Source organism: Anser brachyrhynchus, assembly GCF_964034855.1.
Source record: "Anser brachyrhynchus genome assembly, chromosome: 21".
NCBI lineage: Eukaryota > Metazoa > Chordata > Aves > Anseriformes > Anatidae > Anser > Anser brachyrhynchus.
In genome coordinates this window covers 4412724-4879727 of record NC_137714.1, presented here as the reverse complement: position 1 = coordinate 4879727, position 467004 = coordinate 4412724, and the positions used below count along the sequence as shown (strand labels likewise).

Genomic DNA, 467004 nt, shown 5'->3' with positions numbered 1-467004 from the left:
GACTGTTTTAGTTCCTTAATCCACACCCCTTCCACAAATTCAAATCTTCTTCCCCCTCCACAAGTCAAGGAACAAAGCAAGTTATGCTTTTATCTTCAAACAGTCATTCAGCATCCAAATGCATCGTGGTTTCTGAATGTTTTATAAGGGCATGCAGTGAACTATACCTTTCAAGACGTTTTGTTTTCCATAAAGAGGTAATGATTTTTGCATAAAGAAAAACTCTTCACTGTTCTACTATCACCTAATTTTTGAGGCTTGTAGCATGAAATCTCCAGAAACACCCCAGAATTTACACCTTATTTAGATAGAGGACAACTGCTCAGCTGTTTTTGGTGGAGGATGACTAAACTGCAATGGTTTTGCATTATGGCTTGATTTTTCTGTAGCGGTTTATGTTGTCCGCATCAGTTTTCTTGACAGATTACAAACATATCAGAAAGATGGAAGAAATGCTTTCTGATTTTTTTCAGCAATTTAAAAGTTAGACACAATGCTACCTCTCCTGAATAAGGATGTTGTGGCAACCATGAGCAGTCCAGTCCTATGAAGTGAGAAGAGCACAAGCAGGAAAAAAAAAAAAAAGCATAAGGGTATCCATTACAGGGTTTGGGGTCTGCTATTCTCTGTTTTGCATCTGAAGTACTATAAGTAGTAAGTATTAAAGATAGCCATGAATTTGTGTTTTACAAAAAAAAAAAAAGGAAGTATGAAACTAGCTCTTTAATATACTGAAAAGCTTTATATTTACTGTATATTTTATGTTCTATTGTATCTGTTGAAAGGCTTGTTTGAACAAATTCAGGATGTTTTTCTTAACCTTGTCTGACAGAAAGGAATAAAAAAAATTACATATGGCATAGGATAGAATAACTGAGACTGTCCTTCAGAATTTATAGTTATTCTGCTATGATGCCAGATTTTGACCTGAGGACTATAAATAGCAAAGGGTGTTACGTTACTGATCTCATATTGACTAATTATGGGATCCATTTAAATCATTGATACATTTTGTATCAGTGCAGATATTACTGAAGGCTAACATTAAGTAGCTAAAAATTTATTTGGAAAACTCAAATATTTCAAAGGCGTGAATTTAGATAAACACTTCCCAATTCAGCATTCATGGTCAGGATGATGAAATTTATTTTAATAAGAGAAATGGCAAGTACCATTGCTGTCCTGTGGGCACAAAAGTGGATCAGAAGTCTGACGTTCAGTGAGTAGTGGACATTTTAGTACTTGAAGAGAAAATCTGAAGATAGTGTTGGATTAAGAATAAATCTCCCACAAAAGCCAATTAGCTGCTTGACCGTTCTTGTTTTTTAGTTCATTTAATGCAGCCTGCAGATTCTTGCATTTTTTCCCCTCGTAAATGAACGCGTTATTTACCTTCTTCAATTAAACTGTAACTTCATTATAATAAGGTAAGGAGACCTAATATTGAAAATGCTGAAAATGTCAATGATCCGTTGATATTTACATGTATCTGCAGAATTTGGGTAACTTTGATCTGTGAATTGCTCATCATAGTAAGGGCTAACTTAAAATACACTTTGCAAAGGTGATTTTCTTGGAGAATTTGACATTACAAGATTGCATCACTTTACTTGCCCTGTAGTTACGTGACCAGAGAAATTACTGGGGCGAGTTCTGATGCTGATAGCAATACAATTCAGTGCAATTGATTCTATTGTATCACAATTTATACTTATGTAATAGCCAAATTTACATCTGAGTCAACTGTTCGCTGCTGGCAGCAAGGACAGACTAATGTTCTTAATGGCAGGATGACAGCGCTGCCTTAGCCAGCAACAGATTGACTCTAACAATCCCCAAGAGAATTGCACTACCATGTAGTCGCTTTCCTTTTCCTTACTACTTAGCTCAAGCCTATCCTCTGTCCTGTGTTTAAACAGACTTCCCAGCTTTAGGTAACGTAACTCAGTGATCTGAGTAATCAAATGCATATAAGAATTTCTTCCTAGTATTGCTTGCTTTCATTTTTCGTAACAGTTTAAAAGCACTTCTGTGCAGGGGACCCTTGTTACATGAATATTTTCTTGACAGCATATTCTAAAAGCTGGTTTAAAATGCACACAGCTAGTGGGGAATTGGATCAGCCTCTGCTGTTTTGCAGGATGTTGGTCAGATGCACATGAAAGGAATAAGGGAGAGGATACTAATATTTTTTCTTTTAAAGAGGATTAATTGGTGGAATTCTACGGCAGTGTTCTGCCTAAGTACCTTTTTTTTTTTTTTTGACAAGTTTAATGCTACATTACACTCAGAGACCTGGCTTTTGAAAATGATGTTGAGAAAGCTAGCCAAAGCAAGGGCTAATCTAATTGAACTGAGATAATTAAAAAGGTGTGGCACAACCAGGTAGATGAGGGCTGCCTTCATATTCAACCACCTTTCAACCAAATAACCTGGTATTTAAACAGCAATTTTCCTCTGTCTCCCTTTGCAGGGAGCTACCTCCCAGGTCTTGTAGAGCATGTGTCATATGCCCTTTACAGTTTTGTTTCTTGACAAGTAACTAGACTTTCTCTGAATGTTCTTGGCAGATTTTTCGCGACAGTAAGCAATCAACCGAAGAACTACCATAGTGGAATTATTCCATGTGAGTACTTCCACAACTTAGATTCAAGAAAGTGATGCAGGAAATACTGTTCCTCAGAAATATTACACAAACTGCCAAAGTAAAATGAATCATTGTGGAGGAATACTGCACCCACCCACTATTTTGATGGTTTGTAGAGGTTTTCGTGATGGTCTCTTTTTTTTTTTTTCCCTCCAGAGAAATCACTGACCTAATTCTGCACAGCCCTAAACAGAAGTTGGTGGAGTTAGACTGCATTAATGACAGTACTAAATGCGGTGTCCCACCAATGTGAAGTCCTTTGAAGTTCAAGCAATGGTATTTTTTAGGACATAGGAAAACCACATCTTAACTTTGCTGTTCCTGCAGCACTGTTTCCCTACTGGGTACTGTGCACTGATGTATTTGCTTTTGTGTTCAAAGGCATAACTGTGGGGGATAAGTACACACGTTCACAAACAAGGCTGGCAAGGGGGAAAATTCACCATTCACCACCCCAAAAGTAGTGACTTGTTCTTCCACAACCCTACAGCTGACGGGGAATGTGGGAGCAGCAGTGCTGATTAATGTAATTAAGAGCCAGGAGCTCGTTAACAAAAATAAACCTTATTCTGAAGGCAGATGTCTCAGGCACCAAACATTCTCAAGTTTAAATCTGACTTGTATGTGATGGCGTGTGTGGGAAGTAAGGTACTTCAGGTAAAATAATTATTTTATTGAGAATTCTGTAAGATTAAACATAGGGCTGTTTCTAGCAGTTCTAACAACTACTACAACGGAGGAACTTAACTGAATTTATTGCCACAAAAATCAATTTATTTTGTGAGAAGATGCACACAATTATTTATGTGAGCTTAAAAATGCCCTTTAACCACACATATTGAAAAAAAAAATCAGGTAGAATGCCTAAAATTGGCAGCCACCAGCATGCTCTATAGCAGGACCATGGGGGTCGCTAGGGCCTGTCAGGACCGCGTTCCCCCTTCACAATCGTCGCGCAGCCGAGGCCGGCGCAGGCACACAGCGGGGCGGTGCCCCAGCGCCCTAGCGCCGCTCGCTATAGGCTAACGGACGGCCGACGCGGGTTCCGCCCCGAGCTCTGATTGGCTGATGTGGCGGAGGAACCGAATCGCCTTGTCCTCGGGGTTCGGCGGATTGACTCACGGAGAAGGGAGGAGCCCTCCAGTGAGGGCGTTCCCTCCCGAGCCTTCGATTGGCGCTTGACCGTGTCGATCTTATGATTGGCACTGCGGGGGGGCGGGCGCGGGCCGGCTCTGCGAGCGGCGATTGGCGAGCGGGAGGGAGGCGGGAGCATCGGCGCGCGGCGATTGGCGGGCAGGACGCTCCTCCCTCCCCCGCGGAGGCGGGGCCGGGCGCAGAGCGCCGCGCTCCTGTCAGTGTGGGAGCGGCGCTGTGGGGTGCGCATCGTTGCGCTCCCTCCTCCGGCCGCGGCCTTTTTCTCTCTTCCTTTCCCCGTTTCTTTCGGTCTCCTCCCGGGCTCAGCAGCAAAGCGTGATGGGGGCGGCTGCCTTTTGCCCTCCCTTCGCCGGCCCCGCCGCCTTCCCCAGCCGCTGACAGGGCCGGCGGCCCCCCGCGGCCTTCGGACGCCCCCAGGTGAGGCGCTGAGGGAGCGCGGCCCGGCGGGGGGGCGGGGGAGGGTGGGGTTGGGGGGTGGGGGGCGGCTCGGTGCCGAAACGCGGGGCGAGCCGGGGCTGGGCCGGGAGCAGCCGGGGCTGGGCTGTGGGGCCCCGGCCCCTCCTCGCCAGCGGCCGTCCCTTCCCTTCTCCCCCTGGCGGCGCGGCCCCTTCTCGGTCTGGTCCCCGCCTGCATCCTGGCCGCGGGTGCCGCCGCCTTCCTCTTCATCATCCTCATCCTCCTCTTCCTCCTCCACATCCTCCCCGGGCCGCCGAGCGCCCCCTCGGCGAGCCCCAGCCGCCCGCTGCGAGGAGGAGCCGAAAGGAGGGCGGTTTTCAGGGTGTCCGCTTGGGTTCTGGGCACCTCGAGGTAGTACATTCCGTCCCTGGCTCCCGCACAGCACAACCAGAGGCAGCCATGTTGGGATGACGAGCTGACAATCCTCCGTGAGCTGAGGCCGGGCGATGGGCCTGGGGGTTTGGGGTCGTGGGCAGAATACGGGCGTGAAACTGAGGCCAGCAAGCAAGAATTCACTGCACACAAATGCCGAATTCGTAGCTGTGCTCTGAGATGTAGAATCAAGCACCGAAAGACGCTCACGTTATTTTTTAAAATATATTTACCTTCATTTCTAGCTCTTTCTCAACTCAGTTCTTTGCATTATTGTACGTTGATGTGTTGGTAAAGAGCCATCTGTTTATAGCATTTGGTTTGTCAGTGCGTAGCCAAATTCTGCGCCGCTGTTTTATCTGGCATCATCACTTTATCCCAAAGCACTAAGATAGCAATTCGTAGCGTATGAGTTCAGCTGATATATCAGGCTGTCAGCACTACCTGATCCTTGGTGGGACACCTAAATTTGGATTCCCTGTAGTCCCCTTGTTCGTAAAGCCCTGCTGCTCTGAACAGCTGTTTTGTTAACTTTCCATATACTAATCACTGTGCTTGTTCCTCTCCTTTCTGTAGAGCTGGTGTAGTGATTAAGTTACAAGCGTAGGAGGCATTTTTTTGGTTTAAAAGTTAGCACATTCTCTGGTAGGCATACCGTATTGTTTTTTCCTATGTAAGAATAACACAATGGCTGGCCGTGTTGAATAAAAATGATGCTTCTTTGTTTGTGATGTGTATTTCTTTATTTGAATGTACAGATCTAGATTCTGAACATTGCAACAAGCTCAAAGTGGTTACAAAAACAACCTTACCCAAAGACAAATAATAATTTGATTCTTTGAATTCCTATTTTGTTAGTAACTATCTCAGGAAAGAGCAATATGCTCTGCAGCTTGCTATAAATTGATTTGTCAGAACTTTCATATACATCCAAGGATTCAAGTCTTAATGAACAGCTTATTTGTTTATACATACCAAATCTCTTGAGACTCTGACTGGTGATTGACCAACATCATTGAGTTTGGCGGCTTGAATAACAGAAAACAGACGGGGTATTTAGATGACTTGTTTAGTGACATATTTTAATAATAAAATCTCAGTACATGGCTTATTGGGTGGATGGTGGAAATCTTTCAGTAATAGCTTAAAATAAGTGGAAAATTAACATGTAGGGTTTGCTTTTGTGCTGATAGAGCTCAGTAAATTGTCAGACGCTGCCTACTACCCATTTTACAGACAGTGGTGTATCATGTCAAGGAGTCAAATATGCATTTCACTTCCTTACTAGGTTCTCAATTGGATTCATACAGAAAAAGCATTTAAAGATATGCAGCAAGTAGATTCTTTTCCAGACATTAGGAGAATGATTCATTCCCGCATGAACATCAGCCTTCTAAGTCTGTAATGAACGTATAACAGACAGCTTCATTTTGTTATGATTGTTCTCCTAAATCTGTACCACAGGCTGCATTACACTTTTAGGCTTACTCTGTTGCAATTTGCATCTCCTGTTACCACTCTAAGATGGTGTTTGGTAGTATTAAGTGATACTACTGGGAAATGTGAACCATGAAAAACCAGCTGTGATTTATTTCTAACTTCTGTGATGCTGCTCGACTTGATCTTGCTTTGCCTTATTGTATCATTCAGTGTGATGAAGGCAGTAATGCCTTTATAAAATATTATGACCAGTTAGTAGACTTTAAAAAACAAACAAACAAAACAATTTAGATGGTTTTGGGTTAACTTTCTTATTAATTAAAACTGAATCTTGCATAGTGAGGTGGTGTTTTGAACATCAAAAATCTGTGGGCAACAGCAAGTAGGCATTTTGCTTACTACAGCTATGAAAAGTAGAGTTGAGAATGAGACAAAATTAAATGTGGTGTAATTTTAAATGAGCGCAAAAGATAGGGTTGGAAAAAGTCAGTAACTTCAAAAGTCTACCAGTGATTTTTTTTTGCTAATGTAGTTGGTTCTGCGACCTGTTCTGTAAGTGTTTCTTCACAGCTCAGTTTTGAACAAGGCTATCATTTAGCTGGCGCATGTGGAACCTCTGGTGGTGTGCTTTTCATGTTTTCTTGCTGTGAATCTGGTGTTTACTTGTGAAATTAGTTTCCCCTAATTTCAGTGTGTGGTTTGCTTGTTGGAGAGTAATGATTTCTGTTGATTGAAATGAAAACACAGTCAGGTTGCTCAAGGCACTTTCAGAGGACATTTCGTTCGCACAATCACCGTGTTGTTCTTCAGCTGCTGTTTGAGAAGAGCGGGGATAGCATTTTGTGAAAGTACTTTTATTTGTGAGGGTTTTCCTTGTCAGTGGCCATAAGCTGATTTGGCTCCTTTCCTGAGGTCTTTCAACACACGCTAATGAATCCTGTTTTGATATCACCCCCAACTGTTTTCTGTTATTGCTTTTGGTAGTTTAAAGGATTAAAAAAGAGTAGAGTAGAAGTGAGAAGCTCTTGATTCAGTACTGTGCAGATCTCTGTTTTATTAAAGCTCCATTTCACTGTTGTTTGTTAAGTATTTTTGTATATGTACTAGAGGAGGAGGAGAGATCCAAGCCCAGTATCATGCGAGATAAAGGATTTGAGCAGAGAAGCTCCAAATAAGTGAAATGTTTGCCATGCAGCAGGATGAGTTTCTAGAACTGTTGTTTCATGCTAACGCTGGGATGCTTTTGAATGTGTCACTACCAGGAGAATAAGTGACTAGCAGTGCGTGGCATTGTGTTACAGGTAGCTTTGTTTTCTTCTCCAAAAGTCTGTGTTCTACTCTGTGTGGAGATAATCTTCTAATTTTACATATTTTCATAGTGAAGATAAAGATTTATCTTCTCCTTTAATTGCCATTTAAACATCAAAGTTTGCCTTAAATGAGGATTCTGCTCTGTGCTTGGGTCACTGAAAGGAGCTTGGTGGTGGCGTGGTGCTGCCTCCTGTAGAGGACTGAGACATCGAGTTCTTGTTGGTGAGAAGTGATTGAGTTCTGCAGGACTGCACTCTGTGTGATATAGATTATAAAACAGCATTTAAGCAGAAGATAGTATATTAGTGAGAGACATAATTTCTTATGTAATCTACTTACTACCTTAGTTGTCTTTCTTTCTGGTCAGTTAAAACAGTCAGAATGCCCTGAAGGGCATCAGACTTCTCCAGCGGACACAGCTCCTCTAAGTGCCCGCCTTCTACTCCGCTGCAGTCAAGTGTGTCTCATGGACCAGGCATGCATCAGGAGTGCTTTCGGGTGCACTTAGTTGTAAAATATTTTCTGTTTAAAAAGTAGCTGCCGGCAGCACTTTGGCATTTCTGGGGGCAGGCAGAACCTTGGCCTGGTTTAGAGGTACTCAAATTTTTTTTTTTTTAAGTAGATGATTCTTCCAATCCATCGCCTGTTTTCCAGCGTCCTATATTTACTTGTTGCTTATCTGTAGATATTAATGTAGTACTCAGAGGTATTTCTGTGAATACATCAGAAAAAAATCTTTGTATGTGAGACTTCAACGTAAAGGGAATGTGAGCTCCTTAAGTTTCATAAATCATATTATAAGACCACACTGTGTTGTTTTTAAATCTCTTCATTAATGCCCTTACGTTCGTTTATTTGTCAGCTTGCTACAAGGACCAAATTATGGCTTTCATGTTAATAAGGGTAGGTGGGGAAAAGACGGATGAGAACCACCAAGCCAGTGTTGGGCGGGGTTGCCAAAATCTCACCCTAAGAAACCTGTGAAATCGGTTGCGAGTCTGTGTTTTGTTGTCCCTTCCTGTGACGTGCCACACCCTCGGAAAACTCCACATAACCATCTTTTTCTGCAGTCTGGCCAAGTAAACCCCTAAGCTATGAACTCGATAATAACAGAGATTTTGCTGTTGATAGAATTCTTCAGTTGTATTTTAGGAGCAGAATGCCGACTTGGCCACGTTCAATAGCATTCCTGTTCCGTAGCAGCGATATTCGGGGTCAGTTGAATAATGCTGCTGGCTGTATCCAGATTAGTCTGTCACTTAGCTTTCCTGGGAGGGCACAGGTACTTATGCAAGGATCGTATTAGGAAGGGAGAGCAAAACTTCTCCTGAGCGTCTACAGAGTGGAAGGTGATATTGAAGGTGCAGGTTCGACACACTTGGTTATACAAAGCCTCTGTAGAACAACCACAGAATCTCCTTGAAGCTTTGCAAACCATGCTAATTCATTCCCATTACCTCTCTGCTCTAGTCTGTGTTTAGGTTTTTAGTGAAACTTCTTCAGCTATCATTAGTACAGAATTTTAATGGTTCAAGTTGTCTATTAAAGCCACTCAAGTGTGTCTGTCTCCCAACTAGTTATTCTTGCCAGTTTGCTGTACCACTGGCATTGAAATTCACTTGGCTTGTTCCTATGGATGTTCCTAATCGTGTAGTCTGGTGAGGCACCTCAGGTACAGACTAAAATAAGGAACGCTTTAAATTGCTGCTTCTGCCCGGTGGAATAATTTGATTTCAGTCTTCTCCATGTGATGGCATTAATGAAGGAATGCAGTTTTATTAAAATTTTCTGTGTGAAGGTGTGTCATCACTTGAACGAAGCGTGTAGAAGCATTTTTACCAGCTAGAGAGCTTTAGAGCTGATACGCTTGTGCTTTTGATCTGCTAGTACGTGGTCATCTTGTAGCATTGCGATTACAACCCTAAAATGAGCGTTTCATTGCGTGTGGATGTTGCTAACCATAAAAGAAGCTTTCAAGTTTTCCAGGCCAGACATGCTGACTTGTGCAGAGAAGGGTTGTGCCCGTGTTAACTCAGACTCAAGTGAGAGATGTCTCCATGGAGTCAGACCAAAATTCACCTAGCCCATGAATCGTTTCTTCAGCATACACAGCTATTTAAATGTAATGCTAAAATGTAAGGAGAGCGCCTTGTCAATCTACTCTTCCAGGTTCTGAGAGCCTGTGGCATGTAGCTTGGTTTTTTACTAGGCCTTGAATGACTTCTTTGAATCTGTCTTACTGGTTTTTGAGCCCTCATTAGACTTCAGTACTGTCAGTGTCCTGTGGCAGTAAGTTAAACTCCTTAATGGTAGATCAGGTGGAATACATTCTTCTAATGGTAAGGGCTGGTTGGGGGCAATGCAGCTGAACCAAACTGTTCGTCTCTGCATTGCACCTCTGGCTCAGATGGACGTGCCTTGAGGTTTGGGTTGTGGGTATGATGGATGGTTTCCTGCTGTTAAAGCGCTGCATCATTTGGATGTGGTAGGGAGGATTTGAACAAGTATTTTGATAATGAATGAAGATGAACTCACTGGTGAACATTTGCGGAAGAAAGATACAGATAGTAATATTTTCCCTAAAGGCGATAATTTTTGCTTCCTCTTCATCCCTATGGAGTAGTGTGTCCTTTAATCGCTAGATATACAAGTAGTCAGGGAGATTTTTATTTATTTATTTATTTTTTGCTTTGAGGAGTTTCCCAGGAGTGCGAAGGGTTCTTTAAGGTTGTTGCCTGCACCCTTTTGTCTGTAATGGGGTGTACTAAAAGTCAGCGTGGGCTGGCCCACTTCACTTGTGTTAGTTTTACTATTATTGCTAGGGCATTGTGGCAGAAGGGGTTGACAGCTAGAGCACGTAGGCATGTAGTATGTGGCAGCTAGCTCATTCTGAAATCTAAGCAGCTGTATCTTTACTGCTAAAATTATCTTTGTTAGGTTAAGCCTAACACATGTTGCAACCAGATCTTTTTGGTATTAGTGTCCCTTCTTTCTCGGAAGAAAACCAAGTAATGAAAACAAATCTGTTTGTATGCTTCAAAAGAAACTGCCTTGGATGACAGAAACTTTGGAATAGGGAGACAGCATACAGGTGCTGTTAGTGTATTTCTAGCTCTGTCCTTGAAGTGACAGCTTGTTGCATGGGGAGGGTGTTTGCAGGGGGAGGGCTGAAGTTTTCAAATCACTTTGTACAAACCCCCTTTTTTTTTTTAACAGCATTGTGAAAGCACTAGCTGAAATAACTAAAGCGCATTTTTTTTTTTCTTCAGAAGACGCCAGCAAGAAGGTAAACTTGGAAGGATTCTGACCCCTTCACTTTTAATTTCTCGACTGCACTGCAAGCAACCAGAATGTCGGGGGCTTCTGTGAAGGTGGCTGTTCGGGTCCGGCCCTTCAACTCCCGAGAAACCAGCAAAGAATCCAAATGTATCATCCAGATGCAAGGCAATTCAACCAGTAAGTTTATTTTAATTGCATAAGGGAGTCTCTCTTTCTCCTCTCCCTCTCTGCTTAATTGTATTCTTTTTATCAGACTAAACTTGTACTGTGTACATTACATCATCCAGAATTGCCCTTTTAGGAAACCTTAATCTCCTCTGAGGCTGTCATTGCAAACTAAATTATCTCTGATTTCACGAGAAAGTCTAAGTCACGAGTGTCTTGATTTCAGTGCTGTTGCTTACGGTGTGTGCTTGTGGTGAGTTGTGAATTCTGCAGGAAGATTAGGAGACAGAAGTGAAAACCTTTTCAGTTAACTTCAGTATGTGGGAATATCACGTGGACTGAGAGATACAGGGATGTGGTAGGCCGCCAGATGATAATGCTTGTGGTGTATCTCATGCTTGGGTCTGGTGCTTTACTTCCTAATGTGCTTATTTGGCAGTCTGTGCTTTTGTTTAGGGGCATAGTTTGAGTGAGACAACTGAGGGAAAAAGATACCAGGTTTTATGCTTTCCAGACCAGATGGCAAAACAACAGACTTCTCTAACCGATCAGAAGTGTTAGGTTTATTAACTAATTATTGTGGATCAAATTAGGAGGAGAAGATTCTTCTTATGGGAAACTGAATATGGACACACCATTAATCGATTTTTATGTGCGTCTGAAAATATTGATACCATTTTCTGCAGTGTTGCGTAGACTGAGCTACACCTCTAAATGGGTCTTCTGATGGTAGTTTGTTATTGTTGGGTAATGAAGTCGTGTCTTCTTGTGTGTACCTTAAGGAAGTAACGTTCTAAGAGTACTGAGTTATTTCCCTGTGATTAGTTGTGTATTTGCTGTTAATAGAAAGGTTGCATAGAGCCCCCCTCTGCTTTTTATTTCCCTTTTAGTTGAGGCTGTACTTCAGTCTGCTTATGCAATGGAATCTGTGGTATCAGTTAGATTCTGTAAAATGTTTGTGGTTCAGTGAAAGAGAGGCATCATGCAGAAGAGACCTCACTCTTTTCAGTGCAATGACTTCTTATCTTCAGACCCTCTGTGGGATATTTCCTGGAGAGACAATTTTTAGCTGGATTTTCAAGATTCCATTTAAAATGAGGGGAAAAAAATGTTTAGAAGTCTTCTCATGTATAAGCAGGACCTTGTATCCAAACATTGCCTGCCAACTTTCAGACCAAAACAGCGTAGAAGGGAAGAACTGTAGGCTCCAATAGATGGCATTTATTATGGAAATGCCACCAAGCTCTGAACTACAGCAGCACTGCTGGGTGCCTCTGTAATAGGTTTTCTCGCTGCTGTCATGACGTGATGGCAATAATTTTAGAAGCTTAAGATTGCTTAACTCCAGGAGCCTGTGGAAACTGTTTGTGCTACAATGACAAGGGTGACCAGAGAATCTCTGTCAGCCTGTCTGTCAACGGCTATAGAAGTCAGCGCGGACAAAAAACACCGGTTCTGTTTCTGAATGCTAGAGCTGCGCTGCAGAGATACTTGAACGGTCAAGACATTGTGTTAGCTTTCAAAAGGAGAAAAATACTTCTTGATTTATCTTGTTGGAAATTTCTTTACAGCTTTTGCTGTATTTTTTATTCTGGAAATGTTTAATCTGCAGCCTTCTGTGTGAGTCTTATGGCTGTGGTACGAGATGGGTGATACGACAGATGGTCAGGTTTAAGTCATCGGGGGCCATTACACAGGCTGTGGGAAAGGAACCATCAGTTGCAGTAGTTACACGTTCTTACAGTGTGGGGGCTATTTTCCTCTTATTTCCTTCTTTGAAGAGACATACGGAAACAGCTGTAGACAGAGGAGTAATTTTCCCTCAATGAACAGAAAAGGTTCTTACGATGAAAGATAAGAAAAAGGCATGGCTTGATGGAAAAACCTGAGCAGAAATCTTCCTCTCAAAAATCAGTTAAGCTGTCTGATGCACATAACTTCAGGCTGAAATCTTTCTGGTGTGCTTCCAGCCTAGGTGCATAAGTACTGTTGCTATTTTTTCCATTCTTTCTGTCTGTTGTAATCTTGCAGCCTCTCAGTTACGTTATTGAACTCATTACTATTAAGTTTGGAACTTGTTGGCTAAATGCAGACTACAGAAAGTGATTCTAATGCACCTGACTTGCGTATCTGATGCTGCAGTTGAAAAATAAACGGGAATCAGTCATAATTCTTGTAAGGCTCTGGACTGCCAGCCTTGTACCCTCAACCATGTGGTGAAGTGAACAAGGCTTAGATATCTTACCTCTGAGAAGGTTATTTTTTCAATTGTGCACTGGTCAAGTTGACAGGAGGCAAATCTGAGAAGCTGGTGGAATGTGGGATAGTAACTACTTTAAGCCTCCAAGGCAGTTCAAGTTCCCTTATCTTGGAATTAAAGTTGAATAGACTATTGTGATGAACAGGATTCATGAGGCAGTGTGAAGTCGGATAACCGAGAAGGGATTTTGCGTGCTACTTGAGCCTTATTTTCTTCTGTATTGATTGGCCAAGCTGAGTGAGTCCTGAGTTTAAATAGCATCCAAGTCTGAGGTTTTTAAGCCTATTGGCAATATAGGCAGAAAATGTGCTATAGTGAAACCAAAGCAAATCATTTGGTGTTATTTTAAGAAAAATAGTATAGAGATATAGATAAGTATGTTGCAGGTATGCTCCATTTATCCTTTCCCTAATGAATGCATGCAGAAAGTGTTTTGTGAGGCATCCATAATAAAGTATTGTTGAAATTGGAATGCTGGAATTCAGGGTTGTTTCCTGATGTACTGCTTTTGTTTGTCAGTTTTTGTGTGAATTCAGCTGTTTATACTTTTTGGAGTGCCTGCTATTCATGGGGGACTTGCCAGCAAAATATAGTATTCTCCTGGGCTACAAAGCTTATTCTCAGTTTAGTTCTGCAGTTTAACTGCATTCAAAGCAAAACAAGTGTAATTTCGCGGACTTCAGGTCTCCTCCAGAATTAACTTGGCCTTGGCTTTTAGGTCACTTGTATGTGGTCAAGGCCTTTAATCAAGGTCTGCAGGGAAACTCTGATTTTTATAATTTCTCAGTGTTTAAAAAATGTTCTATTTCTTAAAACGTCAGAGAAAGTTCTCGCCAAGTGCTTTATCCTGCTATGTTAAGAACACTAATGATGCAGTGACAGTTAAGTCAGTTAACAAGGAAGCGTTTCTGTTTCAACTTATCCACATTTAAACTTGAAACATACAGAAATCACTTGACATGTGGTTTGTGCTGCAGCAATTGAACTAATGAAATATACAGAAGTAACTAAACCTGAAAGTAATGAATACAGCAGTGCTCCTGCAGGAAGTGCTCTTACTGTGAGCAGTCAGGATTTCTGTGTTTCTGTCTGAAGGGTGCAGAATATGGAAATTCTGAAATCAGAAACATTTTTTGTCTAGTATTATAAATTCTTTGTTTTTCTTTATGGTTGTGGAAGGAAGTGATCTGCAGTGATACAGTATCATGCAGGTAAAGCTTTGTCAGAGTGCATCACTGAGTCTTTTTGGTTCTGAAATATATATTGCAAAAACGGAATTCTGCAGTCCAGCTCAAGTCACATGTGCTTACTGCATTAAGGGGCTGGTATTTTGGCAGAAAGCCTGTGCTGCTCAGATCGTATCAGATTGCAGATGGTATCCATTTGAATCATCCTGTCAGAAGTTCTTCAGTGGAAATGGGAGAACTGGGGGTAGAAGAATAAAAGACAATAGAGGAATTCCTAAAGACAGGAGATGTTAGAAACTGCAAAATCCTACTACTTAAGAAGTTAATTTGGGAATGCAAAAAGATTCCAAGAAAAGAAGAGGCAATGCCACCATCAAATTGTTAAATAAAAATAATAAAAAATACATTATCTGAGTGGGACTCTTTTCTTAAAAGAGCTTCCTTGTATTTTATTATCATCATTTAGTGATGGAAAAAAATAAGGCTTGCTTTAGAAGTACCTGCTATGCAAGCAGGTAGTCCAGTATAATCTCGTGCACACATACCCTCTCAGGTCTAGGCATGGTAAGGCTGGGTTTGCAGCATTGCTCCTAATCCAGTCAGCAGTGCCGGGGTTCCTGGTAAGACATGTATGTACCTTGAGGGATAAGTTAATGGGCTCCAAAGACTTTTCATATTGATAATTAACTCCCTGGGGTGATCCCTCTGCTAGCAGTCCTTACAATCAGTTAGCTTGACATGGTGTAATACATTGTTTGTTCCATATTCTGCCATTATGGAATCCTTTCAAGTGAAGCGTGGTATTAGTGGACTTGCAAGTTACATTTGTGGTGGTAGTTTGGTTAAAATCCCCCATAAAAACTGAAACAGACTGAAGCTTCTTAGATAACCCTAAAGCAGTTTAGTCTTTCCCTCTGAGACAGCTGTATTTCATTTTGTTGGTCTTCAGATTTGGAAGTTTATCTGCTTTTGTATTTTCTTTAATGTACTGGATATATAGCTTTATCATGCTCGAGGTTAAACTCACTAGCAGCTTTGTGAAATGAGATTTCAAGAACAGGTCTTGAACCAGTGGCTGTCAGCATACCTTGCTTGGTTGTTTTATTGTTAACTCCTGCTTGCTCTTTTTTGTTCAGGGTGGTTTGCACCAATGCATCTTGCAACATATTCGTTAGTGTCAGTCCAGTTCATAAATTACTGGTTTTTATGGTGAGTGGGGAAGAAAATCCTGCTGCATAATATATGGGGTGAGAGGTGAGCTATAGATTTGAAAGTATTTTGTCAGTAGTTCTTGTATCAGTTTTTTAAATATTTCAATAATAAATAATGTTGGCAGCTGTTGCCTTAAATTATTGAAATAAAAAGCCAAACTGTTCTTTTTCTAAAGAGCTTCTTAGTGTTATGGTGCTTTTGTGGTGTTTGTTTTGTTTTTGGTGGAAATGATTTGATAATCCTTCTGTCCATAAATAAATAATGCAAAAAAAAAAGTTGAAATGAAGCAGAGGTTCAAGCTATTAGCTACAAGACAGTATTTAGATAGTCATCGCTAGTGGAGAGTCTAGTTAGCTTTTTCTTTTAAAAAGCTGGATCAGTGTGTAGAAAACTGAAATAATGAAGACAGGAAATGAGGAATTGTCCTACTTGTAATAAGTCCTCTGTAGTTGATTGTGCATTAGATAATGAAGATAGGTTTTAGCATCTCATAACGTATTGTAGCTTGTGGGTGCCAGTGAAGGGGTGAAACCAAGTTCTCAAACTCAGGCTCATGTGAGATTACTGTGTACTCTGATTTTGCCACAAACTGCGTGCAAAATGCAGCTACGCAGCCTAGGTATATTAAAAGATGGGAGGGCAACTGAATCCTCAGACTAGGACCGAAAGGGGATTTTAGATGGGGAGAAAGAAATCCTTTTTGTCTTTTTAACTCAGTGATTGTCTTTGTAGCTTTGTAATGTTGGAAAGTTCTTTTCTGGACTGCCTAAGGTATTTAATGAAAACAGGGACAGTGGAGCAGTCCCGGCTGCCAGTAACAATAGTCCCAGCTGCTGCTGTAGACAGATGGCAACTAGGTTCTCAAGCAGGCATCCCTGGTGTCAGAAAAGCTTTGTAAGGATTTCTGGAGTTAATTTGTAGAAGTTGGGGTGGGGGGAGGGAAATCTTTTTTTTCTAATCGTGGTTATTTTTTTCCCGAAGGTGTCTAAACCTAAGTAAACTTTTTTAAAAAAAATCCTAATAGAAGAGCATCTAATTTGAGTTCCTTTTTTCTTCTAAAACGTGTCCTGCTTCATGCAGCTGTTCTGAAGCAAAATAAAAATGAGCGGGAAAGTAGGACTTAGCCTTGCGGGGATTTGATTTATGGTGCTCTTTGTGTAAATTACTTATTTCAAATATAATGCTAAAATTGCTGGTGTTTAGATAATACCAAAGTGAAAAGTACTGAAAGGTCCTTGGAGCAAGGTAGCCTAATCAGTTATTCATCTAACACTTTACTGGTATACACTGACAGGGATTAATTGTTAAAATTGGCCTTTTTCATTGTTATGTGACTCTAAAAAGTACTAACCTCTTTCAAAGAAGCTTACTCCTTAGGGTAAACGAGTAGGATTTGCTGATCTTTTGCGTTCTGATTCAACTCCTGACTGGTTTCTGAATGAAAAGCCATGCTGAATGGCAAAGAAACCCTATTGTGTGTGCATGCCTTCAAGGGAATAAAAAGTTGGTTTTTCTTCTGAGGTGGCATTCTGTAAGCATAGGTCAGATATTTCCATGATACAAGTGCCTTAGTGAAACTGATCTTTGGTTTAAGTTACTGATGAGAGAAGTCCTTAATGAGAACCTGGCTTTCCTTTAGGCTAGTGCTGAGGATTTGTAGATAGTGAAGTAGTGGGAATTTGTGTAGCGGCTGCTACACAGGTAGGAAAGGCAAGCAAGGAGTTTAGTGTGGTGGTTTTACCTAATAGCTTTTCCTCCCTTATAAATCACAAATGAGACATTTTCAATGCAATTACAGAGTAGGTGGGAAGATTCACTTTTATAGAGTTCAGTCTTGACTCTCAATCTGTTTTCTGAAAATGAATAATTTTAGATTAAAAGAAAAAATAAGCATACCGTTTCCGATACGGCTTGTGCCTGCCAAGAAGCAGGCACAAGTTGTTAAAGCTTGTCTTGATTAGTGTTTATTTTCCACATCCAGCTTGTTTTTCGTCTTTTAAAGTGTTTCCAGTTTTTTTGCTTGCATCTTGAGGTTGCATCAGGAAGATAAACTGAAGTGGAAGAAAGTCACTTAACCTCATCCAGATTTCCTGGTCTGTACATGCTCATAACTGTGGTTAAAACAAAATGAATGTTTGTCCAGTATGTTAATATACACTGCAGTCATGGTAGATGTTATCAAAGTGGGCTGTCTTTTGAGAAGGTACGCTGTGCATCCTATGGAAGATGCTTGAATTGCCTTGCTGTGGAGGTTGAACGGGGAGATCATGTGAAAGACAAGTCACAGTCACAGTGGTGGTGATGACCCAAGTTCCTCTACTGCCTCTCCTGTCACCACTTACCACGCTTGTTGCAAGTCCCATACCAGGCAAGAGAAGGCCTGAATGCAAGCTGGCTCTGAGAGAAAATGGAGGCAATTACTGTTCTCTTCTAAATAGCTGTATCACAAGTGGGGTTTGGTGGGCTGGGGGGGTTGCTGCTGGAGTTTTTTTCTGACACTACTGAAGCGCACTCTAGGAGCAGGAGTCAGAGCAAATGGTAATGTCAGAGGTAATGCTGAACACAGACGAGCAAAGATTCTACATCTGAACATTAGATCTCTTTTTTCCCATTTATATATTTTGTTACAATAATTTTTTTGTAGAAAACAATCCTGGAACCTTGGTGAGGTACTTGGTTTTCCTTCTAAAGCATTTCTCGTGGTTGTACAAAAAATAACTTGAAGTGTTGATTCTGAACACCATTAAAAAAACCATATGCACACGCATTTTGGAAGATGACTTGAAGGTGGGGGTGGAGAAGATGAACAGTTAATGATTAAGGGTGCAAATATTTGGCCTAGAGCAAGACCATCGGATGGCCAAGCTATTCCAGCTAATGTTAAATGCAGTTGGACTTCTGCAAAATGTTAAGGAGTTAGTACGGACCTGTATTAGACAGGTGATAATACTAATGAACCCAGAGAGGTTTTGTGTGTCAGTGGTGAGTAAAATTGTGCAAAATGCTTCTTCTTCAGAATTAGTGCCCACTGACCATGCACACAGAACAAGGGCTTTTAGAGGTGTTTCTTTATAAATGCTTAAGTAATGTGCCTTCTGTCATTATGACGATTTGCATTATCTTACTTCTACTTGCAATGAGAACTGCTTCAAGAATCCAACATTTTCACTGTGTGAATCATTTCAGCTCTTGAGGCTGTCAGAACCAACTCCCCAGGATTCTGCTGCTGCATGATGTCCTTTTAACGGAGTACTGACAATGTGTCTGAAGGTCAAAATGGCCTTCGTAGAAAGCCTTTGGCTTTTGGTGACAAAGTCATGTAAAAGCGGAGAGTGGGGAGTGAGATTGTATTGTCTTAAAGCAAAAAAAAAAAAAAAACAGGAGAAAAGAATTGAGCAGAACTCCAGTGCTTAGCCAGCCACGGCATGAAGCTGATGCACAACTTCTGCAGCAGGATGCCATCAGGTAGTCAAATCACAATGGAAGTTTTGGGATGGTTTGGGTTCAGCTTTTCAGATAGCTAGAGCAGCGTGGTTCGACTAGCTCCCACTTGATGCAAAGCCTGCTGGCATGCTGTTCTCCCAGAACGCCAGCTGTAGAGATGGTATTTATAGCAGTTGGATCTGCAAGAGCAGCTGAGGATGAGAGCGGCTTTCCAGCAGCTTCTGTGAGCGAGCCTTTGCCTTGCTCTGGTGCTGGTGAGCACAACGCCCTCCCCCACCCAACCTTTCTCCCAGTGCAGGGCTGAAATTCCACAGTGGGGAGAGAATCCGGTTGAATTCCAAATGAGCTGTTCTTAGCTTCTATTTGGTCGCCTTTCCTTTTAATGATTTGAAAAATGCAAACAATGCTTTGAAAAGCAGGCACTGTTTTACAAGCTGGAAGTGTCCATTTCCCTTCATTTATCTCTTGTAATAACAACCCTGAAAGTCTGTCTTATAAAAACAGTATAGCCATATATCTGATTGCAACGTATGCCTAGGAGAGAAGCCTGTATTAAATGTGTTTTTGCGGGGTGTTATTCACGTTCCAGCACAGAAGAATGCCTGCTCCACCCTGCTCTCAGTAACAAACGTGTTCTCATTGTTGTCATTCCAGTCTACAGATGGCGCAGATATATTTTCCAGACACACACATTTTAAGAGACTGTATATTTAATGTTAATTTGGTCTTGTGGATTCAATTCCGAAAGTCCCAGTGCTTTTATATGTTAAATTGATTACTCAGATGCCATAAAATAAAACTACTGCTTGTATTGATTCAAATAGAATTTCAAGAAGGCACAGTAAAGAGCTATTTGGTGTTTGTTTCCCTAAATATTTGTTTCCCTAGCATATTTTCTGTCAACTTCTGCCTGTTTCTTTACCAATAATTACGAGAACAAAACTGTAGACAGGAGTGTGCCTTTTCTGCTAGCTGTTATCTCTTAATGTGTGCTGGCATTTGGTAGGAATGTGTGCTCCGGGTAGGTTACTGCTACCACTAGGAGAATTATTGAGGCTGGTGGGGACTCTTCAGTTAGGTGAAAACTCGTCATTTGAAGTGTTTCTATTTCGTATGTAGAAATAAAGGAGGGTTTGCGCCTTTAGCATTGACAGATGGGCAGGGATACAGGGATGGAAGAGGGAAGTGACAGAAAGCAGACCGCATTGCAGAACGATGGAAGTTCAGTGTCTGCAGCTCCATACCCGGCCTCCACCATTACTGGGCGTTATTTCTGAACGGCAATTGATAGGAGGCTACTTTTTTTGAATATTAATCTGTCAGTCTCCTTCCCTCCCCTGCACAGACTGTGTGTCAGCTAATCCTGGGATTTAGCCCAAGTTAATTCTGTCTGCCAGTGTTGATCTGAAGGGCAAACTGCAGTTAGCCGGTTCCTTGCTGGAATACCCTCCAGAGCGACTAAGATGTGGCGTGTCTGATGGCAGCGTGCCCCGAAACACAACTCTGATCGCTGGGGAGGTGGAGCTGTTGAATCAAGTGACTTGAGCTAAATGCAGTGAGGAGTAAGAGAATACTTTCAGTTCTTACCTCTTGTGTGCTTTGCATCCTGTGTCTCCATTCGAAGAGTGAAGAGCATTGCTTGTATCCCCAGACAAAGGGCTGCAGGTGATTTCTAACCTGCAAGATTTATGGCATGCTGAGGAGCAGTGCTCCTTGGGATGAAAGCAGATTTTATTTGAACCGCAAATTCAGTACCCTTATAAACTGACATGAGATTTAAGCAGTTAGGAAGGAATTTTCTTTATTCTTTGTGCCCACAAAAATATTGATGCAGCTGAGTAGATGGGAATAGAAATGGGGGCTGATCTTGGCTGAGCTTGCCTTCCCGCCCCCCTTTTTCCTCTGTAGGTTTCCCACTGTCCCTTTACTCTGCTTTAAAGGGGAATGGAAGTGTAAGTCCAGAAATGAAGGCCTGAAGTGGGGATGTGTTTGGGTGTATATTTAGGAAGGAGTGAGGAGACAGAATGCTGCTTCTAACTGAAAGTATCACAAAAGGCTAGAAATTTGTATCAGCTCTCTGCTATGCTTTGCACTCTGGTTACAATTGTAAAATTAAGTGTTTATTTGATGTGTGCTTTTTGGAGATAAACTTCAACAAATGAAAACTGCATTGTAAGGCAAAAAAATAATCCTAAAATGATAATTGGAATGCAAAATAATACATGTTAGAAAATATAAGAGTACCATCTGAATACTGAAGCTCTCCGTCAAAGCTTGCAAACAGCTTTTGCTAAAATTAAAAACTAGAAGTGAATTCGATCCCATAGGTTTGAAAGGCTGAAGGTGTATGTTATTTTTGTGCTGGCTGATCCAGCAGATGGTGGGTGGTATGAAAATGTTACCTAAGGAACAAGGAGTGATCTAGAGGTTGGGCTGTGGAAGTGCCTCGTGCCAAGAAACAAAGTTACCTGTCAGTGAGGGCATGTAGGATCAAAGTTTTGTGGAGATAGGCTTGTTGTTGATACTGCACATCTAAAATTATAATTCCTTTGATTGTGCTTCAGCTTTCTTCTTATCTTTTATTAGTCAGTACCATTCCTACTATATGCTTTTCCTTTACAAGGACTAATTGGTTAAAATATGTGGGTTGCATCTTGTAATCTAAATCTGCGTTGCCAGCCATCTGTTCTGTTTTGAAAAAGTTCTTTTTTTGTAGTTATCCATACTGATCAGCTGCATCGGAAAATGAAGAAGTAGCCTGGAGAGGAGCGGGAAAAAAAAGTCTGTCATTTGTATTGTATCAGTTGATTAAGTAGAGAAGCAGAACTGGCATTGTTCTTTTGTGTTTGAGGGAGTGTGGGAACAGGAGTTATATGAGTATCTCTTATATTCTGGGTAACGGGCCATAGGTCGCTTTTTATCCTTTATTTGCCCCTGCAGTTCTCCAATTGTGTAATCGCACAGGATCTCTTTTGATAAGCAGACTCCAGGAAAGTCATGCTAACCTTCCAAAAGCTTTGGAGCACGCTTCTGCTTTTGGGAGTTGTGCTGTTATGGGAGCAGTACCTGTGAGCTGCGTTGGAAGACTGTCATTGTGTTTGAGCTCTGATTTTTCTTTGTGAGTCTTATGCTCTGATTCCTCAGTGACGGTGATTTGTCTGCAAAAATGACTTAGTTGCATATATTTTCCTTGCACATCCCAACCAGTCTCTGGCAAGTTTTACGTACAAAGTACAGAGTGTAGCCTGAAATTACAGCTGCTGACTTGTGTATTATCATTTAATAGCACACTTAAGAAAATCAAAGTTTACGAAATAGATCAGGATAACCTAATGTTTGCTTATGTAGTGATACACAGCTTTAGATTATTTGGTGTGAAGAAACTGGTTCTAAAACTGTTGGTTTCCTTACCTTTTGGTCAACACTACATAAAATTCCTAGATGTTTCTAGGTACAGGTGTCGGAACAAAACCCCACAAAAGTTAAACAGCTAAATAGGGCTGTTTAAATAACTTAAGCTTCAGAGAGTATATGGATTACTACTGCTTAAAGGCACCTCAGACAGCGTAAAGAAGTTCTGTATGGTTTACCATATAACTGTAAGGAGAAAGAAGCTTTTAAAATGTAAGACTACTTTCTGTAGAATTTATATGGCTGGGCTGGGCTGGCAGTGAGTATAAATGTTGATATATTCAGTTAAATAAACGAAATCAAATTCAATGGTAATGCTACAGAGCTATTCACACTGTGCACTTTTATGTAAATTTTATATTCATTTGACATCTGATATTTTTACCTATTCTGTTTTCTTACAAAGCTGGAAAACTGATTTGAATATTATGTCTGAAGGTGAAGCCTGTTACTCAAAATTTGGGGGAATTCAAAATTCAAATTTAAAAACAAAAAACACTCCTCCAACGATGTGGACGCTTACTTCCCTCAACCAGACCGACAAGCTGCAGGGTATTTTTATAACACAAATATTCCCATGCTTTTTTCTCAGCCTTCCATTCCAAAGGGAAATGCTGACCATTAATCCAGAGTTTGCTTTGCTGATCCCAGAAGAGATTTTAATCCCTGAAGTCAGAAAACAGCATCTTCAACTTGTTCTATCCTTTCCACATATGTGAAATAGAGTTGTACGTAACCTTCAATGGCAGTGGTATAAGGTGGTGATCTGGTAGAATATCTCTGCCAGTTCTGTTTGGTGCAGAAACCTGAACTTGTGGGAAGCTGAAAGATTCCAAATGAGCTAAGAAGTTGGCTCTTAGTAAAGCAGGGGGCCTGAAAAAGGGATTGAATTTCTCAGAAACTGGCTGCTTAGGCTAGCTCCAACGTTCAAAGTTGCTACAGTGCCATGCTGACGGTAACTAATTATAGCTGCAGCACAAAGCGTTAGTCTCAGTCTGCAAACAGAAAAGTTAATTGCCACGTTGGACCTTTGAAATATCAGATAAACAAATTTATTCTGTAAGATAAAAAGGCCATTAATGTGTTCCTGCTGTGATCGTCTGCCTTATTGCCTTTCTCATTTCCTGAGGCTCTGTAATTAAACCATTAGCTTGTGTACCATGCCGTGAGTCTGCTGTGGTGTGAGGAGATGGATGATGACCTAGTTCATGATTCACTAATACAATGCGTCTTGGCCTTGCGTGGTTTAAAAACCAAACAAAATAACTGAAAAGCTTTTACTGTTCTTGTGAGTGTTGAAGACCCTGGAAGCAATCCTTTTACTTGTTAATTCTATTTGTTTCCTTGTTCAACTGAAAACATGGCTTGCTGAGTAACATGGTATGTGAAATCAGTGTTGCCCACTCAGTCTAATTTCTGCGCGATCATGCTGGCTTTTTTCAGTTTGGCTTACGATATTTGAGGTTAAAGCTTACCTGTACTACAGAAAGTCTTCTAATTTCCTTCAGACGTATCCACAAGCTTCCTTAAGAAGTCCCTCCATAGATGATGCTTGGTGCAATAGGCACCTTCAAGCTAGGTCAGCTGCTTTAATTTGAATTCCTGGTTCGTTAGCGGCCTCACCGTCTTCTTTCAGGCGTTGTATCTCACCTTGTTATGTATCCAGCCACTTGGTTCAAGTTCAGACCACATCAAATATGACTGATGCTAGCAGTTACACACTTGATGCTCAGTGCTGTAAGAGAAGAGAGTTTTGGTCCGCTTGAAATCAGTTGAGGTTGTAATCTTATATTTTCTCAGTTGTTCTGCTCTCCCGGATTCCTTTGCAGACAGACAGAATTCTGTTAAACCAGTGATTCTGAAGATGGAGGATGTAGACTGTTTGTAAGAAACCAGAATGGGGATAAAAACAATTGAAGCTTGAACTTGAAGTTGAGTGAGAAGGCTGTGGCTGGATCAGAGCAGCGAGGGACAGCATGCAGAGTTCCTGGCAGCCAGGAGGTTTCCTCTACCCTGTTCCTGTTGCTGTGGAAGGTTTTGGCCAGGCAGCTGCATTCCCAACCTCTGACAGAGCTGCCTTCTTGCACGTTGATCTCCCTTTCCTAATATGCTTCTCAGGATACGCTTTGCAAAAATGTGCATCCTAGAAAGTAGCTTTCAGAACAGTGAGCTGCACACGGGACTTACTGTGGGGGAGCTCAGAGAAGCTAAAGAAAATAAATAAAAATAAAAATAAATAAAAATAAAAAAGTAAAAATTGAGGGGAACCACTAGCATAAACCATGGAGCCTAAACTTGTCTCTTCGTGAATGTGATGGATCAAATTTAAACCTGAAGCCAGTAGGATGGGGCTGTAAGGGCAAGCTTGTAGTGCATGTCCTGACACTAAGCATGTTGCATCACTGCAGATCTTGTCTTTCATGGGTGGTCAACATCCTTATATGCATAGCCAGCTGAGTGAAAAACTAGTTGTTACTTTGACTAAATGCTTGGCTTCCTTGCTTTCTTTTTGGAAATAACCTAGATATTTTCATTTTTTAAACAATTGGTATGATGTGTGTATTTTGACATCACTTATTTTTGATTAATGCTCAAATTTATGCTGTTGCTTGTAATGTTTCCTGTTCCTGACGCAGTAGAAGCTTAGGATGCAATTTCTCTCTTGTTTCCTTGGAGAGAGCAAATGCAGCTTTGCCTTGGCCAGGAGGAGTGGCTGTCTTGTTTATAGACAACGAAGTTAAAAATGAAAAAGAAAAGACTGAATACTTGCTATTCCGCTGTAGATCCTATAGAGACAGCTCGGTCGTTCTGTGGGGTAAATAAGGCGAGATCAAAGCTCTCTTGTGCAATTGAATTTGCACCTTGGAATAAAACTGCACCGATGTGGCATTGGGGTGAGTTTTTAGATTGGGGTTAAAAGCACGTTTCTCTGTCAGCGAAGCTGTAGCAAGGCTTCTGCTTGTCTGGATTTCCTTCCCAGGTTGCCCGGCCAGGAGTTTCCCATTTCCAGGCCAACGCATTCCAGTGAGGCAGTCACTCCTCTCCTTCCCTAGCCGTCACTCCTCCCTCAAATGTAACACCGAGTTTGGGTTAGAATGATATGCTGTGGAGATTAAGCAAGAATGTAAATTTATGGCCAGGAGAGGTGCGTTTGTGTATCTGCTTAAAATTATGTTAGCAATACAGAGGCACAGGTTCTATTTATTGCTGCTTTTTCCTGCTTCTAATGGTTAAATTTTACCTTGAGCTCTTAACCCAAAATGACTGAAGGAAAATCATGTCCTATCTCTAAGGACGTTACATCGAACTGATTTGGAGACGGTGTTTCTTGTACTGTTTTTGCGTAGGAACTTCCTGGTACAAGACAGGACTCCTTACCTTCCAGAGCTTTGATTGCTAATGATTGAGTGAGAAACAGGACAAGCTGTGAATCGTAGCAGCCTGGAATCCACTGAAAGAGAATTGGTTTAGCTTTGGGGTGGGAGAGCTGTCTTGTGCGATTTGTTCACTTTAGAGTTGGTTTAATCCTGTGTGCTGTAGATTTACTGCTGTTGGGCCAACACTAGCAAAGGGAAACTAAAGCCATGTAGGACTGCTTAGGTTACCTCTTTGTTGTGTGTTGATGCCCATGTTGCTACCCAAAGCTGCACGTGTTTTTGCCATGTGATGCTGTGCTGGTGCACAGCATATTTTGCGTTGGCTTTGCATGTCTGTCAGCTTTCGTACAGCAAGAATGTCAGCACAAGGTGCATCCAAGTAAAATGGAGCTGACCACGAGAAATAGAGTAGCAACGGTTGCTATTTGCAGTCCACAAAGTGATCCCTCCTCCACACTGTAGTTTTGGCCAGCAGCCCTGCACGGGGACTCAGCATCTGGTGGAGTGATTAAATTTTGAAGGGAATTCTGCAACCACGTTTTCAGAGACTTCACTGCAGCATGTTAAGTTCATAACGCTTGAAATGCCAAGAGATGTGGGTGTTAGGATTTTTAGTTCTGACAGAAGAAGTGGAAGAAGCTCCCATCTCCCAGAACCGTGGCCTTCGTGGCCTGAATATGTGAGAAGCAGTCATTCGTTGTTTAGGATGGTTGCTTGGGATCAGAATGTAAGTTTTTCCTGGGACAACTGTCACCATGTGTCTTCTTTGTTTGTAGATTTTGTTTGCATGTCTTAATTAGTATATCATTCCCAAAGGCAAATTGCTGCCATAGGTGCAGGTGGGCACGTGTAAACCTAAGGTGGTTTATCTAATTTTGATACCCTCATGAGTGTGCCTTTTTAGAATCCTTATTGTGTGGATGATTTTGAAAACAGCTGATGGAAATGCTAATGTGAGTACTTCCAGTACTATAGTCTTGAGAGAAAGGAGCAGTAGAGACTAACTTCTGCATCAAGATCTGTTCTTATAAATTACCCTCCTTAGAATATACAATCTACAGGCATGTTGTATGCCATTAAAACAACTGGAATCTATTGTGTATTAATTGCTTCCAGGCAAAGGTTATGGGAATCTGTTTTATTGCTGGGAAGAAAAAAGAAAAAAAAAAAAAACAACACAAAAAACCCACCCACACACCTAACATGTATCTGGAAAAGTTTCCATTAATTGCAGGGAATGCATATGTATGGATCAAATATTGAAAGAATTAAAGGGATTGAGAAAAAGAGCATAAAAATTACAGATGTACTGCTATGGAAATTTTGTATAGCAGCATCAATTCCTTTTAGGAATGTTTTTCCGTAACTTATTTCAAATAAGGCTTACGTAAATAGTATTAGGAAACTGCGAGTCTATTGCTTCAATCTTATTACTGCTGTGCAGTGTGGGAACTCTCTGGAAACTCACACACAGATTAAGTTGAGGGTCAGCAGGCTCATTAATTATGTTGCTAAATGCCAAGTTAGCTAAGTGTTTAAATTTTGTTTCCTATAGGTATTATCAACCCAAAGAATCCTAAGGAAGCGCCAAAGTCCTTCAGCTTTGACTACTCTTATTGGTCCCACACATCGGTAAGTTCTTTCAGAAGAAAACCATTTTTCCTTGATCCGTTTGATTTAACTGCATTCCTTTTTTTTATTTTCCTGACCATGCCCTGTCAGACGTTTCTGCACTGTCTCTCTTGCCCTCATTCAGATTAAAAGCTTGGGAGAGGGGGAAGCTGAGCTCTTGGGAGTCTGATAGCAAGTTGTAGCTATTTGGAAGATTACTTAAAATAATCACCAACTGTGTCCTGTTGTAAATATTTAAGGATGCATGTGAACCACAGTTACTTCACTTCTGTGTTGAGCAACTTTCACTCGTCTGCAAGTTCTTGCACTTCAAGAGAAGATGTGGTCTGGGTTCCCTTGGCATATCTGGAAAAGGCAGAGTAGTGACCTATGCTTCCACTAGCTGCAAAAGCAATAAACTCTGTCATTTAACTCCTCTGCCCCACCCTCCTGTGAATTAGTACTAAGGTCTTGCTGACTTCCCGTAATTGTTCTAAAGCAGGGCTGTGTTCTGCCATCTACCCCCCGCCTTTTTTCCCTCCAAAAATACAGAAAGAATGGGTCACATTTTTTGAAGTTGTTAATTTTATTAATTTGGATGGTGCAAAGACAATCTTGTTGGCCACAGATTTGCTCAGAATGATATTTTCACAATGAAAACCTAGAAAAATTTGGATTTGTGCAGCTGTTTTCATGATTCTTCCTGTTGAGTGACCTAATTTCCAGAGCAGCTATGCAAATAGATTAGGGGGTCAGCTGGAGGAATATTAAGAATATAAGTAGTACTCAAAACTAGCAGATACGCTGTGTCAAGGAAAGGAACCTGGTCTAAGAAAACCTTGAACCTAGCTTGAGAATGTTAGCACAACTAATTTTTGTCCTGATTTCAGGAGCAGCTAATGTTAAAATCCAACATTTTGTGAAAAGGGAGAATGTTAACTTAGTAATAACGTAGTGACATACACATTGAAGTTTCTATGGTATGTTACCTGTGCAGTCTGTTCTCATTTGTGCAACATAAAACTCCTGCATAGATTCTCATTAGTGTGATAACTTTTAGGAAAGTCTGTGGTAAACATTTGAAAATGATGAAAGGGACATCAGGAAAAAGAGCATATACAGCAAATCCCACTTTGTCACATTTTTTGTATCCTGTACCATGCTTGGAGCTGTGTCTTGGACTGCCTCCAGTGACTGCGTGTTGGAGTCTGACCAGTGCAGGGCCTGAGTGCCTGACCTGTGCTACATAAAAAATGGAGGATTCATTTGTTCAGTTCATGAAGTTTTGTTTTGAGCAGGTTCTGTGTTTGCCTTGAGATCTGTCACCTTTGTTTTCTTTGATGTCTTGAGATTATTTGTTCTTTTATTGCATGTGCAGCAGTATTCCTTTCCATCAGACAGTAGTGGAGGTGGTGCTTTATCCAAAATATAACAAACTTTTCAGTCAAGCATTTGAAGGCGATGCCTTGCTTTGTCCTTCTTCAGATTTCTATCATTGGAGCCACCTGTAGTAAAGTTTTTGTGCTTTCCTTGATTTTTTTTTTGCTTCATTCTATTACCTGGGTAAAGTGTTTTAAAGTAGTTTCCCTCCCCTCCCAGTGTTACATTCCAGTTTTATTGCTAACCTTGAGTTTAACCATAGAGAAACGTTCTGATACACTGTCCTTGACTGGTTCAGCGACTTGCTAATTTAAAAATGTATATTTTCATACTTAAGGATTTTGTAATTCCTGGTACAGTTAGCGAGGTTTCAAATAGAAATCTGGATTGGGTTATAGGCGGTGAAATCAGAAAGCTGCAAGAAATTTTTTAAAATGATTTGCATGCACCTGTAGTCTAAAAAAACTAAGCAGCTTTTGCTTTTCTTCCTCTGCTGCCCTGCTGAGCCCTTGTCAAGACTAGCCGCTGGGGGATTTTGTAGCTTCTAGACCTTCTCTGTTTGTATTGTCTCTCTGAACTCTACTTCTGTCTTTTAACTCCCTCCATTCCGAACACCTTGAATTCTGTTTGGCAGTGATCTTGCACAAAAGATGTCTAGTAGTTCCAACAATGTTCACAAACCAGAATTGGTTTCTTTTCTTGTGGAGATTGCTTCCTCAGTGGTGATGGAGTGGTCCTGCCGTGGTTGTCAGTGTCATTCTGTTGGTACTGTCTTTGGAAAAATGTGTAAACGTGCTATGTTTGCCTTTTCCTAAGAGATTGACTCAGAAGATAAAAGTAGATTAAAACTAATTGCTTTTTGAAATGTTATGTGAGTGAGAAACGTCTGTTCTGATGCTGTTTTCATGTCCTTACAGCCTGAAGATCCCTGTTTTGCATCACAGAACCGTGTGTACAATGATATTGGAAAGGAGATGTTGCTGCATGCCTTTGAGGGCTACAATGTGTGCATTTTTGCCTATGGACAAACCGGAGCTGGGAAATCCTACACAATGATGGGCAAGCAGGAGGAGAGCCAAGCAGGGATAATCCCCCAGGTAGAACAGAACGCAGAAAGGGGTTTATTTTTATACTGTCTTCAGATTCTTGCTGGCTGATACAGTCTTTTGTATTGCAATAGTTCACAGAGAACCGTAGCTTACTTCTGAAGTGAAAGAAATCTACTCAGAAAAAGAGTAAAGAGATGCAAGTAATTTTTACTGTTATATTTTTTAAAATTGTACTGTAAATTCTCTCTCTATTTTTATATATATATATATTGTCTATATATTTCTGCATCCAGTGTCTCTGCTTCCCCAACACACTAGCAAATGAAGATGTCTTATTCACTAGGTTTGTTGTCTGCTTCTCTGACTCTAGTTAGGATAGCACTTGAGCACTTTGTATTCAGCAGGAGTTCCAGAGATGATACTGCTGATGAACTTGCCAGAAACTTTTTGTGAAAATGAATTTCCCAAAGCTAAAAACTGAGTAATACCTTTTATCTCAGTAAGAAGTGAAGTATATCAAATCTGTGGGAAACAAATTTAGGGCCTCTGAGCACAGCCCAGTGTTGTTGCTCCCTGAGGTTGGTTTTGATACTGCCCATGAAATATAAGAAGTTGAGATACACCCACAGAAAACTGGGACTGGCGTTCAGTTGATGCTGCCACTTGTTCTAAATGCAGACCTTCCTCGGTGTGTAGGTGTTGACAGTGGACTAAGTTTGGGAATGGAGCAATGCACTGTCTTCCAACAAAGTAGAAATCTGAGGTTGGGTTTCCGTTTTAATAAATGTGCTGAACAGCCTGAGTCGTCATTCTGCTACAGGTTTGCTGTAGGTGTTGACCCTGTGCCATGGGTATGAAATAGACAATGCAGGTCATTGTTTTCTGCTAATAGTACAGGCATTGTGTGCTGAATTATTTAGCAAGTGCTCTGGTACCATTTGAGGCTGCATATAGGTTATATTGAAATAATGTTAGAAGAGTGTATTTGTACACTTATGCAGTGATGATTTGATGAAAGACATTATTGTTACATGTAAGAATTTCCATTTTTTCTTTTGCAGTAATATATCAGTATAACAAGTGAAATTAGTTAAATCCGTGGAAACAGCTCAGTGCTCAGATTCTTTGAGTTATAATCTTGATGTTTCTATTTGTCTTTTTGTAACCTCTAATGGAAATTAAAGACTGCTAAAAATCTGTAACATTCCTGTAGATGTAATCATGTTCCTGTTATCTACCACAGTTTCTAAGCAAAATCATTTCCTTCCACTTTCACTGTGAGAAGTCTCCTTATAAAGGAACAAAATGAGTTATCTGTTCAGGGAGAACTTGTTGACTGTTCTTTCTTGCCACGTATGGAGAGGGTACAGCACAATCGCATTCAAAGTGGTATAGGTTGTTGACATTAAATTTCGGTGTGTTGGCAAAAATCCCTGGCTCTATCTGCCAGTTTCTAGTGGGAAATCTTATGCTTTAACCATGTGTGGACTGAATACTTGAGTATATGTTTTAAAATTGCCTGTTTTCATCATAATGATTATTTTCCGTACAGTGGTTAGTAGATAAGTTAGAAACATCTTTCTGTGCTTATTCGTCCATGTGCTCATGTTTTTTAATCTCTGTCCATATCCATGTGCTTGCCAAATGTTGTTTTTTCTCCTTTATGACATTAATTTGAGGTCTCACACAAGTTATTTGTAGGTAAGCACTATCGAAGTAGTAGAATGCTGATAGCGGAAGTATTCTTCATATGAAGATGCTTTTAATGAATTTTGAAACTATCTGGCTATTGATTTAAATCTGAATCCTGAAACTTCAGCACACCAATGAATTGACACAGGGTTGTTAGTTTAAAAATAATCAGACTGCTATTTTTATGAGACTAGGAGAGGATTAAGTATTTTAATATTTGCTTAATCTTACTTCCACTTCCAGTTATTACAGGCTTTAATGTTATAATGGGTTATTTTTCTAATTTTGTAGTACATTATAATAATATTGGTTAAACCTAGAACAACTGTAGTACTCTATAAAATAAACTATTAAGGTTGGATGATAGTGATAGAGAGTTGAGATGATGCCTCTTCCTAGTGAGGCTGTTTGTGGTTGAAATCTGTTCTTTTTCTTCCCCTTCCCTCCTGTGCAAAGTTAATGATTTGTCATAGTAGTTACTACTTCCTACTCAGAACTAATTTCTGTCTTGGGTTTAATCTCTTTCCAGCTATGTGAAGAACTGTTTGAGAAAATCAATGACAACAGCAATGAAGAAATGTCATATTCTGTAGAGGTGCGTATAGTGATCAGTCAATATTTGTGTGCTGGTCATCAAACTGAGCTTAGGTGCAGCATTCTTGATGTTGCATTAAGATGCTGAGTTCTTTGTTTTGAAAGCATTGTCTTTTCTTTGTTTCGTGTTGGATGCAAAAGTACAAGTAAAATATTTCTAAGACTTTTCTCACCACCAGAAAATGAGCGTACCTTTACCTGTGACAGCAATTGTCAAGTACATGATGGGCTCAGAAAACAAAAGATGTATTCATAGATAATGTTTTGACCACTGGATGGAAGATTACATGTTTCTTGTCAATTAAAATAGTCATAATTTGTATCCTGATTCTCTGTGAGACTTGACTAGAAGAGTTTAGTTGCTCATTCCTACCTAGCATCTCCCATTAGCAAGAAGAGTGTGCAGACAGAATGGAAATAGAGGAGCAGAACTGAAACAGTGCTACAGATAAGTGTGGGTTTTTTGGTCATAGGCTGAGCTTAAACTGGTGGAATGAACCACCTGGTGCTAAGGGAGGTCTGGGGTATGACAAAAGAAAAGTGCTTAGGAGGATGTTCGTGTCCACAGTTGTGGCTAGATGGGTTACATTGGTCTCTACAGCAACTGCTGTTTTGTTTTGTTTGCCATACCATTTTATGGCTGAATGGTTTTAATTTGTTAGTTACAGTCCCTAAAACATGCCTTGAGTTGTTTCATTTCATATCCCAGGCTTTTTGCTAAGTTTTAGGTGCATAGTTGTGGGATAATACTGGTGGTGATTAATTGAAACAAAATACTTCTTGTATCCCAGTCTGAGATAGAAAGGCAGGCCAGAGTACAGTTTTGTTATTTATTTATTTATTTATTGTTAGTGTAGCGGTTCAGGGAGGTTATCACTTGTAACATTTGTAACTTGGTACTCTCTTCACTCAGTACTTGGTAATATTTCTTTGTAGGTTGGTACCCATAATAAAGATTGGTTTACAGAAGAAAATGTTTAAACCTTGCATATATTTAGAAATTTGTAGGCACTTAATTTAAAAAAAAAAAAAAAGAAATCTTAACTTTAGAATTTATTTCAAAGCATGCAGATTTAAAGTTACCATTGTTTGAATAATTGTACCGATGACTCAGGTGTCTAATAAGACTAGGGTACAGTTCAGAACCGATAGTTGCTCCTACCTGCAGGGAAAAGATACATATTTTTCCCGTAAGTTTACTTTGGGGGTTTATAAAAGTGGTTACTTGTAAGGAGACTCTTTTTACTATTTGTCATTTGCCTCTTTCTAAAGGTAGTTTTGTTGATGTGTCATGTTAAAAGTGATTATGAACTCAAATGTATAATTTTTTAACTAAACACCAATGGTTTTTGAAATGGTTGAGGGATCTACACATGGGCGGAGGGTCTGTAGCTTATATTGGAGACTTGCCACATGTGACTCATGACTCTTCTTCCCTTCTCCCATTGTGTCAAGCCATAAAACAAACTGAGACACCCACCTACAGCTTTCCTGTAGTGGAATGGGGGAATTTCTGTCAGTGGCATTCTGAGTGCTGCAGAGTTTCTTGTGGAGGAAGCCTTAAGAGTCACTAAATTATCCATGCAAATTCCCCTTTCCAGGTGAGTTACATGGAGATTTACTGTGAAAGAGTCCGAGACTTGTTGAACCCGAAGAACAAAGGGAATTTGCGGGTGCGAGAACATCCTCTGCTTGGACCATATGTGGAAGATCTGTCCAAGTTAGCAGTCACGTCTTATACAGACATTGCAGACCTCATGGATGCTGGAAACAAAGCCAGGTGAGTGACAGTGGTACAGACTTTTATCTCCTTTGCGGGATTATATAGCTTATAGCACCACATTTAAAATACCTTCTGTGATGCAGTGGTGCTTTTTTAAAACCTGATGTCAGATTTGGAGTAGTATTCAGATATGCACTGATCGATTCTATTAAAAGCTGGAATTGATTTGTGTGGTTTAATAGTGTTGCAAATCACTGTACAGATACTTAAAGCCTGTAATGGCTTGAGATGAAATATGTAAATTACTGGCTTTTAATTCTGCCTTTTGATGTGTACAGTATTACATTACTGGTATAAACAAGCATGTAAGCATAATGCTTGATTCACTGAAGTGGTCGTGTCTAAAGTTGGCATCCCCACTTTAGGTTCTGGTTCATTAGTAGTTATTGTCATATGGAAACTGTATGATCCATTTAGCAGTCTGTGAGAGAGACTGATGTAAATTTGCATTTTCTTATGTGTTAGTGTTGGGCAGATTAGTGACTGTACAGATTGAGCAAGCTCTGTTTAAATTGTGCTGAAAGTAGGAGGAGCTGAGCAGTGAAAAATCAGTGAAAAAATGTTCATGGTATTCAGTGTGGCTTGGTCTTGATAGGGCCAAACATCAACTCTACAGCCTCTTGGTCTCAATGCCCTGCAGGTGCATTGAATCCTGCAGGTTGTTTTACTTGGAGCATAGAGGCTACTGTTTCCTAAACATGTCTGTATCTGTTCCTCTTTCAGGACTGTGGCAGCTACCAACATGAATGAAACTAGTAGCCGTTCTCATGCCGTGTTTACAATTGTCTTTACTCAGAAGAAACATGATGCAGAAACTGATCTTTCCACGGAGAAGGTATTTTACAATTAAGTACCTTTGTGAGTGGTTTTCACAAAGCCTCCCTGCAGTGACCGATTCTTATTGGCAGTATGAAGAGACAATGGGAATTAAATTTTTTCCAGTGTTTTTTTAAGATGAACTTGCTGTATGCCTTGCTAGAACCTTTATATTTCTTACTGGATTTTGTTTGACTGTAATTCTAAAAACAACTAAATTTGGAATACACGCAGGAGGAGAATACGTGGGAAGAACTTAAACCTTAAGGCCTAGGTTCTATTGGGGGGGATGTATGAAATAAATTAATCTTCCCCAGTCACGTTCCCAGAACTTCCTGTGCTTTTGCTTGTCGGTGGGAAATTGGAAATTTTTGTCTTGTTAGTTCTCTGTGGGAACAGGGATGGGGATGAATATGACTTAAGGAATTTTTGGAATATACACGTTAAAAGGAGATATGCACTATTTATCATGGAACAGTTTTCTGGCCTTTTTTTTTACTCTGAAATAGAGGCTTTGTGTGCAGAAGTAGCTGAAATATGGGTAATATTCATATTTCTCAATTTATTACTTTGGAAAGACAAAAAAAAAGTTTGCATGTGAAAACTTGATTTGACTAGTTTTAAGCACACTATGATTTTTAGAGTGAGTTTTTCTCATGCTACGGAATTCTTCAAAGTTCTGTTCTTACTGTAGTTCATTAAGAACTAATTCTAGTTGTTAATGTTTCCTGTCATCAGGTCAGCAAGATTAGCCTCGTGGATTTAGCTGGGAGTGAGCGAGCTGATTCAACTGGTGCCAAAGGAACCCGATTAAAGGTATCAGGCGGCTGATCTTTGGGTGGAGAAAGGGGAGTGGGTGCACAAGCAGCATAAGGATAAGAAAGAATTGCAACTATTTTTTCCATACTTATTATAAAAAAAGCGAAGACTTCTTTTTCCTCTAATGGAGGTTGTGATGTTTGGTTCTTTTAGTCTGCAGAGATTCATGGCTGAAAATTATGAATTACTGTATAATACTGGATTATGTTTTCCCAGGAAGGAGCAAATATAAACAAGTCTCTCACAACTCTGGGCAAAGTTATTTCAGCATTGGCAGAGGTGGTAAGTACGGCATTTACGTACCTGCAACAACCTTTCCGTAACTTGTAAAACTGAAACAATGAATACTATACAGTACAGCAGAGCCATTCACTGTTCTTGGCCTAGCATTCTCAGCAGAGTTAGCTGTGTGTATTTTGACAGATGAACTGTATCCTAAGAATTTCATGCAACCTACTAGAAACTTTATTTGTAGGTAGATTGAAGTATTTGTTTTAGTTGTCAAGAAGCCTTGCCAAAGGAGCCTACATTTATGTAAAGGGCGTGTTCACATAGCAAGCTTTTAGTTCTGCAGAGCTGCAGTAGTGTTTTTTATTAGAAAGAATAATTTTAGGAAACTAAGTGCAGACTTCTTGTTAAAATACTGAAGTGTCAAATGTTAGAAATATCAGTGTAATAACTTGATTATCACTGGCTTTTTTTTTTTTTTGCAATGGCCAGACTTAATATTTTGAGTAGAGTAAGCATATGGTGATCCAAACATTATCTTCTAGATTTAGAAAAGTACTTTCAATTATTATTTAAAAAGTTAAGTAAATTAATAGTGCTTTTAAAAGGGTGTTGAGAACAGCTTGGGACAGGTTGAATGTAATTAAGTGCTTTTTAGTTATTTTTTTATGAAAACCATTCTAATTCATGGGGTTTCTCAAAAGAATATGGTCATTTATATATAAAGGTGGTATTAAAAAGCTTATCTTGTGTTTTACTCCTCTTCCTTTAATGCTTTCAACTTAGGATAACTGCACCAGCAAGGTATGACGGTCTGACTAGTAGTGGATGTTGTCTTTTTTGACCAGCTGTGAGATTTTATTCTCTTGAGTTCTAAATCAAAGAGCAGGGATCTTTCATGACAGGTCTTTGGGAAATTCCTGTAATTAAAAAGTACAGTTATGAAATCTGAGAATTGTCAATACTAAAACTCAAAAAATATACTGCAGTTGGAGATAAATTCATGAAAAAATCACATTTGAGGATGTTGTGGAGATACTCTTTTCTCATATCCCTGCTCCTGATTTGGTGAATTAATTTTGCTCTAGGAAGCAAAATTAGAAATATTTGTTCTAGGAAGAAATACTTTCTTTGCTTTCATGCTTCTGCTCCCCATGCATTTTTCTTTACCTCACGTGGTAGGCTGCAGGCAATAGCCCCTTCTGGTTTTCTAAAATGACTTGAAAAATATTGCAGACGTCATCTGGTGCTTACCTGCCTTTCATAATTTCACTTGTCCGTTGTAAGGTTACTCGCCTTTGGCAAGGGACAATAGAATTGTTGCAAGACTAATACTCTGTTTTTATGTACTTCTTGACTGTTGAGAGGAGTCTTGCACAATTTATAATTAGGCCTTTTATTGCAAAGTCATATCCTTTGTTAAATGTTGTGTGGAATTAAAGTTTCGGCATCTCTCGAAGCGAGATGTTTGCCTTTTTAACTATTTCAGTAAGTAAACGGATGACCCAAGATTCACATTCTCTTATAGAGTTTTAGGAAGTTAGTGTTGTTTCTCTTAGACCAAACAAGGAAGCCAGGGAAAGTCTTTGCAATTAAATTTGGAGGGAATTCTGCCAAAGGTGCTGACAAGGTCTTCTTTCTTTGTCTGAAAGCTTGACATTACTGATTTGGGGACGAAGTACTTAAATGTTTGGGCACCTGTCTTGTGACCTTGTGATTTGTGAAAAAGTTTTAGGTTTTAAAACAAATATGCGCCCTCCTTTCTACTTCTAGTTACAGTTACTAAGCCTCTTCATCTTTTTTGTCAAGTTTCCTAATAACTGCTTACAGAAACGCAGGAAGATGGGCTAGTTGTCCTCTCGTATGTGTACCTGTACCTCTGTAGCTGTGGAATTTCCTGTAATGGCCTTTAGACTACTCAAAAAAGTCATAATGTGTCTAGTAAAGGAAGAGTGAATAGTGAGTTTTTCCCTGAAAGTCAGATTTACTGTGTAAATTTTCTTGGAATGGTATTAGAACACAGTATTTAAATGCCATAAAGATCATCTTCGTCAACAGGAAAGCCTTTCTGAAGGCAGTGCTACAAAGGTATTATGTGGACTGCTTACCTGTTTAGATGTCTGAATATGTTCCAAGCTACCTGATATCAAACTCTGTAATCATTTTTCAGTTGAGGATGGGTGACCCCCCTGTTTTAGACAGTAAATGTGTATGCTTTCATAGTTCTAATACTTATCCCATGCTGATGTTATAAAAGTTCATTTTCCATTCAGTGTTGATTGTTTTAATAGTGTGTTTTTTTCCTTTGCAGAGTAAAAAGAAGAAGAAGACAGACTTCATACCATACAGAGATTCTGTACTAACATGGCTTCTTCGAGAAAATCTAGGTATGGCTGATTTTACCTATGCCAATATAGAAAGAAATTCCCACTAAATTTTCTGAATGTTTTTAATCATTTAAATTTGTATTCAGTATGGGTTTAAATATTTTAAGTAGTCAAATCTGAGCCATATGTTTCACCCTTTGATAAAGTTGCAGCTCTGTTACTGTTTTATGATTTTTGTTTTCCTTAGTTATGCAGAATGTAGTTGAATTCTGTACTTTACTGAATATCACTATTTTCTATAGGTAATAGTATCTAGATTGTGCAGTGCACAGCCATCTAAAACTTCACTTGTGCATTATAGGTGGTAACTCTCGAACTGCTATGGTTGCTGCTTTGAGTCCAGCGGATATAAACTATGATGAAACTTTGAGCACTTTAAGGTACAGTCTTTTCATCTGAGATGGATATGGGTAGACATTAGCTCTGCTGGACAAAGGCTATCCTTCAAATCTTCATACTTTGAGAAATTTGCAGGGAAGAAAAACTATAATGGCAAAAACTCAGTTACCCTGAAAGAGGAAAACTGATTTTTAGTATGGGAGTAGGGAACTAGGATCTTAATGCCTACTTTTAATTTGAAAAATCAGACTCATCTTCTCATGTTTGTATGTTGTTTTGCAGTGTGTTTGCTAGAATTAAGCATTTTAGTTGAGCTGAGGCTTCTAAGCACTGAATAAAGGGAAGAAAAAATCTATTATACACGTGATGCACCTTGCTAATGCATCTCGATTAGATCTTGGAGAGGTCTTGTCCTTTTTGGAGCAGTACCCTGTGTTAAGTACAAATTATTCTGACATACAGTTACAAACTAAATGTCTTCTATGTTGCTGCATTCTTGTGTTGCATATGGGCAACTGTATGTTCATTGTAAGTTGTTTTTGACTGGTTCCAGGTATGCCGATCGTGCAAAACAGATTAAATGTAATGCTGTTATCAATGAAGATCCCAATGCCAAGCTGGTGCGTGAGCTGAAGGAGGAGGTGACAAGGCTTAAGGATCTGCTGCGAGCCCAGGGGCTGGGAGATATTATTGACAGTAAGTGGATTAAACAGACCTTGCCATCTTGGGGTTGGTCTCCTTTAAGGAGAAAGGAGAGCTGGGCCTGTGAGAGAAAGGAGTTTAAAAGATGGAAGTTGATGTAGGTGCTTACTTTAGATGTTGTTTTAGATCTTAGTTTTAGGAACGGTAGCTTCTTAGATCTTTAAACAACCCATCTTAGTATTGTCTGTAGAGTTGATAGGATACCTTCAGACTCTCACGGAAAAACATTGAGATGGATTTACCTATTGTTGCTGTGGAGGGGATTTTTCTGTAATAGAACTTCCACGTTCAAGAGTTGCCTTGGTGAGTTAAGAAAGGCATTTTGTGTGGCTGATGGTAAGAGGATAGTTGTGATACAGAAACTAATTTCATACTGAGAAAGCAAACACTTTCCTATTTCTTGAAGGTAAAGGGCATTAGTTGATACCTGGCTTCACTACAGTGCTTGTTCAGAAAGGAAAATGTGCCTAATTCCTGTTATACAGTGCACTTAGTAACAAAGAATTTGTCATCTCAAAATCAGCTATGAAACAGCTGCATGTGAATAAAATAATGCATTATTTTGGGACAAGAGTTTGTTAGGTTAGCCGAGCTGTATTGTACTGATTTGCTTTGCCAGCAACCTCTTAAAGTACTAAAACAAACTTGTGCCTGAATTATTTCCTGGCACTCAATCCAAATAAGGCAAACAAACTACAATTTTAATTGCTACATTCTTTTACAATATGAACAGTGTTTTAATTCCTAGTGAAGGAGGTGCCCATAAAAATACACAATGTATTCTGGTGGATTTGAATAAGCTATAATTTGCTGCTTAAAAAGGAAAAAAGGTTGTGATTTTTGTTTAAAAAAAGAAACATTCACCAGTTCTTGGTTTGTTAGAGTTTAATGGCCTGTGAAGCAGAAGTCCTGACTTAAAGATGTGTAATATGTATGTTACCTGTCTATCTGTTGTCAAGAGATGGGGGCCAGAAGAAAATGAAATGCAGGTGTTTTCATGATTGGTGCAGTTCATGTTTTTTGGTTCTAAATCAAAACTGGAAAAGTTACTGAAATTGTGTATTGTCTCTTTGAAGTTAAAGTAGTATTTTCTTCCCTTCCTATGTCACTGGTGAATCTTCAACTATGATCCTTCTTGTATTTTCCCTGCCGCTTCCCTTCAGTTGATCCAATGGGAGATGAATACTCTGGAAGTGGAGGCAAATGTGTGTATTGTGTGGTTCTCTTCTTAACCTGCTTCCTCTGGGTCAGCTTTTAACTGAGCGTTGCATGCCAGCATTTCTCACAGGGAAATCCCAGACAGAACGCTCGCTGTGGATATGTAATACAGTTTCTTGGATATCAGCTTAACCAGCTTAGACAAAGTTGAAAGTCATAAAAAAAAAAAAAAAGTTTAGAATGCAGGATATGTTCATAGCTTGCTTTCTGGCAGAATACAGAAGAGAGAATGGCGATTATTTAGCCAGTTTTCATCACAGCTAATACATTCGAGCTAGAAATATTTTGCTCAAATCTCTTTCAAGTTATTCAGCTGAAACCTCTCCTACTCACCTAGTTTCCTGACCTTTTAACTTTTCTTTTCCCCTTTGAAGTATCTATATTTAAATGTGTTGATTAACGCAATCTGAAATGATACCAGTTCCTGCTGGAGACTGAGATTTATTTTCTTTATATATAGTCTATTTAAACAAAGAAGTTACACATCTCGTAATGATGAAGGTCCCTTATTTGAGCTGAAATACCTGGTTGATGATGATTATCTTAACAGAGACAGAAATACTCAGCAAATATCATTTTGTTTTTGTTGTTCTGTTTGTGTTTATGGAAGGGAAATATGCATAGTCCATTGCAAGAGAAACATCTGATAGGCATTTTATATAAACTTTGGGTTGGCAGATTGTTTTAAACTCTTTCAGCCAGTCTTCACTATCACTCAAACAATATCAACTAGAAGAGATCTGTCTGAAATTTCCTAAAATCAAAGCTACTGGTCGTGTAAAGACTCATCCTGGCCTTGTCTGACTTTCTGATGCTGCTTCCAGCGTGTGCATATGTCATCGGTTAAAGCTGCAGCCTCCAGGAGAAGCGTGCATGGTGTTGAGGGTTTTGGTTCTCAGTGGTCACAGCAAGTGTGAAAGCTATTGCAAGTGCCACTTCTTTATCTCCAGGAGTGCATGTGTCTATTGGCCTTTTGAGACTTCATCCCCCTGCTCTGCCATGTCTGCTTTTCTCATCCCAATGGCGTTCCCTCTCCTTAACCTGCCTTTCTTTTGTTAACCTTCCACCCCTGCTCCCTTTATCTGCAGATGGTGGTTTTCAAACTGACTTGATGCAATCATCAGTTTCATGAGGCTGAAACGGAAACTTGAATGTGGAGTGAGCTGGGGTGTTAGGCTTACCCATGGCACTGTTGTTCAGGATAGGAGTACAGGAGATGTGGAAGGACACTGGCATTTATGCAATGTCTGTGTGAGCACCTCTCATTTTTCTAAGTGCAAAGCACTTGTTCAGAACGTGTGAGGTCTGATTTGACCTGCTTCTTTCTTAAGAGTAATTACTTGAAAGGATTTGTTTGAGCTAAAAATTAAAGCTATCAAAATTATTTAAACTGAGCAACCTGGTAGTCTGATATTTCCATGTTAGAAGTTACTTTTTGTGATTATTCTGAGGATATGGTTTACTGACATATCTGAGAAGCTAAGTTAGATCAAAATAACTTGCCTCTGGATGTTTGTTCTTAAATCATTCACGTGCCTCCTCTTTGTTTTCTGCCTTTAAAAGGGGCAGCTTTTAGGTTGCTGTTTTTTCGGGCTACGCAAGCTGCCATATTAACATTTTTTATTAAGTCCTGCTCTGTGTAAATGAAGACCACAAATGTTAAACCACCTTCTGAAGTACAAGAGCTGTAGGGGATACTTCACTGATCACGTATCCTAGATCTCCATTTTTGAGACGAGGAGGGTCGAGGGGAAGCACAACCAGGTTACTGTGAACTTGTGTTCTTTTCTCCCTGGTGTGGACTGACAGGTGGCTTGGGTACTCACTCTCCTGGGAGAATTTAGTGAGGGGGTAGCTTTTTGTCCTTGTGGTCATGGTGCTTCAGCAGCAGAACTGCTTCTATGATAAAGATTTACTTGATCATCCTTTTAGATTAAAGGAGTCAGGAAGAGAAAGTTTGTGCTGAGTTTAAGGGGTTGGTGTATATTCAGCCTTCAGCCCAGAATGTCACTAATCTCATCAGTAGCTGCTCCTGGTCTGAGCTTCATGGTGCTCAGCAGCTTAGTGTTTGTTTAGGAATAGGACAGTTTGTTTTTGGTGAGTGTAATTTATTTTTTAAAGATTTTTTGATCGGAACGATCCTTACTAATAATCCCCAGGGTCTGATTTGGGTTATCTTTGTCATGGATACTAATATTCAAGGACTTGTTTCAGAACTGCCATCTAAAAATTACGAAAATTGTTTTGTTGCTGCTTAAATGCTTTCCTCTTATACTGGTATTTCCTTCCTATCTTCCTCTTTCCTGTTCCTTCCCTCCTCCTGTTTTCCTTTTCCCTGTCTCTCTGCTTTCCCTCTGTCTGTGTGTCTTTCTCTCAGATCTGAAAGATTTTCAGAACAATAAACATAGATACTTGCTAGCCTCCGAGAATCAACGTCCTGGCAATTTTTCCACAGCCTCCATGGGGTCCCTCACTGCATCTCCATCCTCCTGCTCTCTCAGTAGTCAGGTGGGCTTAACATCTGTGTCCAGTATACAGGAAAGAATCATGTCAACACCTGGAGGAGAAGAGGCAATTGAACGGTTGAAGGTAGGTATTGCTGGAGATTAAGCAGGCTAATTTGGTCTTTTCCAAGGGTAAATACTGGCAAAGCTGGGAAAACTTGCCTTCAGCAGAGATATGTCCAGTATACTGCTGTTTCTGTAGGCAGTTGTCTGAAACCCCCTTGTACCCCTTTGAAAGTGGGTTTAACTGAGGTGCGCTAGAGATTGGGTTCGTGCAGAGCCTTTCCTGGTAGGATTGTATGGGTTTGATTGTAGCCTGGAGCTACAATGAAACTGTAAATGACAATCTTGATTTTTGTTTATAGGTTTTCTGAGACAGTGGCAATTATGGGAAATTTGATCTTAAGTAAAGACTTCAAGAGGCCTGGTCAATGCTAGTGTGGACTAGGTCTGACTAGCAAATGCAGTCAGCTTTCAGAAAGCCAAATTACCCCAAAGTTGAGAAAAGGAGGCAGAATAATCCTGCCACTGTTGTATTCACCCAGCCCCCACAGATTAAAATGTGAAGCACACAGAATAGCATGCTTTATCCAGACAATAGCAGCCTTGTCCCAATTCTGCATAGAACTGAACCGCATCAAAAGTGCATTACAGTGAAGTATTTCTTTATTTTACCAAAGCCCCCCATCTCTATGGGTGGATGAGTGGGGAAAGCTGGCTGTATTGAATCTGTGCTTCGTTCTCATGTCTTGTCCATGAGACAGTGCCACAGGGATTGCAATGGGCTGGAACACACGCTGCATTTCCCTTTCCTATTAGAAACTTGCTGTTACCATGGAAATAATGGTGTGGTCTCTGCAGTTCCCTGGTGTCCAGTTACTGAATGATGTCTGTAAATTAGATTTTAAAGAAAAAAGCCATTTTTAGGTGGTTCAAATTGAAGTCTGATTGAGGTTAAATGTGAAGTCTTTTTTCTCAGCTCACCTTTGAGGATATTAACTCTAAAAAATTAAGGAAGACAACTTATTGATTTGAAGCACTGGGTACTTTTTGTACCCAAAATTCAATTGACAACTAGCACTGATAAAACCTTTAATTATTTTGTGTATTATGGAGGGAACTTTGTTGAGAAAACTGTAAAACAGCTTGTGGGATTTTTACACAGGAATCTGAGAAGATCATTGCAGAGCTGAATGAAACATGGGAAGAGAAGCTGAGGAAAACAGAGGCCATTAGGATGGAAAGGTCAGGAATTAGAAATGCTGTACATGTGGGTGGTTTCTGCTAAATAGACGTGCGGAAAATGGAGAATGTCGCTGTTCAAAAGCAATGGAACAGTGGAATAGGGCTTAGTGATAAATCTGCTGGCCTTTGTATTATGTGTAACAGTAGGGGCAATGCTGAGAGAAGGCCACATCCTTTCCAATGTTTCCTAGCATTAATGTTTAGAGTTGCAGTATGGATAACATCTAGAGCTGCTGCTATGGCTTCTGTTGTAAAGCAGCATGCACTTCTGGTCTCTTTCTTTCCCCTTCCACCTTTCTCTTACATTCCAAAAATTCTGGCCCTTAAGGTAAGCAGATAAGGTTAAGGTTTTTGTACTAGAGTATCTAAAATTGTGATACAACTCCAGCTTTCCAGCTGTGGTTTGACTTGAGTCTTAAAGCAATAAGCCATGCTTAAGAATTGTCAGAAGGTGGTTGGAACAAAACCAAGCATTGTTTGTTAGAATATCAAATGTTTATAAAATACATAAGGGTAACATCTTTGCCTGGAAACAATTTGAGCAGTCCCTAAAATTATGAGAGGTGTATGAAGGTGGATAGAGGATAATTATTCACGGACTAATATAAGAGCTAAGGGACATCAAGCAGAGCAGGTGGTAGATTTCAAACAAATAGGAAGTTCCCACAACAGATTGGTAAGCTGCAGAAATCTGCTGCATTATGCTGGTGATGCTAGGAGTTGAATTCAAAAAAAAGATGACAAACTAAAACAGAAAAACAGCACCGAAAACACTTGGAAAGCTATGTAAAAGAAATGTCACCCTCAGTTCTGGAATTTTCTTGGGAAGAAACTGGGAGACTGAGAGAATAAGGAAAAAAATAGTTTGCTATGTTCTTATTCTTCTCTGTTGGAGTCACTGTTTGCTTTGTCAAAGTCAAGAGTACTGTATTACATGAGTGGTTTGTCTGACCCAATAAAATCCCTTTTATGTCTTAAGGAGAGAATACTTCTTACATTAGATCAGGAATAGCCAGCTAAATCTTTGTAAATTAATGAATAATGGTAGCTCTATTTAAATTAAATATTTAAATTTAGAACAGATTTGTACATTCATTTCCACCTTAAGGAAGGTCAGTGTCCTAAAATGTACTTACCTTGTGATACTTTATTGCACTAAATACTGTCAAACATCTGTACTTTTTTTTTTTTTTTTGCTGTTCCTGTTCTGCAGGCCTAGAAACTCTGGGGCTAAAGTTTAGAAATGTGCCCTATTGTGTTATAAGGTGGCAACAGTTCTTGTTGTGTGGTCCATGGGTGGGCTGGTTGAAAGTCTAATGTATTTCATAGTGAAAATGAAAACTTAAGTTGTCTAAGAATTGCATCTTTTGAAGCCTAAGATATGGTAAATGACTTGTTTTACCCTCTCAGGGAGGCATTGTTGGCAGAAATGGGAGTTGCCATTCGTGAAGATGGAGGAACGCTGGGAGTCTTCTCACCTAAAAAGGTAGAGAAAATTAATAATTTTTGAATCATGTCTGTCAATGGCAGATCAACTTGCAGGGAGAGGATGACGAAAGAACTGCCATTCACACAAGGGTTTGTGTCCATGTAAGGTACAGGAGAATGTAAGTGAGGCTTGGACACTTCGCAGAATAAGTTCCTTTTACAATACCTCCTTGGAAATACCTTTATTAGAACACTCTACATCTGAGGATTATTTTGCTCATAGCAATGAAGTTGGGTGCTGTTTGTTGTGCGAAATGACATGACACAGTGCTTCTAGGGAGCTGTGTAAAGCATATTGCCTGCCATAGCTTCCGTTGGTCATTAAGGTAGGGAAGCCTGTGCTAGCCTGATGTGCCAATGAAATAGGAGCAGTATGAAAAGTTCATGGGGAGATTTCTGATATCCCCAAATGGTTGAACTCTGTGCCTTCCTTTAGGAAAATCTGTGCTGCCGGTGGAAGTGTTTGTAGCTCCTTGTGTGTCTGTTGAATCAATAGCAACTCAGAAATGCTGCCTCTTACATCATTGCTGTTTACTGGGTGTGACTTTGATGTACTCTGGCTACTCATCTCTGAGATACATAGAAGAGTTCAAAGTCTTGTTTAGATGCCCTTTCTTGAAATTTTCCAAGGTGGAAAAAGGTTAACAAGAAAAGGGATTGTAATCTAACAAGCCAACCACTGAACACAGTGGGGGCCGGGGAAAGAATATTTCTTTCAATACATGTCAATAGTTCTATTTTCTGGAAATGAAAAGAAGCAGAGCTGTGCAGAAAGAGGGCATAAATCAATGCTATAAATATAAAATGATCTACTTAAAGAAGCTATCTATGCAGCTAATGCAGAATTAATGAAGTGTAAGGAAAGGAATGCACTTCATTGTACCTCATATCTTTGAACAGGTAGCATAGGCTAATATTTTAGTGTGAGCATTGCATATGCAAGTCTAATAAATTTGATCAGAGGGTGAATGGGGCCCTGTCTGCAGGCATAGGACAGCAGAGTTGGTTTAAATGTTTTATCTTTATGTTAAAGGAGTGCTAGTGTGTTATGTCTGGAGTAGGTAGAGCTCTGGTTAGCTTTTGGTATCTAGTCTAGAAGCATCTAAGGTTTGTAAAGGTGCTAAATCGCTGAGTGTTCTTTACGTTTCCTTCTCTTATGTTATGGATCCTAATCTCCTTTTAGATTTTCCCTCAGAGGCCATCAACTCTTTTTGATGACTCTTTTGATGCATTTTCAGCTGATCAGGTTTGTGTATAAATGCCATCTGAGTTAAGTAGTTGCTTTGGTAATAGATAGTGTTCATTTTTACCCATAAAGGATTTATTAGAAGTAAAACTTCTGACCTGGTCCTTGCTGCTTCTGTTCCTTGCTGTCCTTGCAGATCTCTCATTAGTTCTCCTCTTAGTATTGTGGCTGCTGTTGTGAAATTGTGGTAGATAGAAAATTTTGAAGTTCTTAATAAAGATTTAATGCTTCTGAGGTACCAGTATAGATATAATCATATGCTACTAGGACAGCACTGTGGTTTTACCAGCTGAGCTATAAATTGAACTCTCTAAGGTAAATTTTGCACACTTCACAAATTAAAAGGTATTACATTGTGCAACCATTATTGAGTCTACTGGTTGTGCTTTTGACGACAGGAAACTACTTCAAATGCATTGTGGAAATTTAATTACTTATATTCTCATCAAAGAAGAGAGCAGGGAAAATTCTTCAGTTCATGCTTGAGGAATGCTGTACAGGAGAATGTTGAAGACCATTGTCCTTGGGTAAATAGCAGATCTCAGAAGGAGTGAATAGCAGGTTTAGCCAGCATCATCTTTCAAATGGTTGAACTTTATTTTTTTACAAAGCCTTCTGTTGCCTGTGACAGACACATTCAGACCTAGAGCGTAGTATATAAAGTGATCTCACATATCTGTATAGGGTACAGCTTGAATTTCAGAGTGTCAAGTAGTACAGTCATAGTGTTGATATAGCAGTTGAGTATGTCTGGGATTTGGTTTCTCAAGTTTTCTCGTGATTCAAGAAGTTCATACAGCTCTGAATGTCTATTTTAATGCTGTGAACAGGGTTGATAGCATGGCATATCTTTGGCTACAGTTCTAGGAGCCCTCATGAATTTTAGGGGTTGAAAAACGTCTTTTAGCCCCTTGTTTCTGTCTTTCTAGTTAGTCTTCCATTGGGCCATAAGCAATCAGACTTCTTAATTCAAAGGGAAGTTTCATTGTGAACAGACAGTTTATGGAAGCTCTAAAATTACTAAGTGCTATTAACATTTCTATTAAGTAAACTTTTTTGCATCTACAATGAATTGAAGAACACAGTGTTTTCAATGAATCTTAACCAAACTTATTTCCTTTTGTTTAGTTTCTCTAAATGAGAGTAACAGAATGAAGGGAGACTTACTAACACTTTTATCATCATCTTCCATTGTTTAACCATTTTTGCTTTTCTTTTGTGCTTGTGCTTACTGCTATCTTACTGGCTAGATTTTCACACCAAGGCCATGTGACTTGTTTGCTGATTCCAATGGGGTTTTTTCACCAAAGAAGGTTGGTTTAGTAACTGTAGTGAACTTAAATTTAGAAGCACTTTAGATGAAGAGCTTTTTAGTTGTTTGTATCAGAAAATGATGGTAGTTCTAGATTTTCCTTTGACTTTAATGGATGCTTTGCCAAAACAACTTCCAAGGAAAGCCAAAGTTGATTCCACATCAGTTTCAAAGTTTTAATTAAGCACCCTTTTCTTGTGTTGGCCATCCCATATCAAAGTTTACAGAGACTTTCTGAGGAATCATTTTTTTTAAATTGAAGCCGTTAACTATTCCCCCTCTTTGCTTTATTGTCTGAAATATCAACTAATCTGAGCTGTATTTCTGCTGTTAACTTCGTGATGCTCTTCAGTACTGCAGGAGGTTATATTTAAAAAGATGGATTATGGAATAACCTGGATATACGTAGCTAAACTGGATTAATCTGCACTCTCCACAATTGTGGGAAGAAGCATGGAAGTAGGTCCTCCATTCTTAATTAACATTTCTTTTTTTTTTTGTTTCAGACTCCTCATCTTGTAAACCTTAATGAAGATCCACTCATGTCTGAATGTCTGCTCTACTACATCAAAGATGGTATTACTAGGTGAGGGTTGGTAGTCATATGCTGATGTCTGGTTCTTTGCTTGCTTAAGTTCCTATGCTGGAGACACCTTGAGCTTAAATAATAAGTATTCCTTGAGTTACTCAACTTTTGTGTATAAAGAAAGCATGACATTTGCTGTAGGTGCAAAAGTACACAAATTGATTTCCCTTTACAGTTTACTTTGTGCTTTAGAAGTAATTTTTGCAGTCACTCTGCTTTATAAGATGTTTATTACTGCACTGGGCAGTACAAGAAAGCAGAATATCCCTTTTTAAATATAGGGAAACAGAAGAAATGAAACACTAGAAATGCGATTTTGATGATCTGAGGATTGAAAACCACAGTATTTGATAAAAGGAAATGGAGTAGGGCTGAGCTTTCACTTCATGTAAACAAACTGTTATCCATGCCTCTTCTGCTGTCTTCTTGGATGTAATGCCTTCTTGTCTTTGTGATACGCTTCTATAGCCAGTCACATGGTGTTCTTGGCTGACAGTGTAAATGCACGATTAATGTAGTTCTGAATTCACATGCATGAGCCTAAATTTAATTGCCAAAATTGGAACTTAAAACAGACTATATTCTAAAACTTGTTGTCAAGATTCTTGGGAGAAGAGAGGCTGGTTTGCTTAACTCTGGTGCATTAAGCACTATTTGGCTGCTTGGTTTCTATATTCCTGGGGTACAAATGGAGGACAGTACACAGGTGCTGTTGTACTACTCCAGCTTGTATTGGACCTAATGAAAAGAGTATGAAACTTATAGAGAATTCACCACGGAGCGATGACAATAGCTTAGGGCTTAAGAAATCATGATAAATTTTGAGTCTAGCCAGCTGGCAGTAGAAATACTTAGAGTAATAAGCAAAGCAACAAGTTCATAAACATTAGGATTGAAAATTAAGTTGTCCATTTTTATGAAGAGCAAATATGTAGAATTGCTCAAATATTTCAGTTTGGAATGGACATGAATCTTCATGCTTCTGGGATACAGCCAACCTCCTCTTGTTGTCTGGAAGCTACATGAAACTGCTTGTGGTATCAAATTATTCAGCAAGAGCCTACTGAGCCATTTTTGCTTTTTTGTTGAAGTGCAGATGGTAATTATTGGAAGGGATAATTCTGGCTGAAATGGACCACTGGAAGTTCCTGTCCCTTTGTTCTCCTCTGCTTCACTTTGTAGCAAGAGGGGGACTACACAGGGAAGGAAATACCTCAAATTCAGACATTTTTAATGTTTCAATTCTCTCTTCAGATTGTATGTTTTCAGAGAGAGAACATTTTACTTTTCTCAAGCTATTTTCCTTCTCTCTTTCCTTTTCTCAAGCTATTTTCCTTCAATTTCCAGTAAATCTGTTATGTCCTGTACAACCCAGAGTTAAGCACTACAAACCTTTCACTTGAAGGATAGCTGTAGTGTCTTACAGAGTTGTAGAAAGTGTCTGACTTGCTCTTGAAATGTTTTCTATTGTTGAATTTTCTGGAATTGTTTTCTCTTGGACTCAGGGTTGGCCAAGCTGATGCTGAGCGAAGGCAGGATATTGTTTTGAGTGGGGCTCATATCAAAGAAGAGCACTGTATCTTCCGGAGCGAGAGGAACAACAATGGTGAAGGTAAAAATCTACTTCCCCTAGTAAAGTGTGGGAAATACAGAAAAACTAGAAAATAACTAGTAATAATTGGCACCTGCAATATTAAGATGCCAGTAGTGTTGATTCTCTGGTGGGGTTTTATTAACCATTGTAGTGTGAAGAAGTGATTCACTTTTATCTTGTTAGGGTGTTAGTAGGCAGACAGCCAGAAAATGAGGGTCTGCACACTTAGCTGTTTCTACATAGTGCTCTCTAAAGTATCATTTGTTGTTGTTTTCTTTGTAGTTATTGTTACTCTGGAGCCTTGTGAACGATCAGAAACCTATGTTAATGGCAAGAGGGTTGTGCAGCCTGTGCAGTTGCGCTCAGGTAAGAAATGTTGGAACAGATGTTTTTTTCAGACTGTCTAAGAATTGTTCTTTTGTGACACTTGAATAACTGTTTGAAAGTGCTGGGTGCTGTTAAAGGGCAGGAGTATTACCTTCTTGGAGTGCAGCTTTTAAACAAGTTGGTAGCATTTTTCTCTTATCAGCAGGTTTTTTTTCATTCTTTGCTGCATTAGCTGTAAGTGTACTTAAATATTCACTGCCACGCAGCATCCTCCTTGTCCTTTTGCTTACCCTGATATTATTCTAGTACATTCTTGCCCAAGCCTATTGCCCTTGGCAGTCTCAGTGAGACAGAGCAGACAGACTGCCAGCTGCTGATGGAAAATTCCCAGCTTCCTGGCAAAGCTAAGATATGACCCTCTGCAGGAGTACAACAGCTTCTCTTTTCTCTCATTAGGTTTCCCACTCAGTCCCCTACATTCCTTTAGAAAGGCGTGTGGGGAAAGAATTAGAGGGGAGGGAGTGAGTTCTCTAAATTACGCTTTTTAACCCATCTTTTTCAAGACACGATGCTTTCTTTGTCCTTCCTCATTTTCCTCTGGTTTAAAACAAAAAAAAAACCACCTCAGAATTATTTGCACCAAGTTATAAGTCAGTATTTGCATGGAATCAAGCATACTGACTTCAGTACAAGCCTGAACAATGAAGGGCAAATGTTTTGTTGTTCTGACAGCATATGGCTCATACTGAAAACCATGACTCTATCCTTTAGTAATTACTTTCTTCAAAAAAAAAAAGTAGATATTTGCCTTCTGCATCTAGACAATTGAGTTACCTGGAGAATTTAGATATGGCCTTGACATCTTGAAATGCCTGTGTTCTTGTAATATATTCATAAGCGCAGTTTTGGTTACTCTGGAGATCTACTTACTGGAATATATTTTTTTATTTTAACTACATTAATATGTTCTCTGGGAGAGCAGAGGAATTTCACTGTCTTCTATCAAGCACATGTCTCAGGCTCTTTGGACATCTGATATCTCTAGGATTTAGCTGAAAGATTTATGATATTACATTTCTACAGCTCTTCCCACATTATTTAAAAGAAACTAAAATCCTTCTATAAATATTACTGATGAGGGTACAAATTAAATCAATACATGTAAACCACATTTTAAAGAAAAGTAAGCACCATGCATTCCATTCTTTGAAGTTAGACTTTTTCCAGGCTGAAATTTCTGCTAAATTGGCCTTTGCCCATGTTTTAGTGCTGTCAATAAAGATGAGGAATGGGACTTAGCGAATGTTTTATCTGCTGCAACAGCTGGTCAGTCTCCAAGTCCATCCTTTAATTTTTGATAAATTTTTCCAGAATGTTTGATTGGATCTCTGAGGGTGATGCCATCCTCTGTGAGCGCTGCTTCTTATCACCAGTAGCCTTTTCTGTACAAACCAGACATTCTTTTCTTCCTTGTCACCTACTAATTTGAATGTATACTAAAATCCTCATTGAGCAATCTTTTCCGCTGCTACACGAGGATAAATGGGATGAATCATTCAGTGGTGTTTTTAATTGCCTTGGAATCCTGAAAGAATTAACTTGTGTTGCTATTTTTAGGAAATCGTATCATCATGGGTAAGAACCATGTCTTCCGATTCAACCATCCAGAGCAAGCACGAGCAGAAAGAGAGAAAACACCATCAGCTGAGACTCCCTCTGAGCCAGTTGACTGGACTTTTGCTCAGAGGGAGCTTCTGGAGAAGCAGGGCATTGACATGAAGCAGGAGATGGAGAAAAGGTAATGAAAGAACTCAGAATTTCTTCTTGCAACAAGAAAGATACAGCTGTAGGCTATGAGTTGTGTCAGTGCAAAACCTAAAGCTAATGTCTGTTGTATATATGGAAGACTTTTAAATGAACCTTCCAAAAATAAACAGAGTTCAAGTACCCTTCTTCTTCCAACATATTCCAGTGCTCGTTCAGACTTTTAGTGTCTCCGCTACCTCTAGTGAAAGTTCAGTAAACTTCCTCAATTTTACTTCAGTGCTGTAGCTCCTTAAAAGAAAAAAAAAAAAGTTAAGCACCTGCCATTAATTCCCTAGACCAGATTTTGGTGAAGGACTGCACTGTAACTTTTAGGTAGCTTCACTTATGTAGTACCATAATAGACATCTCCCGTGTAACAAATGAAATGCACTGAATTGATAGTATGCGCTGAATTGATAGATCCTAGTAAATTGTACTTTTTTATTTTAATATTTTTTAGGTTAAAGGAGTTAAAAAACAAACAAACAAAAAACAGTAACTTCATAACAAGTAATTCTTTTTAAATTGAAAGACTTCTACTCTTGTCATTGTAATTTAGTGGATTTTGTGTTTAGATCAACACCAACGTGAAACTAAAATCATCTGTCTATTTCTGTTCTTCTGTCTGTCTTCAGATTACAAGAAATGGAGATCTTGTATAAGAAGGAAAAAGAGGAAGCAGATCTCTTGTTGGAGCAGCAAAGGCTGGTATGTGTCCTTACTTCAGATTAACTATACCTTTGGCCAACAGTAATTCCTGTCCTTGCTTATCTGAAAGTTAGGAAACCTGCTTGGGTTGTCTGCACAATGCAGTTATCCCTTTGCTTTTAAATACTTCGTGTCTACAATGGATTATGATCAGTGTGAGTGAGCTCCTTCGTGTTAATTTGGGAATGTAATTGACACCGAAGAGGCTTTAATCAGTTCTTGTTGGGACAGGTCAGATTTCTTGCAATGTAACCTTAAAGAAGAGCATTTCCATGCTCTTACGTTTTTTGAAGTTCATTTTCAATAGTCTAATCAGCTACTTTTTGGGATGTTTGCCTTGATTTTGATCTTGGATCACCAGAAGGTACTAATTTTATGCTGCCAAAGAGAGTCCTAGAACAATGATATGCTAGGTTTATTTTTTCTGAATGATGTCTGAAAATGTTGCTGCATTGTGCATGTTTTAACCCTTCTCCCTTCCCCTGCATGGAGTTCCTTGTTAAGGTTCTTAATGCTACACGTGCTGATGGTGGGGTTATGACTAGGGAATAAGTGTGCAAAGGGAACGTTAACTCATTCAGAACAATGGGAATTCCACCACTTCACCTATTTCTTCCTATAATCAGACTTAATTTATCAGATTTCCTGTTTAAGACTTCAATCTTTTCACAACAAATGTCTTCTGAAGTTCATTACAAATAGAAATGCATGCGATCTCCAAGCATCCTGTGAATTTTGAAAACATGACCAAGCCCAGGAACGAAATTTAGATTTCCTTACAAAATCTGAGTCTTCTGATTCTGCTTTAACTACACTGTGTCTTCTAGCCAGAATGTAAATGCAGTTGTGCCATAATTCCACTAAGATTTCCAAAGTCACAGTCCATTTGTTTGTATTAGAAGCTTGAGACCCCTGAAAACTTCATGTTAAAGGCATGCAGAGGTTTAAACTACTCTTAACCTTCTCCCAAAAGCATAGTGGAGCAGAGTACTCCGGATTCCGTAGATAGAAGCTACATCCTTTTTTTTTTTTAAATTTATATTATACAGTACACTTAAAGCCTTCTGCATCTCTAACTACTCCATTACAAGGGAGTACTCTTCCTGGGTGGCGAGGAGTTGCTGCAGACTTTGAGTCAAAGCAAGACTTAGTTCAGAAAGGAGTTTAAGATGCAACTAATATAATGTTTCTTCAGTTTCATTTTTTTAATTTGTGGAGTTGAAAGAAGTACTGCAAAAAACAATTCCACATGAAAAGAAAAAAACCATCAAGGTTTGGCTGTGTGTCAAAGGAGATGCAATTCCATCCCTTAAATTTTGGTGACGGGCATATGCGAAGCTGCTGTATGAATTAAACGAGAGAGCTGGCTGCCTGGGGATCTACTTCAAATAAGGCTGTATTTCTGCAAGTGTTGTGAACGGAAATTTGTTTCTCCCTGTACTTATGATTAGGGGAAGATTTATTTAAATAGCTGTTTGTCTAATACTGTAGTATAGTTACTAGTTTCTTTAAGCTTTTATTTTTTTGCTGATCACTTAGTGGGCAAAGGTGGAAGACTATCCTGCATGCATTACCAATGTAATTTCTAAAGGACAGCTTTCCTAGTTGTAAGGATCATAATAAATGAGGTCACTGGTCAGTTAAGCAGGATGCTGCTTTTTACACTGCTTAATGAGCATACAGCACAACTTCTTGACACATCTTGTCACTTTTGTGTCACTATGCAGTCTGGAATGGACAGGATTAATGCCTTCTTTAGCTCTCAACAGCAATTGAATAGTGATCGGGAAATCTGGGAATGCATTCCAGCTTGTGTACTTTAAAAGTATTTATGTTGCCACAATATCCAGCTACACTGTCAGGCTCTGTATCTTGCTGCTATATAAGATTGATGTTGACATATAAATACTCTTCTTGTTCTAAACGGGATTATGATCTTGGATATAAGATAGTGTTTTCCAAAATGTTTTGGTTTTGTGCTGAGATGCCAACCAATTTGGCATTTCTTTATAGTTAGATGTGCTATACAAAAAAGAGAAGTGATAACTCTTCTTCCAAAATTTGCAACTAATATCTATTCGCCTTGCTGGCATTATTTGGAAGTAGAAATAATCGTTCTCCATTTTTCAAATTGAATGTGAAAAGGTGTTTAATAGAGCTCAAGTTATCTTCCAGGTTTTCTTGGTCATTATGCCTTTGCAGTGACCCCTTAGTGTTAGAATGCTAGTACATACCTATACTAATTGGGTTGGTTAATCTCAGAGTGCATGCAGGACAATGACTACATAGTGTCACCTAATCAGCTTTTTATAAGCAAGACAGCCTTTACCCATAAGTAGTAATATGGTAGTTCTTGTAATGTGTAAGAATAATCCTGTGGCATTTATGCTTTAACGTCTGAGTAGTTTGTTTTGCCTTTCTGGATGTAGTCTTGAACGTGTAGTTTGTGCAGTGTTTTCCTTCAGGGCATCTTTTATTTCCACTGCAACATGCAGTTTGTTAGATGATCTTTCCTTAGGCCGCAAAGTTTGTCGCCTGTAAACTCATGACGAGTTGGTTCTGTTCATAATCTGGCGTTCTGTTCATGTTTTGGCCTGAACTAGTACAAGTTGATTCTCTAGTGCTATTCTTGAATACTAAAGATACATAAGGTCACAAGAAGCTCACGTAACGTGATTCTTAGGCTATGGAGCTTGTTGACCATAGGGTAGAACAATATTGCTTTTACTCCTTTTCATCATTCCTAAGACAAATTATATTGTATTCCCCATTCTTCGTGGTCCTCTACCCGAAGTCTTAAGTCTAGAAACCTGTGGTGCAGAGTAAATTACCTCGGTTTCCTTTGGTTGTAGAGTAACTGGCTGTTAATGTTCCTGACTTCTAATGTATTTTAATTCTTCATGTGAAAAATACAGACATTAGAGGTTCGTTAGAGACTGACTGCTGCGTTTTATTGAAGATGATGTGGTTTCTAGTGGATCACACTAATTACATAGGACTTTTTTTGTTTGTTGGAGAGGTCTTAAATTAGTAATCCTTTTTTTTAAAAAAAAAAAAAAAGAAAAAAAAAGGTAGTCTGACTTTAACTCCTGGCTGCAGTAGGCAATAATGGATATGCTTAACTTTTGGTGGCAGTATACCTGAATAAATATTCCCGGCATATGAAAACCTGAAGCACTGCTCATTACAAATGATTTAGCAAAAGATGGAAAACTTATAATGAAGAAGCAAAACAAGCATAACTCTTAGCATGTGGAAGCTCTAGGGTTTGAGAAGAGGACAAATCAAGGATATCAAATTGAGAATTCAAATTAAAACAGTTTTAAAAAAAGTCACTACTGCTACATTCTTCTGAAACTCGGTTCTTCGGACAGTGAAGACTGTTGATGTTTTTGCTTTTTTAAACTAAACAACAAGGTGACATGGAAAAAACAAACACAAAATAAACAAAAAAACCCACCTCTGAAACTCTGATTCCGGATATCTTTTTAGCCTGTAGCAAGTCTTGGAGTATGAACCACTGTCTTCACCTGTCATAGTGGCACTTACAGTCCTTTTAACATTGAAACCTTTCGGCTGCTTCTGTTTCATATTTTCTTATCGTCTAACACTTCTCTGGCTGCTGTTGTAGTGAAGCGGATTCTAAACTTGAGCATCCCTGCAACCATGTGCAACGTTACTAACCAGTGTTAACCTGACTTACTCTGGCTGCTCATGACATCTTCTATGATGGCTGTTGTATTCACCTACCTGGGGAGGATTTGCTGAAAGAAGCAACAGCAGTAACCAAGGCAAATGTGTGTGGCGGGGATTTGCATGTCGTTGTAGCATGTGTGAAGTGCAGTTGACACTTGATATTTATTTTTATTTTTTAATCAGGAACTTTGTTTTTCTTGATCATTATAAAGATTTTTGGAAGGGATTGGGAGGGAAGAATTTAGATTATCTGATATTTCAAGATGATGAGACTTCTAAGTAATGTTAATCTTAATTTAGTGAAGAGAGCCAATTTTGACAGTCCATGATTCTCGAAGATACACGTTAATGTCTTATCACTCAGTCTTCAGGGACTTCACTTGTTCTGTTTTGATTTTTGATTTAGTTTTCTTTGCCTGCTACTTCTTGTTTAGCTTTTCCATTTTCTTACAATTTTAATTTTGGTTATTTTGGGGCCACTTCTTGATTTTTGTTTTTCCAAAGGATGCAGACTCTGATAGTGGGGATGATTCGGACAAGAGATCGTGTGAGGAGAGTTGGAGACTGATCACTTCCCTGAGAGAGAAGCTGCCCCCCAGCAAGCTCCAAACCATTGTAAAAAAGTGTGGCCTCCCCAGCAGTGGGAAGAAACGAGAGCCTATTAAAATGTACCAGATACCCCAACGCCGACGCCTTAGCAAAGACTCCAAGTGGGTTACCATCTCAGACTTAAAGATCCAGGCTGTGAAAGAGATATGCTATGAGGTAGCACTCAATGACTTCAGGCACACTAGACAGGAGATTGAGGCTCTGGCCATTGTTAAAATGAAGGAGCTTTGTGCCATGTATGGGAAAAAAGATCCGAATGAGCGTGAATCGTGGCGAGCTGTTGCCCGTGATGTCTGGGATACGGTAGGAGTTGGAGATGAGAAAATTGAAGATGTTATGGGCAACGGCAAAGGAGTAACTGATGTGGATGACCTGAAGGTGCATATAGACAAATTGGAAGATATCTTGCAAGAAGTGAAGAAGCAGAACAACATGAAGGATGAGGAGATAAAAGTTCTTAGAAATAAGATGCTAAAAATGGAGAAGGTTTTGCCTCTGATAGGGTCTTCAGAGAAAGCTCAGTCAACCGCAGCTAATGATAAGTCTCCAAACTCTGACAGCGTAGCGGATGTGGATAAGAAGCCCACAGGCGAATTAAAAAGAAGTGAGAATGATGATCTTGCTAAAGAGGAGCGTGTTTCTCAGTTAATGGCAGGTGATCCAGCTTTCCGACGTGGGAGATTACGTTGGATGAGGCAAGAACAGATTCGATTTAAAAATCTGCAGCAGCAGGAAATAGCAAAACAGCTTCGTCGACAAAATATGCCTCACCGATTTATCCCGCCTGAAAATCGTAAGCCACGGTTTCCTTTCAAAAGCAACCCCAAGCATAGAAACTCATGGAGTCCGGGCACTCACATAATTATCACAGAGGATGAAGTTATTGAGGTTAGAATTCCAAAAGATGATGATAAGAACAAAGATGAAAGCAAAGAAAAAGAAAGCAGAGCTGCCCCTAAGGACCCTCAGCAGCTGTGGAATCTTTATGGCCCCCAGAGGAATCAAGATAATATCCAAATTAACAGGCAGCAGTTAAACACTCAGGCCCAGCCTAGCAATCATCAGCAGCAACCCCAGTTGCGTTGGAGAAGCAATTCTCTCAACAACGGCTCTCAAAAAACCTTGCGGCGGCAGGCATCGGGCTCATCTGAATCGTTGCACTCGTACAGTGGGCAGCAGAACCCAGACCTGCAGACTTTCCAGCAAAAGCGCCACATCCACCAGCACCGGCAGCCTTACTGCAATCACAGCACTGGCGGCAGTGCAGAAGGCAGTACAGCAAACTCCCACCCGAAACAGACTGACCGGCTTAACCACTACAACCAGTTTGTGACGCCCCCACGGATGAGGCGCCAGTTCTCAGCACCTAACCTCAAAGCGGGCAGAGAAACTACCGTATGATTAGTTGGCCAAGGCTAGTCTCGGGGAGGAGGGAAGCAGGGGCAATGCTGGCTTCTTAAGAAACAGCCAGGATTGGCTTTGCTTATGTCTTGGGTTTGGCCAGGTAGAACTTGAGTAATTCGGCACAAGGTACCGGCGCTTCAGCCCGTTCAGTTTGCATGTGACTTTTGGTGCAGTTGTAACAACCCCGATTGGAAGAACACTGACAAATTTTAAGAACTTTTGTCATAGACTAGAAGATTTGGAGGGAGGGATGTGGAGGGGAGAACTTCTCTGCTAGCTCATTTACCAATTTTTTTGTGTGTCTTGGAGTATTTTTCTAATGTTGAAAATATTGTCTGGAACTCACCAAGTGCTACCTTCCTCCTGTGTTTTTATGTAGACAATCAAAAAAGGAATTTAGTTTATAGCATTGAATGTTTCTTGTGCCTTTTTTTTTTAGAAATAAGGAAACTGACCATCTGTTTTTAAATCGATCTGGCTCTTCAGTACAATATTTTCCACTCTTAACCCAAATTCTCCATAATCTATAAATGAAATGTTGGCTGACAAGATAACGTGGCTTTTTGTATAGAGAAATTAAGAAGAGCTATTGGGCCACAATCCTACTACCTGAGTAGGAAATGTCTTCTGTCCTTCTGCTTAAGTTCATAATTATTGGTATGAAATTGCTGTGACAGTTAAACTTGCCTGAATGGAATTTGATGTCAGGATATATATGTTTGAAGCAATATGTTGGAAATGAGTTTTTTCTAATTCTGATTGCATCTCTAAGTATAATAGTTCTTAATTATTATATGGAGATTGCAGAAAGGAACTGAGATTTTTTTTTTTAATACTCTGGTGCAGGAAGAAGCCTCAAAGAGCTAGTTCTTATTTTGTTTTCAGCTTTCTCAGGCTGTAAGTCTGGGAGGTAGTTATTCTTACGAAGATTTATCAATCGCTACTTTGAATTGGCTGGGGTAAAGATAGGGTAATTGAACTGTTTCATCTTAATGTGATACCTCATGTTAGTGTTTCTGGTCTTGGATTACACCCCTGTTTCCAGACTTTTTTTAATAAAGGAGAAGGTCACATTTAGGAAAAAATAAGATGATTTTTCCTTCTCCCCATGCACAAAGTGTAAGTGAGAATTTTAAATATCTATTCTGATCTGAGGTGTCTATACTTGCAAGTGATTTGCCATAAAACAAATGCTTGCAATCCCTACTTCAGATTCTTTTAAACAAATTACAGGAAAAATACTGATTAAGCAATAATCTTTTTATGAGTTTGGTGTTTTGTCTCAATTGGAGAGTCCCATTTTTGATTATAGACCTTTCCTTCTGAGTTTCTTAAGGTGCAAAACAAAATTGAGCGTACTTCTAAAAATCTGTGGACATAAGCATAAGCCAATCTAAAGCTCTGAGGAGAACTTACTTTTGCTGTTAAGTTTAACTTGAATAAAATTTTAAAAGCGAACTTGGATACTATACCAGATTTGGTGAGATTGGTCCACTTTGCAGTGCATTTGTACAGTTAAGTGACTTGTGCTCTTTTGCACAAATATCCTTGATATACTTGAGGTTGCTTATTTTTGATTAAAATACAAGCCCTACTGGTAATTGTTACTTCTGCATGTTTCAACATAGCTGTAGATAAGTAGAAAATGCCTCATGCTTACCTTCCATCTTATTTTTATTTCTTGTCCTACTTTTTTTCCCCTTTCCCAATTGTGCATGGTATAGGTGCTGGTTGCAACACATGGTAAGTGGCAGCCATGCACCATTTATGTATAGTTTAATCAAGTGTCACCACTGCAGCCTCTGCACATGCCTTACTGATAGAATACTGGCCCTCGGATATAGGAGATCCAAAGTCTGACTGTCCTAGTAGAATCAGCTAGTCCTACCATTTAGGACTTGTTTTACAGCAGGTTTAATTCATTTGTCCACCTATGGCTTTGCAATTTGCATTTGTCTCATGTTTGGCCTATGTGAACAAAGGAAATAGAACATGGCCAAAACCACCTTGATTTTTTTCAAAAAAAAAAAAAAAAAAGGAAGCCTTGTAGATGAGCAATACTTAGTTTGAGCCTGAGTCAAAATTGCTAAATGAGATTTTGGGCTGCAAATACTGTTGTCCTGGTGCCTTTCTTTTGAGAATTCTGTTTTATGAGTGCATTGCACTTTACTCTTGACATGCAATGAGTTCTCTTTCATAACCTCAGAAAGGCTTGGGCTCTCTTACAAATGTATGCTCTGGAAAATCCTCTCAGCTCTGTAGAATACCTGAGCCAAAGAGGTAGTAGTCGGTGTTAGGGGTAGGCGGTGAGAGAAGAACAAGTCAGGATTCTCTTGTCCCATTTATTTGTTGAGGATTGTGGCTGCCACAAAATCACGACACGATTTCAAGTCCATGCAAGTACATGTACTGACAGGAGATTAAAAATAGATCCTGCTCTTCGATGTTTAAATGCTAAATTCTAAAAAGTTTTTTCCCAACTTACTTCAGCATAAAATGCTGAAAAAAAATACCCATAAATGGTTTGGATGGTGGTGATGATGAACAATAGATGGTCATCAATCTGTTAGCCCCCTGTTTTAGTGCAGCACTAGAAAAACAACCTCGCTCGTTTTGCTGGATGGTTTGACGTACCATTCCTTTGAAAAAGGAGTAGTCATTGACAGAAGGGAGTCCAGCCTGCTCAGAGGAAGCAGCTTTCTTCCTGGGCTTCAGGAGGTTATTACAAAAATGAAACTTGGGAAGAAATCTTTTAAAATAATCAACCACTTTTAGAATGTAGTGCCTTGTCTTAGAAGGGAAAGTGTGAGAACTCATGGATCTCCTTGCAGTATTCAGAAATATGCACACCTCTCACTTCAAATCCTGCATTAATGGGGCTAATGAACACTAATACAGCTGCTTTCATAGAAGACTGTGGAAAAGGCTTTCAGGTTAATGGAAATGTGGCATTCGTGATGGGAGTGCTGTTTTAGTGAGCTTAATTGCCATTGCTAAGTGCTGATGTGCTGTGTGCTTTGACAGCTGGCTTGTATCCACCTGTGCCTTAGTGATGATTGATTAAATGTCCTTTAAGACACACTAGGGACATGTGGATATGGGGGTTGGGTGGGGAAATGCATGACACTAACTCTCCTCTGATTGACTTCAATGTCCTTTCTGACACAATCTTGGGGATCTGTCAAACTAGAGGATGCTATTTTTATCAGTGCGTTCAGCATAGTTTCAATAACACTCACTGTTTGTTCTTTATTCTTTATATGTTAGAGGTTTGTCCTTTATATGTTGACATTTGACTGATACTTCCCTTTGAACCACTTCAGGAGCTGCCAAATGAGAATTCTATGCTGTGTGCCCATTTGTACTGTAAAGAAAGCAGTGAGATGCCTTTGAATTAAATGGGATTTTCAGATCTGTCCATTGTTTAAGAAAATATAAGTTTTGAATTGTCTTAAGAGCAAGCATCTGCCTCGTGAAAAGCAGAACTGGTTTGTATTGTAACAAGTGCTCTTTCAATAAACTATGAAATACTCTTGTAAGTGTCAGACTTGTCTCAGTACTATACCATATTGCAGGCTTGTCCTGATTTTATTTTTTGTCTTGGGGTCGGTATTGTTCTAGGTGAGTTAAATTTAAGGTTTCTCTAATTGTTCCTCAGTCTGATTCTTGCAAGTACATCCACCCTGATGTTTCTGCTGTATAGTTGTGTGAGCAGCAGCTTACACAGATTTGTGTCTGCTGTCATCTAGTTTATGTAAATTAAACAGATAAAATCATAATGCAGGGGGTTACAAGCCATACTTGTCTTCAGTACTATACCATTGCACCGTCACAGGTGCTGTTTATCTAAATCCTGGAGAAAATACAGAGCTGACTGGTCTGTATTTATTTGAAACTGACTTTTTTTGTATGCCTCAAATGGAGGAGGGACTCCCATAGACCACAGTACCCTTGCAGACATCACCTAGGTCCAAAGTATCCACGTTGTGATAGTGTTCTGATGAAAAAGCTGACCCAGTCTGGTCTGAAGAGGTTAAGCCTAGTTGGTGCATATAATTTTTCTTTTTTCAGAAAGCCATGATTGTCATGGCCTTACCTATTTCCATGCCCCTGGGCAAAATAAAGTTTGCATTCCCTTTTACTGCATTCATGGAGCTGATGATTAAAACACAGCATGAAGCTGTGCAACAATGTGCATTGGGTTTCAGCGAGTCTCAGGCGCAGAACTTCAGGACAGCTTCTTATAGATGCGTTTTTTTTTTTTGTTTTCTAGCATTTGATGTACCTTTACATTGGTACTAACAATTACATGTGTATTATCACTAATCAGATCTGGAAAGGCTGCTCAGTAGAGCTGGCCAGTCCTCAGTCAGTGCTCTGTAAGTGAACCAACCTGAAATACATCTGTCATCAGTTGCTCAGTGCCAATCACTTCTAAGTACTGCCAGAGTATCAAGTGCCAGGAGGCAATCTTAGTCCTCTTTCTCTGCATAGAGAAGTGGTACCTATTTTTTCATTATGGGAAAACAAACTTGAATTCTTCTACTTTTAAAGTAATGCATAGTTTGTTAGTGTGGAGATTTAAAAAAAAAAAAGTTATTTTATTACACATTATTTGCATTTGTTTGGCTCACAAGTCTGAAAATACAGAGGGAAGACAAGAAGCAAGTCTTTGTCAATGAATGAATGTAATGAGTATGTGTTTTTTCATGCTGGAAGGAAGTGGAATGTTCCTGATTTTTGACTGTTCCCTCTGCAGCTTTCCAGTTTTTCTGAAAGAATCTGATCAAAGATTCTACTTAAACATTAACTGAAAAGCTTTTCCATGGAGCTTTTTTCCAGCACACTCTTCATTTCTGTAATCTAGTCGCTTAAAATGACACCTGCGGATTATGTCCTTCAGGCTGCAGGAAAATTTTTTTTTTTTGTCTTTCCTTGCAAGTAAGAGAAGGTTGTTTCTGTCACTTCACATCTGACCCCTTTTATCTTGGTTTCAAATGTAGTAGCGTTATCTACATAGGTGGTTGGGGAAAAAAAACAGTGCCCTTGTTAATGAATTTTTAAGAACACTCCTGGGTTTTTTCAGGGCTATAAATAAGTCTGAAGCTGATTCATAAATCTAAAGAAGCCTCATGGCAAATTAAGAATGTCAGGAGTAATATCAGAAGAAATGATTTATGCCCATTCTGTCTGGTTCTTTTGCTGCTGGGCTGGTATTTCCTTACATGTGCTGTATGTAACCATCATGGAGTCACTGGAGCAGATACAGATGAAGGAGGGGCATTTTAGCCCAATAAAATTTCAAGAGGGAATTAGAAAATTAAAATGTGGTCTCATATGATGGTCCCGTATGAAGGCCATATATCTTTAATAGTGGCGTTTTCTCTTCTGAAAGCCATGGGACATGTAAGGATATTAACTAATTGGAAATCTTGTACTTTTGATGTGTTGTTCCAAGAGCACAGCTACCACTTTTTAATGCTATCTCCAAGAAATATTACTTAAAGGAACACCCTTACGATTTATCTTTTCTAAGTACTGTCTAAAAGTCTTTATGTATGAAATTGTGTTAAATTTGATGTGATGCTGTTAGGGCAATGTCAGGTGTGTTGGATATTTGTATCCTTGCCACTGTAGGAAAAACCTCTAGGAAGCCAATTTAACTTGTGCAGTAAATGCCAAAGGATTATCTTTTTTAAAAATAAATCTGAGCTATCCGTTCTAAATACCTTAAAAGAGTCGTAGAGAAGAGTAATTGTCAAAAAATAATAATAAAAAAAACCCTAAACAACAGCAAATCCAAAAAACAATGTTGGGAAGCATTCATTTTACCAGCAAATAATAAAAGCGTCGTAGTAGCATTTATTTCAAGGCATGGTTAAGCTGAACAGGAGGAAATGCTTTTGCCCCAGAAGGTGTTGAAGTGCGGAAGTGCTCGTTGTGTAGAAGCCTCTGCACAGACCTCTCTGCCTGTGTGCTAGGGCAGGCCGATGGTTGCCTCCCAGGAATGGTTCCCACCTTCAAACTGTTTCCTTCCTCCAGTGCTGAGATCTGCCCTTGTCCCTTTCTGATTCCTGGGTAGGTCAGAATCATTTCCCTGATCAACTTTGCTAGAATCAGAAAAATGGGGTCTAAACACTTCCTGCAAGATGCATCTGAATCTTGCACTGGGGCTTATTCCTGTATATTCCAGTATTTTGTAAATATATGTACGCCCAGGGAACCAGGGCATACAGTCCTTCCCATGGAAAGGACGAGGCTTGGCAGAACTTCCTGAATCTTTCTTTATTGTCTTAAGGTGTGGAATAGATTTAGAGCAAACACACTTCTTCCTTAAAGAAGCTCAGCCTTTTTGTCTTGGAGGTTGTATTTCGTGTTCTGTCATATTAAATACAAGATGAGAAAAGGATACTTATCCCCTCAAAAAGGAAAATATAATTTAAAACAAAATCTTTTTTCTAGAATTTGAATTGCTTTGTGATATAATAAAATTTTAAACAGTGGTGCTGTTAATCCCTCTGTTTGAGAAAATGAAGATGAATTATCCTTCCCTTTATTAAATTTATTTCCATACTGTTCTCTATGTCCCTCCAGTGTACCCATAAGCAGGTTCCCAAAATCCACTTTATTCAGTCTTTAACAAAAAATCGTAAACCTTTTCATCTCACACATATGAGCGTGGATATCTGATGATTTAAAAACAACACTGTCTTAGCTGTGTTGGCCTCTGTCTACCCTCTTTCTATTGTCCAAGGACAGACTATACTAAAACAGTAGATGTTGGTATGTGACCTCTGCGTGTTAACAGAAGTGTCCTCATATCTCTGTTCTTTGTCTGTCATTCCATCTGAGGTTTTTGTGTGTCTCTTGGCTGTTCTTGCTTTCGTCTGTCCTCCTACACAGTATTTCCTCTCTCCCTGCAGGACTATGAGAGTAAACTGCAAGCCTTACAGAAGCAGGTAGAGACACGATCCTTGGCAGCTGAAACAACAGAGGAGGAAGAGGAGGAGGAAGAAGGTGAGTTTGAAGCTAAAAGTAGTTTGGACACAAGCCTGAAAGAACAGTTGCTATAAAGTCTCTTGCAATAGAAAATGGAATAGAAAACTTGCTCTGGGAAACTGTGAAACCCTTTATAACTTTTGGATCTGTAACTTTCACAGCACAGAGATGTAAAATACGTATTCATAGAACGTTTCGCATCAACAGTAAATATACATCCCCAAATTAAACCAATGCACAAACTAGATTAGTTTAACTACAAGCTTTGGTTTGCTGATCTTGAACTTGAAGGAATCTGTCTCATCTTGGTACTAACGGGGTTAAAGTGTCCTTAAAATAATACTGTTGCCTTTGTTTCTGTGTTCTGATTTTTGAACATACTTTTTCTCCTTTGTAGGAATCCTTATGTACTGTGACATGTCTGACTAACTCAATTTCTGGACAATAGATAGAGCTTTATTAGTCCTGTAATACTTGCTTTCATTCCAGTGTTTTAGTATTTGGCTTTAATAATTGCTAATTTAAACTAATAGGACTGGGATTTGTTTTGCTTTCTATGTTCCAAATTCTCTTACTTAGCATTGTATCTCCAATAGCAGTGGTAAGAAAAATTGGATCTATTTTTTGTCACTGAATAATAAAAATGCAGATTTTTGTTTTCTGGTTTTAATCCTGCAGAAGAGGTGTTGAGAACTTGACAACATCAGCAGTAACATTAGTTATTTCATGTGATGGCTTAGAGAAGAAGCCACAGTGTTTTCTGTCTTTGCTCTTCTAGTGCCCTGGACACGACATGAGTATGAACTCGCACAGTGGGCTTTCAGGAAATGGAAATTTCACCAGTTCACTTCACTGAGGGACCTACTCTGGGGAAATGCAGTGTATCTGAAAGAAGCCAATGCTATCAGTGTAGAGTTAAAGAAAAAGGTAGGAGCACAAATAGTATCTTTTTGAAATTTCTGATTATTGATATTGACTATGTAATCCTGCTTTAAATGCTCAGAGGCACTTATCATCCCTAAAGTTAAATGTATTTTAGTTATTAGTTTGGGTTTTAAAGGGTTCAGAAAATCACAGATCTCTGTGATTCAGTCTTCTGGTTGAATGAATGCAAATCTGTTTGATATATTCTCTTCATTTCCCTCATGCTGTTCCTGTCCATATCACAAACACATGTGCATGCCCATTTCCCCTGGGGCCTCTCTTCTCTTTGTTGCTTTTAACTTCACGTGGTCACTTGTCTCTCTAAGACAAGTGGGTGCTGCAGGGTGTGCGAAGTCTAAAGTTTTCTGGACCTCTGCTAGTTATGATAAGAGCAAATGATGTGTATTCAGCTGAAAAATGTTTTGTGCCACTTTAAACAAACAAAATCATGTGACTTAGCAAAAGCCTATTCACAGAGGTGAAAGTCAAACTTTTTTCGTATGTTGCCTTAGGTTGTGTCTTTATCTATCCCTAGTGTAGTGCTGTTATCTGATTGCTCTGAACTTTGATTTCTTTTTGATTCAGGTGCAGTTTCAGTTTGTCCTGCTGACAGACACCCTCTACTCACCGCTGCCACCAGAGCTTTTGCCCACTGAGGTGGAGAAGACCCGGGACAACAGGCCTTTTCCTCGCACGGTGGTAGCTGTGGAAGTCCAGGATCTGAAGAATGGAGCAACGCATTATTGGTCCTTAGAAAAACTCAAGTATGCAAACATTACTGGAGAACAGAGTTCTTTATATCCAAGGAGCTTCACTGAAAAACTTCATCCCTTGCTGTTGACACTGTTTTATTTGGTTTTCTCTGTGTCCTCCTGAATGACAACTTTCTAGACAGTATAGTATGTTATAAATACCAGCTTTCTGCAAAAACCACCTTAAATTACCCAGCAGTGTTTTATATAAAAAGATGCCGAAATTAGATGTCAAAGGAGCATAATTAGAAGTTTAAATGAAATCCAAGATATATGTAGTTTTCTGAAGTGACTTTGCCTCATGATTTGTGGGCTTAGCCTAGAGATATTTTCCCCAGACCCCTTTCATGTCAGGAGATTTGTACTGTACAGAAAGTGGTACGTACTCTGTTCTTTATTCTCCCTATTCTATGAGTAATTTGGTATAGGTGAATTCAGTTCACCCTACTTTGTTTTGTCTGCTTTGTTTGTCTTCCCTGCTCTGTTTTGATTTTTGAATCCTGCTTTCTTTTGTGCAGGCAGAGGTTGGACCTGATGCGGGAGATGTATGACAGAGCTGGGGAAATGGCATCTAGTACACAGGATGAAAGTGAAAGCACAATGACAGGCAGTGACCCCTTTTATGATCGCTTTCATTGGTTCAAGCTGGTTGGAAGGTATGTGACGATAACCTCAGCTCCTGGTATGCTTAGAGCTCTCATCAGTTCCTGGATGGGCTTTGTCTTGGAATGTGGTTATAAACTGTGTAGCCACTTAATGTCAGTTGTGTGTGTTGTCTTGCAGGGTTTTCTGATAGACTTAAAATATGGTGAAGAGCACAAACTGCTTTTTATAACGTTGCTTGTCTTGGTGTAACTTAGTAAGTGTTTGGTCAAATCAGATTCTACAAAGTTCTAAGTTAATTCTTTAAAAAGGGTATCTAGCTAAGTTCTGTCTCATGTCATTGGAGGAGAGCACAGAGAACATGAAGGACACTGGAAACTGATAGGAAAAGTGGTCCAGCACCTTATTTATGTATGTTGTTCAAATAATTTGGTTATATCCTTCAGAAATACAGAATATCTAATGGAGTTCTTTAGTATTTCCTGATGTTGGCTGCATCTTTACAATATTTTTAATTACAAAAATGCTACATGTTGGAAATAAGAATTGTAGCTCTGTTAAATGGATGTGCTGTCAATATGTGTATGTTCACCCATGTTTGTATTCATTTTTTTGTTGCTTTTACTCAGTTCGAGGATGCCCTTTTTCCTGACTCTTAGCGATCCCTTTCCTTATGTTTCATTCCAGTTGAGACGGTTTGAAGGCTTTGCTTGTTGTTCAGGTTGGCTCTGTGCTGATGGCGACAGACGGCTGTTAAATGAAGCATTTTTCTTTCCCCTCCCTGTTTTAATCGGTATTCCGTTAACTGATATCTAGCTCCCCCATTTTCCATGGCTGCGTGAATGAGCGTCTTGCTGATCGCACGCCCTCCCCCACTTTCTCCACGGCTGACTCTGACATCACTGAACTGGCTGATGAACAGCAGGATGAGATGGAGGACTTTGATGATGAGGCCTTTGTGGATGATACCGGCTCCGACGCTGGAACCGAGGAGGGATCAGACCTCTTCAATGATGGGCACGACCCGTTTTACGACCGATCCCCTTGGTTCATTTTAGTGGGAAGGTTGGTGAGGTTACTGTGAGAATGGCCAAAAGGGACCAGCTCTTGCTGTAGGCTGCAGTGTCTTAGCTCTGTGTTGCACTGAATGTCTATTAAGCCAGCCAAAATAGCCATATACATAAATCGGCATTGCAAGAGAATTAATATAGTTTAACGCTAGGATTTAAAAGGCCAGGAAGGCCTAAGTAATAATTGAGAAAATAATCTTAGATGTGACAGTGTGATTAAATCCACTTCTAGTTATAGAAGTCCGTCACAATATAGAACACGTGATTTTGCTTGTGTACTGTATTTAAGCCTTATCTATAGCAATGCTCAACTTAGCCATTGCAAGATCTTGTAGATAGTATTGCAGTATCTAATTTTCTTCTGTAGAAGAGTCTCAGAATACAGTGGAAAGTCTTTAAGTCCATTCCAATATATCCATCTTTGGAAACCTCGGCTAACATCAACTTCCCATCTGTGTGGGAAGAGAAAAGATGGCATGTAGAGAAAGGAGAATGGCCCTTTCTGGATAAGGAGGAGTATGCTTTGAAATTATTTGATTCTCAGTTTATGTATGACTCTGAGTAGTATTGCATTATGTAGCAAAAGGTTATCATCATTAAAATTCACTGGCCATTGGTGCTTATTAGTGCGTTCCACATGCACTGAGCTTGAATTTCTGAAACAAGATAATCAGAGCTTAACTTTCTGTGACTGTAAGCAGGGAGGACATCCTGATCAGACAAGTGCAGTTTCCTCAAATGCTGGCAACTCAAGTGTGCTATGGAGAAGAAACAATGGGATTCCCTAACAGCTATTTGTAAAAATGGGGGCCTGAGTTTGTTCTTTTGAAAAGAACATCAACAAAAAAAACAGCTTTTAGATGAGTTCAGCGGTATCATTTGTGATTTAAGCTGGGAACTTCCTTTACCTTGTTTTCAAAACAAACTACAGTTACTAAAGATGCAAGAAACTACAATAGTCCTCTTTTATCTCTGCGAGTTTATGCCCTTATATGCAGTGTCTGATAATGTTTTTAATAAAATTTAATTCTTTCAGGCCAAGAGTCATTTTGGGGAAGCCATTTTATCTGGCTTGGTAGTGGTTGTGAGCTAGTGAAAGCACACTGCACTGATCGCAAAGACTAGGCTGCTTTCTTGTGGCAGTGCTGGCAGCCTGGGCGTTTGCCTGTTGTGCACATTCTGTCAGAGCAGGGCCCTCAGTGCTTGGGAAAAAGTTGAACTATTCATCTTCATTTTACAGACTCTTCAGGAAGCACAACGCAAGCTGAGCAAACGCAGCGTCCAGTGAGAGCAGTTGTGCTTCCTGGCAGTTACACAGCTTGCTTCCCCTTTCCATGCATTAAAGGGAATTTTGAGCTCTGTCTCCTTAGGCAGACGTGTGGAGCTGCAGCAGCTCAGGAAACTGTCCTGACCTGTGTGAGCTGCACGTATTAAAGAGCTCTGCTTGGGTTGTAAGTTGTCTTGAGGAGTGAAACTTAGTTCGTATTATCTCTGAAGAGAGCTGAGTGACTTCTTCCCCATTTGTTGGTTGAATTCCACGTTTTCCTAGCACGCTGCCTCTGTCAGCAGAGAGCTGTTTAACAGCAGTGAGCAGAAACTATTTTGATTCTTCAGAGTCCTACAGTATGACAATTCTACTTTTGAACAATGTGTCTTAGAGTATCAGAGGAGATGTCTTATCTACATAGATAGTGTCTTGAGTGCAAGGTAATATTCAATCCATAACAAAATCAACGTTCTTGAGTGCTTTTAATTAACTGTACACTGTTTTACATTTTTTGGAGTGTGTGGAACAAAAATAAGATCACTTATTTTTCTTCGTATCAGCAATAATGAGTCCAGGTCATGAAGGAGAGAATGAGGATAAGAGATTGATCGCGCAGTTATCCAACTCCATGGGCATCACAGTATTTTTATTAATTTTTTTCCTGTGCTGTGCTGGCCTTTTATTTGTGCTATACTTATTAAAGAAAGAAGAAAGGGGAAAAAAAAAGAGCTGGTCCCTTTAGCCATCTCTTCTGGCATGCTGGGATGTCTTTTAAGGCTGATTCTTTTTAATGGCGTGACGTATCAAACACTTATGTTTTTAAGGGAGGTGGGAGAGGATTATGGGACATTTTATTGTTGTGTTCATTTAAAAATGTTGTCATTTTGAGTGAATTCTGTTGGTTTTGTTTTGATTTTTCCAAATATTTGTGTTTGTTAAATTTCATTTCTAGTTTTTGTTGTGAGTATGCCATTTTACCTCACCAATCTTTCTGCTAATACGGCTCCCCCTCTTTCAGTCTGCTGGGCTAAGGTGCAGGGGGACACTTGCATAGGGCATGTTTGGGAAGTCCTCCCAGATGCGGGGAAGAGGAGAAGGAGAACCTTAATACTTCATTCCCTCCTAATTTAACATGGTCTTGTAATGAAGCAGATGGAATGGCAGCAGAAGGCAGTATCACACCATTAAACAGCTCTTTCCATCCGTACAGCAAACGTACTACGGCTCTTCATTCTACGCAAGATATTCAACATTATTTTCGCCAAATGGGAAATTTAACACTTTTTACATTACGTGCTTTTCTTCCTCCAAGTCAAAATAATTGCAGTGAGCTGGGTGACTGAATGGAAAGAAGTTAAGAAATACTGTTTTTTTCTTTGGGATTGTGATTTTTGTTGAAGTGACAAAATTGCAGTGGCTAATAAAGCTGAATGCTTTGGCTCTCATGTGTTGGATAGCAAGTTCAGAACTTTAGCCACACACATAAAATATATTTTCATGCAGTTAATATTTTCACTTTCTAGTGGTTTGGCTTTGGAGTAAGAAGGCTGTACTGACTGCTTCTATTACTTAGTGAAACTGTCTCTTACTTGTATACATATTGACACTAAGGCCTTTCTGTAGGGAGAACAAACGTTTTTCCCTAGCTTGCAATGTGATTTCCGAAGTCCATGTGTTTTTCCTAATGAGCATAGTCCAAGTGAACAATTCCAGGCTGGTACAGGCTGGTACTGTGGGAGGATGTTTTATTTTGCATGGTGGGACACTTCTTTCCCAAAATGAGAACTGCCTGAAATTTCAAAGCTGAAAATATTTCCTTAGAGGAGAAAAAACAACCACCAAACTTTCTATTTTGTTACTTTAAACTTACCTTCTCCCTTCCCCTGCTTTGTCAGTGTTTACCTCACTTTGGAGCAGACTGAAAAGGAATTAGATCCTAATCTTAGTCAAGTGTTAAGTTGCAGTTGTTTTTTCGTCATTGTATGCTTTTTTTTCCCTGTTACTTTTATAGCTTCATTAATCGTTCTCTTTTCTATTGCATTTTGTCACCACTTTGTTTTTTAGTAGCATTATTTTTGTCTCTTTGGTTCACAATTGACACCTGTTTGACTTCTCTATCAGTTCAAAACAATTCATCCTGGGAATGGGCATGTGAACCCATGGAGGAACGCTTAACCTTTTATAACTTTGGTTCTTAGCTATATGTCATAAGGAATTGAGTTTGGAAAATTCTGTGTTTGTGGAACAAATTCTGCAGCTGATGGCACCAGACAGGCAGTGAACATTTTGAGCTCTCAGTTCTGTTTTGTCAGGCAGGACTTTCCCTGTGAATATTAAACAACAAAACTTATAAATCTGAGGAATTAATTACATTTAATAATAAAAACTAATAAAAAGGACTGCAAGAAGAAAATCCAGTTAAACAAATTACCAATGTTTCAGTGTAATTTAATATGCATACATTCGTAATAATTTCCTACATAATTAGTTTTACTTTAATGACTGGTAAAGCTATTGGTTAAACTTCTGTCCACCTCAGCGTTCTTCTGGACTCTGAAACAGCTCCCTTAAATGAAGGCTTCCTTTCTTCCCCGTGTTGAGAACCATCTTTTACCAGACTCATTAGACTTCTCAACATTTCAGGTTTTCCTGAAGCTATAATCATACGGAAGTGTAGCATTTTAAAAACTGCAATTCATTGCAGAAACTTAAAATAATTTAACACTGTTAGTCTAACTTATAATTAAAATATATGCAATAAAGCTTGTTAACTGTTCCAAAATAGACCCTGCTTGTAATTATACATAATTTTAAAAATTAACGTTCAGCAGGATCATCCAGTGCTGGCCCTAAATGCTGTTTTTCATTATTGTAAACTGTAATTTCTAAATGAGTGTTTGAGAGTACTCTTGTGGTCTTTTTTTGTTCCTTTTTTAGAGAAATAAATGTAATACTTATAAAGGTATTTATTTGTGAGGACTGTCCTCCGCTATCTGTACACTCTGTGAATCTTCCAAGAAACCTAGATGATTTATGATTTATTGGGAAATTTTGATTCCTCTGTGTGCAGAGTTATCAAACATGTGGAAGAGAGAACAGTCAAATGGCTGTTTCGTAGAGTGTTTTTATATGTTCGGTAAAATACTTGAGGCTGTGCAAACACAGTATATCAATTCCCTTTTATCATTTTAAACCATGCTTGGGGGTAGAAAACTGAAATAATTCTTTGTGAAATAATTCTTTACATTCAGTAGTTCCTTAGTAGACTTCTACCATCTTGTTAACAGCTCTGTTTACAACTGTAGTAGATCTAAAATTACCTTTTATAAAGCCATCGCCTTAAATTGTGTCCTTCATATGTTTTGTAACTCACTAATACAAGCCCTGTGTCTCCAATTTACCATGATTTAGAGCATTTCATGGCTTCACTTAGCTTAGGCACTGGTGAAGAGCCCCGCATGGGCAATGTGAATACAAGACCACAGTGCAGGTTTAGCAGATGGAGTGAAGTAGACTGTCTGAAGATTTGAATGTCCCATTAGCCAGCCAAATGCTGCAGTCTGGTTCTGCAGATGATAGCCTAATGCTGTTTGTGTTTTCTTTCCTTCCTATTACCAGAGCATTTGTATACCTGAGCAATCTTCTGTACCCAGTGCCTCTTATTCACCGAGTAGCTGTTGTTAGCGAGAAGGGAGAGGTGCGAGGATTTCTGCGAGTGGCAGTGCAAGCTATAGCAGGTGAGGTGCTCAGCCTTGCATTGCAACTCTTTGGTACACTTTGTATAGCTGCAGCTTTAAAAAACATACAAACAAACAAAAACTATTCTGTTATACTCAAACCTCAATAGTTTCGGTGTTTCAAAGAACACTCGTTCTTTATCATTAAGTTGCTCTTGAAATTGTTTCATTGGTGTAATCATGTGGACCAAGTGTGGATAAATATTGAAATAATGATGCTGACCAGAAGCTTTGAACATGATGGTGGGAACCCCTTAAGCTTATACCTGGTGACTAATGCAATGCTGCTTTTTAAAACAGCAAAAAATAAAGCAAAGGTTCTCTTTCTGGTGCACAGTATGAACAGTGCACAAGGGTATGTACAAGCCTGGTAGTTGTGGTGACTTGCAGAATGTAAAATGTACCATATGCTTGTTCTTTTCAAACCACTCATTTAAGTGATGAGCACAAAGGTGCTCTGTCATTCTCTGACTGAATAGCACGTGGAGAAGTTCCTGTTTTTGGTCCAGGAACTGTCCAGTTTTTTTGGCACAGAATAAACAGAAATCAGCAATTTTCCACTTCGTTGCCCCACTAAAATGCGTGGAGACTTACAAGCTGCTTTAACATATTATCACCAAGAACGATCAACTTTCAAAAGAGCAGGGTAGATATATGAGAATGGTAAATGCTGCATCCAGTTTTGAACTGCCTTGTATTCATGCCAGAGCCTAAGTCTGTCTACTAGTCAACTGCTAACTTTTTACTTCTTTTCCAGTATGAAGTCAGGTAGCTGAATTTTACTCTTGGTAGTTAGCAGTGTTTCATCAATGCTGGTGAGACCACAGATAATTCCTGTAGTTTGTCCTTTTCGGCAATGGCTATCTGCCAACATTCTTTATTTAAGTATGGTAACCCTGGAAGTTTCACTCTCCATGGGAACATATAATGAAATCTCAGGCTCTGAAGATGTGTAAGAATCAGTCTGGCAGGGACTAAAACAGCAAGTGAAATAAAATCTATTTTAATGTGTACAACAGTCTTGTTTCTAGTTTAGTTTGGTCTTCTTGGTGTTGTCATCCACATAAATGGGTGATAATGAGGAGTACACTATGAGTATTAGAAATTAAACTGGGGACATCTCTTGAAAAAGGGCCACAGCTTTATTTTGTACCAAAGTGAAGTTTCAAAAGGCATTCTAAATCCTGGAAGCGTGCATTTACTGTGGAAAAATATAGGTGGTGTTTCACTAGGCCTTCTTCCTGGTACTCTCCACAAAGAGAGCATGAGGGTAGAGATTAAAGCAGGCAGATTGTATGCACAAAAACACCTTTAAAATTTGCATCATGTACTTGAGGAACTTGGCTAGTGTGGCTGCTTAGTTTATGGCCAGAGAATTTTAGATGGTAATTTAAATCAATGTAAGCATACATTTCCATGAGGGCCATTGTATTATGTAAGTTAATTCATTTCAGGTGTAACATTGAGAAGTAAATAAATAATCAAAATTAGTATTGAAGTTGTTTTGCATTCAAAATTCTCTATAAAGTTAAGTATATTCATGATGAAACTTCATGGCTTGTCTTGGTTTCCCACACCCAAGAGTACATGCTGGGTGGAATTTTGCCACGATTTTTTCCAGCACTAACTCAAATCAGTTGACTGGTCTTTCCTTCTATTTAATGCTTTTAGCTGATGAAGAAGCTCCAGATTATGGATCTGGTATTCGACAGTCTGGCACAGCTAAAATTTCATTTGACAATGAATATTTTGATAAGGTAAGAAGTCTTAAAATTTAATCAGGTTTCTCTGAGCACGGTAGTTGGGCTTCTAAATAAAGAGTAAGTAATGTAGGGGAAGAACGGCATGGGAAAACAACAAACTGCAAGAGTCTGTTAAATGCAACTTCACCTCGCTTTTCAGAGTGATTTTTCTTCGGTTGCGATGACTCGATCTGGACTGTCATTGGAAGAATTAAGAATTGTGGAAGGGCAGGGGCAGAATTCAGAGGTTATCACTCCTCCAGAGGAGATCAACAGAATGAATGAGCTAGGTAAGCAAGCAATATGTAGTAATTTTGGAGAATTTAAGGGAAATCTAGGACACTTTCAATCTGTGATAAAAAGGGGTTTGGAGTATCCTTCAAGAATATGATATGGAGAGGTTGTTAACAATTCATTGCTGATGGTAAATGCTGGAATTCTGTATTTGAAGATCTATGCAGAAAAATTGTTTCCAAGTACTTGGAGCTTGTTTTATAATCAAAAAATAATTTCAGCTCAAAGAATAAGAATGTGTGATGGGACTAAATGGTTGCCTGAGGAATATTTTAAAAAAACAAAAACCTGACCCAATGTGGTTTATTTCTCTTTAAGACCTGAAGTCAGCCACTTTACTGGATGGAAAGATGACCATGGAAGGATTCACTGAAGAAATTGGTAATCACTTGAAACTGGGTAGCGTGTTTACCTTCCGTGTGACAGTGCTACAAGCCAGCGGCATCCTTCCCGAATATGCAGATATTTTCTGCCAGTTCAAGTAAGAATTTGTTCCTATTTATTTGCATTAGGCATTGTATGGTTTAATAGATGGTGCAAATAATAGTGGCTAGTGGAGGGTCTGGTTGAGAGCTTTTCAAATCAATGGTAGTGTGGTACAACAGAGAAAAACATGCTGTCAGTTATCAGAACTCCTGTTACAAACAGTACCTGCTCTGTGTTAGCATGGTGTTGAGGAGTAAAGTTCAGTATCAGTAGCTCTCAAGTGAAGTGTTGTTTGGCTTAGTTTCTTAGGAAAGAGAATGAAAATTGGGTGTCATAAAGCCAAAATGGGAGTTTTGGTCCCAAAGGCCTAGCTTTAGGCCATCATGCAACTCCCTGTAAACCTCTGGCAGAATAAATTTATAGGTTTACTTTTGGTATTGGGTTCACAGCACAACAGTCTCCACTAAACTGTTGTTTGTCTCTTTTAAAAAGCTTTTTACATCGGCACGATGAAGCCTTCTCAACTGAACCTCTCAAAAACAATGGTCGTGGGACTCCCCTTGGGTTTTACCATGTTCAGAATGTAAGTAAAACTTCAGCTGAATAGTAAGTGATTGTTTTAGCACTGGGAAGTTGTGTGTATCCTTCCTGTTAACCACATGAGAGATGTGTAGGAAAGGGGAACAAGGGGAATTACTAAGAATAGACAATAGGAGGAGTGATCAGATGGATGATGTAATCCCCCATGGAGAACAAAACACAGGATGATTCTGTGTCGAAGATTTAACTCTTCTGTTTCACATCTATTTCTTGCCTTTGAATTCCCTGTTCCCATTCCAGGGTGTTCAATGAAAATAGTCAAGAGTTCAGGAAATAAAATATATGTGAATAGCAGTGCTTATGATATCAAATGAACTGAGTAAATCTGTCATTATGAACTGTGGAATCCTTTAGTTATATGTAGCTCCCTCTTCTGCTACTTGAGAGACTCAATATAATAATTTATTTTTTTTCCTTTAATAGAGGGTAGAATTAGTGCTTAAACCAAAATGGAGTACAGTAGGAAAAATGTAGGCTCCTAAAATGTAAAATTGGCACTTTCAAGATTTTGTTCTTGCTTGTTTCATTTTTTTTTTTTTTTTTTACTTGCCTAATAGATTGCTGTGGAAGTGACAGAATCATTTGTGGAGTACATCAAAACGAAGCCTATCGTATTTGAAGTCTTTGGACACTATCAGCAGCACCCTCTCCATCTTCAAGGACAGGATCTCAATAGGTATTGCACACTGTTCTGGCATAAAGCCTCTGTGATCACACTCAGGTTAGCTCTGCAGTTCAGGCACCTCTTTTTCATAGTCCTGAAATTATCCAGCCACACCCTCATGAGTGGGCTTCCTGACTGGTGTGAGAGTGCTGGCAGAGGTCTATTACCCAGTGTAGTGTGGTTTGTTAGTGAGTGATGGGATTGTTTTACTATTTCAAACGTGGAAAGCTGCTTTGTCAATACAGCTGCATCCACCCTGTAAACACTGGCAGTAGAATATTGTACACAAGTGTTGAGTGGTGATCCCAGTGAGTTCTGGGTAAATAAATCCTCTCACTCTGCAAGATGCAGTGTTCTGTGGCCTGATGCATGAAGGTGTGATTACAAAAGAGAGACAAGATTAAGGGGAAAACAAAAGGCTCTGAACGTGTTACGTGTTTAGGAAGTACTGGTGACAAAGTTGCTGAGCCTTTGAACTGGGGAAAGGACCCCCTAGTCCTCCTCAACAGCTTAAGGGAAGAGGCTGTTGTTTGGATTACTTGTTCTGGCTAGCCATTCTACTGAAAGCAGCAGCTGCAAAGAGGAAGCATGTCTTGGTTTTAAGAGGAAATGTCTGCTGAGACGTGCTTTCTTTCCTGAAGATATTTTGGGAAATGCCTGTTACCCACTTAAATTTTTAGTACAAGATGGGGATGGAGCAGTTGGAAAGTGTAGATAAATATTTTTCACTGATGACTAGGATTAATTTAGTTAGAACAGAAAAAATGTCTATTAGAGAAGTGTGCTTAGTCCACTTGTTATGGAGACAGGTGATATTTACCTGTCTTCATGGGACTGTAAGGGTCTTTTAGAGACATGTATCAGAGCGTACGTATATGTATGTATGTGTTTGTATATGTCTTCACTTGGCTGCCTCTGTAAAGATAACTCTCTTCATTTCTCCATAGCCCTCCACAACCTTCCCGAAGATTCTTTCCTCCCCCTATGCCACTCTCAAAGCCAGGTGAGAACAGGTCTTTGATTCTCTGTCACATTTGTTTGCCATGGAAAACAAAGGTCACAGTGTATTCTGAAGTCATTCAGGACACCGAGAAATGAGATGAAGTGAACATTGCAAAGGGCATTGGAACCATCTTGGGCTGTCTTTCTTTCCTTGTGTTCAACCGCCTCTTGCAGCAAGTGCTTCTTGGTTCATTAAAGGGTAGAATTCTTTTCCTCAGGTGTTATCCATATTCCATGAGTTCTGGCTATGACTCTTCATGTGCATACTAAGCACTTGACTGGAAATTTGCTTATTCATTAACCACTCCATCTTTCTGCTCTGTAACATTCTTGTTCAGTGAGCCAGCCTTGTTGAAATTATCCGTGTTTTTCTTTGCTTAATTTTAACAATGCATGCTGAACTTTTATGTTTTTTTCTCCCGTTTCACCCTTTTATATCCTCCTCCTCTTTTTTCCTCACCTGCCATCTCTACCATCCCTTTTTTTGTGTGTTTCATTCACTTTGCAGACCATGAAAGAAAAATTGAGCTGATTAGGTATCTTATGTCTGGCTATGTAAACGTGCATGTGCTGAACACACTATCTGAGCATGCCAACGTGCTTGCATCCTCTGCTGTGGCTGCTTTCCAAGATGGGGCTGACCAGCTGCCACCTTTTCTCTTTCTGCCTGTTCCCAACTGTCAGAGCGAGCGGGCTCCTAAACGAGATGGTTAGTAGCCAAATTTGATCTATGGTAGATGTAGAAGTAGTTTTGAAACATGCTTCGAGGTTTCAAGATTCCTTTTTCCTTATTTTTATCTTGTAGTAGTCTTGGGACTAGAACTTCTGTGGCTGCAGTCACAGAATGGTGACACCATGTTTTTGTTTATGGCTGTTCTAGAGAAAACAATACAGAGAGTGAATAAACTCCAGTGTGCAAGTATCACAGACTTTTCTCTGGCCATGAATCTGTTTCCCAAAGCTTCCTGAACCTTTGTTTTCTTGTCTTCTGTAAATAGTTCTGAGATACTGGGAGATGCTACATATGAGAAAACAGCTAGGTGTAGAGGAGACGTTCTGCTTTGTTCTATATAGGCTTTCCTTTTGCTTATCTTTTTGTCATTAACTTGACATGTACAGTGCTGTACATTGTTTACATTTGCATTCTGTTTTAGAGGGGAAAAAAGGAAAACAAACAAACCCACACTGGTCTTGCCAGAGCAAGTCTATGAGAACATCCAGAACCAGCTTGCAAGTTTAATTAAATGTCTTTCTGTTTTATTTTTTCCTCTTCTGGTGCTTTTGAGTTTCTCCATGTAGCAGTAAACTTAACTTGAGTGACGTGTTTTGATTTTTCCTATTCTCAACAATACTCAGTTCAGCTGTCATGAGTTCATGTGCAGCTGCAAGCGTTGTTTTGGTATTACGATGGGTATAAGAGAGTGATTACCCAGAGTGATCAATGGGAAGAGCAAATGATGAGAGCTTGCTACCTAGCATGATGGGCTTGCTACCTAGCATGATGGAGCTGGAGAGCTGTACATGATTAATTCTTGTAAAGTCTGTTCCTCTGAGGTGGCTTTTCTTTTACCCTGAAAAGAAATAGAATTCACATTTTATTTTTAAAAAGTGACTATGCAAACGCATCTGTATGGATCTTCTCTTAATTGGGGACTGTGAAGTTCTTCCAGTGCAGTTTCCACCATGACTTAATTTCCCATTAAGGGATGTACAAAGGCATGAAGGTAGCAGAACCTAAAGAAAACCTGAGCAAGGGAAGAATGGGGCTTGAGAGGCTAGAAGGGAGAATAATCATTTGGCTCAATAACAGCAATGCAGGCAGGATGTGAGAGGAGAAAAAAAACGGAGAATCAATTGCAGATGTACAAAAATATGTCAGAGTACACAGGAACCAAGCTCTTAAAATATTCCCATTTACAAAAATGAAATGAGTGAAGAAAGAGGAGAAATCTTGTAATGGCAAGAGGTGTGATGTAGGTATGCATGAAGGAATATCAGGTTATTTCTAGAATTTCAGTTATCCTATTAGTAGAAATTTTTCCAAGTGAATTATCCCTACATTAGTATGAAAGGAATTTGAGGGGATCTGGCCAGTAGAAATCACTAATACCAAAACATAAGGAGCCCAGAAACATACTTTGACAGGATTACAGATCTGGAATAAGTCTTACTCAGCCTCTTTCTGTGCACATTTTCTTATCTAAACTGGTAAAGGAGACTGGCATTTTGCAGCGCGAAAAAGTGAAGACCAAATTCTGAAGTTCTTAATTTATTTTCTTATGTAGGGAAGGGAAAATGTATGTTCTGGGTGAAAAAAATGTTACAGGTGAACTAATTTAAGCAATTCAAATCTCAAACTGCTAAACCATAAAGTAGGTGGTGGATATCTGAGGAGACTGTGTGGATCTAGAGTTTTTTTTTCTTATTTTTGCAAATTCTTTTTTTCCACTACATTTGTTTTCTTATTTAAACAACCTTATTTGATGCCAATACTTTAAGGAATAGTACTGTGAGCAACGTTATTTTCAGGGGACAAGATGTGATCTGCACATGTACATAGAATACATGGAATCAATGAAATGACACGTTTCTGTGAGCCCTAGGGTATCTTCGTTCAGTCTTGATAAACTATTCTTTTTTCTTTCTTTAAGTGCCAGCTACAAAGCTAAATACTATGAGCAAACCCAGCTTGGGCCAGAGTGTGAGCAAGTATGACCTCCTTGTCTGGTTTGAGATCAGCGAATTGGAGCCAACAGGGGAGTAAGTCCAATATTCATCGTTTTAAGATGATCGTGTTTTAAGTACAGTGGTTTATGGGATCAGTTACCCTTTGTTCCGTTCAGACAAGGTTGATGTTCAGCAATCATCTGAAGGTAGCCTGGCTTATGTCAGCCTCCTCTCTTACTAGTTTGTAATTAGGGGATATAAATTCTGCTGGCATTTATCATTCCCTTTGGAAAGGACTGAAGAGACAGAATGCCATTCTTTAACATTTGAAGTTCTGTCTCCATTCTGGAAGCCCCTGCACGCCAGCTGAACAGGTGTAGGGAACATATATTCAATGTTTAGGCCATGAGTTTAAATTCTTCGTGTCACTAGTCTATACTGTAGAAATTTTCTAGCAGACCCATGTTTTACTCACCTCGGCTATGCAGAAGGTTTTCCCCTGAAAGTTCTTTAGGGATTGTGTTGAGAAGTGAGTTCCACAGAGTTTTCCAGAAGATTGCGTGAGAGGAAACAGTCTCAAATTGCACCAGAGAAGTTTAGGTTGGACATTGTGGAGAATTGCTTCATACAGAGAGGGTGGGTGGTTAAGCACTGGAATGGGCTGCCCAGGGAAGTGGCGGAGTCCTCATCCCTGGAGATATTTGAGACACATGGACATGGGACTCAGCAGGGCAAGTTGATGGTTGGACTTGATGATCTTGAAGGTCTTTTCCAACCTAGACGATTCTGAGATTGGTATGTGAGACTTCTATATTTAACTTGATACTGTGGTCAGATAAAGTGTCCGTTCTGAGAGCTAGTAGAAACACCCTTATTTCTTTAGATATTATATGGAGAGGTAAACTTTGGCAGCACAATAGAGTAATGTTGCTTTGCTAGTGTATCTTTCCTGCCTGCTGATTTCTGTCTCTCACACAGGTATATTCCTGCTATTGTGGACCACACTGGAGGCCTGCCTTGTCAGGGGACATTCCTGCTTCACCAGGTACTAATGAAGGCTGTAGAACAGCAAGATTCATCTCTGTGGGGATTAGAGTGTTAATGATGGGATTTTGCATCTCATGTCTTGTCCTTTCCCACACAGCTGTCTAATGATAGCTGTAGGGTCAGTCATCTTTCAGTCTGTATTTAGTCTGTTAGCTTTGAGCTACGTGGAGAATATGTTTGGCCCCTAGTATATTGCTGTTTCCTCTGCTTATGAGTTTGTCTCAATCATGAAAGATGAAAGCCTTTTGAAAAGCAGGAACCCTTGAGACCAAATTTGTGCCCCCCACATTCTCAAATTTCTGTACCAGGATCACTGAAAGAGCATGAGGACTCAACTTTGTTATTTCAACTTGGTTCTTTCTCACTACATGTGGCTGGCTATAAGATGGTTCTGTACAATAACTGTCTCCGTGCATTTTAAATCTTTGTAGTTAATCAAAAATGCTACTGTAATGATCCTTAATAATAATTTGTCTTTAGCTATATTCTAAAGATAATCCTGCTTAAATACTGTTTATGTTTTTTCTCTACTCTCAAATTCCCAGTTCCTTTTCAGGGACTTTGCTTGTGACAAGCATTTCCTCTTTTTCTTATGAGGATAGGAACAACTCTTGTACCTTGGGAATAATGGTCATATTCCAATTATTTCCTTAATAAAACAAACAAACCACGGCCAACAAAAAAAGGAGCAGGTGTTACTTCTGGATTTACCAGTGTCCTCATCAGTTACTTCCAGTCCAACCCAGAGTAGTTCTGTCCTCTGTAATCCCATTACGAATGTAAATCCACAATACAGGCAAACATCTTTCAACTTCTTTTGAAGCAGTTATGCATGAAGCACTTTCTTTCTGGGTAATTGACATCTTTGCTTGGAAGAGTGGAAACTATTGAGACCAACACCTGGGGATTTTTTCTTGTTCAGATGAGGTGTTTATTTCTGCTCTACTACTCTACCTCCTTCCTAGCTGTTGCAGAGGTTTTTTTTGTATTTTGACTATACATATAGATGTATGTGAAAAAGAGGGAGTATATCTGCATGAATAGTTGCTGGTTTGTATTAACTTTTCTTACATTTCTTCAGTACATATAATTCTTTTGCTATATATACTTTTTATTGTATATACTTAGAAGTGCTTAAGCATACATTATCTGAATATCTGCTTAATGTTTTTGTAGTTGAGTCTGCTATACCCCCAGGGACTGTATGTATCGTGCCAATGATTTCAGGGCTATTTTAGGTGAAAAGCCTTTGTCTTTGTGGAGTAGAGGCAAGAAGTGTAATTTGTTACATATGAGAACATACCGTTCCTCTGTTCAGTTAATTTTAGGGCCCAGACACACAAAGGTTTTTGTTCACAGTTACAGGATAATTTAAATGACTTATTTGCTCCGTATTTATTGTATAAGTGCAAAATAGATGATGACAGTGTGTGGGGGGTGGAACTACTTCCCCAGTATGAATTTTTGGTTTTGAACTCTACCAGGGAATCCAGCGTAGAATCACAGTCACCATTATCCATGAGAAGGGCAATGAGTTGCACTGGAAAGATGTACGAGAGCTGGTTGTTGGTGAGTGTATTCTGCTTTGTGAGTTGCTTTATGAAGAATAAAAATGTCTCTTTAGGTCTTATTCTGCTGTCTTCATGAGTATTGGATGTGGGAGGAGTTAGATTTTGAAAATTATCTAGAGGAAAAACTTAAGTTTTGCCATTTCCACTTAGAGCTGCTTGTTTAATCATGTAGTCTGAAAAGATATTTGGAAAATAAATTCCATATTTCAAAATTTTATTGATTTCCCTCCTCCTACCCCTATTAGGACGTATAAGAAACAAAGCAGAGGTAGATGAAGCTGCTGTGGATGCTATTCTGTCTTTGAATATTATCTCTGCAAAATACCTGAAGTCATCTCACAGCTCCAGTAGGTAAGTGAATAAAATGGCTACTCTTTTAAGCAGAGCAAGGTGTTGGCAGGGTGTTTGGAAAGCTAGCAGTGTTGCTAATAATCAAATGTAGAATTCTGTGGAGATGGGCATACAGAGAATGAGGGGTACCATAGTTTCTTGATAAAGCTGAAGTCCATTGAACTGCATGGAAGATTTTTTTTTATGATACATTTGGATGGCTTTCCATTTGTAAGGACTATAAAGGGAGGAAGGAAAGGAATGGTTTGAGGGAGACTGAGAATTGAAGCCAGAAATTTTAAACTGACATCAAGGTTTGTTTCTAGAATAAAGCATTGAAGTAGAAGGGCCATATCAGGGGGATATATTTATGGATGTATACATACCTGTATTATTCCTGTAACAAGCATGTGACAGTTTAAGCAAGAGCACACTTTGTGAATTAAATGTCGTAATTTGTGGATTTATATAGATATATCACAAATTGACACTAGTTCTGATAAGGAGGTGTCTGCTCCGTGTAACTGCAATCGCTGGGGCAACAGCAGGGCCCCTCTCTGAGAGGTTTTTGGCTGCAGCTATCTCCTCATTAGGGTGCATTGCTGTGAAGATCAGTCAGACTGCATTGTTTTGCTTCAGTGTCTGCAACAAAGGGCAGCGAGGCAGAGTTCTGCATGGCCAGCAGAGCCTCCCCCTGCTCTTGACATCAGCCAAGTCACTTGACCACTTCGTGGCTCTGTTCAGCTGGTGCAAAGCAGGAGTATCTCTGAAATTGAACTCTGTGTGTTCCCAGAGGGGAACAGGGTTGTTCTGGGTCTGCAACTGCTGAATTCTGGAGGCGGTGTCATTCTCGGCACTGAAATGGCTTCTAACTTCCTTCTCTTTTAGAGGCTTGGGCTTCAAAATATCACTGCAGTATTAGAGGAGGATTCAGGATGCTGCTCCTACTAACTGAATGTCTTCCTGCCACCTAGTGTCTGGGAACACACATGGTGATGGTATTTTCAGCAGCTATTCCTTGCCTCCCACACAATGTGGATGTTTTATTTCTAGTGTTTTTGAACTAATGGTTCAGTAGCACTGGAACTTAAGGGGACTGTTGCTGGTTTCCAGTCTGATGCTGTTAGGTAGTTGGGAAGTCCTATACCTTCTGTATGCCAGCAATTTCAATAAATTCCTGCAGCTCTGTAGCTTTCTACTGGGAGGGCTGCTTGCACGAAGGATGAGGGCGAGCGAAGTGAAGCCGTTGACAGTCTTATTACCAAAATGCCAAAGTTTAAGTAGAGGGATGGGTGCGTGGCAGGGCAGTGGAGTGGGACTGAAGCTCTGATCAGGGATGTCTGATGTTTGCCTATTGTCTGCAGACTTGTTTTGTGGCTGTGGTGGTGTTTTTCTTTGTCTGTTTGTTCTGTTCCTCTCAGCTGTTGCTTCTTTGTTCTGCTTCTGGCTGCACTAACTGAAGCTCTTTCTGTGTTTTTACAGGCTCTTTCTTGATAAGGATATGCCTAGGTATTTTCTGTTTGCTTCCTCTGCACATAAAGGTTCTTGAAAACAGAATGCTTTATGTCCTGCTTCTATTGCTGCCATTTCCCTTGTAGCTTTTACTGAATTTTGTTAGCACGCCTCTTAGCTCTTCTAGAAGTAGTAAATCTCCTGCCTTGTCAGGTAAAATTCAGCGGGGAACACGTGCGAATAAATTTTCCTTCACATACAACAGATAGCTTCCCTCATTCAGTCTTTCTGATCCTCAGAATGTGCCATCTGAGTGTAGTTCCTATTCATAGTCCTTGCTATTTTCTTCCTTTGTTCTGTATCAGAACTAGATTTGGAATTTCTTACAGTCTCTGACTGTAACGTTTGCCATGTTGGAAGTACCAAGGCAAGGACTGAATGATTAAGTTACTTGAAATTCCAGCTTGCAATTGCGCTGAACAAAAAGCTGTGGCTGCCATGTGACTGGCATTCAGCCTCCATTCTTGGGCTGGATTTGCATCGGAAGTTTAACCGTGTGGTTGCTGCTACACAGTTTACCAGTTGGCAGGGAAGCAAGGCGTTTAGTAGCTGCTCAGACTGGATTCCTCTTTCACCTTCCAGGTTTTCCTGTGGATCACAGCCAAGCATGCTGGCTGCACAGCCTGGGACAATTTGCTCTCTGCTTTCTCTGTTCTGCCTGTTTGAAAAAGAGAAGACTTAAGTTTTCAGTGCTTTCAGTTAACCACTTTTTCCTAACACTAAAAACCATTAAAAATCAGTTCTAACTGTAAATGTGTGCCCTTAACCTGTTTCTCCTGTTTTCTGTCCTTTGTTCGGTACTCCATTTTCCTCCTTGCATTATTTGCTATACTGAAAGAGGTTTGTTCACTGCTGCTTTTTTGTCTCCCTCTCTAACTATTCTAGCAAGTTCTGGTTTGGACGGGCAGGCCTGTGTATATTTAACTTTCTGGCTAGACAAACTCTAGTAGAGTAACCGTCTCAAAGCTGTGTTTGCCTTCAACTTGGTGTTGATCCAAAAAGCACCATTTTGCTTAGAGGAGCCTTTTGTTCTCACTGTCGAACGTTTACGCACGTGTTCTCTCCATGAGAAGCTGTGTTCAGCCCAAAGTGCAGAGCTGGCTCAGGGGCTGAGTACCCTGGCTTTGCCATTTCTGGAGAACCAGGCTTTTCTTCTGCCCAGAATATAGATCTGGAGCCTGCTAAAAGGTTTTTAAAAATTGCTTTCAGAATTAAGCTATGATGAAAGCTAAAATCATGAGCACTACACACAGATTTGCAAAGGGTTAGAAGGCAACCTGTGTTGTTTGCCTAATCTAACTCAAGTGGGGATTATTGCATTATAGGGCTTTTCAAGTTTCCTATTACTTAGCCTTTGGAATGTGTTTCTCTGGAGCATTTTTAATAGAAGCAAGGCATTTAGATACTACTTCAAACACTAAAACACATACTGCAAGCGGTATTTAGTAATATTCTCAAATTATGTTACTAGACTGCACAGTTCATGGTGTCTCAGTGTATTTATTAGCTTGAAGCAGTGTAACCAGTGTTAGGAAAACAGGATTTTGGGAACTCTTTGAGATCAGAACTCATTTCTGATGTGTGTGCTTTTAGGTTGTTCCAACCCCGCACTGCTTTTTGTCATATGTCTTTGGTTTCATTTTCTATTGTACTGAGCTGCCCTTGAGTATTAGCACAGAAGCTCCTTAGATATGTAACTTGTTTTGTTTTGTTTTTAAATATACATGAAACACTTCCTTACTTTGAGTACTGTTTCATTTATATTCAAAATGGGATGGAAAACCTGAATGGCAAGGGAGTTTGGAAGGGAAATCATACAGAGGTGATGAAGAATTAGTGCCTCCTTTACTAGTGTAAACACCTGAAAAGCATGCTGTATCCCAGAATGACAAGGGTATCGGACTCTCTTCCAAAGGAACGTATGTGAAATCAAGTCTCTACTTGTGAGAAAGGAGAGAACTTGTTTCCCTAAGTGCCTGCCAGAGAGGAAATAGTATAATTCTGACTATAGACATGATGGCTTAGATGTGCTTTGTGTGATGCTCCCTCTCACTTTTTATTTGAACAGATGGACATTCTTGATTGCTGAGGTAGAACGGGGGGAGGCTTTAGTTCCTTTCTTTCCATCTACCAAACTGAAGAAATTTCGTACAAAAGCTTGTGTTAGGTCTGCAAGTTTTCACTTGAAGCTAGTAGGGAAGTAGAAAGAAATCTTTATTACTTGAATACAGGACTTATCCGTACCTATTCTGATTGCTGTCAGAAGCTATTGTTTTTATATGAATAGCTATTAAAGGGATCTCTTCTGTTGCTAAATGCCAGTCCTAGAATATGATGTAGAATGAGTTGTTTTTTAAAATAAATATAATAAAAAGAAGGTTCATCTGGGCTGAATTGTACCTAAAGCATTAGAGAGAAGCTCTGTTTGTTTTAGAAACACTGTCTATTAGTGCTGATTTCCCTGTGATGTTATGATAGCTTTTGTTCTCCTGTGTTCCTTCTTTTCTCTTTCACGTAAGTCTTTTTTTTTAAAAACAGGCAATGGTTTCTTATGCCAAACTATTTGTAGTAGAAGTAATCAATCTTGGGAAAGAAGAGATAACTCTCTAATTAGTTATGTGAGCCACTGTGGTCAGTAACAATCATACTGGGTGATGTCAAGGAAGATGTGCTTTGCACTGACCGATGAGAGGCTTGCAGAGGAACCAGCTGTTGAGCTTTTGCTGTGCTTTTTTTCCAGGACTTTCTATCGGTTTGAAGCAGTTTGGGATAGCTCCTTGCATAATTCCCTTCTCCTCAATCGAGTGACGCCGTATGGAGAGAAGATATATATGACCCTTTCTGCTTACCTGGAGGTTAGAATCCTGTGTTGTTTTTTCTGCTTGTGACTCAGACAGAACTACTGGAGACAGCAGACTGTGTGTACCTGAGATGGACACCTGCTGGACTAAGGGATTTTCGAATCCTGAAGGCAGTGAAAGACTATTAATTTTCTGAGAACAGGGTGGAAAAACTTATTCTCAATTAATACCTTTAAGTCAAGGCATTACTGCCTCACAACAAATTTGAAGTGAAAAAAATGGATCTCCTTACCTTTCTGTGCCTCATTTTATCTATCTGAAAATCTTTTTGAAATTGGTGACTGTTATGATATAAGTCCTACCAGTGTTGCAGACACTGGCTTAGCTCTTGGCTTTGTGTGCAATACAGCGTTGTTCTGGGGGGTGTCATTATTTTACGCAGAAGAGGCATTTAACAATCTTTAACAATCTTTCACAAACACATACCAAAAAGCCCACCGAAGACCCAAACAAGAACAGATTTCAAAAAGCTGTCCCACTAAAAGAAGGAAGGTAATTAACTTGGCATAAATATCTTCAGGCAGTCATTCTTTACTGTTTCTTCTCTTAGCTTGATCATTGCATTCAACCTGCTGTTATAACAAAGGATGTTTGCATGGTCTTTTACTCACGAGATGCCAAGATCTCCCCGCCACGATCGCTGCGCAATCTTTTTGGCAGTGGCTACTCCAAATCTCCAGACTCGTAAGTTCAGTTGGCAGTTTTGGTATCCAACGTTTGATGTCTTGGGGAGGGTATGGGGAGAACATAGCTTGGTTTTCTTTTTCTTCTTTGAAATGACCTAGTTATAGATCTCCAGTCTGGTTTTGAACATTTTTGTCTTGCTTGCATGTCAGTGAAACTCACGGTTTATCTCTTTAATGACCCCTTTTTTGGCCTTCTCTCTGAACAGCTAGGACTAGAGATCCCATTTGTCGAGCCTGCCTGTAGTTGACCCTGATGCCAAGCTGAAAGCTGCTGCTGCAGCAGCAGCTTGTAATGGAGAAAAAAACACCTTGAGGGAAATGCCATTTTTAGAGATCTTGCAGTGTGTGGCTATTTTAAGCCAAGATTAGAATTCAGATAGTTCTCGCTAATAACTGTACTTCTAATTGGGGGGCCACAAAACTAAAGCTAATGTACTTTATCTCTGAAGATAATTTTTTTCCTTTTTTTTCCCTCTGGCTTTTTGTGAGCAGTAATCGAGTAACTGGGATCTATGAACTAAGTTTATGCAAAATGTCAGACACAGGAAGTCCAGGTAAGCAGTAACCAGGTGTGCTTGCATTAAAGATGCTGTAAACTGAGATATTGCAGAAAATTTCATAGGATGGAGTAAATACTTCTTTTTTTTTTTTGATGGGGAGCAGTTTCTGCATTTCATAGGAGCAATGAAACATTGCTACTCCATTTAAAAATAAAAACTTACACAGGCTTTTACTTTTGACCTGTGTCTGTGCTTATCATTGATAAACCAAGGATTCGCAGAAAACTTCGCATTTTCCTGACATTCCCAGTAATATGAAACTTAGCATGTTCTTGGGTCGTAGACTTACGGAGCATAATACATTGCTCACTGTAACTAAGACAGCTGGGACTTGGTTTTGCAATGATATAATTTTTGTGTGGTCTTTTGAAGACCACATTTTAGATATTGCTGTTATTTGAGGCTAGCTTGATAACTTGGAAGGAATGTAGTTCAAATTGAATCAGTGTATTTTCTTCTAGTACCTAGGAATCAAAGCTCTTATACTGAATTAGACTGAACAGGAATTTGTGTTCTATGGCAGTGAATAGAAAATACACAAATGAAACAAAGCTGAAATAAATGAAACCTCTTTAGGATGTGTGATTGCTGTTAGAGAATTTATTGCTTTGTATATTTCCAGCCAAACAGCAGAAGTGTTGATTCTTTGCAGATTGCTAATTGATAAGTGTTTCTTGGTGGTTCCCTCCTGGCTTATTTTAACATGTATGATGTTTTTTTTGTCTGCTCAGGAATGCAGAGAAGGAGGAGGAAAGTCCTAGATACATCTGTGGCATATGTGCGTGGAGAAGAGAACCTGGCAGGTTGGAGGCCCCGCGGTGACAGTCTCATTCTAGAGCATCAGTGGGAATTGGAGAAACTGGAACTGCTGCATGAGGTAAGTAGCTACAGGAAGTGAAAGCAAAAAGACAACTGTACACTTGAGGTTGCGTTTAGTGTGGCTACTGTCTGACCTTCTGAGCTGAACGAGTTCCCAAATGGGAGCTGAGATTTAAATAGGTTCTCCAACAGAGAGGATAGAATGTGGCTAGCTGCTGAGTAAAATCTTCAGCTTGAAATCTCGCTGTGTTCAACAAAAGTAGATTTAACTTCTAGTGCTATAGGAGACTTTTTTGGAGACTTTTTTTCTTGGGACCAAGTGTTTACTTGTATGAATCTTACGAGAATGCCTATGAATGAAGTGCTTGTCAACTAGGGAACACCCTGGAGCAAATGATATTGCTTTCTTTCCTTACTAGGTGGAAAAAACACGGCACTTCCTTCTGCTTCGTGAAAAGCTTGGTGACAGCATCCCCAAGTCTCTGAGTGACTCGTTGTCTCCCAGTCTGAGCAGTGGAACCCTCAGCACCTCCACTAGCATTTCCTCCCAGATTTCCACCACAACATTTGAGAGTGCTGTGACGCCCAGTGAGAGCAGTGGCTATGACTCCACAGATATTGAGAGCCTGGTGGATCGGGAGAAAGAGCTGGCCACCAAGGTAGAATATAAGAAAAGCAGTGGGGGTCTAAATTGAGTTATGAATTGATTATGGATTAATGATGAGCTTGTCATGTAAGGTGGTGAATATCCAGTGTTGCATGAGTTTCAGTTTAATATGCTCTACAGCAAAAATCAGCCATTCTTACCAGACAGTGCAGGTGACCATGTCTGCGCGGTTATGGCTGCATCTCATCCCTCTTCCTTAGTTGTTCTGTAAATGAAACTTTAAAATTTAATCAAGGGAAGTGGTTATTCCCCTCTTCTGTTTTTTTTTTTTTTCACAGCAGTTTAGAATTTGCATGTTCTTTCATGAGCTGCCAAGTATGTTTGGCTAATTGCCTTGTGTTCTAATTTCCCTAAAAATCTTCAAGTAAAATCCTTTTCTTTGTTTCTTCTTTTCCTCTCAGTGTCTTCAGCTTCTTACTCACACTTTCAATCGGGAATTTAACCAGGTGTACAACAGCATCAGTGATTGTAAGGTAAAGAATTCATCTGATACAATACATCGTATTTGTAGTACAATAGCAGTATATTTGTAGTTTATGGAAACTGTTGATACTATGAAGAGATAAAACACTTTGTATTAATTATCTTTAATTTCAGTCTGTTGGAAGCATTTGGCTATTCAGCATTGGGTTCCAAAGACTATTGAAGGAATTAGAAATGGTATGAACTTGGACAGTGGTGGTGTAGCTTCTAGTTTAACAGCAGACTGGAGGTTATTCATTTTCCCTATGCAAAAAGATAATTCAGGTCTTAAAAATATTGACAGTAGACACGGGTAATACTACATGGCAAACCAGATAATCCAATATTCTGTTGAGGAAATCAAGGTGTGAATAATCAGGAGTGTAGGACATTAATAACAAGCTGCATGCACAGAAGTGCCATTGTATTTTCACCCATAGATAGATAGGCAAAAATTGTAAAACTGAGTAGGGAAATGACTGATAGAAATACTTTTCTGTTATCCAAGCCTTCTGCATGCAGAATTGACACATTCTAGCCAGGACTGAATACCAAAAAAAACCTCTAATATTTTTCTGTGTATTTGTCCTTGTAGTTGTCTGATATTTCTCCGATTGGGCGGGACCCATCAGTGTCAAGCTTCAGCAGTGCTACCCTCACACCTTCATCTACCTGTCCTTCGCTGGTGGATTCAAGATGCAATTCAATTGATCAGAAGTAAGTTTAGGATATGAATAGAAAAAATAATCCTTAGTGCATATAGTGCGCTTAAGGCTATCTTTGCTATGTTTTCTGAATTTTTCCCCTTCTTTTTCTTTATTTTCTGTAGTTTTCTTTATATAGACCTTCTCCTTATCTTTTCCAGTCACTCCACACAATGATTTTTCTCCTTATCTTTTCCAGTCACTCCACACAATGATTTTTCCCCTTGTTTTGTACTTTTCTTTCAGCACAAGGGATAAAAAACTGAACAATCTGTGTGTGTTGTTCTAGGGACCAGCACTTCTTTAGCAATCAAGAGTCCCTAAGTTGTCTTTTTCAGGTGTTTGTTTAAAAGACCTACAAACAACAACCCAGAATAACAGTTTAGCAAATGATCTCGTCATTTATTTTTCTCAGCTGTATCTGTAGAAGATATTTTTGATGAAATTAGGAATAACTACTTAGTGAAAGATATAACTTGTACTTTCCCTGTTTAACATCCCTGATAGGAGTACTAAGTATACATCAAACCGTAGTAAGAAATGTTTCTGTGTTGTGACTGTATTTGGCAAGAGAAATGAGAGAAGTAGTGGGAAAAAACTTACTAGCAGTTAGTATTTATCTCCTTACAACGGAGCCTCAAGTTTTATTCAAAGATTTTGAGGGAAATGATATTCAATATTTTACAAATGGCTTGCAATATTATACAAAAAAACTTGTACTGGAGGATGAAACTTATAAAAGTCTAGATTGTAGGTGCACTTTAAATTAAAGTGCCACATTCAGTTCTTTTGTTCTGATTTATTTTTCTCTCTCCATTTTTTTAAAGGACTCCAGAAGCAAATTCTCGTGCCTCGAGTCCCTGTCATGAGATGGAACAGTTCCAGATAATTCCTGCAGTAGAAAGTTCCTATCTTGCCAGAGCTGGAAAGAATGAATTCCTAAATCTTGTTCCTGATATTGAGGAAATCAGACCAGGGTATGTTTCTACTGTAGTGTCATCATGGCTTCTGAAGTGCTGTCACAAGGGTTTCTGAGAGTTCTAGTTTCCTTTCCCCATTTGAGGAAGGTAAATTAAACAGTTGATAGCAGGACTACACAGTGGTCAGTGATGTAGGCTGGAAGCTGGACTGGTGAGAGTTGTGTTGATATTTGATCTCTGCAGCATTCATTCCCTGCATCTACTTAATGAACAAGATTTCTAGTTACTTATAAGTACTGGTTTTTATTATCAAAACCATGGCTAAAAATCACTGAAGTAGAGATCTCTGTGGTTCCTTTTTCCTGTGAGACTTTTACATAGTTATTGAAGACAAAATTCAGCTTGCTGATGTTGTTGCGGACAAAACATATTAAGGACCAAGTTCTGTACAGTGCTTTGTAGTTAATAGGAGTACTCAGTAGCTGCCTTCTTTAGGGGAAAATGTATTGATATTTATCTGTGGCTTTTTGTTTTTGTTTTTCCAGCTCTGTGGTCTCAAAGAAAGGATACCTCCACTTCAAGGAACCACTCTCCAGCTCTTGGGCCAAGCACTTTGTGGTGGTCCGCCGTCCCTATGTTTTTATTTACAACAGTGACAAAGATCCCGTGGAAAGAGGGATCATAAACTTATCCACAGCTCAGGTGGAATACAGTGAGGATCAGCAGGCAATGGTGAAGGTGAGTCTCAGAGCAATTGTTTGTTTATCTGCAGAGCAGGAGCATTAAAGTTAGTAGTGCATCCATAACATCCTGTGTCATCTCTGGTCTGAGGGACATGTGGTTGTTTGGAGATTTATCTGGCATCTGGTGACTCTGCCTTCAATGTGTTCCCAATTTGTTCAGGCTTTCTTATGATTTGGGTGTAGTTCTACAGGAGACTGAAACTAACTGCTGTGCTGGATTGTGTTTGCTTTTAATGAGCAAGTATTGCTAAAATGACCTTGTTTATTGTTTTGTTTTTTAAAAAAAACACATGCAAGCATTCTGCAAAGAATCAAACTTACTTTACTTGTCCATTTCAGCTGCCCTTAAAGTCCACACTCTTGCTTGAATTAAAACTGTATTGTGGAGGTGATGTTCCATTTGTCTGACTAGTAACATCCTGGAAATGATCAGTGAAACTTAATGGAAAGACCTTATCTCTTCTTAGAGATTGGACATAGCGCATTCTTCCTGAGGGAGGGATTATGCATCAACTTCTGTGCCTGTAGACTTAGTTATTTTAAATTGTCCTCAATATTCCAGACACCCAACACCTTTGGTGTGTGCACAAAGCATCGTGGGGTCCTGCTCCAGGCCATCAATGACAAAGACATGAACGACTGGTTATACGCCTTCAACCCACTTCTTGCTGGCACGATAAGGTAAGAGGCAGTTCCTGAGCAGACAGGCTGCGGAGCATAAAGATAGTGAGAAAGTCATAAAGTAAGCAGATAGTTTGTCACAGAATTTAATCTTGTTACGAAGAATTTGACAAAATGGTTTTCCTGAAGGGAAGCCAGGGGGGTGGGGAACAAAAGGTAAAAAGTCCTGTATTTCAAGAAATGCAGTGGCTGTTGCTTTGGCTTGTGACACTCTTAACATGTGTATACAGTTTGGACATGTGTGGTATGCATCATGCAATGAAACGTTTGGAAGCCACAAAATGTCTTTCAAGCTTCTTGTAAATTTCCTATTTTACAAATCTATAAAATTTCTTAATACCTATATGCAGGTGGTTCTGGACTGCTTTTTCATTCGCTTTATTGCGGACTAAAGCAGAAAATCTTGTTTCCTTCCTTTTTTGACCTTCTCCAGAAGCCTTCTCTTTTAGTACAAGTCACTGACATCCCCTGCTTGCTGGAGAGGTCTCACTACTGTAGCTTTTAATTTCAGTAAAAAGAAAGAAAGAATTAGAAACTAAGCTATTGCTGTACAGTGTCAAATGTTTCTTAACAGTGCAGTCCTTAAAAGAACCAGTCATCCTTCCAAAGGAGCACAGCAGAAGAATGAGATGTCTTTCAGATTATAGCCCTTGATATGTTTTACTTTCTAAATGTGTGGAGTAAGCAAGGACTATATGAAAGGGTAGCAAAAAAAGGTGGAGAAAGTCTAGGGAGGGAATTAAAATAAACTTCCAGAATTCAACAAATGCTTTTTTACTTCTTTCTTGTGCAGGTCAAAACTGGCTCGAAGACGCACGGGCCAGCTGAAGTACTGAGTCCATGTAATGTTCTCATCTGTTCTCCCTAACTCGCCTTCTGATAGATAAAGTGTTATCTCTCATTTTCTCTTTGTGATTCTTGACAGTTTCTCTTGTATGTAATCCTGTGGCTTAACATCCCCTACCTTCCCAACTCCATCACATTTTCTAGATATTCTAACACTACCTTGTTTCTTTTCACTCGTGCGGAGAATCCTACTGGTAGCATGTGGCCAAACAAAAAATGGAAAAGAAAAAAAGTGATTATGCACGGCTCTAAAAAAGAAAAAAATTCTTATAACAATTGTTTTCCCGTTCCAACTGACCTTTTAGTGTCTGTCCCACTGTCCATTGTTGTCTGTCCGGAGCGCTGCAGGTTTTTCATTCAATTTGTGACTTGGCAATAGTCATCAGTTCCCTCAGGGCAAAGTGCTAATGCCAGGGCAAGATTATCCCTTCTATGTAGACAATACCCGGCCAGGAACTGCAATAGCTCCTCAGGCTTTCTGGATCCAGCCTCTGATTTAAACTCTGTTGAAAGCTGATGTTGGATAAATCTATCTGGGCAGACTGGATTTTGGACTTGGTGCAAGGTTTTGAGTTCCCCAGATCCAACAGACTAAGACATAAACTGGAAGAAGGTATGGAACAAATCAAGAGGGGCTGGCTACAGTGATCTACCTTTAAACTTTTGCTGTGGGGATGCAGGTGAGCAGTACTCGGCTTTAACTCTTCCCCTGAAACATTAACAGTACTCGTCTGTGAGCTGAGCAGACAGAACTGGAGGAATAATGAATGGCTCGTCGCTGAAATATTAGATATATTCTCTAAAGTTTTAGGTGCTCAGCCTCAGATTTGACACAGGTGAAGTGTGTTGAAGGTGAGGAACCAGTGTGGTCATTCCCTGGAGCGATTTCAGGAGATCACCACAGGAGGGCAATATCTCCCCTTTCTGCTTTTAGCTCTGACTTTGGAGTTACTGTAGCGGCAGTCATCACCTCTCCTGGAAGAGATTTCCAGTTGTAATTGGTTTGCTAGGAAAGACAGTTCTTTGGCATTATTCTGAAATGCCTGCTTTATGCATGCATCCCCTACCTGTAATATTCAGCTGACATCCTGTCTGTCCATGGGGCAAAGTACCCTCTGCCTACAAAATGCTTTCTGGACCTTGCACTTGCAGTATTCTTCAGGGAACAGCAGGACACTTCCACTTCCATTTGGAATAACTGTTGAATGTCTCTTAATCTACCTGCTGCAATTCTCATCAGCTAACCCCCCCCCCCCCCCCCAACACTTACTTTTAATTTCAGAAATAATCCTTCCTGGAGGACAGATCAAGTAGATTCTGGTCCTGGTCAGTGGGGTGTAACATCTGGCTTCTTGGAGATCAGCTGCGTGGTGGTAGTTCTTGACCTACAATGGAAGTTCTCCTTGTGGGCAAAGTTTTGCTCCTTGCCCCAAGAAAGGAAGGCAAAATGAGTTTCCTTCCTGAGAAGTGAGCTCATTTTTCTTAGGTTTTCAGGGAGGTTGGGGGCTTTTCTTTGTTTTCTTTTACTGTGTTTCAGACTGCTACGCTGTACTTTCTTGACTTACCTTGGGCACTGATTGGGCTAGCTGTGATCCTGGAGGAACATGCGGGAATTCAGTCCTGAGGTTCCTGTCTCTTGGGGAGAGATAAAAGGGTTTTGTTCCACCATTACAGTAGGCACATCTAGGAGAAAAAATAGTTTTGTGACTCCAGCTCAGGAAGGTCATTTTGATTCAGGTCACTCATCGCCAGGTCTCGCCATGCCTTGGAAGTTCTGTGGCCAAAAGTATACGTGGGACTGTCATCAGCTCAGCGCTTTTTTTTTTTTTTTTTTTTAGCTTTATTAGTTTTTCATTTGATAAAGTGCAATGCATAATGGGACCTCTTGAAAGGATGGTTGGAAAAAGGAGCAGGGAGATGGAGTCTGACACTTGCTAGGACATATCCTTATGTATTTCAAGATAGTACTCAAGCTAAATCATGTGCTCATCTTGTCTCCTATGGACCTCAGATTTATTTCAGAACTGGAACCCAGAGTGAGTGTATGTCCTGGGGACCCAGGAGCATAATAGAGTTGTTTTTTCCTTCTGTTTTTGTCTTGTTTAATTGTATGTGACTCTTATTACAGTGATGATAGTTCTTTGTTATGCAATGGGCGCTCTGCACTTCCAGTGTGTGGATAAGTAAGACCACTAGAGCTGGGAGTGGGCTCCCCAGGCTGGAGCTAAGCCGATCTCAAGATGTTTTAAGAATGAATTAGGTTAATTTTAAGCACTGAGTTGTTGCTGCCACCACCACCACTGTATATAATAAAAGTGGAACCAGTCTGAGGAGGGCTAGCAGTTTAAGTGGTGGTATTATGTGACGCACTGAGAGATAAAAATTTTAATTTTTATCTTTTTTTTTTTTTTTTTACTAGAAGAAAGCTAGTTTGCTAAGTCTTTGCTTTGGATAAACCAGAAAAGGAACCATGGAGAAATAAGCATTAAATAGAAACACGATTAAGGGATCTTCCTTTGAAAACAGGAAGAGATGGATGCTTACTTTATACAGAGCTGGAAATGTTACAGCTGTGTTACATAAGTGTCTTATATCTAAAGACTCCAAGCAGCTTCTGGTGACTTCATGTCTGTATGGATAACAGGTCATCAGAAGAACAAGATGCTATTTTTAAACACCAGTATCTCTTAAAGCTGCATAATCTATGACAAAATCAATTTTCACATGAAGTTCAAGTGGGCATTACTATTACTGTGTCTGATGTAAAGGCACTCGGTTTTTCAGTATGTACTGAGACATTGGTTTCCCTACTTAAAACTTGATGACTGAAATCCAAATTTTCTTCTAAAGGAGAGCAAAGCCAAAAAAAAAAAAGTGGATTTCCATTCACTTCAAAGCTTTTTTGATTTAGCCTGAGAAGTTAAAAATGTTTGTTTAGAAGGGAAAAATATGCTAAGCTGCCTTCTCTTGACATTAAAAAACCCTCTCTTGGTTATGCTTATGATGTCCTGGAGTCAGACAGCTCTCAGGACCAGCCACTAGAGGCAAGGCATTGTGCTGTGGGCCTGCCAGCCCATTGAGCATAAACACTCGTAGCAAACTTGATAGGCATTTCTTAGAGAGAGTTGAGAGTGAAGTTGTGCCACAGTTTTTTTTTTTTTTATGTTCATCAGTGAATGGGAGAAGAAAATTATCTTTTGGTCCAATGAAAACCCTATAATGTTTGATGGAGCTTCTTGGATATTTTTAAAACTGAACTAAACCTTCTATACTGTATTTTAGAAATGCACTTTAAGTACTTTTTAAAAGAAGATTCCTATATTGTGGGATGCAGAAGGGAAGGTAATATTATTTCCAAACCACTGAGATGTTTTTTTTCTTGCCAGTGTGTAATAGTCCTTATTACTGATTAGCAAGGTATTTCAAAGCAAAGACTTAACCTTTTGCTGCTTGTTACCTAATTTACAGGGATTTAATTTTATGTAATGTATTGTATATTTATACATCTGTAATTAATTGCACCTTAGATAAGAAAGGATTAGCTTTGGAACAACACCCATTGGTACTCTCCCATCAACTAATACTGCCTCTGCATCTTTCTGGTACACTTACACAGCCTCAGTTTGTGTTAGTTTATACTGTGGTGGTGTTTTTGTTGAACATGCAGTTGTTAACCTGCTGCTCGAAGGAAGGATACTAATGCTGCTCTGGAACGGTTTGCTGAATGTACTTCAAAATGGGTCTCTAACGTGCGCGTTGCATCTCTCCATTGAGGTTAATAACCCCAATATGTGGTCTGAACTATACTATATGTAGCAGGAATGTATTAATTTTGTGCTTCCTTGTTTAAAAACATCAGGTGTTCAAGAACAGGACTGAGATTTTTTTGTTCAGAAGGCCATTTATGCGTTCTAAGTATTTGAAATCTAAACTAGTCCAACACTAACCAGATGGTCGTGTCCAATGTCAATTGGAACAGTTTTTAAATTAACAGGAGCAGACGTGTATTCAGAAAACTGAGGGTGTGGAGGTCAAAACTTGAATTCTTAATGTTGCCAAGTTATGGCCCGATCCTGAGCAGTACTGAGCTACCTCTTGCTCACACTGAATCCAAGGAGTAGAAGCAGAGGGAGTCTTGGACGATCAGCACTTCCCAGGATCAGTTCTTAATTTTCCACTCTGCTTGTTCATACTTCACGTGCAGTTGATTAACGTTCTTGACTTTGGACATTAGACATGCTGTTGCACTGAAACACATCCTTTTTCTTCTTGCAGTTCCCATTTCCCTGTTTAACCTCTCTGTACACAAGGTATACAAGGTATACACTGTATAAGTGGCCTTCTTGAACAAATGTCTTTGCAAACTGATTTCATCCCAGCGAAGGAGTGCATCAGCAACACTGTACATTAATTTCAGATTTTCATTTTCATATTTTATTTTGTAAATATCTGATGTTTGGAGCTTGAGTATACAAAATGTAAATATAGTTCATGTATTTGTACTAATTCTGATCCATTTGCTGTATAGCCTTAGGTGTGCAATGCAGATATTATCTAACTGTGTATGGTAACCTTGCACCACTGAACTGTTAGTGAACGAGGTGAAACAATAAAGGTACAACCAAGTGCATTAGCAGGTATAACGTGTGCTCCTTTTATTAGGATTTCATTACTAGTTTCTTGTATTGTTTTAAAAATCTGTCCTGAGCAAGCTTATGCTTTTGTGGAAAGAGATTTGTCTCAGCTGTTCTTGAGAAGGATGAGAGGTTCTCCTTATCCTTCGTTATCCTCTTCCCTTTGGTATGTTCCACAGCATTTCTAAGTCGCTTTTAGATGATTTCAAAAATGTTTTTTGACTGACAGATAAAATAAGGTTGTAGTAGTGCTGCCAATGCTGAACTCGCTTGTCTGGGGGTGACTGCTAAGAATGACAGGAAATGCGTGAAATCAAGCCACCAGAGTGAGGTCCCAGCTCTGGGGACAACCACAGTGTGCCAGGGACTCCCTGTGTGTCTCTAGCCCCAGGGAGGAGACTGGACATGGCCTTGCCCAAGCATCTGAGCCCCGCAGGAATGGGCCACCTCTGGGGTAGCTGCAGCTGTAAAACAGCCTCGTGATGGCAAAATGCTTTCACCAGGCTGCTGCCAACATCTGCTCTTTCTCCGGAAAGCCCTCACGGATGTCTTGCTTTCTTCTTGCTGACCCACCCGAGTTGAGAGCCAGGCACGTAAGAAGCCCATTGGCTTTTTCTGGTTGCCCTTGCTTTTGAGGGAAGCAGCTCGCTCCTCCACTGAAGCGCTTTCTTTCACCCAGTGCCCCTACCTAAGGGTTGCTGTCCTGGGAAGTCCTTTCTGGGAGGTCGACCTTGTGTTTAAAACACAGATTTGCTGTGGTGCTGCTTCCCCCGAGCTACTCCCAGTCCTTGTGCTGTGGCACCCCCAGGGCAAGGACTCCTCCTGGCCGGTGTATGAGGCGCTGACTACAACTGCGGCCAATTTCCCAACAGCGGTTAGATAATTACTGCTCCTTAATGAGAGGAAAGAGCACAGCCCCCAGCCACCCCCAAGCCCCTGGGGTCGGTGTTTGCTGCCCAAACGTGCGGTTTTCAACAGCGCCTGGTCCAAGTGCAAATCCCATGTGGCCCTGGCATGGGTTTTGCCCTAGGGGGCCCCCTCTTAGCGGCTGGTGGCAGCCAGCCTGGCCTTCCCCTGCACCTCGGGCCCGCCTGTGCCCTTCTAAACCCCGGTTTATTGCCACCGCGCTGCCCCCTCCCACAGCTCTGCTGGCCCTTTAATGGGGGCCTGGCCCTTTAAGGGAGACGGGCCTGGCCCTTTAAGGGGCGGGGCGCCGCCCTCCCTCCCGAACCCTCAGCCCATGGGCAGTGGGGCGGGGCCTGGCGGCGGGACCCAATGGGCGCGCTCTGCCCTCGCCCCGCCCCTTGGGTGCCGCTGAGGGAGCGAGGCGGGAGGGGGGAGCCGCGCACCGGGACCCGAGCGCCGCCGCCGCCGCCATGGCCGAGTGAGGGCGGGGGGGTCCTGAGGGGGCCGAGGGGGGCTGAGAGGGTCCTGAGGGGGCTGTGGGGGCAGGGGGGGCCGGGCTGGCTGCCGGCCGGGTCAGGGCGTGGGTGCTCCCGGTGGGCGCTCCCTGTGGGCGCTGCTGGCGGCGACTCGCTGACATTTCTCCTCCTCCCCCTCCGCAGAGCCGACATCGCCCTGATCGGCCTGGCCGTGATGGGCCAGAACCTGATCCTGAACATGGACGACCACGGCTTTGTGGTGAGCCGAGGGAAGCGCTGCCTGGCCGCACCCGGGCGCGCAGCCCTTATTTCCCCTGTGGTAGGCCGCTGGGTGCTGGTTTTCCCTCGTAATTATCACCCCGGCTGTCCTTTGTCCCGTTTCCAGCGAAAAGCAGCCCTGCGTGCCCGTGCTGAGCCAGCCACCTGATGCATGGCTTACGCATCAGCACCTTTTTCGCTGAAGCGTGCTTTAGGCTTGGCTCTTAGCAATGGGCTCCCGAGGTGCTTGCAGAGACACGCTGCAAGTTAGAGGCTCGGCCCTGCTCGGTGCCTTCAGGTGGAAGCGGGAGAGCACACGGCATCAGGCCTTACTTGTGTAATTTGTAGCCTGAGCTAAAGTAGCTGTTCAGCTGGCAGCTTTTATTAACACGCTTTTATTGACACGTTATTAACGCGTTCTTCCAGGTCTGCGCTTTTAACAGGACGGTTTCCAAAGTGGATGACTTTCTGGCGAACGAGGCCAAAGGAACCAAAGTGATCGGCGCCCACAGCCTGGAGGAGATGGTCTCGAAGCTGAAGAAGCCCCGGCGCATCATCTTGCTGGTGAAGGCTGGAAGTGCGGTGGATGACTTCATCAATAAACTGGTGAGGCAAACCTTCTTTCTAACTGTGATTTCCCTCTGTTTCTTAGAGAAGCTTCCTCTGGAAGATTTCAGTTATTTGTCAGTAATAAATTTTTGAGTCTAGGCAAAAAAAAAAAATACCTACTGCTGATTTATTTTTGGCAGGTGCCTTTGCTGGAGACTGGAGACATCATAATTGATGGTGGGAATTCTGAGTACAGAGATACCACGGTAAGCCTGCTTTCTGCCCAAAGTGGGTGAATAAAATACACTTCCCGTGATTCTTTCTTCTTGATCGTGAGAACAGTCAGTCATCTCCCCTCAGGAAAGGCCAAGCTGAGTTCTGTGCAGAACTAGATCATGCAGTGTATTAAAAATCAGTTGTTGCAGTAGATAGGGACTGTTTTGCAAATATATTTCTTATTTTAAGTTTCCCAAATTATCAAAGGATATTTTACTGACATCTTCTGAAGAGTGAAGGCTCTTAGAAGAAGTTTTGTTACAGTCTTGAGGAGCTTTCAGGAAGAATTGAAAATCTAAGGATATTTATTGAATTGGTCTTGCGTGCTAGGAGCTGACAAGGTCCTGAAATACAGGTTCTGAAGTAGTACGGACAGTATTGCATTTGTTATTGTTATTTGTATTGTTATTGCTCTCTTCTGCATGACTGTGGGAAGATCCAGTAAGACAGAACTGCTGGTTTGGCTGTCTTGGTAATGAAAGCAGCAATGATCTGGTTGTTGAATGCTCTTTTTTTTTTTTTTTTTTAAAGGCCTACATATGAGCAGGCTGTAACTGTTGAAATTACGTTAGCCTGTCTGGGATGATTACATGAAAGTGTTGCACAGAAATTGGTACTTCTGAATCTTAGAGGGGATACTGGTATTAGCCCTTCTGCTTTCGCGTTCCTGTTTTTCGATAAGTGACTTGGCCAAGCCAGAGTTAAAAACAGGTATTAAATGAGGTTTAATACTTGGAGAGCTTGCAGCTCCGCTTACAGATCTCAGCCTGTGTTTCTCTCCCACTCAAGAGGAATTAGCTTCCCATGTAGTTGTCCAGAATTGCACCTTTGCTGCATAATGAATTCAGCAACTTGGGCCTAATCTGCCTCCCCCACGTCTTTGCACACAGCATGTATCACCTGGCACTTACTTGTGAGCCTTTTCCAGCCTCGATACGGTGCTCTTTTCTCTGGTGGTTACAAGGAATTTGTTCTCTCGGCACATCTCTTTTGCAAGGATCCATGTCAAAGCAACAGGAAGTTTCCTAACGTTCACTTTGTCGTACAAGCTTTCTCTGAAGTTGTCTGCTAGCATGTTCAAAGCAGAGTTGAAAACCTAATTTAGATCTGATTTGCTAACCGTTGTTTGTAAGGCTCTGGCATTAAAAGAAATTAATTAATGTTGCTCCTCTTTTTGTTCCAGAGACGTTGTAAGGAGCTGATGAAAAAGGGCATCTTATTTGTCGGAAGCGGTGTGAGTGGTGGAGAGGAGGGTGCCCGATATGGTCCCTCACTCATGCCAGGAGGAGCCAAAGAAGCCTGGTAAGCATGAGCTTGTATATTCTTCAGTCTGGCCTGCAATAATCATCTTCTGTTCATGTTAAAAGCTGAGGGAGGAAAAGAGGAGGGACATGGGTGTGGAGAGAACAAGATATGTTGCCAGCTTACTTCCTCAAGGCTCAAGATTTCTCAACATATCTGGGGTCATCCACCAGTGAGGATTTTCATAGCAGGAAAAACTAGGTCAGGTTTTTATTTCAGGGAATCACAGGCAAAAGTAATACCGACAGAAATCTAGAGGTAGAAATGTGTGGAAGAGGAGAAAGTACTTTTTTTTTTTTATTAGTTTAAGCAAAATCCCTATTTCTTTATTACGACTTTTCGTTTGGGGCCCTGTGCACTAGGAAAGCTGTTAGCCGTAACATGGGCAGCAGCATACATCACTGTATTGACATGCATCGTTAAGGGAGGCTTCACTACATGTTTATTGTCTTTTTTTTTTTTTTTTTCAAATTTCTGCCTTGCTCCCTTACTGTTTTGTACCCAAGTTAACGTACCAGTGATGTTCATATTTGACTTTATCCCTGATTGCCCATTTTCTCTGCAAAGGTAGAAATAAAAGGGGTTTTCCAGGCTTTACTTGTGCTTTAGAATCTCAAGTCCCTGTCCCTTCCTTTGCTTTAGCATTTCACACCAGTAACAGCCTGTCCAAATTTGACGGCACAAAGCCAGCGACAACGTAACAGTTCTCTCTGCTGCCTGGTCTTCTTTTTGCTATAAAAAGCTCTATGAAGACAGCTTCTATTTGCCACCCTTGCCTGAACTTTGCCCCCCCTCTTTCATTGCGCCTGCAGCCCATGTGCCACCCATGCTCCTTTCCCAGTGGTCACTTTAGCTTGCTTCAGACTTGGCGTTCTGTAATGCTCTCTTGCTGGCTTGGAAATTTACCATGCGATGGGGAGCCTGATGGTCGCAGAAGCTCCTAGTTACTGAAGTAGGGCAAGTTACTGTATCCTGACTCGCATTCATGGAGTTTATTCCCTCCTTCCTCTCCTCCTCCAGATCACCCTGGATTTTTCTTGTAGCTATTGAGCAGAATTTGGCTTTGCTTCAGCTCTGCCACTGATCCTCTCCGAGTATGAGCCTGTATCATAACCTGCCTTGGTTTCCCCATCTGTAAAATGGAGAAAGTGATATTTGGACTCTTTTAGGTACACTAAGCTTGTCTGCACAGTGCTTTAAGTGTATGACATGGGCTGTCCCCGTTTCTTGCAGTGTCTAGTTCTGGGAAAAGCATACTTTTTTTGACATTGCTGTGTGTTGTGTATGTCAGCCTGCCAGCATGCCCTCACCCCATCCTTCCAGAAGGATGCATCATACTGATGGATTTTCTCTTGTGGTGTTTGTGCCCTCTGCTTATCTGTTGAGCCATATTATTTCTCCCCACAGGCCCCATATCAAGACCATATTCCAAAGCATTGCTGCTAAAGTGGGATCTGGGGAACCTTGTTGTGACTGGGTAAATATTTATTTGATACTGACCTTACCTTGTGTAGGCAGCTTGGTTGCTGAAGCTAATGCATAAAATGCTAATAAAGCTAGCCACTGTGCTACGTTGATATTTCTGGCTGACTGCATTCAATTCAGATTTACTCTGAACTGAACTCTGATAACTTATCCAATACAGTGGAAGAACAAAGTTTTATGGCTGGGTTGTGAGGTGGGGAAGCAAAGTGAATCAAAGTGATTAGACTCATAGCATTTTCAGTTAGTACCTAGCTGATAAAGCTTTCTTAGGCGGAAGGAATCCATAGGTAGGTATTAAACAGTGGACATGGTGACAGCAGTGTTTCTGATGGCATTTTTAATTTCTTTTTTTATGTTTCCTGACAGGTAGGAGATGAGGGTGCTGGACATTTTGTGAAGATGGTGCACAACGGGATTGAATATGGAGACATGCAGCTGATCTGTGAGGCCTACCACCTGATGAAAGATGTGGTGGGCATGGAGCATGATGAGATGTCGAAGGTAATTTGTAGATTTTAGTGCCTTCCCTTGAGGCTTGGTGTCTGCTGTTGATAGGGGCAGCTTAAAGCTGCTGTAATTAAGTGAAATGAATATTTCTGACACGCTTTGTGCCAAGGACAGGTGAGCTTCAAAATGAGGTAGGGGGCAGGAAGCACTTACACCTCAATGTTTATAGAAATTATCTGAACTCTCCCGTTCTACAGCTGGTTTCTCCCCAGAAAGCAACTTCATGCCAGAAAAAAAAGCTAGTACAAGACTGAGCTTTATAATCAACCAAACAAATCTTGCCTGAAGCAAGTTGATAAGTGTGTTGTATCTTGAAAGACCAGTTCTGCTTCCAGCCCTCAGTGCCTGTGGCGATAGCTAACAGGACCAGCTCTGCTTCTGCCTTTCCATTTGGAAATGGATGCCCTGCAGCTGTGTTTCTGGGGTGTCCTTCCAGCGCAGGGCTTCTGAGCAGTGCTGTTTCAGTGGTGCAGAAATCGTTGGTAGCTGTGGCAAGATACCAATAACCAGTAACTGAGATAAGATGAACACTGTAAGAATACGTATGTATCTATATGTATAGATATATTAGTAAATCAGTAGATATATATGTTAGATATATAGTAAATTGGTGTGTATATATGTATGTCTACATATACTTTTTCTTCACTTCCAGGTATTTCAGGAATGGAATAAGACGGAGCTGGACTCTTTCCTGATAGAAATCACTGCCAATATTCTCAAATTCAAAGACAGTGATGGCAAGTACCTCCTCCCAAAGATTAAGGACAGTGCAGGACAAAAGGGCACGGGGAAGTGGACAGCAATTTCTGCCCTGGAGTACGGAGTCCCTGTCACACTCATAGGTAACCAGTTCTTTGATCCAGCCTTGTCTCTCCTACCTGCACACAGCACATCACACTAAGGAGCACATAATTCACAGTGATCTCAGAAATGAGCCCGTACTAGGGCTTGGCCCACAGAAGAGGCTGTTGCAGTCTTTCTACTCTTGACTGCTGTTAACTCTGTTCTTCTTTGCTGAGCTTGTTTTCACCTGGTTTCTCAAGTGTCTGTAGTACTGTTACTGCACCGTTGTACGTGGTATCTTTGCAGTGCTGGTGATTACTTAGTGACAGGTGAATGTAACTCAGTGTCATGCTAGATTATTGAGGCAGCATTCCTCTCAGTCATCCTCTGCTTTATCTCCTGCTCCCAAGCCCATCATAGCCTTGAAAGATTTTTTTTTTTTTTTTTTTTTTATAAAAAAAAAAAGGCAGGGAGGGAAACCCCAAACCTCGTTGCTTGCACACTGCTCGATAAGTACTTGTTTTTCAGATATCTATTTAAGCATTTCCTTCTCCTTTTTCTGTGTTTCACTGTAACTAGGCAAAAACACAACGGCTGGACCATGGTATGGGTTGAGGAGCACAGACATATTTTTACAGTGGCAAACTGCTACCCTGTGATGGTGACTGCTGTTTTTCCATTGTGGCAGTTGGTTGTGGTGTTTGTTTATACACTGTGGAATGGTGCTGGGTTTTGTTTTGTGGCTAATACAGCCACTCACTGAAAGCCAAACTAAGATGATAGGAATGTATTTTGTAATTACTTTAGATTGTATCCCTAAAGTGTGTGAGAATTTACCTGTCCACATCCATACCTAGTAGTTACCTGCCCTTTTATCCAGCCTGGCCTCAGAGTTGTGACACCTGAGTTGTAATAGATTTGCAACATGTTCAGAGTGCTCTTAGCACAGGTCCCATGTGGACTTTCCCTTTGAGTAAGTACGATAATGACTCCAAAGATTCTTTGCTCTCAAACTGGCTTTATTGTTCACGCCTTCTCTACCCCCTTTTCCCTTCCCAAGTCCTGCTGTATTACAAGACAAGGTAAACTGTATTCAGTGTGCTAAAGAGAGTAACTGTGGGGATAGCTATGACAGAAATGTGGCTGCATTGCAGCAACGTATTTTTACAAAACAAGCTTTGTAAATAGTTTTAGTATTTTACTACAGCTATAGTCTTTCAGTTGTAGGCTTGAAAAACAAAGATTTTCACTTGTGCTATTAATATTCCCTAATTTAGGGTTCCTGCAAAGATTAAGGGTGGAGGACACACTCCTTGATGAGTCCTCTGCAATGCCAGGGTAGCACTGTTAGGTAATGATCGGTAGATAAGGAAGTATGTGTAATAGCCCTTGTGCAAACATGGCCATTCTTAGGGCAGTTGCTGTGCGTGTGGTTTTATTGCATAAACATGACTTGCAGACTTCTCCTTGTAAAAGCAGCGTCATGCTGCCTCTGCTTTTTCCTGATTCCCCCCCCCCCCCCCCCCTTCTTCTCCCCAGCTGCAGAAGGAAGTTTTTGCAGAAATGGAGAGGAGCCAGCTCTGATTTTGATATGGTCTGTTAATCCTGCTGCTGGGAGGGTCCAGAATCCTGTGAAAATATGACTCGTGACACATTCACCTTTTTTTTTTAATTTACAGCTCACTTAAAAGGAAGAAGGAAAGTTCAGTATGAAAGCTATAAAAACCTTAATTACTTTCCTTCTATCAGACACTGGAAAAGAAGCTTTTTTTTTTTTTTTTTCATTTGCCAACCCTGTTTTCAATTGCAAATAAGTACAACTTAAAGCAGCATGATTAGGAATCAGATCAAGAGATTGGCATTCAGGCTTATTCTTTAGCAGCTGAAGATACAGCTTGGATAACTCCTTAGTCCTGGCAAATGGTGTTTAATAACCTGCTTAATGATGTTGTAAAACTGTCTTGTGGGTTTCTGGAAACTAGTGTTGTGGGCCTACCAAATTTGTTAAGTTTATTTCCTCATATAAGTTAACTTCTTTGTTCAAACCTGCTGATTTACTGTTGATTCTAGTTATGGTTACTTTGTGTGTGTGTATTTCAAAGCACATTTAGTGTTTTGATGTGAGCTGGCATTTATGCAACAGCTTTTTATCTTCAAGGTATGTTAGAAGAATTAGTGAAGTCAACAAGCCTTGCACTGCTGTGCAAGACTATCTGCTTTCTGTGGTTAGGGAGGAGTATTAAAACAGCTAAAACCTAAGAGCTGGTGCTGGTTCCTGAGGTTAAATTTTCATTTGGATAACTTTGTTTTTTTCCTTTATCATTTCAAAGCTGTATCAGATGGTATTTACCCAGTGGTTGTGGTGGCTGGCAGTTTGGCCCCTCAGTAACGCAGCTGAAATAATTAATTTGTACACTTCTCTTCTCATTTGACTGAGCAGTGGCTCATCATACAGAGGCACTTCGACTGTGCATTAGGACAGGTATCTCAAGTAGACCTTACCGGTGATGCTGATCTTGCTAATTGTCTGCTCTTTCCTTCCCTGGGTAAAGGTGAAGCTGTGTTTGCACGGTGCCTGTCTTCCCTCAAGGATGAGAGAATACAGGCCAGCAAGCTGCTGAAAGGGCCTAAAGTGACTCAATTTAGTGGGGACAAGAAAGCCTTTCTGGAGGACATACGCAAGGTGAGTCATTGCGCTTTGCAGAGTACTCTGTTAAAGCTGCAGATCAAAGCAAGTTTTGGATGCGGTAAACCTTGGTGAGAAGCTCTTATGTTTGCCTTTCATGACTGGTGTTGCCTGCTTTCAGCCATCCCATTTTGGGTTGCGTAGTGGTGTCCGCAGAGCAAAATGTGGACTAAATAGAGCATGTCAATCGTAAAGTTTCTTGTTGAATTTTGTGGAAGTTCTCTTTGAATATATGTTGTGGGTTTTTTTAGGCCCTGTATGCATCCAAGATTATCTCGTATGCCCAAGGCTTCATGCTGCTGCGACAAGCAGCCAAAGAATTTGGTTGGACACTGAATTACGGTGGCATTGCATTGATGTGGAGGGGAGGCTGCATCATCAGAAGGTAATTGGGATGAATTGTAATTTAGTTACTGAGGGGAGAAGAGAAGGCAATTTTCTTTATGCAGTGCTAAACTGAGAAGCCTGGAAATCTTCTTGGGAAATCCATGGAGTTAATCAGCTGATAATACACCAGGTTTCTCTAGTCAGCATTAGAGATTACCAGATGACACCAATTTTCTGGTGGCTTAGCCACTGTTGATCTTTGTTTTGTTTTCATCTTTCCTGATGTTTGGAAACAGTCTGTCTGAGTCAAATCTTGGCACTGTAATTTTTGGATTCTGGGCCACTGTAGAAAGATACGAAATTTGATTCCTGCTTTACATGTTTCTGCCTAGTGTGTTCCTGGGAAAAATCAAAGATGCTTTTGATCGAAACCCTGAGCTCCAGAATTTGCTGTTGGATGATTTCTTTAAGACAGCTGTTGAAAAATGTCAGGTGAGTTTCCAAGGAAGAAAAAGCATAAAAACAGCAGTATAACTTCTTCAGCTTGTTTCTTTCACAAGTATATCCACACTGAAAAATGAAAAGGTAAAAAGAACATCTTTGAATCCTATTTAAGTAGCATCCTTAATCGCAAAGATCTCTAACCAATCCTTAAGCTATTTACAACTGTGTTTGTGCATCTGTACACACGTGAGCAAGAATTAATCATTATGGTTTCAAGGCATTCTTTTTCAATAGACCATACTAGTCTTACAATATCAGGATGGGAAGTAAACTGTATAATTGGAGCTGGCTGAAATTGCACAAGCAAGTTACTATGAAGAAGTGGGCTATACTGAGATCCAAATTAGAATTTTGCCAGACACCAGGGTTAGTGACCTGTCCTTCAAAAATACCTACAAATGCCTCTTGCCTCTGATTCACCAAAAAGTTGGAAGATGTTAGTTCTAAACAAAGAAAAGCTTTTGCATCACTTTATTAATTATCATTCAGATATATCAAGCTGCAAACCCAGGTCTTACATAATGTTGCAATGCATATTTATGCTGTGAACATCAAGATAATGCAGAACCAAATGAACATACAGTCCTTGTGTCGTGGTTCTTCTCTTGAACACTAGCTAAGCTACCATTAGAAACTAAAGGTTTCCATTTTACCATTACGGAAGAACCTTAAGCTGGAATATATCAATTCAGTAGAACCACAATGTCAGGAAAAAAAAGTCTAGCCTGTATGAACATTCTCTTGTCTGCCATGTATCTTGCTCATACTATTCACTTGGATTTTAGTGGTACAAAGTATAAAGCTCTGATCTGTTACTGTTGCTTGTGGTAGCAGAAAAATAACAGTGTTCCAGACCCCGCTATTCATTAGATTTAGGTCTGTCCAAACAGTGTTCTGACTCGGACAGGAGATGACAGGCAGAACTAAAACCAGATTATCTGGCAAACAAAGCAGTCATATATTATCATTAATAATTCTTTTTATTGAATCTGAATATTCCATGCAGGTTACTAAATCAGATATACAGATAAAATAATGATTATCCACGTGTTTGCATGAAGCAATGTGCTGACCTCTTATGCCCTTGTGTGGGTTGTTGTACTGTGTGTGCTCGATTAGATGTCCTGAAAATGTCTCAATGTTTGTTTGGTATTTTTGCAACTGTGTTCATGCTTTTGGGATGCACAGATGATATTTATACAAAAGAACAGCATCATTGTTTGAGTTGTTTGACAGCATATGAAGTATATACCTGCACTTTTATTTTCCTGTTTGCTAACTCTGTCTCACTTGCTTTTATTTTGGATTGACCTTCTTTATGTAAAATCAGGAATCTACCACTGCATTTGCTCAGATGTAGATTTTATATGATGTGAAATAGCATGTGCTATTATACTAGAATAGTTTGTGTGCCTGCATATACATTTGAGCAAGCACTGAAAAGTTGTTTTTTTATTAATATTCTCTCCCCTCCTCCAGGACTCCTGGCGACGTGTAATCAGTACTGGAGTCCAGATTGGTATTCCTATGCCCTGCTTCACTACAGCACTTTCTTTTTATGATGGATACAGACATGAAATGCTACCAGCTAACCTGGTTCAGGTAGGTGCCTGAAATAGTGTGGTATATCATCTATCTACTGAAATATCACTGTGTTGCTATTTAAGTACTGATCTAAGGACCGTGATGGCAGTGCCTCATACTCTGCCATTGTAAAAATATAGACATAGATTGCCTAGTATAATTCTTTGAAACCTGAAATTCAAGACAGAAAAATACTATAATATGTCTGGTCATAGAATGTCAGAGGTAGTGGTATGAGAGTGCCCAGCATGTGTTAGCATTCTGTCTGTGAACTAGAGATAATGATACTGTTGTTTAAAAAACCGTATCCTTTACCTGGTGTGCCATAAGCCAATTCTCACACAGCCAGGAGAGAGATTGCACCCAATGCTGTCATCTTTGTTACATTTATATATTAAATTTGTGTGTATTCTATCAATCTAATACATATTCATTCTAATCTACCTGAGTTGTATAAGTATGTGGCGTCTTTCTTCTTGGTTCCTGTCAGGCCCTTCCTTTCTTTGGGCGTCCTTGGTGGTCTTCCCTGATGAAGTACCCTAACCCCTTTTATCCATATATATGGTTGCATGTCACCAAAGGACAGCTTAAGGCTACTTTCTCTTGCCAACTTTCCTTTGTTTCTTCCAGAAGTAGCGTCTGTTCTTGATCAAAGGTTAAAAGTTAAATGTAATTTTTATCATGTACTACATAAATGATAATTGATTAAAGGGGCACTCAATTAAACACAGACAATACCTCTTTTCCAAAGGAGAGTTTGTTCCATTACAATGCCGTTGGATCAAAATGCTATGTAAAAAAAAGTATACATCTTTGGACTTTTGGATGTATGTGCTTGTCTTTTAGGTTAGTATGCAGAACAAAATTATAGTATTAATAAATGTTTCATTGTAGTTTTACTTAATAATGAGAAAGTAAGTATGAATGTTACAATATCAGAGTTGGATCTTATTTCTTGAATTCATATACTCAAGTCTCAGTAAGTGCAATTCCTAGTACTCGTATGACTGTGATATTCATGTGTCTTTTTACTTTGTGTGTGTTCTTTTTCTAGGCTCAGCGTGATTACTTTGGTGCACATACATATGAATTATTATCGAAGCCAGGTGTATTTATCCATACTAACTGGACAGGCCATGGAGGAAATGTGTCTTCTTCTGCCTACAATGTCTAATGGAAATATTTCCTTTGAAGACAAGATACTGTAGATCTCAGATGTACCTCCTTGAACACCCCTTTTTACTGTACTGTGCTAGAACTTGTGTTTGCACACTTTTGTAATAACTGTGGATATATTTCATATATCATATAAGAGAGCTAAATAAACCTGCTTATAAATGTATTGAGATATTTTCTTTCCTCTGCTGTTGGCCAAAACTGGCTAAAATGTTTTTGTGCAGTGTTTCATAGAATACATTTTAATGTGCTAATATTTTTATTGTATTATAGTGCATAAACACATAGGAATCGAGATAGAGAAGCCTGCATTTCAATAATTGCTAAAGTGGAGAGTGGCAGACAGTGAGCACAGTAACGCTACACAAGATTCCAGGGAGGTAAAGGGCTTTTTTCTCTGATTGCTTATTTGTAACAGGCAGTAGTTTGGTTCTTAAAGATTGATTCCTGGGTGTTCACCTGCATACAGTACTGCACAGTGAGCTGTGTTTGCTTTCTGTGCAAGGGTGTAGGGTGGGATGGGTCACTGAGAAAATCCAATACAAATCAAGGGTGTCAAGACTGGTATTCCTGTCACCAAGCAATTCTCTGTCCAGCTGCTGTTCCTAGTTCATGCTATCTTTATGTTCCTAGCTTAAAACTGATGGCTTAGCTGCCATCTTCACCAAACCTCCCTCCTTTTTTTTGCTTCCTCCTCCCTGCTCCAATTAAAAGTACCTGTGGTAGCATGCAAAATTGTCTCTGTTTACTTGATACCCTCTTCCTTCAAAGCCCTCAGCTTTAGATTACTGAAACTTCACCTGGGTACTTGTACCTTTATTTCACAGAACCTATCAGGCATTAAATTTTGTGCTGTGAGCTGTTTACTGTATTGAGACAGCTACTTAACAGTTACCAGTGGAATATCAGTATGATTAACAAAAGATAGGCTTCAATTTAAAGCAACTCTTTGCAGGTTATGTTGTAAAGTGAAGAGATACCATGGAACACCTGGGTGACACTGCAGGCAGTAGCCATAATTGAAGCATCGTGAACATTTAAGTAGTTTGCCCTAACGTGTGCGGTGTAGGTCCTTGGTATTACAATTTTCTGTGGTGAACAGTAGCAACAGCTGTGTCAGGGCGTTACAGCAGAGGGACGAGGGGCGGCTGGGGCTGGGGCTCCCCTCAGCGGCCGGGAGGGGCCCGACATGGCGGCGGCGCGGCCCCGCCTCCGCGCTGGGCGGGAAACCGCGCCCGGGCCGGCGATGGAGGAGGCGGGCGACGAGCAGCGGGTGCTGCTCACCCAGGTACGGTGAGGCCTGGGCTGCCTCCGCCGCCTCCTCCTCTTCCTCCTTTTCCACCGCCGCTTTCCCCCGCTGCCCCCTCCTCTGGAAACAGGACCGGCCCCAGCGCGGCCGGAGGGGGCCTCGCCGGGACAAGATGGAGCCGGGGCGGGAGCGTGTGGGGCACTGAGGGGCAGAGGGGGTGTCGCGGCGGGCTGGGGGCTGTGTGGCTGCACAGCCGCTTTCTTGTGACAGAATTTGTAATTTCCGCGAGAGATCGGCTGTCGGCCTGCGGGGAACTGACCTGTCAGTCTGACCTTTCAGAGGCTGCGGGCTGCGGTTCACTACACGGCCGGCTGCCTGTGCCAGGACGTCGCTGAGGACAAGGGCGTGCAGTTCAGCAAGCAGGCCGTCGCGGCCATCGCGGAGATCACCTTCAGGCAGTGTGGTACCACGTTTGTGTCCTAATTACCTGGCCACCGGCACTGGCTGGAGATCGGGTGCTTTAAAAGAAACAGCCGTTAAACTAGGTGTCACGGATGTGTCACTTCTTGCGTCACAATTTTAGAAGTGCAAGAAGTTGTAGTTCTATTTTTCAGACCTACAAAAAAGCATTTAAACGTAAGCGAAATATTTTTATGGGCCACCTGCAACAGTGACACACAAGAACAAGTTATGATTACTTCTTATAACTTACATTGACAATTTGCAGCTGCACCTTTGTTTTTTCTGTATTATGTATCTCTTCCTAATCAGAGACAGCATTTTAAAATCCATGGTGTCTGTTTTTTCTCCAGAAAACTTTGCAAGAGACCTCGAAATGTTTGCCAGGTAGGTAGTAGGACACCTGATCACTGCAAAAGCAGCTCAAATAACTGCATAATCTTTAAAATGTGTCTTGTAATTCAAGATTTAAAGGGCTCTGTTGACTGATTAAATAGTGGCTGTGAAGTTAGGAAATAGATATGCTGCTACAGCTTCTTCCTCATCTTGGAAGCTAATTTATGTGGTACAAGTGATTGTTAAGACTAATGGCCACAGAAAATTGTCACATTCATTGATGTGTAGCGGTGCTGGATGGTTTGGGAGTGACAGATGCTTGCTACCATGCCTGTGGTTCATCTAGTTGCTCCAAGGTGGTAAGGGAATGTTTTAAGGAATCTGTTTGGTGCTCTGAGTCAAAACCACCTCAGTAGCCTACTAGGAAGTAAGAGCAAGCAGCAGTGCCTGATATTCTCTTTGCTAAATTCTACTGTTTCTACACATAAGTGTATTTAGATGTACACATGCACACTTGAAAAAAGGATTTTCTATGTTGTAGCTGGAAAAGTTGTCATTGTTGGTTACCGGGTCCCTATTAAGCTGCATTAGTTCAGAGTCTGTATTACATGCTCTATGACCTTTTACAACTGGTGTTGGCAAACACATCAAGGGGTGTTTTTTAATTATATGCAGGCATGCAAAACGAAGCACAGTCAATTCAGAAGATGTGAAGCTTTTGGCTAGAAGGAGCAATTCTTTGGTGAGATTCACTGTATTTTCTGTCTCACAACACTCTTCTTAAACCAATTGATTAATTCCAAAGAGCATCTGAATGGAGTGTATAAATGATGAAGCGACTGTTGCTTAAGCAATTTAAATGATTTATAGATGATGGATAGGCATGATTCAATGATTTAATTTTTTTTTCGTCATGATGCTACGCTTCACTGTGGGAACACAGATCTGACTGCAGTTCAAGCAACAATGTTCTGGTTGCATCAGAGCTGCTGAGGTTTCAAGTACGAAAATACAACAAAGAAACACTATTTTTTTTTTGCTGATGTTGTATTCCTTTATTTTAGCCTAAGGTCAGGAACAGCTTGCATCCATGTCGATTTGCTGAGTCTCCTAACATTAATTTAGGGATTATTCACATTATTGTATTCTCTTATGTGCCAACCTATATAAACTTTGGTGGACTTAAATTGACTTGTTTTAAGGCATACGTGTGAATGCTTACATGAAGAAGAAGACAGTATCTTCACAAGGAGGATGCTCTTGTCAGTATCTAATAATTGGTAACTGCTAAAATTATGTTCAGTATGCTGTAGAATCCAGGAGGCTTACCTTTGCTTGTCAAGGTTTTTCAAGATTCTACAGTATAAACAGATGCTTCTTTTCAAAAATAGAATGTCTGTGTAAATGAATACACCTCATTTGAAGAATACTTTGAATGCTAATTTTAATTTTTTGTGTTTTGTCCCCTTCTGTCTGTGTGATTTGAAATATGCAACATGAACCTACTGTGAGAAGGCATAATAAGCGCTGGAGCTGAATTTTGTGTTCTTAACTATTGTGCATCATGTCTAGCAGGTGCAGAGGAATCTTACAATGTTTCAATACTCTGATTATGTCTCGGCAAACTCCAAGTAACTGCTAATGTTGCTGTCTTAGTTCTAGTGATGGATGCAAGATAGATTTGTAAATCTTAGTTTTGCTAGGGCACTGCAGTGTCTGAGGATATCCAGCTGAGACTGAGGGCTTTGTGCAAAAATTAAAACTGGTTGATACATGTCAGTTTTTTAGGGGTGACTTTCTTATTTTTTTGTAATAGGAGTTTGCCCATTTAGTTTATCTTAAGATACATGAACAAAGTTCTTCGTTAGATTACTGATTAGTTTATTGTTCTCAGCTAAAGTATATCACACAGAAGAGTGAAGAGCTCACATCAAATAACATGGAGCAAAAGGAGAAGAAGAAAAAGAAGTCCAGTGCAGCTAAGGGAAGGAGAACTTCTGAGGAACAAGAAGCACCGGTGTCTGAAAGTGAAGATTCCAACATGGCATGATTTACCTTTCAAGTAACTTCTCTGGTCGTTTTCTCATACTGTCCTAGAAGACCAAAGTTAGCGTACCAGCGATTGCCCTTGCAGGTTAGCAACAGTAACAAGTCTTTACTTTTTTAGGTGAACATGATTAGTTGTATTTTTTGTTCCAAAACTGAAAGGGCTGTCAGAATTCAGCAATGTATGCAGCCAAAATGCCTGGATTGCTCATTAAACACTATCTTACTGTTATTTAAAAGAAAATCCTTTACTGAAAGAGTTTAAAGCAAAGCATTCCCACTGAGCATAGGGCCTCAGTATGTGCAACTCCCTCCATGCAACAACTTAGTTTTTCTACTAATTGATCTCTTCCTCATTTCCACTTCTGTTTTTTTAGGTATTATATTTTCTTTTTATTAGGCATATCGCTTGTTCTCTTGACAATTAAAGCATATTGTGTGTAATTTTTCTACTGTGATATTGTTGGTATGCAATTTCAATTGGTTGCATGACACTTCTGAATTTTATGGAATATGCCCCCCCAGTGGTGTTCAGAAATATATCACCATTGCCCTCTGCTGGCCTGATACAGACTTAACGTATGTTAATTCCATAGAAGCAGATTTTAAGAATCATAGAATCATTCAGGTTGGAAAAGACCTCAAAGATCATCTAGTCCAGCCTTAAGACATAAGGTACTAGATATAGCGAAATAAAAGGAGGAGAAGGCTGCTTAAAAAACTATGGTATGAGAAAGTTTATCGAGCAAGAGGATGCTTGCCTAGGATAGTCTAAAATGTGCAGTAAGAGACAAAAAGACTTGAATGCTGGTTTTCCCTTGCTCAGCTCTTGACCCATGAGACAAATACTTCCTTGAAGCCAGTTGTTCCGTCCTGAAGGAGGCAGCTTAGGGCAGTTCCCCGAAAACATGTTTGAAACTATCAGGTTCTAATTTCAGTAGGACTCAGCCCTTAAATACTACACCAGGGTAAAAAAGTTACAGGATAACAGGACAGTTCTAATAGCCCTGGAAAACTTCTAGGTATAGCTTTGCTACTCGTTCATGGCAAATCCCTCTCTGAGGAAGGAATCAGTTACAAGGTACGTTCATCTAGTTGGATGTATAAATGATGAAGACCAAGTCAAGACTTTGATACTCAAAAATTTTACCATGATAGGAGATAAATGGCAGCCACCCTAGCTTTCCCCAGATCTTCTGGCAGTGTTTTAGACCTTCTGTGCTGCATCCCTCCCTCTTGAACATCTATAAAATATCCATACTTGTGAATCATGTGCAGCACAGTCAACCTGTTCTAAAGTTAAAACTTCTTAAATATTACAAGATCAAGGAAATGCTAATTCTTGCAAAGTTAAAGAATCTGTGCAGCTGAAATGAATCAAACAATTTTAATGTCTACAAAACATAGAAGTAATTTCAGATTAGATTACAGAGCATTTTTTTCTCCTGACTTGCACATGCAAGATAGATAAGCAAAGAATAACCCAGTATTGTTTTTGCTCTTACCCACTGTTCTGTCTCTAAAGGAGACAGTTCTGTAGTCCTTGTCTGAAATCTGTCACTTCCTGTCCAAACACGTACACGTATTACACCACAGAATGCAGAAGGTGCTGGCTGAAAGCTAGAGATTATTTACTGGAAAGCTTTGTGATTGTTTGCTGTGGAAACACGAGATCTGGCAGATGCTCTTTGTTATCACTAACAGGAAATTCTAGCTCTGAGCTGACTTTCAGAATATAATGATCTAAAGATCTATAATAAAGTCTACCCTAAAAAAAAAAAATCAATTTATAAGGATAATTGAACTGTTAGGTTTAAAAATCCCATTAATGGAGATGTTTTAGGAGTTTTCAGCTTTGTTTGATTGATTGCACCATTGAAAGAGATCCAAGAAGCAGTACATAAACTTGACTATTATAAAAGGATTTTTCATAGAAATTAGAGGATGAGATATAGCACTGGAGTCTGTTAGCCTATTAGCTAATCGCTTCTCATTTGTCACGGAGACATTTGAAGGATGTTGACTATAATAGAGTTCTAAAGAGAGCTAAGTACTACGTATGTGCTCCTTGTAGATTATACTCAAGATTACTCCAGCTCAGCTTTAGGATAGAGTTTAACTGCAGCTCCCAGCAGCTTATGACAATCTGTTTTTTTGTTGTTGTTAGTAGAACAGAACAATTAAGAGTAACAGTTAAGATTATACTGTGCTACATCTAGTTGATAATTTGAATTCTGTAGTGTAAGAACTGCAGCATTTAGTAATTTACAGGCATCTGAAGAGCTTTAACCTTGGTAACAGAAAAAAGAGCAGAAATGAAAGCCCTCATTTTTCTTAAGGCTAGATTGGAAGGACCATCGCTGCATTCTACGAGAAGTATCAGCACGGTCTTTGTGACTCCCATCTCAGTGTTTTCCTGAAATAGTTAAAATGTTTGTAATACATGTAGGATTGAAGTAATTACGCTGTTATTTCAGTATATGGAAAAGCGATAGGTAAAACCCCTTACCTCTTGTACAGCATGAGCAGTAGGATTTCCATTGCTGAGCTTGAAAAAAGCAAAGCACTGAAGCTTTGAGCAAGACTGAAAAAAGGGTTTAAAAGGGGAAGAGTGGTAATCACAGGCAGAGAAATAAGCTCACAGAAAAAGCCTGCTGACAGCTAATCTGCTCGGCGCACTCAGTTTCAATGGGTAGCCAGTATAATTAGCTTTGAGTGCAATACAGCATGCTTCAAAAATTGTTAATGGACAGCCATACATGCTCTTTCAGAAAGCCTCGAATATAAAAAGCTTGCAATAAGTAGCTATTTAAAGCAGCAGGAACCCCTTTTACCTGCCGTGGCCTATGATGTTACAAGCCAGAAGCATATACTGTAAGAAGTAATCACTTGCCCAAGCGAAACAGATTGTCCAAAAAGTTGACTGCAAGCTTACCCCCTAATTCCAGCCAGATCTCAGGGGGTAGCATCTTCAGAAGTTACTTGAAGTATTTTTTGCTTACCTGCACAGACGTACTAAACTGATAAGAATATTTTAGTTACACTGCAAGTCTCACTTTGAGTGCGGTTAATTCAGCTTAAGTATCTATATGGAGTGCCTGCTGTAGCAATACTCACCAGACAGCATCCTGTGCCACTTAAGGTTATGTTAAAGGCTTAGGGTTATGTTAAATCAGTGAATTTTGCATGATACTAGGAAGTATTTATACCTACAAAAACTTTCCCAGAAGTTTCAGCTCACCTTTCAGCTGCTTTTGTATACATTTTACATTCTCACAGGAGAAGAAAAGATTACACCAAAACTCTCACCTGGCACCATGTTCACACCTATACCTAAATATCATCTTCAGACAGGTTAAATGTGGAATACTTTTGTATTTAAGTTCTTCCTCTGTCCTTAAAGTAATAGTGTACATATTGGCACATTCTTTAATCATAGCCACCAGCAGGAATATCAAAACTAGTCCAACAGTATAGTAAAAAGGTTTTAATGACGTTAGAAAAAGACTAACCAATTTAAAAATAAGCAGGTTAATACTGAGGTGTTATGATACCATACCAATGATTAGAATAGGAATACAGACAGGCCAAATACAAGTCTTCTGTCCCACAGCCTTTCAAAACAAGCATTTCCACTTTTGCTGTTTTACAAATTAGTGCTTACACTGCACTCGAGGCAGGAGTTCCTTACAGAGAAAAAAAGCCACAGAAATTAAGAGGTTTTGCTTTTACTTTAACTGGTGAAATTAGAGAGAAGTTTAAGTTCCTAGATGCCAGGCTGGAGCTTAAGGCCAGACAGCAGCTGGAAAAACCACATGACGACTTTAATAGGCCAAATCACAACAAACCCCTCCAAAGAAAAAGCACGCTGTGTTCAATGAGCAATCCTCAGAATGCCTTCTTCCTATTTGTTAATGTCCACGAGGTAGATAAATTTCTTCCTTTAAACTGAAAATGGTGGCAAGATAAGGTAACCAAACTGCCTGAGGCTCCAGAAGCTAAATCCAGCATCATCAGATGGAATTTTCTGGCTCCCAACCAGCTATTCAAAGCTGAACTCTTACATGCTGTGTTTAGTAATTCCACTGTTCTAGTATTCTGCAAAAAGTCTAAATCCCTTTGGTTACACATGATTTGAGTCATCACAGGAGTTTAAGCCTCAGGACAATGTCCAGATTTTAGTTGTCTACAGCCAGACCACGGTATGACCAGCAAACTATGGCTGCCAGGACGTATCGTGTTTACATTGATTGCAATTTGAAAAAAAAAACCACCAACAGCACACCCCACTTGCATTCCCTTGGCACTTGAGGCAGAACAACAGTCTTATTTTTTACGTTTTGAACTAAGCCAGTCTCCCCAAGGTAGTGTTTTCTTGCCCTTTGATGTGCTCCTCAGGGAATGCAAAGTCTGCACTTGCTGTAGGCGCTTGGAGAGCTCCTGATCGCAGGCTTGCTGTAGAGCTTCAGCTTTCTGCTTGTCCCAGCTTAGAGCTGCAGCAAGGGCTTGCGTGTCTTCTTTCACGACCAGCTGTAATGAGACAGATTTGTAAGAGTCTTCTCCACTGATGCTCTAACACCACTACCCCCTCTGCCCACACTAAGATCAGGAGTAATTAGACACCTACTTAATAACGCCAGTTTGGTATTGAAGATGCTTCTAGCTTACATATTTCATCTCATAGGTTACTGTATTTTTATTTCTACCGGTACTTAGAATTTGAAACCATATTCAGATGTTGAAGCAAACAGAAAGCAGTTAAAGCAGTTGCTTTTCACTTCTGTAGAAACTAAGATTCATAGTATCAGAACACTTCCTAATGGTTAGTTTACCTAGACTTTCCTTTCAAAGCTATGGGTTTATTTACACTATTTTCCAAAATAAGGAGGTTTTTATTTTGCCTTGGGATGCACACAAATACAGCTAGATGTATCTGCACCCAAAAGACTTGCTGGTAATACAGCTGAAGCACTGCCTGTCTATGCTATCAAGATTTGGCAGAGATCAAAACCACAGTTTTTTCTGTGGCTTTTCAGAGTATGTCCTAGAGTACTTGGAGGAGTATCAGCTGCATATAACAGCGAAGCAGGAGGCAGTGTTACTGAAGAAGAGAAATGGGCTAAATTTCGGCACTTTGAGACTGAGACATATTGACAGTAGAGCGTCCAGAGGCAGGGACAGCTTCCCCCATCACCCCTTTCTCCAGAGAGGAAAGATTTGCCAGAGTATGGTTATATGATCCTCACCCACCTCTAGATCTTGACTGTCCAAGCAGAGCTCTGGGGCAGGTTTCCCTTTCAGAACAGCAAGGAGGTGGTCGCTGAGTGCTGTTTTGGCTGAAGTGCCAGGACTGCTGGTACCTGTGTCAACCACATCCATCTCCTTTCTTGGCACAGTCTCAGACTCTGAAAAGTGGCAGCAAAATCATTACAATCTGTGACAGACACAGGACAGGAAAAGTAACTGACTGCACTGTTGTTTTTGAGATTAGTAAGGTATATGTCTTATCTAGATGCAGCCTCTAACTTAGGAAATCTCTTCTGTTAAGGATTACTGCATGATTTATGCTTTCCCCCCCAGTATTCTACTTTCAGGCGTTGTGAGAAATGTGACAAAGCAGCGAAAGGACTCCTAATCTCTCCCATTCAGAGAATTCTTACACTACACCAACTTAATACATCAGCCACATTAATAGCTGCTAAGCAAGTGGCTCACTCCACTCTTTCCCTCCCCCTTATTTGTTCTATTCAACTATTTCAGGCTTCTCTGAAAATCTCATTCTTTAGCATCCTAATGCTGCCTACCTGCTACTTTGCTTAAGATACTGCCTTCGTTTTTCAAGGCCTCTAGGTAGAGTTCCAGGAGCTGCTTTGACTGGCGTTCTTCTTCTCGTCTGTCCAGCACCTGCTGCAGGGTGTTCTGCAATGCTTGGATTTTGGTTTGACTTTGGGCAAGTTCCTCTGCCAGGTCTGAATGCGGTACATCAATAAGCACCTTGAAAAAAATAAGAGTGCTCCTGTTAACTTATTCCATTACACCAACTGCAGTACAAACAGCAAGCTTCCTGAATGACAGAGCCTCCACCTTCATGAAACCTAGCAAGTTTCACAAGGTTTTCGTGTCACAGCAAGTCAGCCTGGTTCTGAGAGGCTGCAGTGGTACTCCACCACCCCAAGTTCTTTACCAGCAGCCAAAAGGTCTTCAGGGAGGTGTAGAACTGTGCATTTTTAACAGACATCCTGACAATTTCTGGCAATCAAAGCACTAATTCTTAAGTGTGCATAGGAACACACAAAAGAAATCCAACAGGCTGGCACTTGGGAAGCTGCATGTTGCAGGAAAGCACCAGGAGGCTGTTATCACCATGCCTCACCACACACAGGGTGTTAGGCACTCAAATACTTGAAGCAACGAGCTCTGCAAGCTGTCAGCAGCTCTTCAGCCTCCCTCGGAGAAGACAAATTTGGCATGCTGCTCAACCCTCCCTTCTGAGGCTTTACACAGGTGTCTACTTTCTATGCAAAGAGCCCACCTCAGTTGCCATTTGGCCCAAACTTACTTTTTCACTCTCCCATGGCCAGAATTAGACATGCTGTGAAGGACAATCAGTGATGAAGAGCACCCTCCTCAAACACATGCACTGCCAGTGAGACAAGTATTCCCCAAGGAGAAATTTCACTCTAGCACCACAGCCAAAAAAACAACAGCTGAATTAACCTTTGAGATCTCATGTGCTTATTCTGTTCTGTGCCATCTACTGCAATAAACGGATGCGGGGCAATGCCATGAACAACAATTAGTCTTCCCCTGTCTACCTGGAGGTCTTCTTCAGACATCAGGATGATATTAGACAGGTCATCCTTCAGCTGCCTGGCCAGCTGCTTCCACTTCTCTGCAGCACTGTCCACTTCATCCACATCTGAGAGCCAGGTTGTTCCGCCATCTGACACGGGTCATCCGCGAAAAGATGGAAACACAAGTAACCAATACAGACGAAAGAGTCATGACTTTGTGGTGGAAGCTGTGTGACACTGTTTAGGGTATTTTGATTGGCGTCAAAATGGCAGAGTGAGGTCTGTTACTCCCACTTCTCAGAATCACAGCATGTTAGGGATGGGAAGGGACCTTGAAAGATCATCTAGTCCAATCCCCCTGCCGGAGCAGGAACACCTAGATCAGGTCACACAGGAATGCATCCAGGCGGGTTTTGAAAGTCTCTAGAGAAGGAGACTCCACACCCCCCCGGGCAGCCTGTTCCAGTGCTCTGTCACCCTCACCATAAAAAAGTTTTGTCTCATATTTAAGCAGAACCTCCTACGTTCCAGTTTAAACCAATTGCTGGTCCCGTTCCTGAACTAGTATTAGGAGCACTTGCAGCTCGGGGAGCGCACCCCACACCCCCGCCCCGTGCCCCCGGTACCTGGGCTCCTCCCGCCCCACTTCTCGTCCTTAGCCAGCGCCACGAACTTGGTGTTGGGGGGCAGGCACCTGAAGTAATCCTCATCGTCCACGATGGTGCCGTCCTCCGCCAGCACGATGGTGATGGGCTCCGCGGCTTTATCGATGGCCAGGACGCCGCTGGCTGAGGGAGAGAAGAAAGAAAACCCCAAAAAGAAAACATTTTGCGTGACAACCACGGGGACGCGCAGCCCCGTTACCTCACCGCCGGGCCGGGCAGCGCCCCGGGGGTGTCCCCGCCGCCTGAGGAGCGGCCCCGCCGCTGCCCCCTCACCTTTCTGGCGCAGCTCCCGCAGGCAGGAGGCGGCCAGGCCGTGCTGCCTTCGCCCGCCGCCCCGCCGCACCAGGCAGCGCTTCGGCCGCGCCGCCATGGCCGGGCTCCCCTCCCTCACGGTCCCTGGGCACGCCGGGACGTGTAGTTCCGCCTGGCGGCGGGGCGGGCTGTGCCGCCGGCTGGGCGGGGATGGATTAGCCGGGCCTGGCAAGATGGCCTCCTCGGAGCAAGCGGAGCAGCCCAGCCAGGTACGCGGGGCCGGCGCTCTCTGCCCGCCGCGCTCCGCCGCCCGGGGGCGGGCCGGGGCCGGGGCCTGGGCGCTGCCGCCGGGGAACGATCGTGGGCAGGGCCCCGGGCCTCGCCGCCCCCCCCCCCCCCCCCCTTCACGCGACCCCGGCGCCCTCCTCCCCCCCCCCCCCCCCCCCCCCAACGGTCGCTGCTGAGGAGGCGCCGACCCCCCCCCCGGGTGTGTGGGGAACGGCGTCTGGATAGGGAAAAGGGGGGAAAAAAACCCACCAAAATCCCCCCAAAACACGGGCAGGGAAAGCAGGCAGCTCGGGGGGCAGCTGGGTTGGAGGTGGGCAGCGCTAGTTGGGTGAAATGGTTGTGGTTCTGCCTTGAAACGGCGAGAGGGGAAGGTCTCAGAGTCACAGAGTCATAAAAAGGCCGGAAGACACCTCCAGGTTCAGAAGATCTTTGAGTCTCCGAGATCCCTGCATAAAAGGGCAGCGCGGTGACAGATGCAGCGCAAACCTTGTCACAAACCGAGTGTGGAGGGTGAAGGAGATATGGGTTCGCTGGCATGGGTGCGTGCTCAAGAAACACACTGAGAATATCATGATTCTATAAATTAGGACCTGAAGTGAAGGGGGAATCAGAGGGAGATGGGAGCATGGGTTTCCAACCAGCTGTGCTGGCTTGCTGATGGCCCAGTGTAACTTCGGGCCCGCTGCAAACTCAGCTGACCCCAGTTTAGTGACCTGGCACCTTCCCCATCCCACCAGTATCCCTGACAGACTCCTGAACGTGTGGCACCCGTGGAAATCTGTAAAATCATCCCCGAGGTGGCTGCAGCAGGGCCTTGTTCTGCAGCAGGCGGGAGATGAAAGGTCTGGCTGTTCAGCAGGAGGGAGGAAAACAGAGCGAAGTCTGCTACGCTTTCTTGTGCAATCGCTCAAATCTATCCTGATTTGACTTAAACGCTACGCACCTCTCTGCTGATACTTTTATTTGGGACTGGTTGAGTTTGTAGGAACCAATGTTGAACTAAACTGCGATAGCAATACGTTACATAAAGCATGTGCTCTGACTAATCAGTACAAATCTCCCAGGTTGTGAAAGGCCCTCTTGCCAAACTGGCGGTAGGCTTGCTGGGCAGTTTTGCTTTGGCTGTGTTCTTTCATCAACAGCAGCTAGAGGTGCAGGCACTGCAATCCATTCCTCGTGCTCGGAGCGAATGCCTTCAGCAGGAGGAAACCTGAAACAACCCAAGACAGATCTGTGAGCCACTGGGCAGTCCATGAGGCAGCTGGCTGCAGGTTTAGATAAAGAAACCTGGTTAATGGGCAAATGTGACTGCTGAGAAACTTTAGGGTTCTCTTGAGTTTGGATTCAGTATCCTCCCATTGCACCCTTTCCGTTTTTGTTTTATAGTTCTTTAGTGTTGCTTTACCTCAAGGCTTGTTTGCATTTTGGATACAGGCTGGTGGAAAGGAACTTTTCACCACAGAGACATTTGTGTCTGGCAGCTCTGAGGAGGGAGACAATCTGAAGCCACCGCAGGGGGAAATGGTCAATTAACCGCATCCTTGCTGGAATGTGTCACATTGTATGCAAAACCACTGGATTCTCCAGCAAGAGCCAATTATTTGTGCCCCGTTTGGCTCCTGGCCTGTCAGGACTTAGTTAGCGGCAGAGCTGGATTAAGGCGCACATTTGCCTTGCTTCAGGTGTGGGAGGAAACAGCTATGTTTGGCTGAAGGGTGGCCATGCCTGTCGGCGCCCCTTCCCACATGCCAGGAGCAGCCCTGATTCTCTGTTGAATTCTTCCTTCCCCACGTTGTGTGCTCGTGTGAGACACAGCTCACCAAGGCTGCTCCAGATCTGTGGTGAGAACTGTTCAGTACTCTCAAATTCTGTCAACTTGGGTAGGATTTGAGAGAATCTTGCAAGTTTGGCTAGAAAAAAGGGGTGTAATCTGCAAGTAAAGGGTATATTGCCCAGGAGATGAATTACTAAGGGCACAATTTTGGAATAAAACAGAATAATGACAGTGTCTTTTATGAGTCTATCAGAATGTAAATGCCGCTACTCTTAAGCGGCCACTGCAATTTTGACACTGGTATGCAAAAAGTTGTCCTTATTGCAGTCTAAATGTTTAAAGAACTTAAAGGAAATATTTACTTTCCACCACTGAAGATACTTGTTTATTTATTATCAAGCATTCAACATAAGGCTATGAGTAGTAGCAGCGATTTGCTCAACATGTTTATGTTTGGCTCGTGTCATTTTCTGTTACAAATCTAGTTAGTTTAGATGCTGCAAAGGGAGTGTCAGATATCTTTTGGCTTACTGTCTGTTTTACTTAGTTTCATTTTCTCATTCTCATCAATTAATATATTGCTTCAAGCGTTGTGGGGGGTGGTGTTGTAGCTCAAATGAGATCATTGACATAGAATTATATTCCAAAGGCAATAAACATTTCTACCAGAGATTTAAAAATAATTCATTTTGGTTAGAAATCGTGTTCCGTAGGTCTTTTAACAATGTCTTTGCTGAAAAGAAACAAAAGAAGAGAGCCCATCTCCCTGTGACTCTTCCTAATAATAAAAGTAAGGGAAGAGCAAGAGGAGAGTATGGCCTGTGAACAGAGTAACCAGTTACTGGCTTTTCCTGGCTATCAATATTTCTTTGGTGCTGAGTACCTTGACAGTATATTTGGAGAGTTTTGTTGGCTCAGCCAGCCAGCAGCCCAGTTCCTCGGTATTGCATGTAACTTTGAATCCCAGTGTTAGAGAAAGCTTTTTTTTTTTTTTGTGTGTGTTATTTAGCACTTGGTTTAGATAACTGTGTCTAAACTTTCAAAGCTGTTTAGTTTGGGACACAAAATGATACTTAATTATCCATCTAATTATGCGCAGAAGGAGGAATCCTGTAGCCTGGAAGTCAGCGTGTGGCGAGTTGGTGTGAGTCATAAAAGGCCTCAAGTTGTTACAGTCGATGGCTTGAATTGGACTTGGTACCAAAACGGTAGTGCAGCCGTTGAGGCAGGGAAGAGTGGATTCCGCGTGTGGAATCGTTCTGTTTGTTTCATAACATTGCAAGGCTCTCTTTGCTGTAGACAGACTGCATGTAAATGTCACGTGAGAGACTGAGAAAGGAGAGGTGACAACGTGAACGGAATGCGTTGGTGTTCTAACACCTTCTATGCTTGTTGATGCTCTCACTTGTCATTTAGTGGGGAAGCAGGAGGAATACAAAGGCCCAAATCTTAATTGTTTGCTTTCTAAAGCTTCATATGCACACCTTGGGCTGAGTCTGCCATCTAGCTGCATTTTGCCTTCGTGTAAGGAGATAATTAAAGATTATCAACAAAGATGTTGAAAGATGCCTCATTTCTTGCTCCAGAGACTTCTCAGGTTGCATTGTTAGCCAATATATAGGGAATTTTTTCCTTCCCTCTTGCTCAAGTGTTTAGCCTCAGGATTCTCTGCTGTGTTCATCTTAAAAGATGGTTTGTGATATAGGATATTAGGTCTCTGGACTGGATATCCATTGTTGCGTTAAATACAGGCTAATGAGCAGCTTGCACATGGAATGGATGGATTCTTCCCTGACTTGTGTCAGAGCCACCATGTTCCAGAGGGCTGCTGACTCCTGCCTTACAAGAAGCTTCCTTCGCTGTTACAGTATGTGCTGTGCTTGGAAGTCTTGCTGGAAGGAAAATGCAGATCCCATTTAAAGTGTTGTGCCATAAGTTAGCCGACTAATCAAATATGTCAACAGGCTGCTTACACACGCACCAGTATTTCTGAGTAGGTGTTTTAAGGATCAAGACTCTTACCCATCCACATAATACATGTTTTCTAACAGTAACCTGCCTTCATTCCAGACGCTCTTTGGGCAGTGTCCCAGGTTGGCTAAATATTGTGTGTGACAGTCCATAAACACTACGGCAGCTCCTTGGGGCAGAACATACAAGCTCTTGTGCATTGGAGGCTCTGGGAACTTTCTGAGGATGTGAATTCTGTGGTGGGCAGTGCAGGGAAATGGTTTCTTTCTTTGTGGCTTTGCGACTTTGCTGTTTGCTCCTCACAATTCTTTGCAAAGTCAGCTTAAGTAGTTAAAATGCTTTGAATTTTCCTTGAAACACGCTACAGATAGCAAAATATGCATATTCATGGAAAACTCAACACTTAACACGGGTATCTTGATGGAGTAATTCCATGGAAATAGTAGTTACCAGCTCTCAGTAGTTTTTTGAAGTATTCAACAGGAATTTTATTTGTGCTACACTTTGGCTGCCTTGTCTCAGCAGCTCTGACCCTGTACTAACTGAATTTGATGAGAATCTTTTCCTTAGCTTCACTGTGCTGTTAATCAGGCACAAATATTTCGGAGTATTCGCCGTAAGAAGATACCTGTGTTAGTCCTGGGATATGACTAAAGAAACAAAGTAGAGCATGTGTACCAAAGAACTTTATCCACAACCTAAAGAGGCTCAACTAACTTACTAATAAAACCTGCAAGCCATATTCTAGTTTTGATTCTCATATGTTTTCCACATTTTTGGAGCGGTGGAGCGAGCTTGAGACTATTCGTCATTTTTTTTCATCCAGCTATAAAAGATTTGAAAGCAGATGCACCGTGCATATAAAAATAGGAAGCCAGTGACAAGCCTGAACTGAGAAGTGCCCTTTTCTTGCTATCACACAACGTTGCCTCCTCTACAGCAGGCAGTGGGACTTCCAGTATGGCGTTGAAGCTGATAAGCTGATATTTGCAGTGGTTATATTAAATGAATTGATAGTGGCTGAAATTTTAGGAGATATTGAGTGGACTCACAGAAATGAAGATAAGGGCCTCTCGAGAGAATCGCTGCCTGGCTGTGACATCTAGCTGGGCCCTGGGAATGATGCATATGTATCTGGAATTAGCTGAGCTGCAGTATGTTTGGGTTACTGGCACCCTCTTGTGGCAATACATACTTCTATCTATATTTTTTGAGTATTCTGTAGATGGGGGGAAAAAAATCTTGAGCTGCTTTGGAGGTGTGGTGTGTTGCATAAAAGTGATGAATGCAATTGGAGGACAAAAAGTCGCTTAAGGACTTTTATGGTATCGCTCAAAAGTTTTAGCTTTCATTGTACTCCATGAATAGGATCTCTTTTCTGTAAGCGAGCCTAAAACATGTCTTCTTTACCAGTAAAATTGCGTTTTTTACCATTGAGGTAACCTGTATGTGTCAGCTCTACCAAGATAAAAACACAGTGAAAGCAGTATAGGTTAGACCATCCTAACATCGTGTGAATCCCCTTAGAAAGTAGATGATTGACCAAGGTAAGGTTAGTTTATGATAAAACTCAAGTATCTGTACCTTGGAAGAGACAATTTATTTTAGGTATACAGGGATCAAACTTTGCTTTTTTTCAGCACTGCAGAAAAGCCCAGGGAATAATTCCACAAAACGTGGGACTCAGCTAAAACGTTACACCAGGAGAGTGGAAGCTCCTGAATTTTAAGTCTAGGCCCACCTTTGGCTGTCCTGCCTAAATCAGATTGCTTCACTTTCCTACTGTGTATCACCCCTTCCTAGTGTGCAAGGGGGAGTGTTCAGCATTTGCCCTAAAACTACGTCTTTTACCTCTGTGTGGGAAACGAGGATGGCACTGGTGTTGCTGAGGTGCTGGGAGCTGTAGCTAAATCGTAATTGCTTTGAAATCTGGAATAGTGCAGAAAACAAAGGGTGCATTACTGGGTCATGGAAATGGGAGATGCTCAGCGTCAAGTTAGGTTTAGTCCCTCTATAGAGCAGACAAAGAACCCTGGAGTTAGAGCAAGGTACCTTTGCATCCACTCCAATAGCAGTACTTTGGGCTGCTTCTGTTTTAGTATCTTTCTGCCTTTTAGTATCTCAAAGTTCTTAGCAGACATCAGGTGCTGATCAGGTTTCCTAGAGACAAACAAGTTGTTATCCTCATTTCATGTGTGATGAAAATGTCCTGTCTGTGCCCTGCAGCGTGGCAAGTGTTGCAACCAGGAGTTTAGCAGAGGGAGTCCAAGTTTGATGGTGTGCTCACTCACTGCGCCGTTACAGAGGTTGAGTTGGGGTGAACATTTCTGTTGTGACATCTATCAGTGGCCTCTGGCTCTTAGCTGCTGGCTCCCTAGAGCAAGTTCTGCCCGTTCTCTGAGTTCTGTTGGTTTAAATGGGGACTGCTGGGACTAATTATCTCTGTGATCCAGGGATTTTTGTCTTCAGCGCATCACAAAACTGCTACAGATAGCAGAAACGAGTGTCTTCCCAAATGTGTAGCCTTTACAGACGAGCGTTTCTACTCGCGTCCATCAGGTGGCAATGTAACCTCACTCTTCTTTTTGTTTTACAGACTGGCTCCTGCCCTGCGACTGAAACTGCAGCATCTCGGGAGCCGCTGGTGAGTTCTTCTAGAAGCAGTAAATAATTTCTTGCTAATAATATAATATACATGACTTGTATTTGCTGCATCACTTTGCATGCATTGTTTTGCTTTTCTGAGGAGTTGGTTTTGTGAACGAGGTGTAAGCTGCCTGATGTCGCCGTGCTGCTGGCCTCTGAATTCTGACCTGTAGCTCCTGCCTTTCCGGCAGGTCAGACACGGGGCACCCAGGCCTCTGAGGTGTCCTTGAGCAGAGACCATCTGTCCTAAATGTGTGCAGTGCACGCTCTTGATTAGTGCTTATTTAGTAAAGAGCATGAAGAAGGACCTGTGCGGCATAATTTGAACTGAGATTCCTAGGGCTGTTGTCTAATAACTTCTGCTCAGAGACCTCACTCAAGTTGTCTTTATTTTCAGATACACTCAGTTAGCTTAGAAGTGTCTTGCAGCTGGCAGTGCATGTGATCCAATGTTTTGACTCTAGAACTGTTTTGGAAAGAGCTCTGGGATTTTTTTTGTATGAGGATAACTAAGAGAATTTTTTTTTGATGGTGACGCAGCCTGGGAAGTGAGCCACCAGTCTCCTGAGCCGCATTAATTTATTTTACAACCTTCTTTTTCTTTTTTTTTCCCTTCTTCTTCAGCTCTCTATAACTCAGTCAAAATGTTGCCAAAAATGTTAGCCTTTCTTATTGTCCTAAACATATCGTCCCCTCGTTCTCTGGATTTCAGTTTGTGGTGATGGTGAATACAAGCTGTTTGCAGTGAGAAGACGCAAGTACTTTCCATAATGGCATGGCACCAGTTACATCAACATATTTTTACCTTGTAACTCTTATCTGGAGAACCCAGGAGATGATTTTTAAGGGAGGGAGAAGTGAGTAAAGACTATGAACTGGGAAGGGTCAGTAAAAAGCATTTAATGAGAGGGCTGCTCATGAATTCTGTTAAGCTCTGCAGTGAAAATCCTAGTAGCCTAGTAACGCCGTGTGATCTCTTAATTGCATAGACGTCTACGTGTGAGTTTACCTGAAGCTGTTAGTGACAATGGTAGCACGCCAGCTTTGTGATGGATTTGATGGTTTTGGTGCTCCCACTTAGGAAGCTCATAGCTGGCAGCACATCATCACAGCCTGTGTTGGTCAGCTGTGAGTTCTCCTTCTCAAGGCAGATTCCGGCATTACCTTGGATTTAATTAATTTCTTACTGTATATGCAACTGAAGAATTGCTCAGAGGAAGCACATAGCAGCTGTGTATCTTTCTGTGTAGATATATATTTGTAGACATGTACAAATATTTATAAATGTAAAGAACTCCAAAGTAAACTTTCCTCTCACAATGGTGAGTCTTGCATGTGAACTAATTAGGGCCTTTTGAAAGGTGGAGTCTTTCTCCTTATTTTTTCATTATTTGTCTTTTATATTAAGCTCTCACAGCCTCTGTCACGTTTGCTTAGGAGCCATTATTGTTTCCAGCTGAGTATCTGTAGAAGCCTTATTAAAGGAGCGGTTCAGGTCTGCGAGCCAGATGACCTTCCCACCACACTGCTGTGGCTTCTCTGTAGCCAGGATCATGCACGCCGCCTTCTAACGCAGGCAGCAGATCTGGGTCCACGAAGAGGACTTGTAGGCACATGGCGCCATGTCATAAAAAATGTTTACGGAAACGCCAGAACAAACTATGGCGCGAGTCCAGCAAGTGGCTCCATGTGGAAGGGCCATGCGCTCAGGCAGGTCGTCGCTGACTTCGGATCTGGCGTTAAGCAGTTGAGGAGGAATATAGGGTTTCAGGAGGAGGGGAAAGGAGTCTCAGGACCAAGTTCTGTTCTGTACCCCTTCTGCCTTTTTTGACTTAATTGGTGGCTGGCGGTACTTGGGGCTTTGGAGGGTCGGGATGTGCATTGAACATGTCGGTGGTGTTATGCCCAAATGTGAGACAGCAAGGAAATTAAAGCATCTTACGCTGTGTCAGCACATGTCGTGGTAGGCTCAAGCTGGTTTTGTATCGCATTTGTGATTGCAGTGGGTACTGTATCCTGCACGGTGCTGAGTACCTTCTGCTCTCTGCTTGGTCACGCTCTTCTGTGTGCTCTGTGCCCCCAAAGCATGCAGCTCGCAGGGGGAATCCAGGAGAAGCAATGACTTCTGGTTGTTTGCAGGAAGACTTCGGTGTTCTCCAAGATCACGTAACCAGGTGCGATCCGACACGTCCTCTTGTGTCCTGTGTTTTGTGTGCTCAGACCGTACCTCGCTGTGGTTTCTTGCCCTACTGAGGCCTCCAGAATAGAGCCCTACAGATTCCTGTCACACCCCTAACAGCTCTTCTTGCAGCTCCCTTGTGGTGTGCGCTGTTCCAAACTACCGAAATGGAGATAAGGGGCTCCACGTCTGTGCCATTAATCCCTTGAGTTATCCGGTGTCCTTACAATAAACTGTCCCAACTGAAAAATACTCCCTAATGAGAGGTCATTGTGTTACAGCACTGACAGTGGAGAATGGGTTGGAGGGGGATGGGAGCAGCAATAATTTTTGCAGCAGAGAGCGGACACTCATTTCCCTAGCTGTCGGTCTTGGCCCATTAAAATTTGCCGTGTAGCTCCGTAGTGGGAAGTGTAACCTTGTGTTAGCAGGGTGTCAGCATCTCGCTCCGCTGCTGTTTACAGCCACGTTTGTCATCGTCAGTGCAGGATCAGCTTCTCCTTGAGTGCAGCTTATCAGTGAGCGGTGCTGCATCCCTTTCTGCTCTCCCCAGCTTTTGTATGTGCGGCCACCTCCGATAATCCTCTGAGCACTTGTGGCACTGGAATCGGTTTGTCTTTTGGCAGCTACTCACAGCAAAGTCCTGGGATGTGTAAAAGATGTAACGATATGGGACAAAGCCCCTTTCCGTGAGGTTAAAACATTAGGAAATCCCCTTTTCTTCTCAAATCTTTGTTTCTTTCATCTCATTTCTCTCTCTTCTCTTTAGGCTGATTACTTAGTCTTTTCTGCTTCTTTTTAGCTTGTTTTGACTCTCCCTAGCAAGGTCTTGTAGCTCGTTAGACCTACTGTGCTGCTTTTGAGGTGCTTTCAATAGCTTGAATATGTTTGCTGTTGGCCTTTGGTTTTTGCCCAATCTACTGCAGTCCAAATTACAGCTACGAAGGCAGTGCATCTGAAAGACCGTAACACAAGGCTGGGCTGTGAGAAAAACCTAAGGGAACGGAGCTCATAAGTGAGGTCTTCCCACATGCTGCTATTTTTTTTTTTCTGCCACAAAACATACTCCTTCCCCTGCTGGTGCTGGAAGAAGTACTAGTAAATATAAAAATACTGGTTGCAAATGTAAATCACTCTCTTGCTTTCTTACTGAGTTACAAAATCCCTGGATCATGTTGTAAAGAGCGGGGTATTCTCTTTTGTAGAATTATTTAACTTTTATTTTTAGCATGTGCTGTTTCTTTCTGTTTCTTATTGCAGATGATAGCAGTTAGCACTGAAATGTGGACATTTTATTCCCTTTTTTTTACAGGCAGTCAAAAGGTACAAGGCAACAAGAATTACTGCTGTCTCTACAGCAATTAGTGTAGAATTTGTTGGTATGTGCTGGAGCCCTCATGGCTTTTTCCAACGCTTTGTTAAGCTGATTTTCAAATTTTTAAGGCTCATGGTAATGGCCAAAATACTTTTAATAGCACCTTTTGTGCAAACATCACAGGCTATATACTATAGCCCTTAGTTACCATATTTAGGGAATGTGTCCGTGTTGTTTCCATGCTTTAGAAAAGCTAATTGAGATGTTCTGGTTAACTGTTTAGCCAGGTTCACCCAGCAAGTTGGTGGCGTAAGTGTGAATAAAGCTGTGGAGCCCAGAGACCTGGGCTTTTGGCCTGGTAAATGAGGTCATTGCTATTTCAGGGGTTGCATTCTGCCCCTTGCATGTCTTTGAAGAGGCTCCAGCCTTGCATTTGTAGTATGCTTTTTTAAGTGATTGCGGCATACTTCACTCAGCTGCTTCTTTAGTTCACAGTTTTTCTCTTTTGACTACTTTTCTGGTGGTCAAGGAATAATGGGGAGAGATAAAAAGAAGAGCAGAAAGGGGACTTGACATTGCTATAGCCATAGCTTATATGTAGGCACAGCTTCGTGGTAGTTGATGTAGTCTCTTGCCAATAGTGAACACTTTTGGTATTTGTATCTGGTTCCCTGACCCATCAGCTGTGATCCCAAACTGAAGCCGTGATGCTGTGGCTTGGTTACGGGCAAATTTAGTTCCTCTGCAGTTTCTGTGTTCCGTTTCTCTGTTTCCTTGGAAGTAAACCAGTAAAAAATGTGATGTGTGTTTGTGGTGGAGAAAACTTTCGACATTGAAACTGGACAGAGATGAAGTTTCCTCATGTACTTTCTCAGCTGCCTGGATTTGGTGCATGCAATGACAGTAGAATGGTCAGTTCCTCTGCTTCATCGCCTCCTTTTAACCTTTATCTGTTCTGTTAAGCTTCCTCTTCAGTAGACTATGGTTAAAGAGAATTTCATTTCGAGTTCTGAGGAAGGAGCTTTACAATCGAGATTTTAAGCTCTGACTGGTGTAAGCACAAGTTGCAGGAGCCTAACACTAACAATGCTGTTGTCTTTAGCCACGTGAACAAAATGATGAGTGGGAATTAGGAAAGGTTGCAGAACTGTGCCACAAGGTATGAGAGAACTAATAAGGGGATTCAGAATCCATTTTTGATGAACAAATCACTGAGCACATTGTGAATTCATATTGCTCTCCTTCTTATAATAGATGCTATCTTCCTGCCCTAGCAAACCCTATAGAAAACAAGTCAAGGATTAATTCTTTTAAAAAAAGATTTTTGTCTGCCTGAGATTCCTTGAAATGAAAAGTATTTTCACTGCAAAACTCATACCTGGATTTCTGGAACACACTCCTCCACTAGAGATACAGTGTATTCCTTATGCTTTATTTTAAACTTTACAGATCCTTGTCTAGATCTGTAGAAAAAGTAATTTTTTATTTTTTTTGGAAAGATTTTTGTTTTCAGAGATGATCTGAGGGACAGGAGTGTTCTGGAGGGACAATCCTTATCACGCTTCTGCTTTCCATTTTCCCACCCTTTATTGTTTAACACAAGATTTATACCTGTTTACTGTACAAATTTTCTGTCTGCCATGATGGGTTTGTTCAGAGTGGGGGCCTACACTGAATAATTCTCTAAAAGTAAATCTATCCAGAGGGGATTTCCAGACAGCCAGAGTCAGTAGGCAACTAACTTATAGCCCCCAGCGAAACATTAGTCAGGATAATTTACCACTGTCAGCAGGAGAGAGAGAGAGACTATCAGCTTTGTGACCTCCTGTGCAGGCAGTAACCCTAATGGTGTGATAATGCTTCCGTTTGTTTGGGAGTTCCTGAACGTGTTGCTGTGGATTTCCAGTGCTGGACAATAATTCCATCAGGCTGTGGAAGGCAATCGCTGTGCGGATTTCAGTTTTACAGGGCCAGGAGCAGGGAGCCAGAGGTGTGTGACTGCCCTACACAACATGCCGTGGTCTGCTGCAAAGCGAATTCTGATATTGGTGAAGCACACCTCTGGTGTATTTGACCTTTTCATAGCTTGGAGGTTTTTGTTTTCTTCCTTTTTTTTCCCTTTTTTTGGTCTCACTACCGAGTATTCACTGACTTCTTTTGTTGTTCATGCAAAATGTACTCTCTTTTGCTCTGTTGATTTAGAGAAATACATTATACGTGCAAAACACGCGGATGCGAATTGACTTACAGAGCATAGTTAAAGGAGCACTGCCACATCAAGTTAAATTGCCAGTCTGAGGTCAGTGGGAAAGTTTCCTTGGAATTCCTTTAAATACCAATTTTAAAAGAGGATGGAATATAATCGTTTGGGATATAATTGCTGCTGTAGCATTATATGCTAATGAATGAAAGCTAGAAACTTGCACTAGTTACAGGCCAAAGCAGGTTAAGGCCCTATCAGCCTGTACAAAATGTAATAATGGCTTTGGATGTCCCTGAGAGCTTACAGGTTAAACAACAATTTAGAGCCAGTGGGTGAAGCATCATAACATCTAGGTAGGTACGCTCGTTTTTGGTTACTAATAGTGTTGTTCTATGTACTCGTGCAGAAAAAATTTCTGAAAGCAATTCTCACTTACTTTTCAGATAAACCACTGTTACTGCTCAGAAGACTTTTACGATGTTTTTGAAATAGTCGTAATGCTCTGGCAAAGCTGTTCCTTACAGGCAAAGTTGCTCGTTACAAAACATGCGAGGAAATTAATGTACTGGGAGTTAGGTTGCAATCCCTTTAACGTTAGGTATGGTTTGGCTTCCGGAGATCCCAGCTCTCACCGAAGGCAGAACGGGAGCTCTGGTGATTTGTGACGTTGGGAAAAAAAATGTTGGCACCCACTTAGAAAATATTTAACATTGCTTGCTATTTACCTTTGAGAAAAATGAATTTCATTTCTCTGTTTATGCTCACAGGATGTTTCGGAGGCATAAACACGCTACACCTACAAGGAACTTTTTATAGATCACGGTCTGCTTTGCTGCCAGCTGGTTGCTCTGTGTTCGTTGGCAGCCCGGCTCTTTGCCTGCTCAGAAGGATTGGGAGCACTTTGTTGTGTGCACCCCAGCTGTTGGGAAGGGTGCCTTTTAATTTCAAACAGGTGGCGGCACACAGCAAGGAGGCGCCTGCACTGTGTGTGCTTTGGTAATGATGGGTTACGGGGATCAAGGTGAGATAATAGTATCACTTCAGCTACATGTGTGTGGAAAATATGCTATGTGCAAAACAACTTGTAGAGGGCAGCAATTGCCCACGGTTCTTTCTGCTTAGGGAGAGGAGGGACCAGCTTAAGAACTTCACAGGAGTGTCTGCCTTTTTAGCTTCTTGAAATAACTTTATGTAGGAGACTTGTTCTTTAGAGTGCCTCTTGACTCCATGTTATTAAATTCCTAACCTGGAGAGTGTTGCCAGAGATTCTTAATTCCTCTCCTCTAATACCACTGAGCAGTTGGACTCCTCTTGCCCTTATCCAGCTGCTGTCTGTGTTGTTGTTACTGCAATCAAAGAGTTAGTCTTGTCACAGCTAGTGACTTTCATGAGATTATAACTGCTTACATGTAATAACTTTCTTAATTTCTTGGCATTCTCTTACTTTTACCTGGGAGATCACGATGTAAGAAAAAATTGCAATATCTACAGCGTCTTTGTAGTGCCTCAGAGCACAGGATACATTGCATCTTCATCACGTTACAGTATGGTAGCCGAGGCACAAAAGGCAGAATGAATTATTCAGGAACTTGAAAGAACTTTCCCCAGCTTTGATGCGCGGGAATACATCCTTCAGATACTTCTGATGCCAACACCTTCAGAAGTGAGGTTTGCAAAACTAGAAAGTTGAGAGTCGGTAGAGTTCGCAGATTGGGAGTTCCTAAGCAACTCGTTGGAGAAGACTTTCCCAGTTGCTCACATTTCTTGTATTTCTCTGGAGGTCACTTCAATTGCAAATCCTTCCAAACATCTTCATCGTTTGGGGTTTTGTTTGTTTTGTGTGTGTGTGTGTACATAGCTCTTTTCCCTGTTATGATTGTACAGACCATGTCTTCTTCCCAGTTGTGATCCTGTAACACACCATGGCTACTTTGACAAATGCATTTCTGGAAAAGGAGCAATGAAAATATAAATAGCTCTTTAGTAAGAGGCTTTTACAGCTGGAGGGAAGCAAGAGGGATAACTTCGTATCACCAGCCACACTCACAGTGTGCCCTGCTTTTTTATGTTCTGTTCTATCTTTTGGTCAGAGCAGGATTGTCCTCTGCTGCCAGCTCCTAGCGTTTGGCCAAGTATTCTGAGCGGCCTTGCTGATGGTACTCCTTGGGATGCAGTTCTGCAGCTCAGCATGCCTTCCTGGGATGGAGCTTCCCTGCCATACAGCGAGAGTTTCCTGTGTCTCCCCTCCAGCTTGCTTCTCCTGTTTGTGTGCCACCCCAAGTGATTCCTTTCCTCCTTAAGCATCTGCACCCTTCAGATGTTTGCAGACAGTTATCACATCATTTCTCCTCTCCCCACCCCCATCCCGGTCTCTTAGCCAAGCTCTACATATTTAGCTCATTTAATCTTTCCTCATAAGTCAGGGCTGTAATTGACAGCTCTGACACGAAGAGTCGCATTGGTTACACACGCTGCCAACAGGATATAAATACTTTCTGTGCGGTGATTGAGAATTACAGTCAAGACTGAGATGAGCCCCCCCTCCCCCTTGACGCTGTATTCTTGACAACCCCTTTCTCAACATGAGGTTGCCACAGCCTCAGAAAGATGAATTTGGGTCTCACTCCAGTGGTCAGCGCCCCAAGCACTGGTGTGTTTCAGAGTGGTTGTTTCAGGTCACTTGGGATTTCACTGTTAAAGCCACACGGGATTCTGTTCTGACCCTAAATTCTTAAAGAGGTCTTCCCTGTGCTTCTGCCGGGCCTGCAGAGGCCTCGGGCTGCTGCTGGTCCTTCTTCCTGCTGGTAAGGCAGAGTGGAGCCCCGTGGGTGCAGGGTTCCACCTGAACGAAGGGGTCTTGCTATGCACACACGCTCTGGAAGAGGTGTTGCAGCCACTACCCTGGTGCATGTGTTTAAGCACGGCCGTCAGGAGGCTCACGGCACTGGTGCTGGCAGGGATCTGTGCTTCAGATACTCTTGGCACTGATGTTCCTCGCGGTCTCTGCCAAGAGGAAGCTCAGGATGCTATCGATCCGATTGGCACAGCTGTGAACGAGTTCAGGGTTCCTGCTCCTACATGTTGGGTCTGGGAAGAGGCTTTTAGCCCAGCCCAGGAAGGTATTGCGTTGGGAGCAGAGGTAGCTCCGTACTGCGTGTCCAGGAGTGAGAACATACAGATCCGTTTCCAGCGAAACAGATCTGGAGGTTGCTTTAGATGACTTGTCTCCTCACGTTGGCTGCATTCGTTTCAAGAAGATAGGTGGAGCTGACAAAGGCTGGGGGACTGGGAAATGAATTGTCTGGCTTCTAATGTTGTGTTCTGTGAAGCTTCATATGATACAGCTTCCCCAGCGGGGCTAGTTCACAAACATTACATGTATTATTGCAAAGCATGCAACATAAAGAGAGCATTTATGAAAGGGAATATCAGAGGAAACATTATAGCAGGGACCTTTATAGCCTTTCCATTATTATGGTTTAAATCTTGACGTGGTCTTTATTTGCAATGACACTGGGACCAGTAAAGAAGTGTTTCTTCTCTTCCCCTCCCCTCCCCTTTCTCCCATCTCCTTTTCATTCTTTTCTTCCACATCCTGTTCTGAAGCTGTGGTGCAGAGATACAAATCGTTAAACATGCAAGTAGTCGGAGAGCCAGGTTTCAGTTTGTGTGGAATCAGCCCCTTTTGACTCAGAAGTTGGAAACCAGATGACTCACTGCGATGCATGTTTGTTGTTTTTAATAACTGTCATTTTGCAAAATATGGTCAAAGCTTCAAACCCTGACTTCTGGAGTAGGGGTGGTGTGTATTTATTTTTAATTTGGGAGGCTATAAGCTGGAATGTGTTTGTAGCTGCAGTCTTCCCTTAAAGTCTGAGATAAAATGAATTAGAGCATTGACAGCGTGAAAGATTTTAGAGCTTTTTTTTTCCTGTTACCTGAAAAAAAATATTCATTTTCTTGATCAATTACTTGAAAAAGCTCCAGGTGCCAAACATCTGGTGGGATTGTAGGCCCCTGGTTTATGTTTTTGTTTTTTAATATATACCCAAAGGGACAGGTTTCTCAAAAGGAAAGCAGACAGATGTTTTTCATTTGTGGAGTTTTAAAGAATAAATGCCATTCCTGCTTTATCATTCCAATTTCTAACAAAATTTTCATCCATCTTCTTTCTTTTATAGGAAACCAGCAAATGTAGTATTTTAGTGGCAGATTTCCCTATCAATAAAATCTGTTAGCAGTATGGAAAATGTGAAAATATGTACACATTCTACTTTCTAGTGATTTATTACTGCTTGTACAACAGTTTGTAAATTAAAAGCTTAATATTAAGTGCTTTATGGTTGTTTTTTTGGGTGTTTTACTTTCTAATCTGCCCCAAGAAGTGTTGTTTTAATTTGTCAAAATTCTGCAGGTTTGTTGTGGAAGTCAGTTAACTCGCAGTGAAAATCTACAGGCACTCCATCACAGACGAATGGAGTTACATAAGTACAAAGTCTGTATACATGAGAACAGAATATGACCCTAGTTATAAAAACTGTGTGTTTTTATACAAATGTAAAAAGTGTATTCTGCCTTATGACAGAATTTATTGTGGTCATAGATTTTCCTCCAGTTCAGTTTGCAGGTTTGAATGCTTTGCAACTGTTTATTGCCATGATTTATATTATGATCTTTTGCAATTGCTATTGCAAAATGAAGTGCTGGGGTATCGTCCAAGGGAGGTACGCTCCTAGCCCACCTCAGCCTGTTGCTTCTTGTTAGAGAGTTAAAAAAACAAAACAAAACAAAAAAACGGGCTGATTTAAAATGGAGGGTTCAAGTTTGGGTTCTGCTCGTAGTGTGAGGTGGGGCATCTCTCTGATGGTGGAAGTGCTGGGCAAAGCCCCATTGCCACTGCTCTGAGAACATTTGGCTACTCCTGGCCAGCAGCTGTCTACCTGATCCTTTATTCTGATCGGGAAAGAAGAAGGTTTGGTCTTTATTTCTTAAAGTGAATGTAATGCTTGCGAAAGACAGCAAAGTGTTGGCTTTGGGACTTAAACCATCTCCCAGGACTCACCGCCGAGCTGGGCTAGCAGCGCTGCAGGACTCCTCGCCAGCACGGCGTGGCAGGGACCCCCCTCACCCCCCAGGAGAGGAGAGGAGAGCTCAGTCCAGTCCATTCGATGCTTGACTTCCCTCTGAAGCTGCCAAGAAGGATGCCAATTTTTCCATTTAGCTGCCTGTTGTATAGACCTTAAAAGGGAAGGTTTTAATGCAGTTGGCTGCTATATAGACTGTTAAAGGGAAGTTATTTATTTTAACTGGCTGCTGTATGGATTATTACAAGGGCATTCTTTTCACTGCAGCTGCTATATTGACTAGTGAATGTGCCGGGCTGTATTGCTAGTAGCTGTCATATTGACTGTTACAGAAAAGATCTGTATTTAAGCCATAGCACAGCACTGGGATCTCCCAGGCAGGATATTAATGCTAATTCATCTGCTCACCCCCTGCTGTGAGTGTTATTTGTTTAAATCTGTAGAATCCCACAGCGCGTTTATATCCTCGCTAGAGTGAGCTCCGCTCCCTGTAATTATTTAACATTATATGCTGATATAAATTGTAACAGTTAAAGAATGGTAATGAGTAGCAAAAAAACACAAACTTAACCTTAGAAATGGCAGAGTCAGCTCTTAAAACAACAGCCAGCAACTTTCGCTGTTCTCTCTCTTTTCCCAAGTCCATATGCACAATATTGTGCATACATTATGTGTGTGCGTGTGTGTTCATGCTCGCACTGGCAACTGTGCCAGGCAAGGCTGTAATTATGCAGAATGTACTGTGAAACTTATGCACACACTCCTAATTACATACAGTGCCTACGTACGGCAAGTTTTATCTCTCGGCAGTTCAGCTTCTTGATGAGTTGGCCTGATAGGTGATGTGAGCTGGGGCTATCAGGAGAGAGGAGACGGAGCCCCTGGATTCCTCTCCTAGGGAACGCGTGGCCGAAGGTTAGGCTGAAAAGCCATCGGGTGTCACTGTTGCTCTGCGTTGGCTCAGCTAGCAGTGGATTTGTCTGGCAATAAATGCTGGACTTTGGAAGTAGTATTTTGGGCTATAAACATCTGAGGCATTTACACATAATTTATATGTAAAGTGCATGTCCGTGCAACACCACTGACGTGTGGGTGGAGTGAGCGGAGGTAGCTCTGTTGTGCGTTAGATGATTATTTTTTTAGTTTCTGTTGCCTATTATAGCATTCTTGTCCCAAACTGGCGTGCAAGATGGCCAGCCACTGCTGGATGGTGGTTGTGTTCTGCTTCAGGAGTGTCTGCTGCTCGTCAGCGGAGGTGACCTGGTTCCTGCGTGTAATTTGTCTGTGGACATAAAGCTATGGGCAGATTGTTAACTGTAGGAAAAAATGTTTTTATGGTGTGCACAATTATGGTGTAGAAACAACAAAATTGTTTAGTGTGGATTTTTGAAGAGCTTTGGAGCTATTTGGCTTAAAAGGTACTGGAGAAATACAATTTTTTAACTGTGGTGCTTGTGTAAGAGCTCATTGACAAAACAGATTTGCAATAAAACAATTCAGCAATACAATATGAAAACTTTCACTGACTTAAAATGGAAAGAAAAAAACATGTACATAGCAAAGAAAATATATTTTCGTAAGAGTTCTTTGTACTCTGTGTCCCTTCTGATTTCAGGTAGGGAGTAAAAGCTGGCGTAAGAGGAGCTGAGCTTGTACTTGATTTGCAGAGTAGCGCGATGGTCGGTTGGGCTGCGTTGGCAGCATGGACCTGTGCCAGACTTCACCACAATTCATACTGTGTCAGTTTAATAAATGCACTACTTAAATTATGAAATTACAAAAGAAAAAAGAGAATGCACTTATTCAGACTCTTAATACATTAAAAATAAGGCATTAAAACACTGCCTTTTTTTTTTTCCTTCCAGAATCAATAATGAACAGGAAGGGTTGTAGACATTAACAGTCATGGACATTCAAACTCTTATACATAAATTATCTTAGAAAAATGCACATAAGACTTGAATAATGTAAATACATTAATGCATTTAATAATTTAAACATTAAAGCGCATGCAGGAATTCGTGGCAGAAGCTGTTCTGAGATAAGGAACGGTCCTGGAAGTTGTGTGTCCCAGGATCGATGGCTGGTTTCTCCTTGAGAAAACTCTCTGGGGAAGTCAAGCTGTGCAACTAGAGTGACCGCCTGTCCTGTGAAATCCCAGGACGTTAGCTAGCTCTTTTGCTTTTCACTTCCCATTCTCTCCTCCTTGTGCGTGAACACACATGCAGAATATCCCATGGTCCAGAGAAGGCCAGTGTGCATTTTGTCATTTCTCTTTTGCATGTGTGCTGCTCTTTGACTGTGAATTAGGTGTAGCAGCTTCAATGAGCGTCTTGGCTCGAGGTAAAATCCCAACAATCGCTAAAGAAACTGCCTGCAAGAAGTCGCAAGGCACGGTACTATGCAGGGTAAGGAGAACAACTGTGGATGGTATCTGGGCTCTGATCTACCAGTTCTCCTGAGAGACAGGAATATGGAGTCTGGAGTACAAAGAGTGAAATGGGGATCCTGTTCTTCCAGGGCTTTGCATGGACCTGTTATTCAGCCTCCATCCCAGCTGCTGGTACAGCAGTGTCAGCTTGGGAGCGGGAGGCTTGGGGAAGTAGTAGAGCTCTCCAGGAATGCTCGTCGCTTTCTTGGAGCCCTGAAAATCACAAGGTTGGCTCCAGTGTAATAACAAGTAAGGGAATTCTGTTCTCGTCTCTCTGCTCGTCTGCAGGCTGAAGCAGCCAGCACTGTCGCAGCATCTAACTGGCCCACCAGGGTCCCCCTCATGCCAGGCGTTTTCCTGAGGTTTTTGAGCTGTTTCATTTTTGCTGATGTAATTAGGTTTGAAAGGTGTTGCAGCAGCCCCTCGTGCCATATCCCCTTGGTTCATTGCCTTGCTTTCTCTGTCTCTTCTGCAGGGAAGAGGACAGGTGCTTTGGAGGTCATTTGCACCCCTCAGTCCCACTCACGAAGTGGTAGAAGTTCTCCTGCTTAGATAACTTCGGCTAACCTAGATACTGAAATGATGGAACTAATAAAAAAGAGCTTAGTCTGATCCCAAAGGGGGAAGAGTTGGGTTGGTTAATTAAAGGAGCCTGGCACAGGGCACCTAGTAATTATAGGTGCAAGAAGTCTGAATTTGAAGAGGACTGTGCAGCTGGAGAAGGATAGGGAGGCACCCAGAACTCTGCAGGCTGTGGGCAAGAATGCAGCAAAACCAGATCTGGAAATCAGACTCTGGCAGAATTCCTTGGTGAATTCTTATTTATTCCATTTTTTAATGAGGACCTGAATCTCTCCTTATGCATTTCTGTTTTTGCATGCACATGCGTACATACAATTCCAGTTACACCCTATGGCTGGGAGGGTGGTTTTATTAAAGACCAGAAGATTGAGAGACAGATGTTTTAAGAGACACAGGCCTTGCCCCTGTAAGTGGTTTGGAATAATTAATGCTGACTGCTGCATTGGTTGTATTATCGATGATGCTACCGGGTCTTTATCTCAAGCATCATCTCAGCACCCATGAGTCTGTATCACTGTAGGGCAGAGCTTTTGAAGGCAAAGGGGCTGAAGCCACCAGGACCTGCTGGGAAATTGCTTCTAAACTCTTATGTAGGTGTAGGGTGGGGAACAATGCTATGTCATCACCTGCTCCTCTTTATAGTTAAGTTCCTTAAAGCAGTGTTTCTCAAACTTAGGTTATGACCCCCAAAGGGATGCAAAAGGCTTCAAAGGAAGTCACAAAGTTACTAGCCAGTAAACAGCTTTCTACTTTTAATTGCTATCGGGAGTTCTGTTTCTCCTAGTTCCAAGAGTTAGCATTTATTCCAGTAACTCTCGTTTTCCAGAAGGAACTTGCTGCTGTTTCAGCTGAGGAATGTGGGATGAGCCACCAGGACAGAGGAGTGCAGAAGGGAGTCAAGCGTGCAGAAAGTTTGAGAAGCAGTGCTTGAGCAAATTTCATTTTCAAGGGACAAGCTCTGCAAATGTTCCCCGAAATGGATCTATTAACTTTACCTGATGAAAGATAAAGACAGTTGTTTCGTCCCCAGTGGAGTTCTCGGCAATCCCCGTTTGGGGAATGTAGGATTTGTCTGTGCAGAAAAGTGTCGTTTGTTTTAGTGCCCAGGACTAAATAATGAGGCTAGGAGACCATAGCTCTTATCCTACCCTTCCAGCTGACTTGCTGTGTACCGCTAGGTGGATCACGCTAGAAATTGGAACACTGATTCTAAGGGACCCAAGCTCAAAAGAAGAAAAGCAGAAGTTTTATCAAATTATTGAAGATAGTCCGCAGAAGAAAATAGCTTTGAGAGTTTGACTTGTGTCCTGACTCTGTGTGCTCCTTGGCTGTTGTAAGAGTAAAATAAACAAACGTTAACTTGAGGCACCTCCGTTTATGTTGCAATGGACTAGGGGAATGCTTCTGGTCATTTTTTTCCCCAGCTCAGGTGACTTTACAGCATCTGATCACCTGCATAAAGCCAGAGCTGAGTGCTCCCAATTTTCCCATCCCAAGCAGGCAGCACCCCTGTGTACCTGGAATAAATTTTGAGCCTCCCACACCTCAAAGGCGAAGCATCGCTGGTGGTAGGAAAGGGGTGTGTCTCTTGCATGTGGGAAGCTCCTGCAGGGGATTTTTCATAATCCAGGGCCTGTTGAGGAGAGGACTTGAGTGATGGGATGCTCTGGACGTGGCCTGCAGGGAAAACGGAGGAGTGGGTGGGGATCTCCCTAGGCTCTCATGGCTTAACGGCCACATTTAACTGGATTTCAGAGGCGTAAGCATTTTTAGTAAATACTGCTATATCACAGCCGTATTCTGCTTTTCTAGCTTTGTCTCCATGGGGGTATTCCATGCGTTATCCCATTTCACAGCCTGAACTTTTGCTCCTACTTAGAGGATTACATGGGGCAGAGCTGTAAGAAGAAAGAAGAATGTTGCCGCTACCCCACCCCTTTATCGCTCCATGTATATCTGGCTGTCTGCTCTCACAGGGGCCAAGCCTTCTGCCTTCCAAAACCCTGCTCTGAAACTGCTGATTCAAGCAGGTAGCAACTTTAGGACTCCTTGCAGAATAAATGCCTCCTGCTTGCTCTCCTGGCACTGGGATTTCCTCTCTGATTTATCGTGCTCAGGTCTGCTAATGTCCCTTGACTAAACTGGGCACGGTGCGATGGTGTGAAGGTCACTTTATATATGCCGTATACATTTCCAGAGACGTGGTGGGAGGGTAGGACATCTGAAACAGCATATCCTGCTGGGAGAAGAAGGAAGAAAAGGATCGCCTGGCTCCTCTTTTCACAGCCTCTTGTGGTGGGATGAAGGTTTTGACAGCCTAATTCAGCATTTAGAGAAAGATAGAGCTGAGCAGAAAGATTCTCCCCCACCCGCTCCTTACAGCCCAGCTGTGACAAACAGACAGATAATTAACAAATCAAGACCTTCTATTAGCCTTGTCCCCGACGCACTGAAGCAGCTCCTATGTTGCATGTGTCCTTTAGCAAATGTCTGTGCTTTATGGCTACAGAGCGAGGTAGTTAGATCACTTCAGAAAGGCGAAGGGTTCCCGGAGATGTCAGCGCACAGATGTTCCCAGGAGTGGAAGAAGTTGGCTCTGAAAGAAAATGGTGGGCAGGAGGTGGGAGAAGTGTACTGTGGCTGTTAGGGTGCGGTGCGTTAGTGTGAAGCATCTTCTAGTAATACAGGACTGAAAGGGATGTATGGAATTGGTGAGTCCCTCCATTTTTTGCAGAAAATGACGTAAGCCGAAGCAGCAGTTGATAGAGCAGGGACTAACCATGACTGTAAAAATTACGTGCAAGGAAATGTGGTTTATGGTAGAAACAGATCTTAACATTACACTGTGGGTAGGGTGTTTGTGCCCTTTCTTTTCTATCGTCAAGCTGTTGAAATGGCATGGGCAAGCCCCAGGTAAGCCACCTCTTCTTTGCTGTAGCTCCACACATTGGAGAAGAATGAGGAAGTGTCAGTGTCCTCCTAGTTCAAGATGTTACATACACACAGGCCATTGGTTCCAGAGCCTAACACATGTTAAAGGAGAGAGACAGGTCTAATTGCATCAAAGCCACTCTTAAGTTCATGTATATGGAGCCCATCAAGCTGAAAGCATCCAGACAGCATCTGCTGTTATCAAATCACTCTTGAGTCGAGCTAATTAAAATAGAGCTTCATTTTTCTGAACCATTGTTTGGCAGGAATTCGAAACAGGTCTAACCCAATTTCTTTGTGTTTATGAGCCTTTATTATATCAAAAGTACTTTTCTGTAAATGTACAGGGCAGTGTTAAATGAATTGATCCGCACTGTATCACTGTAGATGCACTATGGACTTCCTAATGATTTCTCTTCTAGTTTTTTCCAGATACACCCCAGAAAGCTTGCTTTGTCCCTTATCGTGTCATCTTTTTTCTCTCTTTCCCTTTCTGTCTCACTCTCAAGAAAGTAAATGTCCTTGTATTTCTTTATTTCATATCCTCCTCCTCCACTCTATTGGGATTTTTTGTATTATTAAAACATTTACACATTTGCTGCCACATGCAAATGCAGAATAATAAAACAGGACTCTTTATACTCCAAACAGGAGCAGGAGGTCTCTCACCACTGATTCTTACCCAGTACTCATCCCAGTTGATCACAGGGGAAGGAGAGGAGGGGAATCTAAATGTTGCTGCGTTGAATCTGTTTGGTATAGTGTTTTTTTTTTCCCTTATTTTTTTTATTTTAAGCATTTTACATTTCAGTCTGCAAATTCCAGGTATCACATTCCTCTTTATAATTTGCTACACACCAAACACAAAAGTTAAAGAGACATAGAAATTGCTCCCTGAAGACAGGCTGTACTCTTAGGCATCTGAAAGGTAATTCATGAATATTTGCTGCAGAAAGAGAATACCACACATAGGGCCAGTCAGTTATGAACATGTGAGAGTGAGTAGCAGCCCAGTGAAACAGCAAAGTCAGGAAATAACTACTTTTCCGGTACCTGGTACTTACAATCCAAGCTGTTCATATGATATTAATTCTTTATTTTTGAATAGTGGATTCATATTAAGGAAAAGGATCATAAGGGTTAACAGTAGGTAAAAATTCTGACAGTGATCTGTAATGAAATCTTCTCCCTAGAAAGGTAGTAAAGACTTGGGGACTTTTAAAAGTAGATAGACAAAATACAAAAAATAAATAGGAGGCAGCAATCCTGCAATAGCTGAAAGAAAGGAGCCCTTTTCAATTTTTTTGTACTTTCTGTGTATTTTTAGGAACTTTGCTTCTTTTGACTAAATAAATTCACATTGGAATGGAATTTCAGTACATTATATTTTGCATTTAATGCAGCCTGTTCTGAATGTATATTCAAATCCTCTGTATGAAGTTTAAGAGCAGCATGCATGAATTAATACCGGAAGCAAGTGTGACATTTTTGCTGTAAGCAAACCAATGGGTAAGGTTCGATGAGATGCTTCCAGACTTACCAAGTGTTATCTCACACTCTGTGGTTTTAGAGAGATGAAGAAAATTGTTACTCAGAAGTTTAGTCTTCTGTTCATTGACAGTGACTCTCTCCTGATTCTCTTAAAAAAAAATAAGTGAATTTAATGGTGACAAAAAGCAGCAGAGTCATAGTATCCAGAAAGATAAAGCCTCAGATGGAGCATGGACATTGTACTGCGTGCTTTTTCTGTAAATCTTGTAGAAGAGAGCTAGTTAGAGGGCACTACGACTAGGGGCTTGACTAATCTCACCATTTGTTCAGTCCCTCTCTTGTCTTTCGAGACCACCAAGGTGGATAGGAGCTACTTGCCTTTTTGACAACCGTCTCATCAGTGTGATCGGTTTTCCAGCAAAGGGCCATGATGTAATGGTTTTGAGAGAAGAACTTCTGGTAGAGCGCAGCAATAGCGGTAAAGGTAAATCCAGACACTCTTAAATGGAAAAGTAGTTCAAACGACATTTCTGCTCGTGTCATGGTGAGCACAGAATGAATGTGTGAGATCTAAGAATATCTTCGTAGGCTCCCCAGCATTTCCTGCACATGCAATTGTTCCTGTGGTTGCTGCTGCAGAAAGAAGGTTGCCATTCTAGCAAGAAACGCTTGTGCTTTTTTTGTTTTACAACAACAACAACAAAGTCAAGCATTTGGTCGAAGGATCCAAAAGCCCAGGAAATGCATCTCTAGGGCTCCTCGTCAATTTGGAACCTAATGAAATATAGAAAATACTCAATAAAAGCGCCTTTATTACTTTAAATGTTTAAATGTGGAGTTTTTAGCCATCAGGTTAATGTTTTTGTATCATTTTTTGATTTGATTGTGAGCACTTTTCCAGGTATCTCTGCCACTTGAGCACTAATTGGATTTCCACAGATAAACGGTGCTAGCTGCAGCCCTTACATCACTGCGTTTTTACTTCATCATTATTTTATTTGTTTTTACTGTAAAGGTTAATAAATCTTGGTATGTTTAGAGTATGAAACAAGGCAGGCAAGCTAAGAACTACAACATGGAGGGGTGAAGTTTTATGTGCTGCTCTCTGAAATCTGAGGGGTGGAAGGAGAAACAGGGAGCCTTTTGTGGCATTTCTAATGGGCTGTTGGGTGCGTTAGTCAGCCAAGTAGCGATCCATAATCCTTAAGATAAAAAGCGTTGATCTCTCCACTAGTTCTCAGACAGAGCTGTAAGGCATTTGAATTGGGTTACCATTGATTTAAGGTGGGGAGAAGACTGAGTAGCATGGGTCTGCTTAAAAAAGGATATGTGGAAATTATTTAATTTTATTTACTATTTTAAAGAAAATTGGAAGCCTTTCAGTGTAAGTGCACCTGAGATCCCTCTGGTTTTGGAAGGAACTTACTGTGGAACTCCCTAGTCTTTTAGGGAAGAACTAGTTGAATGCAGATTTTAGTCAGGATTTGGACTGCAAATAAATTTCAGTAAGAATTTATCAGCATCCCAGACACTTGCTGTCTCACCCATTTGTTCAGGGAAGCATGGTGATGGTTTTTTGTTTTGTTTTGTTTTTTTACCATTCTCCTGATTTCCTGGGAAGGTGAGTATCAATTCCTACCACAGGGAAGCTGCTGCAGTGTAACCCTCCGTTTCCAGCCGCAACCACAACACACAAGCTCTTTTTGGCCTGGCAGGATTCAAACTGGTGCATTTCAAACACTTCCTCCCATTTTGGACTTTGTGGAAATAGAAATTGATTGAACAGCCTGACTTGGGCCAAAGCAGAAGTAAAGACTGAGTCTTCTTTCTTCCGTTACAAAGACAGGAGGCTGCTACGGACGGGTGCAGTACTGAGCACAGTGTTTGCAGCGCTGCCGAGTCGAGCTTTCAGCTGTGCCAGCTCTCGGTAGCAGCAGTGCCTGTTCCTACATTGGTGCTAATCCCTTGCTGTGGTGTGGACCCAGATTTCAGAGAGATTGCTGATGCTCTCTGCAGCATTTGTCAAGGAAAAGGCTGCTTTCTTTTTTCCTGAAGTGAGTAATTGTTTATTAATTTTTCAGCACATAAAGAGTATAATTATGATAGTCCCTGACATGTGCTGGCTGTGCCAAGGTTTAAGGAAAACAAAAACCAGTAGAAGCACAATTTTGAAGCTTCTCTGATTTTGTAAACCTTCTTGCTTTGGACCCAAATTTCTGTGTAGAAATTAGGCAGGAGCACCCTGGTTTAAGAATAATTGTCTCTAGAACCAATTCCCTTGGACATTTTAATTTAGTTTAGGATGGTGGGATCTTACTCAAGTGTTTCAAGAGATAGGAGTTGGTGATCAGTACCCTCGATTTTTTGGTGCATGCAGTCTCCTCTGTAGGTTCAAGAGCATTCTGAATTTTTCCTGACACCTATATGCGTTATTTCTTTAAACAGAGAATGTAACATATCCATGAAAAATGCCAGATTGACTCCATGGGAAAGCGAAATGGACTCATTGTTTGTAGAATATTAATGGCGTGGGCAGCTACAGTGGAAATGTTCTCCGTGTTTGCCCTTATATTGTGTTTCACTCCTTTTCTAGAGGAAGCATCCTGAGTTGCCAGGGCAGCTCAGTTTTGAAACTGCTCATGCAAGTGCCTACAAACGAAGGAGAAATGTTGTGATGTGTGCTTCCTTCTGTTGAGAACTGGACAAAGACAAGGGACGCAGCTGCTTTCAAATCTATAAAATTATTACACTTGCAATCCCTATAGACTAGGCAGCTCTGGCCAATCAGATTTCTTGCCCCTTACTTATTTTTTCCCTTAATGGGGCAATTAACAGCAGGAACAAAGTGCATGGTCTGCTCAGTCTTTATTATTTGTGTTGTAATAAGTGTCTAGGAGGCCAGTTGCAGACCAGCACCAGGCACTCTGCAAATATAGAGTAAAACGACTATTCTTGTCCCAAAGAGCTCTAAGTAAAATATTAAATTTACATTAAGGTCTTCAAGTGTTCCAAGCCCTTCTTCTTTTGCTATTACTTCTCAACTACTGTGGTTTGCATGATTTATTGTGCACCTGTCACAATTTCCAGCTTCTTTAATCTTTCCAACATGAAACCTTTTGTTTGCTAGGTTCGCCAGAAACCAAGTAGTTTCCTCCTGCATCTCCTTATGTATTCTGGCTTTAGGATCTTCCATATAATGCCAGCACAGCCCCCTGACTTCTCTCCTAATAGTTTGGGGTTTTGTTGCAGGAGGGAAGACGCTCTGTTTCTAAGCTGCATTTCCTGTGGAGCTATTAAATGGGGTGCTAGAAATAGCAGGTTCAAGGAATAGTAGCTTGCTGATTTTTCGTGTCCATTTGAGTTATGTCAGTCTGAAACATCTTTACCAGCATCTTCCACAGATGGGATCTACTTCCAGTTCTTTTGCATTAAATCTAAACCGTCATAATCTAAACCTAGTACTTGCCAGTCTCTCAACTGTGGAATTAGAAGGATCCATGTAAGTCTGAGCAACGATCCCGTCCTGGTGCTTGTCTTTGATGTCGCCTTCTGGAGACTACCATTCAATAGCCATTTTAAGTACTCAGGCACAATTGTTAGATGTGACACAGACTTCCTATTCTTGAGTCATCTTCTAGCTCCCTAGCATGTGAATGAAGCTCCAGCAGTCCTTTTCTGTCCTGCAGCTGAAAGAATGAAGATGTAGTAAGTTACTGGTTCATTGTTTTTTGACTTTGTGCATGTGTGAAGATAATAGGGTAAAAGATTTCTTTCAATAGCTGTTGTGAGCTCTTCAGGAATGGCAACGGGGAGAGCAGTGGGAAAGGTAAGAGCTGGAGATGCTGCCCATCTGCTCCCTGAAGATACATGCTTTTTTTATTTATTTTTTCAGTTGTGGAGCCACAGAATGATCTCACGGTTCTGCTGTAGTGAGCATCTTGGACACTGAGTCATTGCATTCCTTTGGAATGATTCAGCTCAACAACTTGACACTTGCATTAATTTTACAGCACAGAGCCTCAATGATCCCTAAGCTTCCTTCTATAAGAAGGGAGAAATGAGATGTATAAATTGGGTATTGCCCTGAAAAGTTTAAAAATCAGATTCTCTTTAGTCAGTTTTATCCTTTCGTCATCTCTCTGGCATCTTTCTTAGGTCCCGTTGAATCGGTTTGTTGACCTGATCACGGCACGCTGGCTTCAGGCACACTTGGAAGCTGTATGCCTTACCTACTTGCACGAGACACTGCCTCTCTAGTCCATATATTATACGCAATGATCCCGTGCATTCAGCACTGAGGTTATTGCCATTTTTATATAAACAGAACTTCAAATAATTTGCTGCCAGTTGGATTGCAGGCATTATCTTCCCTCCCCTCCATCCCGTTCATCTTGCTGTAATACCTTCTTTGGTGGTTCTGGTGGCTGGAGGAAGCTTGCAACTTAAGTTTAGGCAGAAGTACAAAAAGGGGATTTTTAAAAAGTTTCCCTCCGAAAGTGAGATTATATCTTTCCTTTTCAGTGAAAAAAATTGAGTGTTTGAACTCTAGAAAAAAGGTTTGTGCTACTTCTTGCTTAAAATGTATTATGGCTGCATTTTCAGCTTAAGATTAGGTTTGCTGTTCTGCTAATACTTCCTGCAAGGTGTTTTTCCAGCATTTATCACTTGCCTGTAACAATTTGTGTGACCTTAAGCCTGGTGTTACAATGTCTCATTTGGAGCTGTATTCCTTTCGGAATTAAAAGAATACAGAGCACATTCTCTCTGTGTATAAATATAGTTATTGTACATTTCTTTTAAAGCATGGGCAAAGGTTTCTTGTTCTCTTCAGTTTTATGCATGGAAGTATTACCTGAATGAGCATTATTTCTGATAAAAAGAGAGGAATTTTATCAGGATGTCCACTATGTTTTAAATTGAATCAGAAGAAACTGAAGATGGCAGAGATATTTCACTTTGAAAGGTGACTACTACACAGACGAAGTTGCTACTTTTCATAAGGGCTTTCACTCCATATATCATTGTGTTTTAAGAGAGACTTGGGTCAATAATACCATGCTTTAGAATTCCCTAAATACATATTTACACAATAGACCTTAAAATATATTAGTCTATCATGTCAGCTCCTGTACACTTCTATCAGGGATGTTTTATGTCCTTAACATATGATACAATAAAACTTTATTTTATATAGCATTTTTCATACAAATTGTATCCTGGAATGCAGCGTGGGGTTAAATAAGACTTTCACAAGGTTAAAATTAAAAAAGCTGGAGGGTGCAGGAAAATTAAGGGGTACGCATGGGAAATATTTAACCGAACAATGGGAATCTGGACGGAGAGGCCACAGAGCTGGGAGAGACTGTGAGGCTCATTCAAGCTGCAGATCGGGATCCCTGGAAATGATGAGGTTATGTGAGGAAAGACTGGTTCTGTGTGAATAAAGAAGGTGGAAAGGTCATGCCTTTCTGAACAGCTGGAGGAAACGTGAAGTGGCTCCTGGAACAAAGAATCCGAGAACGGGGACTACGTGGAGTCACTCCTTCGGAGCGAGAATAGCAGAGGAAACGGGGGGGAAAGTGCGTTGAAGGGAAAGAAAGCAGCTGAAAGCGTGTCCCGGGAGCTAACCTGCGGGGCGGGAGGGATGGGATCGGGGCGGCAGCGTGCAGCGGGGGCTTTGCAGCGCCTGCCTTCCCGCTCGCTCCCGCACGCGCAGGGAGTGCAGGGGTCTCGGCTGCGCGGGGGCTGTCCCTGGAACCAAGTAGGCACAACAAGATGACACCAAGACAGCTCAGCTTGGGATTTTTCTCTGGCTTTTATCAAAATTTTTTTTTTTTTTTTTGGTCACCCTATTAATGTAAATTAAGTAAGGCTTTTTTGTATGTGATAATTATAGATAAATGTATTTAAAGTAGATCTGGATTTTGTAGTCCTCGGGAAAAAGAGGAAGAGTAATTTTTCCCCCCGTCCCTGTCATGTGTTCATTTTAATGAGCAATTTTAAAAAATTGAAAATAAAAGAGGAAAATGAATAGGTGTTGAACCAGCCTGTGATATGTAAATGCCAACTAGTAATTACCTAAAACCTCAATTTTCTTTCTGTTTCATCTTGCAAAACATTTCATTTCCACTGAGTGAAAACACTTAATTTGGGCTCCGCCGCTGAAGCCTGCCTCTCAGCACCGCCGCCCGCGCCCGCCTCGGCTAGGGGGAGTCCTGGCTCCGCGCTACCACCCGCTCGCCAGCCCAAGGTTATTCCTCCTGCCGCCCGCTGCCTCCTCGCTGCTGGATGGAAATTCACCTGCCCCCAGCTCACGTTCGGGTTCGCTTTCGGGAACCTCTTTCTTTCAAGGCTTAGTGAAAATTGGGTGGTGAATTCACGGCTGGAATTTGTTTTCCCTGCCTTTTGTCTGCTTGCTGTTACACTCGTGATTTCGAGTTAGGTTTCATTCATGCAACTGTCAGAGTTTCTGGGCACCTGCGATTTTTCTTTTTTAGTTATTATTGCCCTTTTTTGGTTGCTGTATTCTTGTAGTTCTGGGTTCTTAATTTCAGGTACGGTTTGAAGCCTGTTCCTTCCTTGCCTTTGTTCTTTTCTGGTTCTGACTCCTGTGAATCTTGCTTTAAATTGTATTCATTTTTTCTTTGCTCTGCTTTACATGAGGGCTTTTTTTTTTTTTTTTTCATTTAAAAACTTTTCTCTGCACAACACTGAGATCTACCAAACTGTCGTTTTCAACATCCTCTCACAACAGAAATGAATTCCTGATTCTGTCCATTTTCACAAAGATTCCAGTGAAATCCTAGGAGCTTTGAAGCTCCTGTTTTGCCTCCCCTGCCTGACCTGCTGTTTCTGGGAAGCATCACTTGGGCATTCGGGGGCCCAGGCCGGTGGGTTGGGACGAGGCTTGGCCGCGAGGAGCACGCTGGTGCTAGCGCTGCGAGGTGTCCCGGGACCCCGGCTCCGAGCGCTCTGCCTGCAATCGCGAGGCGCAGCGCCTCTTTAGTGAGATATATGGCTTCATAATTAGCCCCTTGCATTTTTTCACGAGTGCTAGCATCAGCGTTCTATGATGTGTTTCCCTGATTAACAGCTGCTTTGCAACTATTTCCGTGTGCCACCGCTAACCATATTTGTCAAGTTAGTCCTGACAGAGCACTGCTTTCTTACCAAAACGCAGCGTTTCTCCTAGAAGGGGTTCTCATGTTCGTCGCAGTGCCAAGCTTTTAAGTCAGCCCTTGTTAAAACGTAAGTTGGCTTTAGCCTGATGCTTGTTAACAGGCTTCTGGGTATCTCCTTTGGAGTAGGAGTGCAGAAACCTTTCACAGACAATTTAATCTTCTGAGCCTTGCGAACATACAGCCGTACACTGAGGGGGTGTTGCTGTAGGCTAATATATTGATCAGTTCCATTTGCCCTATAGCTGTGGCCTTCTGCTCTGGCTGAAATAGGTTGAGTGTTTGTTGATACTGCCATATTATTATTTTTTAATACACTGGGAAAAAAATTAATTCCAACTTCTTTTACATACGTCATGTATATTGCCAGTGTTGATTGCTTCCGCACATGTAATGTAAACTGTCTGTGCATAGTTCATGGCCTGTGCCGCCTCTGCTTAATGAAAAGAAGTGTTGCATTTAAACAGATACAGATCCACTCAGAAAGACAAAATACCAGCCCTTGCAACGTATAATTCAGACCCAACCTTTACATCACAGGTCATCTCAAAGTCTCAGTCTATCAACAAATGCTGTTTAGTAATAACCTACAGAGGGTTCCCAGTATTAGGAAATCTATTAGAGCTCTTACTGGCTGCACTCCCAGTGGCTTTTGCTTCTCTTCTCCATGTGGACCTCTTTTACCAAATCCTGTAGAGCTTTTAGTGATGGAGGGTGGTTTTGTTTTCTTTCTTTTCTTTCTTTTTTTTTTTTTTTTTTGAAATGTTAGAAAGTGGGCATTTGGCACTGCATTTTAAATCTGAAGGTTTATTTTTTCTAATGCTAGTAACTGATAAAGTAGCTTAGACTGCTTTCCTGCAGTCTTGAGCATAATAAGAAATAAGGCTGGCTTTACCTTCCCCATTAACACAAAAGGGAGGGAAATTAGAAATGAGGGACCTTGGCTGTAACGTCAAAGTGCCGTGCTTTGGCCCAGAATTTCACCAGCCTGCTGCACTCCCACAACATCTGCAATAAAGTTCTTGTCTCCATTTTATATCTTTGACATTGAAACAGAATATTTGGCCTGAATTTATGTAATTTGGCCAGACGCAAATATAATCCATGAATAGTAGCATTCATCTTCTAAAATCAAACTGGAGGACAAGATCTGCCGCGGGATCCCACCCACCACCACCCAGAAATACGTCTTTGCCTGCCATGTCACTGCAGGGGAAGCGCTGGTGGGATAGCAAGTTTATGGAATTAACTTGTTTTTAAACCCCAAATACGTTGTCTTTCATGAAGAGAAATATGTAACTGATCCGCTAGATAAAACTAGTTTGCTGGCCAATGTGTGCTGGCAATCTAAGAATCGGAGTAGTGATACAATGCACATTATTTGGCAGTGTCCTAATACTAGAAAAATTTGGAGAAGTGTTACAAATGCAACAGAAATAGTACAGAACAATGTTACCAGCTGAGTCAGAGTGCTATTTGCTGCATGATTTTTTTCAGCTATACATAGGATTGCAAAGTCTTCTTCTCATCTTCCCCCCCTCCTTTTTCTTTTTCTGTTTTTTAAATTATGGACTGCAGTTGCCCTTGTTTGTGCAAAGAAAATGATCCATAGAAGGTAGGAGCGTTCTTGGGTATGTTTGTTGAAAATATTGGCGTTTTGACATGGCCAAAATTGGTTCGTAAGTATACAAGATTGGCCTCACGTATACAAGATGAATTACAGAAATGAAGAAGTTTCAGCTCAGCCTACAAGAGAAAATGCAAACACAAATATGAAAAATGTGGGATTATTCGAAAGAGGAGTAAATGTTCTTTTTTTTATGAAGTTTGTTATTGCCTGTAATTTTATTTTGTTTTAAGATTAAAAACTTTGTGAATAATGCAGGAAATGATGCAGGGAAGAGATAAAATAGAAGTTTATTTTGGAGTGAATTTTACTACTGAAATGTTTACATTTTTGCAAGGCAAAAATAAGTTTTAATAAAGAGTTAGAATCAATAAAACGTTAAAAGGGTTGTGATTAAAATAGCACAATGAAAAATACTGTTTATTTCTTACAGGCTTTTTTTATGCTTAAAAAGTGATAATTAAATATGAGAGCTTGCAGGATTTCAGGTCTGCAGGCCTTTTGTGTCTGTGTCTCTCGCTCACTAAATGTGGGAGGGAGTGTTGAGGAGTTCCTGAAGAAACAAACAAGTAATTATTGTTAGAGGGAAAGTGGTTTTGATATGTTCGCATATCTGGTGGTCTGCTCGTTTGGGCATCTTTCTTATTCAGCATATTACCTTAAAGTTATTAGTTTGTGTGCTTCATATTTCTGCATCTGGTGTAGCAATATCAGCACTGTTTAAATATGTGATTTGCCTGTCACCTGCGTTTCAGCCGGAGAGAGATCAAGTGCACATAAATGAGACCAAAATGTACTTTATGTGGGGTATTTTGCTGTAGTATTTTATGGTTTAAAATTACTGAATGTAAACTTAAGAAAAAAAATGAAGGAAAATAAGAAAAGGAAAAGAATGAAAAATACCCCCTTCATTTTATCCTCCCAACTTCGAAGTGTGCCGGGACTTTGTCAAATTCCCGTTAAAATAAATATGTCAATTTCATCTCTCTTCCAAATTCATTTATCATGCTTTTTTAAAAGGTGTTTTCTGCTTTACCTGATGTTTAAATTGGATTCGCTCGTTTATGCTGTTCTTTGCTGTATCCCCCATGTTTTTCTTAAATGAATTAGTAATGACAGCGTACTCCATCATACCCTCTCTACAGCCACTTTAAGGGAAGCCTGGTGATCTAAACCTTTTAACCTATTAAAGATGATTTTCCCCAATTGAATCAGACCCACCACAGGTGTAATAACTAATCATTTAAACTACACCTGCTATTATGTATTTTTAAGCCATTATGCGTGTTGGATAGATGATAATTCATGTTTATTGCATTGTCCAATGGATCCGTTTTGCCTACACTAGCCTGATTAATGTATTTAAAGAAATAAGAGATGCAATTTAAAAAAAAAAAAAAAAAAAACATTGATGGAATGCACCGAGGAGTACATTGAAAGTGCCATTAAACCCATCAGAACTTTGCTCTCTGACCAGAAATGCATATTCGAAGGCTTTGATTCAAACACAAAATGAAACTTGGTGATTTCAATAGTGATGCTATTTTGTCTTTCTTTTTCTGCTGTGAAAATTTTTGAAAACCTTTTCGGGACTGAATTTCGGAAAGTGTTTTAAGTAAAACTCTTCAAGAGCTACCTAACATGGGCCTACTGTATGCCGCCATTTTAGAAGGCACAGGCCTCTGTTTGGGGGGAAAAACCTCTTCCCTGTTTATGCATGGTTATTTTTAACTAGAGAGGAAGGAAGTCATCTCTTCCAGTAGTTCGCATAGATGTGTCCATCTCCTACATGCTGTTAGCTTTAGGCAGATTATTCCCCCCGATGCCACAATCAGAACAGATGCCTTTGTACAGAAGTAAATCGAATCAGCTGTTTTTCACCAGTGCAGCAGCATGTAATAATGTGTATAACAATATAGGAGGGTATGTGGAAAGTTGACCTGCTACACGAACAAAAAAAGGAAATACCTGTCACTGGCACTAAATCCTAATGTGAAAAACCGGTGCCATTGTTGCTGATGCCGTTCAGTGTTATCCCAGACTTTATCCTTTGTTTGGATAAGTGAGTTTGTTTTAAGTGCTGTGACACCTTAAAGAAGCACGTAGAGGAAGTCGGTCATTAGACAAAAATGATCTGTGATTTCTACCAGAGCGGAACATAAAGTAACCACTCACCAACCCACTTATGTCATAAGAAGTGACTTTTTTGATATTTTTGTTGTGTGATCCACAACACGGGAAGTTGCTTCTTTTCCAGTCGTGACAAGCTGAGGTTTTTTTATTGCTGACAGTAAGTTGGAATGATGGCAGAAAAGGCCTTAATCTCTGAGAATTTGCAGGGAACTTTAAGTCAGAAAGAAAGGAATCATTCTTCCTAGTAAGAGTCTACTGTTGCAGATCACATGAGATGTCTTAAGGTTGCCATCAACTATAGGAGCCAACTTCGGTAAGAAGATCACTGTAAATGACAGAAACTTCTGAGAATCTTAATAGAGATTTTTGTACAGGTCAAGCTGCTGAAAGAGCAATTCAAACAGAAACTTCTAGGTTGAAATACCATAATTTGCTGATTACAGTTTAGCCACAAACACTGATGGTTGTTGAACCATCTCTGAAAGTTGGATCTGTGTCAGCTCCAGACTGTCTCCATGTGTTAGATTCGATGCCTTCTTTGCAGTACAAAATGCATAATGTAAAATAGGAATTTGACCATTCCTAACTTGGATCTTTTTCTCTCTTCTGTTTCTCGATTCCTCCTACCCTCATCAGATTGTGACAGCAGTGAAGTTTTTACAGAATCCACGAGTCCGCCAAAGTCCTATTGCAACCAGAAGAGCATTTCTGAAGAAGAAAGGTATGGACTCTTTAAGTTTGTGGTCTCAGTGATAATGAGGGAGTTTGAGTTAGGGTTAAAGCCAAGAAGTATTTCTATGGAAAACTGGATTCTAAGAACAAAGCAGGTAGTCTGTCTGAGGGGAGAAAAAAAAAAAAAGGTTTTCAAGAAATACCACTCTTTTCTTCCATACTGACTAGAGCAATATTGGCACCAGATGTGGAATTGCAGAACACAGAAGACACGTTGGAAGTTCTCACGTTAACTATTATTGCACATTTTCTGAGAGGAGGACGGTTTAGAGTTGTGGAATAGTTGGCCAGTTCTAGTCTTCGTGATGTTGGCTTTAGAATGACCAGCTTCTAGGTGAAAAGGTCGATTGTTTCTGAAGAGAGCCAGGGAGAGGAATGAAGGGCGAAGGACTTTGTAAAAGTAAACAAGATCAGAGTAAGGTTAAGCTTGGGGTCAACCTGACTTTCAGGCTGAAATGGTAAATTACTGACTGAGTTTAGTTCTTTTCTACAGCAGGGAAAGAACAGATCCTGACAAATCCTATATCGTCTTAGACAGGTGGAACATACTTTTTGCATTGCCTACTGAGAATTTATTTTACTTTTTGATTTATAAAGGAACTGCCTTTTGTTTATTTTTTTCTTTAATGTAAAGTTTTGTTCAACAACTTAGAGTGCATTTCAGGTGAAGTTCACTCCATATTATGCTGCCTTCCATATTATGCTACCCTTCTAGGACCCTATTGCTTAAATCTTTAATGTAAGATGTAAATAATAAGGACAATCATACCTTGGAGTTAATTACATGCGCTGTGGAGCACTTTAAGCACTTGGAATGATACTGAAAATACAAACTCCAAACTTCAGAGGGGAGTGACCCACTTAAACAGTGAAGTCATGAGTACTTCAGAGTACATCAAATTCTAAAGCTAAAGATCTTGGGCTTTAAAAAGTAGGGAAGCCTATGAAATACATTAATAAGTTTGAGGATATGAGCTGTTTATTGAGATGCCTGAGACCCAATGTCATGAGGAGAGCTTAAGTACACACACCACTCTGCTCATCTTGAATAGCAAAGGACCTAGAAGGCAATGGTGCAGTCTTGTGTTTTAGCAATGCTGTCATGACAAGTAGTACATGGGTACATCAGTTTTAATGCGCTCGTCTCACTGCTTGTCCTAGCGCCAGTTAGAGTGTTCCAGCCACATAGTTAGGTACGTTGCTTGCCCTGCCCTGCCATCAGGATGGCATTAAAATTTGGAGCCTGTTGGCCGCTGTGCTCCATGAGTTTTTCCTTGAAATATGTGGACCTACGGGGAGTAATTAATCATAAAAGCTTGGGGATTTCAACTCTATCATCGAAGCAATGAAGCAAGGGAAAGCTGAGCCTAAAAGCTGTGCTGATTACCCGGGGTAACCTGATACAAAATCTATTGTTGCCGAGAGATCCTTAGCCCCCAGTATATCGTGCAATATTATAACTGCCTGATCTTCTCCTGTGCTGACAATGACCAGTTATTCCTCATTTTCTCTCTCAACACAGCTGGGTTAGAATTTCATTTGCAGAAGGTATTTAGAGCAATTTAGAGACAAATGTCTCTGGTGTTTGCTCTGCACTTCCCCACCGCAGGCTTCGCTGAACAGTTTTTAGTATCAGGAGCTCCATCTAATCTGTTTAATTTTAATAAATCCCTGACTGGGAGAAGAGGAAGGGTGGGGAGATGGAGGCAGAGAGAAACTGTGGCCCGACTAATACTTCTTATGAATTACTTGGCTAATAATTACTAAAGAGCAGAAATGGTTTGGTAGAGCTGTTTGTTTGTTCCTGTTTGTTAATTAGCCCTCCTTCCCTTTGTGCTAATTATTTGTTTGAAAACTGAACAGTAGGAGATAGGAAGGAGCAGGGTCCAGTAGCGCCTGTACCCAGCGGTCTTTGGAAATATGGCCGTATGGAATCTGACCACTGAGCTCACAACGTGAGCTCTGTCCAGTACTCGAGAGCAGAGTGTATGCATGTGCTGTAGCAGATGGGGGCAATTTTTCCTGCAGCCTAGGTGTTCTGGCTAAATCCAGTCCTGGGTAAATGGGGATCATACAGTTTGGTAGGCTGTTCCTGCTTTGCTCCGATACGCAGTCACTGTCATCCCAATCACCATGTTTATCCCCATTTTAGAGAAAGTTGTGTTGTCTGCTAGAGAAGTCCTCACTGTCGGTCAAAAAAAAAAAGCATTTTCTGTACAGCAACCATTTCAGTTACAAGAGTTTCTATTAAAATAACGTCGTAGGAAATGATACAGAGATACCCTTGTGGTTTCTTCAGTCCAGGCTACTTCCAGCAGAACTTGCAGTAGAAGGGAGAGCTTTGACCTTCCTGTGGACCACTGAAGAATTTCAGTGGAGGGGCAAATCCATGAATTTTCATATCTCTAGTACACCATGTATGAACCTCATGTACGCCGTGTATGAACGTGTTTTTTGTAGTTACTGTTGTGGAACCCTGCAGGAGAGGTCTCTGACTGCCCACTGGGTCTGGGTGAAAGCTGCTGCTGTAGAGAGGCTGGTGTCTGGGAACGCCGAAGGAAAAGGCTAGGTGCCCTGCCCCTGCAGCAGCCTCCCACTATCCCAGCTACAGCCGTTGTAGCCTACAGGAGCAGAACTGGAGCATTACCTGTGGGTGAGCTTTCAGGTCCTGCAATCTCACCTCTGAGACTTACAGAGATGGTTCCGCCGTGAATTATAATTTTCTTCTCTTTTTTTTTAATAAGCATCCGTTTCCTAAAAATGCCAATCAAGTTTTATTTTCTTTTAATGCTCTTTAATATAGGAACTGAGGTTCTTAATACATTTCAGTTCAGTAGGAGATGAAAGTTACTTCAGGATCATCAGTTGGACTGGGGCTGGCTGTGAAACAGGAGTTGCAGCAGCTGAAAGAAAGGAGGCTTCCCTGGGTACTCACAGGTCAGGGGGTTGCTGAACTGCTCTCAGGAACCTGGGATGAATCTGTTGATGACAGCTGGGAGAATGAGGGTGTCCTGAATTTGTAAAAAGGTCTTTCAAAAGTTGGATGAGATTTCTGTGTTGTCTTAAGCACTTTTAAACTCCCAAATACAGAGGCATTAATGAGAAACATGAAGTTATTAGAATCATTTATCATTTTCTTTGAAGCTTACACTGGCATTTTGTGTAATTTATGACATTTCCTCCTTTTTATCATGAACTTCTTCAGATGAAGGGAAAAACAGCTGTTTCCCTTCAGAGTATCTGAAAGAAAAGAAAGGAAAAAAAGATGCTGTTTGTTTTTTGTCCAACTCGCTGATTCTGCTGATGACATGCCACAGAATCAGCGGCGCCTTGGGAGTAATTAGACAACATGTGGGGTTTAAACCCTTGTGGAAATGTGTCTGTCATCTAACTGTTGTGCCTCAGATGTCCTGTACTGCTCAGCTACCCATCCGGTAACTCATGTGGTTTGTTAATTTTGTGTACTCCGAATCTGTAACTTCTGGCAAGGTAGAGAGTTGGGGTGGAAGTGCACAATGCACATGGAGCTTCATTATTCGGGGTGCTGGTACCTGGATTTGTCCTTTGTATGAGTGTATGAATATATATATATATATATGGATATATATATATATATATATATGAAACACAACAGGCTACATGCTTCCCAAAGCAATCAGACTCTTGCTTGGTGAGATGTGCTGCAGGCTGTTGGAATTGTTGTCTCTGTCTTTTTCCATCCATTGTCTATTAATCTGTTTCAGTACTTCGGCTGATAGGAAGGGAGTTACTACACAACGTTTTCTTTTGGGTCTCGCACAGCTTTTTGCAGTGCATCAGAGTTCCAGAAAATTATGCCAGTGTCAAGCTGTCAGGCTATGGTGATTTCTGAAGAGATGAATAAATAATTTAATTTTACATGCCCCTTCTAGCCAGAGCTCAAAGATACTTGACTCCCTGGAAACAAATGCCATCAGCCCCAGAATCTCCAGTAGAAAACCAGCTGAATTTCCTTCTTCTTTCTGTAGTCTGCATTCTTGGAAGTCAAACCCCTGTCTTTTCCTCTTTGCCAAAGAAACCAAGGTGGATCACCTTGAGGACCTGAGAGAAGGGGGCACAGCCTACTGCTGGAGGGCTTTAAAGGAAGTAAATTCTTCAGCAGATTTCAATTTAACCCTCTTTTATTACTTTTCTTTTTTATAATTTAAGTCCATTTCATGAGGCAGTTTGCATGTCCTTGAATGGAATCTCGTTACCATGAAAGCTTTTTTAGCATTGATTTCATAACAGTCTTAATTTAATAGCGCCGTCATTACTGAGAAGCCCGGAGAGTGAGGCCCTAGCTTTCCAGGTCACTGACCTTTTAATTACAAACCTTGTTCTGATGGCCAGGTTATCGACTGGACAGCTCCCAGCTTCTGCCCCCAGCATGAAGATGAAAATAACTTTCCTCCCCCACTTCCAGAAAAGGGAGGAAAAGAAAAGTAACCTCTTGTGTTTCCAAAATTAATTTTCTCCTTCAGCTTTACTTTGTAATTAATTCTTTAACATGTCTCAGTGAAGCTCGAACAGTTTTTATAAAGCTTTTCCTAGAGCAGAAAATACAATGCAAGCCGATAGAGTCCAGTGACAATTCATGCAAAAAATATAGTTGGTAATCTGTGCTGTCGAGTATTTGGGCCAACTGCAAGGGTCCTCCAAACCTCATTCTTCTCTAGAAATGACCAGTTTTGAGAAAAGAATGTGTGATTAGGCCAGAAGTGTAAACTATTCAAGGAATGCTAGGTGACTTGCCCTTCTCTTCAAACATGCTGGCAGGATACGGATTTAAGAGGTGGTGAAGAAAAGGAACGAAGACCTGACTTCACTGCACAGCCGATAGTGTGAGTGAGCACTTGTCTTGTTTTGCACTTGCAGATTGGGTAACTTGTTCTCTAGCTGTCTAATTAGCGTTCTGTGCTCGTGCCTGGGTAGACCTCATCACTTGCACATGCAAAGCTGCAAGTGAGACCTGGAATTCAGGTATTGATTCAAAAAAGAAATGGCAAGAATGCACTTAGTGTATTAAGCGTCTAGAACAGAGTACTTGAGCGCTGAAAGTCCACTCCACGGCTAGAACCAGGCAGGGTGTGCTTTCCGATTAGTACAGGAGTTTGGAACAGGTGTTCAGGCAGCACAGAGTATGTCTAACAGCTTGTGTAGATGTACGGAAATGATTGTACAGGTTAAAGGAAAGTCAAAGTGCATTCTACATTTTCATAATGCTTTTCATTTGAGAATCTTAGAGCACATTGTACCCATTAACCACCGAAACTTTGCAGCTATTTGCATCAAGCACATTTGATGGTGTGTATAGGGTTATCAATATCTTGCTGTGCTTTCCACTGAAAAGCTTTCACTTCTGAGGTAGAGGACAGTGGCTGTTTAACATCACTACATCTTTTTTAGGAGAGGAAATGAAGAATACTTTATCTAAGTGATCTTGCAGGGGGAGCTTTAGGGATAGAGAAAGTAATTACCGAGTAAAAAATTTACTAAGATTCTTGAAAAGCACTATGGGATATTTAATTACTAAAGATGCTTAGGCCTCTGTTTATGACTTTGAAAGACAGCAAATATACCTTATAATATTCTGCTTAAGTTAAAGAAAAATATATCCTACACATGTTCTTGCTACCAGTTTGTTCTTTAGGTGCCACCCGTCCCCAAGCTTTGGGTCGATACAACCCTGCCTTAGTGGGGAAATCTGGTTGTGTCCTCAGGGAACTCATTAGGGACCCAGAGAATGAATGCTTTCAATGCTAACAAACTCCCAACAGTTCCTGTCTCAATCAGCATCATCACTCGTCACAGCCGTTACCGGCACTCTGCTACGTTTACCCAGTGCTGATAATGTTCAACGTACGAGGAAGACTTCCACCGCTGGAGTTTCATAATCCAGAAGAATAAATGTGCCCATGAACCAGAAAGTAGTGCCACAGTTCTGTGTTTTGCATTAGTTGCCTTCTTTTTTTGTCCTGAAAGTGATTGAGATTCTCCATCCATCTGCAGAGGAGATGTCTCTCTCTCCTGCCAGTCTTCTGTGTACATATCTGTCACCTGCTGTTCAGCACCAGCCTATTCATCATGCTGACTCTTTTCCCCCATCAATTTTACCATTGCTTGTGTTATCTGAACTTGTCATGAACTCTACAGATTTTCTTGGCTTGTGTGCCAAGAAGAGACCTGCAGAAACACTGTTAACAAAATGGGATCAAATGATTGACCTTAGGACATCCCGGGAAATCAGGTACACTAATTCTTTGGAGATGTCAAGGTTTTCGGAAGGAAATCTTTATAATGGATAGAAAGCCTCAAGATTTGGAAGGAAGTTTGGAAAAAGGAAGCTATTTAGTCCATATCCACGTGGAGAAATCAGTTCATATCTCATCTTTGATGTGTCCCAGTCACTAGTGATTCGAGAGAGGGCAGAAAAACACCTGGTATAACTTTAGGCATAGCTAACCATGTGACGACCTGTTAATGTTTAGAGTAGCCAGATGATTAAGGAAAACGTGTGCATCTGTGTGTTGATAGAAACTCTACTTGCTTACAAATGAGTTTATTTTAGAAGAGCATTGTACTCAGTGTACGTTTCATTGTTTTATAACAATTGTTTTTTGTAGCTCAATAGTATCTAGAAACTAGGTTGAACAATACATTTCTACCCCACTGAAAATTCTTAGTTTTTAAATGTTTTTATATTAAATTGGGCTTAACATTTAAAATCTCACTTTTTCAAATGAAATATTATTGATCCATCGGATCACTCTTTATTGATTAGGGTGGGGTATTTTATATTGTAATTGACAATAGTAGAGATTTTGAATTGTTATGAAATTATTACTTTGCTCCAGAACAGTTTGTTGTTGTTGTTGTTGTTGTTTGGTTTTGTTTTGTTTGTTTTTTGAAGGAACGCTTTCTCTATGAAAAAATGCTGTGCTGGACATTTGTTAACTAGCTCTGCTTGGAACTAAAAAAATCTTCTAGACAAGTGCACCAGCAGGACAATACATCACTGTTGTTAGTGGGTAGCTCCAAGAAGCTCGTCGTCTTGCGCTGTGTTGTGCTTGCAAGTTCAGTTTGAATCTGCTAGACTGTGGCTCTGAACTCTGTTAGTATGTTGCTGAGCATGAGGGGAAAAAGTCCTGCTTGGGTTTGTTTAAAGCGAGAAGAAAAAAGGTAGGGAAGACTTCAGACCTACTACTCTTCACAGGATATTGCTTTAAGCAAGTTTGTTTTAAAGGGCTTTGATTCAAGCCCTGCTATTTATTATTGAAAACGTAGAGATCTCAGTGACTTTTTATTTGGTTTCTATGTGAAAGATTGAGAAGGTGCAACAAAAGAGGCACCCCTTTGATGTTACTGATGTTGTGAAGAAGCCATTGAGGGAGAGACTCTCAAATTTGATGTCCTCTAAATGCACATTTACGTGTTCTGTAACAGAGAGTACAAGTTACATTAGCGGTAACATCCTCCCTCTCTCACATTGGGCTCAACCTACAGTGATCTCGAACCATTTAGATATATACTCCACAGAACAGGAGAGATGATTCATTTAGAGTACATTGGGTGGGCAGTGTGCTACATCTCCTGCCTCTCTTGGGCCACAGAAATTCCCCGTGATTCCAGTGAAAAGTCCAGAATCACATTTGCTATGGTTTTGTAGCTTGAAAATTATTGATAAATTGGAACAGACTGTTTTTCTTCCTGGGAAGTTGTGTGTGCTCCAAAATATTAGTTGTAGGCTTAATTTTAAGAAATAATTAGAATGTCATGAGCTTAATGGTATCTCTTCACTTGGCTATCTGACAGTAACTATGTAATGTAAAAGAGCCGTTAAAAAATGGCTTTGCAAAATTAACTCCTGTTGCTCAGTGAGTGGGTTTTGAGTCATATCTGCCTTGTTTACTGTCAAAATAATACTTCCATTCCTGGTAGCATTGAAAAACCAATATGATTACGGCAGAGTGGGTTGAAGTCTATTCTGGAAGATGATGCTAAAATAGTCAGTTATATTCTGAGTCCTGAAATTGTTAACCATAGTGATGGGCAAAAAAAGCACACATGCTAAGTCTGTCCTGTAAATTTACGAATTTCTTTATCATGTTTTTTAAGTGAAAGTAAATGTAGAGTACCAAAGGAAAGTCACCTTTGTAGCTGCAATCTAAGCACAGACGTTGAAGATCTGAGATACGACTGCTTGCTTGGCTTTGGGCAAGTTACCTGTTCTCAGCTTGTCCATCTGTAAAATGGGTTTAATTACCACTTTCGCATCATCGACATAGTCAGATTTATCTTAACTATGTTTATAAACTGCTTTGATATGCTTGTTTTGTAATTGTTGATGCTGCAGCGTGTGTGATTTTCAGAGTTGCTGCAGTGAGAGCCACACTTTGCAGAGAATTTACTTCCATCGATTGTGTATGGGAGGGGAGAGCTGCAAACCTGAGAATGTCAGGATGTCACGGCTTGGGCAGATTGCGTGCAATCCTAATCCAGCCCTGCAGCTTTGACCTTTGAAGCAAGCTTCACCTTGAGACAGCTGAAGAAATCTGTGTTCGTTTGTATAAAAATATTTTTGTTATAGAAAGAATTCTCTCTTCATGGTCATGCAACCCAGGGTTTCCCCACAGTCTTCCTGGAGCAAGTGAAGGAATTCAGTTCCTGATCTGCTGTGTGGATGAACCTGGTTTCTAAGTCTAAAGAGACAGCCTTCTCTCTTGGGGCTAAAACAAGGAGTGTAATTAGGTTAATCTGTGTTGCTCTTCTGCTGAAATCCATCTCAGACCTAATGATACTTTCCTGTTAGGAAAGATAAAATAAGTTCCTGTATGAGATAATTCTCTGGGTTCTCTGAGACAACATTCCTACCCTGTTTAAAGCTATGTCTTGGGTGCCCACGAACATGAAATCCCATTATTTATTTTTCTGCTACACACGGCTCTCTCTTAATTTTAATTTGGAGGGCCGTCATTCTTTCCTTAGCTAAAAGGGAAATTTAGTCTTTGGTTCATTCTTTCCGATAGAGCCTAGTCCAGGCGAGACTCCACTCCCCTAGGAGGAGAGCAGAGAATTCATTCTCAATGAAATCTGAGGCTCTCTTAAGTAAAAGCTGTTGACTTTGTCATACTGTGCAAATGTGCATTGCTTTTAGCAAGACAATAAAGGGTAAATGGGGTGATCTCTGCTCCTGTGGAGAGGTCGGGTGGTTACATTACACAATCTTCTAGAGCATCTTGCAGCAAATACATGGGTTATATTAAAAGTTGCAATCATATCATTTTTTAAAAGTAAATTGCTGACCTTATGCAGTGGAATCAGCTTTATTGAATTTCGCCAAAAATGCGTTTATAATCCCCCCCCTGCCCCCGCATACACATGATATTCATGTCCTTGCTGCCCATGTGGAAATGTCCCTTTTTATGGTGATAAAATTAAATTTGTCTTTGTCTCTGCCTTGCCTCACCTTTTAAGATTCCATCCTTAAGAGACACCGGTGGATATCTGTACCAGAGAATGAAGATGGGCAATATCTCTGCATGGGTGGCTGGCTGATCGCGAGCCAACTGCCACGGAACAAATAAATAAGCTTTTCACATTTAGAGGACAAATAAAGTTGAGGACAGGTGTAGTATGGGTATTTTTCTAGGAGAGTTGTGGCCTTAGCATAGGTAACGATTTGTTTTTACTTAGAAGTACTTAGTCCTTGCTTGTAGATTTTTTCCAATTGCCATGCAATACAAAATGTAAAATCCACAAACAGATCTTGTGCTACCCAGGTAATACACGTTATATGTCTTTCTTCATTAATAACTAAGCATAAAGCCCTCTAGTCTGTGGCCACCTGCAGCCCCCTCCCTGAATTCACTGGAGAGAAAACAAAACAAAACAAAACAAGTGTTTTGCAGCATGCTCAAGAATTTAACAAATATGCATTTCTTATTTGTATACCACTTTGCAAATTCAAAGTACTCTACAAATATTAACTGACTAAGCCTTGCAGAACCTTTTGTGGAATGGCAGGATGATAAGATTCATTTCATGTCCTTCTATTTACATTTTCTCTTCTTGGTTAGACCTTTATGTTCTCCCAGCAATTTGCAAACTCCAGACTTTAGCGGGGAGCAGAGGAATTACCATCCCCATTCTAGATGGGGGAAACTGAGTCAGAAGCATTAGGAACAGTTAGATCCGAGATAATCCTGACTCCCAGTCCTACAGATAGATAACCATGCTGTGCTACGCTGTGTGGTGAACTGATGTTGCATTTTCAGTAAAATTACTCAAAACACTCCCATGTTTATCCTCCCCAGGCCCCAGCTGCTTTGGGGCGTGGGGGTTGAGCTGGTTGTATTCAACAAAACCAATGCAAACCATCCAAGTAAATGGAGGGGCAGGCTGGCCTCTGCGACACTCGCATGTCTCCTTCCTCCAGCGTCTCCCCCAGCCTGTCTTCTTTTTATTTAAAAGGTAAGCTGCTCAGAGGTGCAGAGTGTCAGAATACCATTGCTCCTGCACTTCAAGTAACCAGGAGAATGCAGCTGTTAAACTCAGAAATATAAAATACATGTTTAAAAGATGACTCTGTATGTGTTTAAAAAAGAGAGCGAGAGAGAATTCAAGGGAACCAAAAAATAGCAGCTTCCATTACTGTAATTAAACGGCAGCATTTAACCTATCAGGCCGTTGCGTGTATGTGAGAGACGAGCAGGGAGCTGCATTTGAAATGATCACCGGCTTCCTTGGGGGATAGAGTAGTTAAATAATTTGTTTGTGAGGTGTGAGTTCAGTGTCGGGTAAAGCAAGTGCGTGCGTGTGTGTGTGTGCAGCCCAGAAGCTGGGGCTGGCGCTGTGCGTACCGAGAATACCCAGGAGGGTGGCGGCACCGGCGCCTGTCCCGTCGGTCCGAACGCGATCTGCCCCTGCCCGGTTGTCCGGGTACATTCAGGGTCGGGGCCTCCCCGGGCCCCAGGTGCTCTCAGAAAGGGAGAGCTCGTTTCACGGTAGGCCTCCTGAGACAGGCAAGAGTAGCAGTAAAAGAAAACCGGGGAGGAAATTGGAGCCCTTTTGATGAACTTCATCTACTGTGGTGGGTGCGAAGGGTAATCAGCTGTTCTGGCCAGTCGTGGGCCTGGCACTGGGGAACGCGGGGGCTGCCGTCCCTCAGGGACCAGGGCTCAAGCTTGTGCGCAGAGATCTGCCCCTAAATGCCGCCTCAGAGAGCACCTTCCCCTGCAGCAGCGTGCCAGTGGGGCCTGGCCTGAATCCTGTGCCTTGGGGCCGTAGTTTGCAGATTTAAATGGAGAGACAGGGATCTGCAAAGCGTGTCCTTGGCCCTTCATCGCTCACCCCTGACTCTGTAAGTAGCTCCTTGTAATGATATTGATTCCCATTTTGGCATTCTGGAGAGGAGACACGTTCTTAGGTAGTGCCCAGAAGGACATATCTTCCCATTTTTCTTCAGTCTCCTTTGATTTGTGAGGTGATTCCTTTGTGTAGGGGATATCCCCTGACCCTGGAGCTCCCACAGGTATCCTCATAGAGTATGAGCTGATACTAGTCACAAGCTTTTCAGCTGCTCCAGCTGCCTCACCTACTGATCTGACTTGTGTTATATTGCAGTAACATGCCCACAAATGTTTCTTAATCTTCCCTCCAGTTTCTGTGTGAATTCTGTGTAGCCACTCCTGTTTTACTCCTGGGCTGGAACTTTTGTGAGACACTGGAAGAGAGCAGTCTTCAAAAAATGTACTTTGAGATTCCTATTTTGAACATTCAACACCAGTGACTGGATTTTGAGGGCAATGCTTGCACAAAGGGAGACCAGAGAAACGCCAGGTATTTTAGCAACCAGCCAAAGCAAAGCACAAATTCGGGTACTTGCGTAGTTTGATGTGAGGTGGAAATCCAGAAGTGTTACCAAAGATGATCTGCAAGCAGAAAAAAAGTCTAAACTTGTTACTTGAATAAGTTACAAATGCCTTACATAGCTCAAATGCACATAATGTATGTGTAGATTCTCAAAAGCATCAGTTATGCTTTGTACATGATAATTGTCCTGTCAGTCTCCAACATTGTACAAAGGATGTTGTGTAATATTATTCCTGTTTTACAAATGTAGAAACTGAGGCAGATGGAGGTTAAGTGACCTACCCAAGGTCAATAGCAAGGCTGGGAATAGAACCCAAATGTGTAGAGGCTTTTTATTATACTAATAAGGAAACTCTGGAGGTGTGTTTGGCATGGTAATCGGAACCCTAGAGAACTAGAAGCAGTTAGTATGTTCTGTGCATGTCCTGAGGGAGCAATGATGAAACTCCTTTTGTACCTTACCACTCCAGTTCTCCGTGTGTGGTCACCATAGTTTTTCCACCACTTAACCTCGTTATTTTTAGTATTGTTAGCATTAGTTGTCCTTTGGGCGTTTTATCCAGACTCCTTTAATTTTCTCCAGAACTCTGAAGAGCTGCTGAAGGCACATGGGGAGAAAAAAATAACAATAAACAATCCAAAAGATGAAAAATGAGCGTTTGAAACTATTCTGCTGTTTTGTTGACTTGTCCCCTAATGTTTTTTGTCTTCGCTCTTCTTTTATCGTGAAGGTCCCTGCTCGAATGTATAATCTTGGTTTCTTAAAAGTTCATTTGCTATTGTTCCTTTCTTCTCCACCCAAGATTAACATCCTGTATGATGACATAGATGGTTGTTGTCTAAATGGACGCAGTGTAACCAACAAAATTGTGAAGGGTGGGTGGAGAAATATTTATACAGTTGTGTTAAAAATTACAAAGTAGGTTTGCCTTTTAAACAGAAGGTATTTCAACACTTATTGGCAGCATCAGCCTTTAATTTTACAGGTGGCTAGCTTTGTAGTAGCATTCAGCAAACAATATTTTAATGGCATGTAAAAAAATTTCTCTAAAACAAAAGAAAGAAGAACGAGGGTGATTTATAATCTGTAATGAATACTTGCTGACATGTCTTTTTATAATAGTGTGCTAGTGTCTGTGTCTTTCTGGGGGAAATGCAAACCGGATTTACCTGAAACGTTTGTGCCATAATAATCAAATATGTAGTACTTAGATGTATTTTTCTTAATTGTGCTTATCTTCTCAGTGCTGTGATACCTGACTCCTAGGTGTCTAACATCGATTCCACTTCATAGAAACTGGGTTACAGGAGCAAAGTCACTCTGTGAGGTTGTGAAGAAAATGTCTGTCCGAAACAGCACTTAGATTTCTGCATTCGTGGCTACTCATTTCTTTTTGGCTACTCATTTCGTTACATTTCCATATATTTTCTCATTCATACTTCCATATGTTTGTCTACTTTCTTAGGAAGGTGCAGCTGTAGGTACTGTTCTCAGTGCTCCTTAGAGCAATGCTTTCTGACAGAGGGCACAGCAGCACTGTTGTGTTGCATATTCAGCGTTGCCATTCTGTTCCTTCTTCAAAAGCTAAAAGTTCGTTAAGTATACACTCTATGATTTTTCATGTGATCAGTCTAGACTAATGGGTTTGTTCTGTTCCTTTCTAAAGCTAAAAGTTTTAAAAGTAGAAGAGGAAGTAAATAACATCAAGGCAAGTTGCTCTTTACATTGCAGTTCGTCTTAGTCTGTAGAGGGTACTCTGATGGGTATTGTCTAAGGTAAGAAATGTGCAGAGGCACTTGTTAGTGGGTGTTTGGGGCAATCAGTAGTTCCAGAGTAATGTAAAGAACTGGGAATGGTACATCAGGACAGATTTTCTCATTATTTTATATAAAATGAGGTCATCCTTCGGATATCATGACAAATCTGGTTAAAGAATTCCTTGCGGTGGCTTGAACGTGCTGTTCTCTTACACAATTACTTTCTTTTGAACTCAGAGTTGGGGAAAAAAAGAGTCTGGTTCTAGAATTTCACACCAGTCTGTTCTAGAAATAATAAATCAGCAGTGGCTTCTAATCTGGAGTTATTCCACATTAGGGCCAGTTTTCTAGGTCAGATCTAATAGGGACCATACTTGGTCTTGTGCCCCTGAAAGGCTTGGTGGTTCTTTGCTGCGATAACAAAGATGTTGGGTTTGCAGCTGTCTGGTTGCCTTCAGATCTTCCATGCTGGCTCCTTCTACTTCAGTGCCAGAATTCTTGTGACATGCTAGTTCAAGTTGTTTCATTTGAGTTGGAAATACAGTTTAAAATTGGAGTTTGAAGGCAGATCAAAACCAAACCTCTTATACTGCCAGTGTTTTACCGTACCCGAATTTAAGACAACCTCTTGCTTTCCCCTTAAAAAGCTCCGAAAGATATTATCACAGATCAAAGAGTAGCCAAAGGCCAATCGTTTTGTTACTATTGCTCAACAAGCTGTTTAACAAAATATTTTTCTTTCACATAAAGTAAATGTATATGAAGCACAAACATTTTCTGAGATTGCTATTTTTAAAATCTGCGGTAAGTTTTGTTAATAAAGTCTGGTTACTAGGTTTTTGAAGTTAAGTGCTGTCTTCCAAACTGTTCTACTTTTGGAAATGAACCTTTAGAAGAAATACATATCTTTTCACATTTATAGAATGCTTTTTTGTTGTAGTTTTTCAGTTTAATAGAAGGGAAGTTTCATAGACCTGCTGTGTACTGTGGTTAAGTTGCCTCATTTATGCATGCAGTGTTCTTCCTTCCAGCCTGTCTTTCATTCACATGAACTGTTGAGGCTTTGGGTCTGGCTGCCTTCTACTCTGTTTCTGCACAGTGCCTGGTGCAGTGAATGCCTTTTGGAGCCTTTAAGGAGTATTATAATATACCAGTAATGAGGATCAGGAACCATCACCATGAGACTTGTTTCTCTGCAGGAACAGCAGCAAGCATTTGCAGATCACAGGCAGGGGTATGCTTGGAAACTTACCTGTTTGGTGTATCTAATGTTTGTTTTCTCTGAATGCATAGCTTTATTTCTAGGGAGGTTGTCAGTTGTGGTAACAAATTATGACAGCACTATGGTTACTAGAGTAGCGTCTCTTCCATTATCTGGATTTTCTGCCCTATGCAGGCTTCTTTTAAACAAATGACAGAGCTTTGGTAATGGTCCATTCCTGATAAATTACCCTAGAAGTGGCATCTTGGCATGGAGTCTTCAAAGCGTTCAAACCCTGAGGTAGATATTCATTTAAAATCATTTACAATATGCAGAGGTTTTTGTTCTCCACCTAGTATTCTTACATCATGTGCTGGCTGAATTGGATGTCCTGCATTCCCCTGTTAGAGCATTGGCTTCCAACTTAGCCCCATGTGCTGCCTCTTCATCACTAGTGTGTCGCAGGCAGGTGCGGACATCTTCTACCACTGTCCACTCAAAAGAGGCTTTCTATCAGATACTGTTTTTCTGCTTGTATGATGATAGAAAGGAAAGGCTGCAGGCAAGAGACCTGTAGATGATGATAAAAGGAAATTTCCCCCTATTTTTAGAAGGAGAGACCTTTATTTATGTTACAGAAAGACTCATTTCTTCTGTCTTTTTTGCTGATCATGGTATTCCTAGAATGGCTCTGTAATAGACAAGTCTTTGGAAGAAGCTACCCAAGACTGAAGTTTCACTGTGTTTTTGCATGTCCTAGTTCCACAGGAATTTAACCGGACTGTGTAACAAAACTTCCGGTCCTGCAGTTCAGGTTTCTGAGGACTTCTGGACATGTCCTCTTTGATTTAGAGTCATGTTGCTGGCTGCCCTTTTTGTAGTTTGAACTTTCTGTGAAGCAAAAATTGTGCCTGTTGAATTATGCTGTCTGCTAGTTGAAGGTTTATTGTAGATTAATTCAAAAATGAGGCGTCCAAATCCTGTTAAGGCTGTGATAGTACTGCATCTAATAGGACTTCTGCATTTCGGAGTCCTGGGTCTGAGTCCCATTATCCAGCGATTTTGTCCTGCATGTTGTTCCTCATACTCTCCTCTTGATGCTTTGGCCCCTGAAATATGTACTGTAGTACTGGGAGCTTTTACATAAGGTGTCCCTTCCTTTTTTCCTGTGTGGAACACAGATAACATACTTCGTATGAGCAAGGAGCAAAGAGCTTTCTCTACGTTAGAAGAGGAAGACCTGACCTCTCTTACTGCAAGTGAAACTGTATCTTCCCTGCCTTGAAACTACCAGTGAAATACATTTTGCACTGACTTATAATGCTGTGATTTATGCTGTGATATGCTTTGTGATATTACAATGTCCTTTTGCCTTTGTGTTTGATTTTTTTCCCCCTAATAAATTTTAGTGGGTATGTCGTCAGTGAACGGGGGTATTTACCCTAAATGCCCATAGGAAAATGAGGCATTCTCCCCGCTCTCTGTTGCACAGAGGAGTCCTGTGCATTCTTTTTTTCCTCCCATTAATCTTACTGCATTTTTTTTTCTGTACCTTTCCTCCTCCATTTGAAACAGTATTAACAGGGGAGATATTTTTAAATAAGAAACAACTGGAGGGAAACATTTCTCTCTTGGGTGCATTCACATACATGTAATACACACACACGGAAGAGTGACCAGAAGCAACTTTGTCTTTGTATATTTTGAACTTCTCAAATATAGAAAACTGAGAAGAAAAGTTGTAGTACTTGTTCCTGTTTTTTCCATTCCAAAACATGCTAAGCAAGCAGGTTGCCCTTTCTTGTTCAGAGTGGAAATACTTTGATCCAGTTTTCTGAAGACAATACTCATTTCATGAGAATATTTAATCAGTAGAAAATAGGGAGGATTTAGTTTGTTTGTTTAGTATTTAACCAAGTGAATAAGGCAGATTAGGGGAGGGGGGGGACTGGACCCATAAACAAGGTGATATATAATATTTTTTTTCGTTCTCCTTTTAAATAAATACCGATCAGCTTTATGTTCGGAGACAATAGGAGCCGTTGGCTTAAATTTGCAGTTTACTGTATTTATGGCTGTAATATCAAGGTGCTGCCGTCGTAATTTCATGCCCCAATGAGAAGAGCAAGGTCGAAGCAAATGCTTCCATCGGCATCTGCTAACACACTAACTCATAAACAAGGCCCGGCTGGATCAGGTGGCACGGAATAATACAGGCTAATGAAATACAGCACAGCTTTCCATTACTGTTAGTTTTTACAGTGTCGTCATTACGTGTAATTTATGTTTAAAAAATTCAATTTTATACAAGGCTCTGGGAAATAGGGGTCTGCAGGTCACCCGACGACTTTTAACGGCTCTGAGAGTCCTTATTGCACTCTACTGTTCCAACAAAATGTTAATAATAAATAAAAAAATTCCTCTTTTACTTTTTCTCTGGTTTGCATATCTTGCTCTGTCCTTTTAATTACAAGTGGCCTGAGGAGAGTTTGGGGCTCTGGATGATGTCGGGAGTTATCCTCTTTACTGATGCTCCCGGAGGGGGGTTACTATCTGCTTGCTTTTCTTTTGTCTATCAATCACCTGGGGTCCTGTAAATGGAGTAAACACAGCTGAGGAGAGGGAGATACTTAACAACCTCTCTCCCAAACCCTCACCCTCTGACATTGCCCTCCTCTCCTCCATTACACTTCATTTTATTATAGACTCCAAAAAGCCTGGCCAGGAAGAGAAACTGCTGCCAGGCTTATTTATTTATTTATATTTGTAATGCCAAAATACTTTTTTGTTTTTAACCTTTTCTTTCCTGGTTGGCTCAATGTAATTCTTAGCATTGTATCATCAGTTAGGTTTCCCTTCCTCATTTTAGTGCAGTGTTGCTGAGGTTAGAGCACCTTTATCAGTTCTAAAAGCTGCCTAGGCACCCTGATGTATTTAATGTAAGTATAATAAGCGTATAATGTTTCTTAAAAATTGGAACTGCAGAATTAGCAGTCCCCTAGATGAATAAAGCTGGAAGAATTCAAAGCCCTTTCAGTAACTTTTGAAATGATTTCTATGTTTGCATTTTTCTGCCAGACAATTGAGACGACTCATTCTCACTTTGATGTTTGGGTTTCTTTCCCCAGTGTTTGAGCTGGAAGTGCAGCAGTAGGATGTTTACGTTCAAATAAAGTGTCTCAGTGTAAATGAAGGGTAAGAAAAAAAATCAGTGATGTTTTTGAGACCTTCGGTTTCATTAGAAGGTTGGGTTGGGATTGGCCTTGTGAAAGCCCCCTGAACACGGACATGTGGAAGAAAATGGAGCAGGAGCCTGTACCTTTTGACCCGTTTGAAATGTGTTAAACTGAGCACAGAATAGACCATAGGATTAACATTTGACAAAACGAGTCACCCAGCACTGCGTGCAGCTGACTGAACAGGTGGAATCATTAGTCTGGATCAGATCCCAGAAGGTTTTTATGATGATTCTTTTAAAATGTGGCCGTGTTCTTTCTGAGCAGGGTTGACACCGTGGCTTCCAGGAACAGGAGCGTAATGTCGTTTCAGGATGTCTACAGTAGCTCTTCCTTTTAGTCATGTGCTTCTCTGCCCAAACCTGGTGCAGCCATGCAGTTTGTTGTAGCTAAACAAGTTGTCCAGATCTGTTTTGTTTTCTTCTGAATAGGAAGGGTGTGCATGTGTGGGGTGAACAACAACAGAAAACCCACCCTGCTTGTCTCTGCAAAAGGGTAGGTGTGATGATCGCTCCAGGGCGGGCTGTCAGAGCTGTAATAAAGCTGGAAAAGCACAAAAGGAACTTAATTCTTACCACCACCTTTCTCTGTTATGGCAGAATACTTTCTGCCTTCCTAACCAGAAGTTTTCTCCTTAAAACTAATGCTGCCTTCAGCTTGGAAAAATGTTGCATGAGTTACTGGATTGAGCACAGCAAGGGAGAACATAATGTAGGAAAAGATATGCTCAGCGGATGGGAAAAAGAGTTGTCGCTCACGTCTCCTGAGTTTTAGTTTCTGACTGGGTCAGAGGTTTGGTTCTGCCCTTGGAGCGCACCTCATACCTGCATGTCTCGCTTCCTCATCTGCAGGTACGGACAGCAGTACTCCTCTGCTTCAGAGTGGTCATAAGAGGAAAATATTTTGATGTACACGAGGCCCTGAAATTAAATAGCAGTGGATATTGTAAAAGGACTTAAACAGACAGTCAAGTCTTAAAAGTTCTAGGGCATAGGAGCTTTTTGTACAACAAAGGTGCAGGCACCAAGAGATGTTTCTGACAACCCATTTTATTCCCCGACTCGCTCCGATTCTCTGTTTGACTACAATTTACAGAGGCTGAGTGATCCCTGAAAATTGAGTGGCAGCAGTGACAATCACAAAAGAGGGTCAGCAAGAACCCTTGAATGCAAAACAATCGTGGGTGCCGGATAATTCAAATCAACACCCCGAAGCCTGCAAAGGAAATTTTAAGGCTTTGTGAAAATTATGACTAATTCTTTGCTAAGGCTGTGGCACTGAAGAGAAATGAGATGGATGGTTGGGGGAAGGGAATAGGTTTGCATTCTGTAGGGCTGTGAAGACAGCTTCCTTGCATCTTTCTCCTCAGCTCAGTCCTTGCTCAGTACCCTCTGCGGTTAGATTATTCCTTGCAGATAGCAATCAACTGGAAGGAAGTGTGTGTCTAATTTGCATGAGATTATTTAAAACAAAAAAAAAGGTCTGCATTAGTCAGGGTGATGGTAAACAACGCAAAGAGATGCCTTTTATAATATAGCCGTGGCTCAGCTTTCAAAGCCAAATATAATTCACTTACAATTGGCAGTTTCCTTTATTGTTCCTTTTAACCTTTTGCATTCTGCATGGTCTTGATCTTGCTGAAACTCTAGAAGAACTAAAACGTTTGTTTTCCAAAGTGTTGAGAAAATGGATTTAGAGCAATTCTTCTGTTAAACTGAGGTCATTTTCTTGACATACCTATTTGAGAGAGGATTATATTAGACACAAAGCTCCAGTTTTCATAGCACTGCTTTTGCATCCAAGGGAAGTGGTATTATTTTGGGGTTACCAACTTCCTACTAGATTAATATAATGGGTGGAACGGGGATACTTTTTCATGTAATACAGTGATAGCACTGTGATAAAATATAGCAAGGCGAGGTATTGGAACAGATGACTCTTTGAGCTGGTTTAGAAATACTCACTTTTCCATGCAATTAATACATCAAGGTTGAATAATCTAGGGCATAGAAAACTCACTCAGACCATATGCATACCTGTGTATAGGTGGTGAATCTGAAAAAAATAAAATCCGAAGGGAATTTTGATGAGTTAGTTATAAATGCCCAAGGACAGTCTTAGAATATCTTTTACATTTTTGTTAGTGGGTGTGAGAAATGACAGCCACGAAGACGAGTATATTTCTGAATCCACAGATGCCTCGGTGCAGTGCAGACTTACTCCATATGTATGCTTAAGGAATCAGCTCCGGGAGATTATTCCCTTGATGCTTGGAGGCCAAGATGACAGGGCCTTAAAAACATCTTGTTCAGGTGAATAAAAAGGAGGTGTTTCAAGGTGATGGCGCTCCCGGTCTTGTGTGATAATTAAGAAGGGAGGTAGTTGTGATGTTCTATTTTATGATGGCATTAGTACGACAAACAAGACCACTTCACAAGGCAGAATAGTCCAGGGAGGTAATAACATTTTTTACTTATTCTACTTTGCACAGGCTTCATACTGGGGACTCAAATGTGAAAGGTTTCCCATTGTTCTATTATTCACATTGCCTTTTTTTTTTCACCGTGTAGCAGGGTTTTAATAGAAACAGTGATATTGGAGTGTCAGTAGTTGGCAAGACCAGAATAATCCTAGGAGTGTGTTTTATCTGTGAAAGATTTTAGTTTTTTTCTCAAGTAGGGTGAGAATCGAAGGGGGCAGTATGGTTGGGAAGCAGTGAGTTTTATTTCCTGCTCTTTTTGTAGAATGAGTAAAGGATCCCCCATAACTTCCATACATTCCCAAATGTTAAATATTTTCAGATTTGCTATCTTTGCCTAGAAGTAGAACAAAATGCCCCCATTCTAGTGGGAGCCACATTTACAGCCAGCAGCTGATATTGCCTTGTGTGTCTGGCTCCATCTTTATGAAATTCCATAGTTGCTAGTGATCTGCAGTGTTGGCATCTGTTTATGCTTTCTCCTATATTGGATAATTAGGAGCTGGTTAAAACAGCTTCTTTCTTATTAGGATTTCTCTTTTTAACATGGATTAGACACCATAAATATTGTTTTTGTGACTAGAACAGTAGGCTGAGTTGATGCGTTCATGTGCCTTTTATTACTTTCACTGCAAGTCCATTCTATTCTGTGTGGTTTGGGTTCCTTACTGTTTGAGGCATGCATCAAATAAAAGTAAAGGGGTGATTTCATCAGACTGCAGGACCAGGGGTTAGGAACTTCAGATTTCTGGTACAGTTTCTGACACTGACAATATTCTGTGATGTTAGAGAAATCACCTAACTTCTCTGCACATCTGTATCAGCACTGCACAGTGGATAGAATAGTAGTTAACCCACAAGAACAGGGGAAAGAAGTGCTAACAGTTATAAAGGCTTCAGCAGATCAGACGCACTGTGTTAGTGCAGTGTTATGTTGAATAACAGTTCTGAGACAACCTTGTATATTAATTCCTGGCAATACTGTTCGTGCTATGGATTATTCTGTCTAGAGCCCCAGTACGCAGTTAAGTTTAAGATCGTGAAAAAAAATAATTTTGAAGCTTTGGTAATATGCCCAGAAACCTGGCCATTTTCTATATTGCATCTCCCAGTGTTGTTGAGGAGCTAAGTGTTTTAAAGGCTGAAGCTCAGAAATTTCATTTGCCAACAGTACTTCATGGACCTTGAGTGGAGGTGCTGGAGAGAAAGTATTCCTCCGTTTGCTCCCACTGCTGTCACACTCGTACCATTTCCTTCGCTGTGCTCAATCCCTGCACCAACCGTGTGAGAACCAAGCGGTCTGTCTCTTCTTTTCTAAATCTTATCCCTTAAATCCACATCCACACTTCCAGGCTCTGAATGCTTTTGCATGTGCACTGTATGTATAGTAGAAGGTCCTGAAACGCTTCAGATGTTCCTCATAGCAGGGACGCTGGCTTTCTATCTGCTTCTGTGCAGGAGAATAACAGACAAATAATACCCAGCTCTCCTGCCGCACATCATGGTTGCCATTTGAGTACCGAATTCTTTTTCTAGAGGATGTTTTCTCCTCTTGGCAAAAATAATCCAGCTGTGCTTCTTTCTTCACAGATGCTGGTCATCATGAATCCCTTAGCTGCTTTTCTTTTCCCCCTTGTTGTCCAAATCCTTTCCATATGTTGTGGCCAATTACAGATGGTCATCCTGGCATTTCCTGATGGCAGGAGGGACTGCACCAACGTGTACCATGTGTGCAGTGTGACTACAGCTCTGCGTGAAATAAAAAACAGGCTGCCCTAGGGCAATCTAATCAGGCAGCAGTAGGCCGGGGCAATGCTAAGCTGAAAGTTTGGGCTTGGCCTTGTTTTGATCTGTTTTGTTATAGTTTTATTTCCTCCTTGCATTCTGTGTCCCATTCATACTAATCACAGTCAGTCCTGATTTTTTCTTTTTATTTCTGCATTTGTCATAAAATAAAGCAAATTATTCCCGTCTTCGGAAACGATCTAGACTAATTAGTCGTCTAACCCAATAATTAGTTTTTTGTTTCCCTGTCTGTTTTCATGCATTATTGTTAGTTTTTTCCCCTCTTTTTTTTTTTTACACCATTACAGATTAAAATGAGCCACATTTGCAGTTGATGGTATCTTTTTTTCGGGGGAAGAATGGAGAATTGCAATAGAAAGCTACTTCAAAAGCAGCAATAAACTCAAGGATAAATTAAGGAAATTGAATGAGCCACATTTGGAAGCAGCGTTGAGGCTAATATTCTGTCGCTTAAGGTTAAATTGCAACAGAGAAAGAGAGAGGGAGAGATTCCAGTGAATCCAAAATTGGGGAGGCAGTACTGCTCAAGTCGGTGCCAAAATTCTTTGCAGCTTGAAAGGGTTCTGCCTGGCTTGAGAATTTAATTATGCGTGCATCAAGTGGGTAAAGGTGCTAAACTGATCTCATTTCCTCTGCTCCCCCAGGCCTGACAGATGAAGAAATTGACCTGGCTTTCCAGCAGTCGGGCACCAGCACCGATGAGCCGCAGTCCCCAGGTCCTTCTCCACAGCTGGTGCCAGCTCAGCCCGCTCACCCCATGGTGTACAGTAAGTAACCCCTTGAAAAACATCTGGTCATATTGCTTTCTGCAGTGATTTCTGCAAAAATTTCACACGTTTCTGTGCCAGATCCTAGATTTCAATTCCAATAATACCGTAACTTTTGTCAGAATCAGACACCGAATGTTACTTTGAATGTACTCTGTAGCTGTTGATGTCTGTGACAAGATGGAGCCACAAGACCATATTACACAAGGAAAATTTGATACAAATGATCATGGTCTACGAACAAGCATCATAAATACTAGCCTATGACACCTCTTGGCATGAAGGGTTATAGTCAATAGAAATTAGCTTATGACTTGCTGTAAGGACTTGAAAAAGCATTTAGCCAGTGTAGGACCCAGTTTTCCCTTCTAAAACTAAGGGTCATACTTCCCTTCATCAATAGGGCTTTCTAATATTTAGATCATTAATGTATGATAGAGATGATAGATTCTTGGATGAAAGGTGATGTAAAAGTGCAACGTTATTACATCTTTAGGTATTACAACAATGGAGTCTGTTCAATAAACTGTCTGCAGCACATCATCACAAGGTTTTGCATCTTAGTTAGAGGACTTATTTTCTTAACTAGCCAAGCAACCAATCAGTTAATGTTGAACAGTTAATTGAAAAAGGTGTGTTTTCAGCACAAACAACAAACCGGAATATAATGTCTTCAGGACTTAGTCTGTGACTTCCCATGTGTCTGGCACGATGAGTTTTAAGAGTGCTGTCAGGTTACAAATAATAATAAACAGTTAGTAGTGATGCTTATTTTTAACAGGATTTCTGTCTTCAGTCTTAAGATGTAAGGGGTGACAGCAGAAATCCTGTGTAGACTGTGTGGATAAGATTGTATGATTTTGTATACAAAATACACTGCCAGAGAATTTTTAAAGTCCCAGCATAATCTGTGTAGACTTAAAATTTACATATATATTTGCATTTTAAAATAAACCTCGCAAAAAAGTATCTAAGCTCCAAACAATAAAAACCAAAGTACACACCATTAAAAATCCATCAAAAGAAGCTGTTCAGCTCACATGTGTGTCTGGCAGTTTGAAAAGCACTTCACTTACCTGCCAAGTATTAAGAATTGGATTTTGATATTGTTCCTACACAGTTCAAGCTCAGACGTTGACCAATGTAACAGTCTACATTGGGCTGTGTTTATTAGTTTATGACATAGTTTCACTATTGTTAGAAATAATGCTAGGCTTGTTCTCTGAGATTTTAAATGCTCTGGTTTGCCACAGTTTGGGAAGAGAAACGTTTGTGTTGGAGTTGGGTTCAGAACTGGAATATTTTTTAGAGTTGTGTTGGGTGTACTGGTGAACTCCAGGACTGAATTCTTCCTCCTGGGCTAATACCGCTCTCCTGTAGTTCACAGAAAATGCCAGAAAAGCAAAATCTGCTGAAGCAACAGTGTTAGATCCCTGTTAGTGCCATCCCTTTGTTGTTCAGCAAACTCTTGTCAGAACAAAATACTGGAAGAGTTAATTTTCTCTTATAGTGTAACACTAATACAAGTAAGGCAGGAAAGAAGTGTGCAATTCAAACTGGAAAACGCTGTCATTGTTGTTAACACTTACAGCTTTTTAATTTTTTTTCCTTTTTACTGTTTTGGATTTCCTCAAAGCACCGGCTCGCTATTTCTTGTTACTAGCTAACAATCCTAACTAATATTTAAAGTTCCTAGTAACAGCTCCAAAGGGAATTGTGGAAGTATTATTCTGTAATGCTTAGAAACCAAAGGTGAGGAAAAATACCACCAAAGTTGAGCTTTTTTAGGGGTTGTGATTATAAACGTATGCTCTAGCTTTGTGATCTGATTAGTGCTTTTTAAGTAATTTGAACCAAAAGCTTTTGCCTGTGAGCCAGTCTTGTTTAGCAGCCCACAACATCTGGGAAGCAGTGGCAATAGGTTGATTAGATATTGTTCCTCCCCTCTCTAGCCATTCTTTGTAGACCTTCTATTTAACCTTTAAATGAATCTATAAAAAGAATTAATAGCTAAATATACGTGGTATTCGTTTAACCAAAACATTTGTTTTGATTAGATGTCATCTGTGCTCAATTCTGGTCCTTGACTGGTGTAGCACTGGTGTTGTTAATGATGGATCCATCTCGGTGTTTTCCTGTTAAATGCTTTCTGTGGCGTCGGAACTGCAAGAGGAAAATGTGAATTTCTCTAGAGCTGAAGGATGAGACTGTGCAGAGACCTTGATCAGAGTCCTTACAGATGTGGCTCAGTGCTCTTTTCAGGTGCTGGGTTTGCTGTAGGTTATTGTTGTACAGATGCTAGTATTGTTGTAATGAATATTGCTGAATTGGTCCAAATCTGCTCCAGGACAGTTGTTTCTGTGACAGTTTACTAAGTCAATTTTTCTTTCACAGATTTGTCAGGCGTTGTCATGTATAAGACAGATACTCTTTTTCCTGTCTATCTGTTATGCTTATATTCTTACAGAGTATTCATTACTTTAGCGTTGGAATGCTTCGAGGTTTGAAGTTCAAAAGTATATCTAAAGGACTAATGAGATAGGTAGACACTTGAATCTAAAAGTTGATTTGTGGATGGAAACAACTTACTCTGGAAGAAGTGATGAGATTATTGGCTGCATTTGGTTTTCCTAGAGAAGACTTCTGAGTTTCCTGTGAAGCAGCATCTAATGTGCTGGAGTTTAAGTCTTGAAGACTCCAAACCGCTTTGGGTTTGATTTTTTTTTTCTTCCGGTTACTGGTTTTTTGATTAGTTTTGACACCTTTAAACCACAAGACTAGAGAGAGAAAATTATGTCAGCAGAGCAAAAAAAAAAAGGGGGGGGGGGGAGAGAAGAAATGGTTGAGGAGGTGCTGTGCTGAAAAGCAGTGGCTAGTGAAATGTAATTTCTCTCTGTCCCCCTTACACCAAGGTGTTGCTGCTTCATGTTTAAAAATTGTTAAAACTATGGGTTAGGAGTGCAGAAGTTTGGGATGGCTTCAGAACTATCTCAAGAGTTCATTCAGCAGGAAAGGAGTGGGTGATCCTGCCAGCAACTCCGGTGTAAGATGTCCACTCTTGTGAGTCAGAGCACTAAGCCCTACACACCTTTTGATTTTATTTGCTTGATCAACTCCTGCCGTAGTTGACTGAGGCTGTTCTCATTTTTAAAGTTGCAGGAAATAACTTATACCACTTAAATACTTCCTTTTGCAGAAATTGTACTGATGGTGTAGGTATTACTTAATATTCAAATCTTTTGCTGGAAATAGCTGTTACCACTGTAAGTGCTTTCTTACTCTTAAAGAGTTAAAGAAGTGTATTTGTAAGCCTCAGAGTAGCATAGTTGTTGCATGCTGAACTTCTCCTGGGTTTGGCTTAAGTAACTTTTGGGGGAAAGAGAAAATAATTAAGTTTTTAAAGTTTCTAGACACTGTGTTTTAGCTTAATATTATCTCTACTATTTCTCCTCCCTGTTCTGGAGGAGTAATTCCTTCCCCATGGTTTGTACTTTTGCCAAGAGGTGTCAAAACTGCTTAAAAAAAAAAAAAAAAAAAGCTTAAAAAAAGCTTGAATTTGATTAATATAGAGAAACAAGACTTTGCCTGACTGATAATAAAACTGATAAATGACATCTGAATTACTTGTAGCGGTAATTTATTACATAAAATATCTTTTATTTGACATGCGATTAGTTGCTGGAAGCATCACTCAATCTGACTAGTTTAAACATGCTCTAAAATGAACCCCCAGTAAAAAAACAGGGCTGTCTGCTGTTGGCGTTATGAAATATACTAATCCAGCAGTGAGGACAAAAATCTGACTTTAAATATTTAAATGATTAATTGGGTTTATGTGTATATATTTTTTGCCTTTCTAACCCTCGTAATTACATGCAAACTCGGGGGAGTTTCTGAGCTAGGTGTGCAAAGCTGCATGCTTATCATCCAGGTATTGTCTGTGCTCTTCCCCATGGGGTTTATGGTCTCCATGTATGGTATTTTGTAGAGATTTTACACCTGCTTAAAACAGAACTCCAAGGACTCATTTTCTTGCCATTTGGATCTTCTTCTCTCCATGTGTCCATGCGTCTTCTCCCGCCCCTGTGTCTTCATGAGGTGGGAGGCTATAAAATACAGCCTGTTTTCTCCTACAGTTGAAAACAGTAACTAGAATTTGGACTCCTTATTTTTTCCCCAACTCCTTAGCATGGGTTTGCTGTTTACTCTTGAAAAATCACCTTTTCTGGCCTCAGTTTGTATGGTTTTAGATGTGAGTACTAGTGATGGCTGCTAGTGATGACCTTACTTGGATGCAGGAAGCCTAATTAATTGAGATCAGGAAACCTAATTCTGAGACTGATGGGGATCTTAAAAATAGTGAGTATTTGCTCTGGAGGTGCAATTTACAGTTGCTGTTGTGAGAATTAAATATACTTACAGAAAAGAAGAAAAACAAAAGATTTACAGCTGGAGAAAACGTCACTTCTATCTGCATTTTGAGGGTCTCTGTATGTTTGTTATATCCCCATTACACAGCGGATCTCCTTCAGGAGGATTTCAGTACCTAAACTCAGGAGTATCTAGACTATTAGTGCTTTTTCACTTCTTCTGAATATTTTTTCAATTTTACGAGTGGGGAAATTGGGGATATGCAAAGTCAGTGTGAGCTGAGAAACTTCTCGCCCTCCCTCCACCACAGACAAAAAGGAAGATTGAATGTAGATTTCAGGCAGAGCTGTGACATTCTTCATAACATCGTAATGCTGATGTGGTCAGCGCAGAGCCTTTACTGTGTCCCTCACTCAGTTTTCCTCTCCACCCCCCTCACTTTTTTTTTTGCCACAAGACAGAATTATTTCACACATCTCTAAAACGAGTAAAATGGCATTTCGGCTTCTTGTCTTTATAGACTCTCTGAACTTTAGGAAAGATCATTCTGGTCCCTTTTCATTAATAATGAAAACCAGGGGGCAATAAAATGTTCTTAGCTCCAGCATTAGAGGAACGGAGGGAGAGATGAGTGAGGTGAAAGGGCAAAGCAGACCGGGTGCTACAGGTGTCTCTCCATCCTGCTCAGAGGTCGTCACGGCTGGGGACAGTGAGGGACAGCCGTGGGCTGCCATGGACAGGCCACAGCTGGACCCACCGACCCTCTGAGATTAATTAACCCTTTGCAATAGGCAGCTCAGCCTGGAATGAGTTGCAGCGTCACAGAAAGATCCTTGAAGTTCAAGGCAGAGAATTGGACGTCCAGGAGAATTCAGGTACCAGAAATGACAGTGGGAGCAGAGCAAGGAGGGGGAAGTGGGGTGGAGGACTGGGGTTTGCAGCAAGACTAGCCAAGGATCATTTTCAATCCTGACATGTACACAGCCAGTTACCGCAGCTTAGCTGACGTGTTTTAACTCATTAAGTTAAAAAGTTATGATAATTTGATCATGTGCCTAAGCTCCAAAGCTGCAACCACAGCAACCCAAAATACTGCTGGTGACACTATTCCTGGGTTCTGGCAGAGCTGTTTTAATTCGTTCGTATTTCTAGCCAGCGGATCATCTGAGGAACTGTATCCTGAGATGTAGCAAGAAGCTAGGGGTGCCAGTATTTGAGTCAGTGTCTGTCTGTAGGGCCTGAGGGCTGGAATTAGGAATAACTATTGCAATGAAATGCCTGTGGGAGACCTCTGCAACAAGAAAACTGACAATAGGTGAACCAACTGAAAGGAGACAAGCTTCCAGGCATTTCGGCCAGTTATGCCCGAGTTGAAACGTTGGAGAACAGAATGCATTTCCTAGACATCGTAGGTCCCATGTAGATTTGGGTCTGTCTGGTTGGAAACTGCACACCAGCCTCCCCCTCATCACTTCTGCCCACATCCTGCCACTGAACTTCAGGAAAGATCACTCTGCATCCCCGTTATTATTACAGAAAACCGGGGGCAGTGCAAGATTCACTAAGGGAACTGCGAGGGAGGTAGAAGGATAAAGCTGGTGGAAAACTACAGGTGTCTTCTAATTCTGCTCGGAGGAGCAGACTGTGCCATATCTTTGCTCTGCTCTGTTGAGTCTCTAAGCCTCTGTGCAGAATTGTGTGTTAAATATCTCAATCCTTTCTCTTCTCCGTTACCTCTCTCTCTGTAGATATTTAATTGCATATTTTTTCTTTGCTGTTTGTATGTGCTTTGGTCCCTATTTGTAATTCAGGCTTGAAAGACACTGGATCGTTCCTTATTGAAACAGTCTGTAATTGCTGACACAGCCTTCATAAACCCATTTATTGCCCTAATAGATTTCTCTTCTTCCTCTAAACGCTTCCCTCTTTCTTTTTCCTGCACTCTTTTGAGTTTCTGGTTTTGTCCCTATTTAAAAGAATTACAATTATGAAGAGTAATCGGTATTCAAGTAATGAGTTAACCTTAGCTAGCACTTAACACCATAGTTGTCTGGGGTGAGTGCGGAGTGCCTTCTGTAAGGAAAGAGTAGAGAAAAACAGCTTGATGGAACTTTATTAGTTGCTGATGTGATTTGTCTCCCTTTGACACCTTGAGCAAGGCCAGTATCAATGCTGGTCTGGATAGATGCTTCAGCGTCCTAAGGACAGGATCCTGTACACTGTACCTGAAGGGCTACCAGCATCCAAATGCCCCCTGTTCATTAAATCTATGCCAGCTAAGAAACAGAAATGGCATTATTCATTGCTTTTTTCTCTGATAAAATGGGCATATCAGGAAATCAGTTGAAAATGTTATCACCTGCAGTTCTGACTATGCTTATTTCTTGATTTTGGCCTTTAGGTCCACCTGGCTCCAGATGGCGAGATTATGGGGCTTTGGCTATCATAATGGCAGGAATTGCCTTTGGCTTCCATCAGCTGTACAAGGTAATGTCTCCCTCACTGCTCCAACACCTTACTCTGTACTCTGAGAGAACGATATTATTCTGCTTGTATCCAAATGATCACGTTGGTTCCAAGTTGGTGGATCATCTCAGCTTGTACTGACACTGCCATTGGTATATGTGAGAAATGTAGACGCTTCACATGGAAATGCAGAGACAAAAAATGGCAAGGAAACAAAACTAGTTTTCGGCAGCGGATCTCAAACTGCCAGAAACAAGGTCATTTGATTCATGTATGTATATATTCTTTTAAACTGGGGAAACTGAGGACAGGTCAGTAAAGGGATTTTCTCAGCATTGGCCAGCAGCATTACTGTCATAGCCATAGTCTAATGGTTTGTACACTGCTGATCCTGCACCATGGATTAGCAAGGAGTCTTCTTTGACTGATGAGAAGGCTGAAAAGAAGGTGCTAACTTCTAGCTCTACCATACACCCCATAGTTCTACTCCAGTGTGCTTAGAACTAGGGAGAGCAAGTGCATGTTTGCTTGTGTACTGTAGAGACAGTAGCCTCTCCTTATTTCTTGAGCAATGTTCCTCTGATTGAACATACTCTCTCACTCTGAATGTGCTTTCCAATACTGTGGTAAGTGACATTAGATAATCCTACTGCCTTTTGCAGTAAAATCTATTTTACAAATCAAGTGCTGACCATCTTTTTTAAAACTACTTTTCTTGTTCCATTCTGTCGCTAATTTCCTGGGTCTCAGGGTAAGAGAGGGAGGCCAGATTTAACAACTTGTTCCATCTATGCAAGTGAAATTACATGACTTAAGAGGATGGCTCTTTTGAAACTCTGTTATCCCCTTGTTTTTTATATGAAAGCAGTGGTGCCAACCTTACGGATCTTTTAATTCTTGCAAAGTATGGTGAGGCTGCTCAGTGTCCAGAGAGATGTGGAGACAACAGCTGCTGGGCCTTGCAAACCTTAACATATTGCTGTTGCTAAATGACACATCTCTAACACATATTGATGATTTACATAAAATTTTTGGTGTAATGTCACTGATGCTGTTAATACATCTCACTGCTGTATTCTTTGTTTACAGATCTTGCTCTGCTGTCTATCCAAACCTCATAAGACATATTGTGTGCCTAACAGAGACCCATATTCTTTTATAGGAGTAAGAAATCTTTGGAGACAGTTGATAAATTCCCTCTGCCCTCCGTGGCATTTTGAGGGAGTTTGCAAATAGTGATTTCTAAATGCAAGATAGGATGCTAGGATAAGACATAGTTGTCCATGTGTGTTCTGTAAGGACTAAAAGAGAACTGCTTATGAAAGTCATCAAAAGCTATTTGGTTTTCAGAATGTCTGAGTGTAAACATATGTGCATACATATGCTTTGTGAGGCTAAGAGCTGTGTACAGCGACAGTGAAATCTTAAACCAATGCTATTAAGTGTAAAAGAGTGCTGTCCCACACATGTCAGTTTGGATAATCAGCTCCGTCTCAGAAATGGTTCTGTATGTATGCCCCTACAGTGTGTGTACATGCAGCAAAAGCCAGGATGAAGAATTGATAGGCACTATCAGAGTTGTTTCTACATCCTAGACCATCCTTCTCTCACTCTTCTTCACCTGCCGTGTTGCACTTGGACGTGTTCATCTTAGAGTGCATAAACAATTCCTGTGTGCAGTGCTGCAGAAGGATCTATGGCTGTTAGGGGAGAGTTGGGACCTAATAGATGAAGACAAGCCTCTGCAGGGGCAGAATAATGTAGATTTCATGGCTGTGTACAGGGTCAGGGAGCTGCCTTGCTTCCTGTAGTAGCTTGGTTCTCCCTTTCTTTTGCTCTCATTCCGTAGTTCTCTTGTACTGTCGCTAACTCTGCTCCATTTCCTTTTTCTCCAGATCCCTGTTTCTTCAGATCTCTGCTTTTCCCTCTGCAACTCTAACCCTCCTAACACCAGGGTTCACAAGATTTTACAACAACTCTCATTCCCTCTCTTATGCTTCCTCTGTCCTTTTCAGGGCCTTTCCCCTCTTCCCCCAACTTCTGCATTTATTTTCTTGCGGATGGAGCTCAAATATTGTTCAACATCAGTGTGTTCACGTTTGAGAACAGAAAATCTGAAATCTGAATCTGACATCTATATGTCATCGATGTTTCTCTGGAGTGAGAGCCGTCCCAGGAAACCTTAAACAGAGTTAGGAACTGTTTTTCAGCACCCCCAAAAATATAACCAGAGGTCTTGCATCTTCTCTTCAGCAGCTTCTTTTAATACCTAATTTAGGAGGAATTTATTTTCTCAGCCAGGTGTGTGGATAAATAATCTCTGGCTATGTGATAAAAGATGGGGTTTGGGTGGTGGACTTTGAGGAAGATTAGAGAGACCACTTTGCATATCCCTGTTTTGTAAAAAAAGTTTATGTCCTCCATGCAGAAATACCTGCTCCCTCTCATCATGGGAGGCAAAGAAGATAGGAAACAACTTCAGAGGATTGAGTCAAACATTGCTGAGATGAGTGGCAGTGTGACACAGACAGGTAAAGATTAATGACTCCATCAATTCACCCCTCAAAGCCCTTCTCCCTGCATCCTCCATTCTGCCAAGACCCCCACCCTCTTCTTTCCCTCCATCTACCACTTTATGTGGTGACTTCATTTATCTGCTCTGAGAATCTGTTCACATTTGCAAATGAAGCCGCCGTCATTTCGGTTTAATTTGAAATTGCTTGTTTACTGTCGGCGCGGCCTCAATTAATTATGTTTTTACGGAAAGGCTCCCAACCTCAGAATATTAATAAGGGGAATAAAATGACAGCCTTTCGGAGGGCTGTAAAGTTCATTTTTAATTTCTGCTTCTCTGATGTTTTCAGGGGCTTTTTTGTGGTGTTTTCCCCCCACCTTCCATCTGAAAATCCAAGGCAGGGTCAGGAAAGTCTGTAATTACTGTGCCTCCCTGACCTTAGCCACCTTCTCTGTTATTGACTCTATAGGGTGCTTGTTCATTACCCGATGCCCTAATGATGGTCTGGATTAGCTGTTACCTGTCACACCAATAGAGCTTTTAATTTTATTTTATTTTATCAGCTTGTTTACTGCCTGGAAGCTTTGGATAAAGTACAAAAGTAGAAAAAGTTCTTTTGCAGCTGGAATTGGAGTCCAACAGTTGATCTTCAGTGTTTGCTGGGGTGTAGGAGGGAAATACTAGGTTTTCTCTCGAAATACAAGGGAAAACACACAAAGTATATGGTGGGATGGAAGAAAAGCGTGATTTTCAACAGTGTTTGTAAACGTGTTGGAGGTGAAGGAGCTGGTGAGTTCAGGGCAGGAGGCTGCTAATTACACTTTTTAGTGGAGGGCGAGAAGACAAGCATCTTTCATTTCTTGTGATACCTTAAGGTCAATCCTGAGACCAGCCTCTTTGCAGGTTGGAGTTAGCCCCAGAGTTTGCCTGTGTGAGGCCCAAGGTAGATAAATGATACAAACATTGTATAAGTTCAGGGAGATGTACAAATCATAAACCAATATAATTAGAAGGGAGAGGTTTTGGATGGATATACTGTGCTCTATAGACATCTATACAATGGAAAGATAAACTAGAAATACTGGAGGTTAGATGCAGTTCAGGTAGATTACCCATAGTGCAGATAAATCATATGGATTAAAGCGAGCAGGCGGGCGTAGATAAATTAGATATAGTAGGAATAGAGGCATCTTTGTAGCTAGACAGCAGGAAGGACGTGTGTGTATGTATCTCAGTTTAACACTCTCCTGCTTTTTCCCTCACAGTGACTCAGTTACAGAAGACTTTAGCAGCTGTCCAGGAATCGCTAATCCAGCAACAACAGAAAATTCAGGAGCTCACCCAAGAACTGGCTGCTTCTAAGGTATCAAACTCCAGCTCCTCACCTTCAGAACATCACCATCTGTAGAAGATGCATGGCTTCCTTTGTGTCCACATGAAAAGCACCTTATTAGGTTCACAATCCAGCCTTCATCTCTGTCATATCCCCCACTGGTTTCTCTGCATTTGACATTTCCATAGGCTGGCTGTTTAAAGCCCTGGATATTAATTGGGTACCCAGTGACATATATCTGACTTCTAAGAGGGCTTTATTATATGGCTTTGCATGCAGCATTTGTGTCTGAGGCCTTATACCTGTTCTCAGCTCTGTAACTTCTGAGATGCAATTGAAATGAAATAATCGTCCTGTTAGTCCAGTGACCAAAAGAGGTGTAAAGGCCAGATGTGCAGTCTTTTTCTGTAAACATGTAATTTTACATGTTTATATTTCTCCTGTACCTTTGTATTTTGATTCAAAACAATGACTTAACTCCTGTTCAGCCAAGCATACAGTTGAAATACTGTATGTAAGTCACTTGCTCAGATCCAGAACAGGTAATGGCTGAACATTCATACTATTTGGTTGCCTGTTTCAAGAATTTTGGTTATCTCAGTGTACTAGGTGGCCCCATCACAATCACATTAGGCACTCACAGTGGCCCATTTCCCGTGATTCCTGGCTTGAACTTGGCAATAAAACCACCAGTTTTGGCTGGTTTGTGTAGTTACCTGTGTTTTCAGGTAACTGTGTTTCAACTGTTAACCAACATTGTTTTTCTTTCTGGCAGTGAGACTTTGTACTTTTTGTCTCTGAAGTACTTGGCAGCTAAGCATTCTGTCAGGCAGTAGGTGTTAGTTAGATGTGGGACGGGATGGATTTGAACCACTCACAAAGAGATGATGTCTTCCTTTCACTCACAAATTTGGAATTATTCAGGTTCCAGACATCTTTCAGTACTCTTAATACAGGGAGAGAATTTTCTTTCTACTGTTAAATCCCTTACACGTGCCTTATGATCTACCTGCAGCATGAGCGGTTGTCTTCTCCCCATAGCTATACCTCAATCTCATAGAAACCCTTTGATGGTGTGTAACTGGTGGGCCACAGCTGACTATGTGGTGTGCACGCTGTACAGTAGGAATCCCTCAGTGGCACAGCTGTAAACCCAACCATGAAAGCCAGTTTATGGTCACAACACTCCACTTCAATTTTCCTTGGGAACTGTGGCCTGTCGGTGGCCTGGAGCCAGTCCGGAAATTGGAAAACTGTTTTCAGGTCGTAAGTGTTAAGATTAAGGCCACATGTTGAGCTTTAAGAAGGGAAAAGGGCGTAAGAGTCTTGGTGGTTTAGAGAGTCTTAAAGTTTGTCCTCCCCCCTCTCCACCCCCTGCACTGAAATGGTAGCACACATTGTTATGATATCTAAACCTCATGTGTACAAAGAAAAACTTGGGCAACCCCACAAACCAAAGAATAAAAGCTGTGTTTTCTCAGCTGTAATGTAAGTTTTTATATCTGCTTTTCAAACTCCTACTGGCATGCTGTAAAAAATTAAAAAGAGGGACTTTAAGTAATTAAAAAACGTACATAAAAATTCAAGGCTTGAATTTTCTACAACTGTTTTTTAAAGAGACTGGCTAAAAAGCCCCAGATGTCAGATTTTATTTCTAAATCCTAGGCATCTGGCACCATATGTGTTTTGGAAATTTGAGTCCTTTGCAGGCCAGTGAGTGGAAATCACTCCCTTGTTAATGTGCTGCTGTAGCTTTCAAGGTCTTGGAGAGCCAGAACAGTGGCTCCTGGATTCTTGCTGTCTGAGGGCTGGGAGTGTGAATCCCAGGGGAACGCATCTGTGTATATCACAGCTACTACAGGCTGAGCCTCTCCCGGCTCACTGCGTTCACAGCCCAGAAGTCCCTGTGAGGAGTGCTGGCTGTGAAGGTGTTCAGGGCTGTTCAGCACTAGCTGAAGTCTGTTTGAGGAGTGAGTAGGAGCAACCAATCCTGGCTACGTCTAGGAGGAGCTGGCAAGGAGGAGTTTTTTGTTATTCCAGTCCTGGCTTCCTTCATCGGGGAATTTACTAAGAGTATCTCTGGAGAGATGCTCATGAATGGATTTATTCGTAATGGCTTGTAGAAGAAATTTCTATGGGAAGTGCTAGATGTGAGGTTTTTTTGGTCCCACACTCAGCCCATCGCTACAGGAGCTGCTACAGTGATAGGATGGGATAACCATGCTGTGATCTCTCTTTCAGAGTGCTGTTCCCATTTCTCAAGTTCCCAGAAGGGTTAAAAGAAAAATTGCCAAAAGTATTATCTGCAGCATGTTCTCTTCAGTTGTTACCTTACTCTAATTTCTGCCTGATATCCCATAGCAATTCTGATGCAGTGCTGACAGCAGCTGTACCAGGCTTCCAAGAGTTACTTATCTTTCCCCACCAAATTGCATTCATTGCTTTGAAATATCCGAGAGACAGTGTCTAGTCCAGCTGCTTCCTGGAGATACAATCTGGTAACTCAAGCATAGTTCTAATTGTTCAGATCTAGTGGGGAAAGTTTTTGGAGCTTTCAAGCATCACTTTATCAGTCCACCTCTAAACACCACAGAATGCAGATAGTCGACTTTATTTCATGATTTAGGAGAAATGAGCGAGTGGTTTTAAACCAGTTGCTAATATATAATATTTGAATCTGATGCCTCAGCTAATTGCAGGCACAGGAGAGAGTAAAGGACCTGATTCAGTGCAACTCCCACTGCCTTTCAGGATCCTAGTTCTTATCTAAAAATCATTCCATAGGTCAATGGCAAATAATTTGGTTTATGTCTTTGTGTGTTCTTCTCTGTGTGACATATTGGAGGAAAACATGCTGTGCAGAGCTTGCTTTGTCTGAATTCTCACAAGTGCTGGCTGCGTTTTAAAGGAAAAAGAAAGGTCCCCTTGAGATGCTTCAGCAATGGTTGTTGGAAACAAGATTAATTAGTCCTCTAACCTGAAAGCAAATATTTGAATTGTCTGAGCACCTTGAAACAATTTTTATTTCTGGTCATTGTGGGGATCCATCCAGGTCCGTCTTCATTGTGGAAGTCGTTTTGCTCAGATCTGAGATTTTAAGTGATAGAGCTTATGTATGTTAGCTTGAGATTCCCAGATGGGAGGAGAGGGAAGATAAGATAGAAAAATTGTCATTTGTGAGCTATCTCCCACTTCATGCTTTGATCTTTACATCTCCTTTTCCATGTTATAGGCCACAACTTCCACCAACTGGATTCTGGAGTCACAGAATATTAATGAACTGAAATCTGAGATCTACTCATTAAAAGGACTCCTCCTGAACCGGTATGGATCGAATATGTTGATGGAAGATGGTTGTGTGGGGAAGGGTTGCTTTCTGGGATTCTCTTAGTCATAGAGAGGAAAGACGTTTCCAACAGGAACTAGCTCTATATCCTGTTATTGCTATTTTAATAATACCACTTTGCACTCTGCTACACTTTCTATTTGCAGGTCTCAGAATGTTTTTCAAATTTGCCTTAAATCACGGAGCGCTCTGGGCAATTAATAATTAATAAGATTTTTCCCTTTTGTTTGCAATAGAGGAATTCTCTGCCACTCACCACAGGGAGGATGCCTCTCACCTAGTTTGAGGTGTTGGCTACACGTGAGCTACCCACCTACATTCTGTTACAGAGAGAGAACCACTGGTGGATACAGTTCCTCTGCCCCATTCATGGTTAGGGCATAACCAGGATGAATTGCACTTTATCTGAGTTTTTTTCTCTCCGTTAGCTAGCTCAGATGTAGACATCTTACACTGTACAAGTCTGAAATGAGGTGATAGAAATCTCAGCCTGTGGGACAGTCCTAGGGAGAGGGATCTCAGTTTTTGAGGAATTCTTTTTTTTCTAAAACCGCTACTTAAGAGTTTATTTACCCTTTCAGTTATTGATCCCTTCACTCTGATACGACTCCCTTACCTCCTTCCACACACAACTATGTCTTCTCAAATCATCTCTTTCCTAAGAGATGGACTTCAAAGACCGATCTATGATTGGACTAGACATATTCTGAATTTCAGCAAGAATGCTTTTCAGAAGTCTGAAGAGTGTATTGGCTTTAATATTCTTTTAAATTCTTGCCACACCTCCTGTTCCCACCAGCAGTCACAGTAGAAAGCTTTGGAGGACTTGGGACACATACTAAGTTACTGTCTGTTAAGTTGGGTCATAGTGGCATCACTGCTGGGAGAGAGCACTAGTTAATGACATCTCTTCAGCAACAGGAAGGTTGCCCAGAGATTACAGACCCAGTCTTCTTTCTTAGGCCTCTGCTTGTCAGGCTGGATGAATAGGAAGCGAAGAGGCTTACCTGTCCCTTGGTCTTTCTATTGAGGAGGGTTCCCTCTTCGATTTGTACATTTGGCCATCTTTACATTTGTACATTTTCTGCCATCTGCTGATGGCCACCAGCAGATGAGAAGTGGCTTTCCAGAGTGGGCAAGGGGGACAGCTGTCTGCCATCAGGAAAAAATCACTCTTTTATGCTGGGGTGTAGGTGCTTTAGGGAGAGCAAACTTTGCTGTTGCTTTTTTAACAAAAAGGCTAATGTTTCTGCAGTGAGGAGGCAGCAGCAACACTGGAGCCAAGAAAGTCTCCAGGCTGAATTTGCTGATTGCATTTATGATACTGGTTGAATAATGCAGGCATTAGCTTATTGCACTCGCAGGAGATGGAGGTTAGATCAGCAGCAGAGTTCTTCCGTGACTAGTGGTGGCTGTGGGAACAGGGAGGTGAGAGCAACTGCTGTTCCTAGGTCAGTCTGTGAAAATGGACCGTGTTGTGTTCAAGGACTCACTGTAGGAGAACGGACAGCTTTGGTCTGCTCTGCTCTCGCCCATGGCACTGCCAGTTCACCTGAGTGGCATGAGAACGCCCTGTCACACAGCATCCTTTTCAGAGGGGGATCTATATCTCTTCATACTCCCACTTTCCACGTTACAAAAGCAAGGACGCGTAGGGAGTACCAGAGCAGACATGCCTTTTTGCTGTATTCTTCATGATGGATCACTTTCTGAGGGCACCAGGGCTCCCCACTGCACTTACATTTGTCCAGCCTAGTATTTACGTTCTCATTTCAGAGCTGGGATTAGCTTGGCACTATCAAATCCTTAAAGCCCACCTGGAGAGGACTCGCTGAGGACAGAGCAGCTAGCTTCTCAGCTGGTGCAAGCCAGTACATCTCCATTCAAATCAGAGAAGCTGAACCAGTTTGCAACAGCCAGGATCTGGCCCAAACATGTAAAGTGCATGCTGGGACTAGGAGATAGGCTCTGGATTGTAATGAGCCAGCATGCAATAGCTGTGTATCACAGTGGAGGCAAGAGCCAGGTGGTGAAATTTCTTGGCTCAGGTACCAGGAGCTGATGTCTCTGACTTCTTGCTCCAGTGGGAATTTTCCTTACCAATTAATTAGTGATTGTTTTAAAAGGGCCACTCATGTCTTTCCAGAGGCAGCATTCCTGAGTGCTAACTTACTCTGTGAAATTGGCCGAACAAGATCATTTCAGTACTTCAGATTACTGGTGTGTAGCCTCAATTATTGGGTGCTTGTAAAACACTTGGAGATTCTGGCTGAAGATCTGGCCTTGTTCTTGTTCACTTATGACAAAGGAGACTTGAAGTTTCAGTCCTGCTTTACCTGATTTTGCCATTACAAATGCCATTCTCTCCAATGATAACCCCTCAGTGTTTTTAATAAAAGCCCCTTTCTCTCCTTTTCTTCCCCCCCCCTTCTCTCCCCCAAGGAGGCAGTTCCCTCCCTCCCCTTCGGCTCCTAAGATCCCGTCATGGCAGATCCCAGTGAAGCCAAGCTCACCCTCCAACCCTGCTGTTGCCAACCATAACAGCAGCAGCGACATCTCACCCGTCAGCAATGAGTCCACCACCTCCTCACCGGTCAAGGAGAACCACAGCCCGGAGGGTTCCAAGGTCAGCTGCCATCTGCTGAGCACCGAGGAAGGCAACAAGGCGGTGATCGATGTCAAGAGCCAAGTGCGGATGGAGGTGCAGGGCGAGGAGGAGAAAAGGGAAAACAAAAGGAATGAAGAGGAGGAAGAGGACGATGAGGATGATGATGTGAGCCACGTGGATGAGGAGGAATGTCTGGGTGTCCAGACTGAGGACCGGAGAGGAGGGGATGGGCAGATTAATGAGCAAGTGGAAAAGCTACGAAGACCTGAGGGGGCCAGCAATGAGAACGAGATTGACTAAAGCACCCTGGCTTTTGCTGATGCTGCTGTACATCTTCCCTAGCCTCCTGCACTGTCCCCGGTGCCTCTCCCATTTTGTGGAGTGCCACCATCCCTTCCAGTGATTCTTCCATGATTGACCTTGAGTAGGGTCATGATTGCCCGGTGAATAAGGTGGGCCCTGTTTCACCACAAGGCTGTGCAGCGTTGCAGTGGCTTCTTCTTCCCTCCCAGACCTACCTTCTCCCCATGAGCTGGGGTCACTGCCTAGGCTGGAAGACCAGTCGCCTTACCATGCCCCACAACTACATAAGTCCCCTTACTAAAAAAATTCCCAGCATCTCTCCTGAAGTGGTCAGCCTCTTTGCTGTATCCTGGAGTCCTTCCATTCAGTTTCAGAAACTTTTCTGTCCCGAGCTCTTTGATTTCACAAGTCTTTAATCCCCACATAATCCCCTAGGCAGTTCTCACTGTTTCCCCAAATATCCATTTTATTTCTCAAACTAATTGGTATTCTGTCACCAAAAAAGAACGTTTTAATCCTGAATTTCTCACCAGATCTCAGTCTCAGCCACCTTCTTCCAAGCCTTATGTCAAGCCTCAAATTCCTGAAACTACCTAGCATTTGAAAACACTAAATTTCTTGTGGGGTCCAAAGAACACTATTTCCACCCCACACACACTCCCTTCCACTCTTCAAAGTGGCCTCTTGCTAGGGACCAAGTCCAGGTTTCATGGCCACAGTAAAATGCATGAGAACAGGTGGCTTTGTTACTGATTGCTCCCCAGTAAAAGAAGGCTTTAAAAGATGACCCCACTCATGCCAATTACTACCCTTCTTCCTCCAAAGACAAGGAGCTCACATCAGTTTTTGACATCTTACATTTTATTTATAGCTGCCCTGAATGAGATGATATCAGATGCTGAAATAATTGGTTAATTTTGAATTGTTGCAATGGTTCTTATCTTGTTTTTCTCCCTAAATGAGGAGAAAACCCATATTAAATGATCAGTTGAGACCTGCACCTACCCAGTGACAGGCACCTGCTTCAGCAAGGCAGTCTTTACAGAAGAGAAAACAATTCCAGCTCTGAGGTACACCGCTGGCCCTTCTTGCCCAGTCCAGCCTTTTTTTTTTTTGCCCCATTGGGGCTATATACAAATTAAAACAGTGAACTTTAAAACCTCTCATTTGCAGCATTGTGTTCTCGGCTGTTAAAATGGTGGTGTCCAATTATATTATTCACTGCATCAGAGCCTCTTAGCGGAGCAATTCTTGTAACAACTGAGTCTCACTGTCCTCACCAAGCAAGCGTGCTCGTCTGTGTGATCATGTATAGATTTCAAATATAAAATACGATTGTATATAATTGTAATAAATATAAGTTACCACTATTTAACACCAGGCTGTCACTGGATTACTGTGGCTCTTTTTTGGGGAGAAATATGGAGAAATAATGTATGCAGGGTGGTAAAGGGAGGGAAGATGGGAGGTTACAGAAATTCAGTCCGTATAAAATGTTTTCTGATGGACATTTGTGGTTGGTTTGTTTTCTAACTGCTCCAGTCCTAGGTTATGTCAGCAGGAGGCAGTGTAGAGAATGGTGGAAGTGCAATACAAAGTACAATACAAACAGCTCCAACACCACCGTAATTCTAGGTTGCCTCCGTTGTTGCAGAGGGTGAGATGATGGATGTGTCACTGGTGAGTAAAATGCAGCTCCTCTGGTCCCCGTCCTCCCAGCAGGAGGCTCTGCAGGGTGCAGAATGCAGCGCAGCGCTCCGTTCCACCCTGGCAGCAGGAGGTGCTGAAGGCAGCGTGTGAGATATCCCATGGCCCCGAGGCTTATCTGCCGGCAGGGAATGCTGCGCCGTATCCCATGACTGGTCTGACCCTGCCATGTCGGCACAGAAGCCATTGAAAGAAATGGCGTACAGCAGCTCGTAGCTACTGCAGCCCCATCGTTGTTCAACAGAAGTGTTTGGCTCCCTCCTTAAAAATGAGGGATTTACTTGATTCCTGAGTATTTGGGTGTCTGGTACATAGTGACATTTTCCTGCTCAGGGGGAGTGAAAGGGACCTTCATATTACTGTATTTAGACCTGCTGCTGAATGTGATGATTTCTCATTCCTTAAATGGACGAATATCTTCCCCAGGAGTGAGTGAGTGTGTGTGTGTCTCCCTCTCCCTCTCCGTCTCTCTCTCCGCTGTTTAACGTTCACAAAGAACGTCACGTTTAGCTAAAACAGGGCAAATTTGAGAGTGTTTAAAAGGACAGGCTTTTATTAAGGGATGGCACTTTTCATTTCTCCATGCCAAGAATCCTCGTGAGAAGAAAACACGACTGAACGCAGGGATGTAATGAAAAAGTGTTGTCCTGCCTGTGTACATTTTATATACATAGAAGGTTTTGAAAATAGAAAGTGCCTGGACAACAGCAGTTGGTGAAATGTGGAAAATATGTTGCTGAGGTATGTGCCTTGCAGAGTGACTTACGAGGTTTACAGTACAAGCATCCCTGCGGGTTCATTTTTCCCCCCTTTCCTCCATGTTCCCAGTGTTCAATTAATTTACCTTAAGATTTCTGGTGCAGAGTAAAAGGCAGTTTTCTTCAACTGCCCTTTTCTCTCCCTTAGCTTTTGCTTCTTGCAACCTTTACCAGCTGCATAGGTCACGTTTTTTCCTTGCCCCAACCCGATATGAATCACAGAAAGCTCCCTTGTAGCCCATTGCTCAAAAAATCTGACTCTGGGCCTCTGGCTGCTGATGGGGTCTTGCGTACTTCGTTGAAGAGATCCAGCCCACCAGGAGGGAATTTGGAAGAAGCCAGACCTTCTTGCCAGTAGGTATTTTTGGGAATCATGAGTGTTATTCTTCAGCCTCTAATTTCTTGCCTTTCTTTCCAGCATAGCAGGAGTTTCAGGGCAAGTGTTTTGGTCCCAATGAACCACGTAACCTGCCTGCTAACTTGTGATTTTTTTTCTTTTTTTTTGGGCTAGAAACAAGCTTATATCAGCTGCTGTTTAGCTCACCAGCTAGTAGGCACTGAGGTCACATCACATGAACTAAAGATGACCAGGTAGCGAACCCTTTTTCTGCAGAACAAGACAGCACAGGAGTCAGTCACTCACCACCTGGATAATTCAAGGACTGCATTTTAGTGTAACCAGCCTTGGCTTTGGCACAGAAGACGACAGCCCTCAGGTTGGTAAGTTCAGTGGGTTTGCAGCATGGTTTCTGTAGGTTCTTGGTACAGTGCAGAAAGTGGGTGAAGGGAGCTCCCTCTGAACAGTGTCATTTGGGCACGTTCCAGTGAAACCCTGTGAGCCTGTGCTCTCCCCTGGAGGAATTAACGTCAGGCTGGTGCTTTCCAGTAATTTAAGGATATAAAAGCTCCCTTTTCAATAGCTCCAAGAGAAACACGGGGAACTCAAAAAAATGTGACAAAGTGTGAAAGGATTAAAAGAGACATGACTCCTGATCGTCTTTGTCCAACCTTCCTCACCCCTAAATGTGACAAATCAGCTCTATGTGCACCTTTGTCACAAGCAGGAAGAATTTTTTTATTGCCTTTTGCAAGGCCAGGGTGTTACCTAACAGTGTTTGGGATCAGAAAGGAGGTGGATTGCAGGGTCCCTCGTGATCTTGCTAATTTGCTGCATGACATTTTGCAGAGCCTTTTACTTGTAGCGTGCCTCGGTTTCCCCACGCGATGACAAAAAGTACCAGCTGGTGAATAATGAGATGTGACAAAGACAAGCTGCAGAAAAAGCAAACTTTGGGAGCCAAATTTCATGCTAGCTCCTGCAGCTCACACAAAAGCCCCAGCCCGTTACCAGCTGTGCCCCGCAGTGCACAGGGTGCAGGCTGCAGCACACCGCCCAGCTGCACCCAATGTCCCCAGCTGCTCCCAATGTCCCCAGCTGCTGATGGCCTGGGCTGCACAGCTGTGGGAGAGGAGCTGCTCCCCCGTCCTGAGCGGTCTGTGCCGCCCCGCCACCAGCTGCCCCGGCCTCGAGGCAGACATTTTAGCCCTGGTCTTTGCACGTTGCGACTCAGCAGCTTCTGGCAAGTAAGTGCTTTTTAATAACTGTGTTCTCGCTTGCTTTTGTCCTCGGTAGGCTGAGGGAACTGGCTGCGTTTCCAGTGGCCACCTCACCCTGCGGTGGGGTTTGCTGGCAGGGTGGCCAGCAGGGCTCCCTGGCTCCCCCAGTGTGCGCTGGTAGGAGGCAGCGTGCTGGGCTGCTGCCTGGGGCAGGGCTGAGACAAAACCCGGTCTGTGTCTGCCCTGGTGCTCACATTTGCAGTGCCTTTTACAGAAACAGAATCTGCCTTGGTGGGGCAGTGTGATGCTTGGGGAAAACCAAGGCGGGACAGCAGGGCCAGGGTTGCTTTTTGTTGCAAACCTATGTGTTCAGGCCGGGGTCTCCATGCTTGGCTAGAGCCTTCACACCCAGCAGGTGGTGGAGCACATGAAGTGTTTCCCAAGGCTTTGGTGACAGGGAGCTTCGGAAGGTCCCTTCCGTGTGGTGGAGCCGTACGTGCAGCACAAATTGTTTGTGGGGGCGACCCAGCACACCAAAAGCTGGTGTGAAGCTCGAGGTGAGTCTTCCAGCCTGGACTTGAGCTCTGTCCCGCTGCAAGTGCAAGTGAAGAGAGGGGCTTGGCCTCCAGAGTTAGAAAATGTAAATAAACACTGCTGGGAGGTGAAATGGAGGAAATGATTTACCTGAGGGTGCAGGAGAGAGCGTCCAGCTTCCTTCATTTTCCCTTTCATCCTCCTATCTCCCAGACCGTGCTGCTTCCTCAGGAGTCAGCCTTAGTGGTCACCCTTGAGCTGTGTCTGCCTGCTGATGGGAGGCTGGCCCTTACCACAGCCTACGCTGTCAAAAAAATAAAAAATAAAATAAAATAGTGGAAGTGTACCTAAGGTGAATCTAGGGTAGCAGGGAAGAGGGAGGATGGAGGGCAGGGCCCAAGTCCTTCACTTGCTGTGCAGCAGAAGCTCTGAGCTGCGCACTTGTAGATTGAGGGGCTGGCATGGTCTCTCACAGCTCAGGGAAAAAAACAATCCCATCCCCAAAAGGGAGCAAGCACTAACCTAATAAAGGCACCAGCTGGACGAAGGGAAAACCGGCTCTTTGGAAAAAAAAAAAAAAAAACTCCTTTCATTAGAAAAATAATATATTTCATCCTAATAAGGTAAAAATATTTGAAATGGGGCAGAAGTGAGCACTAGGCAGCATCTGTCAGGCCCTTTCTGGAAAGGGGAAGATTATTAAACTCAATTACAATTTATTTTTGTAAAGTGTCTTTCAGACTAAAAATCTCCCCAAATGCTTTGCAAGGACTGCTCAGGGGTTACTTACAGTATGGAGCATCTTAGAAGAATGCCCCTGTTCCCCCCCCCCCCCCCCCCCCCCCCAAGTCCCTCTTTTCTGCATCTGCTAAAGGATTTAACCTTTTTTTTTTTTTTTTTTTTTTTTCCCTTCTGTATTTGTGCAAATGATGAGAGATCTTTTGTGATGCTAGCTGCAAGAACATGCCCGAAGAGGGGCTGGGAGGGGAGTTGACATTGCATTTTTTGGTTTCGGATAAAATACTTGCTTTTCTCTAGGACTGTGTCTCCCGAGCGAGGAGGTGATTGCTGGGTAGGGCTGATTCAGAGCATCGAAAAGTACAGCTGGTGCATTTGTTGCCTATTTTTCTTTTCATGTCTGTCACTTTGCCAGCTTGCTTGTCTGTCTCTCAGTCACTCTGTCTGCTTGGCGTGGCTGTTCGTACAGCATCCCCGCTGGTGTTTCAGCCCTCCGTCGTGCCTGCCTGTCTCCTGTTGCCTGATGCTCTTCCCTTTTGCTCCCTACCACTTCAGACACCGGCTGCTTTCAACTTTGTCCCACCACTTAGATAACTGGTACTGGGGTTTTATCTGTGTGGAGCCAGAGTAACACCTCCTTAAAATTAATTTCTGTAATGATTTAATTAAACTAGAGGAAGTTTTGGGGTGGACATCCTTCCATCTCCTTGAACAGTTTACTTTAGTTAAAGCAGTTTAAACTGACGTGTGCATGCACAAAAGGCTCTGTGCTAAACTCCTGCAGCTTTCTGACGTGGAGGACCTGCTCTTTGCTTCCTGCCCTCAGACAGCACGAACAGCAGGTGCTGTGCCCGTTTGCCTGCTTATATCTGTGTATCCATTCCTCGTCGTGCAGTAATACCAACTCTTCCACTGCAGCGGACACAAGTTTTGGGTGTGAAAGGGAGGTCGGGGCTTGCAGTCGTGTCCATTCCCCAGAATGAGCTAGGTGCCTGGAGCTGGAACATCACGCTGTTACACCTGGGTTTTGCCTCCTTTTGTTCCCAGCTCTAAAAACCTCAGGCAGAGCCCGATCCCTCGCATACAGCAGAGGAACACCGTGCATGCCCCTGGTCCCTGCTGGCTGCGGGGAGCCCTCTCTGCGCAGGTGGCTCCATCACAGCCTTGGGGACAGGCAGGGGGACACGCTGCTGCCCGGTCACCGGCCAGAGCTGCTTCCCCTCCATCCCCTGGGCGCAGCCGGGACGGGGCTCGCAGGGGCAGTGCCTGGCGGCTGGATGACCCAGCTCGGTTCCCTCTGAGGGGCTCTCTGACTTGCTTTGGCCACAGATCAAATGGCTTTGTTGTATCCTCACTGATGTTGCGGGCTGTAGGGCTCTGGTATCTCAGCAGAGCTTGGCTGCGGCCTCAGGATCGCAGGAGAGTCCCAGGGACCGCTCGTGACAGCAAGGGCACGGGGCAGAAGCTGTGGGTAATGAGAGCACAAGGCAGCACCCTGCCCTGTGGGAAGGGAAGGGGGCAGGGAAAGGCTCCTTAGTCTGCCTGTCAGATAAATCTTTGTCTGTTTACTTAAATCCTCAGTGTTTCTTCATTTGTTTGTTTAAAAGTTTCCCTGCCAAAAAAGAGCAAAAGGAAGGAGGGAAGCCGCCTCCATCGGTCACCCCTCCTCATCAGGATGGGGCTGGGGCACTTCAGGGACAAGAGCAGGACCCGGGCCCAGAGCACCCTGCCCGTCTCGGGAAGGGGCCTGGGACCTGCTGCTGGAGGGGCCCCACTCCCGTCTGCTGGGAGACGTGTGCGGGAGGATGCGTGGTAGGGATGCCAGGAGCCCCTCTCCTGCCCCAGGGCCACCACGAAGAACTTGTCCTCCCTTCGACCACCCGCCGGAGCTGCAGGTGCTGAGCGGTGCCTTTCTGCCCCCTTTGCCAGCCCCCAGCCCTTTGGGAGAGGCTGCTGCCTCCAGAGTGAGGTGCTGGCAGCTTGCGGGTACTGGTGAGCTTGGTTCAGGGCAGCAGAGACCCGAAGAGCAGGGCTAACTGACCGAGAGTTGGATTTGAGCTATGGTGTCTACAGCACTGATATAAAGATGCATCGTGCCTATCCTTACCCGTGTCATGTCCGTGGAACTGAAGTTGTGTGCAAGGCCTCCCGTGTACTCTGCTAGAAGTGGACACCCTAATCTGTTGTTTTCTCTCTCCACAATATGTGAGACCAAAAAAAAATTGCAGGCTTATGAAAAGCCATGCAAGTATGGCATCGCATACCCACAGAGCAGCTGGCTTACAGATACCCATAAAATATAGCAGGTGCAAGAAATGGCAGCCACGCAGGTCCTTCACAAGCTAGCGTGTGCTTCATTCACCCAGACTGGCACACCCCCCGTCCCCACACAAGCACTGTGCAAACCTGTACCCGCTGCTCTAAGCGTGCAAGTCTTGTGTGCAGATATGTTCGTGCATGCCCTTGCTCTTCCCCCGTTTGGTCAAATTAAGCCAAGTTCAGCTTTGGTTTGTAGAGAAAGACAGAAATCATTTATTCATTTGCATGTGTGTATATGTGAAACTCAAAATTTCCCACTACCTGTAGGCTTTTTGTTTGGAGTAGCTACGAGCGGCTCATTGACTTTCAGAGAAGTCTTTAAAGTTCACATTCCCATTGAAGATGATGTGAGAGTTTATTGTCAAGTTTTAAAGCTTCAGTCCTCTGGAATGCAAGTGGGGGGGGAGGGAAGAGGGAGAGATTTGTTTGGCTCCTCTCCTCCCTTTTCCCCAAGAGCTTCCCCTGTGGAAGGGCTTCCCATGGCCGTTCAAGGAGGCACCTGCGGCTCTGAGAGCACGGGGTTGTGCCCGGGTGCAAGAGCCCAGAAGTGCAAATCTCAGCCAGGACACGAGCAGCTGATGCAGTCTGTGTGCACCACGTGGCGGGATTGTTGGTGCAGAACCGTACTGCGTGGAAAGGGTTTGTGCTTTGCATTACTATGCCCAATGAAAATATATTTTTCCTTGAAGTCTTAAGACATTTTTTTACCTATTAGCTACTTGTTATCTATTAATGGCTGTTTTCTGTCTTAGCTCCCATACCTGAGCAACATGGGCTGTACCAAAAGTTGGCTCGATTCTTTTTTTCTTCTCCATTGTGTGAATTCTTTTTTTTTTTTTTCTTTTTTCCCTTTTGTGTCTGTGTTTTGTCAAAGTGTCCATTTCTGGCCTCTTGTCCTGTCACAGGGATGAGGCTGTGTTAGAATAACTCTTGCTGGTCTTCTAAGAGAGCAGGGAGCCTCCAGTCCTGCCCCCTGATCAGGGGCAGGGGCAGGTCCCATTTTCTCATCAGCAGGTTTCTCTAAAGCTGCAGCAGCAGGGCTGTAGTTCCCCTTTCCTGAAGCGGGGTTCCCATGGGCTCCCTGGGCAGACTCCTACCCAGGGACTCTACCAGTGCCCTTCTCTGCTAAAATCCTCCTCCCTTCCGAATTTCATTCTCTAGAGGCATGAAGGTGGGCTTGTCTAACTGCCCTATATCCGTAGCAGGTCTCCAAGCCTTTCTTAATGTCAATCTGCCGCAGGAAGCCAGCGCTGAGCCTCGGTCCTTGCAAGCTGCAAGTTATGCCCAGTATGTGTTGTGCGTCATAAAGCTGCCTTTCCTCCGTACCAGTAAGCATCAGAATTCCAAATTTCCTTCTGCCGGGGTGTAGGAGGCATTGTGCTACCAGAGTAAATATCCTCCCAGCCAGGCATGCTTTCCTGCATTCCCTGCTCAGCTGAGCAAGCTGTGCGGGGTTTCTCTGGGCACCAGCTCTGCACACCTGCTGCTGGCTGCCCTCTTGCTAGACTATCTGTAAGAAGTAGTTGGACAAATTGTGATGATCATCTTACTGAGGCACCAGGATGGCCATTACCCTTATTCTAGGCCAACAGGCATATTCTGTTGTCTTTATTTCTGTCCATATCGGTCCGTATGGCTCCAGCAAGGACAGGTTTCTGTGCTTAAGCTGGACTAGGCACGTTTGGTTAATGACATCTAAAAACCAGGGTGATGGGAAGCAGCAGGAGAACCATCTGCTCTCCTATTCTGTGTCCTAGCATACTTTGAATGCTGTTTCTTTGAGGCAATTGAACTTTTGCTGCCTGTATTGGTTTAAAGTCTATGCATCATCTGGAAAGGAGAATGCAGGGCTCCTCTGCTTGAGCTGCATATTTGGGCTGGTGCCAAGGGATATTCCCTCTCTGGGTGCCTGTGTTGGTGGGTGCTGCGCAAGACCCGTAGTGTGCTGAAAAGCAATATCCAGTGCTTTGTGTAAATTGGGCAGTGTAGTTTTGTGGATGTGTGTGTAACTGTAGGGTCCTGCACTCCAAAACCACTGTTAGAGGGACAGGCTTGATGTAATCAATGCATAACAGCAGCAGCAACCGCTCAGTTTTTGTCTAGACTTCAAAACAAGCAGATTGCCAGGTGCCTGCTGCCACTTTGCCTTCCCTGCCCAAGGCTCCCCAAGCACAGGGGCTGGATGCAGAGCTGCAGCTGCAGAGCTGCACTGTCACAGTTGCGAGGGCTTGGAACAAACGCAGTAGTTGAGGCTTTGATTTGTTCAACTCACTGCTTCTCCCACGACTTAGTCATTCCTTTATGGAGTGCAGTGAGAGCTCCACAGAGAGCAGGCAAGTTCCAGCAGGAGCTTTCAAACCGTGAGTCGTGTCGTGCCCCCCCGGAAAGGCAGTGATGTAAATATCCCGTGTGCTGTGGGCAGAGCTCCAGTGAGAACAAACCTCTGTGCTCCAAGGTCGGATTAAGAGCGTGTTCAGATAATGACATCTGAAAACAGGATGGCTGGGAGCTGCAGCAGAGCGACCAGGGGGCTTTGAAAGAGAGAGGAGTCTAATCCTCTCTGCTAATAAGGAGGCAGCTGCTGCCAGTGTGTCAGGCTTGGCAAGTTCTGCTCGCTGCTCCTGGGCTCTCTGACCGGTGGCAGGGAACACAGCGGTGCAAGCACCCAGCTGCTGTAATGGTGGGGGACAAACGAAGCAGGAGGGGGTTTCTCGGCTTTCTTTGGGTAAAACAAGACCTTTGTCATTGCTCCTTGCCCCCCCACCTCCATGGTGCAGGGCAGGCAGCAGAGCCCCGTTCCACGCCAGGCCAGCTTCTCGGTGCAGGTCTGCCCCCCCAGAGGCTGCCATCGAGGCCGAGGGGCTGGCTGCAGACACCCGAAAGCCCGCCCGTGGTGCGGAACCTCCCGGGAGCTCAATCCTGGCATCTGCTGCCTGTCCCTGTCTGCCTCGCTCAGAGCAGGGCTGCCGCTGGTGTGGCCCTGCCCAGGCCTGGCATGAGTCTCAGGTAAGAGAATGGTGGGGACAAGCAGCATCGAGTGTCCAGACTTTTATCTAATCTACTGTTCTTTGCAGCCGGCGCTCACAACTGCTGGATCGGCTGCACCACGGCAGTGCTGTGTCGCACTGTGGATGTAAGGACACCCTCTTGCCTGGAAAAGACTTTCACATCTCCAGTGGCAGTTGCTTCACTCTGCAAACGTGGCGCATACAAGTGTCAGCAGCAGGAGGAAGCTGTGGAGTGGTCAGGTAGGAATGCTTTCTTTCAGATCCTGATGTATGGCATACAGATTTATGTATTCTTGTGCTATAAAAATATACGGCTTCAGCATTGCATTTTAGTGTTTATTAGTGGAGTTACCAGTCCCACCCCTTCCATGCAGACAGGATGTTTCATTCATGCTCCGTTTCTGTTTTGTTAGGGTGACAGTCGAACATGTATTGACTTAGTGAGCTTTGAATGTCACTGTAACATTTCAAGTGGGTTACAGCAGGCACAGTGCCACTGTGGATCCCAGTTCACCACTGCGAGTTTGCAGGCCAATGTGGGAAGAGAAAAGTCAAAATGCAAGCAGCTGCATCTCTAATTCAGGCCCCAGTTTAGCAAATCACAGAGGTGTTAGCATCGCTGCCATCAGGGGCCCTGATGAATACTTCAAATAAAACTGCAGGGCTGCTTAAAAAGTTTGAAGCCAGAGTCTGTAAAAAGAGAAGCCTGTTCTATCTGCACTTATCACCATAGTGCTGGTGCTAAAACAGTGGCTGTTAAAATGGGTGCAGGGACATTACTGGGACCGTGGTGCCTTAAAAGACCTGAACTGCTCCAAGACTTGTTAGCTGTCCAAAAAATAAAACACCTCCTCAATCAAGAAGACAACTCGATCACTTGAAACTTTGTTGTTTTTTTTTCCAGTTTTTATTGAGTGAAAATGTCAAACCTTGCATCAGTCATGCAAAAAAAAATCAAATAAATAAAACACATATATTAAATTTCTAATAGCACTAAATTCAAGTGGAAAAATATTCAGTTCTTAATAACGCAGGTGCTGAAGAGACCAGATTCAAGTAAATCAGAGCACACCATCCTGTTTAGGGTGTTTTTTTTTCACTTTCTGCATTTTTGTCTCAAAACCTATATATATATCTATATATCTATATATATGTATATACATATAGATATATACACACACACATATATATGTGCATACATATTATTTTTATATTTATATATATACACATACATATTTATAAAACATTAAAAAGAGCATTGGTGGTTCAAGCATTTATTTCCCCCCTCCCCCACGGAAAGAAAAAAATAAAACAACAACAAAACAAAAAAATTACACATTTAAAATTCAAAATGAGCTAGCAATGGCTTATAGTCCTAGTGTGCAATATGGATATTACAAAAGGCTAGAATTCTCCCTCTTTGTCTTTTTTTCTTTTTTTTTCTTTTTTTAAAGTTTTTTTTTGCTACATTGGAAAAAATTTTTTACTTTTTTTTTTTCTTTACAAAATTCCTTCCACGCAGACTTTAATCCAGTTGAGTTTGTGGCTAGAATGAACAATCTAGTCAATAGTTTTTATTTTATTTCATTTTTTTTGCTCTTCAGCAGTGAATGGTAGCAGAATCAGGAGGGTCCATCTCAAGGTTTATTTTGTTTGTTTTTCATTTTGTTTTGGACAGAACAGTTCCGTTTCCTCTCTCCTCTTTCCCCCTCCTCATACAGTTCGTTGAATCTCTCTCTCTTTCTCTGGTCATTCTTTTAAGCACTTATTTCAATAGCATTGTATTAACAGTCCTCTTGATATGATAGCTTGAAGTGAAAACCACCGTGCTGTCATAGGGATCTTTGTGCTGTTGGGGCCTTTGTTCAGAAAAGCACTTAAGCACGGGCTTAAATCTCTGCCGGTTCAGAAAGCATGTGCTTAAGAATTTTGCTGAATTAAAGCCTTAACATGGCAGAATAAAAAGACGGGTTTAACTTTGACTTTTTTGTTGTTGTTGCAAATATAGACGTAGTAAGAGCTTTACAGAAACAAGGCTTGGAGAAGGTAGGACAAGAAGTGCACCGGGGGTGGGATGAGCCCGCTGCCAGCTCTGTGAGGGCAGCGTGGCCACGGCTCTGCCAGGGAACCTGGCCGCCTGGGGTCGGCCCCGCACAGATGCCGAGTTTAGCAGTAGCCTGCTGGGAGAGAAATCTCATACCCTGTGCCAGCTCCTGGAGAGGAGGTGATAAAGGATTGGGAGAAAGGCTGAGACATCGGGGAGAAGTAGGGTGCCTTGGGGGAGAAAATGGTGTGCATAGATAAACACAGGCCCCTCTGGCACGTGCGGAACGGCCCCGCGTCAGCACGGATCCTGGCCCGGTGGTGCTGACCACGCCTGCCTAAAGCTGCCTCTGGGACGATGCACGTCGTCCGGCTCCAGCTACCGGGATCCTCTACCCCTCTCCTCCACACACCGCTGCTTCCTCCCACCGTCCCGCAGTGACGCACTGCGTGCCCACTGGTGAGATGGGCCTGGGGAAGAGGTACAGACGCCGTGTCCAGGTGCGGGTTCCCAGCTGGTGGCAGCAGGGACGCAGCCCCTCTATCCTGAGTGGTACCGAGTGGCCAAAGTGAGCCCCGGCCTTGGCACTGCCACCGGGCTGCCCTGCGTGCCCTGCTGACAGCGCTCACGGGCGGGTTTCACCTGACGCCTGCGGGATGTGGTGCTGAAGGCAGTGCGCTCGGTCCTGCCCCCCCCGAAGTCAGTGACATCCATCAGGGTGGTTTCAGCAGTACAGAGTAAAAACAGCTATTCGGCAAGATGGGGCGTGTGTTACGTCCGAGGGTTCCTCCTGGAGCCCATCACCTTAGTATCTGGGTAGTTGAATATGGGAAAAATGTACAAGTACAGAACCTGCAGCAAATGCCGGTAAAGTTAGGAATTTTACCCCATCCCAGTTCTATAAATTCCAGGCCCTCGTTCCCTCACTCGGCCCCAGGAACGAGAGCTTCATTATATTCAAGAATTGGGTTGTGCTAGAAAACACACAACTGAGGGCAGGGGATATACCAAACAAAACAAAAACAAACAAAAAAAATGAAACCCTATAAAAATAAAAGCCACACAAATAACTGATAGAGGAAAAGAACTCCAAAGTATTAAATAAACTACAAACTAGTAATAACAATATTTCATTTGTTTTGTTTTCATTTGTTTCATCTCTACAAAATTCAAGTTAAAATTCGGAATCGTGCAGCTCCGGTCAGTGCTAGGAGTGTGAAGTCAGCCTCAAAACGTAGACTTAAGGCCCCCCTCCCCTGCCACCCCCTACAAACAAACACTAAATTGAAAAAAATAATAATAAAAGAGAATAAAAATTGCACACAATTAACCATATCTAAGGGCTGTCCAGAAGGCAGGTGACCCCCCCCTCGTCCCCGTGGCATGGGTTGTCTCTCTTTTGTTCTATATATAGGAATAACCTTTACAGGAAAAATACTGTACAACTTCTTAATTTTTTTTGCCTTTCTTTTTGAAACGTTATCTGAGCATTCTGTCCCCACATTTACACAGCTGATCTGCTTGCTTATAAATCAGACCTGATCTGCACCAGTTCCTTAGGGAAATAATAATAATAATAAAAAAGGCAACCTAAACTCCTTGAGGCCTTTTTCTGTTCAGGGTGGAAACAAATTACGGGGATCCCTTGGAGCTGAAGTGCTCTTGGAGGGGGGGGCTGTATGTCATTGGAAAAAAAAAATAACTAGATTTAAACAAAAAAAAAAAAGGGGACAAACTTCAGACACAAGGAACCTTTTGCTAGGCTGGTATACTTACAAACTGGCACTGAAATAGCTATTATCAGAACTAATTCATACAGCTAGTCCTTCTGGAGCCTGTGTTTATATAGACAAGCCCTCTTTCTCAGACTCAGGTGAGGATTTGGGGTCAAACAGCTACTGTCTCACCTGTCAGAGTCCTGGGCAGCCTCCTGTAGTGTGTGTTCCCAGACTGGGCTAGGAAAAGAGAGCAGGGAAGTGCCTGTAACCAGGGGAAAGCCCAAGCTTCTGGAGGTGGCAGGTCCCAACATAGTAAATCCATTTGCTCGTGCAGTGCCCAAGCTATTAGGCCTACTTGGCAAAATTTATCAGCATGGACCCAGAAATGCATTAATTTTTTAGCTGGACTACATCCTGGCCTCAGCTGGCATCTCCCCCCATCTCTCTGGGCCACGTAGGTTGCGGCAGCCTCGTGTTTTGTGGCTGCAAACCCCATGCCTGGGCCAATAGCCCTGCAGGTGCTGCAGAACAGCCCCCACTTAGTGCTGAGCAAAGGAGACCCCAGGCGGAGCAGAACGTCCCGCAGAGGGACCCTGAACATCTGCCTGCCTTCTCCTGCCTCCTCAGTGGTGCCTTCACCTTCTCCCAGAAGTCACCAGAGCTACATTTCAGTCCATGCAGAAAGCCAGACTTGTCCGTCCCCGATGAAAGGCCAGGGAGGAGGGCTTGGGGGTGGGGACATACCTGTCATCGTGCGACTGCGCGGGTCAGCGAGCAAGTAGTATTTGCAAGGCTGCTTTAACGGCTGGGACGCTCTTCTGCGAGAACGGTGCTCCTTGTGCCGCACCGTGGCACAGCGTGCCAGCTCACAACCTCCTGACTCTACCGAGTCCTCCTGAGATGGGGATACTGAAGCACCACAAAAACGCCTCGCCCTCCACAGAGGGGAGGCACCTGGGGGTTGGGATGAGATGGAACTGGATGGGAGATTAACCCCAGTCCTCCAGTGTGACAAACCCTTTATCTGCCCGCTGCGCCCTTCCCGAGTTACTTCAGCTAAATCCCTACAGGCAGAACAGCAGGGATGGGGAGAGGTGCCCTACAGCTGTAGACAGAGAAAGTTTTACAATATAAATAGCATTCAAAATTATTATCATTAATAGTAAAAAGGATCTGGAAGAACAGAGGAGTGTCCCATTCCCACCCCTGCTCATTCATTAATGCGTCCTCATTTATGTGACAATAAATACCCACTCCCACCCTTGCTGTCTGATGCCATCCATTTAATGCTGGAGAAAGGAGAGAGAGAGAGGGAGAAAGGGGGGGGAGAGAGAGCGCACCCCTCACCCCCTCCTTCCCACTGGCAAAAGCTGAGCTAGTCGTCTTTGTGACACCAATTCCTTGCATGTTATATATGTGTGTGTGTGTGTACGTTATATATATAGAAGAGACACACACACAAATATATATTTCTAAAATTCATTACCTGTTGTTCCCACCCACCCCCCTCCAAGAAGTGGAGATTATTATTAATATCGTACAACTGAAAACATGGAAAAATAAAACCCAGAAAGAAAAATGGGGGGGATAGAACCCCACCTATAACAAAGGGTCCCCAGATGGGCGCAGGCCCAACGCACCATTCAGGGGGCAAGGAGAAGCAGCTGGTACCCTCGAGGTCCGTGTCTGTATAAAAGGGTATTTTTTTGCTGCGTCCTGCCCCCGTGTTCTGTGATGTGCAGAACAAAGTGATGCAGCACCAGTCCCGCTGCGAACCTGTCTCTTATGGGGCCTGTGGATTATGGGTTTCCTTCCTTCCTCTCTCTCGTGCGTGTGCCACGGAGTTTGTTTTTCATTTGCCATCCCAATCTTTGTTCTTGCCTCATATGGGGTCCTCTTAGTAATTCTGTGTAAGAGCAAAACCAAACCACTGCTGCTGTTGTCTCTAAGATTAAGGAGAAGCTGCTGGAGCAATGGTAGAGGCTGGGGCAGCAGCTGGAGCCGGAGCAGGAGTTGAGGCTGGAGTAAGGGCTGGGGCTGGCTCGCCCTGTGGCCTGGAAGCATCGCCGTGGTCTGTGGAAGAAGCAGCCTCCTCTGGTTCCCCATCATCTTTAGTGGCCAGGCCCTCAGGGTCGGGCAGCGATTCTTCAGAATCTGTGTTCAGATCTTCCTCTTCATCATCCTCCTCATCGTCGTCATCATCATCCTCCTCTTCGTCATCCTCCTCTTCTTCGTTCATCTCCTCCTCGTCATCCTCTTCATCCTCTTGGGAAGAGTCATCCTCGTCCTCCACATCGCCGGAGCCAGACGCCGCTGCCCCCCTCTCCTGAGGGGTGGTCCCGGCTCTGCTCGGTGACGGACCCTCAGTGGCTTCCGACTGCTTCTTGCTGAGGTCCAGGGAATCATTGAGGCCCACGCCTGCCGCGTTCTGCAGGAAGAAGAGGGAGCTGTTGTTGTCAGTGCTGAGGTTGAGGGAACTGTCCAGGTTGATGGAAGAGTTCTGGATGTCATACTCGAGAGTGGAGTGGGCAAGGCCCTCGGGGCCGGGCGAGATGGCAGGCAGCTCCCCTCGCTCCTGCTTCTCGTGTTTGCGCTTGTGCGAGTCCATCTGGGACATGCCCACCACCGTGTGTTTGCAGCCAGGGTAGGTGCAGTGGAAGTGGGAGCACTTGAGTTTGTACTTGCAGTCAGGCACCTCGCAGTCCACGCTTGAGCTGAACTGGCAGAAGCCAGCAGCGCTGATGACGTCCTGCTTGCCGTGGTGCTTGCGGTGGGCTGTCACCTTGGTGCTGTCAGTGCAGCGGAAGCCACAGCGCAGACAGTGGAAGTGTGTGCTATTGCCAGAGAACTGACAGTCTGGGAAGTTGCAACTCAGTGAAGACTTGAAGCGCTTGAAGTCATCCAATACCAGGTTGTCAACGCGATCGTGGTGCTGGGCGTGCTTGTACATGTGGGTGCGGCCACAGAACTTGTAGCCACAGTTCTCCCGCGTGCAGTGGTAGTGGGTAACCTTGAGAGAGAATTGGCAGCTGGAGTCCTTGCAGTCCTCGTAGAGGTCATAGCGCCGGAATCCCTCCAGCATCATCCCTTCATCCAGCATTTTGCGTGAAGATGCAGTCTTACGGCGCTTGCCAAACGGGGACATGTCCTCAATAATCCAAAAACGCTTTTTGGCCCCCGAGGCAGTTGGCATAGTGATGGTATTCCCTGAGGAGAAAAAGCGAAGAGTGGCGTTGCTGACAGACAGGGCTCTCCTCATCCCCTAACCGTCCTGGCAAGCTCTGTACCTGCCAAGGCACAGCTGCAACTGCTCCCACCCAGCAGCTCATCTCGCGGGCTGTAAGGAAGCCTCAGCTTTGGGCCCACGGGGGGCTGGTGCCCGCTGCCCATCGCTTCCCTCAATTTCCAGCACATCCCACCTGGCCTCTAACTGCCATTCTCGTATAGCTTGGTATTGTCCAAGTACCAGCTGCTCCTTCTCTGTTTTGCAACTCTCTGTTTCTCCTGCTTCTTAGTTGTCTCTAGTCCTATTTTCCTCTTAAATCAGACTTTAATGCCGAAGAGTTTACATTGTTCCAGACCAAGGACTGAGGTGTTTTACTGGAGTTCACTGGGGTTCAAGTGGTGAATGAGTCTAAGCAGTCTAAAAACTGGCACGTGTGTAGTGTTTTCCCCTATCCAGGCTCTTCGTGAGCAGGACACCGTAATACACTACAACTGCCAAGGACAGCAGGAAGTGAAGGAAGATCCCATGCGTGATTGAAAGTGCAAGGGGGGGATTTATAGAAATAGGATGGACTTTGGCCAGGAGTCTGCAACATCCCTCACTGTAATGAGCCTACATATTACGATGAGTGCACTTAGAAAGACAGATGGACAGATGTTCAATGGGGCTAATTCTCATCATCACTAGCCAGTGGACTCTGAGAGAAAATACCAGTTCCACAGCTTTCCCTTGGGTCTCAAAAAATCACGTGATGCCCCTAGTAAATAAAGAGCCCTCATCTATCTTCCAGTTTCATTCACAGGGCCAGCATAACTGGCTAGTGCTCACGTCCCCTAGGATCCAGCTGACATCAAGGACTCGACCTCATTATATCTGTTAACTTTTTTTTTTCTTCTCTCCCTGCTATTTCCAGAATCAAACCACAATCTCCAGTATCAACATGCAGCACAGACAAGGTTGGAGGCAAGAAGAATTTCTCACCAGGTGCAGAACTGTGAGTGTAATTGGAAATTATAGCTTGCAACTGAAACATACTTTTTTTTTTTTTTTTTTTTTTGCTTTCCCCTCCATCTTCATGCTTAAACTGCCAACCTCTTAAACAGAGGCATGATTTGTGACATGCAGTGCCTGGGGCCTGAGAGTCCAGAGCAGCTTGCATCCTCATCTAGGAGACTGAAGAAACAGTCATTTGTTTGAATGGTGTAGAATTATTTTTTTCTGGCTGATAAGCAGGTATTAAAAGTGATGGATACTATTTTCGCCATATCTGGCCCTTCGGTTGACAACCCTTTAAACGAAGGTGGCGATTATCCAAGGAAGCCTCCAAAAGTTAAACTGACACTATTGATAGATGTAAGTCTACGGACAGGGTAGCAGCAAGCTAATCTCCTCGTACAGTGGGTTGTTCACGTGCCTGGGCTGTACAGATTGCGGGGTGAGCAAAGAGCAAAAGATTTTCCACCCCCATTCGTTACACAGCACTTGTGCTCAGACAAGCTGATCCTACTGCTGTGAGTAGGGATGCCAGTTTGGGGCATCTGTGGTGAGACCATCTTACTGACTCTTAAGCTGGTGGAAACTGCATATTAAGGCTAATTTAGGCAGCCTACCACTGGAAGAGTAACTTTCTATCACTATCAGTTTTATATTAGCAAGCTCTTAGCTATACAATCTGTGACCACTGCCTGCTCCTCCTTGCAAACGTATTGTAAAATACACTTCTCTGCTTCCAGGCAGATCATTGCCTGCACAAATCACTGCTATCCGGATCAACTCCTTACTCCTTCATTTAAAAAAAATTACAGCCAAACCACCAAGTCTTTCATCATTAATATGGGTGGTAGTCTTGCCTGCCTTCAGACAGCAACACAAGATAAGACATTTTTAGAAAAAAGACTATCTGCAAAATAAGTAGAATTTAGATTTGACCCGTTTTAAACTCAGTTTATCTGCCCAGCTCTTACAACAGTTCAAACAGATGTATTTATAACTTTAGTTAAACCAATTTTGTTTTCTCATACAGGCAAAGTTTCAGAGCAAGTGTATGAAAAAGAAAGAAGAGAACCTCCTACACTCATTAGCCACTAGACAGTGTTCAGTCCCTAACGCCCAGCTGAAGATTACAAGCCTCAACGGATTTAATCCCAAGCAAACCTCATTGGTAAGCGCATGCCATAAGCTTGTCTTTAAAATTAATATTAATGTAAACGTTCAGGAAACTATATGAAGATCTACAGGTAAAAAGAAAAGAAACTCAAAAATATGTAATTAGAAGAAAGCACAGCACAAAGGTAAGATGTTTCAGGTCACATGCAAATCAGTTAAAAAAAAGGCAAAAAAATGGTTTCTTGTGTATTTTGTTCATTGGAACACATTTCTCTGGACAGGGCAAGGATGCTTCTCCTGTCAAGTCATGTGACAAAAACCTCTGAACTTCCAAGCAGAGCTGGTCTTCCAGCCATGCTCCCAACCATTCGCCTTGGATTTGTACATTACTACACATGCACACACTAAAGCCAGCAGGAAGAATGACTGGGACATTTATAGGCTGCCACAATCCTCTTTAGTGTGAACTTTAAGCACAAATATGCTCTTAATTAACTAGAAAAGAGCTGGGAGTTGGGAAAAGAAGCCAAAGCTCAGACACACCCTAAAAACCATTCCCAGCTGGAATGAGAATCCCCAGCCTGAGACATCTCTGATCTTAGTCACACATGGGAAACATGGCAGCTTGAAACTAAAACTCGCGATGTATTTTCTGCAGCTGTAAGAGCAGATGCAAATAACAGAGTGTGAGAAACAGCCTGAGATGTCTGATGATGTCATGGTAGTGACACTGACTGTACTTCCCTCTGTTACTTGCACTGGGGAAAGCAGCTCTGAATTTTATGGCTTTATATATGAATAGGAGGCAGTGAAGCTTAAAGGAGCTATAAAAATACTGGAACTGGGTACCTTGTCAGACATTTACCTGCCGAGATGTGTGCAGCAGACTGATAGGCACTGAGCTGGGTGGCCTACAAGATCTAAGCTGGAAGTCCAAGTCCCATAAATGCTACATGAGCAAAAGTTTGCTTTGTGGCCACCCTGCTGTTACCAAGAGGCAAAAAGTGAATTTTAACTGTGGATTTTGTTAGATTTATCTCATGGTTTGGAATTCATGGAAATTGCTCTAAATTTTTCACAATGATTTGCTGTGGTTTTAGCTGTGGTTACTGCATCAGCAGAGAACTGGAGTAGGCATGGAAGGGCCCTTGGATAAAGTTAAGTGAGGCACAGAGTGACACAGGCTTTTTTTACTGACCCAAAGGTGCCGAGAAAAACGTGGGCAGGGTGAGTGGGGAAGGAGATGGGCAAAGGACACTAAGAGAGAAAGCAAAGAAGTGTTACCTGCTGCATCCTGAACTAAGGGAACGTCACTTTTTACTGGAGTTGGAGTGGCAATGATGGGCGAAAACCCAGTGGTGCTGGCGGCAGGCATGACAATGCCTCTGCTGGATCCAAGAGTGGCACTGAGCAGAGAGTATGAGAGACAAGATGGAGAAAAAAGATAGGGGAGGGTGGGAAGGGGAGACCTAAGCAGGGCTTGTGAGAAAGATGGAGGCAGAGGTGGTGGCTGAGGTTGTGGTACATTGTGGGTAGCATCATCGGCAGCAGCAGTAGCAGTAGAAGGAACCAGGCAGCCTGGAGAATGTGGAGAGAAAAAAAAAAAGCAGAAAAAAAGAAAAACAAAAACAAACAAAAACAAAACAAAACAAAAAACACAAAAGAACCAAAATGAGAACCCAGGAGCGGAAGCAATATGATGAAAATGGAAAATACATTCACAAATGTATGAAACAGAATTGTAACAGAGAAGAAACGGAAGGTGAGGAACTGACAGCATCAGGAAGAGGAGGTTTGTCTGTGCAGAAGGTAAGGTGGCTGTAGTGGTGTGGGGGAAGAGCCACAGGCTTTCAAGCAGAAATTCCTGCTTGTTTGGTCCTTGTGCATTCATCTGGTGCCAGCTTGTACCAACTAACAGCTGTGAGGGTTGTCTTACACCTTGGGCAGGGGGACTTGCTCACTACCTAGATAGCAGTGGGGGCGCATTTCCTAGGACGTGTGACTTGGGCTGGATGTTGTGCTGAGAAGGGAGAGAGAGCTACGAAGTGCTGTCCTACCAGGACTCTTTGGAGGAGCTTTGATGACATGGGGCACCCACTGTCGTGACCCAGCAGTGTTTGTATGAAGGTAACGTGGTTAGAGGTGCTATCTGATAACCTTCATTGGTCTGGGGTGGGAAGGCAGAGTAGGAAAACGTATTTGAAATTAAAGCAAACTCAGAGAGGCAGTTTATCTAGAATGTATCACCTAACGCTGGGAAGGAGAGCTAAGAGATCCCTGAATCAACACTAGATGATAACAGAATTCATAAAAGACACCACACTACTGAAGAGATAATTTTGTAGCACAGGGCAGTGGGAGATGGCTACCCATTATCCTTGCAAGCAGGAAACAATGGCAGAAACTTACTGCAAAAAAGAGGAGAATGATGGAGGTCTCCTCTGTGCAACACTTGACAAAGTGGCACAAGAGGCATGAGGCAGGGAGCTCAGTGAGCTGCTTTTATATGTTGCTTTCTGAAGATGCGGTAGTCTTTTTTTCCCTCCTGTATATAATATTTGCTATTGTACAGCCTCTCTGTACCTCAACAGTATCAGAAAAAATGCCCGACTTCAGATGCTGCACAAAGAAATACAAAAAGATAATGGGAAATGCCAGGGACAGAAGAGCCCTGCAACTCTTTTTTTTTTCCTTTTAAATCAGTTATTCAAAGATCCACTCCAAGACAGAGGATAAAAAAAAACCTCTCTTCAGGGGAGAAGAAAGATATGCTGTTAGTTCATGGACCCTTGAAGTGCACATTCTGACGGATCTCTTCTCCAAAAAGATGGAGGGAGCTAAGTTAGTAAGAGGAACTACCATAAAGCTGGTGCAGTTTATATTTTAAGGTGCAGTTGTCCTTTGGCCTCTCTTCATGAGTTTATCTCCCAAGAGAGCAGGCAACTGACGATCCATTTCACCCCCCTTCTTCCTTACCTGCTGATGTACTCTCATTGCCCACTGGAGTGCTGGAGCAGCTGCGGTCCATATTGGAAGATTCAGAGGAGATCCCCCCTGGGCTACAGCCAGTGTAATCCATGTACTCATCTGTTTCAGTGTCCATCATGCTCGGGGGTCCCTGAAAGGAAGCTGGGGTTCCTGATGAGGCTGGGCTGGGTGCCATGCTGCCAACCTGGGGGAGATTTTCATTTCTTGGAGTGTGGCCAATAACCTGCAGCAAGAAAACAGGACGGGGACTTTCACACCAAAAGCACGATGCCAAGACCAAAACCATCTGTCTGCATGTTTATTTCCCTCTGCCACTGCTCATGAGGGATAACTGGAACATGCTCGTGAGTGGAACCCATGGCACTGTGGCTAGGAGCATGAATCTTCCTTCACTGGGAGCTCAGAGCATTAAACTTGGCACATGTATTCTGGTATGTGAATTGTGATGCGCTCAGAGGCTGGGAGTGTTAATCTTGGCACCAATATCCTGGTGTGTGGATTCTGATGCATTCAAAAGCAGGAGGTGTTAATCTTGGCATTGGTACCTTACTGTGTAGGTCCTGCTGCATTTAGAGACTGGGAATACGACTACTGACATGCCTGCCCTAGTGCCTGCATGCTGAGACACGGCGACAGGGGATCACAGACTGAAATCAGTGACCTGTGTGTCTGCTGCTGTGCTCTGTTCACGTGCAGCTGCTGTGGCCTGGCTTGGCATGGTCTCCTCTGGATAGTTACATCTGAGTAGGTACCCAGAAGCAATGTATATCCAAACACACCATTAAATGCCTACCGAGCACTCAGGAACGGGAAAAAAATAGAGTTAGGATGGTTAAATGCAGACAGGCAGTGGCAGTACAGCAAGCTGTTAGCTTTGCTACATGCCCCGATTTGTGGTTTCATTCTCTTTTTGCTATTTGCTGGACTGCTCCATGGGCTGAGCACAGCAGTAGATGAAGATGTGCACTGTATACTCTTGGGATTGCTTTGGCCACAATTACTACTCTTCCACTGCTAACATGACATGGGATTGCCAGTGAAGGAGATGGAAGTCAAAACTAGCATTTTCTGCTCTGCGTGTACCAGGAGGTTTAGGGCTCTGTAGTGGAGGAAAATTTGTTTGTTAAATCTGAGTTTGATTCTTGTACCTGAGCACTTAATTTTAAGAACAAAAGCTGCCATAACAGTAACACCAGTTCCTTGGCATGTGTGAACTCATTAATTCCAACAGCAGTAGACTGGAACAATTAACTTTTTGACAGTACTTGATAACTAACAGGGAACTCTCGTTCCTGTCTTGTGGAATGAAAGAGGGTTCCCATCTTGCTTCTACAGATAGCACCTTTTGCTTTTCATATACCAGATGTCCTTAGGGTTAGATTAGTCACAGGTGTTTAAATAAAGGCAGCTCATTTCATCTCCTAAGTCAGTGGAAGTTAATGCAACCAAGGAGTAAGAAGAACAAACAGGAGGTTGCAGGAGTGCTGCCATTCTGAGCAGTAGGTCAGTGCTGCAGTTGAACCTCTTCAATTTATTCATGAAACAGAAAAAGCTAATCTGGCAGTTGCTCCCAGTTGTGTTAGACAAAAGTGACTGCACTACCCTGCTACTTCCTGAGATGACAAGGAGAGCCCCAGTGTAACGCCAGATCAGTAAAGGAAGAGAAATTTTGAAACTTGTGTTTCTAGAAGCAGCAAATAATTCTTTATGTGCAACAGGAAATGTTTGCTTTAACCAGCATGTTCAATTCTTCCACATCCTAAGCACTTTAATTTTAATAAGCCAATTGGTGTATACTGAGAGCGTGGGGAGGGAGCGCATGCAAGTTATAAATATGAATATTTCAGTGTTATCCTTCTCAAATGTTTTTCTCCACAACTCACGAGGAAAGGCTGTTTAGACTAAGTAATGCTTTGATGTCGTCTCTCCTCATATGACAGAAGTCAAACCAGCTGAAGCTAGCTTAGGTGAACGCACACATCCCAGGTGCATCCCCCAGTGCAGACGTGTCCTTAGGAGTTTGGTATGAGCATCTTGGCATTAATGCAGTTCTGCAGCCAGCAACCAAAGGGACTATCACTACATACAAAGCTACAACATAAATAACCAGCCAGTCACCTGAGTAGGAACACGATCAAAATTCTTCCCCAGCATCCGTCTCATGTGCTTTCTGGCATGGGATGTCATTTGGTGCTTGAGCAGGAAGGAGAACTGGCAGCCCTCTCGAATACAGTGGAAGTGGCTGTTCACCTGGTTGTATTTGCAACCTGCAGACACAAAGCCAAGGTATGTAGTACAGGAAAGGTACCGAGAGAGCAAGACTGTAGGGAAGATGGTCTGGAGACAAGACAGGGCTGCTGCTATATGGACTTTTGGTAGACTGGAGATTATCCATGGTCATGGGTTCTTCAGGAACAGTCCTGAATGATAGAAACCACATTTTTTTGCCTGCTGAGCAACTGTGAAAGAGGATTGCATGGTACATAGATTTAAAAAGTGGGCCAGAACTGGCCCCATCCCTCCTTATGTAAAGATGAAGAAAGTTGCCATTATGTCTAGTAGTGCCTAATGCTCCCCAGTCTGAGCTAGTGCCTTTTCCTTTTCAAAGGGAACAAAACCAAGACGTCTAACTTTATCACAGAATTTACAATTGAAAATACATGCTCAGAATTAGATTTGAAATGAAAAGTTCCTTTCTTCCCTTTAACTGTGCTCTCAGAACAGAAAAGCAGTCTCTTAAAAGCCCCAGCTCTGGACAGTGTATGCTCTCTGGTCAGATAGAAAGAGCCAGCAAGTGTTTATTGCCACTCCACATTTGTAGTGCAGGAGGGGCAGCTACTAAACAACAATTTATATAGTTCCTGGTGTACAGCACTTCACACATTCTGCTCCTGGCAGACACTGCCATGCATGCTGGGAGTTTGCGTACGCTGTTAAGATGCTGCATTCAATAGCTGATAAATAATGGCTTGTTGCAGCAAAAGCAATATCAACAGTCAGGTTGTGTCTGTTCTCCGTCATCCCCTGTACATCATCTTATAGACTTTCAGGTACAGGGCTACAGACAGCCCCAGTTTTATTCATCTCCCTACACCCATCTGCCTTTACTTACATACATATCTCTCTCTCTCCCCCTCTCTCTCCACCTATGCTTACAGGCACAAAAAACGTATCTATAAAAGTCTATCTGTTGATCCACTGTGTGTTAATAAACCTACACAGCCCCTAAAGCAGGCCGGTGCTTCTGCACCTGCTATATGCATACTTAACCTAAAAGACAGAGCTGTACAGAGAAGTAGACGTGCGTTTACACGTTGGTATAACCATCGACACCCACACAAACACATCCAGCTACCCCAGCCTGTCGTGCTGCCTGTCTCTACATAGGCAAATGCACAGTGTTGGTTAAAACGTACGTTTAATGCATGGCAAGCCCAAGCTACAGGCATATGTACATCCCGCTGGATGCATGTACCCCTTCACTCCCAAAATAAACACTGCTGACACATGCACAGCCTGCAGACAGCTCGCTGCCAAACAGCTCCCGAATCACCCAGCCCATCTTTAGCTCACAGATAGCGTTTTATGTGCAAGCCAAGTTGCTGTTTGTTTAGGTATTCCACTCCCCCACAGCCCCACCTCGTTTGCCTTCCCCATCACGTCGCTGTTCTTCGGGATGAAGAACAAACAGTGCTGGCGGGATTGAAATGGTATCAGCAAAGGGCAGGTGAAGACTCGCCCGTTGCCAGGGCAGCCGTGTAGGCTGGGTGTCATATATCATTGTCCTGCTTTGTCTAGCCCCTGCTATCACCTGAAACACCTAAAGTTGAGTAAATAACAGCAACTGCTGAATCTACTGACATGTGTAAATGAGCCCTAGGTGAGTACTGGCACTGGAGTGTTGACACTTATTACCCTGGTTACCACAAACAAGTTGCCATTTGAGTACACATTTTTTTTATGCATGCAAAGCTGAAAAGTTTGGCCCTGGTTATGGTGGTTGCAATGCCCCAGAAAGAACAGCATCGGGCAGGCAGTATGGCATGGCCAAGAAGGACGAAAAGTGTTATTCTGAACTCTCTTTTGTTTCAACCTTAAGCCAGGACCAATAGGGAAGGCTGGGTCTGTGACAACATCAAGGCACAAGGCAACTAAGTGACTCCCAGGTAGTGAATGCCAGCAGGTCAGGATGGCGCTCGGCTGGAGCTTTCCCTAGTGACTCCCCCCACGGCGCAGAGCAATGGGCTTCATTCAGCTCAAGGGTACCTCCCTGGGAACTCATTCTGCTCTCTGCTGCTGCACGTTTGTTTTACCAGCTTTACACTAGAGGCCCTTAGATTGAATAACTGCTGCAGTGCTGCTAATGGTTTTGGCAAGTGGGCATGCCACGGTCTGAGGCTGTGCACTCTGCAGGTGTTTCCTTCGGCCGTGCGCTGGTGGAGGGCTGGGCTCAAGGCACAGCGCTGACTCCCTGCTGCTCACAAGTGGCTGTGGAGAACGGGGTCAGAAGAGGAAGGAGCAGTTTACTGAATGCCCGTCTCCATACCTCTGTCTCACGCTATTTACCCTTTGGCTTTCAGTATGCAGCCCTGGCAACAGCTACAAAAAAAAACAACAAAAAAAAAGTAATCTGAAGCTGCCTGGAGTCAGGTGAAGCAGCAACTGGAGGTCAGTGCAGAAGGACCTTTGAACAAGAGCCTCATCAGAACAGACATTTCCCATATGCTTTTTTTTTTTTCTCCTAAGAGCATCCTTCAACTCTGCCCAAGACGGGCATTAGGCCCAAAGACAGAGAAGTGCCAAAAAAAGAAAAAGAAAAGAAAAAGAAAAAAGATTGCCTTGACAGATCAATACCACTGGGGAACCTGTATCTCCAGATAAGTATATATAGGTGTATGCCTATATATATATATATATATATATATACTACAGCTTCTAGTCATTTAAGGTCTTTGGTCTATTTGAGAAGAAAGGAACCCTCATGCTTCAACTCAGGCAGATCAGGAGCAGATTTCTGTTTTAGTCTGTTTCTTGTTTAGTGATTTAATGACCAAATACATCTCTAGCATAGCTCACATGCTCTAGCTCATGGTATTCTTAGCCAGGATGTAGAAAAGACTACATGGGAAGAGTGAGGGGGGGTGTGGGGGGAGAGGAGAAGACTCACCCAGTCTGCCACACTCTTCTCGCTTGGTAAAATACTTGAAGCCATTGGCTGCCCTTCTTTCTGCCTTCTCATGTTTTTTCACATGCCAGGGCAGCTTGGTGGTGATGTTAGTCACAAAGTAGCAGCCAGGACGAAGACAGTGGTAATGCCCTCGCATCCTGAATTCACAGTGCTAGAGGGGAGCAAAAAGGCGGGTTGCTTTAAGCAGATCTAAAACAAACACACTCTCATTTGCCTGCTACTAATGGTGTCCCTCTGAGAGAGGCCCGAACTGATACTCTGGATCATATCTACTTCATCTTCCATAAGCCACAATGCAAACTTGTTCCCGGTCACTTATTCTGCATTGCACTATTCTACACATGAATGACCCCAACACACAGCTAAGATTCCATCACTTCCCCCTAATTGGTGGCTTTTCCGAGTAGTCATCACCAATTTTTATTCTACTTCATCTTGAGTCTCTTTGATCATTCGAGTTTCCTCATTCTCTTCACTCAAGTCAAATAAACACAAAAGCAGTGGGATTCTCAGTTTGATGGAAACCAAACATTTTGCTAGACCAAGTAATTGAGGCCCTTCCGTGGATCTGTCATTAGACCAGGACTGAGCCTCTTGGCCTCACTTCCTATTGTGTTGTCTACTTGTTCTTGCCCATGCTTCTCCCATGCATATCCTCAGGCCAGGACACTGCTTTTGAATTACTCTTACCTGGTTTGGACAGAGACACTGCAGCGAATAGTAAGCAAACTGGTCTCGCACATTCACCAAGTTATTGTTGGGGTTGATGTGGTCCAGGCAGTGGGATTCTGCTTTGCCAGAGGTTTTGCACACATACTTGCAGTTCCCAAAGAGACAGTGGAAGTGGAATTTGTTGGCATACTTGCAGTCCGTTGCCAGGCAGGGATCACTGGAATACAGCCAAAACCCAATCATCACCTTCACTCATTTCATACATTTGTTTCTTTGCCAACGTTTAATTCAAGGGGAGCCCAGCTGAAGCCTCTGTTCCAAACATGGTCTACAGATTTCCCGTAGCCACCTTCCTCTTTAGTAAAATTGATGCTGGCGACCCTACCGCAATGCTAGCAAGCTAGTGCACGGTCTTGATTAAGATTGTTAAAATAACAGCAGTGCATAGTGGGATCTGTAGTCTTTGAGGGCCACACTTTCAATCTAAAGGTCTCTCTCGAGGTCTGGCTAGATGCTGGTACTCCCCTTCTGCCTGTACTTATCTTAGTGGTGATTCGGATTGTTTCTACTGTCTCCGTTTTGTGTAACTGAAATGAAACTCCTGGGTATGCACACTGGAAGATGCCAGGGCTTCCCCTAATTAGACAAGACCTGCAGTGGTCTATTTAATCAGCTAAACAGTTTTGGTACCTTACCCCCTCCACCCATTCCATGGATTTAAGGTTGCACATACAGATCAGAGGTAGCTGAACACTGATCTCTTGGATCCCGAGCACTGTACCCAATGCTACCTACTCAGAGATGTGAAATAGAATTAATGCACGTATTTGAAAGCAGGCAAATATCTGCCAATGTACAGCCCAGAGAGTGATACTCTACCAGCCTGAAAACTAAGCTGTAATGCCTAATGTAATTGTGGTCTCCTGTGTCCTCCTGTAACCAACCTAACTTCTGCCTCTCGATATACCAGAAACAGATCAACCGTCACAGCCCCACTGTGAAACTTCTTTAAAGTTAAAAAAACAAACAAACAAACAAACAAAAAAAACCACTTGAGAAAGGTATGTTACCGTCTATCAGCCATACCTCCTTGGGAATGACCGTGTAAACTAACACTACAAAACCAGATGCATGGAATGTCAGGAGACTGACTACACTTGTGGAAGAGTTCAGCCAGAACAGCAGAATTGACAAAGCTGAGGTGAGAGAGGAATGGTCCCTGTTCCTCAAGCTGCTGAGAGCTCCAGTCCTGCTTAAGGCAGAGTCCAAGCGCTTGTGTCTCCTCCACTACCTGACCCCCCCCCGGCTTCTTCAATGAAAAAATGAAGCTGTATTACTCAGTGTTACAAGTGACATTTGTATGAAAAAGCCACAGATCTTATTTGAGGACAAATCCCAAAGAAATCCACCAATTTTTTTTTATCAATCATCTGTAAGTATCTACTGTTAGTTACCTTAAAACTTTAAAGATGCTACGCTCCCTCTGTAGCCTTCAGTGTCAAAAATACTGCAAAGAGCGTGTATTTCTGTTCACCTCCCATGAGGTATAAAAAAGGCTCCATTGAGCCTTTTTTTATGTCAATAAGTTTATTTCTCCTCTAAACTCATATCTAAAAGTGCTCCCAGCTGTACTGGAAAATCCAGTTTTTTCCCTAGGATAGCTGAGGGTATTTTCTAGAGTATACAGAAGTAACTTTCCTGGAAGATAAAGCCCAGAGTGCCTTCTAGGCAGAAGGCCTCTCAGCGGGTGAATGTAAAAGGGATTGCGAGGTTGGAGAGGAAACAAGGAGGCAAGCAGTGTCTACAACAACTTACTTCTCCTGGAACTGGAGAAATCCGGGTTTGACCTGAGGCTTGGCGTTCTCCAGGGAAGTTGTTGCCAAGGGTGAAGTTGCCAGGTTAGGCACTGATGCTGGGATCTGAGGCATCTGGGGTATGGTCGAAGCCAGCTGCTTCCAAGCTAGCAGCGTGGGGGCAGAGGGCACAGTCGCCGGGCTCGGGGTGGGCACGTCGAGGGCAGGAGCGCTCGCCATGGTGGCAGATGTAGCAGATGGTGATGAAGGGGCCAGTGAAGCCTTACTCTCAGTAGTAGTTGAGAAGGGAGACTCAGAGTTACTTTTCACAGCTCCGCCCTCAGTTCGGAAGTGAAAACTGCGAAAAGGTGGAATAATTTAGATACAGCTTCTCGGCCATCGCATATAACGTGATTAAACATCAACGAGAATGTGGCAGTAGTCTGCAAACAAACTAGCTGAGGTGAAATCCTAAAAGGGACTCTGCCCACTTTGTGGAAAGCTTTCCCCCTAGATTATTTGTGAGGAAAAGGGAATTTATTAAGCAGGGTGGAGACAGAAAGGTTCAATAACGTGTTAAAATCAGAGCGGTGCAAGCATGGCTTCAGACAGCAAGGTCAATATGACTCGAGGGCAGCTTCCCATAGCTGTTGTGAGAAGCCAGTCATTTGTAGCAGTGAACCACAGGCCTCCAGCCCCAGAGACCAGCTGGCTAACAGATCTTTCTGTCTTAAACTTTACAATATCGCCTTCCCTTAAAACCCCTTCAGAATCAGCCATGTGGCCAGCTGCTGAAGGCCATACTCATTCTTTACTTGGGCAAATCTTCCACTGCCTTTAAAAGGAACTTGGCACGGGTTTAAACTGCAGATTGCTCCGTAGAAATTAGCAACAACTTCCAGTATCCCACCCTTCCTTTGCCGCTCCCTTCACTGTAACAGTGGGAGCATGGTTTAACTTCATTCTTCACCGAAGAGTCACCTGGAGTTCTGAGCGTGCTGCACAACTGCTGTAATATAGGCCATATGATCTAGTTCTGGCTACCAAACCCTGGACTGTCCACTGCTGCTTTCCAAAATGATGTGAAATGACAAGGGTTTACAACACAGAACGTCACAAGGTGAGGAAGCTGGTCTTGGGCTCGACAGTTTGCTTCAAGATCCTCATCCATATGATATGAGAATCTTAAACAAAGCCATATAAACTAAGGGCTAGGGAAGCTTGTTAAAAAACATTTGTTGTGACAAGAGAAGGAAAAATAAAATGCTTTCCACACTGCAGTGATGGGAAGTTGCTCCCTCTCATATTCTCTTATTTCTTTGTATGGTGTATTTGTATGCTGGGGGAAATGTCTGTCTCCTTGACCACAATGTCTGTCAGGCAGGCTAGGGAAAAACAAATGCCCACTTCTCAACCTTGCCAGCACCGCGTGAGACACCTGTCACAAACCGAGCACATTTACTGTGAAACAGAATTAAAGAGGACATCGTGTTCTGCAAACATGTCAGCTGAGCACATTCACACAGGAAATGGGTGGGTGCCCAGAGGCTGCCCTCAGGACTGCCCACATTCCTGGTCCTGACCCTCCTCCTGCAGTGTGTGCAGTGTGGAGTCTCCTCCAGGTTTCCCAAGGCTTTCCTACTCACTTGGCATGCTTGATGGCTCCATCCAGGGTGCTGAAGAGGGCACCACATTCTTCCACGACACAGTGGAAATGCACCTTATGCAGAAAGTCGCACTGCGCGTCGCAGAAGTCCTTGGTACCAAACCTGGCCAAAGCAGACAAGCAGGCATCTTACAGAAGGCCCCAGAAGGGAAGTAGCAGTGGAACAGACATTTCTTTTTGTTTTTTTCAGCTCTACTACCATCCTGTTTTCTCATGTTCCTTCTGGCATTGCTGCTTGATTATGGCCAGTTACATAGGTCTGAACATGCAGAACGAGAACCTAATTTCTCTCCAGCTGGACTTAGTCTGAGTGATTGAACTCCCATTCACTTTTAGTGGGAGCAAAATACAGAACTACTCTGAAACAAAAGGTGAAAAACTTTAATGTTCCTGAGTGTCTGTATATGAAAGTCAGAGCTCTGAGGAATGAACAAAGGTTAGTAAATCTGCTTGAATTTACTGAGAGTACCAAAAGGAAGGAACAACCGTGGTTAATGGAAATCTAGAGCCAGAATCCCCTCCGCCCCCTAACACACACTTAAAATAACAGGCTAGCACATGGATGGGGGCGACAAAGCATCACCTATATAGCAATTACAGCCTAATATGCATAAATAGAGCATAGCACAGTCCCTGAAGTACACGAGAAACGATGCTGCAATGCAAAAAAACAGAGCAAAAGCCATCATCTAAAGTATACCTCTTGCCAGAGGAAATGGTCAAGAGAACAAAAACAAGTAAGCACTGCTCATCCCCTGCTGAGAGTCTTCCTCCTTAGTAGCAAATGTACATACGATTTCAGGAAACTCCAGAATCACAGGGAATCGAGAAATCAGGTAAAAAGCATTGGCAGGAAGGATTTGAAACTTAACAGGGGAATCTTGCATAATTAAGGTACAACAGTCTACAATTGCTCTGATGAGCAGGAAAGCAAGAAACAAACAGCAGCCTGCGTGGTCCCGAGGGGACCTCCTAACGATTTGAAGGTAAAGGAAAAAGAAAAAAAATAATCTTGAACTGGAGAATGAAAGGGCCAGTGGGTGTAGAGAACATGCAGTCAGTTAAGGCTTGCAGGGAGAAGATGAAGGAAAGTAAAGGTGTGATAAGAGAAGAGATAAGAAACCAAGTTACTGCAAGTTAAAGGGGTTGTTTTTATCAGGAACAGGAGATTTTGTACTTCGAAATCCTGACAAAAATGGGAGGGAGGTGATGAGTCAAAAATGGCTGCCTTATAAAATTTTCTTTGGACGGGGAAACTAAAGACAAGACAGATAATTAGGGATGAAATGAAGACCTTCTAGAAGAACAGATAAAGAGACTGGCTGGAAAATATAAATATGCACAAGTCAGCCGGTCTGGATGATGCATGTCCTGAAGTGCAATGGAAATTAACTCACAAACTGATTGCATTACTATTTGTTATTTTTTAAGCCATAGAGAAGAGGGAGATACTGGGGAACTGGGAAAAAAAATAAAAAATCTAGGTACTGATTCTTTGAAAAGAAAACAACAACGAAAAAAAAGACAAGTGATCTTTGGCAATTATCATACCTCTAGTCTTAACTTCTCCTTCCAGTAAAGTAATGGAACAAATATTAAGAGGGAGGAGAAAATCATTAAACATCTAGAGGATAAAGGAACCATGAGCAATAAACAGCATCAGGATTATAAAGAATAAATCTTGCCAGACAAATTTAATTGCTTTTTTTGATAGAATTACAAAATTAGTGGATGAAGGGATGCAATATATTTGGATTTTAGTAAAGCGTTTTGATACAGACTTGCTTGCATATGCTTAGAATTAATTCAAATTGGCTTGGATGTGAATGCTACCACACGGATTGAAAACTGGCTGAAGGACCGTAAACAAAGGCTAATGACAAACAGCGACGTATCGAGCTGGGAGGAGGTATCTCGTGAATGCTGCAAGGATGACTTTGGCTAGGTCTGAGCTTATTTAACATCTTCATTAGTAATCTAGGAGAAGGAGTAAACAGCGTGCTAATGAAATTCACAGAAGATACTAAACTGGGAGGAGTTGGCAACACCAACGCAAGACGAGAGAAATAACACAGAGAGAGGCCTTGCAAGACATGAGGAAGGTTCAGCATCGGAGAGTCATATTTGGAAAAAAACAGCTAATACATCGGGGGGTATTTTTATACATAGAGGACTCATGAGAGCAACATTACAAGCAATCCTGTGTAACAGTGGATGGTAAACATGATACATATACATAAGGCAGTATAGATGAAAAGACGGTAGTGCAACTGCGAGCTGCATGTATGGGGCAGAAAGCTTCTGGTGTGGTGATGCAGGAACGGCAGCCCAGTTCTGCAAACAGCAACAACGTGATCAGCAGGCCGAAGAGACTAATTTTCCAAGTCAGATAAAAGGAAGTAAATAAACTTGGTTAAATGATATGCTAGAAGCCTGTGACTAGGAGGTGAAGGACGTGAACTCCAATTGTGGAGAAGACTTCTGCTGTGGTTCAAGGGTATATAACTAGGAGAACCGCAACAAAATTATGAAAAGGGAAATTCAGGCAGCATACTATGAAAAAAGATCCTGACAGTGAAATGTATTATGAGGTAGAATAATGCTCCTAGAGACAAGAGAACAGCCACCCTGCTTGGCATAATTAAAACTAGGCTGGACAAAATGTTTGCAAATGGACTGCAGGGAAGGATCTCACACTAGCCAGGGGCAGAGGGACTAAAAGACCTTCTAGTCTTTTCCATCAAAGTCTGTGATTTACAAAGTGTCCACAGGCATTTGTAGGCAACTATCTGTGTCAGAGCACTAACCCATATGTGTCTGCCGGGGTGTATCTGTGTATGCTCAAAGCCTGTGTCTGTCTGGGCATGTATGTGCATGTGTCTGCGTGTGGGTGAGTTTTGTATCTGTTCCATTTTCCTTTCAAGCCTCCTTGTCTACAACAAAAACAGCAGAAACCATGCAGTTCCCATTCCCCCTTGGACTCCTTGTTTTGCTTCAGTGCACCACTTCTATGATCAGAGGAAATTCCACAACATTTTAAGGCTTCTGTGATCTGTGTGTAACAACTAAACCTGGCCTAGCAGTGGTTCAGTGCTAAGAGTGAGCTATACTTGGTCCCCAGGACCTGCAGACTGGGAAACGTAGAGGAGGAACCTGAGGTATGCCAAGGCAAACAGTGCAATGTGTAGAGCTCTGCTCCTGGTTGGCCCCCGTGTTCCCATTGCAAAACAACTGTACGTGGACAGTCATTTCTTACAGGACATTAACACCTCCTGCGGCCAGCCAGGACTGAGGACTAACTGCACTCCAGAAGGTGATCAGCATATATGACACAACCAGACCTTTAAATTCAAGAGAACTCATCATTCAAACACGAACCAATGAGCCAGACACTATGCAAAGGAAACCGTTTCCCTTTCCTCTACTCCCAGTTCCATGCCCTCCTTACCGGCGCAGGTACATCTTCCATGGCTCAGAGAGCTTCTCCTGGACAAGTGCCTTCACTGCCTTGCCCAAGTACTGTGTTGGCTCCCCAGCCCCAGCCTGGCTGCCATCGCCTTCTGCCTTAATGTTCAGCAGGTTGCCAAGGCTGGCACTGGTCTTGGACATCTGGAACAAGAACAGAGACACTGCATCAAGCCCAGCACGCAGCTGTGGACACTGCCAGTCTGGACGCCCTCAGGACGGTCCCGTGGAAAGCTGTTTCTTCAAAGAGAGAAGCCAAGAAGTCTGCACGGGCTGCCTCAACTGCATCAGCAAGGCTTAGTAACACCTCACTCTGTGGCATCCTCCACCCAGCTGTCACAAAGCCCATCTAGTATTCGTGTCTCTTGTGGGAAGTAGTGAAGCATCTACTCAATACACTGGGAAACTGAGGCGAAGGGAGACGTGCCCACTTAAGTCCTTGGAATTCTTACTAACTTCACTGAAGGACTTATTTCACTTTGTATGTTAAATGGATATATTGTCCACAAAGCAGGACGTGGACTCGTAATTTGCCTCATCTGAAAGGATTCAAATAAATTCTACACCGAGAAGGTTTGGAGGTCCAGGTGCAGGATGTGCAGAACAGAAAAAGGAAGTTACTCAGGAGTGCTTAGAGAGAAAAATTTCTTTCATAATAAATGCACGGTTCCCCAGGCCTGTTCCTGCTTTGCTGCTCTCTCTGACAATAGTTACTTACCTCCAGTAACAACAGTGAAATGCACAGCATGTATAAAACGCAGGATCAGGCCCAATACTTGCACTGAAACTCCACCCACTGGAGGATCTCAAAGCCCTTTATACAGATCAGTTAATTAAGCCTGACAGCCCCCCTAAATAAACTGCAGTACGCTACAGGAACCCTGGCTGTTTGAGCCTCTCTTAATGCCCCCTGAAGGTAAAGCCCCTGCTGCTATGTGGAGACTGCAGTTCTTTATGGCTGGAGCCAGAAATTCAGCTCTTTTTTTTTTTTCTGTAAAGTTTTTTTTTAATTATTTTTTTATTTTTTATTTCTAGGCAAATAATAAAGGTTTTCTCTACCAACAGAAATTGTGTGCAGCAAGAAGATGAAGAAGCAAGCATGGTGTCTTCCTGAGCACACAGAGCTTGGGTCTGCAACCCTCTAGTCTTGGAACAGGCTCCTTCAAATCAGCGGTATCTATTCTTTGCTGCTTTATGTCATTATTTAATCCCCTTCCTACTTTAAAGAAGGAAGAAACCTGAAGAAGTGTGTTTTATACCTGCGCTGCACTTATTTTGCATAATACAAAGAACCTTTATGCTGTGGTGCATGCCTTTATGCTGTACCTTTATGCAGGGCTGCACACAAGCAAATGTTTATTCCTAAACATATGCCTCAACTGGAGATTTTCAAGCGAAGCATCTATTGAAAAAGAATTTTCCTGAGCTGGGGCCTTCAGAAGGACTCAGGATCTCCAATAGCAGACTTACTAAATAGATTTACTCACTAGAGAAAGAACCGCGTATTTGGAATCACTAGAGGGATAGCATGCAGGAATGAGTAAGAAATTAAACTTAAAAGGGAACACCAGAAATCCAATGTAACAGAGAACCAATGAAGAAGGGAAGTGGTAGAAGGATAAAACTAGAAATGAAAAAACACGTGAAGAAGAGTGATGGAATAACAGAGAAAGGAGTCGAGAGACTACCCGACAAAGTCACTTTGCCCTCTCTTGAGGGTTATATGGCCTTGATGCATGTAACGCCCAGAGCCAAGGGGATGGCAATAGTTATGCCTGTAAAACCTATCACAGTGGAATATTAAAGCATGGCTCAAAGGCGGCCCTGATCTCTAATGCAGTTGTACACAACAGGAAAATTAATCTTGGTACAGTAGAATTTATCATGTGAAAGGGAAATATATATTTGAGATGATGTATAATTTAAGGAAAAAGTAAAGAAAAAGAAACTCTGCATTATTTAAAATAAATATTCTATAACATGGTAAAGTGGGCTCTGTTGGACACCATTACTCACACTAGAAAGGCAGAAATTGATGATTTCGGCCGAAAACTTCTGATTTTTTTCTTATTCTCTTTCATAAAAACAAATGATTCTCCTCCCCCTCCCCCAATGAAAGAAAATGTTTGAAGTAAATAAAAAAAATGAGTAACTATAAAAAGAGAGCGAGAGAAGTTGCCAGGTTCTGGAAATAAAAATGGGGAAAAAAAAAATCTTTCGGAGCCCTCCTCTGTCTAGAAAGGATGAAAAAAAAGGTGTCAGAGGCTGCAATATATTTCTTCAGCCAGTTCATTAAATTAATTCGTAAGCAGTGGCTCTGAAATTATACCCGATGAAAAATGGTCTCAAAATTTAAATGGTACAAACTCATCTTATTAGAGGCAAAACATTAAAAAACAAACGCATCTCTTCCCCCCTCCCTCCCCGCCATCGCAGCTTTAATTTCTCTTGGTGGGGGGAATGAAAGGCGTTTGATGGATGGCTCTTACCTTATTCATAAGCGAGGATAAAAGAGATGAATTTGCCGAGACTGTGTGGCCATTTGATTCATTACTGGAACACACAAACCAACAGGGTTTAGTTAAGATGTGCACAGGGACTGTGAGCACTGAGATTAATCCTTCTCCCTTCAAGCTGCCTCACTCCTCACCTGCTGCATCCGGAGGAAGAGAATGATGCCCACCCTCCCTTGGGCAGGTCAAACTCTTACTGGCGATAGCCAAGACAGAAAGGAAGAGGGTTGCAAGTTTGCTGAATTCAGTTCTTTCAGCTATTAAACAATCCAGACCTCTTCCCCAGTGCCCACACCATCACACTCTTTTATCGGCTGACTCACAACCCACTCCGTATTTTTTCTCCTACCTATTTGAACTTTCAAAACTACACTGCAAAACCAGGGGAGCAGGGAAGGCCACAAACCTTATGGCCACAGCTACGCACGCTGAAAGGCAACCTGAGTATTTGACAGGCATCGGTAATAGTTCTAGCTGACTGTAAGTGCTGGGGTCCTTAACTAAGGCTTGTTTACGTAAAGTATGGCAAGGAACGTATACAAGGGTCGAAGTGGAGCAGGCTCAGGTATCCCCAGTATCAGTTCCGCTGCAGTTTTTGCACACAGGACAATCCCCAAGCACTCCTAGTCTCAGGAAAGCTTTTGGACAAGTGGGACAGAGGCTTTGAGATAGCGAACTCAGCTGTTCTGTGGTCCATCCCCTCAGCTACGGGTTAGCACGTGCCAGACCCAGGCCAGCTCTTGGTGCTGGGCAGGCCTGAATGCCCCTGCCTGCACTCGTCTCTCACCCGTGATCCTTGACGCTCAGGTCCAGGCTGTGCTCCTGCAGGGACTCCTGACCGGTGCCGGAGGACGATCCCATGGCCTCCACCGGCTCCTGCTTCACCTGCACTGGATTGAACCGTCCGGGAGCTGCTGGCTGTCCATTCCCTGCTCGAGAAAGGCACCGAAATCAGGTTGGAAAAATTAAAATGAAAAAGGTAGCTCGAAGATGGGGTTGCAGCGGCAAAAACAGAAGTTAGATCACTAGCACAACTGCGTAAATGGAAAAAGCACAGAAAAAGTGTGGGGGGAGGGAAGGGCCAGGATTGCTGGTCAGCATTTATTGCCAAGATGACATGATGGGTTCTGACGTCCACTCCAGCGTGGAAATTCTTCAAGTGATAATTATTGCAAAATTATGTCAAAGTTGTCCAGGCTATGGGCCCTTTAAAGGAGAAGGGCGGAAGGAGCGTGGGGGAGACCTGATTCTCTGCACAAACTGTCATAACTAATTTGCGGGGCTGCCTCTTAAGCGTTTATTAAAGACTCCGTTAATGCTGAGGCAATGTGGCAGCTTTCGACTGCTAGTCAGGCCCCCGTCCCCGTCCCCAGTCCCAGCGTTGCTGTAGCGACGGCAGCGGCCTGCCACTGCGCCTGCCCAGCAGCACCATCTGCCCAGGCCGGGGCTATCGGAGGTGACAGCCACCGGGCCCGGCCGGCCGCCGACCCCTCGCCGCCACCTTGCCCCCACAAAACGAGGGGTTCTTCGTCGTGGCAGGGGGTTTTGTGCCAGGCCCGTGAGGTATAAAGTCGAATTAAAGGAAGGGGGAAAAGGAGGAAGAACTCGGAAACAAATTAGAGAGAGAAAAAAAAAAAAAGAAGAAGAAGAAAAGCAAAGAAAAAAGGAGGGGAAAAAAGTTGCTGACAGGAACATGTCTGCGGAGCTTTCTTCCACAATCCCCAAGTGACTAAAATATTAATTTACCCTCCGGCAGTACAGCTGACGGCGAGCTGCTTCTCAGCCAGCAAGTGGCATTTTATTAAAAAATAAAGGAAAATCGTTCCCTCAATGACCTTTCTCTGCTTTAGGAAACAATTTTTCAAATAATAATTTTAAAAGCATGTGAAAGTTCCCCTCCCTCTTTCACCACATGCCCTCGTCCCGCTCCCTCCTCGCCTGCTCTCGGGCAGGAGGGCCCACGGGCAGCGCTTGTGGTGTCGGCTGCGGGGCAGCCCAGAGCTGGGGGTGCCACCAGGCAGAGCCCCCCCGACCCCACACTGCCAACTGGGTGCTGGCTGAGATCAGCAAGAGGCTGTGGAGGCACTCCCAGGTGCCGAGATTGCCTTCGAGGGTTCACTTGCTCCAAGGGTCACGACCAAATTTATTCTCCCATTTCTGCTCCTTTATTACCCCCTTCCCCACCTCCAGTCCCCTGGACAACCAGGTGGCTTCTCATTCCCTCCTCTCCATATCATCAGGCACTCTTTTTCCTCCCACTAGCAGGACAACCGATGGGAGTAACTCACCTGCTTCGAGTGCCACAGAGGGCTTGAGTGCAGCTGCTGCCAGCCTGGCCATCATAGGAGAGATTAATCCCTTGCTAGCAGAGATCCTTTCCATTATGGATGCCGCTGGAGCCGGAGAAGAAGTAGCCGAAGGCTCACCAGATCCTGAGATGGCCTGGGATGAGGAATCTGTAGGAGCAGATGATGTTGGATTGGCGCCGGACGAACCAGCAGCCATCAGATTAGCTGAGCTGGCAGGAAGCGGCGTGGAGACCCGGCTGGGGATGATGGGGAAGAAGGATCCAGCTGTTCCAGGAAGTGCTGAGTTGGAGAGTGCCAGGGCCAAGGGAATATTGCTGGGAAGAGCCTGGGAGAGCAGGCCAGAGATCTTGGTGGCTGGTGTCATGCTGTTGGCAGGCTTGCTGGCCTGCGAGGAAGCAAGCTCGGCAGCAGAGGAGGGCGCAGCTGGGACTATGAGAGAAACGGAAGACTGTTGACTGGTGGGGGAGGCACTCAGGCTGGAGTTCTTGGAGCTCATAGCGGAGAAGTCAATAAGGTCATCATTACTGGACTCCTCTTGCTCATTATCCTTGGATCCCAGGAGAGAGGCAGGCAGGCCCAGCACTCCCGAGCTCCGGATGTGCCGGCGCTCGTGCTTGCGTTTATGGGAGGTCATCTGGCTGGTGGAGGTGAAGGTGAAGCCACAGCCTGCCCTTATGCAGTGGAAGTGGTTGGTGGCCTTGCTGTAGACACAGCCCTCATACTTGCATTCCTCATACTTGTAGAACTTCTTGAAGCCATCCTTGGCATAGGCATCATCTTTGATGTGGTAGCTCTTGTGCTTCTCAATGTCACACTTGTTCTTGAAGGTGAAGGTACACCCAGGTCGCCTGCAAGGGCATCGAGGAGGAGAGAGTGGTTGGCTGTGCGGGCCAGGAGCACAACGCAACTGCTGTCACCTGCCACCCTCTGGGATAAGGACTAGGGGGCCAGTATGAGACAGTGGCCCTGGCTGCAAAGGGGCTAAAGAGCTTTATGCGGGCCAACCTGTGACATCAAGTCAAGCAAAAAATGCTGTCATGTGAGAGCTTGGAAGCCAACTCAACACTGAGAAACAACCAGGATAACATGAGGTTGCAAGAACCCACCACTGCAAGTTCCAACCAAAACAGCAGCTAAAGGGGACTAAGATACAAACTGTGCTTTCCCACTCTTCCTGAGAATGTGAGAAATCAATAGAAGAACATTTGTGTACAGAAGGCAGAGTCTGGCCCTGAAAGGGAGGAGCTGGCTGGAATGAACTCTAGCATGAAAGTGCCATTAGCAGCGTATTAGTGCCCTCCCCCATCCCCGAGTTGAACACTGTCAGGGATGAGCACTGTGATCTCCTTCCCCAGTGATTCCCGGATCTGTTTTCTTTATTTCCTCAGATCACCGCAGACAACAACAATCCTGGGAATCACATCTGCCCCGGAGCACGAGCTCTCACAAGAGCAGCATGGAGAAGGCCATGTCAGGGTAGACTGAGGCCCTGAGCACAATCCTGAATTTACGACGTGGCAGGAGGCAAACAGACCCTCCGTCTCAGAGGCAGGATTCCCGTCCTTTCCTGCTACCTCACCTGCAGTGAAAATGAGTGGTTTTCTGCCCGTAGAACTGGCATTCCACAGTGCCACAGTCCTCCGTGGCACGGAACCGCTGAAACCCGTCATTGATGAGCTGTGTGTTTTTCTTGTGAAAGTTCTCATGGGTCATCACGTCCGAGGTGCTTGTGTAGACCTTGTTACAACCCACCTACCCCAGGCAAAACAGGGCGTCATCAGTATAGTGTTCTAATACCATGATCTTATTAACATCAGCAGTAATAAACATATGAGCAGCACACACATATTTCAGAGTTCCATTTGGACATTTCTCCTAGGAGTATTAAGTCATCACTTTAATTCCCAGTTTAAAGACTGATAGAGCAGTCACGAACAAAAGCAACTCTCCGGGCAGAAAAAAGGGGAGGATGCAAAGAGATAAAAGACCAGCTACAGATAATCGTGTCTGTGCGGGGAGAAAAGAAGCAGAGTTCCTGCTCCTGAGGAGAAAAGAACAGACTGACAGATGCCATTACTTTTTGTCATCTTGGAGCGACATGGAACAGAGTAAGACTTGCATCTATCTGGGGGATGTGAAAGTGCCTGGGAATTAGTTATTTACATCTTCCTTCCTTCTGGAAGAAAGGCCGGGTAGTGCAACACGAGGCCAATCTTTTGAGCTTGTAATATACAGGTTTCATTTGAGCAAAGCACAAACCCTATGTTCAGCTGATCTTAGCAAACTGGTGGCTTTTTTTCCCTGTCACTGTTCAAGACTACCACTTCAATAATGTTAAACTCGTGCAGCAAAATGGGAATGGTGTGACGAAGACGGAATGCTGAAAACCTGCCTTCCTCTGGGTAAAGCGGGCAACTTTGCCATATTGAGTAAAAAAACACTGGAATCTGAAAACGTCCTCAGCCCTGCTGAGGGAGGATTTTTTTTTCCTTTTCTTCTCTAGCACAACGTGTGCCAATGCCTGCACCATCTCAGAAGTGAAGAGAACGAAAACACCACCTCTCAGTTCAGCCCAGGTTGATTCAAACAGGCAATAACAAAACCCATGACAAATACCCAGAAAAAAAAATAAAAAGGATCTCCAGCTATTTCCAATATAAAAGAGCCTCTCTCTCTCTGCACTGACACCTTGAAAAAAGACAGACCCTGCACGGCATTAAAAAAAAGAATTAAACAAAAACCTCCTTAGGAATAATTTGCAATGCAGCTCTTGGTGCTAAAGCCTAAAAAAATGTCAGTTTATATAAACAACTAACTGAATTTTATCCACACCAATTATGGACATAAAGAAAAAAAAACCCATGAGATGGATGGCACAAATCCTGCCATTTAAGCAATATTTTCTTTAATTGGGAGTTTATGTTCGGACACCTTTCCTGTAAGACACTGCTTACATGGGCATTATTTTACTGGAAGACAGTGGGCACAGAATGGAATTACCCATATATAGTTGTGGAAAAGAGGGTCTCTATTCAAAGGCAGAGTGACTTAAAGCTGTGAAACGTTCCTTGTACTCTAAAAAAATTAAACAAATCCCATCCTGGTCGATTGAAGAAACTGAGCAATGAATATTATGAAGAATAACAGAAAATGTCCTCAAGAGAAAGTCACATGAAGTTCCCAATTTATCAACAGCTTGTAAGCACATGCTTAAACCAACCCCTATTCAGGACAGTACTTGAGTGCATGCCTAACGTTTAAGTATGTGCTTAAACCCCATTGACTTCAGAGAGCTTACCTGACTTCAAGTCAAACATATGCTTAAGTCTATCCCAGCAAAGCATTTAAGCATGTGATTAAGGCCTTGTGACTGTAACTGGGGTCTTAAACTGCTGGGATTGGGCAGGAAGGGAGACAGGAGTTAGAAAAGCTTTTACTAAGGACTGCCTGATTCTTCTCAGTTTGCAACATTCTCACAGCAATGGTTTAGGCCATGATTTTAATGAAACAAGCATATATCAAACCCTCTAATCTAAGGCACAATCAGGGTAAGACCTAAACAATTTGGTGTGTCCGTGTTTAAAAACAGCAAAGGGGTCACAGTTACATCCAGGCAGCAGCCCCGGCTCCGGGCACGCTGCTGTTGGAGCCTGGCTCACAGCTGTGAATCAAAGCTCACAGCTGACACTACAGAAAAGTAAACTCCAGTACCACTGGCAGAGGAGATGGAGAACCAGGGGTGTCAAGCCTAGATAGGTGACATTAAAATTTAATTACTTTAGAAACTGATTATGGAGGAAATGAACCCAATGTTAAAGGGCAGATGTTTCACAGAAAAGTCTGATTTTAAGGGAGTGCCAGACCAGATTTGGTGGAGGCAGCAAAGTGCTGCTGCAGAGAGGCCCCAAATCTCAGAGAAGGGACTTGCCTGAACAAGTGATGCCCAAGACTGCAAGAAAACCTCGAGCCCTTTGCCTCACTGCATGCACAAGGCTTCTACAACCAAGTAGAAGTGGACAAGTGCAGCGAGGGAACAGCCTCTCCGGAGAGGAGCCTGAATCGGAGGCGAGCAGGACAGGCTCAGAGCAATTTTCATCGCCCCTTTGCTCTCTAGCAAGGAAGGGTTGGGCTGCCTGGACGCGAGGCTCCTTTCAGTCCACCCAGAAAGGACTCAGCTCGCACAACAGCTCTCTGTTCACTTTGTCTGCTACCACGGAGTCCCCGGCGCAGCCATTACCTGCATGCAGTGGTAGTGTGTGCTTTTCCCGTTCAGGTGGCAGCCATGGTAGTACACGCTGCAGTCATCCAAGGGGCTGAAGCGCATGAAGCCGTGCTGGAGGGAATTATCACGTTTCTTGTGCATGTTGTAATGCCGAATCACATCCTGTTTACTAGTGAATCTCTGGAGAGATAGAGAGACAGACAGAGTGAGACACACGTGATGGGAGTGGGTGAGTAATCCTGGGGGCAGGGTTTTTTTGTTGTTGTTGTTAATAAACTTATGGTACCGGGAGTCTAAAGCTCAGCAGCGGCCACCCCAAGAGAGTCAGATTAAAGACAAACCGTGTGCGTGTATTTTCTTGGTAAAGGGAAAGTGTATGCACATGAAAACTTTTAAGTAAACATGACACTGGGGTGATGTCCAGAATATGCTCCCTGCAGCTTTAAGACTGCAATTCTTCTAACATAATTTTAGCTGCTACTATCTCAAGAACTGCTATAGTTAGAAAGCAAGCCAGTGAACTAAACAGCCTGCAAGAGAGTAATCCCAGCTTCCAAATCCCTCTCTGTAGTGGTTAGCAAGGCACTGGCTGCCACATTCATGTCAGACTAGAAAACACTGGGAAAAACACTCTGCTCTTTTACAGCATCTTCCCGTTATCAATCGTCTGCCACCCCTGCAAGGTGGGATGGCTGTATTAGGGAACAGGGGCACAGAACTTCCTTCCAGTCACAGGAAAAGCTGGTAGCAGAGCTCAGAGCTAAATCTGGATGACCAGAAGATCCCTTTCGCCGTCTACCTGCTTGAAGTAATGAAGGGGTACCCCACTCTCGGAGCAGGCTAAGTGCCTTTAAAATGAAGCTTTTTATTTCTACTTCCCACAGACATCAATATTTAACAGAGAAGGTGGGAAAGTAAATCTGATTTTTTAAAAGAAATCAATATCCATTTATTTTGAGGAGTAATTGAAAAGGCCTGTATTCTAATGTTTAACAACTTTTCTAGTCTCCCTCACAGGAAACAAATGATTATCGCTTCCACTCTTTCCTCCTATAATATCAATCCTGATCAATCTCGTTGGTATTGGCATGGGAATAGATGGATATAGATTTCACCGGGAATCCCTCGGAGGCTGGAAGTATGATTTCCCAGGGCGTACGTACAGGATTGCTATTGCCAATCATCGTTAATTTGTGCCCACTTATTACAGAGCGTTACTTATTATAAAATATATCTCAGCCATAAAATAATTTGCATTTTAAAAAGCAGCCTAAATCCTTATTCCCTGCGAGACCAGACAGCTCCTTTGCAAGCAGCTTCCAGACTCCTTAGAAAATAATCATGAGGCCAATCATAATAATAGTTTTTTTCTCTTTCCATTCTTTGTGTTTCTCTCTTCGTGGTGCACAGCTATCCGTGCCGCAATTGGGACAGACTCATCTCGGTTACCGAACGCTGGGCTGGCAGGACACTACACGCATCCCAGAGAAAAACCCTCCTTGGATCAATAGAAACCCACAGTCGAGCTCGGCAGAGCCAGATCAACTTCCCGCGCTGTGGTCAGACTCATTCCTTTGAGACCAAAAGGTCTCCTGGGGTAGGGCAGGACTTGTGTCTGCTGCACGGTAGAGGCGAACTCTGGGATTCCCCCTTACACACACGCAGCCTGACCACAGAAGTGGCAGAGGCGAGCTCACAGACCTGGGAAGAGGGTAAACACACACGGCACGTGACTCGGCTGCCTTGACGTCGCTGCCCTGGCACTTCTCCCAGCAATTACGGCATCGCACATGCTCCTGCCCCCACGCTCTCCCCACAGATCCCGGCCTGCTGCTGGTCTTATTGGGTGTTTTGTTGCAGCTACTGCTGCTACAGCCTCGCTTGGGCAGCAGGAGGGGAAGAGGCAGACTACCAGAACAGCATGCCCTGGTTTCAGGCACTATTTGTAACAAGGCAGAATTTATTCTCCTGGTTTCGCTGATGTAAATCTGGAGTAGCTCCCACTGACTTGAGCTGATCTATATTCTAGCAAATTCAAAATATATCTTGCCCTCTTTTCAGAGACAAAGAGCGATGAGGCATGTGTGCGTGTGGGACGAAGCACGGGAAGACACGAATCTTCCCGAGGCAGGACTTGGGGAGCTGTGCTGATCCCTCTTCCCGTTCCCTTACCTGGTAGTTGCACTCTGGGTCAAGGCAGTGGTAATGTTCTCGGTACTGGTATGCACAGTGTATGTGTCCACAGTGCTGGCTGCCAGAGAACCTGCGAGCACGAGAAGAGCACAGAAGGGAGAAAGGAAGAGAGAATGAAACGGTGTCCTGACAGCAGTGTCTGTAAGCACGGCACAGATGAAGCAGGTCCCACTCCTTCATCCCACATATTTAGGTCATCAAACCCCATCGACTTTACCACCTCCGAGGATGGTGATCCCTCCCACCTTCCCTTTGTTATTTGTCACTGCTTAAAAAGGTGTTTCCTGAGCAAGATCCTTCTGGGCTTTTACTTCCCCGAGCTGCATGTGCTTTACTTTGAAATTCACCTCCATTATTTAGAAGCCGCTTACCTGGGGAAGAGTAAGAAAGTGCGGTTGGTTCCCTGAACTAAATACCACACAGTTCTAGTTTGGATGCCTCAGCAGTGAGTTTCAGAAACTTCCCACACCACGAGGAGACAAATTAACACTGGTCAAATACGGACCCTAGGCATGTGCACATCCAGCAGGACCTCAGAAAAGCTCAGGCATTCGTTTGTTTGTACAAGTTATGCCTTGATGTGTTTTTTTTTCTAGTTGCAATATGGTGTCACGCTACTGAGAAGGCTGCAAAGCAGCAGAGGGTAAGCCACAAAGGCAGTGGAAAATCGTGGCAAGATTATGTAGGAGCTCTTCCAGTAAGATGGAGAGAGTAATGGAAGGACAGGAAGATGGATCAGAACGAACGCTGCAGGCAGACCTGTGTGCGCGTCCTTCCCCGTGCACAACAGCGCTGACCAGTCCCGCTAATCATTATTTTCCATGTGGATGCAGCGTTTGCTCACGACAAGATACTGCAGGGCAGAACCACAGGGCTTCCAGCCTGCGTTACGTGCAATTAAGAGCAGGGCACAAGCAGCAGCAGCCGGCAACGCACACCCACTCCGTTCGCCGCCACCCAGCCTTCCAGGTAACAAATCTGGGAAGTCCTGGCATACGGGGTGGGAAAAAAAGGCAGAAAGGCTGTACGGTATCTGCAGACAAACGGACACTTGGACTGACAGATCAGTAACTGGTGGGAAGGGTGGTGCGGCGCCAGGCTGATCCGTGCAGTAATCTCTGGTGTGTGTTCCAGAGGAACCTGGAGGAGCTGGAGAGCTTGAAAGGGAAAAGCAGCGGAGGGAAGGGGACTCAGAGGGGAAACATTCAGAGATAAAGTGCCATCTGCTCAAAGGTTCCTCACGTCACTTTGTGCTAAACGCACCGGGAGCGCACATGATAAAGGGCATCGGAAAGAAATAAGGAAGGAGAGAGGGAAAAAAAGGAAAAAAAGGGGGGTGAAGGTGTTCTGGGGCAATGGGCGGAGGGGGCAGGAGCAGGGAAGATTGCGGAGCATTGTAAGGAGGGGTAGCACTAAGCTGCAGGGCAGGAAAGGGAGCCGGGATGAAAAGCAGCACTAAATATACATCCCGAAGTGCAGTGAGGAAGAGGAGGTCAACTGTGGAGACAGCAGGGCCTCCTGGAGATGGAAAGGGGACTTAATTGACAGAAAAGATAGACAATGCTAAAAAATTAAATGACTTCTTCGCCTCAGCATTCACAAAGGGAGACGGGGACAGATGCCAGGAGCAGACTTGCCTTTCCCTGGGGAAGGAGAAGAAATACTGCAGGAAATCGGGATCACGCCAGAACAGGTGACTGAGAAACTGGAACAAACCCCGGCAGCGGAGAAGAAACAAACCACAAGGCAAACAGCAACGCTGGCTGCGCAAACAGAGGTGTGGAGCTGGGAGCGGAGGCAACGAGCCCGGCCGGCGGCGGGGCAGCGGCGAGGCTCGCACGGGGCACGGGCAGCAGCTTGAGTCACCGGGACACGAAGCAGCACCCAAGCAGCCGGTCCTGCTGCTCCGGGGCTGTGTGTCAGCAGCGTGGAAAGGCCGAGGAACGGCTCAGCGGAAAGCTTCCTCCCTGCTGCAGGGATGAGATGGGGAGGAGAGAGCAAAGGGCTGGAGGAGTGGGGAGTGCTGGCCAGGCAGGGAGGAGGGGAAGAGAGAGAGCTGGCAAAGGCAGCTCTCCGGCAGAGCTGTCCAAAAGGGCATCCCAAGCGAGGATGTGAACGCAGCAGAGATGCCAGCTGCAGCAGAAGAAGGGCCAGGCACCAAAGCAATCTGCCTGGATGGGATGAGTTACTTGGAGCATCCTAACAGGAGCCGCTCACAGGCTCAGCTCCAAAGGCATCAGCTAAGCGAGCTCCCCGGCCCTTCAAAGTCTTACCCGGCCCGCCACGTGCCCCGGCAGGGGTGTGTGTGTGTGTGTGTGAGTGTGTGTGCATGGGTGGGAGTGGTTGCGGCTGTGTTTGTGGGGCGCCCAGCGCAGGAAGGGAGCGGCGGGCGCTCGACCACGCTCAGCGCCTGGGGAAGGAGGGAAGCGGCACGCACAGCACCACGGGGCGAGTCTGCTCCTCCAGTCTGCAGGGCTAGGCTCCTAAAGGGTTATATTTATCCTCTGTTTCTTCTGACACTTGAAACAGTTCAAAGCTATTAATTTTTAAAGCACAGCATCTGTTTAGCTTTTCCCTAACAGGAAAGCTCACACAGCACACACTCGCTTACACGCACACACACGCGCCCGTTTCCATGCCCGTGCTCTGAGGTACATCGACACCCCGATTCGTTTACATGAACGTACCCGCAATTTCCATGCACACGAGCAGGCACAAGCGCACACACAGCTGATTGCAAACTCGCAGCCCATTTCAGCACACCGCTATGCAAATCCAGACTCCTAAGTTGTGCGCGCAGGCACAGAGATTCTTTTTCACAAGTGCAACTCCCTCCCCCTTCCCTTACTTTAATCTCTTCACTTTTTTTTTTTTTTTTGCCAGAAAGAACTAGTCTCGATCTGGCAAGAGTTGGAACGAAAAACCAAGATAAATAAATAATAATAAAAATAATAAATAAAGAAGTCAGCATGCTTAGTGAGTGTTTACAGACTCATTACCCTGTAACGATGATGTGAAAGAAGGAAGAAAAAAACCCACCCCAATTACAAGGGGGGGAGGAAACCCACACAGAAATAAATATTTAAGCAAGTGCTGCCAGAAGCACCATCTGCTGAGGCACTAATAATAATAATAATAATTTTTTCTGTGGTCTTTTTTTTTTTAATTATAAATATAGAGGAAAAAAAAAACACAAAAAAACAACCCAACCCAAACTAGCTAAGTAAGAGGTTTTGTTTTGTTGTGTGAGAGAATGGATTATCCCTGGGCAGCTTTTGGCAGTGGCTTTGGCAAACTCATTAAGCTAATTATGCAGTGCAGACATACAGTGTCGTGTCTCTCTCCCCCCCCACCCCCTTGATTTTAAGGCTTTAAACTGTTTTTAAAATTGTGTGTAAATTGAAGGGAAGTGGCTGTGCTGCCAACGGGCGGCTTGCGGAGCTTTCTGAGCAGGATGTGGTGTCCCTGAGCTATCTCAGAAGCCTCCCTCGGTTACCTGCCTGACCCCGGGGAAGGGGCTTGCAGAGCGCTCCGAGGCGTGGATGTGGTCGCGTTTACACAGGGCTCTGCTTCAGAGGGGAACTGGGGACAGAGAGAGTGGCATCGCCTCTCCCCCTGCAACCTCTGAGCAAAACCGAGCTCCGTCTCAGCAATAAAAGGGCGCTGCTGCTCCTGCCCCACGCTGAGCTGGGCTCAGAGCCCTGCTCTCGTTCCCAGACCCTCCCAGGAGGCGGCGAGGTGCCGATGTGTGTGCAAACGTCCTCTCTTCCCATGTGGGCTTCTGCCCCCTTCTCCTGCATCACGGGTTTGGGCAAAAGGGCTGCAGGGGCATCGCCTTTGGGTCCGTTCCTGCTTCCCCTGCCCACGTGCCGAATCCTCCCTTGCAGCTCCCCAGCAGCTGGCTGCCCCCAGGGAGCTTCTGCAGATGCCAGCAAGGTGGGGAAGCACACTGCACGCTCCCCTCCCCGCTTGCTAGGAAGTGCCCGAGTGCTGACGGGAGCAAACCCTTCAGTTTTATCTCTAGAGAGAAGGGTTTGCTTGTTTCCCTACCGGTGTCTTTCCGTAAACAAGGGGCTTGCATGGCTAGACCCGTGGCAGGGGAGGATCCAGCAGGCCAGGAGCAGGGGCTGATGAGCGACAAAAGAGGCAGGGGTTGTGCAATAACCTCCTCTGTCCCTGGCGGCATTACTCTGTGCACCGCTGCAGCCTGGGCTCCCTCTCAGCATCGCTCATTCCTTGTCCAGAGCTGAGCTGAGGTGCCCCAGCCCGCACCTTGCTAACGGAGGGTTTCTCAAATAAAGGAGCCGCGAAATATTCTGGGATAAATATCCCCCACTGATGCCGAGACCTGCCTAAACCCAGTGCACTCGTGGATTCCTCCCAGCCTGGGTTCTCAGGGGCGAGATGTTCTCTGCTCGCCTCCCGTGGGCACTGGACGTGGCAGGGGGAAGAGGCAGGAGCTGGCACAGCAACGGGCACAGCCTGACAGCTAGGAGACGGCGCTCCCATTTACATCACGGGCTTCTGCAGGGAAACATTTTTCCACTATTTGTCACAACGTCTAACAGCTCTGGGGAGCCGAGCATGCTCTTGGCATGCCTGTACACCTCTCACAGCTACTGCTCTCCCAGGCAGGGGAACAGAGCGAGCACAGATGCCAGAGGGAAATGGAAGTGCCAAGGGCTGGTTTAAACACTTGGCCCAGATGGACAAGACCTCCTGTCTCCCCCCACCGCTCCACCCTCGTCCTTCCAACCCTCTCCCCAAGAAAGTCCAGAGTTTTGCCTACCTGGCAATATACTTCTGGTAAATATTTACATCTTCGCTGACGGCTGGTTTGTCAGTGGGTAATCCGTTCCTAGTGAGAAACACACAGGGCAGAGCTGGTTAGCGGAGGGACAGGGCACAGCCGCGCTCCTGGTTTCACTCTCACACATTGAGGTAACTGGCTACCCACATGCGAACCTGGGATGGCCACGGGAAGACCAAGACCTCCCTGAGCACCCTGCGATACCGCCCGTATTTGCACAGATGAGGCATTTACGTACTTTAATCACTGAAAACAACCAAACAGCACCCAAATGCCAGATGAGCTTGGGTGACTAGGCACCGTTAGGAAGCAGACAGAAGTTGCATCCTCCTCTCCCTCTGCTCCTGCTCATGACAACTCTGCAGCCTGCTTTAACAAGGACACCTTTGCCCAAGGTTTGCATGGAGTAAGATGAGCTCAGGGCATGTTCGTAGCATTAGATGGCAGAGTTACAACCCATGGCTGGGATATGAGTGTATGTGCGAGAGGGAGGGGTAATTCCTGCCAGGTTTTTGGGCCCAGGGGGGTCTGGAGGGGAAGGCAGGTCCCAGACAGCAGGTAGCACTTCCTCCACCAGCACAGTTAACGAGCTGCCTTCCTTTAGCTCAAAACCCTGTGTCTGGCAGGCAGCCTGAAGGAGAAGGATCAGTGCCACTCCTGTGCTCCCACGTGTGATGAGGGGACCGGGGACAGCCAGGCTGCCCCCCAGGTCACCCCCCAGCCCCACCACCATGCCCCAGCCAAGGCAGTCCTGTGGCACGGGAGGAGGGATCACCATGGTGCTGCAAACCCCATCCGCAGGCGGCAGGAAATGAGCACGAGAAAGGAAATCAGACTGGGATCCCAGTGCAACGCGGAGGCAGACGAGCGGAGGCTCGCAGCCCCCGCGCACAGCTCGACGGTGGCCGCAGCGCAGCCGGCAGCTGAGCACCCTGGAGACTCGTCAGGCACAGAGCCCCTGGCCACGTCACCCATCACAACAAGGCACTGTGCCTACAGGAATATTTACAGCAGTGGTTTTTAGTAAGAGCAGTCGCTGCCTGCCATCTGGAGCACGTACCAGGTTCATCCTGAGCGGGGACCAGATGCGAACGGCAGTAATCCTTTACCCTCTGCCACAAACCCAACCCAAGGAGCCCCCACACCTGTCTGCAGGAGGCAGGGAGATGACTGCTCCACGGGGAGGGTGGGAAATGTGCGAGGGGCGATGCACACTTGCCTGAGTGCCAAGAGCAGCCACGTGAGGATTCAGCCCAAGTCCTCCCAACAGTAAGGACAAGCAAATCCAAACCACCAGAACAAAACAGGCAAGTGCCTCCCTCCCTGCTTGCAGCCTGACTCGGATAAATCAGAGGACTGTAAGATCGGAAGGGTCTATTAGGCAGAATTAGACCCTTTTTCAGGAGGCAGCACAGGTTTCAGGACCCCCACCAGCCCCGGTGCTCTCACCGCCCCTCGGCATTAATGCAGCATGGTGTTGTGTCTGTGCCCCTCGGTACATCACCAGCTTTCCTGCAGCTCCCACCTCTGGAAGCCAAGCTACAAAGGAGGCCAAGGTTTGGCAAGGCCTTTGGCTATCTCCATTCAGTCCACAGCATCACTGCAGAGATTGCCAGCAATGTATGTGTAGGAGGTTATTAGTGGTAATTGGGCTAATGAGTTTGCCCAGTCTGAGGGGTAATTGAATCACCTCTATTTGTGTAAGGAACAAGCAAATTGAGAAGACACAGGCCTGGTCCCACAAAAGTATGTATATGCCTAACTCCTATGAAAATTAATGGGAATTAGGCACTAAAATGTCTTCAGTGGTCTGGGATGCACAAAAGGCCCTATCTTGCCAACAGCCAGCAGAGTTTTGCCATCGAGTTAGATGGCAGCAAGGATCAGGTTCTCCTACAGCCATGGCTGGCTGCCTGGGGCACTGGAGGAAGAAGGAAGGAAGCAGTTACGATCTTGACCTCAGAGTGCTGACAGCACCACGTCCCCTTATCTGTCCTTTCAGCATATAACCCCAGGAGCTAGTGGGCTCTGGATTCATGGCTGTGACTGCAGAAGGCAGGCCACAGCCTCAGTGTAAACGAGACAAATGGAGATGTAAGGTTGACAGAGGAACAGACACAGAGCAAGCAGAAACATCTCATTAACAGTGCAGCATTTATCACCACACCAGCCGTAATTTGGCCCTGATCCACACACAGGCTTTAGGCACGAACCCTCACTAATACGAAGCTAAGAACAGTGGGAGGACACTTACTTTACTGTAGAGACGGTTCCAGTTGTGATGGAGTCTGTCTTGGAGAAAGTTGACTTCAGGTACTCGGGAGTGTTGAATGGCAATGAGACGGACTGCTCTGGGCCGGCCACGGGCGTGCTGCTGGGGGTGCTGGCGAGGGGAGCAGGGGCCAGGCTGGGTGTCGGAGCTTTTACTGGAGTAAGCTTCTGAATGTTCCTCACGTCGTACTTGGACGGGCGGCCCACCTTGCCTGTCTTGAAGGCGATGGCTCCTCCCATATCTGGGCTTCCTTCTCCAGGCTTGAAGAGGTGCAAGTACTTGACGTTTTCTAGGTCGTACTTGGAGGCCTTCTTGTACGTGTTGCCGTTCTGTGGCCTGATGCTCTCACCCGTCTTCAGCTTCTGAATGAAGAAGTCGTATTTGGAGGCCCGCGACATCAGGCCTTGCATCTGGGAACTGCTTGGAGAGGGCAGCGGCAGGATGGTGGCTTTGGTCTCCGTCAGCAGGGAGGCATCTGGACCTGGCACCCGGATGGGCTGCGACAGCACTGAGGAACCTTCCTTGCCCAGCTTGGAGCCCAGCTCCTCAGATTTGGCCAAGTGCATGGGCCAAGAGAGCTGCTCTCCAGCCTTGAGCTTGCGGATGTACTCCTCGTACTTGGAGAAGCGGGCTCGTTTGCTCATGGCGTCCTCGCCGGAGAGAGAGGCCGTGGTGGCGGTGGCCTCTGAGGTAGCAGCGTTCAGCTTGTCGAAGCTGATCTTGCGGGCCAGCTCGTCCCGCATGTTCTGATCATCGTAGCCGAACATGCCCAGGAACTCATTCATGGTGGTGGCGGCATAGTCTCGCAGCGATGAAGCTTCCCCTACAGAGAACCAGAGGGAGAGAGTCACGCAAGGGGCTGATTTTTCTTCTTCTCCTCCTATACCAGCACTGGAAGCGGGGAGGGGGGGCAAGGGAAGAGGGGAACATGATCTACTGACGTTTGGCTCACTTGTTAGGTTTTACGACTCTTAAATTAATTTGTTTTAAAAAAAAAAGTAATTAATACTGGGGTAAAATAAAAAGAGTTCATCAATGCCAGGAAAATCAATTTCCTAAATGTTCTAGCCGATGGCTTTTCAGTACATTAAACAAAGTTTCATAAATGTCTCTGCACTCTTGCCTTGGCCTAATATGAAGAAAAAGTAATTTTACTGGAAGTGAGACCAACGCCGATACGCCGGGGTTTGTGCGGTTCTGTCCTTGTGTGCGGGTGCACATGGACGGAGCTGGCGGAGGACAGGGGCAGGGGTGCCCACGGAGCGGGGCCGTGAGCGGTGGGGCCGGGCAGCCGGCGTGACACGGGGCACGGCGATGTGTGGGGTGCAGCAGGAGGGGTGCAGAAGGGAAGTGGCAGAGGTGGTGATGGATTAAGGCAGGGGCAGAGCGGCGAAGGCTACGTGCCTGAGCAGCACTGAGGAGCGGGGAAGGAGTGGGGAAGGGAAGGCAAGACAAAGACAGGGTCGTTCCCCACAGCCGTTGCAGTCCTTCCCCTCCCCGGCCATTCTGTGAGGTTTCTTTTCAGCCAGCTTGCTCCCTTCCTTCTCAGTCCCAATGACTGGGGAGCTCCTTGCCATGTCCCGAGGGGCAGCAGTTCAGCAAAGGCAAAGGAAACGCGCTGGCAGCATCCTGAGCAGCCAGGAACAGCTTCCAGTAAGAGAAGGAAAGGGAAAAGAAGTCCATGCAGGTGCAAAATGTATCCAAGCCTTCTCCCCACCAGGATTTGGGCTGGGGACAGGAGCCCCTGATGTGGGCTCCAGAGGGAGGGACAGCCTGTTCCTGCAGCATGGGGCAGGAAAGGCTGCTCTGCCGGGGGGCACAGGGAGGCTGAGCCAACACTGCCTGCCTCCGGTCTCCTCCTCCCTCCCCTGCTCCCCCAGCAGCCTCCCAGGCCACCAGGAGGGGAAGAACACACATCTGGAGGTCACCCAATATCAGTGGAAAGGAGGAAATAAAGATCGCCCTGACGTGGCAGCTTGGACTCATTTAGGCTTCAGTCTGACACAGCGTTCCTCCTCCTCCTCCTCCTCCTCTCCCTCTTGCTCTCTCCTGAAGAGCAAAGATTTACTGTGTGCAGGAGTCCTTCAAACCTCCCTCGTCATCTTTTCCACTCCCTCCCTCGAGCTCTCGGGGCAAGCAGGCTCCCACGGCCAGCACCAGCAGGTGCCTCGGCAGCAGGTGGAGGTTTGGGCACTGGGTCCAGAGCTCAAAACCAATCACTGCTGACTTGAAGCATGGTTGAAAAGGAAAGCATCAAGCCACAGAACTGGTCAGTGGATCCAAAGCATGAGAACGGACCCCTAGGAGCTGGGATCTGACAACCTGGGACGCATTTACACGAGCACTTCTGCACACACCAGTCCCAGTCAGTGAGCAAAGCCACAGCTCAGCAGCCACCAGCTTGCATGAACCTGTGTCTGTGGGACTATGCGGAGGAAGAGGCTGCCTGAAACAGGCACTGAAACATGCACAACCATGAGAGTCACATTCCTGAGTCAATACTTTTCCAAAGCCATCGAAATTACCCTTCACACACACATTTGATTTAATGAAATTAAACCATTCAGTCTTACTTTCAGGTTGTTCTCTTTTCTACCTCTCCTCTCCTCTCCACCTCCATCTTAGTGTAACCCTATGAGCAATAAAGGTGATTAATCCCAAGAAATCCCTGATGGGTCTAACAAGTGTTACAAAAAGACTCCGTTTATGTTAAATCTGTGTCCTCTGTTCTGCTCTTCCTCTTTCTGGACCTGTACAAATCCCCCAGCCTCCTTCCCAATTCCTGACTTCCAAGCCCTGCACAGAAAACCCTAGCCAGCCTGGGCCAAACTGCAAGGGGAGAACGCCTACCATAGATGGGATCCGAAAGGAAATTCAACTATCAGGTGTGATTTTTGCTGGCTTTAACAGCTGCCTTGAGCAACAGCCAGCCCTTTCCCTTCTTTCTCCTGATGTGCAGCACACAAGCCCCAGCACGTAGCTGGGACCCTCCCCAGTCCCACATCTCCAGTCGGTTCTGCAGATCCCAGCGCAGCTCAGGCCCCACAGATTTACAAACCCAGAGAAGATATTCAAGGAAGCCTAGCATTTTCTTCTAATACTGGGAAAAACAGAATGCTGTAGGAGACCAGCTCCTTTCGAAATTTCTCTCTTCTGCACATTTGGTGTTGGAAAGCATCTTTGGTACCCATGTGGCTAGACCTCAGACAGTACAACTAGATGCACTACCCAAAACCACGAAGGAAGATGATTTTTCAGGTCTTTTTTTGAGCTTTCCAAGGTCCATGCATAAGTTCGGGTTTCAGTACCCTCGATTTAACCCCTCATCCCCCAAACCAGCTTGCTTTCTGCCCCTCCGTTGCTCCAGTTTGGCTCTGGGTGACTGCAGCCCCCTGACTGCAACGCCCTCCCTGATGAGTGGTGCTGCAGGGAGCTCTGTGGTTCCTCACCCCGTTTGAGAGGGAGCCCTGGCCAGTTCCCCCTGCCCAGCGAGCACACCCTCACTCACCCAGCACGAGGCCACCAGCACATCCCCTAAAGCCACAACAACCCGCATTTGCTTGCAGGGTGGCTAGCCAGAGGGCTAGAGGCTCTCCTGGTGGAGGCACCTAGGGAAGGGCTCACCACGAAGAGGCTGAGACCCAGCCAACCCCTCACTGTCACCGACAGACAGCTCCCCCCGGACCCCCGGCAGGCAGAAGTGAGGCAGAAGGACAGCGGCTGGGAAACAAAATCCCTGCGCCAAGTGCGCAGCCCTCCCCCTGCGTCGCATTTTTTCTCTCCCCTTCTGTGTGATAACAAAAGGGCTCCCTCTCCCCTCGCTGCCGCTCTCCATTTGTGGGCATTGCCAAAGAGCAGAGATCCCCGTGTCTCGGAGCAGCTATCGTATCACAAAGGATCCGGAGCTAGCAAAAAAAAAAAAAAAAAATAGGGGGGGGCTAAAAATAGCCTGCAGCAGCACACTATATATGGAAGGAAAAGCAAAACAGCCCAAATGGAGAGCAAGGTCTGGGTCCTGGGGGATGGGGCATCCCGGCTCTGTCCTGCAGTCTGCTTGGGAGGGGAAACGTGGAAATTCGGGGGCTGGAGAAACTGGCACTCGTCGTGCGTGTTCTCCCAAGCGGAGTCTCCCCAGGAAATTTTGGAGAGAAAGCCCTCCTTGCTGAGAGCAGGGCCAGCGTTCCCCTTCTGAGGGACGCAGCCAACAGGCTAAGAAAACAAAGGAAAACTTTGCGAGCTTGCACAGGGGGAAGCTCCCGGTGACTGCTTTAGCCCAGTATGCGAGTAACGGGCAGAGAGAAGAGCATGGGATCGTGTAGGAAAATCTCCTGGGTATGCGTGCAGCAGCGAGGGGTTGTAGGAAGGGATCTCTGTCAGAGCCTGCACGGGGAAGTCTGAATGCTATATATAAATGTGTGTGCAGCAGCACGGGTCAGTCAGGGAGCAGGAGAGGTGTGTGAATGAAGGAGGAAACGCATCTGCATGTCCAGGTCAGAGGCTGACACCCGTCTCCTGATGGACGCCAGCTTTGCAGCTCCTGAACAGCTTTCCCAGCTGATCGGGAGGGAGGAACATAAGGCAAGGCTCAGCACTGACTCCTCGGTCCCTTGTTTTCAATGGGTGGCTCAGGACAAGAAACAGGGGCCCCACATGTGCACCTTCTCCATGGTTATAGCCCATCTTATTTCAAGTAGGACGAGGATCACTCCCCCCAACTGACCAAGAAAGCCCCTCTAGATGCAGGATCTGGTTTCCTGCATGGCTGCTGCTTTTTGCCCAAAAAAAGCTGACCAAAAGCAGCACAAGCCCAACTTTAAATGCAGCTGAGCCCTCTCGGCTCTGTGTCCTCAGAGAGCAACGGGCACCCGGAGCCTTCAAAGCTGGGTTCTGCCACAAGTCCCTCAAAGCCACACCGAGAGGGTGGGCAGAGCTGTGCTCCTCTCCCGGAAGCCTCCCACCGCCCCCCAAGGCACAGGAAAGAACTCCTCTGGGGTGCAGGCAGTCCCAAACCCCGTGGCAGTAATTTACCTTGCACCCAGTCACACCAAAGGGACTTGGTGGTGAACAGCTTCGAGTCCATTTTCTGGTGCACAGCTTCTGAAGAGGAGAACTTTGTCCCCTCCAACACACGAGAGGCTTCGCTCTGTGCTTTCCAGGGAAATGTCACCATCGACGTTAGCACCAGGCTTCTCAAAACACATGCTCAAGACCTAGCAGCACGTCCCTTTGCCAGGCAAAACCTAAATGGGGTAAACCTGACCCTGCACCTGCCACTACCTGCCCTAAATGTAAACGAGCCTCCAGCCCCCCATGACTGCTTACACATTTTTGTGTAATCCCCTGACAATACAGCCCTAGAAAAGCATTTTACTGAGAACTCCTACCTGACAAGAGACCTCTTCTTTTTCATTTTCCACAGGTTGGCAACATATTTTTACAGCCTAGGTTCCCCTCCTTTTAGTTTTCGTGGCAAAGAAAAGCTGCAAATGCGGGCTAAAGGGAATTAAAACAAACTGAAAACTGAGTCCAGGCACAATCACCTTGTGTCTGGGAACGACAAGGGCTTTCCTATCAAAGGAAACTGAAGGTCACACTTTTCCTCATTGATCTTGCAATGTTTGTTAATTACTCTGTCACTGATGTGGCGAAGGATAATTAAACAGCTCTGTTTATATCTTATATGCATAATTATGTGCGCTGCCACTGAACTCGTGAAGACTAGAGAATGTGCCTCTCCAGAAGGGGAACGGACAGACGGAGATGAGTTTCGGCTGCATTATTAACAGGAGGAGGAAAACACGGGCACACACAAAAGGAGGAAAGTTTGATGGATTCACAAAGTGCTGGGATCAGGGGAGGGGTGTGCGCAGGTGGAGCAGATTAGGGGGAGATCTTTCAATTACGGCTCCAACCCAGCTGAGTGACAAATCAGGGGGAGGGAGCTGCTCTGCCCGAATAGCAAGCATTCAATCTGCCCTAAGCTTTTACCGAGGCTTAGCGTTCATATGGCCCCCAAAAATCAATCTGGGGGGACCTGGGTATCAGAAAATGAGCAAGAAACTCAGCTGGGGCTTTCCCCGGTAGCTCTTGCTGATTTCAGCTTTTGAATGAGCCACAGAAAAAAAAAAAAAAAGCAGGAGCTATTTGAAAATAAGAAATGCGCGCACAGCCTGGGGGAAAACCGGCAACCGCGCGCGAGTCAGCATCCAGCCCAGAGCGGGCGGTGCTGGAGCCGGGGCTGCGTGCTGGACGTCTCTGTTACAGGCTGCTATTTGATGCCAAGAAAGGGGAATTTGGGTAAAACCAGGGGACGATGAAGGAAGGAGAAGAAGAAAGTTAGCACTACATAGGAGCTTGCTCCACACTTGCTGATGGTAGCACAGCCCCGAGCAGCTCAGGGTGAGAGCTGAGGCTCAGCACTGCCTGACTGCCAGGGATTTAAGGACACGGCGTCCATGCACAGGGGGGTGCAGACACCCTGGGTTTGCTCGGGCACACCCTGGCTGTCACATCCTGCAACGCTGGCCCCGTCCAATAAAGACAGGACGAAATGGGAATGCTGGTGAGGATGGCTCCTGGCTCTGCAGCAGCCCCACGGCAGCGTGCACCGTGCCGAGATGCAGGATGAATTCTGGTGTCCTCCGTCCCTCAGATCCCACAGCCAGCTCTCGGCTCAGGGTCAATCACTGCTGTGCAAGGTGCAACCAGTGGGCACGAGTGTGTTTACACACCCTGCCCACACCGTACAGCCAGGGTGCGTGTGAACACGTTGCAGAATCCACCAGGGATTTGCCATGAGGGCACAATTTCATTTTTTTTTTCCATGCAGAAAAATATGACCAGGAAACAACACACAACGCAGTTATCCCCATGTGAATTGCATGAAGGAGTCTAGGGAAGGAGACCTACTCTACCACGGGATCTACAGTCTGGGAAGAGTCACCCAGACACGTCCACCCTGCGCACACCCCGCTGAGGAAGGGCACTGAGCAAACTGGGCACGGTCCCAAGAGGAAACACGCAGCAGGGAGGCAGGCATCTGCTGGGGGATTCGGGATCCTCCACCCCTCTCCTCCAGCCAGCAGGTACCCAGCAGTTCAGCCTCTTCCCCAGAACACGCAGCCGAGGAGCTGCCCCGCGCAGGGGTGGGTGGCAGGGGGCTTACCTGAGGCCGTTCCTGCCCCCAGCTTGGAGGCCGCCTCGCCGCTGGAGGCCCGGTAGGCATCGTCCTTGGAGGCCGTCCCGTCGGAGTCCCTGTCGTCCAGGAAGGTGCCATCCTGAGAGCCCCTCAGCGCGTCCGCCTCGTCCCCGTTGTCTTCCTCATCGCTGCAGCCCTTGGGCTGCACCATGTAAACCCCTTCGGGGGGCACCTCCGCGCTCTCGGCGCCCTTACACTCCTTGCCCTCGGCCCGCCCCAGCAAGGGCTCCTCGTTGTACTCCCCGTTCACCCACTTCTCGATCACCTCCCTCCTCTTGTCCTCCTCGATCTTCTGCACGCGGCTGAGTCCGTCCGAAAACTCAGTCCCCGGCTCCTTGGTCCCGGGCTGAGGCAGGTCCTTGTTGCTGCTCTCCCGCTGCGGCCCCTTGTCCGCGCGTGCCTGCTCGGCTCCCCCGTGGTCGAAGACGACCTGGCGGCTCAGCTTGGCACAGATTGCATTTAGCTTCAGGCCGCCTTTGCGCTTGGCAGCCATTGTGGGTTTTCCTGAGGTTGCGTCAGTGCATATAGTTCTTTCAGCTGGAAAGAGAGAGGGGGAAGAAGCGAGGAAGGGCATTAGAGGGATCGGGACATCCGGAACCCAAGCAGCAAATGGCTGCTCCCAACCCGGCGCCGTCGCGCGTGGCCGCGGCCGTGCTGTGAAGGGTGGGACTGCCACCTCTTCCTAAGCGCCGAGCTCCCAACCTGCCCGTCCCAACGGAGGCCGCCGGCCTCAAGGCAGAGGCAGGCATTTATGCTGGGACTGAACTGGGCCCAAAAGGCCCCCAACACCCCAGGCAGGTGAGCGTGGTGCGGCCCAGCCATCACGCCTGCCTTGGAGGACATGGTGCTGCCTCCTTCAAACCACAGCACCTGCCTCAAGCCCCCGTCTCCATCCCCCAAATGACACCAGGCAGCAACTGCACCCCAACACCTGGGGCAGGGAACAGCCTCCCAGTCTAACCCTAGGGATGGTGAGGAGCTCACTTCATGGGCTCAGAGAAGAGAACCAGTACTGAGCAGGGAGAACCAGTAGGGATGATGGGAGCGCTGGGAAGTGCCCGTGCTGCAGCCCCAGCCTGGTGTGTGGCATCCAAGTGGGAGAAAATCGCCCGGGGCTGGCATCAGTTGATCAGGCCCCTTTGCTCCCTCTGCTCTCACACACACAGGAAATTCTGCTCTCGCACTTCCCAGCACAATCAGCTAATTAGTGTGGGTTTGTTATTTTAATGTAGTTTATTCATATGTGACAGCTAGTAAAGGAGGGGTAAGAGAAAGTGGGGGGAGAAAGGAAGAAGGTAAGGTCTTAACTTCAAGGTCACGGAGAATCTTGAACTAAATGGTCCCTATCACGGAGTCACTTGCATAATTATTGCACCAACAATTAGCAAGGCTCAATCACAAATAAAAGCAAAACCCTGATTCTAAAGTAGCTGCGCTGTCTCATTTCTCTTTTTATTTACGGTCCCCGCAAGAGGCACGCAGACTGGGAGGGGTTAAAGGCCCCAAGGCAAGAGCCGGGCCTTGCAGCCGGGCCCTCCCCGCCCGGTGCCACCACAGACCCCACTCTGTGTCCCCGGGCTCAGGAAGAGCACCCCTGAAGTGCTGGGGACACACATCCCACTGGGCACATCGCTGGACGTGTCCCCAAGCTGTGCTCTCGGACAGCGTGTCCGGCTGGAAGAGGGACCTGTCCCACGGGACCGAGACGGGGAGTCCCTCATGGCCACTCAGCCGGCACCTCCCTGTCACAGCCCGGAGGTGCAGCTCCACAGGAGTGCACCGAGATTAATCAGACCCCCTACAATGCATCCAGAAGCCATCGTGACAGCCCCTAATCCCATAACATGACAGCCCAATACAAACAGACTGAAACTTTAGACCTGCTGTCCAAGAGCCAGAGAGTGGCTGCTTAGCGTAAACTCCTGACAGCTTCAGACACGCTTCCCTGTCAAGGACTGCAAGGAAAATACCTCCCCACCCCCCAACAAACCTATCAGCCCCCCATAAAAAGCGAGGCAAAATGTGCTCCTGCCCATTCCAATGGTGTTCCCCCCCTGACACCGAGCCCCCCATGCCCTCGTGCTTTCAGGCAGGGAAAGCACCTGCCTCCCCCGAGGGCATCCCTGCCCCTCCAGGAACGGGAGCTGCTCCCAAGCCACGTGCGTGCACCAGCAGCAAGCGTGGAGCCACACACGGTCGGGTTAAAGCCTCCCCTCTCCCCAAATCACCCCCCCGTACACCTCCCCACGCGCCTCCTTTCACACATCCCCCCGCCCCGCACGCAGCCCTCGCGCGTACAGATGGGCACCGGCAGGCGCCCGTAACGCCGCCGAAGCCTCTGCACGTTGGCACCTTCCCTTCCCATCACATTCCCGCTCTATTTAGGGCAGAAAGCGCAGGCCGATCCCGTGCGCCACGGGTACCACGTTGGGACTCTGCGGAGGCTGCTGCGAGCTCCAGCTGGAGCCCGGCCAGGACCCCGAGGGCTCGTGCTGGGGGGCTCGGCGAGGGGCCAGCGAGCCTCGCTGGGTGCAGGTGGCCGGGGTCGGGGCAGCCGCTGGCCCCGTTCCTGCCCGGTGCTTCCCCATCCCTGTTCCCACGACAGCCGGTGAGGATCAGCCCCGCTCGCAGCTGGGGTGACGGGGAGGGAGGCACGCAGCAACCCGCTGCCCCCCGCCCCGCGGCGACGGCAGGTCCCATTATTCTGGTCTGGAGGTGAGCAGCCAAGTGCGTGCACCAGACGGCAAATGAATATATAAATATTTATTCAAAGGAAGAGGGGAACAGACGTTCCCGAGGCTGCACTTGCTGCGTACGCAGCAGCTACAGGGAGCCTGCAACTTGTCTTCCATTCCTGGCCCCGCTGCTCCTGCACCCCGGCCTCGCCCCTCCGGCACCCGGCTCCTGCCCTTCCCTCCGCACCTCTCCTGCCCCCTCTCCCTTCTCCTCCCCAGGTGGGGTTTCTTTGAGCACGGCGATGCTCTTCTTTAACGTTTTGGGCATCTTTTCCTAAAGCCTATGTTAAAACTAAAGCAAGCTCAGAAAACTCCCCTTCCCCCTAACCTATAAAAGCAGCCCTCCCAGAGACCTTCCCGGGACAGGACGTGCTCTGGGGCAGCAGGACTCCATCCCGTGTATATCTCCGTCCCACCTGTGCACGTATGACCGCAGGGAATCACAACTCCCAGCTTCTTCTGCCAACTTTGCAACCAGCTCTCGGCAAGCCCAGACGCATCACTTTATCTTTCCATCCCCTATTTCTTTGTCTCTGGAGCAGGAGGGACATTCATGACCTCAGCATTTCTGTTCCCCTCTTTTGGCCTGATAAACCTAAAGGGAGAAGGGGAACCCTGCTTGCAGGGAACTGCCGGAGATGGCCCTGGAGGGACTAGAGCATCTGTGCCCAGGTGGTGGGCATGGGGTAGGGGTGCTGCAGGGGGACCCTGTGCCTGCCCGGGGTCGGGGCTGCCAGGCAGAGGGACCCTGGAGCCGTGGGGTCCCTGCCCCGGCCCCGCTCCCCACCCCACATCACCCCCACATCACCCCCTGTCTGCACGGCACTGTTTAAAGATTCCCGGCTAAGTAAACATCCCCCTTCATTTTCTTCTTCCCAATAGAAATGTTTTGATTTCGCATCAATCTGAGGAAGCCGTTTATAACCTGAGCCTGTCACGGGGACTTTTCATCTCTGCCCGGGACAAACTCTCCCACATGCTCTATTTACACTGAGCACTTCCTCGGAAAACAATGCCACCGGCAGCGTGCCCCGCCGGCCCCACACCCTGCCAGCAGGCACCGGCTGCCCCACGCTGGTGAATGTCCCTCGGGGACAAGGCCTGGCGCTCGGGGACAACCGTGTCCCCCGCAGAGGGCACAGAGGGCCCCGGCGCGTGGCAGCGGACCGAGAGGCTGGCACGGGTGGAGGAGAGGGTTGGGTGGTGTGGGCAGAGCCCGGGGGGGCTGGGGACCCCCCTGGGCGGGCCGGGGGCTGAGGAGGGGCAGGGCAGGAGGGGCGAGGGCCCGCGCCATGGGATGGGGGCGCTGGCTGGGGAGGGCCGGCACGCTGGCACTTCAGAGGGCCGGGCGCGTTGAACAGATGGAGCTTTCATATTCTTATTGAAGAGTTTTCAGCCCAGCTGAGCAGCTCCGTTCAGGAGGGAGGTCCCAGCACCAGCTTTCCAGGAGCTGCAAGCTCTCATTCGATTAATTATTAACGGCATTATTTGGGGCGGGGAGGGGGAGGGAAGGAGGGCCGACGCGCTGCGCGGGGCCTTTTCTTTTTTAACCGCTGTGGTACGAGCCTGACTGGAGAGCCCCAGGCGGGGCAGGAGGCACGGCCCTCAGACAGAGCCCGGCGCGTGTCCCACAAATAACGCCCTGTGCCCCCAAATCCCAGCGGGGCAGGCAGCCGAAGGTGCAGCCCCTGCGGCAAACACCTCCCCTCCAGCCCAGGCTGGGCCGGGGCACAGGCAGCAGCAGCCCCGGCCTGGCCCACGCCGTGTGGGAGTGGATGCAGCGTGTGTATTTTCCCCTCTCCGGTTTATCAATAAAACATTTTATTGCTTTTAGCTCAGGAAATGACCTTGGGTTAGTGGATGCTGTCTCTCCTGCCTGGCCTTGGGGAGTTCGCAGAGGCTCTTTAACGACCTGCACGCACGGGGCCCACCCGCGCACCGGCGGCGTGGAGCCGGGGAAAGCCCCGGGTGTGGAGCTGGACCCGGCGGGCTCCGGCTCTGCTCTGGGCAGGAGCAGGAGGAGAACGCAGCCACGGGAGGAGAAGTGCAACAGCCGTAAGGGTGTCCTCGCTGCAGTCCTACCAACTGTGCTCCCTGCCTCCCCCGAGCCGTCAGGGCTCTCCCTGCACACCCCAGCCATCAACTGGGGGGGAAAAGCTGGGGACTCTGCCCTGTGCCTGCCACGGTGCGGTATGAATGCATTCAGCACTGCCCAACCTTCTGCCTGCAGCACTGGCATCTCCAGCCACGCATCAGTCCCCTTTTCTCCCCATTTCCTACTCCAGAGCCTGGCATAGAAGGCTGGAGGCCAGACACGGCTCCCCTCAGCAAGCCTGCCCTGCTCCCCTTGGCTCAACCTGCTCAGCTGCAGCGTTTAGCCAGAATTGTGGTGGGGGGCAAAGAGAAGTAGAGAAACCAGTGATCAAGGGCAGAGGGTCCTCGGGCAGGGGCAGGATGGCAGCTCCAGCACTGCTGGAGCTCTCCCGAGCCAGAGACAAGTCCCCAAAGCCTGCAAGGGCACAACAGCCAGTGGCACACCCCAATGGGCAACATCCCCACCAGCACGAGCCTGGCTTTCCAGCCTCGTCCCCTCCCAGTGTCCCCAGTTCAGAGGTCCCCGTCCTTCCCCAGCTCTTCTGGTGCCCCACGTGGATGCAAACCCTCCCAGTGCCGGAGCTGTGCTGGTGTCAGCCCACGTGAGCCCTGGCCCCAGCACGCTGCCACCCCCCGTGCCCGCTCCCTGCAGCCGCGTCCGCCTCGAGAGCGAGCCCTAAAGTGTTAACGGCGATTGGTGAAATGGCACAGCAGATTGCTACAATAAATAATTTACTGATATTTATAAATATTCAAATCAGCAGGCTTCAGAAATTGAAAGGGGGGGCTGAGCCGACGGGGAGGGGAGCGTGTGTGTGTGTGTGTGTGTGTGTGGAGGGGGGGAGCTGACATTAATTCCCAGGCTCTCCAAATTCATTTGAGAACTGTTTCTCATTTCAAACAAATATTAAATCTTTTGGTGTCAGGCCTCCAAAATCAAGCACCGAACAGAAAGTCACCGCCCTCGCGGTGGCTGATGCCGTGCCTGCCACAGGGCCGAGTGACCAGGGGGCAGCGGCGAGGAGCCCACCCGGCCCCATCTGCGCCCCAACACCAGCCGCGGGAGGAATTGCCATTGCTGCCACCTACGATACCTTTTCTTTCCATTTTCTAAATCCCACGGGAAAGCAAGGGCTCAGCACAGGAGCCGTGAAGGTGCTCCAGGACTCCTGGAAGCCCTGCAGCAGGAGGACCCTGCAGCAAGAGAACCCTGCAGTCCAGGCTCCTGGCTTTTGCTCCTTGCTCTGGAAGGGAATTCGATTTCAGAGGCTGAAGCAGGCGGTTAAAAGCCAGGAGCCCTGGCTGCCAGCCTGGTTTTCAGGCACGGTGTCACCGAAGGTCTCCCCAGCCTTCTGTGCCTTCGTTTCCCATGCAGAGGAGGAGGAATGGGGGCGATGACCCACCTGGCTGAACCCCGCAACGCTTACCCGGTGCTTTGAGGTCTGCCTGGCAGCTCTCTACTCCCGCACCGCTACTAACCGAGCCTCTTCCACCCCCGAGCATCCCACTGACCCCCGAGATGGCCGCGGGAGATGATCCCGCATCCTCCCCTGGACCACCCCACCGGTAACGCCAGGCTCCAGCATGGGGCGAATTTCCCCCAGATGAGTAATGGCTTTTCTAATGCACGGGCAGGCTGTCAGCTTCCCTACTCCCAGTGTTTTATGGGTTTAACTGAACGGCTCTGAACTCCCTAGTAAGAAATAAAGTTATCCCTCAGCGTCCCTTCTAAACATTTCACTCAGTGCAAACGGTGTTTAAGAAAAATGAGGACATATTTCTTCTTAAGGATGCAGTATCCCCCTTCAGAGGCCTAATTTATGCCATATATCACTGGCCAGGGAGAGGAAGGCAGCACAGACCTCACACTAGGAGCGAGCTGGCCCGAGCGCAGCCCCGGCGCTGCTGCAGTGGTGCAAGGGGCTGCGGCTCAAGCGCTCCCGAGCCCGCAGGGGAGCAGAGCCCGCAGCGGGCAGGACGGATGCCCGCCACGGCTGCTCGGTGGGGCTGCCGGCTCCCCGCCGCCCTCTGGCTCTGCCGCCACTCGCCCGGCTCTTCGCAGGCATTCGGCACAGCTGGCGGGGAAAGCGGCTCAGCTGCGAGCAGAGACGGGGCTAATCCTCGCTCGCAGCTCTTTAGGAACGCGCGCCTCAACCTCTTCCCCAGCAGATCGCAGAACCCAGCCTGAATGCGCATTGATCTCACCGGCCCCCAGCTCCGAGAGCCCGCGCCGGTGCTGCCGCTCGTCCCCGGGCACCGACAGCAGCGCCATGTCCCTGCCTGTCCCTGCCTGTCCCTTCCCCTTCTGCCCCCGTCCCGCCGGGTCTCCGCAGCCCTGCAGCTTTCGGAGCTTTGGCCCAACTCAGCGGGCCCAGCACCTCGCTGCCAGCTCTCGGTGCTGCTGCAATTCACGCGGTGGCGGGGGGACAGCACCGCTGCGGGACGGCTGGACGCGCTTTCAGAAGTGTCTTGTAGCCAAGCCCGCAGTGCATCTGTCAATGCTGAAACGTTTCGAGAGTTTCCTGCTCTTGGTGCCACAAAACCTGTCCTCAGCAGCAACGAGGACGCTCCCTGGGAGCTTTCTGTCCTCGGAGTCCTTTAGGTAACACTGAGCCAAGAGGATCAGCTTTGCTGGTCCAGTTTCTCCTCCTTGCCTTATTTATTTATTATTAATTTTTTTTAGTCCAGTTAAAAGGTTTACTATCCTAAGTGGCCTCACTCAGCCTAAGTAACTCTATAAATCAAGCCGAACCGCTAACATCGCAGGCCCACCATCAATCTCCCCACAGGTTGTGAAGAAAGCCGAGGGGAAAGCAGCAGAGGGGCGAGGGATGAGTGGGGGCTCGGCCCCAGCAGGCTGCCTGCAGCCCCCAGAGAACCGCCTGCGATGCCAGGCCGGGTGTCAGGGCAGCTCCACGCCAGCACGGGCTCTGCCGTCCCCTCTCCGTGGCCATGACTGTGACCACTCAGAGGGGAGACGTGAGCCCCCTGTGATTGCCAAAAGGGCAAGGGGTGCAGGGAAGCAGCGAGGGGGAAGAGGGGGATCCAGCAAGAAGGAGCTACGGAGAAAGCCCAGGGGCTGGCGCAGGGAGCTCCTGCGGTGGACCCCGTGCTGGTGATGTGCGAAGGCTCGGGGAGGACTTTTGGCAAACCACTCTCGCCCTGCTAAGCTCAGCTCGCGTTTCCCTTCTATCCACTTCAGCCCCAGGGGTTTTCTTTCCCTGCTCTCCCTCACTTACTGGTGACATCCCAGTGCTGGTACCAGCCTCTGGGCACCGCCTGGGGAGGAGTTTTTGGGGCAGGCTTGAGGAAAACTGGAGTTTCCTTGCTCAGCACCACAACAGAGACCCCAGCCCCACCTTGCTGAGGCTTCTCTTTGCTGTCTTCGTGTAGCCCGTGCTGTCCCAGCACTAATGACCGTGGTGCAGGCACGTTGGGGGATGGCACACGCCTCAGCCAGGCTTAGCTGCAAGTACCTGACGCTGGGGGAGTAAAGAGGACCTGGGAGAGAACTGGGATACAACCTGGGAAGGGAATCACCCCCAGTATCACCAGCTCCCCTTGGTGTCTGTAACGAGTCACTTTACCCAAGCCCAAAGCCGCGGGGAGCAGCTCAGCATCAGCTGAGGGCAGGGGCTAAGGGAGCTCCTCCTGACAGGGGCTCCCTGCGCACCCCGGGGTGGCCGGGAGGCAGCTGCAGGGGGATTCGGGAGGCTGCTGGCGAGCTGGCCCCTGTCAGCACCCTAAAGCTCAGCCCCAGCCCTAACTAATTGCAGTGGGAAGGCAGGAGCAGAGCCGGGAGCTGGGAGCCTGCACGCTTGTTGCACCACCAAGAAACAGAGGACCAGAAAAAGTTCGTTATCGCGGTCTCACACCACGGCTAATTCTGCCTTGCCTTTTGCTGTGCTTTCTTCTGGTCATCAGGGCTCATCTTCTTATCCCCCTGTCCTCGTGAGCCCACCCACGTGCTCGCGCTCCCGCCGGCCGCGAGCACCCGTCGGAGGGGACGCACACGTGCCCTGCAACGTGGCCGTGCGGCTGCACCGCCGCGCGCAGCGGCACACGCAACCCGGCACTCCGGCACGCGCGACCCGGGAAGCTCCGAGCACAGGAACCGCGTGCGAAGGAGGGCACACGAACGTCCACGAACGCCCTGCGTGGTCTGCGGCCGTCCGAGCGCGACGCCTGCGTGGCCGCAGCTCCCCGTGGCGCACCGAGCGCCGCTCAGCCCCGCGCGCTCGGCGAGCACCCACGCGGGGAGAGCCGGCCGTAGGAGCGCAGCGCTCACGCGGGTTTCCCAGCCCCGTGCCGGGAGTGGTTTATTCTGCAGCTGGGAGAGAGAAGACGGGCGTCCCGGGAGGCCCCGGCAGGGCCAGCCCCGCGCCCCAGCCCGGCCCCTGTGCGCCCCCGGCCCCTGTGCCCCCCACACCTCAAGGCAAGGAGCGCGTCGGCGAGCGTCCCGCTGGAGCCGGCGTCCCCGCGGCGGGAGCGTGCCGGGCGGGGGGTCTCTGCCTCTCCCTCGCTCGCTCTCTTCCGCTCGCATCTTTTCATGAACTCTATTTCTCTTTCCTTTCTGAAAACAACTGAGCTGTAAATACTGTTTAACCTTCTTCCCCCCTTCCCCCCTCCCCTCCGCACTATAAAAACACAAATATGCCATAACTCAGCTGGCTCAGCCGCCGCGCCTCCAACATGCCCTGCTCCAGGCCTCTCAGGAAGGTCATAACAAACGACTTTCCGATTCAGTGCTCCTGAAATAATTTTGTGTATTAAAACCTGAATCTGCACTTTCTGGACCGAAAGCCTCTCTTAATTATGGCAAGCGTCCTTGGGATGGACAGTGATCCTTCACCGCGGCACCGCCAACCAACCGGAGAGGCAGCCGGCTGCCGGCTCCCCACCGCCGCCGCCCCCTCCCACCGCCACCCAGCCCACGGCCCCCCTTGCTCCCTCGCCCCCCCGCCTTCCCTTTGCCCAATCTGTTTTCAAAGTGTGTCTGTCCTTTATTAAATTGTTTTCTTTTCCACATTATCAGTTGCCATGGAGACCTCATCTCTCGGATTATTTGAATTTCATTATATCTATTGATTTGGGAGCATTTCATCTTTTTTATTGTTTTTCTGTCAATTTTCAAAACGAATAACCATCTAATTTGCGTCAGTGCTGATTATGTTTGTCCCTCAATAGAGGTCGGCAGCTGCGTCGGGGAAACAAATCAATGGGAAACCATCATAAACCTCCCCAGTACAATCTCCAGGATATGTGGGTGACATTCCACGCCTGCGAGGAACACTCATCATATCCAAACTTCTTTCTCTCCTTTTTTTTTTTTCTTCCCCCCTCTTTTTTTTTTGTTATTTCCCCCTGTGGCTGGCTCCACGGGCCGGCGGCGGGTTGTGTTTAAAATCGTATATATTTTACACACATCCATGTGCACTTCTGGACGCATCGCATTTTCAGACAGGGAGGGGACCCGGGTGGGAAGAGAGGGAAGGAATTTTTTTTTTTTTTTTGGTAAGAAAGAAGGGAAGAAAAGGATGACGAGGGAAAGAAAAAGAGGGAAAAGTGGATCGGGATTGCAAATTGCTTACTATGTTTTTTTTTTAAATAATTTATGCAATTTTAAGCATTTATGTATAAATTTTTTAATAAGCCACCCTGGAGCAAAATAGCCATTAACATCCCGACGTCCTTCTGTCCAATGGGCTCGTGTGCAGGATCAATTTCCAAGAGTACTTTCCTTTTTTTTTATGACATGATAAAATGCTTTTAAAGCAACTTACACAAATATGGAAATTTTTTTCCCCTCCTCTTTTTTTTTTTTTCCTTTTTTTTTTTTTTATAACAGCCTCCACTTATTCACCAGGGAGAGCGAGCGAGCGAGCGAGCGAGCGTGTGTGTGTGTGTGTGTGTGTGTGCTGGGGAGGGCAGTTGGCAGAAGGATAGACCCAGCCCTAACTGGAACGGACCTGCCTGTCCTTCTAACAAGGGCATAAACTTTCATTAGCGATGCACACAGTCAAAGGCAATTTAGGGAAACGCGCTGTACAGAAAAGGAAAACCTCAGCGTTTTTTATACAGCGGCTCCTTGGCTCCGTCCAGGGGGCTCTATCCTTGAGCTCAGCTCGCGCTCGCCAGCCAAAGTGACCCCACCGGCCGGGGGGAGGCAGCGGCCGGGCAGGGGACGGTGCTGGGGCTGCGTGGGGACACCGGCACCCAGCCCCTCGCCCCACGGCCGCCCGGAGCAGCCGCTCAACGTCACGTCTGGCCGCAGCCCACCCTTCCTGCGGGAGGCCCAGGGGTATCTGTTGCTTCCACGCTTTGGCCCCTCCAAGCCAACGCTCCCCGGTCCTGGCTGCGCACCCCGGCGAGCGGCTCGCCGCCCCGGGCGCCCCTTTGGGGCATCAGTTACAATCCGGCTCTGCGCGGAGCCGACAGATGTGTCGCTGCTGCTCCTGTTTCCACAGGGTATTTCGGCTCGTTATTTTCGCAGCTGGGACATGTTCAGCCTCACGCAGGAACCTGGAAAATGCCATTCCTAGCGGGACGGCTCCTGCCGCCGGCCCCGGGCGGGCACGGCTCTGCGGGGAGGGCTGCGGGCACGCCGGGGGAGCGAGGCGCTCCGCGGGGTCCGACAGCCGGCACCGCGAGCGAGAAATGAGAGCAAAGCACCCAAGTCTTTGGGGCTGAAGACCATCCAGGTTGAAGACCCGTCCACGTGGCTGTTATTTGCTTCGACACACGGCCCTGCCGCTGGTTTCCTACTGCATGACACTTGCAGGGGCAGCGCAGACCCGGGGATTTAATCCTTGCATTTTTCTGGGACCCTCCAGAGCCCCGTGCCCGTGCACACTGGGCACGCACCTGCCCCACGGGCAACGCTTGGGGGCATTGGAACGAGCCAAAAAAAGAATAATAAATAATAATTAAAAAAAAAATCAAATCAAGGGGCAGGCAATGCTCAGCTGGAAAAACACAAAGTGCCGAGAACAGCAAAGCCGATCAATAACAATCACAGCCCCGGCAGCGGGCGAGGGAAGCGCGAACTGTTTTGGCCTGCTCCCCGCACGCTCGCCCACCGGGGACAACACGGCCCCAGCACCGCGCTCCCCTGAGCCCCGCGGTGGGCCCGCGGCTCCTGCTCTGCCCACCAACTCCGTGAGAGCGAGGGGCTCTGCAGAGAGAAGCAGGGCTCCTGGAAGGGGGCTGGCGCTGGGGAAGATCCTTGCTGTCCCCACAGGGCCAGATCCTGACACCCCGCACCCTCCTGCCCCTACCCTTTGTGTCCCCTTCCCAGCCCACGTGAGGAGGGGACACGCGAAGCCTGTCGGGACACGGATGGGGCTCTCCTTCCTCCTGGCCTTGGGCCCCGAGCCGGGGAGCTCACCGCAGCAGCAGCGAGGTCGGCGGGAGTGGAGAGGTTTTCACATCATGTACATCGCTCCGTGCTGTCTTGTCTATAGGCAGCGCTAAATATAGCCAAGCCCAACCTGGAGGTGACTTCGGCGCGGCGACACGGGGACGCCGGGCACTGCACGGGCACCCTGCGCTCCCTCACAGCAAGACAGACATCGACGGGCCTGGCACGGCCTCGGGGCCGCCCGTGAGCCCCAAGACGTGTCCCTGCTCCCCTTCCCTCTTGGGGCCCGTCCTGGTCGCCACGCAAAGCTCACATCCAGGCCGAAGCCCAAGAAGTGCCACGGCCTCGGGGCGGGCCAAGTGGGGTGCCAGGGAGACGCCAACACACCGGGCAAAGGCAGGCAGCATTTTCTAACCCAAAAGTCCATTTTTTCCCCGGGACGCAGACCCTCTTATCTCTGGCGTGCCAGCATCTGTTTCAGCACAGCTACTTAAAAACTTAAACGGTGGAGGAGGCGCTGAAGAGAAGGGGAAAGTCTCTCGTGTGGGTCAGAATAATTAGACTGAGCTCAAATTGGCTTTAGGCATCTGCTGCTGCCTCCGAGCAACAGCAAGCCCTGCTGCTTCCATCAGCATCTCCTGCCCGCGGAGCAGAGGGGACCGCGGCGTGCCGAGCGCGGGGCATCGCTGGGAACGGGGCCGGGTCGGCAGGAGCCATAAAACCTCCTCGCCCCGCTGCCGTTAAAGCCAGGAGAAAAGAGGCCAGACAGCAAGATTGAGATGAGCCATTTCCCCAACAAACTCGCTTCCCTTTTTTCATTCGCTCCTTTCTTTTTTTTTTTTCCCCCTTTAACTGTCATTAAAATAACAAGTTTCTGTTACAGTCTAAACATTCCCACATTGTATAAAGGGTTATGTTACACCAGAGTCACCGCCGGGCCCAGTGTTTGCACAGAAACCTCACTGCAGGTCCCCCCTCCTGACGAAGTGACTTATTAAAGTTTAAACAGTAATTAACAGAACAATAAAAATAAAGGGATGTTTGGGGAGTCGTAGTGCACACAGGGTTTTTGGCAGTGCCAGCACTTTTCAGTGCCCTGCGCTGGCAGCAAAAAAACGGCTGCGAAAAACCAGGGGAGAGCTCGGGAGCTCCGAGCCAGGAGGGGGCCGGGGCCACGGCACGACCCCAGCCCCGTGTGAGGGTGCGGGGGGGACACAGGCAGCAGGACAGGGGGACGGGGACTCGGCGCTTGTCACCAGCCCTGCCCTGGGGATGTGAGGCCGAGAGCCTCCCTCTGCTCCGGCTCTGCTGAGGTTCCTCCGGACGAGCCCCCAGGACCGGAGTTTTGGGAATTGTGTCTCTGAGAGCAGGCCTGGGCTTTGGGGAGACGGCTTGCCTCGGGAGAGAGCAGCCAGGAGGAAACTCAGCTCAAGAAGATCTCGCAGCAGGGTGAGCTTGGGGGGGCTGGAGGAGAGCCCCCAGGAGCTGCCCCTTGCTTGGGACCCCATGGAGCAACCCGTCCCTGTACAGGATGGCTTGGAGCTGCCCATCTGACAGCACGTGAGCAATTTTGGGGCCACTGCTGCTGCAGAGCCCCGACCCCAAGGCAAGCACCCCCCGGCCAGCAGGACACAGCCCCTGCCTCTCCACCACAGCAGGCCGGCCTCGTGGGGAGCCTCGTGGCTCACCGGGGCTCCCGCAGGAGCAAAACCACTGCTTCTCCTGCTTCCTTCCCAAGCCGGTCGCTCGCCTTGCCCAGGATGAGCTCTAGAGCATGTGGGTAGGGTTTCAGCTTAGGTTGTCAGCCCTCCCTGTTACCCAACACGCAGCAATGCAGAAAGATCTCATTTGAAGATATTTTTGGTGCCTATTGTAACTATTCGCCAATGTTTGCCTTAGTAGCTCGCAGTGCTCGTTGGCTCTAACCCTGACGGGTGACTCAGTGCACACAGCATTGTGCAGCCCCATGTTTGCTAAATCTCTTCCAGTACAACCGCTCAGTTTGCAAATAAAAAGACAGCTCCTTATGGGTGGATCTCCCGTGCGGCGTGAACTCGGGGAGCGCTGCCTCCAGCCCGCTCCCACCAAGCCTTCCCCCAAATCCCCTTCCCTGCTCTGCTGGGGTCCCGGAGGAGGCCGAGCCCCCTGCCACTGGCACTGCTGGAGCTGCAGCAGCTCTGCCTACTGCAACAGCATCCACACGGGATGCCCCGGACGTCCCCTGTCTCGCTGGGACACGTCACCCGAGCGAGCACTGGTCCTGCACATTCATCCTGCACTGAAAACGTCCCCAGACGCCACTGACTTGGCGTTAGGGCAGTCCGAGCAGTCCATTCCTTCTCTCGGGTTCCTCTGCTGGTGCCAAGGACTCTGTCACCTGCTCCCCCAACGGTGCACTAGGCGCCTTGCTTCTGCAGCTGCTGTGGGCTTCAGGGCACAGGGACCGAGAAACAAGGCATGTTTCAAGCTCCTCGGACTCAATGGGGCTCGCTCTGCTTCCAGCAGCTCGGTGGTTTCCAGCTCGCCATTATCACCCGCAAAAAACCATCAACATGGTTTACCCTGCGGTCTGGGAAAGGCAACGGCTCAGCTCTTCAGCTCTCAAGAACCGGAGGAAAGTGTTAAAAATGTGACTTCCCAGGCAATTACCAATGGTGAGTTTTAATAAGCTGTTTTCCAGGCACCAGGGGAGTGAGGGACATGGGGAATCAGACGGTACAGGTCTGAATTCAGCCTGGTTTCGGAGGTGCAGGTTTAATAAGCCATGAGGCGAGCCTGCACTAGCAGCGGCAGCCCCGCGAGCGGGTGCCGGAGCGGGGGGCTGCCATCGGCGGGTTCAGAATTAATGAAGCCGAGACCTTGGCAACCTCCCTGATTTTCCTGCGTTCTGGTGTAAATTGATAAACTTGCCTGGTGCTCCAGGGAGGAGGTGAGCTGGAAGGAGGGGGACACATGGAATCCTTTCTCTCTCACCTCTGGGTTCTAAGTGGGTCCCAGCGGATGAGCTGCAAGCGTGACACGGGGCTGTCCTCCCCGTCCTGCGCCCGGCTTCCCCACCCAGGCCGTCCCCACAAACGCTGTCCTCAGCCCTGCTCCGCACACCCCTCCGATACGGCCGCGGACTGCGAGACCCCGGTGCACCCCGTTAGCACCCGCCTGGGCTCGGCTGCTGCTTTCAGCCAGCAACACCACCCCCTCTTCGCCCCAACCCTTCTATTTCAGGGTTTCTATTTTCTTGGTGGAAATTAAGAGTAACTGGCTTGTTCAGACCTGCCCTTGGAGACAGTTCCTGCAGAAAGCCCCCGAATCCATCGCAAGCAGGGCACCCTCTGCCTGGAACACGCTGGAGACTGGAGCCTCCAGCTCTGCCTCCATCCCTCGCTGCCCCCGGGGCGCACGGAGCTGCAGGCAGACCCCAGCGCTGCAGCGAGACCCTGCCGAGGGGCAGCAGCTCCACAGCCCCCCTGGAGCTTCAGCTCCCGGTGTCTCCGCCGTGCCTCGCCCCCGATCGTCTCCTCTTTGGAGGTTTCAAGGTTTCTCCGACCTGACGTGAGCTGAGCTGCCTGTCTGCTCTCTGAAGGACTCTGCTGCCCCAGACTGAGGACGAGCGGCTCACCTCCAGTCCCCAGCACGAGGCGAATCAACACGCGCTTCCCAGACATGCCAAACACCCCAGACGCTCTGAGCCCGGTGCCTCGGCCCTCCTCCACCAGACCCGCCAGGTTTCATCCCCCTCTGCCTGCTCTGATGCTCATGTCACTCCGCTAAGCTCAGAAGAATGATTTCCCTAGCTGACACCCCGGCAGTGGTGGGAAAGCCGAGCTTATGGCTTTCCAACCCCACTCACATCAAACCGAGAGGAAAAGGCACGCCACCCAGCTCCGAACTTCTCATCCCATCCTCCCGGCGCCAGGACACGCTCAGCTCCTGGCCGTGCTGGAGGCGGCGAGTGGCTGCGTGTTGAGCAGGGACAAGGTGTAAAACAAGAAGAGAGGGGGCCCCAGGTCAGCACTCACGTGCATTTTCCTCAGCCATGTCTAAGGAGCCTTGCAGTCAGAACGGGGCACGGCTCTGCACGGGGGTCTCAAGCATTGTCACAAGGCAGAAAGAAATTGTGCACTTCTTTCCAACACGTTGCTCAGGACGTCTCTACAGCAATGCCAGTAACTGCCTGTAGGGAATGTTATGTTAGAAAATTATCTAATGCACTCTTAGTCATCTTGTCTTGCAATCTGCAGAAGGAAATAGGAGCAGCCAGCACAGTACGACCCCGCTTCCAGACACCACTGCCTTTAGATACCATTATCAGTGGCAGCCTGGTCCACGTCCCAGAACTCGAGCTCTCTTTCAGTTAGCGGGCCATGAAATTATTTAGACTATTCTTGATATTACATTCTGTTGTACTTGCAATTAACACGGGGGATCAGCAGTGCCCCATCCTGCGGTCCCCGTGTTTGGCTGAATGCACACTTCGGGGCGCTCGGTCTGCACCTAACCCTGCTCCTGCTGGGTTTAGGGGAGGACAGTGCTTCATTCGGGGCAGCAGATCTCAATACATCAGAGATTTTAATCCTTATATATATGAAATGCAATGTGGGAACCAGCACTCTAAAATCTGGGTCTTGCCTCCTTGTTTTTTTTTTGCAAAGGACTTCTGAACGCCAGCAGAAAGTCTGCTGGCACACTCAGCCTTCAGCACTATCTTCAATCAGGGACGCCTAATTATACCCATTACGCTGATGAGGACGCACTGGCACGATGCTACGCGTTCGCAACGCTCCGGATACGAAGCGAATCAGTGGCAAGGATGGAAATAAAGCCGAGAATCGTGGCGACGGGCTCCTCACCCACCGCAGCACGGCTGGCCATGGACTAGACCACGACCTGCCCACGTCAGCAGGTTCGGGAGCTGCGGGGGCGCATCCGCCCAGCCACCTAACGGGGTGGGAGTCTCTCTCCTGGGACCGAGGTGCTTGGGGATCCTCAGGGAGCACCCACGGGAGCTGGCCCAAGGGTTGGGCACCCAGCTCATCGCATGGGAGACATCCAGCAGCCAGAGCGTCGGGGCTGAGCCACCAGGAGCCCTGCAGCCGTGGCGGGGATGGATCATCTGCTGCTCCCGAAGCAGCTTAATCGCCCTCCCTGCATGTGGGCCCTCGCCGCGAGGGCCAGCCTGATCTGTCTGCGCATTAACCATCCCCTAGAACGCAAAGCCCGGAGATCTTCCTGGGCATCGGGGCCAGCCTTTGCCCTGCCCTCTCCCTGCCAGGTGCTGGGTGCTTGGGTTTAAGAAAGGCAGCAGAATCCCTCGGGATTGAGAGTCATTACATAAACAATACAATAGGATCACGGCTGTAATTGTAAAAGCGCCTCAAGTCTTGGCACTGGAGGCTGCCGCAGCGAAGGCCTCTAAATGGAGACCCAAACAAAACAAACAAAAGCCCCAACTCTGTCAGCACTTAATGAACAATAATAAATAATAAATAATAACCCTAACAGCCGACCTAGCAAGACAGATGTGAAACACCGCAGTGGCTCGGAGGAAACGCTGACCCTACAGCAGCTGCCTTCCCTCCCTGCGTTGCAGAGCGTCGGGCCAAGGCCACCAGGTACTTGTAGGGTTAGGGACGGGGGGAAAAGCTGGGTCCCGGAGAAGAGCAGGTCCCTCGTGAGACGTACAGAGCGGCGGCCCTGGCACCTCCTGGGCTCAGGACCTTCACCAGCTGCGTGAGCACACCAAGTCGTGCCTCGCTCTCCTTACTGCCGGAGCTCTCTTTAAGCGCTGACAGCAAAAAGAAGCAGATGGAGCTGAGCAAGGGAATCCAGGTAGGTGTGAGCCCAGAGCCTCCTCTTCCCAGCACCAGCACCAGCACCAGCACCACCCCGACTCGGAGCCCCCACCTGTGCTGGGTGAGCTGAGCTGCGGCAGGACACGGGGAGCGCCACTTGGCAGGGCCGGGGGCTGGAACAAAGGGCCTAATTTAAGTATTTTTATAACCCGGTGCTTGTGACAGCGGGTTTAGCAGTTGCCGGCCATCTGGAATAAAGAATTACAGCCACCTCCCCTAATCCTATATTGCCTAAACCCTAAAGCTGGTTATGGTGCAAGGATGAGGCAGCAGGCTGGGAGGAGGCAGCGATGGGAAGGGGGGGGTGGAGAAGGGACCGCAGGAAAATTCTCCAACTTATCTCCTTTTCCTGGGGGGTGCCAGGTGGTCCCAGATGCACCAGAATTAATTTTGCTGGGAATCAAGTGAGGACGGGGTGAAGAAAAAGGGGGGGAGAAGGGAGGCGAGGAGCCCTCCACGCCCACAGCATCGCATGCACCGCACACACACACACACGCACACAGAGGCTTACTGGTCCGCGCAGGGCTGTCAGGTAAATTAGATCTGAAAGCTGACAATTTCTGACCATATTTCCTTGATTATTTCAAACAAATGCACACCAGCCGCTGTAAGGAGATTAAAGTGACATAAACGTCCCGAGTGGGAGGAGGGAGGGCAGAGAATTCAGGTCACCCCCATCCGTCCCCCATTTGACAGCCGCTATATCGCTATCCAATCCAATAAAAAAATCCCCCCCTTTTGCTTTAATTAATTTTACAGCTAGCTTGCTTAATTACTTTCAATCAAAATCCTCCTGCCATCGCAAAATTAGAGATGGTTGAGCTCCATTAGCCTAAATTCTTCATTTCCATATAGAAAGAGGCTCCCTCGGCAAAGCCAAGAGGGCTCCCTCCTGCTCGGGCTGCCACCGGACAGACGCCCGTCCCTCTGTCTGCCTCTGGTTCCCTGGGAGAGGCGGGGGAGAAGGAGACAGCCTTGTTCTGGCCACCACCTCCCACGGAGCATCTCCTTGTGAGCCGGGGACGCAGGAGGTCCCCCGCTCTGCCTTCCCACGGCCACGCTGGGACCAAGCTCGGCATCGTCGCCGCACGCACGGGTGGGCATCGCCACCTCTGCTGGACGCACGGACAGGGCGCTGGGGGTCACAGGGGCAGATCCCCCTGTATCTGCCCGCTGGGTGCATGGACAGGGTGTCGGGGGGAAGCAGGGGTAGATCCCCTTGTATCTGCCCGCTGTGGGGTTTGATGCCTCCCCTCGGAGCAGCCGGCACCGAGCGCTGCCAGGAGCACAACACCGCTGCCCGCGGAGCCGCGACGTGCCTCTAACTGCTGCGTGCACCACTAGCACCTCTCTCCTGCGAACCCACACCATGAGCTGTCCCACTTCGGCCCATCTCAGAGCAGTCCCAACTGGTCCCGTGTCCACAAAACCTCCTCAGAAGCGCAGGGAGTGGCAGCAATAAAGCCGTGTGGAGCTGGAAGGGCGACAAGAACCCCAGGGGAGCGGAGAGGCCGGGCGCAGGAGCAAGCCCAGGGAGGAGCCGGGCGTGGAGGAGGAGCAGCAGCTCCTCTCCAAGGACTGCAGGCATCGGGAAGCATCACCTGGCCCAGGCCAGTGCCACGCTGCAGCTCTCTTCCTCCCCACTTTCCTATGGCCTCCTCCTTTCCCATCTCCCTACACTTCTTCCAGACCAATGGTCTTCGCTGCATTTTACGTGGGCACAAAGCCCTGGGAACCGTGTTGGTCGCTCACCATGGGCAGTGGAGCTTGGCCCTGGCTCCCAGCTCCCTGGAGGGACAGGGCAGCAGCCCTGTCCCCACAGTCCCACCCCACAGAGAGCTCAGGGGGCTCCCAAGAGTGAGGAGCCCAGCTCCTGCCCGCTGCAGGGAGGACAGGTCAACCCCGCGCTTCTCTGCAACAAAACCGAGGCAAACACAGACCTATTTTGTTTATAAGCTTAAAACTGAATCCAATGGCGCATCTACCTGGGGATTTTAGATTAAATGGTTTAAGAAACTCAAATAGGCTTTTTAATCCGGTCAAATAAAAAGAGCCCCAAAGAAGCAAAGAATTCACCCTGCCGAGCGAGGCTGACGCTGGGCAAGCATGGCTTTCCTACGCTCCGCAACTCCTCCCCACCCTGGCATGGGACATGGTGTATTTGCCAAAATCTGGAAGCTCAGGATCCGCCCTGTTCAGGGCTCGGGCAGGCTTCACTTTCCCAGGGCTGACCCACTCGTATCACGCTTTCCTCATCCTCTCGGTGTTCCCTTACGCCGCTGTCTGGGCCCTTCCCCCAATACCTGGCAGCCTGCACAAGCACGGTGCCAGCCCTGGCTGCATCACCAGCACCAAAAGCAGCCCAAGAGAAAGCCCCAAAATCCCCAAGCCCCGTGCCACGTGTCCATTTGGGCACTGCCTTTCCCACGACGACCTCCCTGAGTGCTGCACACGAGGCCGAAGAGCAGATGGGGGCTGACGGGGTAAGTGCCGAGGCACAAGGAGGGGATACCAGCTCTACATGAGCCTGGGGAGCTCCTAAAACTCCCAGAGCACCACATCTGCCTCCTCCCGGTGCCCCGTCTCACTGCCTGCTCATCCAACACCGTCCCCTGTCCCCCACTGCCGCTGTTCAGCCCCGGAAAGGCTCAGGAACGTCCTTCCCCTGCACGTGCCCCGCGATGAAATTCCCGACTTGTGTCTCGCCTGCTCCAATGCTCAGAGCAGCCGGGACAATAGAACAGAGAGGCCCTAAATCCACCAGACTCACCCTAAATAGCGATGGCCCATAATTTCGCCTGACATCCAGGAGCTTGTTATTCTTTCCCCTCGTCGCCTGGCTGGAGCTGTTCAGACCCATCAGTGTTATTCTATGCATTAAACGGGGAAAAAAAACCACGACCCAACAACAACCCGGAGACTTTTCCAGCCTGCCCAGCGCGGGCCGAGGGGGCGGCATCCCCACTTGGGCTGGGGGGGTGAAAAAAGGGGAAACGACGCCTGAAACCCAGACCAGGGGAACAGCGCAGGGGTCCCGCAGAGCCCCCCAGCATCTCCTTCCCTCAGCCCCCAGCCCTACAAGGCTGCTGCAGCCCGTCCCCGTTAACCACAGCACTTTGGGGTTGGGGTTTTTGGTTGCCTTTTTTTTTTTTTTTTTTTTCCTTCCAGGCCGGTTCCAGCTGATTAAGGACCTGCAACAGGATGTAGGGATTACAGCGAACCTGGCTCCGGATCAGCCGGGGCGCGGAGCCAACGGAGCGAGCGAGGATTGCCCCCAGCCTGGCTGCCAAGCCGGCACTCGTCCTGCTGGGAGCCTGCGAGGGCCGGAGCTCGGCGCTGGAACAAGGCCCCTGCCCTCGCTGGCTCTGCCGGGGAATGGCCCCAAGCCCACGCTGACAAACGTGCCCGCAGGAAGGGATGAGGGGATGGATGAGCTGTGGCTCGCGGGGCTTGCTGGAGAGGGAAAAACCCCTTAGGGACTGGCTCGGCGTGCCTTCACCCCTGGTGAAATGGTGCGGGGAGAGGGAGAACGGCGACCTCCCACCCGAGCTGGCCATGCCGTGGGATTCCTGGTCCATGCTGCACCACACGGAGCTGCCAGCGGGCCTCCCTCCCCCAGCAACACGAGGCAAAAATGCTCCGGGCTGAGTTTTTAATCCAGGAAGAAGTGATCAGGGAAGGCAATAATCTCAGCTGGCACACGGAGCCAAGCAGGGGCTTGCTTCTGGGGAGCCATCGAGAGCAGAATTAGCACCGAGGAGACTCGGGGGCTTTTTTTTTTCTCCTTCTGCGAACACTGATCCCTGCTCGGACCAGCAGCAGCCCCCAGCACCTTTCTCAAGCGCCTGTCACTGCAATGCCCAGCCGCTGCCATCCCCACAGGGGACATCTCCCCGTGCTCGGCTTTCCCAAGCCCCTCCTGGAGGGGTGCAGGAGGGCTCGTGGCCACGAGAGCAGCCCCCGGCTCCAACCTGGAGCTCTCAGCCTCGAGCCCTGCGTTCACCGGGTCCAGACGAGCCCTGGCAGTGGGGAGGGGGCCGGTCTGTCCGTCCGTCTGTCCGTCTGTCCAGCAGGCTGCGTGGCGCTGCCCACCAGACCCATCGCGGCGGAGAAACTCCGGAGTCAGCTCCTGCCGGCCTGGGGCTGCGGGGGGAAGGCAGGGCTCGATATTGCAAGCGGAGGCCGCTGGGATACCATTGAAAGCTGCTAAATATGACCAGGTTAGCACTTTAGTCTTTAATGGCAGGTCACCATTAATAAACCCAGGGCCCCAGGGTGCAGTACAGAGCCTCCCTCCCCCCCTCTCCCCGAAATACTCATTTCATTAACTTCACTGCGCGCGGCGCTCGGCACCTGTCAGAGGTTCGGCAGCCAGGAGCTGGCCGAGGGTTAAGGACACCTCGCGGCAGAGCCACCTGCTCCCTCTGCCTTCCTTCCTTCCCCCCAGGGAGCCGCACCAGGGGGCACAGCCCCATCCCATATGGGCAAGGGCATCCCCAGCCCCGGCCCCTCGCCGGCCACCGGCAAGTCGCTTTGCGTCACCGCGCCTTGCTTCTTCGGGGCGGTGACAGCGGCACTGACGGCCGCAGCGGGGAGGAAGGGCAGAGGGGAATTGCCTCGGATGCGGGCTCTTGTGAAACAGAGAGAGCTGTGCCAACAGTAGGGGCCAGATCCTGACCAAGGGGGTGCTGGGGTGGCGCGGGGGATCGCCCCAGGACACGAGGTGAACGCGGCCGTCACGGCTAAGCGGGGCCACCCGTGGCCTCGGTCCCCATGGCCACAGCAGGAGGATGGGGAAGGACGAGGTGTAAGGAGAGGGCTGTGCTCCACCTGCTTTCACCGTGACGCCGGCGGTTTCCTGGAGGGAAGGTGGGAGGGGAGGAGGGACAAATGGATGCCCCAGCTGCCAAAAATCCCATAGCAAGTCTTTATCGATCTGCCCTACTTGGCAACTCGAGCTGCAGCCACCGTCTGTGGTGCCGGATCAATACAACCTGGGCGGACGGGGCGGGAGAGGCACTTTTATGGGAAGGCGAAGCCTTCAGGGGGAAGTATTTTGATTTTTAGAGCGCCAGCAGAGTCAAGGAAGAGAAAACACCCGGACTCAAGCTGCAGTTTAGCTTGGAATCGCTTCAAATACCTGCTGAGCCCTTTGCACTGGGGCCCCGTGACCTCCTCATGGGAGCTGCCCCGGCCTCGCTGCCCACCCACCGCAGCCCCTCGCCAGCCCCAGGTGCTCTCAGCACGGACGTGCGGGGACGGGGACGGGCTGGAAGCCATCGAGACCCCCAGGAGCTCCTTGTTGTGCACGGGGGAGCCGACGACCGCCCCCGAGCCCTTCTGCCTTTTGGGCCTGGAGACCGCTTTCCTCCGCACGGCTCGCGTAGCCGGCCACGAGCCCCAGAGCCCCGGTGACACCGACATGGAGCAGAGCTCCGTGTCCAGACGCCCTGCTCCCCGCGGCACTGAGCTCGCTCCGTGCCCCCGTCCCAGCAGGGCAGGTGAGGGAGGTTTTCCCATCCCAGGGCCCGGGTGCCTCGATCCCGTGGCTCCAACGAGAGGCGGCCACGAGGGGACGGCGCGTCGGGCGTCACCTCCAAACGCCCTTCGGACGGACAGGCCGGGCGAGCGGGAGGGAATCTGCAGTTGTTCCAAAGCTTCTTGCTCAGCACAACAACTGTTGCGGTCCTTTTAGCACAAACCCAGCAACTGTTCCCAAAAGCACGGCCTGCTCAGCTCCCGGACTTTAAAAAAAAAACAAAAAACAAAAAACAAAAAACCAACAAGCAACAAGCGATCTCCAAAACGCCGGCTTCTGAGTCAGGGCAAAAATGTTATTAACAAAAACATCACTCAGGGGTGGGACACCTGCTCCCTGACAAGCAACTGGCCCGGCTGCCCGCGGTTAGCGAGTTACATCAGGCCCCAAAAAGAGACAGGGAAGGGAGGGAGAAGGGGAGAGGGTGGAAAAGAACAGACAGAGGGAGGATGACAGCAGCGGGGAGTCACGGAGACAAAGAGGAGCGAGAGAAGGGGAAGCAGGGGAAGAAAAGAGCAAGTGCGAGAGCATGTGAGAGACGGAGCAGCAGCGGGGGAAGCGGCACGGCGCGCTGCGAGCGGCGGGCGCGCAGCCCGGGGCGGGAGCGCGGGCGGGCGAGAGCGGCTGCGAGCGGCTGTGCATATGGCAGGGAGCGAGCGGGGAGGAAGAGAGGAGTCGGAAGGGGGAAGGAGGCTGCGAGGGGAGAGAAAGCTTGGGAAGTGTCACCGGGAAAACAGGGAGGGAGGGAGGAACGAAAGGAAAAGCGCAGGCCGGCAGGCAAGTCTGGTGGAGTGAGGGGCAGCGAGGGATGGGGAAGGAGGATGTGAGGGTCGGGGGAGAGAGCAGAGGGGACGGGAGAAAGGGACGGAAGAGAAAAAAGGAGTAAGAGAAACAAACAGGGGGGAGGGAGAGAAAGATGTCTATTAAAAACCTCAGTGCATAACACAAAATGTCAGGGTTTATAGCTTCATTCTTGGCATTGCTGGTACTGAGAACCCCACACAGAAATGTCACCGCTTGTCATGTTTAATCACCTGCTATTTGTTAACACCTTCGCTGCGAGGAGTCTGCCCCTCACCCCTTGCAGGCTTTCCTTTTGGAGGAGAAACCGCGAAAACAAGGCTCTGCCTCCCAGCTGCCCGCGGACAGCGTCAGCAGAGCCCAGGGCCAGGGGCACGGCGCTCTCGGTCCTGCGGGGTCCCCGGCCCGGCCACTCGGGGACACTCGGTGCCATGGGGCAGGGGACTGGTCTGCACCGAGAGACGCTGCTGGGAGGCCAGTGAGGCCAGTTTGCGGGCTGCAGGACAGGGAATGCAGACAGGAGCGGAGGGGAGGCTTGGCGAGGGTACCGGCCCCCCTCGCTGCTCCCCCAGCCCCGCACGCCCACCCTGCACAGCCCGCACTGAAGGGCTCCAACACACGCACGTATAACAAAATCCCCGAAATCCCTGCAAGCCTGGAATTCTCCGATCTGTTTGCTTGAACAGCAACTGTCACACGAAAGCAAACATCCAAAGCTGTTAAACGTGCGGTTGCAGTTCCTTGCCCTGGCACCCGCGCTGGTGACTTTGCTCCGGCTGCTCTCAGAGCCTCGCACCCCTGCCCTGTTTTTATGCCAGTTTTCCCCCGTGTCAGGCTGACTGCACGCTGGCTGGCTGACATCATGGCACGCTGCGAGAGGCATTACTTCGAGGTCATCCCTAGACAAGACTTTTCCCTACTATCTCATGCACCCCAACTGGACAGAAATCCAAGAGCAGCAGGGCTCACCCATAGGAGCGGGAACGATCTAATTCTGTGCTTTTCAGGCTCACCCAGCGAAATAAATCATCCCCCCACCCAAAGGAAGAAAACTTTAAAGATGTGCGCTCAGAGGTGACTAGTGCAGCCCTCCTGTTTTAACCACAGAACAGTTAGCAGTGCTGCCTCAACACAAACGCGGGCTCGGCTTCAGCTCGCTCCTCACCCCACGCTCCCAACTGCTTAGGTCAGTGCGCGGCGCTTCGAAGTGCTGATGCCAGTGAAGTCGGACTTCCCCTCTTAGAAATGAAGAGAGTTCGGGGAGCTGAAGAAACGACACTACGAGGAGCTGGGAGGGGAACCTAACTGCACCCTAACCGTCGTTTGGGCATTCAGAGCCCCAAAGGCAGCGGAAGGCGCCAGGAGCCCAGGGACCCACGCAGGGGTTTCTCCTCCAGCTCGCTGCGATGCTTGGAGCTGCGTCGCGCCCGACACAACGGGGCAGCTGCACTGCTGGCTGCAGCTGCAGGGCCGAGGGGCTTCCCGCTGCCGCGGTCATCAAGACGCTAAGGACAGGCTAGGGGAATATCCCGTACAGAAAAAAAAAAGTAAAACTGCAGAAAGCCAGCTCGTTTCTCTCCTGCCCCTGCCGTACGGTTTTTAAAGGCAGTTTAGATCTTCCAGTAGTGAGATGGAAAGGCTGGAGCCAAATGCAGCGGTTCTGGAAAGCCGGAGAGCAGGCTTTACACCTCGGTCTCCAGCAGGGATGCGGCAGACGCTCACCCGGAGCCTGGTGACAGGGACACGTGCCCCCACCCCAAGGACCCGCGAGGTCCAGGAGCCACCCCGAGTCCTATTCTGGGAACGGGAACAGCGCACAGGCCTCCCGCTGGCCTCGCGCCAAGGATAAAATTCACCCTCCTGAACACGGGCCAAGATGAGCTAAAGTGACTACTGACTTTTGTTGCCCAACTTGAGGCACCTTAAATGGGCCTATTTTTCAAAGTGTCACTGCTCGGCACGGCCGAGGACCGGGCCTCTCCGGGACGTGTAACGCTACGTGGCCAACCACCGCAGGAACCCAAAGACCGATATTCCTCACCTTTGGGACTTCTCCCAGCCTAGCCAGCCCTTCTGGCTTTTTTTTTCCCTTCCCCTCCCTTCTCCTCACTCTTTTCTTTTGCAGCTTTTTATGAATTTCTCCTAGCTTTCCTCCCTCTCCCCCCCTCAAGGTCACGCCGCTCATTTCCACGTTGAATATTTACTCAGCGAGCCAGGTCCTTTCACAGGCGCTCACCACAAATATGCTTTCTGATAAAGTCCGGAGAAAAGAAACTATAAAACCCAAAGCAATGTCAGAAATAAATAATTTTAAAAATATATCCCAACAGGGCAACGTGGGGCTGTAAGAGGGTAAGAAACTGCACCAGAGGAAGCCAGCAGGTAAAACCCACTTGGAGCGAGTTTACATCATTTCCCTGCATTTCCATGACTATTTCCTCGCTCTCTTTTCTTGTTTGTTTTCTCTTCCCCCCCACCCAGAGGCAGGACCCCTCAGCCCCCGGGTACATGCTCATTTGTGCCCCCCAGCAGCCAGCCCCCCCCAGACGGGCAGTTTTCAGCTACACGAAGTTTGCCCGTTCTCCCCGTGCCACCACCTGGGAGCAGCCTGCACAAAGCACACCCACCGGTCGTGCCCCACTTCCAGGAACTGCCGGGCCCTTAGTGGGGACATGGAGGGAGTCCTGGAGAGTTATTTTCGTGCTTAATTACTAAATCAGCTGACAGAGCAATCCCCCGGGCTGTCTGAAACGAAAAGCCCACGTCCGCCAGCCCAGGGCAGCTCTCCAAAGAGCCCAGCCTCCCTCGCCGCTCCGAGACGTGGCGTGTTTGGTAAGCACCCAACGCCAGAGAAACGAGATTTGGCCAGCACAATGTGATTTGGAAAATCCCAACCTCGGGCTTAAGAGCATCCAAGGAAGTTTTTACATTACTCTTAGCGACATCATTTCAGCTTCCATCTGGCCGTCGGAGATGGCTACTGGCCCATCTGGGCGGCCAAACTGAGAAGTAAGGCTTTCACCCCACCTGCTCCCACCACGCCAAGGAGCAGGGACCGAGCTCCCCGGGGGCATCCACACGTCCCCAGGGAGCCCGACTTCTCCTGGAGGCTGCAGGATGCCCAGGGTGCTGCCTGCTGTCGTGTTTAGGGTCCCAAGCTGCAAGTGCATGGCCGTGGTGCTTTGAGCAGCCCGTGCTGCTTTGCTGTGCTGGAGAAAACCGTGCGGAGCTGCGCTCGCCGGGACACCGGCACCGCTGGCAGCGGTAGGAGCAGGAGAACCACGCGGAGCTATTATAAGAGCAAATGTTTGGGTCCTCCAGCATCATAGTAACTAAACAGAAACCGCAAGTTACAAGCGTTTCCAGACGGTCGCAACCCTGAAATAACACAGACTTGCAGAAACGCTCTGATTTCAAGTGCTTTCTGCTAACTCGGCGCTAGCAGCGCGGGGACGGCGAGAGCAGCCCGCTGACGGCAGCAACGCCGTCCTAAGTGGCAGCGCACGAGGCGGCGTGGCGGGACGCTGCCGGGGCGCGTTGGCAGCCGGTCCCCTGCAGAGGCTGGGAAGCCAGCCGGGTGTCACCACGCCGCACAGGCTCCGGCGCCCCTGCCGCCTCCCTGGCACGGCCGGTCTCGTCTCGCTGCGTGCGGCTCGCCCTCCCTCCCTCCCAATGCGCACATGGCTTTAATGTTTTTATTACCTGTTTGACTCGCTGCCTTATTGCTTCTCCTCTTAATGGGGCTGTAACCGTGGAAACGAGGAATAAACGGCCACCAGAAAATGAGATGATTAAACAGGTCACCCTGGCAAAACAAACTCCGTGCTCGCACAGCCCGGGCTGTGTACGGCGGCTCCTGCCCAGGGGCCGGGGGGAGAGGGCGGCGGGGCCGTGGCGCTGCGGGAGGGAGCGCGGCACCCACGTGCCTCCCCGGGGAGCAGCGCGCTCGGCCCCAGAGGGACGATGCTCCGCGCCACCCAGGGCAGGCGTGCGAGAAGCAGCAAGGTTTGCTCGGGGAAGGCAGAGGAGAGCGAGGACAAGACGCATCCATGTAACTAGGGAAAAAATAGCAACTATTATGAATATAAATAGGCTGGACTGAAATCAAAACACAAGTCTGAGACAAGTTGCTGTCCTCTGGTGTCCCCGCCGCTGGCGCTGCCCATGCCTGCTCGTGGCAGTCCCAGTGGGGCAGAGACCTCCCCTGCCCCGTTGTCCCACGGCCCCACGGCCCCGCTCCTTGCTGCCAACGGGCTCGTTGGCCAAGCTGCTGGGACAGCAGGGCCCAGCCAGGCCCACAGGCGATGCGGGACGTTGTGGAGCAAGTGCCTGGCATGTACCCGAGGTCTCGGGAGGCAGCGTTTGGCCACAGCCCTCCCGAGGGCTGGGGAGGACGCCGGTCCCCAGCAGCGAGGCCGGCAGAAGGCAGGGCGGCCGCCCGCGCGTCTGCGTGCCCCCGGGTGCTGACACCTGAACACCACGTCCCTCCCTCAGCCAAGCCGGGAGGCAGCACGGTGCAGACCGAAATGTTGTCGAAAACAAAAATAAAACCCCAAAATAAACACACCGCAATCAAAAAAGCACGATCCCAAACCATCATTCAAAGTAGCGAGGATCCTGCCAGCAGCCCCGTCCTGTCCCGACCTGCCCGAAGCCAGACTCGCTGGGTGCTGGCGGCCTGGGAAGAGCAGGCTCCCGGCACCAAGAGCAACGAATTCAGCAGAAGAAACTGGAACGGCAAAGCCTGGCGAGGTGGAGATGAGAGACAACTGCTTGAAGCGCACAGGCGAGCGGTTGTGTGCTTTCTTTCAAAAAAAACAGCAGGTGGTTTATGAAAAGGGCCCTATTCTTTATAGTAATTTGAGCCATATTTCATTGTTTGATAGAAAAATCATAATATTCATGACCTCCTTTAACTGGAAGAAGTTCACTCATCTGAATATCAGCCCACAGACAAATCGGGAAATGAAAAATACAGAGACCAAGATAATGGAAGGGAGGTGGAGAGGAAAAAAAAAAAAAGGAAAACTAAGGCAGACCCAAAGACAGAATGGGAAGTCCAGGAGGGTGACAAAGAGTGAAGAGACTGTGGGAATGAGGAAACGAAGGAGGACATAAAGGAAAGCTATTTAGCAAGAAGAGTTAAATAGAAAAAGTCTGAGAAAAGCAAAAGACTGAAAACGCAGCGAGAGGGAGCTTTCTCTGAAAGTTTCCAAGCACATGGATCAACTCTGCAGAACCTCCTGAGCTCCTGTTAAGAATATTCAGATGCAATCACAAACTAAAATCAGGCCCTCTCCCCAGCCTCTGCTCCCCCACCCTCTTCCGACCGGGTCCTCCTCTGCTAACATCTGCTGCCTGCCTTCGGGACATGCAGATGGTAATTACTGCAGGAGCAGCTTCCTCTCCTTTCCCTGCTCGAGCGGGGCCACTCGCAAGAAGGCTTCAAGTTGTGGAAAGCCTTCAAGTTGTGGAAAGCCACCGCACGCCCCCGACCGCGGGGCTGGGGACGCGGGAGCCAGGCCCGTGCCGAGTCTGATGGCACAGCGGGGGGGAGGTGGGCGAAGAGATGAAGACGTTTGTCTACAAAACACGCCAACGGAAGGAGGAGGAAGATCTGACGCCTGCCCACATGGTTTGACCTGGCCCAAAGAAGGGAGGCCCGGGGAGAAGCTGGCTGGAGACGTGGAGCCACCTGCGCTGCTCCTGGTCGGGGCCGGGGCGGCGAGGAGGAGGGGGCAGCCCTGGGCGGGGAGCGGATTCATCCCGGCATGGTGCTGGCAAACGCCATGCGGAGAGGTGGAGCTGCTTTAATGAGGAGATGCTTCTATGACTCAGGCCTCAAAGGGATCGGGACTTTATTATTTTATTTTTCCATAATAAATTATGCCCTGGGATGCCAGGTCCCGCCGGGTTTTTCTGGAAATACCAGACAAAAGCTGGTGTTGCTAGCTGGCTTCTGACAGGTTCCCAGGTATGGAAGCTGACAGTTCCTGCTTCTTCCCCTGCCCCGGCCCAGCCAGTCCCGGCGGAGGGGCCTCGCTTCCGACGGAGGCCTCGCGCCTCCCCGGGGAGCCTCCTCGCGGGCCCACCACAGCCGCAGGGACGCCGAGGTGCCCGCGCTGGGTGCTGCCAGGAGCAGGCCGAGCTCTCGCACGGCCCCGGCACCGCGCCCCGGCTGCAGGGAGGAGCGCTGCGCCCGACCCGCACCCAGCGTGGCCGGCAGCCAGGCCTCCTCGCTTATCTCCATCACTGAAGCGCCCAGCCCTGGCTCTGGGCTGCTCAGGGGAGTGTGATTCTGCCCGCTTTATAGATCAGGGAGTTATTCATCCCACACCGAAGCCTCAGACTCTGCCGCGTCTCGCAGGCCTTTCTGGAGCTCCCTCGGTTGGGTTTGGGCTGAGCTTGGCCCCAGTTCAGCTCAAAGCCTGGCTCTGCAAAAATCCCCTGCACAACCACCTGCCTGCCTGCGGCCGCTGGGCCAGCCCAATGCCAAGGCCACCGCTGCCCAGGGACAGGCAACGTGCGGGGCACGGACCACGCCTGTCTCCTCCTGCTGCCAACGCCGACCCGCTCCTCGTCACGATGCCGCAGAGGCACAGAACCGGAGCGCAGAGGAAGGCGATGTCTTGAGAGAGCACCTGGAGGAGGCAAGGTTCAGCCCCAGAGCAGCCCCGGTGCACGTGAGCGTCCAGGAGCGTGGACGTGGGCGAGCGGCCGGGGCGATGCGCAGGACGGGGTGACGGGGACGTAGGTGTTGGGTGTGGGGAACACCTCCAGAAATGCTCCGGCGGAGCCTGGTGTTTTTACTGATTTCACAAGAGGCCCTGCTAAAATGTCACCTCTCCAAGAGCAAAACATGAGCACGGAGGTGAATCATCCTTTCACACCCCAAAACCAAGAATGGGTGGCAAAATTCTCTAGTGAGGCACCAAATCCTCAGGGGATTGCCATGAAGTGCACCCGGTGACTTCAGACTTCCCATCCTTTTTCCTTGTCTCTGCTTCTCCCCACCCCTCGCTCTCTCTTGCCAACCTACCTGGGCTGCTCAGCTTTTATTCCGAGCATGAAACTGCCCTAGGACTGGAAGCTTTAAGCAGTTTCCCAGCCTCCAGAAATTTGTTGGTTGTGTTTCTCCATGGCAAAGCAAACAGTTGCTTTGGTACCTGGCCACCACACCTAGCTCCCAAGTGCAATGGAAGAAAACACCAGGAAAGGCAGGAGAGGAGGACAAGTGAGGAATTCTTTGGGAAATTCCAACAAGAACGCATGTTACATGAGGGAAGTGCATGGTTTTGGTTCACTGTAATTACTTTTCCTCCGAAAGGCTCGACAGGATCTTTTACTTTCTGGACTCGCTATGGGAACAAAGGAGGGAAGCTGCTGGAGAACAGAGGAGCAGGGGCCAGGACCCCCCGGCTAAAGCTGCGCAGAGGAGGAGGAGAAGCCCCAGGGGAGCGCCCCCAGCCCAAGGACTGTCCCTATCCATGGAGGCTCTGGGTAGCCCCCTGGGGACCCTCTTGTGCCCTCCTGGCCTTGCCCCCCCAGGTCCTGTTCCACCACCCAGATACCTCCTCCTGTCCCCCGGCCCCCCTGCACCCCTCGGCGGGCCTGCAGCAGGAGGCCGACCGCTTTCCAGCCCGCAGGATCACCGGGATTAGAGGCAGCAAGTTTTTCTCTTGCTATTGATGTGTCTCCATCTCCCCTGTGAGAGGAAACGGAGCAACAAGGTCCTGGTCCAAGGGGCTCTCAATCCTCAAAATGGATTTTACCTGTCTCCGCAAGCCGCCGCCATCTCTCACCCCCCATTGCTTTCTCCCCGGGGAAATCAGTCTAAAAGGGGCTAATGGAACAATGTCCCTCTCTCTCCCCCCTCTCATTTTCTCTCTTTTTTTTTTTATTAGCATTTGTGGAATTTATTCCCAAACTCTCCTAATCTTTCGTACACAACCATTTGATTTGCATAACCCAGCCCCCTCTCATAAAAACTGGCTGCTAGTTTAATTAAAAAATGTAAATTTGCTGTCATCTCGGGGCCTGGTGAATTAGGACGACATCGGCATTTTTTATTGCTGAAGACGTCCAAATTGATCCAGTCCGCATTGAACCGGAGGGGAGGAGACGGTGCCGCGTGGGACTTTTGGCTGGAGGTTCTGCCCCTCCCCTGCTCCCAGCCAAGCCTCCTCTGCCCCCTCTTTGCCTGGCGAGGTGCGGCTGAGGACGAGGCCGCCGCTGCTTCTCCCAAACCCCAGCTGGATGGGCCAGCGCGGCCTCGGCAGCGTCAGCACCCCCGGGAGCTGAGCCCTGGGTGGCACCGGCGCTCGCCAAGCCCTGGGAACGGCGGCGGCGGCCCTGGGAGGGAGGGAAGGCGCCCAGCTGGAGGTGGGAGACGCAGCACCTCCCGTGGGACTTTTCATTACTTTCTGGATACTTTCAACCGAGTTTTCAGAGGGAAACCTAAATTGCAGGCTAGGCGGCAGCCGAGGGGGATGAGCCGGTGGCAGAGGGAGAGGCACAGTGGCCACCGGGGCTGCCAGTGTGAGGACAGCTGAGTGCTCTGGAAGCACCGGGATTGGGACAGGAGAAACCCCCATAAATTCCCACCTTGGAGAGCCCTCACTGATAGTGGCAAGTGGGAAACCGAGTGGAAGCATAAATAGTTCCCCAAAAAACAGAGAGAAATTGGTGGCACAGAAGTGGCACTTCAAACACTTGCTCCTTTCCAGCGGAGGTGCCTGTACCATTCACGGCTGGTTTCGGTGCACTTTGTCCCCCCCAGACACCGTTTTGCAGTGGGAGGACACAGCAGACCCCTCTCTGTTACACGGAACGGGACCCAGCGGGCCATCGGCAGGGCAGGGAAACAGCAGGGTAACTCGGGGACCCATTTTCTGGTCTTTCTGCAAGCTGCTGCTCTCCAGCACCGAACCAGCAGGAACACACCTACGGGCCTCAGCTGGCCTTGCAGCACACCCTTCAAGAAGTGGCTGGGCCCTGCTCAACACCGTGGTGGGTGCATTAATCCCTGCCTGGGTAAATAATTCTCCTACAGAAGGGTCTTCACTAGGTAAATGTAGGCACCCGAATGCTTTGTGCCCACCAAACATCTCACAGGACTACGAGAGAGTGACCCGAGCACCCAAACAAACCGTGTGAGCCCCCGCAGACCATGAACTCTCACAGCAGTGACACCAACCTTGACCGAGCCAGCCTCTCGCCAAAAATCTGCACTGCCAAAAAAAAAAAAAAAAAAGGAAAAAAAAAGCTGGCACGAGCCCAGAGGAGGTGTTCCTATCTGCTGGGTGTTTCAAACAGCAATAAAGCTTTAACAAAACAGTCACAAAATAACCCCTTGCGTGGAAAATTAGATGTTTCTCAACCTCTCCACCATAGGTTTCTCGGTGTCCATTCTGAGATCAGTTCCTGTAATCTCATACCAAGGATAATTAGGCTGGGGAACAGTTTCCCAAAGGAAGTGACAGGTGCCCAGTCACTCAAGATATTTACAACCCGGCTTGCAGAAAGTCACATGGAGGGAACATCTTGCCACGATCCTGGGTGGATGGACTCGGTCCCTGAATTCCTTCCAACCCTTCAGCACCGTGAAAGCTGCCGGCCCTCCAAGGTCCGCGCAAGCGCTGCCTGAGCTGAGAAAGCCCTGGGCAGAGCAGACTGTCAGACCCCACGTACCCGGTCCCTCCGGGAGAGGAACCCCTCCGGACTCGCCTCTGCCAGCTGGCAGCTGGCGCGGGCAGCCCTCGGGCACTGCCTCCGGGGAGCCGCAGCCTCGGGGCTTGGAGAGGATTCAAGAGGCAGCAAGGAGGGAGATAAGCTGGCCCCAGCAGATAAGGGTTCGAGGTGGTGATTATGGGGCAGGTCTTTGCCCTGAGATCATGACAAGACGGGTTCACCCACACACAGACCGTAATGCTGACTTAAACAGATCTCCCAGATCCTCATTTCCATGGCTCTCGCTGGGGCCCTGGGTTCCCATACCCGAGCACCGAAACCCACGCTACCCGCACGGCAGTGGGAAGGACAAGCGCGTGGCTCTCCCAAGGCCACGAAGGGTCCCTTCTGGGGACACTCGTTGCCTGGTCTGACCCTTCTGGGGACGTGGGACACATCCAGCAGAAGCCACCCCACCTCCCCTGCCCAGCCCGCGGCACCAGGCAGCTGCCGCCAATCCCATCTCCATCCCAGGACCTCCAGACGCTGGAGATCAGGGGCCGATCGCTGTTTATGACTCTTGAAAGCGTTCGCCCTCCCGCAGTTTCACCACATCCTTAGCTCCTGGGCTGCCCACGCGGCCTCCCAGCTCCTTGATCCGGGAGGGAGCAGCCGCACGCCCACGGCCGGGCCCAGGCAGAGCCGGCACCGTCGCGCCCGCGGGTGGCAGCGCTCCCCGAGCCGCTCGCGCCCTGGCATCGGGGAGATAGATAAATAAATCAACGAGACAGACGACGACAAAATTATCCCCTCGATCAAAATATCTGGGTACATAGTTCAGGCCCAGTCAATCATCAACCAGTTTATTACTATCGTAGTCCTTATTATAAAAAAAAAAAAAAAAGGCACCACACACACACGTAGGCACGCACCCCGGTGCTAATTACCCCGACCGTGGCGCTCGCCAGCGCAGGCCTGGTTGGCCTGTCGCTGCCGTTTAGGTTTCTGGTGGGGGAGAAGGGTTTAGGCCTGCTGGGGCAGCAGGTACGGCCACACGAGCGGGCTGTGGCCCGAGGGATTCCTACAGCCCCCAAACTGGGGACGTTTCTGCGTTGTGAGGGGCAGGTGAAAGCTTGCCCCAGGGCGGCCACGGCCACAGGGGCCGGTGCCCGAGCCTGGCCTGACACCCGACCGAAAGGACCGAAAGGCAGAGGGGGTGGCCGAGGAACGCTGGGGCCCGACACACGCCTGGTCCTGAGGCCTCGGAGCCCAGCGCCGGCCCCAGCCCGGGCGGCTGGAAGGGGTGGGGAGGTCCCGCACACCCCACACCGAAAGGACGAAAACAAACCCATCCCAGGTATCGCCCCGGTTGGAGAGGGGGGAAAAAAAAATAATAATAAATACTCATTAAATGTAATAAGCAGCCTCCTCGTCCGACACTGCCTTGTCCCAAATAAATTAAATTCCTTTTCATTTAGACAGCGCAGGAACCTGACCGGCAACCTTCACCGGCGAGACGCCGGGGCTTAGGAGGGGAACGAAATGAAAGAGAAAACAGCCCACACAACTCACAACAAACACAAGCGCCGAGCCGCTTCAAAACCCCCGAGAACTTCCCCTCCGCATCCTCGGCCCGGGCCCGGCCCCGGCTGCCGGGAAGCGGCGGAGCCGGCCCGGGGCTGCGGGGCTGGGACCGGGGAGGGGGGGGGGGGGGGGACCGGGGCTCGGGGAGCGGGGACCGGGGAGCAGGGAGAGGAAGCCGACTTCCGTAAAGCGAGCGAAAGAAAAGCGAAAGAGGCTGCGGGGCCCCGGCAGCACCTGGCGCCGCCCGGCGAGCCCCCGGGAAAAGTTTTGGGGCGGGGGGGGGAAAGGGACGGAGCGGGGCCGGCACCGGGATGGGGACGGGCACCGGGGGGGGGGGGGGACCGGGACACACGCACACACAGCCAGAGCCGGGCGACGGACAATTGTGCTGTACTTACCATAGTCGGAGAGCCGAAAGCCGAATTCACTTAAATAATCAACTTTCATAATACTTAATTAATACCTAATTGCGGCTGATTGCTCCCGAATAACAAGTTGTTACAGCCCTGATGTCATCGCCGTGCCGGTCCTCCCCGAGTCACTCGGGCAGCGGGGCCGGGGGCGGGCACCGGGCGCTGCGGGAGGCGGGGACGGGGCCGGGGCCACCACGCCCCCCCCGGGCCCCCCCGGGGCAGGTGCGGGGCCGGGGCCGGGCCGCGGCGGGGTCACCCGGGGGGCGGCCCCGGGGGGCGCGGGGGGCTCCCGGCGGGGCAGGGGAGAGGGGGAGGGCGGCCCCGGGGCCCGGTTCCTGCCCCCCTTCCCTGCCCGGTTCCTCCCCGGTTCCTTCCCCTACTGGTGCCCGGTTCCCCGGCCCCGCTCCCTGCCCGGTTCCTGCCCCTATCCCTGCCCGGTGCCTTCCCCTATCCCTGCCCGATTCCCCTGCCCGATTCCTTCCCCTATTCCTGCCCCCTTCCCTGCCCCGTTCCTGCCTAATTCCTGCGCGGTTCCCTGCCCCTATTCCTTCCCCTAATCCTGCCTGATTCCCCTGCCCCGTTCCCTGCCCCTATTCCTGCCTGATTCCCCTGCCCGATTCCTGCCCCAATTCCTCCCCCTATTCCTGCCCCCTTTCCCTGCCCCGTTCCCTTCCTGGTTCCCTGCCCCGTTCCCCACCCGCTACCCCCTCAGGAAATCACCTCCGCACTGCGCCGAGCCCCCACCACTTTATTATTATTATTGTTATATTTTTTTTGCAGCGAATTTCCTCATTTTTTGTTGCTTTATTTTTCTAAGTGGCAAAGAATGCGAGGGAGGTTCTAAGAGGCGTGTTGGGTAAACAGAGATATAAGGCTCTTTCTTTAAAACAAACGAACAGATTATTTACCTGATTAAATAGGTATTTTGAGCAGGTTGGAGGCTGTTTTTGGGAACACACCGCGCTTGGCTCCGCGGGCTTGGCAGCGCGGGGAGCAGCCGTGAACTCGGGGCTCCTAAATCCCTTTTATGAGCAGAACTCAATGTGTGTGTTGAAGGAGGCCAGCGCCACTACCCCCCTGCCCAGACGGGGAAACTGAGGCAGGGGTGAAGGAAGGCACTTGCCGAAAGCAGCCGGTACCGGCAGGCTCCGCGCCTGCAGCTCGGCCCCGACGCGGCTCCGGCAGGCCCACAGCGCCCGGGCGGCACGCCGGGCCGGAGGGCAGGCAGAAGGGAGCGGACAGGGGGTGTCGTTCACAAAAACCACAAGTATTTTGGCTTCTCCCGGAAAAATCTAAACAAAGCCTGGTGAAAAGGGGCCGGGCCGGGGCCAGCAGTGGCAGCAGGAGGCACGAGGGCCCAGGCAGAAGCGAAGGGCCTGAGCCGAGCCGTGGCGCTGGGCCACCGAGTGAAGTCAGGCTAATGTGAGGCGGGCGAGGGATCAGCACCACTGCCTTGTGACCCTGCCACCTCCTCTGGCCGGCACAGGCACCTGGTGCTGCCTTCCACGTGCTGCCCATCCGCAGGACACGGTGACAGGGACGTGGGCCCAGCCGATGTCACCCCGGTCCCATCGGGGCCTTGCCCTGCTCCCTCTGCCCCAGCAGGCGCTACGGCACCTGCCGCCCAGCGCCCGCCCCGGGAGCGCCCGTGGATAATCGCCGGGTCTGCGGCAGCTCCGTTCGGGCCCAACGCCTCCGCCAGGTGCGAGGCGTGTGACAGCCACCCCGTCACCTCGCTGCGCCCCGCGTCACCCAGCCCTCTCCACGTTCACTTCCACGAACTCCGCGCTCCGGGGATCCTCCCGCTCGCCTCCGCCGCTCCCTGGGAGCTGTGGCGGGGCCGTGCCGCCGCCGCCGCGCGCACGCGGCCCTCTGATCATACCTGTTCTTCGACACGCACCGGCCGAGCACCTCCACACGCCGGGATCCAAACCCTCCCCGCCCCTCCCAGCCCCATGCTCCCCAGCGGGGAACACCACGCTCTGCCCGCTCCCCTCAGCCGACACACACGCGTGCCCCTCCGCCGCGGCGCGTGGGACCCCCCCCAGACCCCAAACACACCCCCGGCATCCCCTCCGCCGGCTGCCCACCGTCCTTCCCACTCCTCCTGGCGGGAACAACTCGCCGAGGTGTTTTTTCAGGTGAAGTCCACGCCCTGCAGCTGACGCAACGGCGAGGCCCGATTTCCTATCTCGCAGATCTCCAGTCACAGGATCAGGTTTTATTTCCCCATCCTCCCTCCTTTGCCTCTTACCCAAGAAAAGGACGCTCTTCCCCCTCTCGGAGGCTCCTTTGGGGACCCCATACCCCTTCCCCAGGGCGGTACCCCCCTTCCCTGCCATCACCCCCCCGGGACACGAAGCCTCTCGGGTCCCCGACGGCTCCGGCCACCCCGTCGCTGGCAGGCTGGGGCCGCAGCACCCCTCGCCCCGCCGCGGCCGGAGCCACCCCAGCGGCGGCTGCCCTTCGCGGCAGGTGAAGCGCTCTCTCCTCGTCCCTTCCCACCCTCCCAGGGGCGTCGGGAGCTCTCGGTAATTAATGTTTGCCAGGTGCTCAGAGATCCTCAGATGAAAAGTGCAATGGGAGGGGGAAGGATGATTAATTTATTATTATTATTACAGTTTAATGCTTTCCCCGCAGACGGTGTGCCAGGGCTGAGCAGGGGGTGAGTCACGCTGATATGTGGGACATCCCCCTTTGTGCGTCTCTTTGTTTTTTTAATTTTTTTTTTTTATGCTGAGCCCATTTTCTTGGCAGTTTCTCCCTCCCTCGCTGGAGCTGACCCCGGGGCCCGGGGCCGTGCTCTGGATTCATGTGGGCTCAGGGCGCTGGCTCGCAGATTGCAGGTTGGAGATCTGGCAGCACCGCGCTCCTCCTCCTGCTCCTGCTTGGGGAGTTTATTAGGCAAATGCTCTTGCCCTATTTCTGTAATTTTGTTTGATTTCTGTTTCGTCAAGGGAGGCGCCCGGAGGCCTCGGGGCCTGGGCGGCAGGAGCAGACAATCCGTGCTTTCTTTCCCTTTCCTCCTCTTTCCCTCCTTCCTTCTCAATTCAGTTTCAATCACATTATTGGCACACGGCGCCCCGCGAGCATTGCCAAAGCGGCTGGGCCGAGCCTCCGTGTGCCGGGCGAGGCTCTGCTGGCATCGCCCCGGCCAAGTCCTCCCCCTTGGCGTCGCTCGAGAGGTCTGACACCGGCTCCCCCCGCGTGGCCACGGCTCCTCCAGCCGCCCCCAGCCCCCAGCGCCCACCGTTTGCCCAACGCTGCCCCTCTCTTGGCCACTGCCCAGGGGCAGCGACTGCAGCCTTGCGCGTCCTCCTGCTCCGCAGGGGCCCTGAAGACTTGGGGGCAAGGAGTGGCAGGGGTTTGGATGCGCTACCAATTAACTGCAGTTTACTACAGCGATTAAAAGTGCAGCCTGGGGATTTCAGGGCGAGGAAGCGAGGGGATAGTCCTGCCTGGGCACCGCGGCCAGGGCAGGTCCTTGGCACTGCAGAGCTCTGCCTGCAAAGGCAGCAAGCGCCACCCTGGGCCAGCCCTGAGCTGTCCCTGCAAAGCCCCGAGCAGCACGCGGGGCAGTGGGATGTCTCCACAGCCCCACAGCACCACGACCCGAGGGCAGGTCCCACACCGGGCAGAGCCCTTGCTGCGGGGCACGGGGCACACGCAGAACCCAAGGGTGTTTTGTGTCCCAGGAGCCGCGCGCCAGCCTGTCCTGCGCGCAGCAGGGGCGGTTTCCATAGCTGGGCTCTGGATTTGACTTGGGTCGAGCAGGAACGGAAGCAAGAAGGAGCAAGGGCAGAGAAAGGAGACCCTGGGCTGCACTCGGCGGGGACCTGCTCCTCCGGGACATGATGGGAGCATCCCCACGGCGGGGACTCTGAGCCCCTCACGCACGAGCCACGGCGACGAGCGCCCACAGGGAGCTGCCCACGCCACGCCACGCGTGCAGCCACGCGGGCTGGCCCTGCTCGTGCGACGAGGCCGCCGAGCATCGCCGCTACTGACACAGGGGACACGCCGGTGGCTCCACGCAAGCCCGGGTGCGCGCCAGCGCCGCGTCCGCGTGGGACACGAGCGCCCGTGCGGCACTCGGGGCCCCGCGGGAGCCCTGGCCGAGGCCGGCGGGGTGCGGGGAGCAGCGGCGGGCGGGAAGTGTGAGGCAGACGCAGCGATTGCATTACTGCAGGAGCCCGGGCTGGCAGTGCCGAGCTATCGTCCCCGTAATCCTGTTAGCCAGCAATCTCCATTCCGAAAGAGCTTCATTTCTTTGTGAATATTTGTAAACTAGATATCTAATGGAAAATTATAGGAAAATTATAGTGAAATTCATGACGAAGAAATCCGATTAGCCCTAATTCAATTATGCCATCTTAGCCCACACAGCACATTTCCCATTTTTTTCCCATAAATACCAATGCCAGGGGTCCGGGTAATCAAATAAAATTGAAAATCATCTTCCCATTAAATTCAATTAGCTGCAATTTCTAAAGCCTATCAGAGATTTTAATTACTAAATTATAAAATTCTCCAATGCTAAATTGAAACTAAAAAAATTGCACATCCTTGTGTTTCAGAAGAAAAAAACCTAGCAGAAACCTTGAAAAATACCCTTCTCCTCCCATCAGCGCCCACGTGAGCACGGGCCTGGGGAGGCTTCATCAGAGGGCTGGTGGTGGAGGGACGCGAGCCAGGCCTGGGGAAGAAGGCGGCTACCTGCGAGGGAAGAAGGCAGCAGCGGAGACCCGAAGCCCAAATCCAGCCCCAGGCACAGCACCACGGGCCGCAGGAGGGCCGGGGAGAGGCTGGCAACCTCGGCAGAGCCTTCGCTCCCTGTTCCCAGCCGAGCTCGCTCCTCCGTTCGAGCTGCTTCCCCGCTCCTCCGCGCTGCTCTGCCAGGAGGAGCGACGTGCTCCCGCAGCCGGCTCCCGGCCCGGGCTCTCTAGGAGCTGAAACGAGTTTTGCCTGCAAATGGGCTCCGTGGGGCAGTCCCTGGAGTCTCGGTGTGCCAAACCCAGGGCAGGAGAGCTGGCGATGCCCAGAGGGAAGCAGGAGGGCAGATGCTACCTTTGTGCTCCTGATAAAGCTCCTTGAATAATAGCCATGCAAGCCTGGTCCTGACACTGAATTAAGGGAAGCTGGAGCCCTGAGCAAACCGATTTAGCTTGGAGCACTACTCCAGCAAACACGTGGGATGTTCGGGAGCAGGGGGACGTGATCACCCTCCCCTGATAGCGTTCACGGAGGCACCAGGCAGGCAAGCCCATCCCTGAACTCTTCTTTATTCAACAACCAGCCCAAGCAGGCAAAGGGGGAACCGACAAAGGCTGTGCCTACAGATGCTCTCTCCCAGCCCTGCATCCCCGGGGACCACCACGGCACAGCCAAGTGTCGAGGGGCAATTAACTGTGCGAACAAGCAGTGGGAGGAGAAGCTCGGCTCTCCAGTCACAATACCTGACCCTCCGCGAGGCAGCGAGGGAGGATTTTCTGACACCGCTTTTATGCCGGAGCGCACTTTTGTGTGGTACCCTAAAGGGTTTATTCATGCGCTACCAGAAACGAGCCCAGTTTCTAGCGCGTTTCAGCTTTAACTAAGCGCTCCAGCTGCCCCGAACCAGGCCGATACTCGGTTTAATTTACTGGGCGCCCGAAAGTTGCCAGCAGGGAGTTGCCCGCAAACAGAACAACAACAAAAAAGTTAATGATCTGGGCTTTTTCTTTAATAAATAGGCAAACTGGCTGAGCCGGATTGTTGGCTGGGATTCGTCTCCCCTTTATCACCCTGGAGCTTCTGTGACACATTCTCCAAATCATCAGCATTTTGCAATTTGAGGTCGTTACCAAATACTATTTTTTTGCCAAGGAAGGGAGAAAAATAAATTAATAATTAAGGAGCCCAAGCAGGGAGAGGCTGCGGGTTGGATGGCGCTGCCACCTCCGCGGGGATTGCTCAGGCACCTGGCGCCCGCCCAGCGCGCACCTCGGTCGCCGGCTCACCCTGGAATGTGGGGCTGGCACCCGGGCGCTACTGGATTTTACTACGAATTAATCAAAGTCTCTTCTGCAAACGTCTAACGCTAAATCACCGCTGGCTGAGCTTCAACTGCGATTCCCCCCGTTGCGGGATTCGGCGCAGGGAGATTACCAGCTCCAGGTGAAAAGCTGAAGGGGCTTTCCTCGCTGCCGATCTCCCCGCGCTCCGAGGCACCAGCCTCTCCCAGCTGGAAGGGGAAGAGATTTCCTGCAGCTCTTCTCCCGCTCGCAGCAGGTAGCCGCGCAGACGCTCCAGATAGGCTGGGATAAATCTGTCTGTGCTGCCTGACTGGAGTGTGCTTACACCAGAGAGGAATTTGACTTGACTGCGAGCCTGATGCAGACACCACAGGACTGTATTGGCGGCGTGAGCCTCTGCGCCCGGACGCCTGCGTGGCCGTGGGTGCGTCCCCGTGCGGGAGGCCAGGAAGAGCCGTGAGCCCGCACGGCACGGCACGGCACGGCATGGCACGGCACGGCATGGCACAGCACGGCATGGCATGGCACGGCACGGCACGGCCACACACTGGTGCACACAGCCGTGCACAGCCCCGGCGCCACCCATGCGTGCAGGGCCGTGTGGCCGGATGCTGCGGGGCTGTCCGCAGCCGTGCGGCTGTAAATTTCTCCGTGGGGGCTCGCGGTGTGTGCCTGCTGCCCTTGTCACAGCGCTTGTGGTACCAAGCCACCCTCCCCGGGCCAGAGTGCTGCGGCCGGTGCTCAGCACGGCCACGGTCCACGTCCCCGCACTGCTCTCCAGAGACGCAGCGCTGCCCTGAGCCGTGGGTGAGCCGTATTTCCCTCTCTGCACTTCGCCTGTCTCAGAGCCCTCTCGTATTTTCAGTGCTCACCAGACCGTGAATTCACCTTCATACCAGTTACAGGGTTATTTAGCTTCTCCCGACGCCAATAACCACCCCGCGCTCCCTGGCAGCCCAGCCTCCTCCCGGGGGCGGGCAGGGCCCCCTGCCTCGGTGCCCCCCGAGCACACCCAGCAGGGGCACAGGGGACAGACTCCGAGCAGGACACTGTGCCCTGGGACACTGCTTGCCCACCGGCAACCTACACTGGGAAAAGGCAACGGCAGGAGAGCTACAAATGGGATGGAGGGGAGGAAAATCCCCCGAGACAACAGAGAACGGAGCAGGGAGGGCACTTACAGCGGGTTTTGGCCCTGCACACCCCGCAAAGCAGCGCTCTGCAGCACTCGGCACCGGTGTTTCTCCCTGAAATCACAGGGAGCAGCTGGGGAGCCCCGTGTAGCTGCTGCGACACGGCTGGGCAGTGCTGGGGACGGCCTAGCCACGTGGGGATGCGCCCTGGTGACGTGCCGGACCCCGCACAAGGAAGGGCAGCGAGCAGCCTGTCCTCTGTCACGAGGAAACCTCCCTCCCTCCCTCCCTGGCCCCAAGCCACCCTGCCGCTGGCTCTGCTGCGGGCTCGCTCCCAGACCTGCGTGGCACCTTTCTGGCAGCCTTCCCCCCACCGCCAAGCGCCCGTCCCTTGGCATCGGGTGCACCAGACAAGGAGCACGAGCCCCCGCGGGGCCTGGGGTGTCTCGTGCCCTCTGCGCCACCACTGTCCCCAGCCCAGGGGACGAAGGCTGTTCGATGGACAGGGTTCCCTCTCTGTTCCTGGGTTCTTGGTTCCCTCTGTGCTGCTGGGACGGAGCTCAGAGCGGGCACTCGGCTATCTCAGCACCGCTGTGGTCTGGGGTAAAGCTCAAACACGGCCCCACTTCACCACATGTGCACGGAGACATCCCCACAAGCCCAGCGTGTGCACGGGCATGGGTGTGCACACAGAACGGGGACGGCACGGGTCCGGGAAGGGACTCGGGGTGCCAGCACTGCTCTCACCCCTTATCTCACACTACAGGAGGACCCAAAGGGAAGGGGAAAGGGCAGAGCGAGGCAGCCACACTGGCACGGGCTCATCGCAGCCACGCTCCTCAGCCGGGCTCCCCGGGACAGCTCTCACCCCTGGGCTTCTGCTGCAGCCCCGCTGCCACCCGAAGCCGAGCGGGGGTCCCGGCGGAGCCGCCCGCGGTGCCTCACCTGCCCCGAGCACACCCCAGCCTCCCGCGCGCCCGTATCGCCATTAAATAAAAGCTCTGTGCAAACAATAGATCAATAGAGCCCCCGCCTCTTCGGAAGGAAAACAAACACCCGGATCACCGCAAATTAGAGAATGTTTCGCTTCACTTCATCCAAACAGGCTGACAATTTTTTTGGGTTGTTGCCACGGCGACAGAATAACACAGCGTTCAGCCTGTTGCAGAACAATCAATTAAGTTAATGCCTCCGAGTGCCTGTTTACTCTTCCATTTAGGAGGTGCTGCTCTCGCTCGCTCTTTTCTCGCTCGTTTTACATTTCTCATCCTTCTCTCCCCGCTCCGATTCTTTCTCTGTTTAACCTAAAATAAAGTCCCTCCCCTCAGCCACCTCCTCCCGGCTTGTAAGGAGCCTCCCACTTTTCTGAACGATCACCTGGAATAAAGTTTCTTCCTCTCTTTGACTCTTGCCTTTCTTCCTTTCTCCCCAGAAAAGCAGGAAGAAAGTGGGAACTTACCCCACCTGCCCCACACAGCCCGACCCCTCGCCCAGTGTGCCCAGGAACCTGCAAAGTTTGCAAACGCCGGCGCTGAGCAGCCCTGGGGCAGCCCGGGGTGGAATCCCTCCACCTCCCAGGAGATGCTGCAGAGCTCTCGAGCTACAGACCTCTGAAGTTGTCCGAAACCCCACCACTGCCACTGGTTTTCACACCGTGAGCCATAACCAGAAATGAGGACCTGCCTTGTCCTAAGTGCTGGATAAAAGGAGACCTATAAAAGGGCCTTAGGGTCCAGGTCTCATCCTACGGGCCGTGTTGAATGAAACTTGTAAGTATGTGCTTGGATGAATTCGGCTGAAGCAGAACTCAGCGCGGTGCTCGAAGCACACTGCTGAACGAGGCTGGGCCACTCTCGGCGGGGCACCGCTGCCAGCAGGCTGGTGCAGATCCATCGCTGCGGCCCTTTAAAGCAAGCAGAAGGCAGAGCCTCCCTCCCGGCTGGCCCTGACCACCAGCCTGTAACGCTCGCGTGTGCTCGCCGCCGTTCTTGCGGGTTTGTTTGCTGCCTCGCAGCCAGCACGAGCGGTGACACTTGGTGGCATCACCCTGCAGCCGCTCTCCCAGCAGCCCCGCTCTCCTGCAGCTGTCCTGCAGCACGTTACACGGTGCAAAGGGCCCTGCTCTGCCATCCTGGGGGAAACGAGGTGCCAGAAGTGAAAGGATTTATCCGAGGCCAAGCCTGAGATGTAATTCAGGGCTTCTGCCTCCTGATCTCTGCACCCTGGTGCTGCCCGGTACGGGCACGACACTCCTACCCTTCCATCTTTAAACCCCCAGGGAAGTGTCCATCTTCCCCAAATCCACATCCACTAAAATTATCAGGAAAAGCAAAGGCAGACACGGTGGGAAAGCCCCCCAGCTCCAGGATATTGCCTTCTCACCCTGCAACCGGCAGCAAGTGCCTGGGTGCGCAGCCCCTGTTAATTCAGCACGGCGCAGGCGGGACGAGGCTGCAGGAGGGGAGCTCCGAAACAAGGCAAAATCTCTGGCGTGGGGTCAAACTGGCCCCTCTCCTCCCGCTCCCCCCGCAGGACCTCCCCGACGGCCAGGTCCTCGCACGCCGGCAGTGCCAGCCCGCGCAGCAGCGAGCGGGGCAGTGCCCACCGGCGCGCTCCCTCTCCCCTCCCCGGGAAGTTGTCAGCAGAAGCTGCTGGAGCAGGGGCTCGTTGACTGCTCCCTGTCCATTACAGCCCAGATTATAAGCATATTGCACAGTGCTCTCTGCACGGTGCTGGGGAAATCCAATACGCTGAAAGGTTAATGCAATCAATTAGGGTGACAAGGAAGTAGAGTAAAGCCTTCCGAGTAGATGAAAGGGAGAGAGACGGAGACAGAGAAAAGCAAAGAGAAGCGGGGGGTGAAAGGAGCAAAGCAAGGCGGGTGGGAGGAGGAAGAAGAGGGCGCGCGGGGCTTGTGCTATAGATGGCGAGGTGCTGGGTGGCCATGGCCGTGTCCTGCCCAGTGAGGACAGGGTGCGGTGGTCCCCAGGGACAAGAATCCCCTGTCCTGGATTTCCCTGCCCTCTGCTGCAGCGTGCACGGCCCTACTCGAACAGCCGCTGCCCAGCCTGTCCTGCCACCCATCCTGCCCGTCCCAGGGCGTGCAGCCCAGGGGACAGCCCCAGCCTTCCCCGCTGGCCCAGACGTGGCTCTAGCTAGCCCAGCCCCTGCTCTCTGCCCCCCGCCTGCGCCGAACTTCATTAACCTGGGCGGACAGGTCAGCGAGTGCGGCCCCTTCCTACCGCGGCTCCCGCTCGCGCGCGGCCCCGCCGAGGAGAACGTGACACCAGCTCATTAGGACAAATTATTACTCTATAACCCCTGCCGCAATGTCCCTTAATATGCCTATTTAGCAAGAGACAAGTCCTGGTGGGCTCCTCGCCATTAAAACAACCTCACAAATCACCAGAGGCACAAGCACCGCTGGCGGTGCCGCCGGGGCGGCCGTACCCCGACGGGGACCGGAGGGGCTCAGCCTCCCCTGCCGGAATGGGGCCCCGGGTGCCGCTGGGGCAGGCGGGGAGTCACCGCCCGGCCCTGGTGTCGGTGCGACGAGGTGGGAAATCCGCTGTAGGAGCGAGCTGGGATGGCTGCTTGGAGCGCTGGAGCTGCTTCGCAGGGCCCCTGCCTCGCTCTGCCCTCCAGCAGCACCGCCGGCGTCGCGTTCCACGCGGAGACCTACGAGACTCCAACGTTTCCTCCGCTCTCCCCCGAAGTCGGTGCCTGGCTGCACGCGCTGGGATGCGATGCTGCCCGCTAGCTCCTCGCAGGTGGGGAGCAAAGCCCGGGAGGCAGCTCAGGGGCCGGCTCCGTCCGCAGGCGCTGCGCTCCCTCCCCGCTCGCCCCTTGCACATGAAGGCAGGCGGCTTGCACCTTGCGGGGAGGACGGGGCTGCGGGCTGTCTGGGGCTAATCCAGAGATTACGGAACCTCTGCAATTCAGGGCACAGTGCGTGAGATATCACAGGGGAAGAAAGGCGGGCAAATGTCAGAGGAAGGCTGCTGCTGAGCAGGGAGGGCGAGCGTGAGGAAAGCAGGCTCCAGCCTGACCCGCAGGAGAGGGGAAAGGGAGGAAGAAAAGAGGGAATCACATAAAAACTGCACCGACGAGAAGAGAGGGAGAAGGGGGAAGGAAGCAGAGCTGTGCCCGGAAAGAGTGTGTGAGAAATAAATGCGACGGAAGGAAGAAAGGAAGGAAAGTGCCAAAAGCGTGTGAGGCTGGGCACAGGAGAGGGCAGAAGGAGAGCGAATGGACGGAGGAGTAAGGGACCGAGAGAGAAAGAGAGGGAGGGAGGAAAAGGAAGAGAAAAGAGCAAGAATAGCCACGCAGCAAGGAGCACGCGGGCGAGGCCGAGCGCTGTAACCAGGGTTATGAAGCATGAAAAGGGAAGAATCTGCCTGTTCCTTTCAGCGCTCGGAGCATGGCGCTCGGTGCTGACCTACACTGTGCCCGGCTGTGATCACGTTTTCAGGGCCACTGCCTGCCGATCCCAAACAATGATGGGGAGCCTTTGAAGTCAGAGAAAGAAGCCGCAATGTGAACAGGGGACTTTCTTTTTTTTTTTTTTTTTTCTTCTCTTCCCCCCCTTTTTTTTTAAGGGTGGGGGGTAAGGAGGGAGGAAAAGGAAGGGCTGGCGGGGCGGGGGGAGGCTGGGGGAGAGGTTGCGAGGACAAAACCGAGAGTTGCTCTCAGCGGGGCGTCCCGAAACGCGAGAGACAAAAAGAAAACAAACAGTTTATGAGTAGGGCACATGCTGCCTGTGTCTGCGCGCCCTGCGCTGCCGGCCCCCCGTGCTCCCAGGGAGGCTTCTGTTCCCCAGCAATGATGGATGGACGCGCGGGGCCATTCAGGCCCCCGTGTTACAGCAGCGGTATTTACATAACACTGGCCTTCCACCGGTCACCTCTGACACTGCCCGGCCCGGCTCGGGGCCCCCCGGCCCCCAGGCAGCCCCAAGCCCCTCCGATCCCGCTCAGACCCAGCCCGCCAGCTCCCTGCGCAGGACCGTGGGGTCCCCGCTGCCACAGGGCAGAGCACGCCCAGCCTCCCCACACCACTGCCACGTCTCCCCTGGCCTCGTCCTGGGCTTGTCTTGGTGCCTGGAGAAGGAGCGGAGCCACGGGAGAGGAGAGCCTTGGTGGTGCTGCAGGGGGTGCAGCCGGCGGGGAGGGATGGGGACTTCGCAGCAGGTGGCACAGGGACCCAGCTAGCACATGGAGATGAGGGTTTGAGATCCCCTTTTGTCTCCCGGGGCTCTCAGCCCCTGAGTCTTCTCCAGCACCAAGCCAACAGCCAGCTCTAGAGACCCCAAGTTGTTGGGTTTTGAGGTCACACAGAGCGGGAGGGTGCAGGTAAGGGCAAACCCAGAGAAGTCAGGCTTCTGCTGGAGACACGGAGCTGCTGCCACGCCGCCAGCACGGTGCTGCAGCCTGAATGGATAAAAATGTGCCGGATGAGGAGGGGAGCGCGCATTGCCGCCTGAAACTGTGTGTGTGAACTGAGCTCAGCAAAACCTGACGGCGGACAGATCGCATCCGATCCCCCGACCGGCCCCTCTCCACCTCCCACCAGCCCGCACGGACGGACACGAAGCAGCACGCTCCTCACAGAGCCCTCACGCGCTCCTCTGTGAAGACAGAGGCAGCAGGGAGGATGTTGAGGAAAACCCAAAGTGACAAGATCGGGTGCCCAGAACAACTGCTGTACAAAGACAAGGACGGGATTAGGACACACACGGGCCATGTCTGCGTTAGACCTTCTTCTCTTTGCATCCCTCCTTACAAGTGACGCAGGTCAAGTCCCAGAAGCTCTAGTGCAGACACGGCCGCAGAGCAGACCATGGAGTGTGAGAGACACGCAGAGGAAAAGAGAACCCAGGAGGGCGTAGTGACATACCCATTGCAGTCTGAAGTCTCTCCTACCTTTCGGAGATTTCAAGGCCTGGTTTCTTGCCTGGTTTTTAGCTCTAAATTCACTTCATCCTGGGGAGGGAAGAGAAAGGAGACGGTTAATGCACACAGCTAGCACCCGAGGCACACCTGACCCATAGCCATACCCCAGACACTCGCAAAAGCCCCAGAGCACCCCAGCGGGGCCAGCACGGGGCACCCGGACTTCACCAAGTGCCCTGCTGCTCCCGGCTGCCCTGTGCAGCGCTGTGCACGCCACGAGACACCCAGTGCTCCAGCACTTCGTGGCGCAGGAGGCACCTGGCAAGGGCTGGGCATGATTTAGCAGAGAGAGAACAGCTCTTAAAGGCCTGGGTCCTGCTCCCCAGGCAGCCCTTGTGCTGCTCAGCACCCACACATCCAAGGGTGCCCTCTGCTCCGTGCCAAATTATTCCCTTTGCAGTCCTCCCGCTTCCCCTGCTGACCCCCAGAGGTTCACCAGCCCGGTGGGCAGCCCCCCTCGTGTGACTTGGGGGGCACAAGGCGAGGGGTGCAGGGCAGGGGCCCGAGGCGCTGAGCTCCCCCATCCCCTCCTCCGCGCTCCTTCCTTCCCAGAGAACGCGGAGAGCGAGGAGGGAAGAGAAAAAGGGACAGGGAAAAAAAAAAAAAAGTCACAGCAAAACACATGAAAAGTAAATTGAATTATTTAAAACCATATGTTCCAAAAATGTGACAGAGCATAAAAGCCGTGCCGTGAGACTTCCGGAGGGGGTTATCCCGCACAGCAGGGCGGGAGGAGAGCTCGCCCCGGGGGAGGACGGTGCCACAGCAGCCAGCCGGGGACTTCCCTCTCCCAGGGCTGGAAGGTGGCAGGGAGCAGGGGGGGCTTCACGCTGCGTGGCGAGGGCGCCTGGCCCAGCCCCGCCGTCTCCATAGTGCCAGGCTGCCGAAACAGCTGTCACAACTGCCCGCGACGTGGCAGTGAAACGAAAAACCAGCCCGAGGTCAGGCACGGGGAGCCGGCGGCTGCACCCGGGAGCCCCGGCCCCGGCTCACGGCGCGTGTCCCTCCCCGGGGCACAGCAGTGTGTGACCCGCTCAGCCCCCTGGGGACGCCCCGCCGAGGGTGAAAGTGACGGGGACGTGGCTGGGGGAAGGCTGTGCTGCCGCTGCTGCCTGCCCCTGTCCCTAGGGACCTTGCTGCCCCGTGCCGTCACTCGCACTGCCGCGGTGCCAGCGCGCTGCACCAAAGATAGATGCGGGGTGCTGGCCGGGACCCAGAGCGGGCAGGAGCTGGTGACATGTCCCAGGCGGACGGACGGACGCGGAGCAGAGGCAGCTCCCGGGGTGTAGAAGATGTGCAACCAGCTGCCTCCTTCCTTCCCTGCTCAAACCCCAGGGCTGGGCAGGCTGAGGGCAGGACTCACAGCTCCCCAGCTTGGGATCCTTCTCCCGGCCGGGCACCCTCTCTCCTTGCCACCTTTTTCTTCCTTTTATTCTTTCCTGCTTGCTCCTTCCATTCTGCCGTGCTCCTTTTTTCTCTCTGCCTTTTGTCCCCCCCCTTCCCCAGCTCTCTGTATAACTCTCCTTGCCTTCCTGGCTGTGCTCCCTCACCCCCGTGCACGGTCAATTCTTGGGTTGGAGTTTTTAATTGTTTTGGTTTTTTTTTTTTTCTCCCCTTCTTTCGGCCGCAGCTTATCAATGATGCAAGAGGAATAACGCCAATTTACTTAGAATGTGTAATCCCCAAATCAGATTGGGGGATTGTATGAGGCAATATGACCTTGCATATGTCTCCATTAAAGCCAGCCAGGCCTCCTCTTGTATTCTGTGTTCCCAGTACATATTTAGACAGATAACGCTAATTGTACTTGACATGTCCTCTTAAGGATGGACTCTTCCCTCCCCCAGCTCTGCCTGCTTCCCAGCCTAACAATGCGCCAGAGCAGAGCCCTCTTGCTCGCAGCGCGGCGTGGCACGGCACGGCACGGCACGGCACGGCACGGCACGGCACGGCACGGCACGGCACCCACAGGGCCGGCCGGGTGGGCACACGGTGTTGGTGCAAGGCATCGGCTGCCCCGGGCTCACCTCCCCGCCTGGGCGAGGTGCAGGGGTGGGGGAGCGCTGCGGGACATCGCTAATCCCCGATTACACGCTGCCCCCGGGACAATCTCGAATTCTGCAGGAAAACGAGCAGCACGCTGCCACCTCCATGGGTGCCGCCGCACCCTGCCCCTGCCTGCCCACCTCGTCCTGCCTGCCCCTGCCTCCTTGCCTCCTCCCTGCCACCTGCTCCAGCTCCCCCTGAGCCACCGAGACCGAGGGGGCTCCCTCCCGAGCCGGGGGGAGACAAACCCCGCATGTCCCCACTGCCCTCTCCGCAAAAAAATGGGCTCCCCGGTGCTGGGACAGAGAGGAGCCGCTCGCCATCCCCGTCCCCACAGCCTCCCCGTGCCCAGGGAAGGGCTTCCAGCCCGCAGCGCCCGGCTCCCACACCTAGGCACCGAGCTCCTCGGGTAAATATTTATAGCTGGCCACTGGCCGCGGATCCCAGCTCCAGCTTCTAGGGAACATCATGAAGAAATCCAGACCTCCCTCAGCCCCGTGCCCGCCTCAACGCAGCTGCCGTGGAGCGGCCGAGCAGGACGCAGGAGGAGCAGGAGGAGGAGGGAGCTTATTCCAGGGAAACCAACGGATCCAAACTCTTTGCCAAAGTGGACTCGTTTTTCTTTTTTTTTTTTTTCCTTTTCCCCTTGACACAACATCCTAATTCGACTTTTTCAGTATCTTTCCTTCAACAACCTTTTTTCTTTCCTCCCCTTCCTACCCGGCAACTGCGCATTTATTAATTCATGAGGCACTAATTAGTTCTTTGTTTAATTTTGTGTTAAACAGACTGACCGGAATGATAACGACTTGCAGCGTTGCATTACGGTCCCCAACCGCCCCTGTTTTCTGACAACAAGGGAGCGCAGTGAGACTGGCGTGATGAACCCCAATTCCCACTCCAGTTGCACTTCATTAAGTCAAAATGTGACAAGAAGCTTAGAGAGCAACTTTCAGATCGGATCGCACATAACAATTGGGCAGGAAACTTTCCGGGGGGGAAGCAGGAGCGGCGCTTGCAGCGAAGCCTGGCACCGCGCGCAATTCCCCCGCGCGCCCGCCTTAAAGGAGCCGGCTCGGCCGCGGGCGCTGGGGAGGAAGAGGAGTGGAAGGCAGAAGGCCGAGCTGAGCATGTGGCGGGGCGGGTGGCAGAGCTGCTTTCTGCTCCCCTCGGTCAGATTTGGCACCAAGGGATGTGCCAGTGCTCCGGGTGGCATCATGCCGATGCTCCGAGTGCGTCGCTCGGCGCCCTCGGCTCCCCGACTCAGTTTCCCTCCCCGCGCTCCATGGTGAAGCAGAGGTGATCCCCAGCTGCCATTCAGTCGGCATGAGCCACACAGCTGTAACGGAGCTCAGCAAAGGCAGGGGCTGAACACTGACACCCACATCACCGAGAGCTCTGACACCGGCAGAGGGGCGGCCGCCCTCGCAGGGAGGGAGCCATGCCTTCCTCTCACTTTGCACAGCGCCTGATGCACCAGCAGCACTACCGAGTTTAAAAATCGTCCTCATCACTCTTATACTGACACTACGCTTGGCAAACGCTGTGCAGGATGAGCTCCTCAGGCCTCGAGCTCCACTGAGTGCCACGAGTGCCCCGTTAGCAGGAGCTACGGCAAAGCGCTGGCCTGGCCCGAGAGAAGCAAGCAGGGCTCGCCCCTCGGCACCAGCCAACACGTGAGTGGCAAACGGATGGCATGGAGTTGGGGTCATCACCAGGCTCAGCTGGATCTGTCCCGGTCTTGTCGGCACACGGCAACTCCTTGAGCCCTTTTGGCTCACAGAAGTGCAGCCAAGTGTGGACAGCTACAGGGAAGCGAGAAGGGTCCTAAAGCCGCTCCCTGAGGGACAGGGTGCGAGGAGTGGAAAGGGAAAGCTGACTTCCCAAGCACTCCGGACATGGAAGCTTTGCAGCATTTCAAAACGTCTTCTGCCATTGCAGGGATGGCAGCTGTGGATAGAAGCCAAGATCACAGAGGAGTGAAATGAGCCGGGCGGCCCCCACGCCTCTCCTAGCAGGTGTTCTCCACCCTTCGTCCCTCTCCCAGTGGAGTCAGACCCATCCCTCGCCTTGCTCTGGAGAAGCCCAAAGCCCATCTAAGGCCCAAAGCCTTGACAAAGCCACATGAGGGACTCTTGAGGGCCACGCCAGGGCTGGGGAGCGACACCCGGGCACGGGTGTGCAGAGCGGCACGTCCTGAGCAGGCCCGGGCGGGAGTGAGCCCTGGGACCAGAGCCCCCGAGGTGCTGGGGCCACGAGCACCGGTCCCTACCCGCACTACCAGCACCTCCACCAGGGTGTTTGGGGAAGGGGCCGGGCTATCCCAACACGACATTCGGCTTCACGCTCGCAGCTGAGCACCACGCGGGGCTGTGCTAGCAGACATGTTTGCGCTGGCTTCCGTCTCTCGTGAATCTGGAGCGCAGCAGGGGCCTGTGCGGCTGACGAAAAGGCTGTTCCTGCCTGACACAAATCCCGGGAAGACAGCAGATCCCTCTGATTTCAGTTCTACATGTGCTCTGGATATCATAAAAAGGCATATGTAGACACGAACACAAGGCTGGAGGTTCAGACCGGTGTCCAGAAAGGGGAAAAGCGCGCATTAACACCTGAGGCGAGGACAACGGAGAGGGTCCAGGCCTGCTGGGGACAAGAAACACCCCCTGAGGTCCCCAGCCTGACAAACCCTGGTTTTGCAGAAGGGCTGGAACACCCTGGGCTGCTCTAGAGATGCAGCTGGGCCTTGCCATCTGCTGAGGAGATGTTTTAGAACAAAAGGCAGCACCAACCCCGGCCCTTTCCTACACGAGCCCAGCCCAGGCCCTGGGCTGTGGGGCCCTGCCCGGGCACGGAGGCTGGGAGGAGCAGGGCTCATGGCCCCTCTCGAGGGCACAGCAGAGCACAGGAACGTCCCCGGGGTGGCCCCTACATTCACTAGTCAGTGCTGCCAGCAAAGTTTTGGGCTGAAAATGAGGGTAGCAAGCGTCCCAAATCGGTCAGGGTCCGCCCCTTCCTCCTAAAGCAACGCGCTAACTGTCCTAGGCTCCATCCCAACCCTCTTTCACCGCAACTCTCCCCCAGGATTACGGGCCCGCTGCCCCCCTTCCCCTCCCTTCCCTTCCCTTCCCCTCCATCTGGCTGGGAGCAGCCTGGGACCGAGCACTCTTCCCAGCCCTGGGAGAACCCTGCCGTTTGCCTCTCATAAAAAAGAAAAATGGGAGCTATAAAAAAGGCAAAGAAAAGAAAAGCAAAGCGAAGGGAAATCACGGCGAAGGAAGAAAAGAGCAAAGCCCCCCTTCCCTTCCCACCCCTCCCCGTTACCTGCCTTTAGCACGGGGTAGAGCCGCCTGCTTCACGGCTCCCCAGGCACGGCGGGGACCCCGTGCTGCCCCCCTCTGCCCTCTTCCCACACCTGTTGAGCAGAGCCCATCCCATCCCAATGAAGGTGATGCAAAAAAGAAGAGGACAACGAGTGCACGGGGCGGTGGAAAGGCACGGTGGCCATGCTGGAGGAACCCCATGCTGGAGGAACCCCATGCTGGAGGAACCCCATGCTGGAGGAAACCCCATCCTGGAAGCAACCCCATCCTGGAGGAAACCCCACCCTGGAAACAACCCCATCCTGGAGGAAACCCCACCCTGGAAACAACCCCATCCTGGAGGAAACCCCAGATAGGCATCGTTGGCCACCTCTGGAGCCAGAGGGACAGGAGATGGCAGCCCCGAGTGTCACCGTCGTGTTCCCGGCACTGCCAGCCCCGGGCAGGCTGTGAGGATCCCACCTCACCTCCTGCCCAGCACCTGCCCGCAGCCCCCAAACCTGGCACTCGGCAGCCTCGGGCCGGCTCCTGCTAATTTGCTGTCAGGCTGCCTAAGCAAACCAATTAAAACTAATCATTAATTACAAAAAAAGAGAGAGAGAGAGAGAAAGACCGTGCGCAAATGGAGGACTGGAGAGGGCATGGGGAGAAACGGCGGCCAGGAGGGAGTGGAAGAAGAGAGTTTTGGGGGCAAGAAGAGAGTTTTGGGGGCAAGGGGGGTTAAAGGAAGGGCCTTGAACCCCAGCTGGAGGCAGCAGAAGGAGACGGGGTGTCCCAGGGTGGATGGGAGCGAAGGAAGCAGTGGGACGAGAGGGAGAAGCGACCGCGGGCTGTCGAGGCGCACGCAGCGCCCGGGATCCCCCGTCCCTCTGGGAGCAAACCGCCTGAGACGGGGATGAAAAATGGGGCATTTGTGCAGAGCCCCTGATTATGCGGGTCCGGCGGGGGCCCTGGGGAACGGCCCGCCGCTCCCGCTGGCTCCCCGCGAGCTCCGGTGGCGGAGAACCCCGGCAGCTGTCAGCGAGGCCGAGGCCCCCGCCGCCCCCCCCCCCCAAGGGCACGAGCGCTTCCCAGCGCCCCGGGTGCGGGGCCGAGGGCCTGGGGCCGGGGGGCGGCGGGGAGGTGGGGGCAGTGCCATGGAAACGGGGCCTTTCCTGGGGAAACGCGCTGCCGCCCCCCCGGCCCCTGCGCCCCTTTTGAGGAGCTGTCAGGACCCTGAGTGAGTGTCACACGACCCAAGGACCAGGCGTGACCAAGCCTATTTTCTGCCTCGAATTTGATTGATTAAAAAACTTTTTAGGAAAACCATGTTAAAAGACAAAAAAAAAAAAAAAAGAAGAAGAAGAAAAAGAAAAAGGAGGAAAGAAAAAAAAAATTAAACAGAAAGGGACAAGGGGGTGGGGGGAAAGGGAAAGGCCTCTGCGCTGGGTTTCCCTGGCAATAGCACCAGGGGACAAGTGTCAGAGGCAGATAAACAGCATAACCAGGCCGAAAATAAAGGTCAAAGGAAGCATGAAACTTAACACAACAGTGATTAAGATAATGATGAAGCAGGGGACCCCAGAAAAAAAAAATCAGCCTGACACACAGAAACACGCTGATACGCGCCAGGCGCTGGCCCGGGAGACCCAGCCTGTGGGAAGAGGTGCGGGGGCTTGCGGGGTTCTGGGGGACCTGGACAGGGGCGAAAATGGGGAAAAATGTCGTGGGGGGGCTGAGATCTCCCCCAGGCTGCTCACTGCAGGTGGAGCCTGCCCGAGGCCAGGTCCCTCCCGCAGCACCGCGCTGTCCCAGCCGAGCAGCGCCTGAATTTGCAATCGAATTCCTCAAAAGAGTTTCCCGAGGCCGGGAGCAGAGCCCGAGTGGGTGTGAGGCAGGGAGCAGGGCTGCTTTACGCTGGCTCGGGGTCTGGCTCTTTGCCTCTAGGCAAGCGGCACAAAAAGCCTCGGCGATGCCAGGAGGGCCGGCCGCTGGTCGGAGCTCCCTGCCCACCGCCACCCCCTCGCCAAGGCAGAGAAAAGCCCAGAAGCACCGAAGGATTCGGAGAGCAAGTCCAAGAACGCCGTACCCTTGGGCATTTACTACTCCGTCTCCAAACTTCTGGGATGATCTCACATTTCTGGAGTCCAGCTTGTGACTTTCGGTTGCCAGGACTGGCTGTGTTACTGCTGCCAAGAAGCAGCAGAGGAACTGCGGGTCTTCACCAGCTTCCCCCACAAGCTTTACAGCTTGTGCCCTGGAAAGTGCCGAGCACGAAGGGGTCTCCACCTCTCCTGCACCACCTTCCCACCGGGGGTAACTCCCATCCCCTGCTACGTGTCCCCAGTTTTCTGGCTCGCCAGAAGAAATCCTGATGCAAGGAGGCTTCTTTAGGGGTTCCTGGGGGCTGGGGCAGATGCCCGCAGCCAGCACAGGCCATAATCACACCCAACCCCACCGGGTTCAGGAGGCTGCGTTGTGGCATCCCCGCACACTGCCAGGCTCTGCCACCGTGCTGGGGACCTGGCGGGTGCCACCGCACGCAAACCGGAGCCGAGAACCTGAGAGGTCCCAGCTGCGACGGGGCTCCCCGACCAGCGCTCCGCTCGCTTCGTGTTTGCACAACTTGCTCAGATCCCTGCAGGACGCTGGACAGAAACGGCGCGGTCCTCCTGCCGAGGGTCTGGGGGGAAGCCAGACTCCAGTTGGAAACGTTCCTCCACGTCGGGTTTGGGATGAGGGAAGAGAAAAGAAGTGTTTCCACGAGAAGGGCTGGAGAAGCGATACGCGTACGTCTATACCCACCCGCGGACGCTCTTAATTTCGTCAGAAAGCTGTTTTCCACCGAACATATTTCAATGCAAAATTTCTACCGTGGTATTCCTGTGCCTCCCCCCTCCCCCCTCATTTATATGCATGGTCTTTTGTAAAGAACGATTCAATTAAAGCACGCCGCTCCTCGCCAGCAGCCTCTGAGCAGCGAGAGGAACTCCCCAAAAGTGGAGCGGGGCCAGGCAGGGCTGTGCCGGTCGGGGCAAGCGCCCGAATGTGCTCCCGGGGTGTGCAGGGCATCGAGGCCGGGGCATCGTGGCCTCACACCTCGGGAAAAGCATCGCAGCTCGGAGTGTCAGCTCCAGCTATTAAAAAAAAAATCACTGCTCCGATCCCCGACGTTATTGGCTAAAAATGTGATTTGAAAAATAATAATAGAAAGCAGGGCCTTTTTTAATTTCATTTTTGAGCCATTACAGTTCATGTTTTCATTCTTTTTTTTTTCCTCCTTGGTAATCTGAAGAGCTAGAAATGCGATTAAAAAGAAAAAAACACAAACAAATAATGAAAGCTGAGATTCTCATTCGGTCTCCTGTGTCCAGAAACACAGACTTGGAGGGAAAACACCAAATGTCCTTAGGCACAGGGTAAAATGAAGGGCTGGCAACGCTACGTTTTGCTTAATGCTTTTATGAAGTGTACGGAAAGTCTAAGATGCCGAAGATGCTTGTAAACATTTTCCTGGGTTCCCCTCCCTGCACATCTGACAGCGAGGGTTCAGCACCCGCAGCCCCGCGCCAGGACGGGCACGGCGGCACCGGGGAGGCGCGCGCAAAACCGCCGGCAAGTTGCAATCCCCTTGGCGATGGAGCGGGTCCCATTTTATTCCTTGCACGGAAAACCAATCCCACCTCTCAAAGCAGCCGGTGCAACCTGGAGATTTCAGGCACAGGTGTAAGATTACCGCTCAGCAGCGAGACGACTGCTTTTATCAAAACCTTTTTTGCATTTGTCACTGAAAATAATACTCTGCATTTCGAAAAGCTTTACGAGCGAAGACCGCTTTCACTTTCTAGCACGCTTATGCTGCTTTCTCTTGTTTGGAAAGAAAACACAGCCACTCCGGAAACAAACACAAGGGAAAAAGGAACAGGGCAGCTACAAAAAAAGGAGCAGGAGCAAAGTGCAGACCCGTGCCCTCCGGGCAGCCCCAGGCCAGCGCCGCAGGGACCCTCTCTGGCCCCTCTCTCTGTCGGCAGCCCCGCTGGGTCCCCACGGGCACAGACCCGACGGTGCCTGGTCCCCCGGCCCCAGGTCGGTTTGGGCACGCTGGCTCCAGGCTCCCCAGGCTGCGGGCTCGCAGGGAACACGCTGTGACACGTGTGTCCCTGCACACGCAGGGCCGAACCACCGCGCACACCTCGCAGACGTGTGCAGAGCACACACAACTCCCTCGCCATGGCCGAGGAACTGTCAGGAGAACACAAGCAAAAGCTGCTTCTTGACAGCGAGTCATTTATATTTTAGCTTCGTTCCATTATCCTAACGAATCCTTCATCAGCAGATGCAATATTAACAGCAGAAAATCAGCTCATTACATCCGGGGGGATTTCATCAAGTTGACAATCATATATGCAGCTACCCGAGCCTGGAGAGGACACTGCTCTCGTTATTTAGTTATCTCGGTTTCATCTTGGAGGCTTTTTCTTGCTAGCTTTTTGGGGGTGAGGGTCGATGGTTGGAGGGCACTACCCAAGCAGCTACCAGACTCTGGAGCTTTGAGGATGCTGGCCCATGGACGGAGGCCCTCCGATGGAAAGGCTCCAACCCATCCACAGCAGCTGCAACTGTTAAAGGGAAAAAGAAAAACAACTTGCTCGACCCGCAACCTCCAGAGCTGTGAGGGCATTTCCCTGCGGAGTTCAGGCTCGGGGGGGGCTGTACAGCCCCTGCCTTGTGCCCCCGAACATCTGGGGTGGCTGTCCTGGTTCTTCTGCTCCAGGCAGGACTCCCCACCCCGTGCTGCACAAGGTCTCTGCAGGCGTCCTCCTCCGACTGCAGCGTCCCCATAGGGGTGAGACGCATTCAAAGAGGCTGGCATTTTGCGATGGACTTCCCAGGCGAGCAACAGAAGAGGCAGCCTGGATGAATCGAAGGGGAGGGGAAGGGAGTCACAGGGAGCTAAGGGATGAGTTCAGAAGACTGTGGAGCTCTTTCCTCTCCTCCCTTGCTCAGGCAGCACTGAACACCACAGCTGAGGACGCCAGAGCAGACTGCCAGGACACCTTTAGACCGTGCCCTAGAACACAGCTGGAAAAAATCCACCTATTGTCTCGTGCAGCACCTAGGTGAAAACTTTTGACTCCTTGTTCTTCTTTCCCCTGCGTATTTTTGCTTCAAAACCACAGAACTGGGCACGCGCATTTCAGGGTTACCCTTAGTTTTTACATCCCCTGCTGGGGCTGCGGGCTGACGGGTGCTCCCTGTGTCCCTGCACTGCACCAGGCCCACCAGCAGCTCCCCAGGTGACTCCAGGTGGGGTGCGGAGCTGCCAAAATCAGGGCAAGGCTGCAACGCGTGGTCCTCGGTGTCTGCACGGGTAGGGCTGCCCAATGCTGCCCGCAAGAGCCCTGCCTGCTCTGCCTCCCCCGCGAGGGCTCTTCCTCAGCAGCAGCCGAAGAAGAAGTCGAGCAGAGCCTGGTGATTTCAGCTGCAGGGCAGCAGTCGGGCTCCCAGGGATCCCCCTCCACCGGGGGATGAAGCTGGCGAGAGCAGGCTGGGGCAGGACGTGGGGCACCCCTGGCAGGTGCCCGGGTACGGACGAGCCTCCCGGCTGCTCAGCCCCAACCACGCACCCGAGGGCAGAAGGCAGCCTGCCGGGGAGCAACACGGTGCTTGCATCTCCTCCTCCAGCTCCGAGGGGCCTGGGACGGGCATTTTACGTTTTCCCAGCGGGGCCTGGATTTCTGCACAGCAAGGAATATGTTCCCGGGACGTCAACTCCAATCTCTGCTGCGCTCTGACAGATTTAAGCTCCGGTTTGTTCGACAACATCCCAAAGTGTAAGAAACTGGGGGCAGACTCTCTAATCAGGCTGCAGGACAAAGGCCTGCTCTGACCCTGTCACTTCCACTTACTCCCGCTGTCTGTCTGGCTGCCCCCACCCTCTCGGCAGCCTCCCTGCCCACCCGCGGCCGCCCTCCCTCCCCGAGCACAGCTGGGCTAATCCTGCTCCTCCCGCGTCCAGCGCAAATCCTCCCCAGAGTAAACCAATCCTGGGAATTTTTATTAGATTATCGGCCTGCCAGCTCAGTGCTGGCTGGACTAATCCTAATCAGGACTGATTTCTATTAGCCAGCTTCGGGGAGGAGCTCTGCCGTCCCAGCACCCCAGCCCCACGGCCGGGGGAGCCCGAGGCCGTTTTCCCCATTCTGTTCCGATTTTCCTTGTGGAAAGGAGCACGTTCAGTCCGGGATCCCAGGCTGCAGCGAATGCAAAGTCTGCCCAGGGGCTGCGTACACGGAGCGGCTCTGGGCAGCCACAGGGCGAACCCTCCCCGGCTCGACGCTGAGCTGCGCGGGCAGCCGGGGTCCGAGCCCCTCCGGCCCCAGCTCCCGGCCGGCACGGGCTGCTCAGCACCGCGCTGGAAGATGCTTTGTGGCAGGGGACACAGGCCTGCCGGGGAGCCGCCCGAGATGACGGGCTGGTTTCAGACAAGAGGCCAAGTGGCCGCTGCTCGAGTGACCGGGACAGTTCGCAGCGCTGGCTGAGTCAGCGAGGTCTCCATGCCCCATTACCCATGCCCAAAGCAATCCACTCTCACTTCCCTCCCCGTTTTATCACAGCAAACCATCTCCCGGGTCTTTCTTTCCAAACCCCATCCCCGGCCCTGGAACTGACCTGCCCGAAAATGTTTGCTCTGGACTGAGGCTGGCCAAAGTTTTGCCACCGCCTTAACAGGACTGGAGTGGAGCCACAGGGGCAGCCGAGCAGCAGGTTACAGGAAGGGTGCTGAGCAGAGAGGGCTGCGCCCCTGCCCCTGTGCCCTGTCCCATCCACTCGCTCCGTGCTGAAAGCACAACTATTAACAGCAGCCCCCAGGGGACTCCAACGCACTTCTGAGCACAGCCAGCTGCGCTGCAGCCGCTGCAGAGATCAGACAAGGAGCACTCAGCAAAGCCTCTCTTCCCAAAAGTGATCTGGGATCTTAAAAACCTCCCGGAGAAGAGGGGTCATTTAAAACCTAATTGCTGTTAAGCCTCTTCTAAACGTGCCTGCTCACCCTCGCGCAGGCACAACCACGGCATCTCCGTGCTGCCTTCGAAGGAGAAGGAACTGCCTGCAGGACCGAGAGCTGCGCTGCCCGGGGACCGCGGCGCTCCCTGTGCAAGCAGGCTGCCCTCACACACAGCAGCTACAGAGACAGAAATACACCAAACGGGGCTTTGAGAAAGCCAAAAGATGCCCCGGGCTGGGACCGAGACTGAAAGTGCTTTACACCTTCATGAGAAGCCCCAGAAAGAGCCACAGCCGCGCAGGGGAAGCGCCACAAGACCCAAGGGAAACGGCTCCGCGAGCAGCTCCCCAGCCAGCCCCGCAGCCACGGCGTGCTGCATCAGCTCGGGGTGTTGGTGTCAACCACCGGGAACTGCCCAGGACACCGGGCTGTAACCTGGGGCAGCTCAAGCCCTCTCCCTCCTCTCCGGCCAGGCTTACAGCACGGTCTCGCTCTGGTAGGTGGCAAGGTTTCCTAAGAGAGAGTTAACGAGATCCGGCTGGAATCAGAGGCTGCAGCAGGCTTCCTGATGACAGAGAGAGAAATGGGGGACTTGGTCCAAACCCTCCAGAAACCACATCAAAAAGAGATGTGGGCGAGAGCCAAGAACAGATGATCCAACTGTGAACGGGCTCTGTGTGTGTATGTGCTTGTGTGTGTGCGTGCGTGCAAGCCGAGGGGAGAGGAAGAATCAAAAGAAAGAGGGAAAGGAAAGAGGAGGAGTAAGAATGAACAGAAAGATGGAAAGAAAAGGTGTGGAGGCACGAGATCAGGAAGGGACCAGAATTGTCACAATGTGTGTGGCCTGCTCGCAGGCACGCGATGAACAACAAAACATGGTAACAATATATAATAGATGTCATGTGTTAATGATAAACGCAAATCAGGAGAAACACTGGGCCCGTCTCTGCCTCCTCTCCGCTTGGCTCTCCAAGTGCTGCAGGAGCACGGGGCCAGCCTTGTTGCAGCAGGGCAGGGCGAATCCCTGACCGCGGTGGATCCGTGGCCATGGGCAAACCCCGCGCGCTGCTTCTTGCTCCGCTGCGAGCCTGGCTGCTGCTCTGGAGCCCCTTCACAGGGGCAAGGCGAAGGCAGCAGATTTCCACAAGGGAGCTGCTGGAAGAGCTGGGGCTGGAGCCCACGGGGCTGGAGACCCTGTGCTGCGATTTCACCTCCAGATGAAGGCTTAGCCCAGCTAGACGCAAAGCAGCGTGAGCATTATACAACGCTACCAGGATGGGGCCATCCACCCCAGGCTCCTTGCTCAGCCCTGCCTTCCAGAAACTTTTTCCAGGTAAAGACGGGACCCCAGGACCAGCCAGACGTGCCCCTCTTCTCAGGATATACAGCCGGAGGGATGGAGAAGCAATGCGAGGGCCTCTACATCCGAAGGCACGTGTCGTGTGCCAGCTGTCAGCCCCAAATGCGTCAGTACCACGGGCAGAAGCGAAAGGGCCCGGGGAAGATGGGAAGCATGGCAAAGTGAGGACAAGATGAGGAAAGGGAGGATGCAGGAGATGACTGGGTGACAGCGGGGATGCGAGAAGATGGGATGGGAAACGCGCAGAGGGAAAACGAGCTGCCTCCGTCCTCCACAAGAGCTCCGGTCTCAAGCAAGGACGCTCGCACAACCCCAGCCTCACCGTGCGGCTGCGGGGAACGTGCCCGGAGCTGGGCCATTCCCGCGTGCAATCAGGGAAAGTTTAGACTTTCCTCCCCCCGCTCCCTCTTTTTTTTTTTTTTTTTTTCCTCCAATTTATCAGCAGATTGTGTGGAGCCGAGTGGCGCTCGCCTCACCCTGCTAAATAAAGCTTTGGTATTTCTGATAAAGCCATCAAATTCCTTATCACGCTGACACAAAGAGCATTTAAAGAGACACACACGCTCTCCAGCACCCTCCACGGCCCCGTCCGAGGCGCCTCCGCGTAACCTTTGTGAGCTGGAATGAACGGGAGGGGCTGCTGCGAGCCCCCCGGGTCCCGAGCACGGTGCCCACGCCGCAGGGGTCCTGCTCGGTGCCGCGTCGGGGCGCGAGGCCGGGTCGGGTCCGGCTGCCCAGAACCCCGGGACAGCCTCGAGAGCTGCACGTAAATGACGCAGGCTGAGACATGGCATCGATAGAAATGCCCTGCAACAAGAAGAGCATCGACGGCCGGAAAATCCTATCGGGAGGCCGGCAAAGCCAGGGGTCTGGAGGTGTTTTTAACGTGGGAGAAGGGGAAGAGGATGGGAGATCTCGGGCTGTCGTGCAGCCACGCTGGGGCTGCGTTGCCCCTTGGAAGGGCTTTTCCTCGCGCTGGCCAGGACGGGGTGTGAAAAGACGGAGCCGTGCCGCAGCCTGGACTTTGGCCCTGCCTTTCCTCGCTGCACCGGGCTGAAACCCGCCGCGGCCCCAGCGCAGGCAGCCGGCGGAGCCCCCGCTCCCTCCCCGCAAACCCAGCCCGCAGTCATGCTCTCTCCTCTTTGCCACAGCGCAGGCTGTTGTTTAACCTTCAAATTTATTATTTTTAATTATTTTGATTTATAAAAGCGTGCGGCAGTTAAAACCACATTAAATAAACTCAGCGTTACGGCGCTTAACAAACACACATAACGTTGGACTTCTGAGGACTCCATAAAATCATCAGCTGCCTGGAAGTCGCTGCCGCCGCTCGCCCGCACCCGCCCCGGCGCGCTCGATCCCGGCCGGGCTCCCCCAGCCCCTCGTGCCCACGTCCACGCACGCCCACGTCCACGCATGCCTTGCACCCGGTCTGAGCCCCTCTCGCACCCCTCCTCTCCACCCGCAGTCCCCCAGCAGCTCTCCTTCCTTGGCTCTCTGCCCCTCTCCACCCAAGTGCAGTGTTTCGGCGGTGAACTTGGGTGTTTTGAAACACCCAAGCGGGTATTGCAGCCTTGAACCTCCCCGTCCCCAAAGATGTCCCATCCCATTTAGACGCTGCTGGGGTTTCAACAGAAGAGCTTGTGAGGTTTTGATACCCTAAACGTCGAGCGGCTTTTGGTCTCTGCTGCCCGAACCAGGGCTTGTGCCCGGGTTCAAAGCCGGCTCTGGGCGCTGCAGCGCCTCTCCCTGAACGGCAAACAAGCCAGCCTGGGGGAGGCGAAGCGAAGAAGCCATTAAAGAGAGGCAGGAGGAAAAGAACCAACAAAAAAAGTGAGGACACCGGTCTGGCAAACTCCAGCAGGGATCCCCCTGGGAAATTAGGTCCCTTAGGACCTGCTCCAGCAGTAACGGGGGGCTCTGCCTCGCGGCCCCTCTCCCCACCTGCTGACGGATCCCAGGGAAGCGGAGAGCTCGCAGCTGCCGCCTCCTCCCCTCCGTCCTCGCTCGGAGGAGCAATAAAACCTGCCGATGCTTTCACATCCCAATCACCTGCTGTTCCGCAGCCTGGCAGGGCCATCCCGAGGAACTCGGTGGGTGGGCCCGGCGCGCGCAGAAAGTTGAGGGAAGAGACTCTCGCTCCCCTGTTTCATTGGCATCTGCAGTAAAACATCAGTGATTTATACAGGAAGTAGGTGAAGAGCAATTATAATTGATTGGGAATCATTTCCTGATGGTGTCTGGGTGTGATTGATGGTGCCGGCCGACTGCTAAAGGACAGCAGGCGCTGAGGGGAGACGATCCGGAGCTCCCGTCCGCGGAGCTGTGTGCGCCACAAACCACAGAAGCCCCGCTCGGAGCCACGGCTCCCCCCACACCTCTCCCCCCACCCCAGCTCCCCAGCCCCGGCGCAGCCCCCGCCGCCCTCCTGCTGGCTGAGCAGGGCCCTGCCTTCCCCCGAGCCTCCTGAGCCCCCCGGGAGGCCGTTTGGCCTTGGTGGGCCTGGTGTGGTGCGGGCCGGGGGTCCCCTGCCTTTGGTGGGAACTGCGGGGGAAAACCTCCCCGCACCGACGTCCTGTCCGGGCGCAGCGCGGCGACATCTGGCACCGCTGCGGCCACTCGCCCCGACGGCCGTGCTGCCCCACGGGTACGCCTGCACTACCCCGCTCATGTGTGAGAGCAGCTCAAAATTCACAAAGAAAACCTTTAGTTAGGAGTCCCAACCGAGTACCCCAAGCGCCTGCTTCAAGCCGAGTTTCGCGCTCGAGCAGAAGCTCCCGAAACGCCGTGAACCTCTCCAGGACACTCCAAAAGGTACAGAGCGAGGGTACAGAGCTACGAACGGGGAAACTCAGCCCCTGGGGATTAACGTGAACAACTGAGATAGCCCCTTCCTTGGCGGGGCCGAGGAGCTCAGCGCTGCTCCCCTCCTGCCCCGAGCAGCACACTGACCCGCCTCGCCGTGCCTAACGAGGACAGCCAAGCCCTGCCACGGTCTGAGCTCGGGAGAAGGATTTTTAGGCTGACAGGTGTGGGGATCCTGTCCCATTGACCGTTTTCCCATTAACTTGTTTGTACTGAGCTGGAGGGCACCGGAGAGCGGGGCAGAGGGGGAGGACGCCGTGCGGACCCCCCCTGCCCGCAGTTTGGGTTTCACCCCCCGAGGAAGGCTCCTGCGCGCACTGCGAATGCCGGGGGCTGAGACAAGGGATGCGGACGTGCTAAATATAAAGGCTGCAGGACAGAAGTGGGTTTGTGGGTTGTTGTTCATGGATAGGGGTGGAGGTAAAAGGAGGGGGCTGGGTGGCAAACTGCCTGCAGTCACAGTAGCCTGTCAATAAATTCTGCATTCGCTTTACTTTCCGACAGGGATTCATTCCCTAATATGGGGCTGGCAGCTTTCTGGGTTATTTCGAGTGTGTGTGATAAAGTTCCCTGGATACTGATGGCTTCCTAGGATCAGGATTCTGAAAAAAAAAAAAAAAAAAAAACAGTAACGTGCCTCAATGTGTGGGGTGAGGAGAGGAACCCTGCCTAATTGCAGGCTTTCCTGCGACCCGGGGCAGAGCAGGGGCGTGAAGCACAGCCCTGCCACCCGCGGCAGGAGGTTTTATCCTGTGCCAAAGAGGTCTGGGGCAGGGGGGGCAGGCAGGCAGCCCCGTGCCACTCCCGGGGCTCCGAGCCCCCCTGCAACTGACGGGCATGGGGCACGAGGCAACCCCTGCCCTGCACAGACTGGGCCGAACAAAGGGAAACCGAGGCTCAGAGAGAAGAATTCATCTCTTGACGACTCGTCCAAGTCACCTCTAAGGTTGGGTGGGTTGCAGCGGAGCCGAGGAGAGGAGCCGGGTCCCCACGCCAGCCCCAAGCGCTTCGGGATGTCCCAACTTCCCCAGCTCCTGGCAGTCGCTGCCGACGCCCACAGAGACCTGCTGATAAGGCAAACCATCTCGCATCTATTCCCACCTGATTTCCTTAAGCCTACCCCGGCACCCCCGCACTGCGGTCTCCGCTGCAGACGGCTCCGGAGGACTCGTCTAACCAGAGCCTCTGCTTCGCCCTCGCCCTCTCAGCTTCACGAGGGAGTTGTGTCTGGCATGTGGGGAAACTGCCCCGAGCAAACGAGGCCGCGGAGAGCTCTGCTCGTGCCTGGCTGCCCTACAGCAAGCCCGGCGCTCTGCCCAGCACGCAGGTGGGCTTTCTGAACCAAATCCCCCCCCTTTTCTGAAGCACAGGAGTGGAAGTGCTCAGCGCTGACCCCAGCAGACGTCCCCACGGGGATTTCTGCCACGGGTTAGCTTTAAAGGAAGAACCAAGCAAGGCGTTCTGCAAACGACGTGCCGGGTCTGCAAACCTGTCTGGCCCTCGTCACCTCCTCCCTGCCCCAAGCCCAGCAGCATTCCTGTGGGCAGTGGAAAATCCACGAGGAGCTACAGCTGCGGCGCCTGGGCGCAGGGAGCCCTCCACGGGCTGCTCTCCAAGCACCCGCAGCGCTGAGCAGGGAATCCCGGCTCGTCTCTGGGAAGCTCGGACGGAGAGGGACGGGGAACTCACAGAGCCAAAGCTGTGGCCGCAGGCGGTGGCATGGAGCTGCTCGTCCTCGGGGGACGCAGCAGCCAAAGGGGTTTTGGGGAGGTCTCGGTCCTCACCGAGCAGCGGGCGAGGGCAGGAGGGGGCTCCGGGGGTGCCGGCACTTGTGGGGCGAGGGTGCCCCCCCACCCCGTGGTAACTCGCGACGGAGGAGCCAGCCGCCCAGACCACGCTGCCGGTGGTTTCAGGGCAACACGTTTTACCTGGAATTCGCAGCAGGCACGGAGCGTGCTCGCGGTCCCGTACCGCAGCACGGCTAACAAGCGGTAACTTGCTAATCTGCCATAACACGATCATTTACATTCATGCGAACGTACCCTTGGATCCCATTGCAGCGTTAACCTCAGTGTCCTGGCCAAAATCCATCTCAAGCCACTGCATGCTGCCTACAGAAATTCCCCAGACAGTTTCAAAAGTAGAGGGTCAGGTTCCTTACATCCTGCCCTGGGCTGTTGGGCAGTGCTGCTGCCAAAACAAAGGAAAAAATTACTCCAAGTCTGGGGAAGAAATCCACGAGTTCAAGAGTGAACCCTCCTACCTACCTGGTGCAGCACCGCCGATCTGCACCGGGGGAGTTCTTTCCCTGCCTCAAATCCAGCCTCTGGCAGGGAAGGGCTGCCTCTGGAGGAACACAGGGAGCCGGTGGAGACCCCGGTGACCGCTGTGCCAGCCGGCAGCGGGGCTGACACCCAGCCCGAGGCCACGAGGATGTCCCTCGCTGGCCCAACCGGCCAAGCCCCCGCTGTCCCCAGGGGCAGGGTGCTGCCCCATCCCCCAGGCGTGCTGCGGCTCCCCGGGGGCTGCCACATCCTTCGGGCACCGACAGCGCCCGCGGCACGGGGACCCCATGGCACAGCCGCCCCCAAGGCGTGACACCGGCACGGCCAGAACTGGAGCAGCCAGAGCAAGGCCGAGGTGTGCTTGCGAAAGCGAGGAGAGATGAGGAGAGCCCTGCAACCACCCAGCTGCACGGCTGGAGAGAGTTGGAGAGGAAAGGCGTTATGGAAGCGCATTTGTGGCTACCCACCATCCCCACGGCCCCAGGAACAAAGCTGCGGAGGGGACGACGCTCTACGAGCCGCTCGGAGCCCCGCCATTTATTTATTTATATCGCTGTTGTTGCTTTGGGCGCCAGCTAGTTCTGGGCCATAAGGGGTTAACCACAGAAGCTGCTTTCTCTGCCTTCACTCTACCTCAATTTCCACTGCTCCCATCACCTTCCTCCCCCACCCCCTGATCTTATGAAAAAAACCCATCAAAATAACTATTTTATGTCTCCAAATATGCAGATCATTTTCTTTAATGAAAGATGCTTGACGTCTCCGATCCAATTAATATGCAAATGCAGGCGAGGATTTATTTGTGACATTCTGTCTGGGTGAGAGAAAACAAAAAAGGCCTGTTAACCAAAACACTAATTGCTGTGACTGATTGTCACATATCATCATTTTCATAGGATCTCCTCCATCCCTGGCTTGCAGGGAGCTGTGAACCAGGACTCGGAGACGCGCAGGCACCAAGGAGAAGCAGGGCAGCCAGCTACCTGCCTGGCACGCGCCGCTGCGCCGGGCCCCTTCCCGCTGTACGGGCAGCCCCCCCGGCACGCCGGGCACTCGTGGGCAGCTTTTTGTGCCCCCTCCTGGGCAAGGTGCTCCGGTGTCCCCCAGCCACTCGAGGAGTTGTTGGTGTCGCCCCTCTCTCGGTCTCTCCGTGCTGCCTCGTGCCTTCCCGGAGAGGTGCTGGCGGGAGATGCGCCTCGCTGGGACCTCGCTGCTGCCCAGCTCAGCATTTCTGCGCCACGTTTGCAGCTCCAAGATCTCGTTCTAAGTCAGCAGTTCAACCGGGAAGTGGTTTTGATCCAAAGACACTGAACCAAACGCTATCAGACCGGGGAAGAGCACGCCCAACCTTTCCCATGTGCCCTTACCCAAACGACCTGCCTTCGCCTCGGCCGTACCCTGCGTACATCAAGTGCACGCGCTGCTCACAGCGGGCACCACCTCTTCGCCCATCAGCGAGCACAAAGCACAGAAGTGAGCAAGCAGGAGAAGATGGGAAAGAGCACGGCGAGCCAGCAAGGTCACATCTAGATGGCAGCTTTCAACAGCTGGCTGGGGTAGCGCGGGCTGAGCAGCTGGGGCACATCCAAAGGGGCTGCAGGGTCCAGAAGCAGAGGTTCCCAGCCTTTGGGTATTTATCTTGACGCTCATCCTAGGAAACCACCTGATGGAGAGCTGACTACTCACACACGGCCAGTTCCTCCTCCTCTCCCCAGCTACCACCTGCACTCGAAGCAAGGAAGACGACACCGGTTCGCTGCGGTGCCCAGCGCTGGGGTCAACGCTGGTGGCACTGAAGTGGCAAGTCCTACTTCTGGGACTTCAGGGAGATCAGGTTTAGGCAAACACAAAGCACATACAAATCCTACTGTGAGTATTTTCCTGCCATTACCTCCCACGTAAGCAATTGCTGGAATTGCCACAGGGAGATTCTGTGATTATGAGCAGAAAGGGCATCAATCAGGCCAACTCTCTATTCAGCTGCCTCCCATCCATTGAAGGGAGTCTGGGAACGTTTGATCTAGAAGTCAGAGCACAGGATTGAGAGGCGGGTGCTCGAGCACCACTCCCTGCTCTGCCAAAGGCTCACGAACACCTGTAAATTATTCATTTAACTTTTCCTGTGACTCGATTTCCCCTTTGCTTGAAGAAAGCAGTAACGCTCACTCGCCTTGCACGAAGCCTGAACTTTCACTGATCTGCTCAAGGGGATCAAGGGCGCTAGATGGGAACCCAATGGCATCGTGACTGCCAGAGAGTGAGCTCGTCTCCCACGGCACCTCCCTCCACCAGGAGATCCTTAAACGTTCTGCACATCTCCATTAACTCGGGGTTCTTACAACACTACCCGCTCATGGACAGGAGGTGGGAGAAGCCCACAAAGCACCAGACTGGCTGCTAACAGCGGTCCTGGGCAACTCTCTCCACAGCCCAGCACTCCCCAGAAGAACACAAGCACGTATCTGTGCGCACGACGTGTTTCAGTGAAGCTTCAGGGTCTTAGGATGGGTCTGCACCAAGAAGGAAGGCAGATTCCTGACACCATCAAAACCCTGAAGAGAAATGCGGGTTTTAATGAAGTCACTGGGAGTTCTGCCATCCGCTCCAACAGAGATATACTTCACGTTGATAAGGCAGGTTGGAGCTTTAACATGTTTTAGCTTATTAGTGTGAATCTGAGGAACTCTCTTGGGTTTAGCTTGACCAGCTAATACATATCAAAATTAATTTTTACCTTTTCTACACAAGACTTTTCATAAAGGTTAGCAAACAACTGCTTTACACAAATCCTTTTCTTTCTTCCTTGCGAAGAGAAGACCCAGGAGATGAACTCTGCAGAGACTAGAAAAACAATTTCTGCTTTAAACCACACATGCTTTGACATCTGGTTTAAAACCAACCCAGGCCAAAAGGGACTGCGAGTTACTACTCTGGTGGCTGCCCAGTGGTCTGTGTAAAATCCGGGAGTTGCTCTCCACATCTGCATCCATATCTACCCCTCAAACAGGTCAGAGCAGCTGCGTAAGGCGTGCGAAGTAATCTTAGAGAAAATACAAATCTACGATGGTACTGATAAAAATTTCCCAGCGCAGGCAAGAACGGGAGATGGACAGAGCCAGGTATTCAGGCCTGAAGCAGGAAAACCTACAGATGCAGATGAAGCGCAACGTGCTTGAAGACTTCCTGCACCTCCAGATTCCTTGCTGGAGCAGAACTGGGGACATCGCCCTCAGAAGGGCTTGTATCCCTCCGTGTAACTCCGTGACACATTTCCTGATAAAGCCGACTTCCAGAGGATCTGGCTCGCAGACAGTCGAGGCAGGAGAGCCAGCTCCGGGCTGAGCACCCTTGCAACGCAGGGACGCACAAAAACCAACTCGTCAGCACGCTCATCCTTTCAGCAGTTCTGGATTGCTCCCAAATGGGATGTCTGCTGCACCCCGCCACCCAGCTCTGGGATAAGGCGGCTCTAAACTGGAAGAGGAAAGGGCCCCTGAAGAGATGCCTGAGGGATTTGGTGGGCTGGGAACCCGGAAACCGTCTGGGATGTGGGTGGAGAGATCGGCGCTGAATAGCAGAGCTGTGACACATACACTTTCCATTCATCAAACTCCGGGGAGAAGAAAAAAGCTATTATTTACCCCGCGCACATGGGGAACTGAGGCACGGAGAGCACCTGGGGAGCCCACTCCAGGAGACACCCGGACCAGCCGCCAGGAACCCCCGGCACATCCGTCCCCTGCTCCTCGCATCCGTACCTCAGCCACGCAGATGGGAAACTGAGGCACGAACGGGCGAGCGCCTTGCTTCAGGTCAACAACAAACTTGGCACGGAGAGTTGAGTCAAGCCTCAGATCTCCCGAGCCCCAAGACAACGCCGTAACAGCCTTCGCTTGTCGGAAAAGGCTCCCAGTTCTGTGATCGAGCTCGTTCATTCTCCCTCCCCAAGAGCTTAAGGAAGAGCAGTTGGGGCTTTTCCGAACCGAAGGGCAGAGCAGTTCGGAAAGCTGCCGGCGGCACATGGGCGGGGGGACACTGAGCACACTGAGCTGGATAATCCCCCCGAGACCCCACCAAGTGCATGCCCACAGCGTGCACAGCGCTCCTCTGATCCTGCTGTAGGTGGAAGGAGGGGGCCGTGGGGAGGGACAGAGCCACACACGCCCCTGCCCGGTGGGTGCAGGAGACAAGAAAGGCTCTGCCACTGCTGTCCCCAGGTCCCCACCACGTCGTGTCTCCGTTGGGGTGACGGCTGTACCTTCTGAATGCCTTACAGCTTCAGCGCACCCACTCTCCCGAGGCACGACACCCTTCCCGACACACAGGCAAGGAAGTGAGGCACAGAGAGACAAACCCACTGCCGCTGGAGCCCAGGCAGTGCCGGCACAGCCCCAGCTCCAGCTCATGACAGGCAGCACCACGGCGCTTCCCAGCCCGCGCCACCGAGGTGGCCGGCCCAGGCAACCCGACGGCCCCCTTTGAGCCTGAGGAGCTCCAAAGGGATCCTCCCGGGACCGCTGGTGCTCCTTTGCCAGAACCGGGAGGTGGCTGAGCCCCACCTGGCAGCGCCGTGGGGACCGCTGCCGGCCAAGGTGGCACAGAAGGGCCGCGTCGCAGGAGGGGCCGGGAGACGCCGCGGCAGTGGCACGGGAGAAGAGACGAGCAAGGGCTGGTAAACAACCCCCTCCCGTCCCCAATCCCGGTACTTTGAAGATCCGTGTGTTTTGAATTTAATTTTGATTTTCTCGACTTCAGCAGATTAAAGTTGAAATAACCTACAAATTACTTAATGTGTTGTAAATCTTCTGAAATTAAGGCCTAATGGGTAACACATGTCGGCAGGCAGGAGACACAGAGGGGAAGCAGGGTTTCTCACCAGCACGAGGAATGCTGTGGGGCTGCGAGCCAGCCCGGGGGGGGCTGGGGCAGGGGCCACGGCGCTGCAGCCCGGCCCCACCAGCCCCCCGGCACCCACCTTTCCTTGGGGTCGGGGCTAAGGAGCCACCCAAGGGCCCTGCCACCCTGGCGAGGGGTCACCAGGAGGAGCCGGGTGGCGGGACGCGGGCCACCAAGGGGCACAGCTGCGGAAGAAAACCCACTGTCACCCCATCACCTTCCATCGCCTTCCCTGCTGAGCCCGGCACCGTCCCCAACGCCGCCCACGGTGCTGGGACCCGGGGACCTCTCCTGCAGGCTCCGTGCGGGACGCCGCATGGCGAGGCGGTCACAGAGGCCTCCCCGGAGGTGCCCTGGCCTCGGGCCACCCCGGTGCCACCCGGCCACCCCGGTGCCACCCGGCCACCTCCGTGCACCTGCCCAGGGCCCCGCCGGGCGCCCGCTCCCCTCCCGGCAGCCGCGGCTCTGCCCGCCCGGGCTCCCCCTCCCTCCCTCCCTCCTCTCCAGCAGATTTCTCTCAAGTGCGCTGCCATATGGTTCCAGTTAAGCCCCATATTTTTTCTTGTCGATTGAAAAGACACACTTTCCTCTGTGCCAGACAGTTTACAGATTGCTCCGTTGGCTCAATTTCTTATTGGATTTCTCAAAAAAACTGACATTTTAAATTAATTTACAGCCACAACAAAAAGGGTTCAGAATTTTAATGGTGTTGTAAGTAATTTTTAGGTAATCCGCTCCAGATTTTGATATTAACCTTTGAATCGGAGTTCACCCAGCTACCATGTTACAGCACTTTAGTGGGCCTGGGTACCGGGGAGGGGGCGGGAGGTGGGCTGAAGGCGGGAGGTAATTTACTGCATGGGAAAGCACATGGCAGCGCCTGCACGGCGGAGCCAGCCCCGCGCACGGCGGCAGCCGCGCGCCTGCCGGCGACACGCGAGCGCTGATGTGCACGGGCATGGCCCGAACGCGTGCCGAGGTGCGGGAGCTGCCGCACGAGCGGGGGCAGCGTGCGAGGGCAGCGCGCGAGGAGAGGCGGTGGTGCGCGGGGAGGGGCGCGAGGGCGGCAGGCACGGGTGCAGGAGGGTGCTGGTGGCCTGTCCCTGTCCCTCTGCACGGCACAAGGGGCAACACCACCACTCCTCGGCCGTGGACCCTCCGTGGGCAGGGTGCGAGGACCCTTCTTTCCCCGCTGGCACTGCGGCCCCCATCAGGTGTCACTCACCGTGGCCACCCTGCAAGCTGGAAGCCGAAGGGACGCTGCTGAGCAGCGGCTCTGGGAGCGCTGCGTGAAGAGGCAGGTCCCCGAAGGAAAGTCACGCACCTGGGACTGGAAACGGCACAAGGAAAAAGCCACCGATACTGAAAATGCCCAGGGGAGGGGAGAGGGAACACGGGGAAAAAAAAAACAGAAGGAATGAGTGAAAGAACAGCTAAGTGGGAGAGGAATGAAGGAAGGAAATCAAGCAGCAAACAACAGAAGGAAAAGGAAGAAAAAAACAAATGAGAGAACAAACAACTGAGAGAACAAATTGAGGAAGGAGGGAAGGAAATTAACAAATAATTAAGAACAAATGAATGAGAGAACCAAGACAGAGAGTGGCGAAGATGCAAAGAGGCAAAGGAGATGGCATCACTCCTCCCTTGCCCGGGCCAGCAGCTCCCGTGCTCTAAGCAGGGTGCCAGCACATGGATGTGCAGTGCCCGGAGCCCGGGGGCAGCCCTGCTGCTCCTCGAGACCCCCTGCAGAGCCTCGGGTCTGGCAGTGGGGTCCCGGCCCCTGTGGCACAGCCTGCACAGGGCACCTCACCTTCAGCCCTCTCAGTGCGACGGCGCCAGGCTCAGCAAGGTGCCTGGCGCGGCCCTGGCCTGCTGCCCGCATGTCCCGCTTCCCTTGGTCGTTTGCCCTGCCTGGAGATCCCTCTGCAGCTGCAGGCGGGCACACGGCTCCCGTGCCACCCTGCGCTGCGCCACCGCCGTGCAACTGCCAACCCAAGCGAGACAACAGGGGCGGGGGGCTGAGCGCCGAGCTGCAGCCCTCGCCAACGCTTTGCTAAGCTCTGGCACAGAGCAGACGGTGGCTGGATATGGTGCCAACTTACTACAAGGGCGGATTTTTAACATTCCTCCCCTTCAGGAGTTACTCGAGGCAGCCAAGGAACCTCAAGCGGAGACGTGAAGATGACGGCGGCGGCCCGAGGCTTAGGAACCCTGCCACGGGACGGAGGTGACGGCGAGGGCCTTGGGAGCTACCTGCAGAGGCGGTGACGGCACAGGCGAGCGAGCTGGCTGCAGGCACGGCTCTGGGGTCAGCCACGTCCCAGGCCGGTGCCTCGCAGGACTCAGGGAAGCTTCAGGATGTAAGGGAAAAGGCAAAGTCATAAAGCAGAGAGGGGGAAGGCAGCAGCGCTGAGGTGCTCCAAAGCCCGGCAGAGGTGTGGGTAGCCAACCGGTCCCACAGACCCACCGGGGACTGGGGATGGGAGGAGCGGAGCTGGGAGCCTGTAGGGCTCCCGAACTTGGCCCTCGCCCCGTGCCACGAGTGCCAGCGTGCCGGCCCAGCACCGCTGCCGCTTCCCGGCCGCGCCACCGCCCTCCTCCGGGTGAGAACTCAGGGCTCGCGCCGCCTGCGAAGCGCCGAGTCCTCGGGAGCGCCAAGCCTCCTCCCGGCCCTGCATCCTCCTGCGAGAGGCGAGGTGGCTGACACTGCTGCTCGAGGCTGGCACGGGGCCACGCGCAGGGACAATGTGCCACGTTCTGATCCACTGGGCACGGTGCCACGGGCAGAGGGACTCAGATGCCCCTCGGCTCGGTGCCAGGTGCGAGGGGAAGGCGGGGGGTGGGGGGGACACACTCAGATGCCCCCCCGGCGCCGTGCCAAGCTGGGGGGCGGACGCCCCCTTTGGCACGCCGCCGGGTGCTGAGGGATTCTCCCTGTGGCGCCCTGCCAGCGGCAACGGGGACCCTATGGCGGGGGTCCGAGCCGCGAGAAGTCTTAGGGTCGAGGGCTGGGTTTTTCCCCCTGCAGCGCCGTCTCCACGCACCAAAGGCACCTGGCGTGGGCTCGAGCAGGAGCAGAGGCACTGGACAGGCGTCGGGCTCCAGCGCCGGGCTCGGGGCTCGGTGCGCAGCGGGGCCGCCGCTCCGCGCACCCCTCGGCGGCCGCCTCGCCGGTGATTGACTGGGGCCAGTTGCTATGCCGACCCCGCTCTGAAAAAACCCGCGGTAGTTGCCAACTATTTGTGTTGTTGTTTTACAACTGTGGCCAGTGTCACATGAGCGGGAGCCGGCTGGGGGCCCGGGGACACAAAGGCGAATGGCTTTTTAATGGAGTGTCCTGCCAGCGCTTGAAGACTCGATAAAGAGGAGCTGGCGAGACCCCTCCGTGCGGAAGGCCCCGCGCACGGGGCCAGGGCCTCTTTGTAGAGCCGCGGCCGGGGTGGGAAAGTTTGGAGGCAGCAGAAGAAAGGGCTCCCCCGCCGCCAGGGCTCAGCGCTGTCACCCCGGGGGACGGATCCGTCCCCAGCTGCCCGGGGACGTTTCAGCGGCGCTCGCTCCGGGCACCGGGCGCCGGGCTGTGTCAGTGGCCTGGCACTGGGGACGGTGCAGGATGGTGCTGAGGGGACGCAGAGGGTTTTTGGTGGAGCTGGGTCCGCTTGGAGCAGCAGGAAGAGAGCTCAGAGAGTGCAAGGGAGCAGAGGAAGGGGTCACCCCGCACCCCTTGGGGCCACCCCGCACCCCTTGGGGCCACCCCGCACCCCTTGGGGCCACGGGGCCGTGCCAAAGGCAAACGTACCCAGAGCCTGGCAGTGCAGGGCAGGGACAGGGGTTCAGTAGCAAAGACGTCGGGGACACCTGGGGCCAAGAAGCCCCTTCCCAACTGGAAAGCAAAGGGAAGAGGCGGCCAGGGCACGAGGGATGTGCGGGCTGAAGGGGCTCCCTTCCCAGCCCCGTGCCGCGCTCACAGACTTCTCCGACTCCAGGGCCATTTCTTCCAGCAGCTACAATTGCATTACAGAGTTCCTGTGTAAGCTACTGAGCTTTATTAATTAATCCTGCTTGGTCTCACCCCAGCCAGGGCCCTGGCCTCATGCAGAGATGTGGAATTTTCCAGGAAAACTTGAAAATCATCATCGAGGAGAAGAAAATGTTTGACCTCAGCCCGTGAAGTGACGGGTGGAGCAGGGGCTGACTTCTGCGGGACGGGGCGAGGCGGGGATGCGTGGCACGGCTCGGGGCAGAGCCATCCTGGCCAGCACAGCACCCTCCCAGAGAAGCCCCCGAACACGGGGAATTTGCCTTGGGGACTCCTACCAAACTGCAGACTCGGATATGCAGAGAAGAGGCTGAAATGCACACGCCTGGGGTCCCGGCTAAGCTACCAGAGCCCGGTGCTCACCGTCAGCAGCCCGTAGCACAGGGGCAGGGCCCAGCCAGCGCCTCAGTGCTCCAGAACCAGCTCATTCCTCCGGTGAGGGTGAACCCACACCGAGACCAACCCTGGAGGACTGCAGACTGTGAAACGACGAGTGCTGCCTCGAGTCACGGCACCCAGCGGGGACGCACGGCCCTCAGGCCGAGTGCCCCTTCCCAAGGGCTGTTTGGGAGGGCAGGGCCGGGCACGCCGACCGGGAGGCTGCGGTTCCAAGAATCACACGGCAAAGTTTGGCTTCGAGAGGCAGCAGCAGTTTGTGTGCTGGGGCCGGGACGAGCAGAAGGCTCTCCTGACGGAAGCATTGCCCCTCAGCGCTGGGGAATCGCCCTGCATCCGCTGCCCCTGCAGCAAGGGCTCGGCACCGCACCGCCTGCTCCCCACAGGGCCCCGCCGCTGCCGCCGGTGAACCTCGACCGCCTCAGAAAGAGCAGCAAGGCAAAAAACCCAAACAAACTCGCCCCAAACGGAGACGTCCCTCCTTAGCACACCCCGCCACCCACAGCGGCTGGGATCCCGAGCGTGTCTCGTTCTGTCTTCGCTTAATCTCTCGCCTAAAATGAAGCGAACTCACTCCGTCCGGAGGCCACGGGCTTCCAGCTTCCTTCCCGAAAAAGTAAAGGTGAGGCAGTGATCAACAAAGCAAACAGAGAGAAAAAAACACTAATTGGTGAGCACCTGCCTGCAAAGAGCAGGAAAAATACCCAAAAAGAAAAAAACAAACAAAATAAAAACACCCAAAAAAAAACCTCTAGGAAAACAAAATGCACCGACATCTTTTTATTTTGTTTTTTTTCGGTAATTATACTAAAGATGAAAAACTCATAATAAACATCTCCCAGTCCCCACCTGCTAACAGTAATTATAATAGACTCAACAATAAATGGTAAAGCAGAGCAGTGCTGCATCTCGGGAATTCTCTAGGGTATGTGGATTAGCTCGGAAAGCCTGAATGATTAAAATACACTAATTAAAATTTTGTGTTCCTTGGTAACTCGTCTGCCTGGGCCCCTGGTGTTGGCAAAATGGGAATTAACGTGACAAAAGCAACACAGAGGGTTTTTGTTTTAAATAAAGAAGGGGGGGGAAGATCTATATAAACAAGTTCTCTCCGCGCGCGCACTCGGATTCAGAGGGACACAAACTCTTTGGGAAGGACCCAGCCTCACCGCCGGGGTTTGGGATGAAAGCGGCGGTGAAAGCTTGCTGCCCGCTTTCTCCCCAAACCGTGGAGGAGGAACGCTCGGGAGAGAGCAGGGGGGAAGCCAGAGCTCGAGAGGAGCAGGGCCGTGCCCCGAGCAGGAGCTCGGCTCGTCTCAAACAATCAGAGCAGTCACCGGTGGGGAGGCTGGCGCGGGGAAGCCCCGGCGCAGGACACTCTTCCGCTCCGTCTCCCTCGCGCGCATTCCTCCACGGACTCGTCTGCCCTGCTCTTTAGCAAAGAAAACAGGACTTTGGGATAGCACACCAGAGCTTCTACCCCACTGCAGATACACAAAAGAAATTGAACACTTTTGGGTTGCCCTTAGCAACCTAATTGCATCAGTACATTGCACACAGGAGCCAAAGTAACTGAATTTTGATGAAAAGACGGCGGTAATTTACGGCATCACGAAATTAGTTGTCATAGCGACGGGTTAATTACATCTCAAATTAACAATGCAAGTGTGGTGAAATTAAATATAAATCATATTTTCTGCATAAATTATAGGGGTTGATTAGACCGGGGCTCGGGGAGAGGGAAAGGTTGAGCCGCCATGGGCCTACGCAGCTTTCTGAGCCGACGAGAGAGTCTCCTGGAAACACCGGGAGAAGACGGAGCAGGGGGGGAATGGAAAAGTGTCAAAGAAAAATCCGCCCTGCCTCGCTGCTCCTCTTCACGGGGCTGGCTTCGCTTTTTAATTGCCAGCTCCGGCCTGCCCGGCTCTGGGCTCCGGGAGGGAGCGGGGACGGAGCCGCGGGTCCCGTCCCGTCGCGGCCGTGCCGGGTGCGGGGCAGCATCGGGCACCGCTGGGCTCACGTCCCTGCCCCTCTGCGGGGCGAGGAGGGCTCTGGGAGGAGGAACCTCCACCTCCTCGCCTGGTTTGCAGCAGCAGCACGAGGCGAGGGCTGCCAAGAGGAGGAAATCCCTTCCCGGCAGCGCCCTGCTGCAGGGCTCTGGTGGGCTCTGGTGGTCCCACCCGCAGGCAGCACGCCCAGCGGCGGCTCAACCCAGGGGCTGAAAACGGGGGTAAAAAAGGAAAGCGTGTAAGGGCGCCAAGAAACAGCAGCAGGGAAAGGGAGGGCAGCAATGTTCAGCTGCCGTGCAGGTGTCTGAGAGGGGCTCAGACATGTCCCAGCCCAGGTCCAGCCCCAGGCCCCTCCGTGCAGCTCCGGGGCGGTGACGGCGGCGGGGGGACCGCGGCGAGGCTGGCAGCGGTCGGCGGCTGCACCACCAAGGAGCCGTGGGGCTGCGCCATTAAACTCTTGGTGACCTGCGGCGAGCGCAGAGCGTCGCCACTCACAACGGGACACGGCTAAGGACAAACCAGGCAGAAAGGCTGTCGGGAAGTACCCAGCCACGGTGCCGCAGGAGCTCCAGCCGCTCCTCTGCAGGGACAGGGCACGTGCAAGTGTCCCTCCAGGAAGGGCAGGATGAGCACAGGGGAGCCAAACCCTGCAAACAGAGCCCTCTGCTTCCTGCCTCCAGCTGCCTCTCTGAGCAGGGTGAGGAAAACCCCAACGAGGGCTGTGAGAGGCAGACGGGACATACCTGCAGCACGGGCAGACGAGGATTAACGTGGCAGGAGCCAGGTGAGCTGCCCGCCCAGCACCGCGCTCCTCCAAGCCCTGGGTTAGTCCCCATTGCAAAGGGAGATCCCCGCGTTTAGCTCCTCAGAAACCTGCCATCCTTGATGAAAAACCGTCCCGGAACCTTTCCCTACGTGCCGTTCTTGCAGCACTCGGTGACAAACCTCCCAGAGGCCGCTGGCAGCCCCAAACCTCGCGCTGCGGGTTCTTCCCATCCCAGCCCTGCGACCGATGCCTGGAAGGAGCCTCCTGCCCGCCACCACCAGAGGAGCGGCTGGTGGCAGGCAGAGGACCGATCCCTCCCACTTCAAAAAACATTTCGTACTTCTCCTGCACCCACCCAGACCCCCCTGCCCTCGCACGGGCTCGCTGCCCGTGGCAAAGCCCCGTGCCCCGACCCAGCCCCGCTGCCTCCCCTCGCCTCCAGCCCCACGGCAGAGCCCAGCCCAAGACGCCGCGGCTCTCACGAGCCCCCGCCACGTTTCATCTGGGCCCAGGCTGAGGAATTTCTCAAGTGGGTTTTTTCCTTTCTTTTCTTTTCTTTTTTTTTTTTTTCAGAGGGGAAGGAGGGAGAGCATATGAAAGAAAGGAAGGAAAAAGCCTAAAAGTAAAAAGCCCTCTGGTCCTGGCAGCCGGTGTGATCGATGGCGGTGGATTTGCATGTACATTTCATTAATTTTTCAGCATGCATTTTATTTATCTATGCGCCATACATCTGCTGAAGTTTATATACTTGATAATATATAAATATAGACACACAGCAATCAATACGACATCCGCTTCGCAGAAGCTTCCATTAGCCCCCCGCCCCCTCCCCCTTCCCCTCCTCATTTCCACAACCTGCTGCCTGGGCACCTTGTGCTCTGCCATCGGTTTCCGATTTTCATTAGCGGTGCAGCGCCGGCTCCCCCGGCCCCAGCCCTCCCCGCTCGCAGCCCATTCACCTCCGCGTGGGCCGGGGAACCGCGGCGGGGCACGGGCAGGAGCCTCTCCCCGTGCCGTGTCCACGGGATGCTGGGGCCGCCTGGTACAAGCCAGCTGCGGGCTCCTGTTTGCCCAAATCCCACGTTAGGGATGGAGCTGAGCCCCTCCCGGGGCACCGATCCCTCTCCTTCCCTTCCTCAGGCGCAGCCGAGCCCAGGCGCAGGCTGCAATGCCAGCAGCGGGCAGGAGGCAGACCCCCAGCAGCTCCGCTTCCCACCCCAGCTGAATGCCCTCATCCCGTTTTCTCTCCACTTTATCACTGGGGTGCAGGAGGGGAGATGAGAGCCCTGCACCCAGCGCGGCGCTGGCACGCTCCTGCCCAGCCAGATCACCTCCCTGACACGGCCGGCAATCGTATTAACCGGGATCAGCCCCCAGCTGCTCAGAACAGCCCGGGTCAGCGCGAACTGCGGCCTGAATCGCCGTTTTTATCTTGCTGTCTTCGCCCTGCCTGAATTTCTCCTGAATGCCTGGGAACTCGACTCGAACGTACTCGAGCCTGCCTCCAGCACGGATCCGTGTCAGGGAAGAGCTCCTCCACGCTCCGTTTTCGACCCGTCACACGGCCTTGGGCACGTCACACCCCGCCGGGGGCTGCTGGTCCCCTCTCCATCCCAGTTTTCAGCTCTCCAGGAAGGGGTGTTCCTCCTTATTGATTCACCTTCGCTCCAGTCTTAATCTGAAACGAGCTGCTCCATCTATAGGGTAACTCACAGGCATCCGCAGGCTGGGACGAGCGCCTGGGAACCTCTCAAACTACTCCTCAGAAGAGCCCGGCAGCACAGCACGTAAGGCAAGGACTGGAGTGTGAAAGTACGTAGCTGCACGGCACCTTGCATCACAGGGAAACACAGCCGGGCAATTTATTAAAAAAAAAGAATAACTGTGCCTATTATTATTGTAACCGACCACAAACAAATCAGTGCAAAGCCTGGGGAAAATTACAAACGCTTTTCCCCCTGTTTTATGATGTAAAAAAGATCTTTTTGCAGGAGAGACTACACAGGAAAGCACGTGAGAGCAGAGCAGAGGAATTAAAGCCCAGTGACAGACCTCCTGGAGGACAGAGCCGAACCGCGAGTGCATCTTTTGCACGTATCTAGCCACGCAACCCCGTAAAAACCCCACTGGACTTGCGTGGCCCAGCCCTGCCCTCGCCCCCATCGCCACCCACGCACTCCGGTCTCCTCAAGCAGGAGGCCCCTGGAAGAAAAGGAGATGAGAGAGGAGGCTTTGGAAACCTCAGGCACGGGGACCCGCAGCCTCTCCTCCCGCAGCCTCTCCTTCCTCAGCCTCTCCTTGCTGCCCCGGACCTGGCCGCAGGCCCCAAAAACCCAAACTGGGCCACCAGGAGCCCCGGCCACCAGGAGCCCCGGCCACCTCCGCCCCGTGCAGCCTCCAGCCCCGTGGCAAACGCCACCCAGCCGGAGGTCAAGGGGAGGTTTGCGAAGGGGAGAGAGGCTGAAAGTAGCTAAAAGGCTGCCTGCGCCTTTAAAAGAATTTTCATTTATAGGCTCTTCTCCTCTTCCACCATTTCAGTGATCTATATGCAAATATGCTAATGAATGCAAATTAAGACACCACTTTTAGTCCCAATTTAATAGAAAGCATTAAAATACCTTTTTTTTTTTTTTCCAAAAAACTCCATATGCATGAAGGAAGGGCTTTTTTAAATTTATTTTATTTATTTTTTAATTTTTTTTTTTTAACTTTTTGTTAAAGTCACATCCAGCAGCAAACACACCATCAAAGTGCTGGAGACAAGGAGGGGAAATCTGACTGACATTTCCAGGTGCCAATTACTAAGATCTTGTTCCTCTTCGGGGAGGACTGTGAATTAATTTCTGCTGTTTTTTTTTTTTTAAAGGCGCTATTAAAGCTGACGGAACAGCCGCCCTGGCCTCACTCACCATCTCCCCCACACCTCCAGCAGGATAAACCCGGCGCGGAGCGAAGCCCTTCGCATCCAGAAGGATGCTGTTGCGTGCTGGCGGCACTTTTCTGAGTGGTGGTGTGGATAAAGCACCGGGGAGTGATGTGGACGTCACCACGAGGATACGGAGGGGCCAAATCCTGCTGGGTTCTGGGGGAGCTGCTCTGAAAGTTTGGGGCTGAGGCCAGACGGGCGCCGGCGTTGCGGGGCCTCCGAGCCTCCCTGCAGCATCTCCCGTCTCTGCCTTCGGCTTTCCAGCCTTGGCAAAAATGCTTAGCTTAGTTAAATGAACACAAACCTCCCCAAATCAACAGATGCAATGTTACGTTATGTTAGTAACGCTGTCAAAGTCTACAGGAATACAAACTGTGATTCATCCTTTTTAAAATGCACTAAATACAAAGCTTCCCACTCAAACAGAATCGTGTTTTTACCAAAACTTGTTGAGATGAACAGCCTCCATGAAGCAGCGGTCCAACTTTTCACGAATCCACCCAGAAAAAGAAAGCCCGGTTTTCTTGGAGCACTTCACTTGGATGCTTGCTAAGTGAAAAGTTTTTGCACGCGCCAACATTTTGCTTACGACTGCCATTTTATGTCACTTTAAGGCTCAAAGCGGCGCAAAATCTGAGCGGCTGCCTTTGTTTAACCCAACGTGACGTAAAACGCAGCCCTGCACATACTGCGAGTGCCCGAGAGCCGCACGGCCGGGACAACGAGGACCCCAGCCCCGGGGTTCGTCCCTGCCAGTTCCTCCTCCTGCACAAGGCACCAGGACAGGCCCTTTCTGCACGTGGAGCTCAAAGCCTCCCCCCCGGACAGCGGTACGGCTACCCCGGGATTTCCACGGCTCGGGCAGAGACGCGAATCCCGTCCCCTACCCTTCAGCCCCTTGCCGAATGCCCTTGCAACCGCCCGGAGCGCAGCATTTCCAAGCGAAAGCTGCGTTAACGGCGGTCGATAGGCAGCACCCCCGTAAACCGGCTGCGTGACACAGTTCTTCCTGGCTGAGAACGGGGAGGGGAAAAATATCAAACCGCCCAGCCCTCGCCGGGCGCTGCTCTGCCGATGGGGACCCAGCCGCCAAATCCCAAAGGCGTCCCCTTCCGATGCGTGGCCTGGTGGCAGCCCCAACACGACGGCTGTCCTTATCTAACCCGGGCAGCAAGGAGCCACCAGGGACCTGCCACCTCCAGGCGTTACGCCAACACATCCCCTCGCGCCAGGCTGGCCGCGGGGTGCCGGTGCGCCCCCAGCCCTGTGCCCGCCTGCAGCACGCCGGGGGGCTTGGGATGCCCTCGGTGACGGAGCCCCGGTGTGTTCAGGAGCCCCTCGGGGCCGCAGGGCAGGCGGCCGGCACGCGGGGCACGCGGCTCGGTGCCGGTGCCGGCAGTCGCCCTGCCTGCCTGCGGCGTGCTGCGGGTCTCGGCTCTCCACAAAGCTCGCTGCGAGCAACATGAAAGCCGAAAGCGCGTACATAGGCTCCTCGGACATGACGGGGCACATCTCCGAGTGTTTATGGCAGAGAGCAGATATTTAGATATTTACGGGGAATATGTTTTGTTGGTGCCAAACCCTTGGTTTTATTGTCAGAAAAAACAAACCCGAGCACCGAAACTTGTCTTCAAATGGAAATGCGCACAGAAGAGAATGATTTCCCCATCAAACCAGTTTTATTAGATATAAATATCTCATTATTTGTACCAAGTGCTGGGTTACCAAAGATTTTACATGCAACTTTTTTATCATGTGTAGGAGTCTTTATATAAAAAGACCTGTGTATCTACATATATTTAAATGACCCTGATTTGAATTCCATCCGAAATACTTCTGCTTTTGCCTAGATCTATAAAAGATTCAAAAAAATAAAAATAAAAGGAAAGAAAAAAGAAGGAGGAACTATCTGCCTGCTTGTACGAATCCTCCTGCCCTCCAAAACCCACCAGTGACGGTATCAACGAGGCGCTTGCAACTCTGAATTTTCCAGCAGGTTTCCCTCCTCGCCTGCTTTCCCACCCTCTGTAGAGGGTAGCTCTGCAAACGCACACTCACAAAAAACACCTTCCAAGCATGCTCTAGATTCACCAAAACCCATCCCTCCAAACACCAGAATTAATAAAATTAGTAAACATCACAAACGCCGCCTACAAGGCCGGTACGTAACGCGTGGGGTATGTATCCCGAAGCGCACACAAAACCCTTAGGAGTCGAGCCCAAACTCCTACACTGGCCCCACACAAGAGAAAACATCCACACGTCTCCATCCACACACACTCTGCAGGCATATGCCCACACAACAAACACCAAGGCAGAACGAAAACACACACACAGCTTGATAAACACACACAGCTCACCCGCACATACATTACCTACCCAAACCACAAGAAACAGAGCCTAAATATAAACTCCTCCCCAACAATACACAAACATCCCCCAAAAACACACCACGCGCGCGAACGCCTGCCAAGTATCATCGCAAATGCACACAGCAAAGACGTTCTGCAAAACACACAACTCGTCAGAGGCAGCCTACCACCTCCAGACAAAAAGGAGCTCGATGCGTGTGTTTAAAGGTCCAGCCCCCACGTCGGCTCTTCCTTTCTGAAGGCTGGGGGAAATGACGGACAGACGGACGGACGGAGGGGAAGGAGAGCGCGGGCAGGGGGAGGTAGGGAGGAGGATGGAAGTTGCCTTGTGGGGAGGGATACGCATCAGGCTGTCATCTGGAGACCCGTCTTCACCCAGAATTAACGCACTGAAGTTCTCTGTTTTCACTCGAAATGGTCTGAAGGAGGCAGCGAGCGCTGCGCTGGGCGCCAGGCGCAGGGCGGGCGGCGGGGCCAGCGCTGTGGGGAACCCAAGTGCTCCGTGGGGGACGGAAGGACAGAAGGACGGGAAGAAAGAAGGAAGGGAAGAAGGACGGGAGGAAGGATGGGAAGAAAAAAAGTAAGGGAAGAAAGAAAGGAAGGAAGGAGCGTGCTCTTTTAGGCTGCTAAAAGTTTCGCCCCATAGCATCGCTCGTAGCGCCCACCCAACGGGGAGCGAGGTGCGAGGTGTCTCACCCTGGTGTCACCCGGTCTGCAGCCCGGCCCTACAGCTGGGACAGACGGACGGACACGGGATGCCCCACGCTGATGGCACTGGCCCCGAGCAGCAGCAGCAGCGAGCTGCAGAACGTCGCGATGCACAAGACCCCGTCCTGCAGAGCCGGGCACCGCGGGGACCGGACTGGCCAGGCCAAGTGCGAGGCCAAGGAGGGAGCAGGCAGAGAGGAAGGTGCTGCGGGCAGAGCCCCACCTGCTGCTGCTCAGGAGGGGCCCGTTCTGCCCCCAGGCAGCCCCGTGAGGCCGGCAGTGCCATGGGCGGCGTGGGGAACGGGTCCTAGGGTGGGCAGGCGCGGTGGCACCCACACGGGCACCGGCACGAGCACCCCCGGCTCGCACCGCAGCCGCCCGCGCTCCTCAGAGCCCAGCCGTGCAGGAGCGGCGACCAGCTCCGTGCTGCCCCCGGACCCCTCCCTCGCGTGGATCAATACGTCCTTACCTCGACTCCCATACCCGGGGGGGATGCTATGGCTGGGGCGGGGGAGGAAGAACTGAGAGCAAACAACAGCAACAGGAACAGAGTTGAGCCATTTCAATTATTCATATGCCAGATGGATTCTTTTCCTGCCCTTTTTTTTTTCTATAAAAATAAAAAAACGGGGGGGGGGGGGGGGGGGGGAGAGCACTGATGTTTGGGGAGTGAAGGGAGGAAAACATATTTTCCCCAAAACAAAGTGCAGAAAAGAGAGGGGAAAGCCCCAGCATACTCATCTCTGTGCCGGGAGACCACAGGGAGCGCATGAGTTTCCACTCACCAGGGAACTCGCAAATGACTGATCTTTTATTTTACACGCACAGAGCAAAAGAGAAGGAGAAAGTGCACACAAAAAGAAAGAGAGAGAAAGGGAAAGAGGGATGGTGGCAGAGAGAGAAAGGGACACGGAATGGGAGAGAAAGGGAGAGCGAGAGACAGCAGAGAGAGAGGGAGGGGGCAGGCAGAAGAGGGCTTTGACCTTCTGTGAAGGATATAAAAAATCCAGCAGCCTCAGGGGACACCCAACTATCTAGCATATTGCTGTTAAAATGTCTGCAAAATTTAATACACTTGGCATGCCATCTAATCAGTCCTTGGAAACCACGGTTGTTCTCCCTCCTGCACTCCAACTGTCTCAGACCTCCAGCGTTTGGGGACGAGGTTGGGCATCTTCTGCCGATGACAAAGTTTGGTGTAATGCACCAACGCGGGTTAGGGAGGGCTGCGTTTTGTGGTGGTGGTTATTTTTTTTTAAGCAGCAAACAGCTGTTATTTTCCCCTTTGGAAAAAAAAAAACATTAAAAAAAAGTTTATGCAGATTCCTGCACGTTGAAGAGCTGCTGCTGGCTTTGCCTCGTGTGGACCATGTGCACAGGAGGACCCGACGGACGGGAGGACGGACAGCTGGACGGACAGGAGGCACGATGGCACGCAAAAGCAGGGGCCGAGGGCAGCGGGCACGGCGGTGCCCACACCACCGCTGGTGCCTGCGTGTGCGTGCACGCGCTGCAGGTGCGCTCGCCCAGCAAGCCGACGCTCGTGCACGCCCGCCCCACGCCGCGCCGGCGTGGGCACGCTCCCCGCAGGGAGCGGGGCTGGGGGGCGAGGGGGCGCAAGCAGCCCCAGGACGGGGCGGCGCTTCGGTGCCCACGCTCCTTGCGGAGAGGGGCAGCTGCCTACGCTGCGTGGCAGCAAAGGGAACAGCTCGCAGGGAAAATAACAACGGTGAAAAGCCCCAGCCCTTGGGGTAGCAAACGCATCCGACGCTCGTTACCGGCTGCGTGCCTCGGGGGGGGCTCGGCGGGTCGCGGGGCTCCCAAGGGCTCGAGGCACGAGGTTGTGAAGCCCGTGAGCACCCTGAGACCCCCCCGGCACAGCCGCGCGCGGCCGGGCTCCTCCTGCAGCTCGGGTCCTTCCCACCCCACGGGACTGGTCCTGGGAAAAGCGCTGCGCAGAGGGAAGCCACCTCGGAACAAACAGGGCTCCCTGCCCACAGAGGATGGGGCAAAAAGGCTTCTGGGTCCCCAAAAGGGCTTGGGGAGGGTGAAGGCAGAGAAGCAAGCACAAAGGCAGTGGATGGGACTGAGATCTATCCGCGGAGGAAGAGAAAGCGGCGCTGGGCCGCTGAAGGGACAGGAAAGGGCTCGGATTCACGAGGCTGCGGAGAACAGACCTGAAAGTTTAAACCAAGACGTGGGCCCCAGCTCCTACCCAGCTCTGTCAAAACTTTGCTCAGTAAAAAAAAAGTTAATTGCTGAGGATCCAAATAAAAGAAACCCCACAGGCTGAAAACTGCTCAGAGTCTTTAATTAGCCAAAAAAACAAAGTGGTTACAGGAAAATGAGAGTGTAAGAGGGGATCCCGAGGGAGTACTTACGATACTCCCCCTTCTCTCCTTCTTACCAAACAGCCCGGGGTAAGGCCGCAGTAGCAGCCTCTTTGATAGCAGATTTGGGGACGGCGTTTGGGATCGGTTTCTTTTTGCTGTCAGGAAGACGAGAGCCCTGCCAGCGAAATGAGGATCAGACTCAGGCACCCCAGGGGCTCCAGGCCCCCCTGATCAGCCCAAGCCCACGCCGGGCAGAGAGATGGGGATGCCTCCCCATGGGCACCGCAGCGGCTGGCCCTCTAGCCCCTTTTAGGGCCAAGGAAAACAAATCACTCCTAGGGCCTAACCCTCAAAAAAAGGGAAAGAGTTACAGGTTAGAAGCTCATTTGTTAAGCCGCTGAAGGGTCATCCAGACAAAGCATCTAATTTTCCCATTTCTGCTAAATTCCACCCACAAATTCAGAGCCCTTCCTAATCCCCGTGCAGGCTGGCAACTGTCTAAACAGAGCCCCGTCCCCAGGCCCCCACCATCTCGCCAGCTGTTTCTTCTGCTGCTTTAAGAAGAAAGCAAGATAAAGACGAGGAGGAACAGTGCCGGAGCGCGTTAGCTCTCCTGCTGCCCCCACACACCGCTCACACCTCGCCCCTTAATTCCTGCCCAAGGCGACTGGACGGGGTTTGGAGCCTCACCCACGCAGCTCTCCTCGCTCTCCCTTCTGCGAAGGGCTCGCAGCCGTGGGGTGCGCTGAGCAGAGCTGAGAGCTCTCCTGTCTGTACGGGTGACCCCAGGACTCACCACGTGCCCTCGCAGGACAAGAGGAGGAGGACACAAACTGGAACCAGGGGGCAGAGACAACGGCACTGCGGTGTGACCCATGAATGGCACTGGGTACGTGACCTGCCTTGGGAGCTGGGTACGGAGCCCACGCTCGTCCAAGCTCGATGCCTTCCCAGGATAAAGGTCTCACACGTGAGAACCCCAAAAGACCCTTGTGAAGAGCGTGAAGCAGAAAATACCACCTCGTGGAGGAAGCATCCAGCCCATCCTCATTTCCAGGCTGATTCCACCCTGCTCCAGCCTACCCCTTCCCCTGGGGCCTATCTAGCTGGGAAATCACAGACAATCAGGGAGGCTGTTCCAGCCAATTTCCTTCAGGGAACCTGCAACTTCCTCCTGGGACTGTCCTGCTGGCTTCTTACTGCCTCGCAGGAGCAGGCGAGGGCCGCAGCCTTCCCGCAGAGCTGGCTCCACCTTCTCTCCGAGGGTCACAAATCTGACAGACGGGGTTTGGACCGAGGTGGTGGAGTGGAGGAGGGCTTGAAGAATGAGACCGGTAACGGTAGGAAACGTGGGTAAACACAGGCGTTATGCAGCGAGAGGGAAACAGAGGGAGGTACTCCAGCAGGCTGTAAATTCATATTTCTAATTACTTCCTCGTGTTTTTCAGAACTCCTCAGTCAAGTTTGATTAAAATTCCTTTCAAGGGAAGACGCTCCACAGAGCTGCAATGGAACAGGCAGCTCGTGGGGCTGGGGAAACTGCTAGGGAAGGGCGCTGAGCGCGACGGTTTGGGAGCTGGGGTGCTGAGCAGCTCCCCACCCCTGCAGCAGGACCCTGGGGAGGCTGCCCCAGACACCCCCCAGCAGAGCTGTACCTGAAGGCAGGGATCGGGGCACAGCCCGCAGCCCTCGGACACGAGCTGTCCTCCCAGGAGCACCAAGGGCTTCCCACGAAGCGCGTGCCTCAGCAGACGGGGAAGTTACGCTGCCTTCCACCCAAGAGTCTCCGACACCAGCCTTCCCCCACCAACCACAGGACTCAAGACCTCAAGTCTTAGTTTGGTTATTCACAGGAGAGAAAGAGCCCGAGGTCTGGCTGCCACCGGCAGTTTATGCGATAGAGAGACCCTTCGACAAGTACGGAAAGGAGCACAACGGAGAAGGACTAAGGGAGAAGCCCGGTTTTATCCCCCACAGTCCCAAGAAGCCTCAGCACCACCCGTACCCGAGGCAGTGGTGCACATCAGCTCCTGCAGGGCAGGGGAGGTCAGCATGATGATCTCCCCAGCGGACAGCAAAGGCGCTTGCAGCAGCCCCAGGCTGCCGGGCCATGCCCTACCCGCTCCCAGAGGAGAGGTTCACACCGTGCTGTGCCCACCTCCCACTCCCGGGGCCCTTCCGAACCCCAAAATACAGCCGCACGCAGCCGCTTCTCCCTCCTAGCCCAGCGGGCGGTGGCCCTGCGCGGCCATCTCCCCGGGACGAGGGGACCAGAGGGAGGCAGCTCCTGCGCTTGTCCTCGACGCTGCAGCAGGAGCGAGACAGAAGAGATGCTGCTGGGTATCAGCCTCCGAGTCCCTACACGGCCCTGGGGAAATCACGATTATCTCGATGCCTGCGTTCTCTCCCCTCGCTGCTCTGACTACCTGAGCGTCTCCGCTCGTGCGGGTAAAGGACAGAGCCCGGGAGGATGTGCTGGGCCTGGGGCAGGGAGCTCGGAGCTCCCTCTCTCACACGACTCTGTGGGGATACCCCATTCACAGTTAGCTGACCAGGACGCATGTAATCCATGACACGGTGACATGCAAACAACTGATAAAAAAATAGACAGATCCCCCTTCGTAGCTCAGTTGCTCTCCTCCTTTGCAATGCACAGGTCACGGAGATGAATCCAGCCTGCTCCGCAATCCTGTGCTCCGTCCCCAGCCCACCTGTGCCCAGCCTCTAACAGAGGGACCAAGGACTAGAAGAGGAGGAGGCAGAAAAATTCCAATTGCACCTCAAATCCTGAATTCAGGATCACCACTGTGCTTAGAGCTAGGAACGTAAGTGCAGAAAACGAAGCCTAACGCCGCGCCGGTTACGAGCGAGGTGACATTCAGACGTGGTCAGGCTAGGACAGAGGTCTCACCTTCCGTGTAAAGCCCTCGCGCGACACAAACTGAAAGGTAAGCAAGCCAGCCCGCAGCAGGGCGAGCACAGTCACCGTGTTACACCTGCAGCCGCTGCAGCCCAAGCCAGCGCGGTGCATGCAGCCAGAGCAATACAGATGAGCGTGACCACCTGGAGAGCTACCCTGGTATTTGGGAGCTGCATGTGCGTGGTGCTGACCCCACAGAGCGGGGAGCAGGGGACCCTCGTGTCCAGGTGCAAGGGAGGCAGTGAATTGTGCTGCACAGCTGGAGCGAGCACGGCAAAGCCCTGCCCCACGTCCTCCCCGCTGGGAAAGTGCAGGCGCCGTGTTTGGCGAGGGGAACCTCTCCTCCGAGAAACCCAGAAGTGGTGTGAGAGGGGCCTCAGACTCCAAAGCCATCCAAGTTTCTGATGCAATTAATTTACTGCTGAAAGAAGGAGCAGGAAGAGCAATAAAAGAGCCTTTGTACTTAGGGTGGGGCAGGAGCATGGGAAGTCATTTCAGAGCGTAATGAGTTGGGGGCAAACAAAAACAAAAAAATAAAAATAAACTGATTGACAAGCTTACATGAAAAGCCACATTTTTAACATTCTTAATCCCTAGGATAAACACACGGGGAACAGTAAGGACGGGGCTGGCTGTCCTCAGAGGTCACAGCGACAGACTGCGCCTGGTGCAGGAGAGGGAGTCCGTGCCACGCGCTGCTGTGGGCACTGCCCGCGGCAGGGAGAGGGCTGTGATCGTGGGGAGAGAGGGCTTAGGACAGCAAAATCAATGATAGACACTTGCTGGGACCCCTAAAGCATCCCACCCTCCCCTAAAGCCTCCTTCAATTTTCTCCAGGAGGGCAGGAGTTAAGTGGCTGGTTTTAGTGGTAGGAGACACGTTTCGGAAGGGATTGAATTTGCGCGTGGTGCAGCCGATTCCCTGTTTATTAATAAGCTATTTATCATTGGTGTTGCTTTTAATACCATTTTGGCTTAATGTTGTTAATGAAATATAAATACCCGCACTAATGATGTTGGTCAGGAGGCAGCGTGGGCCACTGGCAGCTTTGCAGGAGGGAGGCCAAACCGCGGCTGTGTGCATGAGAGCCTGCGACGGCGCGACTGCCAGCCCAGCCTCCGGAGGAGCCTCCCCGCACGCTCCCACCGCACGCCTCGGCCCCAGCAGGGAGGATGAGGATGTGTAGCACCAGCAGGAGGGCACGGAGAGGTTTCTGATGGATGTGGACCGCTCCGGCAGCCCAGGTGGCTCAGCATCCCAGCGCAGCTCCATGGGGGCCAGCACCCCCGGGCTCGCCGAGCTCCCAGCACGCAGCAGCCCCAGCCCGCCTGCGCCGGGGACCCTGTGAGATAGCTCTCGAGATGGAGATATGTAAAAGAAGAAGTCAGAGGAGTTTGGTTTGCTTAATGCAGTCGCCCCACCGGCAGAGCGATGTGCAGGCTCAATGCCGCGCTCCCCCAGGGCAGCTCCCACAGGAGCTCAGGACCCCGTCAGCAGAGGCGTTCCCCAGCGCCCACCGCGGAGCTGCTCGCACCGGGCCGCCCGCGGGGCCGGGCTGGCTTCGGGCCCCGGGGTGCTGAGGGTTGGGGTGCGGCAGGAGGAGCTCGCCCGGCTCCTGGGGCTGCTCCGCATCTGCAGCCTCGCTGCTGGCCCTGGGCAGGGGCCCTGCTGCCCTGGGGCTGCTCCAGAGGAAGTGGGGAGGGAGGAGAGAAAGGAGTCTCCCCCCTGGAGCAATGCCGAAAGCTGGGCCTTTGGCGAGGGTTTGGAGGCTCGCTCTGGGTCTGCAGGGAGACCTCGCCCAGGTCCCTCTCCATTACCTTATGTCTGGCACCATCCTGGTGCAGGGATTACAGATCTCCCTAAGGCGGCTTTTGGAAACCCCACCGTGCACTGCCTTTTGCATTAGAGCAGCCCCAGGAGAGAGTGGAGGCCTGGGCACGCACTCAGGAGCAACCTCAGCCCAGGAGAGGCTTCATGGCGCTGGAAGAGACCAGTATGGAAAAACAACAGGCCGGAGAGCTGTGGGACAGCTCACTACAAGAGGCAGGGGAAAACACTACACCCGTGGCCACCACCCCACCCAGCAGACACGTGGCTCCTGGAGCGAGGACCAGGAGCACCTGAAGCACACCTTCAGTACGTCCCAGGCCTCCGCGAGCCTCCGGAACAAAACCCAACTCTTGCCTCGGGAGGAAACTCCAAACCTGGTCACTGCCAGAAGAGTCACTGAAGAAGCAAATCTGGAGAAGCCAACGTGTCGCTTTCTGTCTTCAGAGAGCTCTCCTAAGAGCAGCTCGTGCTGCTCCGAGCACTCCCCTGCGCTAACCGCGTTGAGCAGGCAGGGAACCAGGAGGTGAAGGACACGGCAGCAGGGCACTCGAGCCGTGAACAAGGCTGGAAGCCACTCACATGGGTTTGTGCACGGGAACACCAGGAGTCCCATACCTGCCTATTCCCCAAGGCCAGGGGCACCGCAACCGCCAGAGCCCTGTCCTCTGGGATCCCAAGCGGTGGCCTCGTGCTCCCCTTCATGTCGCCGCCTCTGCCACAAAAGCCGAGCCACCAGCCGCGGGCACGAGCTGTGCCAGGCTGCGTCTCTCCACCTCTCTCCCGCTCAGTCCCACCAGCACCATTTCGCCTTTGCCTGGCGGTTTCCCCCTTCCTCTCTCCCAAGCACCCAGTGCAGAGGAAGCCACGAGGGGTCTGCCCCAAGAGCCCTCCTGGCACCCCTGCCCCAGGGAGCGCCACCAGCCCACGCTGCTCCTTTAAGGCGTTATCTTTTAATTTGGTGCTCCCCCTCTCCCCTCCTCAACTAACTGATTTATTAGTTTACGTCTCATAAATTGTAACCCCTCGCCTCCCCCTTCGCCCTCCCAGATGCCATAAATCCCCTTCAGGGCCTCGCCACCCTCCCGCACGTGGTGCGGCCCCCTGCCCCCCAAAGTCACCTCCGAGTCCCCGGGGAGCGCGGGGCTCATTTGCTGGGGGTTTGGTCTAGCTCGTCTCAGCAGCTAATCCCTTGGGTGGCTCCTGTCAGATTATTAATTAGCTAAAGCGGATCGGCCCTGGAACAACATGCGGTTGGACTTCAGATAAAACAGGACGGCAGAGGCTTGGCATGGAGTTGTTTAAAGAGACACTGTCCCTTTTTCCTCCTGCCTCCTCCTGGGACGGGAGGAAGATGAGGAGGAGGAGACGGGCTGCCTCCAGTGCTGCTCGCGCCCAGCAGGTTGCTGCCCTGGGCACGGGGACGTGCTGCTCCGAGGGAGGGAGCAGATGCCCTGAGGTACGAGGACAGGGCTGGCACACGCCATCCCCTCACCCTGTGCAGGTGAAACTTTTCCAGGTGTTGGAAGAGCTTCAGGAACCTGCTCAGAGGCACCCGGCCGGACACAAGTCCCCCTGCTGCGCCCTCCCCTCTGCCCCTGGTTGTCCCTCCTCTGCTCGTCGCTCCCTGCAGAAAGCTTGGTGGTTGTAATTACCCTGAGAAAAGAGGCCAGGATATTCCGAGGGGCCAAAGCCACCCCCGATTTAAGAACGTGTTTTAAACCAGACGAAGCCATCCAGTTCACGGATGCATGTTTTCAAGCCCCCTTTCCCACACACTGCAGCCCTCCCAGGCAGGACAGGAGGAGGAGGAAGGGGTCCCCGTGCTTTATGCCTGCGAGGCTGAGCTGCAGCAGCGGGTGCGAGCGGTGCTGGGGGCAGCTCACCTCCTCGCTCCCTTCCCACTTTGGATTGTTTTGACTCAAACCGGTGAAGCTGAAATATCGAGTCACAACGGCACTAAACTTCATTACAAGCTCTTAACACAGATTACTTAATAAAAAACAGGCTGCTTTAATTGCTTTTCCCCCATTAGCATTTCTGGAGGAGAAAACTGATTAATTTGAAGAGGCGCATTGCCCCCACCGCACGCGCTGGCCTGTGAGCCAGACCTCCTTCCCACACCAGCCTTGCCCAGGAGAGCATCCCAGAGAGCCCAGAGCCACAGGACTCCGGCAAAACGAGGGGCTGAGGGCCTGGGTGAACAGATGGAAGCGATGGAGTGAAGCAAACGAGGGAAAGAAAAATCTCCTCTCCTTTCTGTAAGCCCATAAAAAGAGGCACTGGGGAACGAGGGAGAAGAGGATGGGGTAAGGGGAGGACAGGTAGCACAGCCGGGCTCGAAGAGAAAGCCTGGGTGCCTGATGTGGTGGGGTCCTGGGGTGCTCCCTGCTCTCTCTGCAGCTGGGACGGGGGCAGGAGGCAGCTCTGCCAGGGCCACGGCATGGATGCGCAGCAGGGCACAGCAACCTGAAGTGGGATCTCTGCACATCCTAAACACAGAAACCTCGGCATTACGGAGCCTTATAACTGGGGGGAGGAGGGGAGCAGCTTTTGACTTCTGAAAGAACAAGGCTAGCAATATTGTTTGCTCATTTTACTTTCAAACTCACCTTAGTTTGTCCTCTCCTCTTTTCTCTTGTACATCCTATTAACGTACAGCTAAGCCAAACTCAGCAAGAATCCCAAGACAGACACTGAGGCAGATCGCAAACTGCCCTGGCAAAAACCAGGATACCTCTGCTGGCTGAAATTGCAGCTCTGCTGCTTTACATCAGCAGATGGCTTACCTGTGGCTCTTAATGGTTAATATATAACTGCAGCAACAACAACAAAAAAGCCCCAGCATTAATACATAATTTGTCAGAGGCAATATGCTAGAACAGCCTTTCCATATTCAACTCCAGCATGAGATAAGCCTCACCTGCAGCACCGCCCCGTGGGCTGAGCGCCGGCTCTGGAACGAGCCCCAGTGGAAGACGTCAGAGAACCGATCACGTTCACTGTACAATATTTGTTCATTTCTCACATTTTTTTTTTCATTTTATCAACAGATTTCCAGGAACCACATTTTGAACATGCATTTCCCTTGAACACTCACTCACTCGCATGCTTAGCACTGATTGCTCCAAGTGCTTTCCAACCGGTTCTCCTTGAGGAACCCCGGCGGGTCAGTGCCCCGCTGGCTCTCGCTGGACAGCTGGGGGACAGGCGGCCCCACACACAGTGCCTGCACAGCCAGACACGTTCCTAAGTGTTCAGTGGAGCCCTACAACCCGGCGGAGCACCCATCATCTTTTCTTTGAGCTAGCTGTTTCGCCAGGGTGCCGCAGAACTGCTGCCTGCATCCCACCCGCGAGACCTGCTGGGGGATTTGGTGAGGGTAGGAAGAAATGCTGTCAGATGGTGTAAGGAATGAGGAGATCTGGCTTCTCCTCCCAGCTCTGCTTCTGAGTCATTATTAGCATAAAATCAGGTTTGTTACATCACTGAAGCTTGAGTAAATAAACCAAGACTCATCGCCGTGTTTTTATTTTGCAATACCTCAGTGGGCTCCTCTCTACAAACAAACACTGTCAGTAGTCATTGCAACTGCAGATGGATGGGGAAGGAAAGCGGCAAAAGCACCTAAAACAGCCTAAAACCTTTATAAAGAACAGCAGAGCGAGATCACCACCTTTTTGAAGACACTCACTTCCGCAGGACAGGAGTTTAAAAAGAAGGCAGCCCTTTCTTGGCAGACTAGAAGACACCTCGTGCCCGCAGGTATGACTGAGCCGATGGGTAAGAAAGATTGAGAAACATCCCGATCCTCTTCTGAGGAACCAGGGCTGAAATCCTGACTGTTTACGTCAAAACTTGTGCTTGCTTTAATAGTGCCAGGATGTAATCTCCATAAAGCTCAAGTGTGAAGGCAGAAGCCTTGAGAAAGAAACGGCCACCTCCATCAGCAGCAGCTCCAGGAGCCCACACCACGAAGCCAGAAGAACGACTGACAGTGGCGGTGAAAGCAAGGTCTGAGCGCACCAAGGCCTGGCCCCATCTCCCCGGTACCGAACATCCTTTTTCCACCCGAGTTTTGGAGCAGACTGCTGTGCTGTGTGACAGGCAGCTGTCAGCCCTCACTTAAGCACCGGGCTTCTTTAGGGCTAAGCCGCTGCACGTACCCACACACGTGAGCTCCGTGCTCGCTGCACCGCAGCCCCTGTGCTCAGAGCTCCTCCAGCAGCGGGGCCGAATCCTGCCCGGCTGAATCCCTCACTGCAGGAAAACCTCAGGAGTTTCTGCACCGCCGCCCCTCCTGTGGATGGCGGTGGTACAAAATCAGGCCCTGCCCTGAGCCTTTCCAGTCTATCTAGGTGCCTCTGCCGGACCCAGCCCTCCATTTAGAGGCTGCACCAGCCTCCCCGTGAGCAGGCGGTGCTAAGGACCCTACAGGATCAGGCCCCTGTCCCACTCCCAGAGCAGACACGGTCGGGACACGGCCTGCCGAGCACACCATCCTCCTTCCCCGCCTTTGACTTCCCCCATTCAGCTTTCCACAGCCGCCAACCAAACATCTGATCGAAGGCCCGGGGGAGGGAGTCAGAACTGTCCAGTCTGGTTACGAGTGAAGGTCATTGATCTAGTGCAGACCAGGGATGCGGAAAACAGGGGAGGGAGGAGAAAACCCTCGGAGAGAGAAAAGAGGGAGAGACGCGGCGTGCGCAGGGAAGGGCGGCAGAAGCGGCTGGGACACGGTTTCACACTCCGAGACCCAAGGGCTGTTGTCAACCCGTCCTTCACGCTCACGTCTTGTCACACTAGAGGTCAGGTCTCCCAAGCGTTCCTGGAGAGCTGAGCTAGCCCATATGGCAGGCAATATGTTAACAATATGGATCAGCTGCTCGTCAGGGCCTGAGCAGATGGATGTGACAACCCCGCTCTTATCCCAGGCAGGCTTTTAGCATCTTCCCTCCCCTCCGCCACGCCGGACGCGCTCTGCCCGGGCACCGCCGCCTGCAGCCCCGGTGGGCCACGAGCTCCAGCTGAGCACAGGCACCCCAAAAATACCTGCCTGGCTCTGTGGGCTGGGAGCGGGCAGGGCAGAGCCCCATTCACAGCGGCGCGGGCAGGAACCGGGCCAGACCTCTCTCCAGTGAGCGCACTGGAGATGGAAAGTCCTCGCCACGATCCAGGTGGGCGCTGTGAGCTCCAACCAGGGCGCTACGGCAGACGCCGCGCTCAGATCTCTGTACGTGGCGTGTTACCGCCAGGTGCCACACGTTGCAGTCTAGACTGAGTTTTGTAACTGCCTGGGAAAATTTTCTCTCACAGAACAAGTAATACATAAATAGATGTATATTTTAATGGGCAAGCTAAACTCCTCCTGGCAAAGGCAGGCGAGTTGATTTCGTACGCAGGCGGGTAAATTTCCACAAGGATTTTGCAAGGCTGTTTCGTGCTCCCCAGCCCAGCTCTGATCGGAGCCGTGCGGGCCGGGCCCCGCTGCAGCTCGGAGGGAGGCAGCGCTCCCACCTCCCGGCCCAGCAACACCAACGCCCTCAGCCCAAGCTAACCCCCCAAATTTAGGTTTAATGTAGGGTTGAAGCGTGGGGAAAGGTTTTGCAAATTCAAAGAGAGATAAAGCAGGTATTTCTAATCACTTTTCCACGTACTTATCTACATTTTTTCCTGCATAAAAGACTACCCTTCATCAACTGAACAAGAAAAACCCTCCAACCCCTACAGCTGTAGGACTGAGCAGTGCGTGCTTATAAACAGAAAGTGAAACAGCAAGCACAGCCTAGGGATGGGCTCTGGAGAACGTGCAAGCAGCCTCTGTAGCCCAAAGTACATTGAGCTTGTTTTGAAAGTAGAAGCCATACAGCTTGCTCCGGGGCTGAAGACTGGAACACTGGGATTTCTGGTCCAGAGCACGAACGATCACAAAGCCACATGCCTGAAAGGCTAAATGCATCTCCCTTCACTGGAGTGATGCCTGTAGAAGCAGGGGAACCTCGGAAAACAGCTGGAGCTAAGGGAAATATTTCTGTTGTCTCTAATGAGCTTCTGTCCCCCAGAAAGCAGCCCCTGAAGGACCCAAATGCGCACAGACAAAGCACCCAGGAGCTGCTAGGAGAAGGCAAACGTCGCAAGGGATTACTGATCCACAAGAACCCAAATCTTAAGGTTCACTGAAGGAATTGCTGATGTACCAGTCTCCTCCCCTCCCCTCCTGTCCCGGAGGGGCTGCTCACCCCGGGCCCATGCCAGATGGACACACAGGGCTTTCAATACCAGGAGCTTTCCCAGCAGAAAGCAGTGAGAAGGTCAACAGACCCTGAGCCCATGCAGCAACTTCCTCAGCAGTTCTTCCCCCTGGATGTGGGGCCTCCCTGGAGAGGCACATAATGTATGATGAAAAACTCACCTGCTGTAGTCAACCTGGAAAATTATATCTTATTTCATAAAACCATCAAGGCTCCCTGTGGTCCAGCACCCCATCCCCTTGGGCAGAGCTCTGATCTGGGAAGCTCTCTCGCCTCTGGAGGCCAGGGAGGGCACATGCCACTGCTCTAAAAGGGGACACAGGCACTAGAGTGGCTTACAGAGGGATAAAAGCCAGAGTTCCCTACATTAATAGTTCAAAACCAAGCTGTCCAAATAAAGCATGCCAGACCCTGGAGGAGTTTCAGCACGAGGAAGGTGTGGAAAGGCACAGCTCACCCATATCCCTTCCTGAGGCACGCTTTATTTACTGGCAGGTTTGCTGAAAGCACTCGGTTCTGTAGGCTCTGAACACGTGGCAAGCGCTAAGCCCTGCTGAGCCTTAGAGGATCACGGCTGTTGCTCTTTATGGTAGGACATTTGGAACATGAGTAAATTCCCCCATGTCGCACACGGCCAGGGACGGACAGGGAGAGCTGCCAGAGAAGCCCCAGACCTACATCTTAGCTCCGTCACTTCTCCCCTCTTCCCTCCTGCTGAGCCAACGCAGCTCCTCCACCCCGATCCTTCCAGCCCAGGTCTCAGCCGTGTTTGTGACTCACCACGGCCCTGGACACACCGCTTCGCCCAGGTACCATTTACGGCACAGCAGCAATATCAGAGGAACACAGTGATAAACAATCCCCACAGGCACTTGGGGTTGCTGATCTTCTTTGAGACACCATCATCCTTTAGTGGTGCCGACACAGTATGCAGGTACCCCCTAATAAAACCTCTACCCCTGCAGATCACAGGATCATAGAACGGTCTGGGTTGGAAGGGACCTTAAAGATCATCTAGATCAGACCTAACATCACACACAGCCCAGGCACAGCCAGGATCCTCAGCCCCTTCCATCTGGAGCAGCGTGGCAGTGCCACCGGGTACCTCCCAAACCCTCAAAGCATTGGAAAGAAGCATTATCCCCCGTTGTTATCCTACAGCTGCTTTCTTCCAGGCCATGTTTTGCCGTACCTTTCTTTGTAGAGAAGCCGCGATGGGAGCCAAGCAGTGAAGAAAGTAAAATGGCTTTTAGAAACACAGAGTCCCACCCCCACACAACCCTTTTGAGTTTCCCACCGTGACCACAGACATTCTCAAACTCCTCTTCTTTCGCGAGACGAGTCAATCAGAAACCATCCCACACAATACTTACCCGGGGGACTCCCGTGCCAGCCTGTTCTGGCACACCGTTTAGCTAATTGTTAACACTGCACACCAGCTCATTTGGAAGAAGGTGGCTACGGGAGGCAGTTATTCAAACCAGCATTTTGCTGTGTCGGGGGGTGCCTCTGTCCAGGCGGAGATGGGCAGCAAGGCCAGGGGCTGCTTGTAAGCCAGCCCATGACAAACCAAGACCCCGTCACGCATCTGTGACCCAAACACTGACTTTCAGTATTTCTTCTAAACTTTATCGGCCCCAGATTCCCCAGGGACTTGAGCGGAGGCTCTGGAGAGCAAAACCCACTCCAGTCCTACTTCAGAGTTGATCACAGAACAGAGCCCGTACCTTGCATTGAGAAGTCACAGGCTTCAAGGTCCATTCCAGTGTACAAAGCCGGGAGAGGAGTCAGGGTCTTTGTTTGGGAGGTGGTCTCAGGTGAAGACGGGGTGAATCTGATGGCTTCCCTTCACTTGGTGAAGTCTCTTTGCCCTGAGGAGAGGTTCAAAAAGGAAATGAATATTCCCTGCTGAGCAGCAGAAGAGCTCAGGTGAATCACGAGCAATGACGCCGAATGCCACAGCCTCCCACAGACCTCAGCCCTGGGTCACACACAGCCGGCCGGCAGGGCAAGGCGTCGCACACCCTGCCCGACACATCTCAGCCCCGTGCCCTTTTGCTGGCAGCTCAGAGGTCACGGCACAACCCCCGGGTGACCGCGAGGTGCCCGCCCGGTGGGCCGCAGGCTCCGACTTTCCCCGGACAGAAATCCAGGTCGAGCAGTGGCAGCAGCAGCAGCGCTAAGCCACTTACTGAGCAGCTTCCCCCCGCGCCGGCCGGGGAACACGAGTAAATTCCCCACGGAACACGGAGGTGGAACATGCCCCCCTCCTTCGTGGGGGGATCGCCTTCGTGTCACAGCCACGGGTAGGAGAGCGCTCTGCCATCAGCCCCACGTGCCCCCCGAACACATTACAAACAACCGCACCAGACAAAGGAGGAGTCCTTATTTCCAGTTTAGCGAGGCACACGGTAATTAAGTGACTTGTCAAAGGTCGCTTGGCAAACGCGAGGCAGATTTGGGAACCAGAGCTAAATCTCACAAATTTCGGTCCACGAGCTGGCCCGCACAAGTCCCGCTTCCCCCTTCGTGCTCTCCTCGGACGTACGCTCCCACCTCTGCAACAGGTTTCACCCTTCTCCCCGCGCTCCCTAGACAGTTAAGACAATTCCCTTCCATTTCCTGCGTTGGAGGAAATGGATAAATACAGAGATTAAGAGAACAAGAACTTTTACCTTACTTACAAAATTAAACCCCGTCCCAGCTCCAACATTTGACAGAAGCTCGGAAGCTTCAGACTCTTCTGGGAGGTGGGATCTCTACACTGGAGGGTTTTGGTGGTGGTGGCGTGTTGTTTTTTTTTTTTTTTTAAGCTTCCATCAGACAAAAATAAAAGAAGCAAAACAAAAGAGGGTTGTTGAGATCAATTTGTGATAGGTGTCGGGCCAAAGAAAATGGAGCCAAAGAAGTCAGAACCCTGCAACCAGCAACCTTTGTGTCAATTTAAGCAAATATTGTGGCGTTTCCATGGCAATCCCTGTTTTGAATATCCACTACACTCACTTTTTAAAGGGCTTTTCCTGTTTGCGTTTCAACTTCAAAACCTGTAAATATTTTCAGCCTTAACACATCCCTACCTCCCCCAGCGTCTGAAATCAGATGCTATCACAGCTCCGACACGAAGCCCTCTGCCTGCAGCACCCCAAAGCCGTGAAGATCCACGGCAGAAGGGGCCGGCAGCCCCACCGTGCCCGCAGCGTGCCCAGGGCCCGGCCCTTTCCCTTCCCAAATTTCCCTTCCCAAACCGGAGAGCGAAACGAGCCCTCGCAGACACGCGGGACCGACAGCACGGGCCCGAGGCGAGGAGCACACAGCAGGTGTTTTGCAAGCCTCCCGCAGCCCTGCCAGCTCCGGCCACCTCTGACCCGCCGCACCGGGCGTTATTTCTGCTCCGGCCTCTTCCCGTGACCCGCGGGGCCGCGGCTCGCCCAGCCCCAGCGCTGCCCCCCGGCCTGGCCGGCGCTTCCCTGCCTTCCCCTCTAACCCGACCCGACGGCGTCAGTCAGTCACGGTGATTTATGCCTCGCTGCGTCACGCGCAAGTTGGAGATGAAGAATTGTCAACCTCGTCCTCGCTTGCAGCCCGGGTGGAAGTTCTCCAGCGGCCTCAGCAGCAGCTCGCGGGTGCCTGCTGCATCGCCCTGCCCCTGCCGCACCAACGCGGAGCCCACGGGGAAAGTCCTGGTGCAACGCGCCCTGGTCAGGTGCCGGCATCGGCTGCCGTGCACCGAGAGGACGCGGTCGGTGTGGCTGGAGGAGCACGAGAACAGCTTCTGCTGCGTGCCCCAAGCGGGTTGGGGGCTCTCAGCCCCAAGCCCCTGCCGTGCAAAGCTCCGGCCCGTGCGCGCCCTCCCGGCCGCGTGGGAACGCACTGGTTAATTCGAGGTTTCCTGGCTGAGATGGATTTGTGCCAGGCCTCAAATGTTAGCTTAGTGCAATTTTTGGGAAGTCAATTTCCTTTGTTGTTGGGTTTTTTTTTTTGTATTTTTTTCCTTAAGTTTTTTTTTTTTTCCTCTCTTAATTTAAATGGAAAAGTAGGAGCATTCGAACGAGCGTCAGGACAGGGCCATCCATCCATGGACTGCCGTTCCCCAAGAGCATTTCGTGGGTACCATGGTACGTGCACGGAACAGCCATGGAAACAAACGCCAAGTGACTTCAAAAGCCGTTACGCTGCATGCCCGCGGAGGCAGCCCCGCGGGAGCGGTGCCGTCCCTCGCTCCAACCACGTCACTCCTCCGTCCTGACCACCGCTCCCGCGACGCCGGCCGCTTCTGATACCACCGGCAGATGATGCACGATACCTGCTGTCCTGGCCCCCTTCCAGCTCAGGTAATTACATCCTACAGCAGTTTCAGCTGGATATTTTATCCCTTCTTCACTTCCGGCCCTCTGCTGCTGCACCGGGAGTTGCCAAAGCACCGTCCAGATCCACCCCGGATGTGAGTGCGCGCCGGGGGCTGGAGGGAATTCTGCACATCCCCGCACAGAGCCTGCTGCTGCAGCAAACAACCTCTACAAACACGGCGGGATGTACCTCCTTACACACCCCATAACGCCCCGAGAACGAGGTGAGGAGCTGGGAAAACAACACTGGCGTGCCACGCCGGGAACCCACAATTTCTGGGCGCACGTGCTCAACGCTGCCCAACGGAGCAGGCGTCTGCTACGCGGACACCTGGCTGAAGTGGAGGCTCTCCTTCCATCCTAGGAGAAATTAAAACTCGTGGTGGCAACGGGGTAAGGCTGAAGACAGCCCCAGCCTGGGCAGCACACATCCCCTCCCTCCCCAGGGAGCCGCACGTTGACTTTCCCCATGACCACAAGAATTTGGAGCCCCGTGAAGCCGCCGAGGGCAGAAGGGAACGGCCCGGTGGCCACCCCTGCCAGGAGAACTCAGAAGCCCCCACGCCTGTAACTGGGCTCCATCAAACCTCTGCTGTGCCCTCTTCATCTTTCAGAAGGTTCTGGGCCAGATCCTCACCTGGTGTAAAATCGGCGCAGTTGCGTTGGCTTCAGTGAAGTCATGCCAATTTAAACGAGTCGGGGATCCGGCCCTCCAACTTACTGGAGCTGCCAGTTCTTCCCTTGGATAATCCCGAGGGTGATTTCACAGCAAGCAGCAGCACAGGCCCAGCCAGCCTGGCAGGATCGGCTGCGCTCTGCTACCCCCCACGAGCAGGGCGGTCTGGGGCAGCGTCCCTACGGGAGACCCTGCTGCAGCAAGGCCGGGTGGGTCACCCTCCGCTGCTGCTACCGGGCTCCCTTCTCTTTTAATGAGAGAGATAGAGACCAGAGCAGATCGCTCTAGGCTTCGGATGCAGGCCTTCTCCTTGCTCCGACCGTGTCGCCCAACACACCCAGCGCCTGGGCTCGCTGCGTGTTTTGGGGGCCAGGAGCAGAGCTGCTCGCTCGTCCAAGCCCAGCCAGGTCAGGGCTTCACTTGCAGCTCCAGGAGCAGCACATCCTCGTGCACAAACCAAACCTGGCCGTGCCTTCCTCATGCTCCCACCAGCCTTCGCTCCAAGGAAGGTGAAGAGCTCCATCAGAGCTGGCGAGGATGGCTACAGGTCCCCTCCTCGTCCCCGCTTCCCACCCGCCCGCAGCACGCCTCACTGCCAGGGAAGCGGGCGAGCCGGGAACGTGGCACGGCTTCAGCAGGCACCGGGTGTGCAAGAACTTTCCGTGCTCTGCCCTCACAAGTCCTTCGCTATCCCCCCCAGAGCAATTTTCTAGGCAACAGCGTGGTTGCATTCCCTTCCCTATCTCCTAATAAATATCATGCTAAGCAAGATGAGTATCTTCTTCCCAGACCAAGCGGCATGACCCACTTTCTGAATCAGGGCAGATGCAATTGGGCCCTGGAGTCCTGGACCCCTCCCAAAGCAAGGAGATTTTGTAACAATTACAGCAAGAAGCAGAAGGAATAGAAAAGTAATAAGTGATCAAAGAGTGCAGTGGTGGAGCTGAAGCTGTGGGGTAATTACTGCTCCTCGCCATCCCACGCTCTGGCATTTTCCTAGGACACTGAGGCAAGAGCCCCGTGCGCATCCACGACATCTCTCCTCCGCTGCCCTACATTCCTCAAAAGTAACAGGTCCGATTTCAGAGCCTGGCTAATGGCCCGGGCAAGGACAACTGCTGCCCCCCGACACCCACCCGGACCTCTCCCCTCTTCCTTTCCCTTCCCCAGCGCAGAGCAGGAGGTTTGAGCTGTGGCCCTCCGCAGAACCACAGCGTATCCCGGACGGGACTCTCTCCGAGTCCAACTCCAGCTTTAGGCACAGTGAAATGGAAAGTCCCTGCCCAGGACTCAAGCTTTGGGCCAGCAGGTCACAGAGCACAGAGGGGTGGCACGGTCGAGGTCCCAGCGATGCCACCCTCCCTTTGGGGACGCTCCGTTGTCCTGAGGAGCAGCTCCGTGCCTCCCCCGCCGCAGCTGGGATCGGACTGACCCAATGGGCACGGAAAGCAATTACCAGGAGGTGGAGTGAACATCGGCAGCGCTTTCATTGCTTGAACCCGCAAATAAGACTTCCCTCCCACAGCACTGCGAGGCTCCACAGCCAAAAGCGCACAAAATCCCAGGCCGACAAGCCGCGAGGAGCCTCTGCCCCAAGCAGCTCCTGCAGCGAGCTCAGCTCCAGGGCGCACGCAGCCACAAGCCCCCGTGCCCACGCCACGGTCACGCATTGCTCTCGGTTCCCCTGCCCACCACCACGGACATCACCTTCGCTGCCCGATGCGACGAGGCAGAAGCAACTCTTACAGGAATTTGCGGGGCGATTTCTCTTTAGTTCGATATAAATTAAGAAAAGAAAAACCCTTTCACCCAAACTTCAGAGATAAAGGGGAAAAAAAAAAAATCTTCATCTTAATTCAAAATCCTATTTGATGTGTCGTGGCATGAAAATGTTTTTCACTGCATTTTTTCAGTGTGATCTCATGCACCCTGCAAACGGGGTACGCCCAAAACACCAGGTATTTTATGGGACACAAACAGAGCGCAAACATACACAATTAAAAAAATGGGATTGGTAAATATTTAAATTAATCAGAGCTGGCATCTGTGCAGCCTCCCCTCCCAGAGAGGGAGATGTTTGCAGCTTTGAAAAAAAAGAGAAGCTAATAACATGACCTTTTCCTTCGTGTTTGTGAGCTCGCTGCAGCTCGGTGGGTTGGAGCAGCGCAGGCACCTCCCAAAACCAAGTCCAGCGAGCGGCCGGGGCTGCCTCCCGCCGGCACCGGGGGCTCGGGGCAGCTCCGGGCACGAGGACTGAGCTGCTGGGGGGAGTTGCTCTGACCCGTTTGCCCGTCTCACTCCGTAATGCACGGGTTTTGCTGCTTTTTTTGTTGTTGTTGTTGTGCTTTGTTTTATTTTTCTTCTCCTTTTCAGTTTAATTGTTGGAGGAGTTTATGAAGCTGTTTGCCAAAACACAATCGACTCCAGGGAGCCAGCTTACACAAAAAGGGTGTGCCGCCAGAGCCAGGCCGGGCAGCCATGGAAACCACCACCTCTTTGCATTTGCCCAGGTGAAGCCAACGCTCTGCGGATGGCTTGTGAAATCCGCAGGGACCTGCGAGGAAGCGAAACGCCTCCCTGCAAGCGTGCGCTGAGCGCTCACAACGTCGGCCCCTGCCGCCTGCCCCGAGCCCCCAGAAGCAAGGCTGAAGGCTCGCGCTCCCCCATCGCCGTCCTTGCTCCAACCACCACAAAGCACCCAGCGAATGCACGGGGCGCTCCGCTCGCACTCCTCCACGCTGGTGGCACGGGCGAGGCAGTCCTGCCCCAGCAGCACACACACACAGACTGGCACGCTCCAAAAACCCAGCCGGACGGCCACACGGAGCCACCTGTGTGCAAATGAAAGGCGCCCAGCACCAGCAGCGGGGCGTGGGGCTGGCGTGTGCCTCCCCGAGCCGCGGGACCCTGGGTCTGGCCGCAGGCATGGGGCCAGGGGGATTTTGCCTGGAGCACGTGGGTGGCCAAGAGGGACCCCGGCTGCGTTCTTCTCAGTTTTCGAAAAGGAACCTGAATTTTTGGGAAGCACTGGCTGCCGGGCTGGCAGCAGCCACCCCAGGAACACGGAGCACAGAAGGGTGTTTAACGCCACCCAGCTCATTTGAGCGTCTGCTCCAGGACGCTCCTGCTACCGCAGGAAGGGGCAACATCCATTTACTGCCCGCTTTCTGCTGCAGAAAGCGTGCTGAGGATTTAAAGGCACCTCGGGTTCTGGGACTGCAGCCTCCCTGGTGGGATGCCGAGAAGCAGAGGGCGCAGCCCTGCCAGGCCAGCTCCTGCAGGGCAGCACAGAGCATCACGCAGCACACGGCACGACCTGGAGAAGCTGACCTGGCTCTGAGAGAGCCCACAGGAACAAACTTCCAGAATCGGGCTCAAAAAATCAGCGCTGAGCAGATCCAGCGAGAAGCCAGACCTCCCTTGCTCTGACTTCACTCAGATGCATGACGGGGATGATTCGATCCCGGCGCTCTAAAGCCATCCCAGAGAGCCATCTGCGGACGGAGGCACCCGATACGCATCTGACACAAAATGGCTTCACCACGCGGCCCCGCTCGCGCCCAACTCCCCCTGGCACCGCGGCGGCTCAGCAGGTGCCAGCAGCGCCAGAGCACACAGGGGCGCACACAGCAGCGCACCGGGGGGGCTGGCACAGGCAGGGGTCTGTTACGTGGGCACCGACGTCTCTCTTGGTTCAGGGAAAGAGGGCAAGTTTCGGGAGCCCATCACTGCACGCATTTACACCTGAGTTTGTCTCCAGATGCAGCGAGCTGGCCTTCCCCCATTCGCAGCCCCTCGGTTTCCCAGGTGCTGCCAGCCAGACCCCACCGGTGCCACCCGAGGCTTGCCCTGGCAGCTCCCCGGCTGCCTCTCAGCCAAGGCACAGCACAGGCAGGCTCTGGCCACCGAGGCCGGGCTGTCCCCAGCCACCAGGGCCGGGCTGTCCCCAAGCACGGCCCCAGCAGAGCCCACAGAGCCGTGGGGGGACCCCGGCAGGGCCGCGCCGGGGGCGAGTGCCGGTAAGGCTTGGTGCGTCAGCCGTTCTGGCATCGACCTCCCAAACTCATTCAAATATTTCCTTTTTTTTTTTTTTTAATTTAATGTTCCCTATAATTCATCTGTCCCAAAAGATAATCAATAGAGGCCGTAATGAAAATTTGAGCCATATTTTATGATCCGCTGCAGGAGAAAGGGCCACATCAGCAGGACTAGCCTTGGCTCCCAGCATCGCTCCTGCGCGCGCCCGCCTGCTCGCTGGCCGGGTTCCCCACGTTGCCTGACTGTGGTGGCTGACGGGGGCACCCCTGGGAGAAGCTCGTGCCCTCCCCTCCGACTGCAAGCAGCCAGATCTGCGGAGGAAAGGTGTACGTGCGTAGGGGAGGGAGTGTGCAAAGGGCCCCGACCCAGCCGCCTCGGGGCACCTCGCCAGCATCCCAGCTCTGAAATCCTGCGGCCCTCTGCCGTACCCTGGGAGGAACGGGATGATCACATTGCAGAACCTGAGGAGTTTTTTCTGCCCTTCACAGGAATTCCCTAATCCTCAGCACTGCCTCTCAGGCAAGGTGGGCTCTGCGCTCCTCTTCTCCTGCTGGACCCATCACCATCATCAGGAGGGTGGTCGCTTATGGGGTAGAAGAGGCACCTGCTCTGTAGGGCTCCTGCCACTGCGCAAAGACCAAAGGGGTACTTGTGGGCTCCCCAGTTCACGCCCCGGTGCCAGCCTCCCCGCGCTGCTATGGGGTTTTCATTCCACGTTATAAATCCCACAGCACCTCCATCTATTCCCCCGACACACACCCAGCAGGTTTGTTTTTCCTGTACTTGGACGCGGACGCAAGCAGTGCTGAAACGAAGGCGAAAGCCCCGTCCTGTTCCCGTAACACCTCTGCACCGCGGATTCCCAGCAGCGGCCCCGTCCTCCCTCCAAAGGCTGGAGCATATTTCACTGCCTGAAGCTGCCGCGTCCGCAGGGAGCCGGAGGTAACAAAACCGTCTTGGACTTGGCCGAAGGAAAAATATCAGAAGCGAAAGGCCAGAGCGAGGAATTTATAACAGCAGCTAAGGCAGCAAAATTACAAGTGCCTGACCAGGAGCTGCCCTCCCGCTCAGCGAGTCACGTCGTGCGGCCTCCCGTGTGTCTCGGAGGGCAGGATGCTGCAGGGAGCGCAGCCAGAAGCTCTCTGCGCACAGAGCACCAGCAGCCGCACGAGCCCCCCGGCAGCGCTCAGCCGCCAGGCACAGGCTGAAGGCCAGGAAGGCTCCGCTCATCCGGGGGGGGCAGGCGGGGAGCTGGGAGGATCACCCCGCTCCAGACCGTTGCCTTTCCTCTACCAAACCGATCTAGTGACGGCAGGCAGGTTTACTGGTGACACTGCCTCCCCAGGGAAGCCAGAAAACGTTCCCACTCCTGTGAAAGATACAGACTGGCAGCCTGAATACCCACAACCAGCGGCCAGCAAGAGCCAAGCATTTCCACCTTCCCTTTCTCTTGGAAGCTCAGGAATAAACCATCTTTGTTTAAAAACATACGACACGATATTCAAATTAACTGTTGCTTCCAATACGTAAATAATGTGACCGAATTTGCAAGACGCGTGACGGACTGTGAACCCGAGGACACGGGCGAGCAGCCCCATGCTTTAACATCGGACAGGGGAGGGGACTCCAACCCCACGGCAGGACTGGGGACAGCACCGCGGTCCCTGAAGCTCGGTGGCAGCACAGTGCACCCTCAGCCACCCTCCCGCTGTCCCCAGCCGCCAACGCAGCAGTCCCCGCACCGATCCGGTCACCTGCCCGTGAGGAAAGCACGCGGGGACGCACCGTGCCTGGCGCAGTCTCCAACTTGCCCCAGATTTGAACTGGTGACCCTTACTAATATCATCCAGTGCCTCGATATCCTCGGGGAGCAATCAGCACGTTTTATTAACCCAGCCAATTTTAGAAGTGCACACGCAGTATTCTAGTTCCTCGGTACAATTACGCGGTACGGGTCTGGCTCCCGCGGACGCCCATGCAGGAGCGACGCGCTGCGCGACCACCAGCACGATGCTGAACGACCCCGGCTTCCTCAGAGCACACCCCGTGCCTGCAGACATCGCTTGCAGCAGGAATATTCCAGCCCGACATAAAGCCTCAGAGATCCCCACAACCAAATCCATTTTTTAAAATGACATGTTTCCACCTATTGGTCCCGGGAGTGAACTAATTGCTTTTGCTAGTTTTAAAAGCCAGAATTATTTCACTGGGAAAAAAAAAAAAAAAGAAGAGTAAGTGCATGGGAACTCGGAGATTTCTGATGTGAAGTCATCATGCCTGCAGACATAGCCGCTGCCCCAGCAGTCAGAATTCCAGCTTTACGGCACGCCACGCCACGCGGGAACCCTTCACCTCCCAGTGAAGTGGGGAAAAGAAGGAGTTAAAGTAACCTGACCAAACTCGAGGAGCCATTCAGCCAGAGCTAGGAGATAAGATTTCTGCCTGGGCTCTAACCACTAGGTTACCCCCTTCTTTGCTAAATAAAATTCTCAGTCTAAGGGGAGATTACTATTTACACTTAAAGACCGTTTCCCTAGCTTGTTTTGTTGCGTCCCCCCCCACTCCATTTTATATATTTATTTTGTGCAGATGACAGCCTACAAAAGGGAAGCTGCTCAGCAGGCATCAGTCCAGGACCAGGCTTCGGTTCCTGTCTAGTTCAGAGAAAGACTTGCTAGAGCCACAGGCAGCAAGGACCAAAATGTTCTGTGTCATCCTGAAAGGGAAGACAGTCTCGGCTCCCACCTCTGCCAACAAGCGCCCCCAGGCTCAGACACCCCGGGACAAAACTGCCCCCTTCTAGACCTACCTGCTCTGGCACATGGGCACTGGGAACTCCAGTCCAGAACGAGCTACTTACAGACCACACTAACATGCAAATTACATAGAGTAACAAAGCCAAAAATAAAAATCCCAGAAAAAAATAAAAGTAGAGGCACAAATTTCAGAGGAATGGTAAGAGGAAAGAAGCATGTGCCCTTCCAGAAACCTGTACTTACCTGCACCAAGGGGCAAAGACACATTTTGGGTGCAGATACACACCCTAGGACACGTGCATCACATCACCCCTGTGAAAACCAGTCCTCATTGTTGAGCATAGACCAAATGGGAAGCGAGAAATCCCTAAACACGGCACTTCTCCCAGGTAAAAGCAGCCCCACTGTTTGCTGGTAAAGCGTTAACTGCAACTCCTTTCCCCTGCTCTGAGGGAATTGCTTTTTATTTTGATGAGGCTCAGCTGTCTTTCAAATGAACCACAGCTGAAGGTGACCACCGCTAATTTTTTTATCATCATTTTACGAACATGTTGACCTTAATTCACAAATGCTCTACAGAGTGAATTTCCTTATATTTTACTTTTCTTACTCAAGTATTTCAGAGATGTGGATTTTTAAAGATGAGGATGAGAAGTTAACTCATAAAAACTTGCACTGGTTTAAAGCCCAGCAACCTCTTAACTATTTATTTTTATTTGTATTTTGTAGAAATTTGTTGCTAATCAAGTTATACTGAGCCAAAATAATTACTTTCATGTAGGCTATCAGTTTACCCACCACATCTCAAATTAAACTGGTACAAATGTTTTGCATGTAAAGGGCTTCAGATTATATAATACAAAGACGTCTGCCACCTTCTCCCTTTTCTCAGCATATATGCTCCAGATTTAATTTGGGCATTTATGTGCTGGACAGTGGGGAAAAGTCAGCGTCACTTGTGCACTCGGAGGTCTCTGCTGTCGTGTTTACACTGCAAATGAAGTTTGGAAAACTTGTTTAAAGTAAGCACTTTCTCCACCAGCTCACTGTTTAATGGATGTTTTCCTTTCAAGATTTTTATTTATAAAGATCCCGTTTTGTTTTCCAAAACGTAGGGTTTACGGAGGAAACGTTCAGCCCTCAAATCATCATCTCCAGGCAAAGTAAGGCTGCTCAAGACGTTACCCGCTTATTGCGCACACACACCTCTACACGGAGATTCTTAATCTTCACCCACCCAAGATTAAGACAACTCAAATTATGAAATCGATACCAATACAAACAGCAACATCTATTACAGCTTCAATGTTTTCATTATATTTTTTTCTAAACTATTAAAGCGGTATGATTTTAATGTGATTGTTGTTGTTTAAGCAGTACAAATTCCCAGTTGTTTGATGCTGTGAGTACTTATGCAAATGCCCCACTTTCCTTATACAAACCCGTCCTTTGACTCCTCATGTGAGTAAAGAAAATATTTGAGTGTTTGCAAGATGAGGATCCATTTATATTTAAGGCTCCATTACTGATCAGGAGGCAGAGTGTCCTTAAGGTGGATATAAATTATAGTTATACTAATTTTAGGGCCCTTAGTCTCTGTCCTAGTGATGTAGCAGAAGAGCTTTTGAATAAAGGAGATTCTTCTCTCACAGCAGTTTCAGTTCTTTTCTTTCATTAACCAGGACCTATCCTATATATATATATCTATGTTTCCTCTCCATATGCATGTCTGAATACCTCTTTGAGGTTTAACGCTCCTGCACCTAAGATTCAAACATAACAAATCAAAAATCATTTTGCAAGCAACTACAACAGGCATTTCCAGAAGTTACATCACATAACAAGTCATGCAATTAAACTTTAATGAAAAAATAAAAACAAAAACACCAAGAAGCCCCTAGTGCTTGCTTTGTCTTTTAAACAATCCATCATAAAAATGCAGAATGTTAAAATGGAAGCACCTCTGACTAAAGCTGTGCCGTAAACAATTTTTTCCTAATGAATTCCACCTCTTTACTCCACTGAATCAGCAGAGCCGGATGGAATTTCTCTCCCCTCTTCCTTCTCTCAGTAGAAAAAGGATGTAGTGCTGATAAAACTAGTAACCCATGAAGATCACTTCCCCGAGGTGAGATGCCTCCTGCCAGCACTCCTGCTCTCAGGGGGCCGCAGGCTCGCGGCTCCCTCCTCCCCGCGACGCGGTGCCTCTCTCCCAGCTGGCCCCTGGAGAGCAGCGGGACCTTGGGTGCCGTAACGTCTGAGCTGGGGCACGCAGGAAGAGCCTTATGGCAACTAGAAACGTTCATGCACGTGCATATTTCTCTGGCAAAAAAAGTACAGACCCAGTTCTTCCAAATTTCTAACCACCAGCAGCTTTGGAAGGCTTCAGCTGGAGCTGCAAGGGTCAGACACCTCTCCAAAATGGGTGCCTCGACCTCCATGCTCTGCTCCTCTTTTTTAACTTCACCTTCTGCTTATATTTTTCCACGCCTGCAAATGATATCCCTTTAAAATCAAACCTTTGATTCCATGTACGGTGAGATGGTATCATTCGATGAAAGGTAACTGTAGTTTACAGAAGGACATGAGAAAGGAAGGGGTTGTCATTTCCAAAATAATGTTAGGAAAGGAAAAAAGGAAACAGAAGACGGGTCACAGTTGGACATGGAAACCACTGAGGCCCAGGACTAGAAGAGACACAGGCACACGAGCAGATCCCCTGGCTCCGGCTCATCCACGTCTGCAGGAAAGGACTCGGAGCAGCAGAGAGGAGAGGTAAATTCAACCTGGTACGAAGCAGGACAGCTCTGGCCTTCCTGCATCTGTCACACACTTTTTCTTAACGTTTGCATTTCTGTGTTTTCTAAAGTGTGCAACAGAACCAAATGAAACTAAGATGAGCTTTAAATATTTGATGTAATTTATTTCTCACCAAGTTTTTCCCCATTGTACCTCTTTTGGACAGTAACATAACCGGCGTGACTTTTTGGTGTGACTAGCCCCTAAGCCATTACATCTGACTCTAGATACTGCAGAGAGAGAACGAAATCATTTAAAAATGAAAGTAAGGAAAATGCCCAATGGAAAACTTTCCTGGTCACATTTTTGTCTTTGAGAATTTTTTCCCTGTTCGTGTAAAAAGGAGAGTTCATTCGAATCAGTAACATTATTCCTTCCCCCACCTGCTAACGGGGATTTCAGTTTCTAACCAAGGCTGTGTTTCCTTAATATACAAAATAAAATGATTTTCAATGAAACCTACATTTGGATAGTTTTTTTTTTCTTTTTACAGCTCGCTGTATTGTGTTATGAAATCAAACATCTGTCCCTGTGAAAGGAGCCTTATCTCACGCTCACAAAGCACCTCTCCTCCCAGCAGCTCCAGCGGGAGGCAAGGTCCGTGCCGGGGCCACACAGCGCAGGTGGGGAAGGCGGCGCGGCCGCGGGGCACAGCCGGGAGCACACTCTGGGGCACGGGGACAGTTCCCACTGCCGAGCGAATTTCCCACTCCTGTGCAAAGAGACAGCTCATCCTTACAGGCACCAGCTGAGGGACACTCGTAAATTACAACATTAAAGAAAGAAAGTCTAAAATCTCCTGCAGAGAACTGGTGGTGCCGCTGAACTACTTCAAGGTGTGGGGCAAAATGCAGGGGCCTCTCCGATAGGCAAGGAACACGTGAGGCACTAGAATTAACACCAATTTACCTGGGAAGGCAGTCAGGTCCTTCATTCCCAAAACTGTCCAAAGGAAGAGCTGCAGGAAATCTAGAGGCTACCCCCGGTTTTAAGACAAATGAGAAGCAGCCCAGGGCAGATGCAACGTGCCAGTCACCAGTGCCTGGGTGACGAGGACACCCAGGCTCTGACCACGTCCCCACCACGTCCCTCAGCACAAGACAACACCGGCACGAGGCCGAGCACAGCAAAAGGCTCCCGAGCTGGCTTTCAACATGGTTTCGATGCAGGAACTGGAACGTGGCAAAGCCTCACCGTGCGCGTTTGGCACTATGCAGAGCACGGAAAGACTGCCGTCCCCCCCGGGCTTCTTCCCAGACCCGCCTGGCCCTCTTGCCTCTCCACACAACGCAAGGTTTTGGGCTTTCTCTTCCACGGACCACACTGCTTCCCCCAAGCTGAGCCTGCCATAGGTACAAAGGAGGCTACAGGCTCGGTGAGGGTGCAGGAGGTTGCCGGAGCAGCAAAGCCCCGTAGTGTGAGCAGGGAAGAAGAGATCCCATCGCGCGGGAGCTGGGCCGGGCTGTGAAATCTGCGATTAGGCATCTGGAAAGCCATCTGAGAAAGCAGGCTCGGGGAGGCAGTAGGGGACTGAACACCTCCTCCTCCCTGGGTGGCGAGCACTCCCATCTCAGCGTGCCCGGCCGCATCCTCCCGACCCCAGGTGTGAGACGGGCGTGCGGGGGCACAGCGGCCGAGGGCAGGAAGGAAGGAAGGGAGCTACAAGGAGGGGCTGGGGGAGCAGGACGAGGGAAACGAGGCAGGCGAAGACCGGGAGGCAGGTGACAGGTACAGCACTATCTGCCTCTATTGGCAGTATCTCAAAACACTGCTGGAAGCCACCTTGGACCAGAGAGCGAACCCGGGAGCCCCAAACTCTGGATGCGGGTGTGCAGTGAGCGCTAAATGACTGGCTAGGTGTCTCGCCAAGCAAAGCAGTCTCGTTCAGAGGCTGAACACAGCCACAGGACAGCTCTAACAACTCCACAAGAGCTTTACAGTTAACCTAGCTCTCTACTTCCACATTTCCACTCCTGAGCTTTCCGGTTTCCTTGAGGACGGTCAGCGATGAGCCCAGAGCAGCAGCCTGCCACCGAAACAGAGCGAGCGAGAGAGCTCGGGGGCCTGGGGGTTCCCACGACTGCCTTCGCCAAGCCGTTCTTCCTGCCCCGAGCCAGGAAGAGCTGCACGGGGAGACCAAACCTGCCCTGCAAAGTCCCAAATCCAAGTCATGCAAATTCCAGCCTTCCTCCAAGCACTGATACCAACACAGGGACTCTGACTTCATCAAACAGATGAAGGAAATGGGAAAAGGAGGGGGGGCCTTACTGCCTACACACACCCCACCTCGGGCAATAGAGGGGGTGTGAATAATGGAGCAGGTTCAGCAGCCAACAGCGTTCAGGGTCGAGTTAGTAATCCTCTTTTTCCATTTCCGTTTGCTATTTGATGTAATTATAGTTTTTGATTGAAATCCACCCGGAGTGTAACCCCTCTGCGTAATGTACTGCTTAAATCCTTGGGTACACAACCACGCTGCTCCCCAGACTTGCCTGGAATAGGAAACCATTTCAATGCCAAAAATAAGTCTTTGCTTTCTTTGGTAACGCCCTCGGTCTTGGCTCAGCCTCTGCTTCATCCACCAAAGAAGAAGGGCAGGGAGTTTGAGGGCTGCCTGATGCCACCCATGGGCTAGCAGCTTCGTGCTAGAAGTTGAGCCTTCAAGAGGGTTTACAAACGTCTGACGCTTCGTCAAAGCGCTAGGAGAGGTTGCACAGTGGCAAGAACACGAGCCCTGGAGCCTGGCCTCAATTTCCCAGTGGATTTGCTGCTCTCCGAACCACGAACACCAGCACAGCGAAGCTCTGTCCCGCCTTTGCGTGCAGTGCGTTCTGTCCTGACAAGGCTTCTTGAGACTAAAATGAACAGATGATATTCATGATCCGAAGGAAAGCTGGGAGATCTGCCTGGCTGCACGATCAGATAGACGGAGCTGGTTTTTCCTCTCCAGCTCCCTCCGTACCACCTGGCCAGGAATGCGGGGCAGCAGCTAGACCAGCAGCCCAGGCACCAAGCGAGTGCCTCGGCGATTACAAACCACGGCAGGAGCAGCCTGCAGCAGCGCGACCGGGCTGGCAGCAGAGTCACTGACGCTTGGGGACAGAGACTGCCAGGGAACAAGGAGTGTTTCAGGCACCCATCAGTCTGTTACCAGAAGGAAAAGGGTTCTCGGAGGGCTTCACACCAAAATCGGGACCTCAGCCACCGTATGGGCAGGCACGCAACGCGTAGCCTTGCTCCATAAAGGCAACCCATCCTGCGAGGTGGAGCCAGAAGGTGCCAGGACAATGACTTGAAGGCATAATTTCACTCAAGAACCAGAAAAAAATCTTCTTTTCACCCATGCAGGAGAAACATGGTTCCCCTGGTGCTAGCATTGCTTGAAAACAGAGCTATGTGTGCAGGTCCGAAGACGGTAACTGGAAGCCTTCCCTAGGACCAGAACGGGGCCTTTGGCACTTGAAAAAGTGACATTACAGCTGCAGCTCTGCCCCCTCGTTGGCACAGGGAGAACGAAGCTCTCAAAATTACCTTGTGAGATTTTCAGATCCATTGCAGGAACTTGGAAGGGTCCAAGCGAGCTGCCAAGCGCTGGATGCCTCCACACCTGGAGACGCCCGGCTCCCAAAGGCACGTAGCCAAGCGGCGCAGGACCTTTGGAACCACACACAGCTCCTCGGCCCCGATTCCGTGTCTTTGCCCTTTACAGCATCATTTATATCAAGGCTAAGCAGTGGCAAAACAGTGTGATCGAACAGCTATGGCAAACAACTTTACGGAGGTGAAAGGGACCAGATAATGCGCCCATCCCTTTCCATTTCACACCAAGGGAGTCCTGCCCGAAGGAGGTCACTGAACCGGCAGCCTCGGGGACCGGAGGCACCTCCGCGGGCAGCGCCGTGACTCAGGGGTGAATCAGAGCCCGGCCGCCCAGGGGCTGGGCTACGGCACCGAGACGACGACAGCGAAGCAGGAGAAGGAAACCAGTACAGGCGGCGTGAGCACGGGCTTCCAGGAGCTGGAAAGCAAAACCCACTCAAAGCCTCCGTGCTTCTAGGAACTCTGAGAGCATCCGCGGGCCCTGGTCACCATCGCCTCTTTCATCAGCAGGAGCTGTGGAGCCAGCATGGGGCACAGTGCGCCGCTCTGCCCCTTCCCGACGCTCACAACAGCTGAAGGGGCTCACCAGCAGACCTCGGCTTGCCCAGCAGCTCTCCCACTCGGCTCCAGCCCGTCCTCCCGGTGGTCCCAGGCAGGCAGCCCTTCTTCCTCCTATCAGACATCTCTGTCTCTCTGAAATATTCAGATGATTTGGTTTTGTTCTCCTCTCCCCCACATCAAATCCTCCCCCTGCTTGTGGAAGCGGTGGATTTCACCCAGGCACAGGAGGCTAATTTACACCCTTCAGGGTTTAAAATAGCAGTGGCGTAAATGAAAAGTCCAATTTCTTCAAATTTGCATTGTAAAACCATCCTTCAACTTCCTTGAAATAAATTTTACTATTTTATTAGTGCAAACAAAATGGTAATAAAACACTAATACAGCGCCTTGTATCCAGGGGAAGAGCTAAAATTAACATAGACCGAGCAGTGTTTGCTATTACATTCAATTACCTTTTTACTTGAGATTTACATTCTCATCCCCTTAATCTCCATAGTGGTGGCTTTGAAATCGTTCCCCACAGTCATTCCTGCGTGTGGAATGGGCGGCAGGGAAGCCGCTCGCTCGCCACCACCGCTCCTGCTGCCAGCCCCCCGGTGCCAGCCCCCTCCTCCCTCGAGACCCCCAGGCAGCTCCCCCGGCGCCCCCGAGCGCCCCGGCAGCGCTCGCCTCCTCCGTTGGGCCCGGCTCTGGACGTCTCAACTCCAGACAAATCCACCAGCAGCGGCAATACAGCCCGTGTTGCGTAGCTGCCTTTCATCTGGCACTGGACCCTAGCTCTCCGCTCCAAGCCGCGACGCAGACAAGTTTTATTATCTCCATTGTGCAGAGACAAAAACCAAGGCACGGGCTGAGGACCGGTCTGAGCGCGGTGGCTCAAAGCGTAAATCTGCAGGAGCGTTATTTTGTCGCCCAAGTATTCCAGCTTTCGCCTGGGACTCGCCGAGGTCAGGCTCTGTGCTGCTGTTGCTACCTGGGATCACATCCTGCAGCCCAGGGGGCTCAGACCCCCCGGCTCAGCACCGCTCAGCACCGCCTTCAGGAAGAGAGCAGCCCCAGCACTGCCTGATGAAACTCAAGAGAACCCGTGCCAAAAAGGAAGGACGCGAAGGGTGCACCCCAAGGTAAATGCAAGGAATCTACTCCCCCAGTACCAGGGGAACGCATTTTGGATTTTCTTCGTCTATCATACCAGGCATGTCAGTGATTTTGGCCATCATCGGAGGGGCAAGACTTCCTAAGAGACCTCCGGGAAGTGCAGCATCAGCCAGCACCGCTCCAGCTGCAGGCAGTGACGTTGGTCCTCTCCATTCTTCCTTTTCGTGCACTACGACTGCACACCCCTCTTACACACCGACTCAAAACACGTAACCTCTCTCCGGAGAGCACGGCCAGCACCTGCCTCGCTGATGATACAACTTCGTCCGCTCATTTTGACGCAGCACGTCGTGGTGCCCACGTGAGGTAGCGGAGATGAAGCAGCGCAATGCCCTTCCAGCCTGGCCAAGGAGAGACCCAACGGCCTTTCACCCCGGGCTGCTCACAGCCCCGCTATTCCTCCGCACACGACACGTGGGCTCGGTGCCCCACGGAGCTCTCGTAACGGCCCCAGCCAAGCCCCAGGCTGCACAGGGCCCCGTGTGGCCCGCAGGGTACCCGCAGTAAGCACCAGTGAGCTGGCTGTAACCCCCCTGCTGGAGCCCAGCCCCGCCAGAATCCATTTCATCCCATACAGCACAAGGTCACTCTGATTTCTAGCGCCTCTCGGGCAGCTGTTCCACGATTCCCAATTCTTCTTTTGAAAGAACGTCATTGTGGGCGATGCAGCAGAGGTTTCAGGCCAACAACAAGCTGCTCAGAGAGTTCTCCTGTGACTGGGTCTATTTCCTACCACTTGCTGGTACAGGAGTCCTCTTGGCAGGATCCCTGACAGCTGCCTCCGAAGTCCTCCTCTTCTCATCAACAAACCCTTCGGGTTTCTGTTTTTCAAACCACGACTTGCGTGCCTGTCCTCTGAACAGCTCGTCTGCCCCTCCTGAATGGTGTGGTCCTTCATCCTTTCTTCCATCCTTCAGGATGGATAGGGTCCTGCATCAGTCAGCTAGATAACCCTACATTAAATCATAAATCCCCCCTTCCAAGGACAAAGGTGTCCGCAAGGAAACCTTTCATCCATCCACCTTCTGGAAGGCAGCACACAAAGGCCCTAGTGCAAACAGAACTATCACAAGACACCTGAGCAAAACAAAAACCTCAAACAATAACACGGAGGAAGAAGAAAGCTGCCCAGGAGCACAGGGCTGAGGTTGGTTTCAGCTGGTCTTCTGCCCCTTTTTTTCTGTTCTCTTCCCCCCGCTCCCCTGAACAAAAGGAAGTTTGTTGTCAGGCTCAAACATTTCCTGGGCCTTGTCCGAGTTCCACCTTGTTTTCTTTTTCTTTACTCCCCACCCTGTACAAATAAAGCAAAAACCAACTGGCACCACCTGTGATGAAAGGACAACGAAATGCAGAATTTTATCTTTTCTTTCTTTTCTCCCCCCCTCCTTTTTCCTGGCCAAGAGTTTTGGGCAAAGGACAAAAGGTATTGTTGGGTAAGCACAATTCCAGCGGCTGAGTCACGCTAAGACACTGAAGTGCTGGCTGCTGACGGGGTGAAGGAAGCCAAGCTGCTGCTCCGCGAAATGCAATGAAAACGCCGGCAGCACCGCTGCGAGCTCCGCCGGCCCCAAGGCACATGGGGCGAATAGGAGTCTTGCAGTAAGGAATCAAACCCAGCACAGATCTCTTCACCTGAGGAAATTTCTGGATGAAAGGCTGTAACGTAGAGGCTAGGCGTGCTCCTCCCTGAAGACCAGAGAGGTTGGGAAGGTGAGCACAAGATGGGTACGATCCCTACTTATGACACGGGAAGGCTTCAATGTCACCTGCTCTCCATCCGAGGCTGCTTTGCTTCCTCTCCCGACACCAGCCAGCCCCGCGGCCCCTGCCCCACGCCACCTCCCTCCTGCTGCCCTCGCAGCCCCGAACACGGCCGTCGGGGCCGGGGGCTTCCAGGCTCTACCACCAGCGGGAAGCAGCAGCCCCTTGCTGGCTGCAAATTAAGCGGTGCCCCAGGCGGGCACTTGCTTGGAGCACGTTCAAAAGCACGCCGTAGACCCTGCAACTCAATGGTGCATCTGGGGGAGCTGGAGCACTGCCTGTTTGTTTATTTTATGATGCACTTTGGTCTCTCTCAGTTGCGCTGTTATCCTACACCTGTTCGCTCCCCTTTCTCCGGGCTGATAACAGGCAGTACGTTGTGCGGAGCGGGCGCCTGGCCTGGCTCCTGCTGCTCTTAATGAGGCACGTGCGCTTGGCTCCCGACTATCCGTGCTCAGGGTAATTTGCTTTCCTTCGGTGGGCACAGCCGGTTCAGCTCCGTGGGGAGCGAGGTGCCCATGTGGATCTGAACGAGAAGCATCTCCGTGTCGGCCGACCCTCCCCAGGGCAATCCCTGCTCCCTCCATCTCCCTGCCCATCGCTCCTGGACCCGCGCTTGTGCAGGGTGCTGGCTCGCTGCCGCGTTCCTTCAGCGCAGCCCTGGCCTCTTTCAACAGCTCTGGCATCATTTCATGGCAGACCCCATGACACACGGAGGCGGCTGAGAACAAGGAACCATGCTTTTCCAGGAACGGAGAATCCAGATTTTCTGGTTTATACATTTTCCCATCTGGATTTGTTTTGCTGTTCATAGGGTAGATACCAGAGATAAGGCAAGAAACGTAAAGAAATATCAGAGCAGTGGCAGCCCCAACGGGCTCACATGAATTTCTTGCATGTCACAATCTCTTGTTTGGGCAGAAATTTGAATGCGTTTTCCAGCAGCAACACAGATAAACTGGCATCTCCCCCGGGGGCTGTTTCAGCTCTGCTCTGCCTACGGGTTCTGGAAGGTAGGAGCTGAGCGGCTCGGACATGCCCGCTCTCAGGACTGTCTCCACGAAGGCCTGGTAACTTCTCTGCCACTTGCACGGCAAAAACCAAAAGCGGCCGAGACTTCTTGGGGTGAAGCTCATTCGAAGAGCCTACAGACAAGCAGTTTATTGCTTGAAACAGCTGGAACATAAGATCGTGTTGGGAAAATCCTGCACAAGCTCCCTAACGGCACAAGAAGGAACGAGTAGGTCATCCTCGCGTAACAGAACCCAGAGCTTCACCTCTCCTCCGCGGCACAGGGCCTGCTGGAGCCTGCCCTGCGGGGAAGAAGCCCCCAGGATGGCAGACGAGGGGCTGGGAGACCTCCTAAGCCCTACCTAGCTCAGTCCCTGCTCTCAGGGCAGGGCACGGGACCTGCCAGGGCCCCCCGCCCACCCCACGGCTCTGCGCTGCCTTCGTGCCACTGCTGGCAGGCAGAGGAGGGTGAACTAGAGCAGAGACGGGGCTGGACCCCGAGGGCTTGGCAGGTGAAGCAGCTCCAGGAGCGGAGCCGGGGGGCAGGGGCTGTGTACACTCATCCTCCCCTGCGCCCCGCAGCCAGGCTGCCGAATTTACACAGCAAGGACAAGTCGGGAGAGGCGGCGCGGCGGCTGTCAGCTGGGAGCCTCTGCACACTAAGCTCCCGGTTAAATGTTTTCATCAAAACCAGAGCGAGAAAGTGCAGAGCAAACAGCACCAATTAGAGGCTGGGATGGAGCTTCTGCCAGCGAGCCGGGGAGAGAGAGGGGCATGAGTCACCTTAACCCTTCGGGAGCCAGCGGCACTCCGCGGCGGGGAGGAGGAAGACGAGGAAGAGGAAGACGGGGAGGAAACCTGCCTCAAACCTTTCGCTTGCGTCCCCCTGTACTCGTTTCTGTGCAGGAAGCTGAGTTCAGGAGTGAGTGCTTGCTGTGTTCAGAGCCAGGTTATCCGCGCAGCCTTTCCCTCTCCGTTCCTGTACCTGGGGGAGCCTGAGCCAGGTGAGCTGCCTGCGCCGTGAAGATGCCTCGAGCTGGCTCGGGGAGCAGGACAGAGGCCCAGGCAGGACAGTGGCTGGCCAGCCCTCCAGCCATCCCTGCCTGCCAGCAAGCAGAAAGCGTCACAGGGGTTTTGCTCAAGGTGGAGGTGTCAGCGAGAGCAGCACGGCAGCACCCCACGCCTCCTTCCAAGACAAAAGGATTTGTCTCAGACAAAACATCTCCCCATCCAAGCCACAACGAAATGCAGCATAAGGGAGGGGGAAGGACCAGGCAGGTACACCGCTCTGCCCCCAGACTGCCTCGCCGCTGCTCATTGTCCCATTTCTTAACATTTAAGAGGCGATCACAATTCAATTGCATTCTTGGGCTAAATTCCCTTTCACTGCAAATAACCCATTTCTGTTTGCAGCAAGGACTGAGCACCGACACGCCAGAAGTTCAGCTCTCTAGGAGCACCGGAGGCTGTTGCAACATTACAGGTGCTCGGGGAGACCGGTCCCTTCTGCGGCAACCAACTCAAGTCGGAGCCAGGCCTCTCGCAGCCGCTCACGCAGCCACCCACGGCCTCCACCTCAGCACCGGGCTGCGCAGCGCTGCAGCGGGGGCCCCAGGCTGTGCAGGGACCAAATCCTGCCCCCCTGGCGCCGGGGGCAGCAGCACGGTGACAGCTTTGGGCAGCTTGCTGCGAGGGGGTCTCCCTGTAACGCGGCGAGGGACGGGACGGCACGGCAGGACCTGCTGCTACCGAGATCCAGAGGCATCCACGCATGGCAGGAAGGTAAAAGCTAAGGGAGGATAAAGTAACAGCAGCTTACGTGGGCGAGACCCCGTTCAGTTTAAGGGGCAGGAAGGCTACGGGTGGTGCAGTCCAGGACCCAGCACTCCACAGTTACATGGCCGAAGCCGGGGCCTCCCGAAGTTGGGAATTTCAAGCATACCACGACCACTGGAGCAGACGGTTTCAGATCCTGCTGAGCCAGCTTGTGGCTGTGTTCAAAATTGAGTAAATTTACAGCTGTAAGCTGGGAGTTTATACAACCCGTAACTTGTTAGGGATGGCTGACCAAGCCAGAACGATCGCTCCCCAGCCGACAGGGCTCTTATTGGTTAGACCTTTGAGTGCCTGGCAGATTTTATTATTTTTCTTTCTCTTTTTCTTTTGCATTACAGAGGGGGGGTTGAGGGGGAAAGGACAGGAAATATTTATTTTTGTTCCTTTCCTCTCCCAAGACAAATTGAAATTAGATCTCAGGCTTAATCCACTACGGACCCCTCAGTGCATCAGCGGGGGACCGCAGCACACCCCGAGACCATCTCCCTGGACAAGGCTGGTGCATTTTCCTCGCTCCGTGCAGCGTTGCAATGTGAACAGCTCCAAAGGACTCGGTGAATTATCACCAGTTAGGAATTATCACCAGTTAGCCAGGCTGCTCTCACTGCTGGCACCTTCTGCACGGACACTTCCCCCAGTTCGTGCCAGTGCCCAGACCCCCTGAAGGCTGCTCTGCTCCAGCCTGGGCTGCAAGCAGACACAGCCTGAGCCGTGAGAGCTGGGTGCAAGAAGCACAGCGCCCTGCAGAGACCTCCCCCGGCTCTCCTGGGCAGGAGCAGTGTCAGTCCTCAAGTGGTCTGAACCCGGACTCACAAGCAGCAGCACAAGCAACCCGCCAAGCAGCAGGCAGGCAGCGAGCAGCGAGCGTAAAGCAGGACTCCAGGAGCCCTCTGATGGGAATGAAATCAGCATCACTCAGTGCCTGCAGCGCGAGAGCTATCCAGTCGCAGCAAGGCACGGCGCTCACACGCACGGAACAGCCTCAGCCTAAAACCCTCTGTTTTTATTACAGCCCAGTCCCAGATCTTGTCTGAAAGGCACTTTTAGCAGGAATCCCAAACACGATCAAACTGGGTGAAGGGCTGGGGGCTCTCCTGGACTCCGTCTCGTGTGTGACCGCGCCCCAGACAAGGACACGGACCCAGCGCTGAACAGAGGGACGTGTATGCACCTCACCGCTACATCGCCGCGGGCGCTCCGCTCTGCCTGGGGAGGATGCAGTTTTTTCCAGGACGTGGCTCGGGAGCATTAACGCGTCTCCCCTTTACCCCCCGCACTGTCCCGAACACGTAACAGCCCAGAACATCAATAGTTTACACGAGTTAAAGAGCCAGCTGGGGCTTTAGGGACTCACTCAGGCAGGATAAAGCACTCTTTAGCATCCAGCCACCATGTACGGAAATCAAGTACACGGGGACCTTTAGTGAAGTCTTAAAGGGGAAACTGGAAAAGGGGAGATTTCCTCTCTCCCTGCTCTGCGAGCAGGGATCACGCTGCCTGCTGCCGCTCCCACAGTTTAAAATACTTAAGTCCTCCAAGGTGCAGCTTAATTTTCTTTTTTAAAAAAGAAAAGTGTCAGTCTAATTAGATAAATCCTCCGAGCACGTGGCCCGGAGTTCGTCATGGAAATTAACCTCCTTGAAAGATCACAGTGACTGAAATAAGAAACTGTGTGTTTTGGCATAGTGCAGTGAAATGGGAGATGCAGGCTGCATTTCATACACCTTCCCTTTCATAAACCTGCCGCTTCATATCTGCCCTACTGGCCCTGAGCTCGGCACCGAGACTTTATCTCCAAACTCCTGTTTGCAAATCGCTGCCGAGAGGTTACAATAACCCCGGGGAGAGATTTTGCTGGCTCACCAGTGTGAAAGGACACTGCTCCCCCGCTATAAAGCCCGGCCGGCCGGAGGCACCGGCGGAGGGAGGGGCTCGCCACCAGCAGCCCTCCGAGAGGATGCTCTGCAGACACGGCCGCCGTGGGGAGCCGGGCCGGGAGCCGTTTGCCAGCCGCATCACCCAGCGAGCAGGCGAGCGAGGTTCTGTGCAGCCCTCGCTGCCCCCGGCACGGGGACGGGCTGAGAAGGGCGGCAGGGAGAGAGCTTGAGGCCACGAGCCGCGATCGCACCGCTCGGCTTGCATTTGTGCCACCTACGCTCGCGTTGTTGCTCAGAGGGCTCTGCCTCGCCACGCTGGGAAAGGCGCGGGGCTGACAGGGAGTAAAACACCCTGCTCCCTTTGCTTGTAGAAGCAAAAGCAGGAAAGAAACAAGTGGCTGAGCAGCGACAGCCAGCTGCCACCTGCACCTCCCAGGCGAGGCCGGGCCAGGCCCAGGCGGGTTTGTGCCGTCGGGTACCGCAGGCCAGCCAGCCCCGCTCCCGCTAAGCATCCTTCTCCTTGCTAAGCTCCCGCTGCACGCTGTCCTTACAGAGGATTGGGCCCAAAACAGAAAAGCCCCCCAAAATCTGCAGCGTTCACCTCCCTCCCTCCTTCCCGAGCACGACGGATGCCGGCACACGCGGCGCCATGCCGCCCTCCCTGCTCCCCCAGCCCCGGGACCGGCCCCGCGGCCAGAAGGACGCGGGGCAGCCTCAGAGCCCAACTCCGAGGTGGCTTCTTGCACTGCCATCGGAATGACAGGCCCCGTGGCTCCGAATTTGGAACCAACTTATTTTACTTCAACACAGCGTCACCGGTGGCAGACGGAAATCAGGATACCTGCTGGGGGAACACCACCCCAAAACGCCAACGCGGGCAAGGAGCCGCAGGTCCCAAACCGCTAACAGCTCTGCTGACACCGGGCCTTCTCCTACCGTGCCGGTTACACACGAGGCCTCCGCAGGCTCCCGCACCTCCAGCCCTCGGCTGGCCCGGCTCAGCCACACGTGAAAGGCCCTAGCTGACACCTCGCCCCCTGCCATCGCCTGAAAGGCACTAGCTTTTGTCAGTCTCGCCCCCTGCCATCGGCCGGGGCGAGCGTGAGGGGCTGCAGGCAGACCCCTGAGTCCGAGGGCCCATCCCTCCTCGGCCCAAGCCATCCGCGGTCTCGGGGCGGTTCGGGAGGCAGGGGGTGCACAAAACCTGCACCCGTGCCCCCTGCGGCTGCCTGCAGCTCCGGGCTGGGGCACGCTGGAAGGGCACTACCGAAGTGACCGGGATGAACTCAGCCCTAATACAGGTCCCTGGTGGTTCCCTGCCAAGTACAGGCAAGCCCCGCAGTTCTATTACTAATAACTTAATACCTAATAATATTACCAATGTAACACTTAACCTTGAAGCCAAGCACCAGGGCCCAGAAAATCAGCATTTAGCAAGACTTCGCTTCACCGTACTTGGCTTCTCCTCCAGGCCAACTGATCACCACCCCTTCCCACCTGCCCCGAGGTACGCAGAGTCTCTTAAAAAAGGCAAAGATCCTACGTTAGCCAGAAGCTCTGGGCTGAACCAGAGAGAACGGAGACTGCGGGAGGAAAACCAATTCACATGCCTGTAACTGGGCTTGAGGTAGGAGAGCAGAGAGAAGGAGCAGCGGGCATGGCTGCGGGCACAGCACCTTCCCTTCCACCCCGGCACTGGAAGAAGGGCTCTGCCAACCCTCAAATATTTTCCCCAAAAGGCACACGTGCACCCTTCGGGGCGCTGACATCCGCCTGGAGAGGGACGGACCTGGCGGCGCAGGCAGGTTCCCGACTCCTTATGGTGGCAGCAAGCAGCCCGGCCCCTGCCTTCGCCTCCCCGGTGCCTTCCTTGCCACTTCTGCACGGGCTCACAGCCTCCGACACGGCTGCGGACGGGCTGCCAAGGAGGCAGCGCGGCATCTGAATCCTCGGCGCGTTCAAAGAGCTCTCCACGTTTTGCTGCCAGCCTGAAGTTTGGATGAAGGAGCCCACCAGCGGGAGTGAAGGAGCCGAGCGCCTCGCAGGCAGCCACCTAGTGTCCGCCGCCGCTCGGCCGCATCCTGCCCGCCGAGGCACGGCGCGGGCAGCGGCTTCGTTGAACGGGGAGGAAGAGAAGGAGCCGTGGCGCCCAGCGAGGGCGAGCCGGAGGGGAGCTGGGCACGGGGTGGGCAGGGAGGGAAGCGGCGAGGCGGCACGGTGCGAGGCGAGGCACGGCCGGCTCGCCAACCCACGCGGGACCCTCCAGCGCGAGGGCAGCGGGCGCCTTCCTCCTAGCGAAGTTTGTTGGAGACCACCGCGGGCCCGCAGCTCGCCCCACAGGCCGGCCACGGTCCCAGCCGCCTCTGGGATGCCAACTTGGAGCCAACTTTCCCCGGTCCAGGCCCGCGGGACAAAGCCCAAGCCGGAGCCAGGCGCCCCACCGGCCGTGCCCCTTCCCTGAAACCACTTCCATCCACACCTCCTCCGCTGCCCCCGCAGCAGCCCCCTCCTCCTCGCTCTCTTTCTCTGTGTCCTCGAGACTCCTCTCACCTTGAGGAGTGTTAGGATTACCCAGCATTTACACTCAATGCTCCTCTTTATTCCTTAAGACTTATTAAGAATGATAATGAGCTCCAAAGCAGTGACACGTCTCTCTCTCTCCCCCTCTGTCGCTCGCGCTCTCTCTCTCTCTCTACGTGCCTTTTCCGTCAAAGGCACACAGGACAAATCCGACCAAAAAAAAAAAAAAACCTGACAATATGGATCAAGGACACATGAGGATTTATATTCTACAAATCCAGCCTTTTTTGTTTTTATTATTTCTACTCCAATCCCACCCCCTCCCCTTCTCCCTCACACTCTCCCCCCTCTCCCCCAGCCCTCTCGGACTTTGAACGAGAAAGAAGAAGAAGAAGAAGAAGAAGAAGAAGAAGAAGAGGAGAAGCAAGCTGCTTGCCTGGAAAACCTCGTTAACGTGGAGCTCTTAAACGGTTGATTAATTTTAGCAAAATTTACGATGCGCTCTTGCTTTTCTTTGAAGCTGCAGGGTTCTCCACCAAAAGCAAGTGAACTTGGAGGTCCCTGGCACGAGCCCGCCGCCCCCGACGCCGGGGTGCCCGCGGCAGGACGGAGAGCCCGGGGCACGGCGTGGAGGCACTCGCCCTGCCGGGTGCTCCAAGTGCTTCGATTCAAATCCCTTTAGCGCAGCCTAACAACCACGACCTGAAGCTCCCAACTTCTGGCTGTTTAACTGCCCACAAAGAGTTTTTTAAAAATCACTAGCCGGTCTTCAAAAAACAAAAGGCAGGAGGGAAACAGGAGCGCCCGTTCCTGAGGTCTCCCCAAGTTGGAGCTGTTGGTGCCACACAAGCGCCAGGCTCTCGGCTGCGTTAGAAGCATCAGGGCTCTCCCACAGCCACCTTTAAACCTGCTGCGTTTCGCCAGAGGGAAAAACCGAGCCTAAGGAAACGCAATATAGAGATTTATACGCATCCTGAACTATACTTCAACATCTCGGCCGTCTCCCCAGCTTCCTCCTAGCCACTATTTGCTTTTATTCTTTGTCTCCCTCTGCTAGGCTCTGTTTTTCTGATATAGACATCAGGAGGTTAAGGGCTCAATTATCAAGTCTGTTGAATCCTCAGCTTCGCGTTACTTAGGGTTTCTCTGCTGCTCTTTGGAAACTACGGTGCAAAATCCCTTTCTTTCTTGGCTTTCCTTTTTCTTAACCCGCACCGTCTGCTTCCTACACGCCCCACGTGCGAACCCACAGATCTATCTGGGCTGGATGGAGAGAAACCATGCACTGGTTTGGGAGGCAGCAGCATTAATAAAAATAAGCCTGCGAGTGCCTAGGCAGGCTGAACCTGAGGCATTTGCGATCTTGAAACCTAAAGTAACATCCACATGGAATTCACAAAATATGATTCGAGTGGTTCTAATTAGCCCCAGTCTGTGGAAAAATTGGAAGGAAGCGGCTCTTTGATTAATGTTACAAACCAGAAAGGAAACAGATTTTAAAAGTTAAAGTAGCAGCATTGTGGAATACAGAATCATTACCAGCATACATTTACGATACCTGCCTCAATCAGATGGGTTGGGGTTTTGCTTTTAGGGTTTTTTTCCTTTTTGCTTGAAGAAAAAAGGAACATGGGATGCGAGTAAAAGCTTTTGTTTATGGAAGTGTGCGGCGCTTTTATCTCCCGAGGAATTTATATAGCTGGACCGTGTATAAATCCTTCGGAAAATGAAATTAGCAAAAACAAAACAGGAGTGAGGGTGCCGGTGGGCGGGGGGGAGAAAATCACCACCTCAGTAAATCACAGCGGATAACCAGCCCCTGGCTCGGACAGATAGCAAATTCTGCTTTAATAGGAAGAAACAGAGTTGGGAAGGGAAAGGACAAGATCCATACCTGCAGCAAACTCCTGGCAAAAATGGGGGTCTATTTGCAATAAGCTTTTGAAAGTCACTGTGCAAGTTTGTTTGGGCTTGAAAAGAAAAAGGAAATAAGTTTTTTTTTTTCCAGCTAGCTTGATTGTTTTGGGTGGAGCTCAAGCGTGTGTGTATATATGCCGTATATAAAAATGAATTACTAATTCTTTCCTGGAAACTGTTTGAATTACAATCTGTAAGATACAAAAACACACCTTTATTTTAACACTGATTTTAATGCAGATAGAACGGGGGGGGGGGGAGGGGGGAAGAGCGAGGGAAATGTTTTTTTTCCCAGTGCACAGCAAAACCCTTAAGCGAGAATAATTCCTCCCCACACATGTACGCCCAGAGCCACGCACACGCTCTGCTCAGCTGCACAGCCACCAACTGAACTCCAGCTTTCAGTGGCTTTTCCCTGTACCAAGGCTTCGCTCTGAAACTGCGAGAATGACAACGTCATGTGTGGGGAAAGCTGACACTTGGAGCTTTTAAAAAGAAATGAGGAAAAATAAGCTGTTGACTTCTTGGTTAAAGTATTTTCTTGTTCTAACTCATGTTCTTATGTCACTGGGCTAAAAAAAAAAAAAGAGAGAGAGAGGGAGAGAGAGATATGACTTTCCTTGAATGATCTGTTTAACCTAAGCCAGAGGAAAAAAAAAAGAAGTCATTAATTACTTATGTGAGCTATTGCTTCTGAAAGACAATAAACCTGCCTGGTCGCCATGGATATGACATATTTGCTCTGAAAACAACACAATAATTAGCAAAGGGGAAAGATACAAGGAGAATATGCAAACTCCTGAGTTTAAAGCCATAGTGTTTCCTTTTTTCCCCCTCCTCTTTTTACTTGACAGAGTCAATTCTGTTTGCAATTCAAATCAAACAAATAAACAGAAGATTTACAAAAAAAAATAAATTAAATGATCCACCACACTCAGAATCACAGAAAAAAGAGAAAAATTAACGAGGAAAAAAATAGATAAAGTCTAGTATGGACAGCTCATAAACCACCTAGGTGTTTTCCATATGCACGTATATATATATGTAAAATATATGTATATATCCACAAACACACACACAAATATATTTGAGTTATAAGGGCTCCACGCACTATTTCCTCTGGGATTATTCCTTTATTTTTAAGATGAGTGTAGAAGCGTACCGAGAGGAAAAACGTCTCTGGTTCAGGCAGGGGAAACCTTCTGAAGAGACACCATGAGAAAGTACAAGAAGGGCTTTTTGCTACGTTAAGCACGCAGCGTGCTGGTAGGATTTTCTCTGCAAACCTTTCAACTTTCCTCCAGAAGACGAGCAAAAAGCCCAACTGGGGCGCACCGTCCGTCAGCCTGACCAGCACACCAGCCCAGTACGAGTTCTACAAATTTTAAACACCACAATTTTTCCTTCTCTCACCTCAATTACTCTGTAAGAAGTGATACCGCAGGGAATCACATGTAAGAACGCGATGGATAAGTTAGCGAATACCCGAAAGTGAGTTACGTGCAGAGAGACTTCTCTAAAATAATTGATAAACGTTGCGGGGAAAATGTTTTTGAGATTTCTCTCTCATTAAGATGAGACAAAGACTATTAAAACCTTCTCTAATGCGATTGCTTTCTGGATTCTGACCTTCCACGTTCGGAAACCAAGTAATAAAAACACCCTAACAAGCACTTTATCTTTAGGGATATTTGACTTTGAACTTATTTTAACATTAAAAGGACTTGGGAGGTATAAAAATAACAATATAGTTGCCACAAGTTTCTGCTGTTGTTGTTGTTGTTTTCACTGCTACAAAAACCTTTAGAACAAAATAAGCAGATTAAGGAAACATCCCCCTAATTTAACAGGCTCTTTTTCTATTTTTTTTAAACAATAGTTTTTAGCTGGACGCTTTGATCTTGAAAGGGTTCTGCTATCTCGTGTGATGAGGGGGGAAAAATGATCTGTTTTAAATGATGATGCAAAAAAAGGATCAAAGCCCTGACTTTCTGTTAGCCATAATAAGCTCTGTCTTGCACAAAGCCTCAACTTCAGACTTCAGTGCATGGAACATACAGGAGCCCAATAAAAGCACCGAAAAGGTACAAAGTCTGAAAACAAAAGGGGACACTGCTCCTTTAAACGTTTTAGTGCATATGGAGTTTGATTTCTGAAAGAGATCAGTTTAACATCTCCATAGAAACCAGCAACAGATTATCATCAACAGAATAAATAACTAGTCTAATAAATTAAACAGGAGGCATAAGATCTGGAAACTTGATTACCGAAGTTCAGCAATATTCCCCCATAAACTCTTCCGAGCCACCTTTCGGGTAGCTAACAAGGTGGCAGCAGCACATAAATAAAGGGGAGGCGGAAAGCAAGAGGCAGGACTCCTGGAAAGAAGTCCCAAAGCTTCTTTTTTTTTCTTTTTTTGGGGAGGAATTGTTTTAGGGTTTTTAGGGTTTTTAGGGTTAGGGCACCTGGCGGAGCCGGCGAGGGGACGGGCGCCTCGGGGGAGCCGGGGACAGCGGGGGGCGGCCGGGGACGGCACCGGGGGACGGGACCGGGAGCCGGGGGGGGGCTCGCAGGGGGCTGGCGGCGCGGCCCCGCCGAAGTTTCCCCCGCAGGTGCCCGGGGGGGTCCCGGCGGCGGTGTCCGGGCGGGGAGCGCCGCTCCCGGTGCGGCCGCGGCGGGCTCTGAGTGACGGCCCCGCCACCTGTTCGCGGCCCCGGGCAGCGGCTCCCCGGCACCCCCGGCCCCGTGCGGGACCCCCCCCCCGGGGGGGGGAGAAGGGGGCAACGAGGGGGCGAGAGAAAGGGGGCGGAGGGGGTGGGGGGGGGGACAGAGGGGAGGAGAAGGGGAGTGGGGGGGGGGGGGGGGGGGGGAGAAAAAACTTCCTGGCTCCGGCTGGCAAATCAGCTGCGCATTCTGCAAATGCCACCGGGTAAAAATAACCTGCCGCTCGCTGCAGCGGGGGGCCGGGCACCGGCTGGCCCCTGCCCGCCGGGGGGCTGCGGGGGTCCCGCGGCGGCGGCGGCGGCGGCTCGGCGGAAACTTCCCCGGGCGCGGCTGGGCACGGCGGGGCTGGGCTCCGCTCCCCGAGCTCCGCGCCCCGTCCCCCCCTTTCCCCCCCCCCCCCCCAAGCCCCCCGGACCCCCCGGCCCCGCCGTTCCCCGCGCTGCCCCCGGCTCCGCTCCCTGCCGAGCCCCGCGGGGCGCTGCGGGGCGGTGCGCGGCGGTGCCCACCTGCCGGCCGCGCGTTCCCGGAGCCGTGCCGAGCCGTGCCGGGCCGGGCCGGGCCGTGCCGGGCCGGGGGGGGGGCGGCGGGGCTTACCTGCACTTGGGCTGCTTTGGTGACTTTGGGAGCGCGGGGCAATGTGCGTGTGTTTGGGATGCGGGCGGCAGCGCGCATGCGCCATCAAACTTGCCCTGATCCCGGATTTTTTCCTCCCCGCGCCGCTCCGCTCGCTCCGTGTCCCTATCGCTAACGGGGGGGGGGGGGCGCGGTGCAAAACGCGGCCCGGATTCCCCCGCCGCCTCCTCGTCCCGGCCCGCCCGGAGAGAGGGGATTGGGGGGGGGGGGGGGGGGGAGCCGGAGGGGAGGGAGCCGGCACACGGAGCGGAGTCGGGCGCCCGGCGGGCAGGGCAGGCGGGTAAAGGGAGGGGCGCCCGCAAAACCCGGACCGGATCGCGGTGCGCCGGTGAGGGGAAAGGGAGCGGCGGGGTGCCCGCAGCCCGGCCGGGGCCCGCAGCTCCCCGGCCCCCTGCCCCCGGGCTCGGCCCCGCCGGGCACTGCGAGCCCCCGGGCAGAGCTCCCCTGCTTATCCCGGTGCCCCGCCCGCCTCGCATCCCCAGCACTACGGCTAACGCGGGCACGGAGCCCTTCGCTCCCAGCCGCTCTCCCTAAGCACCACGTCCAGCGCCCGGGCTACAAACTTCGCAACTTTTCCTTCACTCACGTTCCCAGCCCGGATCCTGTCAGGCTGCGAGCAAGGCACCCCCTGGCTGCATCCCCGCTCCCCCCGCCGCTGGTACCCGCCTGGCCGGGGCGCGCAGCGCTGCCCTGTGCGGGGCTGGGTCCCGCCAGCACCCCGGGGAGCAGGTCTGAGAGCCTGGGGCACCCCTGCTCTGGGCCAGCACCGGGGGACGCCTCTGCAGGAGCAGAACCGAGGCTCCCCCTCCGTGTGCGTGCACCTGGACGGCCAGCCGGCAGGCATCCCATCTCTGTGCTCCGGAACCAGGGGATTTCAGTTCTGCCTTCTCTATCTCAGCTGCCCTTCGTCCTACCGCGCCATTAACGCACACCAGAGCTACGGGCGCAGGTTCCGCGGCCGCAGCTCCGCCACACCATCCACAGCAAGAGCCAGGGCTCCCCAGCACCCCGTGGCACACAAAGGTACCCCACGGCACCGGCACCGCCGCCGCCTTCGCACGGCTTCGGCCCGCGGGGCTGAGCGCCGCTGAAGGCGGCTGCCTCCGTCTCTGGCCTGCAGGATCCGGGCTGCCCTAGGCCCCGGCCCTGCAAACCTGTAAACTCTCGACCAACTTCACTCGCTGGGAGCAGGGAGCTCTGCGTCAGCACACCCACACACAGCCTCCCGCAGGAGCGTCTCGCTCTTCCCGTGCGCTTCCCTGCCTGTGTCTGTCTCCACCTGTTGTCTCTTGTCAGATGCTTGCACTGGAAGGTCTTTGGGGCAGAAACCACGGTTTTGCGCTGGATTTACTGGTGCCTTGCACAATGGGGCCCGGCTCCGCGATCACGGCTCCTACGTGCTATTGCCACACACGTAAATAATAACAATAATTAATAATAATAGTCTAATTCCTCTGATTTCGATGTGACGACTCATGTGAGTAAAAGTGACTCATATACATGAGTGTTTGCAGGACCGCTGCCAGCTCTTGAGCTTTTATTGTGAGTCTTCCAATATTTGGTGTTCTGCTTTGATCCCAGCTCCTGGAATGACATGTTTCTAGCGCCTGTGTTTACACAAGGGAGCTTGGAAATGTGGCCTCGTGCTCCCCGAAGCCCCAGAAGCCAGGGGACAAGTAGGAACCTTCCAAAGAAATGGGTTTTTAACAGCTTTTGAGAAAATCCCGTAATTGGGCAGCTGGCGGGGGGTCTGACTCATGAATTTTGAACAGACAAGTTCAGCGATGTACATCTCCTCCGTGAAATATTTAGGTCCCTGCGAAGACCAGACTTCTAACCAGGCTGAATTTACAGCGGAGAGCCGTACTTCTGGGGAAATACTCGGAGTGTTTAAAGCGTCTGCGTCTTTGCAGAATCTGGGCTTTTGTTTATTTGAATATTGTTTGGTATTTGTCACTCCGTGGTTATGTATTTTTACCTGCTCACAATAAGAAAGCAGGAGAATAGGGATGAAAATGGGATAATTGAAGTAAATAGAACTGTGTGATTGTTCGAGTGACTGCAGCAAGTACTTACAACGTCCTGAAGTTAAAAGACCAAACTTGTTGAATTCGTATGCTGGAGAGACACTGTCAGGCTAAAAACCATGAGTTTCTGCAAGGAAGTGTCCCAGCTTCTGGTACAAAAGTATGAAAGAGCAGGTCCTAAGCTATGGATTCTTCTCCTTATGAGGCATCCCTGAAGAATGAAGGGTTGGGAGAAGAGGGCCCTTTAATTAAGTCTGAATCGTTATTTTTAATTGCATTTACTTCTTATTATTTTCTCTCCTTCGCTTTTTTGCATTTCTCTCATCTGAGGTGCTGAGCACAGACTGAATGGTCTTCTGCTTGCAAGTCGGCTCATTTTGGAGCGCCGTGGCGTGCCCTAGTTAGGAGAGGCTGAGGACAGGACGGAGCGCTGCAGCGGTCACGCGTCTCGCCGAGAGCTCGCCGCTCCCTGCAGGCGGCAGGGCTCGGACACCCCACAACTGCCCCTCGGACGGCTTCACGCCCGAGCACAGCCTGCCCCAAAGCTCTCTCCGCACCGGTTTCAGAGCCCCACTCGGCGGCTTCGCGGGTGTCTTTTGACCTTTCTGTCCCTGCTTTCTGGAGCTCGCTTGCGCAAAGCCCCGCGCAGCCCAGGGCTGGTGCCGGCCATGTTAGTTCCCAGCAAAGGCTCCTCCATCAGATAGAGCATGAGGTAATGACACCTTGCACAGCCCGGTCTAGATAGAAATAAAATAATTTAGCAAATTGCAAATGATGCATACTTAACTATTTATGCAGCATCTTCCTGTCATCAACCCAAAGCAATTTTACTTCCGTGTTGAACAGTGGATGAAAATGTTGTATAGATTTAACCATTGCAGGAGTTCCTTTTAAGTGGTGCAGTAATCTCTCTCCAGCTAATTTAGTGTTGTAATAAGGCACCACCCTCAGAAGTCCTTTGTGTTCTTGTGTCAATACTGCCCCCAAACCATAAGCACTGGCATCTGCATCTATCATAAAAGTGGGTCTGAAACACGGAAAGACTAAGAAAGGAGCAATATGGCCACTGGTGAAGCAACCTCAAGAGCCTTTTTCCAGTTCTGGACATACCAAATTTCTCTCTGATGCCCACTAGAAGACAACTTCAATCAATGCAATGGTTTAAGAACACCGGTGAATTCACCACCAAGCCTTTGCTAGCAGAAGCAGAGCAAGATGTGTGTGAGGAGTGGGCCAGCTCAGTGCAGACTCACTTTTTTTGCCAGTGGAGGTTCCTTGCCTGCTGCTCAGGATCTGACTCGAACCAGACTGCTTCAGCCTCATTGGGACTGAAGACTTTTCAGTTCTAACCAAAATGTCTCTCATTTTTGCTCTTTTCTTTTTTGACTATGTAACACAACAATGGACAAAGAGAAAAAATAAAAATAAAAAAGGAAATCGCAGACATGACCATCATTCCCTTCCCCTCCCAGTTTACCAGTACGTACTGTAACCAGTGAGACCTTACACAGCTATGGGTCCTGCCTTCACTATTTCCCGCTCGCCTGAACATTTAACAAACAAACAGTTTGGTTGCACAAGACCATTGGCAGCTCAGACTCCACATGCCCCTCCGTCTCCAAAAAGGTTTCATGTATTCCCTGTCTTTCTTCAGTTACCGTATCACGCAGCTATACCATCAGCTGCTGCCCTTGGGGAGAGGACATCCTGCTCACTGCAAGCTGACTGCCCATAACACGTTGGGTGTATTGAACTACATATTTCAAATAAATTTCCATGGACTGAAATTGTAGGACACCTTTCTTGCTATTTATCATTCAGCAATTAGCAATAATAACATCCAAACTCATTATTAGACTGTCCTCTATGTCAGCTGCCCAAAACTCGCAGCTAAATCCAGAAATTTCCCTCTCGAGCCCAGCTTTGAGAACAGTTCCCCCTTCTGCTTGGGGTCCTCTAGTTTCCACCCGGGTGGGGTGGCTGCAGCTTGTGCAGGCACGCCGCGATCGCCTACGGGGTGCAAGGACACAGAGAGCGAGGATCTGTCAAGTTCCTTCATGCACTGCTGGGAAGCGGTGAGATATGAGCGTGAGGAGGTAGTACAAGCCCTACAGAACGGAGTATTTGGATCGAGGACAGCAGAGCTGTTGTGGGTTGAGCACAGAGGCTGGACAGTAATGCCTCATGTTCCCAGCCAGGACATACCCCAGGACGCACTCCCACCGGGCTAAGCCGTGCACGTGCAGCCCGAGAAAACTTTCTTAGCCTTATAAAATTACTCACACAAGAAAAATGGTGCTAAAACAACACAAGAAGGGCCTGGATTAAAATGACAAAAGCACAGAAGTACGCGCTGAAGGCTTGAATGCTGTCCTCAGCTCACCCTGCTGCGACACAGCCACCGCTCTGTGCAGAGGGGAGGACGAAGGGCTGCACCAAAGGGGCTCTTGGAGCTCTGAGGCACGGGGCAATACAGCCTCAGGCCCAGATGCCTCGCTTCTGACCACCCAGAGCAGCTGGCACACTTAACATTGCCCTGTGTGCCATGTCAGTCAAAGGGACATCTAATCTCTGTAAGAGAGGAGGCCGAGCTCTAGGCTGACTGGTCCACCGAACCGGACCCAGTCATCCACCCCAAATGGACGACCCCTCGGCCAGCAGGCATCCCGAGCGACCTTTGCCAAGCCTAGTGCAGACCAAGGTGCTATCCAAGACCTCTCCTCTTGCTTCACAACTCCCTGGCAGAATGAAGAAATCACCCAGACGTGCACTAGAAAAATCTTGTGGATTTACTTAGTTTCGTAATGGAAAATGAAAAGTAATTGCACAGGAGGAGGAGGCATTTTTTTCAACCGCGAACACAATATTATCTGCCTTCGTTTTTTTATCGAAAGAGTGGCACAAGTAGTCACAGAATAACCTGTGGCTATTGTTTGTCAAGGGCCATTTTCTCACAGGCAACTAACTATTTCTTTGCACGTGCAGGCTTCAGCAGGAAGAAGAAACGGAGCAGTCCCCTCCGTACCCTGGGCCAAAGCCGTGGAGCGCAGCAGGCGTTGCTTCACTGGCAGCAGTGGGGCAAGACTTATACCGAAAAGGATCAGGCCCCGAGTTTTGAAACTTCCAACTTTTGTTTAGAAATATATATAACAATTATCAGTATGTAAGCATGTAATAAAAATATTGAAACTGCGTGGGGCATATTATAGGTGTACAGACTAAGACCAGTTTTTGGCTGGTATATAGTAGGGCAGGTAAGAATTGGTTTAGAATCCGTTCTTATCTGCTTTATTTGCCTTGAATCTGTACAAAGGTTCAAGCAGAAGTCCTGGCGTTAGCAAGAAGGATCTGGCATTTAAGTCCTATTCTGCCCCAAATTTTCCATTGAGTTTACAGTTCTGTGCACCTGGGTAATATCCACTGCTTTGGGGCTTAGTCCTAAGGGAGGCTACTAAAGACAATAAATAAATGTAGAAGAAAACAATAATAAATAAGCAACAACAATAATAAAACTGGAATTCAAGTGTGAAGTTGTATGTTTGTAATAGCCTGCCTGTGTTAGAAAATAATCAACTAAATAGCAATAAATAATAAAAATTTATATTAACAATTCATTTGTGCTGATACAGACCTTCAACTTAGAGTTCATTATATTAATTTACTAATTAATTAAGCACTACATCACCTGGCACCTACACAGGTTTTATTGCACTTTATAGATGGGAAAACTTAAGAGTCTTGCCTAGGGACACAGTGAATCAGTGGCAGAGCTGGACACAGAACTGGAATATCCTCCACGGCTCTACGTCTGTTTACAGCATAAAGCTGTCCTGATTTTCTGACTAATTTAGTTCAACAGATGCAATTCTCAGTGTGGAGACTCCAATTTGGGTGCAAGAGGGAGTTATTTTGTTTGAGCTGAAATCAGTCCTTAATTATATCAAGCTAGTTATATAAATGCAGTTTTAAAAATATCCTTGTAGGCATCTACATTTCAGGACACTGACTTAAAAACACACCTTTGGTTTAAGTGCTGCTATTTTCCAGGTGGGTCCCACGTCCCAGCAGCTCTCCGGGACTTTCCCGTCCCCATTGTCCCAGTGAACTCCACCCACCGAGATGTGCAATTCTGAATGTCTTCCACCAAATGGAGAGGCAGCACTGGTGAGTGCCCGGATTTTGGTTACGACAGAGCTACCACGATTTATTCTGGCCTTTTAATAATTGGTTTAAATAAACTTCTTCAACGCCAGGCTTTGCAACCAACTGCCAACTGCTCAGGGAGCTGCCACACGCAGCCCCGTTGCGGTTTTAGGGGCGCGAAGTCGAGCCGACTACAAGCCGGCACCCTCCGGCACTCCATCCCTCAGCATCACAGAGAGCTTTTATGGAGGGAGGCGCTTTCATCGAAGGGCTCTTCTGAAACGTGATCCCCTCCAGTATGTGCCCTGCGCTGACACTTGCTCCCGTGTGGTCACCCCGCACCCACCTCCTGGGCAAGAAGAGGCCACCGCTTTATCTCTGCCTTCCTCGGGGGTCTTTGTGGTCCTGCTGGTGCTGGCACACGGACACAAGCGTGCTTGGCCCTCTCCTTTTTTCCCCGCAGCGTGTGCCAGCCTGGCGGACGTCACGGGCGGCTCCACGGGCTGGCCCAGAGAAATGGAGGCAAAGCAGGGGCTAAGGAATGCACGGGAACTGCGCGGGATAATGGGAAACGTTATTTATAGCCTGAATGCAGAAAACCTCCCCTGCCTCCCCCCTCGCCAACAGACAAACCCATGTCCAGTAATGACAAAGTCATTACCTTTTTATTATTTTTCAATAGGGTTCAGATGTAGCGTGTCTGCTCCTTACAGCCCGTCCTGATGGCTCGGGGCTCCCGGCTCTGAGAACATGCAGCTGAGCGCACCGAGTGGGTGTGGAGTCACCAGCCCTGCTTTAGGAAATTTGGGCCTTACCCTCCCGGCAGCCTGTTATCTCACTTATTAAGGGAGAATTATAATGTTTCCCTCCCTCCCAAGAGGCATTTGGGACTACAATAAAGGCCTTGTGAGAACTGCTGGGAGATCAAAGCGGGGATCCCATTGGAGAAGTTCAGCGCAGTGCTGCTCCTGATAAGATACGGGGTTTGGGGCTCTTAATAGAAACTGTGTGCTTTTCAGTGGTTATTTTCTAGCGTGAGTGCTATCCTTGAAAAAAGCATATTTTTTCACGTGGAAATCCTAAAATTACATGATCCTCAGGTACTGAAAAGGTTGAAATTCTTTTGGATTAGGTGGGTTTTCAAGCTGTCCATCCCGATGTCCCATGTCCCGTGCGAAGTCTCTGTCCTTACATGCATTTTGGTCACTGATTATTTCATCATTGCTCACCCTCCAAAATGCTCCTTCCTCCTCCGCCTGCTGCCCCTCCGAACCTCCAACCCTTCTTTTTTTTCCTGCTTTTAATGCTCTCTCCATGCTCACTTCTTCTCCTGCTTCTGAACATCCATCCCCCACCTTGTATCTTCACAGGACCCCGTCTGCGGGTGTGATAACCCACGTAGCACCCAGGTCTCTGGGATTTAGTCGGAGATCTGCTGCTTGTTTGTTTATTTCCCTTTTAGCACATCAGCGAGGCCCGCGTGGCAGGAGATGTGAAGGGAGGTGATTATGGGAGACTATTTCCCCTCGCCGCTCATTCACGACAAACAAAGAGCAATGATTGATGATTAAAAATGCATTCTCTGGGCTTGTTTTCTTTTGTTTTACCATTATGGAGATATTATAAATACTGAATACTAATCAATCCAGACCTGGCGGGACCTCACAGACCTTCTGCAATCCAAGGGCTTTGCTCTGCTTTGCAACCTCTGCAGCGCTCCCTTCCCTCCTTTGTTCCCGAATTAAGCACCTGGAGCCCTCCGTCCCGACCCAGAAGGATGAAATAACTTGGGAGGAATCCCCGGGGTCGTTTCGGACCGGCCGGGCTGCAAGGGACAGCGTGTGTCAGGGCTGCGCTCAGGCATCCTGGCATTTCCCTGCGGCGGGGTGAAAACAGAAACTCACCGCTCAGATCAAAGGCAAACTCCTCTGATTTAGGAAGCCCAGAGTGCCACAAATTTGCTTTCAAAGTGGATGCCTCGTGGAGAGGAGAAGAGGTGAGGAAGTCTCCTCTGAAAAACACTCGCTGCTGCTAGCAGCGAGGCTGGATCCCTCCCTGGGCAGTTCTGTGCAGCAGCCCGAGTGCCACGTCCGATTCCGCAGCGTTACACAATGTCCAGATAAACAGCAAACTCGGCGGCGCTTGCATTCTTTTATCTTTATTCAGTCAAATTAACCGCTTTCTCTTTCTCTTTTTTTCCCCTCTCTCTCTTTCTCCCTCGCTCGTGTGAAATAAAGCCACACTGCACTGGCCGCTGCAAAAATTCATCAAAATCCTCTATCCTGACTGAACGAGAAGGTTCCTCCTCACTTTGGCCCAAACCACTACTTCTTCCCCATCATTTCTTCCCCGTGAGATCTCCCAGCGCTCTGCTCCCTGCTGTAGCCAGCACTCGCCTCCCACGGCAGTGGAAGCACAGTCGGGGTGAGGCGAAGCTTTCGCCAGGTCGAGCTCGCTGCCCTGCTCCTCGCCACATGCAGGCAGACCCCCGGCACGGCCAGAGACCCCCGGAGCCATCAGAGTGAGACACGGCCACACAGGGCGCCCCCGGGACGCTCGGGTCACAGAAAACAAGCTGCAGTGGGCACTGACACACATTTTTCTTAATACGCTTAGAACCAGCCCAAGAATAGCTGAGCTCAGCTGGAGCATATCAGGAAGGAGAAGGAAGAGAATCTGAGCTGGGCTAGCAAGAAATTTTAGTCTGAACCATATGGCAAGAAACTGCAGTGTGTTCTTATCTTGAAGCCTGAGGATTTATTTTATGCACATAATTCCCTGATCATCTTGATGTAGCATCTATCTCTTAGGAGGATGGTGTTACACTATCTAACCACCACTGCTGGAAGTTGACAATCTCTCCATCATCTTAACTTTCTTAAATAATTTTAAATATATATCTGTCTTTAGAAAATATCAAGGACCCGATCCCATTGAAGTCTGGGAAAGGAGTCTAATCAGTTTCAATAGACGCTTGGATCAAGCCCACAGTTGTTCATTACTCTCTTTAAATATTGTATCTCCGCGTTACATCTCTGCATGCCACTCTCCTCTAGCACGCACAGGATCTTCCTCTCCCTTTGAAATCTGTGAAGTTTTTCTGTGAGAACAGCATTTCTTTGTGATCCCTGGGCAAAAATGGAAGCCACCGCTCCCAAGTAACAAGGAAGCCTAAAGTGCTGATTCTTAGCCAGTGCAATTTCTCCCTCTGTGTCTGCAAATTTCCCTCCTTCCCCCCGCCCAGGGCACTGTGAAACCAACTCGTAGGGAAAGGGGCTTTGCAGCAGGTAGCGATAATTAATATGCTTCGGATTTTTTAGGTTAGCCTTGAGTCTGCAAACAACCTTCAATGCAATGTAATTACCAGCAGTTCCCCAACAAATTCTGCCTCGCAGACTTGTTTCACCAGATTCTGCACGCAGACGGATCCAGGCCACTCTCTGGTGAGCCTCTGCAATGGAATTCTATCTGCGCCCAGTGGTCTGTTCAAAGGAAATATTGTTAGCGCTGTGTTTTCAAACATATACACTTTCACCCAAAAGATCCTAACTCTGCTGGCAGTTTGTTTCAATGATACCACTTAGCATAAGCTTGGCAGAAACAGCGCTGCATGTGTCTGCACGTCTGTATGTATATGTATGCACATGTACTACACCCACACACACACGTTACTAATCCATTGCCTGATGTATTTATGGCTATTTTTCCTATAAACCACTGCCCTCTAAGAGGCTTACAGCCTCCTTCTGCAACCACGGGAGGACCTGTTTGCTTCGACAGGCCAAGTCTACGCTTCGGAAAGGCTCACTTCGCAACCCCGCTGAGATGGTGACCTTCGTGCAAGCAAAGAATCAGCTTAAGAGCCCAGGCCAGGCCCGCACCGCCTTTTGGAAACGCAGCCTTTAACTGGGCTTTCCTTGCAGCCTGGTTAATGCCCTGGCCGAGCCCCTTGGCTGCAGTTACAGTGACCCCCAGAGGCCAGTCCCGAGGAGCCAGGGGAACCCCCAGCTTTGGGCTGGTGGCCCCTCTCATTTCTTTGTCCTTCAGAAGATTTCTCCCAAATTCCTGACTCCTGGAGAAGCAGCCCGTGCTTGTTTTTAACACCGTAGAGCCAAGAAGCATCAGTCAGAAGCTAGATTATAGAATCAGCCCAGAATTGGTTTATCTGGAAAAATGCACCTAAAACCTCCAAGCCAAGAGGTGGGAAATGCTGCGTAGTCCCATCTGGACTCACTTGCTAAAACCTGGCTGGGCTGCTTTCTGCTGCCTGCTTCCCAGCGCAAAATGCAGAGGCTGGGACAATTCCTCAGCCCACGGTATGCAAGAGGTCAGACAGAAAATCACAATGGTCCGAGAAGTCTATGAATCAGATTACAAGGTATGACGGCACCGAACAATACAGTGCTGGTTAAAGATACCCAAGCTACTGCTAAAGAAGCACAGCAAGCAGTGGAAAATTATACCAGGCACATCCCTGCACTAATACAGCTGCACTCTTCTGATACCAACCTAGCTCAGGTATCTCTAAAAGGCGCTGTGCTGTGCAACGTACAAATATACCAAATACTGCAACTGGCGCTCGTATTGCTTGGCCACTCTGCGCCTCGGCATCCTCATCTGTAAAATGGGGGGAAAGATCACCACCACGTTCAGAAGGAGCTGTGAGGCTGATCTGCTGGTTTTTAAGAGCCCTGAAACCTCACAGAAGGGCAATTTATTGTTCTTCTTATTTTCCTGTGATCACACCATTCCCACAGGGATTGTTTATTTCTCAGCTCTGGGTTTCAATTTATTTATTTCTCATTGTGTACTGGGTTTCCATACAGAGCAATTTCCACTAGCAAAGACTGAAGGGACTATTTTCCCTTTCCGCCTTCAACTTAACAAACGTACAGGCTGATAAATCCTCTTGTGAAAATCCTACAGGGTGAAACAGGCTACAGATCAAAGGGAAGGAACATTTGTCCTCTAGTCTGATACCAAAACCAGCAGAGCTTCCTCACCTTCAGAAAATCATCCTTCATGAAAGCTTGCGTGCCACCCTCCCACTCCCAGCTCCCAGCCCCAGATTCTGCCTTTGCCACACATTTCTGCCGCCCGGCTCTGCCAGTGGAATCCGGCTCTACGAGCATGAAGGGTTCGATTTCCCTGTGAAAACACCTCTGAACAAAGCAGGAAATCAGCCAGCGGAGAGAACAGCACCGGACCCTGGTTCTGTTTTGAGTTTGGATCCAGAGGGTGGTTTTGAGGCTGGGCAGAAAGCCCGGTGAGCTCGGGGTAACGGGTCCTGGCTCCCGCGGGGACCCGGCCGCAGTCAGCCCCGCGCTCAGCCCGTGGGTGCCCGGAGCTGCTCCGGCTTTCCCTGTGGGTGCTTTGGGCTGGTTCCAGGGCGCTCTCCTTCCTGTTCCAACAGCACAAACACGCTGTACCTGCGATACCTACGGAAATACAAAGGTCACCGTGCTGCCGCGGGTGAGCGTTTGCCAGTGCCTGTTCCCAAGAGGAAGGAGGGACGCTCAGCACGCCCAGGGACCTGCTTTGGTCTGACCTCCCTGTGATGCCGTCAGTCCTGGGAGAGGTGGGAGCAGAGTCCCCGGTAGCCCCGCTCTGTCTCGCTCCTTCCATGTGCTGGAGAAGCCACAATAAAGTCTCCTGAGCGGTCTTGGGCTCGGTGCCCGAGTCCTTGCTCTACTTTAGGTACTGGGGAGGGTGCTCGGGTTGCATTTGCACAAAACCTGAGCAAAGGAAGCAGGGAATAACCCTTGGATGCAAAATGGCTGGGCCATTCACACAGCCAAAGCCAGACAGGTCATTTAAAGTGGGAAGCATCTGACATCTTTGTGTTTCACTTGGCTCCAGCAGGCACACGGCAGCCACGGAGCTGAGCACCTGCTTAGCCACCAGTGCTGGAAAGGTCCCGAGAGGTATCAAAGACTTTTGAGCAACTACTGAGCCAGCTCATCTCCGGGGACTACCTCATTCTGAAGTCCTGGATCATGATTCGCACACATCTCCTTCAGCACACCTATTTCCTTCAGTGGATTTAGGGGAAAACAATGAGTTTTGTTTCTGCTTACCGATCCCTCTGTTATTCAACTGTTTCTTTATGAGACCATTACAAAGTCATGTTCCCAACAGGTTCATGGACTTGGAAAAGTGGATTTTATAGCTGTGTCTTGAAAGGTTATAGGAAAAGTCTGGGGATTGCCTGTTTGCTAAGGTTATGTACAAATTATCTCAGGTAGCTGAATTACTGCAGTTTAATGAGCTACCCCACCTCAACTGCGAGGCAGCACCTGACCGTGCTCCTGACCAACTGCAGCGGTAAAGGAAAACACAATTGTTGGAACCAACATAAATGCCACCACGCAGACACATTTTACTCTGGAACAGCACCAGTAATTAGTGTAGCGACTTTACTAGTAACCTATTAAGCTGAAGTTTGACTTGAATCATTCCCCAATACTAATAAATTTGGCTTGGTGCTATGGGAGACACGCTGCCTTTCCACGGATTGAAACGGTTTATCAGGTTCGGTGGCAATGATAAACGGGGCTCTCTCGTGGTGCGTGCCCAACTGTCCCCAGCGGGCGTGCACCACTTCGTGCAGACGGGTTTTAAAATCCAGACTCGTGGTGAAGAGCTCTGCAGTTTCACCCTTAGCCTCCCGAAGACTTAACACACGCTTAGTCAATGAATGTGCAAAGCAGAGCACACGGGGGTAACTTCACACAGGTGAACAGAAATCTAGCGCAGGATAAAATAACCTTTGCCTCTTGTTCTTAAAATTAAACCCTCTGATAATCAACGCTTAAGGCGAGCATCTCACAACTGACTGTGTAATTTCAGGGGCTCAGTGGGAACACCGATCGGAAATCCCTGTAGGCGCTTTTATAAAGACACCCCCTACGAGTGCAGCTAAAATGGAGAAAACAATTCAGGTGAAAAATTAAAAGGAAAACTCCAGAAAGCTGAGGTGAGACACAGCTGCTAATCAGTCCAAAAGGGTGGGGAAGATAATTTATTGCTATAAAGTGGACTTATGTTCCCTTACCTGTGAATGTTATCATCTTTGATAAGCGATATACATGCATATTTTATATTTCTATGTTAAAAAACAAAGTACAGTCTTATAATAAAAAAGCCTGGTAACTGCAAGGCCAGGTTGCCCATGGAGGCAGGTGTGTGCGTTAATGAAACACTCCTTCCTCCCCGTCCCAAAGAGCCTGCCTTTATAGCCTGGTCACGAGCTGAAGTTACTGTAAACATGGCCTTCTAAAGTCACCAAAAAAGTTCAGCACCCCTTGCAGGAAGGATCGGTTTACACCATCTAATTTTTCTGTCTGACTAATACATTAAGTCAGATATCGTTTCCTGCTCACAGGCCGTTTATCCATTCAACCAGGCTTTCTCCCTCTCCTCTTCTGGATTAATTCTCGAATCCTGCTGACCCTGCTCCGTTCCCTATTTCTCCACTGTCCTCCTCGTTTCTCCCACAAGCCATTTCCCCTGAGCTTTTCCCAGTACAAAGCCAAACACCTTTATGGTGTTCAATCCCCTTTGGCCCGAACCCCGAGAGCCCCATTCATTTTATGTGACAGAAAATTCCCACCACAGCCACCGGGCACACGGAGCTTCCAGCACCGCGGGCGCTGAGCAGCAGCAGCTCGGTTATCCCACCTGCAGGCAGCACAGCACACCCGTGGCCGGGCCCCAGAGATGGGGACGAGCCCAGCGTCCACTGGGGACAAGTGCCCCAAATCCCCAGGCTGGGGAGCGAGGCGCTCGGTGGGGTGCACCAGCTGGTGTCCTGGGCAAGCAGCACAAAATAACGTTCCCTGTCCTCGCCCAGTGCGCTACAGTTTCTGGGCACAGAGGAGCGCTTGCTGCCACCAGACTGAGGGACGTGTTCGCCAAAACACTTAGGAGTAAGGGAAGGCAAGGAGGAAGGGGCTGGTTTTAGGAAAGCAAAGGTTTGGTGAGAGAACAGTGTCGTCAAGCGCCTGCAGCACGGCGCCCGTCTGCTGGGGGCAGAGAACTTGGTGTGCTGCCCACACATCTGTACTGCCCACAGGGGGCAACAGCGCCCAAAATATTTCAGGATGGGCAAAATGCAACCAGCCCCAGCCCCCAACAAGGGGTGGCTCTGATCCAGACACCTGTCCGCTCTCCAAGGCTGAATTTGGCTTATTCTCAATGGGCTGACTTGGGGCGGCTTACTCCAGGAAATCCACCGCCGATTTCGGCTGGGTTTTACAGCCCCCGTGGTCCCGACCAGAACCACTTACGGTGGGCCGTGCTGGCTGAGTCCGCTTCTCTCGCCCTGTGTCACGGGGCTTGAAGGAGAGGGTGTCCTATTAGCTCATGTGCTGTGAGGCTGCAGCCCCTTGGATGATCCTGGCTGGAATTTCACTAGTCCCAGTAAAGCTCCCTGCAGACAGAAAGGGGAAATAGCTCTGCGCTCTGTTCCCCTCCTGCACCCAAACATGGTATCTGCGTCCAGGGAACAATGACTTAAAAAGGACTTCAAAAACAGGCATTATTTGTCATCTGGAAGAGCTATAAAAAGAAACACTTCTCAAGTAGTGAGTGTGAATACCATTACTTTACAGATTCAAGGGAAAAAAAGCAGATAACCTTGGGGAGACCCGACCTTCAAACAGGTTCAAATAACTTTACCATGCTTTCCCTTCCTCTCTCCCACACAAGCACAAAATTACATACGTGCACACGCTCCCACACATACATACTCCCACATGAGCACAAGTTCGTAGGCATGCACGTGCCCCCTGTCACACACAAAAAGCCTCTTGCACGTGTTCCCACACACAGGCGTTTCCACACATTCACATTTCCACACTTTTCTGCACTCGCAATAGCACTCTCATGTGCACACGTCCACACACGTACACACACATCCAGACGACAACCAGACCATAATATGCCAGCACAGTACGATAACTGCAGAAGAAAGATCAGACCTCTCAATGCTGAGTGTGTTGGAATTAGTTTCGGAAAGGAATTCCAGTGTTTGTTCCCTACCCAGAGTGTTTGAATCATCAGAATACAACCCTGTGAATTTACATAGTTAAAAATCAGACGACCTAAAAAATAAAAGCCCTTACTTTTGCAGTTTCCTGTCCCTTCAGATCCAGCTTTCTAGGCAGCCTGGATCAGCAACAGATCCTAACAGCACTTTCAGAGAGGAGAGATCTGCCCGCGGAGGTTCGCTAGCTGTGCAGAGACTCGCACCCGAGCAAAGCTCTGCAGGACGTCACCGCCGCGGCCAGGCCCTGCTCTGACCCCGGGGCAGATCCGCGTGGCTGGGCTCTCACGCCCCGCAGGTTTGGTGGCTGGCCACCTTTACCTGCTTCGCGTGTGCTGGGGGTGCGCCCAGGATCTCCATCAGCTAAAGCACACGTCTGGCTTACAGTCCTGCAGAGCACCAACCCGAGGGGCCCGAGCTCTCCAACAGATAGTGCAGAGGAGGCAGCTCCAGAGGAGATTCAGAGCAACTCAGGCAGATTCCCAAAGCTGGACTGTACGGCTACCCACTCCGTCCTCGTTTGCCAGAAACAACTGAGATTAGTGTATTTCTCCACCGTTTTCAACCCCAGCTGGATATTCGGCTCAGGTGGGACCTGCCTAAGTCCTCGGCACTGCTACCAACAGTGCTGTGAGCTCCTCCGCTTGCTGCTGTGTGAGCACCTCCCAGCTCCGTGCAAACGTTCAGAGCCCATACCCTCAGCTGTATGTGACGCCCTGACTCCACACCAGCTCTGATGTGCGGTACCAGTGTTCAGTAGGCCAGGAAACCAGACCCTACCAGCTCTCAGTGCACAGACAGACGGTGGTACGTGCCCTACCCTGGCTTGTTACCTCCGATAAGTAATTGTGCTATGGCATGCAGACACGGCGTGTGTGTCTTGAAAATAAAATTTTATATAAAGCAGAGCATTATTTCACAAGTATGGTGACCGAGGAAAAGAGTGTGGAAATGTTTTTTCCTCTGTCCATGCAGTAAAGCAGAGGGACAGCAGGGTAAGGAGCTCAGAAATCCTGTTTCCTAGATCCTGCTCTAGTCGTTAGATAATTTAGTGTCCCTCCTTGCTAGGGAAAACAATGATTTCAGCCCTTCCACAGAGGGTGAGCTTGGTGGAAGGTGGGGCCATGGCTGGCTTTCCAGTTGCTTCTACTGCAGAGCCAGGTGTGCTGCTGTGCATCTCACAGCCTAACAGTGGACTTTCCACTCTTGGTGGTTTAACTCTGATCTGTGTCATTTTCTCGGGGATCACAGTGAAGCAGTACAATTAGTTTATATCTTGCTTATTGCCACAGGGCCCCAAATTCAGTGCTCTGTGAATTTCAATGGCATTTACCGAAATTTCATGTCAGCTCATAAAAATATAATTCTGGCAAAAGAGATCTAGGAAAGAAAGTTAGCATAGGGCAGTGGTTCTCAGAAATGCAACAAGGAGGAGAAACACTGGGGTTGAGATCCTCCCCCAGGTAGGAGTAAGCCTAGGCAGTGCTTTGCTAGCTCACACCATCTCACGTGTCTTTTCTAGGTTTGTTTGAAGACAACTTTTACACAAGTAAAAGTTGCGTATGAATCTGTGTATCCAGCTGCCTCTCTATCTGCTGTCACTGGTATCTGGCAAAAATCACACTTGAATTTGAAAGGAATGGGCCACGGGAGATGCTAGGGTAGCCAGGACAAAGCTTCCTTCTCATGCCATCGTGCTGGCCATAGGGGACACGTCAGCATTTATTGCATGGCCCCATGCAAAAGGAGAAGGTTGGGAGGCAGCGGGAACACGGGGCAGGGCAGGTGCGCAATGCTGGTTGCTGCTCTCCTTGGTGAGAAGAGAGGAGAGGCCTTTGCAGGGTCTGACAGCAACTGCAAAACTCAGGATGAGAACCCAGAGCCCAGTCCCACCCCCTCCATCCACACCCAAAAACCTCAGCTGCCGCCTCCCTGCAGCTGCTGCTGGGCTCTGAGGGGCAGCACAAGTCCCAGAGCAAAAATCTGCCCCTGGAGGGCTCCCAGCACAGGCGGCCTCGGGGCTGGGGTGATAGCCATGGGAGGGACAGCCACCGAGGCGGCCCCGCTGTCACACAGGGCTCTGCAAACCCCCAGGGGCCCTAAAACGTGTGCCTGCTGCTCTGGAGGGCTGAGCTGACAGTGCTCCAGCAGCCTGCTCTCTCTGCCGAGTCTTCTCCTGTTCACTACTGAAACAGCCAAGCCACCCAAAACCTGGTAAAGACTTCTATTTTCCGTGGCAACAGCACAACTGTCCTTACTCGGTGGCTCTTCCATGGGTTTGGCAAAGTGAGCCATCATGTTTTTATTGCCTACTGCCAAGGAAGCAGTTAGGAAAACCAGCAGGTTGGAAGGAAAGAGACGCCAGACTGCAAGGCCGGCCTATTGGCACCAGAGCTGCTCTTGCTGGTCTGCAAGGTCTTCTCCTGCCATAAACTGCGACCAGAGAGAACTCGGCTGCTGTGAAAATGAGAATCCATGACAACTGTGACATGGAAACTGTCAATGAGAAGAGTTACCTGGACCCGGAGGAGCTCTCTGGGTCAGGGCACAATGCCCAGCCAGTGACACGCTCCTCCTGGCCCAGGCATCACCAGAAATGTCTACTGACTTCCAGAGGGAGCAAGAACCCTCCACGGCCTGGGGGACTGCTGGAAACCTGCCTCAGTAAGCTACTGCAAAGGTTGTTTCTGCTTGTAAAGCAATGGGACATCTCTCAGCGCTGGTCTGGCTGCCTAGCAGAGAGCCCTGTGCCTTGTTCAGTCGCAGAGTATTTGCAGCTTTAGAGAGAAATGATATTGAGACCTTCACAGCTTGCTCCAGAGGATGTGACAAAAGGTCTCCAGAAATCTTGTGAATGGCCAGTTGTGTCATTGAGCACTGCCTGCCTCTGCTGGCATCACGGATGTGATAAAAATCCTGCAGCGGAATGGCAGTGAAGCAGAAATTAAAAAAAAAAAAAAAAAGAAAAAAAAAAACACTCTAGTGCCTGACATTCTTTTTAGGATGCCAATAAAAGATAATGTTACCTGTAAAATGTGCAAGCTGCTTCCAGCACTGCGCCTCCCTCCTCTCCTACGCCCTTCTTCTGAATTTGTGCTACCCCTGCAGTGGACAGGAACTCAGAAACTCAGGAGAAATGAGCGCCGAGGCAAGAACCTCACAGATCCTCACGGCTGTACCAAGCACCAGGTAAAGGCAAGTCAGTGAGAGAGGTGCTGAGAATCCACCCCGTTGCTTCCTGCACCGCTTACAGCCTGGGCGGTTCCGTGCAAGCTTTTACGCTCCCTGACTGTGTTTGGGCTCAAGCTTTCCCTCTGAATTTTTAACAACCACGTCAAACGCAGGGCAGGCATGAGAAAAGGTGGGGAGGCTCAGGCTGGGAGAAGGGAACACGGTGCAGCAGAGTAGATCCACTGGGTCAAATTCAGCTCGGAGAGCTCCAGCGGGTTGCGTTTGTCCCAGTGCGAGCTGTTTCAGCTGCCTCACACTCTTGCACAGCGTGAGGCAAGTTCAAGGACAAGTGCTCTGATTTGGAAGAATTCCTGCTTGTCAGAGCCATGCAGCAGCTAGTCAGTGAGGTGCTCAGACAGCTTGGCTGCACCTCTTTTGGGTTCGGTTTGCCTGTGCTTTTGGGATGCTCCCACTATCGGGCCCTCCGTCTGTAATATGGATTAAATACGACTTTGTGCTGATGCAACGGATTTCATCAGAGGATCTCACAGAGTTTGCAAATTAATTAATTAAACTCTCATGGCACCCTACTGCTAGTATCACCATCTTATTTAGATGGCAATGGAGGCACTGAGAGAGAGCTGCCTTGTTCGGGACCACCCAGAAGGTCTGCAGGAAAGCTGGAGGCGCGCTCTGCAGGCCTGATGCAAAGTCCCTTCTGCTGACGGGAACGGCTCCCTCCCTGCCGCTGTCACACGGGCGAAGGATCTCTGCTGCAGCCTAACACAACACGAAACAGTTCAGCAGAGGAGATTTTTTTTTTTTTTGTGGGAGGACACAGATCTGCTTTTGGGCAAGAATGATAATTAGGAGGGGCACGGTGGGCGAAGAGCAGGGGTCACTCCTTGGTCAGAACCGAATTACGCAGCTCATGCCTACCAGACTTTTCTAAGTGGCAGAGGACACCTTGGGCTTGAGCTTTGTTGCTTTCATCTGCCTCGCAGCGCCTCCATTGAGCAGGATTTATCTGAAAGAGGCATTTTCCCTGTGGGAGACTGCTGTGGTGCCTTTAAGATTTGGAGTGATGCCCTCTGAAAGGGAAGCAAGAATATTTCAGAGGGACTCTACCCTTCAGGAGAAAAGCCCAAACTGTGTCTTTCCAAGATGGGGTCAGCTCCTCAGCCCTTTATCTGGAAGCACTTACTACACAATTAATGGAAGGAACTCTCATCAAATGAGGGACAAATCATAAAATTAGGGAGATGGAAATTAGGCATGGACAAATGATCCAGGTGCAGGGGAGATTTATGGGGGAGGTTGTATTATAGCTAATGATTTCTGCTAATGATCCTCCAAAGTATAAAGTGGCACAGAGCCCACTCTCGATGGGACGAGAGAAAGCCCTGCGTGCAGAGTGAAGGGCATTCCTCTCGGGAGGGGCAGCTGAACCCGCAGCACCGCAGGCACGGCCGACTGCTCTCGGCACCCCTAGCCCAGAGCTGCTGGAGGTGAATTTTGCCAGCCAAGGGGCGGCAAGCACAGAGGGGGCCTCTTTGCCGTGGCAGAAGTCACCCGAAGAGCAGCTCCTTGTCCTGTGCCTCTCCCTCAGCTGCTTCCAAGAACGCCCTGTCCCAGCTCCGCACACCGTCTTCGTTTTCCCCCAGGTAGCTTCTGACACCGCGCCCAGCAGACGGAGGTTCCCTGCCACCCACAAACCCAGCGAGGCTCTGACCGCTCACACCGTGGGGTGGGACCTGGTCCTTCCCTGCTCGCCTCTCCCCTGCAGCCACCCTCTCCCAGACATGCAGAAGATGGAAGAATAGAGGGCCGGTCAAGTTAAGCGCTGGTGTTCACCAGAAAGGGGCTGCCACGAGGGGTAAGGCATTCCGTTTCCTCTTTCATTTTGTATTTGGGATTCTCTCCCGCTGGCAGAGCTTGTCACCTTCCCACTGCAGAGCTGCACCACGGGCCTGAAAGCCACTGCTCCGACTCCAGTGGAGAGGAGGGGAGCTCTGGGCTCTGCGCCACGACTGGGCTGCAGGGAGTGAGCTCCTCGCTTCCTACCCCAGCGTTGCAGCCCTCCTCACTGCACTTCTCACCCGCAAGAGGCTGAGCCTCACCCTCTAGCAGCTTTCCATACAACCAGAGCTCCTTGTGGCATCTGTACCAGTGTGGGCTTGCCTAAACCAGCATTCCTCCGTTCCTCGTAGCAAGTTCCTCGATGCCCTCTGCTATGTCGGCCTCTAGCTCCTGGCAAAGTCTGGGTCCAGGGAGGCTGGGAAGAGCCTTTGCCATCGCTTGTCACAAGCAGCGTGGTCCCAAGGACTGAGGCTCTAGAACTGGGCAGGCACAGCATCCCACCTCTTAGTGCCTCTGTGAAAACAACGATTATTGTGCAATGAAAATAATGGTCCTGACCTCCTTCACACAAAGCTTTGAGATCTAGGGATAGCAACGAGGTTGTTAGCAGCTAATCCAAGTGGAGGATGTTATTAATGATTTGTAACAATTGGACCCTAAGAAAGCAATTCAGCAACTATTTTCAGCCACAGAGATCGCATTATTCCAAAAGTTAAACATGATTTTCACAGGCAACAGAAATTACAGGATCTGAGTTTCTGGAAAAAAATACAGGATGGGAGAGTTGCAAGGGGTTGAGGTTCCTTGCCTACTGTCAAGGAAAGGGAAAAAAAAAAGGACAATTAGAGCCGTGCTGCCCTGTGCTCCCCTGGGAGCCCGTCCTGCCAGCTCTAGTGATTGGTAGCTCGGACTATTACTTCACTGTTCTTGGAGTAATAAAAATTCCTGGTGAGTTTCATTTGGAGCTCTGATCACGAATGGCACAATGATTCACAGAAATACGGGCAGGACCAGATGCCAAACAGTACCAAGTGAAATCTGCTGAGCTGGTGGATTTCTGCATTGTAGCTTGTTTTTTTTTTTTCCCTGAAGGAATTGGATCTATCTTCTACAGGGAGGAGCTGAAAAAATGAGGGAACGGGAAAAACGCGAGAGAAAATAAAAAAGATTCAAGACTACGTAAGACAGAAGACACAGAGGTGACAGGAATCAAGAGCCATGCTGAACACTGCAAAGCAGGAGGCAATTGCAGTGCCTTAAATCAGTAGGTCAGCGGACTTCTGGTCACTGATGGAAGCTGGCAACTACGTGATACTGCTACGTGAACCTGTAGGAAAGGCACAGAGGAGATTTGCTGCGTCCTAAGGCACGGGGCAACCCGGGAGGGCTGGAGACAGAAGGAGAGAGGCAGTCAATCCTTGTTGCCCCATCTCCCAGTGAATCCCTCCAGTCCCTGCTAACGCAGGAGACTCCTCTTCAGGGCTTCTTTCTGTTTATGCCCCACTGGGTACAGCCTAAACTTGGACCGTATGAACAAGAAGCATCTCCTTCCCTCAGCATTGTCATTAACTACAGCCAGGGTCCTGGCCCAGCCTGTAATTTGGTACACAGAGAGTGCTTCAAAAGCCCTTTTGTACCCACAGCCTTTGAAGGAACAGAGTTTTCAGAGAGACCAAAGAGAGCTTCAAGTTTTCCCCTCCTGCTGGGAAGAGTTTCGATTAACACTGACTGCAGTCATGAGCCATACACCTCAGAGAGACGTGTCTCAAAGAAAGGAAAAGGCTGCGGGATTAATGGACATGGAGGGAAGGGTGGGTGAAGAATGTGAAAAAGAAAATGCTCTCCAATACTACCTTGGTGTCTTGCCTTCTCTCTACCATGAAATTTCACCCTCTCCTTCAGCCTGCTCGGATGAGGACTTTCTCTACGCTTGTTTGTTCTCCCACAGGAATTCTTGTTTCCTACCTCTTTTTTCCTTTACTCCCCATTAAGGAGGTGAGGTTGAGCAGCTGGTTTTGAGCTCTGACTAAGCAGAATGAGCCCCACGATCCTAACGAGACTGACCTGATGTGGAAAAAAGCCAGGGCGATGGATCACCTAAAGTCTTTACATTACCACCTATGGTCTAAGCACATTCTCTCCTGTTCTTTCTCTTAAAAGTAATAATAATAATTAGGAAAAAAAAGCGCTAAATAACCTGATTTTACTGTATCACACAGCAGACCCAGGAGAGTATTTTACCTGTGCTTTTCAGTCTAAGAAATGAAGTGGTAAGAGCCAAATTTTCTCTCTAGGTGTCTGCGTCTTTGCCAGCCTGCCAACCTGCGCAGCGCCCAGCTCTCCCACATGAAGGACCGTGGAAATGGACGCCTCTCCCCACTCACCTCAAATCACTTCCAGACCAACGGTTCAGAATGGTATGAAGGTCACGAAGAGGTATTGCTTGGATGAGCTCTGACTAGCAGAGGTCCTGAGTGCCATCGGCTTCTCATCAAAATAGGAACATTAGTTGTTGCATCCAAGTCAGAGGTAGCCTGCCTTTCTCAGCCTGCCCTGCTTCCTTGCTTAATCCCAGCCACCGTACCTACTGAGTACTGTTTCTAATAGAAGCATTATTTCTGACGCCAAAAGGGACCGCTGAGATCATCTAAATGAGATTATCTGTGCAGAGATCCTCATGCTGCCTGCAGAGCACTAGTTCACAGTTCAGTGGGATCCCTCCTAGGGTCCTGTTGTTGCTGACCCACGCTCTCTGGGGCCAGCTCCTCTAACACGTACAAGCAAAGTTCATACTGCAGTCATCACTTGATTTTGCCTTAGGGTAGAAGATGGACTACATACTTTCCTTCCTCCCAGGAGACTTCTCTGTCTATTTCTATGAATATCACGCTGGAAAGGATCCCTTTAGGTCAAGCTCACATCCACCTTGAGCTTCCTTCAGAGAAGAATAGCGAACGTATTAGCCCAAGCATTATGCATTTTCCCTGATGCATCTCCATGTTTCATTCCCTTAAGGGTATTGTAAGCTTTGACCATAGGAGCCTCCTCCTGCAGCCCTTACCCACACATTAGAGACCCTCTGGAATAAATGGCAACATAGCAGCCTGAGTCTGCGGGATGCTGAGACGTCTCAGCTATGGGTTACAAGACTATACACACTGTGCAATTTGTACGTCCATAGTGGTATTGATCACAGCTTTTGTAATGTTCCTCCATGTACTAAGACCAAACGGATGCTGTCAGTCAGCGTAACATTCATTTTAGATTACACGAATGAACTAACCATAAGCAAAATCTCCGTGAGACAGCTCTGTGTGTTAGCATGGCTCTCTCTTCCTTGCTCTTTCCTCTGGCACGCTGCAATGAAATTAACACAAAATAGTCCTTAGGAGCTAACAAAGTGCAAATAATGCTTAGCTCTTATGTAGTGCTTTTCATTCACAAATCTCACGGTGAACTTCATTACCCGTGGTGCAGAGGCAGGGTGGCTGGGGCACGGAGGGGCACAACGGTGGGGCTGAGGCTGCAGAAGTGAGTGGCGGAGCGGGCAGGAGCCCCCCAGCACCCTCCATGCCCAGGTCAGAGCCCCAGAGCCCACCAGATACCCAGCCAAGCATGCCGCAGGCAGGCAGACAGGTAAGACCTGCTGTTGGCTCAGAGCAAGGGCCCTTCTCTTTGCAGGCCTGCTCTTTAACTTCTTTGTCCTCCTGTCAGATTTTATTCCCAAGGCCAGATGGACCTGATTACCGTGATTACTCACACATCACTGTAAGGTGAAATACACAGCTTCACCCCACTGACTAAGAAAATAAAGAGGACTCTCCCCCCACCACCCACACCCACTCCCACACTTGCCTCCGAACTCGAAATAAAAAACCTGCAAAAAGATTCCCGATGGCTTTGTCAGGGAGGGGGGATGGTGAGGATTGGTACAGTATATAACATCTCAGCTCTCCCGGATCAGTCACGCTTCCTAATTCAATAAGGTGAGAAGGAGCATAATTTGATCATATTTGTTTTGCATCACTGCAAAAACAGAAAATGAGGGGCTGCAGAGCCGCACCAATTTACTTCATCCGACCTTGATTAAAAGAAAATTAATTGCCGCATCTCTCAGGATATCTCAGGCAGCAGCCAATGGCTCTCCAGAATGGCACAAAAAAAAAAAAAAAAAGGAAAGAAAGAAAGGAAAAAGAAAAAAACAGGGAGCAAGGCACGGAGAATCTTTGCCCTTTCATCTCGTAGCACAACTGTCTTGTTGGAAGTGTTGGCAGGCTGAGGGAAAAAAACAAGTGCTCAGGAGAGCCTAGGGAAGGGGAAGGCAACCCAAGTTCACCAGGGTTTTCAGCCTGACTTCCCCTCCTGTTCACCACCACGCTCCCGACTGCCGGGGACTGTACCAGTCTCACTAGGGCTGGTTTGTGAGGCCGCAGAGGCAAAGCTGGGAGGATCGGAAGGCAAGACTTGGCTTAGGGCAGCTGGTAACAGGGCACGGAGGCTTTTCTTGCTGTACTTCCCCATTCACTCGGAGCCAGGTCTGTGCTAGGAATTATTTATGGTAATGTCAATTAGGGCCGTGATTTTTTAACTGCATTTCTACGCTACCAAAAGCCGTAGTGTAGCTGCAGTGATACAGGAACCAAAGTGCTTTTACCAAGATAGCTCATTTCCCCCAAGAAACTAATTTAAGTCATGCCAAGCCAACAAAAGCACTCTTTGGCGGATCCAAGCTCTGTCTCACTAGTAGGATGTACTGACAGCAAAACCAGCCAACACGTTCTACTGTCAATTAGGGAAGTCAGTAAGATGGTGTAATGAGTCTGGGATAGCCTTAAAGAGAGAAAGGGGGAGAAAAAACAAACTTGGGAAGGTATTCGAACGGGCTGCCTTTTGCCCAGCAAACTTTAGCCTTAACCTCTCAAAGTCAGGGACGAAAAGGGGTTGCCCCGGAGCACGAACGGCGGTGCCTAGGTCTGCTGCTTCTCTGAACCACCACCTAGGCGAGCGTGCCTCTCCCTGCGTCTGCACAGGAAACACAGAGATTAACCTCAATAGGCTAAAGATAGCCTTCTGAGCAGATCCCATAAAGGCTCCACCTGGAGAGAGGATTCTTCCAAAGCCTGACTGGTCGTAAAGTCAGTGACTCCCCAAACGGCAGCTCCTAACATCTTTATAAAAGTGAGGCAAGAAGGAAAAAAGTGATCTTGTTCAAAACAACCTCCAAACATCTTTTTCTTGGTCCTTTGGAGTCCTTTGGACTCAGCGAGAGGGGTCTTAGCTCCTAATCGCAGCCCATGCCGCACACGGTGCCGGCTGCGTGCTCTTTTGGCCACTTCGGCAGAGGCCACGGACCAAACAAATGGCGAGGATCTCTCCGGTTCCTCCTGACCGGACACAAAGGGATGAGAACCGGCTGCCGGTGGCTGCCGGGGCCGTGCCCGCGGTGCCCGCTGCTGCCCAGCTCCCTGCTCTTGGCGACCTGCAGACCTCGCACGCCCCCACCCTGGCAGCCTGCACCCGCACCAAACTCTCACGCAAAATTTCTGATGGCAAAAAATGTCGACGACTCTGGCTGATCTAGCGCAATTATCAGATCAGAAGCGCCTGCTGCAATCCCACTCAAATCTGTATTAAAAATTCATTTCAAGTGTTCTTCTTTTTTTTTTTTTCTTTAGCTTCAAGTAGAAGAATTTACCCAGCTGTTTTATTAGGAAATTAAAGGGCACATTTTTCTAAGCAATGCACTGGAATTTAGATGGACCATAACTACGACTAGTGTTAATGTCAGAAAGGATTTATCTGTCCTCAACATCCAACTATCCATCCATCCCATTGCACACAATGCCGCATTAGCTATAACCCAAGCAAGGCTAAATCTTAATATCTTAGGAATATAGGATTAGAAGGGAGCTCTAGAGGTCACATAGTCTGGCCACTCACTTCTATGCAGGACCAACCATATCTACATCATTCTTGTTTGCCTAGCCTGTTCCTAAAATCTTCCTTTGATGGAGATTGTACAACCTACCTAGACAATCTATTCCAATGTTTAACCGTCCTTATCGTAAGAAAGTTTTTCCTAATGGCTAACCTAAATCTTTCTTGCGGCAATTTAAGCCCATTATTTCTTGCAATTGAATTCCTACTTCCCGGGCCTCATCCCTTATATATGAACGTTTCTGCAAAAGTGTCAAAGTTTTCATAATTTAACATTTCCAAATTTCATCCTGATAAAGGTCAATCTATGGCACACAGAAACAGGAGAGACATCCCAACCGTTCTGAGGTACAAAGGAAACCAAACAGGTCATTCCCCAGACAGAAAACTTCTGTGCCACAGCAGAATCCCATGTAAGAAAGAAACTACAGTGTTTTTAATTTACGTTTTTACAAATAAATTAAAGGCAAGGTTTGTTCTTTCCACATTATCCCTACTGGAGGACTGTAGCTCACTGGATCGCACCATCTGTTGTTTTGGAATGGTCGGTAAACTTAAAAAAAAAAAAAAAAAGCACCAATGTTTGCTGAAGAGTCCTGATTTCAGCATCGTTACTTTGGGCGGTCCTCTCCCCTGAAATCAAAGGAACGATCCTGCTGGGCTTTGCTCCATGCACGAAGTCACAGGTTTTACCCAGACTCCCAGCTGCAGAGTAGAACTTGGGCCACAACCAGGACAGATGGGCACCAAGAGCAAAACTGGAATCGGGTCTGATTTGCTCAATGCTCCGGGATGCAGAGATACAAACGCTTGGTTTGGGCCATAGTGGAGCTCTACAACAGCAAACATGAGACAAGACGAGGGACTGCATCATGTCCGCTGCCCCAAGCAGCAGCACGCCGATGGAAGCCCCCGTGCCAACAACGAGAGCTTCCCATCTGGGCTCCTGCGGTCCCACTTAGGTTTTCCAGACTACAGGAAAATTGGATTATGAAATGGTGAGAATCCCATTTAAATGAACTGATCCTTCGGGTGCTTGCGCTGGGTGCTCTTTTGGACGGTTTTGGAGAGTTTTAAGCTCTGATTCTGCAAAATCTGAGGTGGGCACATAGCAATACGCAGTGCTGTGCAAACTCATCGAGTCGTGGTGAGGCCAAAGGGGCCTCCTGCACCAGAACTTGAGCCTGTGTACGTATATTTGAAGAACCAGGGACCCAGAGCATACTTTAGGGAAACAAACACACTTTATACATGAAATCAAATTAACACTCTTATGGTCACGCAGACAGTGGAGCCAACCAACCATGAGAGTTACAGTGGAATCAACTTAATTAGCGCTCCTGTTTTTAAGCCAGCAGTCCATCTCTTCCAGAAAAACCCTGTAGACTTTAATGGAAATGGCGTTCCACAGAAATTTTCCTAAAATCCTCCAGTCAGATGGAAAATGTGGTCCAACTTGGCTTCTGAATCATTCTGCAGATTGCTATAGGAAAGACAGGGTTCTGTACTGACTGCACATAGTCCAACATCAGGTCATACACAAATGTATACGGTGTATACAAATATTTGTAGGCAAACAGGCAAAGTTTGTAAGCTAATAATCTGCAGGTTAACAAAGATCTCAACATGGAGCCATCCAGGAACTTGCACAGCACTTCTGCTCAGCATTATAATTTGCACAAGTATTTGTGTAAAGATAATATGAATTTATGATTACAATTTAGGGATGCATACGCAACCTAAGATTACTTTAATAAAATATTTGTGCATCTATAAATGAGTCTGCAGAAGTATTTGGAGTCGTGTAAGCACGGTGGGAACAGGCTATATTTATCATGTGTTATTCTATGTGCAACATTTAAGTATACTATTTCAACTATTTGGGTGATACATACCAGGTCTAACTGCTTTTATTCTGAGTGGGCTCAGAGCTCTGTATTTAAAAGATAACAAGCATGCATATGCATATGTGTACTGTGCACATGTTAAAAGAGTATTTGCAGACTCTACTGTGTGCATATGCGTGAATGCACATATGTGCACATAAGCGTGTGTTTGTGGTGTATGAGATGCAGTGGGGGGCCTAATATCATTGCGACCATATGTGCTCTTATATAGAACATGTGTCCCAAAAAAAACCATGCTGGTGTTCTTTCTCTGCTCTCCAAGGTTAACTTAAATAAAACAAAGAAAGCAGTTTCCCTTCTCAATAATTCATGGCTTTCTTTAATAGCCCATCTTAAAAAGATACATAATTTCCCCCAATTTTCTGATACACTAATTACCCAGCTTTAAAACTGATGGTGTTCTGTATCTGACCTAAGTGATACATTATCTGGAAACCCCTTCTAGCCCAGACACGGAACCATTTGCTTTCATCATCCATCACTTTTGCTTTTCATGGTGTTTATCACCATCTATCCCTTAAGCTCCCAGACCCCCATCCTGCTTAGACTGGAGTCAACAGCACAATTCCAGGGGGAGAGGGACTCGGGGAGCACCCAGCTTTCCTTTGCTTCCTCTCCACTGCTTTTTGTGTCTCTGCTAAAGCAGCTGGTAGCAGCAACATATTGCGCCGATACACTCAGGAGTCCCTCATTCCCAAAGATCTCAAAGCACTCCAGTCCACTACCCAGACAAGTATTTGCTAGCTCACTCAATCTCAAATCACTTTCCAAAAGAAGTTCATGTTACTAGCCTCATTTTACAGCTGACGAAACTGAGGCAACTGGCATAAAACGACCCAACCTGTGCCAATGGGCGAGGGGCAGCACGGAGGAGCCGCGTTCCCTCCCAGGCCCCTCGAGGCTCCACCAGCTCGGCCACGCTGCCCACCACTGCCCTTTCTGCCGCGCAGCTGTCCCTGCGGTGGGGCACAACTGCTGCTGACAACCCACAGGGACAGCCAGGCCGGGAATAGGAAACGAAGGAGTAGCCTCTTTGTGGCTGAACGTGCCAGGAAAGCACAAAGAAGTTGAACGCGGCTTCTCACGCTGAAATTTGCCCACCGCTCCCTGTTACTGTGAAAAGTGCTACCAGATCTTCAGTGTCAAACAGCGTGAACGTCTTTGGAAGAGATGGCATCCCCATGGCAGTGACCCTGATACCAACAGAATAAGCAGCACTATTTCCCCAGCTCCTCGTGGCATCTAAATGGATGCTCTTGAAAACCTGCCCCCAGCTGTGCCTACCTGAGAATCTAGCCTCGTAGGACAAAAGTATGTCAGGTTACAGCTTGGGCCTTTGTATGCTCCTTGTATCAGAGCAAACAGTGTACGCAGCAGCCATTAATACAGTAAATAAGTCATGTGTATGCACGCACGTAATGTACCCTGGGCAAGCGAGGGAATGCGTGGGGAGCAGGGCGCGGGTGTCCCACAGCAGGGCTCTGTGCGGCTGCCCCGGCCGTGGAGAGACAGGGACCAAGCACAGGACATTTGGCACAAAAAGCAAAGAACAAACCCCCAAACGCACTTTACATTTGCCGTTTGGCAGCTGTAACCAATTCTTATTCTTTTAGGGACTGGCCACAAGGAGGGGACAAACAACCCATTTCTGTCTTTCCTGCGTTTGTGCAAGTGGGTGTGTGGGTCTAGGGCAGGAATACGTGCTGTAGCTGCGGGGCACGCATGTGCCCTTCAGTGCCCAGTGGCCAAAACACATCGGTGCGATGTAATGTGAATCCTCTACTTCCAAAGCCCAATCCGTGAGTGTTTGTGGACTCGATAAGTGTGTGTCGCAGTGTAGTAGGTGTAACTGTGTGTGCAGGAGTATTATATGTGCTTGTGAGTACAGTAGGTGTGGTGCATATGTACAGTACAGCATGTGTTTGGATTCTGGGAGTAGGGGATGTTTAGTAATTAAATCCCTTTTCATCCTTCTGCACCTGTCTCCTTCTGAAAACTGAGAGAACAGACGTCAACCGGGACAAGGGCTGGATTGAATACAGCCAATTCTGAAATATTTATTAGCTTGTGACACCACTCAATGGAGGAGAAGGAATGCTGGCTAATCCGCCCGGCAAGTGCTCACTTGGTGGAGGGGCATTTTTCTACAGTGCCTCATTATATTTCAACTACTGACTACTTTGTCAAAAATGGTATCATTTTAATTTGTGTCTATATTTGCTTTCAAATGCTTTTGCTAGTAACCAGAGATTTCGGAGCACTGGATTCTGAATCTAGGCTTACCTCCTGGACACGCACGGCTTTCTGGCCATGTTACAGGGCTGTTGCAGAGCTGTTTTACGGGTGTATTTCCTTCCCATTGCACTCTTCTATCTGCCATTCATACTAGTAAGGACCATGCAACGTATACTGAACAAAGAACAGACACCCTAAATTTCCTGGTTTTCCACTCATTCACCTGCACATCCCTTAATTTGTAAAACAACGCGACACGCCCACAGCCCCCAGGTAGGACTTGAGACCCAGGTGTAAGCAGTCCCTTGCTCCCACCAGCGCTGAGAGTTCACAAAAATGGAAGTTATTGCTCTTTCTTCAGGCTATAGCAGGGCACTGGTCAATGCCTGACTGTACGGGAGTCAGCAAATTTGCTTGGATTAGTGACTACGAATTGACTTTGGTGTCAGGTACAATCGTATAAGGTTTAAGCCATGACATGGGGATCCAAATTCTAAGTCTCCTTGTATTAGGGAGTTCTTGCATTCGGGCTCTGGTTTTGAGTCGCCATTCGTGCTGGCAAATGGATATGAGCTTCCACTAGCTCCTCTGAAAGGTTCCTGTCCATACAGAGGCACTGCTGGTGAAATCCTGAAGCACCACGGACTGCCCGTGGGGCAGCGCTCGAGCTCACTGCGCTGGGAGAACTTCGCCAGCAAGAGAGCATCTTTACCCCGGAGACTCCTCCCGCGAGGTACACGCTACGCATGCAACAACTGCCACGGGCTGAGGCTGTGCGTATCCACCTACCTTCTGTGCGTGCAGATAACGTACAGCCAGGCATTTCTGCAGAGACCTGCGTACACAGGCAGGCATCCTCCTGTGTACTTACACCATATGCCTGCATGCGAGCTCCACGTTATCTTTGTTTGCTGTAAATGGCCACACCCTAATCCCCGAGAAATTATGGCAATTTCTGAAGGTAGAACTTCTCGGGGGGGGAACGACTACCAGGGCTTACAGTGTCAGAGGAAGGGATCAAGTGGAGATGAAGTTTGGCCCTTTTGGCAAACAGAAACATTAGGTTTATTTTAAATGGCAGCTCATTACATGTATGGCTTACACACATCCTTCTCAATGACACCACCACCGGAGAAAGATTGTCTCGTCCCGTTAAAGGGTGTTCGGTGCCCTGAGAGAGAAGATCCGACCAGAGGCTGCATTTAGTTGAAGGCAAGGACTGGACTCTGATTTCTAGTGGAGAGCAAAACCTGCCCACACCACAGCCTCTGTGTGCAGGGACTTCACAGGAAGGTATTTTCTCTTCACCAAGGTGGAAAATATCCAGGGATCCTCGTGGAGCTCAGAATTAACCTTTTCTTTAGGATCTCCTGGGGATGCCTGCCAGATGCAGATGCTGCAGATCCCTGAACAGGGATGGGGGTTTAAAAGTTTTCTTACCAACACTGCGCAAAAATAAAAAACAAAGAAAAAAAAGGCAAGACTGACAACAAATCCCACTGTGTGAGGCTTATTCTGGATGGTTTTGGCATGATGCATCGTTGCAACTATTGTGTTTGAGCAGTAATTAGACGTGGCCCTGGGGGACGGCAAGTGCATTAGAAGGGACGGGGGCTCACCATGAGCCAAATGGCTGCTCTTATTGTTCTCCGCAGGGTACTTAGGATGTTCTTAGAACCAAATCCTTCCATAATGCTGCAGAAAAAGGACTGCAGCATGAGACCTGCAGCAGCACTGACTCTGTACATCGGATAAAACTCACGCATTTCAGCACTTACACGCGCTCCACGCACCCATTTACCTGACCGCATGGACAAGTGCAATTCGCCACAGTGGAGCAACCTGGCACTGTTTCTGCTTCACGGCAACATGCTCACCCTTCTGCAAACCGTCTGTTATGTACGTAACAACAGCTACTCCTTAAAGCAATTTTCAGTGTCAAGGATGGGCAGCATGAGGCTTGAAAGCCAGAATACTTTCTGTCCATTGATTATATCATTATCATTGCCTCTGCACCCACTGATAGCATTCAGTCCATTTTCCAATTGATCACATTGGGTTCCTTACATCTATTGATCTATTTTATCAAACCTCTTGGTTGTGGAGTTACTCTGTCCCACAGTACACCACCCCACTAGCTTCAGACCACCACAGCACATATCGATTGCACCAGGTATTCCCCGTCACAGCGGCCGTACTGACCCCTTTCGCTGCACTGAGTGTACTGGGCCTTCCTGTCTTATTGCTGTATTGGCTTCCTCAACTGCACCAATTATATCGGTATTTTCCTGTCTCAGTGGTTATAGCAAATCTCTTTTACAATGATACTGAGATCCAGTTATCACGGATTATACTGGAGCCAAGGTGCCCCCTATGTCCTGCAGCCTCGATGACTTCACAGCATCTTTCCACTGAACGCCATGCTGGGATTCTCTATGCCAGTCATACCAAAAGCCCTCTTAGGCGCTTCGAGTCATCTGGTTTCTTTTCAAACTTTCATAATTAATAAACAGACAACACCATACAGTTGCAATGAACAGAGAGAAATATTATTTCCCATAAGTGAATGCCTCTTGACCCTAGTTCACAATTTCTGCTCAGATCGTATCACAGCTAAATGGAGGGGACGACGCTGATAAGACCCTCTGACACAGATGGAAGCCCCATCTTTGTCTTGACCTCAGCTTTGGAGGTGCTCACCCACAGAAAGAAATCGACCTCTCAGACGACTTTCCTCTCTTCCAGAGCCCGGTCTCCCTCTAATATTTTGAAGAAAGCAGAAAAGCAGTAGATCTAATGCATGCAATACACCAGAAATGAGGAGAACAGTCTCATTTTAAGCAAATTTGCACCAGTCTGAGACTGTCCACTTTGCAGTTCACAACAAGACCTGACCCTTCCTTCTCTGCTCAGTGCTGCCAACCAGCCCTGGACACAGTGGCAAGACCCCCACCAGGAGTGAAGAGATTTCAGCTGGGCATCTCCCGCTGGTGGCAGAAGTCTCCTAAAGCCTCCTGCCAGGCAGGCAGACACAGCGCTCAGCACCTACCAGAATCAGTTCCGGGGTCAGTGCGTGGGACAGCCCAGGAATGTCATGCTGATGGAGGTCATGGGGAGAACCGTTCCACTCTGTGCCTCCTACCCTGGCTTACACAGGCCACCTAAAAGAGACAGGAGTCCCCAGGCTATGGCCACACGATCCCTCCTCGCAGATGGGCCAGGCTCTGTTGGGTGTACCAGGGCCTATATACTACTTTCCAGAGTGCTTCCCCTTTAAGACAGGACTGTGCAGCCTTTATTTGCTTGTTGAAACTGTTCAGTTTTAGGACAGGGGGGGAGGTCACACCTGTTGTGGAACTTGATAGAAGGCTTATTTATAAACTTTCAGAGCTTGGGATTCTTGCAGAGCTGAATGCGCTGATGTCCGGAGGGGAAGGTCACCGAAATGCTTGTTTATAAAAGCAGCAGCAACTGGAAAAACCATAAAAGTCTGAAATGATGAAATTAACAAGCTATTTGATCAGGCGCATCGGCTATGTGCTCTGTGGTCAGCCAGAAAAACCTCGCACGTAAGAGCCTACCCTGCTGGCTGCTACCCTGAAATTCTCCTTCAGAGAGGCGAATGCATTGCACCCGAAGAGGGCAAAAAATAATCAGCTGCTTAGTACAGTCTACTTTTGGGTCCCTGGCTGGTCCAGTCTTAATTTGACCTTGCATGGAAAGGGGAAAGCCTACTCGGCACTTGGTATCACAGCTAATCCACTCTTTAGTTTCGCAACTTCAAAGAGCTGCACCACTTGTTAGCACGCGGAGGGTTCTTTTAGCAAGGAGGCAGTCACACCCCAAAAATCTGCCACTATTTGGGGGGCGGCGGGGAGGTGGCGACTTCTGTCTTCAGAAACACTTCTGGATTTCTGCAGAAATGTTGCGTGAAAGGTGCTGGATTTTTCTGTTTGTTTGTTTGGGTTGCAGTTTGAAAAAGCACTTACATTACAGTTTGGAGAGAAGGGGAAATAAAAACCTTCGCTTGGGTTTTAGGTTTAGTTTCTATTCCCATTTCACAGCAGAGCAAATTTAAAAGAATTTCCTTTTCTCTTCTTTTTTCTCTTTTTAGTTTTCTGTATATGTCAGAATCTTGGTTTAAGGAAAGCTTCATTTTCACTTGGTGACTGATGGCTGAACAGGTGGCTTCTGAGTTTGCAAGTGTCAGATGAACGAGCAGTTTAGAAATGGACAATTTGCAGCTCACTTTCTCTTGCTGACGGCCCTTTTTCTGCTGACAGATTCCTGCCCCTACCAGCCAAATCATGTACACAGTATCTGCCCTCCAACCCTGCAGAAAAAAAGCTTCAAGAGGAGAAAAAAAAAAAAACACCCTAAGAAAGAAGATGGGCTCTTGGGAACTCGTAGCTATAAAATGGAAAGAACTTCACACTTGAAGGCGTGCTTGCCAGCTCAGCCTACTTGGGCATAATTTATAAGAGGGGCAGGATTTTCTGCTTTGCTTTCTTTCCTGGAAAGTTTGTTTGGTTGATGGGATTTTTCTGCAGAACCCTGTCTAAAGCGACAGGATGCTAGAACCAGCACGAGTGACTGTTCGCTGAACACGGTGAGGTTGTCCCAACACCAGAGCCAGCAGCCCCTCCCCACAAACCTTCTCCCCGGCCACCACCAACCAGCACCCCACCTAGAAATGTCACCAACCAGGGGGTTTGGGTGGTCAAATCCACAGATGCCCCCCTGCCTGTTGGCGATGAAGTCCCTCAATGAGGGAGCACGGGCATGGGCGGGATCGGCACAGGTCTGGTGCTGCTGCCCGAGCTGACGAGGGGTTCTCCTGACACGTCTTTACACTGCCATGGGCTCACCAAACACCGTATTTCATTCATTAATTCAGATACCAAGGTAAAGACAGCCTTGTTTTGTAACTCCCATCTTTAAAGTATGGATTTACCGAAGGTAACAGTCACTCTTCTGATGTTTCACTATGGGCAAGTAACTTAAGAACTGATTTTGAAAGGATCTCAGAGGCTCTTGGTACCAATTTTTCAGAAGGATTTAGATGCCTTTGAAAGATAAGTGCCCAGAGGGGTCTTAAAATTTTCAAGGCAGGCTACATTAAAATCAGATGGATTTACGTGCCTATCTTAAACAGTTTTGATAATCTACGAGGTGCCTATCAGAATCTTTAGATAAAGAGAGCACTTTGAAAATCTGACACTTATGGACTTGAGGAATTGTAATCTAGAGAACACATCTCGCCGACTTTCAGGCGCATTTAAACTCCTAAGCCTCTCAAAAATGAAACTTAGGATCCTAAGTCACTTAAGTGCTTAAAAAATGTTGCTCTGTGTCTGTATGAGCTGGATGAGGACAGATGAGCAGGGAAGGATTAGATGCATGCATCTGTCTTTCCGTGTAGCTCTCATAACACTTGAGTGTCTGTGCATATGGATAAAGGTGGATTGATGAGCGCATGACCATATGCATGAGCATATAATATGGCCGATTGGATGGGACAGGGAGGAACAAAAATTGGGTGGAAGTGACAGGTGATTACACGGATAAATAACATCATCTCGCTCAACATTTATTTAGTGCTTTTCATCCAAAGGTACCCTTAAGTGCTTTACAAACTGTTATGGATATAAGAATGACTTCACCAGCCACAGCAGCTCTTTAAGAGTACACAGCCAAATTATATGATCAAGTTATGACCAGAAATGAAGAGTATCAGGTCCCACTGAAATTGCCTAGAATTTTTGGCCATCAGCCATTTAGGACTCAGTCAACATACCCAGGTTTGAGTTGTTACACGGGGAGAAAGTGCTACGGAAAGCTAACAATGACAAATGGGAGGGACCTGGTTTTCAACGCCATTCGAAAAGGAGCATCGCCAGCAGCACGAGCTGGGGAAACTGGTTCAGCATCAATGCAGGGAGCAGGGGGAGCTACCAGCCTCTCCATGGGTGGCAGAAGGGAAGACGGGGAGGGAGATGGCTGTATGGTATTTTAAAGAGGAACAAAGATACAGGAGCTTGTTTGAAGTAAACCAGCACGAAGAGAAAAGGAGCAGATTGGAAATGGATGAGAGATCCAAGGGAGAGGGAGAGGTCAGATCTGGGAGGTTTTCACCACTGTCTGAGGCTCCAGCCCACGTTGTCGCTGAGAGGAGATCCCATCTCTCCCATTAGCTAACCAGGGCTCTTTCTCTGGGCAGCACACGCACTCCAAAGAAGGCAAGTGGTGCCAGCTGCTTTCTTGCCAAACGGTGGAGTTAAAAGCTGTACAAAGTCATAGACAGTAAACAATGAAACAGAAACGACAACAGCAGTTTCTCCTGCTGCCTCCACCTCTGCACCTTGCTTCTTCCCTGACTCTTTCACACCCTTTCCCCTACCTCTGCCAAAAGGATGAAAACATGATTGAATCCATACTCTGACACGGCCTGGGAAGAAGTGGCTGCCCAGTATATAAATGTATTTCAGTTGAGTAGATGACTAAAAACTACCATTAGAATACAACCTAAAACTGCTGGGCACTGAGCAAACGGGAAAATGCGTTCATCTTCTTTTCTGCTCTCCTAGCTGCATTTCCTCTATCCACAGCCCCAAAGCAGCCAGCACCTCGTTCAAGTTTAATGCCAGTGGGGTAATGCCAGGAAGGGGTGCAGTATTTTTGAATGCCTAACCTGTACACAAGTCTTTTCTCACCATGAGGAGGATTTTTGGACATGCTTCCATTACAACATATAGTTTCCTGATCACCTTGAGAAGATCGAATGCGATGAACAGATCGTGCAAGGGGCCAGCTCTGTCCTGCAGCTGTAACGAAGAATATCCTACTGGCATGGTGAGTGCTGGTTCTTTGGTGTAAGGAGATCTGTCCTTAAGTAAGGGCCAGGCTGTACAGCGCACACACTCCTTACTTCAGGGACCCAGGCAATGGAAGATGAGTGACTTACAGAACCCATCTCCAGCAACGCACACTGCTCAGTGTCAGAAATCCAGTGACAGAGTGTATTTCCTTCGAGGATGGGCTACAAGATGCAGCAGCGAATGTGCTCCTAGGCCAGATGAGCGAGGTCAGAGCTGGGCTCTCACGGCATGGCTACGCTAATATATTCCAGTTAGCCCTGGCTATCCACAAGCTCAGCTCAAAAACTGTTCACATTCAGTACTGTTCCCATTAGGTCTCGTAACTGGATCACCCAAACACTAAATGACTAGTAGTCCATGCCGAGGTGTATTAAAATCAAGCAGGGGGGATGATCTCATTCCCAAAGCAACGGGCTGTGGATCAGGGGATGGAGCTCCAAGTCCTAGCTCTGCCAAGCCTCCACGGCTAGCCTGGACAAGCCACTTCCTCGGGGCCTCGCTGCTAAGTCAGAGATGCTCCTGCTTCCTTCTTCTGCTTCCCTACCTGCACTGCAAGCTCTTCAGGACGAGGACTGTTTCTAGCAACACGAGTATGTGGTACAAAGCATGGCGGGCCTCAGAGTCGGTTGAGGCTTTTATATGAAAATATGCATCTTAATTATAGCAGGGAAAATAAATGAAACAAAACAAAAGATGGTTATATTCTCAGCAAATGCTCGAGTTGTCATTTTGCACACAAAGGGAAATAAAAAAATAATTAAAATTGTCAACAACACTTTAGTCAAAAAAGCTGAAGTTGGTGGAAAACTGACTATAAAAATAAGCATCAACGTTTTTGTTCCCTGCCCCACATTTTTGCCCATTTACAAGTGCTCCATGCTTTCTGGCACGTATTCAGTGACAATGAGAACACAGAAGCAGAGACTTGGTGCAAAGCACGGCTGCCAGAGAACAGGGGATGTAGTTCTGGAAACACAGCTAAGAATCCATCTCCTACCCTGCTCACCTGTTCGGGTATTTGCTGGGTCTCGCTGGAAAGCACTGGGTTTCTTGTACTTGAGTTTCTCAGGGTGCCCAACTGAGTTCCTGGGCAGTTTTGGCTTTGTCTACATGGTCACAGATGCTTTGCGATGACTGTCTCTGGGATGACTACATAAACAGGAATGGGGAACGTCCGTCAGGAAGTAAAATTGCCTCGCTGTTCTTCTGAGCATTCGGCCCTGAATTTCTGAACAACTGGGCTGACTTGGTGGGGGACTTTCACAAGCATGTTTTGCTCCCACCTGAGCATGTTTCTCTCTGCTTTGTTTCCCTAACTTTGTGTCACGCTTACTAAGGACAAGGGAGGTCCACAATGCCTAGCACCAGAAGTGTCTGCATTTGTGTGTGTGTCATCACATTTTTACAACTGTGTATCACTGTTTGTCAGCATATATCAGTATGTGCACCTGTTTAACTGTATTTGTGCTTGCTCTTTTTTTTTTTTTTGGCTTTGCGTGAGATTCTGTGAACATACCCTTTTCCTTTCTTTTCCACTACCGAAGTGCATCTTTTTTCCGGGTAGGTACGTCTGTACAAAAGTGTCCTTTTGATATTCATCTTGCTCTTCATACGTTCCCTTGCACTCACGCTGGAGCGTTCACGCGGGCATGTTTCAGTATAGTTGTGCATTGATATTTGTTCTGAGTCGTGCGTCTTTTCCCGTGTGTGTAATTCACTGCCTCTGTCTGTGTGCTTCTCTCTGTATTTTCTTGCTGTTTCCCCCGTCTGTGTTGTATGCAATTACCTGGGTTTGTGCATGTATGTATCTCCTTGTTTTTATTGTCAGAGGGCTGATTTTTGATGGGGTGGGTGGTGGTGAAATTGTTTGTCATTTTGCTTTGTATTTATCTTTCAGTGTTTTCCCTATGTTTGCATAAAGTAGATGCAGACTACAATTTGTTGATGAATTCTATGAATACTAATCTTAGGCTACCCTTGACCCCGAGGTCAGCTAAAGATCAAAACCAAACCATTTAATATTTTCCTTTTGCAGATCAATAGAAGCATAAATTCACTCTCAATGACAACTATAATTTCAAACAGATCTATAGGAGGCATGCATGCATTTCCAGGACAAGCCGCTCATGCGCCTGTTGGGGAGCACAAGAAAAAGAGTTTCTCTGTTGTTGTGTGTTTTTTTTTTTTTTTTTACCATTGAATCTCTTTTGCCTTTTTTTTTTATTGCTCTGAAATGCTATTTTCAGCAGCTGCTGTCATATAAATATCTCTTGTTTTTCTTCTCCTCTTTCCCTCCTGGTGAAAAGGGCAGGGGACCTATTGAAAATTCTGCTTTATCTCTTTCAGGAGAGTTCAAGTGCGGGTCGAACAATCGATTCCTCCTCCTTTTCTTTTTTAAGTTTCCTGTCGTTCTTTTGCCCAGATCAGCATTGAAGGAAAATAGGAAGGGCAGCCTGGAGTATGTACATCTATACACCCAGAGACAGAAAGAGAGAGCACGCGAGTGTGTATGTAAGCATACATAAAGAGGTTTTTATATATCCATATAAATATGTACACACGTGTGCACACTCGTACCTGTGTGTTTCTGTCCTGTGGCTGTCTGTATGCCACGAAACAATGAGATGTTCTTACAGTAAAAGTATTTCAGAGACGGGGAAAAAAAGCTGGGAAGTGGGAAAAGTTTGGAAGTACTGTTCAGTTCTAAACCGGAATATTAACCCTTCCAAAAATTCTCCTCTAGGAATAGCAAAAGCTTTTAAGGAAATGTTGTAAGATCCTAGACAGTTCCTACAATTTTCCATGTGGGGGGAAAAGAGGGTTATTCTGCAAGCAGCATTGTTTCAACCAAATAAATTCAGCTGATAATCCACAAATCTTTAAAGCTGTATTTAGTCTAGAAAAGGTACTTTTCAAACATTTTCACCAAACCAAAGTGGTGGGAAGGGGGGTGGGGGGGGCGGGGGGAGACAGAAATATAAAAAAGCAAAACGACACCATTAATCTGCCTGGATTTTCCACCTCATAGAACAATCTGTTTAGGAATGACTGAAATAAAGTGGAATGTGGTTTAGATTTTTTTTTTCCTCTACAATCTCTCTCTGCAAATTCCTTGTTTATGGAGAAACATTGAAAACAGGAGTTAGTCCCACCACCCCCTTGGCGAAAAAAAGGGGAAAAAAAAAGCACCACAAGCACAGAGGAAAGAAGGAGGGGGGTTTGCTTTGTGTAGGAAATAAAGACCGTAAAGTGAGGACTTTTATTGCTGGCAATCAGAGTATTGCTGCTGGCAGTGGCTAAAGGTGGAAAGCAAAGATGATTTAATTTATAGAAAGGACAAAGATGTCATGTAGCAGATTTAATCACTGAAAAGAAAAAAAAAAGAAAAAACCTAGCTAACGTCATAATTTACATTTTGGGATAATAAAGAAGAGTGAAAGAAAGAAACAACTGAAAAACCCTGAACGGGTGAAAAAAAAAATAAATGAAGGAAGATAAATAGATTTGCCTGTAAAACTAATAAATTTAAAAACAAAACCAGAAAGCAAAACACAGCCCCTTGAAAGTGCTGGTAAAATGGACCATCGATTTTGGAATTCATCTGCATTTTGTATTTTAATAATGCTTACTCTCTCTCTCTCCCTCTCTCTCTTTTGCAAAATATAAAAGCTGATCTGATAAATATTAATTTGAACCATCATAATGTATTTGAAAATTCCAGCTAAAATGTCACCACATGGAACATTAATGTAATATTTCAAGGCCCTGAGAGCAATACTCATATTGATTGCATTTATTTCACTCTAGGGAGGAGAAATAATTCTTCAATGTGGGACACATCTGGTAGCCAAAGATGCAAAAGGCTGAGGGTAGAAATGCAAAATTATATGGAAAAAAAAAAACATAACCTAACCCCCCAAAACAAAACAGAAGTGCAAGTGAAGCTGACAAATGCAACCCATTCAGTCTTGTGTTTCAGTTGCAGCAATTATTATTTTTTTCATAATACTTCCCTTTGAATTTTTAGTTTGGGGAAAATAAAAGAAAAAAAAATCAGAAAACAACAAAAACTCCCATCGTGTTTTTATGAATCTTTTGGCAGGAAAACCAACAGTATCATCACAACTCTAAAGAAAGAATGTGTGTAATTGGATTGCTTATTGGAAACACAGAAGACAGGCTGAGAAGACAGCACAGCAGTTAATTCTGCAAAACTTTGACAGAGGTTTCCAAGAAAGATGCTCTTATCTGAGGAGCTTCCTCTGGGGTTGGGGGCTCGAACTTTGTAACGGTGGAAACCCAAATGTGTGCAGATTGGGGCTGTTTTCCTGCGATTCTGCAGAAGGAGCACGGAGACGCTGCCTGTCTGGAGTCCCATAAAACAGATCTTTTCCTTGTCATTAAGAATATTGATGTTCATTAGGCCCGGGCGTCAATGAGTCTTTGTGCAAATGAAACGAAATCTGAGTCAAATTGTGACCCTGAGCCCAACACGTAACCGCAGACCGGCTGCAATCGGGGGGCTGGGGACGAGAGGTTCCCCCAGCACCAAAACCTCACCACCCCTACCCCGAGACAAAAAAAAATCTCTGCAGCCACAGCAACAGAGCCAAGGGAACGGCCGTCCCCGCCCCCCCAAATCATCCTGCTCATAACGTGGCTTCTGATAAGGGTGGAACAGATCAGGGCTACTTTTAGTAGTCTCTCGAGGCGAGCTCTCCCCGTGGAAGCAGAGCTTGCTCCCCGTCCCAGCTCTTGGCAGGGCATTACCACTTCTGCAGGTAAAGCTCTTTCCTTTTAATTTCCTACCAGGGCTTTTCTCCCGCCGCCGCGGGTCTGAGGTTGATGTTTCTGCTGTACAAACTCCAGGCTAATAAAGAAAGCTCGAGTCCCGTAATTCATGGCAAGGCGCTTTGACGGAGCACTTTTAGTGTTAACAGTGTGACGGGCGCTTTTCGGAGCTAATGTCTCACTGATATTAACGGCCCTGCCCATGGAGCAAAATCTGCAATGTAAAAGCGAGTGGCTTGCTAAATATTTACAGGCTTGCACATCGCGCTGTCCCATCCATTTCCTTGACCTTTCATGCAGGGGGATGGGGAAGGAGAAGGAGATGCCAGGGAATGGTCCCTTCTGAGGTACAAAGGCACTGCAGCCAAATTGGCTCCCCAGTCTCTGATAGCGAGACCTTGAGCCGGGGCCCTGCTCCTTCCTGCCAGCAGTTCATGAAATTAAATCTAGAAAAGCCACCATGGGCAGTGGGCAGGCTCGGGCCACAACTTTCTGGGCAGGGATGGGGGGATAGCCCCCGAAAGAACGACCCTGCTGGGAGCAGAGCGGGCCGCCGAGGCATTTCCCCAGGGATCAGCACAGGGCCACTCAGATCCCAAACCCGGTGGGTTCAAGGCACAGCTGCTCCCAGAGGAAGGCAGCGCTCCCGAGGAATTAAAGCCAGGAACAAATCAAGGAGACTCCTCAGTTCTGCATCCAGCTCTGCCACTGACCTGCTGGCTGATCCTAGGCAAGTCGTTTCCCATCTCCGCACCTCAGTTTCTCCTGACAGCATTTAAAATAAATAATAATAAAAAAAAAAAGGGTGTAGCAAACCCTCCCACATGAAGACAGGAGAGGGCATTGCGAGGCTTGTTTAATGCTTAGAAAGCACTTTGAGATCTCCAGATAGAAAGCGTTTCGCGAGCGCCAAGTATTATAATTAAACTTTATATAACCGGGCTGCGCGCAGACCTCGTGGGCAGGAGCAGCCGGCGGTACCCGCAGCCACAAACGCCTCGCCGGGCCGCTCTCGGGCCGGCCGAGCTGCCAAAATTTGGGCCGGCTTGTGCCTGCCGGGCTGCGGCTCCCAGCCCAGCCGAGCCGAGCCGAGCCGAGCCGGGCCGTGCCCGGCCGCTCCGGCGTGCCCCGGGCGCCCCCTGCTGCCCAGCGGCCCCCGAGCGCCCGGAGGTCGAGGGCGAGAGGGGGGGGAAGGAAGGAAGGGGCTGCCCCAAAGGGCAGCTGCTAAGGGGGATTTCACGGGAAGGCCTTTCTCGGAGCACGGGGTGCGGGAGGTGCCTGCCGGAGCGCCTCAGCCCCGTCGATGTCCATGGGAAGTTGCAGGTTTCAGCGCAGAACCGGCCACCAAACACACGCGGCACAGGGAGACCTCCACGTCGACGGAGTGCCCAGGCTCATCTCTTTCCCCCAAAATGCATCGTCCCCAGACTGACTGTTACTGGTGGATTTGGGGTTTTGGATCGTGTCCTGAGCGGGAGACATTAATTCCCTGCAGCTGGCTGCCCCCGCCACCCCGCAAATCCCTGCGCTCAGGGCAGGCAACTGCGGTGCAGAAAGGGCTAGGGTTAAATTAACGCTTCCCCTGCTGCCCCCCAACACCCCAGCACCATGCACAAGGCTGCCGGGAAGCCACCTGGGGGCTGCACCCCCAGAAGGACAGACGGAGAGGTTTTTGGTCCCCACGCTGTGAGCCTGCAGCAGTGGCACAGCAGCAGCGGGTGCCCGGGGCTTGGAGGCAGGCTGCACAGCGCCCACGGGGCACCGAGGCACCCCTCCGAGCACCGGGCCCTCAAGGGTCAGGCTCCGGGATGTGCCCACTGTTCCCCCAGTCCTTCAGCTGCTGCACAAGTAAATGCCCCCCTCCCCACCTCTCCTCGGCCTGCAATTTCCTCCCTTGTCATTTACACGGGCGTCAGCTCCAGGTACCGGGGGCAGGAGGGAGCTCCGGCTGATGGGTGAGCGCAGACACTCCTCCGGGCTTCCCCCGGGTGTCTGGCGCTGGAGGCAGGGGATTAAACCGGAGAGCGGCGGAAAGGTTACGATCCCAGGCTTTCGCGTGAGCGACCTCAGGCCCAGGTCACAGAGGAAAATGGTTTCGGAGTAGCCTGTGCTCTCCAGAAAGCCAGCACCTGTCTGGCAGCCTGAGCTAAAGAAAGAGCCAGGACAGGAAGAGCAGGTCAGGAGGCGATGCCGCGGCAGAGCTGCATGTCTGTGGGAGCTCGCACGCTGCTGCCAGCTCCTGGGATGCGTCAGGCCCACACAGGGGGTGATAAGCACCGACGCCTGGGGCAGAGTGCACGGCTCGGGATTTCTTTCTCAGGATGCTCGCCAGGCCCAGAAACGGGCTCTGAGCACGAAGACGCAGCCCAGGTACGCCAAATTTGCTGTGGGGTTTTTCTAGTGCCTCGTAACGCAGCTGGGAGGGAGGGGAGAAAGACCCCCGGGACTGCGAACAAAAAGCCTTGGGCCTCCATAGCTCCAGACCCAAGGGCTGCCACCCTGCAACCTGGAGCCCCCAGCGGCCTCTACCAACAAAAAAACGTCGGTCTAAGCTTTCGGCAGCGCTGCCCTCCTGCTCACAGACCCTTGCAGACCCTTGGCAAGACAGCCGTGGTGCCAGGGAGCACCCAGGGGAGGCAGGAGGTGGCTCGCCACCCACCGCCCGCCCTCGCTCCAGGCACAGCCCCAGAGCCCGTGGATGCGCTCGCTGCCATCAAAGGCAGCCCCACCTCCGGGCTAAGCTTCGCAACGCCGCATCGTGGCCCACATCTCCGAGATTAATGACTGCCTACACTGGGGCTTCTCCTTTATCCCAAAGTGATCCCAATGCATATTTCACATCCACATGCCGCCGAGCTCCATTCCTGCCTGCGCCTATGAGCTCATGCCTTCCTCACCCGGCCCTACTCCCTGCACCCCACCCAAGCCAACTTTTCTCCTTTTTCTTCTGCCACACCTACCCTGTACTCGCTACACCAAGAGTGGCACTGCGAGCCAGAGTCCACAAGTGCCTCTGCCATTTCCTAATTGCTCCTGGAGCTCCACCTCTCCCAGGAGGCCTGTGTACATGCCATTCCACCAGGTAACTTTCCCACAATGAGTGGAGGTGTCGGCAGCAGGAGTGTTAAGACAAACCACGCAGTGGGGACAAGCCGTCCCTGGAGAAGGGAGCAGAGCAGCTGGGCCACCGGGGGATCGGGAAGGTAGCCCTGTCCCTCTCATTATCCTCCTTGGTACAACTTTTAGAAGACTGGTTGTGTCCTGCCTGTCCTCCTTCCCAAAGAAAAGTGCTTCCCCTAGAGTTAGGGCTCCTTCTCCTGGAGTTAGGGAAAACTGGGAGAGTTTTCCACACACTTGGCACAGAAGGGAGGAATGACAGTGCAGGATGAACCATGAATGGCCCAGACATGCCAATATCCCCAACAGTTAGAGGGGAACAGAAAGATTTCCATATTAGTATTAACGACAGAGCAGAAAAGAACCCTGGGCTCCTAGGGCAGGCACGTGGAGCACCAAGCTGGCTGCTCTGGGGTCTGATGCTGATCCGCGAGAGCTGAGCGTGCAGAAAACAAAACAAAACCCAGCACCATGCCAGACAATTCATGTGTTTGCCTCCCCCCCTCCAGCACAACTGCTCTTCCGTGGGGTCCCTGCGATACCTTCCCTTGGTGTGCAAAGGGCCCCAGGTCCGTGGTGTCCCCGCGCCTCGCTGCTGAGGCTGCAGCGCAGGCAGAGTGATGCATGGGGACAGTGCTCGGTACATTAATAAATAATCACCTCTCCCATGCTCTGCAGGAGAGCGTGACTTCACAGTGATGTGTGTGAATGTCACACGGGCCCTGGGAGAGCTATGCTTTGACTGCTAGCTGCGTTCCCGAGGGGCCAGCTTCTCCTTTGCTCTCCCGGCTGAGCCAGGGATCAAGGAAAGAGGCTGCACCAGTTGCACACAGACACAGGAATATTTCACCAGCTATGGTATCCCCATGCACTTTATGATTCACTGCCATCACACTGCAAAGGCTTCCTGACACATACCTAGAGGTTATGGAGAGCCGCGTTCTCCCCTTTCTGTCCCAGACTTAACGTGACAGAGAGGCACTGAAGTCACCTGGCACTGCAGCCTCCCGCCTGACCCATCTCCGGGGTCCTGATGCCGCTGCCTCCTCTGCAGCACCGCCTGCACTAACAGCATGGGGAAGGAAGGCCTGCACCACGTTCGTCTGCGTTCGCTGCCCTGCTGGATGCAGCAAAGAGGAGGTTTTTCCAGGACAGATGAGGTTACAGAAGCACCAGCCACAGAGCAGATCAATAGTTAGGGTATGCCTAAATTGAAGCGTATGCTGGGGAGCCTTGCAGACTGGTGGCTCAGCGAGCAGCAGAGGACTGGGCTCCAGTTTGGGTGAGCACCCGAGATTCGAAGCAGTGACAGATGCACACTGAGACTGGGACACCTAGCTGAGCCCGACCCCCGGGAACCTCGCAGCCGTTTATCTCACGCCGTGTCAGACCTCTGCTCAATGCGGTCATTCTTCTCAACCGAGCCCACGCTGTGCCACTTCCCCTGCTCGAGTCTGTGCTGAGATGTCGCCTCCTGCGTGGCTCTGCTCCATCTGCACTGAGCATCCCTCTAGGGCAAACCTCCCCACAGCTTGGTCTGCAGAGACCGAGCTGGATACAGTCATAGCTAAGTGAGAGCCCGGGCAGCACGTTAGGCAGGGGATCAGATCAGAAAATATTAGAAGTCTCTTTTATTGCTTTCTAATGGATCTGACCAAACATTTCCAAGCATTTACCCTGTCACCGTCCATTCTGTTACCTTCCACCCGCAAGCTCTGGTTCTCCTCCACTCCCTGCCACTGACTCATTCAGCTTCCTGGCAGGGCAAGGCTGAATGCAGGCAGAAAAGCTGCACTTAATTTCATACATAAGTATTGTGGCACGATGGGGAAAGGGTTAGCATGTAACCGTGAGGGGTGCTAGAAGACAGAAAAAGCTTTGCCCCAACTCGTTATTGCCCCTCATCCTTTTTTTAAGGGGTATTTAGGGAGTGAGATTTCCCCTGTATCCTCTACGGGCATCACATCCCTGGCTCACCTCATTTACTCAACTAGAGCATGTTTTATTAATCTGGAGTCTCGACAAGGTTCTTTACTTCTATTAATTTATTAATATTGCTAATTAAATATCATATTCGCAAATGTAAATTTCCTAATAGTGTCCCTTCCATTTTCAAATTTAAAAAAAAAGAAAAAGAAAAAGCAGCGGCAGCAGCTTGTTATGTTAGTCAATTGAAAGCAATTCAGTCTAATCATAAGAGGGGGGTGGCTCGTGTCTGCAGCAGAGGGATGGCCACTGTTTGCTCTTGGGCAAATAACCACCTTCCAGCATGATTTTTAACAGCCGGATTTCAGGAACAAAACGGGGTGCACGGAGCAAAAGAGGATGGGGAAAGCAGAGTTTGATGTACATGGGAACTGGCACCAGCAAAACACCTCAGCAATTGGCACAGCAGGACGGATGGGTGCTGGGGGGCTGCATGCAGCCAGACCCCTGACACTGCACTGGGTCTAAGGGGAGGAATAATTTAACGGGCAGCCTGCAAGGCTGGGGCACGGCTGGTCTGCGCGAAGGGGGGGGGCAGACCGGCCCCTCGGGAGGAGAGTGAGCCTCTGCAGAAAGAGGGTGGGCAGGGGGACACCCAGCACCTGAACGGCACTTTGTGCATTCCCCTCCTGAAACTTTTGCCTATGTATTTGTACACGTATTTTTGGGCAGTTGTGATAATTCAAGTGTTGGGATGACTGGGCTGGTGTTGCATTAAGGAAAGTTTTAAAAATACATTATATCGTTTTTATTATTAATGGTAATGATATGGGCCTGCTCGTTATCTTTCCTTTTGCTATGAGCGCTGTAATCTGAGGATGCTGTGGCAATGTGAAATGGATAATGCAGGGGCACTGCTAGATTTGGTTCTGTTTTAAAATTCCATCCATAGTTATTATCAGAACCCTGGAAAATAATGACATTTTGTTGCCTTTTTCAGAGGGTTTATCAAAAGCTAAGAAACCTTTTTTTCCTGCCTATATTGTGCAAAACAGACTTCAGTAAAAAGAACATTATTCTCGTCGTATGGAGGGAGAAACATGGGCACAGAAGGCAAAATACAAATCCTAAGATTATTGCTCAACATCTCTTCAGATCTCCTCCCTTTTCCCTAGGTTAAACTAGGGTTAAACATTTGCAGGAAGGCACAAAACAGTACAATACCAGAAATTTGGGTGCAGAAATTTGGGCTATCCAGTCTTCTGTCTCCTGCTTTAGATGCTAAAAACTGCCCTAATGCAAGCCATGAAAGCATTAGGAGGGTACACACTGAACCAAGGGAAAATACAGAACGCTGTCTCCCAGCAGGGGACTTTTTTCTTTACGCAGGCAAAAATTCCCAAACATAAACCCTTGGAAGGCTTCACGATCCCGGACGAAGGGCAGCACTGACCAGGACAAAAGCAAACCCTTCAAACCGAGAGCTCCGTGGTGGCAGAGGCAGCCCCGCAGATGCGGTCAGACCCTACCTTTGGGGACAAACACAGGTGGAAGCGAGGTCCCAGCCCCAACATCTGCGCTGAACCGCAGCCTAGCTCCCTGGTGCTTGCACGCCCACAGGTACGGGCTGGTACGGACGAATGCTGTGCAGTCCAGACAGAGGGGGCTGCTGTTTTAACAGAGGTATGTGTCAGGTGGGGGGGTAAAGGACTGAAGGGGCAGGGGAGAAGGGGAGCAAACAGCCACCACAAAACCCCTTCTGGGTCTCACACAGAGAAAACCCAGGACGCCCTGGCTGAACTGGAAGGAACTGGTTCTCGTCGCCTCACACACACTGGTCTCCAGCTGTTAATGATCTCTGTTGACGCGAACATCATTTCCTCTGCGTCCCGGCGTGTATAATTGAGTGGGTCTGTGATGGGGAGACAGCACTGCCAGCTTCCCAGTCAGCACTTACTGACAGCCTAATCTCAGCTCAAGAAATGTTGCCGAGGTATTGGCTTCTGATGCCATGTTATCTCCCCAGTTTGAGAAAGTAGAGAGCTCACCTCCCCACGCAGATATAATAGGAGAGGACATCACCTTAATTCCACCTCCATTAGACCTCAGAGAGTCGACTGCGACCCCACTAACCTCATCAATATTCAAAAGCTTAACAAAAAAAGGCTATAACTGGGGAAGTCAGAAATAATGTAATGCAGTATTGATTATTTTATGGTACGATTAGGTGTAATTACATCTCTCAAATTTTATTTTAATGTTACTTTCTACTACTTTTAGCCTTTTAAAATTATCCAAAACATCTCCGTTTAATGGAATGAACATGCCTTCAATTTAAATGTGAAACACTCTTTTTCTGCTAAAGTGTGACCTCAATATATTTGAAAACATAAATTACTGCTATGTATAAACCATAAAAAATGAATGATGAATTTAATTCTGGTGAAGCGTGAGGGACTGGGAATGCAATGGGGAAATACTGTTTATCCAGAGGAGAGGGGACAGCCCAGGTGGAGAGGAGGCAAAACGTGACCTTCTCTAACGCTGCACGGGACACGACATCTGAAGGACTTGACTTTGGACTAACAGACAGACTAAAGGCAAAAACCATTTATTCCCTGGATCTAGTCCTTAGCCGGCCTCGATCAGCATAGCTTCAGTGCAGTCAAAGGAGTTATGCTGATTTACACCAGTGGAGATTTTAGTCCACTGTATTGGCTCGGTATTTGATGCCCTCCAGCGCTGCCAGATGAGCAGAGGTGGAGGTTACAGCCGGAGACCCGCAGGGCAGCCTCCTAACTTCGCAGGCCTCTGCGCTGCCAGACGGGTGTAAAACAACCTCTGCATAAACAAGAATGGGGCCCTAAGAACCCAGCCGAACCCTCCCACCTCTCATTTGACAGCATCACCTCACCCATTATTAGAACTAATTACATTCATTACTGTGGACCTAGGAGCCTTAGCCGTGAACCAGGGCTCCATTACTGAAGAGATCAGACAGCCGAGTGTCCCTGTTCAACCTCCACTAGAGCCCTGTCGAACACACCAGCATTCGGGTCCCTGGGCGATATCACCAGAGATATTTAATAAGTAATGATAGCCCAGAACTGCTTCCTCGGTGACCACACACGGGGATGTCTTCTGGGACCCCTGTTTTAACAGTAATCTAAACCTAGACCTCCCCGATGCTCTGCAGACCTCTGAGCACTCACTGTGCAAGGTAACTTCTGGCTTCGTATTCGTAGCGTCCTCAACCTCCATCAACAAACATTTCCCTGTTTTACCTCTTAACAGGCAGGTAGGGAAGAAAGTATGCTCTCACCCATAAGCGTGCATAATAGTTCAAGTTTATGCTTGAGGAAAGGGTGGCTAGTAGGGTCACTGATAATGGTCTTAGAGCTCCTTCGGGCCAGTGTGAGTGACAGACTGTTAAATTAAAGTAATTTTCATATTAGTTCCCTCCCCACCTCCTGCCTTTCACCCACTGAAATCATTTAAGTCTAAGCTTTCTCTATCACTGGGGGGTATAAAGAAGGCACGTAGGAGGAGAAATCTGAAAGATAGACAGGCAATTGCAACGTAACTGCTGGGGAATCTCAGCTTCTGTGCTAATATATTCCGTATATTATTTGCAAATGGAAAAAAATTTCCAATAAAGGTATCAAACACCTGGGGAGAGTTCTCCTCCACTGCATCTCTCAGCTACACACTCTGAAGGACCAGGCACAGCACGGTGTTCCTGTCCATGTCAGAGCTGGAGACGCATGGATGAGGTTAGCAAGCCATCCTGGCTTGATCCCCCGAATTTTGATCCTCCCCAAGCTTGATCCTGGCACTGATCCCCAAAGTCAGTGACCAGGAGCCTCCTGACAAGCTCCAAGCCGCAGCTGCACTGGTAGATAGGCGTTGCCTAAGCGCAGGCTTTCGGGGTTAACTCAGGACTCTGCAAAACCACCTCTCAAATCAGAATGAATACCCTGGGAAGAAAGTTAGAAACGGAACAGGTATTGTTACTGGACAGAGGCAGTTCTAGTCTTTTAACCTGCAATGATAACTTTATGCAAAAGTCTGTTAATTACCTCAATTCCTAAGAAAATGTGGGAAGCAAAACTTCGTTGCCCTGAAATACCATCATCTGTGGAAGCTCTGCATTGCTGGGTACTTTATTCATTAAATTTCAGAGAAGGGCATTAATAAGGCCTAAAGTGAATTGTGGATCTGGGTAAATGATTCACATTCTATTTTATAGGTCTTTCTGTTAAAAAAAAAAAAAAAACAAACCACACCACCTAGCTAGCCCTTGGCTGAGGAGAGCACCTGCCTACAGTAAGCGACAGCATCTTACATGGCAGCTCACCAAGCCCTTCCATCCTGAGAAGTGCTCATACACTGCCTTCCACTAGCCACATTATATTCAGAGTGATGATTCTTCCATGCTGGCAAGCGTTGCCCTTTCACAGGCATCTTTTACAGGCGAAATCCTTTTGTAATAGGAATACTATCCAGTGATATCACTCACTATATTCTGCTTACCGATCTTCTCTGTAAGTCCAGACAAAGAATCAGGAGAAAAAGCCACAATCCTATCTGCAGACTTGGAAATCCCACAGGTTTTTCAAGGAAAGCTACCACCCCCATTTACTAAAATATACCTATAGAGAGGTGGCACCGTATTGCCCCCACACTCAAGGAATGGATTTTGCTCTGCTGGATCAGCAGGCTGAGGCTGTCATCTTGACACTCTAGAACATCCCATGACCTCCTAGCCTACTGTACTTCACCTGGAAGGAGCAACTTTAGCAACAGGTACAAAAGACAAATTTCAGCCTCTCATACAGCAGCAGCAACAAGGCTGCTGAAAATCAAGAAATTCATTTGGAGGAAGAATCAGAGCAGCCTGAAGCCTTACAGCAGAAAGCTTACACCAATAGAGATCTATCTAGTGAACTGCTTGAAGGAGCTGCATTTTCAAACATTAAACTAAACTGAAATCCACAAACCATTAGGTAAGTTTATTAGGTGGGTTTTCACCGGCACAGCTGAATCAGCTCTGGTCGAATTGTGCATGTTCACTGAGAAGACAAAAGTGGTAATGTTGATTATGTGAAGCAAAAGAACTATCTGGTTTGATTGGCAGCCTGGCCGGTTTATGAACTTACACTTCCTGAAACTCACATACTCCTCTCTTAGCATTTGTTCAAACTGAAAAGGCAATGGGCTGTGTAACGTGGTAATTGCTGGGATCGCTCCCGATAGCTTTGCAAGGCTGGTCTTTGTTCCAGAACTACTAATATGGACTTATCATGAAGGACCTGCCTGTTTAATCCACAACTTTTCAAAAATACCTGCCAGCAGTTCAGTGAATTCAGCAGCCAATTCCCTAAACATCCCAGGATGCTCATCAGCTGGACTTGCTGATTTGTTGCTATCCATTCTTTCAAGTGTTCCCTTATCTGCTTTACATCAACAGCTAGGGTGCCAAGATGCTCATTACTTCCTAATGGTCCATATTCCATTTCTATATTTTTCTTCTTAAAGACCAATTAAAAAAAAAAGTTAAGTAGCTCAGCCATTTTAGAATCACCATTGATTCCAGCTCTCTCCTAATTTATTAATGGGCTTACCTTCTCTCTCATATTTCTTTCCCCCGATATACTTGGAAGAGCTCTCATTATTTATTGTGGCCCTTTGGGCCAACATTAACTCATTCTGCTTCCTACCTACACTGAAAGCTGGAAAGGTTTCTCCATTTGCCTGCTGGCTTCCTCCCCATTGCTGGATGAGTTCAGATATCTAGAGGTTTTCGAATTTGAAAACCCAGGAAGTTCTGTGTCATTCCTACTCGAGCCACACCAACTCCAGCAAGCCTTGGAGATCAAAAAAATTCAGAACTGAGCATGTTCTAGCATCTCAGGAACACCAATATGATACAGTATTTCATGAGCAGTCTATCTAATCCAGATTCCATTACCGTTACTTGAGAAATAAGTGCTTTAGAGAAAAGCACAAGAAATCCCACAAAATTGAAGTAAAAATAATTTGACTCCGAGGAAGATTCCATCAGCTCCAACCAAAACAAACAAAATGCAAAGGTTCTGCATTACAAAGTGTCCCAAGGGTGTCAGGCACATAATTTCCCTATTTTTTTCTCTGTATTTTGGGAGAATCTCAGGCTGTGAGAATAGTTGCATTGGCTGCCAGGATTTACTGGATTTTCTCTCTCTTTTCAGATGAGCAAATTATTCATAAGACTGAAGTAGGGAAATCCACTCCTCCCCGGCCACAATCAAGTTTCACATCAATTAGGCAAATTGACATGAGGTTTAACATTTTCCCACTTATGCTTCCAAAAGTACTATGAAAACAAACCCCCAAATTGATATCCAAACTAACCCTGCCCTGTAAAGCAACTTCAGGAAACGCTTTAGAAGGTAAAAATGTTAACCAGAAAGACGCAAGTATATCAGATTAGCCAAATACAAAACGGTTGTAAGAATATAGGCAGACTGCCTTCAAACAACGTATTTCACACAGACAGGCACCGAGAGAAATCACAGGTCAGACATAAGAATAGCATTTACAAGCCCATTCGAGGGAAAAAAATCTTTCTACAAGCGTTTCTGATGCCTGCAGTGTAGAGCAAATGAAAAAAGGGATGCTTGTGAGGCATGAATGAAAGGTACATGTGTACCTCCGTGCACGAGTGTGCATGTACGTAGAGCTGTGTACAGCAGAATGTTTCTCCGTGGGTGAATTACACACATACAGATCTTCTGCTCTTTCACCACTCTCCCCCCGCCCGGGTTGGCAGCAATGGCAGGGAACAGCTCGCAAACGCACTTTACCACTTCACAAGTAGTCACTCTGGGCTATATACAGACTGCTCTTGTGCTGACCCTCTGACTTAGAGCAAGACTAAAGAACAGCTTACAATTGCGCTTACTCCCAGGTTTATCCATCATTTTTCAAGTCTCACCTGCAGGAGCAGGAGTGTAATCCAGCGCGCAGTGCTAATCCCAAGGCAGCACAAATCCCTGGGGACAGACGAGGCCTTGCTTCCCATTTGAAGAATACGCAGTGACTGATTAAGCAAATTGTGTGTCTGCATTTCCTATGAATATCCCTGACGATCTATTCCCAGCTCTGTTTTCTATTTAAAGTTGGCATGATGGATGCTTGGAGAGATCCTGTATGCTCATCCCTAACAGAGTACCAGTATAAATCCTCCTGAGATAATTCAATTTATCCATTATCATTATTTGTAATAGAGTAGCACCTAGATGCCATATTACGCTCAATGGACACATACTAAGAGGCAGCTTCTATCCAGAAAAAAAATAAAATAAAAAATTTGAATGGACAGACCTGCAGAGGAGGAAAATGGAAGCACAGGGAGAAAAAGCTTCCCTCCTCTTGACCAGTCTCACACAGCAAGCCCTTGGCAGAGCTACAAAAGCTCCTGACCCTTCCTCCAAATCAACGAGTACAATGGGAACAACTAAAGGCTCAAACTGTAATCTTTGAGTACGCGCTCACAACTCGTTACCAAACACGATGGATCACCAACTTCCCTGATGTTTCTTTTCTTTATTGTATGCACTGGATGGCACAGAAACTCCAAATATAGCAGCTCAGAAATCTCTTGCCTATTCCCTACTTGCCGGCAAAAAAAAAAGAGCTTGTTTTGATATTTGCAGGAGTGAATTAATTTGGTCTTCCCGATACGATCTCAGACACACCCCAATGACACTTACACCCACAGCCACAGAGGCTGATAAAATCATCAGCTGACTTCTCAGCTCAGCAGCAGTCTTTTTCACCCGTTTCTAGGATTATGAAATACATATTTTGTGTGGCTGGCTAATGCCAAAGTTACAAAATCCGTGTAATTAAGATTAATTTAAGAGCTGGATTGGATCAGCTTGTGGCATCCACCCATTAATTAAAAGAAACACTTTGAATTTCAAGCGGCTGCCTTAATATTTCACTCTGTGCTGGCACTGTTAACCTCAAATTGGCAAGCAAGATGCGAGTGCCCAGGTGTGAGAGGCTGGGGGCCATTGGTTAAGCAAGGCTGCCTGCACTGGGAGACAGATGCCCTCTTCTGGAAGGTGCGTACACATTGTCTGTACTGACTTCCCGATCCAGTGTTCGCATGAATACACGTACATATACCCACACTAAATATACAGAAGCATAAATTCTATATTTGTTTACACAGATTTATGTACACTACACACGTTTTTCCAATGCCACATATATGCTGCACATAGCTGGTTACCTGAGAGGATGACACGTTTGATTTCCATGAATGTTTACGAGTTATTTCAGAAAGCTTGGGTTTTCTACCACATAGGTGTATGTATATTAGCTCTAGGCACAAGCATGTACTGCTCATGTGTGCTAGATTTTATAAGCCATGCAAAGAGAACACTGAAATGGGTATGTGTTCAAAGTTGTAAGTAAATTATTTCAACCCAGTGGAAAAAAAAAAAAAAAACAGTGACAAACCTGCTGCAGAAGTTTACATGGATGGATGGATGGATGGCTTTGCGGATTCTTCGGGGGCACCTTCCTGTCCAACTCATATTTGCACAAAATCTGACCATTGTTGTTAATTATTTGCATTGTCCTAGCAACCGAAGTCTTAAATAATCTGTCATTGCTTTTGTTGCATAAATAAAGAAGGGAATCTGCTTACTGCCCTGAAGAGCTTATAGTCTAAGGTACAGAGCATTAAAACCATGCTGTATGCTGAAATGTAAAACTTCAGGTCCCAGGATTACCTTTCATTTGGAATGGTTCCATTTACCCCTTGGGAATGAAATGAGAAATAACACAGATTTGGAATAACTTATTTTTTCAATTTGACTATGTTGATCACCTCATGCATATGAGGTGCATATGGGAATATGAACAAAGATACATATATGCACCCTGGGACATATTGATGTATATGCATAAAAGCACATTAATTCAAAGAGGAAGTTAATTTCTATGAGATGATGCACATACACAAAGTGTGTCAAATGTACAAGGATGCGGATATATGTGCATATACATCAGGAGATTGCATTTATATGACCATAAGAACACGCCTATAAAGGTCTTTAAGCAAACTTGTTGGAGAGGATGCAGACTATGTGTAAACAGCTGGAAAAATGCATAAGACCAAATGTTTTTACTTACTGTTGTAGTACAAAAAAGTTAAGAATCTCTTTCAAATCCAGATTTTCTCTCGGATTCTACAGCTGCTGAGTCTATTTGTTTTATGTATATTTTATTATCTGAAGTGCTCTCATGCAAAGACATCATTTTAACTCATTTAGAATAAAATCTCTTCCTCTTCTCTTTATGACAGGGTCCCACCTTCTCTGTGGGTGGAAAGAAGTTTGGCCCAGCACAGCATGCTGCTCTCTTCAGCACCTCCTGTTGGGTGCTGTTAGACTGGTCTTTCTCAGATACATCCCATCACTTAACCCATGGCCTGTGGCTCAATCAGAGATCAATAAGTCCCTCATAGCAGCTTCTGGTAGATGAGATGTAAACCAGCCACTGTCTTCCTGCCTTATTCTCCCTATATCATTCCATCAGCACTCAGTGCTGAGCACACGGCTTTGATCAAACTACTAGTTTCCCTTCCAGACATCATCATGATCCATATCCAACTATCCTTCAGCAGGGCAGGCTCCAACCCCTCTTATTAGTGGCTTTGTATTTGCAGAATTGTGGCAAGTACAGGCTGGATAACTTGCATGTGTTTAAAATAATCTAAATAACTGAACAAGTACTGGATTTAATTTAGTTTACAGAGAGGTTATTCCCAATTCTATCACCCTTTTCTCCTCTCTCTACTGAGACCCTGAACAACAGAAGCAATCCAGCCCCTTACATTATTTCTTATACTAAATCAAATTATAAACAACCAAAAGGCTCACATATAAATACAGGCATAACTTTACCTTTCTGTGAAATGCAGCCGCATCTGGAGTACAACACAGCAGATGTTCAGAGCATGGCAAAACTGTGGTCCAGTGAATCTGCAAGGGAAAGGGAGACTTTGATTAACACGTCCTGTACCAACTGAACTGGTTAGCAACAGATTAGTTTAAATAGCCACATCTGCATTTTTGCAACTAATGTCTGAAAGCAGAGTGTAGGGGTGAGAGGACTTGTTCAAGCTTAGCAGCAAGTGACCCAACAGTGGTTAGAAGCAGAATCTAGAAATAAGGAGATACACAGCATTGCCTATTTTTTTCAGCACCTCTGCTGAGTTACGCTTAAGAGTACCACGAGATCTTTAACAACCAGCAATGACCAGAACGTCACCCAAATACGACTGCAGAAGCTGCTGTAACTAATAACCAACACAAGTTTCCATGGTGAGGATTATAAGATAGCCACCGCTCCTGATACCAGCAGATCTCTGCCCTGCCGGCGGTCACCAAGCCTACCTGCACCTGAGGCCAGGGCATGGCAGCGGATTTTAAGGTGTCAGTGTACTCTACATGTGTTCTCATTCTGGGGGAAAATGTTCATGATTATTTCATTTTGTGGCGGTAATGGAAAATACATTTTAGTGCTTGTGTTCTGCATTTGCAATTCATGTTCCCATACATGATTACATTAAGTCTGTGTTCTGTCATTTTTGATGAATGTAGCTTGTTTTCTGTAAAAAACAGACTCTGGGATGGAAAGTGACAGAAGTGAAGCTGTAACAAAGGATGATCAATTTTTTATGGCCAGCCCCAAATGCAGAGGAAGTCCCTGAATGTCTCTCTGAAGCTGGGGACCCTTCAGTCATGGGCTGAAGCATGACCCATTCCTGTCACCACACTGCTTCTGGCAGTCACGGGGCAACAGTGGCCTGTTGTACATTTGTTTTTTTTGCCAAAGTTGATGAACTAGCTTTTCATTAACAGGTCAGCGGCTGAGAGCACTTTGGCCTCTGCAAGCTTCCACAGCTAAAGAGCAAGCAGCATGGCAAGGGGCGGTGGGTGGCTTTGAGTCACCTACTGGCACGGTCACCTACATGATCCTTGGATATATTGGCTGTCCGTCCCAAGTCAAAAAGCAAAGAAATTTGAGGAGAAAAAAAGCATAAGGAAGAGATAAGAGTTACTCAGAGGTAGCTGTTGGAGGCTCCACTGGAGTTTATTAGGATAGCTGCACTGGAGATGACATCCTACAGGACTTAGCTTCCCAGGGACTGAAGACTGGAAATCAAAGTGAGGCAAGTCAGGTTTCTGCTGGAGGTTTGGGCTGATCTTAGACACGGACCCCAAATAAGAAAAATTGGTCCCACGTATTTGTAGGGCATTAAAGGTTCTGCTGATGGCAGTTCCAAAGCCTGTGCAGTGTTGTTTTTGTTCAGGTAGTCATGAGCCAGACCCTGATCTTCGACTCAACAGTAACCACCCTGAAGCCCGAGAACTGACGCTAGAGTTTCTCTGCCTCACAAAAGCTGGGAGTAAGGCCTCTTGGCACACAGCTCGAGCTCATTCTGCTGTTCGAAATTCTTACCCAGGCTACAGTGGAAGAAGCGGAGGGGCTGCAGGATTTGTTCTTGCTCCCTCCCCTCCTCGGGGACATGTGCTCACCATAAGCAGATGGTTTCAGAGATTAAGTTCTAAGGAGGCATTAGCAGGAATATCTGCACACAGTGCCCGGGCAGCTGCCTATGCTCACACCTGTTCTAAGTTTCACAGCTTTCAAAGAGTCAGTGTTCAAGGCTTTTTTGCCCTTTCCTTTTTTGGGAAATTGAAGCTTTCAGGGCAAACGCAGAGCCGGCTTTTGCAGAGACTGAGGGAGTTCTCAAACAGATTCCCTGTAGCTGCAACTCACTCTAGATTTTTGGCCATTACTGTCAGGCTCTGAAAGAGAATCAAGCTATTTCCTTCCTCCAGAAACTACAACAAGGAGAACTGCAACTTAGAAAGAAGTTAAAAGCTCAAATCGCAGGAAAGAGAACTCATAGTTACTTACCTCTAAATACTAAAAAATTACTGGATCACAACTGAAGACCAAGGGATTTACCCTTCACGTTTCAGTGCATTTCTTTGGCCATGTTTCTTCTGATCATCAGCTTTAGTTCAGACAGATCTAGCAAGACAAAGGGCAGCAAGTAGCACTGGAGGCTGCCCCAGTGGTCTCCAGCTGCAGGGCACGTGGTTAAGGAACGTACCTCCAGGTTCTGCGCCGCTGGGGACAGGGGCTTGTCGCATGCGACGTCAGTAAATGAAGCTGGAGGTGCTGAGCTTGGGTCACTTTTTACAGGAAAGGGTTCTCCCTTGCTAAGAGGAATTTAGGCAGCTGGATAAGGGGAATCTGGCACCTGGGAGTGCAGCCAGTAACAAAGGAGTACCAGCAAAGCAACCACAGCAGAATGTCTCCTTGGGTTAGCCAAACTTTCCTACTGCTTGCCATCAACAGAAATTGGTATTTCGCTGTGGTATCTAAGTTGCCACAAAACAGTCTCAAAAACTTACACATATATACATTAATGTACATTTGATTCAGCCTCATGTACCCGACTGTGGAAAGCTAGGAGATGAGTGGTGGGAATACAGATCCAAGCTTTGCAATTGGACCTAATTTCTATCCTGTGTCTGAACCAGATCTGAACTACCTTGCTCCTGGTTACTTCAGGTTTGGATCGGGAATTTTGTGGGTTGGGTTCTTCATGTAAGTTAATTAATATTTTTCAGAGACCAGAGAGGTGGAAAGAACTGTTTTCATTCAAAGATATCCAGTGGAAGCCACCCTTGACCATTTATGATATATAAATAGAATTGCAAGTGCATAAAAGCAGTTAGTGATGCCCCCAGCCCTCCCTCCAGCTGAAGTGCCTATGTGCTCGGTGCACGTGCTCACCACCACGACAGTCCATGCAATACTCCATATGGCAGTGCTGCATGCTCATCTCCTGCTAATTGAAGCAACAGTCTCATAATACTCAAAAATCCGATCTGCTGAGTCTGTATCGCCAAGCTGGGATCCAAAGTGATCCACAGCCCTTCTCTCAGGGCTTAGTGTGACCCCCACCCCCTTCTCTACCAGCCAGTAGGAGCGGCCTTAGTCCTTGCTCCCTCTCCTGTACAACGTGATCCAGTGAGGTGTAGGCATGAAGGCGACGCTATCGGCAACTGGCAACCGGACCCAAAAACATCCCAGGCAAAGGCCTGAGCATCAAGTAAGAAAAAAAGGAGCAGCAGATATAAATGGGATGGAAGAGAGCGGGCTAGCACAGGAAGCTGGAAAGAGACCAAATGTTCAGAGGAGAGATTAAGAAATTTAGACTTCACGCAGCAAGAAAAAAGGAACGAATGCGGAGAGGACAAAGATGGTCAAACATGCCCCTCACTTGCCCATGGCACTGTGCCATTCCGCTATCCCACCCAACACTCCTCTGTACCCCGTGCCAGCCGTGCTCATTGCTCATTAGCAATGTGCCATCTGCCTCCCGCTCTGCCAAAACACCAACCCCAGCAATCAATACAGACTTGTTGGTGACATCTGTTGGGACAGTCCACAGATACCAGTGGCTTTTCACTGTGCGCACTTGTTTTGAGCAATGCTCAGCTGGTACCCACGAGCACTAGGATGACCCTTGCGCCCTGCGACCGCACGCATCTCGTGTCCCCCAGCGGGGACACCGGGCAGCTCCTCCACCCCTTCTGCCCTAGCTGGGCCACCACGCAGGGGCCGTGGCCGAGGCCAAGACCTCCCTGAGCGCACCTGCAAGGCACAGCCACTCCGCCTGCCGTGCCCACACCACTCACAGGTCAGGGCTTCTCAGTACACTCCCCCAAAAGCCAAGCTTTTAAGAAGCCCAGCCTCCAGCTCCCAGAGTGACCATCCTTCAGGGAAGCACGCCACAGGGGGATGCCAGCCCGACGGGCTGGTGGTTTGGAAGAACAAAGATGTGAGTGCTACATTCACCCCCCTCCATCTACTGCAATAAGAAGATGGTCCTGAAAATAGAACCACGGCTTTAAAACATGAGCAGCTTCAAGTATTTCGCTGACACAGAAAAATAAAAAGGAAAGACACAACCACATTAGGCAGGGCAGGAAATTCCTACTGCTGTGTCACATGTGGCTGAGCAGGATCTACAAGCAGGCAGGATGTGCAAAAGCTTCAATGCTTTCTTGCTGCCATTTTTTTCCCTGGCTCCCCTGCCTCTGCTCACACCTCTCAGACCTATGAGGACTCTTCTGGAACTTGCACCTCCACCTGCAGGTACACCTCTGCCTTTTGTCAAGGTTTCACCAACAGCTTCCACTAAGATAAAGTGCCACGTGCCAGTGGTGCCCCAACACTGCCACTCCCAGGTCCAGGTACTTCTAACACTGCTTCTGTATCTGAAGAGAAGATTCACAGAAAAACTGGTGAAATCCATGGGATGAACTGCATTTGCTGTGAAGGGTACGCACCAGTTCCCTTCGGATAAGATTTTGTATCTACCCCGACACTTTGAAGAAGCTCACAGTCATTATTTATAGAAAAAAAATGCACCTTAAGTTTTCACAAATATACACACAATTTTTGCAATAGTTTTTTCCTTGCCTCCCTGTTTCTTAGAGAGGTCTGCTATCCCTTCCTTTCTTCACTGTCAAACACAAGATGGACAACATTCAGCATCAGGATTACAAACATACCTTGCAGACCAACGGAAGAGATAGCAAAGGGAGCTCTAGGACTATTAGAGAAAGGTGAAAGTGGCTCCTGCCTCGTAAGGGAAGGAAGGTGTCTTCCCTCCCACAACTGCATGAGCAGACCTTCAAATCACAGTGGCCCAGCATGCGGAATGGTTACATGACATCTCGGCTGGCCTTTTCTACCACTGATTACTTCCATCTTACCCACCCATAGGGCTTCCCAGATTTGCTCATGACCCTGACGCAGTCGGAGCTGACACTTCCCCAGATGAACAGATAAAAAATGAGTTCCAGTGACACGTTGTAAACTTCTGTAGAAAACAGTTCTAATGAATTTCGGTGAAATATGCAATATAAGCAAACCGGTCAGATTGGTACGGCCCGAAGGAGGCTTGTATAGGAAGCAGGCAGTCCCTGCCCATCCCAGCCAACCTCCGCCCGCCCTCCGCCACCAGGGCGTGTGCCGTTACTCATGCAACGCTTTGATCCGTGGCCAGCTGCAACTCCCGTCCCCGCGCGGTGGCTCGCTTTATATAGCGCTGCGAGGGTGCTCCAAGTGCGACACTGCCAGCGGCACCTCGTGGCACGGCTACGGCCTCTTCGTCAGACACCAGGCTCCCGGTCCTCTCCTGGCCTCCTGACCGACTCCTTGCATCAGACAGAAACACGCTCAACAAAACTGGCGAGCCATCGCAGCATCAATACCGCACCAACGCCATCAGACCTACCGCTCTCCTAACATGTTAGCACTATTGAGATTCTGACGCCTGATCGCTTTTACCCCCTTGTCCATCACGGGCTCTAGGGATGCTGGCGGGAGAGAGAAAATGGCCATATAGCTTGGGCAGAGGCTCCAGCATTACAAACCCCAGGACCAGCTCCCAGCTCTGCTGGCATTACTTCTCCCGCCAGTGCCTCAGTTTCCCCATCTGTAAAATGAGGGTAATGATAACGACCTACCTCAGAGGGCGTGCCATTCAGGTGGGTTAGCGACCAGCACTACAGAAACACCCCCCACCAACAAACCACCCAGCCTGGCACTGGAGGAACCGAGGGCACCGCATCCTCCCCTCCTCTCACTCACTGATCCTGCTAAGGAGAAAAATGCTTGCCAGAGCTCTCCTGCCTGCGACTGCGCAAATGTCCAGCCAGCTCCATCCTCATCGAACCACCCTGCGTCTATTTGATAAAGACGAATATTGCTTTTTAAATAAATATAAAAACTCCGCTTCCTCCTTGGCGAGTTCATTTTGAGTCATTTTATCTCTTTCCTCCCCCTAGATTTTTCCCCAAATAATGTGATTAAGTGAGTCAGCGTTCTGCTTTCCCTGACAGCCTCTGGATTTAATTCAGTTTGAGGACTGTGACCTTTGACTCCTTTTTACTATACTAACCCAGCTAAGAGAACACTTAGCGATTTCTCCGCTTCCTACTGGGAGAGTATCTGGTGGGGGGTGAGGAGTGGGAGCAGGGGTGGAGGGGGGAGGAAGAGAAACAAACTTTCACATAAAATTATGGTATATGGATAATTGAGAAGTTTAAAAACATGAATCTAATTGTGCTGTCCCTTGAGAAGCAGATATTGAGCCATCCTATAAAAGGCTTGGAGTATCCCAATGGTGATTTATTGCTAAATCCTAGTATTTTTCAATACATTATAGTTTTTAAATTGTGTTTAAATTGAGTGTAGAAGAGCAGAGGCCATTAGGAGATGCAGAAATGATGATTATATTTAAATATTCATGCACGCAGTACCTTATTATTGAATCTGAACACTAACAAAATCAATATTAAGTGCGGTTTGACATGAATTTATTTATGAATTTCGACTTTCTAAGTACTGTATTTTTTCACTCAAAAATTGTGAGTATAATGTAGTAATGATATCAAAACAGAGTGTCAGGGAGCATTAGCTGAGGAGGTTATAAACCTCCGTATTACAGGGCCCCATATCGCCCTCAAAAGTGCTTAGTGCACAAAACCAAAATGTTTTGATTTTTTTTTTTGAAACACGTAAATACACACACACACACACACACACACTCAGAAATAGGAAGGAAATTCTCCGTCGGAAATTGCACTGCAGTGGCTTTGATTGCTCTCAGAGCCCGCTTCAGGGACCAGGCAAACGGGGAGCTGAAGACAGGCGAACCTGAATGGAGCACTCCGGGCGTGCGGTTTGTGGGGCACTTTGGTGCTCTGAGGGGAAGCTGGCAGAGGGAGAACAGCCCACAAGCGAGGGTACGGGCAGGGGCCCAGCCAGAAAGGAACCAAATATATCAGCCTTCACCAGGAACCCACAACTCTTTTCCCTCTCAGCAGTGCGGGGTCAGTCATGCTGTGAGCCCAGGAGGCAACAACAGTCAGAGGTATTCTCGTTAAGAGGCTGGTGGTAATTTGCTCACGCTGGCTGGGGGGTCTGGCAGAACAGGATGCCCCAGCTGCTTTCATAAAGGTAAGCCCAGCAAAGAGAAAGGAAACAAGCTGGGGGTTCCCATTCATAGGCAACGTGCAGCACAGCAGGCACCTTGAGCAGTTTTCACTCAAAATGGTGCAAAGATGGGGAAACGGGGAACCATCCCCCTTCGTCCTCTCAAAGAAAAAAAGAGCCTCCCAGATTTTGCCTGCTCTGTAATTTGCCTACTTCCTTATTAAGGTGTTGTTATCTCAAGCAGGACAGTCGATAATCAAGCTGGAACTCCCTCACGAGACAGCTTTTGCAGCTGGGCACTCGGTGCCATTCACTTACCCAAGATCATTTAATGGCAGAGCTGCAGCAAGCCCCTGCTCCACTGACTCCTTGTCCTTTCGGTTCGGACAGTGCTGCTCTATCACTGTGGTCACCTGTGGGGACTTGGGGGGCTTTTGATGGAGCTCCCTCTGCCTTCTGCTCAAACGATCAGGTATTTCTGGTGGGGAAGACGGTAGTGTTTTTGGTACTGGGAAGGGGAAGAAGAAAAATTCAGACCAAAGCCCTGACATAAGGGGACACGGGAGGGTTTTGTGCAGATCCACCTCCCAATAAGTGATTCATATTAAAAGCTACTGTCCTTCCTCCCCCACCAATTCATATCAAATGCAAGTTTATTTGCTATTGACAGGAATCTGGACCGAGCCCTCCACGTGCTGTGCTGTGCAATCCACCTCTGATTGCAGCCTTGGTACAAAACACAACACAGCCCCAGGAGGAGACACCCACCCCGCTTTCCTTCTCCAGCCTAGCACACGCTCCTACCCCAGCATCACTCCCAATGGAAAGCGCTATCCTTTCTGCTTGGGAGCCGTACCCCTCCCAGTGTGACACTACTTAAGACAAAAATTTTGGTAGCTCTCAGTCCGGTTTGTGGCCAGAAGGAGCAGCAACACATACCACGGCCGCAGGCTTGTCCTAGTCTTTGCTTTCTACAGAGACAGATACGCAGAAAGAAAACGGACTGACTGAGGAGATCCACCATTTCTTTTTGTCTTTAATTTCTGACCAAGAACAGGAACCAACACTTACTGAACGCAATGCAAAGCCATGCTGCCTTCAGTAATACTAAGGGCCAGATACTCAAAGGGCTAGTACTGGAGGGTGCTCAAGCATTTCGTTTGAAGCAGGCTGTCAGCCCCAGCATATACACAGCTCCGCTCTCTAAAATACCAGTTGTTGGCATGCAAGAGCCAGGGCACTACAGGAATGGTGCTAGAGTCCTAAGGAAAGTCCCTTCAACTAGCAAGTCTTCTTGCTAAGCCCTTCAGCAAGGTGAACAGTGCTCAGCAGAGTGCAATCCCTGGAAGTCCTTTTCTGACACAGAATTTCTGCTCAGATTAATCTTTTCTTCCTCCTTCCTGCCTCCTTATTCTCAGGCTTGCCTCTCTCTTCTCTGCTCATGCTAGCATTTCCCAGTACAGGCTGCCAGGCTCTTAATGGATTGGCAACGTTCTTCAGGGACTGGAATTGACACAGAAACCCATGTAAAGTATCCCCTCTTGGAAGGGGTTTGATCATGGAGCACTGACATGATGGCAGATCACACTGCACACACAGGGGCCGCACACGACAGGGTGAGCGGCAGCAAAAACATCACTCATTAAAATTAATTCCTTTCTCATTTTCATCTTAAAAGGAATGCTCAGATTTAGTGGTCTCAGCTGAGTCTCCAATGGATAGAGATCTGCATTAACAGAGCCCAGCACACCCAGTTTCACTTGGTTTATGCTCTGCAGAATGGATTAATTTGGTGACTTTTCCAGGAGTTAGCACCAGTGGAGGAGCTCAATGCTAAGAACAAACCATTGGAAGACTTCATGGACCACCCAGTGAAGTCCCACTTACTGCATGTGTCCATATTACAGAATCCCTTTGGTAAACCCAAAGCAGAGGGAGGCAAACCCAACCCCTGGGAGGAGGCCACCATCTGAAAGAGAGGTCCAAGACCTCTCAGTTCAACAAGGGACCCAAGCAGCAGTGGTAGCTGGATGCCAGAAACCAAAGCCTTCATCAAGACCGGGGAATCACAGTACCGAAAACAGTACAACCATATGAGACAGACATTTCCCTTCCTGTCATGTTTGTAGCCCTGCAGAACCTAGGGGTTGTACATGGAGAAAAAGACCCCCAAAATGCATTTTATAAACTTAATGCACAGAAGAAGCGATGTGCCCACAGTATAACGCTTGCAGCAGAGTTTGGAATCAAGACTGGCTAAGTGCACGTGCCAGCGCACTGCCTTAACCACAAAACCCTGATTCTGAACTCAAAATGCACCCTCGGTAAGAGATGCAGTACAAAGGGCACTGAGGAACATTTATCACCTAACCATACTCTGAGCTTTTGGTAAAAATAGTCGGGTCTTAACCGCACTATGGCTTCCCTCAGTGCTACCTCCTGCGGTGAAGGACAGGGCAGGCCTTGGGAGAGGACACCAGGCTGAGGCATCACTGACCCAGGTACAGCAATTCCACTTTTCCCATGAGATCTCTTTCCCAGAAATGCTGAAAACCATCTTGGAAACTCACACACAAGAGATGTCTAATGCTGGCATTATTTCTAACACTAACAACTCGTTAAGTTTTTCCACTACGCATCTGTATCAATATTTTAACACAACTGTTACAAGGAAAATTGCTTTTTTTGTGTGTCTGTCTCCTCCCTCCCCTACTCTCTCATTAAATCAGCATGACAGATTTTAGCCTATTCCATAACCAAGAGAATATCTCGGAAATTTAAAATCCCCAAAGCACAGTGACGGGTTCTGAAAGCTTTCTAGTTGTGCAGAGTATGAACAAACTCGATGGGCTTCGATCGTCCCCTCCCCTTATTGTAACTACACGCAGGCTGCCATCAGAGAGCTCCAAAAAATGGAATTAGCCTAAATCTCAATAGGAGATAAAGAACCCAACGCACAGCAGCCATGAGATTCAGCTGTATGACCACGACAGGACTGATTTCTCAGCTATGACCATTACCAGTGTAATACCACCACCAAGTTTGATCTGGTAATTTACAGCTGGCTCAACCTGGTGTAAGAGACAAGCGAAGGAGCGGGGCAACAGGGGATCCCTAGCTCTAAAAGAGAAGTCAGACATTAGGATATGGATTGTAGGATCTGTGGGTGGAAACAGAGTAAAAAAGGTGCCATCCAGGTTATTTCCCGGTATGTGCAGACCAGCCACTTGCTGGTGTTTGGAGATAGGACTAAAATGCATTAATGAGAGGTGATTACCTCAGAATACCAGCGTAGCCAGAGTGGTCTGTAATAGGGGCAACAAGCAGAGTGTTCTCAAGCAGAGCCAGGGAAAAATCATTCAGGGAACTGATAAGAAAACCCCAAGAAATGGGAGGTCTTTGATGTGGAACACTCACCAGCGTTTTTAAGGTGGGGGTGAAGAAAGTGCTATCACCACGGAGAAAAAAAAAATACCCTCTTTTCCAGTAAATCGATGTATTTTGCTCTAATTTTATTAGGAATATAAAAGGAGCCTTTAGAAAAGTGCTTAGAGAGCAGAAAGAAAAAAAGAAGAGATAGGGAAGGCTAGCAGTGGAAACATTAGTCTGTCTGTATTAGGAATCCCATACTCACATTTTATTGTTACTGTCAGGATGCAAAAGGCAGCGCTTAAAACAAAATAATACATAATGTATTACAGGGGCATAAACATCAGCAGTCATTTTTATTTTAAAAAGAAAATGCAAAAAAAATATGGAGATAGCTTGCAAGTGAGGGATCCAAGGCACAGCATTTATATCTGTGTCCACTGAGATAATCAAAAAGGTATTAGAGCCGCTGATGGAACAGGGTACCACAAAAGGCTCCTCAGCAGTTTACCACTGCTCTCATTACAAGGTGGCTCTGGAAGCTCATTCAAAGAACCACGGGGGTCAATTTTTAGGTTGGGTCGGTATTTATTCCAGAGCCAAAGATGAGATATTTAAGGAAATAAACTCCGTACTCTTTTGAATGACTAGTAAAGGAAATGGGGTTTGGACTTTCAGGAGAACGCTGGTCCGCATTCTAGCAGGAGAGAAAGGGCAGGGAAAGGGAGAAGACAGATGCAGAAACGCAGAGTCCCTCCTGCTTTTGAGCCAGCCCCTTTCAACCATTAATTTCTGTCCGGCTCGCCTTATCTGCGTTAACTTGTGCTTTTTTAGTGCTAGCTCCCTCCCTCAGTTTCTGCCCAGCACACCTAACACCTCAGAGTCCACCCCAGCATCTTTTGTTACTGCCGTAATACAAACACAGCAGCTTTATGACAATTGCCTGGCACAGGAGCAAAGCACGTGTCATCTGTCTCACTTGACAGAGCTGCTGTGGGGAAGGCCAGGTCCCACGGCAGCAAGGACCCTCCCCTGCAGCCTCCACTTGCCAAACTCCTTTTCCTGCGTGTTGGGGGTTTGAATCAGTCCCACTGTTTCCTCCAGGTCTCCGTCTACTGACAGGGCTTACATGTTGGAGTCAGCTGCCGGCAGAGACCGTCACACGTTCCCCGCTGGTCCCTCTCCTACCCCATCTTTGCTAAACTCCACTGCTGCCCTGCTTTCCAACCCCACAGCTTAGCTGTCTGGGCTCAGTCCTGCCACTGCTTGGTCTCCAGCACTCTGCGAACTGCACAGCCGGCCCCAGCTGCCTCGTTCAGCTTCCTAGTTCCAAATCTGAGCGTTCACCAGAGAGAAGGGGCTTGCTCCTCCTCGGTGGTCTCAAGATCACACCTGCTTGGAGAGTAGTTGCTGAAGTTAGAAATGCAAAGAACACCAGGTGAGTAACAGTGGAAAGCGGAGGTGAGATGCAATGAAGAAGCAGTATTTATTCCAAGTACAGAAAACATCCCCTTTAAATATTTCAGCTGACAGCCGGATCTAACATCCCCAGAACAGCTGGATCCAGGCACATCCTCGGTAACAAACAGCTTCTCCCTCTCATTCCCTGCGATTCTCCGAAGGCCTCAGGGGGTACTTGATCCCCCTGGTTCCCTCTCTGGTTGTACTGCTTTTGTCACAACGTATCATGCACGCTAACATGGCACAGCCTCAGCTCGCTGATGGGATGATGTCAAGAGGATATGACTGCTGGTGGCCTGAATGGGCAGTCAGTTGGAGGACAGGGAGAGAGGGTAGGGGAGGCAGGCTGGCCAGAGGGCTGGGAGGAGGTGGGAAGAAGTGAGATAAGCAGAAAATAAATAAATTAGGGGGGAAAAAAAGTAAGTACAGCCACTGAGAGAAACTAAGGAAAATATTTACCTGAAGTAGGAATGCAATGATCTTACTTTTTAACTGCCTGCCACAGCAAACCATGACGTATATACATCTGCTAGTGCTGTGCCCATTTACTCTACAAATGTGGGGTAAATTACCTCTATCGCAGAGCAAAAACAGGAGCAAAAATCAAACTTGCTGTATTTGCTGACTTCAAATGGTCTGGAAAAAAGGGTCTGCTCCAGCAGCCAGGAATTATTGACAACTGGTTTGGAAGCCCCATATGGAGGAAACACGCATCAGAAACTGATGAATTAAAGACTTGCACAGCTCTGGAGGAGTTGCTCTTGGGAACTGGAGAGGGGTTAACACACAAAGCTGGGTGTCATCCCCAGATACGCTACTTGCTCACTTCTCAGCACCTGAAATTAGCAGCGACGCTTAAAATGGCTTACCAAAAATAAACAAGGATCTCTCTCGCTCAGACTGAGGACTCCAGAGATAATCAGCATTAATGGGACTCTGCATTGTGTTTAGCTCTTCTAAGAACATGGCTATACTGAATTTGCTGCTTTCAGGTCGTCTTAAAGGACGCTGGTTCCTAAAATGAAAATAATTGCAGGCATGCTAGAACCCTCTGCTTGGGAGTGAGCTGCGGGCGGTAAATCGGAGCCAAGGTGCACTGGTGGAACTAGGTGTGCAGCCACCTTGCTGGACAGACATCCTTTCTGAGCAGCTGCTTCAGGTCAGGCCTGAAGGGCAGAGAGCTGCCCAGGGAAGAGCTCATTGAATACCTGCATCTGGACAGCCCGTGCAGTCTCCTTCCTCTCACTAAAGATTATGGTCTTAAAAGAAAAAAGAAGCAAAAAGGCAATTCCAGAGAAGACATTATGAACTGTACAGTCTGAAAATTCTGCCCACAGCCCAGAAGATAATCTTTCCCTCCTTCCCTCATGCCAGCTCATCTCTGTGACATCTTTCCACTTCATAAATCTCTTCCTTGATTGCTGGAAACACAAGGGCCTGCAAGCACAGTCACTGAGAGGCAGA

At 48.1% G+C, this 467004-nt stretch overlaps 7 protein-coding genes across 23 annotated transcripts; 5 read left to right on the top strand and 2 right to left on the bottom strand.

Moving 5' to 3' along the window:
* The first annotated feature begins 3898 nt into the window (after positions 1-3898).
* Positions 3899-100655, top strand: KIF1B (kinesin family member 1B). Of its 9 annotated transcripts, none has more exons than XM_080563633.1 (48): positions 3899-4219; positions 10654-10837; positions 27272-27348; positions 29625-29804; positions 31978-32043; positions 33644-33822; positions 34549-34660; positions 35380-35457; positions 35677-35742; positions 38000-38075; positions 38377-38455; positions 38968-39110; positions 40280-40321; positions 42712-42923; positions 44004-44083; positions 45494-45569; positions 48636-48715; positions 50221-50327; positions 50592-50675; positions 52254-52434; positions 53078-53150; positions 65783-65876; positions 66637-66785; positions 67368-67546; positions 68053-68190; positions 68954-69202; positions 74093-74211; positions 75883-75968; positions 76114-76243; positions 76566-76728; positions 77166-77256; positions 77831-77949; positions 78885-78940; positions 81591-81699; positions 82585-82651; positions 84138-84222; positions 84470-84575; positions 88807-88921; positions 89478-89611; positions 90106-90167; positions 90905-91050; positions 91412-91651; positions 92061-92132; positions 92717-92838; positions 93653-93802; positions 94291-94483; positions 95051-95169; positions 95963-100655. In XM_080563633.1, exons 2-48 carry the CDS (start codon positions 10732-10734, stop codon positions 96003-96005), a joined length of 5433 nt encoding a protein of 1810 aa, XP_080419759.1. In that variant the 5' UTR covers positions 3899-4219; positions 10654-10731; the 3' UTR covers positions 96006-100655. The 9 variants fall into 9 exon arrangements, with proteins under 9 accessions (XP_080419759.1, XP_080419758.1, XP_080419760.1 ...); XM_080563632.1 differs by having other exon boundaries at positions 3901-4219; positions 10651-10837; XM_080563634.1 differs by having other exon boundaries at positions 3905-4219; positions 10651-10837; positions 42790-42923.
* Positions 100656-101913: 1258 nt separating this feature from the next.
* On the top strand, positions 101914-113637 carry PGD (phosphogluconate dehydrogenase). The gene is made up of 13 exons (XM_080563644.1): positions 101914-102033; positions 102215-102290; positions 102716-102895; positions 103039-103104; positions 104298-104416; positions 105824-105893; positions 106268-106402; positions 107064-107253; positions 109747-109877; positions 110132-110265; positions 110600-110699; positions 112191-112313; positions 113350-113637. The coding sequence occupies exons 1-13, from the start codon at positions 102026-102028 to the stop codon at positions 113467-113469; spliced, it is 1452 nt and encodes a 483-aa protein (XP_080419770.1). The 5' UTR covers positions 101914-102025; the 3' UTR covers positions 113470-113637.
* A 980-nt stretch (positions 113638-114617) lies between these two features.
* On the top strand, positions 114618-118005 carry CENPS (centromere protein S). Its single transcript, XM_080563649.1, has 5 exons — positions 114618-114759; positions 115060-115183; positions 115533-115566; positions 116191-116257; positions 117410-118005. Exons 1-5 carry the CDS (start codon positions 114661-114663, stop codon positions 117563-117565), a joined length of 480 nt encoding a protein of 159 aa, XP_080419775.1. The 5' UTR covers positions 114618-114660; the 3' UTR covers positions 117566-118005.
* A 929-nt stretch (positions 118006-118934) lies between these two features.
* On the bottom strand, positions 118935-126345 carry DFFA (DNA fragmentation factor subunit alpha). 2 transcript variants are annotated; one of them, XM_080563646.1, is made up of 6 exons: positions 125810-126345; positions 125050-125143; positions 124377-124504; positions 123366-123555; positions 122812-122966; positions 118935-122091 (listed from the first exon to the last, which is right to left on the bottom strand). In XM_080563646.1, the coding sequence occupies exons 1-6, from the start codon at positions 126095-126097 to the stop codon at positions 121888-121890; spliced, it is 1059 nt and encodes a 352-aa protein (XP_080419772.1). In that variant the 5' UTR covers positions 126098-126345; the 3' UTR covers positions 118935-121887. The 2 variants fall into 2 exon arrangements, with proteins under 2 accessions (XP_080419772.1, XP_080419773.1); XM_080563647.1 differs by lacking the exon at positions 125810-126345 and adding an exon at positions 125294-125428 and having other exon boundaries at positions 121034-122091; positions 124982-125143.
* PEX14 (peroxisomal biogenesis factor 14) lies at positions 125463-203298 on the top strand. The gene is made up of 9 exons (XM_080563645.1): positions 125463-125541; positions 131902-131949; positions 161742-161826; positions 184854-184976; positions 191749-191834; positions 194242-194344; positions 195594-195691; positions 198894-198985; positions 201450-203298. Exons 1-9 carry the CDS (start codon positions 125506-125508, stop codon positions 201913-201915), a joined length of 1137 nt encoding a protein of 378 aa, XP_080419771.1. The 5' UTR covers positions 125463-125505; the 3' UTR covers positions 201916-203298.
* Positions 203299-203441: 143 nt separating this feature from the next.
* LOC308181053 (uncharacterized protein) lies at positions 203442-222732 on the top strand. The gene is made up of 4 exons (XM_080563648.1): positions 203442-210859; positions 212606-212779; positions 220441-220521; positions 221551-222732. The coding sequence occupies exons 1-4, from the start codon at positions 210697-210699 to the stop codon at positions 221613-221615; spliced, it is 483 nt and encodes a 160-aa protein (XP_080419774.1). The 5' UTR covers positions 203442-210696; the 3' UTR covers positions 221616-222732.
* Positions 213424-396747, bottom strand: CASZ1 (castor zinc finger 1). Of its 8 annotated transcripts, none has more exons than XM_080563624.1 (20): positions 396543-396747; positions 364096-364239; positions 312009-312094; positions 262890-263459; positions 255707-256547; positions 253432-253500; positions 248622-248712; positions 246465-246629; positions 243807-243979; positions 242207-243075; positions 240706-240847; positions 239895-239958; positions 237389-237549; positions 233921-234043; positions 232297-232632; positions 230500-230698; positions 229789-229960; positions 226740-226888; positions 224610-224844; positions 213424-219508 (listed from the first exon to the last, which is right to left on the bottom strand). In XM_080563624.1, exons 3-20 carry the CDS (start codon positions 312010-312012, stop codon positions 218253-218255), a joined length of 5619 nt encoding a protein of 1872 aa, XP_080419750.1. In that variant the 5' UTR covers positions 312013-312094; positions 364096-364239; positions 396543-396747; the 3' UTR covers positions 213424-218252. The 8 variants fall into 8 exon arrangements, with proteins under 8 accessions (XP_080419750.1, XP_080419752.1, XP_080419751.1 ...); XM_080563626.1 differs by having other exon boundaries at positions 312035-312094; XM_080563625.1 differs by lacking the exon at positions 396543-396747 and adding an exon at positions 374428-375647.
* Positions 396748-467004: the final 70257 nt, after the last annotated feature.

Coding starts and splice junctions, on each gene's coding strand:
- KIF1B (XM_080563633.1), top strand. CDS start 10,732: ATGTCGGGGGCTTCTGTGAAGGTGGCTGTTCGGGTCCGGCCCTTCAAC. Junction 88,922..89,477: donor CCCTTTCTGCTTACCTGGAG/GTTAGAATCCTG, acceptor TTCTTCTCTTAG/CTTGATCATTGCATTCAACC. Junction 94,484..95,050: donor ATCAGCAGGCAATGGTGAAG/GTGAGTCTCAGA, acceptor TCAATATTCCAG/ACACCCAACACCTTTGGTGT.
- PGD (XM_080563644.1), top strand. Junction 106,403..107,063: donor AGCATGATGAGATGTCGAAG/GTAATTTGTAGA, acceptor CTTCACTTCCAG/GTATTTCAGGAATGGAATAA. Junction 109,878..110,131: donor TTCTGGAGGACATACGCAAG/GTGAGTCATTGC, acceptor GGGTTTTTTTAG/GCCCTGTATGCATCCAAGAT.
- CENPS (XM_080563649.1), top strand. CDS start 114,661: ATGGCGGCGGCGCGGCCCCGCCTCCGCGCTGGGCGGGAAACCGCGCCC. Junction 114,760..115,059: donor AGCGGGTGCTGCTCACCCAG/GTACGGTGAGGC, acceptor CTGACCTTTCAG/AGGCTGCGGGCTGCGGTTCA. Junction 115,567..116,190: donor GACCTCGAAATGTTTGCCAG/GTAGGTAGTAGG, acceptor AATTATATGCAG/GCATGCAAAACGAAGCACAG.
- PEX14 (XM_080563645.1), top strand. CDS start 125,506: ATGGCCTCCTCGGAGCAAGCGGAGCAGCCCAGCCAG. Junction 184,977..191,748: donor CGCTCACCCCATGGTGTACA/GTAAGTAACCCC, acceptor TTTGGCCTTTAG/GTCCACCTGGCTCCAGATGG. Junction 195,692..198,893: donor AAGAACTGGCTGCTTCTAAG/GTATCAAACTCC, acceptor TCCATGTTATAG/GCCACAACTTCCACCAACTG.
- DFFA (XM_080563646.1), bottom strand. CDS start 126,097: ATGCCAGCGAACCCATATCTCCTTCACCCTCCACACTCGGTTTGTGAC. Junction 124,505..125,049: donor GACGATGAGGATTACTTCAG/GTGCCTGCCCCC, acceptor GACCCGTGTCAG/ATGGCGGAACAACCTGGCTC. Junction 122,092..122,811: donor TGGACAGTCAAGATCTAGAG/GTGGGTGAGGAT, acceptor GTCTCATTACAG/CTGGTCGTGAAAGAAGACAC.
- LOC308181053 (XM_080563648.1), top strand. CDS start 210,697: ATGAAGGTGGGCTTGTCTAACTGCCCTATATCCGTAGCAGGTCTCCAA. Junction 212,780..220,440: donor GGAAGCTGTGGAGTGGTCAG/GTAGGAATGCTT, acceptor TGCTATTTCCAG/AATCAAACCACAATCTCCAG. Junction 220,522..221,550: donor TTCTCACCAGGTGCAGAACT/GTGAGTGTAATT, acceptor TTTCTCATACAG/GCAAAGTTTCAGAGCAAGTG.
- CASZ1 (XM_080563622.1), bottom strand. CDS start 299,000: ATGAAAGTTGATTATTTAAGTGAATTCGGCTTTCGGCTCTCCGACTAT. Junction 226,889..229,788: donor AGAAGAGTGTGGCAGACTGG/GTGAGTCTTCTC, acceptor TTGTGTCTGCAG/GTTGCAAATACAACCAGGTG. Junction 219,509..224,609: donor CAATGAGAGTACATCAGCAG/GTAAGGAAGAAG, acceptor TTTTCTCCTCAG/GGAATACCATCACTATGCCA.